We start from the raw sequence: 452081 nt of genomic DNA, 5'->3' as shown, positions 1-452081 counted from the left end.
ATATTTCAGCTAGTATGCTGGAAATGGGTGATCCCATGGGTAGGCCTTCGGTTTGTGTGTAATATTTGTTATTGTATGTGAAGTAGTTTTGTTTTGTGATGATGTCTGTGGTGTGGATGATTTCTTTGATTTGTTCTTGTGGTGTGTTTTTGAGCATTTGTTCTAGTATCTGTAGTGTATCTTTTATGGGTATGTTTGTGTATAGGTTAGTTATGTCGAAAGCTGCTAATGTTGTACTGTGTGGGATATGTTTGTCTTTTATTTTATTTACTATGTCTATGTTGTTTTTTATTGTTGTTTGTTTTTCGAATGTTAACAAGGTACGTGAAAATTTAACACAGCAATTTCTTATCATACATATTCCGAAGTGACACAGTGTAAAAAGTTGTGTAATCAAGATGTAAAATCAGTAAGTTAAAAATAATTACTAAGACATTACTATGATGTGCCGAAGTACATACTGTATGGAGTTTCAGTTCAGTAACACTGCGTTTCCAAATGGTGAAAAATCGGTAGAACGAAGAAAAATTCTCTTCGTTCTACCAATTCTTCACCATTAAAAATAATTGTTTGAATGGAGAAATTTCCCGCAGAATTTTCATCAATAGGCCTTAAGCACAAATAATCGGACTGCAATGTGGGTAAATGATACAAGACTGTCTTTGACACGGCATACCTCAAGGGACTCTCTGCAAGAGCTACGCTTCCACTTATCTGCCCGGAATCGCAACCATAGATGGAGGCGCTGCTCTTCAGTCACAGCGAAGGGCCGGCCATTAGAAATGATCAATTTCCAAATAGTGTGTGCAGTTACATGGACACAAGATAAAGACTGTTATGACGAAGTCAAATAAAGGAGTGCCACAGCTGATAAGAGTGCAGATAAGGGAGCCACCGTTGCTGCAGTACTTCTGTGTGATGCGTCATGTGACAACGGAGATTCTGGTTCTCTTTAAAGTGGATTATTTGTGAATTCTTACCTTCAACATGATTTCAAGGAACAGAAATTACACTTGGACTGCCATCAAGTAAGTCCTTTGTATTTTTCAGTGTCTTGTGTAAAAAAAAATCTACTCTGTATCAGGAATACGCTGACCACTTTTGGGACTAAAACTACAGTTGTGTTGGTTTGAACGTTTTACTTTTGTTTCGGTTTACAAATGGAAGCGAATATTACTTACATCACAGCCACTATAGCAACTTCATCAAATACCTTTAAAATGCCTTGGATTTACAGTATTGATTAACAGAAATTGATGTGTTCACTGGGAGAGCTGTAAGCCCACCCAACTCGCCCTAAATACGCACTTATATACGAAATTCGCCGTGCGTGAATGAAGAATATGGCCATATTTCGTTAATGTAACAGTGAGTTTCAGTGTTTCCAACATATTAATAATACTACACACCTAATCAAACCTAACCTAACCTCTCTCATAATAACTACACACCTAATCTAACCTAACCTATCCTAACCTGTCACATAATACTACACACCTGTAGTAACAGTCCTCACATTTGCATGTATTGCCGGCCCTGCTGCTGGTGTCGGTAGCCATCTAGTGGAAGTGGATCATAATTCCATGAAGAAAATATGGCGATTTTCATAATAATTACATTTAGATCGTTCACTCTATGTCTTGTGATATATTAAATATGTTAATGTAGTAATAATTCTATGGATATATAGTACAATAAGAATTTAAATGTGTTGTGGCTGTGATAAAAGTATTGAAAATTGGTTTATAGCGCCACATTAGCAGTGGTAGAAATGCGCAATATTCGTTCAGTGGCTGGTGGATACTCTATATTGACCCAAAGGTTAATCAATCTCTGATACATGACTATCCACAATCGCATACAGCAGAAGCTATAAAAATAATGATAATAATAATAATAATAATAATAATAATAATAATAATAATAATAATAATGATTATGTCTCGTGACCAGAATATTGTACGAAATGGAACATAAAAATTGGAGATTTATCCTTCGAAGAGGTGAAAAAATTCAAATATCTTGGAGCAACAGTAACAAATATAAATGACACTTGGGAGGAAATTAAACGCAGAATGAATATGGGAAATGCGTGTTATTATTCGGTTTAGAAGCTTTTGTCATTTAATCTGCTGTTAAAAAATCTGAAAGTTAGAATTTATAAAACAGTTATATTACCGGTTCTTCTGTATGGTTGTGAAACTTGGACTCCCACTTTTAGAGAGGAACAGAGATTAAGGGTGTTCGAGAATAAGTTTTTTAGGAAAATATTTGGGGCTAAAAGGGATGAAGTTACAGGAGAATGGAGAAAGTTACACAACGCAGAACTGCACGCATTGTATTCTTCACCTGACATAATTAGGAACATTAAATCCAGACGTTTGAGACGGGCAGATCATGTAGCACGTATGGGCGAATCCAGAAATGCATATAGAGTGTTAGTTGGGAGACCGGAGGGAAAACAATCTTTGGGAAAGCCGAGACGTACATGGGAGGATAATATTAAAATGGATTTGAGAGAGGTGGAATATGATGATAGAGACTGGATTAATCTTGCACAGGATAGGGACCGATGGCGGGCCTATGTGAGGGCGGGAATGAACCTGCGGGTTCCTAAAAGCCATTTGTAAGTAATAATAATAATAATAATAATAATAATAATAATAATAATAATAATAATAATAATGATAATAATAATAATTATTATTATTATTATTATTATTATTATTATAACAATTCACGAAGGTAATACATATGTTAAACAATATGTCCAAGTTATATAATATTAACAATTTCAAATATAGGCTATAATTCTATTAACAAATTTTATGCAATACAAAATGTTGTTTGGTGTAGCCACTTCCATTTTTGGTCTCTCTTATACTTATGTATAGCGGAAGCTATAACATAATCTAAATAATTTAAACAACATAAATTTATTTTATTATTTTAGTAGGTTATTTTACGACGCTTTATCAACATCTTAGGTTATTTAGCGTCTGAATGAGATGAAGGTGATAATGCCGGTGAAATGAGTCCGGGGTCCAGCACCGAAACTTACCCAGCATTTGCTCATATTGGGTTGAGGGAACACCCCGGAAAAAACCTCAACCAGGTAACTTGCCCCGACCGGGAATCGAACCCGGGCCACCTGGTTTCGCGGCCAGACGCGCTAACCGTTACTCCACAGGTGTGGACAACAACAAGATAAATGATACAAAAGTTTTAAGTAAGGGAGATGAAATAAACATGAATCATTTTGAAAGGAACTATTATTGAATGTACAATTGGCAAAGAAAGAAACAAATGCTAGGGAGGTGTTAAGAACATTAAATGCTAGGAAGGTGATAAAAAATAAATGCTCGTTCCGTACCGTTTTATTAGTCGAAAGTGGTATGATGTAGTTAAAGTGTAAGAGTCATCGCTAAATATGAACTGAGAGATGCACAAAGAAATGCAGGTTTTGTCGTAATTGTAATCAGTAAATTTGTTGTGAAAGACCTTAAATTCTATCCAGCTGGTCTTCTAGGTGAAACGCTTTATCAGTTTCACGCTCATGTCTGCACCGGTGAAAAGACTGATTGTGAAATATGGCGAAATGTAGAAATTAAAGTAGAAAAAAGTACCCTGAGAAAACATGCCAGATCATCTTTGTTTCTTCATTAATGATTCAGAATTCAAGTGAAGGAACAAAGGAATCTGATTTAATGGCACATTCCTGACTCACGTACAGTACCTATCCGCGAATAGAAATCCAATGAATTTTAGCTAATCTGAATCACCTATCGTGCAATATTATCGTCTTAAATTATCTACTATTTTATCGCTACTACCTGGAAAATGTCTCCTTTCACGCAGATAATAAGAAAGTCATGGTTGGATGCACGTAAAATACATATTACCACAGTTTAGTATATACAGTTGCGAAGCTCAATACTAACTAAATATGCAAACATAGACATAGATAGTTGTTAGCCACCAGGATCGCTACTGTCGCCTTATCACAGACTCTTTCCCTAGCAGACGATAAAATGTATTGTACTTTTGATATCGTGTTCTTTTGAAAAATTAACACCTTCCTTCCACTATTGAAATGTGAAATACATAAAGTTTATATATTATTTTCATAAAATATATATTATATTTTATAAACTCACCTTCCTAGATCTTTCGGAAGGATAACTCTGACCTCTTTTTCTTAGAATTTATAATGCAACAAACGTCTCCTTGTCCCATATTATTACTCAAATTATTGTATTTTAGCCATTTACAGTTATTACAACCGACAACGAACATTTCACAGTTTACACAACTTGTCACAATACAAAATACGGCACAGATCTAGACCAGGCCGTAATATATGTTCGGGTTTTCTATTTCAGTCTATGAAGCTCAGTGAATTATTATGTTATAACTTTATTGCGTATCATAGCTAAGTTTTATTTAGTGTAATGTGTCCATAAGTTCCCTTTACTTCTTGTTGCATAATATGTTGCAGAAATAATTACAAAACTGTGTTATTTTAACGTGAAGAGAATTTTACATGTTAACATAATCTTTTCGCATCAACATTTTAAGTTTAGAATGGAAGCTATTTGAGGTTTAATAAAAAATAATTTATATTGTGATTGTAATATAGCACATCTACCTTCCTTGATAAAGACAGAAAATTTATCATACCACTCTTATGAAATTAGTGTACGCACGATTGTTACTTCGTCTCTTAGGCAGTAGATAAATACAATAATTCAATACTCAACTGTAGTATTAAAATACAGACAAATTGAATGTGCGGAGTATCGTACATGACATTATGCTTAATTATAATGTATAATTGCGAATTTAGGAATATAAGATATATAAAACATGACCTATAATATTTCCATATGAATGGCAGGGCATTGGAGACCACTAAAATTAGACAGAAAGAGGCAACTGGGACAGTAAACATAACCTATAATTTCAACATATCTAAATATTTGTGCGCTGCAACTGAAAATTATTGAATCGTGCATAAATGAATGCACAATAATTTCGCAATATTTAATCGAAATAAAGGCAGGTAGGTCTATTACACATACGAACAACGTAATTTTCACACCATAAATAATATTACACCTTAACTCGCAAGGAATTATGTCTGAAGTGTCTCCTAATCATTGTTTTAAATTTTATTAATGGAATTACACTACATTTTAGAGAAATATATGTTACTTTTTATGCATTCCAATTAATTTATATGGTTGAAACGCCGCCCTTCGTGATCGGGTTAAGCGAGTCACATGGTCTGCCTTACGGCCTGTATTAGATCAGGATGGCTGTGGCACAGTCTATTGTTCCTAGTACACACAGCGCTCCGAGCGGCTAGCAACTATCGCGAGAAATGCAAAAAATCACCCCAAGCTTCGCGACTATATATACTAGACTGTGATATTACTGTAGGTTTTTACAGGACGCATACTGACATTCAAGAACAGGGGTTAATATAAGTAACGAGGACATAAATAGTCAACCCAAAATCCTATTTACAGATTAATGAGGATTTAATCATCTTGTTTCTCAGTAAAACTATCTTATCGATATGAACATCAAAAAGTGTTACCGGAGGCCTACAAGTGAGATGTTCAGACCAGGATTTCGAAATGAATACGACCAGCGCAATGGGTAGTTACAGAGAATGTAAACACACCGTAGCCTATTCCCTCCCCCTACAGGCCAACCACACGGAGAGGTTTTCGTTCTGAAAAGGAATTTTGAAATGTTACATTTGTTTGGATCAAATTTCTGCACATTTAAAGTACAAAACTAGAATTCGTTCAATAACACTGAACAATAAATTTTTACTTTTTGTCTTGCTCCGAAATAAAAATATATGAATATTACTAATATATGTGCCCTAAATCTGAATTTAAAACTCAAATTTCCCCATCACGTACCATTTTCCGGGGGAAATGAATTGAATTTTTTTATGACAAAACTTATTTGTTTTTAATTTTTCGCTGCTACTGATAAAATTACAACACACTAGGGATTCAAAATGTCTCATAATACTTTAAAAATGTGTAATGGATACAAAAATGATGTAACATAGTTTAAAACACAACAATAAAAATATTTCATATTGTATAATGAGAAAAATCTCGGAATTTGAATTTACATTTGAAATAATTTTTTGGATGACTTCTGTTTATAACTAGACCCGGGACTGTATTTTACAAGGAACCAACAATAATCTGTAAGCATGCTGGATGATTATCTTCCTTTATATCGCCTTTCCATTTCAGATATTAATTCTTGATGAAGTCTTTCCCCATGCTCGTCGTTTACCGCTCCAAAGTTAGGAGGAAAGAAATCCAAATGAGAATGTAAAAAGTGTATTTTGAGAGACATATCACACTCCATTTTGTCATATGCAATTAACATGGCTTCCACAACAAGTTCTATGTAGTTCTCTGCCCTAGAATTTCCAAGGAAATTTGAGCAAACGTCTTGAAAAGAGCGCCTTGCCATTCTTTCCTTAACGGAAAGTTTTTTCTCAAGCAAATGTTCAGCCATAACTTTGTGAATTTATGGACCCATGAAAATGCCCTATTTTAATTTCCCTTCACTCAAACTGGTAAACTTTTCCTTTAAATATTGAAAACCACACCCTTGTTTGTTATTGCGTACACCTCACTTTGAACTATTATGAAATTTATTTAATAGAAGGGACCAATTCTGTTTATTTATTACAAATACAAAATAACATACCAAGAACCATAATAAGCTGGAAATAAGTCATAAACTCATAAAATACAGCCACCGGCGTGGCTCAGTCAGTTAAGGCGCTTGCCTACCGGTCTGAAGTTGCGTTCGGGCGCGGGTTCGATCCCCGCAAGGGCTGATTACCTGGTTGGGTTTTTTCCGAGGTTTTCCCCAACCGTAATGTGAATGCAAAGTAATCTCTGGCGAATCCTCGGCCTCATCTCGCCAAATATCATCTCGCTATTACCATTCTCATCGACGCTAAATAACCTAGTAGTTGATACAGCGTCGTTAAATAACCAACTAAAATAAAAAAATAAAATACATTAGCTTTTGTTTTGGTTTTTACCCCCAATCCGCGCCAGTTGTTTCCTGGGGAGCGCTTATCGAAAAGTGAAATCATAGTATATCTTAAAAATCTTACGTGATATGAAGAAGAGAGATGCATTTTCGGATTCAGCGCACATCAAACCATAAGGAACACATTGTTTTAAGTTGGAGCAAAATTCTTGTTGTTCAGTGTAATTAATCATCGTAATACACTGCTCTCTCAAACTGACTGAGTGTATTGGGAATTCAATCAATGGCATGAAATGTTTCATATAAAACCATTTTTATCTCAGAAAGGAAACAAAAACGAGCAAAATATATATTTTTTTCTAGAAATATCAATCTCACAAGCTTCAGCCACAACACACTGTCACTTACTGTAGCTTGGATCAGTGCTACCACACACACACTATTAAACTACAGGAAAAAATCTCTCTTCCTTCCTATATTCAAATAAAATTCATGCATGGTAATGACATAGAAGTTTGGAGACAAAGTTTTATATCCTTTCATTCGTCTTTCATTAAAGAAAAAATTATCTTCACCTGACATAATTAGGAACATTAAATCCAGACGTTTGAGATGGGCAGGGCATGTAGCACGTATGGGCGAATCCAGAAATGCATATAGAGTGTTAGTTGGGAGGCCGGAGGGAAAAAAGACCTTTGGGGAGGCCGAGATGTAGATGGGAAGATAATATTAAAATAGATTTGAGGGAGGTGGGATATGATGATAGAGACTGGATTAATCTTGCTCAGGATAGGGATCAATGGCGGGCTTGTGTGAGGGCGGCAATGAACCTCCGGGTTCCTTAAAAGCCAATAAGTAAGTAAGTATTATATACAGGGTGTTTCCGAGGTGGTGTTACAAACTTTCAGGGATGATGGGGAAGGACACATGTATCAATTTGAGATAAGGAACCATGGTCCGGAAATGACTGAGTCGAAAGTTATAAGCAAAATAATTGTGTGGAAATGGAATTGTAATTTGGCACCACGTGCCCTCCTTCCCTTAACTTTTGGAACAGTCGTAGAAAAATGATATGGGCCGGATGTCTCCTACGTGGGTACTTGCCGATACAATCTGTGAGCTTGTCTACTGTTCCCATTGGCTCATCCGTATTCGAAAATCAGGTCTGCTTATTCCGCTCTCGTGTACTCCTCCATTTCACTAGGACTAATCGACTGGACACTGCAACTTGTACACATACATTGCTGTCTACAGACGTGCATATCAGGACTGACCATGTCCGTTACACATTACGCTATCTGCATTGCTTTAGTGTAGTTTCCTGTCCCCATCCCTCAGACAGCGCACTGAATGGAATACTGTAAGTAGACAACGTAAACAACGTCAGATGAATACAGTGTGTGTAAGATGTACAGATAAATGCACATAAATAAGATGTACAGAGGAGTAAAATTATTTCATTTCCACAGAACTATTTTTGCTTGTAATTTTCGACTCGGTCATTTCCGGACCAGGGTTTCTTATATCAAATTGATACATGTGTCCTTCGCCATCATCCCTGAAAGTTTGTAACATCACCTCGGAAAGACCCTGTATATTGAAGTAAACATACGTGTATTTCTGAAAATTGACATAACATTTGGAGAAAGCATTCCATTTAGTATTCAACAAGCTATAAGAGGAATGTCCTTGCTAATGAAAAATTGCAATTTTTTTTTTCCTTCATATTTTGCAATAATTTTTCAAGGAAACTTAGGGAAAATAAAAGTATGTAATCCATAATTATTATGGAAAATTGTTTGAAATTCCTCTGCCAGCACAGTAAACAGTTTTATGGAACTTAGACATGAAACTGTCCCCTAATGTAGAATCGTCCAAATGGATTAATCAATGCTATATTTTTTGTGTTTTTGGTTTTAAAATAAAGATCTATTACTTTTTACTAAAATTATCATATTCTTTGTGCATCATTCCTGGATAAACTAACTAGTAAGATATTGAATATGAAGAAAACGGGTCTAATAGTTAGAAATGGCAATGCAAGGACGGACAGACGGTCAGCTAGACAGTGCATCATAGTATTTTATCTAAAGAGAAAATAAACCTTTAAAAATGCGCAGTTCACACTGCTTTTAATCCAACAGCATTTGAATAATTCAGTGAGTATAACTGCGTGGGGATACGTAATTTCAGAGTTGGCAGCCATGAAAAAATGTGACAAAATATTAAATCCTCATTAGTGAAAAGTTACGCTTCAAGTTGTAGATTTAACACTATCTCCTACAAAGATATATGTTGGATAATCTGTAGAAGTGAGAACACTGATATGGTATCATATGTTTGCTCTGATAGAATGCTTTATCTCCGACTGCGGTATTCTCACGATAAAACCTCTGTAAGAGATAGCGGACAGGTTATTCGGACAAAAATGAGAAGTCCAAGTCTTCATAGGTTACATTACTACAAACGTAATGATTGTACCTTTATTATTATTATTATTATTATTATTATTATTATTATTACTAGTGTTGTGAGATTTAATCGATTAATCTAATAGATTAATCGGTCAATTTCTGTTGTAAGATTAATCGATCAAAAATATTTAATCGAATAATCGAGCCGATTAAAATTAATCGGTTGTAGTTTATATTTATTATTTTGTTAATACAAACTCATACTAAAAATTCCGACAATATTTCTCTCTCGGAAATTGCTTACTTAAAAGCACAATAGTACTGTTATTTTCTAACTGCAAAGTAGGTACCATAGAGAAAACCTTTGCACAAACACTTCAGAAAGAGATGGAGATATGAGGACAGTGACCTAGTCTACCTCTATGGAAAGTTGAAACACAATGCGAAACTCTTATCAAGTTTTATGGTTTTCCAAGAAAACTTCCACCTTGTTGTCAGCTCATCTTCCTAGCATATGAAATACATACTTTTCTGGGATTCGTCCTCTCCATCCCATGTCTACACTCTGTGCAAGTGAGAGCGTAACTATCTTCTTCTCTTTCTAAAATCTGGTAATTCGATTATAATAGGGGCCAGTCTTCTTTTTCGAACGCAGTACTTTTGCAGTTGCAGGTTCTGAACTGAGTTTGTAGGCTATATGAAGATGGTGTGTTTAGTTTGATAAAGAAAAACATCAGTTTTCTGTGGTCTGTGAAAAGTGTTAACTTCATTATGTCATATGAGAATTTGAGAGGTAAACTCGGTGAACTGTTTGGATTTAAATTGAACGATCGTGAAGAAGTGCTTGACAGAAAGAAAGTGTTTTCGTGTTTAGTGATGCAGGAAACATTGTTACTAAACGTAGAATGACACTTAATTCAGAGCATGTGAATGCACTCATGTTTAAAATCATGGATGAAACAGTATTAACTAGGTGAATCTTCATACTTTTTATTATTTATATTTGTCTTAAAAATTCCCGGAGATATTGACACAATAAATTATAAGCCTCGTAATAAATATGTTGGTAAATAATTAAAATAGTTGTTTTGTAATATAACGATACAATATATATAGATATACAACATTTAATACTTATGCTTATCACCGAAGACAAGTTAAATTAACAATAATTGTGTATTACAGTATATTAAAAAAATTTTCAAATCGATCAAAACTCGATTAATCTATCGATTAATCGATTAAATTCAAATAGTTAATCGATTAAATATTTTGATGGATCAACAGCACTAATTATTATTATTCTGAAGAAGAAGGATGAAACTTAGTGCTATGTCCATCTTAGTGAACCTTTACGCTGATTATCAGCCAGACGCACTTTCAGCCACCCCAACTAAATGTTCTAAGGTTCGCTGTGTACGCAAGTTTCATATAGACAATCCCACACGTACTGTATCTAAGTTAGCCCTCTTCGTACGTCACTAACTCTTAACAGTAGAATACTATGAAAATGATAACGAAATTGGCAGAAATAACGTCCATAAAGGGAGAAAAATCCCAAGCCCAGATAATCCCTGAAGGGCAACGAGCCAACGACCTCCTAGTAGTGTAGGGGTGGCTGAAGTTTTCTCATATGTTGAGCCAGACCATAAGAGAACTTTAGTCTACTTTCGCTATCACGTACTCGCTTGCACTTTAAACCCTATGTATCTTGGCCTTAAATATATAAACCTTATACATGTATAGACTTGCTACAATTTCAGTCTTTTACTTTTCTTAACACTACCTAAAGCTACAACTCTGAGCAGCTACAGCTTTTCCATTATCCACTTTCACGTTTCTCCAGCAATATCTAAACCATAAACCTTTGCATGCAAGGGCGTACACAAAGGGAGGTTACAGCGTTAGAACCTCCCCCCCCCCAAACTAAAAAAAAAAGACATATTTAGATTTGAGTTTTTTGTTTGTCCATTATCGTTTTTCCTTCTCTGATTTTTCACTGTCAGAGTAACAAAATCTACATCGACATAAGGCACAATTCTCCTACCCCTTCTTCAATATATTCATCATGCCAGTTTTATTCTTCATCCTTGATGCGTTCCATGTTCCATTATTGTGTTTACTTATATTTTTTCAATATATTTGTATATTACCATGAATTTTCCTGTTATGTGAAGTAAAGTGTCTTGCCTATCATATACAAATGACTGTTGACTATACTAGTTTAAATTACCCGGCGTTGCCCGGGTTTTAAATTTTGGTCTATTTCTAAATAAACTGTATGTTAGACTTATCGGAGACCTCGGCAAGGGAACTATATAAAACCAAAACGAACCATATTTACTTATGTTTTCTCCTCCCTAGTGACGAATATTAAAGAAAGTGCCACTAATATCCAAAGAAACTGACTAATCGAAATAATTCCATCTCACCTATGAATAGAGTTTTAACAACATTGAGACCTTATGCTACAGGGATATTTAAGATACTGTATTTAACATTGTGATTGATGATAATATTTATCGTACCACGGCATTATGCATTATTAAGCCTTTCTGCCCACAATATATTTAATTTCCTTCAAGGCCAAACGGATGGATTCTATCAAATACATGGATTTCAGGGTGTTTTGCAGTAACGGAGACTATACTCATCAGAATTCACTCTCCTGGAGAAGGCAATGTAGAACACTACCACAACAGAAAATCATATTTTTCTATAAACGGCCAAGTCATTAGTGACCATAACTTATTAATAAGAGACGGGTTAACAGTAACAGTAAAATAGGCTCTATATTATTATTGCAATATTATAATATCGTAATATTATCACAAATATTACTATAACTTATAATAATTGCTTAACATCGAATGGCTATAATAGCAATACGTGGGATAAAAACATCATCTTCTTTCGTTTTTCCAGTTAATATTGCCACTCATATTACGTTTCGCATGAGTTTTTGACACAAATTCTTGTTAGTGCATAATTTTGGTGAGTCAATATTTGGCAATAGTAGGTCTACTATGGCTATTCAATATTAAGTAAATTATGTGGTAGCAATCCTTGTAGTTTGAAAGAATTCTAGAATTCAATTGGATAAAACAGTCTGCTCACTATCTACAAAACTGCATCGAGAAATTCATAATACGGTCCTGGACTGTGTAAAGATACTTATTGCATGAATTATCTAGTTTTAGCCTTCATGATGTGTAACAACAATGTAATTTAATTTCGTGTTAAAATTTCCAAGGCCTCGTGAAAGTCTATGTTGAATACAATAGGCAATAATAAAGAACAATTGACTGTAGAAGATTTTGCATTTTAATATAATACATGAATATTTGATCTATTTATTTTTATTTTATATATATTTAATTAATTTAACTTCCATTTGCACAATTTTAATGTAGCCTATGTTCTTCTCCTGGTTATGAAGGTTAAATGTGCAAACTTTGGCACATATCGGTCAAAGCGTGTAGATTTGTATAGAGAATATACACACACACATACACGCATACATACATACATACATACATACATACATACCCACATTCATATATATATATATATATATATATATATTACACTTACACAATAATAATTTATATATATATATATATATATATTATTATTGTGTAAGTGTAATAATGACACAAGCATTTTTATTATACAAAATTAAACAGAAGTTAAACTTCGTTAAAAATTGATTGGCTGTGAAAATATTATGTTTCAAAGACTCTATAAGGATATTCATAATATAATAAGAAATATGCCGAAACATGATGATGATAATAGTAATAATAATAATAATAATAATAATAATAATAATAATAATAACGGTACATGAAATTGAAAATACCGAAAATGTAAATAAGTAAACAATTTTAATAATAACCTTCACAAAATCCTGCGTAAGCTACTGTTTGCATGAATTTTTTTTTCTATTGTTAGACTGTTTTCACTTGCATCGCTTAAAACTGCACACCGTCTACATCCATAACTGTCTTATTGCCTGTATTTTTGTTTTATTTACACTTAAATATGAGGCATGTAGTTGTAAAATCAGATACATCACCTCTTTTTTTTCGAAATGAGTTAATGTTATATTTCATATCTTCATATGATTCTACAACTGCTGTAGCACTGTTATGCTCCAAAGCCAGATACATCAGATGGATTTGTATGATGAAAGAATAGTATTGGTTGCAAATCCTTGGTTCCTTGCAAACGTTTTTCCTTCATGCTGAAAAATGATGTTTTAGTGATGTATCTGATTTTGCAACTAAACACCTCATATAAACTCTAAACATTTACAATTTTCACTATATCCAGTCCTTTAGTTTCACTAACACTGTCTCTCACTATAACTTTGTAGCAGTCTTCTGCCTAGCTTTTTCCATCTTATTCTGTCTCGTGCAGTCCTTGTCCACGGATTTCCACAAACGGTCTTGACTTGCGGAACATCCCTGATTGGGACGTCCTCTGCTTCTTTTCCCTAGTCTGGGGTCCCACGTTGCCGTGTACGCACACCTGTCATCGTGTAATCTTGCTACGTGGCCTCCCCATCTCCATTTAGTTGCTGTGCCGTGGTTGCTATGTCTTTCAAACCGCTCCTTCTTGCGATTTCTTAGTTTTTCACTCGTCCCTCAAACGAATATTTATGCAGCACAATATAAAGTAGAAATACGATGAAAAAAATAACTCTTCATTTTAGTTGCTTTGCCGTGGCTGCTATGTCTTTTAGATCGCTCCTTTTTGCGATTTCTTCGTTTTCACTCTGGCCCTCAAACGAATATTTATGCAAGACAAGATACACTAGAAATACGATGAAAAAAGTTATAATTGTCGCATAGATTATTTAGCAATGTAGTATTATCGAAACTTATTTTTTGTCTCCTTGCGTAGGAGGAACCCGAAGGCTTCCACTGCAGCCTAAGGCTTATTGTGCTTACCACTCCTATTCTGTGAATGATTGGGTAGCCGAACTGCCGCGCTCTTGCACAAGTACAGCACGCTGCACAGTGAACTGAACCCTGGCTATGGTATGGATGATGATGATGATGATGATGATGATGATGATGATGATTAGGGCTAGGATTTTGATGAAATTGCATCTTTTTTCTAGTAAGCCAGAAACATTGCTGCTTTGGTATTTATATGTTATGTGATAAACTGAGTGTTTTAAAACATATTTGTTAGGGCATTTTTTTGCATTTTTCACCTCTTACAACTCATAAGAGCATTTTTTGTTTTATTCGGTCATTTTTTAGGTATTTTCATTTAATTTTGGCAATAATCCCCATTATTAATGTAAAATATTATTTATTTCCTTTGATATTTTCTCAACATATTAATACCCATTATTTTGTATATTATTTTAATCGTTTTTCTACACAAATATTGTCATTTTAACGTAGTACACCCCCACGTAATGGATCAGTCCAACCACCCCTTCAATATAGACTCCTCTATACCTGCTAGTTCCGGATAAGAGCGGACTTGTGGTGGACTATATGGAACTACATCTGGTAAAATAATTAATTATAGTCTACTACTTAGAAAAATTATGTAAAATTAAATAAACTTGAATGTTGGTACTAGAATTTAATTCGATTACTAGTCTAAATATTAATATTCCTACTGAGCCAATTATGTAAGATCAATTTTTAGGGCATTTTTAAGGGCATTTTTGAAAGATTTTAGTTCATAAATGCATTGTTTTAAGACATTTTTTCATGATTCATAGGTCATCAAAATCCTAGCCCTGATAATGATAATGATGATGATGATGATGATGATGATGATGATGATGATGATGATAATGTGACATGTGAATTAATTATGGCGAAATGAGTGTTCGGTCCAATGCCGAAAGTTACCCAGCAATTCTGCTTCAATTGGTTGAGGGAAAACTCCGGAGAAAATCCCAACAAGGTAACTTGTCTCAACCAGGATTGGAACCCGGGCCCGCTCGTTTCACAGTCAGACGCGTTGACCATTACTCCACAGCTGTGGCCATCGGAACCTTAGAGAGAAAACAGTTCTGAATTCTTTTGTTGCTTATTCCTCACCATCTATTGGCGACAAATTTCATGGACACACGCTTTAAGAATTTATTCTTCGTCCGCTTATATTCACTGCCTCGATTAAGCGGTCTGCTGGCCCAACTAAGCGAAGAAAATCAACGTTATAAATATAATCTATTTGTTTCTGTTCTTGAAGAGTTGTCACAAATAAACGGCAGCTCCAATTAGCCGATGTTCTAATTACAATGCAAGCTGTTGTCTTCCCCAAAGTTGATTTTGATACATTATGTTTAATTTTCCAGGTAATCCCACGAAAGCATCAAGATGGTCTTACCCGTGGTCCATCTCCTCATCGCCATAATATTTGGGCTTGCGCCTCTGGAAGTTTCCGGAACGTGCCCTTACCACTGCCTGTGCTTCCTGGATTACACGCCCTTCACTACCAACTGTTCCGGATTAGGACTTGATAACTTTCCTCTGGATGTCGATAAGAAGGTAACATATAACACGCTTTGCAATTTCTGAAATATTTGCATAGAAGCTTCAATTCTGAAAATACATAAAAGTTATATCTGTGTAGCAGTCATTCAACTCTCCTGTAGAAGTACACAAAGAAATGTGCATAAAAGGCAGTAATGCAGCCGTGGCGAAAATGTGACTCACGAGCACATTGTGGCTCGCAATGACAGCTATGCGCTTCCTATCTCCCCCATCCCCTATCCTCTCACTCACTGGAGTCAGACTCCGTTCCATTCGTATTTGTCTCTGACCTGCGAGTGGCGTAGGCGTCGCAATGTCTCTCTCGAAACCATGTACCTCTATAAAAAACGAAAGTTTCAAGTAGGATGGGAGGATGCATTCTTTGCTGCTAATGTGATGAGAATATTAAATGTATGATTTGTTCACAAGTATTACGAGGAAAACGGTTGTATAACATAAAACGGCATTATAAGTTACTACATATTACTGATGAAACATTAAAAGGTTAAGTGTTATTATCATCATCATCAACATTTCACGGCTTAAGCCATTTAGGCTCGTTCCGGTCTCATAGATTTCAATTAAAAAGTTGTATCCATCTCTTCTTTGGCCTACCAACACTTCTTCTACCCTCTGGATTATAATCTAAAATAATTTTTGGTATTCGGCCTGGTTTCATACTCTGAACATGCTCCTTCCAATTGTTCCTATATTGCTCTATTTTATCCATCAGTTTAAAAATATTTAATTCATTCCTGATATCTTCACTTTTTCTTTTATCCAAAAGTGTGCAACCAGCTACACTACGTAAAAACCTCATTTCAGCTGCTTCTATAGTTTTTTCTTCTTTCTTGGTTAAAGTCCAAAATTCACTACCATACAGCAATATAGGCACAGCCATAACCTTATAGAATTTTAGTTTGGTTTCTCTTCTAGTGTATTTCAGGGATCTCTTTATTGTGCCACATATAAAATTAAATTTAGTGTTATTATTATTATTATTATTATTATTATTATTATCATCATCATCATCATCATCATCATCATCATCTCTGTACGACGATCCTTTTTCAGCAGATGTACGAATAATGTGGCTAGATCTTCAATTTAAAGTCACAGATTTACAATGTGATGTTAAATGAAAGCTAGATGTAAGGACTTGACAAATGTTGAACTTTTCAAATCTTTGCCAAAAAATAAATATCCAAAGCTTCGTTCTTTCGCTTGCTCTTTTGAAGCCATGTTCGCTAAAACTTAAGTCTGTGAAAAATTATTTTCAGGAATGAAAACAGGTAAAAACCAAATTTAGATCACAACTGACAGACAAATACCTTCGTGATCAACTATGACTGACAGTAAGTGACATAATTCCTGATTTTGAAACTCTGTCGCAGAGACATTCTGAAGACAATTTTATGTTGTGATAATGTGTCCTATGTTTTCTTATTCATTTCTTTCTTCGTTACACGTACTAAACATTACTTTGTAACCTTGTACTGTATAAAATTGTATTCAAGTGTTTGACGTAAGGAAAATGAAAATCCGTTAATAAGTCAGACAGTTGCTTCACTTCCCCTTCGGGTGTCCGCCTCCCTCCATAGGTGCTCTGCACGTTGCAGGTTACACAGTAGCTCGGCGCACGATCACATTTTCGCCGCGGCTGCAGTAATGTATACTACAAGAGAGTAAAATTATATTTTATCCGTGAGTGGAAAGTTTAGCACCCGAGGCGAAGCCGGGGATGAAAATTTCCACAAGCGTATAAAATCTGTTTACCCTCGTCTGTTATAGGTACATTATTTTATCCATTACTGGTATCTAACATCTATTATCAGGCAGTACACCTCCACTTGACGATATGTGTCAGAGGAAGAACAATTGTTTGTATGCATCTGAAGTCTGATTAGTGTAATATGTAGCTAATCGGCGATGTATGCAATGGAGGGGGAAATGAACTGCTATCCTACCTGGTCTAGTTGCCTCATATTTAGCGTATTTTGGGAAAGCTATTGGGTAGTAAGAATAAAGCTTAAGTACTTTCTCAAGGTTTATACTTTTGAGTATGAGCACTTCCCGTGATTATATACTCGTAACTACTAGAACATACTCATATTCGTAAGAATAAAGACATTCTACCTAACGCGAATATATACTCATCTCTACAGCCTTCTTGATCGTTTAAAAGTTAGTATGTACTCTTGTTACCTATCCTCTTTGACTACATTGCACTGTGATGCTCAGTTTATATATATATATATATATATATATATATATATATAGACTTTCACATGTTATCCGCATGCTGTAATGGTTTGTGTTTTGCTTTTTATAAGTAAATAAATAAACAAAAAATAAATAAAATAATAAAGTAAATTAATTAAATAAGCAAATAAGTAAATAAATGAATAAATAAATAAACATGAAAGAGATAGTGAATCAGATAAGTGACGTTAATAAACAGGAAACAAGAAAATAGTACTGGGAAATCGTCATTACGGGATGTTGGATAGAGATTACAATCCATTTCTAGAATTCCAGTTATGCTAATTCTATTTTTTATTATAGAGAGTTATATATATATATAATTTAAAGTTACAAGTAATTGCATTTTGCAATTCAAATTTTACCAAATAAAGTGTAATTTGTTAATTATATTTAACAATATAATCTAACCTTATAATTTGATAGCCATGAATAACAAATACTTGTTTAACCTTTTTCACATTCACTTTTGTGAAGCGTTAAAGGCTTTTTTCTACATTTTTCCATGAGGTACTACATCGTTCATAAATCCTGCCTTTTTTTATTTGACTTTAAACTGAACACAAATCAACAAATATTCAGAATTGAGCCTGCTACAAACCATACTCAGAATAACATGAGAACAAACTTATAAATATGAGAATATACTAGCTTTTATTCTTATCAAGTATGAGTATATCTTCTGTACAAGATGGACACTTGAGTATATTCTACTATGCTTCCATGTTATGAGTATGTAATCAAAAATGAGTAGGTACTCAAATGTTTTTATTCTTACTAACAAGAGTATATACTAAAAAAAGTCCAGTATATACTATATAGTCATGTTTATTCTTACCACGGATTGAATGAATTCCCAATGTGCTCAGTAAATTTGAGAGAGCAATGTATTATGATAATAAATTATTGAAAGAATTTCAGTTTTGTCCTTTAAATGTTCAGGAATTTGATCCGAACAAATGTAAGTTTTCGTTGTGCAAAGGAATTTTTAAACGTAATACGGTGTGTCAACTCTGTAAAGATTATTGCTGCTGGCAGAGGCAGCGTAGGCCAGGTATCCTGAACAGCTGACGTGTTCGAGACGACGGGTGAGAAAACGAGGCATGTAAACATAACACACACGATTGATTTCAAAGACTTCTCGGGAAATTTGGTTTCTTGTATGAAAGTTTACCGGCTACTATGTACAGTACTTTGAAAATGAACGTGGGAGGAAACTATTTCTAATTGCCTGAAGAAAATGCTTGCAGTACGACAAACGGAATTGTTTTAAATTATTAAGTTGATATGTATAGCATAAAATAAGTTTTTCTAATTTCCTTGTGTTCATCGAATATTGAATTAAAATTAAATCGAAAGAGTTTAAAAATATAAATTTTAATTTTGTTCGTTTAACGTAAAATAGCATATCGTATTTTTATTTTTGCCTGTGGAGTTTTAAATACTTTAAAATTTCGTTTTTACAACGTGAAGTAATCATTGATATTGTTTCCGTTCTCTAAAATATTCAATTGAAATAGGAGTGTGGAAATATTTCTTAATCTTTTTAAATTTATTTTGAGATAAACGTATCTTATTGTCTGTGTTCTCTGAACATTTAATAAAAATTAGGTTGTAGAGTTTATTTTCAATTTTCCAATATTTTGTTTAATGTGAAATCATCAGTGTTCATTCTCCGTTCTCTAACACAGTTCAAACATAAAAATTGACCGATGACGGGCTTATGTGAGGGCAGCAATGAACCTCCGGATTCCTTAAAGCCATTTAAGTAAGTAAGTATGAAATTTTATTAATAATAAATTTAATTTGTAACATTTTGTTGTACGCAGGTGCAGTGGCTGGATTTGAAAGACAACGCTTTAGTTACGCTGCCAAATCTCGACAGATACGTCGCACTCGAAATTCTGGAACTTTCAAGTAACAAGATTTCTACGATACCTGCAAATGCCTTCAGAAGACTCACAAAACTGAAGTATCTCGACTTGTCAAATAATTTATTTACAGACTGGACACAAGTCAATATCAGAGCGCTCCTGCAATCATTAATTAGGCTGAAAACCCTTAAACTTTCACAGAACTCTCTGAATTACTTCAAGGGTAGGGATAGGAGCATATCCCTTGAGAGCTCATCGCTTGAAGAGCTGCATCTCAAAGCATGCCGCATTTCGGAAGTCGATGGTCAGTCTTTATCCGGCTTAAAAAAGTTAACCCACCTCGATCTGTCTTCCAACCCGATAAAGTGGCTCGACGACCTTGCATCTCCTACACTGAAAAACCTAGACGTCAGTTTCTGCGATATTGATTCTATGAATCCAAACGCACTGATCAAGCTCCCTTCTCTCGTGTCACTGAAACTCACTGGAAACATGCAGTTTGCTGTAAACCACGGAAATCTTACATCCGCATCTCTACAAAGTTTTGATGCAGCTTACTGCAGTCTGAGTGTTCCTGGACTGTATGGATTCCCAAATCTGACATACGCAAATTTGAGAGGAAATAAAATTACTTATCTCAAGGACAGGACATTCATAAAAAATAAAATTCTGGTTGAACTTGACTTATCAGCAAATGAAATAAAAGATGTACATCCTCAAGCTTTTATTGGTTCCAGACAACTGGCGTTCGTTAACTTGTCGATGAATTCTCTGAAAGGATCCTTCCCGTGGAACACCTTCTCAACAAACTATAACTTAAAAACTTTAGACTTGTCTGTGAATCGTCTTGAAAGTGTTGGGAATTTAAGTATATTAGCGCTTGAAAATTTAGACCTCAGCCAATGCCAAATCAGGGAAATACGTAAGGATTCTCTGACAGGGTTACCTTGGTTGATGTATTTGAATCTATCCCGGAACCCTCTAGAGAAGATACCTGATGACATCCAGTCTTGGTATCTGAGAACTTTAGACTTAAGTTATTGTAGATTAACAACAATCACCAACGATACGTTTAAAAGATTTCCAGAAATAGTAACAATAAGCTTGATAGGGAATAGGTTCACAAGTCCATTCAAAACTTACATGTTTGAGTATAACGACAGACTCGGTTCTCTGAAACTCGGCGACAATCCTTGGATTTGTGACTGCAGTTCACAGGATTTCAAAAGTTTTTGGGAATTCCTAACTGATTACCCACCTAAAATCAAGCAGACTGAACAAAGGGATATTAAGTGCTTATCTCCTGAATCTGTTTCTGGCAGTACTTGGATCACAGCTTGTTATAAGACATGGTACCCTTATGAAGAGCCAGAATCGTCTTCAATAGGGCTGTCACATTACGGTACTGCGCTTCTTATAATGGCAATAACAGTGGCGGGCATTTTCGCTGTAATTGGAGCAATCAAACACGGCATCAAGAAGAGACTGAAAGAGGAAGATGAAGAAATGGAGAGGGAGAGAGAGAGGGAGAGAAGAGAAAACTTCGAGACTCATCCCAGAGTGGTGTTCCAATACAGGACAGACTTCAATTTAGACGACCCGGAGTCGCCTGAGTTGAGACCTCCAAGATCCTACGAGCGTGATCGTGGCCGTACAGACAGTCAACTTACACAGCCACCGACGTACGAGGAAGCAGTGCAGATGCTGAGTGCATCCAGAGAGGACGTAGTGTCGCGGGAACATCTCTCATCCAGAGAAGACATTGCTTCTGCGAGTGGTGGGGGCAGAACTCAGGATGATTCTGCCGATGACGGTGAAAACGAAGCTTCATTAGATTTAGATACCGGAAGTGACAGTGACGAAGAGCATGGTGCCGCTAAACCTATGAATAACAAGTGAATGTGTGACGCTCTCTAGTGCTTCAATAACATTGGTCCAGGAGATATGCAAGACAGCAACATTTGGCACAAGAAAATTCAATTCAGTGTTTTTTTCCTGTTAACTGTACATAAAAGAGGGTAAGCAATTGTGGCTTATTGAGAAGGACAAGAATGTTTTCTACTAATGATGAAATATTATTAAAAAAAAAAGAGATTTTGCATAAAATGCGAGACTTTTGGGTATTTGCACTGTGTCATAGAGCTATGAACATCCAAACTTTCAGATATATATTTCGGTCTTATTACCAATAAAAACGAAGTACACTAAATGAACTTTATTGGACTCATTATCAATGATTGGATATCTTGCTTGGAACTTTGTAATCAGTGATAACGGATCCTTGATGATTAAACCAACTTCGAAATGCTGATTGTTTCTGCATCTATGACACAGTGCAAAAAAAAATCTCTCACAATGTTGATCACAAATGTATAAAATCATACTTGAGTGTCGAATGTTGGCTCTAACTTCAACTCGAAATAAAAAAGAAAGGGAAAGGATTTTTCATACATTGGGGTCGTTACAAAAGGCAAAATCCATTTTTCATTCGAAATGTCGATACTCGATCTACATACAAGGAGAGACAAATTATAACATTTTGACATGCAAGATTTTTTTTTCTATAAAATCTGACGTCACTCGTGATACCATAGATATGTAAGATGGACTCAATGCCTCGTGGTTTTACAAGCGGTCCGCCTCGCTTCATTATCTAATAGACGATCTCGGGAGAAAATAGCCAGCAGTTCAATTTCGAGTCTTGGTCTTCTGTAGCTTTTGCAAATAATGATAACGCTCCAAATTGAGATCTACAGTTTTCTGATTGTAAATTCTCCATAGCCACATTGTCCTTCAATTTAGTTGAATAAATATGTCAATGTGTTAACAAATGGTTGGATGTTGCTGCTTGAAAAAATAAGATAACTTCTTGTGTATGCAGTAAAAAGTGAAGTGTCCGATATGTGCAGTCACGGAGAAAAAAAACTGGCCGATGAGCAGCAAAACTCGTAATGTTACATATGTCGGTTTTGTTGTGATTATCACAGTACAGAGTGTCTAAGAGGGATACTGTTTACTTCCCTTCGCAGTTGCTGGGCTAGGAGGAAGATACTTTCGGACTAATTCTTTGCAGTGTGTCTAGTAGGGATACTATTGACTTTCCCTCGTAGCTGTTGCGCTACGAGAGGCTGGCTTTCGGAATTGTTTTGTTTTCATTCTACAATATACTGTATTTGTATAATTGCAACGTTTATTGTGTTTTAGTCGACATATAGAAAGTTGTTTTGCCATTGGTTTTGTCATTGCTGATATGAGGAATGTTGTTAATGTTATTTTCATTCCCTCTGTTCGTCTCTCTTTTTTTTTATTATCCAATTTAATAAACCCTATTTCACCCTGAGGTATATTAGGGTTATAGTTGGCATCAAAATATATTTTATAAGTAATAAACAATAATAAAATTATAATACAAAATAGTGGTCAAGCTTACAATTCACATGAATTATGTACAAGAATGCACCTTAATGAAAGAATGGATCGTTTCATAAAGCCTCAAGGCATGTCTCTATATTTATATCTAATGGTTATAGGAAGATATATATATATATATATATATATATATATATATATATATATAAAATAGCTATTAAACATGTTGTTTTAGAAGCAATAAATTGCTATACTAAGAGATGGCTTAAAATTTACGAATTAAATACATTATTTACTAACAATTGGCAATAATCAGGTATTACAAGAAATGGCTCAAAATTAGAAATCAAATGCCTAATTAAAATAAAAATTAAAACCAATAGTACAATATTATAGTATGCGAAATTGAAGACTTACAGTTTCATTATAGTTGATTAGAAATAATACGATTGTTTTTTCCCGGAATAATTTAATTTTACAGTTTCACGAATATTCTATTCAAGAAGGACATGAAATACTTATATGATTTAGAGTTTGTAAGTATATTGGTTAACGGTTTGGTAAATGTATAATTTAAAGTGTTCAGTAACAACTCAAGCTCGTATCTTTCACGGCAAAAGACTGGACGATCATATTATACATGTTTGACATCTTGAGATTCCTCCCCACAAATGCAAGTTGCATCGTCTTTAATATGGAATCTATTTAAGTATTCCCCGAATTTTCCATGCCCAGTCAAAAACTGTGTAAGTACGAAATTTGGCGTTATTACTTTACATTTATTAAGATCATAGACCGTTGGAAAATACAGCTCTTTTGTAAGAATTCCCTTATCACTATTGACCCATCTTTCGTTCCATTCTTGCATATAATGTTCTTTGGCTACTTTTTTTATATAGGATAGCGGACATAAATTGTACGACAGTGGCACATCAGAGTTGGCTGCCATCTTTGCCAATTCATCGGCTCTCTCATTTCCAACCATCCCAATATGCACTCTGACCCAAGTTATACAAATATGGACGGCACTTTTCATTATTAAAGTTCTTATCTCTGAGGCTATAATGTTAGTGTTATATTTATCATTAATTGATATTACTGCTGACTGAGAGCCACTGTGAACGCAAGCGCTGTAACCAGACTGACTACACCATTTGATTGCTTCTCGCAAAGCTAATAGTTCCGCCTGAAACACTGAGCACTCTGAGGAGAGTCTGAAGATGGCTGAGGTGTGTTCGCTGTCGTTCCTGTAGGTAACAAAGGCACAGCCTACTTTGGCATTTTGATTCGACAGTTTATCCAAACGCGATCCATCTGTATAGATCAAACAGTCATGGGAATCTGCATCACAAATTTCTTTGAGACAGGGTACGTATAAAGATGGATGCCCTGCCTGGAGAGGATTTGCTGGTTCTTCTTCTTCTCGTTCGTCTCTCTTCACTCTATACTGTGTTTATTATTTATGACTACTGTATATTTCGTGTTCTTTCTATAGTCCTAGATATGTGACCCTTTCCATCTCTACCAACAGATTTTGTCTATAAACAGCCACAACCACTTCGAAAATCATCATTAGTATTTCAGTTCGATAGCTATGGACGTCAAAGCCAAAGTAATTGCACTGATCGTAATGGTAAAAATAATGAAATAACAAATTTCTCTATGTCGACAAGAACACAAGTGTTTCAACCTTAAAGAATGTGAAGAGAAACAGTCCGAAAGCCTCTTCCTTCTAGATCAGAAACTTCGAGGGGACGGAAACAGTATCCCTCTTAGACACTTTGTACTGTGATAACCACAACAAAACCGGCATAAGTAACATTGCTGCTCATCGGCCAGTTTTTTCTTCCGTAACTGTACATATACTGAATTTAAATTGGAGCTAGTCTTGATGGGAGTCCACCTGTATGTAAGCAACAGTTTCAACGATTGTCCACAAGTAGCATATATACAGGGACTCTTGTTTACTGCACATGCGCAGTGTGTTGTAAGCGAAACATACAATAAGGGAGCTCCAAATTTTATTTCCGTATTTGTGCATATGCGTTATCATTATTTACAACCTATGTCTTCAATTATTACTGGACAAGTTGTACTCATCCTGCCTACAATATCATTTATTTAATCCTTAGATACAACCTTAACTAACCTAGAAATGCCTCACAAAGCAAAAGGACGTTTCACGCAATCCAAAAATTTTATAAATCTCCCTGCATCTTTTTGTTGGAGGATAGTAAAATAGATTTTGATACGTTAGCGGCTCCAACAACAGAATTCCTTTCTCTCCTCAAGACGATGAAGATTAATTAAAAATTTTAACCGTCAATTTTCAATGAAATTGCATAAAATGTTACTCTTCACTGGATTGATAATATTTACTACTTGCATACCAATGCTACTTGCCAATATGAAGCAGTTTAAATAGTATCGGGGGAGGGGGAACTTGAAAATGTTTTAAATTAAGAACATGCTACGAAAGTGACAACTAAATAGATTCCTTATAACTGTGCTGTATAGAGTGTAGAAATATAGGCTATTTATTACTGTAAAACATGGATGGATTGCTATACCTCGCAGATGTAATAATTTTGTTATATTGTTGTACAAAAGTGAAGTCAATTTAATTAAATAGGGTGAATTGAAAGAATTTTTATTAATAATGAAACCATTACTCAAATGTTTAGCCATTGATAATTATAAACTTGTACAATGACAGAAAAATATTTTATAGACAAATAAATTGAAATAAAATTTTACCTTGGAACTGATACAAATTGATACATCAAGGAAAGTAAAAAAAAAAAGAAGAAATAAACCGATTATTCTCCTTTTGCCTTCAAATGGGTGATCGCACTATCTGCATTACAATTTTATTAAACTTAACCTCAAAGTCTTGTCTGTTCAGACTTAGCTTACAGCAAACTTTCTGATGGGGGCAGATAGAAAGTTAATTTTTTTCTTCCATCATATTAATAATGCCAAAAGAAGTGCTTGTACAAATTTTTGGCCACTCGACAGCAATTACGAGGCTGTACAGAAGGTGATTTTCCCTGGGCCGTTTACAGGATACATATTTATTGAAACAGATACAGCAATTGTTGCGCTATTTTTCAACATAGGATACATATTTATTGAAACAGATACAGCAATTTTTGCGCTATTTTTCAACATAGGATACATATTTATTGAAACAGATACAGCAATTTTTGCGCTATTTTTCAACATAGGATACATATTTATTGAAACAGATACAGCAATTTTTGCGCTATTTTTCAACATAGGATACATATTTATTGAAACAGATACAGCAATTGTTGCGCTATTTTTCAACATAGGATACATATTTACTAAAACAGATACAGCAATTTTTACGCTATTTTTCAACATAGGATACATATTTATTGAAACAGATACAGCAATTGTTGCGCTATTTTTCAACATAGGATACATATTTATTGAAACAGATACAGCAATTGTTGCACTATTTTTCAACATAGGATACATATTTATTGAAACAGATACAGCAATTGTTGCGCTATTTTTCAACATAGGATACATATTTATTGAAACAGATACAGCAATTGTTGCGCTATTTTTCAACATAGGATACATATTTATTGAAACAGATACAGCAATTTTTACGCTATTTTTCAACATAGGATACATATTTATTGAAACAGATACAGCAATTTTTACGCTATTTTTCAACATAGGATACATATTTATTGAAACAGATACAGCAATTGTTGCGCTATTTTTCAACATAGGATACATATTTATTGAAACAGATACAGCAATTGTTGCGCTATTTTTCAACATAGGATACATATTTATTGAAACAGATACAGCAATTGTTGCGCTATTTTTCAACATAGGATACATATTTATTGAAACAGATACAGCAATTTTTACGCTATTTTTCAACATAGGATACATATTTATTGAAACAGATACAGCAATTGTTGCGCTATTTTTCAACATAGGATACATATTTATTGAAACAGATACAGCAATTGTTGCGCTATTTTTCAACATAGGATACATATTTATTGAAACAGATACAGCAATTGTTGCGCTATTTTTCAACATAGGATACATATTTATTGAAGCAGATACAGCAATTGTTGCGCTATTTTTCAACATAGGATACATATTTATTGAAACAGATACAGCAATTGTTGCGCTATTTTTCAACATAGGATACATATTTATTGAAACAGATACAGCAATTGTTGCGCTATTTTTCAACATAGGATACATATTTATTGAAACAGATACAGCAATTGTTGCGCTATTTTTCAACATAGGATACATATTTATTGAAACAGATACAGCAATTGTTGCGCTATTTTTCAACATAGGATACATATTTATTGAAACAGATACAGCAATTGTTGCGCTATTTTTCAACATAGAATACATATTTATTGAAACAGATACAGCAATTTTTACGCTATTTTTCAACATAGGATACATATTTATTGAAACAGATACAGCAATTGTTGCGCTATTTTTCAACATAGGATACATATTTATTGAAACAGATACAGCAATTGTTGCGCTATTTTTCAACATAGGATACATATTTATTGAAACAGATACAGCAATTGTTGCGCTATTTTTCAACATAGGATACATATTTATTGAAACAGATACAGCAATTGTTGCGCTATTTGTTAACATATCTCTCACTGGAATTGAGACATTTGCTATACCATGGGATCAAATTTTGTATCCTTGTATCGTAGAAGTCAGCCGTCTGGGATCGGAACCAGCGTTTGACAGCCGTCTGCATCTCTCTGTCGATCCCACGATATGACGAATGTCTCAATTCCGGTGGGGAATATGTTTAAAAATAGCTCAACAATTGCTGTGTCTGTTCCAATAAATTTTCCCAATGAAATTGTGTTTTCCTTCTGTTAACGGCTCCTAGCGAACTAATTTTTACTGCATTCGTAATTGCGGTCGAGTGGCCAAAATGGGTGAAGTGCTCTAACATCAAAATGTTTAGATACCTGTATATACACAAACGTTAGCATAAAATTAATGTGTGGGGTTCCTTTGTCCTTATGCAGGGACATAATTTTATTTTTACTTCAATTTTTATTGTACCTGAGTTTTTGAATGTACTTCACTCCCACCCCTTCTACTAATGAAGTTCAACCGTCCTCCACACAGATCCAAGACCGTATATACAGTCATAGTAGCCTTACGGTCACAGTAAACAGTACGTTCCAAAAATATGTTCGCGTTTTCCAGTGATGAAAGAGCTTTCAATATTGAATCATTTTCTCACAGGTACTGTCGTCCATTTCCCTACGTCGCATCCCGGTTTCCTCCACAGCTTTTATTCGCCAGCTAGTGGCTGGGCTGTCTTAGCTTTTTCCTGAGAACATTAATTTCTGTTAGGAATTGGACGTCTACGTAATATTATACAACTGTTTAAAATAACTTAAATAAAAGGGCCTCGTTAAGTAATTAACTGTCACGTGATTTCCTCCCTTTCTACGACCCTACGACAAAACCCCTTGGACGGACAGTAGATAGTATGTCTGAGTAATTTTATCTTTTCGGATAGGGCAGAAGTGAAGATTGAATTTACAGTACGTAAGGTAATCTTTTACAGAGTAGGATAGATTTATTTCAACATGAGTTACTAGTACGAAGGACGAAACTGGTAATTGTGATTAGGTGCAATAGTCTATAGTGCGATAATATGCACAAAAGAACTGCAGCCTGTATCTAAATGAACGGCCACCATTTTCAAAAATGTATTTAAATATCCATATTATGATATTTTTAATTTTAACTTAATTCTCTACATTGTACGCTAATGTGCTATAGACAGTATAATATACACTGCATAATGAATACGTTCGCATGGATAATTCAGTTCGTGAGTAAAAATACTTATTGTTAATACTGTACTGTATTTTGGTTAAACAAAAACCTAATGAAAATTATCAAATTCAAAATTACGATATCTCCTAGTTTACGTAAATGGATGAACTACTTTTCTTCCCTCCTATACCTAGTAAAGTGATTTGTTTGTACAGGGTGCGTCAGAAAGAACGGATGGATTTCACATGGCAAGAAAATTGTAAAGATTCATCAAATCAAAAATTTATTGTTATCAACATATTCACCAATACATGAGGTTTATTTATGTAAAACAACATTATCCATATGATGTCCTTGGCTTTCAATACAGGCATCGAGGCGTTTTCTGATGTTCGCTATCACTTTCACAGTCATAGCTGGTGCAATTGCCACGATTTCTTCACGAATCGCTGTCTTCAGTTCGTCCAGTGTATGTGATCGATGTTTACAAACTTACGCCTTCAAATGGTCCCAAAGAAAGAAGTCGCAGGGCGCGAGATCTTACCGTAGCCTCGGACAATCTCAGTGCAATAGAATTTCGTCCAGGTGATTTCTTCTTTAATGTTGAACCTGTGATACGAAATGAAGCCTCCCACCGCAAAATTGTATTCCGAGTTGGAATCCTAGCGTGACATCCGATGTCGAAATGAGTCCTGAGTGGCGATCACAGACTCTTCATTTTTCAAAAATGTCTCTACGATGAAAGCACGTTGTACACCAGACCAACACCATGTTCTCAACTGAAGCTGCATTCTCTGGCTGACCCAACAGTCGTGGTCCCCCTCACTATATCTCTCTCCTCGTTGCGTATCGATAGTTTGAAATCCATCCGTTCTTTCTGACGCACCCTTTATATTGCGCTAGTATCATCGAACTCCAGTCGTGGAAAGGGGTAGCAAACTGCGTTGATCCAGAGGTATAGGCAAGTTAATATTAAAAATGTTAGTAAAAATAAAATGATGTCCGTGTACTTCTGTCCGTGACTGTAGTAGATAATGCCTTATGTTAGCGGGTGCACGTACACTTAAATTATAATGAGATCAACTCGATTCAGCTTAATGAAGAACCAGTTTACACACAAAGGCAAGTACAATAAAACAAATGCTTTTGATAAAGAATAAGAGTATAAAAGTTACCTGGGCAATTTTATCATTTACATTTAAATTAATATACATTCAAAACACCATTTCCTCCGATTAAATGCGTCATACCTTCATGTGTGTTATATGGCGAGACAAAAGAAAAGCATAAAATAGTTTCATTGAGACATTGAGAATAGTATTTTTAGCTTTAGTACAATCATTAATACAATATATTTTAATAAATTGAGGTGGAGTAGCATCATCTGTACTTAATCCGTTAAGTTTATTACACAGAAGATTAATAAAAATTTGTCTAACCAAAAATATGGATTATGCAACAAATTTAATGTATACAGATTTTAAATTATTAACTATTGAAGAAATTTATCAATATAATTAGTTTACTACAGAGAATGAAATTTATGACAGTAAATGCTTGAAAGCAATATTATATAAGTAATAAAATTTGATTTGTTACATTGAATTATTTCAACATTACAATTGATCGTTTGTTAAAATGTGTATCTGATAAGGTTATGCAATTTGTGTTCTTTTGTTTTGTGTGTTTTTTTAATATAATTTCAATTAATGCTCTGCCATAAATGCTGCAACTAAAACCTTGTGCATCCCTCGTGTTTAACGTACGGCTCATCCTCCCCCACCTGCACTTTGTTTACGTTTTTACTGTGCTTAAACGAGACGCTCTATTGTAGTTCATTTTCTATTTGTAATATTCCTTTACCTTTTAAACTTACAAAACTTACTTACAAATGGCTTTTAAGGAACCCGAAGGTTCATTGCCGCCCTCACATAAGCCCGCCATCGGTCCCTATCCTGTGCAAGATTAAGCCAGTCTCTATCATCATACCCCACCTCCCTCAAATCCATTTTAATATTATCCTCCCATCTACGTCTCGGCCTCCCTAAAGGTCTTTTTCCCTCCGGTCTCCCAACTAACACTCTATATGCATTTCTGGATTCGCCCATACGTGCTACATGCCCTGCCCATCTCAAACGTCTGGATTTCAAGTTCCTAATTATGTCAGGTGAAGAATACAATGCGTGCAGTTCTGTGTTGTGTAACTTTCTCCATTCTCCTGTAACTTCATCCCGCTTAGCCCCAAATATTTTCCTAAGCACCTTATTCTCAAACACCCTTAACCTATGTTCCTCTCTCAGAGTGAGAGTCCAAGTTTCACAGCCATATAGAAGAACCGGTAATATAACTGTTTTATAAATTCTAACTTTCAGATTTTTGGACAGCAGACTGGATGATAAGAGCTTCTCAACCGAATAATAACACGCATTTCCCATATTTATTCTGCGTTTAATTTCCTCCCGAGTGTCATTTATATTTGTTACTGTTGCTCCAAGATATTTGAATTTTTCCACCTCTTCGAAGGATAAATCTCCAATATTTATATTTCCATTTCGTACAATATTCCCGTCACGAGACATAATCATATACTTTGTCTTTTCGGGATTTACTTCCAAACCGATCGCTTTACTTGCTTCAAGTAAAATTTCCGTGTTTTCCCTAACCGTTTGTGTCCTTTACCTTTCAAAGTAAAGAAAAAGTATTTTACTAACAACTTCAAATTAGTGTAACTCTGAAAATATTGAGATTAGGACAAATGTTTATATGACATCTTTTGCTCAGAATGACTTCGGAAATAAGCTCCGTAATTGGCAGTAAATCCTCGTGAATCACCCTGTATTTTGAGCCGGGAGTGTAGCAATTTCATATAATTAAAAACCTTCGCTACATTTCCATAATGAGATGTGGGCCTGATTGTGCCGATATGAATATTTTCATTGTGATTCAGCTATTAAAATACCTCAGTTCCCTTATTATTTTGTTCTTTTGTGTTACTTCATATGCTGTAATATTGATACCCAGCTAACCGCTTCGGAACGAAAGAAATAAAATTGGTCATTGTAGTTCCTAACGCTGCGGCAGAAACTCCATCGCTGTAGTCGTAAATACAGTTTCTAGTTATGGATGTCGCCATTTATACATTGCACGCGCTTCTTGCGTTTCAGGTAAGATTATTTAACTAACATCACGATTATTTCGTTACGTCATAAGGTACCAAAAATGCCTCAGGGATGAGATCTGCAGGAAAGCTAATCTGGCAGTGGTATAGTCGAATCAAAGCTATATTTTCCAATTAATTTTAATATACCAAGTGGACTTCTCAAACTTCCTGATTTCAAACGCCTCTCAAAAGAAAAAGAAAATTTGAGTGCATTTTTGTCACCTATACCATTATTATTATTATTATTATTATTATTATTATTATTATTATTATTATGCCAATCCAGAGTTGCGCTCGGACGCGGGTTCGATTCCCGCTTGGGTTTGGGTTTGTCCGAGGTTTTTTCAACCGTAAGGAAAATGCCAGGTAATCTATGGCGAATCCTCGGCCTCATCTCACCAAATGCCATCTCGCTATCACCAATCCCATCGACGCTAAATAACCGAGTAGTTGATACAGCGTTGTTAAATAACGAAGTAAAATATTACTATTATTATTATTATTATTATTATTATTATTATTATTATTATTATTATTATTATAGCTGTTTTTTTCACTCATCATATCCACTGCCATTGTCATCTTGTGCTACCTCAACATTCTTCTCATTCTGATATTTGCTGTTTTTTTTTTATCTGGTTCATTTTGATGAACATTCATTTGTAAAACGAAATATTTAAGCAATAATACCGACAATAACAGCTAATGTGGCGATGAAACAAAAGAAGACAACACTATAAATGTTATTTAATACGCTCTCGAACTTTTCCTTTTATACGTTATATTTGTAAAATACTCCAAATATATTTTAGTTAACATATAATACAATAATATTTTAAGTATATAATAAGGTTTTACGTAGGCTAAACACGGAGAATATTAAGTACATTACAGTATGAAGATATTAACTGAAGAATTTTACAGTTTTCCCTCGATGAAGTACCGTTAAGCAGGAAAAAAATAGTCTTTGCTCAATAATGTTTGCAGCGCTCTATTGCGGTAATGGCCCGACAGAAATGGTTGATTGGTATACAAGCAGATAAGTAAAAAATAATCTGAATAGTTAGTGTACAGCAGAGAGAGAGAGAGGGGAAGGTAACAAGTGCACGCCGCGCTTGCTACAGTATCCGTGCTGTTACCAAATGCTTCATAACGATTTCCTCTAAAAAGTGAATGTTAGGGGGGAAAAAAGCTTATTTTAATTCAAATCTCTCCTCATAATCTATTACCAGTTTCATTTTGGTGCAGAGGTTACCATCCAAACTGTATAAACGCCTACGATGATGATGATGATGATGATGATGATGATGATGATGATGATGATGATGACAGTAATGTCAAGTTATATAATATAACAAAACTAGGCATCGCATATTTATGGACTAAAACCTCATGCTACTGAAACAGAAGCTGAAACTCATGCTTAGTAAATAAACGCAACCTTGCATTTTGAAAATATTATTTTGAAGGCTGGCCATTTATAACCATAACCAAGAGTTTCTATGTTTTATTTTTGGTAATCAACCAGATAATAATATTGTATTGTAGGCCTACAGACGTGGACAAATTATTAGACTAAAACGTTTTCTTGGAAACATAATATAATTCGTCATATCAACTATCAGTATAATTCACAGAGTCTCCATTGCTGTAAATGTGATTGTTTACTTCTTGTGGTATATTTTTCTAATGGTTAAGTATATTTTTTCTGGCTATGTTGGTACTACTGGTGTTTTAATTATATACTGCAGAAGATATTCTCCCATGGCCTGCAAGAAGACCGGACATGAACGAAATTGAAAATATGTGATATATACTGAAGAAGAAAGTGAACAAAAAGAGGCTTACAACAAAACATGGACTCATTTAAGCACTGTCTGATATCTGGCTAAATGATGCTGATATTCAAAGAAAGTGTCAAACTTTGGTTTCCAGCATCCCTGACAAAATCAAGGTGTTAATAAACAATAAAGGGATGTTCACAAAAATTAGTAACCTCAAGACTCAATTTTCTGTGCATTATATATGTGTAAAATACATTTTTGTTCATTATTTCTCCCGATAAATGCAGCTTCGTTTAGTCTAATAATTTGTCCACGTCTGTATTTATATTTTCTTTTTCAGACCCTGAACGTAGCACGCGGACATAAAGATGACGAAATATGTAAGTTTGTACTCGTTATTAACTTTATCTAGAATTGTATTAAAATATTGTACTTAATTATGAAAATTCCTGACATGAATTAAGTTGTAATCGGCAGAATTACTGAACAGATTTACAATTTCACGTACCCCCGTTCAACTATGTATCTCCTACGAAAGCAAGCCTGTCATCACTTTATTGATCAGTTGTGATCAAGGTCGCTAGATGTCGCTGTCGAACAGCTCTTAGTCGACTTATCGACGGACCTTGGGTTGTGACTGCTGTCTTGTGACATCTGGTGGGCAACAATTGAAAATTGGCGTAAACAGTTCAAAGTCAGTGTTAAAAGAACTTTTCGCACGCTAAGTGTAATAGTCAATTTTTAACGTGCTAGCATAAATAGGTGTACCGGTATTAAAATATTTATTTTATACTAATCCATAGTAAAGGTTACAATAAATATTTAGAACAAATAAATGCGAGTATAACATAGTTTTTTTTAAGTTATGTTACCAGTATACGAATAGTACTTACAAATACATTAGTATTCATAAATTATTTGTCTTTTAAATAAACGGGATATTCACTAACACTAATATAATGATCATATTATCACAACAGAAAAATAAATATGACAATATAAAGAGAGATGCAAACAGGATATTGAATTTCTTATATCCTCTTCTTACATTTTGTAAAGTCAATAGTCATTCAGTATTTTTCAACTATCTAGTTTTTCACATCTATGGATTATTCCATGTTAAGAAAAAAGCACTGGTTTTATAGGCCTTACTAAATACATTATACAATGACGTCAAAAATTGTTTTCTTACATTTTCATTGTACCTTGTTTTTTACTATACCATGCAGGCTTTGCTTAATAATTATTATACATTATAATGTATAGTTGCCATAGGAGCAAATGATATTTTCACTCCTTATATTTAATAACATTAATACGATAGTCTTTCTTGATAATGGAGTAGAACTTAAACATCTCAAACCCTCGTGTATATTCTGAAATCATTATTTTCAGTTTTTGATCTGTTTCAGGGTATTATGATGAAGATGAGCCGCTAAGTCAAGAGGCAAATCTTCACAAAGAAGTCCCTAATTACCCAGAACAAATAAGAACCCTCACGAGGTTACACGCTGAAAGGCAGTACATGGACGAAGACGCAGTAGAAGATCCTAGACAACATTTCCGTAAGAGTAAACTTCATGAGCAACCTAACAACATACACGATAAAGAAGTAAAGTCTCCAATAAACAAACCAAAGAGATTAAAGGAGCAAAATCGACGAAAACTGGCAAAAGAAAACGATTCTCAGCCGTTTATCAAAACGAAGGACTTTTCCAAAAGAAGACTGACAGTGGAAAAGACTAAAATCCCCGACTATTACAGGCGATATTTCAACAGTAGGTTCCTGAAGAGAAGAAAGACTAATCAACGTGCAGAAGCGAAAGGTTCATATTACGAAATGCAAGAAGGTGAACCACAAAAATATTCAGATAAATCGACAAACCAAAATAATAAGAATATTAACACGGATTACGATACAGAAAATGATCAATACGACAATGGGTACTTAAGTGATAAACGGTCAAGCCATAATGAAGAACATCTTACTAAGAATTACAAAACAAAAGAACGTGATATTTCTAACGACGAGTATTCAAACTACAATCAGAGACAGCAACGTAGGAATTACGATTTAGAAGATGAAGCTGAAGACGAATATCAAGGTGATCATGTAAACAACAGACGCTCAAGATATAATGAAAAAGTTCTGCGCACAGATTACGATACACAAGAAGAAGACGATTCTTCAAACGAAAAACATAATCGCAAATATCTGTCCAAATATTACAAGTCCCATGATGATGGTAAACACATTGGTAAATATTTAAACGCAAAATACTCAATATATAACGAGAAATATTTGAACAATAATTATAACGTAAAAGAAGACAATGGTTTTTCAAATAAGGAATACTCCAACTACAACCAGAAACAACTTCAAAGACATTACACGTTGGAAGATGATGATGAAGAAGATGGATTAAACGGAAGACGTTTAAGCAATAATGAAAAAGATCTGCATACAGATTACGGAATACAAGATGACGGTTTTTCAATCGACCAACACCACAATGACAAGCGAAAATACCTTCACACAGTTAACGAGTTGGAAGGTGGTAATAAAGAACATCGCAGTGAGCATTTGAAGGAAAAACACGTGAATCATTTCGGAAAACCGTCACGTCCTGCGATAAGCTTTCCAGAATATTCAACAGATGAAGAGAAAGAATATTCTGCAACAGATAAACTTGACGAAATACCATATTCAAGTGAAAAGAATTCAGAAACATATCCATGGCTCAAACCTAAAACTTTTAGTAGAAGACTCACTCAACACAGCATGTTACCAAGAACATTTAGCAACAATGGTCCGGATTTTCGAAAGCAAGCGAGATCGAAGCTTTATGGAACGAGAATGGAAAAGGATTCAAGCTCAGAGGTCTACGATTATGAATTGGACTTTCCTGATGAAATGGCCGAGTCAAGTTCAAGCCACGAATACTACAAACCAGAAATGCAAGGATATTCTATACCAAAGAGTGGTAAATATGGAGACCGGTCATCCCAAAGACGGAGGAAAAAATTCAAGACGAATCCAAGCTACGAGGCTGATACCGAGGATTACACAATATCAAATGCAAAGAAGCGTCAGTCTCGAAGGAAAAACTCAGAAACGAATAAAGATTTCTCACAGCTTGAAGAATCAGCCAGACCACAGCGACGACATTCTGGCTTCATCGGGGAATAGAACTTCACGAAAAACAAGATTTTTGTAACATTTATGCCTATCTTTAAAACTGAAATATATTAGTAAAGTACAAATAGTAAAAGCGTTATCGGGATACATTACATGCATATGAAAAAAAAAAACTGAAAATCCAAGTCCTCTCACGTTAGTATCAGGGGCGGCTGTACAATAAGAACTGCAGAGCTACAGAACCGCCATTTACATGGACCTGTAAAATGTAAAACGTGCTTTTATGTAATCTAGTTCATTGTTTCATTTATATTTCCAATTCATTCTCCTTCGATTCGAGATTTTACTGTCTGTAGGAGCCTTGAACTGGCTTGAGAATTTTATCTGTAGTGTATTTTTCGGATCTGTGATCGGGAGATCCTGGAGCTCAACGTAAGGTAGTCGGTAGCAGAAAACCGGTTTTCTTCACCGTCCCATAAGACTGCATTAGAGCTGCAATCGAAGCAGCTCTCTCCGAATATACAAAAGAACCGCCAACACCCTCATCTCTTTATGACCTGCGTTAGAACACATAGGCTTCTGTTCTGGACTACTGTATATCATTACAGTTCCAGTGTGTTATAGTACTGTGGGTGATTAGTCAGTGTGTTTAAGGAAATATTTTATTTTAAAATGAATGAAATGAAAACCTAAACGACCAATCCTTTTCTAAATTAAAAGAGAAATTGCACAGAGAACTCCCAGCTAAATGTCTTATAATTCCGTCTGCCGGTACGGGTGTTAGCTAGAAAAGTTGGCGTAACGAAATTCGGTAGGAGTTAAAAGCGTTCGAACGATAGAAAGTTCCTGATGGTTGTTCATCCGGTATCAACATGTGGAGCACATCTCCACTACATGTAGACGAGTAGTTGTGCCGGGGGTGGGAGAAGTTTATAGTGCACGGGATGGGTAGGGCGCGCGGATGGTTCGAGTACAATTTCGGGTGCACAGTCAACTTTGAGAAGGCGCTGTAATTACACGTGTTCTCCGATTTAGATGCAGTAAACAGCATGCGTTTGCTAAATACACTACTTTTCACGCAGAACTGCCAACCTTTGTAACCTCGGGCCGCTACTGGTCAGTACACTCTTTTCTTCAGCTTAGTAGAGTTGTAATACGTACGATGGAACATACAAGATGTTCCAAGAGGAAAGATCAGTATACTGGGAGATCACGATATCGGTCATTCTAAAAGAAAAAGGTGCTTATAAAGTGGTCCGGGTGTGTGTCATAAGCGCAAATCTGGCCATTTTGCAATGTTTCGAAAGCGAACGTTTTAAATTAATTAATATCACACTTTTAACCAAAGTGTTTAATTCCACCAATACGAAACAAAATATCAATTGAGAATATGATTATAGAACAAGTAATAGTATATTACGATACAAGGTTAGGAAGTGGTTTTTACAAAATCGAGGAAAAGTTTCCGAGATTTTGTAATGCACTTCACAAACGTTCATTGTACTGTATTTTTTGCACGGTAGTATATTTTGAAAATAATAGTTTTAAAAATCTTAATATACAGTACAGTACACTATGAAGGTTAGCAGTCTGGCCAACGTACAAACTTCACCATCAACTTCAAAGTGAAGGAGTAAAAATGATTCAGGTACTCGTAATATTTCGTGTTCAATTGGGATAATTTGTATTTATTTTTGTTAAGTGAAGTTTGAATTGTTTAAATAAAGTTCAGTACATTTCAAATGCAGTGATTTGTTTCGTATAATGCAATATATACGAGTATATTAATTAACACTAACTTTTGCGTATGAATTTTACATATATTGTAGAATTTTAGCATACATAGAAGGCAGTGGTTTTCATTCCAACTCTAAAGCAGTTATTTGTAATATTTCAACATATTTATCTACGTTGGAAACTCTGAATTGAGTAGAATCAACTTTCAATCGTGGCGGCCGTTTGCTGCAACGACGAGAAAACACACTATCGTGGAAAAAATATTTCCACATAGTACCTAAAGTTTTCTCTTTTTTTTTTTTTTTTTTTTAGCAGCCATCCCAAAGCTGAATACTATATCGTATTTATGCATTTATGAAACTGTACAAATAAATGGAGATTTACAATAATCAATACATTAAAATTTGTGTAGATACAGGTACTGTATGTACTGGAGATTCGTCGATCCGTGCCGTTTTATTGGTCAAAATAGTAGAGACGTAGTAAAAGTGTAATAGTCTGATAAAAATTTTAACCTTGACAGAACCCCAGATCACATATAGATTGCGCATTCCTATGTTAAAATCTGTTGCACTTTGAAGAGAACAACCGCCAGGATCGCCACCCGTCCACCGTAAACGAACACGAGATGGCAGTACAGTCGCTAATGCAATTCTAATGGGAGTTATGACGTGACTCCTTATGTAACAACTAGATGGAAGCATAGTAAACCTGACAAAAGTTGTTACCGTCAAAGCCCATAACGCCGAGCAATGTGGGTATATTTATGATCTAGGACAGAACACAGAAAAACTTCAGGCTGATATAGAGAATGGGCTGCATTTCACCACAATCATACCATGAGTAGTCCTATTTTTCAGGTGATCATACTCGTACTTTACACGACAAATTTCGGTCTTTCAGTACCTTGTCATAAAACCTATCACACTTCATGCCACAATAAAATCGGAATTCCTTTTTCGAACATACAATATTCATAATATGAATTTTTTTTTTCTACGGATGCTATACTTACTGTGCTATATTACACACATTCTGAAAACCTGGGATTTTTCATTCATTCAAAATTTGTGCCCCAATCCATCAGATAATACGACTGACCAATACTTAAACATATTTTAATTATTGTAATTTTTATATAAAAACGAGACAAAAGTGATATTTTTTACTAAAATTACGGGACGGCCGGGACATAGGAAAATAAGGGTATTATCCCATTCAAAATGGTACGTATGGCCACCCTGGATGAAACGCTGCTAATCACACCGAGTGACAGTGTTTTCGTACGTGAGTCAATGATGTGCTAATACCAAACTACTCAAAATTACAGCCTAATATTCTATCTAACCATTCACTTAATTACAAAACACATAATGGGCTTTTTATTTATTTCAATGTAGCTATTCTATTGCCCCCCTCAATCTACATAATAGTCATATCCATGATAATTTTTTTCTTCCCTTAAAATATATTTTAATTTCTTCTCTTTATCTCTCCGACTGACATTTAATGATTTTTTTTAATATTAAAGAAGAAGTAAAGAAATTGTTTTGCTTTACATTTTAATTGTACAACCAGTTTGATTTAAAGAATACACCATGTATCACCACCGTAGATGCACACTTGTCTCGATGAATCTTGGAGTGTGTATTTGCAGCACTTCGTGTTTTTCAACCATTACGTACTTACTTACTGGCTTTTAAGGAACCCGGAGGTTCATTGCCGCCCTCACATAAACCCGCCATTGGTTCCTATCCTGAGCAAGATTAATCCAGTCTCTATCATCATATCCCACCTCCCTCAAATCCATTTTAATATTATCTTCCCATCTATGTCTCGGCCTCCCAAAAGGTCTTTTTCCCTCAGGCCTCCCAACTAACAGTCTATATGCATTTCTGGATTCGCCCATACGTGCTACATGCCCTGCCCATCTCAAACGTCTGGATTTAATGTTCCTAATTATGTCAGGTGAAGAATACAATGCGTGCAGTTCTGTGTTATGTAACTTTCTCCATTCTCCTGTAACTTTATCCCTCTTAGCTCCAAATATTTTCCTAAGAACCTTATTCTCAAACACCCTTAACCTATGTTCCTCTCTCAAAGTGAGAGTCCAAGTTTCACAACCATAAAGAACAACCGGTAATATAACTGTTTTATAAACTCTTACTTTCAGATTTTTTGGCAACAGACTGGATGATAAAAGCTTCTCAACCGAATAATAACAGGCATTTCCCATATTTATTCTGTGTTTAATTTCCTCCCGAGTATCAGTTACTGTTCCTCCCAGGTATTTGATTTTTTCTACGTTTTTCAACCATTATTTTATATAATTCTGGATTCCAGTGCTGCAGAAGTGGACAATTTTTGTTTATGAACATCAAACAAAATACATTAGGAACAGCAAGAGATGATCTAAGATCTGTATAGATCCCCACATACAAAATTTAGGCACTCATATGCCGTATGGCTCCGTACAGACAAAAATTTCTTTTTCCCATAAGATTAATTTTAAAAGTTTTAGGTTCACATACGATGTATGGCCCCGTATGGCCTCCATGACAGCACTACTTATATCATTTTCACACTGTATAGGTGGCCTATACTGGGTGATGCAGACTAATGACTCGCGCTTTAGGAGTCAGTTTTATAGGTCATTTTGAGCATAAAATGTTATATGAACTTGAATCCGATTATCAACCATTAAGGAGTTACAACTGATTGAATCCTAAGAAAATAGAAGTGGTTTCGAGCATAACTAAAAATTATTCACTTAAATTACACAGAAATCTTAATTAAAATTACTGAACTAATAATAAAATAAACAAACTTCAGTATAGAAGCAGATTTTCAAATATCCCTCCTTTCATTTCAGTGCACTTGGTCTACGTACATAATGTTTAGTCAACAGTCAGAAGCCTGGTTAGAATCTTGTGACACCAGTAAGGCATCATGCATGAGGCAAGTAAGCTAAGAGATAATAGTTTAGGGTGGCCAGTTTCTTTCCCTCTCCATTGCATACACAATATGCATAATTTTTATCCAGAAATGAGTTAATGAAAGAAACTTAAACATACCTAAGTCCTAAAAATTCGTTCCACATCTCTCTCTCCCCCCCACCCTTCTACGAATATAAAACGGTCGCTCATTAAAGTATTACCAACATAATGGTATCTGTTAATTGCTGCCGCCATTTCCTTTCCCAATTATTGCACTCGTGTTTACAGCGGTCGTTACTTTCAAAAGCCCATTGTATTTGAAGTCATTTGATCATTATCTACAGTGTCCTGTAATGAAACAGAATAGGTACGGTACATTAGCAAAGAAAAGAAGACAATTTTACATGCTTCCAAGTTTTCTCTATTTCATGTAAATGAATTAAGTATATTATAGTAGTAGCATTCCATTATTGAAAACAATAGCAAGTTCCCTTCCATTTACAACACTTCAACTCTTAATGTAGACCCACTACGTCACAAGAAATCGATATCTATATTGATTGTTTTCAGAGAACGCTTAAATAATGTTTTTAATATTTGACCTGTTGGATATAATTTTTCCATATTAAAATTGGAGCACTATTAGACTAAATGGCTAGTACATTATGTATGTATGTATGTATGTATGTATGTATGTATGTATGTATGTATGTACGATATGTATGTATGTATGGTTCTAATTCTTGATGGAGGTGGTAAATCAATTAGCGCATTGTTGACAATTCTGAATAAGGGATGTGTAATTCGTATGGGATCATTCATTAATTCATTTAATAATAATCTAACAAAAATATCGGTCCTGTAAACCAAAACTAAGGAAAACTTTTTAAAAACTTAAGAGAAAATAAATAATTTATTTTCATTCTGGAGAAAGAACTAAGGAAGAGACTACTGAAGTGCTTTGTGTGGAGTGTAGCATTGTATGGGGGCAGAAACATGGACATTACGACAAAGTCAAGAGAAGCGACTAGAAGCATTTCAAACGTGGATATGGAGAAGGATGGAGAGTACATACATACAATTGGAATTAAGAAACATGTTAAAGAAATTATCCCTTATTTAAATATAATTGCAATTGAGAAACATGTTACACGAATTATCCTTTCACTAAAAACGGATGATCTCTGGACGAAATGATCGTAATTTAATTATTTAATTACTTCATAATTTAATATATTATTTTCAGGTTATGGCCGAGATAACTATTGTTATTGTTTTTATATGTAATAATAAGCACGACTGACAGCGAATAGACTTATAAGAACTCGCCCTGAGTGGTGAAGGCCGATGTTTGGGATGGCCCACAAATCGTGCTAAATATGACCCTTTGCTAATTATCTAGTTTAGAGCTTTGTGTACTAAACGGAACTGTACGGGTTCTCTAGAGTGGCATGTTACTACCTTGAGGTTATGTTCAATTATTATTTAAGTAGCCTACATTTTTCCCCCGTATGTGGTATGGAAGGATATCACGTTTCACCAATATACAGAAATACCATTCATTCTTCAGAATAATCATTAATTCTGGAGGAAATCCTCACCATGGATTTTAGAAGTTCTATATTAAATTCCCAACATTTATATGTATAGATTGTTGATGGCTGACCAGGGAGTACACAAGGGGGGGGGGGGGTTACCGAATTTGAACCCCTCCCCTTTGAATAAAAAAATGCATGTATTTCAATATAATATTTGATTGTTTCCATGAATTTTCCTGTTGTGTAGTGTCTTATCTATCATACAAATAACTGTTGGCTAGATATACAGTATACAAGAATTTTTATTATACAAAATTAAACAAAAGTAAAAATTTGTTAAAATTCGAAGACTGTGAAAAAATTGTTTCAAAAATTTTATAAGAATATTCATGAATATGTTTCATTAAAACATATTATTTATTAGGAACAACTGGATAATACCCACGGCAGACGAATATCGATAGTCGACGTTACTCGCCGGCCACTAGTCACCAGGCAGTATCGAGCCGTGCCAAACAAAACACAATCGAAATGGTGGTAGTAAATTTCGCGACTATATTCTTAAATAATTCACTGCACTAGTCAAGAGCAAGGTTTTATGTAGTACAACGGCGGTGTTTTGAACGCATTAAAAGAAATACAGATGTAGTAACATCTTAAAGTGGGCTATCACAAGGAAATGAATATGAAAAAAGGCGTGTTTGACGGAATATCATTCAAATGACGGAAAGTAAATGTTCCCCAAAGCGTTAAGTACGTAATTATGACCGCGTTGCCGTTTTATTTCTGGCCTAGAGAAAAATAGCCTGCCTTTTACGAAAAAAAATTTAGGGTCCATGAAATTATTCACCGCTTTCATTATAGGCCTATTATTGTTTATCAATATTACGAAACAAAAACTGTCATAAAGGCCATGACCGACTACAAAACATCGATACGAAAGAGATAAACACATTCGGCCGTAATAAAACAAAAGAAAATGCGACAGATGTTTTAGTTCGAGATAAAATGGACACTTTAGATAGAGATGGGAAAAGTTGTTATTTTCTCGTAACAGTTCCAACTGTTCCAGTTCCACGAAAATACTAGGTTTCAAATAACAGTTCCAAAATAACAGTACCACAATTGAATATATTATATAGCCTACGCCGAATTTCGTTCCACAGTATTGGATCGAAACCCTCTCCTCCAGTGTTTTCCCTTTGTGGCCTGACTCCATGTTGTTACCATAACAGATAAATTCTGTAGAATCAGAAATTAATTTTTACATTATATATATATATATATATATATATATATTTAATTTGGAAACTGCACCAAAATAAAACACACCAGGAATGAACGAAACTCCTCCAGATTCAAGTCCCTAAATTCAGTTCTGTCATTCTGTGAAGCGTTTGACACAATTTATGTTAAAACCCTTTAGTCAAAGTAGTTTATGCAAACATTTGGGTAAAAAAGGCAAAAGTATAAGTCGAGGGCGATGAGAAAGTTTAGAAGTCATACTGACAGTATTGACACCACGAAACCAGTTACGTTATATTTATGCACGACGCCAGTTCAGGATTAAAAGTTGGTATTGATTTTGTCCCTGAAAATTGTTAAAAGTAGCCAGATCTAGTGACAAAGTCGCTAAATTGACAACACTGCAGCAACTGTTGTCATAATGTAGTTCCAAACACGGCCGACTTGATGCTAGCTTCGCTTCGCGAAGGCATCATCAAGTCGGCCGTGTCCCATAACATCGAGTATATTGTAACATGTAACAGCAAGTATTTTGTATAACAGGTATAGTATTACTAGTATATAATAATAATAGGTAGAAAAGCGCAAAATATGCATATTTTGTGTGTTCGTTCCATGGATGCTTATTCACTACAGAAACTCGTTAGTGATTCGATTCTTAGTCTGCATGAGAGGGCGTGGTATCTTTCACAGGCACCTTCGCACAATTTAAACACGCACTCTGCACTGGGCTCATGGTAGCCTGTCGTTTTGCAAATCTTGAAATGAAAACCATGCACTGCGAAGCGTACTACTAGTATATAATGTAACAGTGGTATTTTGGAACAGGCCGTTACGTTATTTTATAGTCATAACTCATAATGCAGTTCCATAACATCGAGTATTTTTTGTAACAGCAAGTATTTTGTATAACAGGAGTATTTAATGTAACAGTGTTATTTTGGAACAGGCCAGTGAGCATAGAGCTCAGTGGAAGAGCCACGTACTACTAGTACGAAATGTAACAGCGGTATTTAGGAACAGGCCAGAGAGCATAGAGCTCACTTCCCTGTATGTCATGTGATGCAGTACGATGTCATAATGAGTCGAGATGTGAATTCCTGGAAATGAAATCTTTTCTAATGCTAAATTGAATTCGTAGATCAGGTTTGTTCGAAGCAGGAAATGTAAAGTAATTTTAAATTATTTGTAAATTGGTCACGAAATCGAAATGGATCCCAGTGGTAAATAAAACCTAACCTATTCTTCCTCTTCTGGTTAGCTGAAGGTCACAATAGTGTTCAATGTCTTCAAAAATGCATGAATAAAAGCTATAATCAATTCGGCCGCGCTAAAATTCATATTAATAATGCACCGTCATAAAGAATAATAATCTCATTGTAATGAAATATGAAAATTTACCGTTGTACTTTTTTTTTAACAAAAGAACTTCAATAATACAGTCATGTTTCAACAGACTTTAGTTTAATTTCAAGAATTGGTAATGAAACTAAAACTGTAAAGTATTTGGAAATAAAACATAACCTATATATTTTCATCTCCCTTGATAAAATTCACAATACAGTTACTATAATACAGGCATTATGTTATTTGATAGAATCCTATACTCAATTAACATCAGTTCCAAGATAATGTGTACATTTTTTAAAGACGATCTTCGTATCTTTACTATTTATCTTTTACTTTAGTTTCCAACATTTATTTCAGTACGACGAAAGGATTCCCAATTCTGCTTTCAAACAGTAGCGCCAACTTATATGGGCTCGTCGTGTTGTGAGATTTATTTAACTTACGGCTCGTCAAATGTTTGAGCCCACCCACTGTTTTCCAAAAGTAGGCGTCACTGCTTTCAATAGTACCAAACATGTTCCGTTCTGTGGAACAGGCGTTGTCATAATGTAGTTCCAAAGTGAAACGAGTATTTGTAACCGCAAGTATTTCGTACTAGCTCAAAGCAACACTGTTATTTTGGAACATAGTGTTCCAAGGTGCTGTTACTTTTTGGAACAGTTTCAAACAAGGAACAGTTCCAAAATAACTGTTACGTTATTTTTTCCCCACCTCTACTTTAGAAGACATTGTAAAACATTTCCAGAAGGAAATGACAGAAAGGTACAATTCTTGCGTCGGATCTTACAAAAGATCAACAATAGGCAATGAAGGTAAACCCAACAGAAACTTTTTCGTAATATTATTCACTGATATTCAAATGAGTGTCAAATTTCTTCAGGAAGTGGGTCTTATGAAAACTTCTGCCAAATGCAAAAGATGTGGAATCCAAATGAAACTCAACACGAAATGCGATAAATGGCGATGTAACAAAAAGAATTGCAATACGCAGTTGACTACAAGATACGAGTCATTGTTCAACAACAGCAACTTAACATATGAAGAAATCATGTTCCTGCTATATGAAATCCTCAATAATACGCCCGGGAATAACATAAAACAAGAGTACAATTTTGATGACCATACTCTCAGTAAGTGGAGATCCCTTGTAAGATCTGTGTTAATTTTCTATGTAGAAATGTTTTCCACCCAAATTGGCGGTCCAGGGAAAGTCATTGAAATAGATGAGAGTAAATATGGTAAACAAAAATACTACAAAGGTCGTTATGTACAGGGACAGTGGGTCTTTGGAGGTGTCGAACGTGGTACCGGACTGTGTTTTTAGTACCAATAGAAGACCGTAGTGAACAAACACTCCTAAAACTAATAAAAAAGTGGGTAAAACCAGGAACAACTATCATCTCAGACTGTTGGAAATCATATAACAACATAAGTGAACATGGTTTTAATCATCCAACAGTGAACCACTCCGTACAATTTGTGAACAAATTATCTGGTGCACACACAAATACGATTGAGTCAACTTGGCGCCATGTAAAAGCTTCGCTCCCCCAATACCACAGGCGCAAAAGTGAATTTACAGGCTACCTACCTAGCAACTTACATATTCAACAAGGAATGCAGTGCAAAAGAAGAAAGCCGAATGCTAAAATTCATCCATCTAGCATCCTGTATCCAGTGGGACTAAAAATAAAAAACTGATATTGCAACCACGCTCCTGTGAAATCCCTCCTAATTACGTCTTTATCTTAAAATTACTGTACAGCCCTCGGTTTTCTGTCACTTAGCTAACCCTCAAAAACCCATTCTAACCTCATAGTAGTCCTCGGTCTCCTGTCACGAATCTATTCTCTCATCAAACCCACTCTAACATTGTCACATTCTTCGGTCTCCTGTAACATTATTATACTGCAATTTTTCATGATATCAATCCAGTTTTACCTTACATCAGCAAGTTACAGAATTATAACACTAACAATACATTGTTTAATGAAAAGTTTGTTTAAAGTTCTATTTTTCCAAATAAGTAAAATATTATATAATTTTAACTACTACATGAACAATTGAAATCAAATTTTATGTTCAAATAAAAAAGTTTCGTCAAATACATGAAAACAATATTTATATTACATAATATGTAAATAAACTTCATGTTAAAATCTTCTGTCACTTCCCCATCCCTAACCTAACCCAACCTAACCTATCCTAACCTGACCTATCCTAACCTATCCTAACCTAACCTATCCTAACCCAACCTAACCTACCCTAATCCAACCTAACCTATCCTAACCTATCCCAACCTACCCTAACCTATCCTAACCCAACCTAACCTATCCTAACCCAACCTATCCTAACCTAACCTATCCTAACCCAACCTATCCTAACCTAACCTAACCTTACTCAACCCAACCTAACCCAATCTAACCTTCTCCCATTCCTCGACCTCATATCACTTATCACATGCGGCTCGCGACAGGATATTGCCTGTCTGCGCATGCGCGGACTTGGCTAATAAAAACCTAAACTAACCAAACCTAACCTTCGTATATCCAAGGTCTGTAACCGGAACAAGAAGGGATCTCAATCATTTAATCTTAAATGTACACGCGAAAATAATTTCAAGGATCACGCTTCCACTGCATGAGAGGTCCGCGCAAAACTGTTTCTGTCGCGAGCCTCTCATCTAAGCCACTCGTCATAATTTACCCGCAATATTTGCGCAAATACACCTTGTACCTAACAGTGGTGCTTAACATTTAATAAAAAAACAAATATAGCAAAACTGTTTTGTCTCGAGACTCTCATCTAAGTCATCTAATAAGTTTCAAACAATTATAAAATACGATAATTTGGGCCAGGGAGCATCCGTTTTTGATGCAAAGATAATTCGTTTGGCTTGTTTCTTAAATGAAATTACGAAATTGCGTTCCTGTGCTTAAGTCACGTAATCTACTTGCAATATATTTGCGCAAATATACCTTGTAGCTAACAATGATGCTATCTCTCAGTAATGTTCAGAACGAAGGAGGCACAGAAAGAAAATAAATTTCTCTCTCCAATGACGCCACACACCAACGTCGTGTTCTTATGTTGGCGAGATTGTGTATGTAGTAAAATTTGGCGCTAAACGTAACGGCACGGTTCAATGATACCGTGGGAATTCTCCAGTATAGCGATTTATTATATTAATAAAAATACTGTAAAATAATAATAATAATAATAATAATAATAATAATAATAATAATAATAATATACAAAATTTAAAATCTCGATAATGTAAATTGTAAACAATATTAATAATGACCCCCCGTGACAAAATTCTCCGTAGCCTACGCCACTGGGGCGAACTATGGTTTTACATGTTTTATATTTTTTAAGTTTTACGTAGTTTTGGACCATAGCGTAATGCTATGTTTGTTGGTAGGCGATGTTTATTGCTTGGTGGCGATTGGAGTAGTTTAGATTAGGTTAACCTAATTTAGCTTAGCTTAGTTTTGCTTGGGTTAGTTAAGATTAGTAGAGGTTTGGTTACTTAGATTGTGATAGGTTATGTTAGCTTAGTGACGAAATTACGTTTTTCGATTATTTTTGTGTGTTATCTTCCGAAAGTCGAGCATAAAATCGTCGTTTGTGAAAAAAAAAAATCGAAAATCGTGGAGGGGTTGTCCTACAGAATTAACCAATATAATTGCACTGAACAAATAAATCATACAAGTATTCTAACCTTACGAGAAGGTGCCTGTTTCCTCATCATACTCTCAGCTCTCCAAATCATCCATTTTTCTTAAGTCACATCACAGTATATATAAAACTATTATTTTCAGTTGTGATGATAAACTACATGCATTTCAAAGTGACGAAAACATTTAATATACACTACATCACCAATCCGTTCATATTAAACGTGTCTAAGAAATGGAATGTTAATATCTTCTTATTATTCTTAATTTTAAGAAATATAATTCCTTTTAAGGATTAAGATTATCATTTTATATTGGAAAAGATTATAGTACTAGCACAGTATAGTATATACAGTCACGAAGATCAATACATAGTAAATATACATCCCTAGATAGGTGCTAACCACTAGGATCGCTACTATCGCCTCATTACAGACAATGCGAAATAGTACCTGCACAGTCTATTGTTTCTAGTACCCTCACAAACTCAAGCTTTGTGACTGCATATACAGCATACTATACTGTGGTATTAGTCAGCGTTTACTATTCATGGAGTCAGAGTCACCTTACAGTAGCTACTTTTTATATCTCTGCATAGATAGCAGCAACATGCTAACTGATAATGCATCTACCATCCGTCCGTTATAAACTGACCAGTGTTCATTCCACGAACTAGCAGCAGAGTGCGTCATCCCCCCCCCCCCCCGCCCACCGTAAACGCCAACTAAGGCTCGTAACACATTTGCAGAGTTTTCGCCAGCGAGAAAATAAAAAAATTGATAACATGGATTCAAATGGACGTCCAAACACTGGAAGAGATTCTCGCTCGAGGCAAAAACCTCGCGCGAGTTTCTCGCTGGGATCGGTAGCCCAGCGAATTTTCTTGACACATTTTTCAAAGATGTTTGACATTTATACTCTTTATGACGATTGAATGTAGAAAAAGATATCACAGGTGGCGATGAATTGTAATGTTTTTATTTGAAAATGAGGAAAGATAGCTGATAATCGAACTTGTACGATGTCACCCGTAGGCCTATTTATAGGATACACGGGAATGAAAACTATAAAAACACGAAACTTAAAGAAGAAATTTGGAGACAAATATCAGATTATCTGAAAATAAATAGGGCTATATTTTATTTTGATGAGATTTAATAGTATTAATTAAACATTTGAAATAATGTATCTATAGGATGTGTTAACAGTTTACATAATTTTAATCAGAACATAGCAAAGAATCCTCTATCATATAATGAATGGCAAAAAACTGTGGTCTATTCAACCTGAAATAATGCCTAAACGTATCATCATTCAAATCGAAACCAGTGTCCAAAACTCGCCCTTATTTTCGTAAGATACAATGTGATTTTCAGATATTTCTGGCTTTAATTTTAGGCCTACTTTTTCTTTTCATTAACAAAATATGTTCATGTAACTCGATTTTCTCATCATCTGAATACACAGATTCAACATAGCGTTCGTACGTAATTTGTAAAATACAATATATTTACAGGTTATATATTTACGTATATATATATATATATATATATATATATATATATATATATATATATATATACGTAAATACATAACCTATAATATTTCCCCCAACGAGTCATTACTATAATCAGAAAAAATGCTTTCTGCATGAAGGCAGTGCATAGATGATCATATCGAGGTGTGATCTGTGAAAGCGAGAACTCGCCAAGTGTGTGGAGGAAGGCTATTCGCCTCTTTCTCGCAACACATTTCTCGCTGGCGAAAACTCTGCAAGTGTGTTACGGGCCTAAGTCTAGTATATAGTACACAGAGTACCACCACAGTCTACTATATACAGTCACGAAGCTTAAGTTTTGAGGGTGCTAGAAACAATAGACTGTGACGGTTCTATTTTGCATTTCCTGTAATGAGGCGATATTAGCGATATAGGTTCTAAGATATAACAAATTGACAAACTTTGAAATAGTTCCGCTAGTTCTCATTAGGTGACACCATTATTGGGGCGAGTAAAACAAAATGTCGAGGAAAATTATGATGTGAACCCTAGATTAAGCATAAATAATAAATTATTCTCTTAATTGACAATACCAGCGATTTCCACCTAAACCCAGTGTTGTTTTACAATCAGCACAGGGAGATAAAATATTGAATTCTATTATGTGGGTAAAATTATGTACGATTGCCAACACTATTATCTTCGCCATCTATTCATAGAAGTAATAAGTAAAGAAGCCACACTTACTTACTTACTGGCTTTTAAGGAACCCGGAGGTTCATTGCCGCCCTCACATAAGCCCGCCATTGGTCCCTATCCTGAGCAAGATTAATCCAGTCTCTATCATCATATCCCACCTCCCTCAAATCCATTTTAATATTAACTTCCCATCTATGTCTCGGCCTCCCCAAAGGTCTTTTTCCCTCTGGCCTCCCAATTAACACTCTATATGCATTTCTGGATTCGCCCATACGTGCTACATGCCTTGCCCATCTCAAACGTCTAGATTTAATGTTCCTAATTATGTCAGGTGAAGAATACAATGCATGCAGTTCTGCGTTGTGTAACTTTCTCCATTCTCCTGTAACTTTATCCCTCTTAGCCCCAAATATTTTCCTAAGAACTTTATTCTCAAACACCCTTAATCTCTGTTCATCTCTCAAAGTGAGAATTCAAGTTTCACAGGCATACAGAACAACCGGTAATATAACTGTTTTATAAATTCTAACTTTCAGATTTTTTGACAGCAGACTAGAGGACAAAAGCTTCTCAACCGAATAATAACAGGCATTTCCCATATTTATTCTGCGTTTAATTTCCTCCCGAGTGTCATTTATATTTGTTACTGTTGCTCCAAGATATTTGAATTTTTCCACCTCTTCGAAGGATAAATCTCCAATTTTTATAGTTCCATTTCCTACAATATTCTGGTCACGAGACATAATCATATACTTAGTCTTTTCGGGATTTACTTCCAACCCTATCGCTTTACTTGCTTGAAGTAGAATCTACACAACACATAAACGAAATACATCCAAAACTACACTACACACTAGAAACAGAAAATAACAAATCCATAAATTTCTTAGACATCACAATAACAAAAACGGACAACAAACATAGTAAAATCTGTCCTTTCGTTCATTTGTATTGTCAAAGAAGGAACTGAAAAAAGAATATGATTGAAAGATTATTGTGGGTAAAAATTGTGGCAAATGTTTTGCTCACTTCTATGACCAAAAAAAATCATGTTGTCTTAACACTCATCAGTAGAGGGCGGATCTGTGTGTGTTGTCCCTGAAGGTCAGTATGCATGGACTGTACTGCTACTGCTCGCATCTTGTCATGTCTAACCTGTTTAGTTTTCTAACCGCACACATATCCACCCTCTACTAATCAGATTGCACCATAGTCGGTAGTAAAATTTGTAGCATGTAGCATTACTGTTCTCTTCTAGAAGAAATTAAATTGGCAGTTTATTGTAGTTCACTTTTCATTTCATATTTTTTATTGTTATTGCGGGTGTTGTGACATTTGAATCAAACAACTGAGCTTGGTACAGATTCTACAATAAACCACAGAACAACGAGATAGTATTTTTAAGCCGAAGAGTGTGTTGCTGAAAGAATGGTTATCAGATAATGAAAATGATCCTAATTTTGCAACAAATGACAAGGTTATCTACTGTCAATGTTGCTGCAAAGAGGCAAGTTGTGAGGTTTTGAAATTTTGTAGTGAAAAGTAAAGAAGGTAAAATTGCGAATTCTAAATGAGGCAGTAGAGCAAGTGGACAGTTTAAAATACTTGGGGTGTACTAATAAGCAGTAACATGAGCTGCTGCCAGGAAATCAAAAGGAGGATAGCAATTGCAAAGGAAGCTTTTAATAGAAAAAGGAGCATATTCTGCGGACCTCTGGAGAAATAACTAAGGAAAAGACTAGTGAAGTACTTTGTGTGGAGTGTAGTATTGTATGGGGCAGAAACACGGACGTTTCGACGAAGCGAAGAGAAGCAACTAGAAGAATTTGAAATGTGGATGGAGCGTGTGAAATGGACGGTCAGAATAAGAAACGAAGCTGTGTTGGAAAGAGTGGGTTAAGAAAAAATGATGCTGAAACTGATCAGGAAGAGGAAAAAGAATTGGCTGGGTCACTGGTTGAGAAGAAACTTTGGATACTTTGAGTCCTCTGTTAGTAACTTATGTTTCTAATATAATTTTATTCACTGTTTTGTTTTTATTATGACTATGTCCATAGTATTTGTATAATACTCATGACTTTTAATAAAATCTAATCTAATCTACCACTCCTATTCTGTGAATAATTGGGTAGCTGAATGGCCGCACTCTTGTACAAGTACAGGATGCTGCACGATGAACTTGACCAGGGCTATGGTATGGATGATGATGAAGATATGTGAATTAATGATGGCGAAATGAGTCCGAGGTCCAATGCCGAAAGTTACCCAGCAATCTCCGACTATAGTCAAACAAACTTCAGCTATATATTCAATATTTGCGTAGAGTTGGGAAGGGAGAAAAATGATTAATGTTGTGATTTTTGGGTAGGCATTAGTCCACTGAAAAACCTCTTCTCACTCCCAATGGCGCTATCCATATATATAGCTGAGTATTAGATAAAACTCTTCCAAAAGTGACAGCGTTCATCTTCTGTAATTCCTATCTTGAGACGATCAAAGGCATCTTTGAACTACAAGAATAAAAAAGGGGAAAAAAGGAAAAAGAAAGGAGTGGAAAATAATTAAAAATGCAAAACATAGAATAATTTCATTCCAATTCTCTTAAATATAACAAATGAGAAAGGCACATACACTCAGAAATGGAAATGTCATGTATTCAGTTTGCAGATTACATTTCTTTTACAGCTCTTAACGAGAACAGAAAAACAGAAACAAAAAGAATTTTAAGAGAGAAACTATTTATAAAGTAAAACATTATCATTTCAGCAACAACAAAAGTGATTACAGAAACCTTAAAAGTCACATGATGCGATAACAGTAGATTAAGATAATGCTAAGCTGTCTAAAGATTAAATAAATATGCTTTTCGAGCTTAAGATAAAGAAGGATGCAAGTCTCTGCCACATTTAACATATTCTGAAAAATTATTTTTTCTTTTTTTTTCACCTTTCACTTACCCACATATTTATCCATCTCTTTACACTTTACATTACAAACTCAATTATTTAGAATGTCGCGTCATATCATTTTTTATGTTGAATTCTTTTAATCATACTTTTTGCATATCAAGTCATTCATTCATTATATTCAGATTCATTCTGTTATTCATATATCACATTCATTTGTTTGTTAACAACATTCAACGCATTCATTCACACTCATTCATCCACATATTTATTCATATTATCACATTCATTCTTCATATTCAATCATTCAATATGAATTATCTTCATAATTAAGTATAACATAAATGTACATAAATTATATTACTGATACATAGTAACAATTACGTCTTGTGATGTTACAAGCAAACACAAACTTTTACCTGCAAAATAACTTGATAAACTTCCATTCATACTACAATTTAAGACAGTCTTTGTGATCAATTGCTTCCATAATCTACTTAGTACAGTAGTTTACATCATAAAACAGCACTGAAGATTTAGTTTTTTCAAAAGAATAAGGACAAAATGATATCAATTGGTTCAAAGAAGTGTCAGAAAGTGCCACAAATTATGATGAACAAATTTAGGCTATGTACATATGAGTACAACAGATTTTTTCTAGACTTGGTAAATTTAACAATGCAATACTACTCTGTGATTCAGAGGTAGCCATCAGTCTCCAAAACAAATATAACGTTTTAGAAAGGAAATTATTTTGCAGTGGATACATACATATTTTGGACTGTACAGACATGAAATTGCAGACTTACTGGCAAAAGAAAGAAGTAAAATCAAACAACCTAAAACAAAATTACCTTGTATATCAGCAAAAGATGAAATGAAGTTAAGATTTTATCAAATTAATTGTAATCAAAATTGCTGAAAACACCAGAAATTCAAAATTGGAAATATTTATGTACCGGTAAATCTAAATTTATTATCGATTATTCAAAACATGGCTGTTAAAAAATTTAGACTTGTAAGAGAACATGATTGCCTTACAACAGGGAAACCAGCGAATAGGGATTATAAAGAATGGACACTTCGCGTCGGTACCTTTGATGTAGCCGAACTGATTTCAATGACCTTCAAGCCAGCTAAAGCGTCAGATTCTGCTTTCTCCCTAGAGTTGGCGCTGACATCACACCAGCTAGCAGTCGACACAGCGGAAATATAACACATACAATTAATACATCTAGGTACATTATGTACTCAAATAAAATAAATTGGATCCATAAAATAATAAATCCTTCATTAACTGCAATGTCTAGACTCTAGAGTTCCTTTACAATGAGAGTTCAGACGTTGACCCCCAACAACAATTAAAATATGTAATGATTTGATAGCGCTGAAAATGGAAAAACAAAACTCTTACGAGAAGTAAAACCATATAGCTATATTATATTATTATACAAATATTAAACGAATTCGATACTTAATTTTATAATGTATTACATTATTTTATAATATAATGTATTATATCTGAAATATAAAATATTATTATTACAACTAGTTTGTCACTGAGAAATAAGGAAAAGCTGTTAACTTGAATTTATTTGAAGCAAAGCGTTACTGGATTATGCAATAAGGTAGGCGATGTTTGGATCCTGTGCCTTAACTCTATTCTCAATTATTATCTTAGCGTATGCTCGATTACACTACCTTTAGCGCTTGAAAGTGGAACTAGCCGCTGGTGCACAGAGAAACAAAACACAGGAAAATTCGCTCAGTGTCCATTCTTTATAATCCCTATTTGCTGGGGAAACTATGTCTCTAAATTGTATGTTAGGCCTATAATAAAGTCACAAGAAATGAAGTTGCAAGAACATCATAAAGAAAATATTACCTTACAGGGTGGAAAATACTGTAACCTATATATTACAGGCCAGAGCACTGCTTACTAACTGGTTCAAATATGGAAATGCTTACATCATTCATTCAATAAATCATGAAATAAAAGCTGCTACAGTAACCTCTGCTACCGAAATAGACTGCATTTACACTGCACATTAAGTAGCCATGTCTTATAACTGAATCATAAAAACAAAAATAAATTATTTGAATGGTACATCCTCACAAAGATTTTCACAATTTTCTATAGCTTTTTCATCACATATTTTCATTATAGTCTGTGTTTCAGTGTTGAGCCTTCCAGAATGTTCAAGGTTCATATACACATGAAAGCACTGAACTCTCTAAAAAAATCCAATTATATAAAATTCCTCACTTTCATGGCACTGAAGTTCACAAATTTCTTCTTGTATAGAAATCATTCTGTAGCTTACAAATGAAGAATAACCTTGAAGCACAACTTTTTCATTTTCGTTTCTAACCCAATTAATGAAAATAAATTAGGCACATCATCTTAATATATACATAATTCAGCAGTAAAAACCGGAGAGAAAAAAGACTATGTATGTATGTATGACAGAATATGAGCGATTCAGACATGTACTGGTATCTTAGTATGTACATTCTTAACCTCAGTGTATTTCTTTTTTTTTGGGGGGGGGGGAGGGAAGTGAATAAGAAAAGACAGTGCGTGTATCTAAATACAAGCATTACAATCACGAACCTTTATTTATGCAGTAGTGCTGTGAAATTAAATATTCCTGATTGCTTCTTAATACACAACACAGTGGAAACTAACTCGTTTCCGAAATGTTAACATTTAAAAAAATACAGATTTAGCAGTCTTAAATTTCAGAAATCTTCTCAAGACGTTTACATTTTGTTACTAGTCTTATAAACGATGATTATAATTCATATAAACATCAGTCTTCATATAGCCCTAATCACAGTGGCTTATTACTAATTTTATGATGTCATTTCAATTTGTGGATGCCAATCGATATAAAATTTAATACAAAAGCTTGTACCAATATCTAACATGTTGCTAAATATTTTATTATTAAAAATATTTTTAATATTTCCATTTTCAAAGTTGGTGATCAATTCCATAGAACAAGGTCGGTTTTCTGCTCACTTAAATTTCTAATTAAACAGTTATATATTTAATCTTATACAGTATTTTCACTGATAAAGGTAGGGCATAGGTCTACTGTATGTCTAAACTTGCATTACCTATATATAAAACAAATATTTAATCCGTCAGTACTCACATGAGGGACACCACTGTTTCTTTTCATTCTATTTTGTAGAAGAGATTTACAACCATGAGGCTTTAGGTACCTTCAAAACCAAGCTCACATAACAACATTCTTTAGTTTCAGTCTTGAAGTTGCTCGTATAGGTTATGTGGCTTCTGGGTGACAACTGTCAACCACGCAACTTTTTACGCTACCGTTTCTGCAAAGTCCAGATAAGCATTTATTATAATATTTTTAGTTACAAACTATATCATTAGATGATTGGTTGATTGGCAAACTTACTCGTGTTAAATTACATAAGCAACTGTGGCTAATCACTAATTTTATGATGTCATTTCAATTTGTGGATGCCAATCGATATAAATTTAATACAAAAGCCACAGTTGCTTATGTAATTTAACACCAATCATTTATATTTAAGTGTTAAAAGTAGTGTGCGCAAGATTCAAGATGGATATAACATTAGAGGTGATTCGTTGTATTGAACTTGAATTCTGTAAATTTATGTTTCTTTCTAACGTTGCCTGGGAACTGATAAACTGTTTCAGCGTAGGTCTATAACCCTTCAAATTTCTTCAGAGATTAGAAGGCATTCTCAAGTTTTACTGGGAATTCAAGAATCCGCTATACCAGCCCCAGAACGAATTCAGAGGTCGTTGATACGAATGTGGTAGATCTCGAGACAGAAGGACTAGGAGATGGTGTGTAATATGTTCAAAATGGACATGTGCCGACAATTTGGGGGATATCTGTATAAATTGATTGTAAATAACTATGTATTGTAAAGAAATGTCAGCAGAAAGCATTCAGGAATAAATACTTTTGAAGGAAGTCTTCAGGATAAAAGAACAATAGAACACATGCTATTCAGGTATTATTGTTTACAAAGATGTTCACAACAAAGCAAGAATTATAACCGTTTTTCCAGTGTTAATTTTGTAGATAAATTCAGGAAGTATTAGAAAATTTACACATAAATAATTATCTATTAATTATAAATAAGCTAATTGTTTCGAAACTATTTTTATATTTATTTATTAATAAATTGTGTATACTCTCTAGTAACACATTTATGTGAACATTCATATAGAAAAGAATGTTCGAAATCATACTCTAAACCTTGGGTGACATCTGTCCCCCACGTGACTGAACACATTACGAAAAAATTCGCGAGTACTGAAGGGTTAAATTTGTTATTAAGTTGAACGAATTTAATTGTACAATATCTTAATACAGTAGAATATAAAATCTAATATCTCATCTATTTAACAATCCTAGTGACTGTAGGTTAGTTTTAAGAATGTTTCAATTCCAGGTGAATGTACTGGTAATCTCTTGGAAGTTACCTAGTAGTTTAGTGTAGAACATTTGGTTATGAACCTTACATACATTGACAATATTTTCACCATAACCTCACTTTCCCTGTAGTTTTTGAATTGATGTTGTTGTTGTTGTTGTTTAGTCAACTGTCTGAAGACAGGTCTGACCCTCACAAGTGATACCAAAAAGCACCGCTTATGAGCCAACTAGGCCAGGAGATAATGGGGTAGGATGGCCAGTTCCTTTCCCCCTCCATTGCATACATCACCAATTAGCTACATGAATGTTCTAGTTGTATTAAATTTTGTAAATGTGGGAGAAAGCAATGGGTTACTCAAAATAGCTAAGCTTTGACTTTTTCTTTTTTTGCTGACATGGACTTAAAAAAAATCACGTTTTGGAAGTTCGATCTACATACATCAGACGAACAAAGATGTCACGGTGCTCGAGTCAAAAGTATTCTTTTGAATATTTTATCGTGAAACTCTCCATTTTTTAGGAACTGTATACAGGTTTCACCTACAGGCCAATACACTTAAACCTGTCACCTTCTATTGAACCCTTTATAATTAATTACTCGGCTTTTATTCCAAACAACTGAGATTAGTCAGGCAAAATTGGCCAAGAGAAGTGTTGGAGATGTAAAGTTTCTACATATGATGGAACAGACCCTATTCAAATGTCTACTTCTTAACATAATCATGAAAGTCTAAAATCTCATAAGACTAAATTAGTAAAGACCTCAAAAACTACACTTTCTTCTTCTGAGGATGAAGATAGGCCCAACTTGTGGAATGTTTTTAATTTTTTTTAGCTCACAAACAATAGAAAAAGTTCAAGCAACAGTTCTTCTGTAGTGAAATTTGTTATACGGTATCCAATAAATTTCAACATTCCAAACTTACAACCAATATTGTACATTCTTTATATACCGGTAACCTTTAAAAATGTATAATTTCCTAAATAATAAACAGTATTTTAATTTATACTTATTTACAGCAAAAAAGAGATAGAATTCTGTGTTAATATGAAAGTCTTGTAGAATTATTTTCTGCTTGTAGAGTAACAAACTTACATTTTTGTTTTTAGAGGTAAAAATGATCACGATTTCTAATTTATCGATTACATTGCAAAATAATTTGAATAATAATTTAGTGCAATTAATCATTTGTATATCCACAAAAGAAAATGAAACTCCTCAGTATGTTCTGTCTGAAATAATCACGAAAGTCCATTTAGGCATACATCATGAAATTGATGTTTCCTGTTTCCCAGATTCCATTGAGAACTTATTGATCAACTAATCTCTCTATAAAAATTTCGAAATATTGTCAATAGGCCTATAACCCATGATTGAAAACAGTCACGAAATTTATTCACTTCTCAGCTGTTCACTATATTGAATATTCGTTTGAAACTGTAAATGTCCATCAATGTATGGCAAGATTTGAAATAAGATATTAATAAATTGACCAATCACTCAGTTTGCTAACTACTTGAAGAATACACAGCTTTGGCATCAATAGGAACTGTTCCGTTGCATCAGCCAATGGCATAGAACGTGGTGGATTTTCTATTTGTTATCAACTGTAATTGGACTTTATTATTTTTTTTAAATCCTCTACAATTTCCATTATCATTTCACACTTAACATAATAACTTAATACACATATTACAAGTATCTTAAAAATGTTCAGTCTTATAAAACAAGCAACCTCAAGCTTTCTCAAACTATCCTGGCAGTGTTGAAGAAATGCATATTGCAATCTTTGAAGCAATCATGCATTAATTATGTTCATAATTTTCTTAATTATTATTATTAGCAGCAAAGAATCTTATGTTTAAGAAGATAGCTTGCCCAAACACACCAGAAATATAAAGTCACGTTGCTGTTATTTCCGGCGTGGCTCCGCCTCTTTGCTTACGCCCTAGTAAGAGTAGGTTCTATAAAGAGTAGGTACATATAATCGTTCGCCATTTTAGTTCTTTCATTGCCAGTTGCGGTTAACAGACGACGCTATTTTCTGCACCGTTAAACATTATCACGTCGTAGCACCTATGATAATCGCATTGTAAATTTTAGGTTTCATAGATAAATATCTAAGGAAATCATAGAAAAAATTCGAAATCAAAATGTTTTTTGGGAAGGGAAAAAAAATTACTAACTTCGAAGTGTCATGTTCAAAATAGACATTGGCACCTTCAAAAGTTTCTCTATTTTTAAATTTAGATGGGAGTCAAAGCGAGAGAAATGTTTAGAAAGAATTACTTTTAAAAGTGATTCCTATTCTAAATCTGTACCGTACTAGTTTCCCAGTTACTGGGAGTAACATATGCGCCCACCTCAGTTTGCAGAGTAACAACTTAGGTCTGTTAGAATTGTGGATTCTCATAGAAAGGCTGGCCCTTCAGTGGGCAAGTCGGGCGGTCACCCCAGGCCCCACGCTTTGTGGTACTCACTGCCGGAAAAAATTTCAATCTGTCGATTACGTTCTTGTTATAATATTTAATGTGAGAAACTTAAAAATAAATAACTAAGTGAATGTTGAGATAGCTTTTGTATACCGGTACCTAACGAAATCAATTGTTGACTATAATGTTTAATGTATGTGGATCAAATGTTGCACTGTTGTTGAAGGTTTAATTACCTGAGTATCCAGCTGCATGGCTCTAAGTCGATTGTTACTCTTGATTCTATTATTATTATTATTATTATTATTATTATTATTATTATTATTTTAAACAAGTACACCTAAAAGAGCGCGGAATTAAAATTTGTACTGTTGTAAATTCTCGTCTGCTTGCTGCAAACGGCAAGGAAAGAACGAAAATGGCGGACGATTAAACCCAGTATCTATAGAGCCTTAGGAAGTCCATAACGAAATCAACAGCGAATGACAAGACGCACATGTTTAAATGTAGCCGACTTGCAACGTGATTGGCTGCCGGAAATAAGAGCGACGGGACTATAATTATCACGTTTCACGAATTACACGAATTTCTTTCCCCCATTCTTCATAGAGAATGAATAGTACGTACTGTACCGGTATTTATTAGCACCTATCAGAAGGTGAAGCTTACTTGCTAATAAAATGTCTTTTTGATTTACTAGCTTATCATTACAGAAGCACAATCACCAAACAAGACTATGATGAACTTTATACAGTACAAGAAATTATAATGTTTCAGTATAATCTACGTTTATCTTAACATCAGAAAGAATGAGTTGATCAGAAACATAGTAATTAAAAGTTTTAAAATATGCATATTTTCAAGCAAAAGACAGTCTATACAAATACTAACATAATTACTTAAAAATAAGCATTAAAAAGAAAATCATATTACAGTGAAACCTCTCCTTACAGACACCCCCAAGATACGGACACTCCTCATATGCAGACAGAATTTTATGTCCTAACTGAAACAATATAGAAATAATGATGAATTTAACTCTCGTTCACGAACACTCTCAAACACGGACACACACAGCTGTTTCACAGTCCTAAAGCTTGCTTTACCTCCTGACTGCGAATAGAATTTGGATTTCAAGACGTCATAATGTGTTACAAAAATGGAAAATTTAGTTTTGAGAACTGTACAGAAATTCTTTAACACGAAAGAAGACAATAAGAGTCTCGTAGGCTACCCCTAGTGCCGCCAGCTACCCTTTGTTAGCTAGAAGCAGGTGGATAAACGAAGTCATACAATTTAACCTGTCTGATGGGTCCAAGGTTTCCCCGATCGTGAAATTGTATTCGACACATGATAGGGTTAATAGTATTACTCTTCAATCAGTTGTACTGTTTCGAGAGACATGGCACCTGAACGTTAAGTTTAACTTGAAAACTGTAAATTACAGTAGGCCTACTGCATAACTGTAGACCTAGAATAAAACTGCCTTGCACAATACTGTATTTTCCTTTTTCGGTCTTACCTACTGTAATTCAAAGTTTCAAAGAATTTACTGTAGTACAGTATACTGTATTTAGAATTAAACTACAGTAATACATTTCATTTAAAGCGAGAAGGGATACATAATGCATATTATAAATTTACTGTTAGATTGGGGAGCCTCCCTCCGAATTAAGGACACCTCCCAGATGCGGACAGGTTGTTACCTCCCTTCGATGTCCGTAAATGAGAGGTTTCACTGTAATTTGTTTTTAACTTATAATTCAGATAACAAAAGTAGAATGTTATATTAAATATAAGTCTACTACACTTGCAATAAAAAAGGTATGTAAGATGTGATCAATGTAATGTGCAGGAATTAATAAACATACTAGTGTAAATAAATGCAAGACACATGTATCGATATCACAGTAGCATTGTCACATCGTTACTTGTACTGTTTCAAATGCAGCAGAAACATATAGACAAAATACTGTTAGAAATAAATTAGAAATTCAAAAAAATAAATAAATAGCCTAAACAGAGAGAAAGACAGTTTCTGATCTTCCACGTGAAATGTAATGTTCTTCTTTCATGAATTGTTTTCTATGTGCCTCTATAATGGTATGCCTATCATAAACAACTATGACTGCAGAAGTTTCTAACATTATCTTAGATTATATTTTTGTTTTGTTATAAATAGGGAAACTGCAACTAATTCATCAGACATGATGATTTTAGAACCTACTGCCACATAGTAATAAACTGGAAGTGATAAAATTGTATTAACTCAAACATGGAAGATTTCAACTTAATATTCTGCCGAAAATAATTAACAAGTTGTAAATTATATTAAATTAAATTTCAGAAGTTTGAAATATCCTCAAAAAAAAAATAGAGAAATTTTAGCAATCAATTCTTTAAAAATTGTTGATATTCTAAGAAATAATTTTAAATTAAAGATTTATACTTTAAAAAAAAAAGGTTCATGAGGAGAATTAAATAATCACTGTTGTAAAAGAATGTAGTGCGTGTTAACCTGTATGATTTAAAAATTACGCTCACAACCTAAGCTTTCATGAATTAAAAAAAGGTTCTTCAAGGTTACTCTTCCACATAGAAAATTATACAAATTATAAATACGAAATTCTCAGTATGTTACACCATTCGCTTCCCTGTTTATAATAATTGGTTTCTTAACAATAGAGTCCTCGTCCATCTTTGCCACAATTTTCACTCTTGACGTTGGTGAAGAAGGTGTTGATGAAGGATCCTGCAAGACACTGTGGACTTCTGGCAGGGCATCACTCTTGCCGTTCACATAACCGTTATGTGCGGAGGGCGGTTTCTCGATTACCACTTCTGGCATGTTGCTGTATCCGTTCACTCCTTCAGATGTGTCTGGTTGGCGAAATGGATTCACTTGGAAGTACTTGTCACGTGCACTTTGGGCAAGAACCGGTCTCCTTTCCTGCACAAGGACTTCTGGAACAGCAGTATCATCGTTTGGAAATTGGGATCTGAAAGGATTTTTGTCTACATTGAGAGGCTCTAACTGACTTTCAATTGTGTCAAAATCAACGCTAGGTTGTCTCTGGAAGTCGGTCTCATCGTGTGTTCCCCCATTCTGCATCCCATTCATATTTATCTCTATGTCTGCTTTATGATTCTCATCATTTTCTACGTTATCATCTTTATTTGTTGTGTCTGGGAGTAGTTTGGTGTTACTCTCGTCGTCATCGTCATCTGGATGTGGTTTAGGTTTAATGCTACCATTATGCTCATTTCCTGGTAGAAGATTCTTCTTTATATCTGCCATTTCGGTGCCAAAATCTTCGGTCTTCGTTTCGCTTGAATTCCGACGTCTGCTTTTGATGACCGAATATCCGAGTAGAACAACAATAATAGCCATGATGGCGCCTAGAACAACGTACGATCCGACAGAGCTCTGTGCCTCCCCAGGGTCTTCTGATCGAGAGCCAAGTCCAGGTTCATTTATGCTGTCATCATCATTCTTTAACATGATATCACTTTTCTTGCCTTCTGACCCAGAGATGTTTCCAACACCAGGAGCAGAGTGTACTAGCATATCACCGCCTGTTATGTCTTCTGTGTCTTGACTAGATTCTGGTTTATTGGTGGTAATAACAGAATCTGTGACGCCATCCTTACCGAGTATATCTTGCTCTTTGTCATCTGTGTCCGGTATTTTGGGAACAGCTTCTTCATTTTCTGCATAGGGATCTTCGGTTGTGTTAGGATCATTCTCAGACTGGAGGTCTGCAGTGTTATCTTCTTCTGAATTACTTTCAGAAGGACGAGCATCTACCGATTCAAACACTCTTCGCTGTACAGGAGGCTCTTTAATTTCTGGTTGCTGAGTTGTATCTTCTATACCACCACTGCCTTCCATGTCATCGTTCAAATCTGATGGATCTTCTATCCAACCATGCTTTTCCTTCACTTCATTAAGAAAATCTTCCTCTGAATTATCAGCAGACTTAACAATTGTATCTGGTTGCTCTTCCTCTTCAGAGTGTATTCCACTACTAGCAGCTTCAATATTAGCAGGAATTCTTGCTTCTTCCTCCTCAGAATTTTCTGATTTATTTGTTTCATCTTCATGATTGACACGATCATCATCTTCCTTCAAGTCACGTGATTTTTCATTACTGGTATCTTTCTTATCGAAATCGCTTACATCAACTAAAGGAAGAACTCCATCTTCATCATCGGCATTCGATTCGGTTGTATCTTCATTGTCTACATCTTCCTCAGTAGCCTTCATTTCTTTATCATCTTCATTTTGTTTATCTGCACTACCTTCGCCATTATCATCAGAGTGATCCTTTTCTTTGTTGTAATTAAAAGCCAATAAATTGTCATCTTCATCCTCTTCTGAATGTTTTTCACTGTCATCTTCATTTTCATCTGCCTTTTCTTCATTATCTTCATCTATCTTTGCTACGTCATCTTCTTCACTTTTATCTTCCTTGTGATGCAAATGCACTGCAACAGAAGTATCATCATCATCTTCATTGGACTTTGTCGCGTCATTTTCTTGTGACTTTGCTTCATCATCTTCGTCGTTCTCTTCTGACTTTTTCTCGTCATTTTCTTCTGATTTTTCCACTCCATTATCTTCATCTATCTTTGCTACATCATCTTCTTCACTTTTATCTTCCTTGTGATGCAAATGCACTGCAACAGAAGTATCATCATCATCTTCAGTGGACTTTGTTGCATCATTTTCTTGTGACTTCGCTTCATCATCGTCGTTCTCTTCTGACTTTTTCTCGTCATTTTCTTCTGATTTTTCCACAATATCTTCATTATCATCTAACTTTGCTGCACCATTTTCATCATTTTCATTTGACTTAACTCCGTCAACTTCATCTGATTTTGCTACATCACCTCCATCATTCTCTTCGTCTTCATCTTCATTGTCATCATCATAATCGTCGTTATCATCGCCAACACGTTCAATCATCGCACGTGCACCACCTACATCTTTCTCGTTCGAGTTCACTTCTTCATTTTCATCTGACTTTTCAACGTTATCTTCATCGTTCTTTTTATCTTCATTGTTTTCATGCAATGTAAGGTTGTTCTCGTTAGACTTTGCATCGTCATGTTCGTCTGACTTTGCAACGTTATCTTCATCTTCCTTTTCATCTTCATTATCATTATCTTCATTATTCTTTTCATCTTCGTCATGTTCGTCTTTGCTGTTTCTGGGCAATGTAAGAGCACCATCTTCATCATTCTCAGCAGACTTTCTTTCATCATGTTCGTGTGATTTCGCCTCCTTACTGTCTTCATTACTTTCAAGTAATGCAGCAATGCTATCTTCGTTCTTTTCATGGGACCTTTCTTCATCATCTTCGTCTGACTTCACTACGTTATCTTCATCTTTCTTTTCGTCTTGGTCACTTCCGATCAGTGCAACACCATTATGTTCATTGTTTTCTTGGGATTTTGTTTCATCGTTTTCGTCTGAAGTGGCCACATCATCATCTTCATTTTTCTCATCTTCATCCTTATGTAATGCAAGAGCGCCATCTTCATCATAATTTGATTTTGCTACATTCTCTTCAACTGACTTTGCTGCATTTTCTCCACTGCTCTCTTCATCTTCATGATGCTTTTTCGGTGCATCTTCATCCTTCTTTTCTTCGTGATGATCGTATACTTCAGGAGTACCGTCTTCACCATTCTCATCTGTCTTTGCTTCCTCGTCCCCATCATTGTCTTTTTCATGATGTTCGTGAACAGCAGAACCATTATCTTCATCCTTCTCATTTGACTCTACAGAAGCAATGTCATCTGACTTCTCTGCATTGTCCTCATTTTTGGTGTCAACATTTTCTTCATTTTCATCTTCATGAGTCTCATCCACACCAAGAACCTCATCTTCATTATTTTCCTCTGACTTAACTGCACTTCCTTCGTCATGACTCACATTCAATACATGTGCACCATCTTCGTCATTATCCTTTTCTTCAACATTCCCAGCTTCGTGATGGTCGTTTTTCCCATTCTCTTCATGTTCATCTTCATGACTCTCATCCACACCGGAAACCTCATCTTCATTATTTTCCTCAGACTTAACTGCACTTCCTTCTTCATGACTCACATTCAAAACATTCGCACCATCTTCTTCATTATCCTTTTCTTCGACGTCCCCAGCTTCGTGATGGTCGTGTTTCCCATTCTCTTCGTGTTCATCTTCATGACTCTCATCCACACCGGAAACCTCATCTTCATTATTTTCCTCAGACTTAACTGCACTTCCTTCTTCATGACTCACATTCAAAACATGCGCACCATCTTCTTCATTATCCTTTTCTTCGACGTCCCCAGCATCGTGATGATCATGTTTCTCATTCTCTTCATTTTCATCTTCATGACTCTCATCCACACCGAAAACCTCATCTTCATTATTTTCCTCAGACTTCACTGCACTTCCTTCTTCATGACTGACATTCAACACATGCGCACCACCTTCTTCATTATCCTTTTCTTCGACGTCCCCAGCTTCGTGATGATCATGTTTCTCATTCTCTTCATTTTCATCTTCATGACTCTCATCCACACCAAGAACCTCATCTTCATTATTTTCCTCCGACTTAACTGCACTTCCTTCTTCATGACTCACATGTGTACCATCTTCGTCATTCTCCTTTTCTTCATCATCCCCAGATTCGTGATGGTCATGTTTCCTATCATCAATAGATGTACCATCAATCTTGTCATAGACTTCATGTGATGTTCCATCATTATTGTCATCCTCTTGTGAGGCAGATGGTTCCCCTTCATCATCCTTGGCATGGCCTTCATTCGATGCAACATTTTCCTCGTGATATTCATGCACTGGAGAGTCTTCTTCGGTCTTGACGTCATGTGATGTATCTTTCTCATCAACATCATCTTCTTGTGAAAGAACGTTTTCTTCATTACTCTTTTCTCCTGCACTATTCGCAAGTTGTTCCACTGATTTAACTTCATTTGAATGTTCAGTTGGTGCAGATTTATGATCAGCGTCGGCATTTACTTCTTCATCTTCTTCGTCATCATCTTTTACACTCCCTAATTGCGCAATGTTGACTTCAGGATTGTCAACTTGTTCATTACTCCCAGAACCTTCAGCTTCTCCTTCTAACTTTTCATTATTCTCTACTGTTTCGGAATTTTTTTCTTCTTTCTCCAATTCAAAATTTGTATTATCTTCATCGCTGGTACTTTCCATAACAGGAACATGTTCTGCTTCATCGTCTGTTCCAGACTTAATTACATCTTCATCATTTGTCTCTTCATTTGCTCCTTCTTCTTCTTCAGAATGGGACATCTTAGTGTCACCAGTTTCTTCTTCCACTAGAGGTTCATCAGTTGGTTCTCCTGAATTTTTGTCCTGATTTTCTGTTTGTTCTTCCTTTTTCTTATGTTTAGTGTGGTCATTTCCTTCTGCAAGATCGTTGTTGCCACTTTCTTTACTATTTGCAGCTTCTTCTTCTCCACTATCCACAGTATTGAAAGAATCCATTCCATCTCCAACAGAATAATCGTCCCCCTCATCAGCGTGCTGAATTTCTTTGCTAGTGTCGGTACCAACTGGAGCAGCTGTCGACAGATTCTTCTGCAGCAGTCCTACCAGACAGCATGCCAGGAAAATGGTGCACCACCGTAATGCAGTCATGTCTGTCTCCAACTCGTATCACTGAAACAAAAAAGGAACTCTATCAGTACTTCATTTTCTCACCAGATGCATTAAACAGCAGCTAAAAGAATATTTGCAAAATCTAGATAATTGTTACTGAAAGTGTACAATATACGAATCATCTTAAACAGTGGCGGCTGGTGGTTTGAAAATATGGTGGTGCACAATGGATATCGAAGAGGAGTTAAACATACTTTAAAGTTTAAAACCGTGTATACATATAAACCTAATTTATATGCAGTTAATAAGTAAAATGACTAAATACAAGCATGCCTATAAAGTCCAAAAGTGGAAGAGGTCGTGGGCGGAGCTCTCTATATTGCGATTTATCCTCATGAAAAACATTTGGCTACAGAATCGTTATCAGAATGCTACCAAGTATCAAGTGCAACGTATTCGTTCATAAAATTCAAATGCAGCTTTCGTAGACTGTCAGGAGATAGCAGCACTTATTGTCAGAACGACAACTCTTAGAACTTTAAAGCAAAATACAAGCTCCTTTATGTATTGTGCCATTTGTGTGCATGTAGATTGAGAAAGTAATGTGCGAAATATACGACTGTTCGTTGCACAAGCCGAATGAATACATTTTTCATGCTTATTACTTCGGACAAATGTCTAGTTGAAACAGATACTTTCCCAGTGAATTTAGTTTCTTCTGCACTGACGTTGGTGTCCATGTCAGGGAGTGCGACAAACCGTTCTCAATGAGGAGAGCAGTAGACCACGCCTCTAATCCCCCTGTCCCCGCATTAGCCGAACATCTCAATAAACTACCTTCCCTAGGTTTTCAACGTCTTTGCAAACCAAGAGGCTCGGAGGCTCCTGCAGACGTACAAAACAAGACGCCAGCTGCAGATAGTCATGAATGAAAATTGTAAAATAAAATTATATTTTTAATAGTAACAAAGCTGGGAGATTAGGAACATTACTGGGGGGTGTACAAACCTGCAACCCCCTTGAGAAGCCGCCACTGATCTTAAATAAAGGATTATATACCGGTACCTATTATTGAAAGAGAAAACAAGTTACACGGTACATTAGTTGTTAGACACAAAAGATGCAGATTAGAATCCAGTTAGAGGCGAGGAAATTTTCTCTTTCCTACATTATCTTTAATTTTCGAAAATGTTAGTTTTCCTCGGTAGCCCAGTAAGATAATATGAATAACTTTCTATTGATGTAATTTTAAAATTAACTATGTTGCATACTAAGAGGATATTTGTAGTTTTTAATTGAAATTTTTAAATAAGCCCTACTGCTCTTGAGTCAACTGTCCAAAGACAGGTTTGAACCTCATACGTGACACCAATAAGGTTCGCTCATGAAGCATCTAAGCCATGAGATAATAGGATAGTGTGGTCAGTTCCTTTCACCCCTCCATTGCATACATCACTGACTAGTAACATATTACACTAATTCGACTTCAGATATATACAAACAATAATTGAAGTGTTGAGTTTCAAAACTTGGTAAGCGCAAAAATTAAAAAAATTGATATATCTATTTCAGGCACTTTAGATGGTACCTCTGCATCATATTACACCAAGTGTTTGTTGCAAATCTGATTATTTAGGAGGTTCTTTTTTACGGATTTTGTTCCAAAACTTTATAAGACATTCACTAATTTTGTCTCAAAACTTAATACAATAGCGTACATGAAGAATGGCCATTTTGATTCAGAACTTCATACATTCTTATTTATCTACATGACACAGATGCTCGGTTTATTCTAAAACTTCATACATTCATGATCCATACTGCTGCGAAAACAGAAACTGTACAGTACCAGCATGGGATTTTAAAGAACACAACTTAAGCCCGGTTCAGACAGAGCTAGTTTCTGTGATGGATTCCAAGGTGGCTGCGCTGATGGCTACCCTGCGTGCTCACTTGCTGGCTCCCGTATTGGCTACGGTGATGGTTGTTGTTCTCACGGTTCAAATTGGAAAATCATCTGCTGTTTCATCTGTTGCCAACGCTCATGGTAAAAAAAGAACTAAACTCTGAATGGAAAACAACTAAATTCCTACATTAACAATAGTAAATGTCGTAATAAGGTAATTAAGCCATAAGTGCAAAACAGCTAAAGTCCGATATTTAATTGTTGTTTCTTAGAAACTAGAGAATATAGAAAAAACAGGTTTAGTTGGAAAACAATGAACATGGCGACATGGTTTCAGTGGTGATACTATATCATCTTTGGTTCCAGCCTGCAAACCATCACGAAAAATAGCAAGGAACCTACCCGCGAAATCCAGCAAGGTAGCCACCAAAGCAGCCACCAGAGCGCATTACTTCCAGCAAGTGAGCACGCAAGATAGCCATCAGCGCAGCCACCTTGGAATCCATCACGAAACTAACACCGTTTGAACCGGGGCTTTATTTGGCATTTTTGGGGCTTTATTTGGCATATTGCGTATAATTTTATGGAAAAATTATATTTTTTCTTGAGTTATGCCTTGACAATACTGCTTTACAGCGACAATAAAAACTAATGATGCACTACTGAAAAAAAAAAAAAAAACATTTCTGTAGGGAGTAGCGTGAAAATGTATCTCTCAAGTTCTACTAGTTATTGATGGTGAAATTTACATTATTGAAGAAAGTGTTGTGGAAAATGATCTTGATGAATATGGAGATTAAGATGACCTTCATTTGAAGATGTGATGTGATAACAGAAGTTTCAACTACACACATTTTCATTAACACTTAATTTAAAATATTGAAAAAAAAAATATTATTTCAGGTTTGGATTAAATAATAAAACTATAATTTTGTTTCGATTATTACTTATGGTTATAACTGATTCAATTTTCTGTTGTTTCTTACGTTGCAACAAAATTTTATATTTTTGCAAACAATTTCGTATCACAACTTGATACATTTCATTTTTTCCATCAAAAACTTAATACATGCATATTTCATTGTGTTATAATGTTACTTATAGACTTTTGTGCGAGATCGTGCGTATTTGCTTGCTTTCCGCACAAAACCAATACGCGGTAAGTTTGAAATACCACATTCAGTATTCCCAACGTAACACGCATAACAATTTCCCTCTTCTTACCGCTTAAGCGCCATATTCATTTTACTGCTTTAGGCTTTTAACATATTATTTTTAGAGACTTTTAACATAGTAATAATTATAAATTGGAAACTTACCACTGCAATTTCACCTAAATTGCACTGTTAATTATTGTTTTTAAATATTTGCAAAAATTAAGTAAACTCTACAACACCACAAAAGTTACTGCATTTGTAATGCAAGCAACATTAAGGAAGCCGTGAAAAAATCAACAAGATTCCAGATGCCGATGTTATTACTGCAATATGTTATATAAATAATATTGTTAAAATATTAAAATGAAAAATAAATCATTACATAACCTTACCGTTTGCTTTAAGTTCGCATTTATAGACTGGGGGAAAAAAAAGACAGACGTATATCACGGCCTGCTGGAATATAGTAAACACAGAAAACATTTTATAGCAACAATGTTGAAGATAGATCTTTTTGTTTTTAAAAGTTGCCGTCATTGAACAGAAACCAAGATGGAGATTTCATTGCAACTAATTAGAAATTCCTCTTTCAGGTATGTAATAAACGATCTTCGCACAAAATAATGTACGATACATGAGCGGTATGTTTGTTTTCATGTTCTCGGAAATTAAAAAAGCTCAATCTTTTCCACGAACATGAAAACATCAACATACCGCTCTTGTAACGCATATTACTATTTTTATTTTGGTGGTAAACAATTCAACAATTGCAGCTTGGTAAAAAAAAAAGTTTAAGTTTTCTTTGCTTTCAGATAAATGATGTCAGGTGTACCGGTACTTAAGAAATTTTGGAACTCACCGCCTCAATTGTTCTTCCTCTGACACATATCATCAAGTGAGATGTACTACCTGATAACAGATACATATCAGAATAGGCCCTACGTTATATTCAATTTCATTTTGAAGTTATTTTTCGTCAATTATTATTGATTCTCTTGAAATTATCTCCACCAACCTTCCTGTATTCACTCATATTAGTTGCATACTCCCACCTCCTCTAAGTACAAACTGTGTTTGTTCAGCAGGCTATAAAATTTATCATTAGTAAAACTTACGTTACTACTTGAAGAAGAATCTTCTTTGGAAAATAATCACACGTCAGTCACTTATTAATATTCGAAAACTGGTCCACAAAAACGTATATAAATCTCTGACATAGCGTATACTTTTTTTTTAAATCCTCACGTGTTGTTGAAGACAGCTTTTCAGAAGACACAAAGGTTCCATGAATCCTGCTACGTATACACTTACCTACAATATATATTTTTTAATGACATTTTGTTATCTGCTCAACCGAGATACTTATGATCAAGGCCAAAATGTTAACATCTCGAATAACTGATAAAAAACAAAGTCACTGTCAGTTACATAAGTGGATGTAACCGAGTTTCAGACTTCATACCTTGTACAAGAGGAAGTTCTACATTACCCACTTTTTTCCAAGCACAAAGACTTTTTACATCAATGGATGATAATACTAATAGCATGTATGCCTTGAAGGCTATTGTCATGTAATACAAAGGAATCTAACGAGGACCACTGTAATAGAATGGCAACATAATGTAAGACTGGTTGTGTTAATATCTGGTAATGCAAACACGCTTAGCTAATTCTTCATTACAACCTTTCTCACATTCTTAAAGGTTTTTTTTTTGTCTGTTGTGTTTGAATTGCAAGTGTTTCCCCTGTCGTTAAATAAGATCGTATTCGTTCGCATGGCTGAACTCTTTAGTTGCTATAAGGCTCGAAAATTTAATTTCAAAGAAAAGAAAGTTTCTGCATGTCACAAGTACTGGCATGTATAATTATAGGATTCATACAAAAGATATGACTATTTCAGCAGAAATTTTGGACCCAAAATATATAATGAATTAATTAGAGCTTACCCTGAGCTAAGTACACTTAACACACATAGATTTAAGAAACAAATCAGATTAATTATTTAATTGTTTAAGCTAATTGAGTTAAAAATTGATACTCTAATATTTATGTACTTTTGTATTTTCTATTTGTATATAGACCTTATTATTACATGCTGTATTATTTTATCATTTATTAATGTTATTGTGCTCAATGAACTCTCTTAATTTTGTGATATATTTTGTATAACTGATCTGAACTGCGCCCGAGCACGAGCTTCTGCTCTTTCTGGCTGCAATGCCAAATGTAGCTCAAGTGTAAAGTATTAAATGAATGAATGAATGAATGAATGAATGAATGAATGAATGAATGAATGAATGAATGAATGAATGAATGAATGAATGAATGAATGAATGTACAATTAAGTTTAGATTTCAGTCATAAAATTTAGTGACAAAATTATGTCATCTTCTAGGGAGACCAGTTAACATAATCATCAATTACACATGATGGTGGTGGTAGTGGTGGTGGCAGTGATGGTGATGGTGGTGTGTTTATGAAGACTACTGTCTTGAGAAATTTTCGACTTGGGCTAAACTTTTATCGTTAACAATTATTATTCAGAACCAAATATTTTTTTTTTATTTTTTAAGTAAGAATAAATATTGAAGAAGAAAACTGTTCGGGTCAATTTTAAATAAATCGCCATCTTATGTAATTTGTCATTAGAGCTTCAAATTATGAAGTGAGAATTGGAATAGTACTGTACGTAGAAATTTTCTGAAAAATACCACTAGGTTGATAGCAACCTCACAATGTAACTATGTTATAAATTTGTATCTCACAAAACTATATTTCAACTTCATAAGCTAACTAAGATTTAAAATATGAGATTAAATATTCCTTAATTTTACATAAGCTTCATCTTTTTAACTTGAATATGCACAACGTTTTATTTATTTAACACCTACACTAAGTATGAACTTTCAACTATTTACTGTTTATGAAAACTACTGTCTTGAGAAATTTTCGACTTGGGCTAAACTTTTACAGTTAACAATTATTATTCAGAACCAAATATTTTGCACTATTTTTTAAGTAAGAATAATATTCAATAAGAAAACTGTTCGAGTCAATTTTAAATAAATCGCCATCTTATGTAATTTGTCATGATAGCTTCAAATTATGAAGTAAAAACTGGAATAGTACGTAGAACTTTTCTGAAATACCACTGTTTGACAGCAACCTCACAATGTAACTATATTATAAATTTGTATCTTACAAAATTATTTGAAAACCATTTTGGGTCCGATAAGTTGTACAAATTATCAAGGTTTTTATTGTTAAGACCGTCAGACTTATCAAATTACAAGTGTGATAAACATAAATATGTTGTTTTTACATAATAGATTAATAGAATAGATTATGAATATGCACATTTTATATACTGTATTTAACGTCTACAGTAAGTACGAACTTTCAACTTTACTATTAACAAACGTAGATGCAGTCATTTATAATAATCAAGTCTGTATGACCACTTTCAATTTCTTGCCTGGCAGGCTTTAGATTCTGTTGCAACTCATTTTGTATAGCAATAGTCCAATAGTTACATTAATAAAAGCAGTTGTATTTGTTTCATTTGTTGTTTTAATATCAACTTATTCTAGGGATCACCACGTGGAGGTGAGTTATTTCCCCTCAATCATTAGTAACTTGACACCGTAAAACAACATGAAATTTAAAAACATACAAAAAAAAAAAAACCCACATCACATCCAGAACACTCAACTCAATTTCAAAACACACACCCTTTTCGGCACAATCATGAACACATCCCACCACAACAGGAAACCAGATGATAGCGCATAATCTCCACTAGGCTTTGGACAATAAAGCACAAAACTTGGAAACTAGTCAAGCAAGTTAAACCCTAAAGATTAAAACAGTACAGACGTTAGAAATTTAATCAGTTAAAAAAGATTAAATAATTGATTAAATTGCGATCTTACTCGTGTTAATTGTGTAAGCATGTGCGGCTTACAGCTGTTTCAGTGCTTCTTCACACCATCCTCAGAGCCTACTAGATCTCGGCGTCATCTCGAACTTTGCTGCCTGTTGTGTGGGTAACACGAGTAAGATCGCCATTTAATCAATTATTTATATTCAAGTGTTAAAAGTAGTGTACGAAAGATTCAACATGGAATAAAAAAAATGTTAAAAAATACCAAAATTAATATTACTTGAAAGAAGATTACATGAACTAAAACAAGAAATGCATAAATAAACACAAAATAATGTAACATGAAATACTGAACATGAAATACAAACATATAGGCTACACATAGATATATTAGGGATATTCAACAACTACCCAGAATAACACCAAAAGCAACTCTTAGATTGAAGATTGGCCACCATTGCTTGGACGAAATCTACACAGAATGGAAATCCTTGAGGAGAGGGTTGTTCTTTGTGCAACTCGACTGTACTGGAAGGCATGAGGACTAACGAGTGGTGTGAACCAAATTCCATCTATTTGTAAGCAACTACGTTTGTATGATCAACCTGTACTTGAACAGAACTTTCAATATAATGTATCCTTATATAAATTTGTACCACATATTGAGGTCAATGTACACACAGCAACATTGTGATGGTAAACAAACAAATAATTACACTCCCGTTAAATTGTAAATTGCTCCTGCAGGCTATTTCTCCATTGCATAATGTTATTTATAACATAGAAATGAGGTTATACAAAGCTTTATCTTCTGAATAACTACAATTCATAGTCAACAACATAAATTTTTTGTGGCAATACAGTGCCATATGAAATAGTTTATCTCATAGTTTCGTAACAGTCCGAAGTGGATAGGATTTATATAATTATAAAAAAAATCCTATGTAGGGAGAGGAGAACATCTAACTAGAGGTCTGAATTTTCAGGCATTACACTTAAATTTTCAGTATACAGTACGGTAATAAATTAATAATATGTAATTAATCAACTTGATGTGTAATTGAGAGACCCATGCCACATTCCTGTTAATTTTTAGTTTCTTCGAAAATCCGACAGATCTTGCCATCTAGGACTTCTTTTATAAACTTCCAGTCTTGTGGCATGTATTAACTGGACATGGTAAGCATTTATAAGTGCCTCTTCTTCACTTGAAGAGAGAGAATCTCAGTAGAATAAATGCTTTTTTTTTTGTGGCATGGGCCCCTTTTCCACTAAGCCCCTCAATTAATTAACTCGATTTGTAACTAATTAAGTTAATACATACTCGTTTATGCTGATGTGTAATTAAGTTTATGGGTACCGGTAATTAAATTGATATGTAATATTATTAAGATCTTTCTTTGACAGTTTTACCACCTCTATAATATCGACTTGTAGACCACTGCGGAGTAGAGCAGTGTTCCGCAATCGGTGTGCCTCCACAAGGGTGTGACGCGAATTTTTTAACTATTATTGTAAGAAATTAATAAAATAAATTAAAATTAAATTCCTCTCTCTGCTGACACAATTAACCACCCAGTTAGTGACATGGCCAAAGACATCCAAGGCATTATGAAGGATAAAATAAAGAGCAGTCAGAAGTTCTCACTTCAGATCGACGAGTCCACCGATATTAGCGGTCATGCACAACTTGTTTCCTACAGTCGGTACATTGATGGAGATGTAATTGCAATTTTTTTTGTGTAAACTACCTGAGCGAGCAACCGGTGAAAAAATCTTTCGTGCAACTAATGAATATGTGGTCTGTAATGAATTAACATGGGAGGATTGCATTAGTGTTTTAGAGATGGAACCGCTTCTATTACAGATCGAGTGAAAGAATTCATGGCTGAAGTACGTGAAGTAGGCCTATATCCTAATCATCAAATCGTGGTCCCTAAATATGCTGCTTTTTTCTGTTTTGTAACAGGAAATGGGGTCAGAGCACACTACACTCCTTCTACATAAGAACATTGAAATTAGAACTTCTCGAAGTGCCTTTGGAAACATTCTGGTTGTCAATAAGAAGTGAATACTCGGCTATCTCTGAGATGACAGTTAATATGTTATTGCCATTTTCAACTACATAATATATATGTGTGAACTGGGCTTTTCGACATTAACTGAAATTAAAACATTAAAGAGGGAGAGACTCACCTCCATCGATGAAGAAATTAGGCTTGCACTGTCAACGATTCTACCGCGGATCAGCCACCTGTGTGCAGCTAAAGGCTGGTTCACAATAAACCAGGAACGGAAATGACAATGAGAACGAGAACGGAAATAATGTTAAAATTAATGTATTTAAATGTGAGCGTTCACAATAGTCAATTGTGAATGCTCACATTTAAATACATTTATTTTAACAATATTTCCGTTCTTGTTCTCGTTATCGTTTTCGTTTCCGGTTTATTGTGAACCAGCCTTAAGCAGACCCAAGTATCACATTGAAAGTATGAGTAGAGTTATTTACTTTAATATTAGTAATAGAAATGTGTATTTTCTACAGAGAATTAAAGTTCATAAATTGTTAATGAATGCAAGAGTCGATTTTTGTTTTATAATAATAATAATAATAATAATAATAATAATAATAATAATAATAAATTTGATTACATTACGTAATTATATTAGGAGAGTCACATCATATATTTTTGAGGGGCTTAACATTTTGGTGTGTCATGTTGAGTGTAGGCCTATCTAGGGTGTGTCATGAGTAGAAAAAAGTTGCGGAACACTGGTGTAGAGGAGGGTAGTGTCTCTCAATTAGCACTAGACACCTATACATTGCGGGACTCCCTGGATGTAGGATTGGCACAATGCAGGGCCCACGCAGTGATATCTCAAAACAAGTCCTATAGACGGAATCAAACACCAGGAATCGAACCACACACCGCTTGGATGGCCACTGCATACGAACAATTACAAAGTTCGCGTATAATTAATTAAATTAACATGAAATGAATTAAGTTGACATAAGCTGACAGGTCTTGGAACTGACAACTTGGAACTGTTTTCAGATTGCAATGGTAAGTAAATTAGGTTTAAGTTACATATTAGGTTTACTTTAATTTATACTTCCCTTATTTTCAGAATACTCCATTTACTTAGAATGCTGTAATTAATTCAGGTTTTCATTACTTATGTTTTTTCAAGTTTGCAGCATAGCTATCTAAGTAATAGTTACGCAGTTGAATGGTAGATGGCAGGTGCTTAGCCTTGGACTCTCATGTGCTTGATCTCCATACGGAGAGAACATGATGCGTTCAATGTTTTTCAGAAAATTATAATCACTTGCAACACTTCTGGTATGAACACATGATTCATCATTTCTTTTATTTTGCTATAATAAAGTATCATACAAAATAAAATGAGAAGAAGTAATTATAATCCGAGAATTCCTCTCTATCAACATCATGAACTGAATTAGGAAACACTGAATACTTTCGTTTGAAAGGTACAAATCAAATGTTTGAATTAATATTTATATTCTTTGGATTGGTGTGCGCAGAGGTTGTGATAAATATATTATAATCCACTTTACACCAACAATTGGGAGATTCCATTGCAGTTTTATTAGGAATAATCCCGCATGCATATACATAATGCCATACTGTTTACAAAAACAAATGACTACTACTGCTGTTGCTTCGTGAGGCGGACAGAAGATTAGTTCTCACGCAATCTGGCACACTCGTCCGTCACTAATATTGTTTCCCGCCTCGTGCGGTAGGTATATTTTATTTTCTTCAGTGATTTTTGCGTTTAGTTCCAAATTAGTCTAGACCAGTGGTTCCCAAACTTTTGGTAGGCGCGATAAACTTTTGGACAAGGCTTTTGTTCGCGACTAGTAGAAAAATGTAAATCCGTGTAAAATCGAAAACAACGATACTCAAAAGCAGTGGATACCACCCAACTTCTAATATATTCATATCTGCAAAATGGGAAATTGGTATATGCAAATCAATTCCAATTCCTCAATTGGTTTTTTCGACTGCCCTTCCTTGGTGATATATTTTTCGAATATTTAAACACTCTAAATGTGTTTGGTAAACATAACAACAGCCAGAGATAAAACCGACGGATTTATAAAGAAACTTGATTTCTGGGGCCTGTTTCTCAAAACTCACGGACTAGTAATACTAGTCTGTACAGTAGTAATATTAGTTTATTTTACAAGTCTGTGTTTCTAGAAACTACAAGGGTAAAGTAGTAGTTACCAGTTCACAGACTAGTAATATTGGTCGATTTCACCAGTTCAAAAATGATTGTTTCTCAGAATGCTAATCTAGTTGATTATACTAGTATTTAACAGGAATATTCCTACAAGACTCTAAAGACTGGTGATTTCTATATTATCAGTTACCAGTGGCAATCTTTCTAAGATAATCAAAACAAAATATTGTAGTTATTTTTTTAATAAATGTGGTTTAGTGATTTCGATTGAAGTAGTAAAGAAGTTGTTGTGAGAAGAGCTAAACCTATATCGAGAAAGAACAATTATTATTCCTTTACGGCAGCATTGTTTAAATATAATGAACGGTTTAAATAAAGTGCTGAAAAGCTTGGAGAGTTGTTAAATATAGTGGGACCTGCCATAAAAAGACAAACAAATAGAAGTCATGCATTATCAGCAAAGTTTCAAATACAAATTGCTCTACAAATCGGGATGTTGATTATTTTCCAATGCCATCTGGTTTTTCTGCCCTAGACCAGCAACACATGCAGATTTTATCCTAATAATTTAATACCAATTCATCAACTGCAGTAATTTTTGGTGGCTTTCCTTCTCCGCTGCCAGTTCTTCTGACATTGTCAACTTTAGCCTACAAATTAAATACAAAACGACACTAATTTATGAATAGATCTAACGTAAAACTGGAAAAAAAAAAAAAAAATGCGATTCTTTCAAGTCATAAGTGGCATTCATGTCGCCAGTAGACTCACTTGCTACATAATGTGTTCATATTATGATACTGTGAACTTGAATTGGTACTCGTCAAAGTTGCTTTCTTAATGTTGGGCCAGTAAGTGTCCCTAACGTATGTATAATCTCTGTTCTTAAGTATCAGTTCCATAGCCTCACTTATTACAAATTTTTTTGTCCAGTCGTTTACTTTATCATTTTTGTTATTATGCTTGAAAACGCACCGAATGATATATCCTTTGAGTCATTAATCATATTGAGTATAGTTAATTTGCTTTCAATTGATGGAATTTCAAGAGAAGAGAGAAGTAAGAACCAAAACACAAACAACTTAGCCTCCTAACCTCAAATAACAATACCTACCAATGGGTATAAACAAATGAACTCAATCAGCTGACTAGTGAAAGAGATCATGTGACTAGTGAAAAATTGTCACAAGTTACTAGACTGGTGAAATAGTTTGAGAAACAGAATCTACTAGAGCTGGTGAAATATACTCTGGTAACTAGTAACTGGTGAATTACTAAACTAGTATTTTTGAGAAACAGGCCCCTGGTCGATATCACTTCACAAAAAGACATTTGATTTATTCCAGTGTATTAGAGAAGTCATGGAAAATTTAGCTATGTACCGAACGATACGACAAATACTGAGTTTGTTTTTGTAAACATGCAATTAAGTTAGCGCAATTTTAAACATCTTCCAGAAGAAACATAAAACAATTACGACAGTCACTGATGATACTGAATCCGTTCTTAGGCAGTTGAATTCAACTGGCTGAAATTAAAAAAAAAAAAAAAAAAACTCATGAAATATGTACCTAATAGTTTCTTCCCAGAGCTTAGACCAGTTTTGGATTAAAAGAATGCAAGGATAGTTCGAGCTTGGAAAAGAAGCTGTTACATTTGTATACCTACTTTATAACTACGGGAACAATTTTCTATTTTTAAGTTTTTTTACGTTTATATTTCTAAATACAACAAAAATGTATGTTAATAAGGTGTATTTGTTATTTTGTAAATTATCTGGGGACCATTTCAGCTCTTTATACGACCCCTCCCAAGGGATGGAGAACCACACTTTGGGAACCACTGGTCTAGACCAGTGGTATTCAATCTATGGTATGTGTACCCACAGGGGTACGCGAGGTTGTCTCAAGGGGAACGCATCTCACTGACTGCGTATGTAAAAATGCAACACATTCAGTTTATGATACTTGTTCATAGTTATTGCAGTTTATATATTTTCTTTTACAATATTAACTCTTGTTTTTTCCATGCTTCAGTAACATTTTATATAATTTATTATTAATTATGACTTTTTCATCAATGACTTACTGTATGTATAATAATAATAATAATAATAATAATAATAATAATAATAATAATAATAATAATAATAACAACAACAACAACAACAATAGTAAGTACAGGATGCGCATATATGAACGATCCATTTTTGGGAAAAAATTAATAAACATGTTTTTTGCTTTTAGATTCATAATCTGTAGACGATGAGGTTAAGTACTAAAGAGAGAATAGTCATTGTTCCCTCACAATTACGTGGCTGAAGTTACAAAGACACACAAGTGATGGTGGTGGTAGTCGTAGTATAATAATAATAATAATAATAATAATAATAATAATAATAATAATAATAATGATAATGATAATGATAATTTATTTTGCATACAATATCAATCATAGTGTTTGCTATTTCTTGTATAACTGCAATGAAGTTTAGGGGTACGAAAGTTTAAAGGATGTATTTTGGGGGTACGCTAGCAAATAAGTTTGAATGCCACTGATCTAGACTCTAGAGGAAGATTTAGTAGTAATATATTGGTAATTTATTTCATTGTTCTAGTGAGCTAAGGGGCAAGGAATTAATAGGTTTGTTCCATTACGGTTCAGAATCGATAGTGAACTGTCTGCTCATGCACAGTAGCTCAATGTGTTCCAACAAGACTAGAACTAATTCCGAACCGATTCCGAACTTCCAGTTACATGTTCCAAGCTACTTTAGAACTCGTTCGGAACGAGTGAAATTGTTTCTTAATTAAGAATAGGAACTGGTAATTCTGAACTGTTGGTTACTTAATGACGCTGTATCACCTAATGGGTTATTATTTAGCATCGATGGAAATAACGAGATGGTATCTGGAAAGATGAGGCCGAGAATTCGCCACATATTACCTGACATTCGCTTTACGGTTGGAGGAAACCTTGGAAAAATCCAACCAGGTAATCAGCCCAAGCGGGACCCACGCCCGAGCGCAACTCCGGATCAGCAGGAATGTCTATAGAGGCCTATGCAGAATCTCCGCTTGAAGTAAAGTATTCTTGACTGCAAACGTTCCAAGTGCCTGCCTGATAAACGGGAACTTTACTCCCTATCGTTAAATCACTCGATGACATATTAGTGACAGATATTTTGTTTCATGATTAGTTAGCAAAATAAAACCATTCTCACTGAAGAGATAAGGTTTATTACTTCAACGTGAACAACTCTTTTATTATGTAACTGAATCAAATAACAATTTAAAAACATATTCACTTAGTTGTAATTGTGGTGTGGGTATGATTGAAGTGGTGGTGATATAGGCAGGCCTAATGTCGTGGTATGGATTTGTCGTTATGCGATATGGTTATAATGCCGGTGATGTTGATATAACTGCGGTGTTTGTGAGAATATAGTAGAAATGGTAGTGTGGAGAGGAAGAATTTGTGCAGCTACAGCAGAAATAGGTTGAGAAATTATTTTCCCAACACATGCACAACACAACCTCATACTCCACTGAATTTGAGAACATACCCCTTTTCGATTAATTACCAATCATGAACACACCCCACCAAGACAATAACAGGCAACCGGAAGAAGATAGCGCGGGACTTCACTAGAATTCAGAAGATGTCTTCATAATATCAAAACTAGTCAATTAAGATAAAATACCAACATAGTTTAACATTAACACAGTGAAGTAGTTTTTTATATATCCATCCATGTTTATTTAATTCACTTAAGTTATTTAGTAAGTAATATTATATCGGATGGTGACTTGGAACACGCACAATAGGAATTTCGATGCTAAAATTTATATTTTGTTATATTAGCTCCCCTAATTATTATAGAAGAAAACGTCATTAAAGTTTTTTATTGAGAAAAAAATTCTGCATCCATTTGTTTTACTAAATTAATATTTTGATTATGAGTTTGTTTGGAATAAATTAAAATTAAAAAGTGATATATAACCACTTTTAATGAAGATTTAATTATAGTAGGTCATGGATAACCGATATTTGTGTTGAAAATAAACTAGTTTAGGATCCAACAAAATTTAAAAGGGAAGCAAATGAATGTGACATCACTGTGAATTCATTTTTTACAGATTAACAATGAAAATACCAAATGTTTACATTATCTTATGATAAATTAGTAAATCACAATAAATGTTCCAATAGACCTCCATTTGCTGATAAACAATAACCAAGTCTATTATAAAACTCTCGCCTGACATTTGCTGGCTGCATGTTTGATATCTCACACAGGCTACTTAACGTGCACTGTTTCTAGTACTGTATAATACCATTTAACAATTTGAACTTTTTGTTTCATGGAATACATTTTCTTAGATTAATAAATGAACAATAAACAACAATATCTTGTTTTTAGTAATCCATGGCCATCTATGATTAGCATGCATTAAAAATTAGTGCAGTTTCTGTGGCGGGAGTATGTTTTATTATTATTTAGATTGTTTATCCCCAACCAAAAATTGTTTTAATTGTATGATTGGATGTAATTTTTTTTATCTACAAAAAAACTTTAATGATATTTTCTTCTATAATAATTTGAGGAGCTAATATAACAAAATATCAATTTGTTTCAAGCCACCACACTGTATAAATGTTTTTTTTTAATGAAGACGGGTACTTGATTGTTCGTCATTAACCTATACGAAGCCAGTTATTTACGAAGAGAGTCGTTGCCCATGGTGCGCCATAGGAGGCTAGTCTATGCTACACCCGCGATGAGATGAGATGAAATGGAGATCTGTTGGGATGCCATCGAGCTCCCGGAGAAAACGCCGGTGTTATCTGCACCATGGACTTGCCCAAAACAAGTTCGAAATCGGGGGTACGCCGAGGATCAAATTCGGGTCCACAGGATTGTAAGTTCGGCGTTCTAGCCACTAGAGCAGCGGTCATCAGCACAGAGCACCCTGGGGCTAGCGTCTCTTACCCGCGGAGAATACACTGCACTATGGTGCACTCGTAGCTGCTAGCGGGTATGTTCTCTACCTCTTTCCTGCTGCACGACGGGGCACATGGGATGGCTCCGCTTACCCTTTACCCATTTCAGCGAGTGTTGACGACGACTACACTAGAGTATCGCGGAGGCTTATATATGTGTTAAAAGAGTATAATAAAAAAATGAACAATATTAAATATACAAGTAGGTCTAGAACAAATGCTTTTAGAGAAGCTGAGTTGAGTTCTCTTCAGCTATTTTGAGATGCGCAAGAATTATAACAATACAGTGAAACCTCTACTTACGGACAACCCCAAGATACAGACACTCCTCATTTACGGACAGATTTATGTCCCAACTGAAATAATGTAGAAATAATGATAAATTAAACTCTCGTTTACGGACATTCTCAGACACGGACACGGACAGCTGTTTCACAGTCCTAAAGCTTGCTTCACCTCCTGACTGCGGACAGAACTTGGATTTCAAGACCTAATGTGTTACAAAAATGTAAAATTTAGTTTTGAGAACTGTACAGAAATTCCTTAACATGAAACATAACATAAGGGTCTCGTAGGCTATACCTTATTTTATTTCATGGAGTGCAGTTTCATAGAAAAGACTTTGCCGACAGACCTTCTACTGCCCACTACTAATTGGCTGTCATAAATAAATGTCTTCCTTACTGTGACGGAAATCTTGCCTTCTCCTGTTAGTAACCAATCATAACCTTCGTTCAGAAGAATTGACAGTCTCCTCTCAAATTCACGTGGAGGCAGAGTTGTCGCATCTTTTCCGAATTCCAAGAATCCCGTCAGTTTCACTGCATAATTTCGAGGGTCAGCAGGACTGTGGCAACTGTGCAATGTTGGGACGAGGGGACAGGATGGAATTGTCAGAGTTGTTTGTGTAGGAAGTCATAAATCTGTAAGTGGGTGTTCAAAGGAGCCACCGAACTGCACTCCTTGAAATAAAATAAAGTATACCACTACCCAGCCTGCTACCCCTTGTTAGCTGGAAGCGGGTGGATAAACAAAGTCATAAAATTTAACCTGTCTGATGAGTTCAAGGTTTCCGCGATCGTGAAATTATATTCGACACATAATAGGGTTAGTAGGATTATTCTCTTCACTTAAATCACTTGTTCTGTTTCGAGAGACATGGCACCTGAACGTAAAGGTTAAGTTGAAAACTGTAAATTACAATACTGCATAACTGTAGACCTAAAATAAAATTTCATGGCACTGTATTTTCTCTTCTCCGGCCTTATCTACTGTAGTTCAAAGTTGTAAAGAATTTACTGTAGTATACTGTATTTAGAATTAAAGTACAGTAATACATTTCATTTAAAGCGTGAAGGAATACATAATCCATATTATAAATTTACTGTTAGATTGGGGAGTTTCCTCCCAATAAAGGACACCTCCCAGATGCGGACAGATTGTTACGTCCCTTCGATGTCCGCAAATGAGAGGTTTCACTGTATTAATCTAAAAAGCACAATCGAACTTCTTCCAATGACCGCTTCTGTTAAGATTATGCATTAAATATAGCCACTGAAATCTTAAAAATTTTTAACTAAAAAAAATCAGGAGCTATATAATAATTTTTAGGCCCCATGGCGACCGGAATTTGTCTACCCCTTAACGTGAGAGAACACAGCACTCACCTGAACTCCAGATCTTGAAGAGACAAATAGACGAGAGATTTTTTTCTAAACACTGACACGATATGTGCAGCACGGTATAAACAGGCTACTTCCCACGGCCAATCACACTGACTGCGTAAGATATCGCCAACTCAACAGAAATATAATACAAGTGTGAGCGTGATTTCGCTTTATTCGTTCCTATCTACATCCGCCGCTCAGTTTCCAAGTAGCATTCCCCCGTCTGAGTAAAATGGCAAGATTCCATTACAATTCTTATTTTTTAAGGCAACAGATAAAGTTTTCTCTGAATGATATGCACGAGCGCATTGCACAATTACTTGTGGCATGGTTAGGAGAGCAAATTCAGATAATTTCAAGATAATCTCCTGCAAGTAACTTATGTTTGTTTGTATAAGCCAATAAACTCGACGTAATTTACTAAGTAAATGAACCGGATGACGCAGAACATTTCCATTAAATTGCTGTCGTATTATTTATATTACAGTTGTACGAGGAGAGAATTCTGCATGCTCGGATCTGATAGGAGTTCGAAGAAGTGTGAATAATCATTATCAAATATAAGATGAAACGCAGAGAAATCCCCAAAAATAGAATGTATTCTAGGTTAAGGTCTAACTAGACGTGCAGGATGGCAAGAAATAGAGGAAGCGGGACACCATTTCGGGGAAGTCATTGCACACAGCTTCGTTACCACTTCCGTACAATTAAATAGGTAATTAAAATTAATAAGGACAGCTTTTAAATTAAAATATCGCTGTCATGCAAGTGACTCACTATCATCATATGCGTTTCATAACAATTCTGTTCTTTATCATGTTTTAATTGGTTTACTTTACGACGCTTTATCAACTGCGATGGTTATCTGAGTGAAATGAAGGTGATAATGCCAGTGAAATCAGTCCAGGGTCCAGTGCCGAAAGTTACCCAGCATTGTTTCATAATGGGTTGAGGGAAAACCCCGGAAAAAAACTCAACCAACTTGTTCCGACCAGGATTTGAACCCGGGCCCGCTCGTTTCACGGTTAGACATGCTAACCGTTACTCCACAGCGGTGCTCTTTTATCATCTTCGCATTGATATTCCTGTATGTATAGTCCCGTCGCTCTAATTTCCGGCAGCCAATCGCGTTGCAGGTCGGCTACATTTAAACGTGTGCGTCTTGTGATTCGCTGAAGAAGACGTTATTCATTTCTTAAGGCTCGATAAATACTTAATATAATCGCCCGCCATTTTGGCTCTTTCGTTGGCGTTCGCAGAAAGCACACGAAGACGTTATTCGCAGCTCAATTATTTGCTGAACTACAGTGCGAATTGATTTATTATCATAGGAGCTACGACATGATAATGTTTAACGGTGTGGCAAATAGATTCCTCGTTTGGTAGCTCGGCAACGAAAGAACAAAAATGGCGAACGATACTACCTACCTAGACTTTATAAAGCCTTCACTTCCTAAGACGTAAGCAAAGAGGAGGAGTCACGCCGGAAATAACAGCGTCGCGACTATAGTTTATTTATTCCAATTATAATTACGAGGAATACATTGCGACTGAGCGAGATGGTCTAGTGCAGGCCTGCAGAACTCGCAAAGTAGCGGAACTATGACGTCAGCCTCACTCCACTTCTATTGGGGATGATCGACTTCCGCCCCGAGAATGAATGTTGATGCAGCCGAGCGTAACTACAACGCCGTGACCGCACAGGAAGAAAGGGTGGGTGGGGTAAAAGAGGGGACGAAAGCAGTCGCTCTCAAGAGCTACAGTTCTGCAGGCCTGGTTTAGTGATAAAACACTTGATTCTCATTCGCGAGGTTCCGGGTTCAGATCCCGGAGTCAGGCACTCTGGTCGTGCTTTCAGGGTTTCCACAATCATAAGCAACCATGAATATAGTTATTTCAAAGGTAAACCAAATCCTCTTCAAATCAATAGTAAAATAAAAAAAATGTATTGGATTTATAGTTTGGGTTTAAAGATATTTAACACATTTTAATCTGTAATTTATTCAATCTCAATTTTATTTTTGTTTGTATTGGAATCTCCTCCTGAGCACGAGTATTACGCATTCAGGAGTGGGCTAGTTTATATTATATTATATTATATTATATTATATTATATTATATTATATTATATTTTATATATTATCATCATGAACAGGTTCGTTTTAGGTCAAAATGGCCTGTGACGGTGAGCCTAGCGAAGATGGTCTTGGTCTTTCCACCGATGTTTTGGTCGTCCTTGATGTCGATGTCCTGTTGGAGCATACTGGAATGATAATTTTGGGAGTCTAGTTCTTTCCATTCTCCGCAGATGCTGTTATTCTTGTTGGTATCTTTATATTATATTATATTATATTATATTATATTATATTTTATATATTATCATCATGAACAGGTTCGTTTTAGGTCAAAATGGCCTGTGACGGTGAGCCTAGCGAAGATGGTCTTGGTCTTTCCACCGATGTTTTGGTCGTCCTTGATGTCGATGTCCTGTTGGAGCATACTGGAATGATAATTTTGGGAGTCTAGTTCTTTCCATTCTCCGCAGATGCTGTTATTCTTGTTGGTATCTTTATATTATATTATATTATATTATATTATATTTAATGATAAAACACACATGTTATATTATAATTATATTATATTTAATGATAAAACACGCGTTATATTATATTATATTATATTATATTATATTATATTATATTATATTATATTATATTATATCTGGTTCGAGTCCTCATGGGGGAAGAAATTTTCTCATGAAATTTCGGCCAGTGTATGGGACCGGTGCCCACCCAGCATCGTGATGCACTTGGGAAGCTACGATAGATAGCGAAATCCGGTTGCGAATGGCAGCTATAACGGCTGGGGGGATCATCGTGCTAACCACACGATACCTCCATTCTGGTTGGATGATCGTCCACCCCTGCTTCGGCATGTGCGCGTGAGGCCAGCAGCTGGCTGGTCGGTCTGGGCCCTTCACGGGCTGTAGCGCCACGGATTATTATATTATATTATATTATATTATATTATATTATATTATATTATATTATATTATATTATATATTATAGTATATTATATTAACTTGTATAATCATTTGTAATTTACTAGTACATAAATAAATAAAATATACACACATACAATAAAATATTAATTGACTTACGAAAATACTAAACTGTATTCAAATTTATTATTGTACCATCTCATCATTACAAATATTCCGTTAGATGGCAGTAGTGTGTTATGATGAGCAGAGCAGTGTATATTAGAGAGTACCGCATTCTCGGCGGCGGCAGCCATATTTACTCCTTGCTCGGCACAGAAGCGTAAGCATAATGCTAGAACGATGGTGATTAAAGGCGATATCATACATGTTGTGGTTTATTTAACACAGGAGACAAGAATTAATAAACATTATTGTCATAGCGAAATGACTCATGAGAGATAACACTTTATTATTTATGTTATGTCCATTTCAATAGGGATAACATCAGCAATGTTCTAGTGCAATTCTCACGCCAACATTTCGACCGCCACATTTAGCAAATTGTTGTCGTGCATTTGCTATAACAGACAATTTTCTTAACAATAAATATATTCTAGTCCTTAAATAGTGATAAGACTTTTTAAAATATATTATAACAAATTGGGAACGTATGAGGTGAAGTGTTAATGAATAAAGACTTCAAATCCTTTAGCGTCAGTACATTTTCTACCAACGTTTCACATTTTTCTGGATTTAGAATTATATAAAACACGAATTTATAAGGGTATACGTGACATTTCCATGTACGACTTGAGAGTCACTAATATGCTAATAAAATTTATAGATTCATCCCTGTTATCATTTAATAGAGATGAAATACGTTTTCACAAATATTATATAACTTATTTTGTTTTATTTTGAACAAAACTGATCCCAACAAATAGTAAAGAGCTTGTTGTTCACTCAAGTCAATATTTCCATTTTCAGTTGAATTAAAATTTAGCCTATATTAATTTATTTTGCTCAGATTCATCTTCACTAGACCTTTCTGTTTCGGGTTTACTTACATCTGTACCTAGAAACTCAACTAATTGTTTAGAATCGCAAACTTCCTCAAAGGTCTTTTTCCCTCCGGCTTCCCAACAATACTCTATATGGATTTCTGGATTCGTCCATACGTGCTACATGCCCTGCTCATCTCAAACGCCTGGATTTAATGTTCCTTAATTATGTCAGATGAAGAATACAATACGTGCAGTTCTGCGTTGTGTAACTTTCTCCATTCTCCTGTAACTTCATCCCTCTTAGCCCCAAATATTTTCCTAAGAACCTTATTCTCAAGCACTCTTAATCTCTGTTCCTCTCTCAAAGTGAGAGTTCAAGTTTCACAACCATACATAACAACCGGTAATATAACTGTTTTATAAATTCTAAATTTCAGATTTTTTGACAGCAGACTGGATGATAAAAGCTTCCAAACCGAATAATAACAGGCATTTCCCATATTTATTCTGCGTTTAATTTCCTCCCAAGTGTCATTTATATTTGTTACTGTTGCTCCAAGATATATTAATTGTTCTACCTCTTTGAAGGATAGATTTCTAATTTTTATATTTCCATTTCATATAATATTCTGGTCACGAGACATAATCATATACTGTCTTTTCGGGATTTACTTCCAAACCTATCGCTTTACTTGCTTCAGTAAAGTTCCCGTATTTTCCCTAATAGTTTGTGTATTTTCTCCTAATATATTCATGTCACCCGCATAGACAATAAGCTGTAATGCTAATTCAGTACAACAGCAATTGATTACACATTGATTAACTGCACAACAACACGGCATTCTTCATGATAACGATGGAAAATCACACTAGAAACCTGTGTTCCTACGCAAGTCTTACGGTGTACTGAGTCTCCGCAGGAGTAAATATGGCCGCCGTGTCGGCATTTGTCGGATCAAAAGAATGCGGTACTCTCCAATATACACTGATCTGATGATGAGTTGTTATCTTGTTACCAGTTGTACCAACTATACAATCTTCATTGAACCGAAGACTTTATAGTAGCTAGTATAAAGTCTTTGTTACTAGTCAAGAAGACTTTGTTGATTCGGTTTCATTTTTATTAAAACATTGCATTCTAATTCAATTATCAATATATATTATTAAACAATCTCTGATAAGTAACTATCCATAATCTCATACAGCAGAATCTATAAAATAACTTAAATAATATAAACAAGATAAATGATAGAAAAGTTTTAATTAAGGATGATGAAATAAACATGAATCATTTTAAAAGGCACGATTATTGAAAGTACAATTTTGGCAAACAAAGGAACAAATGCTACAGAGGTGACAAAAACAAATGCTAGAGAGGTGATAAAAACAATGCTAGAGAGGTGATAAAAATTGTAGGATAATCAGCCATGAAACACATTGTTCCGTACCGTTTTATTGGTCAAAAGCAGTATAACGTAGTAAAAGTGTAATAGCCACCATAAAAACACGGTTCTGGTTATAGTAATCTAAAAGTAAAACTTTTAGGGTGATGAAATAAACATGAATCATTTTAAAAGGTACGATTATTGAAAGTACAATTTTGGCAACAAAGAAACAAATGCTAGAGAGGTGACAAAAACAAATGCTAGGGAGGTGATATAACAATTGCTAGGGAGGTGACAAAAATTGTAGGATAAGCAGCCATGATTGGTTGAAATACATTGTTCTGTACCGTTTTATTGGTCAAAGGTAGTATGACGTAGTAAAAGTGTAATAGTCACCATAAAAACACGGTTCTGGTTATATTCATCTATTCTCTTGCATCTGTAATTCAAAATGTTCTAATTTAAAGGCACGTCAACTTATTGCACAACACTTATGTTAATTTGAGAGCATTGCACTACTTTGATGTATAAACTGGTTTAATTATTTTCACAGAAAAACATACTGTCATTATTCCTGATACAGAAAAAGTTTCTGCTGGCACTCTGTCAATCTTTCTGCACGGAATTTCTATGTGTGTTTTACAATAATCCTCGAGCATTTTTCTTCACTTCTCCTGAAAGTTTCCACTTGAATAACTACTCCGTGGAACGCCTTCCCACTACGAGTGTGCATCTATCTACCTGCACTCTCGCAGAACTGGTCTCTTGATGCAGAAGAGTTTCATTGCATCATAACAATATGTGCATAACATCTCCGAGTTCGTTGCTTAAGAGGGCATTGTCCTTTCTTCACCCCACTTTGCAATCGTAAAACTTCACACTTTCAGTCTGCACGTCACATTTATTGTCCGTCGTTTTGTGCGTCCTCGTTCGTGTACTACCACAGTCTTCACATTATCGAGGTTGTTACCATTATTATTTATAATATTGTTATCATAATTAATGAATATTAACCATACTATTTTCACAGCACTAATAAAAAAATAGTGAGAACGTTTCATGTGTCACTCAATTCCAGAAAGTGTGGCCCTCACTGTTATGTAAGTGGAGAATAAAGGTAAGCGTTCACTACATCGTATCGCACGCATCGGACGAATCGCACGCAACGGATATTTTAAGTGCAGTGCATTCACTGTAACGGCTCCACCTCATCGCCTCATCGGATTCCGCTATCAGCTGTTTAAAACATGACGTCATACGATATTGACATTGCTGAAAGCAGAGGAGTTGAGGTTAGGTCTATTAATTACGTCTGTAAGCGAATAAGAATTTGTAATTGCTTCATGCGTCTTAATTGATGAGGAAGAAACGAAAGAAATATTGGTTACATAGGCTAATATATTTGCAAGAAACGACTTGATTACCGTAATGGGAACGCCTCAAATTATATAATTCTTCGCAATTTTCTACACGCGAAATAAGTTTCCCGTCTGCCATTTTGGCGCGACACTGACCGTGACACACCATAATAGTAGGCCTAACAGTTGACCAATTAAAATTGATTTATTAAAGAAGGCCATGATCGCACGCATCGGAGAAGTTGCTCATCCGAGAAACGTGGACGGATTTGCCGTGAGGCGATGCGTGCGATACGATGTAGTGAACGCGGTTACATAACGATTATAGCAAAGATAGTCTTTTTCCGATCCGTGCGATTCGTCCGATGCGTGCGATACAATGTAGTGAACGCTTACCTTAACGCTGCGTTGTACACTGGCGTCCAAAGATATCTGACCTACGTTTTTCTGATCGTGTAAGCGAACTTTCTATCCATGGGATAAATCAGAACTAAACATACAACAAATTGTCAAACTTTGAAATAGTTCCGCTAGTTCTCAATAGGTGGCATTATTATTGGGACGGGTAAAAAAGTGTTGGGGAAAACTGTGATGCAGATTCAGTATAAATTATTCTCATAACTGACAGTATCAGCGGTTTCCCTCTAAATCTAATGCTTTTTACAGTCAATAGAGAGTGACGAAAATTTGAATTTTATAATGCGAGTATATTTATGTACTATTGCCTACACTGACTGCTACCTCCGCCATCTATTTATAGAAGTAATAACTAAAGAAGCCACACTTACACGAACACATTATCGACCACTATCGATGAGTAGAGGTCAGGTATCTTTGAATCTTGATGTAGATGCTTTCTGGTAGGCTGAGTTCATGCCTTGATCACATACACAGAGTGGGAGGGATATATGTGCAAATCTATCTATCTGTCTGTCTGTCTAAATCTAATCTAATCTAATCTAATCTAATCTAATCTATCTATCTATCTATCTATCTATCTATCTATCTATCTATCTATCTATCTATCTATCTATCTATCTATCTATCTATCTATCTATCTATCTATCTATCTATCTATCTATCTATCTATCTATCTATCTATCTATCTATCTATCTATCTATCTATCTATCTATCTATCTATCTATCTATCTATCTATCTGTCTAAATCAATCTAATCTATCTAAATCAATCTAATCTATCTAAATCAATCTAATCTATCTAAATCAATCTAATCTATCTAAATCAATCTAATCTGTCTAAATCAATCTAATCTGTCTATATCTATCTATCTGTCTAAATCAATCTATTTATCTGTCTAAATCAATCTATCTATCTGTCTAAATCAATCTAATCTGTCTAAATCAATCTAATCTGTCTAAATCAATCTAATCTATCTGTCTAAATCAATCTAATCTATCTGTCTAAATCAATCTAATCTATCTGTCTAAATCAATCTAATCTATCTGTCTAAATCAATCTAATCTATCTGTCTAAATCTATCTATCTATCTATCTATCTATCTATCTATCTATCTATCTATCTATCTATCTATCTATCTATCTATCTATCTATCTATCTATCTATCTATCTGTCTAAATCAATCTATCTATCTGTCTAAATCTATCTATCTATCTATCTATCTATCTATCTATCTATCTATCTATCTATCTATCTATCTATCTATCTATCTATCTATCTATCTATCTATCTATCTATCTATCTATCTATCTATCTATCCATCTATCCATCCATCCATCCATCCATCCATCCATCCATCCATCCATCCATCCATCCATCCATCCATCCATCCATCCATCCATCCATCCATCCATCCATCCATCCATCTATCTATCTATCTATCTATCTATCTATCTATCTATCTATCTATCTATCTATCTATCTATCTATCTATCTATCTATCTATCTATCTATCTATCTATCTATCTATTTAGTGTCCTTAATGAAATTGTGAAAATATTGCAAGTTAATATAGTAGAACTGGACTTTGAAAATGGTGATGCATTGTGCCAAGAGTATTGCCTATTGAAAGAGATGATGCCGATACTGTAAGATTTACCAACTCGTCAAGAATGCTGGGACACTGTTTTGAAGACACGTAGTGTGTCAAACTTAAAGAACATTGCCGAACAAATACATGCTCTTCCAATTAGCAATGCTCATGTGGAGCGAGTTTTTAAAAGAATAAAGAATCTCTGGACTGACGGGAGGAACTGGATGAGGCCAGAACTTGTAAAATCAGAACTCTTAGTAAAGACGAACTTTAATATGTCATGTAGAGAATTTGTTTGATTATGTTTCAACAAACGAAGAGCTATTGAACAAAAGCAAAGGAAGCAACAAGTATTATTTCAAACAATGTTAATGCGTTGAGTGTAGAGACATGTATACTTATCAACACTTGTGCCTTTTCAATGTGTACAGACTTATGGAATGTTATTTAATATAGGGCTACACCGCTACAACTAAATAACAACACGAAGGTAATTTAATTGTTTCATTTAGCGTCAAAATACAAGTGTATTTACATTGAAATTCATTACAAGTTTATGTGCTTTTTTATTTTATTTTATTTTTTTATGTATCCTGAATTTCCGTCCTCTAGAGTTGGCAATCCTATATCAAGCTTCTCATAAGTTTTAGTTTTTCTATTATTACTATCATGATAATTAACATCATAAGTTTATCACAATCACTCACAAATTAAAACACAGAGATATTTCGGTCTAATTTCATGAAGCAATTGCAGCACTATATTTTAGTATTTTACATAAATACAGTCCCGCGCCGTGGCGTCGCGGTCTAAGGCATCCTGCCTAGGACTCGCGTTACGGAATACGCGCTGGTTCGAGTCCTCAGGGGGAAGAAATTTTCTCATGAAATTTCGGCCAGTGTATGGGAGCGGTCCCCATCCAGCATCGTGATGCACTTGGGGAGCTACGATAAGTAGCGAAATCCGGTTGCGAATGCCAGCTATAACGGCTAGGGGGATCATCGTGCTAACCACACGATACCTCCATTCCGGTTGGATGATCGTCCACCTCTGCTTCGACATGTGGGCGTGAGGCTAGCAGCCGGCTGGTCGGTCTGGGCCCTTCACGAGCTGTAGCGCCATGGATTATTATATATTATATAATAGTACATTATGCAACGAGCCTATAATGAAGGTAATTAAGAAGTGAGTATGGATATTTATGAAACGAGCGCAAGCGAGTTTCATAATTTTCATACGAGCTTCTTAATTACCATTATAGGCGAGTTTCATACGACTTTTTATGCTCGACCATATTTCTATCTTGATATTAATTTTAATTGTATTCGACCTTCAGCAATGTTCCGTATGTTGTGAGATGTGCGTAGACGCGAAAGTATTGATTTTTTCCGAGGAACAGATGTCGACATTGACCTTGCTAGGCCATAAGAACCTACAGAGATAACATTGAAATTAAATTAGACATTGTAAACGAGATGACAAATTGAATTTATTTGAATATTATTTACAATTAATGCTAATTATTATAGTAACAGAACATAACCTTCTGCGACAGTATTGGATTTCCAGCCTCCGTGACTTTTCCCTAGTTCTCTTTCGATTGCATATCCGAGAATAATCGATACTTGCGGTTTTATAACGGTAGAAAGCTGACCTGTCATTGGCTGAACAGTTGTAACCTGAGTCGTCATTGGCTGAAAGACCTGACCTTTAATGAGTAGGTGTACTTTAATGACATGCATTAAAGGTCTGCTACCAGGTGTATAATTACTACGTTTCGGCATGGTCGAGCATAAATACGTTTTTAACTGCAGAGATTAAATATGACCGAGAAATTTTGTCTGGAATATTATGACAACCAAACAATCCAGAACTTTTTGTTAGGAAAATAAGCAGATTTCGGCGTTTATGGAACAAAATCCTTGAAAATATTATATAATATATCTGTGGTAAATAGGGCGTAAGCATGAAATAAGTGGTTTTGAGTTATGGCCGCCATGTGAATACAAAAAAAGGCCTATATCTTCAGATGTTATAAAGGGCATACATATCTATTCTCTTCCATGATGATCTAGTGCTTCAGATTTCCAGCCCATCATAAAGATAATGGTCCCCATTTCATTGCTCTACTGAAAACTTGCTATGTATGGCTTATTCCCTTTTTACCGCGCACTATAGATAAAGTCTAAATGCAGGAACGCCTGAAATATGCAAAAATATGCTCGACTGACTTTGCATATTCGTAATCACAGACGTTCAAAACATGTATAAATATGTTTTTGCGAGGCTTTCAACTGGTAAGAACAAATATGCATACAAATCCTGGAAATAATCATTAGGGCTAGGATAGTTATGTAATAACAATTTTTTTCTGTTTGATTAAGACATATGCTGATCGTAATATATGCATTCAAACAATGTTTACCCATTCAGAAATTATAATTTTTATAGTGCATGTGTTTGCATATTATTAGAGTTTTCATAATTACATAATATTTAGAAGATATCGTTATAATGATACGTATTTTGCGATTTTCACAGAATAGTACATTATGCAACGAGCCTATAATGATAGTAATTAAGAAGCGAGTATGGATATTTATGAAACGAGCGCAAGCGAGTTTCATAATTTTCATACGAGCTTCTTAATTACCATTATAGGCGAGTTTCATACGACTTTTTATGCTCGACCATATTTCTAACTTGAATTTATTCAGATGTATACATTTTATTTGTATCTGACAAGATCGGAAGTAACCTTGTTCTAGGTCGTGAATTGTGAGATGTGCGCAGACGCGAAAGTAATGATTTTTTCCGAGGAACAATAATGTCATTGACCTTGATGTAATCCCGTTAAACTTGATAATATTATAACCTTGATTATTGAATTCGACATTGAAAAACGAGATGACAAATTGAATTTATTTGAATATTATTTACAATTAACGCTAATTATTATAGTAACAGAACATAACCTTCTGCGACAGTATTGGATTTCCAGCCTCCGTGACTTTTCGCTAATTCCCTTTCGATTGCATATCCGAGAATAATCGATACTTGCGGTTTTATAGCGGTACAAAGCTGACTTGTCATTGGCTGAACACATGTAAGCTGAGTTATCATTGGCTGAAGACCTGTACTTTAATGAGTAGGTGTACTTTAATGACATGCATTAAAGGACTGCCACCAGGTGTATAATTAGTACATTTCGGCATGGTCGAGCATAAACATATTTAAAACATTATTTATGAAATTTTTATGAATACTATAATAATTAAACAAAATTTGTAGTTTAGTCCGCGTCACCGTTTTTGGCGTGTGAAATAAGTAATGAGAACGTTAAGTGCGAGTGTTTTACATTTTCCGCAGTCAGTCCGACAACTGTTTGGCAAATGGCTGATGTGACGTGTATAGGAAGTGGTACCATTCTCAGCTGCACCAGCAACATGCTCACAAACTGGGCACTATATATCTAGGACACACGCCAAAAATGGTGACGCGAACTGTACTATGTTCAAGTTAAGAGGGTATTATTACGTAGGCTGTAACCGGGGAAAATTTTGTAATGTTCAGTTGCACACATTGCGAGTTTCACAGAAAAATGTTATTAAAATATTTATTATTTTATTTATTATTACTTATTAATTGATTACGAAGCAATAAATAAAAATATTTAATTATAATAATTTTATGCATATTTTTATTATTCGTAAAATGTTCAAGAGATAGTACTAGTCGCCTGGAATCTGAAAGCGTAACGGCCGCAAGTTTCGTCTGTAAAACAGAGTGTGCGCATGCGTGAGCATATACTCATAGTAGAGCCCGATCACAAACTCGTGGCACCTGCGCGAAATACGAATTAACATCCACTTACATGGACTCGCCCAAGAGTCTTGCTGGGGGGGGGGGGGTGTTTGAACATAAGCTCTATGAGTAAGCAGTTGCCCGCACAAACAGAACTCCCTACTCCGAAGTCACAGAAAGAAGCTCGCGCATGTTGGTGCCACGAGTTTGCGATCGGGCTCTACTGCTTCTACCCACTGCGTGACGTCACTCATGCTTGCAGATCCCAGGCGGGAAGTGTAGGTACCTTTACAGGTATATGTACGTGAATGACCACAAATATTATTAGAAAATGTAGGCTCTAAATTTCTAATAATTTTACAAGAAAATTAACTCACAACTGGAAAAATATTACAAGGTACCACAACAAGACTTATTAGAACTTAAATATCTGATAAAAGTATAAAAAAAGGTTACTAATAATATTTTTTAGAATTCACTTTTCACTTTAAGTTAAATTTTCCAAAATTTGACAATTTTCAGACATATTATTTGACAACTCCACAACCATTAGAGATAGAATTTTGAAATTTTGTACGCTGATTTGACATGCATTTATTCAAAACGTACACTACAATAATGCTCATTTCCTTGAAAATAGAAAAATTAGGTCACAAAATAATATGTAAATTTTAATATATTTTATATAGGATAGATAAAAAATTAATTGTATTAAAATAGACAACTGTACATGTCTGAGAGTAGTCTACTTTTCAGAAATAAGTTTTTTTTTTACATGCAGGAAAAATATTAAAAATATCAGAAAGACCATAACAATGTTATGGTTACCAAATGATGTAACTGCAGAATATTTTTGTTTGTTTGGTTTCCCCCCCCCCCCCAATACTTTGATAGAATTGATTTGAAAAATATTATTAGTAACATTTTTTTTTTATACTTTTATCAGATATTTAAGTTCTAATAAGTCTTGTTGTGGTACCTTGTAATTTTTGTCCAATTGTGAGTTCATTTTCTTATAAAATGTTAGAAACTTAGAGCCTACATTTTCTAATAATATTTGTGGTCGTTCACGTACATATACCCTTAATAGTATCAGCAGCAATCAGAAATAAAATTCTTTGAGCTTCTATTGTCGAACATTGAAGAAACATTGTCACTGGAAGAAAGCGCAAGCTTTAATATGCGCCAATAACGTCTGTTTAGCTGAACATTTTTTTTCCTCAGTACATATAAATTTTTAGAAGCAACAAAGAATCATCTGTGTTTTCAAACTTATGTCAGAAATCATGATGATGACACAATATAATTCCGGTTTTTTTTTTTCCATTATTATTTTATCATTTTTGGGGAGATTCAGATTGTATATATTTTCTGGATTGTTAATGCATATATACCCGTTTTAATCTCATAATTGAATACATATTTCGCATTTTTAATGCATAACTATTCAAGACCTAATCATCATCATTACAGATGTTGCCTTATTTCTCTGCCGGTGACTGACCCTGTTGAGTTTCAAGTGGCTCATTGGTCGTGGACGTCAGAGAACTAAAAATCAAAACAAAAGATATTTGGTTGCCTTCAATCCAAAGCTCTGATCACTGTTTGTCTGAGTACAAGGTGAGAGTTTCGACTCTTTTTTTTCCTCACAGATGAGTATAAATTTCTGCTACCTCTTTTCACCCTTACCGTAAACTGTGACGTTGCATAGAGACAGAAATAATTAAAGATCAGCGCTTGTCAGTCTAATTGTAATAAAAGATCAGTGCTTGCCAATCCAATTGTAATAAAAGATCAGTGCTTGCCAATGCAATTGTAATAAAAGATCAGTGCTTGCCAATCCAATTGTAATAAAAGATCAGTGCTTGCCAATCCAATTGTAATAAAAGATCAGTGCTTGCCAGTCTAATTGTAATAAAAGATCAGTGCTTGCCAATCCAATTGAATCGGTTATTGTTGAAAGGAACTAAGTCCACTTTTTTAAGTTTTGAATAATTTATCGAATATTAAACCAAAATATATTGTACACATATATTGTACATATATATCTTATGTGTACAATATATTTTGGTTTAATCTTCGATAGATTATTTACAAAACAGATTTTTTTTTCGTTTATCTCAAAACTTTAAAAAATGGACTAAGTTCCTTTCAACAATAACTGATTCAATTGTAATAGAAGATCAGTGCTTGCCAATCCAATTGTAATAAAAGATCAATGCTTGTCAGTCTATCTGTAATAAGAGATCAGTGCTTGTCACTGTAATTGTAATAAAAGGACAGTGCTTGTCAGTCTATCTGTAATAAAAGATCAGTACTTCCCAATCCAATTGTAATAAAAGATCAGTGCTTGCCAATCTAATTGTAATAAAAGATCAGTGTTTGCCAATCCAATTGTAATAAAAGATCAGTGCTTGCAAGTCTAATTGTAATAAAAGATCAGTGCTTGTCAGTCTAATTGTAATAAAAGATCAGTGCTTGTCAGTCTATCTGTAATAAAAGATCAGTGCTTGCCAGTCTAATTGTAATAAAAGATCAGTGCTTGTCAGTCTATCTGTAATAAAAGATCAGTGCTTGCCAGTCTAATTGTAATAAAAGATCAGTGCTTGTCAGTCTAATTGTAATAAAAGACCAGTGCTTGTCAGTCTAATTGTAATAAAAGATCAGTGCTTGTCAATCTAATTGTAATAAAAGACCAGTGCTTGTCGGTCTAATTGTAATAAAAGATCAGTGCTTGTCAGTCTAATTGTAATAAAAGACGAGTGCTTGTCAGTCTAATTGTAATAAAATATCAGTGCTTGTCAGTCTAATTGTAATAAAAGATCAGTGCTTGTCAGTCTAATTGTAATAAAAGATCAGTGCTTGTCAGTCTAATTGTAATAAAATATCAGTGCTTGTCAATCTAATTGTAATAAAAGATCAGTGCTTGTCAGTCTAATTGTAATAAAAGATCAGTGCTTGTCAGTCTAATTGTAATAAAATATCAGTTCTTGTCAGTCTAATTGTAATAAAAGATCAGTGCTTGTCAGTCTAATTGTAATAAAAGACGAGTGCTTGTCAGTCTAATTGTAATAAAAGATCAGTGCTTATCAGTCTAATTGTAATAAAAGGTCAGTGCTTGCCAGTCTAATTGTAATAAAAGATCAGTGCTTGCCAGTCTAATTGTAATAAAAGATCAGTGCTTGTCAGTCTAATTGTAATAAAAGATCAGTGCTTGTCAGTCTAATTGTAATAAAATATCAGTGCTTATCAGTCTAATTGTAATAAAAGATCAGTGCTTGTCAGTCTAATTGTAATAAAATATCAGTGCTTGTCAGTCTAATTGTAATAAAAGATCAGTGCTTGCCAATCCAATTGTAATAAAAGATCAGTGCTTGCCAGTCTAATTGTAATAAAAGATCAGTGCTTGCCAATCCAATTGTAATAAAAGATCAGTGCTTGCCAGTCTAATTGTAATAAAAGATCAGTGCTTGCCAGTCTAATTGTAATAAAAGATCAGTGCTTGCCAGTCTAATTGTAATAAAAGCTCAGTAATTGTAATAAAAGATCAGTGCTTGCCAGTCTAATTGCAATAAAAGATCAGTACTTGCCAGTCTAATTGTAAGCTTTCCTTTGAAATTTTCTACAATTAAACATCTTACTTATGTAGACACCATAAGACGATGGATTCAGTCCGTGAAAATTGATGGTGAAGGTGATAATGGTAATGGTGTTAGTGGTCATTGACAAAGGCCAATAAGAAGAACCCTGACATTGCAGGACTCAGAAGGGATTCACGAAACAAACACTGAATAATATCTTCCCAGAAAACTGCGGTTTTACGGTTGCTGATAAGCGTACTGCACATAATGTTGTATAAATATTTGAGTATACTCGTACTTACAATAGAAATCTTGTTTGTTTTTCATAAGGATCGTCGGAAAGAGTGAAACATAACATCACGCCCTGTGTATAATTGTTGACATAACTACATTATGTCATTACAACCTTAAAAGGGATGGGAAATAAAAATGAAAGCACCCTGAGGGAAATCCCCCAATAACACTGACAAGCAGACAAGGGGAATACACAGGACTCTGCTGTTTCAAACTATAACAGAAAAAATATCAGAGTAGAGAAAGATACTGTTTATGACTGGAAACTGAAATAGTAACAAACATTATATTCATTTTCAAACAAACTTTAATTGTGTCGTATTTAAAAACTATGGGGAAAATTTCAATGAATAATTTTGTGTAACTATATAGACCTATTATTAATGTTGATAATTCGATAAATAAACAGCCATTGGTAGCAGCTAAATGACGTAATCCACCACTGACACACTTTGTGATTTGTATAGTCCGACCATCGGATCTGTGCCCCCGTAAATTATGCGAACTGAACCTTTTCAGCCTCGGCAATTCATTTCTCCCCCTGTATTCCTATTTTTCTCTTTTCTATCTCTCTCTATTTCTCTCCCCCACTACTCACAATTTTGAGCCTTCTTACGGGACAGTTTATTTGCACTTGCAGTCCAGTGTTGTCAACTCAACATGAATACTGTAGCACGGAGTGGCGAAAGAAATATTATTAAGCAAGTAATAGCATTTTGCATAAGTCAATCAGCGTCATTAGGCCTACTTAAATTAAATTATAAATAACTAATAATTAACCTTAAAGTATTATAAGCAATATTCAAGAGACATGATACTGTTTGACGGAAGTTTGGCAACATCCCTATTCGGCAAGGTTCGTGGCCTGCTGTTTGACGTAGTGGGAGAGAAACGGGTGGAATGGGGTGAGTAGAGGCGTTAACTTTTCCAAGAACGACGACAGCGTTGAAGGGGCTTAGATCCGATGGTCCGGCAATATCAGCTACCTCTCCATCCCCACTCCTCAAACCTAGACTGAAGTGTTGCGGGCTGCATCCAGCAGTAATTTGGCGCTACCTATTGCTTTGGACACGCCTGCGTCTATGCTATAGTGTTGTACCGAACTATAAAATGAAAGTAGATTGATTCTGTTGTTTATTATTAAGAATTCGTTCCTTTTTCTGTATATATATTTTTTCATTTTTAAAAGATTTTAGGGGATTTTTATCAGTATATTGAGGAGTTGCGATGTCACTGGTTGACAACACTGCACCCAACACGAATTTTGTCGTTCCGGCAAGCCTACAGATCATCTGACCGGCAGGGTCTTTGCAAATCGGACCCTGCAGATTGGGTCGTGTGTAACCGCTTTCAATTATTCAGGATGGTTGGTTACATTATACATAAAATACTGTATAATTATGTATTTTACATCTATTTCACAATAGAATTGGCGTAAACGTCTTCAATATTAAGCTTCACACTATCTTGAAAATTTTATTATTTTTACTGAATAAAATTAGTGAAATTCTTGGGTGAAGACAAGAATGAATTTCTATCATTATGCAACAAAATATATTATGAGAAAGGTGACTAGCCTGAATATTTTACGGAGATTGTTCTTCCAATACCGAAGAAAAATAATGCCGAGAAATGTAACGAGTTCAGGACTATCAGCCTGATATTACACTCGGCGAAGATTCTTCTGCGAATACTGAATCGACGTTTATATTGTAAGATGGAAGTACAGTTGGAAGAAGAGCAGTTTGGCTTCAGGCAGGCAAAAGGTACGAGAGATGCAACTGGACTGCTACGAACAATCGACGAAAGATACCTAGAGAAAAATAAATAAGTGTAAATAGTATTTGTGGATCTACGAAAGGTGTTTGACAGAGTGGATTGGAATAAACTGATGGGGATCCTAAAGAAAATTAGCGTGGATTGAAAAGAGAGAATACTGTTCAGTAACCTTTATATGAAACGAGTCAAAGTCAGGATAGGAGAAGAAATGTCAGAAGGAAGTGAAATAGAGAGAGGAGTACGTCAAGGATGCACTTTATCACCTACCCTGTTCAACATCTACTCGGAGGAATTAGTGAAGAACTGTTTTCAGAACATGGGAGGAGTGATAGTAGGAGGAAGAATAAAGTGCATAAGATTTGCTGATGATATGGCGTTGTTAGCAGAAGAGGAGATAATACTAAGGGATATACTACTGAAGCTAAATGACAGCTGTGAGCAGTATGGGATGAAGATAAATGCCAACAACACGAAGACCACGGTCATAAGAAAAAAATAAAGAAGGTAAACTTGTGAATTCTAAATGAGGCAATAGAGCAACTGGACAGCTTCAAATATGTGAAGTGTACATATAGTTCCGTCGCTCTAATTTCCGCAGCCAATCACGTTGCAGGTCGGCTACATTTAAACGTGTGCGTCTTGTGATTCGCTGATGAAGACGTTATGCATTTCCTAAGGCTCGATAAACACTTAATATAATCGCCCGCCATTTTGGCTCTTTCGTTGGCGTTCGCAGAAAGCACACGAGGACGTCATTTGCCGCTCAATTATTTGCTGAATTACAATGCGTTTGATTTATTATCATAGGAGCTACGACATGATAATATGGCAAATAGATTCCTCGTCTGGTAGCTCGGCAACGATAGAACAAAAATGGCGAACGATACTACCTACCTAGACTTTATAGAGCCTTCATTTCCTAAGACGTAAGCAAAGAGGAGGAGTCACGCCGGGAATAACAGCGTCGTGACTATATAAGCAGTAACATGAGCTGCTGCCAGGAAGTCAAAAGGAGGATAGCAATAGCAAAGGAAGCTTTTAATAGAAAGAGGAGCATCTTCTGCGGACCTCTGGAGAAAGAACTAAGGAAGAGACTAGAGAAGTGCTTTGTGTGGAGTGTGGCATTGTATGGGGCAGAAGTATGAACATTACGACGAAGTGAGGAGAAGCGAATAGAAGCATTTGATGTGTGGATATGGAGAAGGATGGAGTGTGTGAAATGGACGGACAGAATAAGAAATAAAGCTAAGTTGGAAAGTGTGGGTGAAGAAATAATGATGTTGAAACTGATCACGAGAGGAAAAGTAATTGGCTGGGTCACTGGTTGAGAAGAAACTGCCTATTGAAGTAGGTACTGGAAGGAATGGTGAACGGGAGAAGAGGTCAGGGCAGATGAAGATATCAGATGATAGACGACATTAAGATATATGGATCATATGCGGAGACTAAGAGGAAGGTAGAAAATAGGAAAGACTGGATAATTCTAGGTTTGCCCTTGGGCAGACTAAATAAAAAAGGTGATATTGTCAAATTAAAATAGTACATTATGCAACGAGCCTATAATGGTAGTAATTAAGACGCGAGTATGTTTGTTTATGAAACGAGCGCAAGCGTCTTAATTACGATTATAGGCAAGTTTCATACGACTTTTTATGCTCGACCATATTTCTAACTTGAAATTATTCATAAGTACCGGTATTCATGTTATGGTTATCTAAGTGAAGAGCGGAACTGACCTTCTAAATTGTGAGATGTGCGCAGACGCGAAAGTATTGATTTTTTCCGAGGGACGAATGTCATTGACCTTGATATAATCTAGAGAATAACATGAACATTAATATTTATATAACCTGGAAATTGATTTAGAATTGAAAAAACGACATGACAAATTGAATTTATTTGAATATTATTTACAATTAACGAATTTATTATAGTAACAGAACATAACCTTCTGCGACAGTATTGGATTTCCAGCCTCCGTGACATTTCGCTAATTGTCTTTCGATTGCATATCCGAGAATAATCGATACTTGCGGTTTTATAATGGTACAATGGTGATTTCTCATTGGCTGAGCAACTGAACTATAATGAATAGGTGTACTTTAGTGAGGTGCATTAAAGGGCTGCTACCAAGTGTATAATTACTACATTTCGGCATGGTCGAGCATAAATTATAATATACTACATTCTGTAATTCATTGCGTGATTCTTCACGTGTATGAGACAGGCAGACTGTTCAAGCAGATCAAGGCCCACATCATATGCAGAAGGGTCTACAACTCAAGAGGACTTGTCGTAATTACAATTCCTGATGTTAATTGAGTGCAATAAAAGTCCACAGTTGTCATCGCCAGGCTTGTTTCAACGTGCAACAAACAATATGTGAAGTCCATTTTGTGTTGTGCAGTAGTATAAAAGATATGTCCACTTCCTCAAGCTTTTTAGAGAGAGCTGTATGATTTATTCCAGTTCTGATGAGCGACAGAGATGCTTGGGAGGAAAAGGCAGTGTAAACATTATCTCTTTCCATTAATGACATTCCTACAGAGTCGTTAACCTGCGTCAGTGTATTTTCTTATACTTTTTGTCTAAAATGACGCTATTTTCTTCAAGAGTAGTCCACAGCAGTTCGATTAATTAAAATGTATATGTCTGATGATTTTCCAATTCACTGCGGGCTAAACCAAGGAGAAGCACTATCGTCTGTACATTTTAATTTTGCTCTAGAATATGCCATTACGAAAATTCCAGGAAAACAGGGAGGGTTTAGAATTGAACGGATTACATCAGCTGTTTCTTTATGCAGATGACGTGAATATGTTAGGAGAAAATCAACAAACTATTAGGCAAAACATGGGAATTTTACTTGAAGCAAATAATGAGCTAGATTTGGAAATAAATCCCGAAAAAACAAAGTGGGTAGGTTCTGTCTCGTGACCAGAACATAGTACGAAATGGAAATATAAAAATTCGAAATTTATTCTTTGAAAAGGTGGAAAAATTCAAATATCTTGGAGCAACACTAACATATATGTAAATGACACTTGAGGAAATTAAACCCAGAATAAATATGGGAAATGCCTATTATTATTCGGTCGAGAAGTTTTTGTCATCCAGTCTGCTTCCAAAAATACTGAAAGTTAGAATTTATAAAACAGTTATATTACCGGTTGTTCTGTATTGTTGTGCAACTTGGACTCTCACTTTGAGAGAGGAACAGAGATTAAGGGTGTTCGAGAATAAGGTGCTTAGGAAAATATTTGGGGCTTAAAGAAATGGAGTTACAGGAGAATGGAGAAAGTCACACAATGCAGAACTGCACGCATTGTATTCTTCATGTAACTTAATTAAGAACATTAAATCCAGACGTTTGAGATGGGCAGGACATGTAGCACGTATGGGCGAATCCAGAAATGTATATTAGAGTGTTAGTTGGAAGGCCTAAGGGAAAAAGATCTTTGGGGAGGCGGAGACGTAGATGGGAGGATAATACTAAAATGGATTTGAGGGAGATGGGATATGATGGTAGGGATTAGATTAATCTTCTGTCAGTGAAGCTTTGTAGTTTATAATGGCAGTGCAAAGTATTTGAATAGTGAAATGTTTTGAAGTGTTAGTGAAATCAGGATAGAATAAGTGAAATGTGTCATAGTTCCAGTGCAGTGAATGATTTGTCAGCGAAATGAATGTAGTGCTGAAAGGTACTTGTGCAGGTATGAACATATCATACTCGTGGGTTTTAGTTCGAACTTAGGGTTAAGATACAAATTACATTTACTTCAAATGTTATTTTAAGTGATCGTGCTTCATTTAATTTAGGATGCTACCTGTTGTTGTTGTCGTTATTATTATTATTATTATTACTTACTTACTTACTGACTTTTAAGGAACCCGAAGGTTCATTGCCGCCATCACATAAGCCCGCCATCGGTCCCTATCCTGAGCAAGATTAATCCAGTCTCTATCATCATATCCCACCTCCCTCAAATCCATTTTAATATTATCTTCCCATCTACGTCTCGGCCTCCCTAAAGGTCTTTTTCCCTCAGGCCTCCCAACTAACACTCTATATGCATTTCTGGATTCGCCCATACGTGCTACATGCCCTGCCCATCTCAAACGTCTGGATTTAATGTTCCTTATTATGTCAGGTGAAGAATACAATGCGTGCAGTTCTGTGTTGTGTAACTTTCTCCATTCTCCTGTAACTTCATCCCTCTTATTCCCAAATATTTTCCTAAGCACCTTATTCTCAAACACCCTTAACCTATGTTCCTCTCTCAAAGTGAGAGTCCAAGTTTCACAACCATACAGAACAACCGGTAATATAACTGTTTTATAAATTCTAACTTTCAGATTTTTCGACAGCAGACTAGATGATAAAAGCTTCTCAACCGAATAATAACAGGCATTTCCCACATTTGTTCTGTGTTTAATTTCTTCCCGAGTATCATTTATATTTGTTACTGTTGCTCCAAGATATTTGAACTTCTCCACCTCTTCAAAAGATAAATTTCCAGTTTTTAAATTTCCATTTCGTACAATATTCTCGTCACGATACATAATCATATAGGCCTACTTTGTCTTTTCGGGATTTACTTCCAAACCTATCTCTTTACTTGCTTCCAGTAAAATTCCCGTATTTTCCCTAATCGTTTGTGGATTTTCTCCATTATTATTATTATTATTATTATTATTATTATTATCATCATCATCATTATTATTATTATTATTATTAATTGTATTTTTATTAATTGTGTTTATTATTGTCATAATTGAGTGTAATTAGTTACCACTGCTACCGGGTATATACACATTTGCAGTGTGAATACATACATACATATATACATACATATCCAATAATTGAAAATATAAAGAGAGAATTGAAAAAATTGGAGAGACAGCAATGGACAGTTCTCTTTAGGTGGGTGAAGGCCCATGTCGGAATAGTAGGGAATGAGATAGCTGACCGTCTTGCCAAACAAGCCGCCATAGAAGATGAAGGGGAAATAGCTTATAACAAAATACCGAGAGATACCATAGTAACAGAAGAGAGAGAAAAGACCTTAAGAAAATGGCAAGAGCAGTGGACTATCTCAACTAAGGGCGCAATAACGAAATCATTCTTCCCATCAATTAAAGATAGATTGAAGATAAATTTACCTGTCGGGGCAGAATTTACTTCTATTGTGACAGGTCACGGCTTCACAAGATCGTACCTTCACAGATTCAAGATTATTCCAACTCCAACGTGCCCTTGCAGACTAAAAGAAGAACAGACAGTCAACCATATTCTACTAAGATGTGCCACACTGATAAAAGAAAGAAGAATCCTACGAGCTAGTATAATACGCACAGGTCAAACCTGGCCTCCACCTTTTGATCAGTTCACAACAGCATACCTCAAAAGCTTCAGAAAATTTATAAAATCCATAGAATTTGGCAAAATGTAACAGAATTGAAATTAGAAGTAATATTAACAATGATGGTAACCTAAAATATATAGAAGTACAATTAGGCAACACTTGTATCTATAAGAATTTCAACATCGCAATCAAAATTGTAAATATCTTGTTCTCATAAATTATGTAACTAATTATTGTAATATTTTATGTAAAGCATGTAGTATTACTCCAATGTAATGGAGCATGCTGATATACAAAAAAAAAAAAAAAAAAAAAAAAAAAATATATATATATATATATATATATATATATATATATACATACATACATACATACATACATACATAACATGCCAAACGTCTCAATACACCGACCTTATTCTCCCCCAAAACATCTGCTGTTAAAATATGATACCGGCAGGCTTATCTGCTGAGACCTGTTGGTTACTATAGTAACAATCATGTACTGATAGCTGTGACGAACGACGCGTTTTATTATTGCGAAAGCTCGCTTCACATCACCCGATTTAAAATCATTTCCGTCCGATCTGGTTAGGTGTGGCAGATAAGAATGGTTCGTAGGACCGGCGACAGTGACGCGCTACAGTCCGCGACAGATAATGTAGCACATTCACAGTTCCCGTTTTTGCTGTGTTCCTCTCCGGAAGGTATACAATGTAAATATATGTCAAGTACTTTGGTATTGGAGCCAGGCCTTGGGATGTGGATTTATCCAGGCACTGATAACATCCGAATTAACGACATAATGCTCACTGGCACCTCAGACATGTCAAGTAATGGGAACCTCAACTCAAAATTAATGAAATTGTTGCATGTATATAAACAAATATGCATGCCACGTCCTAAGCCGATGCTGGCCTTCTGTGCTCGAGGTTGCGGGTTCGATCCCGGTCCAGGTCGATAGTATTTAGGGGAGAGTTGGGTAGTATCGGACATCGGGTAATATCGGACAGAGTGCCCACACCTGTGGAGTAACGGTCAGCGCGTCTGGTCGTGAAACCAGGTGACCCGGGTTCAAATCCCGGTCGGGGCAAGTTACCTGGTTGAGGTTTTTTCAGGGGTTTTCTCTCAACACAATACGAGCAAATGCTGGGTAACTTTCGGTGTTGGACCCCGGACTCATTTTACCGGCATTATCACCTTCATATCATTAGACGCTAAATAACCTGAGATGTTGATACATCTCATGTTATTCAGGTACTATTATCTGGTGGTAGATGAAAGAAACTCACTGTCCGATATTACCCGATGTCCGATACTATCCAACTTTCCCCTAAGTGTGCTTAAATGCGACAGGCTCATGTCAGTAGATTTACTGACATGTAAAAGAACTCCAGCGGGACAAAATTCCGGCACACCAGCGACGCTGATATAACCTCGGCAGTTGCGAGCGTCGTTAAATGAAACATAATTTATTATTATTATTATTATTATTATTATTATTATTATTATTATTATTATTATTATTGTCCTAACACACAGAGTACCGATATATCTAACTACTGTAAATCTAACTTAAACGTACGGAAAACACAAACACACAAGTTATACGCATCAAGGAACAAGTCATTACCGAAGAAAATCCCTTCACAGAGTTTGAAATGGAACCCACGACTTTCTGGTTAGTAGTCAGCATAGCTAACACGACACCAAGAGGTTGGTACAAGGATTCTAAACAGATCCAGTTGCGGTAAACTGAACATTTTTAAACATAAAATTTTGGGGAGAAAAATGCGTCTGCTCCGGACTCAATCATATTAAAATGTACGAAATTAAACAGTCTTTAAAACAAGTTATTATTTGTACCAGTATTTCATTGAAGAAATTGAAGTTCGACGAATCTAAGGGCTCTGCCACGTTACCAGAGCTTCAGAAGAAACGATTTTTCCCTCTTCTACCTCGAAATATAGACGTTTTCTGTCAAAAACTATTTACAATTAGTCTAAGTAGGAGAAGAAATGTCTGAAGGAAGTGAAATAGGACAAGGAGTACGTCAAGGATGCCCTTTATCACTTACCCTGTTCAACATCTATTTGGAGGATTTAGTGAAGAACTGTTTTCAGAACATGGAAGGAGTGATAATAGGAGGAAGAAGAATAAGCTGATGATATCGAATTGTTAGCAGAAGAGATGATACTAAGAAATATGCTACTGGAGCTAAATGACAGCTGTGAGGAGTATGGGATGAAGATGTAAACAAGACGAAGACCATGGTCATGGGAAGAAAAATAAAGGAGGTAAACTTGCGAATTCTAAATGAAGCATTAGAGCAATTTGACAGCTTCAAATATTTGGGGTGTACTATAAGCAGCAACAAGAGCTGCTGCCAGGAAGTCAAAAGGATAGCAATGGCCAAGGAAGCTTTTAATAGCAAAAAGAGCACCTTCTGTGGACCTCTGGAAAAAGAACTAACGAAGAGACTAGTGAAGTGCTTTGTGTGGAATTGTATGGGGCAGAAACGTGGACATTACGACGAAGTGAAGAGAAAAGACTAAAAGCATTCGAATGTGGATATGGAGAAGGTTGGAGCGTGTGAAATGGACACACAGAATAAGAAACAAACTGTGTTGAAAAGAGTGGCAGGCAGCAATGCAAGTAGTCGCCCGAGTGTGAACTGCGCTCGTCAACGTAGTACGTGTAATAGTAATAAATGAAAATCTTCAACAATGCATCGAGTTCGCAGTTCTTTGTGAATTTTCATGGAATGCTCTGTCCATTATTCCAAGCAGTGTTTCAGGTCTGTCGATTTTTCGCATTCTTGGCTACTTTTTGTTTCGGAAATAGCCTGTGAAAGTGGTTTGGTGACTGGCGATTCAATTTGACTAGTAAAAATATACAGTAAGTTGTCGATCATATGGCTACTTTTAAAAAGAAGTTGCACATCTAATATGTTTAATCTATTGTTTTCGCTGAATGTATTGTGATTTGTGGTATGATTTTGATCAGTGGTCTTCGGAATCATAATGAATCTTAGAAAATTTCCGCAAGATTGGGAAGCAGAGCTATGGGCGAAAGGCATATATTATATTTTTAAAGTGTCTACTTTTAATTGTTAGTTTAATATCCCACTTCATAAATGCACTTCCAATATAGTTTAATGTTTTAACATATAGTAGTCTACGTAATGTTTTGAAAGCAATTTTTCGACTTGCATTTTTGTGAAGATCTCGAGTTAACATGACACATACGCGCATATACAGTTTTTTCTCGAATATCCTGCGCATTTTTTTTTTTCTAAATATACAAAAGTAAAGAAATACGAGAGCGCGACTTATTCGAAATGAAGCTGAGAACATTGCCCGATTTTCTTCCCGCGCAATTCCTAAGGTGATAGCCATTTCTTCCCGCTCTGGTATTTCAATTGCTAACATTATTAAGTGGCGTTTGAATTAGCAGTACATGTGTTAGAATCAAGTTCAAGTGTGATAAATGTATAGTTTGTGCGTCTTATACAGGGTGTTAAAAAAAAGTATACAATATTTTAGGAGGTGCTAGTATGCATCAAAACAAGAAAAAATGTCTAATAAACATGGGTCCTTCAAGACATTCTTTCTGAGATCTGAACACTTGTTCATAGGAGGTGCTCAATGTGACGTCCATTCATGGCAATGCATTCCTCTGCCCTTCAGCGTAAGGAATCACGCACTCTTTGATACTGACCTGGTTGTTCTTGATAACCAAAATTCTAGGAGATTTAGATTTGAGGAACCAGCAGGCCAAGTATGGGGCCTCCCCAATCAATCCAGCGGTCCTGAAATGTCAGCGTCAGGTGTTCACGCTCATTGCGGAAAAAAATGTGCTGGTGTGCCATCATGAATGAATTACATTTGTAGTCTTTGCTGACAAGGCACTTACTCCAGTAAGGTAGGCAATACGTTAATAAGAAAATCTGATAACCAGCCCCAGTTAATCTCTGTGGTAGCACGTATGGCCCTTAATCTATCGCCAAGAACACCTGCCTCATACGTTGATTGAGAATCGGTGCTGATGCCTTGCTTCTTCAACTGCACGAGGATTTTCTTCAGCCCACACATGCTGATTACGAAAATTCACAACACCATCTCTGTTGAACCCTGCTCATATTCGCAATCAAACTTTTCTTTTTAGTATTTCTTGCGATGTATCAGTATTTCATGCCAGGGGTGTGAACTACGGTATGATTATCTGGTAGCCTGCTGTATTGTAGGACAGAAAAATGCATTGCCATAAATGGACGTCACATTGAACACCTCCTATGAATTAGTGTCCAAATTTCAGAAAGTATGTGTTGTAGGAAACATGTTTATTAGATTTTTTTTTGTTTTGTTGCATACTATCACCTCCTAATAATAATGAATACTTTTTAACACCCTGTATTTCAATGGATTTGTGATGCATGGGCACGCATACCGTTCCGTCTCGAAAAGAGCTTCAAAAATGTTGCATCTCCAATCAGCTGGAAGGAACAGAGGACGTTTCTGTATGGCCTATTCCATATGAAATCGATGAGTAAAAAACCTCGTATTTTTTAATACTCTAATTTTTCCCCCTATTTATACAAGCTGCTGAGGAGAGTGCATTTTCAAAAATATACTATCGAAAGTCAAACGGTTTTCGTATCATTGAGCGACAAATTTAGCGTATTTTATAAAAACAAGCCTCTTTCAGCACTCAGAACTCTGGAACCATTTACTGCAGAACATTGAACGAGAGCTCATTTTGAAGCTGACATTTGGTAGGTTATGTTAAGAAGTAATACTTATTTTTATTGTATACAGAGAGACAGATAATCTGATTTTACTTACTTTTAGACTTTTTGCCCATTTGTAAAAATGTAAAAAATATTGAGAAAAAAACCTTGCATTATTAAGAGGGATTCGGCATTGTTTGCTTAGTGGCTCGGCAATAAGCTTTGAGGGTATTAAATAAATTATTTTCACACGCCTAGACTTCAACGGCGCAGTACCCCACGCACTGGCCGAGAACTTGAAGATAAGCGAGCATTGGACGTCATTTTACTCCTGTGTTCATGAAAACTTGTGATAAAGCTAGCCCAGTCATGACTGCTAGACGACACATCACGTGTTTGTCTCCTGGCCTTTGCTTGTCTCGACTACCTACAGTCAGCTGGTTAGTTCACGCGCGTACTATTCATTTTCTTTATTTTATATTTTCAATACTTTCTTATCAACGTTGCACCAGTAAAAAATAAGTGTTTATTTGTACTCTCAATGTGGAATCTAACCATATATTTTAAAAATATTTTTTCGTGGGCAAAGGCGTCTTAATGAAGAAAAATCTAAATTTCTCCATTTCCATAAAAAGTAAGAAAAACAATATAAACTTTAATTTCTCAGCACCAAAATAAACCATGATTTTGATCATTGGGTGAAAGGGTTTCGGAGCCACAACAGTTTAAAGTTGCTAATTTTATGAAAATACGATAAATTTAAATATTTTTAATTTAAACACTATGAAGTTCTCATGCCTCAAACTTTGCACAAAGCATTGTATCACAGTTGTCAACGGACAGAAAAAGTTGCATTGTATTTAAAAATTGCAAGGTCAATTTTCTCTCTATTTCGGTCGATTTGAGATGGAATAGCCTGTATGGAGAAGTGACGACTTGGTGACACTGAAAACCTCGTGATTCCCTTCCTTACATTACTTTTCATTCACGCACGACGCATTTAGTATACATAGTAAGGCAGTAGCCTATTTGGGGCGGGTTTGGTGTGCATACAGCGCTCTCCTTGTGATCACATCAAATTTTCACTACTCCATACTATAAATCTCAGCCATTTTCAAGGTATTTCAGAAATGTTTTCTAGTGGCATGTAATAAAGAATCTTCGCCATCATCAGTTCCCAAGAGTATTATACGATCTTCTCGAATCACCCAGTATGCATGTCTGCTTTCATCCGGCAATTTTACGCAAGTTGGTGTCTAAAAATATACGGGAACTTTACAACTTCTATTTCGATCATTGACCCTTTGCGTATGGATGGGAGAAAAAACAAAACATTCCGCTTTTCTGTCGGGTAACGAAATCCTGTCCGCTGGAATTGTGACTCGAAACGTACCACTAGACCAGCGGTGACTAAAGCGGGTGTCATTACATCGTGTAATCACAGACATTCAAACGGGTACGAGGAGTTCCCGTACATTGCTGTGTTTCATTCACGTACTGAAGGCAAGCAGTGGCGATATCATGTCGCTCTGAAAACTCTGTCTCTACAAGCAGTAAGAGGTGGTTTCGTAAAGAATGTGAAGGAGAACTTTTTTGTTGTTCTGTCGGACAAAATGTAATAAACTATGTTTACTTTGCTCAACGGTTCAATTAGGAGTATACAGAAACATTAATTGGCACGCTGAATAATGTATTATTATTATTATTATTATTATTATTATTATTATTATTATATTGACCGCTAAGTATGTGTTTCTGTAATTCTTCTGTATGTGCATGAATATTGTTACTTTTAGATCTTCTCCCTTGAAGGATAAAATTATTAGGTTTTATCTCAATTTGAATCTTCTTAATCTTTAGATGAGGGTAATTAGTTATTCATTTAATAATAATATTGTAGAAAAAATTGATTCAATATTATGTGCCAACAAACTGTTAAACGCCAGGAATTGACATGTCTTAAATCATTGCCAGGAAGAGAAAGACGAGATAAATAAAGTAAGGAAGTCAGGTACCTAATGGTGTTTGAAATATCTCGTGCTCTAAAGCCTTTTAATAGAGTAGAATTTCTCAAAAGAGAAATGATTAAAATAGCTTAAATAACTTGTTCATAAGAAGTTTTTAATTTTGAAAAATTACGAATTTCTCGGCCAAGTATCGAGAGAAGAATTCAGAAAATTCCTAATTATATTCAAGAAAAAGTTAAAAAAGAAGCAAGAAAAATCGTATATTATTCACTGGCTCTTGATGACAGCAATGCCATTATTAATACAGCAAAGCTCGAGATTTTTATCCGCGGGATTGATCGAGATGTTAGTACAGGAACCACCACTGGTTGTAGTTTTCATGCCAAGTACCTTTCCTCCGTCTCCTTACTTCATAGGCTGTCTGTCGCATGTAATCACTAAGGAGCGGATTCCTATGTAATTAAATATTCTTTTTGCGTGTGATAAAACACAATTAACATAGTTAAAAATTCCGAACATGAAGTTTCAAGTTTAAAACCCGAATCTTATTTCACATAAAAAACATATTTTCACAAAAAAAATATGTAAATACATATTTTCAGGAAATCTATTATAAACACATAAATCTTGGGAGTTTTTTTTACTTAAATAATTTTTTACAAGAACTTTTAAATATTTTAAAACTAAATCAATTATATCACTCAGAAGTACGTTATCTTTTTTAAGAATTCTTGGTTGCTTCGTGTTTCTAAGCTCTGTGTGATGTATCCGTGATCCATTTTCGTAATAGTATCGCCTTAAGTTCTGAGAACTGCTAGGCAGCATATCAGTGTTATTATTAGAGAATAAATTAACATGGACAAGGAGGAGAGATCTTGCAACACATAATTAGGAACGTTTATTGTTGAAGATGATTTCATTCCACGCTTTGTGAAACACAACAGATAAGAGCTCGGGTATGAACATTATTTAATTTAAACAAATCTCTCGTCTCTCGCTCATGTCTATCAAGTAAGGTAATATATCTTGTGATTCCCTGTTATCGGGCTTCGTCAATCGATATCCTTCAAGATATACTGAAAGATTATTTAAAAAACGATTTGGCTTTCCTATTAGCAAATTTAAGCTTTTTGTGTGACACCATAAAAAAAACTCGAAACATCCAAAAACCTGTTGTCTGAAACAGGGAGGTGCGTGCCGTGGAAATTAAACTAGACTCGCTACCAGGTTCAGAAGCACAATTACTAAGGGACAAATTCCAGAATGTGTTTGGGAAAAATTGTGGATATAAAAAAATGTGTAAAGTTGCTCAAGTATTGGAGGGTGTGCCTGTAGGTGAAATTGACGGTGTATGTGTTTGTGACATTCCTCTCTTTAAATATGCACGTCTGACGTCCTGTGATGTGGAAAGATCGTTTTCACAGTATAAGTCGTCGTTCAGAGATAATCGGCATGCATTTGTGATGAGAATTTGGAGATGACCTTTGTTGTTCACTGCAATTCTCGGCCAACTACTAGCACTCAAGTGTGGTTGGTGAGTACCTAGTAACATTTTTTTTTTTTTTTTTTTTTTTTTTTTCCAAGCTGAGTAAGGTATTTTTGTCATATTTAGGCCCAATTGTATAAAACTCCCTGACTAAAGATCAACTTTGATCGAAGATCGAAAAGTAAACCGAATTCAGACACTTCTTCTATTGTATAAAACTTTTCTGCGATTAAATTACCTTGGTTCAAATGCAATCTAAATTCACGTGAAAAGGATTTGGCAACATCGCATAAACAGGTGAAATACGTGATGCGCGGACCATGTTATACAGGTTTGTTCAGTGTTGCCAATCTAGCTATTTTAACTCTTTTTCAACAACAATTTCTTTTAACTTTTATATTGCTTAAATAGGGATTTAGTGACCTTTTTAGCACCCCATAGTGACAAAATTTAATCTTTCTTTGTTGATAATGGGAAATCTAGCGGCTTTACAACTACTTTTTCGCGACATTCCGTATTACACTCTGTTGGAGACACTGGTTTTTTTTTTTTGCAATGTAAATAATGGCGGACAATAAGAAGAAGGTTGACTGTTCTCCAAGTTGTTATCATGTTATGGTGTTTGATACTGCTAAACATAATAAAGCTTTATAAAACGACAATTTTCGTTTAGTAATACAGTTAATTGAACATTTATGAATGTACCTATCATATCCATTAATAATTAATGGTTGTTATAAACATAATATAATTATAGGTTATGTTATTTGATACTGCTGAACACGATAGAGCCTTATAAAATATAAGAATGTTTGTGTATTAAGGCAAGAAATTGAAAGAAATATATATAAATGTACCTACCATATCTATTGATATTAATAATAACGGATATTTTATTTGCACAATCTGTCACTCGTATATTTCAAACAGAAAAGAATTAACTGAACTTGGATCATCTAACTTAATCGGAGAAATTTCTTCAGTCAAAGTTGACTTTAGTTTGAGACATATTAATCTCAGATTAGACTTTATACAACACAAAATTCCAAGTTCAGCTGAAACAAGGATCAATTTAACCTCTGATCTAAGATTAAATGGTTTATACAATCGGGCCTTAAATATAAAGTATATATATATATATATATATATATGTATATATTTAGCAAATATTTTCGTACTTTTCAGCACATAAAAAATAAATATATTTAAATTTTTTAGCTCATAAAAATCCGCTCCCTAGTAATCACTACAGTTCGACTTTTGGCCACCGCTGCAGTAGACTCACTAGAGGCCCCACTTAACTCGCTGATGTGAGCGTCAGGCTGTCATGTACCTGGGTGACGAGAGACACACAAATGTATTGCAAACGTCTCTGTTATCACCCGCGCGGACAAGAGACACTGACTCCGCTATTTATTACATTCTCAAATTATGATTGATTGGACACGATGATAATTATGTACTTGTACTGCAATCCCCGGGCGCTCGCCCGGCCGATGATGCAACGGTCTGCCTTATTTGTGCTTGTTTGCGCCACGACCCTTGTCCCCATGGAATGGAAATCAATTTCAGCTTGCACTGTCTTATTTAAATATAACTTTTTATGTTCTTTTAATCTCCCGATTAACAACCTTGTGATAACTGAATCGTGTTTATGTGCCATTATGTTATCTCCCATACATGGCTGAGTTACAAGAAAACATTATGTATGCAATCAATCGTCTAATTTCGGAGTAGTACAGTTTATTTAAAAAGTCAGGATAGGAGAAGAAATATATTTTCCCATGAAGTGTGAATTAAATTGTTTAAAATACTGACGATGAAATTGTCGGGACTGAAACAGTACTTACTCTTCTCCAACCAGGAGATAAACCGTGAAAGGAATGTGCTTACTATTGCGTCACCTATTGGAGCGAAGTAGATAGATAATATTAGAGTTATAACGTCAGTTTAAAAATCATGCGCTCTCCTGCATATGTTATTTCCTGCATGGAGGGATTAATAGACCCGGGGTGGTATTCATAGACATTTCGCAGCACGCGCTACGAGCGTACTAAGCTAGCCCCGGCTATCCACTGGTTACTAGTACGGAATTCAAATCATATCCTATCGCTAACACTGGTTTATGAATACGAAAAACGCTGATCATCCACCGAAATTCCGCGCTAAAAATGTCTATAAATACGGCCCCAGGAGATTAACCGTGATCTAATTTTGTAACTAGGGTAGTATAAAAATGTGTATATCAGTGTTATTGTTTGTGCTGTGAGAGCTAGCCAATAGAGATACGAGTACCCACGTGTGTGACCTTATGACATTTTATGACATCAACATTCATTCACAGCATCACCCCGCTCCCTCTCATTCCCTGGAGACTTTCTCGTGGTTGGACTACAGTAGTACTGACAACTTGTTACGAAAACACACAATAACTGTATATATTGTACTCTTCATCTGACATAATTAGGAACGTTAAATCCAGATATGTGAGATGGACAGGGCATGTAGCACGTATGGGTGAAACTAGAAATTCATCTAGAGTGTTAGAAGACCGGAGGAGAAAAGACCTTTGGGGGGCCCGAGACGTAGATGGGAGGATAATATTAAAATGGATTTGAGGGAGGTGGGATATGATGATAGAGACTGGATTAATCTTGCACAGGATAGGGACCGATGGCGGGCTTATGTGAGGCAGGCAATCAACCTCCAGTTTCCTTAAAAGCCATAAGTAACGATTCATCGATTAATCGAACTATCCATCCATCGACCAATCTGTCCATACATACATTCATCAATCGATCTATCTATCGAGCCATCGATCAATCGAACTACCCAAACATCAATCAATCGACCTAACTATCCATCCATCGATCAATCGATAAATCATCGATCAATCGATGTAACTATCCATTCCGGAGCCGGTTCCTTCAAATTATTCAAACCTGTAAAATTGTTCCGGAGCCGGTTCCTTGAAATTATTCAAACCTGCTTTACAGGGAGCTACTACCTGAAAGCCAGATTTGCATAATACATTCGTTAATAGATCTAATTTTCCATTCATCAATCAATCCATCCATCGACCAATCGATCCAGCTATCCACTCATCGATTAATCGATCCAAATATACATTCATCGATATATCGATCTAACTATCCATTCATCGATCATTTGACGTAACTATCCATCCATCGATCATCAGTCTATTTTTTAGTAGGTTATTTTACGACGCTTTCTCAACATCTTCGGTTATTTAGCTTCTGAATGAGATGAAGGTGATAAATGCCGGTGAAATGAGTCCGGGATCCAGCACTGAAAGTTACCCAGCATTTGCTCATATTGGGTTGAGGGAAAACCCCAGAAAAAACCTCAACCAGGTAACTTGCCCCGACCGTGAATCGAACCCGGGCCACCTGGTTTCGCGGCCAGACGCGCTGACCGTTACTCCACAGGTGTGGACATCATCGGTGTAACTATCCAGCAGCAAATGATCTATCCATTCATAGATCAATCGATTTAATTTTTCATTCATCGATCAGTCGATCCAACTATCCATCAATCGACCTAACTGTGCATTCATAAATCGATGTCTCCATTAATTCATTCATTCACCCATCATCGATCTTTAAACTATACAGCAAGTACTGTATATATCCATAACCCAAAACTAATGTTTACAGGTAAGATGCTAATTGTGATACGATAAAGAAAAGCAATAAGAAACGTTTTTTTTTTCCTAAACACGGGGCTCGAGTTTAATACAAAAGACTAGAAGGAGCCTTGAACGAAAGGGTTAACAAAGAACTCCTTGAATAACCATGAAATACAAATCATATGTAAAAAGAGAAAGAAAACAGCCTGGCACTACGGACTGAGGTCGTAGGGAACCATTGGCCTAGGCCCGCAGCAAGGAAAAAGTTATCCTTGAAAGGAGAAATTTATGTGGAAAAAAGTGGCTATCTGACCAGCAATGCCGTACAGAGAGACATTCAACGGTTTGCTAAATGCACGAAAACAGAAACAATTATACCTCGAAATTAAGGTGTATTTTGATGTTATGCTACAAACAGTTATCTCTATGCGTATAATAATCACTTAAAATAACTGTTTCTGTAAATTGGATAAAATAATTTATTTAAAAGTGATTTGAATGTTGAACTATATCAATGGTTTATTGATATTCCTTCCTTTTAATTAAACATTTTAATTTGTTTCGGCGGTTCATCCATGCGTTGACTTAATATGTTTACAAGGGATGGTAAATCCTTGGACATGCACTACTGTGCAGCCTCGGGCATAATTTCGATAATTTAGACAAATAAATGGAAATATTTCACAATATTGATAAATTGGCACTTACTAGTGTTAATTATTAAAGCACGTGTGGCTTACAGCTGTTTCGGTGTATACACCTCGTCAGAGCCTACTGGATCATAGCGTCATTTTGATATCGCTGCCTGTTTTAAGGGTGTGTTCGTGTGTGGTAATGTGGAGTCAAATAGTGAGTGTGTTCTGAAATTTATCTCATATTTCTTTATATAATAAGTAATTTTTCTAAGGCAAATGTTTTCCGTTGACACTAAGTGATCAGTCTCATTTTCCACCTAATCTATTTCTGTGGCCGGGAGGAAAAAGGTCTTAAGTCAATTTTTTGTGAAAATGAGATTTTCATATATTCTGAAAGCGGAAACAATTCTCTGCAATCTGGTCGAAAGGCTAAAGTCAAATAAGACTCCTGACTGGATTTACAGAGCGTTACCAAATGTCCCAAGTACTTTTTGAATCGAGAACACACAGAATAAAGGGCTTAAGAATATTTAATACTTTATTCCTTACATACCATCATATGTTTACTTTTCATGTTTCCCTATTAAAAAGATCTAACTTGTGTTTTAGTCATTTTATCACATACTGATGCCCTTTCCTTTTAAAACTTTAAGTACCAGGGTAAACAGTCCTATAATTGTTTAAGATCTATTTTACATTCCTAATACTTTACATTTCTCATTTATTTTGACATGAAAAATGTCTTATGTTTAAATAGTCCCTTCTACTCAGTTTGAATTCTAGTCTTAAAAGGGCTTAAGTGCGGCTATTTTTGGAAACAATCAAGAAAATTGTTAAATGAACAACATTATCTATTTTAGAAGAAATATAAATAAATAATATCCAAGAGAACCTCTTAATTAAAAAACTCTATAATTGACACCAATTTCAATCTTTTTACTGCTCTCCTGAAAAGTATAAAATGTTAACTTAACACCTTTTTCCTCCCGGCCACAGATTTAATAAAGGCACAAAAAATCACGAAGGAAATCATCTGACGATTATATGAGCGTCATTGTGTCATTTTGATGTTCAATAAATGATAAGCATAGGAACGCCATTTCGTAGCACTTTGTAAAATCTGTCGTAAACCTAAAAAAGGTAAGGGAGCTGTTCCAATGAGCCACGGTAATGTGTACCGTTTTACTATAAATTCGGTCCACGTAATCTTCGATCCCATTACATACAACATACGGGAGAAAAAAGAATAGGCCTACTTAAATTATTGAAAATAACCTTAAAATTGTAGCACATCACACTAAAGACACCACCATATGATTAATGCGAAAGATATAAATCCACCCAAACCGCCCAAAATATCTTCATTTCTTATACATATCCGACCAATGATTTTCTCAGATGTTTTCACATAAAACCACCACGTAACCCAGTTGTGCCACTATTATGTTGCACTACGTGGGAAAGCACTCATTTCTTCGGTAAATCTATTTGTGTACCTGTCTACCAAAAAGCGTGTAACTTATGTTTTTATGTGTAAGGCATATTAAAAACCTGAACAAATCAACCCTACCCTGTCACTGATCCTCGAATCTTACAGGGAGAGAAACGCATGATTTTCCGCGAGATACATAATTGGAGAGCAAGGGATTTATCCCGAGGGCTACAAAATGTACTAGATACTACTGCTACTACTACTATTAATAATAATAATAATAATAATAATAATAATAATAATAATAATAATAATAATATTATTATTATTATTATTATTATTATTATTATTATTATTGTCCCGCGCCGTAGCGCCGTGGTCTAAGTCATCCTGTCTAGGACTCGCGTTACGGAATGCGCGCTGGTTCGAGTCCTCATGGGGGAAGAACTTTTCTCATGAAATTTCGGCCAGTGTATGGGATCGGTGCCCACCCAGCATCGTGATGCACTTGGTGAGTTACGGTAGGTGGCGAAATCCGGTTACGCAAACCAGCTATAACGGCTGGGGGGCTCATCGTGCTAACCACACGATACCTCCGTTCTGGTTGGATGATCGTCCACCTCTGCTTCGGCATGTGGCCGTGAGGCCAGCAGCCGGCTGGTCCGTCTTGGCCCTTCGTGGGCTGTAGCGCCACGGATTATTATTATTATTATTACTATTATTATTATTATTATTATTATTATTATTATTATTATTATTATTATTACAGAAGAAGCACTTAAACTTGAACTTAATGTTATTGGTTTTATTTAGTCAGAGATATCTAGTTAATATTATTAATATTTTTGTTTTTTGTTTTCCTAAACTATAAATTTCCCTGAAATATAGGCAAAATTATAAACATTTTCCTTTTATTTTTTATTTTAAAATCGATAATTGAATTTCTCCGAAAAGTGAAAATTTCCTTCAACGTACCATCACTGCTTGAAATGCATTCCCTAATTGTATGTTGCAGCACTGCAAGCACATGAATTCATCCCATGGTCCTTGAATAATTCCCCTGGACCTTGCGTACGTTTATACTAACAGCGTTCCTTTCAGTTCAAGCATTTTCCACTGAAAAATTTGCTTTCTTTTGGTAGCACTCTTGTACAGAATTGCCCCAGAACACCCAGTTTTGTGGAATGAAGATAAATTTCCGCCCACGCCGAGTATAGAACCTGGTTGGGGAGAGCTGGCTGGCCTTCCGTTCCCTGAATGAAATACAACCGTGCCACACCACGCACATTATTATTATTATTATTATTATTATTATTATTATTATTATTATTATTATTATTATTATTATTATGGCGGTCGGGTAGCTCAGTTGGTAGAGCAGCTGGCTACGGACTGGAAGGTCCGGGGTTCGATCCCAGGTGGTGACAGGATTTTTTCTCGTTGCCAAACATTCAGAACGGCCCCAAGGTTCACTCAGCCTTCTATAAAATTGAGTACCGGGTCTTTCCCGGGGGTAAAAGGCGGTCAGAGCGTGGTGCCGACCACACCACCTCATTCTAGTGCCGAGGTCATGGAAAGCATGGGGCTCTACCTCCATGCCCCCCAAGTGCCTTCATGGCATGTTACGGGGATACCTTTATTATTATTATTATTATTATTATTATTATTATTATTATTATTATTACTACAGGGGGAGCACTTAAACTTGAACTTGATATTATTGGTTTTATTTCGTCAGAGATATCTAGTTAATATCATTAATATATTTTTTTCTAAATTATAAATTTCCCTGAAATATAGGCAAAATGATAAACATTTTCTTTTTCCTCTTTATTTTAAAATCGATAACTGAATTTCTTCCAAAAAGGAAAATTTCCTTCGACTTACCACCACTGTTTTAAATGCATTCTCTAATTGTACGTTACAGCACTGCAAACATATGAATTCATCCCATGGCCCTTGGAAGTCCCCAGGACCTTACGTACGTTTATACTAATAGCGGTCCATTCAGTTCAAGCATTTTCCACTGAAAAATATGCTTTCTTTTGGTAGCGCTCTTGTACAGAATTTCCCCAGAACACCCAGTCTCGTGGAATGGAGATAAATTTCCGTCCACGCCGAGTATAGAACCATGGACCACTTGGTTTGGAAGAGCTAGGTGGCTGGCCTTCCCTTCCCTGAATGAAATACAGTCGTACCACACCACGCAGAGCGGACCTACCTGTGAATTATTGATAATCCTTAGAGACAGAAGTCTCGCAATCCACACTTGGCCACACAAAAACTGTCACTTGAATCACACTGCCACACAAACCCAGTGAACCGGGCGAGCGGCCACTGTAACGAGAGTCTAAGGTCGTGCGTGCTCACCACTCAATCTTGCCGACTTCCCCACCCGCTCACTGCATCAATGAAGCCAGCGATTACAGCCAGGCACTCTAACTCGGCTATTCACCTAGACTGACTCCTGAGCAGCAACCAACCGCGGCTGTGATTTCGAAACCTAGCTCATGGGTCCCCACCCTCTCCGCCTTCCCCTTGCTCCGAACGTCGTTTATCTCTTTATTCAATTGTTGATTTTTTACGTATGTTTCCTCCTTGCAGGAAATGGGACTAACAACGATCATCTTCGGTCTATCTGTCACACTCGTGCAGGGTTGCCATACGTGCGACTATAGTCGTATGCATACGGGCTATTCCATATGAAATCGATCCTCTTTCACAATAGCCCTGCCAAGACTCTGGAATTCGTTACCTGCTAGCATCAGGGACTGTCGAAATAAAATTCAATTCAAACGCAAACTTACTACGCACTTGGTCAGTAATTGAGACTCGTTCAGACTTGGTTTCCAGTAAATAGTTCTCTTAATCTATCACAAAATATTTCAATATCCGGTAATTTCATTACTATAGATTTTTGTTATTGTAGGTTTAATTTGTAATTCAGTAAATACAAAAATATTCTTTGTTCTTAACTTCTATGATAAAATGTCTAGCGTTCATTAATCAGGTAATCTTGTCATACTTTAATTTTATCGTAATTGTAATTGTAAATTTAATGTTAATTGTAATTTTATTGTTCATATTATAGTTGTAATCCCCTGGTAGGGGGGCAGAGAAGGCCTGACGGCCTTATCTCTACCAGGTTAAATAAATAAATACTAATGCTAATAATAAAAAACCTCGCATTTTTATACTCTATTTTTTCCCTATTTATACAAGGTGCATTTGCAAAAATATACTATCGAAAGTCAAACGGTTTTCGTATTGTTGAGCGACAAATTTAGCGTATTTTATAAAAACAAGCCTCTTTCAGCGCTCAGAACTCTGGAACCATTTACTGCAGAACATTGAACGAGAGCTCATTTTGAAGCTGACATTTGGTAGATTATGTTAAGAAGTAATCCTTATTTTTATTGTATACAGAGAGACAGATAATCTGATTTTATTTACTTTTAGGCTTTTTGCCAATTTGTAAAAATGTAAAAAACTATTGAGAAAAAAACCTTGCATTATTAAGAGGGATTCGGCATTGTTTGCTTAGCGTCACGGCTATAAGTTTCGAGGGTATTAAATAAATTATTTTCACACGCCTGGACTTGAACGGCTCAGTACCGCACGCACTGACCGAGAGATGAAGATAAGGGAGTGTTGGACGTCATTCTACTCATGTGTTTATGAAAACTTGTGATAAAGCTAGCCCAGCTATGCGCTACTAGACGAAACAGCACGTGTTTATGTCTCCTGGCCTTGCTTGTCTCGGCTAGCTCCCGCCTCACAGTCAGCTGGTTAGCTCACGCGCGTACTATTTATTTTCTTTATTTGATTTTTCAATACTTTCTTATTAACGTTGCACCAGTAAAAAATACGTGTTTATTTGTACTTTCAATGCGGAAATTAACCATATATTTAAAAATATTTTTTCGTGTGCAAAGGCGTCTTAATTAAGAAAAATCTAAATTTCTCCATTTCCATAAAAAGTAAGAAAAACTGTTTACATGTCAATATAAACTTTAACTTTTCAGCATCAAAATAAACCATGATTTTGATCATTGGGTGAAAGGGTTTCGGAGCTACAACAGTTTAAAGTTGTTAATTTTATGAAAATACGATAAATTAAAATATTTTTAATTTAAACACTATGAAGTTCTGATGCCTCAAACTTTGCCCAAAGCATTGTATCATAGTTGTCTACGGACAGAAAAAGTTTCATTGTATTTAAAAATTGCAAGGTCAATTTTCTCTATATTTCGGTCGATTTGAGATGGAATAGCCCATACGACTATTTTGACTAATTGTAAGAGGTACGAGTTTGAAAGACTATGTCGTACGTAATTTTGTACGACTATTTTGCTGAAGAGACAAAATTATTTTGAAACTTATAATGTTGGTTTTTTATAATTAAAATAAAATTAATGGTTAATTCGTCTCTTTTTTTAGATAACTTTTCTTCAATCAGTAAGTCATTGGTTAATATGAAAGAAACCTGCTCTAAAAGATTAAAAGATGCTTTGAAAATCAATATGGTGACTACACTTGTCAAGCAAACCATAATTCGTCATCTTGAGCTCCAGATTTTATGTACGGTAACGGTTATATCAAAGTGACACGAGTTCAGAGATCTGCTAACTTCAATGTATGTTCAACAATGGAAGTATTTTATCAACAGTAATCTCACTAGAGGTTTTGATTTTATCGATAAATCTACGAGTGGAACACGAGCAGATTTATCTAGAGAAAATCAAAACTCGAGTGGGATTTAATTGACTATTACACGATTAGAAGAAAGTATATAAAGATTAGAAGTAACAAAGTACTCCAATACAATAAAATATTAATTGGCTTATGAAAATACCACTGTCTTCAAATGTATCAACTATCGAACCTGACGATGTCATATCCAGGCCTTGTACACTGGTTTCTGACAAATAAGTATTATTATTATTATTATTATTATTATTATTATTACTATTATTATTATTATTATTATTATTATTATTATTATTGTACCATCTCAACATTACGCTAGATGGCAGTAGTGTTTTATGATTATGTTTTCTTGTTACCGGTATCAGTTGTGCCAACTATGGAATCATCATAGAACTCTGTGGACTGTTACTAGTCAAGAAGGCATTGTTGATTCAGTTTCATTTTTATTAAAATGCAACATTCCACTTCAATTATCCGAATCCCAGTAATCAACGTCACTTGACAGATGATTTTCAATAAATGTTAATATTAAACAATCTCTGATACGTGACTATCCATAATATCATATAGCAGAAGCTATAACATAACCTAACTAATATACTGTACACAAGTGTTAGAAAAGTTTTAATTAACGACGATGACATAAAAAATAAACATGAATAATTTTAAAAGGAATAATTATTGAATGTACAATTTTCAAATTTGAATGTGGTTGGTGGTTCAATTGATGTTATATTGGACGTGTGCGTAATAGAAGTGAACTCGTTGATTTAGGCCTACATGGTGTATTCAACTTATTCAGGATTTCCGAATGAATAATTTTAAAAGGAATAATTATTGAATGTACAATTTTCAAATTTGAATGTGGTTGGTAGTTCAATTGATGTTATATTGGACGTGTGCGTAATAGAAGTGGAACTCGTTGATTTAGGCCTACATGGTGTATTCAACTTATTCAGGATTTCCGAATGGTGCTCTTCATTTATTTGTAAATCGGATTTCAGAAGATGCATAGGTATGATCAGTGATTTTTATTAATTCTTGTTCTTGAATGCCAATGCGAGTCATATTTGAAACTGCTGTGCATCGACTGGAGTGATTTGTAATTTTATATATATTTTTTTTGACGTCCAGACTAGCGCAGTTTCAAATGTTGGCAAACAAAGAAACAAATGCTAGGGACGCGATAAAATTAAACAAATGCTAGGGACGCGATAAAATTAAACAAATGCTAGGGACGCGATAAAATTGTGCGATAAGCAGCCATGATTGGTTGAAATACGTCCTTTCGTACCGTTTTATTGGTCAAAAGTAGTATGACGTAGTAAGAGTGTAATAGTCACTGAAATACGTAGTACCGCAGTAGGATTAAAGGCTCATTCACAATGAAAATTAAACATAACGTAAGCGTTAACTTAAGAATATAAACGTTGCGGTAAAATCAAGAACTCATACCATCATTCACGATGGGAACAAACATAACAGCAAACATACTTGGTAACCATGGAAACATAACAATGACGCCATTTCCTCATATTATCTTTTTAGTTTTTATTTTATTAATATTAATGTTATTTGGGGATAAGCTCTTTAACATATTTTTATAATTTTTATTATTTTTGGGTGATGTTGGTTTTATAATAACTATCATTTTAAGTTTGTTGAAATTTTATTTTTTTAAATTTTGATTTATTAATATTTAATTATTTTACTGAAATTTTTTATTAAATTATTATTTATTTATAATTATGGCCGTGTCTCAAAGCTACATTTTCAGCTGAAGTGAACTAGATTGTCGACTAAATAGCCGGATGTGGCGTCAGAAGTTATGATCCAAAGCTACAAAGTGCATAGCAATCAAGTCCGTAGTAGCTAGTAAACGAAAATGCTTGCTCGATTGTTGACTTGTTCACTAAACAAACATGGATATTTCATCAGCAATTGGGGTTATGAAATCTGAAAATGCTTTGGAAGTGAAATAATGTAAATATAATGTAGAATAACAGGTTAACTTTGAACACTAACATTGTTAGTACCTTCTGTACAATGTTTTAAACATTATTGTAATATATTAAGCCCTTATCTTTTCCACATAATTCGTAATGAAACTGCATTAGGACACTGCCTTCTTAATTCAGTGCTGCACCGTGAAGTCATGGTTTTTAGAAAAATAGTCTATGAAGAAGGCCATGTTTCAAGCATACATGTCCAAAGCTCCCTAGTGTGTAGTTTACAAGTCACCTAGTTGCTAGTCACTAGTGTGTAGTATGTACTTGAGCTTTGAGACACGGCCTCTGTCATATACTTCAGCGCTCCACGATTGTGTTCTGTTTCCAAATCACGTAAGCATAAGCATGAACGTTTGGAGTTTTCAAACTTTCATTTTAACGTTTTACGGTAATGTTTATGTCAATGCTTATGTGAATCATTGTGAACGATCCCACTTGGTAGCCAGGTCGCAAACTTCTGTGTTTATGTTACGGTTATGTTTAATTTTCATTGTGAATGGGCCTTTAGCCCTATTCTGTTCAATGTGATCATGGACGAAATAATAAAAGAAACTAAAGCAGGAACTAGGGGCTACAGATTATGAAATAAATACATTAAAATAATATGCTATGCTGATGATGTGATCCTTTTAGCAGAAAACGAGGACAACCTTCGGAGATTGCTATATAAATTTCAAATAACAGCAGAACGATTTATTTATTTTAGTAGGTTATTTTACGACGCTTTATCAACAGCTTAGGTTATTTAGCGTCTGAATGAGATGAAGGTGATAATGCTGGTGAAATGATCCCGGGGTCCAGCACCGAAAGTTACCCAGCATTTACTCATATTGGGTTGAGGGAAAACCCCGGAAAAAACCTCAACCAGCTAACTTGCCCCGACCGGGAATCGAACCCGGGGCACCTGGTTTCGCGGCCAGACGCGCTGACCGTTACTCCACAGGTGTGGACAGAACGATTTAATATGGTGATAGCGGAAAATAAAACAAAATACAGACTATCTCAAGGCAGCCAATCAGATGTAAACTTGCAGTTTATGATAAACCCATAGAACATGTAATGAGTTTCAGTTACTTAGGAACAAAAATAACAAGCAATAAAAATTTGGAGGAAGAAGTAAGAGAAAGAATACTAAAGCAAATAATATATCAGGATATCTAAGAGATGTCATTTGGAAAAATGAATACGTGAACATAGAAAGCAAGATTAGAATATATAAAACGTGTATAAGGCCAGTATTAACATATGCAACGGAAACTCGAGCAGAAACAAAAAAAAAACTGCAAAAATGGTGACAACAGAAATGAGGACATTACGAAATATTGCTGGCGTTACGTTATATGACAGACAGACGAACGACGAGATTAGGGAAAAATGTAGTAGTAGTAGTAGTAGTAGTAGTAGTAGTAGTAGTAGTAGTAGTAGTAGTAGGTTTATTTTGCCTGGCAGAGTTAAGGCCATGAGGCCTTCTCTTCCACTCAACCAGGTTTCAATAATATACATGAAAAACAAAATTAGATTACAAAACAGCACAAAAGAAATAGCCTACCTTAGAAATTACATAAAATATAGTAGAAAATTACAAATATTCAAGATCAGTTACATAATATAAAATTACAAGTAGTCAAGTTCGGTTACATAATATATAAAATAAAGTAGAAAATTACACATAAAATCAGTTACATAAGGGGAATATACACACACTCCACACACACACACAATTCATAAGACCTAAAATGCTCGAGATAAATTCGATGATTAATACACTTGAGATATATTATACAGTTAATATACTAATAGGAGAATACATGTGGGTTACAAGACATAAAATGTTGATTAGCAAAGTCGTACTAAATGGCATACAAATACAAATGATTAAGTAATATATCAAGATAATAAAAAAAAGAAAAAAATAGGAAGAGAGAGGAGAAAAAATAACAATTTGTTCATTTAAGACTATTTAGAAACTTCCGCAAGAGTCTAGTTCTCTTCAATAAAACCATTTCTAAGTATAGTGTACTTAAAAGATTGGAGTGCAGGATGTGACAAAATGGATCAAGACTAGAAGAAAAGGATACTGGGACCATGTATTAAGGATGACGGAAGACCGAATCCCGAAAATCGGAATGAAAGAAAAGTTGGACACCCCAATACCTTTTTGACGACCCCCTTAACGGTGGAAGGAAAGTTGGACACCAACATCGGATTAAGACAGCAAAGTTGGAAAATACAGGATTTATCCTAAAACACGAGGAAGAAGAATAAGAAGTATTTCAAATCCCAAACATCGTTACAATCCCAACCATGCTCACAATAACAATCACGAACAGCATAAAACGTTTACACGTAATTATAGGGATTCCATGTATCCCCTGTCACTTTATTTCTAGTGACAACGAGACTCCTTGTGTGAGGAAGGCGAACAGAACTAGATAGAGGCTTGTAAACGAATAGCAGGCCTGGCGGAGCGTACATTCGAATTTAATTGTGCACGTAGTAATTTCCCCTTCCAGCTGCAATACTGTGCAGTAATTTTCTCATCTTAAGAGGGAAATGAATAGATCGTTTAAAGGGAAGCCGCGCTTGTATTGTTATATAATCTATGTTATGACGTTGTATCAACTACATGGCATTGGGAACGAAGGATATGTGGTTTGATAAGTACGTATGGGATTTCTGCACGGAGAAGGGATCATGAGGCGGCTGTTCTTTTATACGAAACCCATAAGGGAAGGTCGGCACTCAGCCAGAAATGGAAATGCGTACGTCTTGGAACGATACCAAATCTAGTAATTGTAGCGCGCTCATATTTTGGAGGTCGGGGATGCAAGGCCCGAGGTCGGCATTTTAAATATTATGAATTGGCTATAGAGAAAAGTTTGGAGGGAGGGAACTGCCATCTTTTGGGGGAGGAACCATATCTCCTTCAGCATGATTATAGTCGCTCATTGAAGGTAGCACGTCCGATCCAGGGCTATGTGGACAAACTGCAAGGCATAATACAAGTTATTCTTAGCACATAATTCCGTTTCTTCTGCATTCTTATTCAAGTACTAGCCGTACACGTGCGCTCCGCTGCACACGTTAGAAATAAATATAAAGTAATTACATAATTAAAATAGGACATTTGATCCAGGGAACATTCGTGTTTGATGGGAGGATAAATCGTTTAATATGTTACTTAATTTAAATTGTATTTAATTAATTAAAATGCGATCCTTTTGGTCCAGAGACCAGTCATTTGGTGCAATGACAATTCCTTTAACATGTTTCTTAATTGTTATTACATGCAACCACAGTTTAATGAACACTGACATCATTTAGATTTAATGTGTATACTTTATTTTACTTGTTATAGGTTTCCATTGAATTATGGTAATAACTTAATTTTAACCCTTGTTTTCTACGTATTCAGTAAATGGCGTTTGGCCCACTATAGTTCTGAACCCTTCAAATAACTTAAATTATATTATATAATATTACATATTATATTATATTATATTATATTATATTATATTATATTATATTATATTATATTATATTATATTATATTATATTATATTATATTATATTATATTACATTATATTATATTATATCAGAAGTTACTGTAATAACATTGTAGCATTATGTCCATCTAGAGAAACTACACTTTCCAATGGTGAAATAATAATTAATTATACAAATCGGTTAATTTAGCTTCCGATATTACTTCATACAAACACAGAAACATTCTCTGTAGGCTATCTTTCATAGCTTTCGATAGTTGCTGTCCAAGGCCCCTTATAGACGAAGTCATTTGTTTTTTATTTCATTATACGGCGTTAGATGGCAGTTATTTTAATTTTAAAACTCATTTATCTCATTAAATATCAGTCCTATCAAAATTTTTCAGGGAATAAAACTTATCGCAAATTATTTTTAAAGAAACTTTTGTTATGTAACATTTTTCACAAAAATCAATAATAAGCGAGATATTTCGATTTATTTAATTCAGGCTCCCTTATAACACCCCTTTTAAATAATGTATTTTGAATGCCATATAGCCTAAAATCTAAGTTACAACGAACATAATTTATATTCCAATTTTCATCGAAATCCGTTCATCCATTATCGCGTGAAAAGGTAACAAACATACAGACAGACAGACATACAAACAAAAATTTCAAAAAAAGCGATTTTCTGTTTCAGGGTGGTTAATTATATATGTTAGGACCAATTATTTTTGGAAAATCGAAAATTACCAGAAAAATTTCGGCTACAGATATATTATTAGTATAGATTGCTCTAACATCACCTCATTATCAGCTCATCTTTTCTGAAATTCTGAGACAAAAAAACACTAACATGCTCGTAGTCTCTGCGGTGGCTGAGTGAACCTGTGGTGCAGCTTCGACTCCAGGTCAAGCCTGAGATTATTCATTAGAAATATCCGTAGTGACACTTGTGGCGGACAAGGTCGTATTTGGGGATTTCTCAACGGATTTTCCCGTTGTAACATTTGACATAATTCCGTTCGATACGCCTATCGATTGCACTTCTCCGATTACGATTCGGCGACTTGTGTAGAAAGTGGTCTAGTTAGTCTAGTACGTGCCTACAAATATAAAGATGGGGCGGGAAAACGTCTTACACATTCTACCATGCACAAGATCTGTCCTCCTGCTGTTCAGTCCACAATAATTCGTATCTCAGGCACTTTCGGAGAATGAACCGTAAACTCTCTGACAAGCTATCTTCTGTTTTTGAGGCATGGCACGACGTGCCTAGCCTTGTACTATCTCGTCTCCGTCTCTGTTTTGTCTGTCTTGACTTATCTGTCTTTCTTGTCTTGGCTCTGTCTTGCCTTGTCTTGTCTCTGTTTTGTTTCTGTCTTGTCTTGTCTCTGTTTTGTCTTGTCTTGTCTCTGCCTTTCTTGTTTCTGTCTTGTCTGTCTTGTTTTGTCTCTGTTTTTGTCTTGTCTCTGCCTTTCTTGTTTCTGTCTTGCCTTGTTTTGTCTGTCTTTTTTCCTTGTTTTGTCTTGTCTGTCTTCTTTTGTCTCTGTCTGTCCTGACTTGCCTTGTTTTGTCTTTGTCTTGTTTTGTATCTGTCTTTCTTGCCTTGTTTTGTCTTGTCTGTCTTGTCTTGTCTCTGCCTTTCTTGTTTCTGTCTTGCCTTGTTTTGTGTGTCTTTCTTGCGTTTTTTGTCTTGTCTGTCTTGTTTTGTCTCTATCTGTCTTGACTTGCCTTGTTTTGTCTGTCTTCTCTTGGCTCTGTCTTGCCTGGTCTCTTTCTTGCCATACTTTGTCTTGTCTTCCTCTCTGTGTCTTGCCTTATCCTTGTTTTGTCTTGTCTATCTCTGCCTTGTCTGTATCTGTCTTGCCTTGTCTGTCTGTTTTGTTTTTGTCTTGCCTTGTTTCTGTTCTGTCTTATCTGTTTTTTTGTCTTTTCTGTCTCTATGTTGTCTTTACCTTGCCTTGTCCTTGTTTTGAAAAGAAAACGTAAGGCAAGTGAGACATCACAAGTAAAAAGACAGCTAAGGCAAGACAAGACAAGATAGACAAATCCATTCAGTCATAGACAAGCCATAAACAAGATAATCATAGACAAGACAAGATAAAACAAAAACAGCAAAGAGAAAAGGCAAGGCAAGACGAGACAGACAAGACAAACTAAGACAGACACAATAGAGACAAAATGGAGACAAGGCAAGACAAGACAGAGATAAGACAAGAAGAGACAAGGCAAGGCATGACAAGGATAGATAGATAGATAGATAGATAGATAGATAGATAGATAGATAGATAGATAGATAGATAGATAGATAGATAGATAGATAGATAGATAGATAGATAGTCTGCAGTGACTGTCTACATAACTTTCTATAAGAACCCTTTGGCAATTAGTATGAAGCCTGCTGAAACGTGAGGTCGTTAACGCAAAACGTGATATTTTATTGAAACCGTCATCCTGTCTAGCGGAAACCATGCTGACCGTTTAATCCAACGTTCGCGGGTTCAAATGCGACCGATGGCAATGGATTTTGAATGGCGATAAAATCCTCAACGTGGGCTTTCTTCAGGAAGGAAGTAAAGCTTCTGACGAATCGTAGATTTACGAAAGGAAAAAAAAATCCTAACCCTGATAGAGGGCTCCAACCAAAATTCGCCGGCCATTTTTCACCGATCTTGAAATTTGTAGGTAGCTCAATGAACTCACAGCAGTGATGTACAGTATGTGTGCGTTCACCCCCTAATCCCATTTATACGTAGTATATAGTATTATTTTGTACTTCTTGCTCTTCTTCTCGATATGAAATGTAATTTATAAATTGCAATTATTTATCTATAGCATATAAGCGAGTGATTTGTCCATGGTGTGCTAGCGGTATAACGTTGCAATCTTATGAAAATTTGGTAGGTGTTTACGAAACTTTAAGGGTAATATAGGTCATGTTATGTATAGAGACAGGCAAAATATGAAATGTCGTATCCTTACCATTCCTACTAGTGGCATGAAAAGAACTTCCACGATTTATTATATAAAGGATGTAATTAACGCCAAAACAATTGTCAAATTTCGTAATATTTTGGTAAAATTTTCATATTTCATAAAATAAAAAATATTTTTCTATATTTTGCATGATTTTTCCCTTCCATTGCTAATTCTATAACCACCACAGAAGCGGGCTTTCCAAATATTAGTGATATCATAAGGAAACAATAGAGATGTTTTCCAGGAAACACTTGAAAACTCCAAGCCATCCATTTATCAAAATTCCGGGATTCCCAAGGACAACTGAAATCTTCAAATTCCCCTTTATAATCATTCAACTCGTAGAGTCAATGAAATCGAGAAGCCCAAACAAATTAAATGGTTTATATTCCACCTTTACTCCTTCTTTCGAATCCATTGGAAGTGTTTTCAGTGTTGCATGTTTACTTACAGTAGGCCTATATACGTTTAAATCAATATTTTAAACAGGTTTCAACCATCAATTTGTTGTCTACTTAATATGTCTTCTTTTTGTAACTTCTTTTTTTTAATCGTAGAAAACAATATAAACTGAAACTCTCAGTCTGAGAGAAGGTGTATTTTTTGTCCGAAAATACATAAAAGTTACTTGTGTTGTGTTGTGTTGTGTTGTAATCAGTGTTGAATCCACCCAATGTAAGATTTTTTTTCTCTTTTCAGTCTAAAAAAATTTAGTTATCTCTAGGGCTGAAAAAAAGTATTGGTTATAGGTTAAGCTGCATCGTACGTAAAGGTCTGTGTTTACAAAATTCTTGTGTTGTGACGGTCCCCAGATTCATGTCATGGCATGTCATGTCTCAAAAGAATGAAAACTCGATGTCAAAGATTAAATATGGTTAGATATGCAGAAGAACCTGTAAGATGTGTTCGTAGACTGAACAACGATGCGGCAGGAATTCGTTAAAAATCCCCTTCCTCATTGTCAACTCCCCATTTGGGACACATAACATGACTTCCATGTAGCGTTGAAATATACCTATTGGTTCACGAGATAGCAATGTATATATGGACTCAATAAATACGTCACGTCGCATCGTCTTTATGACACAAGGTAAATAGATTACAAATTGCATTCCAAGACAAAGGAATGCTACTATAGCGTAACAATACTGTGTGTCACGTCCGAGTGTTTACCACCTCTTACGTAATAGCAGTCATGTTTTGGCATCAGATTTCTTCTTTCGTCTGAATATAGGAATGCCAATACTAGACGCCATAGGAAACCTTGGAATCCAGTTCATTGGTTACTGAGTGCTTAGGAAGGAAAAATATTGAGTCATAAAAAATTCTTCAACTGTCATACCAAAAAAGAAAATGTATTACTTTCCCCATTAGACTTAATTGGCAGCGTTCTTTAAGGTCGCTTTCTAGAAAGCCTGCACGATTTACGCTCGACACGACTCTAAATTTATAATTTAATTTCCTTCTCACAACAGCTGCAGCAAAGACTTGACACTGTGTTGAAGTCGTGGTTCAGAATTCGAGCCCAGTCTGGGATGTGGACTATGTCCTTTCTCAATATGATACTCGCGTTGCATCATATTGTGATGATGATGATGATGATGATGATGATTTGGTAACAAGAAGTACATAACAAAAGGAATGCACACTTTTTAACGAAACTCATTGAAATCGGCCATCTATTTTTCAAACTATGAGTAGAATAGAAGCGAAATTATGATGATGATGATGATGATGATGATGATGATGATGATGATGATGATGATGATTTGGTAACAAGAAGTACATAACAAAAGGAATGCACACTTTTTAACGAAACTCATTGAAATCGGCCATCTATTTTTCAAACTATGAGTAGAATAGAAGCGAAATTGAGAGGATATAGCCTAGACATGTCAGAGACATGAATTGTTACCATTTCCTGTTAAGATTATCTTGTTTATGTTCATCTATACTAGTAATAAATCTGTAGCCGAAATTTTCTGGTAATTTTCGAATTTCCAAAAATAATTGGTCCTAACAAATATAATTAATTACCCTGAAACCGAAAATCGCTTTTTTTTAATTTTTGTTTGTATGTCTGTCTCTCTGTCTGTCTGTCTGTCTGTCTGTATGTTTGTTACCTTTTCACGCTATAATGGCTGAACGAATTTCGATGAAAATTGGAATATGAATTAAGTTCGTTGTAGCTTAGATTTTAGGCTATATGGCAGTCAAAATACATTATTTAAAAGGGGGGTTATAAGGGGGCCTGAATTAAATAAATCGAAATATCTCGCTTATTATTGATTTTTGTGAAAAATGCTACATAACAAAAGTTTCTTTAAAAATAATTTCCGATAAGTTTTATTCCTTGCAAAATTTTGGTAGGACTGATATTTAATGAGATAAATGAGTTTTAAAATTAAAATAACTGCCATCTAAGGCCGTGTAATGAAGTAAAAAACAAATGACTTCGTCTATAAGGGGCCTTGGACAGCAACAATCGAAAGCTATGAAAGATAGCCTACAGATAATGTTTCTGTGTTTGTATGAATTAATATCGGAAGCTAAATTAACCGATTTGTATAATTAATTATTAATTTACCATTGGAAAGTGTAGTTTCTCTAGATGGACATAATGCTATAATGTTATTACAGTAACTTCTGAGCGAATCGAGGACAGGTAAGATTAAAATAGCTTCTTATGCATAGAAAACTTGATAGGCTATTCTGTACATTCGTTTCCTGTATTTCCTAAAATAATTTTTATGACCAAATGAGTTGTCTCTGGAACAAAATGATCGCATTTTAATTATGAAAATACAATTTAAATTAAGTAACATAATAAACGATTTATCCTTATATCAAACACGAATGTTCCCTGAATCAAATGTCCTATTTTAATTATGTAATTACTTTATATCTATTTCTAACGGGTGCAGCGGAGCGCACGGGTACGGCTAGTTTTATCAATAAAACTGCTTTCATAACACAGGGACCAAAAAATATATCAACAACAAAATTGTTACCATAGCAACCATAACCATAGTGCCAAATACCTTACTATAATAACACCGGACAGCTGTATCTACCAGCATTGACGTGAGTGCGAAATATCACGGACCTGACATCTAGCGGAGTGGAATTACGTCTACAAATACAAATATTAACATAGCGGGATTCGGACTATTGTTTAAAACGTGAATTACTGATGTGGAATAATATATGAGACACTTAAGAAATGTTGATTAGTATTTAATGTAACATTATTAGCTTATATCAAAGCTGAATATGATGACAAATATTGCATACTTCATATTACTTTCCGTTAATTAATTGTTACATTTTTTTTTTCTTTGCTTTAGTGAGACATGATCAATTCTGACATTAAGAAAGAATTTACAATAATGCTTTATATACCCATTGCTGACTACTGCAAAGATAAAATTGGTAGTATTCTGATGCTTGTAATAATTATTAAAGAAATGTGGACAACAATAAAACTTAATTTGATAAAACCTTAAAATTTCATATATATATATATATATATATATATATATATATATATATATATATATTTTAACTTCTATTCATTCATTAGACATAAATAAAAAAGCTAATTTTTATTTTTCTATCAACACAAAGACGAAGGAATTAGGCCTATTAAGGAATGCTGTTGACTTGCGTTTTATGATCCCTCGGAAATCGAAAGTACGATTTGGAGCAGTTTGTAATGCTGTTGTGGCAGTTATAAACAGCACATATACACCCTGACATTTTAACACAGCACTAATTAATAAAACTATTAACTAGCCCAGCAACAATATACATTACAGTTGATTACAGCTTGTTTCGCGGGTTTCATCACACCGGTCGCCTAGGTAGCAGCACCAGCGTCGTTCGCACGCAGAACTGCTAGCTGTCCGGTATTATTATAATAAGGTATTTGATAGTGCTTTTATAAGAAACAAATGAAATATATTAAAAATATCCTCTTTTAGATATATTGACTGCCTCCGTGGTATGTTGGTCAGCATGCTGGCTTCCAGATCTAAATGTCCCGGGTTCGATTCCCGGGCTCGGATCTCGGCGGTTTTTTCTTCAGGTAGAAAAATTGCCTGAATGTCTAGAGTCTGTAAATTTGTGTGATTGTGAGTGTGCCGGGTTAATACGCGTATTAATTAGCCAATCTTAAAAGAATATATAAACAAATGCAATATATCAGGACTGTCGCTGGGCAGTAACCCGAACACAAGTTCCAGCGTCATATTGTTGACAAGTAACTCCATCTGTTAGCACAACCATAAAGCACTAACAGATGCTATAGCGTTAACAACGGGGGAAAAAATGAAGGCAGTGGTCTACAATACTTGTAAAATTCATACGCAAAAGGCAGTGTTAATTAATATAATATTATACGAAACAAATCACTGCATTTGAAATGTATTGAACTTTATTTAAACAATTCAAACTTCACTTAACAAAAAGAAATAAAAATTATCCCAATTGAACACGGAATATTACAAGTACCTGAATCGTTTTTACTCCTTCACATTTAAAATGATGGTGAAGTTTGTACGTTGACCAGACTGCTAACCTTGAGTCAGCTGTTCATAGTGTAATCTACGTACTGTAGGTATATTAAGATTTTTAAAAATATTATTTTCAAAATATATTATCGTGCACAAAATACTGTACAATAGAGGTGCATTATAAAATCGAGGAGAAGTACTTCCCAACCTCGTATTTTATATACATACTAATTAATTACGTGGCTATAACCAAACGGTAACGTCTGTCAAGGTAAGCGTTCACTACATAGTATCGCACTCCTCGTACGAATCGCACGCAACGGATATTTAAGTGCAGTGCGTTCACTGTAACGGCTCCACCACATCGCCTCATCGGATTCCCCTATCAGCTGTTTAAAACGTTTAATGACGTCGTACGATATTGACATTACTGAAAACAGAGGAGTTGAGGTTAGGTCTATTAATTATGACTGTTAGCGAATAAGAATTTGTAATTGTTTCATGCGTCTTAATTGAAGAGAAAGAAACGAAAGAAATATTGGTTACATAATATATATGTAAGAAACGACTTGATTACTGTAATGGGAACGCCTCAAATTATATAATTCTTCGCAATTTTCTACACGCGAAATAAGTTTTCCGTCTGCCATTTTGGCGCGACACTGAACATGGCACAACATAACAGCACAGTCTACTATATACAGTCGCGAAGCTTAAGGTGTTTTTTTGCAAATCTCGTGATTAAGCGCTCCAAGCGGTTAGCAACTAGAAACAATAGACTGTCCATGGTCGACTTTGGACTGTGTCGTATTTCTATCGAGCGCTAGCTCGTTGCGTATTTCACATTGATGCTTGTGAAATGTTCGTTATTGGTTGTAATGAAAATGTTAATGGCTAAAATATAATAATTGGAATAATAATATGGGAAAGGAGGAGACGTTTGTAGTGCTATTAACTGTAGTAACAGTAAGAGAAAGAGGCCAGAGTTATCCTTTGTCCGATTTCCGAAAGATTCAGAAAGGTTCCTGGGTTTCCACAAGATGCTGTGCAAAAACAAAACTCTTAATTTTGAAGTTCTTTGTGACTGTTAGAATATATTATAGCCTTAAATTTCACAATGAAATGTTTCAGTCTAACCGAAAGGACATTAGATACCGGTTAAAGTTCTGTCACTTTGGCTGCTAAATTTCCAGAGAAATAAAGGTTAGGTATACTTTTTTTTTCAGAGGATATATTTTTAATTGTAGCTATTAATTTTGTTATTATTTTTTATGTGTTATTTTACTATAGACGTAGAAAAATTAAGTTTGTTTTAATGAAATTTATTGATCACGTTTTATGTTCAATTCTGGTGGGATTATTATTGTTTAGGCCTACTTTTTTTTTCAAAGGATATGTTTTTAATTATAGCTGTTAAATTTGTTGTTATTTTTATTTGTTGCTTTACTAGAGACGTAGAAAAAGTATGTTACAATAAAATTTATTGATCACGTTTTATTTCCAATTCTGGTGTGATTATTATTGCTTAACCTCATCCCACTTTGTTAACTACGTAAGCCTACACTACAAGTACCGGTACACGGAAGTTACTCCATTAATTCATATTTCCATTATTATTGTTGTAAAGAGAAATGCAAATTAATATTTATTGGTTTCATAGTTAATTATCGCTATAATCTTGAATGAGTGAAGCTATTATAGTAAATTTCAGTTCGTTTTGCAAAAACAAAAATTATGTTAACTTATTTCTTGCAGGTATCTTCGAGTTTATGGTGGAATTTAATATACTTCATTAAAATAATAAATTAACTTTATGCATTTAATATTTCAATAATGGAAGGTAGGTGTTAATTTTTCCAAACGAACACGACAACGAAAGTGTAACATATTTTGTCGTCTGCTAGGAGAGAGAGAGAGATCTGCGATGATGAGGCGATAGTAGCGATCCTAGTGGTGGGCAACTACCCATGTTTGCATTTTTACTACATATTGAGCTTCGCGACTGTATATAGTAGACTGTGATAACAGTAACAGTTGAACAATTAAAATTGATTTATTAAAGAAGGCCATGATCGCACGCATCGGAAAAGTTGCTCATCCAAGAAACGTGGAGGCGATGCGTGCGATACGATGTAGTGAACGCTTACCTTCATAGGACAGTATTCCTTTTCGGATCATCTCTCTTATTGTTACCTGTAACTGCCACCAGGTGAAAACCCATTCGTAGTTTATAAATATTATTTCCTCATGACATCACTTGTACACATTTACTTGAAATGTATGCTATTACATTTACTTTTGTGGAACAGGAAGATAGAAATCCACACTTCGCAATAATTTTCAGCTGTAATTTTTAATATATTACACCACATTTTTGAGGAACAGGGCCCTGATCTAGAGCGAAAGTCCCCCCCCCCCACCCGAGGCATGGCTATCCCTTGCAATGACAGACCAGTTCACTTGGCCCAGCAGTGCTGCCCTTGCATTGCGACATGACCTCCCACATAGGCCTCTCCCCTACACCCTCATGCATGTCTGTCCATCCGGCTATCCTTGATTTGGTTTCAAATTAGGAGTTTCCTTATACAGCCACTTAGCGAGATGGATGGAACTAAATTTATAACCGAATGCGGGTGAGTATCGGCACTCAACCTCGATTCCAATCACAAATCGCTTCCATTTTCCCCTCCGGTCTGTAAATGTAGAACGAATGGCTACGGGCTCGAAAGTCGTGGCTTCGATCCCAGGCACGGATAATGAGCTTATAGTCACTACTTCCAGAGTAACTGTAGGGTTGAAGTGACCTCCTTTGAAATTGGTATCAAAAGCGAAGTCAGTTACAGCGGTTCGATCTTCGGCAAATGCTTCAGAATCAGCACTCAGTAACCAATGGAATGCAATTTATAATCTATTTACCTTGTGTCATAAAGACGATGCGACGTGACGTATTCATTGAGTCCATGTTTAACATTGCTATCTCGTGAACCAATAGGTAGATTTTAACGCAACATGTAAGTCATGTTATGTGTCCCAAATGGGGAGTTGACAATGAGGAAGGCGATTTTTAACGAATTCTTGTCGCATCGTTGTTCAGTCTACGAACACATCTTACTGGTTCTTATGCATATCTAACCATATTTAATCTTTGACATTGAGTTTTCATTCTTTTGAGACATGACATGAATCTGGGGACCATCACAACACAAGAATTTTGTAAACACAGACCTTTACGTACAATGCAGCTTAACCTATAACGAATACTTTTTACAGCCCTATACATAACTCAATTTTTTTAGACTGAAAAGAGAAAAAAAATCTTACATTGGGTGGATTCAACACTGACTGGATTAATCTTGCTCAGGATAGGGACCGATGGTGGGCTTATGTGAGGGCGGCAATGAACCTCCGGGTTCCTTAAAAGCCATTTGTAAGTAATTAAGTTAGCTTTGGTAAGCTGTAAATTCCTCTTCAAGTCTGTCATGTTCAACGTAAATAACCAAATTTGGGAAACTTTGAATAAAATATTCAAGACATCATTATGATATAATTTTGCTTTTCCGCAATAATTTTCCCTTTGGCCGTAATGCCGTAATAGTGGGAGGAAATCTGTAATATAGGCCACCGGCGTAGCTCAGACCATTAGCGCATTTGCCTGGCAATCCGGAGTTGCGCTGGGGCGTGAGTTCGATTCCCGCTTGGGCTGGTACCTGGTTGGATTTTTTCCCCAGGTTTTCCCCAGCTGTAAGGAGAATGTCAGGTAATATATGGCGAATCTTCGGCCTCATCTCGCCATCACAAATTTCATCTACGCTCAATAACCTAGTAGTTGATACAGCGTCGTTAAAAACAAATTTTAAAAAATCCGTAATAGTTGGCAGAGTTAACATCTCTGCAGTAATATAATTTGCAATATGAACTGTATTATTGCGGTATATAAATCCACAAACGATTAGGGAAAACACGGGAATTTTACTTGAAACAAGTAAAGAGATAGGTTTGGAAGTAAATCCCGAAAAGACAAAGTATATGATTATGTCTTGTGACGAGAATATTGTACGAAATGGAAATATAAAAATTGGAAATTTATCTTTTGAAGAGGTTGAAAAATTCAAATAACTTGGAGCAACAGTAACAAATATAAATGACACTCGGGAGGAAATTAAACGCAGAATAAATATGGGAAAGGCTTGTTATTATTCGGTTGAGAAGCTTTTGTCATCTAGTCTGCTGTCAAAAAATCTGAAAGTTAGAATTTATAAAACAGTTATATTACCGGTTGTTCTGTATGGTTGTGAAACTTGGACTCTCACTTTGAGAGAGGAACAGAGGTTAAGGGATTCGAGAAAAAGGTTCTTAGGGAAATATTTGCGGCTAAGAGGGATGAAGTTACAGGAGAATGGAGAAAGTTACACAACACAGAACTGCACGCATTGTATTCTTCACCTGACATAATTAGGAACATTAAATCCAGACGTTTGAGATGGGCAGGGCATGTAGCACGTATGGGCGAATCCAGAAATGCATATAGAGTGTTAGTTGGGAGGCCGGAGGGAAAAAGACCTTTGGGAAGGCCGAGACGTAGATAGGAAGATAATATTAAAATGGATTTGAGGGAGGTGGGATATGATGATAGGAACTGGATTAATCTTGCTCAGGATAGCGGACTTATGTGAGGGCGGCAATGAACCTCCGGGTTCCTTAAAAGCCAGTGAGTTAGTAATTATTGTTGCGAAATATGCAGAGCGTATTATGAAAAAATAGGACTGACGAAGACTGGACTTGGACTCGCTCCCCAGTACTGTTTCTCGTGGGCTGATATACGTGGCGGGACACCCCTTGTCCCTGCAGGTCGGGCAAATGTACTCTTGAGCACTCATGCGCTGGATTGTGCAGATTCGCTGCGATTGAGTAACACTTCCAAGTGATTCAACGGCGGTACTTTGGACCTCGTCACATGCGTCGCGGTTCAAAAGCCACGCGGACAACACATAAATCTGCGCGGACACGTACGGGATCGAGACGGTCCATGCTACTCCGAATCAATCTATCTTCCAATACGTCCTTGATTGAGCGTAATGTTGCCACATCTACTGACACAGCACATTTCCTAAAATGCTATGGAATGTAATACATTATTGATAACATTTCATGTGCATAATTTCTTCTACAGGGACATCATTTTATTTTTACTTCAACTTTTATTGTACCTGAGTTTTTTAATGTACTTCACTCCCACCCTTTCTACTAACGAGGTTACACACAGTACTGAGTTAGTGATTATAGTACGTTTCAGAAATATGTTCGCGTTTTCCAGTGACGAAAACTTCCAATATTGAATCGTATTTTCGCACAGGTACTGTCGTCCGTTTTTCTAGGTCGCATCCCGATTTCCCCCACCTGCTTCTGCTCGCTCCATTATAAAGACTATTGGCTGGGGTTTCTTCGCTCTTTTCTGAAAACATTAATTTCTGTTACGTAATATTATGCAACTGTTTAAAATAACTTAAATAAAAGGGCCTCGTTAAGTAATTAACTATCACGTGATTCCCCCCCTTTCTACGATCCTGCGACATAACCACTTGGACGGACAGTAGATAGCATGTCTGAGTAATTTTATCTGTGCGGGTCGGGCAGAAGTGAAGACTGAATTTACAGTACGTAAGGTACTCTTTTATAGAGTAGGTACAGAATTATTTCAACATGAGTTAGGCTATTAAATATGAAGGACGAAACTGATAATTGGAATTAGATGCAATAGTCTATAGTGCGATAATAGGCACAAAAGAACTGAAGCCTGTATCGAAATGAACGGCCACCATTTTCAAAAATGTGTTTAAATATCCATATTATGATCATTTTTCATTTTAACTTCATTCTCTATATCGTACGCTAATGTGCTGTAGACAGTATAATATACACTGCATAATGAACACGTTCGCATGGATAACTCAGTTCGTGAGTAAAAACACTTATTGTTAATACTGTACTGTATTTTTATTAAACAAAACCTAATTAAAATGATCAAACTCAAAATCGCGATATTTCCTACTTTACGTAAATGGATGAACTACTTTTCTTTCCTCCTGTACCTAGTAAAGTGATTTGTTTGAGTTTTACGCCAGTATCACCGAACTCCAGTCGTGGAAGGGGGAGCAAACTGTGTTTCTGGTTCTCAATCATTAATCCAAAGGTATAGCCAGGTTAATATTAAAAATGTTAGTAAAAATAAAATGATGTCCCTGTACATTTTCCTACTTTCATAAACTCGGCTTACGAATATACTCTATCTACAAGTTGACTTGTAATTTGACTTTGAATATTAATTTCCATATTATTATAATTAGAGCCCGGATGTTTCGGCATTTATTACAGTTAAAATAGACAGGCAAAAAAGGCAATAAAAACGTAAAAAAGGCACAATAATCTTTGAAAAAGGCATAGGCCCTAATATATTTTAGCAACAAATTGAAATTATATCAACATAACTCACATATTTACTTCATAGGTGACACATGTTGACTTATAAAATACTTTTGTGCGAGATCGAGCGTTTTTGCTTGCTTTCCGCACAGAACCAATACGCGGTAAGTGTGAAATACCACATTCAGTATTCCCAACGTAACACACATAACAATTTCCCTCTTCTTACCGCTTAAGCGCGACATTCATTTTACTGCTTTAGGTTTTTAACATACTATTTTTAGAGACGTTTAACATAGTAATAATTATAAATTGGAAACTTACCACTGCAATTTCACCTAAATTGCAATGTTAATTATTGTTTTTAAATATTTGCAAAAATTAAGTAAAGTCTACTACTCCACGAAACTTATTGCATTCCTGATACAAGTAACATTAAGGAAGCCGTGAAAAATCAACGAGATTCCAGATGCCGATGTTATTACTGCAATATGTTATATAAATAATATTATTAAAATATTAAAATGAAAAATAAATCATTACATAACCTTACCGTTTGTTTTAAGTTCGCATTTATAGACTGGGGGGGAAAAAAAAGACAGACGTAAATCACGGCCTGCTGAAGTATAGTAAACACAGAAAACATTTTACAGCAACAATGTTAAAGAAAGTTATTTTGGTGTTCCGAAGTTGGCGTCATTAAACAGAAACCAACATGGAGATTTCATTGCAACTAATTAGAAATTCGTCTTTCAGGTATGTAATAAACGATCTTCGCACAAAATAATGTACGATACACGAGCGGTATGTTTGTTTTCATGTTCTCGGAAATTAAAAAAGCTCAACTATGTTTCGCTTTTTCAATCTTTTCCTCGACCATGAAAACGTCAACATACCGCTCTTGTAACGGATATTACTATTGTGCGAGATCGTGTGTATTTGCTTGCTTTCCGCACAAAACCAATACGCGGTAAGTGTGAAAAACCACATTCAGTATTCCCAACGTAACACACATAACAATTTATCTATTCTTACCGCTTACGCGTCATATTGATTTTACTGCTTTAGGCTTTTAACATATTATTTTTAAAGACGTTCAATATAGTAATAATTATAAATTGGAAACTTACCACTGCAATTCCACCTAAATTGCACTGTTAATTATTGTTTTTAAATATTTGCAAAAACTAAGTAAACTCTACAACACTGCATTTGTAATGCAAGTAACATTAAGGAAGCCGTGAAAAAATCAACAAGATTCCAGACTCATCATAGACTGGGGGAAAAAAAGACAGACGTATATCACGGCCTGCTGCAGTACAGTAAAAACAGAAAACATTTTATAGGAACAATGCTGAAGATAGATATATTTGTTTTCCAAAGTTGCCGTCATTGAATACAAACCAAGATGGAGATTTCATTGCAACTAATTAGAAATTCCTCTTTCAGGTATGTAATAAACGATCTTCGCACAACATAATGTACGATACACGAGCGGTATGTTTGTTTTCATGTTCTCGGAAATTAAAAAAGCTCAACTACGTTTCGCTTTTTCAATCTTTTCCTCGAACATGAAAACGTCAACATACCACTCTTGTAACGCATATTACTATTTTCGAGATTAACCGTTTTTTCACAAACCTTACATAACAAAACTGTTCCATCGGTTGAAAACATATGGGCACAAATTCACTAACGTAAGCATGAAGTTTACTTTCCAATGGTTTTTATTTTATTTGGCTATTTTACGACGCTGTATCAACATCTCAGGTTATTTAGCGTCTGAATGAAATGAAGGTGATAATGCCGGTGAATTTCCAATGGTTTACTGAATGTAGGCATTCTAGCTAACCTAGCTTATACCTTCTGTCACCCGACAATAACTGACTGTTCCCCACTCAAATGTCTTTCTCCTACAATAATAAACACATGTAGAACAAAATTGTAACAGTAAGCTTTAAAATATGAAAGCAAACAGTTTAAGATGCTACGTGATAACTTCTATGAGAACGAGCTTAATATTTAAAATTATAAAGCTGATTGCTGGTATCGTGAAGACATGACAATTATTATATTTTGTAACTGCGGATTGTCGATCATTATTCATATTATATCAATAGTATTAAAGCACTATTCTTGGCAGATTAAGCACCAAAATAAATTATTACTTTTACTTACTATTGTTAGTAAAGTTAGTCATTGTTCCAAATATTTCAATTTCATACACATTACAATTAATTTAAAAATTGCAAATAAACAAGAAATATTGCTTTAAAATTACTATTACACTCTTACTACGTCATACTACTTTTGACCAATAAAACGGTACGAAAGGACGTATTTCAACCAATCATGGCTGCTTATCGCACAATTTTATCGCGTCCCTAACATTTGTTTAATTTTATCGCGTCCCTAGCATTTGTTTAATTTTATTGCGTCCCTAGCATTTGTTTCTTTGTTTGCCAACATTTGAAACTGCGCTGGTCTGGACGTCAAAAATATTTATAAAATTACAAACCACTCCAGTCGATGCACAGCAGTTTCAAATATGATTCGCATTGGCATTCAAGAACAAGAATTAATAAAAATCAATGTTCATACCTATGCATCTTCTGAAATCCGATTTACAAATAAATGAAGAGCACCATTCGGAAATCCTGAATAAGTTGAATACACCATGTAGGCCTAAATCAACGAGTTCCACTTCTATTACGCACACGTCCAATATAACAACAATTGAACTACCAACCACATTCAAATTTGAAAATTGTACATTCAATAATTATTCCTTTTAAAATTATTCATGTTTATTTTTGATGTCATCGTCGTTATTTAAAACTTTTCTAACACTTGTGTATATTAGTTAGGTTATGTTATAGCTTCTGCTCTGAGAGGATAAAAAGAACTTCTGCTATATGATATTATGGATAGCCACGTATCAGAGATTATTTAATATTAAGATTTATTGAATAGTAATCATTACAGTGTCCGTATAAAGACACTGCTGCCATCTAGCATGCATCTAGCGTAATATTTGTAATGTTGAGGTGGTACCACAGTCTAGTATATACAGTCGCGAAGCTCAATACGTAGTAAATATGCAAACATTAGATAGTTGCTCACCACTAGGATCGCTAATATCGCCTCATTACAGGCAATGCAAAATAGTGCCGTCACAGTCTATTGTTTCTAGCACCCTCAAAACTCAAGCTTCGTGACTATATAGTAGACTGTGGTGGTACAAGAATACTTTTGAAGACAGTTGTATTTTCGTAAGTCAATTAATATTTTATTGTATTGGAGTACTTCGTTACTTCTAATCTTTATATACTTTCTTCTAATCGTGTAATAGTCAATTAAATCCCACTCGAGTTTTGATTTTCTCTAGATAAATCAAAACGTCTAGTGAGATTACTGTTGATAAAAAAAAAGGCATTTATTATTAAGAAGCATCTTAAAAAGGCAAAATAAACATTGGCCTTATCATTTTGATTTATTCGAAATCACACATTTATATCTATGCAAATAATGATTTGCTTCCACCCAGTAAAAAAACATTTTACCAAACATCCCGGCTCTACAACATTTCATGGGCATAAGTTATTCTACAATTTCCTACTTCGATAGACTCGACTTACGAAATATTCTGTCTACAAGTTGACTTGTAATTTGACTTCGAATATTAATTTCCATATTATGATAACATTTACAATATATACACCTATTATGAGGCCATAAGTCGGCGGGTAGATCTTGGGCCTTCATGGGCTGTTGAGCCATGGATTGCAGATCATAATATTCTTAGCTGAAAGTAATTTGATGAGTCATGCATATTAACCAAAGACCAGAAACCATATTGGAAAAAACCTTAATAGAAAAAGTACAACCCGCACGTAGACCGTAGACCTATTAGCTTTTAATCCCGCACATACTAAGCTGCATGCCTTGGATGTAACAGTGTCTGTTTTTGTGAGCGAGTTAGCCGACAGCAAAGATATAGCATTACGGTATAGCGCAACTTTGCTCAATCTGTAAATGGCTATGCTAATCGCGCATTGAGGCAGCAAGTTGCAATTATTTGGCCTTGATTCAAAATCTACTACACTCTCATGGTTTAAAAATTAAATTCTTTCTTGGACTAGACTCTGACATCACCAAATGCATATCAAACCGGTGACACGTCACGACGCCAGTCCATCGTGACTGCCGCTTTTCATGGTGGTTAGGTTGCCTAGGCAACAGAACTCCGAGGTTACTCACGATTATCCTTGTTTCTTACAGAAATGCGCCACTATTTTCAGTCATGCCTATCCACGTGACAAAAAAATCGAAAGCTATCAAGGGTTTTTCATACCCCTACATGGGCCTGCCCTACGTCAATATTTTTGGGCTTTTCATAGTCGATATCAGAAGGATAAAGAGTAGACTTACATAGTGGGGTTGATTATGGACTTCAGACAACAGGAGAGTTGTTGATAAAGAGAACATTCCAAAACGAAAAGGTCAAAATCATTTGAAAGTGGTACAAGGGCGAATGTAGTAGTAGTAGTAGTAGTAGTAGTAGTAGTAGTAGTAGTAGTAGTATAATCCTGCATGCGACCGCATGAATGTGAATTGTGACGGTGTCGTGGGGTAGCTCAGTCGGTAGAGCATTCGTGCGCTAAGCGAAGGGTCCCGGGATCGATACCCGGCCCCGGAACAATTGTTCCCTTGAAATTATTCATTAGTAACAATAGTATGTTGTAGTTGCAGTAGTAACAGATGGACTCGATTTTTATTTTAAGATAGATTAACTTACTTTCAACTAAAGAGATTATTTGGCGTGAAATTCAACGGAGACGAGAAATTTCTTGGAAACTTCAATCAGGAACAGTATTATTTTACTTTCAGTAAATCTACGACGGTACCCACAGCTTTAATTTCGTCCTGGAGGAAATCATGCTAAGGACTTTATCTTTCTTACTTACAAATGACTTTCAAAGAAACCACGTTCATTGCCGCCCTCACATAAGCCCACCGTCGGTCCCTATCCTGAGCAACATTAATCCAGTCCCTGCCATCATATCCCACATCCCTCAAATCCATTTTAATATTATCCTCCCTTCTACGTCTCGGCCTCCTTGAAGGTATATTTTCCTCAGGTCTCCCAACTAACACTTTATAATAATAATAATAATAATAATAATAATAATAATAATAATAATAATAATAATAACAATGGCTTTATTTAACCTGGCAGAGTTAAGGCCGTAAGGCCTTTTCTTACACTCAACCAGGATTAAAACTTGCTTACATAGTTGAACATAAAACTGGATTGGAACTAAGTAATTACATACTGATACAATTTAGGTACATAATGAGATTAAAAGAAGTAGTTACATAAAAATTTACCTCATAAAATAAAAATAAACATAGTGGAATACATATTAATGTTGTTGGAATCAAATACGAATCACATAAAAACAGAAGCCGATAATTGAATAAAAAAATGTACACAGTAAAAATTAAATAAATAAACTCATTAGTACACATATTAGTATTAGATTACAATTAAGTAGGATTTACATAATTAAACCGGAAACCGACAATTGAATAAAATGTACAAAAAAATAGATTAATAATAACAAAAACAACAACACAGTGGGATACATATTGGCGTTAAGTGATAAATAAACACGATTAAATGTATTATATGTATTTCTGAATTCATCCATACGTGCTACATGCACTGCCCATCTCAAACGTCTGGATTTTATGTTACCATTTATGTTAGGTGAGGAATACAATGCGTGCAGTTCTGCGCTGTGTATCTTTCTCCATTATTCTGTAACTTCATCTCTCTTAGCTCTAAATATTTTTCTAAGCACCTTATTCCTGAACACTCTTAAGCTCTGTTCCTCTCTCAAAGTAAGAGTCCTAGTCTCACAAACATACAGAGAAACCGGTAATATAACTGTTTTATAAATTCTAACTTTCCGTTTTTTTTAAGACTGGATGACAAAAGCTTCTCAACCGAATAATAGTAGGCATGAACCGTAATTATTCTACGTTTAATTTCCTCTCCAGTGTGATTTATATATATATATATATATATATATATATATATATATATATATATATTACTCTTGCTTCAATGTATTTGCATTTTTCCACCTTTTCAAAGGATAAATTTCCAATTTTTATATTTCAAAGGATTTTATTGCCTTTTAAAAACCCATTGTTATAGGTTGAGTTTTAAACCTCGAACCTCAGATTCGACGGCTAGCTTAGCAACCACTAGACCCCCGGGGACATTGTAGGTGGGAAGAGCCCTCGAATTTTTTTTTATTTTATTGGGTTATTTTACGACGCTGTATCAACATCTCAGGTTATTTAGCGTCTGAATGAAATGAATCTCGGTGAAATGAGTCCGGGGTCCAGCACCGAAAGTTACCCAGCATTTGCTCGTATTGGGTTGAGGGAAAACTCCGGAAAAAACCTCAACCAGGTAACTTGCCCCGACCGGGAATCGAACCCGGGCAACCTGGTTTCGCGGCCAGACGCGTTGACCGTTACTCCACAGGTGTGGACAGAGCCCTCGATCTTCTCCATCACGAGTATAATTTCAACTGACGTCGGAGATCGAACCCAACTACGCTGCAGTTGTGTACCTCATCAGCGTACTCTCAGAGGAGCCCATTTATTTCATCTTATTCGTCTCCCTTAGGCCTAGATGTTTAGACCAAAGCTGGAGATAATTGGTGTCCCTATCAACATTGGAACTGCGGTGTCGAGTCGGTTTACCGTCGCGTCGCTTAGAGTTATCTGGTGTCATTCAATGTCTTTTGATCCCGGAGTTTTTTCCATGGGGTGAAGGTCGAGAAGGCTCGCAGAGATCTACAGCGCTCGCTTTTCAGTATTTTATATCGCATTCAACCTTTTTATCTGCTCTTCCATTTCCTCTGCTAGTTCAAACGATAAATCATTACAAATGATTCACTTGTGTAACACGTGTTTTTCATATCACAGCTTTTTCTCCGCTTCCTTGCTGTATGTAACCTTCCTTTAATATAGACTTTTTATACAAGTGGGCATCTTATCAATGTAAGTTCTATGAGATACGGTGAACATGCACGCAGACTAAGAAATATAAATTTAAAATAGTCGTATGATATACAGATGTCTTCCGTTATGACTCAAAAGCTGGAGTTTCAGGCTACAAATCTAGTGTACTTAGATTCTATTCTCGAATGGGGGGTGGGGATATTTGTCTCTCAACTTGAACTGGATGTGTTCTTTGTATTCGTACATACTACAGTATATCTGTCTATCACTGCTGTAAGCAGTGACTCATACAGCAGTGGGTGAAAAGTTACCACAGAAGGCCTTAGACTATTTTTAAAGAAAAAACCCTTATACTATTTTCTAAAGAAAAAGTCTTTATACTATTTCGAAAGAAAAAAACTCTTAAACTATTTTTAAAGAAAAAAACTTATACTATTTTTTAAGAAAAACCCTTCAAACTATTTTTAAAGAGAAAACCCTTATACTATTTTTAAAGAAAAAATCCTTATACTATTTTCAAGAAAATAGCCGTTATACTATTTTTAAAGAAAAAACCTTTATACTATTAAAAACCCATATACAATTATAAAGAAAAAATCTTATACTGTTTTAAAGAAAAAATCCTTATATATAATTTTTAAAGAAAAAAACCCTTATATTATTTTTAAAGAAAAAATTTTTAAAATATTTTTAAAGAAATAATATCCTTAAAGTACCACTAAAGAAAAATCCTTTATACTATTTTTAAAGAAAAAACCCCTTATACTATTTTAAAGAAAAAAACCCTTATACTATTTTAAAGAAAAAACCCTTAAACTATTTTTAAAATCCATTACACTATTTTAAAGGAAAAAACCCTTATACTGTTTTTAAATAAAAAAACCCATGTAGTATTTTTAAAGCAAAATCCTTATACTAGTTTTAAAGAAAAAACCCTTACACTATTTTTAAACAAAAAACCCTTCTACTATTTTTAAAGAAAAAACCTTTAAAATATTTTTAAAGAAATAATACCCTTAAAGTACTTTTAAAGAAAAACTCCTTATACTATTTTAAAGAAAAAACCCCTTATACTATTTTAAAGCAAAAAAACACTTAAACTATTTAAAAAATCCCTTACACTATTTTAAAGGGAAAAAAACCCTTATACTATTTTTAAATAAAAAAACCCATGTAGAATTTTTAAAGAAAAATCCTTATACTATTTTTAAAGAAAAAACCCTTATATTATTTTTAAAGAAAAAAAACTTTAAATATTTTTATAGAAAAAAACCCTTAGAGTACTTTTAAAGAAAAACCCCTTATACTATTTTTAAAGAAAAAACCCTTACACTATTTTTATAGAAAAAAAATAATCATCACGGAACGTCAGATTTCCATAATATATTCGTTATTGGAGATACGTTAACAGAAAGCCACAGAATTGTGTGCACTCAAAAGTTGAGTTCTGGCTTCTTGTCAGCACATTTGAGTTGTGTGGATATAAAGGGAAGAATTGTGACGGTGTCGTGTGTAGTACCTGGGGTAGCTCAGTCGGTAGAGCATTCGTGCGCTAAGCGAAAGGTCCCGGGATCAATACCCGGCTCCGGAACAATTTTCACCTTGAAATTATTCGAAAAGAATGATCTCTGAAAAAAACAAATAGACGGGACTCACAGGTTTTCTAGCATCTAATTATTGCTGATGATGATATTTTCTTTGTTTGTTAAGTCAACTGTCCGAAGACAGGTTTGAACCTCACAAGTGACACCAATAAGGCATCACTCATGAGGCAACTAAGTCAGGATATAATGGGGTTACGATGGGCAATTCCTTTCCCCTTAAAGATTATACAAGGTTTATAAGCGAAATTTCTCCGGAGAAAAGACATAATTATCTCTACATGAACGATCAACGTTCTGCAACATTCGATGCAAGTGCACCAAATTCCCACATATGTTTAACTGTATGATAATCGAGTAAAAGGGCAGCGAAGCCCTGACGCTAGCTGGGTGAAAGCAATTGTTCCACAACTATCGGCAGTTCTGCTGTACATTAATCAAACTCTCCTGTCTCGCCTCTAGAGCACGGAATTCTGCATTCGGAAGTTACAGCTATCCGGGCCTAATATGGAGGCAATAACGATCCATAAACGTGAAGAAGTCGCCAATTAATGTCTAGCATTCACTGGACTCGATTATACGAGTGTGGGTCAGGGTTGTACACAGCTGCATTATTTCCGGGAAACTGCCACAAAATGCAGTTCTATTAAGGGAACATAAACGAATTTTTAAACTTTCACAATTTTCATCCAAAATTTGTGAAACTGGAGCTACATAAACAAGTCTACAATACTATCATCTGTACTAAATTTGGTGCCATTATGGCTAATAGTTCTGAAATTCTATTTTTTTATATATATATTTTATATTGACGTCATTAAAAGGGGTCCTTGCGTGAATGTTTTCAAAATTTTTAGTTCACATTTCGCTGGCTCAATATTACAAGGTTCTATGTCTATATCAGAAATATTACTACATACATCCTTGTAACATTTAGCCAGCGATTTGTTGAAAACCAGGGAATAAAAATAATTAGTTTTCTTTAATTCAGTCTAAATAGTCTCTCACAATATATATTCTTTTTTGCACAATCGTGTTTTTGCTGTATTTACAGCTATTGTTGTTAGACCTTGAATGTTAGAATTCTCACACAGAAACTTGTTGCTAGGGAAACCATTCTTCACGACATAAAACTGTACTGAAATAGATCCATTAGAGTGTACTTATTGCTACTTAGTTACCATTACACTGCAGTTTTGTGAAGGTTTTGGAATAATATTGCTCTAAATTTCCAAAACCTAAAATATTATCGTGCAAAAAATTTTGTACAATACACGTTTGTGAAATGCGTTACAAAATCTCGGACAAATTTTTGCTCGATTTTGTAAAAATCACTCCCCAACCTTGCATCGTAATATACTATTAAATTTCATGAAATTACCATTACAGCATATTTCAATCTAAGTGCAATATGAAATTGCCCCGAAGAAACTTAATATTAATATTTCATACAAATGCTAATTAAATTTTATTTGTCACATTTAGCTGACTTCTGACTTCTGTGAGAAGTTTTCAGACCAATCTGATAATAACTATTGTGCAAGGAGTTTTTATTCAATAAATTACTTAAAATTTTAAAGTCGAGATTACGCACCGTATGTTTGGCCAGATATGATTATATGGCTAGATCATTTAAAAGAGTCTCAAATATGATTATGATCATAAAAATAAAAAAAGTAGATTTTCTCAGTTTTTTCAGCATTATTTCACCATAGTGTCCCCTTAAGGGTCCTGCACAATACTGACTTCACTGCTCCATCTGAACCGAAGCGTTGGCCTCCTAGGAAGTTTTTCATTGGCCCAAAGAGGTGAAAGTCAGACAGTGCGAGGTCTGGACTGTAGGATGAGTGATTGCCACCTCAATGCCTCTGACATTGGATGGTGTTGCAATGATCGCTGGACAGCTGGAACGTGCTTCGTCGGTAAGATTTACTCAGCCTTCTTCGAAGAACTTGCACCACCTACGGTCCAGACAATCAGCACCATACACCTCCAACATTTCTCTGTGGATTTCCCTCGGATTTTTTCATTTTACCCACAAAAAATGGACTACATGTCGCTGCCCTTCACAAGTAGACGATGCTAGCAAATGCGCCATCCTTACTCAGTAGTCACCACTTGTTCCGCCAGGGTGACACCTGATCGAGCCATTGCTGTCTGCAGCAAAGATTCAAACTATATGACAACTTAACAAAAATAGTATTCCGTAAAAAAATGGTTGTGCGTTACATTCCGATCCTTCCTTCTATATAGTTAAATAAAACGACGGTAGTATTTTAATTTTATGTTAATTACTTTCTACCCAAATATACTTTGCTTTTTTGTTAAGTTAAATGGTGGTTTTTACTTTCATACAAACCCAAATTTTAACACTGAAAAGATATGATGTGACCAGATTTGACTGGAAAATAAATACGCTCTTGACATCAATCTATGACGAGGAGGATGTTGGTGATGATGTTATTTTTTTACTTCATTATTTAACGACGCTGTATTAACTTCTACGTTATTTATCATCGATGGAATTGGTGATAGCAGGATGATATTTGGCGAAATGAAGCCGAGGATTCATCACAGATTACCTTACATCCACCTTACGGTTGGGTAAAACCTAGGGAAAAAAACCTAACCAAGTAATCAGCTCAAGCGGGACTCGAACCCAAGTCCGAGCGCAACCCCAGATCAGCAGGCAAACGCGCTACCGCCTGAGCTACGCCGATGGCTGATGATATTCTATTTGTTTGATTTGTAATATTAATTTGTATGATGATAGTAGGCCTACATATGAACATACAGTATAATTTTCAAATAAGTCGAATTCCCTGAACTCGATTATATGGTTGTAGGTCAGTACTATACACAACTGCACTATTTCCGCGAAACTGCCATAAAATGTAGTTCGGCGTAGGTTGAATTATTCCTATTGGGAACGCAGTTTAGTATAATACGTATCACACTATACGCTTCCACTTCGAATACAAATACTTCACAGTTGGCCGCCCACAAGCAACTCTACAAATAACGGCTTCTCTCGTAGAAACTGGAGTTCGATTCCCGTCAGATTCGCTTGCTGATCCGCTCTGCTAGCAGTTTTATGGGAGGTTCATAAACCTCCTTCGACATATCGATCTCTCATTTTATTAATCGCCATCTTAAAATATTATCACAACTGGTAGACAAATTATACCTTACACAACATTTATAAACTTCCTGATTCTCTACTTCAATAAACTCCTTATGTTTCGCCAGTATTCGATCAACAGGTGGGATCAATGAGAGTTAGTTTCGAATGGTGTGGTTTATTTGTTTAACCAATTAGCCTGGCGATCAAAGATACCCGACCTCTAGTAATCGACAGTGATCGACAGTTTGTTCGTGAAAGTGTTGCTTCCTTAGTTATTACCAAAGCTCGGAACTTGGGGACTTGTGTCGTGTGCGTGAGTAAGGTTACAGGTACAACGTACACAAAGCTCAAGCTGCACGTGCTCAGGGACAGTCGTGTGTACTAAGAAAGTGGTCACATCGTGTGACAAAAAGACGGACGATGAAACTGTGTCATGTCGAAGCCAATGACATTCAGAGAATTACAAGTAAGCGGTCTGTTTGAGGAATTAGAGAATACGTGTTATTCGAATGGGTATTATAGAAGTTTGAAAATACATTTTCTTAAATTTTAGGTACAGAATTTCGTGGAGGAATTCGGAGGAGATACATTGCTTTCTTCGAATGAAGAATTTATGTTTTGTAAGTTGTGCCACACACAAACAGAGGCTGGAAACGGGCATTCATTGAAAGACATTCAGTCTCTTAAATTGGTGGAAAATTTGTCCATAGCCATGGATGAAGTCGTAGAGGAACCTGCCCTAGTAGTGATACACAAATTGAAAATTATTTTCGAGAAAAATTTAGGATATCTTACTTATCTTTCTCAGTACGATATCAACTAGCAACTGCTGAAAATCGAACAGAAAACAATGGCAGTGAAAACATTCAGTATTTTAAGTTTACTCCCGCCAATTCATGTGACGTGGAAATACGTTTTCTCGTTTCAAATCATATTTAATTAACAGGCGAAGAAGTTACGGGTTCGAAAATCTTCGAATGTACGAAGTCATACACTGTAATAAAATGTACAGAGCAGAACAGTAAATTTGATATATCTCTCATGTTTATTTTTATTATATACATGCTATAAAATTACGTGTTTCAACCTATCATAATACTACCAATATGTTGTTCCAACCAGAAACCAATTTTATAACAGACCTGACAGTACCTCCGTGCTGGAAGCGGAATTTTGTTGACATTGAAGTCCGGTCGCTTAGCCACGTGCAAAGACACAAGTCCCCAAATTCCGAGCTTTGGTTATTACTTCTATAACTAGATGACGAACATGATAGTCAGTGTATTCAATAGTACATAAATATACCGGCACTATAAAATTCAAAATTTCATTCTCTAATGACTACAAAATGCTCTAGGTTTAGCGGAAAACCGCTGATATTGTCAATTAAGAAAATAATTTATACTTAATCTACATCATCATTTTCCCCAACACTTTTTAATGTCTCAATATAAGTGTCACTTATTGACAACTAACGGAACTATTTAAAAGTTTGTCACTTTGTTATATCCTTGTTTCTGACTTATCCCATGGTTAGGACGTTCTTTTACACGATCAGAAAATTGGAAGATATATATCTTTGAATGCCAGTGTACAGTAGTGGCAAAAAAAACCGGACCGACTCTTGTAGCTGATTTCAGAGCCTTGTTCACTCCAGAGCACGATATACTGGTAACTAAGACTTTCGTGGTTCGAATCCTGCCTGGGAAGGAAACTTTTTTTTTTGTAATGCAAATTGTAAACAATTTTAATAATGACCTCCCCCTCCCCCCTCGACAAAATTCTGCGTTCGCCACTGCTTCTCATCGTTTTCGTTGCTACAATATTTTATTTGGGAGCATGTAATAATTATTTAACTTATCATAACTAACAGAGCTGCTCAGGAAGAGAAAAAGGAGTTGGCTGGATCACTGACTGACAAGGGAAGTATCACACCCCACATCGAAACTTTGGTGACATAACCGATGTGCTACGAGAAGATCACGTGCAAAACATTAACTGCCTGTTTCCACTGCAAGGCCCCGAAATCGAAGCTGGAATCCTTCTGTGGCCAGACGATAACACGGCGCAGCTGGACATCCCTGCCTCACTGGCGAGCGGAGTGGAGTGCGCGTGTGAAATGGAGTAAACTCTCTCGCGTCCCATCTTCTCAATGAAGTATAAACAAGAGACAGAAGTGACTGGTATCGATTGAATGTTGAAAACAAAATTCTTTTCGGTACCATGCACAACGAATAAACACTTCATTGTCACACTTATCTTGAATATCATTAAAGTTATCTCGTAACCTTTCCTGTCGCCCGCTCTTCCTTATCGCAGTGTTTGATTCGCATTCCTTCCGTCGGTATTCCGTGCTTGCGAGACCTATAACCCTGTAGTCGTCCGCTTGTATTACTGACCTTGACTCACGTACGTCTGTTCGCTGCTGATTGCCACCCACCGCTCCATTGGCTTGGACACAGGTAGGGCTGTCCATTCCAACTAGTAGCGACTAGTATCCACTTCCCCATTACTTACATGCAAAATTCCGGGGTTTATTTCGGGGCCTTGCAGTGGAAACAGGCAACTAATATTTTTCACGTGGCCTTCTCATAGTACATCGGTTATGTCACCAAAGTTTCGAGGAGTCCACACGTGTGGAGTAACGGTCAGCGCGTCTGGCTGCGAAACCAGGTGGCCCGGGTTCGAATTCTGGTCGGGGCAAGTTACCTGGTTGAGGTTTTTTCCGGGGTTTTCCCTCAACCCAATGGGTAACTTTCGGTGCTGGACCCCGGACTCATTTCACCGGCATTATCACCTTCATTTCATTCAGACACTAAATAACCTGAGATGTTGATACAGCGTCGTAAAATAACCCAATTAAAAAAAAAAAGTTTCGAGGCAAGTTTCGGCATGCTGGGTCTGATACTTCCCTTGTTGAGAAGAAACTGCCTGCTGGAGGGAATGGTGAACGGGAGAAGAGTTCGGGGCAGAAGAAGATATCATGATAAACATTAAGATATATAAATTTCATGTTGAAGATATACCGATAAGCTGTCACAATTTGACTATAATTATGTGTGTATATTCCGCCTTTGCTTGTATGATAAGCAAAGGCGGAATATACACACATAATTATAGTCAAATTAAGATATATAGATCATATGCGAAGACTAAGAGGACGGCAGAAAGTAGGAAAGATTGGACAATGCTGGATTTGCAGTGAAAGACCTGCACTTGAACAGAACACTATGAATGAATGAATTAATTAATTAATGACCTAACAGCGACTGAGTCTTCACATTACAACTAAGCAACGTTGTTTAAGCGCGAAAGGCTCGACTTGTTTTGGATAACTAAAAAGCCGTGACCTGCATGAACTACGTAAGTCGCATGAAAAGGGGTATATAGTAACCACAGTCATATACAGGGACATCATTTTATTTTTACCAACATTTCTGATATTAACCTGGCTATACCTTTGGATCAATGATTAAGAACCGGAAACACCGTTTGCTACCCCCTTCCACGACTGGAGTTCGATGATACTGGCGTAATATACAAACAAATCACTTTACTAGGTATAGGAGGGAAGAAAAGTACAGACGTGGACAAATTATTAACAAAATTGACGATTTTTATGACAATTCTGTTTACAAAATTTGATTTTTCAATTTAGACTACAGTTGACAATTTTGCATACCTCTATCATGACAATAGACAGAAATATGCAAAAATGCCAAATGTAGTTTAAATTGAAGAGTTAAATTTTCTAAAAATATATAATAAAAATCTTCAATTTTGTTAATAATTTGTAAATTGGCAAAAATGTCAACTACAATCTAAATTAAAGAGTCAAATTTTGTAAAACTATAAAATAAAAATCTTCAGTTTTGCTAGGCCTAATAATTTGGAAATATCCAAAATGTCAACTGTATTCCAAATTGAAGAATCGAATTTTGTGAAAATATATAATAAAAACCTTCAGTTTTGCTAATAATTTGTAAATATACAAAAATATCAAATGTAGTTCAAATTGAAGAATTAAATTTTCTAAAAATATACAATACAAATCTATAATTTCGCTAATAATTTGGAAATACGCGAAAATGTCAACTGTAGTCTAAATTGAAGAATCGAATTTTGTAAAAATATATAATAAAAATCTTCAATTTTGCTAATAATTTTTCCACGTCTGTAGTCCATCCATTTACGTAAACTAGGAAATATTGTGATTTTGAGTTTGATAATTTTCATTAGGTTTTTGTTTAATCAAAATACAGTACTGTATTAACAATGAGTGTTTTTTACTCACGAACTGAGCTGTTCATGTGGACGTATTCATTATGCAGTGTATATTATACTGTCTACAGCACATTAGCGTACACTATAGAGAATGAAGTTCAATTGAAAAATAATCATAATATGGATATTTAAACACAGGCTTCAGTTCTAATGTGCATATTATCGCACTATAGACTATTGTACCTAATTCCAATTACCAGGTTCGTACTTCGTATCAGTAACTCATGTTGAAATAATTCTCTACCTACTCTATAAAAGAGACCTTACGTACTGTAAATTCAATCTTCACTTCTGCCCGATCCGAAAAGATAAAATTACTCAGACATGCTATCTACTGTCCGTCCAAGTGGTTACGTCGCAGGGTCGTAGAAAGGGAGGAAATCACGTGACAATTAATTACTTAACGAGGCCCTTTTATTTAAGTTATTTTAAACAATTGTATGGGTATAATATTACGTAGACGTCCAATTCCTAACAGAAATTAATGTACTCAGAAAAGAGCTAAGACAGCCCAGACACTAGCATTTACAGAGAGGCGAATAGAAGCAGGTAGGGGAAACCGGGATGCGACTTAGGCAAGTGGTTACGTCGCAGGATCGTAGAAAGGGAGGAAATCAGGTGACAATTAATTACTTAACGAGGCCCTCTTTATTTAAGTTATTTTTAACAGTTGTATAATATTACGTAGACGTCCAATTCCTAACAGAAATTAATGTTCTCAGGATAGAGCTGAGACAGCCCAGCCACTAGCATTTACAGAGAGGCGAATAGAAGCAGGTGGGGGAAACCGGGATGCGACTTAGGCAAGTGGTTACGTCGCAGGATCGTACAAAGGGAGGAAATCACGTGACAATTAATTACTTAACGAGGCCCTTTTATTCAAGTTATTTTAAACAATTGTATGGGTATAATATTACGTAGACGTCCAATTGCTAACAGAAATTAATGTTCTCAGAAAAGAGGTAAGACAGCCCAGCCACTAGCATTTACAGAGAGGCGAATAGAAGCAGGTGGGGAAAACCGGGATGCGACTTAGGCAAGTGGTTACGTCGCAGGATCGTAGAAAGGGAGGAAATCACGTGACAATTATTTAACGAGGCCCTTATCACGTGACAATTAATTATTTAACGAGGCCCTTTTATTTAAGTTATTTTAAACAATTGTATGGGTATAATATTACGTAGACGTCCAATTCCTAACAGAAATTAATGTCCTCAGAACCGGGATGCGACTTAGGCAAGTGGTTACGTCGCAGGATCGTACAAAGGGAGGAAATCACGTGACAATTAATTACTTAACGAGGCCCTTTTATTTAAGTTATTTTTAACAGTTGTATAATATTACGTAGACGTCCAATTCCTAACAGAAATTAATGTTCTCAGAAAAGAGCTAAGACAGCCCAGCCACTAGCATTTACAGAGAGGCGAATAGAAGCAGATGGGGAGAACCGGGATGAGACGTAGGCAAATGGAAATGATGCAATATTGAAAGCTCTTTCGTCACTGGAAAACGTGAACATAATTTTGGAACGTACTGTTTACCATGACCGTAAGGCTACTATGACTGTAAATGCGGTCTTGGTTCTGTGTGGAGGACGGTTGAACTTCATTAGTAGAAGGGGTGGGAGTGAAGTACATTAAAAAACTCAGGTACAATAAAAATTGAAGTAAAAATAAAATGATGTCCCTGTAGAAGATTGAACTTTGGGTGTACAACTCAAAGACGGAAGTGTATCAATTGAAGTCTAGACGACTAGCAAACAGATCGCTGCAGATTCATCAAGCTCTGTCTGCACAGTTAGGGGCGAGGCCACACTGACTTATTCCAAGGTGCGATGATCAACAAGTGGTGACTAATGGCTCAGATGTGTTTAAATGGCTCACATGTTTACTGTGTGTTTGAATAGGTTACAGCATATGGGAAGCCGACGAGTGTGTGGACGTTGCCCCCAACTCGGTACAAACATCTTGAATTCTTTGCTTCCTCGTTTCTCATTATCATCTCCGTGCCGTCCTGATAATGTGATCACGTGATCACCTAGCTAGACAGTCACTTCCAATAGCTTAACGATTGATAAATTGGACAAAGCCAAAAGTTTACAAAATGTTTTACAAATCCTAGGTGTGCTGGCTTAAAAGTCAACTACTTCTGTTGTCAAATTATCTGTCTAATGGATCTAAATGACAGCTGTAAGCAGTATGTGATGAAGATACATAAAAACAAGACGAAGACTGTGGTTAACGGAACAAAAATAAAGAAGATAAACGTGCGAATTCAAACAAATGACAGTTTTAAATATTTGGAGTGTACTACAAATAGGTAGTAACATGAGCTGCTGCCAGGAAGTCAAAAGGAGGGTAGAAATGGCAAAGAAAAGTTTAATAGGTTTTGTGGAACTCTGGAAAAATAAGTCAGGAAGAGACTAGTGAAATGCTTTGCGTGGAGTGTGGCATTGTATGAGGCAGAAACATGGACATTACGGCGAAGTGAAGAGAAGCGACTAGAAGCATTTGATAGGTGGATATAGAGAAGAATGGAGCGTGTGAAATTGACAAAATAAGAAAAAAAAGTTTAAAAATGTTATGCTTTATTTAACGATGCTCGCAACTGCCGAGGTTATTTTGTCCCGCAGGAGTTCTTTTACATGCCAGTAAATCTACAGATAGTCTGTTACATTTAAACAAACATAAATGCCATCGACCTGGCCCGGGATCGAACCCGCAACCTCGGTCATAGAAGGCCAGCGCTATACCAACTTGCCAACCAGGCCGACATTAAGTAAGAAATGAAGATTTGCTGGAAAGAGTGCATGAAGAAAGAACAATGCTAAAACTGATCAGGAAGAGAAAAAGAATCGACTGGGTCACTGACTGAGAAGAAACTGCTTACTGAGGGATGAAATGAAAGGAATGGTGAACGAGAGAAAAGTCTGGGGTAGAAGAAGATATCAGACAATAAAGAATAAGATATATGGATCATATGCGGAGAGACGGAGAGAAAGAAAGGCAGAAAAGAGGAAAGATTGAAGAATGCTGGGTTTGCATAAAACTATGAATGAAATTAATAATGGAACTCTCGTTTCATGGTAAAAACTCGTCTATTTGACTTTTATAATGCAGATTACCAATCTTCCTTCACTGTAATGTAAGGTGTGATGCATCTAGTGTGGTTCGGTTAACGATAAGAAAGGTTTCTGAAATAATAGTAGAACGAAACATTTTATAACACATTTCAAGCTTGTTTTTGTGCCTTAGAGCTGATCTCCGGTACTTACTTACAAAGGCTTTTAAGGAATCCGAAGGTTCATTTCCGCCCTCACATAAGCCCGCCATCGGTCCCTATCCTGTGCAAGATTAATCCACTCTCTATCATCATATCCCATCTCCCTCAAATTCATTTTAATATCGTCCTCCCATCTACGTCTCGGCCTCCCCAAAGGTCTTTTTTTCCTCCGGCTTCCCAACTAACACTCTATATGCATTTCTGGATTCGCCCATACGTGCTACATGCCTTGCCCATCTCAAACGTCTGAATTTAATGTTCCTATTTATGTCAGGTGAAGAATACAATGCGTGAAGTTCTGCGTCGTGTAACTTACAAGATGACAAAAGCTTCTCAACCGAATAATTACACGCATTTTCCATATTTATTCTGCGTTTAATTTTCTTCCGAGTATCATTAATATTTGTTACTGTTGCTCCAAGATATTTAAATTTTCCCACCTCTTCGTAGGATAAATCTCCAATTTTTATATTCTGGTCACGAGACATAATCATATACTTTAGCTTTTCGGGATTTACTTTCAAACCGATCGCTTTACTTGCTTCAAGTAAAATTTCCGTGTTTTCCCTAATCGTTTGTGGATTTTCTCCTAACATAATCACCTCATCCGTATAGACAAGAAGCTGATGTAACCCGTTCAATTCCAAACCCTATCTGTTATACTGAACTTTCCTAATGGCATATTCTAGAGCGAAGTTGAACAGTAAAGGTGATAGTGCATCTCCCTGCTTTAGCCCACAGTGAATTGGAAAAGCATCAGATAGAAACTGGCCTATACGGACTCTGCTGTACGTTTCACTGAGACACATTTTAATTAATCCGAACTAGTTTCTTGGGAATACCAAATTCAATAAGAATATCATACAATACTTCTCTTCTAACAGGTACTACCGTATTAAATAATTAAGATGAACAATTTCTTGTTGAGTATTGTAATAATTCCTTGGTTACGCCAAAGATCACTTAACACACTGTAGTGCTGTGAAACGGCAAGAACGTTATCCACGTCGATCTGCTTGCCAGACTGCAGTGCTGAGAGACGGTAGGTATGCCGGTCCCTTAGGTTTGACTCTCTCTGTATTTACCCTTGTACAAACACTATTAAAGGACCAGGGAGTGGCGGTGACCGTGTAACTTCCTCCTGTTGCCGAACTGAAGACAGCATGAGAACTGTATATTCTTCTTCTCGTGTGCATCAATGGCCTCTAGGCGGACATTTTATAGTTTTCCGACCAACTTCTCTTCCTCATTCCCTCGCTATCAATCTGATGTATCTGTTCCATCATGCATGTGATGACTCAAGCTTATAAAGTCTGTGAAGTACCTCTTTCAGTAGCCTACTTCAACTTTCGTTCAGGATGGCTGATCGTAGGTAGAAAGATCAATCTCGAGTTCACCCACTTCTTTCGTAATTTTATGGCAGATCTTTTCTTCTGTTAAAATCCGGCTTGGCCGGTTAGTTGAGTGGGACTCACACATCCTAAAGGGTTATTTTGTAGACATTCAAATCCTACTGTTAAATTAAATTTTATTTTATGGATATTTTAAATTAAGAACAACCTTATCTGGGTAAAATCTAAACATACCTACAATTGGTTAAGAAAATTTATGTTCAGCAGCGAAATTATCGATGGACTGTATTAGTAGCTAGTAGTAGCAGTATATTATTTAATGAAACTTAACCACAGAACGTATTCTGAGTCGAAATTCAACGTAGGCCAGAAATGGCCCACAAATTTTACCTGTAACAATCATGGACAAGTTTCTCTTACGTGCCATAAATCTACAACACGGGACCCACAGCTTCATTTTCCTCCCGGAGGAAGTTCTTATTAATGAATCGAACAGTGGTGAAAATAGTGAATTCAAACGTTCTGGAGAATATCTGTTAATGAATCTAAAAGTGCTGGAGAATGGTTCTTAACGACAAATTCAACAGTCCTGGAGAATAGATCTTAATAAAGCCAACAATTACGAAGAGACCTCTTAATAATCATCCCAGTATTATTGATGAATCCAACAGTCTTGAAGAAGAGCTCTGAAAATAGTGAATTCAAACGTCCTGGAGAATATCTGTTAATAAAACTAGAATTAGTGGACAATGGCTCTTAATGACACATTCAACAGTTCTGGAGAATATATTTTAATAATAAAGCCAACAATTACGAAGAGAGCTCTTAATAATTAGCCTAATATTATTAATGAATCCAACAATTGTGAAGAAGAGCTCTGAAAATAGTAAATTCCAACGTCTTAGAGAATATCTGTTAATGAATCTAAACATGCCGAAGAATGGCGCTTAATGACAAATTCAACAGTCCTGGAGAATAGCTCTTTATAATAAAGTAAACAATTATGAAAAGAGCTCTTAATAATGAGCCTAATAGTTCTGAAGCCCATCTTTAATGAATCCAACTGTCCTGAAGAACAATACTTAATGATGAATTGAAGTCCTGAAGAATAGCTCTTAATAAAGAATTCAACAGTTTGGAGAGTAGTTCTTTATAAGGAATCCAACAGTCAGTTGTGCAGAATAGTTCTTATTGAACACAACACACCTGTAACGAATTCGACAGTCTAGGAGAATGGTTCTTAATAAATAACGCAACAATCTTGAAGAATAGTTCCTAATAATGTATGCAACAGTTCTAAATAATAAATACTACAGTCTTGGAGAATAACTCTTCATAATGAATCAAAGAATCTTAGAGAATAGATCTTAATAATGAATCCCACTGTCCTGGAGAATAGCTCTTATAATGAATCCAATATTTCTGGCGAACACAGTAACTCTTCATAATAAATCCAACAGTCTTAGAGAATAGCTCTCTATAATGAATGCAGGTTTTATAATTGGTTATTTTACGACGCTTTATCAACTGCTATGCTTATCTAGCGTCTGATTGAGACGAGGTGATAATGCCGGCGAAATGAGTCCAGGATTCAGCACCGAAAGTTACGCTCTTAATATGTTAAGGGAAGACCCCGGTAAAATCTCAACCAGGTAACTTGTCCCAACCAGGATTTGAACCCGGGCCCCCTCGTTTTACGGTCACGCATGCTAATCGTTGCTCCAAAGCGGTGGACTGAAGGTTTTTTTCTAGATGTTGTTGTTTAGTCAACTGTCCGAAGACAGTCTGAATCTCACAAGTGATACCAAAAAGCACCACTTATGAGGCAACTAAACCAGGAGATAATGGGGTAAGGTGGCCAAATTTCTTTCTCTAGATAATAGCTCTTAACAATGAATTCCACAGACCTGGAGAATAGCTCTTAGTACAGGTAATGATTCCAGCAGTCCCGGAGAATATCTCTGAATAATGAACCCGACAGCTCTAAAAATGGCTCTTAATAATGAATTCAATAGTGGTGGAAAATAGTTTTCAATAACGAATCCAAAGTCTTAGAGAACAGCTAGCTCTTGGTAACGGATTCAGCACATGCTCATGCATTTCTCCTTCCTTACCCTCCTTGAAGATGGAGTCTATGCGAAGTTCTGAAACTTTGGATTTTCCTACATGAAAAATACTCTGGAATCCTGAACAAAAATAGAAATAAGGAAGGAACTCTCGAGGTGGAACCATTTCTGGATTAACTAAGAATAAATAATCTGTTGTGTGAACATCTAGAGAGAATACTAGAAACAGGCTGCCAGCTTCAGCAATAAAATATATGGAAAGTGAGGCATATGATGACCAAGAAAGAAAAGGGGGCATAGAACACGTTCAAGGTGAGCTTAAATGAAGAAGAAAAACAAAATCATGGAATGAAACAATTTCTCATTCCTGCTTTTACTCTGAGACCCCTTACACTTGGCCTTCTGACCCTGGACCAAGGTTACAACTCCGTACATGTTTTACATGCCGAGCAGGCAGACTTCCCCGCGGGGATGCATTAGAGACCAGCGCGGGGATGACGTGTTTTGAGAGGCTTTGTGAAAACAAATAACAGAAAGATGCACTGATCAATCTGACAGCGGAAGCCTCTAAATTGAAAGCATGGGGATGCAGATGTCTAGGGGAGATACAGCGAGAGGGAAAGCGCTCTCTCCCAGCCTGATAATGTGTTGTAATGGCTGTGGATACCAGGAACCTGTGCGAAAAAAAAGACCACGTTCAAATTGACAAACGATACGAGTTTCTTTCCATCAGACGGACGCGAAAGCACACATGAGACTCTTTTGTATTTGTATGGTACTCTTCAGAATTGAAGTTCAATCTGGTGAGGTACACTTAAAATTCTGTTTCTGTTCTCTCAGTTTTATCCCCTTTCTTCTTTTCATCTTTATACTCTTCCTTTTTCTGCTTCCCCTCCCCATCTTAATTTATACCTCTTTCATTTTCCTCTTACTTTCTTTTCACGCTTTTTCTTATTATACTAACCTTCTTTTCACACTTCTTATTCTTTTATACTAACCTCTTTTTCTGATATTCCCCATCTCCCTCTCATTTTCTTCTACTCCATATTATTATCATTCTCTTACCGCTTCTTCGAAATTCTCATTCTCCTTCCCTTTCCTCCATATTATTCTCATTTTACTTTCTCTTTTTCCATATTCTTCTCATCCTCCTTCCTCGTTATTCTTCTCACTCTCCTTTCTCGTTATTTGTCTCATTATTCTTCCTTCATACTCTTCTCATTCTTCCTCCTCGTTATTCTTTTCATTCTTCATCCTCTTCATATTCTTCTCATTCTTCACCCTCTTCATATTCTTCTCATTCTTCACCCTCTTCATATTCTTCTCATTCTACTTCCACTTTTACCATATTCTTCTCATTCTCCTTTCTCGTTATTCTTCTCATTCTTCATCTTCTTCATATTCTTCTCATTCTTCATCGTCTTCATATTCTTCTCATTCTCCTTCCTCGTTATTCTTCACATTCGTCATCCTCTTCATATTCTTCTCATTCTCCTTCCTCTTTTACCATATTCTTCTCATTCTCCTTTCTCATTATTCTTCTCATTCTTCATCTTCATATTCTTCTCATTCTTCATAGTCTTCATATTCTTCTCATTCTTCATCGTCTTCATATTATTCTCATTCTCCTTCCTCGTTATTCTTCACATTCTTCATCCTCTTCATATTCTTCTCATTCTCCTTCCTCTTTTACCATATTCTTCTCATTCTCCTTTCTCATTATTCTTCTCATTCTTCATATTCTTCTCTTCTTCATAGTCTTCATATTCTTCACATTCTTCTCATTCTTTCTCTTTTACCATATTATTCTCCTTCCTCGTTATTCTTCTCATTCTTCATCTCCTTCTCATTCTTCATCTCCTTCTCATTCTTCATCTCCTTCTCATTCTTCATCTCCTTCTCATTCTTCATCGTCTTCATATTCTTCTCATTCTCCTTCCTCGTTATTCTTCTCATTCTTCATCCTCTTCATATTATTCTCATTCTACTTTCTCTTTTACCACATTCTTCTCATTCTCCTTCCTCGTTATTCTTCTCACTCTCCTTTCTCGTTATTCTCCATTCATCTTCTTCATATTCTTCTCATTCATCGTCTTCATATTCTTCTCATTCTCCTTCCCCGTTATTCTTCTCATTCTTCATCCTCTTCATATTCTTCTCATTCTCCTTCCTCGTTATTCTTCTCATTCTTCATTCTCTTCATATTCTTCTCATTCTCCTTCCTCTTTTACCATATTCTTCTCATTCTCCTTCCTCGTTATTCTTCTCATTCTTCATCCTCTTCATGTTCTTCTCATTTGCCTTCCTCTTTTACCATATTCTTCTCATTCTCCTTCCTCGTTATTCTTCTCATTCTTCATTCTCTTCATATTCTCATTTGCCTTCCTCTTTTACCATATTCTTCTCATTCTCCTTCCTCGTTATTCTTCTCATTCTTCATTCTCTTCATATTCTTCTCATTTGCCTTTCTCGTTTACCATATTCTTCTCATTCTCCTTCCTCGTTATTCTTCTCATTCTTCATCCTCTTCATATTCTTCTCATTCTCCTTCCTCGTTATTCTTCTCATTCTTCATTCTCTTCATATTCTTCTAATTCTCCTTCCTCTTTTACCATATTCTTCTCATTCTCCTTCGTTATTCTTCTCATTCTTCATCCTCTTCATATTCTTCTCATTCTCCTTCCTCTTTTACCATATTCTTCTCATTTTCCTTCCTCGTTATTATCATTCTTCCTCTTCCTCTATATTCTTCTCATTCTTCTTCCTGCATACTCTTCTCATTTTCCTTCCTCTTTTTTCTCATTCTTCTCACGCTCCTTTCTTTTCCTCCTCTTCCTAGTTCACCTCTCTCTTTATTCTTCTCACTCTCCTTCCTCTTTAGTCTTCTCACTCTACTTTCTTGTCATATATCTTCGTTACGTAACCAATTTGTGTTGGTCAACGAGTTCCTTCACTGGTCAAACATGACGGTCTCTGCTGTAAGTGTAATTCTGAATTGAATTTGAAGTACAACAGTAACATATGGAAATCGCAAATTCAATATTCAACTTTTACCGTCTAGTAACTATTTATATAACGATGCAAAATAATTTCGAAGTACAGAAAAAGTATCACCTCTTAGTGTTACTTCAGATAGCCCAGAGATGGTCTGCACGTACTGTACCTTATCAGTTCTAATATTCCGGTCTTATCCGTATCATTATATCAATAACCTTGATACAACCATCACAATTAAAGCCATTGTGGCAATATACGTATTATAAAAGTACACATATACGGAAGAAAATCTCTTTTACTAACAAAAGATAGCGATACCACGAAAAAATTGCAAAACGTGCAGGGTGCCAGGCACTACTGCTTTAACTACGGGTACAGATTCGACGAGAGATTAAGTCGACACTAGAAGCATTCTGGAACTTACTACGAAAACAAAATTCTCTGATGAGATGACACTTACAGGGTGTTGCAGAATTCGATCCACAAATTTTAAAAATGTGTTCTACTGAAATAAGTGGGAGATCTTACTGTTTCGAGTTGCTACTGTGCCAAGTTGTGACGTAATCTCCGGTCAAATTATATTGCACGAATTGAGATTCACAATATCCTCCGTTATCTTTAAAGGTAGAGGTTATACTATTGGCTGGATAAACTTCGCCAAAGCGGAAATAATTATGGTCGCTGCGAGTGTTTTTGTAGAACAAAATTATTTCTCCCTCTACCAATAACACAACGTGAAAATAGTTATAATTATTTACCACCTTCGGCCAGTGACGTCTTACACAACCATTCACAGGAGTAAAAATGTAAATTATCTATAAAATAAAACTTATGTTTATTGATACTTCTAACAAAATCAGTGTTCTCACATTAAAGATGTACAGCTAAGATATTAATGTTTGGACCAGCCATCGTCAACTGGCCTGCATAGTTCGGAACGCCGAGACGCTAGCTGAGGAGGTAGTAGTGTGCAGTGTGTCGAGCCAAGCCATCACAGAAGCCAACTTTTTGACCATAATTTACAATGTCTTCTTCGATTGTGTTCTACACGAGCATTGACATCTAACATTGACCAGTTAGTGAGGGAAAAACGAATTAAAAAATCCAGGAAAACCAATGCTAATAATAATCAGCGAAAATAATTTTTATCATTTGTTATTTACATTGTAATAAAGTAATTTAGGCCTACTTCAGTCTTTTAACAGAAACGATAATATGTTTCGTATGTTATACGTAATAACAAAGAATTGGTTTTGTGATATATAGTGTGAGATAAAAAATTGATAATTAATTTTATTTTATTGACGACACTTGAAGAAAGGAATAGGATGACATGATTTAATTATTACTAATGGATTCGATTTGTTTAATATTTTGTAACAGTGAAAATGCATTATAGGTCTGTAAGTTCTCAATTACTTTAATATGAAAAAAAAAAAACTATTTACTTTCAAAACCGTTACAGTACCTAACGGAAAAACACAACTTGTTTCTTGTCTTAAATTGAAAAGCGATTTACTTATTACACAGTTCCTCTTGAAATAAATTAAGTACATGCTTCTTCCGTGTTTATTATAATTATTAGAGACTGATTAAAAGGGTTGAACAAGTGAACGGACGCCACTGCCATCACCTGATTCCTTCCCCCCACCTCCTGCTGCACAGTTGATGTCTAAGGGATAGACCTGAGCTAGCGAGCAAACTGTGCCTGCACCATAGTGCACTGAGATGACGAGTCCTGGTTTTGACAATGCAATATGAGAATTGAACTTGAAAAATAAAAATTTCAACATAAAAATGGTATTTGGTTGGCAAATCAAACTGACGGGGACAGCACAGGAGCACATTATGAAATTGCCATGCATTACTTATTATTGATCAAGTGTTGATAAACATTCGCGAAATTTCTTTGCTTGAAGTCGACGGTCTTCAGGATGTCAGACATGCCAACTCTCCGCTACAAATCGTAATTTTTCTCCTTCTACAGAGTTGGTAAGAGATCTGAATGTTGAGGCGGGTGATCGGAAAATTAATGTTAAATTCTGGTCTGTGTATAGATTGGCATGCTTGTGGGGACCCTGGGCAACTGCCCACAGTGTCCATGCGTTACGACGACATTGCTTTCACCAAGATAGCGCATTGGTTGAGTCTTTCATTTGTCTGTGAGCCTGTGACCATTAGAATTACATAATTGGCAATCAAAAAAAATCATTCCTAAAAGGTATTAATGCAAAGCAGTGTTGCCAATGAATTTCTACGATTTATCTAGTCTAGGTGACTGAAATCCCGCGAGTTTCGTCTTTAATAAGTTATTTCTGTCACCAGCAATTCAAAATTAATAGTTTATAAATAATATTTTCCTAGGACACATGAGTACGACAAGGATGTTCTTTATCACCTACCCTGTTCAATATCTACTTGGAGAATTTAGTAAAGAACTGTTTTCAGAACATCAGGGGAGTTGATAGTAGGAGGAAGAAGAATAAAGTGCATAATATTTGCTGATGATATGGCGTTGCTAGCAGAAGAGGAGTCGGTTTGTCCCACAGCCGTGGGACTGAAGCCGGATGGTCTATGGCGAGTCCTTGGCATCAACACCTTTGATTTGATTACCCCCTTTGATTTGATTACCTGGCTGGGTTTTTCCGAGGTTTCCCCCACCGAAAAGGCAAATTCCGGGTAATATTTTGGCGAATCCTCGGACCTCATTTCATCTCACTACATCTCGCTAAAATGTAAAAAAAAAAAAAATTGTACAACATTGTAAAAATTGTAGAAAATTACTAAATTGTAAAACTATAAAAATTTGTAAAAATTGTAATTGTAATATTGTAAAATGTTGACATGTTCCACATCTTAAAGCTTCATTGCTCATGTAAGATCTATGGAATAAAATAAATGAATGAATGAATGAATGAATGAATGAATGAATGAATGAATGACTGGGGCTATATGACTGCTATGAGCAGTATGGAAAGAAGATAAATGCTAACAAGACGAAGACCATGGTTCTCGGAAGAAAAATAAAGAAGGTAAACGTGCACATTCGAAACGATGCGGTAATATGTGGACAGCTTCAAATATTTGGGGTGTACTTTAAGCAGCCACATAAGCTGCTGCCAGGAAGTCAAAAGGAGGATAGCATTGGCAAAGGAAGCTGTTAATAGGAAAATGAGCATCTTCTGCCGACCTCTTGAAACAGAACTAAGGAAGAGACTAGTGAAGTGCTTTGTGTGGAGTTTGGCCTTGTACGCGGGCAAGAACATGGACATTACGACGAAGTGAAGAGAAAGGACTAGAAGCATTTGAAATGTGGATCTAAAGAAGAATGGAGCGTTTGAAACGGACAAACAAAATAAAAAATGAAGCTGTGTTGGAAAGAGTGGTGAAACTGATCAGGAAGAGAAAAAGGAATTGGCTGGGTCACTGGCCGAGAAGAAACTGTCTGCTGAAGGATGCACTGGAAGAAATGGTGAACGGGAGAAGAGTTCGGGGCAGAAGAAAATATCAGGTGATAGACGACATTAAGAAAAGTACTGTATATGGATCAGTAGACAAAAAGGAAGACAGAAAATAGGAAAGATTGGAGAATGGTGGGTTTGCAGTGAAAGACCTGTCCTTGGACAGAAAACTGTGAATGAATGAAATGCTTTCCCTTCAAGTACTTTTTTTTTTCGGGTTGAATTAATTCTAGTAAAGAATACTTGACCAGGGTTAGTTAGTTGAAGTTTTTACTTTAGAAGGATACAGCATCGCATTGTGGTTAAGTACCGTTCACACACTGGTAATTCAAACAAACTGGTTTGCACATGCATTTAGCGCAAATTAGCTCTGTTGAGAGACTTCTCTGGTAGGAACTATATTTTATGAGTGAGAGTACTTTTCCTCCGAAGAGCACTTTTGTTCCGGTGGCTCTAAAATAAGATTTCTAGACGTGTTTTTTTTAATAATCTAACTACACAGCTCCGCCGATTTAGTAGAATGTGTCTGAATCTAAAAAAAAAAAAAGCAGAAAACAGTACAATGTAGTCTGTTGTTGCGAGAATCCAAGCCCCCGCAATACCGGTAAGTATCATGTCACAAAACGTTTACAGCTCAGCATTTTTGACAACGTAAATATTATTCAACGCCGAGAAAACGGCGCAAATATTAAGGATATTGTTGGAAAGTGTAAGGTAATCTTTATTTATTTTTATTTATTTATTTATTTATTTATTTATTTATTTATTTATTTATTTATATACTTACTAGTCGTACCCGTGTGCTCCGCTGCACCCGTTAGAAACAAATATAAAGTAATTACATAATTAAAATACCAAATTTGATCCAGGGAACATTCGTGTTTGATATAAGGATAAATCGTTTATTATGTTACTTAATTTAATTTGTATTTGGATAATTAAAATGCGATCATTTTGATCCAGAGACCACTCATTTGGTCATAAAAATTATTTTAGGAAATACAGAAAACGAATGTACAGAATAGCCTATCAAGTTTTCTGTGCATAAGAAGCTATTTTAATCTTACTTGTCCTCGATTCACTCAGGAGTTACTGTAATAACATTATAGCATTATGTCCATCTAGAGAAACTACACTTTCCAATGGTGAATTAATAATTAATTATACAAATCGGTTAATTTAGCTTCTGATATTACTTCATACAAACACAGAAACATTCTCTGTAGGCTATCTTTCATAGCTTTCGGTTGTTCCTGTCCAAAGCCCCTTATAGACGAAGTCATTTGTTTTTTAATTCATTACACTGCCTTAGATGGCAGTTATTTTAATTTTAAAGCTCATTTATCTCATTAAATATCAGTCCTACCAAAATTTTGCAAGGAATAAAACTTATCGGAAATTATTTTTAAAGAAACTTTTGTTATGTAGCATTTTTCACAAAAATCAATAATAAGCGAGATATTTCGATTTATTTAATTCAGGCCCCCTTATAACCCCCCTTTTAAATAATGTATTTTGAATGCCATATAGCCTAAAATCTAAGTTACAACGAACTTAATTCATATTCCAATTTTCATCGAAATTCGTTCAGCCATTATCGCGTGAAAAGGTAACAAACATCCAGACAGACAGACATACAAACAAAAATTTCAAAAAAGCGATTTTCGGTTTCAGGGTGGTTAATTATATATGTTAGGACCAATTATTTTTGGAAAATCGAAAATTACCAGAAAAATTTCGGCTACAGGTTTATTATTAGTATAGATTATTTGTTTCTTTATCTATTATTTTTATATATTTATTCATTTATCAATTTCTTTATTCATTCGTTCATTCATTAACTCATTCACTCGCGTATTGTTGTATATGTTTATTTATTTACTTATTTATTCATTTATTCGTCCATTTATTTATTCATTTACCTATTAGCGTAATTTATATATATATATATATATATTTATTTATTTATTTATTTATTTATACTAGGAAATAATATTTATTTGTATTAACGTTGTATCAGATTTCGTTTTTATAATGAATTAACAACTCTAAATACCCATTTCCGTATGATCGATGTTTTCCTGTCCATAACATTCCTCGACTTTCATGCACTACCGCTTGCTGATTGCAGGGGACTTGCTTCGCTTGTTACTAGCCTATATCTAAGTAGGTGAACGTTCGACAGAGCAGTGTGCTAGGCTCACTTCGACGGGTATGTACATCGTGTATTCTGCTGTCTCGATAACATATGTAATGCGTATGCTATAGTTTGCACAAAATCAATTCGTTTTCAGATCGTGGCAGAAAATAAAATGTGGTTTGTGCAAACATCTGAATGCGTCTGGTCATGCACACAGGCTACATTTTGCGCAAATTGGCGTGTTTATCATAATCTGTAATATTTCCTGTTCTGCTAAGGGAAGCAAAAATAGCTAGAAAATTCGCTAAGAGTGAATTATAATGTTTCGCGCTCAAGTGGCAGTGGAAGATACACATGACGCGGTTGTACACCCGGTATAACTACACTTTTCTCCTTCTGTATTGCTGGAGAACATTATAATCTGTTCTCGCCGGGATACGAAACATGGACGTCTTAATGATAGATCGCGCCAGGTGGAGGGGCCTTGATCCTGACAGCTTGAGTCGTGTTATCGCGCCTAACAAAGCAGATGTAGGTCACATCCGCCTCCGCGCTCCATACATCATCTATCAGGGGTGTTCAAAACCACCATGAGACAAAACTACATATACAGTAAACGTCAACCATATCGCCCCGGACGTAAATAATTAGCATTAACAGCAATGGAAGACACAACACTCCCATAAGCAACACGTACGTACATACATACATACATACATACATTCGTACATACATACATACATACATACATACATACATACATACATACATACATACATACATACATACATACATACATACATACATACATACGTACGCATACCTTATTTTATTTCATTGAGTGCAGTTTCATAGAAAGGACTTTGCCGACAGACCTTCTACTGCCCCCTACTAATTGGTTGTCATAAATAAATGTCTTTCTTACTGTGACGGAAATCTTGTCTTCTCCTGTCAGTAACCAATCACAACCCTTGTTCAGAAGAATTGACAGGCTCTCGTCAAATCCACGTGGAGGCAGAGTTGCTGCATCTTTTCCGAATTCCAAGAATCCCATCAGTCTGACTTCGAGGGTCACCAGGATTATGGCAACTGTGCAATGTTGGGACGAGGGAACAGGATGGAATTGTCAGAGGTGTTTGTGTAGGAAGTCATAAATCTGTAAGTGGGTGTTCAAAGGAGCCACCGAACTGCACTCCTTGAAATAAAATAAGGTATACATACATACATACATACATACATACATACATACATACATACATACATACAATGCCACCGGCGTGGCTCTGCCGGCTAAGGCGCTTGCTTACCGACCCGGAGTTGCGTTCGGGCGCGGATTCGATTCCCGCTTTGGCTTATTACCTGGTTGGGTTTTTTCCGAGCTTTTCCTCCAACCATAAGGCAAATGTCAGGTAATCTATGGCGAATCCTCGGCCTCATCTCGCGAAATATCATCTCACTATCATCAATCTCATCGACGCTAAATAACCTCGTAATTGATACAGAGTCGTTAAATAACAAAGTAAAAAAAAAAATACATACACACCTACATAGTCAGCTCTGGATTTAGTGAAGTCGGTTATAGTGAAATTAAATCATTGTTCCCGTGGTCAACTGCAACGACCTCTACTGCAAACCATCGGAGTATAGGCATATGTTTAGATTTTTTTTTATTTTAGGTTATTTTACGACGCTTTATCAACATCTTAGGTTATTTAGCGTCTGAATGAGATGGTGATAATGCCGGTGAAATGAGTCCGGGGTCCAGCACCGAAAGTTACCCAGCATTTGCTCATATTGGGTTGAGGGAAACCCCCGGAAAAAAACTGAACCAGGTAACTTGCTCCGACCGGGAATCGAACCTGGGCCACCTGTTTTCCGGCCAGATGCGCTAGCCGTTACTCCACAATCTGTTTAGATGAAGGACAACGGGTGACTACCTGTATTGTTCTTGTCAGTTTAGTTGAAGTAGTAAATGATCATTTTTTATATATGGTAGGCTACATATTATTTTCTGGTTTTGTGCGTGTAAAATTAATTTGAATCTCTTGCGTCCATGCATTGGCATAAAGTTCCATTCGTGAGCGCTCACAATTAGCAAATTTGAACGCAATAAGCAAGTATGTAACCAAACTAATTATCTGCTATTATGTTTAGGTAACCAGTGAACAGAAATCACAATTTAAGTCAAATGTTAATGGAGTTAAACATCAGGAAAATGCACAAAGAAAATGAAATTTTAAGAAATCACTCTTAATTACCCGAACTTCAAATGCAATAAACAATAGTGAATTTCATGCAGAGTTGTGTCGAGCCCTTATTGTGGCGAATATTCCCTTTAATACACTTCAAAATTATTGTCACTAAGAAAAAATTTAATTACGGTATTTTAATTTATGGTAATTTATTAATGCAATCGGAATTTTCAATAACCTATTTTCTCATTTTGGAATTTATTTTGCATCGAAATAGGGTCTATTTCGGATATACAAAGTAAGCAAATCTAAAAATCAGAGGTCTAGTTATAACTCGGCCGTTTTTTGGTAATTTGTTTCAGTAAGTGTACTTGTTGGTTTTTCTTGCAGTTTATCAACGTCAATACATTTTATTTAATTATATTCCACTACCATCAAAACTTCGTTTTGTTCAGTTTCATCAACATAACATCATCATCTTTTTTTTTCTTTAATTGGGTTATTTTACGACGCTGTATCATCATCTAGGTTATTTAGCGTCTGAATGAAATGAAGGTGATAATGCCGATGAAATGAGTCCGGGGTCCAGCACCGAAAGTTACCCAGCATTTGCTCGTATTGGGTTGAGGGAAAACCCCGGAAAAAACCTCAACCAGGTAACTTGCCCCGACCGGGATCATCATCTTAATGGACTGAACACTCCGGTACATTCCGCTCACTAGAAATCAAAACCGTCTCTCCACCGTCTTCTTGGTCTACTCTCACCTCTCTTTCCACTAGGTTTATAGATCAAAGCTTGTTGAACTATTCTTGTTTTGTTCATTTTTGACACCTGTTCTTCCCAGTTAGTTTTCTTTCATACTACGCAAATGAAATTAGGAATATTTAGTCCATTTCGTATTGTAAGATTTCAGACTTCGTCCATTGTACAGAATGTCTCTAAATTAGACTGACAAACTTTGTGGTAGGATTGATAACCTTTACTAAAATACTTTTTATTAAGGAACAAATGATCTGCGACGTTTCGTTTCAGTACAACAAGGTTTTATGTCATTAATTGGACGATCTTACACGACGACAATGAGGTAATCAGTTATTTGTAAATTAATTAGTGAATTTGATAAAAAGTAATTAATGTTATAGGTACACATCTGATACAAAAATACAGAAAGACACAAACAAAACAAAACCGACAAAAAGAAAAGGAAAATAACTTTCTGCGGTGTTAAATTAAGTCTAAACCCAATACACTCCAGCCCATTTGTTCCTTGACAAAAAGTGTTTTCAAAAAGTTTATTTATTCGATCGCAAAGTTTGTCTCTAATCTAGAGGTACTCTCCTATATAAAAGAACTCCATTACAATAAAAAACCTAGCCCTAATACAAAATAATTGGGATCTTTCGCCATTCATCGTTACTGAAAATACGTTAAGCTACACCCTCAGTGAATTGGAATTTACTCTTAAGCTCCATAATTTTGTATATTTTGTAGTTCAAACATAGTTTCCAGCTCGTTCCATCACCCCTGTGAGAGGAGTGAATGCTGTCTTTATTGGGAATACACAACAACGGAAATGCATAGCAGATAAGAAGGGTGCAGAATTGCTCGTTATAAACTGACTGTTTGTTTATGGCACATGGAAGCAAGTTAAAAGAAACCAGATGTAGGGTCAGGGTTGCCCTGATCAACAAATCTGTCACTGGAACAAACAACCAGAAAGCCTCTCGTGGAAGAGGGAAGAGTGTTTATTGCCAAATGGCTATTTCTCCCAGTCATCTTCCTCTGTAGAAGCTGTAAAAGGAAGAGCGTCCCATTTTCCTCCTCTGGTACTCCCGAAGTCGTAAAACCCTCAATTCCCTTCCACCCACTTGTGACACTTCCAATCATCCCTAAACATACATTCAATTGTGCCAGAGGCCGACACTGGAGTTACATGCGTCTAGCTTCACTACTACCCACACAGATTTAGTTTCAGGATTTAAAGTAGATGTCTGTACTTCGACCTGGTAAGCCTATAAGGCGTTGTGGTATCGGGTACTTAATGGTGAACACAGTTGTATTTATTTTATTTTAGTAGGTTATTTGACAAAGTATATGATTATGTCTCGTGACCAGAATATTGTACGAAATGGAAATATAAAAATTGGAGATTTATCCTTCGAAAAGGTGGAAAAATTCAAATATCTTGGAGCAACAGTAACAAATATAAATGACACTCGGGAGGAAATTAAACGCAGAATAAATATGGGAAATGCGTGTTATTATTCGGTTGAGAAGCTCTTATCATCCAGTCTGCTGTCCAAAAATCTGAAAGTTAGAATTTATAAAACAGTTATATTACCGGTTCTTCTGTATGGTTGTGAAACTTGGACTCTCACTCTGAGAGAGGAACATAGGTTCAGGGTGTTTGAGAATAAGGTGCTTAGGAAAATATTTGGGGCTAAGCGGGATGAAGTTACAGGAGAATGGAGAAAGTTACACAACACAGAACTGCACGCATTGTATTCTTCACCTGACATAATTAGGAACATTAAATCCAGACGTTTGAGATGGGCAGGGCATGTAGCACGTATGGGCGAAACCAGAAATGCATATAGAGTGTTAGTTGGGAGACCGGAGGGAAAAAGACCTTTAGGGAGGCCGAGACGTAGATGGGAGGATAATATTAAAATGGATTTGAGGGAGGTGGGGTATGATGATAGAGACTGGATTAATCTTGCACAGGATAGGGACCGCTGGCGGGCTTATGTGAGGGCGGCAATGAACCTTCGGGTTCCTTAAAAGCCATTTGTAAGTAAGTAAGTAAGGTTATTTTACGACGCTGTATCAACATCTTAGGTTATTTAGCGTCTGAATGAGATGAAGTTGATAATACCGGTGAAATGAGTCCGAGGTCCAGCACCGAAAGTTATACCGCATTTTATTTCATGGAGTGCAGTTTCATAAAAAGGACTTTGCCGACAGACCTTCTACTGCCCCCTACTAATTGGTTGTCATAAATAAATGTCTTCCTTACTGTGACGGAAATCTTGTCTTTTCCTGTCAGTAACCAATCACAACCCTCGTTCGGAAGAATTGACAGGCTCCCGTCAAATCCACGTGGAGGCAGAGTTGCCGCATCTTTTCCGAATTCCAAGAATCCCGTCAGTCTCATTTCAGGGTCACCAGGATTGTGGCAACTGTGCAATGTTGGGTCGAGGGGACAGGATGGAATTGTCAGAGATGTTTGTGTAGGAAGTCATAAATCTGCAGGTGGGTGTTCAAAGAAGCCACCGAACTGCGCTCCTTGAAATAAAATGGAGTATACACAGTATTTGCTCACATTGGGTTGAGGGAAAAGTCCGGAAAAATCCTCAACCGGGTAACTTGCCCCGACCGAGATTCGAACCCGGGCCACCTGGTTTCGCGGCCAGACGCGATGACCGTTACTTCACAGGTGTGGACCAACACAGTTGTAAGAGTAATGAAGCTTAAAGAAGCTTCGCAGGAAATCAAACACAATGTAATTAGGTAGGAACACCTCTCTAGAAAATGTAATAATATATTATTATATATACCATCCCATCCCATCGCACCTCCTCATACTCATCCTCTTTCACAATAGCCCTGCCAAGACTCTGGAATTCGTTACCTGCTAGCATCAGGGACTGTCGAAATAATATTCAATTCAAACGCAAACTTACTAGGCACTTGGTCAGTAATTGAGACTCGTTCAGACATGTTTCTTGTAAATAGTTATCTTAATCTATCACAAAATATTTCAATATCCGGTAATTTCATCACTATAGAATTTTGTTATTGTAGGTTTAATTTGTAATTCAGTAAATACAAAAATATTCGTTGTTCTTAACTTCTATGATAAAATGCCTAGCTTGCATTAATCAGGTATTCTTGTCGTACTTTAATTTTTATTGTAATTGTAAATTTAATATTAATTGTAATTTTATTGTTCATGTTATAGTTGTAATCCCCTGGTAGAGGGGCAGAGAAGGCCTGACGGCCTTACCTCTACCAGGTTAAATAAATAAATACTACTAATACTAAATTATTTATTCAGTGAAGCTGCAAATAAAATAATAGAATTACATATTTTCATTCTTGATTACGCTCTCTTAACACTCATATCACTGAATAACTGTTAAGTTATTTAGATAAACAACTACTTCACTGTTTTCATATTAAACTGTGGTGGTATTTTACCTTAAGTGACTAGTTTTGATGTGTTAAGGCCCATTCACAATGAAAATTAAACATAACCGTAACATAAACACAGAAGTTAGCGCCCAGGCTACCAATTGGGATCATTCACAATGATTCACATAAGCATTGACATAAACATTACCGTAAGACGTTAACATGAAAGTATGCAAACTCCAAACTTTCATGCTTATGCTTACGTGATTTGCAAACAGAACACAATCGTGGAGCGCTGAAATATACGACAGGATATGAGGAAATGGCGTCGTTGTTATGTTTCCATGGTTACCAAGTATGTTTGCGGTTATGTTTATGTTTCCATCGTGAATGATGGTATGACTTCTTGATTTTACCGTAACGTTTATATTCTTCAGTTAACGCTTACGTTATGTTTAATTTTCATTGTAAATGAGCCTTTATTCATCATCTTCTGATTCTAGTGAATTCCAGCGCTACCTTGTCAGTTTACTGGTATTGTCTTGGTGGGATGTTTACTTGTTAGACATAGTCGGCATGTTGTTCTGAGAAAAAACACACACCCACACCCCCATCCCCACTCCCCCCCCCCCACATACAAGCAGAGTCGGATTAGATGGTTATGGAATGAGTTGAGATTCTTATTGGCTCTTAGCTCACATGGTCGCGTTGTTTGACATTTGTTTACTATGCTCTGACCGGTTTCTTTCGGTACATTACACTTAAATTGTATTATTTATGTTCCCTTCCTCTATCTAGTTAATAGTAAATGTTACAGTCAGGTACAGAAGACGCCGGCTCTAATAATTATTAATACCATTACCACAGGTAGAATGTTCGTACCAAAACAATGACCTCTATTTACGTATCTTTCAATTTCCCTTACCTATCGCCTCCTGTACCCGGACCCACTATCATTACGAAGCACATTCCAGTGACATCAATTGCATATAGTGAATATCTATTCCTAGGAGGCCGAGACGTAGATGGGAGGATAATATTAAAATGGATTTGAGGGAGGTGAGATATGATGATAGAGAGTGATTAATCTTGCACAGGATAGGGACCAATGGCGGGCTTATGTGAGGGCGGTAATGAACCTTCGGGTTTCTTAAAAGCCATTTGTAAGTAAGTAAGCAGGTTTATTGGCTGATATAATATAGTTGCCATGACTTATGCAATGACCTTCGTATAATCAAAATACAAACTAGAATAATATAAACAAAACTGGAAACAATACTTATCTCGAATCAACAGTGAAAGAATAACAACATTGTTATAAAAGTATCAACCTAAAAAAAAAAAGATGTCGGACTTTTCTGAATAGACTTTAATGCGTAAACTACGATGATGATGATGATGATGATGATGATGATGATGATGATGATTAATTTTGTTCATTCATATTCTGTATGTGTCAATTCACTTACATTGTTATCCTTAATTTATTTGTATAACTTGTTCATGCATGAGTCATTGCACGTCAAATCGCACAGCAATAAAACACGACCTTCTCATAAATGGTCGAATTTTTTTTTTCATGAATTCCAGACATCAAATAAGGACACCCGTTATTGTTTTATTTTAGCAATTATTAATTATTTGTATAGTTATGACTATTACTGAAGCACTTTCTTCCTGATAAATTAAAATTAATCCTTGTACAAACACTCGTGATGCCACACTTTGACTACTGCGATATTATATTAAGTAACCTAAATGCAAATTTGAGCAACAGGCTACAACGTGTGCATAATGCGTGCGTCCGTTATATTTGTAATATTCGTAAGTATGATCATGTTTCCCCGTCTTTCCAAACTCTGTCTTGGCTAAGGCTAAGCGATCGACGAGCCCTGCATTCTCTTGTTCTCTTATTTCAAATTCTGCGCACCGCTACCCCAATCTATTTGGCTTCTCGTTTCCAAAATTTATCCGCATATCATCAGCTAAGTACAAGATCTCATCATAACAATTTACTCATTATACCCTACCACAAAACATCTTTATATTCTTCATCCTATACAGTTTCAGTTGTTAGAAATTGGAACTCGCTTCCGAGTGATATAAGGGGTTGTTGGACAATAACTTCATTTAGGTCAAAATTGCATAAATTCTTACTTAACAGATGAATTGCTGATTAATATTTGTTACTTATAATGAAACTAACATCTCTCCATTATTATTATTATTATCATTATTATTATTATTATTATTATTATTATTAATTTTTCTAAATAGATTTACAAAACCTCTAATGGCAATTACATTAATATTCTCATTATAGAAATAGAAATATATATATTCTCCCTGTAACATAGTCCTAGTAAGCTTATATTAAATTAATTTTCATCATTTTACTAGCTATCTCAAATATTAAATTAATTATAATTCATTGAATTAAATTAGCTCATAAATTAAGTTACTACTTTACCTTATAGATTTATCTAAATTTAAATAAATGTGTAGTGAAGAATATTGCTGGAGAACCTTTTAAATGTAGTGTAAATATTTGTAATTTAAATTTATGTATTGTATTGATTAAGGCTGGTTGAGTGGAAGAGAAGGCCTTATGGCCTTAACTCTGCCAGCGAAAAAAAACATTATTATTATTATTATTATTATTATTATTATTATTATTATTATTTGAAGTTACGCAAATTATGCGCGCACTGTTACATAAACTCGCTTGGAACTCTGTGTCTACATATAATTGAGATTTGCGGTTTGGCGCATTTGAAAGACTAAATACAACACTTTTTATTACTTTAGACCTACCACAAATAAATTTAAAATTTGGCCTAATTTTTTAATCATTTCTTTTTCAAAGCAAAATTACTATATTAAATAGCCAAGTTAAAAACCTGAAAAAAAAAAATAGACTTATTCCTTGATGTATTATCTGTAAGCTACTGAACTTAGAAATGTGGGATCTGCACACATACATTTGTAACAATTTATTTTCCGGAGACATGCAAGCGCTCGCGATTCCCAGCTAATGAACTGCATCTATTCATGCTTTTAAATTTCATTTATTCACTTATTTCTAAATGGTGGTGGCGGCCGGGTATCTCAGTTGGTAGAAGGTCCGGAGTTCGATCCCGAATGGTAAAGGGATTTCTTCTCGTTGCAAACTTCCAGAATGGCCCCGAGGTTCACTCAGCCTCCTATAATATTGAGTACCGGGTCTTTCCCGGGGGTAAACGGCGGTCAGAGCGTGGTGCCGACCACACCACCTCATTCTAGTGCCGAGGTCATGGAAAGCATGGAGCTCTACCTCCATGACCCCCAAGTGCCTTCATGGCATGTGACGGGGATAACTTTACCTTTTTTATTTCTAAATGGCGGTGAAAGCAGTGGTGATCATTCAGAAGACGAGTAAAAGTTACATCATTTAGAAGACTGGGTCAACTTCAGCCTTCAAGAGAACAAAAGGTTGAGGAGCAAGGCTACATCCTGCTCCATGGGTTGTTTTCGTTACAAATGGCTAATCCTTGTGGCTTGTTTCGTCTCACAAGGAGACCTCCCTTCTTTGTTGACGTTCAACATATCGAAATCCCGTTGGTTTGAAGTGCTCTACCATATATGGTAGCCTATAAACATTTTTACGTGGGTTGGTAACCCAAAACCGTTTACCAGTAGGATGGAAAGTTCTTTTGCGGTGTTCCTTTCCCCCAGATAGGCTACCTTATTTCGATTTAGGAGTCCTGTGCATTTTCATTTTTTTTTTTTACTTGTAGTTTGTTCATTCTCCTGTTTCTTCAATTATGATTATTTATAGATTATCTTTTTGTTTCATTATCATTAATCATCTGTTTCTTCATTTACATGTTATACATTTCTTTGTTTCGTTACTCATCTGTTTCTTCATTTACATGTTATACATTTCTTTGTTTCGTTACTCATTTGTTTCTTCTTTCACACTCTTTGTTTCGTTACTCATCTGTTTCTTCATTTACATGTTATACATTTCTTTGTTTCGTTACTCATCTGTTTCTTCATTTACATGTTATACATTTCTTTGTTTCGTTACTCATTTGTTTCTTCATTCACACTCTTTGTTTCGTTACTCATCTGTTTCTTCATTCACACTCTTTGTTTCGTTACTCATCTGTTTCTTCATTTACATGTTATACATTTCTTTGTTTCGTTACTCATTTGTTTCTTCATTCACACTCTTTGTTTCGTTACTCATCTGTTTCTTCATTCACACTCTTTTTTTCGTTACTCATCTGTTTCTTCATTTACATGTTATACATTTCTTTGTTTCGTTACTCATTTGTTTCTTCATTCACACTCTTTGTTTCGTTACTCATCTGTTTCTTCATTTACATGTTATACATTTCTTTGTTTCGTTACTCATCTGTTTCTTCATTTACATGTTATACATTTCTTTGTTTCGTTACTCATTTGTTTCTTCATTCACACTCTTTGTTTCGTTACTCATCTGTTTCTTCATTCACACTCTTTATTTCGTTACTCATCTGTTTCTTCATTTACATGTTATACATTTCTTTGTTTCGTTACTCATCTGTTTCTTCATTTACATGTTATACATTTCTTTGTTTCGTTACTCATCTGTTTCTTCATTTACATGTTATACATTTCTTTGTTTCGTTACTCATCTGTTTCTTCATTTACATGTTATACATTTCTTTGTTTCGTTACTCATCTGTTTCTTCATTTACATGTTATACATTTCTTTGTTTCGTTACTCATCTGTTTCTTCATTTACATGTTAGGCCTATACATTTCTTTGTTTCGTTACTCATCTGTTTCTTCATTTACATGTTATACATTTCTTTGTTTCATTACTCATCTGTTTCTTCATTTACATGTTATACATTTCTTTGTTTCGTTACTCATCTGTTTCTTCATTCACAATGTTTCATTTACAAAAGACATTCAGAATAAACTCATTGTAGCAAATTCACTCTAGAGGAGAAAATGTTTTGACTGCAGCATAGAAAATAAAAGTAAGTTAAGTTTTTTGAAATGGAGTTTCAGGAAAACAAATCACTATCCAGGCCGGTGTGGTAATAATAATATATTTTTTTTATTTGGCTACTTATCAACGCTGTATCGACTACTGGGTTATTTAACGTCGATGGAATTGCTGATATGAGATGGTATTTGACGAGATGAGGCCGAGAATTGGCCATAGATTATCTGACATTAGCCTTACGGTTGGAAAACCTCGGAAAACCCCAAACAGTTAACCAGCCCAAATGGAAATCGAACCCGCGCCCGAGTGCAACTCTGGCTCGGCAGGCAAGCGCCTTACCCAACTGAGCTACGTCGGTGGCTCCATATCCATATTAAAACATATTCAGAGGATGAATTTTCAGTCCCCTGTTGACAATGAAAACAAGAATGAAGAAGTTGGGGAAAAAATCCAGAAGAGGGAAATTCCCGGTTTCCCCACTTGAATTCGAACACTACCGCGAAAACAAAAAGCTACTCAATTTGACAGAAGGCTGCACCTCGGGGCCATCCTAGAAGTTATGATTACGAGAAAAATGTCACAACTCAGACACGAACCCAAGCCTTCCAGTCCGCAGTCGTTATTCTACCAACTAAGTTGGAATGGAAAGAAATTTCGAGAGGGGGCACTACAACCCAACACTGCGATCTTTAAAGATCTATTGCGATAATCCACAAGTAGCATTAGTAGTATTTATTTATTTAACTTCATAGAGATAAGGCCGCCAGGCCTTCTCTGCCCCTCTACCAGGGGATTACAATATAATATGAAGAATAAAATTACAATTAATATTAAATTTACAATTACAATTACAATAAAAATTAAAGTACGACAAGATCACCTGATTAATGAAAGCTAGACATTTTATCATAGAAGTTAAGAACAAATAATATTTTTTGTATTTACTGAATTGCAAATTAAACCTACAATAACAAAATTCTATAGTGATGAAATTACCGGATATTGAAATATTTCGTGATAGATTAAGAGAACTATTTACAAGAAACCATGTCTGAACGAGTCTCAATTACTGACCAAGTGCCTAGTAAGTTTGTGTTTGAATTGAGTTTTATTTCGACAGTCCCTGATGCTAGCAGGTAGCGAATTCCAGAGTCTTGGCAGGGCTATTGTGAAAGAAGATGAGTATGAGGAGGTGCGATGGGATGGTATTGTTAGTATTGTTTCATGGCGAGAGCGTGTGTTTAGATTGTGGTGGGAAGAAAGGTAAGTGAAGCGAGACGACAGGTACGAAGGAATAGAAGACTTCAAGATTTCGAAGAGAAGGAGAAGTGAATGTAAATTTCTTTTCTTATCTAGTTTAAGCCAACCTATTGTTTCCAGGGATGGAGTAATATGATCATATTTACGAACATTGCTTACAAAACGTACACACAAATTATGAGCACGCTGAAGTTTCGTTCCAACGCTAGGCGCGTTCCAAAATCCTATGCCAACTGACTACACTAAGGTTCACTGCGTATCCAGGTTTCGACCAGGCAACCTCACTCGTCCTTGGGCCAGCTCCCTCCTTGCGTCGCCAGCCGGCATTCGGGAAATGCTATGGAATGATGACGAAATGGAGAAATGGTGACGGAATGATGTAGATGTATGTATTTATTTACACTGCAAGTGGGCAAGCACCCGGTGGCAGTGGTATATACAATATTAACAATACACAGTTAAAATGATAAGCAATACACAATAAAATTTACAATACATAATACAATTTACAACACATATACAATTTTATACACAATACAATAAGAATACACAATACAATTTAACACAATAATAATAAAACATAAAATAAAACACCTAATTTTACAACACAACCTACATAATTATGTATAGGTCCTACATAAGTTTCAATAGTCTTTCACTTTACTCTCATCTGATTCCCTGTAGTGGCACTATGACGCATTTCACTGACACTTTAGCACACATTTCACTGACACTCTGTAACACATTTCACTGACACTATAGAACACATTTCATTGACGCTATAAATTATCACTGATCGGAACTGTTCACTGCACTGTAAAACCATAACTTCACTGACTCACCTCGCTTCACTGATACAACAGTTCAAATAAGTCAAATAATTGCATTCTTATGCATACTTATAAACAGAACTACATTTAAACTAAACATTTCTAGTCTAAGCCCTCTTACACGCTATTTTTAAATAATTTACAATTCAAATCAAGGAAGTAAACTCGTCAGGCTAGATAAATACATGTCACCTTAAAAAATTAAACCACCTTAAAAAATTAAAATAATGGGAAATAATGGGAAAACGGGAGAATCCCGGGAAAAATCCCAACTGCGACCTTGTCCGCCACAAATGTCACTATGGATTTTTCAATTTAAAATATCCCAGGCCTGAGCGGGACTCAAACCCGGACCTCCTGCATAACGGGCTGCACGTTTCACCGCTCAGCCACTGCAGAGGTACCAACTGTGTCACTACGACTCCTTTCTATATTGTGATGGTGTTTAAATAATATGAACTGCATTCAGTCGCTGCAGGTTGGAGTCCAAGTGAGTGAGTGACCCTCCCAATCAATCAATTAGCTGTCATCCACTGTGCCGCATGTGTTGTTGCCGTTGCATGATCGATGTCGTATCCAATCCCTGGTTTAAAGTCCCCTTGTTATCTCGGCTCCTTTGACCAAGCGGCAAGCAACAAACTTTCTGGGTTGTAAACACTTCTGCATTTGGACATTCATTGACATTCCTGGACTCTGTAGTGGATCAGTGTATGGAATTTTATTTCTCAAATGCGAGAGGTTATAGAGGTGTCTATCGGTCCTAGGACGCTATTTTATGGTAGTAGTTACTTAGGTTACAAAGATTGAAAGTGTGGTTTTACGGATGCTAGACTTGTGACATAAATAAATAGTACTAATATTTTTATTTCATTTTATTGGGTTGTTTTACGACGCTGTAACAACATCTAGGTTATTTAGTGTCTGAATGATATGAAGGTGATAATGCCGGTGAAATGAGTCCGGGGTCCAGCACCGAAAGTTACCCAGCATTTGCTCGTATTGGGTTGAGGGAAAACCCCGGAAAAAACCTCAACCAGGTAACTTGCCCCGGGCCACCTGGTTTCGCGGCCAGACGCGCTGCCCGTTACTCCACAGGTGTGGACTAGTACTAATATCCCCCCTAGAAAGATTAAGAATAGAATATATCGAAAAAAAATCTTTGTGATAATAAACCTCTTATTACACATACAATAATTGTTTGAATTAGTAATATAAGTCCTATTGCCAATGGATGTCTTATTTGTGTGAAGATTATTCTTGGAGTTAAGATGTTTACGCCGAAATTTCGAAACGAATTCGTAAAACATTGTACCGTACAATATTTTATTTCATACTAGCCGTACCCGTGCGCTCCGCTGCACCCGTTAGAAATAAATATAAAGTAATTACATAATTAAAATAGGACGTTTGATCCAGGGAACATTCGTGTTTGATAGAAGGATAAATCGTTTAATATGTTACTTAATTTAAATTGTATTTAAAATATTAAAATGCGATCATTTTGATCCAGAGAGCACTCATTGGTGCAATGACAATTCCTTTAACATGTTATTAATTGTTATTACCAATTATTTTTGGGAAAGCAAAAATTAACAGAAAAATTTTGGCTACAGATTTATATTATATTATATTATATTATATTATATTATATTATATTATATTATGTAAAAAGTGTGTTGATAACGGATGTACTCGAATTAGAAAGTTTTTAATTTGTTGTGGGAGCTCTTGAATCTCAGGAGGAACAGCTTTTACAACAGCGCAACATAATCTGCTTGGCTCATTACCCAATTTTTTTGCATTGCATTTATTGCATATATATTTTATGTATTTTAACTCGATTCAATTGAGCATAGTTAAAATTTGAATTATAAAATAATGGATTGCTAAGCTAACGTACTATTACTGCATACTAAATCAATACACTCTCGTTGTTCGTTAATTGTGTGAGATAAAAATGAATATGTTCATAAACATTATTTTAAGAAATACAGGAAATGAATATACAGAATAATCTATCAAGTTTTCTGTGCATAAGAAGCTATTTTAATCTTACCTGTCCTCGATTCACTCACGAGTTACTGTAATAACATTATAGCATTATGTCCATCCAGAGAAACTACACTTTCCAATGATGAAATAATAATTAATTATACAAATCGGTTAATTTAGTTTCCTATATTACTTCATACAAACACAGAAACATTGTCTGTAGGCTATGTTTCATAGCTTTCGATTGTTGTGTCCAAGGCCCCTTATAGACGAAGTCATTTGTTTTTTATTTCAATACACCGCCTTAGATGGCAGTTATTTTAATTTTAAAACTCATTTATCTCATTAAATATCAGTGCTATAAAAATTTTTCAAAGAATAAAACTTATCAGAAATCATTTTTAAAGAAACTTTTGTTATGTAACATTTTTCACAAAAATCAATAATAAGCGGGCTATTTCGATTTATTTAATTCAGGCCGCCTTATAACCCCCCCTTTTAAATAACGTATTTTGAATGCCATATAGCCTAAAATCTAAGTTACAACGAACTTAATTTATATTCAAATTTTCATCGAAATCCGTTCAACCATTATATAGATTATGTCGAATTTCATTATTTTTAATAAATGAATATTAACATGTATGTATGGAGCCGGTAGAAAAGGACACCCCTAAAATATGGTCAGAATGAACTGGCCCGTATGCACAGAAGACGCAGACAAAAGTAGCCCGTGTAAATATCAAGTAAATACAGAAAAAAAATTACAGAAGCGAAGTTCTGAAAAGAACTCACCTTCTATAGAAAATGTTGAAAGTGGCTCCCTGCGGCATCAATACACAGCTGTGCACGTTTAATCATGTTCAGATACACTTGCAGAGATACATTTTGCACGATTTCGTAGCGCGCCCTGTATTGCTCTTTCTTGCCGGAAACTTGTCCCTGAAAATTTCGCGGGTTTCCTTAATCGAACCTGTTCTCACATAGCTACGTTTCCACAATGTCCACTCTTTCTTGTATTGAGTAAGTTATTTTGTAGAATGCGAACAGACACGTGTAATTCCACTGATGATTGATGAAATACTGACAGGAAAAATGCCAATTGCCAATAATCGATTACTGTATAAAATTGTCCATTGTTGTAGCTGTTTACTCATTTCGTTACGATACAATACGATAAAATACGATAATGGAATTTCAAGCAGTCAACATATCGCATTCGCTTTCAAACGGGAGGTGGAGTACTTTTTATTTGCGCCACCCAATGTATTGTTGAAGTTGATGAACGCACTACGCTCATTACGGGGCTACCCATGCAGGAACAGTTGACAGACGGGAAATCATGGAGGGAGATTTCAATGGATATTTTGAAGTTCGAAAATAAGTATCAGATAAATGTAACGAAGTGATGGGAGAATGACTCAAAGGAGTAGAAAATTTTTTTAGAAGTTTTACAAGGAGAAAAGACGCTGGTATTTACGAGTTTCACAATCGATAGAAGTAATATTCCAGCGATTTGTGTAATGGATAACGTGAACTGCACAATAAATATAAGCTTGGTGCAGATGTAGGATTAAATATTATTTACTAATTTCTGCATTATTCTATAGTGCTGTAGGCCAATTCCAAAATATTGTAGTATGAAATATTGGCAGTTCAATATTAACCTTATTTTTGTTTCAATTCATTATACAGTATTTGTTTGTTAATAATAATAATAATAATAATAATAATAATAATAATAATAATAATAATAATACTTACTTACTTACTTACTTACAAATGGCTTTTAAGGAACCCGAAGGTTCATTGCCGCCCTCACATAAGCCCGCCAGCGGTCCCTATCCTGTGCAAGATAAATCCAGTCTCTATCATCATACCCCACCTCCCTCAAATCCATTTTAATATTATCCTCCCATCTACGTCTCGGCCTCCCCAAAGGTCTTTTTCCCTCCGGTCTCCCAACTAACACTCTATATGCATTTCTGGATTCGCCCATACGTGCTACATGCCCTGCCCATCTCAAACGTCTGGATTTAATGTTCCTAATTATGTCAGTTGAAGAATACAATGCGTGCAGTTCTGTGTTGTGTAACTTTCTCCATTCTCCTGTAACTTCATCCCGCTTAGCCCCAAATATTTTCCTAAGCACCTTATTCTCAAACACCCTGAACCTATGTTCCTCTCTCAGAGTGAGAGTCCAAGTTTCACAACCATACAGAAGAACCGGTAATATAACTGTTTTATAAATTCTAACTTTCAGATTTTTGGACAGCAGACTGGATGATAAGTCAACCGAATAATAACACGCATTTCCCATATTTATTCTGCGTTTAATTTCCTCCCGAGTGTCATTTATATTTGTTACTGTTGCTCCAAGATATTTGAATTTTTCCACCTCTTCGAAGGATAAATCTCCAATTTTTATATTTCCATTTCGTACAATATTCTGGTCACGAGACATAATCATATACTTTGTCTTTTCGGGATTTACTTCCAAACCGATCGCTCTACTTGCTTCAAATAAAAATAGTAATAATAATAATAATAATAATAATAATAATAATAATAATGTTAAATTATTGGCATGATACCCATTACGTGGCTCATCATTGAACAATTTCATTTTATTGATAGAAAAGGACACACCTAAAATCTACTCAGAATGGATTGGCCAGAATTGTACTCGTATCAACTTTTGAAATTTGATAAAATAATTTGGAAGTATATAAGAAGGATATGTCTGTAAAATTTCTATTGAGTAGCTTCATTTGTTTAGTTTTAAAGTTACTAAATAAGTTTACCATGATTTATTCATATGTTGGTGATAGTGGCGTCCCTTTTGTGAATATTACAGTACATTGTGCTGTAATGTTTTTGTTTGTCGGCCATTTTGTAAGACTATAAAGTAGTGAAATGAGACATAGTATGAAATAAAATACATTTGTCTGTAACGGTACTGTAAAAAATTTCAGAGCGGTAATTATTTCGCGTTTATACATTGTTGCCATACGATAAATTTCATAAAAATATTTAATTACCGTACTAATCAATTTCTTAAAAACGTGATAAATAAATAAATACTTTCGGTAAATTTGACCTTTAATTACCTACTCGATTCAACTGCAAAAAAATCATGAACCAATTTTTGTAACAATTTCATGTAACATATAGTAGAAACCCACATCTTACCTGAAGTTGTAACCTGAGCTTGGTACTCATATAATATTCCATTTCCTTAATCCTTCTTAGCATATCCTGTAGCTTCCTGTACATGGGTTTGAAGTGTGGAATACCACGAAGGAAATAGTATTTAGTAATATCTTTCAGAGCAGGAACTATCTACACACACATACTTCACTATAAGCCTTCATTTCTTGAGCAAGGCATTATATTATTTGGGAGATAGAAGAGTGTCAAAATGGTTTGAAAAACGTGTGCTGAGTCTTCTAGTAACATTTTTCTGCAGGACTCTTAATTTTACTTTCTTCCCTCTCTCTCCTCTCACCTAGAATTGTTGCAAGTGCAGAAATAGTCCTTCACATCATATTAATTAGCCTGTGCATTACATCTAATTCTCTAATCAAGGAATTAACTGCAAGGAAAAATTTTCGAGCAATAGGGACAAGTAGGGTACAGAAGTCCTTCAAGAAAAGTAGAGGAAATCTGGACACAAGTGTTCTTTCACAAAGGCTGCCTCAAATAAAATGGCTTTCCTCTCAATGTTTGAAATATCACTTTTCTTATAGTAATGTAAAAGACGAAACCTTTGACGAAACAAAGTAAAGTACCTGTGTTTGTGATCCACTGTTATGCTGGAGGCCCAGGTAAATGTCGCTCGTGCCAACCACACGATGTGTGCAGGTCCAAGTAAAGCTCACTACCCACTACCAAAGTAATGGCTGCCGTCTGGTCCAAATGGAGATTCGAGTGCCGCTTCCGAATTACTTGCTCCCTGTCGATAACAAAGATGCTTAAGAATAGAGTCCGGATTTTATGTAATATGAAAATAAGAAAATGTAACTAAAAATGGAAAAATATGTAGATAAATATGTAATAAATAAAAATATGTAACTTAAAATGTAAGCTATATTAGATGTATTTTTGCACACTGATAAAATTTACAGGTGCACATGTGATTCAACCTCATTCAATTATTGTTTGAAGGCGCAATTAATAAATAATTTTTTTTCTGTATTTTCTGCGGTCATTGACTCTCTCGTCAACGACAACCCATACCAAGTTTCCATTGTGTCAGTGTAGCAAGAGTTCAAATAATTTTTCCGGAGTGTTGACTCATCCGGAATATTGAAGTCGCAGCATTTGCATAGGAATGCTTGAAACTTTGGCACTCCAAGTTTATACAGCGGTATGTGTGCAGCAACCATTGCCATACGCAAGTCTTTATTAAATTCACTGATAGAAGACGAAGAAAGTTCCAGCACCACTTGTGTAAGAAGAATCTGTTTTTTCGACGGAGCACGTTTCTTATTTGTAACATGAAGTTCAGTTTTTAAATGCGTTTGTTACACACTTTGTATAGCACGATTTTGACGTTACTAATAAAGACATCGTCAATTGAAATCCAATCTTTTAACTTGGATGCAGTAGACTAGCTAGTTGTATCACCTGATGTCAGAATGAGCTTTTCAATAAAACTGAAAAAAACTACTGTTTTCTTTCAGAGCAACTGATTGGAGGTGTTTGTGCCAAACGGTCATATTCACAGGGTAATTTTCACTCTTTCCTTCACCGCGATTGCAGTACAATGACTCACCCTTCGCATTGGTATTTGTTCCTACTTTACCGTCACTTCTTAAGGGATATACAAAATGTTAGCATGGCAAAGAGATGTCCATTTTTTAACAGATTACGTTATTATTTTCAATTATTAAATTTTTATGTATTAGAGAGGAAAGAACGAGCTTTATAAACAATTTTCAAACGCATAATTTATGAGTTAAGTCGAGGGAAAAGTGGTGAAAAAATGTATATTCTTTCGAAATATGTAATATATGCCAAAATATTCATTATGCACAAAAATATGTAAAAAAAAATGTACCGTAACTTAAAATTTCGGAATAATAATCCCTTTGGTGTGATTCGGCGACATTTGGCTTTTCTTACAACCACATATATAGGAACAGATTATGTAACCACATATAATCCGGACTCTAATTATGAATTATGGAAAAGTAGAGAAACGGCAAGATTGGATACGAGACGGCCCTGAGAAAACCCGAACACAGTATTTCTCCATCACACATTCTCCTTGGACCACCGAATATTATATTAAGGGCTTGCATTTGATCGTTAATGGGCAGTCAAGTATAATTATAGAAGTTTTTAACCACCACGAGAGTATAATAACTTCCGTATTCAATTTTTTCTTTCACCTTAAGAAGAAAACAGAGCCTATTTTTGAAACGTCGTGAATTACTCAGCTCTTTACACGAGATAGCGACCCTCCCCCACTTTGAGAACCCATGCTCTAGACCAAATTTCTCCCCTCTCGCGTCCTAGCAATACCTTACTTTCATACTGGGTGGTGTTTGAGGCGATGAGTGTACCACCTGTTTGTCTGTCCCCCTGTCGGGAAATAAGTGCAACTAAATTCCTTATAGGTATTGAAACCTCCGCTAGGAGTGTACATATATTCCGACTTAAAAACTATGGGTTCATTGACGATATTATCTGTTGTTATGTTCTAAGATAACTGAAGAACCATAGTGGGCCAAGCTCCATTTACTAAAATCATAGAAAAAAAAAGGGTTAAAATGAAGTTATTACCATAATTCAATGGAAGCATATAGCAAGTAATATAAAGTATACACATTCAAACTTAATAACAGTGTATATATCCAATAAATGATTTTTTAGCATCGCCACAGATACACTTGATTGTACTTGTCACTATCTCTGTCACTAGAGAGTTCTTGAAATTTATATTTTCCCCGCCGTTCAAAAAATATTTTGATATGATACCTCTTGCACAAAAGGGGAGTTCTATAACTGAAACTTGATTAATATATTTCAGTATTATTTGTATTTATCCTGGTAATAATGAACAGTTTGACTCGTAGACATTTTGTTTTTCAGCATTAACTTCCCATGATTGTATGAGAAGATTCGAAGAGAACGGCAGTTACGTAGACCTTCGGCTCCCCCCTACTACCATCAATGCATAACACAATATCAATACGGCGGTTGCTGTCGTCTGCGATACAACGAACTTTTCTGTTGATTTTCGAGTTCGTCATTTTTTTTTTTTCCCCCCCCCCCCTGATTATTATACGCTTACAGTATTTAAGTTGTGTTAACTCTCGCAAAGTGGTTTTATATTTTATTTTATCCGTCCTAGTATTTATTATATTACTGTAACTATTTATTATTATTATTATTATTATTATTATTACTACTATTATTATTGTTACTATTATTTCTATCCTCAACATTATCATTGATCTCTGTAAAATTGATGTAGACTACTGGACTGTACCCGAGCACGAGCATATGCTCATTTCGGGTATCTATTCATATGTATCGGCGGCCGGATAGCTCAGTTGGTAGAGCAGCTGGCTATGGACTGGAAGGTCCGGGGTTCGATCCCAGGTGGTGACAGGATTTTTTCTCGTTGCCAAACTTTCAGAACGGCCCCGAGGTTCACTCAGCCTCCTGTAAAAGTGAGTACCGGGTCTTTCCCGGGGGTAAAAGGCGGCCAGAGCGTGGTGCCGACCACACCACCTCATTCTAGTGCCGAGGTCATGGAAAGCATGGGGCTCTACCTCCATGCCCCCCAAGTGCCTTCATGGCATGTTACGGGGATACCTTTACCTTTTTTTTTTTTATTCATATGTATCATTTCAAATGTTAAATTGTGAATAAATTTGAATTTGAAATTTGAAAAACTAAATGATATGTCAATCTTCATTAAACTATGGTATTCACTTAATTTTAACCCTTGCTTTCTCCATTTTTAATAAATGGCATTTTGCCCACAATGACTCTGAACCCTTCAATTAAAGGTGTCCACTTTTTCTAAATAATACTACTGTAACTTGTAATCACCTTGAGATGTGTCTGAACGAGCTATGTATTTATTTCTTTTTTTCCTTGATTCAACTGCAAATCAGTCTTTTAGCGAATTAAATAACTATGAGGGAGGGCTTTTATTTCAAATTCAGATTACATGTGATATGAAATAGTAGACAAATACTGGTACAATGTTAGTGACAATTGCCTTATCACAAGAAAACCTACCACAACATTATCTCTCTCAGTACACATACTAGGTGGACTCGGAACGATTTAAATCCGGTCCCTGACGTGGAATGCCGACGTAACTACTATATTAGAGAAATACGAGTTGTGCGCGATTCTGTGACGCTTTGTGACATGGCATTTCACACGATATGAGGCCTTTTCTCCTCAATTCAAAACACGTGACGTGGTGAGGAATTGCGTCCTTAACTATTGAACGTGACGGCGAATGACGGAGGGAAGGCTTTAATACATCCTATTCATAGAAGTGTGGCCGTGATGTCCACTGAGTTGCTTTTACGCAGTTTTAAATAATTGTGCACTATCTGTGTGTCACTGGGACAGCGATTTACAAACTGTGGACCACTGCCGGCTGCTGACAGGAGAAATCCCACCTTATATAATAATATGAAATAAGTGCATCATTAGTAAGGAGCGGATTTTTATGTGCTAGAAAATTTAAATATATATTTTTATGTGCTAAAAAGTACGAAAATATTTGATAAAAATAAAAAAATATATATATTTCTTTTAAATACGACAAAAATACCTTGCTTAGCTTGGGGGAAAAAAAATGTTACTAGGTACTCACCAACTACCCTTGAGTGCTAGTAGTTGGCCGAGAATTGCAGTGAATAACGAAGGTCATTTCTAAATTCTTCATCACAAATGCATGCCGATTATCTCTGAACAACGACTTATACTGTGAAAACGATCTTTCCATATCACAGGACGTCAGACGTGCATATTTAAAGAGAGGAATGTCACAAACACATACACCGTCAATTTCACCTACAGGCACACCCTCCAATACTTGAGCAACTTTACACATTTTTTTTATATCCACTGTTTTTCCCAAACACATTCTGGAATTTGTCCCTTAGTACTTGTACTTCTGAACCTGGTAGCGAGTCTAGTTTAATTTTCACGGCACACACCTCCTTGTTTCAGACAACAGGTTTTTGGATATTTCGAGTTTTTTATGGTGTCTCACAAAAAGCTTAGATTTGCTAATAGGAAAGCCAAATCGTTTTTTAAACAACCATCTTTCAGTCTATCTTGAAGGATATCGATTGACGCGAGAGGCGAGAGATTTGTTTAAATTTAATAATGTTCATACCCGAGCTCTTATCTGTTGTGTTTCACAAACAAAGCGTGGAATGAAATCATCTTCAGCAACAATAAACATTCCTAATTATGTGTTGCAGGATCTCTCCTCCTTGTCCATGTTAATTTATTCTCTAATAATAACACTGATATGCTCCCTAGCAGTTCTCAGAACTTGTGGCGATACTATTACAAAAATGGATCACGGATACACCACACAGCGCTTAGAAACACGAAGCAACCAAGAATTCTTAAAAAGATAACGTACTTCTGAGTGACATAATTAGTTTTAAAATGTTAGAAGTTCTTGTAAAAATTATTTAAGTGAAAAACTCCAAGATTTATGTGTTTATAATATATTTCATGAAAATATGTATTTACATAATTTTTTGTGAAAATATGTGTTTTTATGTGAAATAAAATTCGGGTTTTAAACTTGAAACATCATGTTCGGAACTTTTTATTTTAATTGTGTTTTATCACACGCAAAAATAATATTTAATTACATAGGAATCCGCTCCTTAATCGACCGGATTCTTATGTAATTACATAGTGCAGTCCTTACTTGTAGACTACTGAAAATGACAAATGTCGGCGATTTGTGGTTCTGGTATGGTTATAGTTGAGTTTCATTTTACATATTTTTACACGTTCTTAGTATATTACATATTTTACATATTATGTAAAGAATGCAACATTTTTACACATATCTAGGCAATTATTCAGTTTTTATTTTTCTATTAAATTCTTTTTATTTTTCATAGTAAATTCTTGAATTCTTTTTTCATGGACATGTCTTAGCGTCCCTGTCCAATTACTTCGATTGGAGGGCCGCTTTTTGTTGTCACTATAGTACACGATTCTGGTAAAGAGGGAGGGCTCGAAAACTGACGTCGTTATGTTTTGTTCACAACTACAGAAAATACTTCAATTTCTAAAGCTGGCTTAAGACAATAGTTCTTTTATATATAAAAAAAGACAAACATAAAACTAGAGATTCCAACTATTTGTCTGTAAAACATAATAGTTTGGAGTGCCTCAACTCTATACATTTGCCCTAGTGCTTTCTGAGAATCTGGGATGGTCAGGTGCGCCAGTCATTTAACTATGTTACAAATTGAAAGTAGGCTATTAATAATAATATGAGAATTTCGCAACTACGATAAGGGTGTCACAGTTCACTAGCGTAAAGTAGGTTATTCGGGAGGAGTGTCAGATAAATCAAAATACCATTATGTGTGTCACAGAAAAATATTTTTCTAGGAAATCTTAAGGCACAAGGAAAAAAAGCATAAATTGTGGCAGAGACAAGTTGTATTTGCAAACTATACAATGGGGTGGAAATGGCAAGTCATTTTCCAGGCTATATCCTTCCACTTCAACTGACGAGGTAAATTGTGAAGTTATTTTTGTGAATTTAATGCATTAATAAATAGTGATTTTAAATTACATGTTTTATTAATATTACATATTTAATTACATATTTCCCCGATATTTACTACATTTCCATGTACATATTTCGCACTTTCATATTACATAAAAATCCGGGGCCTAATCATTAGCTACAGTAGCAAAGACGTCACTTCAGGTTTTGCCTTGGGGGTGGGGGGGCAAGATTTTTTAGGGAAGGCCTTATAGGATATATGGCGTGACGTGCGCAAACTCTTAATGTGATAATGATTCAAGATTTTTTAACTGGTCGATTTATAAGAAAATTTTTTTCATAACAACACATCAGCAAGACGGTGTATCAGCACTTACTGCACCCGTCTCTATGACTGAAGTGCAAAATTTGTTTATGAATCATGTCATATCGAGAAATCGAGACATTCCCTGGCCTACACGATCCCCCGATTTAAGTGCATTTATTTTATTTTCATGGGGTATTTGAAAAGTAAGGTATAGGCCTACGCAAACAAACGGCGATACATTGAACAACTGAAGACAGCAATTTGTGAAGTAATTTCAAACATCACAGTCGAAATGTTGCAAAGTGTAATGAGAAACTTCAATGCACGTTGGTGGAGGACATCTGAAGGATGTTCATTTTCAAGAAGTAGTGGTTACATGCAAATGGCATACTATATTCTGTATTTTCATATAAGGTGGGTTGAGGTAAGTGCATTTCTGGGGCAAGTGCAACTTCAGTCCATATCTTTGTAGTTCATTTGAGATTCGTCCTGCCATCTCAGGAAGTGTTAATCTTACCCCCAGAACACCGTTTATTGCCTAAATACATAACTCATAAGAAAAAAATAATAAAATAAAATAACATTTGAAACGTGTATTTGTAGCTCAAAGAAGAGAGAAAGCACTTGCCCCTTGATTATGTTCTATCCATTACCACAGAAAGTTACAGCCTGGAGATTCTCTTGCCCCATATCACGGGGCAACTGCATACCCTCAACATTATAATGGTATTTATTTGTTTCATAAAACATACTTCGACAATTTACGTAACTGACAAGATGAAAATACACAGAATTAACCATTTAGTGTACCAATAAAATCTTATTTTAAAATTACAAAGTGCTCAGGTGTTACAATGCACCAAAGTTTAACTTTCAAATTTAGGGGATGCACTTACCCCAACTTACTTACTTATTTACTTACAATTGAGGAGTCCACTGCAAGAATGATGGATATCACTTTCTTGTCGAAAATGAACCAAGACTGTCAATGCATAACTTAAGACATATAGAATGTACATACGGAGTTATATGGCATTAACACTGATAGTCACTGTCCAGTAATGATCGGAAAATCACAGTTAAGCTTTGAGCGCTAAGCATTTCAAACTTTCAATTGCTTCTTCTGCAAAATGTATTCCAAATGACATCCATCATTCTTGCAGTGGACTCTTCATTTGGCTTTTAAGGAACCCGCAGCTTCATTGCCGCCCTCACATAAGCCCGCCATCGGTCTCTATCCTCAGCAAGATTAATCCAGTCTCTATCATCATATCCCACCTCCCTCAAATCAATTTTAATATTATCCTCCCGTCTACGTCTCGGGCTCCCCAAAGGTCTTTTTCTCTCCGGTCTCCCAACCAACACTCTACATACACTTCTGGATTCGCCCATACGTGCTACATGCCCTGCCCATCTCAAACGTCTGGATTTAATGTTCCTAATTATGTCAGGTGAAGAATACAATGCGTGCAGTTCTGTGTGTGTAACTTTCTCCATTCTCCTATAACTTCATCCCCCCTAATTATACTACTAATAATAATTTAATATTAATCCACCAATCTCAACATTGTCTCTTTTTTCACTCAGTTATTACTAGCATTATTTTTTACTAATTTTATTATCATCTTTATGTCACCATTTTTCTTAAATATTTTGTCTACAAAGTATGTATATCTATGTAACGGAACTGTCCCCGAACACGAGCTTTGCTCTTTCGGGGTATGTTAATGTAACGTTTTTATGTATATACCTATTATTATTAAATAAATCTAAATCTAAATATAAATCTTAGCCCAAAATGTTTTCCTAAGAACCTTATTCTCAAACACCCTTGTCTCTTTTCCTCTCTCCCCAACTTACCTTAATAAAAGTTAATTTAATACAATATCTAAAGTTTCATTTCCCTATATAAAAATCTCTCGTTTCATTGGCCCACCTTGTAAAACTAACTGACAATATATGTATTCAAAAGGCAGTTTACGATGATTCTGTCTGATACAAGATGTTCTTGAGAGTTTGAAACAATCTTATGAGCCAGTTTTTCCCGACCGTCGCGATATAAAATCTGAAGGACCACAACTGCTGTGAGTCATACGGGATTACGACATATTGTGTCTGCACAGTAGCTCGCAAAGCGGATTGTACTGCATCTTGCCTTCAATTATTAACGGAACCGCCATTGGCAATCTTGCACAACTGTGTTATTACCCCTTCAGTTCCTCGTTCGGTGCCAGATTAACACGAATTATCTTTCGTTTTTATTGTTTTATGTCCAGTAATTTTACTAGTTGTTTAATGACAATAAATGTCGACTTATGAGTTATAATTATGGGCAATGAAAGTTTCGACTATGTGGGATGGTAAAACCTATAGGAGTGACGTAAATCATGCATACGCAAAAGCATTTCATTTAACTTCACTCCGCCATTTATTTTAGGTACTTGTGTCAAATTACACGTGTCTCATTGTCATGATTGAAAACTTTATTATGCCAACGTATATTCGTACAGAAGAGAACTGTAGAGTCGCAATTAAGATTAAGGGGAGAATGCAATTTGATTTTTTTTTTCCTAATTGCAACTGAGAGATACACTAAACACCAAAATATTGATTTCAATTTCTACTCACTTGCTTATGCATACCTCAGTTATGCCGTTTTCTTATGGAGTAACTCTACAAACGCTAATAGGATATTTGAATTGGTCATTGCTAAAAGGCCCTTTCTCCGTATTTTTGCAAAAATGAGTTAACTACAGATTCAACATCCTTACATGTAAATACACAATCTGTGCTAAAAGGACTTTCCTCAAGCCTTCATACACACGCACAGTTGAGCGTTTCATTTTTCGTGCCATGCTAAAATGCCCTTACTCAAGGTTAGGGGGCCTTCTAGCTGTGAACTTGTCATTTAGCGGTGTTTCCATCTGATGACAAACCTTTATACTTACTATTCTATCAGCTATCTTCATTGTTTGAAGCGGTCTGTTTATTCTGCTCTGATCTTTATTTGTGTTTTAATACAAATTATTATATTTTTCGCAATTTCGGCTAATTGAAATGGAGACTGAGAGTTTGAAAAGCAAAAAGAGACGTAGTGATACTTGCAGTTGGAAATGAAATATATTAAAAGTTAAAGGCACTGAACATGTGACTTACTCTGGAAAATTGGTGGCTGAAAGACGAACTGGTGAGGATTGTAGGTAAGTTCAAAATATTTACACTGAAATCACTGACGTAAATGAATATTGCATAAAAATGTTATTTCCTAAGGGCCACAAAAATCTTTATATGCTATATAACTAATATAACATATTTATGCATGCACAAAAATAAAGTCACTCATTAACTGGTGGCCCATGCTTTACAAAAGAGGTCTTTCTGTAGAATCTTATGGTAGAAAGGTACCTCGATGTTCGAAGTTGTCATTCGCCCATGCGAGTTATTATGAATATATGTACAATGCCACTCTTCCTCATAGTGTTTCAACATCCAAGTTCATTGATGGTTGTATGAGGCATACCTTTGCTCTTTGTATACCTGGAATTGAAAACACAGTCCTTCCCCAACGTCCTGCTTATGACGAATTGATTGCAATCAACCCAGACAAAATGCAGGATATCAAGAAAATTCTATGCTACATTCCCCATGAACAGTTACCTTATCAGAAAGTTATAAATTCTCCACTAGCAGAACATAGAGAAGATACAGAATGAAATCGTCAAGTTAGATTTAAAACAAGGACCTAAAACTTTGTAATATGTAATTAAAATATATTTTAAGAAGAGAAATATACTTTTAACTTGAAATAATGGTAGTTTATTTAATTTACAATCCCCTATTTTATTACAGTACTCCATTTTTAACCAAATGTGAAATTATTTTAAGTTCACTGCTAAAAGGCCCTTAAATTTGAATTTTTAATTAATAATATTATACAAACTACACGTGACAACAAAATAAAAATTGTGCTTCCAGAAAGCACAAATATACCTTTATGATGGACAGTCACCACATTGCTCTACGAAGATTAGTATTTCTTAAAAACAGTTTTTTTCGATTTATTCAGAACTAACATTTTTGGACAAAGGGCCTTCTAGCAATGACCAATTCATTTATTGCACAAAAAAAGAATTATACGATCCATTTTTAAATTAAAGAGTTTTGGCTCATGCAAGCCTTATTTTAAACAATACAAAATTTTTACATTTCCATCCGTTTATATTTATAAATGCCTAATTTTCTTAAAACAGAATGAAAATAATACAATAAGAATTTAGATTATCATAATTGAATGGGTTATTTATGAAAGGGCCTAAGTCTTGAATACTAAATTGTTAGCAATTTAAGAAAAACTGCTTATAGGCCGAAATTTTGAAATTAAGGTTGAAATAAAAATTGTATCATAAATTCTACAAAGCATTAGAGTGTGAAACTTAGTCCTCTTCATATCTAAATCGATGTATCTACACCCAAAGAGCAGGTATTACATTACAAACTCATTTTCACAAAATAATGACTTAGGCCCTTTCATAAATAACCCATTCAATTATAACACACGAAATGCATATCTGGTTATAATAAAAAGTCATAGACTTGTAAAATATGAAAAATCGTCTGCCTATAATGGCATTGTGTTTTTAATAAATTACCATTGCAGATACAAACTTTATCTTATACAAAATTTAAAGTGAAAGTTAAACAGATTTTAACTGATCAAAGTTTTTATTCAGTAAAAGAATTCTTAAATTACAAATTACGATATACTCGTAATATGCAATACTACTTGATTATATTATTTATTTTAAATGTATTTTAATTTATAGTGTTTTAAATTTTATTGTGTTTCTTATTTATTATTTAATTGACGTGTACATCCATGTATAGAATAATCAACCAATCAATCAATCAATGCACAAGTTTCATTTTTTGTAAGTAGAATTATGATTGCTGAAACTTCGAGATTAGCTTTTAAAATAAAAATTTGGGGTCCAAATTTTGAAAAAGAAAAATCATCAGCATACAGTAATTCACTAAAATGAATATAGCTCAGCAATTTTAAAATATAAATTCAAAATTTCTATTTATTTTACTCCTAAAACACGTTCTTTAAATTATCTCCAGCACAATTTTGATATTGGCTTTCAATTGTTTTGAGCACAGTTTTGACATTGGCTTTCAAAATTTTAAAATAAACAATATTACATTTAAGAATGAATTTTAGATGTACAGATCCATAAGAAAAAAAATGACCTGTCTAAAGTTCCAGATACAACGCATTGCGCATGTGCAGTAACAAGAGCGCCTGTATACCGGGTGTTTCATAAAAATAAGTACAAATTGCAGGGGTGATTACAGGACAATGAAACAACACAAAAAATCCTAATAAACATGTCTGTAAAAAAACAATTCTGAGATATGATGCCATCACTATGTCACCAATTGAATACATTTCGTACATTTGTAATTTTATTTCTTACTTGGCAGCCTTCATGGTCGTGCGTATCTCCATTTTTTGCAACATGAGCTACACAACCTTTTGGTTGATATGTCTCTTCGGGAAAGGCAGCTGCTGTATATGACTGAGTACAGACTGGCTTTCATTTGAACATTCAAGAAATTCTTACGCACAAGCTTTCACAACAGTGTATCGACCGTGACTTGCAAACACCATGACCTCCTAGTTCTCCCGACTTCAGTATTTGAAATATTTTGTATATTCTAGCCTTATTGGTAATGTTTGCGAACTCGGAACCGCAGTGCCAATGGTTGTCAACGCATTAGAGACACTCCACTGTATTCGAACGTGTACGATTGTCGATGAAGAAAAGTTCTGATGCCTGTCTTACCATGGACGGTGGTCATATTGAGCACATGTTATAATGCTCTCTTTCTGCAGTGCATATCGGATGTTGTGTTACCCCAGAGCATTTGTGCTAACGAGGCACCATAAAACTCTATATATTTCGGAAATGGCTGGTTTGGGACCTACGAGTATGTTTATTATAACTTTTTACCTTGTTTCTTTGTCCTCTACTCACACAGTTTGTACCTATAATTCTGAAACATTCTGTATGTTACTTGTGGATAGTCGTGCGAGACTTGTTACCTTTTTTTTTCCTTTTTTCAGTAGGTTATTTTACGACACTGTATCAACATCTCAGGTTATTTAGCGTCTGAATGAGATGGTGATAATGCCGGTGAAATGAGTCCAGGGTCCAGCACCGATAGTTACTCAGAATTTGCTTATATTGGGTTGAGGGAAAACCCCGAAAAAAACTTCAACCAGGTAACTTGTCCCGACCGGGATTCGAACAAGGGCCACCTGGTTTCGCGGTCAGATGCGCTAACTGTTACTCCACAGGTGTGAACAATTGTTACTTACATCCCTGATCACGTATGTAACAGATCAGCCATCGTAATGTTAAAAACGGTAGCATGTGGAAGAGAATAACCACTAGGATCGCCACCGTTGATTTAAAACAATCGCTAGATGGATGTAGAGTTGCTCCATGCAATTCAAATGGGAGTTATGACGTGATTCCTTCTTCTATCGCTAGATGTCTGTATAGTAAACTTGACAGAAGTTGTTGCCGTCAAACCTGTAGGCTAAGTCTGAACAATCTGTTATATAGTGATCAGGGCCTATATACATGTGGACTTCCATGAAGACTCGAACCATTTTTTTTTTCTGGGAATGTACAGGAATGGCAAAAAACCGGGCCGACCCTTGTAGCTGATTAGCTGATTTCAGAGCCTTGTTCACTCCAGAGCACGATAGACTGGTAACTAAGACTTTCGTGGTTCGAACTCTGCCTGGGAAGGAAACTTTTTCTTTTTTGTTCCTTATTCAAATTTATTCCCAATACTTTTCGATTGCAGTGATAATTTACTACTTGATTAACTTATTATTCCCAGAACATGAATTTTACCAGCAATCGAAAAGTATTGGGAATAAATTTGAATAAGGAACAAAAAAGGTTTCCTTCCCAGGCAGGATTCGGACCACGAAAGTCTTAGTTCAAAGTCTATCGTGCTCTGGAGTGAACAAAGCTCTGAAATCAGCTACAAGGGTAGGTCCGGTTTTTTTTTTATTTCCCCCCCACTACTGTAGGCTACGTTTGTAGAAATATGGAGGCATATTTTTAAAATGCAAAAAACTCCTAGTCAAGAGAAAAGTTTCCTAATTTTCCAAATAATGTGTGTACCAAATATCTTGCATGTAGCTATTACAGTTCCGAGATAACATTTTGTATGTACTAAAGAGGAAAATTAAAGTTATGGGAAATTGCAATCGAAGTTTAGTGCTATTTAAAAACGCTGTGCACTAGAACTTTAAAAATGGCGTCGCAGCAATTGACAAGACCATAAATGCGCATTACATTTTGTGTAGTGTATTTTTCACATAAGAAAGGGCATTTTAAAGAGAGAAAGAAAATGTACTGATTTTCCATCATATTTGACTTTCCTCTTGCCGGAAGATTAATGTATTTTCTCCACTGATCTAGCCCTTCCGAACGTACTATAGCCATGGGTTCACTCAGTTTCTAACAAAAAGGAATATCAGACTATTTCCTTGACAATTATCAATACCTGCAATTCCATAAATGGATATATCTATGCTACTTTTTCGTCAATTTGATCTAATTTATGCATTACTTCTTGTAATTTATCCTCATCCTTATCAATGTACGACCACATTCAATTTATTTTATCACCTCCAATGTAACACAACCTATATGTAAAGTACATGTTTTGAGCTACTGGCGTGAGATATGAAATTAGTTCTATTTGCGTAAATGTATGTATACAGTTGCTTGCCACATTTGCAATGTGTATTTTTGCATATGATCGTGTTCACATCTGTGAAGTATGCCTTGCACAAGGTCTTTGCAGACAAGTGGAAGGTGGGCTGTGCAGTTACTGTCCTAGACTCTTCAATTAACAACGCTTTGAAACAAAAGCAGTAATTTGCGGAAATTAAGTGATTATACAATAATGGAGCAACAGTGGAAAGAAAATATTACTTATTCATTTAACAATGTTTTTATAAAGGATCAAGAGTGGAATGAAAGTACTTCAGCGCCATTTTTATACTACAACAGAATTCAAGCACGTCACATAACGACTGGGGCCCTTTACATAATAGAACACACCTGGATCATACTTATAAGGAAAATAGGCATACCCTCTAAGGCAGAATCACTCATCCCCACATCACCATAATTGAAATATCCACTCTCCTCTGTTACGCTCTCGGGTTCGATAGAGCTATCATATTCCTACCTATTGCTCAATAGAATTCCTCCATTAAGTTATACACAGGATGATTAATAAGTACATTTATCTTTTTTTTATTTTATTGGGTTATTTTACGACGCTGTATCAACATCTCAGGTTATTTAGCGTCTGAATGATATGAAGGTGATAATGCCGGTGAAATGAGTCCGAGGTCCAGCACCGAATGATCGTTTGCGTTTGTAAATTTAATAATCTGATTGGCTATGTATTGTATAATTTTAGTAGAGCCATCGATGTAGCTCAGTCGGCAGACTCGCTGGGCTGCTGATCCGGAGCTGCGTTCGGGTTTGGGTTGGATCCCCGTTTGGTCTTTGGTTTCTTCCGAGGTTTTCCACAGCCGTGGGACTGAAGCCGGATGGTCTATGGTGAGTCCTCAGCATCAACCCCTTTGATTAGATTACCTGGTTGGGTTTTTCCGAGGTTTTCCCCAACCAAAAGGCAAATGTCGGGTAATATTTTGGCGAATCCTCGGAGCTCACCTCATCTCACTACATCTCGCCAAAATATTGTAAAAAAATTGCACAAAATTGTAAAAATTGTAGAAAATTACTAAATTGTAAAACTGTAAAAATTTGTAAAAATTGTAATTGTAATATTGTAAAATTTTGACTTGTTCCACATCTTAAAGCTTCATTGCTCATGTAAGATCTACGGAATAAAATGAATGAATGAATGAATGAATGAATGAATGAATGAATGAATGAACCCAGCATTTGCTCAAATTGGGTTGAGGGAAATCCCCGGAAAAAATCTCAACCAGGTAACTTGTCCCGACCGGGATTCGAACCCGGGCCCCCTGGTTTCGCGGCTGACCGTTACTCCACAGGTGTGGACTTAATAAGTACATAAGTGTAAATATTTGATGTAATGTTGAAGTAAAAACAAAACTAAAAAGCCCTAGAACCATTTTTCTGACAGCACTTCACTTCAGTTATGCCGCAGTGAAATGGATAGGTCATGGAGGACCAGTTGTTTAGCCGGCCAGATCACCGGACATAATAATCCTGTATGACTCACAGCAGTTGTGGTCCTTCAAATTTATATCGCGATGATCGGGAAAAACTGGCTAATGAGATTGTTTCAAGCTCTCAAGAACATCTTGTAGCAGAAATCATCGTAAACAGCCTTTTGAATACATATATGACGCGGGACTATAGCCTTGTATAAAAATTAAAGATGGCAAAGAGTAGGCCTAAGAAATGCTGTGCTCTTGAATAGCGCCAAACTGTTCTTATTAAATTTAGGCACTAATAAAAATAACCCATAAGAATAACAGGAGGAGTTAGACATGGTTGTCCATTATCAACCACTCTTTTTAATATATATCTAGACGACAGATAAGATCATGGAAACAAATAACAACAAGAGGAATTAATTTAGGAAATATGATAATAAAAACGTTAGCCTTTGCAGATGATCATATTTTAATTGCAAAAACAGAGGAGAAATGCAGAGAATGCTATTAAATTGAACGAAATATAAAAAAATACAACATGGAAATATCACCAGAAAAAAACAAAGGCAATGGCTTTCAAGGGCTCTTATCCAGTTCGGACAAAGATAATTTTAGAAAATAAAGCAATAGAACAAGTTTCAAAATTCAATTTCCTAGGTTGCGAAATAACATACACAACAGAAACAGATATAAATAATAAGCTAAACAGTTTAATTATATAACAGGAACACTAAAAAGAACCTTGAAAAATAAAGACAGGCTCCTTAATAAAATTATATAAGACGATGGCAGTTCCTACAATTACTTATGGATCCGAAACATGGACAATGAAGGCACAACATATAGCTAGAATACAAGCTGCTGAAATGAAATTCCTCAAGCCAATAGCAGGATACCAAAGAACAGACAAAAAACACAATACAGAAATAAGACAACAACTAAACGTAGAGGAACTAAATACAACAATAGTGAAATACAGAACAAGTTGGGAAAACCACTTAACAAGGATGACGGACGATAGAATACCGAAAGCAGCATACAATTACTCACCACGAGGAAAAAGAAACTTAGGAAGACCTAAGAAAAGATGGAGGCAGCAACAATTTGGAGCCGGAACAGGCTAATGGAAGTCCTAAACCGTGATGTAGAAGAAGAAGAAGAATAAAAATAACTGTTCTGCAAAAACTAGAAGCATCTTTGTTTCTTACGCAGGTTACACAGTGGCTCGGCGCACGAACGGCTTTTAGAAAACCCGGAGGTTCATTGCCGCCCTCACATAAGCCCGCCATCGGTCCCTATCCTGAGCAAGATTAATCCAGTCCCTATCATCATGACTCACCTCCTTCAAATACATTTTAATATTATTCTTCTATCTACGTCTCGGCCTTCCCAAAGGTCTTTTTCCCTCAAGTCTCCCAACTAACATTCTATAGGCATTTCTAGATTCATCTATATGTGCTACATGCCCCGCCCATCCCAAACGTCTGGATTTAATGTTCCTAATTATGTTAGACGAAGAATAAAATGCGTGCAGTTCTGTGTTGTGTAACTTTCTCCATTCTCTTGTTAACTTCCTCCCTCTTAAATATTTCGCGGATTGGGATCGTTAATACCAAAAAATAGAGACTGAATTGCAAACATAGGGACTGAATTGCTAAAAATATGTACTGACTAGACTAGTTAACTATCCCTCTTTATCTTAAGTACTTGTTTGAAAACCTCGCTTACTCTGAATGGTAATTTTTCAATGAACATATCTCTTCAGCTATCAAGTCTAATTAAGGATGAAAGAGATGAACATACGACTTCAATGGAGGTGAAGTAGGAAGCCAATGCAAAGCTAAACGAAGTTATCATCATAATCATCGTTTTATCAGCCTTTAGTGAGTGGGTCTTACTGATCGAAACAAAATGAAGAATTAAATATTAATTATTCAAATAAAGCATGTCTCATAACCGCAATAAATAATAATAATAATAATAATAATAATAATAATAATAATCCTAGCACGACAGCCCATGAAGAACTATGACCGAACAGCCGGCTGCTGGCCTCACGTCCACATGCCGAAGCAGAGGTGGACGATCATCCAACCAGAATGGAGATAACGTATGGTTAGTATGATGATCCCCTCAGCCGTTATAGCTGGCTTTCGTAACCGGATTTCGCTACCTATCGTAGCTCTCCAAGTGCATCACGATGCTGAGTGGACACCGGTCCCATTACACTGGCCGAAATTTCATGAGAAAATTTCTGCTTCCATGAGGACTCGAACCAGTGCGCATTCCGTAACGCGAGTCCTAGGCAGGATGCCTTAGTCCACGACGCCACGGCGCGGGACAACCGCATTATTAACAACATATTTACAGGATTTGTCGAAGATCGAACCCCGTTCCTCTCTTGCGAGAAGCCGGTTGCTGAATGGAACTATGACTGGGACTTGACTTCACCTGTGGAGGAATTTAGCAGTGGCATCGAATAAAAAAGTCTGGGCTGAACAGGATTGTAGGTCGTGCTCCATTTTAGTATCCTGGTGAACAGACTTGGTGGAGAGGTTTGGAAAAATCGAGTAAAAAGTCTATGCTGGTTGTCTAGAGATATAAAACGGGTGATTTACAGCCGAGATGACTCACCATGGCAGAAGACGGTCAAGGTAATGAGGGTTTGTTACGTACAGAGCACAGGTTAACGAAAATGTCTAGAGCATCGGTTCAAATTTATACAGGAAGAACCGTAAGTAATGTCATTAATTTCAGTGGGTCTTTTGTTTGAGATATTTGAAACAAAAAATTTTAATATAGTTTTGCTTGTTTTTGCTTCCCTTTTGAGATAAAAATTATTTGGAACATTTCATAGCGTGTTTTGGGAAAACCTTTGATTTAATTTCCAATATGCTCAGCCAATTTAAGAGAGCAGTGTATAATAATAATAATAATAATAATAATAATAATAATAATAATAATAATAATAATAATAATAAATTATTGAAATACAATCATTCATTATCATAATATAGAGTGATCCGTGATCCGTTTGGGCATGGATAAAATAAAAACACTGTAAAACATTTACTACTGAACTTTATTTGTTGAAACTTTGTGCATACAACACTGGAAGATGAGAGGTTCCACAAAACTCAACATGACCCCATTGCGCAACCTGCACATTCAATCAAATAAAAATGTCATAACAACAGATCCAGAATTAAAGCTAATAATATCCCATTCAATAAAATAAATGATGTCATTAATAACAAAACAAAAACCCATGAAAACCAGTCAGTTGGGATTAATAATGAGTATTTTGTCTATAGGTTTTTCTGTTTTGGCTTTTTTTCATTTGTTAACTCATGCATTGTTTAAAGCATTATTGTTTATGTGTGCTGGTATGGTGATTCATGTTATAAGGGATTCCCAAGATATTCGGTGATGCAATTCAGCCCATGTTCGTTGTAACATAAGAGGGGTGATTTATTGAAAAGCTTGAGTAATTTTTACTCTCACATCATCAATGTTCCTGGATTTCTGTGAATAGACAATGTCTTTAACAAAACCCCACACGAAGTCAGGAGGGGTTAGATCTGGGGAGTTTGGAGGCCAAGCCAAGAGATAGCTGCTTCTCGTACCGGGTTTCGCCTGCGACTTCCTGGATGTTTTTTTTTTAACACAACCTGTTTCTACAAATGTTCGATATCACAACGTTATAGAATCGTATTTAGGTACATTATGCACACCGTACTCAGCACGAAATTCCCTTTGAACTCTTTTTAACACCCCCAAATTTAGCATATCAAAGAACACATTGTGCCCGCTGTTGATTTGTAGTAGCCATTTTAATCATCTACGATTTTCATTTGTCCTTTCAGATTATGCATTGTTGATTGTCATACATGGAAACTCCCATCTTTTAATCGTAATATAACCAGCACGAAATTTTTCCTACTATCATAATAGCGTTTATGCTCGACCATGCCGAAATGTAGTAATTATACACCTGGTAGCAGACTTTTAATGCATGTCATTAAAGTACACCTACTCATTAAGGGTCAGGTCTTTCAGCCAATGACGACTCAGGTTACAACTGTTCAGCCAATGACAGGTCAGCTTTCTACCGTTATAAAACCGCAAGTATCGATTATTCTCGGATATGCAATCGAAAGAGAATTAGCGAAAAGTCACGGAGGCTGGAAATCCAATACTGTCGCAGAAGGTTATGTTCTGTTACTATAATAATTAGCGTTAATTGTAAATAATATTCAAATAAATTCAATTTGTCATCTCGTTTTTCAATGTCTAATTTTATTTCAATGTTATTTCTGTAGGTTCTTATGGCCTAGCAAGGTCAATGTGGACATCTGTTCCTCGGAAAAAATCAATATTTTCGCGTCTGCGCACATCTCACAACATACGGAACATTGCTCCAGGTCAGATACAATAAAATTTAATAATATCAAGTTAGAAATATGGTCGAGCATAAAAAGTTGTACGAAACTCGCCTATAATGGTAATTAAGAAGCTCGTATGAAAATATCCATACTCACTTCTTAATTACCTTCATTATAGGCTCGTTGCATAATGTACTATATAATAATCAATTAATATTATCCATAACCAAACGGATCAGATTGTATAAAGAAGAAGGTCAACAGATTTTCAATATTACTTTTCCTCCCCCCACTCTGGACGTTTTATGGATATGAATATCCTGTATAATACAGCGGTCATTGATCTAGTTATGTAACATAGTGGCCATTTCTAAACATTACCACACATTAACACTGTCGTCAATAGATAAGTGAGTTTACAACTTCCTCATTGCTATGCAACAAGTGACATACAGAAGGTGAGGTTCTCACAGACACAACACTGACGTTTATAGTAACGGACAGTTGGCGTTACAATAAAGTAAGCATTAAGCCTTGCACTGGTGTGTCATTATCCCTAAGGTTAGATTCAATGCTAGCCAAGAAAGAAGTCATAGCGCAGGAGGTCCGGATTCTAATTCCGGCCAGACATGAAATTTTTCAATGAAAAATACACAGTGAGACTTTAGGCCAGTGATGTCAAAGCAAGCGCATTTTTCTGACCTTGACGTCGTGCGCGGGCATCAAGCGCGAAGTATGGAAAGAGGAAAGGTTGTGTATATGAATAAGCAGCCTGTTGGATTAAGAAAACAGTGGTGTACAAACTTCAAACGGAACGTGAAATTTTATGTCGTTATTTTTATATCGCTTCTTTCTGTTTGATATTATCTATATTGTCTGTAAAACAAAAGTACTAATACCAATTTCTTAATATTGCAGTTGTGTTTTAAATCTTAATAACATAATAGAGAGTTACGAAGGAATATTTACATAAATTCCATAGTAGTACAACTATACTGTACTAAATGGCTGAAAGACATCATTCATAAAGAAAGTGATATCCCAAAAAAAGAGATTGAGTATGACATGATAAGTTGGAATTGATATTGATGGTACCTCTAGCCTTATAAAAGTAATCAATAAACCAATCAAAACAATATTACAGTACAAAGCAAAGTTACCTAGGTGCTGTATATGTTTTAAGTGTAACTAATATTACATAACAAAACTCTTATCGCATTATGATTTTAAGGTGATATTGATGAGTAACTTCTTGTCATCAGAATATTAAATTATTTTCTCGAAATGTCCTGGAGCTATAGAGCTGACATTTTTACAACACATGGGCACGTATCTTTTGCTTATGATGTATTTATTTTTTATTTTAGTAGGTTATTTTACGACGCTTTATCAACAGCTTTGGTTATTTAGCGTCTGAATGAGATGAAGGTGGTAATTCCGGTGAAATGAGTCCGGGGTCCAACACCGTAAGTTACCCAGCATTTGCTCATATTGGGTTGAGGGAAAACCCCGGAAAAAACCTCAACCAGGTAACTTGTCCCGACCGGGAATCGAACCCGGGCCACCTGGTTCAGCGCCTAGACGTGCTAACCGTTACTCCACAGGCGTGGACCTTATGATGTAACAGTAGTTGCTTTGTTAATTCATTTCTTTACAAACAATTTCTCTGCGAATATTTTCAAAAACTTCAATACACTATCTTCAGTAATACGTATTTACGGTATATTAGATTTACGAAAACATTCTGTAAGGCTACTAAATAAATAGGCCTATATATGAAAATTTCATTTTTCTATAAAGAAAAGTTGAGAAAATATTTCTTTTTTGAATAAAAAAATCAAACTTGTGAAAAATGAGCATTAAAAGTAAAGTTACATTCTTATAATGCACTTATACTTCTCAGATAAATCTAAAAATTAACATAGATACAGTTTAATAAGTTCTCTATTGATTCAGTGCTGGCCATCCCTTTATATAGCTCGACCAAGCGGCATATACTACTTCTTTCGTCTGTCTCTTTCCTTTCCGCTGTAAAGCGCTCAGGCTCTCCTGGGCTCTGAAGCGCGCGTTTGCTCCTATGGGCATCAATTGACATGACTGCTTTAGGCGGACAATGTCGCAGTTGAAGTTTTTCTCGGGTTCTCCCGTTTCCCCACGTTAGGCATCAACACTATTCTGTCATCATTCCACAGCATTCCATCGTCGCCGTCGGCTGGAGACGCACGGAGTGAACTGGCCTAGGGACGAGTGGGGTTGTCTGCTCGAAACCTGGGTACGCAGCGCTGAGTTGCAAAGCGTAGAAGTTCTCTGAAATGGACGTAGCGCTAAGGTTGGTCTTCGTCTTTCAGTAGGCTTATAATAATAATAATAATAATAATAATAATAATCTTATTCTTCTTCTGCTTCATGGAATTAGGTCTTAGACCTGTTTCCACATCAAGGACTGAAATCTTTCCATCTTGTCAATGGAAGATCCACATTTCGTATTCCTCTTGCATTATGATTCAAAAGTACATGTGGTAATCTATCGGGTGTCATCCTTTGTATATGTTCATACCAGTTACTTCTGAGATGTTGCATTCTGTCCAATAAATTAAAAATTTTCAATTCATTTCTTATGTCTGTATTTCGTTTTTTGTCTAATATTGTATAATCTGCTACTGAAGGTGGAATTTCATTTCTGCTCTAATAATAATAATAATAATAATAATAATAATAATATAGTCAAGATTGGACCGCAATATATCTGTTGCGGCATCATCAAATTATTTTCAAAGATTTTCAAATATCATTTAATCCTTTGGACTGTAATCTACAATTATTATTGAACGCATTCTCTTGTGACGAAACTTTCAGTTTTTCTAAACCTCCTTAATTTCTTGTCTGACTCAAAACATAGGCTATGTGTAAGACATTTGTTTTAACTGTAACTTTTTAAAGTATTAGACAGTGTAAAAATGTTAATGTTCCGAATTGTCTTCCATGATACCTCAATTCCAAAAATTGTTTTCTGAATTTTATAAATGTAAAAATTTCAGTTGAAAGTATATATATATATATATATATATATATATATATATATATATATATATATTATCAGGCAGTACATCTCATTTCACGATATGTGTCAGAAGAAGATCAATAATGAGGACCATTTTTGTAAAACTTGCTAACTGCAAAATTTGCAAAATTGAGATTTTCGTGGATTCGTTAACATAAGGCAGGTCTCTACACGATGTTAAAGGCATCTTAGTAAAATTGAATTATTTCTCTTCACTGTAGTGTGTCAAAGTGTGATCGTTGCACCTATAACCTACTTGTCTCCATTCAGTTTTTTGTCTCTCCTTTAAAATTTAGTTTTTTCAGTTAGCAAGTTTTGCAAAAACGGTCCTCAGTTTTATGCATATGAAGTCTGATTAGTGTAATTTGTTGTTACTAGTCAGCAATTTATGCAATAGAGGGGGAAAGAACTTGCAACCCTACCCCATTTTGTCTTCTGGCTTAGTTGCTCATAAGTAATGCCTTATTTGTTGTCACTTATGAAGTTCAAACCTGTCTTCGGACACTTGACTGAACAACAACATGACCTACATGCAAAAATTATAGCACAGCTTATTTAAAAAATTCTGTGGTGTTTGAGTAAAGGGAGATAAGTCATAAAAATGAGTTCGGAGATAAATGAAAATTAAACTTGGAACTCTTATTACAAATAATTTTATACACAAATAAAACACATCAACTGCTAGTATTCTTTGATTTTTGCACACTCACTTGTATAATTTAAGTTATGTGTTCATCTAGAGAACAAAATTCCATCTGCTCAAAAAATGACTTATACCCCTTTACCCGAACACCACAGAATTACTTTGACGAAAGTGAAAATGAATTTATATGCACTCTCTCTAACAGTGATACTCCCTGTATATAGAGCGTAAACGACATGAATGGCTAAAATTATATAAGCAGTACATATCGGTCTACTGAACAAAATATCTAGTGAAATTTAATTATATCTTATGATTTTATTTTTATTTTGTAAAATACCATGCTTTTACGATTGATAGTTTAATTATTTATTTGCATTTCGACTGAACGTAAATGTTATTGCCAATGACCTTGCGCCTAACACATATCAATACACAACTGAGTAACAAACGACTGTTTCAGCGTACAAACCGGGCAAAGGAGCCTAAATAATGGCTGTGTATTCTCTTTTCCAAAAAAGTTAGACTCACAAAATACATTTTTATTTTCTAAGCCATGACAGTTACACAAAAACAACATGACTTTTTTTCTTCAGTTATTTATGCTCTACCACGAGCGTTTCTTTTGGCAATTTATATCTTTTACATTCTGTATATTCTTTCAATTACTCCCTTGGCAAAACGAGGAGACTCGGGAATCACTGTTTGAAACCAAGTACATAATGTTCTATCTGGTTATGATCTCTTGACTATGTACTGAAGAACACCATTTAATTATATCTTATAATTTTATTTTTTAATTTGTAAAATACCATGTTTTTATGATTGATAGTTTAATTATTTATTTGCATTTCGATTGAACGTAAATGTTATTGTTGTTTTCATATTTTCCGATAATGGTATATCTATAATGTGATAAGTTGAGCTATATATAATCATAATTTTCCTTACTGTGTGTACTTAAAAATATTGTATTCATTGTATGCTTTGTTCTGCACTATTTTATTACTACTATTAGTATTATTATTACTATTCTTATTATTATTATTATTATTATTATTATTATTATTATTATTATCAATAATTGTCTTATTTTTTATACTTTGTATGTATCATTTATTTTGACCTGCTGTTCACATTTTATTATGCTTTCTCCTCTCTTTCTGTATGTTATATATTATGTCTGATTTCTACTTACTTGTTGTTTACATTTAATTAATATTATCTTATTCAGTTTTGTGTGTAAAATTGTAGTGTACTTTGTAAATTTGTAGTGTTTTTTGTAACGCAGTTTTACTCCTGGTTGAGTGTTAGAGAAGGCCGTAAGGCCTTAACTCTGCCAGATTAAATAAATCATTATTATTATTATTATTATTGTCAATGACCTTGCTCCTAACACATATCAATATACAACAGAGTAACAAACGACTGTTTCAGCGTACAAACCGGACAAAGGAGCCTAAATAATGGCTGAGTATTCTCTTTTGCAAAAACGTTAGACTCACAAAACACATTTTTATTTTCTAAACCATGACAGTAACAGAAAAAACATGACTTTTTTCTTCAGTTATTTATGCTCTACCACCAGTGTTTCTTTTGGCAATTTATATATTTTACATCCTGTATATTATTTCAATTATTCCCTTGGCAAAACGAGAAGACTCGAGAATCACTGTTTGAAAATGTTCTATCTGGTTATGATCTCTTGACTCTATGTACTGAAGAACACCTTAGAATACTTGTTCAAGAAAACCGGAACATCTGCATTTCAGAACCTCTGCTTGGTCAAAGTTCAATTACAAGGAGTATAGTGACACGACTACAAGGCTCAACATTCAAAGGTGGCAAGGCATTCGCGTCTCGCCCAGTATTAACACTAAAGGCTGGTTCACAATAGATCGGAAACGGAAACGACAACAAGAACGGGAACGGAAATATTGTTATTTCCATTCTCGTTCTAGTTGTTTCCGTTCCCGGTTTATTGTGAATCAGCCTTTACAGGTTTTTCCCCGCAGCACTGACATCGGCGCGGTTACTGAAATACGATCGCCGCGAATCTCATACTCGCCGCGCCGGACTTAGGGAAATCCCATATTAAATGTAGATGACTCACGTTGGTAATTCGGGGGAAAGGAAATCTTCTGTAGGTATCTTAATAGCAAACATTGTCGCCTGTACGGTAGGGAGAAGGGAGATATTGTGTAATATACAGTTGCAAGTTGAATTGCGAGCCAAAAAATACGAGTTTTATCGGATCAGAAAAACAGCACATGACTAAAGTGCGTGGTGACTGTGCATTGAACCGCTTACTACAATATTCATAATTAATTAATTTTTCATATTAATTTTACACACTAGTCAATATTTCTATCCTACAAGTCCAATGTGAAAATGTAACTAGTTCAGGACTATCAGTCTGATATCGCATTTGGCGAAAATTCTCCTGCGAATACTGAATCGTTTATATTCTTAACATGGTAGGAGAGCTGGAAGATGAGCATTTTGGCTTCAGGAAGGGAGAAGGTACGAGAAATGCAAGCGAACATTCGGAGAAAAAGATACCTAGAGAAGGATAAAGAAGTGTATGTGGTATTTGTGGACCTAGAAAAGGTTTTGACAGAGTGGATTGGACCAAACTTAAGGACACCATGAAGGAAATTGGTCTGGATTGGAAAGAGAGGAGACTATTCAGTAATCTTTATATGAAACGAGTCGAAGTTAAAATAGGAGAAGAAACGTCGGAGGGAAGTGGAATAGGGAGAGTAGTACAAAAAGGATATCCATTATCACCTACCCTGTTCAATATCAACTTAGAGAATTTAGTGAAGAACTATTTTCAGAACATGTGAGGAGTGATTGTAGGAAGAAAAAAATGAAGTGTATAAGATTCATTACGGAAAAATGAATTGTAGTTGTTTAGTGCATGATTTTAATTGTTTTACTTCATTTTCAATTGGAAAATGTTTATAGTTTGCAATGCTCCTAAAATTTGGTAGCGGGCTAATGACAGCTAGATGATAGGAAATGTCCTTAAAATTAGGGAACTTCTGTAAAGAACAGGGAAATTTTTTTAGGATTTGAAGAAAATGCCAGACTTTTGAGGCATTTTTAGCTTTCATTTGATTCTACAGAAGAAACGTGCTATAAAATCTGACACATGCCGCAAATACTATACTCTCAATTCTATTTCCAATTAAATATGCTATTTACGAGGTCTGCATTTTTCTTCCTATTCCTGTCCATTCAACTGATGAGAATCGTTTTTCACATGCCAATCAGAAAGCCAGTTATCGACAAATGAGAATACGGGCATTATATAGCGCGGACAATTCAAATGATCGTCATCTCACCATACAGTGTTACCAATTTAGCTATGGTACGATAAAATAACTTAAATGGGAAACACTGGAAAACAGACGTAGAAAAACTAGAATAACATCATTGTATAGAGCACATCTAGGTCAAAAAACATGAGTAGACGTAACGGCTCGGTTAGAGAAGCCAACGTACTATGGTAGGAATGATCATGATTTTAAATCAAATGTAGGAAAAGAAACCGGATGTAGGTACATTCTCATTTTTAAATCGAACTATAAATGCTTGGAATGACCTACCTGCAGCGGTCTTTGAAGGCTGTCCTTCCTTGAGGAGATTCATCTCACCATACAGTGTTACCAATTTAGCTATGGTACGATAAAATAACTTAAATGGGAAACACTGGAAAACAGACGTAGAAAAACTAGAATAACATCATTGTATAGAGCACATCTAGGTCAAAAAACATGAGTAGACGTAACGGCTCGGTTAGAGAAGCCAACGTACTATGGTAGGAATGATCATGATTTTAAATCAAATGTAGGAAACAGAAACCGGATGTAGGTACATTCTCATTTTTAAATCGAACTATAAATGATTGGAATGACCTACCTGCAGCGGTCTTTGAAGGCTGTCCTTACTTGAGCAGATTCAAGAATAACTTAAAACGTTGTGTATAAAGTGTAAATTAAAATTAAGGTGACATTTATTTTTTAAGATGACATGTATTTATTTAGCCTGACGAGTTACTTCCTTGGTTTGAATTGTAAATTATTTAAAAATAGCTTGTAAGAGGGTCTTAGACTAGAAATGTTTAGTTTTAATTGTTTATAAGTATGAATGAAATGTGTTCTATAGTGTCAATGAAATGTGTTATACATATAGTGTCGGTGAAATGTGTTCTAAAGTGTCAGTGAAATATGTTCTAAAATGTCAGTGAAATGTGTCATAGTGTCAGTACAGTGAGTGTGATAAGAATAAAGTGAAAGATTATTATCAGTACCTATGTGAAACTTATGTAGGGCCTATACATACGTAGATTGTAATGTAAAATTAGGTTCACTTATTAATTAGGTTATTTTATGTATTATTATTAATTGCAATTATTGTGTATAATTGTATTGTGTATATAATTGTATCCTGTATCTAACTGTTTGTATAACTGTACTGTGTATTGTAATTTTATTGTGTATTGTTTATATTGTGTATACCACTGCCACCGGGTGCTTACCCACTTGCAGTATAAATAAATACATAAATTTTGTAGCCAGATTTTGGTTTTTTTCTTTACTTATATAGAGAAAAAATATACTGTATTGTACATATTTTAAATCCTTCGCTTTCTAAAAAGACTGTACTAGAGAAATCCGACAAAACATTCTTCTTGGCGTTGGCAGTCAATTTGGCTAATTTAAAATTTTCAACCATTCGTGTTTACGACTTACGTCTTTCGGAAGTCTGTAAAAGAGGTAAGCACTAACGGTTAGGGACTACACTCTCAGGTTGGAGGTGAGTAGCCTACCTACATACTGTACTGTATACGAATTCCATTAATTTCATCCATAAATATAAGAGTTTAATTATTACATAAAGATAGGTCACAAAATTTCACGATGCGTACAGTAATATTTAACACGCGAAAGATACACAGTGTAATACATATTCCGAAGTGATATAGTGTTAAAAGTTGTGTAATCAAGATGTATAATTAAATAATTTTAGTTTAGCTCTGTAAACAAAACTAGGCATTTAGCCTAATATCCGAGGTCTAGTTATGAAATACCTTCGTATAATACTGTACTATTCAAATAATACTTGGTTGGAAACTGTTGTCAAAACGTTGTGGTGTGAATCGTGCTCTGTAAGGAGCTTCAAGAGTCGGACCATTTTTTGTTTCTGGGTCTGAACATGGAGATATCTTTGAGATGTGTCCCCCGACGAGCTAGAAAATGTTGGTGTCCCCAGTCTTGTTTTTGTGATATGTTGTTTTGTATAATATAGCCCAGTTATAATATTTACAATGCCTTCACTAGAGTGGCGACGAAAAAGGCTGTTGCTTCCAATCCCTAAAGTGAATTACCGCCAGGAATAGAAATCGCGTCCTCTGATTTCGTAGCCAGTCGGTCAACCGCCGGCACCAAGGCTGCTCCACACAACAGACAGATATATGCTTGTAAAACAGAAAGCATGCACCGTCTGCTTAGAATGGAAGACAAAGCAGAGACAGGATGGATACTACAACAAGATATCGGCTGTGCTTTGACCCAGCAATAAACCCGACCCTGACGAAGTCGAAAATAAGTCTTGTTTACAAACGCAGTAACGGTCTGAACATCTCTGTGAGAACAGGTCATCCGATGGAGCCCAAGTGAGTTTAATGGCCTCCAGAGCTGTAAACTTGTCCAATACCGGAGTTAAGAATAGACCACGGCGGGACGAGTCTTACTGGATTTCATTTCCAGTGCCGCCCCGAGTCTAGAGAGCAAATTCGCTGCACAGCAATGCTAATCCAGTCGCGGTGTAATCTTGAAGGTCATACATTCGATAACCAGAATCACATTATCTTATTTAACTTGCCCGCTTTACGGCCGATCACTGGATACGAAACAGCTAACGTAGGGCACAGCTCTACGCTACGACCTACATGCCCGAATTCTACGTAGGACATGAATGTTTTCTTAACCCTGCGTTACTATGGCCTATATTACACTATCAAATTTCACAAATTTGATAAAATATATATAATAAAATCTTTTTACAGTGTAATATAGGCAAGTTTCTATCTGATACTTTTCCAATTCACTGCGGGCTAAAGCAAGGAGATGCACTATCACCTTTACTTTTTAACTTCGCTTTGGAATATGCCATTAGGAAAGTTCAGGATAACACAGAGGATTTGGAATTGAACGGGTTACATCAGCTTCCTGTCTATGGGGATGACGTGAATGTGTTAGGAGAAAATCCACAAACGATTAGGAAAAACACGGAAATTTTACTGGAAGCAAGTAAAGCGATAGGTTTGGAAGTAAATCCCGAAAAGACTAAGTATATGATTATGTCTCGTGACCAGAATATTGTACGAAATCGAAATACAAAAATTTGAGATTTATCCTTCGAAGAGGTGGAAAAATCCATGTATTGTGGGTCCCTATCACCACGGCATGGCGCGTCCTCAGGTTGCGGATAGAGGAGACGGCCTCCAGATATGGAGGGTAGCTGCGAATATATTGAATAAGCAGTCGTGGACAGCCGATAAGGGGTGGTCCTCCAGCTTGGGGGTTGGGCGAAGGGCTAACAACCCATCACCGTAAAAAACAGCTTGTTACGTATCCCTATAATAAGCCTCGGAATAGGACTGATTCTCTGGCACGACCACAGCAAAGGAATAAGGATTTGAGATTTGGCACTTGGAACGTAACTAGTCTTTATAGAACAGGAGGGGTAACGTTAGTAGCAAAAGAACTAGCTAGATATAGAATAGACTTCGTAGGAGTACAAGAGGTTAGGTTAGATGGGAATGGCATATCACAAATAGGAGATTACTTGTTATATTATGGGGAAGGAAACAATAATCACCAATTAGGAACAGGATTCTTTGTTCATAAAAGAATAAAATCAGCAGTAAAAAAGGTCGAATTTATCAGTGACAGGTTATCATATTTAGTACTTAAGGGTAGATGGTGCGACATCATAGTTATAAATGCTCACGCCCCTACAGAAGAGAAAGACGACCATATAAAGGATAGCTTCTATGAGGAATTGGAACAGACTTTTGATCAGTTACCTAGATATCACATGAAAATTTTATTGGGGGATTTCAATGCTAAAGTAGGACGGGAGGATATTTTTAGACCAACTATTGGAAAAGAGAGCCTACACGCAATTAGTAGTGACAATGGAGTTAGATTAGTCAACTTTGCCACATCGAAAAATTTAATTGTCAAAAGTACAACATTCCCCCATAAGGATATACATAAATATACTTGGACTTCTCCAGATGGATTGACACACAACCAAATAGATCACATCTTGATAGATAAACGGAGACATACTAGTATAGTAGATATTCGAACTTTCAGGGGTGCAGACTGTAATTCTGACCATTATTTCGTGATTGGAGAATTAAGAGAAAGATTATCAGTAGCCAAGCGAGTAGAGCAACAAGTTAATATTACTAAATTCAATATTTTGAAATTAAATGACGAGGAAACTAAGCAACATTATCAGGTCGAAATTTCAAATAGGTTTGCCACTTTAGAAAGTTCCGACGAAGTTGACAAAGAGTTAGATGTTAATAGCATGTGGGAAAATATCCGAGACAATATCAAAATTGCAGCTGAACAGAGCATAGGTTATTATGAAACTAAGAAAAAGAAACCGTGGTTTGATGAAGATTGTTGGATGGTAGTAGAAAGAAGGAAACAGGCAAAATTGAAATTCTTACAGGATCCAGTTGAGGAGAAGAGAGATAATTATTTCAATGAAAGACGGGAAGCAAGTCGTACACTTAGGATTAAAAAGAGAGGTTACTTGAAGGAAAAACTGAATGAGGTAGAAACAAATAGTAAGAATAAAAACATTCGAGATTTATATAAGGGTATAAAGGAATTTAAGAACGGATATCAGCCAAGGGTAAACGTGATCAAGGATGAGAATGGTGACTTGCTTGCAGACTCTCCATCAATCCTAAACAGATGGAAAAACTATTTTGCGCAACTACTAAATGTACATAGGCCAAATAGAAATGATCGGGACGAAATTGAAATACAAACTGCTGAGCCATTTATACCCGAACCCACGCTTTCAGAAGTCGAAATTGCGATAGAAAATCTGAAAAAGTACAAGTCTCCAGGTATCGATCAAATTCCAGCAGAATTAATACAAGAGGGTGGGAGTGCATTATATAGCGAAATTTATAAACTTGTACTTGCTATTTGGGAAAAGGAAATTGTACCAGAACAATGGAAGGAGTCCATAATTGTACCTATTTTTAAAAAGGGGGACAAAACCAACTGTGGTAACTTTCGAGGAATATCACTTTTGTTGACGTTGTACAAAATTTTGTCTAATATTCTTTTGAGAAGATTAACTCCGTACGTAGATGAAATTATTGGGGATCATCAGTGCGGTTTTCGGCGTAATAGATCGACTATTGATCAGATTTTTTGTATTCGACAGATAATGGAGAAAAAATGGGAGTATAAGGGTACAGTACATCAGTTATTCATAGATTTCAAAAAGGCTTATGACTCGGTTAAGAGGGAAGTATTATATGATATTCTTATTGAATTTGGTATTCCCAAGAAACTAGTTCGATTAATTAAAATGTGTCTCAGTGAAACATACAGCAGAGTCCGTATAGGTCAGTTTCTATCTGATGCCTTTCCAATTCACTGCGGGCTAAAGCAGGGAGATGCACTATCACCTTTACTTTTTAACTTCGCTCTAGAATATGCCATTAGGAAAGTTCAGGATAACAGGCAGGGTTTGGAATTGAACGGGTTACATCAGCTTCTTGTCTATGCGGATGACGTGAATATGTTAGGAGAAAATACACAAACGATTAGGGAAAACACGGAAATTTTACTTGAAGCAAGTAGAGCGATCGGTTTGGAAGTAAATCCCGAAAAGACAAAGTATATGATTATGTCTCGTGACCAGAATATTGTACGAAATGGAAATATAAAAATTGGAGATTTATCCTTCGAAGAGGTGGAAAAATTCAAATATCTTGGAGCAACAGTAACAAATATAAATGACACTCGGGAGGAAATTAAACGCAGAATAAATATGGGAAATGCGTGTTATTATTCGGTTGAGAAGCTCTTATCATCCAGTCTGCTGTCCAAAAATCTGAAAGTTAGAATTTATAAAACAGTTATATTACCGGTTCTTCTGTATGGTTGTGAAACTTGGACTCTCACTCTGAGAGAGGAACATAGGTTCAGGGTGTTTGAGAATAAGGTGCTAAGGAAAATATTTGGGGCTAAGCGGGATGAAGTTACAGGAGAATGGAGAAAGTTACACAACACAGAACTGCACGCATTGTATTCTTCACCTGACATAATTAGGAACATAAAATCGAGACGTTTGAGATGGGCAGGGCATGTAGCACGTATGGGCGAATCCAGAAATGCATATAGAGTGTTAGTTGGGAGACCGGAGGGAAAAAGACCTTTAGGGAGGCCGAGACGTAGATGGGAGGATAATATTAAAATGGATTTGAGGGAGGTGGGGTATGATGATAGAGACTGGATTAATCTTGCACAGGATAGGGACCGCTGGTGGGCTTATGTGAGGGCGGCAATGAACCTTCGGGTTCCTTAAAAGCCATTTGTAAGTAAGTAAGTAAGTAAGAGGTGGAAAAATTCAGATATCTTGGAGCAACAGTAACAAATATAAATGACACTCTGGAGGAAATTAAACGCAGAATAAATATGGAAAATGCCTGTTATTATTCGGTTGAGAAGCTTTTGTCATCTAATCTGTCAAAAAAATTTTAAGTTAGGATTTATAAAACAGTGCCGGCACACCGGCATAACCTCGGCAGTTGCGAGCGTCGTTAAATAAATCATATTTTTTTAAAGAAAGAATGGGCATTTATTGACCAAGAAATAATTATGAATTTGGCGGAGAGCTTCTGAAAACGCATTTTGCAGTGCCACAGCAACAATGAATGTCACACAAATTACTGAAAACCATGGTAGATTATCAAATGATGTATCTTTTTGACACTTGGAAAATAAATTTTATAATTATAATTTCAGACCAGTTATTTGAAAATACTGAAGAATGAGAAACTTAAGGACCACCCTGTACATTGTAATATGTCTGTGGTAATAACATTATTACTGTTACTCATGTCTAGGCATTATTAACTCGATTGAGTCTTTGCAAATCAACTCTTAATTCTCCACTCCACCTTCCCAGGCTGAAACAGTAATGTTTTGATGCGGTACGAGCAGGCAGGAAGGTCAGTGACGGATTGTATCAGGCGGACATCATAGTTATTACGAACTTTCGGCTCTCGCTGGTCGCCAAAAATCCACCACTGATGCACAGAGCATTACTGCGCGTTTGTTTATAAGGCGGTGTAAGCGAAAAGGACATGGGCGGGAATTTCTCTGTCCCTTTCACTCCCCACCTTATGCGTAGGGTTGCACTATACCATTACTACTACCACCACGACCACCACCACCACTACTACCTCCACCTCCACCACGACCGCGACCACGACCACCTCCACCACCACCACCACCACCACCACTACCACTAGTAATCCTGGGATGAGAGGGATAAATTGACAAATTGAAAACACCTACGAAAAAATTCATCATTGTCTTCGCGAAACACGAAATCCAACCGAACTTGCCGGGATTTGAAATCACGACTCTAGTTTGAAAAAACAGATAGGCCTACTATTCTAGCAGTGAGATAACGTCTTATCGATGTCCCTACAGAAACATTTCGCTCATCTGAAGCAAAGTTCGTAAACCTCGCTAGCACGTACAATTAGTGTCAAAAGAATTCTATTAGGTCGCAATGTATTCAAACAAATTGACAGACCGCGAACTAAGCATTTTGACGTCATCTATATACTCATGATGGAAATGTATAACAATCTCGTAAGCGATTTAGGTACTTCTTCATGCCAATAACACGTGGACTGTTTTCACGACAATTTTATCGTGACCTGTTGAGCGGAATTGAAAACATCTGCAGGAAAATAAATTAACTGGAAATTCATATTACGATAGGTAATTAAAAACTACACCGATTATTAATAACACTGACAAATAATTGAAATAAAGCTCCATTCAGTCACGTTTCGTCGGTGTGAGTACAGTCAGCAGATGCGAAGGTTTAGCGAACAATGCTTCGGTAGAGATCTCCGCAACAGCACGAATGCATCGCGTGAAACCAGACGTGCAAATTAATATCTGCCTGCATATCACAATTAATTTAAACGTGTTTGGACTAACATATAATAATATAGCATGAGAATTTCACTCGAGGTCTGTCTTGGCCCTAGGCTTACAATTACAAGGTATCCGGTTCGATTTCCGGTCGTGAAAGTAAGAACCATAATTAATCTGTTATTTTATTTTATTTCCAAGGTAAACACCGAGACAATAGCTCGATCAAGAACAATAATCTACAAAAACTGGAAAAGAAACCATACTTGATTTGAACGTTTGAGTTTATGAAACGGAATTGTGAAAGAAGAATTTTGGATTTCCAACCGTGTGTTGGTACTTAATACCTCAAACGTTTCCGACCTACTTAAAGAATCTATCATTACGATCATGTCACCAAATAGCTACCCGAAGGAGCAACCGATCTGTCGAATTGGTTGCATAGTCTGGATGATCGAAATTGGACTTGTAAGAACAATAGCAGTAGTAATAGAAATAAAATAACAGAAATAGTAAACGTGACAGTAATAGTTAGTAACAGCAATATTGACAGTGGCAGCAGTAGTAAATTGGCAGTAACAGTAACGTGGCAGTAGAAAAAATTGATTTTTCAGCAATATGAGTAATGGCACCAGCAATAGTAGTAGTCGATGAATGTGAATTAATTTTGCAGTAATATGAGCAATGCCACCAACAATAGTAGTAATAGTAGTAGTCGATGAATGTGAATTAATTTTGCAGCAATATGAGTAATGGCACCAGCAAAAGTAGTAGTCGATGAATGTAAATTAATTTTGCAGCAATATGAGTAATGGCGCCAGCAAAAGTAGTAGTCGATGAATGTGAATTAATTTTGCAGTAATATGAGCAATGCCACCAACAATAGTAGTAATAGTAGTAGTCGATGAATGTGAATTAATTTTGCAGTAATATGAGTAATGGCACCAGCAATAGTAGTAATAGTAGTAGTCGATGAATGTCAATTAATTTTTGACTAATATGAGTAATGGCACCAGCAATAGTAGTAATAGTAGTAGTCGATGAATGTAAATTAATTTTGTAATAATATGAGTAATGGCACCAGCAATAGAAGTAATAGTAGTAGTCGATGAATGTGAATTAATTTTGCAGCAATATGAGTAATGGCGCCAGCAAAAGTAGTAGTCGATGAATGTGAATTAATTTTGCAGTAATATGAGCAATGGCACCAGCAATAGTAGTAATAGTAATAACGATGAATGTAAATTAATTTTGCAGTAATATGAGTAACGGCATCAGCAATAGCAGTAATAGTAGTAGTCGATGAATGTAAATTAATTTTGTAATAATATGAGTAATGGCACCAGCAATAGAAGTAATAGTAGTAGTCGATGAATGTGAATTAATTTTGCAGCAATATGAGTAATGGCGCCAGCAAAAGTAGTAGTCGATGAATGTGAATTAATTTTGCAGTAATATGAGCAATGGCACCAGCAATAGTAGTAATAGTAGTAGTCGATGAATGTGAATTAATTTTGCAGTAATATGAGTAATGGCACCAGCAATAGTAGTAATAGTAGTAGTCGATGAATGTGAATTAATTTTGCAGTAATATGAGTAATGGCACCAGCAATAGTAGTAATAGTAGTAGTCGATGAATGTCAATTAATTTTTGACTAATATGAGTAATGGCACCAGCAATAGTAGTAATAGTAGTAGTCGATGAATGTAAATTAATTTTGTAATAATATGAGTAATGGCACCAGCAATAGAAGTAATAGTAGTAGTCGATGAATGTGAATTAATTTTGCAGTAATATGAGTAATGGCACCAGCAATACAGTAGTAGTAATAGTAATAGTCGATGAATGTAAATTAATTTTGCAGTAATATGAGTAACGGCATCAGCAATAGCAGTAATAGTAGTAGTCGATGAATGTGAATTAATTTTCCAGTAATATGAGTAATGGCACCAGCAATAGTAGTAATAGTAATAACGATGAATGTAAATTAATTTTGCAGTAATATGAGTAACGGCATCAGCAATAGCAGTAATAGTAGTAGTCGATGAATGTAAATTAATTTTGTAATAATATGAGTAATGGCACCAGCAATAGAAGTAATAGTAGTAGTCGATGAATGTGAATTAATTTTGCAGCAATATGAGTAATGGCGCCAGCAAAAGTAGTAGTCGATGAATGTGAATTAATTTTGCAGTAATATGAGCAATGGCACCAGCAATAGTAGTAATAGTAGTAGTCGATGAATGTGAATTAATTTTGCAGTAATATGAGTAATGGCACCAGCAATAGTAGTAATAGTAGTAGTCGATGAATGTGAATTAATTTTGCAGTAATATGAGTAATGGCACCAGCAATAGTAGTAACAGTAGTAGTCGATGAATGTCAATTAATTTTTGACTAATATGAGTAATGGCACCAGCAATAGTAGTAATAGTAGTAGTCGATGAATGTAAATTAATTTTGTAATAATATGAGTAATGGCACCAGCAATAGAAGTAATAGTAGTAGTCGATGAATGTGAATTAATTTTGCAGTAATATGAGTAATGGCACCAGCAATACAGTAGTAGTAATAGTAATAGTCGATGAATGTAAATTAATTTTGCAGTAATATGAGTAACGGCATCAGCAATAGCAGTAATAGTAGTAGTCGATGAATGTGAATTAATTTTCCAGTAATATGAGTAATGGCACCAGCAATAGTAGTAATAGTAATAGTCGATGAATGTAAATTAATTTTGCAGTAATATGAGTAACGGCATCAGCAATAGTAGTAATAGTAGTAGTCGATGAATATGAATTAATTTTGCAGTAATATGAGTAATGGCACCAGCAATACAGTAGTAGTAATAGTCGATGAATGTAAATTAATTTTGCAGTAATATGAGTAATGGCACCAGCAATAGAAGTAATAGTAATAGTCGATGAATGTTAATTAATTTTGCAGTAATATGAGTAATGGCACCAGCAATAGAAGTAATAGTAATAGTCGATGAATGTTAATTAATTTTGCAGTAGTATGAGTAATGGCACCAGCAATAGTAGTAATAGTAGTAGTCGATGAATGTGAATGAATCTTCACTCATTTTCAGTTGAAGGGGAGGTGACACAAGAGGATCACATCCCGAGGTTACCTCGCTGCTGCTCTGGATGACAACACAGACATTGTCTCAAAAACAACTGCATCACGATGCCCGCATCGGTAGGGAAAGGATGTGGTTAACAGCGTAAACAATAATAATTGTACGCTGGCGTCGAAAGACCATTGGACTGTGATCAACTTGTCCTTCAAAGCGTGGCTGTTTCGCTTCGGTTGCCATGGTCGCGGTTTCGTATCTCGTCACAGGTACAGAAATTGCATTATTTGTTCCCACGCCCACCGTTGCTCCATCATTTGCTGCCAGCTTCTCACAGTAAAGACAGGACTTCGATTCATGGCAAGATATTGACGATTTTTCATTACTATATTTCATGCACACCATTTACGAATAAACTAACATTATAGTATACTGAATATGAATAAATTTCGGTCTGTAGTTAAGGAGAAAGTCCATAGCTTTGGAAAAGTGGTGAGCATGTCTAACGAGGAAATTAATAGGCTCGGGATCGAACGGTTGGAACAAGTTGTCTCGTTCAGGTTTTTTCTGGAGTTTTCCCTCACCCCATTAAGGGAGGGTACCGGTGAAAATATGATAATTTTTGGTCAAAAATCACATTTTCGGTTTTTTTTTTTTTTTTTTTTTGTAAAAAATGAAGATATGATGCATACTTTACACTTTGACGAAATTTTAAAACCCTACGGCGGTTGCATCATTAATTACGCCGTCTTTTAAAGACTGCGTTCATTAAGTTCAAAATTCATGCAAATTTTAGACTCTTCTTCTCCGCACTTTTTCTTTTGCCCACTTCTCTGCATTCACACTGCTAAAGTTTCCGCAAATTTTATGCTAGGAAGCTGACCTTTTTACTGCATGTTCTTTAAAGTACACTTAACAAAGTTATGTTGATATTTAAAAAAATAATAAAACAACTTTTTGATAATAACATAAAATATATGCTTGCATTCTGTAAATTTTATAAATTGAGTATGAAGTAACTTTCTGAAGGCATCAAATCTATTGTAAAAAAATATTTCAGATATGATGCTTAAAATCTGTGGAGATGAAAAATTTCGAAAATATGCAAATTATTTTTTTTTTATTTAAATAATTCTTAAACTAATGAATCTACAGGGGAAAAAGTGTATAACTGAATTACTTTTAAGAACAAAATCTTTTGGTTGTAAGTAACTACAAAGTCAAAATCATTTTGGTATATGAATAACGGAATTAAACGCAGAATAAATATGGGAAATGCCTGTTATTATTCGGTTGAGAAGCTTTTGTCATCCTGACTAATCTCAAAAAAGCTGAAAGTTGGAATTTATAAAACAGTTATATTATCGGTTGTTCTGTATGGTTGTGAAACTTGGACTCTCACTTTGAGAGAGGAACAGAGATTAAAGGTGTTTGAGAATAAGGTTCTCAGGAAAATATTTGGGGTTAAGAGGGATGACGGTACAGGAAAATGGAGAAAGTTACACAACGCAGAACTGCACGCATTGTATTCTTCACTTGACATAATTAGGAACATTAAATCTAGACGTTTGAGATGCGCAGGGCATGTAGCACGTATGGGCGAATCCAGAAATGCATATAGAGTGCTAGTTGGGAGGCCGGAAGGAAAAAGACCTTTGGGGAGGCAGAGACGTAGATGGGAGGATAATATTAAAATGGGTTTGAGGGAGGTGGGATATGATGGTAGGGACTGGCTTAATCTTGCTCAGGATAGGGACCGATGGCGGGCTTATGTGAGGGCGGCAAAAGCCATTTGTAAGTAAGTACACAGTCGTAGAGCGCTGAAGTATACAAGAAAATATGAAATGACGTCATTGTTATGTTTCCACGTTACTAAGTATCTTATGGTTATGGTAATGTTCCCATTGTGAATGATGATGCTACTTTTAATTTCACGGTAACATTTTCATTTGTGAATGGAGCGTTACTCATACTGGGATGAAACGATGTTGACTGAATTATTTGGATCTTACTATATTGGGGAAATGAGACAATCCTGAAAAAAGCCCCAAATGAGACCTTGTCATCTGCAAGTGTCACACAGAGTTTTATGCAACAGTATAGACAATATTCTTACGTTATACTAAACAAAGAAATGCTTTTTTCAACCCGAAAAAAATGACAACAACCTTCTTTGTGAGGCTGCGAGTATGGGATGGAATTCGAGTTGGCCGACATCCCCAATTTAATGGGACTATTTCCACACTGGCGCACTCTGCTTGACAGCTGCAGCGTGCCAAGACAAGCCGATCGCAGGCTAGACTGTCCAGGTGCCGCGAGTCACGTACGTCCGTCGAGCACTCGTGGCGTAAAAAAGAAACATCAGTAGTAATCTTCCGAATACGAGAGAGCTGGTGTGGTCCAGGCATCTGGAAGCCTTCGCGCCGACTCAACGAGGGACCGCCAAGAGGAATAAACGGATTGCAGTAGGGGTGTCCAAGCTCCGAGACAGGGATATCACAACCGGACAAATAAAAATATAATTATGTACTCAAACATCGCTATGGTAAAAATACTCCTTGAAGTTCTCCGCGGTGATGTCAACAAGCATCAACAGACTCCACGTGCTGAAACCCCCCTTCATATAGAACTCTGTAAATCTACGTATGTCTAACCTTGAAACAGGATTGGTATAGGCTCAGCCAGTGGTATGGCATAGTTGCGCCCCGGGTCAATTGGGAGGCCTAGGCATGGCATAATTGCTCCCCGAAGAAATCAGGTAGCAGAACGGACATGGCATAGTTGCGCCCCGAAGAAATCAGATAGCAGAATGGACATGGCATAGATGCGCCCCGAAGAAATCAGGTAGCAGAACGGACATGGCATAGTTGCGCCTCGAAGAAATCAGGTAGCAGAATGGACATGGCATAGTTGCGCCCCGAAGAAATCAGGTAGCAGAATGGACATGGCATAGTTGCGCCCCGAAGAAATCAGGTAGCAGAATGGACATGGCATAGATGCGCCCCGAAGAAATCAGGTAGCAGAACGGACATGGCATAGTTGCGCCTCGAAGAAATCAGGTAGCAGAATGGACATGGCATAGTTGCGCCCCGAAGAAATCAGGTAGCAGAATGGACATGGCATAGTTGCGCCCCGAAGAAATCACGTAGCAGAACGGACATGGCATAGTTGCGCCTCGAAGAAATCAGGTAGCAGAATGGACATGGCATAGTTGCGCCTCGAAGAAATCAGGTAGCAGAATGGACATGGCATAGTTGCGCCTCGAAGAAATCAGGTAGCAGAATGGACATGGCATAGTTGCGCCCCGAAGAAATCACGTAGCAGAACGGACATGGCATAGTTGCGCCTCGAAGAAATCAGGTAGCAGAATGGACATGGCATAGTTGCGCCTCGAAGAAATCAGGTAGCAGAATGGACATGGCATAGTTGCGCCTCGAAGAAATCAGGTAGCAGAACGGACATGGCATAGTTGCGCCTCGAAGAAATCAGGTAGCAGAATGGACATGGCATAGTTGCGCCCCGATGGGCATAGTACACACGAAAGTGATTGTCATAAAATAAATAAATTACTTAAATATATTACAGTGATAGCTGCATTGAAATCAGGTAGGCCTAGCATATGATCAATTTTGCTATTTAAAATAACACTATTTTTTTATCGATCACACACAATAAATCAACTGCATTTTTTGTTTGTACATCGATATCTTAACCCCTAATTGAAACTTAGAACCTGTTCACTAAACTTAATATTCATTTTAAATTAACCTCACTATACGCCACAGACGGTGTGAAAATCACTAATAAAATGTCAACACTGCTAAGGCCCCATATTCCAACGGCTTACTCATTTGAATATGTGAGTTAATAAAGTACTGCCAACTTCATGGTGTTCATTTTGACGGTAGGCTATTGATATTCACAGCATAAGCAGTAGAAAAACAGTTAATAAAGTACTGCCAACTTCATGGTGTTCATTTCAACGGTATCGATAATGAATATTAAATCGAATAAGAAATCAATAAGTTTAGTTGATTACGAGGCTCGAGTTTCCGTAGTGTCTTTTTCTCTACCTATTTCGTCGAGGGGCAACTATGCCATGCCCCTTCTGCTACCTGATGGGAACGGGGCGCAACTATGCCCACAAAACAGGGACCCTTTTTTATCTGCTGCATCTTATCTGACCGTGGGGCGCAACTATGCCCTGCCCTCAGCCAGAGAGGTTTCATTAGAGCGTGGGTTCGAGTCTCGCTTTTTTTGTTTACCTGGTTTTCCCAAAAGTAAAAAGAATGTCAGGTAATCTTTTGGCAAGGTCTCGACCTCATCTCGCTATACTAATTTTACAGATGGAAAGAAACGCGCATAAGAACAAGGTTGTTAAAATAGAGGTTAATTATAATATTTAATAAAATGAAAAGAAACTGCAAATATGATTCGTAAAATATATTTAAAAAAAAAATCTCTACGTGGCCTAAAATCAGTATCAGGAAATTCCAAATAATCCGGCCGGAATCTTTTACACAAGTTGAATGTCTCTATCTTTTTGGATTTCAAATTCTAAATTAATTTCAAACGGTTCAACCATCAGGAATGGAAAACCTATCTATTGGATCTGTCAGAAAAAGCTATTTTCTTTCTGTGTCATTATCAGGAAAGCAAAACTAATCTGTTGGATCCGTCACAAAGAGCTGTTCACAAGTTCGACCATCAGGAAAGGCAAGTTCAACCATCAGGCAAGGAAAGCCTATCTGTTACAAAGAGCTATTTTTTACAAGTGTAATCAACGGGGAAAGGAAATTCGTTCTGTTGGATCAGTTACAAAGAGCTATTTTTCACAGGAAAGGAAACCCCATCCTCCGATCCGTTACAATGAGCAATTCTGCACAGATTCTGTAATGAGGAAAGGAAAACCGATCTGCTGGATCCATTAGAAAGAGCCATTCTTCATAGATTCCATTACCAGGAAAACAAAACCCATCTGTTGGATTCGTTACAAAGAGCAACTCTCCATGAGCTCCATCATCACGAAACGAAAACCTATCTCTTGACTCGCTACAAAGAACTACTAGCCACAGATCCGATCATCAGAAAAGGAAAACCCTTATGTTGTATCTGTTAGAAAGTCTTTCTTCACAGGTTTCATCATCAGGAAAGGAAAGCCCATCTGTTGTTACAAAGTGTTATTCTTTACAAGTGCAAGGAAAACTGATCTGTTGGATTCATTATAAAGAGCAATTCTCCATAGATTTCATCATCAGAAAAGTAAAACCCATGTCGCTACAAAGAGCTGCTTTCCACAGATCCCGTCATCAAAAAAAGGAAATCCCATATGTTGTATTCGTTAGAAAGAGTTATTCTCCACAGGTTACATTATCAGAAAAGGTAAACCCTATGTTGGATTTGTTACAATGTTTTCTATAGTTTCCTTCAGGCCTGTCAGGAAAGAAAAATCCATTTGCTGGATCCGTTATAAAGGGCTATTCTCCACAGGTTCCATAATCAAGAAAGGAAAACAAATCTGCTGACCCGCTACAAAGTGCTCTTCTCCACAGGTTCCACCATTAAGAAAGGAAAAATCCATTTGTATCAGTTCGTCACACGTTCCAACATCAGGAAAGGGAAAACTATCTGTTGAATTTGTTACCCACCTGCTGGATCAGTTACAAAGAGCTATTCTCTACTAGTTTCATATCAGGAACCAAAACTCCATTTGTTTGACCCGTTACGAAGAGCTATTCTCCATACATTTCATAATCAGGAAAGGAAAACCATCTGTTGGATACTTTCAAAGATCTATTCTCCACAGGAACCAAGGAGCACATAAAGGAAATCCCATTTGTTGTATCCGCTACAAAAAATTTCTGCAGATGTTTCATATCAGGAAAGGAAAACTCATCTACTTGATCAGTTACAAAGGACTATTCTCCATGGTACCAACATTAGAAAGGGAAAATCTAGTTACAGAATTCGTTACTGATGAGAAGCTTTTTTCAGAAGAAAAGTTGGAAACGAAAGGTGATTTCGAAAAACTGACTGTTGCTACATTACACGGTGTAAAAACCTAAATGTTTTGCACAGTAATATATATTACAAACTGCCACTGTATTCTGAACGAAAGGTTATATTATTACTACAGGAAAAAGGCAATCTAATCTAAGAAAACTTGAGCAGCGATAATAACTTCAGATTATTTTCTTGCTTAATTGTTTGTACCAAAACGACCTATATTTAGAAAAAGAAATCCTTTACATTTCTGCCGACAGGTGTTTTGAATTGATCGATGATTTTCAAAGAAATTATGACGTTACCGTTTTCAACACAATAACTAGATTTATTTACGGTTGGCACGTTAATTCACTCTGCAACGATAGAGAATGGATTTTACTTTGTTACAACTTTTGGGGAATTTACTTTAAATTTCATAGTTGTTGATCCCTCCCATATTAAATTCCTGGTTAAGCCACTGCTCAAAAGAACCCAATTATTTCCCTTCCGCCCTGTATAGACTGTCAATAGACTGGAATTTGTTAATTTCTATTTCAGTCTTTTTAAGTCAAATTTTGTCATAAATAGCCGATAACTTAACTAAACATTTTATGAGTCTAAAATACCTCGAGAGTGGAATTTTTCTTCTGGTTGAGGGCTGAGAAATAAGAATTCGTGCGAGCCCTTGGATTCATCATTGAACTACATTCTTACCCAAGAGTTCGCCAAAAATGTCACGGACTTTGTCTAGAATTGATTCGTTGTCCCATGGGTGAGAAGAATTGAACTGACCAATATTGACTGACCAAGTTGAGCTTGATTTTAAAACCTGCATTCCCCTGCTGGGATTCGAACCTACGTTCGCTGAACACCACGCCCACTACCTCTTAAAATAAATACTAACTCTCGTTGTGTGTCCTAATTACGAATCGCTGCCAACTTTTGAAAGTCTCATTCTGAAGCGATTGGATGAATGATTCGTAGACAGTGAACCCCGAGTCGTGACTGGTAGAAAGGATGATCAACTGAGGAAAGCCACGAGAAATCACGGTCAACAGCCGGTCCGTGCGGGAAAGCGGACCAAGGCCTGCTGAGTGCAAGGCTGTGTGCCGCTGCACCCGGGTTCGTATCTCTGGGGGCTAATGGGGACACGTCAGATAAGCTATATCCGGCATGTTACGGCAATCACGAGGAGAGGGTCCGTTAGCAAGAATGTCGGCTTTCCACGCAGGAGATATGGATTCAAGAACCGACAAGTTTAGTGAAGTTTATACATCTGGCTTTTGCAGGTATAGCTCCCTGTAAAGTTGACTTGAATAATTTCAAGGGAAAATTGTTCCAAGGCCGGGGATCGAACCCAGGACCTTTGGCTGACAAGCAAACGTTCTGATTGGGGCAGATAAAAAAGTTTAATTTTTTTCTTCCACCATGTTAATAATGTCAAAAGAAGTGCTTATACAAATTTTGGCCACTCGACCGCAATTATGAGGGCCGTAAAAAATAAGTTTGCTAGGGGCTGCTAACAGAAAAAAAAACACATTTTCATTGGACAAATTTACTGGAGCGGACACAGCAATTGTTGAGCTATTTTTCAACATATTTTCGATCGGAATTGAGACATTTCTCATAACATGGGATCGACAGGGAGAGGTGCAGACGCAGTCAAACGCTGGTTCCGATCTGAGGCGGCTGACTTTTACGACACAAAAATTGATCCCATGGTATAACAAATGTCTCAATTCCAGTGGGGGATATGTTGACAAATAGCGCAACAATTGCTGTATTTGTTTCAATAAATATTTCCATGCAATTGTGCTTTTTTTTCCATAAATGGCCCCAGGGAAAATCACTTTCTGGACGGCCTCGTAATTGCGGTCGAGTGGCCAAAATTTGTGTAAGCACTTCTTTTGACATTATTAATATGGTGGAAGAAAAACATTTAACTTTTTTATCTGCCCCCATCAGAACGTTTGCTTGTCAGTGCGCCAACGCTCTACCGACTGAGCTACCCAGGAACTATACTATACCCCTTGTATCCACATACCTCAAATAAGTTGACAGATCGCCAGATTCCAGCACTGATTATACGCCAAACTCTAGTGAAGATTGTTTGAGCAAAGACCAAGTAGGAACAGCTTTTTTTCCCTCAGGTACTACCGTCTCCACCGACGCCCTTCCAGCAATGTTTCATCATATCATATCGGACTGTTGACTAAATATAACACATCATTATCATAGTCCTGTAAAGTATAGCGTGCGAACTCTTGACATTTTCTCTGGGACATTTAGGGTCTTCATATCTTAACAAGTCACTGAATTGATTAGGAAACCTGCAATGTTATTACAGTCTACTACTTTTGAAAGTTTGTGCACGGTGATCATAAAGCCTGGACAACGAGAGCACATATTATTTTTTTCCTCTTGCTAAGAATATTCACCCTTCTCAACATTATGCCTTCATTTTGAAGTTCCGCTGTGTGTGTCTGTGTGTGTGTGTGTGTGTGTGTGTGTGAGAGAGAGAGAGAGAGAGAGAGAGAGAGAGGGAGTGAAAGCATCAATTCAGAACAATAATCTTGAGTCCCAGGACATGGTGGAATACCCAAAACACTTCTTCTGAACACAATAATCGAGAAAGTCTTAAAATCCCAGAAGTTGAGTACACTGTCATCTTAAGTTGTTTCAACGTGTACCCTTTTGTTATATTTTAAATTATATTTCTTTTCATAATATCCGACTACAAATGATAGGATAAATAAAACCATTGAAAATGAAGAAAAATGATTTCCTTTGTCCTATGTTATGATCTTATGAATATACAGGGTGAGCCGTAAGTTATGTCATTAATTTCAGGGAGTTATTCTTTGAGATATTTCAAACAAAAGAGTTGAATACAATTTTGCTTCTTTTTGCTTCCTTTTAGGTATAAAAATTATTTTATATGAAATATTTCATAGCGTGTTTTGGGAAAGCCATTGATTTAATTCCCAATATGTCCAGTCAGTTTAAGAAAGCAATGTATTATGATATAAATGATTGAAAGAATTTTAGTTTTCTCCTTTAAATGTGCAGAAATTTGATCCGAACAAATGTAACATTGCAATTACAAAGACAGTTTACTAAATACGGTAATTAACTTAATTCAAACCGATAAATAACACACAAGAGCAAAAGAGAGAGAGAGAGAGAGAGAGAAAACACATTTAATATAAATAATTGACAATCAGACTATCACAAAGAACTTGTTAATTTCTTAGATAACAACACTGTACTATGATAATAAGGGAAAATAAATATATTGTAAGTTTACAGGGCTAACGGCTTCGAAGCTGGATATCTGCTTCTAATGAAGTGCACTGGTAGCAATCTAAAACATGGGGGCATGAGATAGTTACTCTGTCTGCCATAAAAAATTCACTTAAATTAAATCCCCAAGGTAAAAAAGCCAGTACTATCTATCTATCTATCTATCTATCTATCTATCTATCTATCTGTCTGTCTGTCTGTCTGTCTGTCTGTCTGTCTGTCTGTCTATCTCTCTATCTATCTATCTATCTATCTATCTATCTATCTATCTATCTATCTATCTATCTATCTATCTATCTATCTATCTATCTATCTATCTATCTATCTATCTATCTATCTATCTACCTACCTACCTACCTACCTACCTACCTACCTACCTACCTATCTATCTATCTATCTATCTATCTATCTATCTATCTATCTACCTACCAGATCTATCTATCTATCTATCTATCTATCTATCTATCTATCTATCTATCTATCTATCTATCTATCTATCTATCTATCTATCTATCTACCTACCTACCTACCTATCTACCTACCTATCTACCTACCTACCTACCTATCTATCTACCTACCTATCTATCTATCTATCTATCTATCTATCTATCTATCTATCTATCTATCTATCTATCTATCTATCATAGACAGACAGACAGACAGACAGACAGACAGACAGACAGACAGACAGACAGATAGATAGATAGATAGATAGATAGATAGATAGATAGATAGATAGATAGATAGATAGATAGATAGATAGATAGATAGATAGATAGATTTTTTCTTCGAAGCTACGTTTCGAACGTCCCACTGTAGCTACAAGAAGGAAGTCGCATCTATTCATGAAGGTACATGGTATGAACTTGAACTTGCGTTATTTTTGTACGAAAGAAAACACATTTTTTGTTCGCACGTTCGTGACAGGTGAAACATAACTGATAAGCTAGCCTATTCACTGCGCTGTTTTACATCATTCCAGTTGTCCCACGAGAAAAGTGACGCTAGTCTCACTCATTAACAAACTCAGCGAGCGATATTTTTCTGTCATTGCTCAACACAGAGTTAATCATGTCTTACAGTAAAACATTCGTTCCATTAGCAGCTGCCAAATAATTTCTGGGTGCTTACGGAGGTCCCTCACAATCAGCACTGCGACTTTAAGGTTTAAGCAGTGAAAGCGACCTTAAAAAATACAAATTAGATTATAGTAGTCTACAAGTCCAGTAATGTCGAGTAACTGTTACCAAGTCTGGCCGTGCAAGAGTGGGCTCGGGTTCAAATCCTGGTTACGACAAGTTATCTAGTTGAGGTTTTTTCTGAGGTTATCCTCCTCAACCACCTTAAGAAGAATATGCTGGGTAACTTTCGGCGTTGGACCGCGGACTCATTTCGCTTTCATTAACTTCAGGTCTACTGAGTAGACGTTGTGCCGTGATTCGCCTACAGATGTCTGCCGTCTGGGGGAGCTGCATATTATCCCAGGGAGATGGAGGGGTTTTCACAGCGGATTACGACAGATCAGATAGTATAGCTCCCTCGGACAGATGGTACCATGGTGAGTCGCGGTATCTATGATGCTGCGATCTTCACGTCAATATAGGATACAGCAGGACGCAGTACGTGATTTTCCAAAACATATCGAGCTGAGGAGGCTGCAGAATATTAACAGAGAGATGCACTTTCTCTTCACACGGACACCGTCAGACATGGATGCTTTAACTGAATCGATAATATGACACCAAGTAGTGAATCGCGTACCCACAGGAATGCGGTTGAGAGAGGAACAGAGATTAAGGGTGTTTGAGAATAAGGTTCTTAGGAAAATATTTGGGACTAAGAGGGATGAAGTTACAGGAGAATGGAGAAAATTACACAACGCAAACTAAAAGCAATGTATTCGCCACCTGACATAATTAGGAACATTAAATCCAGACGTCTGAATTGGGCAGGGCATGTAGCACATATGGATGAGTCTAGAAATGCATATAGAGTGTTAGCTGGGAGGTCGGAAGGAAAAAGACCTTTGGGGAGGCCGAGACGTAGATGGGAGGATAATATTAAAATGTATTTGAGGGAGGTGGGATATATTGATAGAGGCTGGATTAATCTTGCACAGGATAGGGACCGATGGCGGGCTTATATGAGGGCGGCAATGAACCTGCGGGTTCCTTAAAAGCCATTTGTAAGTAAGTTTGGTCACATTAAACACAAATTAAGTATGCAGTGACTATAAGCTCAAGACTACAGAAAGGAGTGCTAGGTACTTTCGTTTATCTTGTGTAACTTATATGGAGGTACATTTCGGTTGGCAGAATAAATAAAATTGTACACAACTGCAAACAATAATTCTTTCAGTAAATATTTGGCTTCCAAAATAATTCTACATATAGTCTAATGACCGAAAAAGGTACCAATATGCCATAATTACTCAAAAAGTCGTTACCAATACGCAGTGACCCAAGGATACCACTTCACTTTTTTCACTTTTGAGGGTTTCTCCACTATTTAGCGGTTACCCTGTATTCCCATTCGCCAATCTTCCCGGTCAAGCCATTCATCTCCTTCCAGGGACCTGTGACTCATCAATCTATGGATCTGTCCTCTCCAGGTTGTTCTTGGCCCACCCCGCTTCCTTCTACCATGAGGTGACCGTTCCAAAAGAGTTTTAGGCCACCTACTTTCCTCCATTCTTCTGACATGTCCATACCATTGAAGAGTTCGTCTCTCAATTCTGTCCATCACTGTCTCCTCCATATCCATCATCCGTCTCACTTCTTCATTTCTCCTTTCTAATCTGGAAACTCTGGCACTACGTCGTATTCCGTCCATTTCCACTGCCAAAATCTTAGATTTTTTACTTTCTACCAATGTCCACCCCTCTGCGCCATATGTCATTATACTTTCCACAACCGCCGTCAAAATCCTCTTCTTGGTGTCATTCAATATCGTCCTGCTCCACAGTACTCCATTCAGCATCCTTATGGTTTTTCTTGCTTGCACCAATCTACTATCTATTTCGGAGTTACAACTCCCTAAATCATCAATATATGACCCCAAATATTTAAATTTTTGAACAGCTCTAATAGTTCCTTGGTGTAAGGAGATGTCTCTTCCGTTTCCACCTACTACAAGATATTCAGTTTTTTTTTTTCATATTTACTTGCAATCCACCTGCTTCAAATGAATCCAGGAGTTTTCTCATCATATATTTCACATCCTCACGAGATTGAGCCATTATCACTTGATCATCTGCAAATATTAATGAATGTATTGTGCCACCTTGAACTGGTATTCCCATTCCTCCACAAGACTGATTCCATTGTTCTAATATTTGTTGTATATATATTTTAAAGTCCACACCTGTGGAGTAACGGTCAGCACGTCTGGCCGCGAAACCAGGTGGCCCGGGTTCGAATCCCGGTCGGGGCAAGTTACCTGGTTGAGGTTTTTTCCGGGGTTTTTCCTCAACCCACTAGGAGCAAATGCTGGGTAACTTTCGGTGACGGACCCCGGACTCATTTCACCGGCATTATCACCTTCATTTCATTCAGAAGCTAAATAACCTTAGATGTTGATACAGCGTCGTAAAATAACCCAATAAAATAAAAAAATATATATTTTAAAAAGAGTAGGAGACATGCTACAACCTTGCCAAGGATACAAATGACCGAAAAAGCGTGGCCCAAGTGTCAGGTACCCATATATCTGTTACCTATCTGTTTACCGAAAATGTGGGACCGAAACAGCCGCTATCACAAAGGTACTCTCTTACTTCACTGTATTAATCAGAAGCTGAATGCACTAAGTCTACAGCCTGGCGTTGAGCTAGCCTATGGCTGTACTCTTTACACAGTTAATCTGATTCAGTTGGTCCGTGACCAAACGTTGGACTTTAGTCACGAAAATGATTCTAACTTCCTAAAGTCCACTTTTAACTACAATGATACATACAAGGCTAGTTTGTAAGGCTGTTATCCTAAACATTACGTGGTAAACATTAATCAAGCAAGGCCGACAGAAAAACATTACCTGTAACCACAAGCCTTCAACATTTGACATCCACGTCTTCTCACTTACAGCGCATTACAAGACCGTACGAACATGACACGTACTCCAACGTGACGCAAGACAACGCGTGGCGTGGGGAACAGAGTTCGCTCCAGGAGGCTATTCCACAAACGCACATAAGGAGTAACAATTTACAAGCAAATTTGCTTGCGATTAACAAAAGTCAGAAAAAACGTGCACTAGTCTACTGCTTTAGAAAAAGGAGTCACTACTCACTACTGATTCAATTCCCTTAAATAGTAATTGCACAAATTATATCATTATGTGAGGGCGGCAATGAACCTCCGGGTTCCTTAAAAGCCGTAAGCAGAGACCGGAAGTTTAGGCATTATGAATCATTAAAATAGACAGGCAAAAGGCATCATAAATAGCTAAAATAAGCAGGCAAAAAGGCATTATAAACAGCTAAAGTACGCAATAAAAGGCAATTACAAAAAACCTTGCACTAGACCCACAACCTTGCACTTTCCTCAAAGGGATTTCGGCAGCAAGAAAAGCTTTACTTAAGTCGAATGCAAATTGAGATTTTCGACTCGATGTTGCAATTACTGTTGGAAGCAAAGGAATCTTCTTCCCAGTAGCCTTGGAAAGTGTATTTTTGTGTTTGGTTGTACTGATATGTTGCGATTAGAGATGGCCGATATTTCACAAACCGATATTTTGTCACAGGTATTTTTTTGTCACAGATAAACCTGTGACTGATGACGCGAAATATCTGTGACAAAATATCGCTATCGAAATCTGCTCCGTATTCAGTACTCTGTGACTGATATTTTTTCCTCTACGTCGTGAGTTTGCGCATGCGCATGATACAATAACAGCAATCGGGCGGAACGATTTAAACAACAACAACAACAACAACAATAATAATAATAATAATAATAATAATAATAATACCATTGGTTACCAGTACTTTATCTTATGTAAAATCCTGTCTGATCAACTGTATTGTTTTGTAATTATTTTCCAATATTTTTCCGAATACTTACAATATGTTTCGTTAATTTTTATTCTATGACTCAATATTATAATGTTAATGCACGACTTAAAATAATTTATTCATTATATATAGAATAAAAATGATCAATTTTTAAAACGATTAGAATAATCACATAACTTCAATTTCTCCATACCCAACTACATTTAAAAATTTAAAAATTATCAAATGATTCACTATCGACAATATAACCTCTTGGTACATGAGGTTAAGTTTCGACATGTTACTGTTTAATTAGATAAGCATTTATTTGTTAATGCTACATGTACATAATTTATTTGTTGGATTTTCCCATAGGCTATAAATCACTGATGTGTGGTGTGTATAGAGAAATCGTATTCACATTTCATTGCTCTTTAATATTTCCTGTTAATTTTTATTAGTGTGACAAAATATCGGTGTAATTCATGCATATTATGCTTACTTATCGATATAAAATACCGGTGTGACAAAATCACCGATAAAAGTCACAGATATTTAATTGTCACAGTCACAGTTGTCACAGATACTTGAAAATATCGTTTAAGCTCATCTCTAGTTGCGATATGAAATATTTAGCTAGCTACAACAACGTCGCAATGAAAACTGAAAGAAAAATAACCGTTAAAAATAACGTTAGACTCGCACTCATTGTTGCCTTGTCAAATAAACACAAGCGATAATTAAAACGTTTACTGTTATACATTTTTGCACCGCAGCACTGATTGTTGCAAAGAGAATATGAACTGACTGAAAGACAATAATATACATTCGGTGAAGTCACTTTCATTGTAGCGGTTATAGAAATAAATTACAATATACCTGTAGGCAATTTTTAATAATAAATTAATAAATAGTAGATAAATAATCAAATAAAGGCAAAAAAAAGCATTTATTTTGTAAATTAGACATTTATATTAAAAAAGGCAGAAAAGGGCAACATCAAACTGTGACGTTTCAATCACAAAGGTATAATTCGTACAGATTTACTTTAAAAATGAAGATGATTTAACACATTTGAAAAGGCATTCTGCCAAAGTTCCGATCTCTGGCCATAAGTAACTAAGTAAGTAACTTTAATTTAAATAGATTAAGACCCACTTGCATAAAAGTCACTGATTATAGATTATTTTTAACTAGACACTAGTAATTAACTCGACGTTAGTTTCTACATATGTTGTAACATATAAACTAGGTTTAATATTAACTGATGTTTGCAGTAAATATGTGGCAACATCGCGAAACATATGTGTAAAGCCAGTTGGTTTTCAACTGTTTCGTCAATGAGACAGAAAACATAATCATCACCGCCTTCTGAATATGCGTCTCAATACGTGAGTGCAAAGTAAGAAAGTAAGAAACAAATTTTTTAAAGTCATAAAGTACAATGAAAACTTTACCAATGCAACACGTTCTTAATACCCATGTTTCGACGATAAAACTTAAAAGAAACTGACGATGTATCTTGGTATCTTGTTGAGTGTGCCGTTAATTGAAAAAGTAGAACATCGCTATTCAATGTAGTGGATCGTCTTTCCTAACGCAAGATCGGTGCTCAAATTCCGACAATTTCGTGTGTCATTTGTGTTTTGAGCAGGTTCTCTCGTCTTCCTTCCGCGACTCCTGTTTCATTGTTATGGCTCTGATGAGGAAGTGCCCGGCCTTGTTGACCAGTTTTTCCGGCACACACACAGTAGGCCATCATATCTGACCGGCTACCTGTGCTGAATACGGGTTTAGTAAGACAAGAACGATACACCTGAAAGCACGATAGCTGCATTTCCTGTTATTTTCGGTGCTTTCTGACTCGAAGGTTTCTCTTCTTTTCTTTTTGCTTTGTTATGAAAAGGCAGTAGGCCTTTTGTGATGCTAAAAATTTAAATTCGATATTATCATGGCACAATATCACTTTTGTTGACGTCGTACAAAATTTTGTCCAATATTCTTTTGAGAAAATTAATTAAATTAAATTGTAGATGAAATTATTGGGGATCATCAGTGTGGTTTTAGGTGTAATAGATCAACTATTGACCAGATATTTTGTATTCGACAGATAATGGAGAAAAAATGGGAACATAAGGGTACAGTGCAACAGTTATTAGTAGATTTCAAAAAGGCATATGACTCGGTTAAGAGACAAGTTTTATATGATATTCTTATTGAATTTGGTATTCCCAAGAAACTAGTTCGATTAATTAAAATGTGTCTCACTGAAACGTACAGCAGAGTTCATATAGGTCAGTTTCTGTCAGATGCGTTTCCAATTCACTGTGAGCTAAAGCAAGGAGATGCACTATCACCTTTACTTTTTAACTTTGTTCTAGAGTATGCCATTAGGAAAGTCCAGGATAACAGAGAGGGTTTGGAATTGAACGGGTTACTTCAGACTTCAGCTGCTTGTCTATGCCGATGACGTGAATATGTTAGGAGAAAATCCACAAACGATTAGGAAAAACACGGGAATTTTACTGGAAGCAAGTAAAGAGATAGGTTTGGAAGTAAATTCCGAAAAGACAAAGTATATGACCATGTCTCGTGACGAGGATATTGTACGAAATGGAAATATAAAAATTGGAAATTTATCTTTTGAAGAGGTGGAGAAGTTCAAATATCTTGGAGCAACAGTAACAAATATAAATCATACTCGGGAGGAAATCAACACAGAATAAATATGGGAAATGTCTGTTATTATTCGGCTGAGAAGCTTTTATCATCCAGTCTGCTGTCAAAAAATCTGAAAGTTAGAATTTATAAAACAGTTATATTATCGTTTGTTCTTTATGGTTGTGAAAATTGGACTCTCACTTTGAGAGAGGAAAAGAGATTAAGGGTGTTTGAGAATAAGGTTCTTAGGAAAATATTTGGGGCTAAGCGGGATGAAGTTACAGGAGAATGGAGAAAGTTACACAACACAGAAAACTGCACGCATTGTATTCTTCGCCTGACATAATTAGGCACATTAAATCCAGACGTTTGAGATGGGCAGGGCATGTAGCACGTATGGGTGAATCCAGAAATGCATATAGAGTGTTAGTTGGGAGGCCAGAGGGAAAAAGACCTTTAGGGAGGCCGAGAAGTAGATGGGAAGATAATATTAAAATGGATTTGAGGGAGGTGGGATATGATTGTAGGGACTGGATTAATCTTGCTCAGGATAGGGACCGATGGCGGGCTTATGTGAGGGCGGCAATGAACCTCCGGGTTACTTAAAAGCCACAAAGTAAGTAAGTAAGTACTTCACATTTACAGCGAAAAATTTCGGAATGCCGCACATCTGTGTACGGTATTTTTTCGTTAACTACTGATCAGATTTTCTTTATTTTCTATATTATACGAGTCCATACAACGGGTAATATTCTACTTCGTTTATTACGAACTCTTATTACATGTCCTTGCGAGAAACAAGGTCATATTGAAAAGCAGAAGAGCTAAAACACGTGTTTAAAAGGACAGGAATTAGTTTGGCGGCAGCTTAAGGTTCCATGGCAACCATCAGAACATCGGCAGAGAATGTAATAGTGATGAGCCTTTTTCGATCAGGTATCACGTAGGTGATAGTCATATCTCGAAGTATGTCGTAACAGCATTGCATTACACAATGTAAGTTAATGTGTCACGAAAAGATATTCGTATAAAATAATAACTTTATCTTAGCTTAAGTAACAGTTAAATAATATAATCTATAACTAGATTTTTTTAAACAATTTATCAGCGATGACTCTCTACATATGTATATTCTTCTATTCAAAGCTGTGTTAGTCATAACGAGACTTTCATCATACGGTAAGTGCATTTTTAGAATTCATCTTTTCTTTCTTTCAGAAATCGTTTGATATCCATCCCGGCTACACTGCAGCCTATTGGATTTTGTACTTGTTCTCACAACTTCTTTGTTTCTGATTTTGTCGGTCAAAGGTCTCCGCGTTTATTTATTTAATACGATTATTTATTTAAATATTTATTTAATACGATTATTTATTTAAATATTTATTTAATACGATTATTTATTTAAATATTTATTTAATACGATTATCTATCTATCTATCTATCTACCTACCTACCTACCTACCTACCTACCTACCTACCTACCTACCTACCTACCTACCTACCTATCTATCTATCTATCTATCTATCTATCTATCTATCTATCTATCTATCTATCTATCTATCTATCTATCTATCTATCTATCTATCTATCTATCTATCTATCTATCTATCTATCTATCTATCTATTTTGTCTATAACAGGGCAAAAGCGCAGTTACAAGTTACAATAGACAGTACAAAATATACTTATCACATAAAAATGAAAAAAACAAACAAACAAAGGAAGCGAAAAATACAGAGATAAGTACAAGGTACAGATATAAATACAAGATACAGATATAAATATAAATTATAAATGAATAGATAATTTCAAGATGTAATATGTATAAATGAAGATTATATAGTAACATATAGCAATATTATTTTAAATCAACTACCTTCAATATTTTATTTAATAAAGTTCACATTTAATGTAAGAAAAGCTGAAATATAAAATCAATATTCTACATAATTCATTGAATTTAAAATACATTCATAAATGCGATAAATTTTTACATGATGTGGTGTTCGTTTTTTTCTAGTGTAATAATTTACGATTTTTTAAATTTGATGTTGGAACGTAAAGCTGGATTTGTGACGATATTTCACTATTAAATAGACCGTGGAAATGGTATGCAATAAAATTGTTCAGTAAGTAATCTTCGACTGGAAAAAAACAGTACCAAGTTTTGTCTCAATAGACATTGACAAGTAGAGAAATTTGTTTACATTTATTACGAAATTTTGGAGATGCGAAGTACAACAAATGGCCTGTAAATTTTGCAGGAATCCTTTCAAGCAAAGGAAGCTGTATTTCAGTTTTAGTAAATTTACAGTGGGATTCCCTACTTCACATTCCGTTAGATGTTCGTGAAAGATTTTAATCTCTCATTAAAATCCACCGCCTTCGGTTAGGTTTGAACTCTTGAACTAATGTGAAACTTTGTAGGAAATGAAGCAACGAGAATGATACAATTTAGGTTCAATGAAGTGTACACAGGAAATGCTATAACCCAAGTGATGCTACAGTCCAAATTAAAAAAAAAAAGTTTATCTGTTTTAATATTTCATTATCAATGGTTATTTTTATCTTTCAAATTAAGTCCATCCTTAAAATAAAACATTTTTTTCTTTCTACGGATAACGTAAAACTTGCCTAACCCTATATCGGGAACTGTAATGAGCGGAAACCTGTCCATAAAGGAATTCATTGGACACGAGAATTTACACATACAAAGCCACCGGCGTAGCTCAGTCGGCTAAGGCGATTGCCTGTCGAGCCGAATTTGCGTTCGGGCGCGGGTTCGATTTCCACTTGGGCTGATGACCTGGTTGGGTTTTTTCCGAGATTTTACCCAACCATAAGGCAAATGTCAGGTAATCTATGGCGAATCCTCGGCATCATCTCGTTATCACCAATGACATCGACGCTAAAAAAAACCTCGTAGTTGATACAGCGTCGTTAAATATCCAAGTAAAATAAAAAAAAAAAAAAAGAAAAGAAAAAAACGCGCACAATGCTACCTAAAGCAAATTTTATTTTTCGGAAACTGTCTTTATGCGAAAATGGGAGCGAAAATCAACATTGAAGCGGAAAATATGAATAGTAACATTTATATACTATTCTACAGCCCGAAAAACAGTCAGTATTGTGCTGCAGACTTTTCTTCTCACCCGGGAACGTGACATACAGGGTAATTCAGAAGATATAATACATATTTTAGGGGGTAATAGTAAGGATTATGAGTAGAAAAGTTCATATAAACATATGTTCAATTTTCAATGGATGTGAAGATACAGCTGTTTGAATGTTACGTATAACAAGTATTACAAATAATATGAAGGAACGATATATGACTAAGTACTTTTGACAACGTACAAAGAAATAGTACGTGTCGCTCCCCTGATATCGTCTGAGGGCAGCACTGTTCATAATGAGTGTAGAGAAACAGCTGTTTGCAACTCCTTTGGCTAAAAAGGATGGGCATATTCTTCCAGCACGACGGAGCCCCTGTAGCTCTACATTTTAGCCGTCAGGTGCACATCATTTTCCCAGAACGAAGAATAGGCAGCGTTGACAACGTGTATCGGCCACCAAGGACCCCAAACCTTATTCCTGTCGATTTCTTCTGTAGGGGTGGTTGAAAGGCAAAGTGTACAAAACACAAGGGACGAATTGGTCGCTTGCGCTATGAATAATGTTGTCCTCATTAAAGAACAAGACGACCTCAGAAGTGCAACAATTATTGTTCTCAGCAGCACGGGAAAGTCTACTGAACTGTTGAAATGTATTGATACCATGTAAATAAACAATAGAAATAGTACGTGTCGCTCTTCTGATAACGTCTGAGGGCAGCACTGTTCATAATGAGTATAGAGAAACAGCTGTTTGCAATTCCTTTGGCTAAAAAGGGTGGGCATATTCTTCCAGCATGACGGAGCCCCTGTAGCTTTACATTTTAGCCCTCAGGTGACACATCATTTTCCCAGAACGAAGAACAGGCAGCGTTGACAACGTGTATCGGCCACCAAGGACCCCAAACCTTATTCCTGTCGATTTCTTCTGTAGGAGTGGCTGAAAGGCAAAGTGTACAAAACACAAGGAAAGAATTGGTCGCTTGCGCTATGAATAATGTTGTCCTCATTAAAGAACAAGACGATTTCAGAAAGTGGCGACAATTATTGTTCTCAACAACACGAAAAAGTCTATTGAACTGTTGAAATTTGATACCATGTAAATAAACAATAAATGTAATATTTAAGTCATTTGTATTTCTTTCTTGCCACTTGCAACGCATGTTATGTGTAAAATTCAAACAGCTGTATTTTCACAATCATTGAAAACTGGACATATGTTTATATGAATTTTTTTACCCATGATCCATACTATCACCCCCTAAAATATTTACTATTCTTCCTGAATCACCCTATAGAATCCGTCTACTTCTTTCGTGATGTTGTAGGACAGGCATGCCAATTGATGCCCACAGGAGCAAGCGCGCGCTTTAGAGCCCAGGAGAGCCTGAGGGCTTTACAGCGAAAAGGAGACAGACGAAAGAGGTGGTATATGCCGCTTGGTCGAGCTATATTCAGGAATGGCCAGCACTGATTCAATAGATAAAGGGAAGAGAACTTATTAAAACTGTATCCATGTTAATTTTTAGATTTGCCTGAGAAGTATAAGTGCATTATAAGAATGTAAGTTTTAATTTTAATGCTCAATTTTCACAAGTTTGATTTTTTATTCAAAAGAAATATTTTCTCAACTTTTCGTATAGAAAAATGAAATTTGCAGGTATAGGCCTATTTATTTAGTAGCCTTACAGAATGTTTTCGTAAATCTAATATACCATATATACGTATTACTGAAGATAGTGTATTGAAAATTTTGAAAATATTCGCATGGAAATTGTTTGTAAGGAAATGAATTAACAAAGCAACTACTGTTACATCATAAGCAAAAGATACGTGCCCATGTGTTGTAAAAATGTCAACTCTATAGCTTCAGCAGATTTCGAGAAAATAATTTAATATTCTGATGATAGGAAGTTGCTCACAAATATCACCTTAAGAGCATAATGCGATAAGAGTTTTGTTATGTAATATTAGTTACACTTAAAATAGATACAGTACCTAGGTAACTTTGCTTTGTACTCTAATATTGTTTTGATTAGTTTATTGATTACTTTTGTAAGGTTAAAGATACCATCAATATAAATTCCAACTTATCATGTCATACTCAGTCTCTTTCTTTGGAATATCACTTTCTTTATGAATTATGTGTTTCATCCACTTAATACAGTATAATGTTATACTACTATGGAATTTAAGTGAATATTCCTTCTTAACTCTCTATTATGTTATTAAGATTTAAAACACAAGTGCAATATTAAGAAATCAATGTTAGTACTTTTGTTTTACAGACAATATAGATAATATTAAACAGAAAGAAGCCATATAAAAATAACGACATAAAATTTCACGTTCCGTTTGAAGTTTGTGCACCACTGTTTTTTTAATCCAACAGGTTGCTTATTCATATACACAACCCTTCCTCTTTCCATACTTAGCGCTTGCTGCCCGCGCACGACGTCAAGGTCAGAAAAATGCGCTTGCTTTGACATCACTGTTGTAGGATGTACCTCTTTCACGAAACCCAAATATCGTGATAAGACCTTCACTGAAGGTTCCGTGAAATACTGTAATTCCAGTGACGTAGATGGGTACCCGCAAGGCTGAGGCAACATTATGTATCGGCTATGACATTGCAAAACCACTTCCACGTAAAAGTGTGAGTACTTAAATAGTTTTTGTCAGTTGCGAGTGTTACGAAAACCGAGAAAGATACACCTTACCAACTTCATTTGTTTTGTTTCGCAAATACAATCTTACTGTTACAAGTTTGTTGAGATAATAACACACTAAACCTCAGGGTCGTCTTCATACTTCGTCCCTCGCAGACTAGGAGAATTATTCACGCCGTCGTACCAAATACGTATTGTTAGTATTCAAGAATACCAGATTGTGGGGCCCAATTCCGCTTTTCGTTGCGGGGTTGGAGGATCCTAAATTATTTCGGCTAAGTCTATAATGTGCACATTAAATCCATAAGATATAGGTGTGAAAGAAGGCAACGAGTGTATTTGTTATTTCAGAAAATATCACAGAATTACGCCAAGCAGTTCGCTACAGATCACCAGATCTACAGATTAACCCAGCCAGAGAAATCGAGTTTCGTTCTAGAAGCTACACAAATAAACTTGTAGATTTAAAAGGGAAAACAGTATATACCACTCATCATCTCCATCGAAAGTCGTAATACACCCTACTTACTCACTTACTGGCTTTTAAGGAACCCGGAAGTTCATTGCCGCCCTCACATAAGCCCGCCATTGGTCCCTATCCTGAGCAAGATTCATTCAGTCTCTATCATCATATCCCACCTTCCTCAAATCCATTTTAATATTATCCCCCCATCTACTTCTCGGTCCCCCCAAAGATCTTTTTCCCTCCGGCCTCCCAACTAACACTCTATATGCATTTCTAGATTCGCCCATACGTGCTACATGCCCTGCCCATCTCAAACTTCAGGATTTAATGTTCCTAATTATGTCAGGTGAAGAATACAATGCGTGCAGTTGTGTTGCGTAACTTTCTCCATTCTCCTGTAACGTCATCCCTCTTAGCCCCAAATACTTTCCTAAGCACCTTATTCTCAAACACCCTTAACCTATGTTCCTCTCTCAAAGTGAGGGTCCAAGTTTCACAACCATAAAGAACAAGCGGTAATATAACTGTTTTATAAATTCTAACTTTCAGATTTTTTGACAGCAGACTGGATGATAAAAGCTTCTCAACCGAATAATAGCAGGCATTTCCCATATTTATTCTGTGTTTAATTTCCTCCAGAGTATCATTTATATATGTTAGTGTTGCTCCCAGGTATTTGAACTTCTCCACCTCTTCAAAAGATAAATTTCCAATTTTTATATTTCCATTTCGTACAATATTCTCGTCACGAGACATAATCACATAAGTTACTTTGTCTTTTTGGGATTTACTTCCAAACCTATCTCTTTACCTGCTTCAAGTAAAATTCCCGTGTTTACCCTAATCGTTTGTGGATTTTCTTCTAACATATTCACGTCAACCGTATAGACGAGCAGGTGATGTAATCCGTTCAATTACAAACCCTCTCTGTTATCCTGGACTTTCCTAATGGCATACTCTAGAGCGAAGTAATAAAAGTAAAGGTGATGGTGCATCTTCTTGCTTTAGCCCACAGTGAATTGGAAACGCATCTGACAGAAACTGACCTATATGGACGTTACATAATTCTCCGCATATGACACCACGGAACACACAGTAACGTTGCCTCCCACAGTGCGCCTGTCTTACGCGCTCAGTTCAAGGGCGTTTGTCAGACGTTGCATGCATGTAGTTCACCTCAGTTTGTTGTAAGCTACTGAATGGATAGTATTTTTTATAATTGTATGAGAACACTAAAGGGATTACTCATTCGTGCCTACTGTAATGCAAGCTACTGTGTTTTTATTTATAATTGAGAATACTGAAGAGATCATCCATTCCTGTGTAGTGTACCACAAGCTATTGTTTTTATTTTATTACTAGCCGTATCCGTGCGCTCCGCTGCACCCGTTAGAAATAAATATAAAGTAATTACGTAATTAAAATAGGACGTTTGATCCAGGGAACATTCGTGTTTGATAGAAGGATAAATCGTTTAATATGTTACTTAATTTAAATTGCATCCAAATAATTAAAATGCGATCATTTTGGTCCAGAGACCACTCATTGGTGCAATGACAATCCTTTAACATGTTTCTATTTTTTATTACATGCAATCACAGTTTAATGAACATTGACATCATTTAGATTTAATGTGTATGCTTTATTTTATTTGTTATAGGTTTCCATTGAATTATGGTAATGACTTAATTTTAACCCTTGTTTTTTACGTATTCAGTAAATGGCGTTTGGCCCACTATGGTTCTGAACCCTTCAAATAACTTAAATTATATTATAGACTATAATATTACATTACATATATTATATTATATTATATTATATTATATTATATTATATTATATTATATTATATTATATTATATTATATTATATTATATATGATATGATATGATATGATATGATATGATATGATATTATATTATATTATATTACATTATATTATATCAGAAGTTACTGTAATAACATTATAGCATTATGTCCATCTCGAGAAACTACACTTTCCAATGGTGAAATAATAATTAATTATACAAATCGGTTAATTTAGCTTCCGATATTACTTCATACAAACACAGAAACATTCTCTGTAGGCTATCTTTCATAGCTTTCGATTGTTGCTGTCCAAGGCCCCTTATAGACGAAGTCATTTGTTTTTTAATTCATTACAAGGCCTTAGATGGCAGTTATTTTAATTTTAAAACTCAATTATCTCATTAAATATCAGTCCTATCAAAATTTTTCAAGGAATAAAACTTATCGCAAATTATTTGTAAAGAAACTTTTGTTATGTAACATTTTTGACAAAAATCAATAATAAGCGAGATATTTCGATTTATTTCATTCAGGCCCCCTTATAACCCCCCTTTTAAATAATGTATTTTGAATGCCATATAGCCTAAAATCTAAGTTACAACGAACTTAATTTATATTCCAATTTTCATCGAAATCCGTTCAGCAATTATCGCGTGAAAAGGTAACAAACATTCAGACAGACAGACAGACATACAAACAAAAATTTCAAAAAAGCGATTTTCGGTTTCAGGGTGGTTAATTATATATGTTAGGACCAATTATTTTTGGAAAATCGAAAATTACCAGAAAAACTTCGGCTACAGATTTATTATTAGTATAGATTTGAGAATGGTGTATAACATATTATAGCGAGCGAGCTTTTGTAATTTCAAGCTATGCAAAAAGTGGAAGAAAAATACAGGGTGTTTAAAAAATGATGGTAAAAAAATTAGAGATGAAAAGTAAAAACGAAAAGCAGCAAAAAAAAAAAGTTCCAGTAAACATGAGTCCGCAAATTAACCGTTTACGAGATAATGTTTTTTTTGGGGGGGGGGGATGTCAGTGAATCTCGCCTGGACACGGTAAAGCGGCAAAATTCATGCTTCTTATGCCACATTCTCCCCATTCCATTTCCTTCTGAGTGTGAGACGATATCTAAACAGACAATATGGTGAACGGTGGATAGGTAGAGGAGGACCTGTACCTAGATCACCGGATTTATATCCTTTGAACTTTTGCGTATGGGATTATGCAAAAAGCCTAGTTTACAAAACAGACATCACACACCTTAAGTACCGCAGCATCGGATTGTAGACACCTTCGCGCAAATGAAGAATTATCCAGAATTGCTCGAGAGCATTCTTGGGTCTTTGCGTAGAAGACTAGACAGATGCATTCAAGTGCATGGTCAGCATTTTGAACACCTGCTGTAAAATTCTTCAGTTAACATGTTCATACAGTACCATACCTTGTTTATCCACATACGTCACTGTTATTGAAACAAAAAAGAGTCTTTTGTGTATATGAGCGGTTCAGAGCAGAAGTGGTGTAAGTCAAGAACGGGTAATGAGGGTTGAAGTAAACATTCTGTAAAATACAGCGCAAAGTAGCAATTAATATTCTATTTATTTAAACTATTAGTAGTCAGTGGATAGCAAGAACGACGCATTAATTGCTACTTTGCGCTGTATTTTACAGAATTTTTGCTTTAAGCCTCATTATCCAATTTTGACTTATACCACTTTTTCTCTGAAACGGCTCATATATTCAATCACATTTGTGGTGTTGAAGCCAAAACTATGAATTTTGGTGTCTCTTGATTGATAAATTAAATAAAATCGTCACTGATTTTGTGGGAATTAGTACTTAGCCGCTCCAACCAGCACAAAATAGCATATCTCGTAATTGCGGACCCATGTTTAAGGGAACTTTTTGTTCCTCTTCGTTTTTACTTTTCATTCCTAAATTTTGACCATAACTTTTGAAACACCCTGTATATATAACAAGTTGGTTTCAAGCTTTTTAAAAGCAGGTTGAGTATTTTAGAACAATCTTCGGAGATGTCAAAAATGTATTGAAGCATGAGAAGGTCACTTTAAAGTCAAACATCTCTTGTGACGCAGGTAAGATCCACTTGTATTCATTTTTAAGTTGTTCATAAACATTTTCCCCGCTAAACAGGTTAGAGAGTGAAGTTACTGCCTTAGAAACGGCGGTCGATTTCGCGGTAACTGTGCAATGAGTAGCCATAGCAGAAAATAGTATTAGCGAAGCGTAATATATTTATAGCCTAGGTGGCATTTTTTGTTAATTTAGTGGAATGAAAAGAGAGAAAGATATGATGAAAATAATATGCAGTATGTTGATGAAATGAATTTATTTTATAAATTTCAGAGCAATGCGAATATCCTTTGTGGCGCATGCGCGGACCTCTAATGCAGTGCTAGCGTGATCTTTACCTGGATTTATTTTCGCGTGCACATTCCAAATCAAATCAAGAAGTTCCCTTCGTGCTCCGATTACATATCTTGCATACACAAAGGTTACGCTTGGTTATTAAAAATTTGTATTAACCAAGTCCGCACATACCCAGTTATCAATACACGAACGTAGAAGGGATAGTTGGAAAGATGAAGGCAAACAGCTTTTCTCAGACAACATGGCAATCTGTGACTCGCCATTATCCCGCTATGCGACGCTGAATGAATGAATGAATGAATGAATGAATGAATGAATGAATGAATGAATGAATGAATGAATGAATGAATGAATGAATGAGGGGAGAAATATTTAAAAAGTACGCATAGAACTGTCATTGCAAGGGAAATTGGGGCCGAGAAGAAGGGTTTATGTGAGCTCCAAGCCTGTTGGCCATTTGTCTCACTCCAACTTTCGCCGTTCTATTGAAGAATAATATAATAATCCGTGGCGCTACAGCCCATGAAGGACCAAGACCTACCAGTCGGCTGCTGACCTCACGGGCACATGCCGAAGCAGAGGTGGACGATCATCCAACCAGAATGGAGGTATCGTGTGGTTAGCACGATGAAACTCCCAGCCGTTATAGATGTTTGCGTAACCGGATTTTGCTACCTATCGTAGCTCCCCAAGTGCATTACGGTGCTGGGTGGGCAACGGCCCCATACACTGGCCGAAATTTCATGAGAAAATTTCTTTCCCCATGAGGACTCGAACCAGTGCGCATTCCGTAACGCGAGTCTTAGGCAGGATGCCTTAGACCACGACGCCACGGCGCGGGACTCTATTGAAGAAATATTAGAGAATTTTGAAAAGGGAAAGCCGAACATGAACGTAACCTAATACAGGATATTAAAAAAGTCACGCAACGCTACGGAAATATTTATTTTAGAGTAAGTGCTGGAAGTGGACACGTTTACTCACGTTCTGGAAAACGTGTTTGGCAAGAAATGGTTTTGATACAGTTCGGAATGTTCACTTGTAATTCCGAAATATTGTGCGGATGAGGAAATATGGTCGGCATACTTGATGTGCTCCACACAAGGAAAAAAATCTGCTCAGTTCAGAATTCTTTAACGCCTGGGAAATGAAAAAATACAATTAACAAAGAAATAGAAGATAACAATTACATATAATTCCCCATAGGGTTGGGTAACTTTTTGAACACCCTGTAGATACCAGATGAGGGATAGGTATGCGACACCTAAGTTGTCAGGGCAATAACTTAAATCAACCATACTTGCACTGGACACTGCACATCAGTTTCTTGGTAAGCGGATGTCTATCAGCGGTTAGTCCCATCTTTCTACTAACGCAATTTAAAGGTGGCATTATCCTCCACTTTGTCCAGGAAACTGTCCTTTCCTTGCTTGACAATGTGCCTTTGGCTGAGACGATGCATGTGATACCAGCACGATCGCAGACCAGCGCATTGGCGCAATAATGTTCATTTTCTGAATGTCAATTTTCCCAAGCGATGGATTGGTCGTGGTGAACCGGTTGCTTGGCCACCAAGATCACCAGATCTTACCTCCTTCGGATTATATTTTTGTGGGTCCATACGGGTAATTTTGTTTTCGCAACGGCAGTCAACGAAGTCTCCGTTACAGAATCAGCGTCACAAACAAGAACGTTGAAAAGAGTGAAACAATTTGCAGTATGGTGCAGCTGTTGTCAGGTTCATTTCTTAGGTGAATGCAAAACCATTTAATAATTGTTTTAATTTAACCTGATAAAGACGAGTTGCCGACCCTATGTTGTCTGACAAAAAATGTTTGCCTCCCAACTATCCCTCCCAATTTGTGTATTGGATTGCGAAACGCCCTATACCTTGTCAGTTATATAGACTTCCGTATCATCTCTAATAAATGTCTAACGTTTAGATGTTAAATATTTAACATTTAAAATGAATAAATCGTGTACAAACTGAAAGACGTAATAGTGATGGCTGGATGCGTGCGTGGGTTTTTATTTGTGTAGATTTCAGCTGCCTTGTTTCTGTGGTCAAGCCAGGCCATTTCTTTCCTGGAATCGAATTCCCAAACTCAATGAGGCAGCAAAATTACGACAGACACAGACTCCGAGGTTACGCAGCATGGAGACAAAGTATAGCTGTACCTAATGTGCAAAAACATTTTCATCGATGTGGTACATGGGAAAGCATCTCGAAAATTGGATCGGAGAAGGCATATCGTGATGGCTAATTTCAAATCTGAATAATATTTCGTGAAGTTCCGTACACTGAAGCTGAGTATGTACTTAATAAAGAAAGATGAAGTTAATGAAATTTAAAACAGTTTTCCAAGGACTAGGCCTATATTATGCTAATAAATAATCTATGTTGTTATTTAGTCAATTGTCCTAAGACAGGTTTGAATCTGATAAGTGACACCAATAACGTATCACTCATAAGGCAACTAAGGTAGGAGATAATGGGGTAAGAATGCCTGTTCTTTCTTCCTTCATTGCATACATCGCCAACTAGTAATATATTACATCAGTGAGGGAAGTGGGAAAAAACCAGAGGCGGTATGCTACCCCAAGATTTTCCCCTGGCATACCTCGATTTAAAAAAGGCATAGCTACCTCCTCTCTAACAACATACACGTACTTGATGTATACAATAAATTGTTTCGTGTAGTCAGTAACGCGAATCTTTGAAGCTTACGCAACACATTAAATTTCTTAATAAAATAATTTCAAGTTATTTCAGGTATTTACTAGATCATTTTACAATGTCCATTGAGACTTATCATTTAAAATAATGTTAAAGCTTCATAGTGCCTTACTTAATTATTAATAAAAAGTGCAACAACAAAAATGACACATGACTAAATTGGCAACAATGGCCACCACAAGCTACAGACCACAGCCTTCTATACTTGAAATACTACCGTTGTAAGCATTCCAGGGGTTGACTTATCAAATAAACGTGTCTGAATACACGTTGAAGGCTGTGGTTTAGATTTACGATAGTAGGCCTACTCTTTGCTGTGAAGAAATGTATAAACAAATTTTTATAGATCACATTTTTTCAGTGACTGTATGTCATTTTTCACAAACGGTACGTTTTCTGGCCACAGAAACCAGTGACGATATTCCATACCGGCACATACCGTCTCACTTCTCTCACTGTATTACCACAGTCTAGTATATACAGTCACGAAACTTGAGTTTATGAGGGTGCTAGGAACAATAGACTGTGCAGGTACTATTTCGCATTGTTTGTAATGAGGCGATAGTAGCGATCCTAGTGGTTAGCAACTATCTAGGGATGCATATTTACTACGTATTGAGCATCGTGACTGTATATACTAGACTGTTGTATTACATTAATCAGATTTCAGAAGCATAAAATAATTGTTCTTCCTCTGAAACATATCGTCAAGTGAGATGTAGGCCTACTATCTGATAAATAGATGTACATATCAGCCAGGACCTTAATCAGAGATAATTTTAATATTATTTCTTCTTCTTCATCATCATCATCATCATCTGTTATTTAAGGGAGATATAGCTATGTGAAAATTCTAACTTATACTTTTTTTTTAACACCATAGGTCATGTTTTGTAGATATATTACAATATTTCATTCATGTCACTTACGTAGTTTTTGAGGTACGCAATTTTCTTAAATGTGACATATTTTCAACATCTGTATCCTTGCACAAATATTAACGTATATGATACACAAAGTAGTGTATAGTATATCTGATATATTTAGGAGAAGACTGAGTATCCGTATTTTAAAAACGTGTCCTGATAAAAAATAAAGAAAATATTAACGTGCTAGAAATACGACTTTCAAGTTTTCTGTGGCTGCTGTATAAGCCAAGATATTATTTATTCCAAAAATTCACGAGAATTAAATAAAAATCCGATATTGTATTCCATTAACAATATTTTGTAGAACATGCAGAAAGAAATTCAGCTTGATAGCTTTAAAATTCTACAATCCTTTAGATTTTGAATATGTAGAAATGCGCTAAAAATGTAAGTGTCGAAAAATAACTTTCAAAGTATACAAAGAAGTACGAACATATTTTAAAGAACGCAGCCACTTAAATATGACTTGTATTATTCGGTTGAGAAGCTTTTGTCATCAGTCTGCTTAAAAAAAACTGAAAGTTAGAATTTATAAAACAATTACTAGTATATTACCGGTTGTTCTGTATAGTTGTGAAACTTAGACTTTCACTTTGAGAGAGGAACAGAGGTTAAGGGTGTTCGAGAATAAGGTGCTTAGGAAAATATTTGTAACTAAGAGGAATGAAGTTACAGGAGAATGGAGAAAGTTACACAAATCAGAACTGCACGCATTGTATTCTTCACCTGACCTAATTAGGAACATTAAATCTACATGTTTGAGATGGGCAGGGCATGTAGTACGTATGGATGAATCCAGAAATGTATAATATAGATTAGTTGGAACCCGGGAGGGAAAAAGACCTTTGGGGAGGCCGAGAAAATGGATTTGAGGAGGTGGGATATGATGGTAAGAACTGGATTAATCTTAATATTTGAGAAGAAAAATTCGCTCCGGCGCCGGGGATCGAACCCGGGTCCTTGGTTCTACGTACCAAGCGCTCTCACCATTGAGCTACGCCGAAGTCCAATCCACAGCACCGGATCGAACGCCTCTCCTCTAGTTGTTATTTTCCCATAGTGGCCTGACTCCAAGTTGGGCATGTATGTTGACATTTTTATTCAAGTCAACTCCCAAGCGAATTTTTCTCCTCAAATATTAATTGTTACCATAACAGATATATATTCTGTAGGAACAAAAATAATAATCTTTAGTAGATGGATTAATCTTGCACAGGACAGGAACCGATGGCATGTTATGTGAGGGCTGCAATGAACCTCCGGTTTTCTAAAAGCCATTTATAAATAAGTAAGACACTTAAATATGACGTCACTACGGACAGTTTCAAGTGTGGTGGAGTCCTGAAACTTTGTTGGCACATAGATTATGGTATGTAAATTTTTTCTGTAGTAAAACGAAACTGTGATTTTTGAACATTTTTATTTTTATTTTATTTTATTGGGTTATTTTACGACGCTGTATCAATATCTCTGGTTATTTAGCGTCTGAATGAAATGAAGGTGATAATGCCGGTGAAACGAGTCCGGGGTCCAGCACCGAAAGTTACCCAGCATTTGCTCGCTTTGGGTTGAGGGAAAACCTCGGGAAAAAACCTCAACCAGGTAACTTGCCCCGACCGGGATTCGAACCCGGGCCACCTGGTTTCGCGGCCAGACGCGCTGATCGTTACTCCACAGGTGTGAACGATTTTAGAACAGAAATGACCGAAATTTTATCCGTTCCCCCCCCCCCTTTAATGTCACTTTTCAACTACATAGAAAATTCAGAAAAGAAGATATGATGACGGGACTATCCAGAGATCGAAATTCCGCCTCTTCGTAAGAAGCTGTCAGTCGAGACACATTTCGTTTACTGATATGGAGATTTGATGAGTAAAAAATCAGAGTCCAACATAAACCGTAAACTTCCCAGTATTTATTATTTATATTTCACTTGGTGTGGTCGGCCTCTTCAGTTCTTAATGACGAGGGACTCCTCTGATGGATATGATGTTCCACGAACTTAATATCTCCTAACAGACACAACCGCTGTGAAGTTGAGCGTCACTTGGGAATAAAAAATCCCCAGCAGCAGAATCCCATATTGCTACCGTCCCTCCCACTGCATAGTCAACCCCTCTCACAACTATCAAGAAAAACTTTCCCTACTAGAAGTTAGCAGTACTAGCCGTTCAGGAAACATCTTACATATATCACAGTCATTTGTTCGTTGTCCCATAGGCTACTAATGAATCTAATAGCGCAGATTACTGCAGTAAGACCAAATACCTTAGTATAATAATACCGGACAGCTAGCAGTTTTACGTGCGAACGACGATGGTGCTGCTACCTACCTGCCGGGATCGAGATACCCGCGAAACAAGCTGTAATCAACTGCAATGTATATTGTTGCTGGGCTAGTTAATTTGTTAATAGTTGTATGAATTAGTACTAGTGTTAAAATGTCAGGGTGTATATGTGCTGTTTATAATTGTGACAATTGCAGCATTAGAAATTGCTCCAAATCGTACTTTCGATTTCCGACAGTTCATAAAACGTAAGTCAACAACATTCTGTAGGCCTAATTCCTTCGCCTTTGTGTTGATAGGAAAATATAAATTAGTTTTTTTTTTTTATTTAGACCTAATAAATAAATAGAAGTTAAAATGTATTGGATTTTAAGGTTTTATCAAATTAAGTTTTATTGTTGTCCACATGCCTTTACTAATTATTACAAGCATCAGATTACTATCAATTTTATCTTTGTAGTTGTCTGCAATGCGTATATAAAACATTACTGTAAATTCATTCCCAATCAGATTGATTTTGTCTCAGTAAACCAAAGACAAAATATGTAACAATTAATTATGGAAAGTAATATGAAGTATGCAATATTTCTCATAATATGCAGCTTTGATATAAGATAATAATTTTACATTAAATATTATTCAACATTTCTTAAGTATTTCATATATAATTCCACATTAGTAACTCACGTTTTAAACAATAGACCGAATCTCGCTATGTTAATATTTGTGTATGTAGACGTAATTCCATCCCTCTGCGCTAGATGTCAGGTCCGCGATTTTTCGCACTCATGCCAATGTTACTAGTATACAGCTGTCCGGTATTATTACAGTAAGGTATTTGGTAAGACTGTAGTCTCCTAGCAACCATGAACTTCACTTCTCCTTTTGAGCTTTCCTTACGAAAATAATAGTTTATGCAATCCTAGCATTAAAAACGCTTGTTATGACTCTATAAATCGTACACAATTGGCCTAATTCTCCTTTTGACAGAGTGGAATGGAATAAACTGATGGGGATCCTAAAGAAAATAGGTGTGAATTGGAAAGCGAGAAGGCTGTTCAGTAATCTTTATATGAAACAACGAGTCAAAGTCAGGATAAAAGATGCAATGTCAGAAGAAAGTGAAGTAAAGACAGGAGTACGTCAAGGATGACCTTTATCACCTACGCCAGCGTTTCTCAATCTTTTTTGAAGTGGGGACCGCTTTTTAAAGTCAGAACAGTTCCGCGGACCACCTTACTCTTGTTCCCTTCGACAGAAAATGTATAATTTTCGTAGCATATTTTAATACCAGTAGACCCCTATACATAAATTTTAAAATTGAATTAAGATTCGGTACTTTGGTCCTCTGTTATGAATTAGGGTGGTCCCTGGCTGGGTTACAGGCGCGGCGCCAGATGTGCAGGGAAAAGATGTCGAGAAACCACGTATATAGTGCTTTAAATCCCTCTTTTGTTGCTGAGAGTAGAGCGGGAAGTCGATAGACGGGTAGGGTAATACATTTCATAAAATGTCTGTACTGGGAGAAAAAGTGAAATTCGATTATCATGTGTCATTTTCAAACTCTGACATTTTAAGCTACAGTGTGATACGCAATTCGTTCGAATTTTATTTTTTCTTCTGTCTTTTTTGAAGGGCCACAAGGGAAGACTTCGAGGACCACAAGTGGTCCGTGGACCATAGTTTGAGAAACGCTAACCTACACTGTTCAACATCTACTTTGAGGATTTAGTAACAAACAGTTTTCATAACATGGGAGAAGTGATAGTAGGAGGAAGAAGAATAAAATGTATAAGATTTGCTGATGATATGACGTTGTTAGCAGAAAAGATGATACTAAGGGATATGCTACTGGAGCTAATTGACAGCTGTGAGCAATATGAGATGAAGATAAATGCAAATAAGACGAAGACGATGGTCACAGGAAGAAAAATAGCACTATAAGCAGTAACATGAGCTGCTGACAGGAAGTCAAAAGGAGGATAGCAATGACCAAGGAAGCTTTTAATAGGAAAAGGAACGTCATCTGGAAAAAGAACTAAGAAAAGACTGGTGAAGTGCTTTATATGAAGTGTGGCATTGTATGTGGCAGGAAGTGAAGAGAAGCGAATAGAAACATTTTAAATGTGGATATGGAGAAGAATGGAACGTGTGAAGTGGACAGACAGAATAAGAAATGAAGCTGTGCTGGAAAGAGTGGGTGAAGAAAGAATGATGCTGAAACTGTTCAGGAAGAGGAAAAGGAATTAGTTGGGTCTCTTTCTGAGAAGAAATTGCTTGCTGAAGGATGTACTGGAAGGAATGGTGAACGGGAGAAGAGTTCGAGGCAGAAGAAGATATCAGATGATAGACGACAGTAAGATATTGAAGTCCACACCTGTGGAGTAAAGGTCAGCGCGTCTGGCCGCGAAACCAGGTGGCCCGGGTTGGAATCCCGGTCGGGGCAAGTTTACCTGGTTGAGGTTTTGTCCGGGGTTTTCCCTCAACCAATACGAGCAAATACTGGGTAAATTTCGGTGCTGGACCCCGGACTCATTTCACCGGCATTATCACCTTCATTTCATTCAGACGCTAAATAACCTTAGATATTGATACAGCGTCGTAAAATAACCCCAAAAAATTAAGATATATGAATCATATGAGACAAAAAAGAAGGCAGAAAATAGAAAAGATTGGACAAAGCTGGGTTTGCAGTGAAATACTTGCCCTTGGGAAGAACACTGAATGAATGAAAATAATAATAATAATAATAATAATAATAATAATAATAATAATACTTTTAATTTCAAAGATTGTTAAGCATCTAAATCCAGTATAGGCGAGAAAAGGTCAACAAGTTTTTCCTGAAGGCCTCTATCAGAGTCAGGGTTCTTTCAACCTACAATAAAAATTATCTTTTTACAGTATATCCCATGCTAGGTCTCACAACTAGGAGAGAAAGCATCCATTCTATGGGGATGTAAAAGTAAACAGTATGCATATTCTGTACCACTATTCTCTTTTGCAGAACCCTGGGTATTTTGTTTTCGAAGCCCGATGATCTGTAATACATAAGCATGGGATAGCTTCATTAAGTGTGGTCAGTTACAGCCAACATGTTCTGAACTTGATCCCTTTCTCCGGCGCCGTATGAAAAAAGAAAGGCTGTATAAGGATGTGCTCAATCGCTTTCTTTATACTGTCAGTTCGACCACCATCACAAACTCTCGTACCTACTCATGTATTTGCTAATACGTTTATTCCAATCTATAATGATTGTTCGAAATATGAACTGAAAGAAATCGAGACGTTCTCTGGAACAAAAACTTAACTACAAAATCAAATATTTTAGATCGAGTATAAGAGGATTGCGCAAAACGACATTCAAATGTTCTTAGAGGGCGCTGTGAAGGGAAATAATATTTTGTCAGGAGGGAAATGTGTTATTAAGGATTCAATATACTATGCTAGAAACAGAAAAAAACGACCCAAGGTACGTTAAGTTGCTAATTCAGGGAACGCCTCAATTATATTTTTAGCAACTTCAAAGAAAAACTCGTCCCACTGAACACACTAGTAACAAGCACCAACAAGTGGTTGTTTCCACGGGAGTAAAAACGCGTCAGAGAGCCACGCACACACTGTTGCCGAGAGCATTCTCCACCCTTGCACTCTTCATGCCTGAATGACACGTTACCATATTTCAAATGCAAAAGTTACTGTACATACTAAAGACGTTACAACATTAACGTATAAGAAAGTTTATTGTTGCAACGTTGCTACGATACGTAAACGACTTTGAACTGCGAGAAAAAAGTTAACGAGGGACAAGATCATGATGAATGAGGTATGATATCGTAATGTTTCATGCATCTTAATTTAACGACGCTTTTAACCTAGTGAAATACTAAGAATTAGCACATTATCTTGTGTGACACACATATGATATGAAATGTTAATTTATAGACCTGATCACCGTTATCTTGTAGATTAGTCGGAACTTTTGAGCGTAACTTTATCACTGAACACTATCTAATTCTTTAAAAAAGAAAATTCTTTTTTAATGATTCTACGAATAATATGTCAAATTTAAATTCTTCTCTCACAAGGCAATAACGAAAAACGTATTTAAGAAATAATAATAATAATAATAATAATAATAATACGATAAACTTCAGAACACTTAGATAATAATAATAATAATAGCAAATATCAAAATAAATATTACCTACTGAAAACTCTCTAAACGAAATAAAAGAAATTCTTGACCTATATTTTCAATCGTAAAACGATATAAACCAGCCGTGGTGAAAATATGACTCGGAGCACATTGTGGCTCGCAATGATAGCTATGCATTTCTCATGCTTCCTACTTCCCACAACCCCCACCCTCTCACTCACTGAAGTCAAACTCCGTTCCATTTGTATTTGTCTCTGACCTGCGAGTGGCGTATCGTCGCAATGTCTCTCTCGAAATCATGTATACGTCTATAAAAACGAAAGTTTCAAGTAGGATGGGAGGACGCACTTTTTTGCTGCCAATATGATTAGAATATTAAATGTATGATTTGTTCACAAGTATTACGAGGAAAACGGTTGCATACCATAAAACGACATTATACTACATGTCACTGATGAAACATTAAAAGATTGTATTATTATCTCTGTACGTCGATCCTTTTTCAGCAGATGTACGAATATTGCGGTTAGATCTTCAATTTAAACTCACAGATTTACAATGTGATGTTAAATGAAAGCTAGATGTAAGGACTTGACGAATGTTGAACTTTTCAAATCTTTGCCAAAAAATAAGTATCCGAAGCTTCGTTCTTTCGCTTGCTCTGTTGAAGCCATGTTCGCTACAACTTACGTTTGTGAAAAATTATTTTCAACAATGAAAATAGTAAAAACCAAATTTAGATCACGACTGACAGACAAATACCTTCGTGATCAACTAAGACTGGCAGTAAGTGATATAATTCCTGATTTTGAAACTCTGTCGCAGAGACATTCTGAAGATAGTTTAATTTTAGGTTGTGATAATGTGTCCTATGTTTTCTTATTCATTTCTTTCTTCGTTACACGTACTAAACATTAGTTTGTAGCCTTGTACTATATAAAATTATATTTAAGTGCTTGACGTAAGGAAAATGAAAATCCGTTAATAAGTCAGACAGTTGCTTCACTTCCCCTTCGGGTGTCCGCCTCCCTCCATAGGTGCTATGCACGTTGCAGGTTACACAGTGGCTCGGCGCACGATCACATTTTCGCCACGGCTGCTATAAATGATATATTTTGCAGGAGTCAAATATGGTGTAACAAACAGTCCACAAAACACAATACAATTACGCATATGTATGTATATTCCGTTTTCATAAAGACACTTCTTGATTGCTCTGTGTCTGAACGCCACATGTATAAGCTGATACGGTACGGTTAAACCAGGCATGTCATCAATCTACTACTGTGTGTACTGTATGCACAGTTTTTCGCTCCCCTTCGAGGTTTTACCTTCAGTCCATTTTTTTTTTCACCCAATAGTCTATTAAGCTAACACATGGCGGGACACGTGTGAAACAGGGTCATTAAATGTATGAACGAACGTAAGTAGACTGTATTTTCAAACGTTCGTTGTAAAACTCTTTTTTTACAGATTTTAGTGCATACAAATTACGTCACGACACCTGTAACTTAAAGTTGATTTATTCTAACTTAATATTTCTGTACTAAATTGCACTGCAGTTCTTTGAATTGTTGCAATAACGTGTTGTAATTTTAATCGTAACCTTAACCTTAATACATCGTCGTCGATTTTATGAAACTCCGATGTGACAGTACATAATAGTAATATGCGTTACAAGAGCGGTATGTTGAAGTTTTCATGTTCGAGGAAAAGTTTGAAAAAGCGAAACGTAGTTGAGCTTTTTTAATTTCCGAGAATTTAAAGAAAACATACCGCTCGTTTATCGTACATTATTTTGTGCGAAGATCGTTTATTACATACCTGAAAGAGGAATTTCTAATTAGTTGCAATGAAATCTCCATCTTGGTTTCTGTTCAATGACGGCAAATTTGCAAAACAAAAATATCTATCTTCAACATTGTTGCTTTGAAATGTTTTCTGTGTTTACTATACTCCAGCAGGCCGTGATATACGTCTGTCTTTTTTTCCCCCCCAGTCTATGATGAGTCTGGAATCTTGTTGATTTTTTCACGGCTTCCTTAATGTTACTTGCATCACGAATGCAGTAACTTTAGTGGAGTTGTAGAGTTTACTTAATTTTTGCAAATATTTAAAAACAATAATTAACAGTGCAATTTAGGTGAAATTGCAGTGGTAAGTTTCCAATTTATAATTATTACTATATTGAACGTCTCTAAAAATAATATGTTAAAAGCCTAAAAAAAGTAAAATCAATATGTCACTTAAGCGGTAAGAAGAGGGAAATTGTTATGTGTGTTAGGCTGGGAATACTGAATGTGGAATTTTAGATTTTCCGCGGATTGGTTTTGTGCGGAAACCAAGCAAATACGCACGATCTCGCACAAAATAATTTTTCAGGAGGAAGAAAAAATTAATTATACATTAATAGGCCTACAATGGTCTTGGAGCAACAGTAACAAATATAAAAGATACTCGGGAGGAAATTAAACACAGAATAAATATGGAAAATGCCTGTTATTATTCAGTTGAAAAACTTTTATCATCCAGTCTGCTGTCAAAAAATCTGAAAGTTAGAATTTATAAAACAGTTATATTACCGGTTGTTCTTTATGGTTGTGAAACTTGGACTCTCACTTTGAGAGAGGAACATAGGTTAAGGGTGTTTGAGAATAAGGTGCTTAGGAAAATATTTGGGGCTAAGAACTGTTGTATCAGTGAAGCGAGGTGAGCCAGTGAAGTTATGGTTTTACAGTGCAGTGAATAGTTCCGATCAGTGATAACTGATAGCGTCAATGAAATGTGTTCTATAGTGTCAGTGAAATGTGTGCTAAAGTGTCAGTGAAATGCGTCATAGTGCCACTACAGTGAGTGAGATGAAAATAAAGTGAAAGACTATTGAAACTTATGTAGGGCCTGTACATAATAATGTAGGTTGTAATGTAATATTAGGTATTTTATTTATGTTTTATTATTATTGTGTTAAATTATATTGTGTATTCTTATTGTATTGTGTATAAAATTGTAGGCCTATTGTGTATTGTATAATTGTATTGTGTATTGTAAATATTGCTTATCATTTCTTTATTGTGTATTGTTTATATTGTGTATACCACTGCCACCGGGTACATGCCCACTTGCAGTGTAAATAAATACATACATACAAGAGGGATGAAGTTACAGGAGAATGGAGAAAGTTACACAACACAGAACTGCACGCATTGTATTCTTCACCTGACATAATTAGGAACATTAAATCCAGACGTTTGAGATGGGCAGGGCATGTAGTACGTTTGGGCGAATCCAGAAATGCATATAGAGTGTTAGTTGGGAGGCCGGATGGAAAAAGACCTTTAGGGAGGCCGAGACGTAGATGGGAGGATAATATTAAAATGGATTTGAGGGAGGTGGGATATGATGATAGAGAATGGATTAATCTTGCTCAGGATAGGGACCAATGGTGGGCTTATGTGAGGGCGGCAATGAACCTCCGGGTTCCTTAAAAGCCAGTAAGTAAGTACAATGGTCTTCGATGATGTCATTTATGTTCACCATATTCACCGTTTTCTACCGAATTATTTCATAGTCTTATGTAGGTCCATTGATTTTTAAGTAACTTTTTCTTCCTCCTGAAAAATTATGTTATGTACTGTCATATACAGTAGAAGGTTTCACAAAATCAACGACGATATATATAATTGGGAAGAATTCAACTTGCACAATACCAGATCTCAAGAAAAAGGAGTGAAACTTCGGTATCTTTCCACACCACATAAGGGCAAAAAAACGTATTCAAATCATTGAAAATAACCCTGTGTTACCTACACCACCGACTTGCCTAACACAAGTTATAAATCGGGGGGTACGCCGGGGATCAAACCCAGATCCACAGCATTGTAAGTTCAGCGCTCTAGCCACTAAACCACCGTGGCAGCCACCTCAAAAATTGTATCACAGCACTCTAGAGACACGAAGTGATAACTGCGAAAGCTTAAGTCTATATACTTGATATATTATGTACCCGCTAACAGTTTCATGCAGTACACAACACTCCACACTTAATAACTTTTGAATAGCAAAGCAAAGAATAGCAAAGAAACATCTTTAGCACAACTTTTGGCTTGTGGCATTCCAAACGCCAACCTTCAACCCTCTGACCGCAACTTCTTATAATAATTATACTCGGTCAGTCATGGTCTACTGTTATAAATAAAAGCAATTAACAATAGGTATTACAGTCATACCAACCTCATAAAATATACCAGATGAAACTATTAAGTAACTGAAAGATTAAAATACTATCATGTGGTCCTGGGAGCATTAGTTTTTCGTGCAAGGATAATTATTCGTTTAACAAGCCTTTTTTTTTTGTCACCGGCATAGCTCAGGCGGTAGCGCGTTTTCCTGCAGATACGCATTGCGCTCGGGCGCGGGTTCGATTCCCGCTTGAGGTGATTACCTGATTGATTTCTTTTGAGGTTTTCCCCAACCGTAAAGCGAATGTCAGTTGTCAGTTAATCTGTGGCGAATCCTCGATCTCACCTCGTCGAATACCATCTCGCTATCACCACTCGTATCGACGATAAATAAACTAGTAATTGATACAGCGTCGTTAAATAACTACGTAAAAAAAGTGTTTCTTATTTGCTATTGCATACAAATAATTAAAATACGATCACTTGGCCCAGGGAGCATCCGTTCTTAATGCAATGGTAGGATTGTTTAAAGAAAAGCTAGTTAAAAATAAAATAAATCCCAACGAAGAATGTTATATTGTTGACTGAATTTTCCTAAATGCCGACGAAGAATGTTATATTGTTGACTAAATTTTCCTAAATGCCGAAGATGAAAGTTATTTTGTTGACTAAATTTTCCTAAATGCCGACGAAGAAAGTTATATTGTTGACTAAAATTTCCTAACATTCACGTTTCATTCAATTTTATTGCAAAATAGGATAATCATTCGTTTTAAATTATCTTAATTCTATCGTTATAATTTATGGAAAACATATCTACGCGAGCGAATATATTCTAAAACTAATAATGAAAAACCAATACTACAAAATAAAAAGTTACGAAAGTTATATTGTTGACTGAATTTTCCTAAATGCCGACGAAGAATGTTATATTGTTGACTAAATTTTCCTAAATGCCGAAGATGAAAGTTATTTTGTTGACTAAATTTTCCTAAATGCCGACGAAGAATGTTATATTGTTGACTAAATTTTCCTAAATGCCGACGAAGAAAGTCATATTGTTGACTAAAATTTCTTAACATTCACAACGTTCCATTCAATTTTATTGCAAAATAGGATAATCATTCGTTTTAAATGATCTTAATTCTATCGTTATAATTTATGGAAAACATATCTACGCAAGCGAATATATTCTACAACTAACAATGAAAAACCAATACTACGAAATAAAAACAAACCTCACCTGCAATAGTGTGACAACGTTCTGAAAACTTGATCTTCTCTGTCTTCTGTGATGAAATCTCACTTAAAATATATTAAATTATTACGAAAGAAAATAAACACTTTTGTCGGGGGAAAAACACTCGTCAAAAACAGTTTTATCGTACAACAATGAAACAGAACACGTTCTCAGTCTTTTTCGGCGCGGCCGCTCAGTTTTTGTTCACGCCGGTTCGCCCTACCGGCGTAAGCATGGAACTGCAACTGGTGAAGATTAACTCGTCTCCGTGGTGGCTTTCCTCAAGAAGAAGGCGATTCACACTGCAGCGTGTAGCACAAAAAACAACCTCTCAACTGGCAGATTGATCAGACGTGAACGCGGAGGCAACTGGCAGCAACAGCGTTTCCTCGTGCTGTTTGTTCTACTTATCTATCGAACACCGTCACTGCACGTATTGTAACCGCTGTCACCGGCCGAGACATTCACATGTTTTAAAGCTTTGTTCTAATTCAAATATAGAACGCACACTGCAATGCATATTCTCACTTACTAGACATTAAAAACGAGACGCGTGGTGGTGGATGAGGGGTGGGAGAGAAGAGATATTTCCTCCCCTAAGGCAGAAGGCGCTCTTCCAGCCGGTCAGCCTTCAATATCCACGAATAATGTAACGTTCTTTCCCTGGTAACAGGAGGTGGGGAGCACATCTGTCCAAGGGGAGAATTTTGACAATCCACAATAGCGAATCTAACAATGCGACGGACCGCAGCATGTGTACTGTATGCCATAAGAAGGAAGTAGTAGGTATTATCCGAATAGAATGCTGGTATCGTATTGAACAGATACACAGTTCGATGACAGACGGATTTTCCATGCGAGGGTGAACAAGAGTAGCATGGTTGGCACCAGTCGCACGTACCGATGCCGGTAAAATTTATGTAATCATTAATCGAATTTCATGGTTTACCTCAATAAACATCATTTCTACTCAATGTCTCTAAAGTAAATTCTTGTTCCTTTAATTTTAAAATTGTCTCTCCGTCAATATATGAAATATTCTGATAATGTAAAAATCGATTTCAAGATTTTCACGGAAAAACACGTTTTCAATATCTCCGTATCAATTGTTTTCCGCATGCCATCTCTATGTCCATTTGATTTCTTCTAAACCAATGAAAATGTATTTTATTCATACTTCTAATTAGCAAGTACGAGTTAATTCAACCGGAAAGTATAATTATTATTATTATTATTATTATTATTATTATTATTATTATTATTCCTGCTGTCCAAAAATCTAAGAATTTATGAAATAGTTATATTACCGGTTGTTCTGTATGTTTCTGAAACTTGGACTTTCACTTTGAGAGAGGAACAGAGATTAAGGGTGTTTGAGAATAAGGTTCTTAGAAAAATATCTGGGGCTAAGAGGGATGAAGTTACAGGAGAATGGAGAAAGATACATAACACAGAACTGCACGCATTTTATTCTTCACCTGACATAATTAGGAACATTAAATCCAGACGTTTGAGATGGGCAGGGCATGTAGCACGTATGGGCGAATCCAGAAATACATATAGAGTGTTAGTTGGGAGGCCGGAGGGAATGAGACCTTTGGGGAGGCCGAGACATAGACGGGAGGATAATATTAAAATGGATTTGAGGGAGGTGGGATATGATTGTAGGGACTTGCTCAGGATTGGGACCGATGGCGGGCTTATATGAGGGCGGCAATGAAGCTTCGAGTTCCTTAAAAGCCATTTGTAAGTAAGTAAGCAAGCAAGCAAGTAAGTACTCGTAAGTATTATTTATATTCAGCAAGTACGAGTTAATTCAACCGGAAATAATCATAGTAGTAGTAATAATAATAATAATAATAGGTCTAATAATAATAATAATAATAATAACATATAATTCATTCATTCATTAATTCAAAGTGCTCTGTCACAGCAAACCCAGCTTTCTCCAATCTTTCCTATTTTCTGCCTTCCTCTTTGTCTCCTCATATGATACATATATCTTAATGTCGTCCATCATGTGATATTTCCTTCTTCCCGTTCACCATTCCTTCCAGTGCATCCTTCAGTAGGCAGTTTATTCTCAGCCAGTAACCCAACCAGTTCCTTTTCCTCCTCCTGATCAGTCTCAACATCATTCTTTCTTCACCCACTTTTTACAACACAGCTTCATTTCTTTTTCTGTCTGTCCACTTCACACGTTCCATTCTTCTCCATATCCACATTTCAAATGCTTCTATTTGCTTCTCTTCACTTCGATGTTTCTGCCCCATACAATGCCACACTCCACATAAAGCACTTCACTAGTATCTTCCTTAGTTCTTTTTCCAGAGATCCGCAGAAGATGCATCTTTTTCTATTAAAAGCTTCGTTGGCCATTGCTATCCTCTTTTTGAAAATAACTATTAAATTAATATAGGGTATTTGTTTTAAGAAAACACAAAGAGACGATTTCCTCGAAACTGGCTCCTAACAACATTTATTCCATAAATAGCAGTAGCAATAGTCATAGTGTAAGTATTTTCTTTAAGGACACTTTAAACTGCAGGTGATATTCATCGTCGAAATTGAATGTGACGAGATGGCCAACATATTTTGTCCGGAGCCCTCTGTCAGAGACAGGACTCTTTCTCTTAAGTCACACAGAGTTAGTGTGCACTCAATGTTGGTTGCTTGACGGTTGTCAGCCCACTTTGAGGTCTGTGGATATAGAGGGAAAAATTGGATCGGTGTCTGGTAGAGTTCCCGGGTAGCTCAGTTGGTAGAGCGTTGGTACGTTTAATCAAAGGTCCCGGGTTCGATACCCGGCCCCGGAACAATTTTTCCCTTGAAATTATTCAGGACTCTTTCTTCGTGTTGTAAATTTACTACACGGGACCACAAGTTACTTTCCTGTCCTTGGAAGCTATGCTAAGGAGTTTATCATAGTTTGAAATCCATTGCATTCGCTGAGAATCCTTGTTTCGAAACAGTTAATTCCTCTTTAGACCAGCCCTTCCGTGCGTCGCCAGGAGGCGAATGGGGAACACTAAGGAATTTAGATTGGACCAAGTGATGTTGATGACTAGCGTGAAAACCGAAAGAATCTCGAGAAAAACCTCAATTACAAACTTGTCCTCCGCAAGTGTCAATATGGTTTTTTAATGACAAATGTCTGCTTTGATTGGGACTCGAACCGGGACCTATGTGTTTAGTTTAGACCACGCAGGCGCCGTAGGGACTATTAACACACTTATAATTATGAAACGTGTGAGGATAGGGAGGGAACTGATAACTTAACCAACGAAAACCCTGAACAGAGTGATTAATTAATGTACACTGTCTACAACTAGCACGTAACTTTCACTGATTGAAAGCGGTATGGTTAGAAATAAACAGTGAGAATTTAACTGCACATACTTTACGAGTGCTTTAGAATCTACCATTTCTATCGAACTCTCACGACTGTCGTATTTTTTGGGTGTCCCTCACGTTCTTTGACTTGTAAATTCTGAGTACAAAGAAAATTCGACCAACTGTTTAGTACAAGAAATCGCTGTACACAGACATGTTCACAACAACTTTTTAGGTATCAGGAATACTAAAATATTAGGGTAAATTAGGGTCTGTTGGACTGTCGGGCATGTTGGACACTTTGTACTTTAACGTGTTACCTCGCCACTTGTGGGCACCACATTCTGCTACTTCCGGCATTGACTTCTAGCAGGATGTGGTGCCCACAAGTGGCGAGGTAACACGTTAAAGTACAAAGTGTCCAACATGCCCGACTGTCCAACAGATCCTAATTTACCCTATATTACGATACAAGGTTGGGAAGTGCTTCTTTCTTTTTTTTTTTTTACATAATCGAGGAAAAGTTTGAAAAACGAGCTGAGCGAGTTTCTCAATTTCAGAGATTTTGTAATGCACTTCACAAACATGGAGGCCTAACAAGAGCTGTAAGTACAACAAAGAACACAATCGGACTAAAACGTGTTATTTACACTAATATTTTGAAATTTATTTTTTGACTATCAGAATAAGCCTACTTCCTGCAACCAGAAAGCAAAAATCAGTGTTCTACCATATACAGCGTTGCAAAAAGAGAACCAAAACAGTGACATAATGGAGTAAAGAACCGTAACAATTCAAAACCAATGCATTTTCTTGCGCACTCATACTATTATTATTAAATATCAATGTTCGACGCTGAGAAAACCGCCATTGTGTGTTACTCATTTCAAATAAGAAAATAAAAATACATAAATCCCTAGCGCAACAACCCATGGAGGGACAAAGCCGACCAGACGATTGCTGGTCTCGAGTCCATATGCCTTACCAAAGGTGAACAATCATTCAATCAGTAAAGGGATAACCTGTAGTTAGCACGATAATCCCTTCCCATCCGTTACAATATTGGTTTGCAAAGTTGGATTTCAACTCGATAGAAGATGGAATTAAAGAACGAATTACCAATGGTAACAGAGCCTATTTCGCCAACCAAAGCTTATTTAAAAGCAAACTAATAACAAAAGAAGCCAAATTAAGAAACTTGGGTAATGAAAGAATCAATCAAACAAAAATTGTTAATTTTTGAAAGGAGGATTTTAAGAAGAATATTTGGACCCTCCAAGGATAGAGATGGCAACTGGAGAATAAAAAATAACAAAGAACTAAATGATTTAGTGCACAATCAAAATATAGTAAATTTCATCAGGGCTATGAGGTTAAGTTGGTTTGGCCATGTCAAAAGAATGGAAGACCAGAGGCTAGTGAAAGGTATAGGATAAATGGAAACTCCTGGGAAATAGAGCAGCGGGTAGACCGAAAAGCCGATATTGTTAATGATTTGAGGAAGCTAAGAATCAAGGATTGGATGATGGTCGTACAGTATAGAAGTACCTGGAAAAAAATTGTTAAGAAGGCCAAGACATTCAATTTTGAAGTTGTAGTGCCTTGAGAAGAATAAGAATAAGAAGAAGAAGAAGAAGAAGAAGAAGAATGTTGGATTTCGCTACTCACTGTAACTCCCCACTGGTCGCATACACTTGCCATAATTTCACGAGAAAAATTTCTTGCCCCATAAGGACTCTTAACCAGTGCCCATTCAGTAACGCCACCTACCATCTCTAATCATAATACTACTTTTTTGGTGTAACGAAAGAAAGACGATAACATAGAAGGAATATGAGAACGGAGAAAAGAAGGATGAGCAGGTGAAAAAGAGGGGATGTTACATCGCTGTTATCAATTTCTTTTTATCTAACAGCGGGTACTTGACTCTGCATCATTTACTCAAACGCCACCATGTAGGAATGACGCGTCGAAGCTATAGTTATTTGTTCCACCGCTTTAGCGTGTCCTTCAGTACACCATGGGTAGTAAGAATAAAGCTTAAGTACGTTCTCAAGGTTTATACTTTTGAGTATGAGCACTTCCTGTGATTATATACTCGTAACCACTAGAACGTACTCATATTCGTAAGAATAAAGGCATTCTACCTAACGCGAATATATACTGGTACTCATCTCTACAGCCTCCTTGATCGTTTAAAAGTTAGTATGTACTCGTGTTACCTATCCTCTTTGACCACATTGCACCGCGATGCTCAGTTTTTTTTTTTTTTTTTTTTATAGACTTTCACATGCTATCCGCATGCTGTTGTGGTTTGTGTTTTGCTTTTTATAAATAAATAAATAAATAAATAAATAAATAAATAAACAAACAAACAAGTAAGTAAATAAATAAGTAAACAAACAAATAAATAAACAAACAAATTAATTAATTAAATAATAAAATTAATTAATTAAATAAATAATAAAATAAATAAGTAAATAAATAAATAAATGGATAAATAAATAAACATGAAGGAGAGAGTGATAAGTGACGTTAATAAACAGGAAACAAGAAAATAGTACTGGGAAATCGTCATTACGGGATGTTGGATAGAGATTACAATCCATTTCTAGAATTGCAGTTATGCTAATTCTATTTTTATTATAGAGAGTTATATATATAATTATATATATATGTATATATAATTTAAAGTTACAAGTAATTGTATTTTGCAATTCAAATTTTACAAAATAAACTGTTATTGTTCGTTATATTTAACAATACAATCTAACCTTATAATTTGATAGTCATTTATATTTTTATAGGTTATGTTTTTTATGAATAACAAATACATGTTTAACCTTTTTCACATTCACTTTTGTGAAGCGTTAAAGGCTTCTGAAGTTCACGTCTTTTTCTATATTTTTCCATGAGGTACTACATCGTTCATAAATTGTGCCATTTTTTTTTATTTAACTTTAAACTGAACACAAATCAACACATATTCAGAACTGAGCCTGCTACAAACCATACTCAGAATAACATGAGAACGAACTTATAAATATGAGAATATACTAGCTTTTATTCTTATCAAGCATGAGTATATATTCTGTACAAGATGGACACTTGAGTATATTATACTATACTTCCATGTTATGAGTATGTAATCAAATATGAGTAGGTACTCAAATGTTTTTATTCTTACTAACAAGAGTATATAGCTACTAAAAAAAGTCCAGTATATACTATATACTCATGTTTATTCTTACCACGGCATGAGAGGCGAACTACATAGTAGTACTGACTGAAGCAATGATGGAATATCGGTAGGGAAAACGGAAGTACCCCGAGAAAAGTACTACCCAGCTCCGTTTATGTCCACCACAAATTCCACTTGGACCCCGTCAGGATTCGAACCCTGGCTATTATCAAATATACAACTACTGATTCATGTACTACTACAACTGCAATATTTTGAAAATGTAAAGCTATAGCTGTTTGGATATAGCAATTAGTGATTAATTACAGCTAACGATATTTTATTGATCAAAAGTATTTCGCTGTAACTTAATACGATTTGAATGGAAAGCCAGTAAAATCAACAAGAGAAGGGCCATCAGAAAGTTGAAAAAAAAAAAAATGTCTTGGTCAACCACAGAAATTCCTGCAGTGCGACACCGTAACCAAGGAATGTATGGACATCTCAAAACCAAAGACGGAAATAAACAAAAAGAAAGGTGAGACGAGACTGCCGTCAATGCCTCAACTGATAAGGGTAGGACGATCCCTGGAGCAGCGGCTGTTCAAAGATTTCTCTTTTAGTAACCACGCCCACGACAACCGAAGAGCTGGCCTTAAATAAAACGGAAATTGGGTCCAGATGCGATGCCAGACTTGCTGTATTGTTTCCCATGTACTCGAGATGTAAACGAATATTAACATGACAAGCACCGTAAGATGATCAATCATGGAGATGAAACTGTTACAGAATAGAACTTCAGAATGGCCAGAGGAAAAGCTTCTCACTCCAAAGATCAGGTTTCAAATAAAAAAGTCAGAGCCCAAGTAAAAGTGTGGTGGGCAATGATGGTGTTCGTCAGATTTCCTAGGAATACTCCAGTTGCCCCTGTCACCATCCAACTGTTTCATAACTGTTAACAGTGTCAACAGTAGCCTAGTACACTATAGTGATAAGAAACTGTTTCCTGGTATCGAAATGGAAGACACCAAATAGAATTCCTACTACAAGCTTTATACAAGAAGCCGCAGAAATATCTAAGTTCGCACCGAATTTCTGTCTTCGAATATGGCATCACTCTTAGGCCCAATTGTATAAAACTCCCTAACTAAAGATCAACTTTGATCGAAGATCGAAAAGTGAACCGAGTTCAGACACTTCTTCTATTGTATAAAACTTTTCTGCGATCAAATTACCTTGGTTCAAATGGAATCTAAGTTCACGTGAAAAGGATTTGGCAACATCGCATAAACGGGTGAAATACGTGATGCGCGGACCATGTTGCTCAGGTTTGTTCAGTGTTGCCAATCAACCGACTTTAATTCTTTTTCAACAACAATTTCTTTTAACTTTTATATTGCTTAAATGGGGATTTAGGGACCTTTTTAGCATCCCATAGTGACAAAATTTAATCTTTCTTTGTTGATAATGAGAAATCTAGCGACTTTACAACTACTTTTTGGCGACTTTCCGTATTACATTCTGTTGGAGACACTGGTTTTTTGTGCTATGTAAATAATGGCGGACAATAAGAAGAAGGATGACTGTTCTCCAAGTTGTTATCATGTGTTTGATACTGCTAAACATAATAAAGCTTTATAAAACGACAATTTTCCTTTAGTAATACAGTTAATTGAACATTTATGAATGTACCTGTCATATCCATTAATAATTAATGGTTGTTATAAACATAATATAATTATAGGTTATGTTATTTGATACTGCTGAACACGATAGAGCCTTATAAAATATAAGAATGATTGTGTATTAAGGCAAGAAATAGAAAGAAATATATATAAATGTACCTATCATATCTATTAAAATTAATAATAATGGATATTTTATTTGCACAATCTGTCACACGTATATTTCAAACAGAAACGAAATAACTGAACTTGGATCATCTAACTTAATCGGAGAAATTTCTTCAGTCAAAGTTGACTTTAGTTTGAGACAAATTAATCTCAGATTAGACTTTATACAACACAAAATTCCAATTCAGCTGAAACAAGGATCAATTTAACCTCTGATCTAAGATTAAATGGTTTATACAATCGGGCCTTAGTGCCATTACAATTACTACTACTACAACCACCACCATTATTGTCATGACTGTGGAGTCAAGATTCGAAGTCGTAATTGTGTTGTTGGAGTCGGAATTGTGTTGTTGGCTTCGGAATCGTGTTGTCGGAATCGGAATCGTGTTGTCGAAGTCGTAATTGTGTTGTTGGCGTCGGGATCGTGTTGTCGGAGTCGGAATCGTGTTGTCGAAGTCGTAATTGTGTTATTGGAGTCGGAATTGTGTTGTTGGCGTCGGAATCGTGTTGTCGGAGTCGGAATCGTGTTGTCGAAGTCGTAATCGTGTTGTTGGCGTCGGAATCGTGTTGTCGGAGTCGGAATCGTGTTGTCGAAGTCGTAATCGTATTGTTGGCGTCGGAATCGTGTTGTCGGAGTCGGAATCGTGTTGTCGAAGTCGTAATCGTGTTGTTGGCGTCGGAATCGTGTTGTCGGAGTCGGAATCGTGTTGTCGAAGTCGTAATCGTGTTGTCGGAGTCGGAATCGTTGTGAAAAAAATGCAATATAGGCCTATAATGTGTGTTGAGTGCGCAACTGAATGTTGTTGGCTCGTCTTTTCTAATAAATTTTTCTCGATCCTGTTATAATGGACTTAGCACCCTTGTATCGCATTATATTATACAAGAAACCTATAGATTTCTTTATTTATGTGCGCAGTAAATATTTTTTTAATTATCATTCAGAAAACATATACACATAATTAAAATCAAACTATGAAAGGAAGTACCACAATAAAAATTACTGAATTGATATACAGTATAATAGAATAAAATGTTTTATTTTCGCTGGCAGAGTTAAAGCCATAAGGCTTTCTCTTCCACTCAACCAGCCTTAATCAATACAATAGTGACACACATATTCAAATTATGAATATTTACAATACACTTAAAAGATTCTCCTCAATATTGTTCAGTTAAGTTTTAACGACTAGTACGTGTTTATTTCCGGGGTTCGATCCCAGGTGGTGACAGGATTTTTTCTCGTTGCCAAACTTTCAGAACGGCCCCGAGGTTCACTCAGCCTCCTATAAAATTGAGTACCGGGTCTTTCCCGGGGGTAAAAGGCGGTCAGAGCGTGGTGCCGACCACACCACCTCATTCTAGTGCCGAGGTCATGGAAAGCATGGGGCTCTACGTCCATGCCCCCAAGTGCCTTCATGGCATGTTACGGGGATACCTTTACCTTTAGTACATGTTTATTTAAATTTAGATAAAACCTACAAGAAAAAGTAATAATTTATGAGTTAATTTAATTCAATTCAGTCTATGTGCAATATGTAAGGAATTATAATTAAGTTGAGATAGCTAGTTGGTTAAAATGATGAGAATTAATTTAATAGAAGTTTACTAGAACTATGTTATAGGGAATAAAATATAAATCTAAAATATATTGATATAATGAGAACGTTAATGTCATCAGATTTTGCCATTAGAAGTTTTGTATTTAGAGAAATTAATGCTAATAATAAGAATGGACAGCTGTTAGTTTCATTATAAGTAACAAATATTAGTCAGCAATTAATCTGTTAAGTAAGAATTTATGTAATTTTGACCTAAATAAAGTTATTTCCAACAACCCCTTATATCACTCGGAAGCGAGTTTCAATTTCTAGCAATTGAAACTGTATAGGATGAAGAATATAAAGATGACTTGTGGTAGGGTATAATGAGTAAATTGTTATGATGAGATATGGTACTTAGCTGATGATACTTACTTACTTACTTACTTACTTACTTTTAAGGAACCCGGAGGTTCATTGCCGCCCTCACATAAGCCCGCCATTGATCCCTACCCTGAGTAAGATTAATTCAGTCTCTATCATCTTATCCCACCTCCCTCAAATTCATTTTAATATTATCTTCCCATCTACGTATCGGCCTCCCCAAAGGTCTTTTTCCCTCCGGTCTCCCAACTAACACTCTATATGCATTTCTGGATTCGCCCATACGTGCTACATGCCCTGCCCATCTCAAACGTCTGGATTTAATGTTCCTAATTATGTCAGGTGAAGAATACAATGCGTGCAGCTCTGCGTTGTGTAACTTTCTCCATTCTCCTGTAACTTTATTCTGCGTTTAATTTCCTCCCGAGTGTTATTTATTATATTTGTTACTGTTGCTCCAAGATATTTGCATTTTTCCACCTCTTCGAAGGATAAATCTCCAATTTTTATATTTCAATTTCGTACAATATTCTGGTCACGAGACATAATCATATACTTAGTCTTTTCGGGATTTACTTCCAACCTTATCGCTTTACTTGCTACAAGTAGAATTTCCGTGTTTTCCCTAATCGTTTGTGGATCTTCTCCTAACATATTCACGTCGTACGCCTAGACAAGAAGCTGATATAGTCGATCTATTACGCCTAAAACCACACTGATGATCCCCAATAATTTCATCTACATATGGAGTTAATCTTCTTAAAAGGATATTCGACAAAATTTTATACGACGTCAACAAAAGTGTTATTCCTCGAAAGTTAGTACAGTTAGTCTTGTCCCCCTTCTTAAAAATAGATACAATTGTGGACTCCTTCCATTGTTCTGGACTTAGCTGATGATATGCGGATAAATTTTGAAAACGAGAAGCCATCGCAATACGTAAAACTAGTAATAAAAAAGCATGTATTATCTCCTTGACAACGTATTTCTTACTTTATTGTATTTATAAGCGAGTTTGTTTACAGAAATTTGTCTTTGAAATACTGACATTTAAAAACAGGATCTTAGTTTCATAAATAAAAAAATAGGCCTATAAAATGCCGAAATCACGATTTCAAATTCACTGGAGTTCCTTAACAAAAACAATAAAATCTCTGACAAATTTTGTTTGTCTTTAATACTTCTGACAAAATTCGCGCTACGTCGGTTACAGAGCAGAGATTTAAAAGATGATTTGTCAGGACGTGACCTAAATTGATCGCAGCCGTCCTTTCCTGTGGCGGGCCTTTGTGGTGACAGAGACGGACGGCCGAGCTGAGGTAGGCAATTATATTCCATTGCAACCCTCATGACGAACAACATCTGGCCGGTGTGGCTCGCTTCTTGTCATTCTTCTAAGAACTTCTGTCTTGGGGCGTTTTGCCCCTGGACAAAAAGTCTTACCAGACTCTGTTTTGTCGACTGCATTATGCTAACATGCAAGCATAATTATTTTTCGTCTGGAATACGAGATTTTTGGTTTGATAAATACAGGCTACTGCCATCAATTGTACCACAATGAAGTTTACAAAGACAATGTTATGTTTTAGGTACTGCCCACTGTGTCTTTCATTCTAATTCAAGTGGTGGCGTGACAACATATCAAGAGGACGCGAATCACATAAGCGAAAAAGGGCTTTAATACTCTTTATAATGGTTGAATGTGTTATTCTTGTATTGAGTTCTTGTTCTGTGTTGTCTCAGTAGAGAAAGAAGATTCTTCAACTCTCTCTTATTACTATTTAAAATCATCCACACCTCCACACCCTCTTACCTAGCATCTCATTTTGTATACCTTTCACTACCTCGAACCCGGAACATGTACCTTCTCTCTATTCCTCTACACAGAACATCCTTCTGCTCATCATCTTTCAGCATATCTATTCCGCGCCTCTGGAACACTCTCCCTGACCATGTCACAGACTGTCGGACAATATCAAAATTTAAATTTAAGTTAAAAAATCACATTCTATAGTCCCGTCGCTCTAATTTCCGGCAGCCAATCGCGTTGCAGGTAGGCTACATTTAAACGTGTGCGCCTTGTGATTCGCTGACGAAGACGATATTCATTTCTTAAGGCTCGATAAATACTTAATATAATCGCCCGCCATTTTGGCTCTTTCGTTGGCGTTCGCAGAAAGCACACGAAGACGTTATTTGCCGCTCAATTATTTGCTGAAATACAGTGCATTTGATTTATTATCATAGGAGCTACGACATGATAATGTTTAACGGTGTGGCAAATAGAACAAAAATGGCGAACGATATTACCTACCTAGACTTTATAGAGCCTTCACTTCCTAAGACGCAAGCAAAAAGGAGGAGTCACGCCGGGAATAACAGCATCGCGACTATAGTTCATGGAATTGCTTGTTGAACATCTGTCAGGTTGCGCAACTTCGGCTTAACCCATGACATATAGTAAATATTGTAACTATGCTGTTGTAAAATTGACAATTAATATGTAATGTATTTATTATTATTATTATTATTATTATTATTATTATTATTATTATTATTATTATTATTATTATTATCAGTTATCACTATCATCATTGCTATCTCTGTTTTTTTTTTTTTTTTGTATTAGCTCGATGAGAGCTATATAGTGTTCTTTTGACCCTGTTGACCTCTATAGGGCTTTAATTTAATTTGTATTATTTTCATCAGCGCCTGTATTTCTTTTTTGTATTTATATGTGCTATCTGGTAGGATGGAAGAGAAGGCCTTATGGCCTTAATCCTGTCAGATTAAATAAATAAATAAATAAATAAATAACTGTCAATGCGTTATGTCGGTTGTATAACCAAGGAACTTAACACATATGTACGAGTAGAGTTGCCAACTATTTTTGAAGAAAATACTGGAGACTAAGAAATCGACAAAATTTCACATAGAAAATAGACACATTATTCGATTCAGTTACTAAAAAAAAAAACTTTATTTTACACTTCGGCGCTAGGCTTAAATTAAGAGTATTTTGAGATAGAATTTTTCTTGCGTAATAGTTGAAGTCGACTGCAGTTTCAGCTCTGATTTGATTAAATGTGTCGTGCTCATGTTCCGAACATCTGTCCAATTATTGTTCACGAGATGAAACACCCTCTTTGTATGAGCGTTACTATTTTGTATGCTTAGAACAAAACTAGCCATTTTTTTTTTCAAATGTATAACGTTAACACTGTTTGATTTTAAACTGGTGAGCACTAAAACTCATTCCTGGCAAGCATTATGTTCTATAAAGACTGCATATTTTAATGCATCTCTTGAACAACAAAATTCATCGTATAAACAATCATCATTCACGGAAAAATAAAATGTTTAGAATTGCAATTTTTACATTATGCAAAAATAAGGGAGAAACATTTTGAAGAGAAGAAAAATACTGGAGCCGGGAGGCTATCAAAAATTAGGAGCAAATACGAGAGATCCCGGGAAATACGAGAGGGTTGGCAACCCTATGTACGAATCACACTTCAAGAGTTTCAGCCAGCCTCAAGGAAGTTAAAAATAGTGTGATTTTTAGATTTTATTTTTCAAAATTCTGTGGAAGAAAAAAATGATGTACTTATATTTTATGTCCCGCGCCGTGGCGTCGTGGTCTAAGGCATCCTGCCTAGGACTCGCTTTACGGAATGCTTGTTGGTTCGAGTCCTCACAGGGGAAGACCTTTTACAATATATTGCGCTAACCCTCAAGCTAGGCTCATTCCCAAACCCACACCGGTTGACTACACTAAGGTTCGCTGCGTATCCAGGTTTCGAGCAGGCAAACCCACTCGTCCCTAAGCTAGCCCCCTCCGTCCGTCGCCAGCCGGCGTTCTGGGAATGGAATTATGACGAAATTGAGAAATGTTGACTGAATAATGTTGATGCCTGGCTAAGTGGAAGAGAAGGCCTGATGGCCTTAACTTCGCCAGAATAAATAAATAAATAATAATATTATTATTATCATTATTATATAATATATAATATTATAATATTATAATATATAATAATAATAATAATAATAATATTATTATTATTATTATTATTATTATTATTATTATTATTATTATTATGGGAAAAGAGAGAACTCCGAGAAATACCCCAATTGGAACCTTGTCCGTCACTAACGGGACTCGAACTCGAACGCATGCGTGACAGACTGAAGGTCACCGCAGAGGACCACTGTGTTGGATAGCCTATTCTCTTTTAAAACTGAAGTGATATACTGTATACCGCTTCTGCTCATAACCGGTTTCTCGTGCATGAAATATGTACCCCTTTCCGGTCTTACACAGTGCAGGAATCTGCTCATTATGCTCTAGGACAATATAACTTACTGTATATTCTAGAGTTAAACTAATAGATATAAACAATCAATTGTAAGAAAAACAATTCATTGTCATTATTACTTGCTCTTATAATGGGTTATATATTCTTCCTTCTTTTTTTTTATCCCGTATAGACACTATGAAGGAGCTTGGAGGGCATGGAGGTAGAGCTCCATGTTTTCTTGACCTCGGCACGAGGCACTACACTCCAACCGTTGCCTCCGACAAAGACCCGGTACTCAGTTTAATAGGAGGCTAAGTTAAACTTGGTACTGTTCTGGAAGTTTTGGGGACGAGAAAATTCCCGTCATCACTCGGGGATTGAACTCAGGACCTTCCAATCCGTAGACGGTTGCGTTCATACATTGAAAAATATTATTAATAAACTTACATGCAGAATTTAAGACACTACTTGGAATAAAAATATGAATAAAGAAGCTTAGAGATAGTTTTTGGATACCTGCCATAACTTTTCGTATTTGTCGAAGGACTCATCACTCTCAACCAGAACTACCTGCTTTTTGTCGCAATCGTTATCATCGTCTTTATTTTTCGTACAGTCACCTTCTTCGTTTTCAGTGTCATTGCCTTGCAGATTTATAATCACTTCGTGACGATACACTTTACACGCTTACGTCACAGACTGCACAGCTGCTGACTTCATACAAGATCTACGGTAGCTCTCAATTTTTTACGAAGTAATTATCGTAGTTTAAAAGCACTACACTTACACGTTACACTTGCACAACATCACGCTTCTTACTCCTTTATTCATTGTAATTTTCATATCTACAGTATATTAAGGCCTTGAATAATTAACATGAACTCTATAAATAGCATTAACTGTTAAAAGTGAAATACAGTCAAATGTCGTTTTAACGATTTTCTAAGGATGTTTCATCTTTATTATACTAAGAGTTCGTTATACTAAAAAATGTCGTTTTAACGAATTTCTAGCGAACCTGTCATCATTTTCGTTATACTGAAAGTTCATTATATTGGAGAATGTCGTTTTAACGAATTTCTAGGGACTCTGTCATCATTTTCGTTAAACTGAAAGTTAGTTATACTGGAAAATGTCGTTTTACGAATTTCTAGCGGCCGTCATTATTTTCGTTAAACTGAAAGTTCGTTTTACTGGAAAGTGTCGTTTTAACGAATTTCTAGGGACTCTGTCATCATTTTCGTTAAACTGAAAATTCATTATACTGGAAAATGTCGTTTTAACGAATTTCTAGCGGCCGTCATCATTTTCGTTAAACTGAAACTTCGTTATACTGGAAAATGTCGTTTTAACGAATTTCTAGCGATCCTGTCATCATTTTCGTTACACTGAAAGTTCGTTGTACTGGAGAATGTCGTTTTAACGAATTTCTAGGGGACTCTGTCATTATTCTCGTTATATTGAAAGTTCATTGTACTGGAGAATGTCGTTTTAACGAATTTCTAAGGACTCTGTCATCATTTTCGTTAAACTGAACGTTCGTTATACTAGAAAATGTCGTTTTAACGAATTTCTAGGGACCTTGCCATTATTTTTGTTATACTGAAATTTCGTTATACTAGAAAATGTCGTTTTAACGAATTTCTAGCGAACCTGTCATCATTTTCGTTATACTGAAAGTTCATTATACTGGAGAATGTCGTTTTAACGAATTTCTAGGGACTCTGTCATCATTTTCGTTAAACTGAAAGTTAGTTATACTGGAAAATGTCGTTTTACGAATTTCTAGCGGCCGTCATTATTTTCGTTAAACTGAAAGTTCGTTTTACTGGAAAGTGTCGTTTTAACGAATTTCTAGGGACTCTGTCATCATTTTCGTTATACTGAAAGTTCATTATACTGGAAAATGTCGTTTTAACCATTTTCTAGGGACCCTGTCATCATTTTCGTTACACTGAAAGTTCGTTGCACTGGAGAATGTCGTTTTAACGAATTTCTAGGGGACTCTGTCATTATTCTCGTTATATTGAAAGTTCATTGTACTGGAGAATGTCGTTTTAACGAATTTCTAAGGACTCTGTCATCATTTTCGTTAAACTGAACGTTCGTTATACTAGAAAATGTCGTTTTAACGAATTTCTAGGGACCTTGCCATTATTTTTGTTATACTGAAATTTCGTTATACTAGAAAATGTCGTTTTAACGAATTTCTAGCGAACCTGTCATCATTTTCGTTATACTGAAAGTTCATTATACTGGAGAATGTCGTTTTAACGAATTTCTAGGGACTCTGTCATCATTTTCGTTAAACTGAAAGTTAGTTATACTGGAAAATGTCGTTTTACGAATTTCTAGCGGCCGTCATTATTTTCGTTAAACTGAAAGTTCGTTTTACTGGAAAGTGTCGTTTTAACGAATTTCTAGGGACTCTGTCATCATTTTCGTTATACTGAAAGTTCATTATACTGGAAAATGTCGTTTTAACGATTTTCTAGGGATCCTGTCATCATTTTCGTTACATACTAAAAGTTCGTTATACTGGAAAATGTCGTGTTAACGAATTTCTTGAGACTCTGTCATCACTTTAGTTATACTAAAAGTTCGTTATACTGGAAAATGTCGTTTTAACGAATTTCTAGAGACTGTGATGATTTTTGTTATGCCAAATATTCGTTATAGGCCTTCTGGAAAATGTCGTTTTAACGAATTTCTAGGGACTTTGTCATCACTTTCGTTATACTGAAATTTCATTATAATGAAAAATGTCGTTTTAACGATTTTCTAGGGACCCTGTCATCATTTTTGTTAAACTGAAAGTTCGTTATACTGGAAAATCTCGTTGTAACGAATTTCTAGGGACTTTGTCATCACTTTCGTTATACTGAAATTTCATTATAATGAAAAATGTCGTTTTAACGATTTTCTAGGGACCCTGTCATCATTTTCGTTAAACTGAAAGTTCGTTATACTGGAAAATGTCGTTTTAACGAATTTCTAGCGGCCGTCATCATTTTAGTTAAACTGAGAGTTCGTTATACTGGAAAATGTCGTTTTAACGAATTTTTAGGGACTCTGTCATCATTTTAGTTAAACTGAAACTTCGTTATACTGCAAAAATGTCGTTTTAACGAATTTCTAGGAACCCTGTCATCATTTTCGTTATACTGGAAAATGTCGTTTTAACGATTTTCTAGGGATCTGTCATAATTTTCGTTATACTAAAAGTTCGTTACACTGTAATATTGATCAATGCCACTTTTTACACAAATATCATAACTGTGTGTTTTAGTTTGAGAAAAGAAATCCATAATTTTTTTTGAACTGAACATTTTACAATTGATTCTTCTAGATAACTTACAATAACATTTGCACTTTTTGTCATATCCTCTGGTAATTTTTTTGTCCATCCAAAAATAGCCATAAATCATTAGCAACATTTACAGCTTCGGCAAGAGATAGAGAAGAGAGAGATAGAGATGAGAGGAGAGAGAAATCAAGCTCTGAACACCTGTCCTTCATGACAAAGGTCATCTAAATCTTTTAAGCGAGTGGTTCCGCCCGCAGCTCCTCACTGTCACGCTTTCTTTGATATTTTCGAAATCTTAACTCCCATTAATATTTTTTTTAAGTAGGTTATTTTATGACGCTGTATCAACATGTTAGGTTATTTAGCGTCCGAGTGAGATGAAGGTGATAATGCCGGTGAAACGAGTCCGGGGTCCAGCACCGAAAGTTACCCAGCATTTACTCACATTGGGTTGAGGAAAATCCCCGGAAAAAATCTCAACCAGGTAACTTATCCCGACATATGGATAATACAAACTTGATCAATACAAGTAATTACATTTAAGAAAAAAATTTCAAATTTACTTATTTAAAACTTACACAAAAATGAAATTCAATTATTCACAATATTTTTCATAGCCTTCAACATAATTATTTTGTTAATTGATTAATTAACAATTTTTTTGTATAAACTACAATGTTTCTGCTATAATTCTACTGCGCGAAATCTGTACACTTGGATGTAGCTGACTCTGCAACTAACCGGGAAATTAAACCTTCAATTTAAACCAAATGATACCCATTTTGCAACTTAACTCTTCACAGAACTATAGAAAAACTTACAGACATCGCAAATACAGCATTAACTGATTTTCAAAAATATGTAGATGTAGCTGGCTTTGATACTAGACGACTCACGTAAAATTCCAATATTAATAACAATTAATAATTTAATAATTTATTTATTTAATCTGGCAGAGATAAGGCCAGCAGGCCTTCTCTTCCGCCCAGCCAGACTCTAATTCTAATATAATATAATTGGTTACATAGTTATTACATTAATATCTAGACCATAAAACAACACGAAATTAAATAATGAAAGTTGGATGAGTAATGTTATTGTGACAAGAATAAACATTGGTAAGAAATAGTGATGATGATGATGATGATAATAATAATAATAATAATAATAATAATAATAATAATAATAATAATAATAATGAGATAATTGAAATATTTATTCAATGATATATATATATATATATATATATATATATATATATATATATATATATATATATATATATAACCATTAAACAATGAGAAACCTGAAAGAGCTATTATTGTTAACAAGAATTGTTAGAAAAATATTTCGTTAGTCTATTCTTAAATTGGTTTGATGTCTGACAGTCCCTGACATTACTCGGTAGGGAATTCCAAAGCCGAGGAACAGCCACAGTGAAAGAATATGAATATGAGGATGTTCGGTGAGAGGCAATGGATAATATTGAGGAGTGTTGTGATCGTGTGTCTAGGTTATGATGGGTGGATAAATTTAAAAAAACGAGACGCAAGATAGACAGGAGTGGAGAAATGCAATATGTGAAAGAGAAGGGAAAGACAGTGGATTTTTCTACGATCTTCTAGACGGAGCCAGGACAACATTTCGAGGGATGGTGTTACGTGATCAGCCCGGCGAATATTGCAGACGAAACGGACGCACGTATTACGAACAAGTTGCAGTCTCTGCGCCGAAGTAACGCTTAGGTCAGTAAACAGAATATCACAGTAATCGAAGTGGGGCATCACGAGTGTTTGCACTAACATTTCTTTCATGGAAAAGGGTAGAAAATTCTTCAATCGCCTAAACGAGTGGATTAATGAGAATATTTTTTTGCAGGTTTCTGCAACTTGAAGGTTCCAATTTAAACTTTTATCCATATAAATACCTAGATTCTTTACTGATTCACTGAACGGAATTTCGGTGCCGTATTAGAACGCAATGTATCTAAAAATATTTTATAATTATGCCCCCAGTGAGATAACGGTACCAGGAAACCTATTACAAAATGAATGACGTGTGTCAAAGTTACGTAACTTGCGAGCAGTCTTACCTGAGCTGATGGAACGTGGAAGCTGCGAGGAGAACAGGCGTGCGGACATCCGAGCCAGCCGTCCAATTAGGAGGGCAGGTGTTCTTCCTGAGGAGTCGACCGTTGCTTTCTGTCTGGAACCCACAAAACAAAGCTCTTAATTTTGATCCTTGAACGGTCGGACTGCCCTAACTTCTAGCAGGATTTTAAATACAAGTGACCTTCGCTACATCATCATCATCATCATCATCATCATCATCATCCATATCGTTACGATCATATAGATTTCTGCCCAATGACTCAAAGAACAGTTATGAGAAAAGTTCTGATTATTTCAACAAGACAAGTATCACAATTTATGTTCCTGGAATCATGACCACGGTCCTTAAAGTTAATAAAAGTCTAATCCAGGCTTCAGAGCTATTAACTCGATTGAGTCACTACAGACCACCCCTTAACTCTCCAGTCCACCTTTCCCAGCTGAGACAGTAATGTTTTTGTGCGGTACGAACAGACAGGAAGGTCAGTGGCAGATTGTAACAGGCGGGTGTCATAGCTTTTACGAAATTTCGGCTCACGTTGTTCGCCTAAAATCCACCACTGATGCACAGAGCCTTACTATGCGTTTGTTTATAAGGCGGTGTAAGCGAAAAGACATGGGCGAAGATTTCTCCATCCCTTTCACTTTCCTTCTTATGCCCAGGGATGGTCTAATCTGTGATTTTTTTTTCACAAACAAATGTAGTTTTCGTGTTCGTACGAAGGCTTGGGAACTCAAATCTTTTCTGTAATAGAAATTATAAATCTCTTTCCCTATTTTAACTATCAACTTCTGTAACAATAGGCTACATCTGATCTACTTACTATACCTTAAAAGATTAGAATTTGCATAATGGTAAATATTTAACATAAAGTATTATTAGTATTATTATTATCATTATCATTATTATTATTACTATTATTATTATTATTATTATTATTATTATCACCATCATCATAATCAATAATGTTATATTATTACAGCCATTTCTTGTGCTAATCTATTATTAACTAATCGCTTCTGGTTAACTCATTAATATTAACAATAAGTAAATGTTTAAATAAAAATATGAAAATGCCGTTTGAGAATAAGTGGCTTAACCGAGTAAGAGAGATAAAGAAACAGGTAAGTGAATGAAACAGATAAGGATAATGACCTGAGGCGATGAAGAGAAAAATATTTATAATTATAAAATGTAAAAGAGAACACGAAGAAGAAGTTTAGAGAAATAAGGAGGAAAAATTACAAAATAGAAAACGGAAGACGTCGGCCTGGGTGGCGCAGTCGGTATAGTACTGGCCTTCTGTGCCTGAGGTTGGGGGTTCGATCCCGGCCCAAGTTGATGACATTTAAGTATGCTGACGCTGATATAACCTCGGCAGTTGCGAGCGTCGTTAAATAAAAGATAATTTGATTTAATTTAAAAACGAGAGACGAGAACAAATGGTTCTAAATACTGTAAGACGAAGATGACGACAGAAATGAAAGAGAACAATAATGAAAATGAGACGAAAGGAAGCTAGGCACCCGGCGATGAGTGAGGAGAAGACAAAATAAGGAAGGGAATAAAAACTAGAAAATGAAACACAGAAGAAGAAAGAAGATGGAAAACAGCACGGACATGAAGAGGAAAAAAGGCGAAATAGAACAAGAAAAAGAACAGGAAGACAAAGACAATATGTGGAAAGGGAAAGAAGTTAATGACAACCATTAACTTGTGTGAAATATATCGTAATCGAACAAACTGTTAGTTATATTCAGTGAAGGTTATTTCAGTTAGAAATGAATGCACATCAGAATTTCTTTACTTTCTCCACAAAGGCCCGTGCCATTAAAAGAAATACCATTAAACTCGGCCTTCACACAGACTTTGAATCTGGGTAAATCCAGACTCAGATTCCTCGTACAATATAGAGGAAGCTGGAAGGCCGCCAGGACACTTCTGAACTGGATGGGGAGGAGGAAAAAAATCTTGCCCACTCGAAGAAAGGAACTCCACCCAAACGACATGCGGTCTGCGCCTCTTGGAACTCAGCTGTCAAAAGCCTCTAAAGGTCTTCCTCGAATAAGGCGTTCTCCAAATACGGGATCACAGTTATTCAAAAGCTTCAACCTCAAATCCGCAGACGACTACTATGAGTCACCCGCTTCCCTATAAACCGCAAATCGTATTGCTTTCAACCGATCTCGTTCTGATTTGTTTTGAAATAATACAAAAATCATTTCAACCCCTATAAGTTACATTATAAGCATTGAAGAGAACAAAATGATGTGCCCCTTAAGTGACTAAGCATACAGTACACAGATATGCGCACAATAATAATAATAATAATAATAATAATAATAATAATAATAATAATAATAATAATAATAATAATAGTAATTAAAGCTAGGATTTTGATGAAATTGCATCTTTTTTCTAGTAAGCCAGAAACATTGCTGCTTTAGTACAGTATTTATATGTTATGTGGTAAACTGAGTGTTTTAAAACATATTTGTTAGGGGATTTTTTGCATATTTTATCTCTTACAACTCATAAGAGCATTTTTTGTTTTACTCGGTCATTTTTCGGGTATTTTCATTTAATTTTGGCCATAAATCCCCATTATTAATGTAAAATATGATTTATTTCCTTTGATATTTTCTCTACATATTTTTTTCAATTAATACCCATTATTTTGTATATTATTTTAATCGTTTTTCTACACAAATATTGTCATTTTAACGTAGTACACCCCCACGTAATGGATCAGTCCAACTACCCCTTCAATATAGACTCTTGTATACCTGTTAGTTCCGAATAGGAGTGGCCTTATGGTGGACTATATGGAACTACATCAGGTAAAATAATTAATTAAAGTGTACTATTTAGAAAAATTATGTAAAATGAAATAAACTTGAATGTTGGACTACAATTTAATTTAATTACTAGTCTAAATATTAATATTTCTACTAAGTCAATTATGTAAGATCAATTTTTAGGGCATTTTAAGGGCATTTTTTTAAGATTTTTAGTTCATAAATGCATTGTTTTAGGACATTTTTTCATAATTTATAAGTCATCAAAATCCTAGCCCTAATAATGATAATAATAATAATAATAATAATAATAATAATAATAATAATAATAATAATGAACCCGCTAGTAGAGTCGGGACGACTAACGGCAAGTAATAGCCCTGTCAATGGGGATGGGGGAAGAAAAAAAGATATGATGCACTCCAGCCGCCTTTACCCCAGAGAAAGACACGGAACTCAATTCGACAGGGGGCTGAGTGAACACTGGGGCCGTTCTGGAAGATTTTAGGCACAGTGCATTCATTTTATCTTTCCACGCTCGCGGAAATAGAATGGAAGCGGCAGTGCATAGCACAGCTGCCCGCATGCGAGCGTGGAAAGATAAAATGTAATAATAATAATAATAATAATAATAATAATAATAATAATAATAATAATAATGAATTATGATGGTGACGAGGTTGATGATAATATGACATAATATTTTCGCTGTCCATTTATTTGGAGAATAATTGGACGGAGTTACGCAATAAGAGACCAACCGCCAAAAACCTGTTTTCGAGATACTGACCACTGAAATAAATCTGGTTTTTGTTAAACGTTTTATGCAAGAAGTATTGTAACATTCATAAGTTACTATTGCAAAAAAAAAAAAAAAAAAAAGCACAGAATATACTGAAAAGAGCCAACCGATTTTCAATAACAGATCACCGTTGATTAAATATTGCAAAGCAAAATAAATAAATAAATAAATTGAATGCAATAAACTAAATTTGCTTACAAATAGCAACAAAATGCAGATGTCGGATTCTTGATTTTTTCCGAGTGAAATAATCCAGCCAGATCTGTGCAATATCTCAATTTTGTCAAATTATTGGTTGGTGTATTGTTGCGTAACTCCGTACAATTGAAAAGTGCCGTCCCAAAACGCATTCAGTCCATTTTTATGAAAGGACTGGACTAGTTTTTTTTTTTTATCCACCGGTCTACGGACTGAGCGAGTTTTCAAGTGACATGCACAATAACACAGACTTTTAGACAAGGACTGCAGATGTTTTGGAAGAAAACAAGCTTAAAATATGATAGAGATCTAAAAAATCATATATACAGAGTGATTCACGAGGATTTACCGTCACTTACGGAGCTTATTTCCGAAGACATTTTGAGCAAAAAATGTCATATAAACATTTGTACTAATCTTAATATTTTCATAATTACACTAATTTGAAGTTGTTTGTAAAATACCATTATTCTTCAGCTTTAATGGTAAAAGAATATTACAGGTAAAGAATGAAGTATTCAGTAGTATTGTTTCTTTAGTTAGCTAGTATTCTGAAGCTAAAAAAATGTGTTGTGAATTCCATAGTTGCTATGTACAGATTTTTTTTCTCGATTTTTAACTACAAAATTATTCGGAATATGTATGATAAGACTTTCTTGTGTTAAATTCTAACGTACCTTGTTTACATGTTTCGACCTATTTATAGGTCATCCTCAGAACTGGTCGTTGTTGGTCTTCGTGCCTCTTGTTTTGTTTCCTGTGAGGGTGTGTTCGTGTGGTAAAATGTAGAGTCAAAGAGTGTGTGTGTGTTCTGAAATTGAGTTGTGTGTTGAGAATTTCGTTGGGGTGTGTTTTCGTGTGTCTGTATATTTCATATTTTTCTAGTGTGTTTAGTTTCTGGCTTTTTGGTTGGATGTGTAGTATTTCCATGTCTGTGTTGATGTCTCTGTGGGTGTGGTTAGCATATGTGATGTGTTCTGCATATGTGGAGGTGTTTTGTAATTTTTTATGGCTGTGATGTGTTCTTTGTAACGTGTTTGAAATGATCTGCCTGTCTGTCCTAAGTAGAAGTTGTTGCAGGTGTTACATTTGAGTTTGTATACGCCTGTGTGGTTGTATTTGTTTGCTTGTGTTGTTTGTGTGTTGAGATGTTTTTGTAGAGTGTTACTTGTTCTAGTATGCGATGTTGTAATTTAATTTCTTGAATGAGGTTGCAATTTTGTGTGTGTTTTAGTTTTCGTATGTTAGTGTGATGTATTTTTTGTGTTCTTGTGTTTGTGTTGTATTCTTATGTTTTTTGTGATTATGTTTTGTCTTACGTATTATGTTGTCTATCATGTTATGGTTGTATCCGTTTTCTTGTGCTATGTATATACAAAATTACGTTTTCTTATCACAACAATCGTTACAAATCACGCCACTCTTGTAAATTCTTTACGACTGTGCATTGGGATGCAGAATTAAACTGTAAAAATGAAGTTCCTAAAGTCGCAAGATTTTTAACAGTTCTTAAGTGGAGAAGATGGTATTTTTAAAACTGTTTTCCTATTTGGTGAAAAATATTAATTTTTTGTACGTAGAGAGCTCATAGCTGTAGGAACTGAACCAAATAAATATATTTTGGAAAAAAAATATTTGGGGGCCCAAATTTGAAAAAAAAAATATACCCAATGCAGGATTGTACTAAAACCGATATATCTAAACCGTTTTTAAAGATAGATTCAAACTTTTTTTTTGCAATGTATTTGCAAAATCATGTTCTACAAACTGTCTGCAACAGAATTTTGATATTAGTCCCTACGTTTGTAAAATAAACAATTAAAATTTAATAACAATTTTCTGATTTCATTTCTTGCAAACAAACGGACGTATTTTTAAAATGAAATCAATTAAAAAAATTTTGTTACAGAGAAACGTTTCCTAATAGTCTAAAGAATGTGTGTTCTAAATTTCATGCATGTATCTTTAATAGTACAGAAATTATGTCCATTTTTGTCTGGCAATGTAGAAAAAAAAATGAAGTTACTGGAAACCGATAAAAGCGGGCGTGCGATTTAAAAATCCATAGCGCAGGAAGTTTAAAAATGACGTCTCAACATCCGATAAGGGCACAAATACCCACAAAATGTTATGCAATGCATTCCACACATATCAAAGTTTATTTTAAAGAGAAAAAAAATTAATTTACTCATTTTTCACCAAAAAATACCATCCTCTTCCCTTAAGATAAATGCGTAAGAATGATGTCATTTTTAGTTAAAAATTGAAAAACAAAATCTGTACTAAGCAATTAACAAGACATTTTTAGCTTCAGAATACTAGACAATTAAAGAAATTACACTTCTGAATAGTTCATTCTCTATTTGTAATATTTTTTTACCCTAAAATCCAAAGAAAAGAGGTAATTTAATAAAAATTTCAAATTAGTGTAACTCTGAAAATATTGAGATTAGGACAAATATTTATATGATATTTTTTGCTCAGAATGTTTTCGGAAATAAGCTCCATAAGTGGCGGTAAATCCTTGTGAGTCATCCTGTATATATATATATATATATATATATATATATATATATATATATATATATATATATATATATATATAAATGGCCAAATGGACTGAGCGAGTTCTGAAATTACACTCTTCAATTTCAGCAAGGACAAAAATAGAATATTTTTACGTGTTAAGCGTGGAGTCCCCTCACAACCAGCATTTGAAAGGCTACCTACACATTTGTCTGTGCGACATAAACTTTCTACAAGCAATTTGGTTATTACAGCACACAAATCTGTCTACAGAGGCAATGCGAAGTTCTTATATTACGCGGGCAGGATAACGTATAGACTGGAATGAGAATCACGCCGTACCTGACTTGTCCCCGCTCAACTGTCCTGTCAGTAGAACTAGCCATACGAATTACTGGAGCTGCTGTTATATTTGAATACACTGCAACTCTCCATGACGTACATCGCAGCCGCTTTCGTCACAGCTCAGTTGCATGATGTGCGGAACCCATTCACGTAATACGGAGCGGAGGGCATGTTTACAGATAATTAAAGAAGTACAGCAGTGAATTTCAACACGTGTGTAATATGCTGTAATATTCATACCGCTTACTGATGCATCTTTAAAATTCCTTAACAGCGGGGAATTTCTTTACACAAGTACAGTAAAGGGAAATCCTCTATATTGATAAAAAAGACATACCGGCATCTAACAACAACAACAATAATTTATTTATTTATTGATATTTATGTGCTGGACAACAGCCATTGGCCAATAAAAGTCCAGCACAGTGATACAATTAATACAATAAAATGAACAGCTATGGTACAAATGAAGTACTTGAGTTTACAACAAAATAAAGAACATAGATTACTTACTTACTGGCTTTTAAGGAACCCGGAGGTTCATTGCCGCCCTCACATAAACCCGCCATTGGTCCCTATCCTGAGTAAGATTAATCCAGTCTCTACCATCATATCCCACCTCCCTCAAATCCATTTCAATATTATCCTCCCATCTACTTCTCGGCCTCCCCAAAGGTCTTTTTCCCTCTGGCCTCCCAACTAACACTCTATATGAATTTCTGGATTCGCCCATACGTGCTACATGCCCTGCCCATCTCAAATGTCTGGATTTAATGTTCCTAATTATGTCAGGTGAAGGATACAATGCGTGCAGCTCTGCGTTGTGAAACTTTCTCCATTCTCCTGTAACTTCATCCCTCTTAGCCCCAAATATTTTCCTAAGGACCTTATTCTCAAAAACCCTCAATCTCTGTTCCTCCCTCAAAGTGAGAGTCCAAGTTTCACAGCCATACAGAACAACCGGTAATATAACTGTTTTATAAATTCTAACTTTCAGATTTTTTGACAGCAGACTAGATGACAAAAGCTTCTCAACCGAATAATAACAGGCATTTCCCATATTTATTCTGCGTTTAATTTCCTCCCGAGTGTCATTTATATTTGTTACTGTTGCTCCAAGATATTAGAATTTTTCCACCTCTTCGAAGGATAAATATCCAACTTTTATAAAAGAACATAGATTACAATAATTAATTTACAAGAATTAAGACTATAAATTATTGTGGAAAGGAGTTGATTCTTACTACCAAATTGCGTATAAAGATTATGCATATAATATTAGCAAAGACATTGCCATATTCTAGTACTTCTATACATTGAATGGATCGAAATCCCTTACATGTAAGTTAGCATGTTTAATACATCTGGAGACCGGCGAGGAAGATTTAGAATTTCTAATATAGAAGAGTTTGTGATGTCTCATGTCCTTCATAGGAATACGAAGGCTGACACTGTTTAAGGAAGATTGACAATTAATGTCACCTTTAAGGACCTTACATAAGAATAAGTAATCGAGATCATGACGTCTGGCATACAGGCTTCGACATTTAAAGTACTCGCATTTTTTATCATAGTTATACCCAGAGTTATTGGGCAGGAATCTGTACGAACATAATGAAATAAAATTTCCTTTGAATATTTTCCAGTTTTGCCGAATCAGAACTAGTAACAGAGTTCCAAACTACAGATGCATATTCGAGTGTCGACCTCACTAATGTATAGTATAGTATTAAAAGAGAGTCAGGTGTTGAAAAAGAATAATTGATCTAATTATTCCTAACATTCTTATTGCATGGTTATAAATATAATCAATGTGGTTGTGAAGATATAATTTATTGTCAATTAATACACAGAGGTCTCTAATACAATCTTTTCTGTTAATTAATACATTTTTAGATAATAATTATATTTTAGTGTAGAGGTTTTCCTTGAATATGATATTACGTAAGTTTTGGATTCATTAATCATCATCCCGTTATCAACTGACCAATTGGTAATTGAATTAATGTCATCCTGAAGAAATTGACAGTCGGCAACACTATTGATTTTTCGAAAAATTTTAAGATCATCAGCGAATAATAGATAGTCAGAACTTATTCTTTTGCAAATGTCGTCAATGGAGATTAAAAATAGAAGAGGTCTTAAAGTTGAGCCCTGGGGCACACCACAAATAATATTAAATGGATCAGAGAGAGTATTCGAAATTCGTACACTAGATTGTCTATCGTGTAAATAATTTTCAAACCAGCTTACGTAGCTTACCGATAGTCCTATATTATCTAATTTAGACAAAAGAATAGAATGTGGAACTACATCAAACGCCTTACTGAAATCAAAATATATTGCATCAGTTTGGCCCTGGGATTCAACAACTGATACAATCTGATTCAAATAAGAGACTAAGTTAGTTGTAGTAGATTTGGAATATAATAATAATAATAATAATAATAATAATAATAATAATAATAATAATTTACTACACTACGGCTTCAAATATAGATGACCAGAGCTCGATTTCCGGAAAAGAAATGGAGATTCGTCTCCCTTTCGTATAGGCCTACAGGGTGTAAAGGGTATAAGTGCCGTCCTTTCCACAGTCGTCGGGGACGGTCTACAGGATCAAAAAATGTCCATACAACATAAGGTCAAAACTTGATAGTTCCAAAAAAATATATATATATATTATTTCCTTATTTTATTTGTGCTATACTGCTTATATCGGTAGTAAAATTACGAAAACAATTACATCAGTAGGTATATCTAGCAAAAAGTTAATATTAGTTTAAATAAATATTTGTGTTCTATTACGTTTTCAATAAGTTCTTAGGAAAATATTTGGGGGCTAAGAGGGATGAAGTTACAGGAGAATGGAGAAAGTTACACAACGCAGAACTGCACGCATTGTTTTCTTCACCTGACATAATTAGAAACATTAAATGCAGACATTTGAGATGGGCAGGGCATGTATCACGCATGGGCGAATCCAGAAATGCATATAGAGTGTTAGTTGGAAGACCGGAGGGAAAAAATACCTTTGGGAAGGTCGAGACGTAGATGGGAGGATAATATTAAAATGGGTTTGAGGGAGGTAGAATATGAGGATAGAGACTGGATTAATCTTGCACAGGATAGGGACCGATGGCGGGCTTATGTGAGGGCGGCAATGAACCTGCGGGTTCCTTAAAAGCTATTTATAAGTAAGTATTACGTTTTCATGAAATTAAATAAAAATGCATGCTTAAATTTGTTAATATTCTGGTGTGAGAGACGTGGCAACGTGTTCAGCAGGCAGTACTGTGCACAGACATAAGTACGAGTCAGCTGAGTTCAAGCTCCCTATCCATAGCTCTACTGCCGAGAGGATGACAGTTCAGTACAGGGTATTCGGTAAACAACTTACAATGTCATTTACAATTTAGAAATATCATATGTTATTAATTTATGGAGAAAGTCGTCGTAATTCAAGTGAAACAAGAAGGATGTACCGTCAACGTTTTCCTCAAAGAAAGTTACCTAATCGGCAAACTTTTGTAGCAGTTTCTATGATTTTTAGAGACTAGGAGTCTCTTATCCCATTTCGAAAATCACACAACCAGAAATTTGTTAAAAAATTATACTGCTTTACGAAAGCGGGAGAGATTAAAATGTTGCATTAGAAAAAAGTTCGTTTGATTTTCTTCAGAAAACTATTATTGTTTAGTTTTTAGACTACAATTAAAAAATGGAGCAATATTGTTACATAAAATGTAAATTTACCATAATGTTCTATTAATGAGATTGAAAGTTTGTATTTGCTGCTCGTTTTATGTAAACAACAATATTGTCAAGGTCGCTCCTGCATTTGAACAGAGCTTCTGCTTTGTACCGGTATGTCTACACCCGCTTGAGCTGTACTGTGTACTTCTAAACCCCCTACTTCCCGCTTGTAGGCCTACTTACTAAACTCCCTCCTACCTATCCAGCAACGTTGTAAAACGTCTATTAATGTAAATTTTAATAATTAGTTAAATATTACAACTTGAAAAAAAATTGTAAGAACATTTTTTCTTCCTTATGACGTGAATAATCATCAGTTAAAATAATGGCACTTATACCCCTTACAGTACACTCTGTAGATTGGCTGTGAGTTTGTAGGCCGCACATTGGGGTATTTGCATGAAAAAGTTGGCCAAAATTATTATTGTGTTCCAATCACATTTAATTGGGATAATATATTAAATTAGGATGTAATAAGGGGATTATGGCAATTGTAGAGAAATACATGTATTTTATGCTATTTATTGATTTATCCATATTCTTTATTTATTACTTAAATCGCAGAAACTTCCAGGTTATATTGCGACTAATGCGATTGCCTTTGCAAACAGATCACAATTACAAAAAATAATAAGCAGTGCCATTAGAGTAGGTATACATTAACAGTCTTACTAATAAACCGTGTATAGTTTTTATACGAGACTTATGCAGAGTTGACACAGAAAACGTTACTAATAAACCGTGAATAAGCTATGGACGTATAAACAGGCTGTAACTATACAATGGCAATTGCTTTGCAGTAGTTATATACACGAAACCCCTTGTTTAAGCGTTGTATATAGAGAAAAAATGGCAGTCCCTCTAACAGCTGTTCGTATCGACTGTCATTTTATGATGATGGTTACCTTGTAACCACAGAAGAACAAACCAAAGATCATAGAATTATTAGAATAATACTGCTGTAGCTTGTACTTTTTGACCAAAGTGTAGTGTGGTAATCGATTAGAGCTAGTTGTACTATCGATATTTAACACGCCACACTAGAGCGCTCTACCGGATGCAATTGAGAACCTCAGATATTCTATTATCTTTCGTAACGAAGTAATGACGAAACTATGACGTAGCTGTGTAACAGTTGTACTGTTATACACGACGTATGTAATGATTATTAGTAAGGAATTTACACACGACTTATAAACGAGCTACTCATTGTATAAGTATAAGACAGTTAAACGTCTGTATATAGGGTTTTTATTAGTAAGACCGTAATAGTGAAAATAAACCACTATTGCATTATATAACACGTTATACAAAAGCCAAAAATCAAAATAAAACTGTTAGGTTACATTTTAATCATAAATATTTTTAAATGATTATGTAATGTTTGCAATGTTATGACTATGAGTTTGTAGTAATGGATATTCACTTACATCCTGTATATTGAAAATAATTAGACCAAAGTTGAATACAAATACTTCCTTTCTAGGACACAGAATAGAGAAACTCGTTCGTAGTTCATAGATGAAACTAGACACGACTTGCTCCCAAATAATTACTGATACAGTGTGTTAATTAGTTGCTAAGCAACTAACATAGTTTTAATTATCCTATATAAATGATTAAGTTCCTTCACATATGTTCCAATTTAACAGTCGAAAGTAAAAAAAAAGAAGAAGAAAGAAAGTTTTAAATGAAAAGGAATGTCTTCATACCTCGAGGCATATCATTAAATTGTCTTCTGAATTAAAACTTGGCAGCGTTCAGAATTTAATTATCTGTAGAAGATCTGTTACGTTACGAAATACGATCTCCGTGCTTATATTGCGACCTTAATTCTATTTATAGCGGCAAGTATAGTTATTGTATCAGCTGGTGGGTCAATCGACTGGAATGCTTTCTCGTACCTGTTCAGCCTGTCTTGAGATTTTAATAACATATGTATACTCTTCAATCTCAAAGCGGCTGCTTGTGAAATTACACGTTTCTATGCATTGTCATTGGGAAACTGATACATAGTCCAGATATGTACATAATTACATTTCAGTCTCTTCTCATCTATAATCTAGAAAGAGTAAATCTTTACGAATTAGGGCACTGTCTTTTCTTAAAGAATCGGTTATTTAAAGACGCTGTACCAACTGAGTGGTTATGTAGAGTAGGTTGAACTGGTAATATAGCCAAATGGTATTTTGGTCAGGGTAGTCAATTAAATTCGCCATGGAATTTCCTAATATCCATCTTACATCAGTTATTTCAAACTGGTCAACCTCTGACGTGGGAGCGTGTTTCCAGTGGCTAACGTGACGGAGTCACGTGGTTATCTCGGTCTAGCCATGGCCATCTTGACAATCGCCTAATATAAATAGATGTTCAAAGTTCTTAAAAAAAAAAAAATGCTACATTAAACTCCTGTTAAATGTAAATTTATATATAAATTTGTTCAATGTTGGCCATGTTCTCGGCTGGGGGGAACACGTTACAGACACAGCGGGAGAAGCATGGAGAGCGTTACACTTTGTGATGAGGGTACTAAGAAAAGGCTCTGATAAATCCAAAGAGATTGCATATAAATCACTAGTACGTCCAGTAATGGAATATGGTGCTGCATGTTGGGATCTTTACAGATTAGAACATATTAAGACACTGGAAAAGATTCAAAAACGGGCTCTCAAGTGTTGTCGGGAAAATTCACCATTAAAATGGGACACACTCACGGACAGGAGAACGCGAATTCAATTATGCGCACTGTTCAAAACATACAGAGGTGAGCCTGCCTGGAGAGAAATAAAAAATAGGTTGCAGCCGCCAAATTACTCTTCAAGGAACGACCACTCTTATAAATTGAGGGAAAGAAGACAGAGGACGACAATGGAAAGTTTTCTTTTCTCAATCGTACTATCAGGGACTGGAATGCTTTACCTGCAGACTTACTAAAGGCTTTACCAACAACCAAAAATGTATTTAAAAATAGGCTTAAGGACTTTACTAATAGACGGTAATTATACACTGTATTTAAAGGGTGTAAGTGATATTTTGTTATTGAAGTGTTGTATCAGTGAAGAATTATGTTGTGTCAGTGAAGTGTGTTGTGTCAGTGAAGTGTGTTGTGTAAGTGAAACGTGTTCCTGTCAGTGAAGCTTTATAGTTTACAGTGGCAGTGCAAAGTATTTGAACAGTGAAATGTTTTTGAAGTGTTAGTGAAATCAGGATAGAATCAGTGAAATGTGTCGTAGTTCCAGTGCAGTGAGTGAGTTGACGACGAAATGAGTGTAATGTGGAAAGGTACTTGTGCAGATATGAACATATCATTTTCGAGGGTTTTAGTTTGAACTTAGGTTTAAGATACAAATTAGATTTATTTTAAATGTTATTTTAAGTGATCGTGCTTCATTTAATGTAGGATATTCCCTGTTATTATTATTATTATTATTATTATAAATTATTGTTAGTATTAATTATTAATATTATTATTAATTGTATTTTTAATTAATAAGTTTATTATTGTCATTATTGAGCGTAATTAGTTACCACTGCCACTGGGTTTATACCCATTGCAGTGTGAATACATACATACATACATACATACATACATACATACATACATACATACAAACATACATACATACATACATGTTAGAAAGTGATGTCGCATCGTAGCCTGTCTTTCTCGTTAGCACTGCGTTTCTCCTCTCTGAGGAGAGCTGGAAGAGCACGTGAGGGAGGGTAATGTTGTATCTCCGCTATTTAAACATCTCCATCCCTTCCACTTCCACTCCCCCCTACATAGCCCTTTTACGTACTATGCTTCCTCTCTCAAGGAGCTCGACAGCAGAGACGTGTGACATCACAAGTTGGAAATGCCTGTCTTACAGAGATTAATTCGTCAGTGGCACAGCACCCTAAAAGGGATAATATATCATCTTATTATCCACCTGGCATGGGAGCGTGGTCAATAAAATGATCCGTTAAAGCTCTGATCACAAAATATATTAGATTGGCCATCCCCATGTTAAGAAATGACAACATATAGGCCTAAAAGAGAACAATAACCAGGATCTCCACTGTCGAAAATTAATTTTCTGGTAACGACCGCTAGATGGAAGTACTGCTGCAACTTATTACTCCATGCAATTCTATTAGGATTATAATGCTACTTCTTTTGCAGTCGCTAGATGGCAGCATAGTGAAATTTTTAAAAGTTGTCTTGAAAGTGTATTAGGCTGATCAAAGTGGTTATATCCATCTTCCCTCACGATGCTGAATATGCTACTGTCGCCTATACTAGCTGAAATTTCATGATAGATCATATTCTTCTCTTTCTTTTTCTTAGTTTGTTTCATATGGTTAGTCCAAGGAATGATACTTAAGGCCACGCAGTTTCCGTGTAGGAGCATGAGATTAATATACAACCAAATTATGTCTAAAAAATACAGACATTAAATCAGTATCGTATACTAATACAATGGAATAAGTAAATATGTTATTTATATTCGTAATATATTCGGGTATCTTAAATATTTCACACACAATATCTGGATATTTAAGACATAGCGTTCACATTTTGTATACTTGTACGAATTTTGATAGGGACAAAAACTGCATTTCTTTGTCGATCTATTTTATCACTTTATCATACAGTTTGGCATTCATTGGCATTATCTCAAGTGCCTTTCAAGGTTCCTTGTAGCTCCACTTTCAAGTCTTCTCCCAAATTCCGAATTTTAAGCTGTTATGTAGGCGAATCTCGTCAAATTCCCGGTAAGGTTTCTTTGTAAAGCTCTCTGGGGACATGCTTGGACTACTTCTGAAGCAGAAATACGAGATATGGCTGTCTTGAATCAACAGTTCGTTTCACGAATCTGACTAAGACTATTTATATATTATCAGAATCTTGCACATCTGAAAGAATGTTATCTTGGGAAATTAAATATGAATAACTGAATCACAAATAAAGACAGATTAATGCAATTATTTTTCTAGCTATTCCTTCCCCTCTTATCTTTTTCAAGTTAACTTTTTCGTAGAACTACATCCTTCTCCTCACTAGGTACGGGGAGAATTTGGAAAATGGTCGTCACGTAAAAATTCAATTTCCTACACATGTTCTCTTATATTTCTCTTGTTCCCCTTGTATTGCTCTCGATTTCCTTGTATTTCCCTTGCTCTCCATGTGTTCCCCATGTTTTCTTGTATTTCTTTTGTTGTTTTTGTATTTCCTTGTACTCTATGTATTCTTTATTCTCCATGTATTCTTTTTGTTCTCCTTGCATTCCCTTGTTCTCCTTGTATTCCTCTTCTATCCTTCTTCCACCTTGTTCTCCTTGTATTCCCCTTTGTTCTTCTTGCATTTCCTGGATCTCAATGTATTCATTTATTCTCCTTGCATTTCTTTGTTCTCCTCGTATTTCCCCCTTTCTCCTTCTTCCCATTTCTTCTACTTGCATTCCCCTTTGTTCTTCTTGTCTTAACCCTGCACAATTTGTATTCCCTTGTACTCCTTGTATTCCCCTTGTTCTCCTTATGTTTCTCTCCCTTGTTCTTATACCCCTTTTGTTCTTCTTGTATATGTATTATGCTGTTATTCTCAATCACTCACAATCTACACCTCTCGAATTTGGAATCTTCTTCCCGCCGATATTAGAACCTGTCGGACGGTATCGTATTTCAAAATTAAAATGCACAATTACCTAATTCAACAGGCTCTTAAATGTAATACACTCGCTCTTAAATGTAATATTCGTAAGGAATATTTAATAATTTGAGTTTTTTATACTAGTTTAATAAATTGATTTTTTCTTCATATGTTGAACAGTGATTATATTTAAATATCTAAATAATTGTACTTTTACTTCATAAATGATAGTCCTAAGTAATTATCTTTACATTTCTAATGTATTCGGATTAACTGGTAACTTAGATAAATTTCAATAACAGAATTTCACATTATTATTATTATTATTATTATTATTATTATTATTATTAATGTACCTGTAATAACTGTAGATCTGGTTGAATGTAAGAGAATGCCTTAAGGCTTAAAGTTTGTCAGGTAAAATAAAATTTATTATTATTATTATTATTATTATTATTATTATTATTATTTATGTACTTGTATTAATTGTAGATCTGGTTGAGTGTAAGAGAAGGCCTTAAGGCCTTAACTTTGCCAGGTAAAATAAGATATATTATTATTATTATTATTATTATTATTATTATTATTTATGTACTTGTATTAATTGTAGATCTGGTTGAGTGTAAGGCCTTAATGCCCGTAAAATAAGATTTATCATTATTATTATTATTATTATTATTATTATTTTTATTATTATTATTATTATTATTATTACTGTACTTGTAGTAATTGTAGATCTGGTTGAGTATAAGAGAAGGCCTTAAGGCCTTTACTTTGTCAGGTAAAATAAACTTTATTATCATTATTATCATTATTATTATTATTATTATTATTATTATTATTACTTATGAACTTGTATTAATTTTAGATCTGGTTGAGTGTAAGAGAAGGCCTTAAGGCCTTAACTTTGCCAGGTAAAATAAGATATATTATTATTATTATTATTATTATTATTATTATTATTATTATTATTATTATGTATGTGTACACAAATACCGATCACAAAAATTTCGACCAAAAACTTCGTGTAGTAATATACTGCACATTGTTGTCAAGGCAATTTATTGTGACCAGTAAACTGATTCCGGAAACGTCAATCTTCACTACTATAGTCGAAAGCGTTTTAAAGTCAACAACACAGTGCGCTGTCCCTTTAAAATAAATAGACGATTGCTAAGCGGACTTTGTTTACGGCGAACCAAGTGAGGAAAGAAGAGGGACTTCTGAAACTTGAAAAGCATAACGAAAACAAGAAGAATGACACATGTTCTAAATAAGTACTAAACGAGAAGGAAAATAATAGGTCTTTCATAGAGCATAGCAATTTAGAAAAAAACAGTTCAATCTGAAAACCGCCATCTGAATCCATGTACACTGGAGCCTCAGGGAAAATGTGTTGTTTATCCTTTCCTTATAAGTAGGGCTAGGATTTTGATGACCTATAAATCTTACAAAAATATCCTAAAAACAATGCATTTATGACCTAAAAATCTTTCAAAAATGCCCTTAAAATGCCCTAGAAATTGATCTTACATGCTAAAATTGCCTTAGGAAAAGTGCTACTTAATATTTAGAGTAGTAATTAAATTAAATTATAGTACCAACATTTAAGTTTATTTAATTTTACATAATCTTTTCTAAGTGATACACTTTAATTAATTATTTTACCTCATGTAGCCCATCACAAGGCCACTCTTATACGGAATTAGCAGGTATAGAGGAGTCTATATTGAAGGGGTGGTTGGACTGATACATTACATGGGGTGTACTACGTTAAAAGGGCATATTTGTGTAGAAAAATGATTAAAATATTATACAAAATAATGGGTATTAGCCACCGGCGTAGCTCGGTCGGTTAAGGCGCTTGCCTGCCGATCCGGAGTTGCGCTCGGGCGCGCGTTCGATCTCCGCTTGGGGTGATTATCTGGTTGGGTTTTTCCGAGGTTTTTCCCAACCGTAAGGCAAATGTCAGGTAATCTATGACGAATCCTCTTCCTCATCTCACCAAATATCATATCACTACCACCAACTCCATCGACGCTAAATAACCTCGTAGTTGATACAACGTCGTTAAATAACCGAGTAAAAAATAAAGAGTATTAATGGACAAAATATGTAGACAAAATATCAAAGGAAATAAACATTATTTTATATTAATAATGGGGATTTGTGGCCAAAATGAAATGAAAATGCCTAAAAAATGTCAGAATAACACAAAATATGTTCTTATGAGTTGAAACGGGCAAAAAATGCAAAAAAATGCCCTAACAAATATGTGTTAAAACATCAGTTTATCAGATAACATATAAATACTAAAGCGGCTATGTTTCTGGCTTACTAGAAAAAAGATGCAATTTCATCAAAATCCTAGCCCTACTTATAAGGTAGTAGGGGATGGGGAGTGAGTGAACGAAGGTAGCATCAGTTACTTGGTTATTTAGTGTCGATGGAATTTGTGATAACGAGATAGTATTTAACAGATGAGGCTGAGGATTCGCCATAGATTACCTGAGATTTTGCTTACTGTTGGGGAGAACCTCGGAAAAAGCCTAACTAGTTTAATCACCCCAACCGGAAATCGAACCCACGCCCGAGAGCCATTCCGGATGAGCAGGCAAAAGCGCTACCGCCTAAGCTACGCCGGTTGCTACAAGAGTTAGATTCTTAGATACACAAATTAGATCTGAACTGGTTACGGAGAGAAATAAGGATATTAAAAGCTAAGAATACTGAAAAACTGTAAAAGAAAGGGGTTACAAAATTTCGAGACAGGCTGTTTTACATAATACAAAGGACTTGGGGATTATTAAGATATTATATGGAAATGGAAACTATTTGGGAACGGGAAGATATTAAATTGTGCAAATAAATAAATACATATATAATAATAATTTATTTATTTATTTTATTTACTTTTATTTATTATAATATTAATGTGCTGGTCAACAGCAATGGACCAATATAATAATAATAATAATAATAATAATAATAATAATAATAATAATAATAATAATAATAATAATTACTTACTTACTGGCTTTTAAGGAACCCGTAGGTTCATTGCCGCCCTCACATAAGCCCGCCATTGGTCCCTATCCTGAGCAAGATTAATCCAGTCTCTATCATCATATCCTACCTCCCTCAAATCCATTTTAATATTATCTTCCCATCTACGTCTCGGCCTTCCCAAATGTCTTTTTCCCTCCGGCCTCCCAACTAACACTTTGCTGTGGTCGTGCCGGAGAATCAGTCCCATTCCGAGGCTTACTGTTAGGTTTCGTAACAAGCTGTTTTTTACGGTGACGGGTTGTTAGCCCTTCGCCCAACCCCCAAGCTGGAGGACCACCCCTTATCGGCTGTCCACGACTGCTTATTCAATATATTCGCAGCTACCCTCCATATCCGGAGGCCGTCTCCTCTATCCGCAACCTGAGGACGCGCCATGCCGCAGTGATAGGGACCCACAATACATGGAATATAATAATAATAATAATAATAATAATAATAATAATAATAATAATAATAATGAGACAAGACATAATTACTGTTATAGAATATCTGTCCTTAGTACGTATGTTACAAAAACGCCAAATGAAACGTGGTACACTAAAAAAAAAAACAGATTCGAATAACTGTTTTATTTTAAGTGGTTTTTCATTCGCTAATTTTAGTTGAAAGTGGTTCAGTATTTATTCTGTCTGAAGAAACTAAGAAATCCCGATTTATCATCGAAGACAAGACACGCAACACTTGGGACTAACCATTGCTTACTTAATCTCACAAAGCAGGAATCCCGATGGAATAAGCACATCGAAACTTATTCCCATGTGTTAACAACTCTTCGCCATCGCTAAGAGCATTGGTCGATAAGAAAGATCTATAGCAGATGACTGTACTGATTCTAATATTTATAAGTATGTAACATATTACAGTTAGGGGCCGTATTTTTTTGGCGATAACAATACGCGCGAAATTTTCTACAATATTGTTTTCTTTGTTACATTTAGCCTTACAGATACTTAAAATACCGAAAATATCGTATTTAAGCAAAGCAAACTCGCGGAATAAAGCGAAATTTGGATCATTATGCGAAATATCCCCATAACCACGAAATATACTCCCAATTATCGCAAAAAATTCCAAATATTCACCAAAATTACATTCAATGTCGTTGAAAAACATACTTTTCATGTTTGTGGCTTTAGTGTCAGCTAATTTGTCAATCGATCGGTAACACCAATTTTTATATTTTCTCTATGGATATTGTGTACACTCACTTTTAATACAATAATAATAATGATGATGATGATGATGATAATAATAATAATAATAATAATAATAATAATAATAATAATAGCTTTATTTTCGCTGGCAGAGTTAAGGCCATCAGGCCTTCTCTTCCACTCAACCAGGGTCAAAGCACATACAGAAAAATACATACTGGTAGACAAGTATTAACTTAAAATTAATAATAAAAAATAAAATAAAATAATAAATATTGAAAACATATGAATATATTCACAAACAGGAAAATACATTCCGGTATACAAGTATTAACATAAATAATAAGATAAAGTATTAATACATAATTATGAATATAATCACACAAGTAAAGGAATAGTAGAATTAGTATAATCAGTATGGATTACATTGAAACAATGAGAATTACCTACATATTAGTGTTAATGGAAAAAAACAAAGAAATGACTGTATTAAAACATAATTATAACAATAATAGTACATTATGCAACGAGCCTATAATGATAGTAATTAAGACGCGAGGATGTTTATGAAACGAGCGCTTGCGCTCGTTTCATAATTTTCATACGAGCATCTTAATTACCATTATAGGGAAGTTTCATACGACTTTTTATGCTCGATCATATTTCTAACTTGAAATTATTCATAAGTATTCATGTTATTCTTATCTGACTGGGGAGCGAACTGACCTTGTGCAATCTCGTAAATTGTGAGATGTGCGCAGACGCGAAAGTATTGATTTTTTCCGGACAACGAACGTCGGCGACCTTGATATAATCTAGAGAGTAAGATAAAAGTTAAACTTGATATAACCTTGAAATTTAATTCGACATTGAAAAACAAGATGGCAAATTGAATTTATTTGAATATTATTTACAATTAACGCTAATTATTATAGTAACAGAACTTAACCTTCTGCGACAGTATTGGATTTCCAGCCTGCGTGACGTTTTGCTAGTTGTCTTTCGATTGCATATCCGAGAATAATCGAAAACCTGAACTTTAATGAATAGGTGTACTTTAATGACATGCATTAAAGGACTGCTATCAGGTGTACAGTTCGGCATGGTCGAGCATAAAAAAATTATACCTCCAAAAATTAATTCTGTGCATTTAAAATATTTCTAGATAATCTAATTTTAAACGACTGGGGACTAAGACTATCTCTATGGTTATCGAAATAAAGATCGACTTCTGCAATCGACTGCAGCTGTAGTATGTTATTTAACGGAAAATATTGATGCAAAGAGGTTTTAAGAGGACAAGTGAAGGACAACAGTGAATTTAGTGTGAATTGTTGGCAAGCAATGTGGTTCCTTACATCTAATGTGGACAGCTTTTCCAATTCACTGCGGGTTAAAGCAAGAAGATGCACTATTACCTTTACTTTTTAACTTCGCTCTAGAATATGCCATTAGGAAAGTCCAGGATAACAGAGAGGGCTTGGAATTGAACGGATTACATCCGCTGCTTATTTTTGCGGATGACGTGAATATGTTAGGAAAAAATCCACAAACGATTAGGGAAAACACGGGAATTTCACTTGAAGCAAGTAAAGAGTTGGGTTTGGAAATAAATCCCGAAAAGACAAAGTATATACTTATGTCTCGTGACCAGAACATTGTACGAAATGTAAATATGAAAATTGTAAATGTATTCTTTGAAGAGGAGGAAAAATTCAAATACCTTGGAGCACCAGTAACAGCAATAACAAACAACAGACACTTGGAAGGAAATTAAACGCAGAATAAATATGGGAAATGCTTGCTATTATTCGGTTGAGAAGCTCTTATTATCTAGTCTGCTTTCAAAAAGCTGAAAGTTTGAATTTATAAAACAGTTATATTGCCGGTTGCTATGTATGGTTGTGAAACTTGGACTTTCACTTTGAGAGCGGAACAAAGGTTAAGGTCGTTCGAGAATAAGGTGCTTAAGAAAATATTTGAGGCTAAGCGGGATGAAGTTAAGGAGAATGGAGAAAGTTACACAACGTAGAACTTCACCTTAGGAACATTAAATCCAGACGTTTGAGATGAGCAGGGCATGTAGCACGTATGGGTGAATCAAGAAATGCGTGTAGTGTGTTAGATGGGAGACCTGAGGAAAAAAACACTTTTGGGGAGTGTTTCTCTATGTCTTGTGAATGTAACCAAAAGAAAACGAAGAAAAAAAATTGAGATCTTCTACTAAAAACGAGGGTTTGAAAATATTTCTAAAAGGAATAGAAAAAAATATAAAACCGAAAAAATTTGGGAGTTTAAAATTTGAATTTTGTTAATCCTTTACTTAATAAACATGTTCTCAAAATTTGGTTGAAAAAATTATTAGGAAAAAGTTGTCATTTTCAATGGAGTGTCCTCTTAAGTTAGTCCCATATCCCATGAACTCCTGCATGCATTTTCATAAAATTATGCACACATGACCTTAAGAGTATAATTTAAGATATATTGGTCCGACAAGTTAACATATAAATTAAATAAGTATAAAAATTCTTCAATAACTGTCTCATTAAATTAAATAATGATACAAAAAATTACATTAGGTAATTTACACAATCAAAACATCCAAATGTGGTCATAATAACATAGGCCTAAACCCATAAACTTTTAATCTACAGAAAGTTCTTAAATTTTTAGAGCCAAAAACTGAAAATGTGAATTTTTTGCTCAGGTCCTCTAATGAATGTCAGGTAAACCGATGGCGAATCCTTCGACTTATCTCATTAAAATATGATCTTCCTTTCACTCATTCCACAGATGCTAGGTATTTCCACTAATACTGCGTTATTTATTAATATTAAAACCTTTAAGATAGGAAGTGTACATACAAACTGTAAATGCAGTTTTCGCAGGGTCCTGCGAAAGACCACGCATAAACCATAACTACGTACAACTGGTTTACGTATAAACAAGTTTCTACTGTAGTTTTTTATATGTTGCAAGATATCATCTATAGTTAAATGAGGTACATTCGTTTTACGACTGTAGTGTTAGGATGAATGCTGTGTGATTAAAAATCTAAATCGATGTCAAGGGAATGAGTCGCAGAACACACTGAAACGTGAAAACATGTGCATGAGTAAAAGCCTCCGACGAAGAGACCGGATTAACAACTAAATTACAGGGGAAACGAGGTCTTCATTTCTTAAAATAAACCGACACCTCTGCTAGAAAGTGCTATTAGAAGACACGAATATCGCAAAGAAAATGAGTTAATTATCTTTCTCATTTACTTTCCGGATTAGGTGTTGTAGCGTGTGGCCTAGGTAGAGCTCCGATACAATCTGAACGTCTGACTTATTTATCTTTAACCCAGCGAGAGTATCTTCGTTTTATTTATAATATATCTCATATTATTAGTCGGGGTTATTATGCTAAAATGAAGACGAGCTGCAATACTCAATATATCACCTGAATATAATAGCACAAAATTTCAATAAGAAAATTTCCCCAAACAAAACAAAAATTATGGCGTTCCAAGATAAATAGCCAGTTAGGAGTAAAATTTGCATTGGAACCCATACGTTAGAACAGGTAAACTCATTAAAATATTTAGGTTATAATTTGACATATTTACTTGTTACTGATATATCTGAAAATATTCAACATTTTAATGGAGCCTTAAGAACCACCAACCAGGTTTTCACAACCACGAAAACCCAAAAACATACCAGGTTAAAAGCATATAAAGTTCTAGCACGACCTGTCCTCATGTATGGTAGTGAGGCCTGGACTGTCCCAAACTCAGATGTTCAACGCCTAACAACTGCGGAAATGAGATTTCTAAGGAGGACTGCCGGCTACAGATTGCTTGACCACAAAAGGAATTAACTAATTACAAAAGAATTGAAAATTACACCTATTTATGAACATCTCAACCACTATAGACAAAAATGGCTTAACCATGTCAAGAGGATGGACCGTTCCAGACTCCCAAGACAAATTTCCGCTATATACCACATGGAAGACGATCTTTGGGACGCCCCCTGAAAAGATGGACGGAGACCATAATAGCCTAGGCCACTAGGCCTAATACCTGCAAGGACGATGATGATGATGATGATAATAATATTATTATCTATTTCTTATTGTACGAAGCATAGAGAAACTATTGTCATATTTTAAAATGTAGGCTATATTTTGAGATTTCAAAAGAATGCATCCTGATCATTTAGCGTGAAAATGAATTCTTGACATACGTCTGTCATCCCGTCCGTCCTTCGGTCTGTCCGTGTACAGAGGTTTCGTCTAAACTAGAGCAAAACTTCCATCATACACAATACATAGTTTGGGTCTTTTTACATTATACCCTAAGGGTGAAATTTAACCCCTCTTGCTACATATTCTAGAGATTATACTTGTAGTGACTTTGTAGCTATCAGGTTGAATTTTCTTTTGCCAACTTTATTTAAAATTTTGGTACTGACAAATATAAGTTGCAGTATTTATTTATTTATTTATTTATTTCTGGACATGACGGATTTGATGCATTCAGTTGAAATCCGTCATTCCTATATCAATGGAATGGAATTTAACTGAAGGGGGCACGGATGGCCCAGCACTGCGACCTATTGAGATCTATTGAAATAATCCTCGATATGGAATGAGTTGCGTGCCACAGATCCCCTACGCGCACCGCCTTAACCACGTGTCTTTCTTAACGACCGGTTCCTATAGCCGACAGAATCCATATACCATTCCTGCTTCGGCAAATTCCCCCAATGTCCCCCTGTCGGTCCGAGGCGAAACCTATATAAAATACAAACTAGAAACAACTTCTTCACTTAACAACTCTGTTAATAACAGTTTAATACTAATAATTGATTAAATGGCGAACTTACTCGTGTTAATTATGTAAGCATGTGTGGCTTACAGCTATTTCGGTACTACTTGACATCATCCTTAGAGCCTTACATAATTAGCACGAGTAAGTTCGCCATTTAATCAATTATTTATATTCAAATGTTAAAAGTAGTGTACGAAAGATTCAACATGGAGTTTAATACTATTTAATACTGTACATCTACTACTATACTGTACCATACAATACAACATGAATACAATAATAATAATAATAATAATAATAACAACAGTGTATAATTATGTCCCCACTGATATGATAAGTCACAGTTACTTTCTAACTGTTATGCTGACAGCATTTTTCGTTTGAAGAAGCTAACAACGTTCATGGAAAGAAAGTTACGAAAGTGCTATTTAAAATTTGAACGTAATCAATAATATTAATACAGTGCGATCGAAAAGTCCCTCAGCAGCTCTACTAGTACTAGTAACTCTACAATACAACCCTGTAGAAAGTTGGCACTCCTCCATTCATTCCGGTTTGAAAACCTCACACCCCCAGTCCATCACATGCTTAGCGGTCAGTGTTACGACTTGAATTCTCTACCAAACACACTTGAATTCTCTGCCTGGTGAATTCTCGGCTACGCAAGCACTGCGGAGAGACTTCTGGATCGTACTGTATTATCAATAAATAATACAGTAATAGTAATAATAAATATACAGTATATTTAAAAGTAGCATTAAGTTCAGATGCTGCCTTTGTCCAATTATATGAAATTTATAAGATAAAGAATATCCACTCCTTCAATCTGAGGGCTTAACACTGACCTTGCTGGTGACACAAGAGACGTCACTGTTAGACCTATGTGTACGCCATCTCTCTGGAAACGTAATCAATTATTAATGATACACTATTCTACACATCTCCCGAGTTTGGAGTCGTTCGGGCCATTCTTTCTGGGTGTTGCACTTTTCACAAACAGTAGTGTATATTCAACTTATAAGGGCAGGATTTGTTAACATACTCATTATGAATAAAATAGAGAATGAAACATTAATAAATATTCAAAATTCTACGGACAAGGTATCAGAGAAAATTTTCCCTGCATAAATTGCATACTCCCTCAATTAAAAATATAATTAGTTAATTATCATTAACCAAAAGAGTTTTTGGTTCTAAAAATTGCTTATTAATTTAGAAGTATTGTCTAATCACTGTACCAAATTCCAGCGTAAAATTAAATCAGGATATGCATAAATTAAATTTTATTTATGCTAGCGAATGGTGTACAATAGTGTACATACCTCATCAATAAAACTTTCATTTCGTATTTTTATGTAGTAAAATTACTCCCTCCTTTCTTTACATCATACGGGCTATTCCATATGAAATCGATCAGTAAAAAACCTCGCATTTTTTTAATACTATAATTTTTTCCCTATTTATACAAGGTGCTGAGGAGAGTGCATTTTCAAAAATATACTATCGAAAGTCAAACGGTTTTCGTACTATTGAGCGACAAATTTAGCGTATTTTATAAAAACAAGCCTCTTTCAGCGCTCAGAACTCTGGAACCATTTACTGCAGAACATTGAACGAGAGCTCATTTTGAAGCTGACATTTGGTAGATTATGTTAAGAAGTAATCCTTATTTTTATTGTATACAGAGAGACAGATAATCTGATTTTACTTACTTTTAGGCTTTTTGCCCATTTGTAAAAATGTAAAAAATATTCGGAAAAAACCTTGCATTATTAAGAGGGATTCGGCATTGTTTGCTTAGTGGCTCGGCAATAAGTTTCGAGGGTATTAAATAAATTATTTTCACGCCTAGACTTGAACGGCGCAGCACTCCACGCACTGGCCGAGAGCTGAAGATAAGCGAGCATTGGGTGTCATTTTACTCCTGTGTTTATGAAAACTTGTGATAAAGCTAGCCCAGCCATGACTGCTAGACGACACATCACGTGTTTGTCTCCTGGCCTTGCTTGTCTCGACTACCTACAGTCAGCTAATTAGTTCACGACCGTACTATTTATTTTCTTTATTTGATATTTTGAATACTTTCTTATCAACGATGCACGAGTAAAAAATATGTTCATTTCAATGCGGAATCTAACCATATATTTTAAAAATATTTTTTCCTGGGCAAAGGCATCTTCATGAAAAAAATCTAAATTTCTACATTTCCATAGAAATTAAGAAAAACTGTTTACATGTCAATATAAACTTCAATTTCTCAGCATCAAAATAAACCATGATTTTGATCATTGAGTGAAAGGGTTTCGGAGCCACAACAGTTTAAAGTTGCTAATTTTAGGAAAATACGATAAATTTAAATATTTTTGATTTAAACACTATGAAGTTCTTATGCCTCAAACTTTGCACAAAGCATTGTATCATAGTTGTCTACGTACAAAAAAGTTTCATTGTACTGTATTTAAAAATTGCAAGGTAAATTTTCTCTATATTTCGGTCGATTTGAGATGGAATAGCCCATACGCAAGTTCAATAAAAGTCAGTCGATTGACTGAGCCGTTGTAATCCCTTTCTTGTTCCCAGTCACTGCCGGCTGCAGCCACTGGCAAGTGAGTCTTCCGATCGCTTGCCGGCCGGCTCAGCCTCGGGCTGAACATCTTTCACCACCCAGTCTCTCAGTCCATTCTTCTCTTCCCTGACAGTAATCAACTAACAAGAATGTCATGATAAACTGTAACTAGAGACCTGTTTTTCATTACGACTCGCGTACGATCCAGCAGCGTCTCTTGTACAAGAAATGAAGCCACATGAGGAACAAACAGTTGTACATGAGTTACAATTTTTATAATTTCTAAAGTAACTTATATTGATTATCATGGGTCTGTTCTATAAATATTAATGTAGTATTTAGTCCAGTAGCTACTCGTGGCTCGAGTAGAAGGTGGGACTTACTTACAAATGGCTTTTAAGGAACCCGCACGTTCATTGCCGTCCTCACATAAGCCCGCCATCGGTCCCTGTCCTGTGCAAGATTAATCCAGTCTCTATCATCGTATCCCACCTCCCTCAAATCCATTTTAATATTATCCTCCCATTTACGTCTCGGCCTCTTCAAATGTATTTTTCCCTCCGGTCTGCCAACTAACACTCCATATGTATTTCTGGATTCACCCATACGTGCTACATGCCCTGCCCATCTAAAACGTCTGGATGTAATGTTCCTAATTATGTCAGGTGAAGAATACAATGCGTGCAGTTCTGCGTTGCAGGTGGGGCTAATGTGAAAATTATTATTATTATTATTATTATTATTATTATTATTATTATTATTACAATAATATTGTTAGAAATCAAAATTATATTAGAGACAGTACACTGAAGTGCATTGATGGTCGGACGGTATAAATAATCGCTACCTATCATACCCCTTCCCCAATGTTCGAGAAAAAATATGGAATATAAAAATTATATGAACAACATAATATGTTAGTAAATACATAAGTTACCAGAATGCAGAACCTCTGCATTCGAAAATAAATACAGTAAGTAAATTAATAATAATAATAATAATAATAATAATAATAATAATAATTTTCTTTCCTCTGCAAAACAATCGTTTCTCTTAATTCGATGTTAGGCCTAATTAATTCTTAAACAACAGAATAGTTTTCAGTATAACCGAATAATTGAATGATTCTAAATAATCGAATAAGCGATTATTTTTACTCGATTATCTCTTCGCTACACAACAAAACCATATCGTCGTTCTTCCTGAAATAACTCCTATGTGTAAAACATAAAATTTTTCAGTAGGAAAAAAAAAACACATTTATTCATCCTATGGCAGCCGTACATAGGAGATTGTGAATTCTTACATTTTGGAAACGAAGAAATATAATTAGATATAGGAGGTTTTATTATTTGCTGTATCACTATTTAAGTTATTTAATAGAGCAAAAATCTGAAAATCGATAAATATGTCACATAGGAGTTATTGCAGGAACAACGACGATATCTGTATCAGCAGTTCTATCGAAATTAGATGCCAGCACAGTTGATACAGCGTAGTTAAAAACGCTGAGAGTAGATAGATGTGAGAAACACAAGCTGAAAATTGTTAAAAATTCGCGCGTTTGATGAGAGACACTTTTCAAGAAGGAACTCCATGGAATGGAATGGGATTGGAATGGAATTTACGGAAGGGGGATACTATGGCCCAGCACTGCGACCTGTTACGATCTATTGCGCTAATCCTCAAAAGCAGCTCCACAGTAGGTACAAGACTGTACACCTGTAACCTATACTACAGAGCATGCGGGCATGAGGAGGAAAAAATACACAAAATATACAGCAGTGTAGCCTTCGCTATCAGACGGCACGATACACGACAGTACGACCGAACTGTTTTGGTTCTAGGGTTCATGCCACAAATTTTCTTCACTGTAAGGCTCTGTTCAGACGGTAAGGGAATTTCTCGAAAGGGACATTTATTCGAATCGATTTCGTGTGGACAGCAATGTAGACACAGTTTGATTTTTTCCCACGCGTAAGTTTAAGTTAATCCGTGATTGCCAAACACCACGAAATGGTGACGTAACATAAATGCAACCCGCACATCACTATCGCAGAGAGAGTAGTGGAGTGGGTATCTCCTCAGATAATGGCAGTGAATGACAGTGCAGTGGCGGACTGTGACCGGAAAAAAAAAAACACTATAATATTATTCTACACATTTGTTACATACACTTTACCCGTGTTATTTTTTCCCCTCCTGTTCATTATTATTCTATTATCAATAAAACAAAATATATTTTCTTATGTTTCATGACAAAAAAAAAAAAAAAAAAAAAAAAAACGAACTTTACATCAGCAGACTTTTGAAATTAGAAAAACATATCAGGTTGATCATGAAGTTAGAAATTACACTACTTTAGTCGAAAAAAACCCGAAGCATTTTAACCCAACTAAGCCATCTGATAATATAAAATGGTATTTTTTTCCAGGCAACAAATTAGCTAGAAGTTTCTTTTCATAGCCAGAATTGTGATAACTTCGTCACTATCGTTTGTACATGAACTTGCTTCTTTAAGCTCTTATAGCGTTTTAGTTCGTTTTATTCCTAATATATATATATATATATATATATATATATATATATATATATATATATAACTGCAAGATGTAGTGCTGTTTCTATAGAAAATAAAGGCAAAGATTACTGTATTCGTGGTGATAATTCTCCCTTTTACCATTTTTCATAAGAACAACATTAAATTTCGCAGTGATCAATGGAATTACATAATGACATCAGCCTTAAGAAAACTGTGACATTCATCGTTTTTCCCGCGAACTCTTCATATATATATATATATGAAATATCATCCATAATATTGGAACAATATTATTGAGCATAAACACTTTCATCTATTTATGTAACAATATTAGCGTTATTTTTTTATGTATAACTGTATGGGAGTAAATTTCACTTCCATTTTATAAAACAACTTAGGAGCCGATACTTTTTATTTTTTGTTAATTAATGAAATATTCAACTTTCAAATAAGGGCGTGGTAACCTTTATGACAAGAAGAATAATGACGTCGTACATGGTTCTTATAAATTCCATTCATAAATATTTATAAACCTAAAATAAACATAAACATAAAAATATCAGACAACAGATATGCTTGACAGAACCTAAATGTACCACAACTGTAGCATATAATCACAGTAGAAACTTCGGTCCAAGGCTTTATAACAAGATAACAGCTAAATTACCAAACATTCAATTTGTAATGCTCGTTACTAATCAATTAAAATTACTGTTTAGGGAGAAAATATAAAGTTTGAATTACTGTAATACCTGTGTTTTTTTTCTCCTTTTACTTTAACGTGTTTTTTACTTTACGTGTTTACGTGTTACTTTACTTTAACGTGTTCATAATATGCGCGTCCGTTTCGTCTGCAATATTCGCCGGGCTGATCACGTAACACCATCCCTCGAAATGTTGTCCTGGCTCCGTCTAGAAGATCGTAGGAAAATCCACTGTCTTTCCCTTCTTGTTCACATATTGCATTTCTCCACTCCTGTCTATCTTGCGTCTCGTTTTCAAAATTTATCCACCCATCATAACCTAGACACACGATCACAACACTCCTCAATATTATCCATTCCCTCCCACCGAACATCCTCATATTCATCTTCTTTCACTGTGGCTGTTCCTCGACTTTGGAATTCCCTACCGAGTAATGTCAGGGACTGTGAGACCAATTTAAGAATAGACTAAGGAAATATTTTACTAACAATCCTTGTTAACAGTAATAGCTCTTTCAGGTTTCTCAATGTTTAATGTTTATATTTATATATATATTATATATATATATATATCACAGAATAAATATTTAACTTAGGTATCTCATTATTATTATTATTGTTATTATTATTATTATTATTATTATTATTATTATTATTTTTATTATTATCACTATTTCTCACAAATGTTTATTACTGTCACACTAACATTACTTATCCAACTTTCAATATATACTTTCATGTTGTTTTATGTTCTAGATATTAATGCAGCCTAATAACAATGTAACGAATTGTATTCAATTAGAATTAGAGTCTGGCTGGGCGGAAGAGAAAGCCTACTGGCCTTAGCTCTGCCAGATTAAATAAATAAATTATTCTGTCATTTAATTAAATATTTGTCTTAAAATGTTGTGGAAGCCCCCTGAGCACGAGTATATACCCTACTATGTCTGGGGGTGCCTGAGAGATTTATATTGTATATATCTTTGTTCTAGCAATACTAAATTATTATTGTTGTTTAGTCAACTGACCGAAGACAAAAATGAACCTCATAAGTGATATCAACAAGGCACCACTTATGAGGTAATGGGGTAGGGTGGTCAGTTCCTTTCTCCCTCCATTGCATACATATACATCGCGGATTAGCTACATATTACACTAATCAGACTTCAGATGTATAGCCTACAAGCAATTCTTTTTCCTCTGACATATATCGTCAAGTAAAATGTAATGCCTGATAATTAGGGCTAAAAAAAGTATTGGTTATAGGTTACACTGCATCGTACGTAGAACTTTGTGTTTACAAAATGCTTGTGTGCACGCACGATTAGTTACGGTAGCGGTTGCTTGTACAGTCCGCTCCGTATGAATGAACTCACAATACAATTTACATTTACATTTTTAATTTTAATTTTAATTTCTTCCTGTAACCACTACTGGTTGCCATCGACAAAGATTACCATGATACAATACAGTAAATGCCTTGAGGCTTAGTGATAAATTGTTGTTAGAGTGAAAAAGAAAGAATTTGAATTATATTGAAACACATGATATTAAACGAAGTAACGTCAAGGAGATGCGAATTAGTCATGGTCCATATGTATGATGCCTGAAAATAGCTATTGAGCCTTTGAGTGCTGCAATTGTTAGATCTCTTAAAATACTTTTATGCAGGCCATAAGATTTACAGAAGTCGACTAGGAACAGGAGTATGGTCCCACGGGCTCCTATCATTAGTCCCGTAATGACGATGGATTCCAGATGGTATTTGTCCTTATAAAAACTGATGGAAGGTTCATATATATATTCCTTTTTTCCTCGTGTACTTCTTCTGGCTGGTGTTCGTGCGATTCGAATCTCACAGTAGGATCTATGAAGTAACCTTCAAGAGAGGGAGGTTTAAATGCAATTATGTCAATTCTTCGATTACTGCCCTCACTGGATATGCCGTGTACTTCTTCATATACTGAATAACCTTTGTTCCTTAAGGCAGTTGCTATTATAGATCTTACTTATGTTCTAAATTAATTAACTCGGAACAAATATTAAATTTACAAAAAAAACATCATTATCAATTAAGTCAAACACAATTTCCCCATATTCTGAATTCAGTCCTCTGTTCTTTGTTGCATTTTTGTTTCGGCATTCTGATACAACCTCACGTCACTTGAGCAGGTCTACTATTGAGGAGAATCAGATGTTCACTCTCTCTGCCCCTTTACAGACAGTAGAGACACCCATCAACACGACGCATTTTGTAAACAATGTTTATAGAAATGATTTACTACTCTGATATCAATACTTTTCTTCAGCCCTACTTACAAGGCACTCCTAAATGACACATCAATTTTTGTGTGTGTTAGTTACAGTAGGCTATAATTTTTTAGTGGTGACAGCTCTTATCGCTTGTGTTGAGAGAGCCGACTGCAGTTCCACAAATCTTCAGATAGGCAATTCCGAGAAACAATTGCCAGCTGTCACATCTAAGCAACTGCACTGAACATTCGGCTTATGATAAATCTCTTATGGGGCTTTTGTCGGAAATTATTTGATGAAAAATTAATTTTTATGTGTTTTTATTTGAATATTTGAAAATATGTCATTCACATTTAAAAAAATTCAAAATATGCATTTTATGTGAAATAAAATTTAATATATGTCTTCACTGATCAGGTGACCTTGTCCGAAACTGAAAACACAATTACGAGTTTCTATTATAATGCGAATAAAATATTTATTTACCTAATAATCCTAGCCCTATTCATCACACGAAGTCATCAAACCTGTAGCCAATTTTCTGAATAACACTGTACAGGAATTTCAAATAAAATACAGGGACATCATTTTATTTTTACTAACATTTCTAATATTAACCTGGCTATACCTTGTTGAGAACCAAAAACTCCGTTTGCTACCCCCTTCCACGACTGGAGTTCGATGATACTGGCGTAATATGCAAACAAATCATTTACTAGGTATAGGAGGGAAGAAAACTAGTTCATTTACATAAACTAGGAAATATCACGCTTTTGAGTTTGATCATTTTCATTAGGTTTTTGTTTAATCAAAATACAGTACTGTATTAACAATAAGTGTTTTTACTCACGAATTGAGATGTCCATTCGCACGTATTCATTATGCAGTGTATATTATACTGTCTACAGCACATTAACGTACAATTTAGAGAATGAATTTAAATTGAAAAATAATCATAATATGGATATTTAAACACATTTTTGAAAATGGTGGCAGTTCATTTCAATTCAAGCTTCAGTTCTAATGTGCATATTATTGTACTATATACTATTGTACGTAATTCCAATTACAGGTTTTATCCTTGATACCAGTAACTCATGTTGAAATAATTATGTACCTACTCTATAAAAGAGTACCTTACGTATTGTAAATTCAATCTTCACTTCTGCCCGATCCGTAAAGATAAAATTACTCAGACATGCTATCTACTGTCCGTCCAAGTGGTTATGTCGCAGGGTCGTAGAAAGGGGATGGGGGAATCACGTGACAGTTAATTACTTAACGAGGCCCTTTTATTTAACTTATTTTAAGCAGTTGTATAATATTACGTAGAAGTCCAATTCCTAACAAAAAATAATTTTCTCAGAAAATAACTAGGACAACCCAGCCACTAGCCTTTACAGAGAGGCGAATAGAAGCAGGGGGGGGGGGACCGGGATGCGACGTAGGCAAATGGGCGACAGTACCTGTGAGAAAATGATTCAATATTGAAAGCCCTTTCGTCACTGGAAAACGCGAATATATTTTTGGAACGTACTGTTTACTGTGACCGTAAGGCTACTATGACAGTATATGCGGTCTTGGATCTGTGTGGAGGACGGTTGAACTTCGTTAGTAGAAGGGGTGGGAGTGAAGTACATTAAAAAACCCAGGTACAATAAAAATTAAAGTAAAAATAAAATAATGTCCCTGTATAACTTACTACAGTGTTAAAAAAAAGATTGCATATTGTGTTACAGACATTTCAAGCAATCAAATCTCTTGTAATTTTAATTTTTTTCGTAAAACACGGGATTTATGTATCACATAACTACCACACTCATCTTGGATTAACGTTTAAGATTTCTCAATTAAAAAGAAGAAAGAGAACAGTCTTATCGTATTCCAGTGTAACTTTTCATTTTTCAGGAAGATATGTATACTGTACGGTTACATCAGGTGCTTGTCTATGCGGATGACGTGAATATGTTAGGAGGAAATCCACAAACGGTTAGGGAAAACACGAGAATTTTACTGGAAGCAAGTAAAGAGTTAGGTTTGGAAGTAAATCCCGAAAAGACAAAGTATATGATAATGTCTCGTGACCAGAATATTGTACGAAATTGAAATATAAAAATTAGAAATTTATCTTTTGAAGAGGTGGAGAAGTTCAAATATCTTGGGCAACAGCAACAAATATAAATGATACTCGGGAGGAAATTAAACACAGAATAAATATGGGAAATGCCCGTTATTATTCTGTTGAGAAGCTTTTATCATCCAGTCTGTTGTCAAAAAATGTGAAAGTTAGAATTTATAAAACAGTTATATTACCTGTTGTTCTTTATGGTTGTGAAACTTGGACTCTCACTTTGAGAGAGGAACATAGGTTAAGGGTGTTTGAGAATAAGGTGCTTAGGAAAATATTTGGGGCTAAGAGGGATGAAGTTACAGGAGAATAGAGAAAGTTACACAACACAGAACTGCACGCATTGTATTCTTCACCTGACATAATTAGGAACATTAAATCCAGACGTTTGAAATGGGCAGGGCATGCAGCACGTATGGGCGAATCCAGAAATGCATATAGAGTGTTAGTTGGGAGGCCGGAGGGAAAAAGGCCTTTGGGAAGGCAGAGACGTAGATGGGAGGATTAAATTAAAATGGATTTGAGGGAGGTGGGATATGATGATAGAGAATGGATTAATCTTGCTCAGGATAGAGACCAATGGCGGGCTTATGTGAGGGCGGCAATGAACCTCCGGGTTCCTTAAAAGCCAGTAAGTAAATAAGTAAGTATGTATACTGTACACTGAATCGTGGAATGCTTGTGCCATAGTTTTATGTATGTCTATACAAAATTTCACTTAATAATTGTGATTTAGGTTATTATAAAATTAAGTGGACTTTTTTTTTTAATGCTGAAGAAATTTTTGCGTGCGGCGGCCGTCCAGACAGAAGGACGGACGTAACAAAGAAGACAATAGAAGAACCGCAAATTATTGAGAGCACGAGAAAGTAGTTTCGTACAATCTGCGGTTAATAAAAGTGCAGCTATTTAGAAGACAGGAACAATCCCAATAATCTAAATTGCCCCTTATCCTGGAGGTATTGAATGGTGTACCTCGCTCTTTACAAGCCTTCAAAACAGCGAAGAAAAAAATGACGGACGGCTGCGTTGTGTGTAGCACTTAAGAGTGTGGTTTTTGTACAAATATAATGACTTGTTCGTCAAAAAGGAATTCTTCAGCGCTCCCTAGTTTAGTGCTGGATATAAGATTTATTTAACATATCTACATATTTTATTTATTTATTTATTTATTTATTTATTTATTCAATCGTTTCATTTATTGTGGTGAAATGAAGATCAAAAAGCCTTCTCTTTCACACCGCCATAAATACCAATACAAGTAAAATACAGATAAGATAATAAAAATAAATTAAAAATTTATCTGTTTCAGTAAAGACAGAATTTAACAGTGATTCAATACACAAAAGAAGTAATGTCGGCTTAATCAGAACTGTCATATTTATATACAAGCAAATTAGAGATAACGAAAGACTTAATATTATACAACGCAATTAAATTATTTTATAAACGTTACGATGGGGAACATTCTATATCGTCCCATGTATGCCAAACCCATGAATGTGCAAATTTGGATATTTTGAGATAAGTGCATTACAGGACGTAGTTTCAGAAGATGCATGCATGCATACATACCTACATACATACATCGGCCTCGGTAGCATAGTCGGTATAGCGCTGGCTTTCTGTGCTCGAGGTTGAGGGTTCGATCCCGGTCCAGGTCGATGGTATTTAAGTGTGTTTAAATGGTACAGGCTCATATCAGTAGATTTATTGGCATGTAAAAGAACTCCTGCGGGACAAAATTCCGGCCCACCGGCGACGCTGATATACAGCGTATTCCGAATCTCACCGGACCGGTGGACAACAATGACGTCACGCTGCAGTGAAATAGGAACAAAACTGCTGGAAGGATCGATGGCTGTCATGGCGACTGTATAAGTTGTTGTCTGTGCTACGCTAGCAAAATTTTACGAAATTTCCGTACTGCCATCTCGTTCAAAGCAAAGATAGCATAAACAATTTATTTCTTGAACCAGTAGTAATAACTGGTCCGTTGACATGTTCGCTCATAAGCCATTAACATATTGTTTTTACGTTGTGCCCATTACAAATACAGCAGAACACACCGCCATGACACAACAGTGCACGACGTCATTCGTCTGCTAATTCCCGCCCTATACAAGAACCAATCAGATTCACTGATGGCGGCTGATGGAGACTGCCACCACCTCTGCAAGCTGATGGCACCGGTGCGAAATCGGTGGAGCATCAGTGTCGCCATCGGTGAAATTCGGAACACCGTGATGCCATTAGATTGCTCAGCGCTGAGATTCGGAATACACTCATAACCTTGGCAGTTGCGAGCGTCGTTAAATAAATCATAACTAAATTACATGCATACATACATACATACACACACATAAGTGTTTTGTCCATGGCCAGGTCCTTCACTGCAAACCCCGCATTCTCCAATCTTTCCTATTTTCTGCCTTGTTATGTCATATCGAGGAATGTTTATTTTCACAATTAAGGCCAAAATCGCAAGGATTTGCTTCATGAATGTGCTTGGTTCACCTGTTCAGTTATGCTACAGTAATGAATGTGACACATTCATGGTCCTTTTATGAGTATTATGTAATGTACATAAAATATGCTGAAACGCCAATGTGACACATTCGCGATTTTGGTATGCAATGTTAATAATGGTATGAGAATATTTCAGATGTTTCAAAATAATTGTAGCAATAGTTGGTTGTATGTTTTTTGTGCTATTGCTATATTATTAATGACCTGTCATTCGCTTGGAGGAGACTTTGGAAACTACGAAAAACCCAAATCGGGATAGTCGCCCTTGAAATCGAACCACGGACCTCTCGAATGAAGGGTGGGGATCTTAACTATTACAACACATTTTTTTTCTAAATATCAACCAACGGAAATATTTATAGGTACAAGTTTTACTCCGAGAGAAGAGGCTAAAAGAAAAGATCACGAAGTTGGAGAGAAACTATGAAAAACAATAAAGTAGGCTATAATGTGGAGGCCGGAAGATGCCCAAAGCATTGTAAACTTACTAAATAAATGAATTAGGGTATTCTGCTTTATAGACCCTATTCGTGTTTGGGTTAGATAGCTGATCGGAGATATTGCACGGTTGTGCCAGCCATATAACAAAGGACAGCTGGAAGAACCGTACAAGTAATAAGAACAAGAAGTGTGAAAAATAACGTCATAAAATACTCTTTCTACAATATTTTGTAACAGTTTAGTTCTTTTCGCAGGTTATAAAAGATATTTCTGTTTATATTTTATTTTCGTGAACTAAGTTGTTATTACTCAATATGTGCCTACACATAATGAACTAAGCACAGAAACAGAATATGAAATTTGGTTTTCTGGATAGCAGGAAAGGACAATCTTATAATCACAAGAGTAAATCAATTACACTGGTATGTAACCATTTTGCTACAGAGAAACTTTATATTTTTCAGTTCCCCCCCTACGGATAGTTACAAAGCCCATATTATATAGTTTCGTTTCATCACATTCAATTTTTTTTTCGAAATTCATGAAAATGTCTAAAAGGCCTATATCTTTAGATAAAAATATTATTATTATTATTATTATTATTATTATTATTATTATTATTATTGCTATTATTATGTTAAATCTGGTAATTTAGACATAATGGAATCACTAAAATGTTATAAAACAACATAAATAATAGTACATTATGCAACGAGCCTATAATGATAGTAATTAAGACGCGAGTATGTTCATGAAACGAGCGCAAGCGAGTTTCATAATTTTCATACGAGCGTCTTAATTACCATTATAGTCAAGTTTCATACGAATTTTTATGCTCGACAATATTTCTAACTTGAAATTATTCAGAAGTATCCATTTTATTCTTATCTGACTGAGGAGCGGAACTGACCTTGTGCAATAGCTCGTAAATTGTGAGATGTGCGCAGACGCGAAAGTATTGATTTTTTACGAGGAACAAATGTCCACATTGACCTTGATATAACCTTGAAATTGGTTTAGACATTGAAAAACGAGATGACAAATTGAATTTATTTGAATATTATTTACAATTAACGCTAATTATTATAGTAACAGAACATAACCTTCTGCGACAGTATTGGATTTCCAGCCTCATTGACGTTTCGCTAGTTGTCTTTCGATTGCATATCCGAGAATAATCGATACTTGCGCTTTCATATTGCTACAATGGTGCTTTCTGATTGGTGGAACACCTGAACTTTAATGAATAGGTGTACTTTAATGAGGTCCATTAAAGGGCTGCTACCAGGTGTATAATTACTATATTTCGGCATGGTCGAGCATAAAAAATTATGAACAAAGTATCCCTAAATTTAATTTTTCTTGCTTAATATTCCTAGGAAACTTGAAAAAAAAAATTCACTTCATTTCTACATTAATTCGTACGCCATTCCTTGAATTTGGTAGGTAGGCCTATAAATCTTCAATATGGGTTTATTTTGTAAAAAGAAAGTCTCTTAAGCCGTACAATAAAATTACTTCCTGTTGAAGTGCACCGCCAAAGAGCAAAATTCCAAAAGCAGGTAATGAAATAGGTGATCAACCGCAGAGATGTTATTGGTTACCTGCATAATGCATTCTACTTTCATAACCATTTTTATTTATGTCTTTCTGTTTTGTCATCAGTTACACGTAATTTATAATAATAATAATAATAATAATAATAATAATAATAATAATAATAATAATAATATATAGTATTAATTATATAAAATAATTTTTATTAATAATTAGTAGGCCTAATAAAAATTATTTTTATTAACAATTTAAGGTTTAATAATTAATTTTATACTCTCGAATGTTATATTACGGCGTTGAAATGTATTTTTAAAAATAATATACCTCATTTGACGTTCTTGAAATTCTTGTTAAAATTTTGAGGTTTTTCGTTATTTGCAAAAAAAATCCAGAAAAACCTGGCGCGTTAGAGAAAATCTGAATACAGGCTCGAGTTGAACAATCTTCAATATCTAAAAGTAGTCATATAGGTAGTAATGTAGTAATGTCACAAGAGGTCTGAGATTCACTCGTGGATTTATTAGGGAAATCTCAGACCTGGAGTGACATTTATTAGGACTCGTGAATAAAATAAAAATGTAAATAATATATCCCTCAAATTCGAGCACACAATGTAATAATCGTATATTTATGAGTACTTAACCTCTGCAGACATTGTGAAGTCGAAATACTCGTAGATGAATATCGATTACTGCAATAAAGAAATTGACTGTTATTCAGCAATGCCAATTGAAAAAAGCGCAATACAGGTTTTAAAATGTATATAATTTAATTACATGTACTGCGCTTTTCTCTTGTTATTATAACAGAAATACGTCTTCATTATCTGCTGAAATCATAATTTAATTTAAACATTTTATAGTATAATATAAATAATCTGATTAATAAATTAATTTAAACGAACAATTGTTATGAAGGAGTGTCATTTTCTTTAGATACAATTGGCATGAAATAGATGTAGGTGTGGAAGTAGGATTTCGCACTTTATTTAGTATAATGGATCACGGCCGACTTGATGTTCCCTTCGTTTTTTTTTGTAAAGGAGAAGCGAAGCGAGCATCAAGTCGGCCGTGAATGGATTTATGCTCATCGATTTACGTGGGAACAGTTGACGACACTGACTAAACAAAAGAACGACCGTGCGATAAATTGATAGTGATAACTCGAGCTGCAGAAATTATCGCGATGTATGACTGTTTTTGGTCGGAATTCAAAATTGTATTACACTTCATTGGCCGAAAATGAAATGACAAGTCATATTAATTTTTTTTAATCATGAACTTTGCCATTTTTTATTTTATTATTATTTTTTTATTTTCAAAATTACAAAAAAACCTAACCTGATACAGGAAATATGAATACAGGATTCGGATTCAGGACACTTCAGTTAACTATAATCAGTAGGTCTAATTTTTTCTCTTGTAGCAGAAAACATTTTTTGAAATGCATTTCAGTGGTATCATTAAAGTTACGGAATTTATGCTCTTAAAAACTCCTTAACATGCATGCAGCTACGCTTTTAATATGTACTACTCGCTATAAGCTATTTATGATTATCTCTATAACATGCACTAAACTTGATAGTTTATAAGCAAAATATGTACAGGGACATCATTTTATTTTTACTTCAATTTTTATTGTACTGAGTTTTTGAATGTACTTCACTCCCACCCCTTCTACTAAGGAAGTTCCAACTACACACAGAACCAAGACCACAGATAGTAAGCAGTACTGAGTTACTGAGTATAGTACGTTCCAGAAATATGTTCGCGTTTTCCAGTGACGAAAGAACTTTCAATATTGAATCATATTTTCGCACAGGTACTGTCCGTTTGCCTACGTCGCATCCCGATTTCCCCCATCTGCTTCTGCTCGCCCCTCTGTAAAAGCTGGGCTGTCTTAGCTCTTTTCTGAAAACATTAATTTCTCTTAGGAATTGGATGTTTACGTAATATTATACAGTTGTTTAATTTAACTTAAATAAAAGGGCCTCGTTAAGTAATTAACTGTCACGTGATTTCCTCCCTTTCTACAATCCTGCGGCATAACCACTTGGACGGACAGTAGATAGCATGTCTGAGTAATTTTATATTTTCGGGTCGGGCAGAAGAGAAGATTGAATTCACAGTACGTAGAGTAGGTACAGAATTATTTCAACATGAGTTACTAGTACGAAGGACGAAACTGGCAATTGGAATTAGATGCAATAGTCTATAGCGCGAAAATATGCACAAAAGAACTGAAACCTGTATCGAAATGAACGGCCACCATTTTCAAAATTGTGTTTAAATATTCATATTATGATTATTTTTCAATTTAACTTCTTTCTCTATATTGTACGCTAATGTGCTGTAGACAGTATACACTGCATAATGAATACGTTCGCATGGATAACTTACTTCGTGAGTAAAAACACTTATTCTTAATACAGTACTGTACTTTGATTAAAGAAAAACCTAATGAAAATTATCAAACTCAAAATCGCGATATTTCCTAGTTTACGTAAATGGATGAACTACTTTTCTTCCATCTTATACCTAGTACAGTGATTTGTGTTTTACGCCAGTATCATCGAACTCCAGTCTTGGAGGGGGGAGCAAGCGGTGTTTCCGGTTCTCTAAAGGTATAGACAGGTTAATATTAAAAATGTTAGTAAAAATAAAATGATGTCCCTGTATTAAGACACACAAACCTAAGCACTGTGAACTACGACTGATTTCAATGGAACAAGTACAGAAAACACTGCCATACAGATTCCCCGATAGATAGTAACATACAGTAAAGTTAACACCCCTCTTCACACTATAAACTTACCATTATATTGTTATCATTCGCGCAATAACATGTGCATTCCAGTTGAGTGCTATGCAATGCATTTTTATTGTTTTATTTTCATAGTGTGCAAGGGAGAAACAAGCAGAATATTCAAAGTGATAATGATCGTCTGTAACTCGTAAAATAGACGTTGCAAAAACAAGGGATACCAACAGTTTATAGAAATTGCGGAAAATTACTCTCTTCAGTATCAAGAAACTATTTCTGAAGCGCAAATGTGAAACAAATGCTTGCTCACACTGCGAAGGCGTGACGGAACCGAACTTTGCTTTGTTTAGTAATGTATGTTGATGATATTTCCTTGGCTATATCAGACATCTGATTGGATACTTTAAATATCAGAGTAATAAGGGTCATAGAAGCTTTTAAAATTGTTATAGGCTTATACTGAATGATGACAAGACATTTTTTTTTTTTCACAAAAGCCGTATTTTTTCTAATTCTTAATTAATAATTGAACCTACCTGTAAGCTTTGGTCACAATTCTCGACGATTATTTCGTTTATGTGACGTCATTCCATTTTCGACCAATGAAGTGTAATGAAATTTTGAATTCCAACCAATCACAGTCACACTTTGCGATAATTTTTGCAGCTAGATTTATCGCTATCAATTTATCGCATGGTCGTTCTTTTGTTTAGTCGTTGTCACCAACTGTTTCCCCGTAAATTGATGATCATGAATACATTAAGATGCAACTACACGGTTAAACTTTTCTTTCAACTTTAAAGCAATGAATGCAAGATTGACATTTAATATTAATTAATATATTTACGCAATGAAGACGACGTTCAAAACGGCGTACCATGTAGACACAAAATCTTCATGCATCTTAATTGAACGTACTTTTTAAACTTGATTCTTTCAATATTCTTCCCAGATTGCACGCATACGCGATTGGAATATTGAACTGTGTAGACGCAGCTTTAGTTCCGTTAGATACTACAGTGAGAATGCGTTTGTCGAGCTATAAAAAATGCTTTCCTGTAGCACCAGTAACGGTCGAAATAAGGCACAGCTGACATTGGTCCTGGTCCCACAGGTAACTTAACCAATTTGTAGCCTATAAAATTTGTATTTTGTGAATTAAATTAAACAGTTAAAGAAAGTCAGATGTTCAAAATTTATGTAATATAATCGCATATCAAACCCAAAGACCTTGTATAGTAATATATACAAGGTCTTTGATCAAACTGCCTTCCGTATGGAGTAATAAAATTGGTGTTTTAATTATCTATACAGAGATGGCTTCACTGTGTAGCAACATGTCTCGCTGTGAATACATAAGCATTGCTATATAATTCTTCATTTAATTAATGTATTAATCAGGTTACTGTAATTATATTATATAATTGTAAATTAAACTATGATTTCAGCAGATAATGCAATAGTACATTATGCAACGAGCCTATAATGGTAGTAATTAAGACGCGAGTATGTTTATGAAACGAGCGCAAGCGAGTTTCATAATTTTCATACGAGCGTCTTAATTACCATTATAGGCAAGTTTCATACGACTTTCTATGCTCGACCATATTTCTAACTTGAAATTATTCATAAGTATTCATGTTATTCTTATCTGACTGGGGAGCGAGCAGACCTTGTGCAATATCTCGTAAATTGTGAGATGTGCGCAGACGCGAAAGTATTGATTTTTTCCGAGGAACAAATGTCATTGACCTTGATATAATCTAGAGAGTAAAATGAACATTAATCTTGATATAACCTTGAAATTGATTTAGACATTGAAAAACGAGATGACAAATTGAATTTATTTGAATATTATTTATTATAGTAACAGAACATAACCTTCTGCGACAGTATTGGATTTCCTGCCTCCGTGACGTTTCGCTAGCTGTCTTTCGATTGCATATCCGAGAATAATCTATACTTGCGCTTTCATATTGCTACAATGGTGTTTTCTGATTGGTGGAACACCTGAACTTTAATGAATAGGCATACTTTAACGAGGTCCATTAAAGGGCTGCTACCAGGTGTATAATTACTACATTTCGGCATGGTCGAGCATAAATGTATTTATGTTATAATAATAAGAGAAAAGTGCAGTACATGTAATTAACATTGTTAAACCTGTATTTCGCTTTTCGCAATTGGCATTACTGAATAATAACATCGAATTTCTTTATTGCAGTAATCGATATTCATCTATTTCAACTTCACAATGCCTGAATAGGTTAAGTATTCGTAAATATACAATCATTAACATTTTGTGATCGATTTTTAGGGACATATTATTTACATTTGTATTTTATTCACGAAATAGTCCTAACAAATGTCACTCGAGGTCTGAGATTTCCCAGATAAATCTCAGACCTCTCATGACATTACTACAGATAATCTCTGTAGAAATCTCTATCTTTAGTATATATTTCTAACCTACTACTCAAATCATATTTTTTAATCTTAAACTAGAAGGCAGCAATTGCTGTCCCAAAATAACTTCTCTGGGTGATAGTGGAACATGCATAATTACAACCACTCAATATGACAGAGTTACCTTCGCAGACAAAAGCGAACATACGGGTTATTGCGCAACGCGTGCATTTCCTTACTCCTGCAGCATGCACGTACCGTGTATTTGGACAGGCCTACCTTGACTCACTTCGCTTAGAATAATGGAGCAACCGCCCAGGGCCCGAGATCTGTTACGATAGGCCTGCGTGTGTGTCTCTCAGCAGATTTATCATCGAGATGACCAGGATGACGTGGGTAGCTGGGCGTCAGTTCTAGAGATTAATTGGTGCTGACCTTCTTTTGGGGATGAGAGTGACCATGATACATACTGCATCTGTCCGTTTTGTTTCAGCAAGAGTTCTTCAAAACCTGGATATCTGATTCGAATGTCATGCACCTACTATGTTGGGTGTTTGTATGATGTTAAAAATATTAAAATATTGTCACGAAGCTGAGATAGAAGAATTTACGCGTTTCAGAACAATTCAGTTTCTTAGTAATATTATAAACCACGGCATGGCGCGTCCTCAGGTTGCGGATCGAGGACTCCTCCAGATATGGAGGGTAGCTGTGAATATATTGAATAAGCAGTCGCGGACAGCCGATGAGGGGTGGTCCTCCAGCTTGGGGTTGGGCGAAGGGCTAACAACCCATCACCGTAAAAAAAAACAGCTTGTTACGAAATCTTCAAATAAGCCTCGGAATGGGAACAGACGTTTGAGATGGGCAGGACATGTAGCACGTATGGGCGAATCCAGAAATGCATATAGAGTGTTAGTTGGGAGGCCGGAGGAAAAAAGACCTTTGGGGAGGCCGAGACGTAGATGGGAAGATAATATTAAAATGGATTTGAGGGAGGTGGGATATGATGATAGAGACTGGATTGATCTTGCTCAGGATGGAGACCAATGGCGGGCTTATGTGAGGGCGACAATGAACCTCCAGGTTCCTTAAAAGCCAGTAAGTAAGTAATATTATAAATGAGTAAGCCTATACTGTTTTCAATTCATTTTCTTAAACTATTATTTAAAAGGCATACTTAAATGAACATCACAATAACAAAAGTCGACAACAAACACATATTCAAAGTCTACAGAAAATCCACAACAACAATAACAACAACAACAACACACATACACAACACATCCAATCTTCCAACACAACACAAATAAGCCGCATTCCGAACAATGGTACACAGACTACTCAACATATTAATGAACCAACATGATTACAAAGAAGAGCTGAACACAATCAAATACATAGCACAAGAAAACGGATACAACCCTAACATAATAGACAACATAATACGAAAGACAAAACATAATCACAAAAAACATAAGATTGCAACACAAACACAAGAACACAAAATATACATCACACTAACAAACGAAAACAAAAACACACAAGATTGCAACCTCATTCAAGAAATTAAATTACAACATCGCATACAGAACAAATAATACTCTACAAAAACATCTCAACACACAAACAAATACAACCACACAGGCGTATACAAACTCAAAAGTAAAACCTGCAACAACTTCTACATAGGACAGACAGGCAAATCATTCCACACACGTTACAAAGAACACATTACTGCCATAACAAAATTACAAAACACATCCGCATATGCAGAACACATCACAAATGCTAACCACACATACAGAGACATCAACACAGACATGGAAATTCTACACATCCAACCAAAAAGCCAGAAACTAAACACACTAGAACAATACGAAATATACAAACACACAAAAACACATCCAAATGAAATTCTCAACACACAACTCAATTTCAGAATACACACACTCTTTGACTCCACATTACATTACACAAACACACCCCCACAGTAAACAAAACAAAAGGCGCCAAAACCAGTAATAGCCAGTTCTGAAGATGGCCAATAGCAGGCCGAAACATGTTAACAAGGTAACATAAAATTCAACACGTGAAAGAAACATAATACGTTTTCCAAAGAATGTAATCAAGATGTATAAATGAAATAACTGAAGAGTGTGATCCCAAAACGCGATAAGTCCATTTTTATTAAAGGACTGAGCTAGTTTTCTTATCCACTGGTCTATGGACTGAGAGAGTTTTCAAGTGACTGGCGTTGTTTTGGAAGAAAACATGCTTAAAGTATAATGATAGATGGCTCAAACATAGGTGGAAGTGAAATAACCCTGCAGATTTCCAGAGCGAATAGCTTATGTTGTATGTAACAAAAAGATGTAATACTATATTGGTGGGAAGTTAATAGTTTTCTTTTCCAGAAAAAAAAAACAATGTTTTTTTTTTTCTCGAAAGTTTAACAAATCCCTTATTTGGTAACTGTTGCGAGTAGGATCGTGATTTTTGTCTATATCGATTGGAAATCTAATGAAGAATAATTTATCCCTCTGGCGTATTTCAATACAGTGGACGGTTTTCCTGTAAATTTAATTCTTAAAACCTCTAAATCCAAGCCATTGCACGCTGTGAATTGGTTGCAACACAGCGCCAGAGAACAGCTCATCTAGCAAGACATACCGAGTTCGTTGACCTCTTACATCTGTATCACGAGAAGCGTGTGTTCGCGGCGATGTTGTCGGGCTGCTGAAACTTGAAACTTACTTTTATAATTAACCGTGCATTTAATAACAAAACGTACTATAGGTTTTCTATTCATTTCAGTGTATCTTATCGTCCCTTAGTATTGTTTTTATGATAAACTCTTACTATACAGTATGTCCTGCCTAAAGGTAATACATACATAACGGCGTAAAATGCGAAGAATTGTATATTATAATTTTGTAACGTAAAGTGCAGTCTATCTCTTTTGTGGTATTATTTGCATCTTGTATATTGTTAATTTTATTATTATTTTGTAATATATTATTTTCTTGTTTTTATTTTTTGTTAAATTTCACTGCTTACTGTATGTATTTTGTGACCTCGTGGAGTGTAAGAAAATGCCATATAGCATTAACTCCCCCAGTATGTATATAGTAGAATTCCTCTTATCCGGCACCAAAGGAACCAGGCTAGTTCCGGATACGAGATTTTGCCGGATAATTGAATAAATACAAAAACAAAAGTTCGTATTTCATGGTGCCAAATGTTGAAAGTGCAGCCATGTGGAGCTTACTTCTCTACCACTTGCTCATAACTGAATAAACATAAAATCTGTTTGGATTTTCCTTATTAAAACAAATCACAACACAAATAATACACTAATTTTAGGTTCGAATATTTACTGAAAATGAAAGTTTGTGCGAACTTCCTAATGTGGCAACACTGACGACCCGAACACAACTAAATACACATAAAAACTGTGTGGATTTTCTTTATTAAAATACATCGCACAACACAAATAATACACTAATTTTAGGTTTGAATATTCACTGAAAATGAAAGTTCGTGCGAACTATTTAAACATTTTTTTGGCCCAGCCAAAAGTACCGTTGTTTTGGTATTGCCGGTTATTTGGGTGCCGGTTACGAGGGATTTTACTGTACATTGAAATAAATAAGTAAATAGAAATAAATAAATATGTAAACAAGCAAACAAAGAGACAGAGAGTCAGACAGACAAACAAATAAATAAATAAATTGTAATCGTAATCACATTTCGAGGCTTATTATAGGGATTCGTAACAAGCTATTTTTTACGGTGATGGGTTGTTTGCCCTTTGTCTAATCCCCAAGCTGGAGGACCACCCCTTATCGGCTGTCCACGACTGCTTATTCAATATATTCGCAGCTACCCTCCATATCTGGAGGCCATCTCCTCTATCCGCAACCTGAGGATGCGCCATGCCATGGTGATAGGGACTATAGGGCGAATCCAGAAATGCATATAGAGTGTTAGTTGGGAGGCCGGAGGGAAAAAGATCTTTGGGGAGGCCGAGACGTAGATAGGAGGATAATATTAAAATGAATAATTTCGAGGGAAAAATTGTTCCGGGGCCAGGCATCGAACCTTTGGTTTAACGTATCAACGGTCTACCAACTGAGCTACCCGGGAACTCTACCCGACACCGATCCAATTTTTCCCTCTATATCCACAGACCTCAAAGTGGGCTGACAACCGTCAAGCAACCAACTTCGAGTGCACACTAACTCCGTGTGACTTAAATTGTGGTTTTCTGTTAACGAACAGTAACGTGTATTATGCAAATCAAGATTTCAGGTACAACTCCCTGTAAAGTTGGTTTGAATAATTTCGAGGGAAAAATTGTTCCGGGGCCGGGAATCGAACCCGGGACCTTTGGTTTAACGTACCAACGCTCTACCAACTGAGCTACCCGGGAACTCTACCCGACACCGATCCAATTTTTCCCTCTATATCCACAGACCTCAAAGTGGGCTGACAACCGTCAAGCAACCAACTTCGAGTGCACACTAACTCCGTGTGACTTAAATTGTGGTTTTCTGTTAACGAACAGTAACGTGTATTATGCAAATCACGATTTCAGGTATAACTCCCTGTAAAGTCCCGGGTTCGATGCCCGGCCCCGGAACAATTTTTCCCTCGAAATTATTCAAATCAACTTTACAGGGAGTTATACCTGAAATCTTGTTTTGCAATATTAGAATGGATTTGTGGGATTTGGGATATGATGATAGAGACTGAATTAATCTTGCACAGGATAGGGACCGATGGCGGGCTTATGTGAGGGCGGCAATGAATCTTCGGGTTCCTTAAAAGCCATTTGTAAGTAAGTAAGTAATCACATTCCACTTGTTTGCCCTGTATTCTCTTTGTTCTCCTTTCATTCCCTTTGTTTATCTTGTATTCCCTTGTAGTGGAGAGAGGAGATTACATTTTTTCGTTACTATTAATTTCCAAGTTACAAGAGGGTGGAAGCGTATTATCTAGCGAAATTTATAAACTTGTACTTGCAATTTGGGAAAAGGAAATTGTACCAGAACAATGGAAGGAGTCCATAATCGTACCTATATTTAAGAAGAGAGACAAGACTAACTGTAGTAACTTTCGAGGAATATCACTTCTGTTGACGTCGTACAAAATTTTGTCGAATATCCTTTTGAGAAGATTAACTCCATATGTAGATGAAATTATTGGGGCTCATCAGTGTGATTTCAGACGTAATAGATCGACTATTGATCAGATTTTTTGTATTCGACATAGATTGGAGAAAAAGATGGGAGTATAAGGGTACAGTCCATCAGTTATTCATAGATTTCAAAAAGGCGTATCACTCGGTTAAGAGAGAAGTTTTATATAATATTCTTATTGAATTTGGTATTCCCAAGAAACTAGTTCGATTAATTAAAATGTGTCTTAGTGAAACTTACAGTAGAGTCCGTATAGGTCAGTTTCTATCTGATGCTTTTCCAATTCACTGCGGCTAAAGCAGGGAGATGCACTATCACCTTTACTTTTTAACTTCGCTCTAGAATATCCCATTAGAAAAGTTCAGGATAACACAGAGGGTTTGGAATTGAACGGGTTACATCAGCTTCTTGTCTATGCGGATGACGTGAATATGTTAGGAGAAAATCCACAAACGATTGGGGAAAACGCGGAAATTCTAGTTGAAGCAAGTAAAGCGATAAGGTTGGAAGTAAATCCCGAGAAGACCAAGTATATGATCATGTCTCGTGACCAGAATATTGTACGACATGGAACAATAAAAATTGGAGATTTATCCTTCGAAGAGGTGGAAAAATTCAAATATCTTGGAGCAACAGTAACAAATATAAATGACACTCGGGAGAAAATTAAACGCAGAATAAATATGGGAAATTCCTGTTATTATTCGGTTGAGAAGCTTTTATCATCTAGTCTGCTGTCGAAAAATCTGAAAGTTAGAATTTATAAAACAGTTATATTACCGGTTGTTCTGTATGGCTGTGAAACTTGGACTCTCACTTTGAGAGAGGAACAGAGATTGAGGATTTTTGAGAATAAGGTTCTTAGGAAAATATTTGGGGCTAATAGGGATGAAGTTACAGGAGAATGGAGAAAGTTACACAACGCACAGCTGCACGCATTGTATTCTTCACCTGACATAAGTAGGAACATTAAATCCAGACGTTTGGGATGGGCAGGGCATGTAGCACGTATGGGCGAATCCAGAAATGCATATAGAGTGTTAGTTGGGAGGCCAGAGAGGAAAAGACCTTTGGGGAGGCCGAGAAGTAGATGGGAAGATAATATTAAAATGGATTTGAGGGAGGTGGGGTATGATGGTAGGGACTGGATTAATCTTGCTCAGGATAGGGACCAATGGCGGGCTTATGTGAGGGCGGCAATGAACGTCCGGGTTCCTTAAAAGCCAGTAAGTAAGTATTAATTTCCAAGTTATTCCCTCCTATGCCTAGTGAGGAGAAAGAAATAGTTCTACGTCAAACATTATGATCTGCCCGTTTTTTTTACCAGCATCCATCAGGGACTGCGTATTTCATCAACCACTTAGACTAAAACAGTTTTAGATTAAAAAAAAGACAGTCTGAAATGTCGGCAGTGACTCATGCATAGTCTGGAAGCAAGTGAGTCGTCTCCCTGCAGTAATCGCCGGTAATGGAGCATCGAAGTAGAACTCTGCGTAGAAAGTCTTTGCTGGGACAGCACCTTTTAGTTCCACGCCATTTCACACAAATTGCGAGCATCGTCCCCTGTGCAGACACTGAACTGAGCAAACAAGATTAAATCGCTCTTAAGCACGGATCGCCCTCTGGCGGGCGCTGTCCTCCATCGCGGCTCATTGTAATACTCCCCCCCACTCCCACAAGTTCAGTGTGTCAATGTTAGTTCGTACATTTATAGCAATATATTTTGTTTGCGGCCAACTTTTATAGTCGATCCTTTCACCTACTTGGCTCACTTTGTTGTAGGGTTGACTCACTCACCAGTCCGACAACACGTTTGCATTTTGTGCATTGAACACGTACACACGTCTTTTCGTTCCCGCTCGGAGGCAAGGTGCTTTTATATTCGTGGAGTGTGTGAAACTTAAACCTAGGTCGGGTTGCCTTGTACGGGATTTTCTCTATTTGACTCAAGAACCAATGCGTCTAGACAGCGCCCGCGTGGGTGTGCGAAGTTGTCCCTGTCCAGGGTCTCGCGCTTCCAGGGACCTTGCACTTTAAATGATTGATTATCATAAAAATTACAGCATATTGACATCTCTAGCAAGAGATTAATTATTACATGCGATTTGTACTTAGTAGGGACCGGATTTTTTTGTTATTACTAGGGCTAAGATTTTGATGAAATTGCATCTTTTTTCTAGTAATCCAGAAACATAGTTGTTTTAGTATTTATATGTTGTGTGATAAACTGAGTGTTTTAAGACATATTTGTTAGGACATTTTTTTTTGCATTTTTTGCCTGTTTCAAGTCATAAGAGCATCTTTTGTTTTTATTCGGTCATTTTTTTAGGCATTTTCATTTAATTTTGGTCATAAATCCCCATTATTAAAGTAAAATAATGTTTATTTCCTTTGATATTTTCTTCACATATTTTGTCCATTAATACCCATTAATTTTGTATCATATTTTAATCGTTTTTCAACACAAATATTGCCATTTTAACGTAGTAGACCCCATGTAGGCCCGCGTCGTGGTCTGACATCCTGCCTAGAGCTCGCGTTACGGAATGCTCGCTGGTTCGAGCCCTCATGGAGGAAGAAATTTTCTCATGAAATTTCGGCCAGTGTATGGAACCGGTGCCCACCCAACATCGTGATGCACTTGGGGAGCTACGACAAGTAGCGAAAATCTGGTTTGCCAAACTAGCTATAACAACTGGGGGGGGATCATCGTGCTAACCACACGATACCTCCATACTGGTTGGATGATCGTTCACCTCCGCTTCGGCAAAATGGACGTGAGGCCAGCAGCCGGCTGGTCGGTCTTGGCCCTTCATGGGCTGTAGCGCCATGGATTTTTTTACACCCCACGTATTTTACTTCTGGTAGTGTGGAAGAGAAGGCCTCATGGCCTTAACTCTACCAGAATAAATAAATAAATAATGGATCGGTCCAACCACCGCTTTAATATAGACTCCTCCATACCTGCTAATTCCGGATAAGTGTCTCCTTGTGGTAGACTACATGGAACTAAAAGTAAAGTAAATCCATGGTGCTACAGCACATGAAGGGCCAAGACCGACCAGATGATTGCTGACTTCACGTCCACATGCCGAAGCAAAGGTGAACGATCATACATGGAAACTACATCAGGTAAAATAATTGAAGTGTACTACTTAGAAAAAATTATGTAAAATTTAATTTAATTACTAGTCTAAATATTAAGTAGTACAAAACCTCTTTTCCTACTAAGCCAATTATGTAAGATCAATTTTTAGGGAATTTTTAAGGGCATTTTTTAAATATTTTAGGTCATAAATGCATTGTTTTTAGGACATTCTTTCATGATTTATAGATCATCAAAATCCTAGCCCTAGTAATTACATATTATATTCCTTTCAACCTAACCGTATGTAAATAACAAACCTTCGCGAATCTTGTAACTACCATTGATATATTAAAATTGATACTACATATTTTTACATATTTACCCCACATTACATATTATGGCTTTGGAATTCTGGGGAACGAGAATGCGGATGCTTTAGCAAAGAAGGGCAGCACTGCTACTTACAGACCTGTAACTAAATCTACGTATTACTCTGTGAAAAGATTTATTAAATCTACATACTTAGACTTCAACAAACAAAATTTGATAACACAATCCCAAGGGAAAAAATGGAACTCTCTGCATCAAAATCCACAGTTAATTCCCGATTTACCACGAAAATCGTCTGTAGCTGCATTTAGATTGGCAACAGGCCATGACTGTTTGGCCAAACACCTGCATAGAATTGGAATATTATGAGTCCCCTATCTGTCCATTGTGCAACTCAAACCAAGAAATGGATTCGGAACACCTCAAAATCTGTGCTTCAGTGGCTGGTCATGATAATATCTTTGAAAAATATTGGAGTGCAAGAGGTCAAATGACTTTATTGTCAAACGCCTGGCATTAGAAAACAACAACAACATATTATGGCTTGGTATTACATAAATCTACATATTTAGGGGTTTTATTCATTTTTACTTCTCTAAAAGGAAAAAAAAAAAAAAACTTCTGCTGGGAAAGTTTACAATTTGAAATACACAGATTAAAAAATCTTTTTACATACCCAAGAAAGGATATATTTCGGGACGAAACATAACGTCCTTAGTTCCAGGAAGTAATAGAGGCACTCACCCCATACCGTCCACTGTAAATATGAGTGAACAAAAGGCAACCTTTCACATACAACTACCTTGTAATTTAAAAATCACTCAGAAAGAAGCGTTGACTTCATGCGGTGTAGTGGGAGGAGGACAACATGATTTGACTCGAAATATAATTGTTTTGCACACGTCTTAACAAGTCGTTCTCATGCAATTTGCAACCTTACCCATCCTCTTCCTATCCTTCCAGGGAAAACCCGTGTCAAGTCTGACATGAGCCGCAATAAAGTAGCCGACTTTTGAAAAGAAGCTGCTGGAGTAAAGGAACAAACTGGATATATGTTGAAAGATTAAAATAAATAGCTTTTCAGGTTATTGTTTGACCTCTTTACTTTAAATTTAATAGACCTATATTGTAAATGGGATTTTCCGAGCAATTAGATAGTATGGTTCTCGGCTGGAATAATCCTACCCTTCTGAATGAGACAGGAATGTAAGTTTTGAAACAACAGTAGGTATGTAAATGCCTATATTTTGAGGTTTTAGTAGGTACTTTGTTTCTTACAAGGAGCAGCTAAAATGCATCTCCTCTTATTTCTCCTAATCCAGTAAATTGAAACAGTGCTTGCAGTTCTGCTGTGTCATTCATTTCACTCAGTTCTCTAGTTTTAGTGCTTACAGTATAAAGTGCAAGTGAGTTTGTCTACTGCTTTTAACTAAGTAAAATGGCCCCTGTATCTTCAACCCTAACGGCAAAAATAAAATCATGGATTGCGATGGACGAAGCTTTCACTACAGATGGAAAAATTGTAATACTGTATGTCAAGTGTGCGGTAAAAAAGTCGGGTGCTCTGTGAAATCACAACTGGAGAGTCTTACCTATTCTATACCTGCCAGATATTGATATTAAATATTTTCATGATTTTACATATTTTGGTACATATTCAGCTTATTTTTCTTACATAAATATGTACATATTTCACTCCTTGATATTACATAAAAATCCAGTCCCTAGTAATCAATCACGAGTGAGTTTAAATCGAATCTGACTTTCCAAGAGAGGATGAAAAATATTGCAACAATGCAGTTGACTGGAGCAGTTCCGTGGCTAACGAGAAAGACTAAGGCGCGACGTCATATAGTCATAACATGGCCAACATTGAACAAGATTATATAAAAATATTGTTCAACATGAGTTTAATATAGCAATTCCCTTGTTGTTTTAGAACTTTGAACATGTATTTATACTGTATTAGGCGATTGTCAGGATGACCATGAGCCACGAGCAGTTGAAGATGACGTCGCTGTACGCAAGAAGCGTGTTTTGGTACAAAATCAACTCTGGTACCCAAAAATAAAAAAGTAGTGCAACAATGAAAACGGCATATTTTGTATTATCAATCTTTTGCTTGAAATTGATACTTTCAATAGTGATCTATGCTCATAACGCCAGGAGCTATATGCCATCAATGAAAACGGTATATTTAAAATCAATCTTTTATCTGGAATTCTTACTTTCATTATGATTGTAACGCCAAAAACAATCATATGCCGACAATGAAAACGGCATATTTTAAATCAACCTATTATTTTAAATTCTTACTTTAATTATCCTTGTTGTTCAAGAACCACCATATGCCAACAATGAAAACGGCATGATTTAAATCAATCTCTTGCTTCATTTTTATTTTCATGACGCTCGTAACGGCAAGAGACATCACATGCCGACAATGAAAACGGTATATTTCAAATCAGTCTTTCGCTTAAAATTCTTACTTTCATTATGCTCGTAAAAGCAAGAATCATCATGCCAATAATGAAAACGGAATATTTTAAATCAATCTTTTATTTGAAATTCTTATTTTCATTGTCCTTGCAACGGCAAGAACCATCATATGCCAGCAATGAAAACGATATAGGTATTTTAAATCAATCTTCTGCTTGAAATTGTTACTTTCATTAGGGCCTATGCTTGTAACGCCAACAACCATCATATGCCAACAATGAAAACGACATATGAGTAGCAGCTCATTCTCAAAGCGTCTCTTCCACCTAATTACGAAAATGAGCTTCCCGTGTCCATGCATTCTTCAATTATAACTCTACATATAACTGTCATTATTTTACTTTAGCACGCCTTCTAAACTACTAAAATCTTGCGTTAGAAGTTATTGGAATCAAACTGACTCTTATCCACAGCAAAATTGCGACAAAATATTAGTTCCAGCTTTAGAATCAAAGTGTCTCATGCTCCTATTTGATTTTAAATGCATCCATCCTCTTTGGTTTCATAATGTCTGTTGCCTAACTGGTAACAAATTTTAGATCTGAAAAAGTTTTTATTGATTTCTCACAGTCTTATGGGAATGGACAAAGGTCGTTTTGAAAATAAGCTCCTCATATTTTCAATCAATTTTTGTTTGAAATTGTTACTTTCATTATTCCAAGAACCAATGCAAACGGCATATTTTATATTAACTTTTTTTCTTAAAATACGTTTGTTATGCATCACATTCAAACAGTTGAATCTCCACATGGACTGAAAATTGTGGCACACGTTTGCATGAACATTTTTACATAGTCTATTACTGCCACTTCTTAAAACATTTACTATTCTTCTTGAATCACACTGTAGGAAGGATTTAGGGCTCCGGTCCCTAAGGCTACTCGTTAGAGGATGGGACCAGGTTCTGTTGGGGCTGATGCAGATGGCCCACCTGTCAGCGTCGGATTCACGAATGCCATCCGAGTCACTTATAGGACTTGGACAATCATCGCATATTACACACATATGGCATATACATACATATATAGCACACAATGGGCCAAATAAAGCCCAAAAGCAAAGACCCGTTCCGGGCCAACCCTCGAAAAGTGAAGTCAAGCTTCCTTGTTCAGTTCACCATTTGACAGCTTTCTGTCGTTTATAGCTACATGTACATGAGTTTGATTTCAGTAGAACACAATTACTGTCGAAGTTCTAGCGCGTGACGTAGGTCTCTAACAATGCTGCTATCACCTTGTTTGGAGGAAAATGTGGGCTGTTCTGAAACAACACAATTAATTACTTCCATGAACAATACACTGGCGTTATCTCTGCCAACGAATTCATTATCCTGTCACAGTGTAGTCCATATGCAACAGAAGTAGAGCAATAAGTTACAAGCTACCACGATTTTTATTTCCTTATTGTGACGCCGCAGCAAAAATTCGACCGAAAATATTTTCCAGAAATGTGCGTTTTCATCAACTCTGAAACCGGAGAAATAATTATTCGTATACCACGTGTCTGTCCACCTGTGGACAAGAAATGTTCTACCGAAGAGTAATTTGATTTGTCAGGGATCCATATTTAATTTTACTTCAGAAGTATGGAAAAATTCGGAACTCTTCTGCAAAAATTACACCATCTGTAATTCCAGTTTTATTTTGGAACTTATTTATTGTAGTTATGAATTTTGATATCTAAATAATATGTTTGTCATACACTTCAGTATTCAAATAATAATATTTGACTGTCATGTCAAGGAGACGAAGTATACTCAGCGACATAAAATCCAGGACACCCTTATTCATTCATTCATAGTTTTCTGCCCCAAGGCAGGTCTTTCACTGCAAACACAGCATTCTACAATCTTTCCTCTTTTCCGCCTTCCTCTTATTCTCCGCATACGACCCATATATCTTAATGTTGTCTATAATTTACATTTTCTTCTGCCACGAACTTTTCTTTTATTCACCACCTTCCAATGAATCTTTCAGTTGGCAATTTCTTCTTAGCCAGTGATGCAGACAATTTCTTTTTCTCTTACTGATAATTTTAAAGGCATGTTGGGTCCGATAAGTATAGTATCAATCAAACAGTGTAAGTTCTTACAGTCAATTACTTAACAATATTACATGCATTGAACTTTTATATTATTACATGAAGTAGCATTTAAAAGTTATGACAAACGTTTTCACCAATAATTTGGCATCTTCAGGTCACATTAAAAGAACATAGTAACATAAAATGAACACTTAAGATATTCCAGTTAAACACAATCGCTAAAAATTAAAACTGGTATAATAGGCAATCTGAGCAATACGCCATTAAAATACATGTAGCATGAAGATGATACCATGGCGTATTGCTCAGATTGCCTATTATACCAGTTTTAATTTTTAACGATTGTGTTTAACTGGAATATCTTAAGTGTTCATTTTATGTTACTATGTTCTTTTAATGTGACCTGAAGATGCCAAATTATTGGTGAAAACGTTTGTCATAACTTTTAAATATTACTTCATGTAATAATATAAAGGTTCAATGTATGTAATATTGTTAAGTAATTGACTGTAAGAACTTACACTATTTGATTCTTACTGATAAGTTTCAGCATCATTCTTTCTTCACCCACTCTTTCCAACACAGCTTCATTTCTTATTCTGTCTGTCCAATTCACACCCTCCATTCTTCTCCATATCCACATTTGAAATGCTTCCAGTAGTTTCTCTTCACTTCGTCGTAATGCTCATGTTTCTGCCCTATACAATACCACACTCCGCACAAAACACTTCACTAGTCTTTTCCTTAGTTCTTTTTCCAGAGGTCCGCAGAAGATGCACCTTTTTCTATTAAAGCTTCCTTGACCATTGCTATCCTCCTTTTGACTTTCTGTAGTTTATATTGTCAATATTACAGATATTATTCTGTATGACAAATTAATAAATCTATAATATTCTCATAGCTAGCAGTGCATGTCTGTACAGATTACTGTGCACTTAACTGCGGAATCCCGGCCAAATAAGTCACTCAGCTGAGTGCGCTCCTAGTATAATGGCAGTTGACATCGGACATATGCGTCAACATATACAGTAGAACCCCTATTATCCGTGGTAATGAAGGGGGTTGACTGAACGGTTAATCCGTACCACAAAAGATTTTCGTAAATTAAGTAAATAACACTGAACTTTCGTCATTTTCTCCGTGGGCTTGTGTTTAACCTCTTCGTAGTGAATCTGAAGTTCATTAATTTAAGTTCGGTTCTCAACGACGTGTTTTTAAGGGGTAAGAAAACTCCTTGTAATGGATGTCAGCGGAAAGATAGGAATAGTAGAGGTCTTATGTCTTATATTTACATACTGTATAGGCTACACTTTATCCTTGATTCTTATTAAATCGCGCACAGTTGTAACCTCAATCTCGTATTCTGATGCGAGATGACCCACAGTTTCTCTTTCCCCAGAGCACTTAATTATTTGCATTTTACGATGAAAGAGTAATGGAACGGAGAAAAATTCTCTCCGGCGCCGGGATTTGAACCCGAGTTTTCAGCTCTACGTGCTGATGCTTTATCCACTAAGCCACACCGGATACAACCCCGACGTCGGACAGAATTGTCTCTGATTGAGTTCCAACTCTTGGGTTCCCTCTAGTGGCCGCCCTCTGCACTACGTCATAGATGTCTATGAACATAGGACCGAAGTCCACACATGTGCTGAGGTGCACTCGTTACGAGTGACTAGTTGGCCGGGATCCGACGGAATGAGCGCCGTCTTAAATCACTTCGTGATTTACGCATATCATATATTATTTCAATGTACCGAAGTACATATGATATTTCCATGCAGATATTCTGCGTCATCATACGATGAAAGAGTAATGGAACGGAGAAAAATTCTCTCCGGCGCCGGGATTTGAACCCGGGTTTTCAGCTCTACGTGCTGATGCTTTATCCACTAAGCCACACCGGATACAACCCCGACGTCGGACAGAATTGTCTCTGATTGAGTTCCAACTCTTGGGTTCCCTCTAGTGGCCGCCCTCTGCACTACGTCATAGATGTCTATGAACATAGGACCGAAGTCCACACATGTGCTGAGGTGCACTCGTTATGAGTGACTAGTTGGCCGAGATCCGACGGAATGAGCGCCGTCTTAAATCACGTCGTGATTTACGCATATCATATATTATTTCAATGTACCGAAGTACATATGATATTTCCATGCAGATATTCTGCGTCATCATACGATGAAAGAGTAATGGAGCGGAGAAAAATTCTCTCCGGCGCCGGGATTTGAACCCGGGTTTTCAGCTCTACGTGCTGATGCTTTATCCACTAAGCCACACCGGATACAACCCCGACGTCGGACAGAATTGTCTCTGATTGAGTTCCAACTCTTGGGTTCCCTCTAGTGGCCGCCCTCTGCACTAGTCACTCATAACGAGTGCACCTCAGCACATGTGTGGACTTCGGTCCTATGTTTATAGACATCTATGACGTAGTGCAGAGGGCGGCCACTAGAGGGAACCCAAGAGTTGGAACTCAATCAGAGACAGTTCTGTCCGACGTCGGGGTTGTATCTGGTGTGGCTTAGTGGATAAAGCATCAGCACGTAGAGCTGAAAACCCGGGTTCAAATCCCGGCGCCGGAGAGAATTTTTCTCCGTTCCATTACTCTTTCATCGTATGATGACGCAGAATATCTGCATGGAAATATCATATGTACTTCGGTACATTGAAATAATATTTGCATTTTGTTCGATACTTAGCACAACACATTTACTTTTGACACTCGTGGAATACATTGAATATAGAAATTATATAGGCTACTCGAACAGTACACCAAAACTGTGTAAGTGTAAATCTTATAATAACACTCTCTAGGAAAAATACATATACTAATATAACTTACAATAGTATCTACTTCAAACAAAAAGGGGGGGCAAGAGAAAGACAATCGGATAATCCCGCAATCGGTTAATAGGGTGACTGATAATCGGGGCTCTACTGTATGCGTAACATGGAGTCAGGCCATAAAGGGAAATGTTGAAGAAGGAGAATTCGATCCGGTGCTGTGGATTGAATTCGGCGTAGCTCAGTGATCAGAGCGCTTGGTACGTAGAACCAAGGACCCAGGTTCGATCCCCGGCGTCGAATTTTTCTCCTCAAATATTAACTACCATGGAGAGTCATTACCAAGGTTACTGAAACCGCTCAATGATGAGTAATTGAGGGGTTTGCCGGAAAAAGGGCGTATACGTCAATATGGCGAATTGATATACATGCAATCTAAGATTTTAAAACGCACCTGGATAAAATGTTATACACTCACGCAGACCTGTCCTGCAGGTATGTACAGTACAATCACAACAAAATTTCGCTACTATTATTATTCACTACATTTTAAACCGTTTTCCCCAAGAAGGGCGTATAGGTCTATCCGCCTTTCTTCCGGCAAAGTCCTCAATTACTGTTGGTTTCTTTTTAGAGAGTCGGATGAGACACCGTACAAAAGAAAAGCATCGTCATCCCATTTTGCCGAAAGAAATTGGTTTTAAACATTGTAAATATTAACATCTTGGATTACCGTGAATTATTTTGTGATTTTGTTGGTTTATAAGGATTTTGTCATGTTATTAAGAACATTTTAGTGGGTTCTGAGTGTTATGCTATGTTTGTATTTAAAATGAGGGTATAATTTCTTTTGAGTGTCCTTGATAATAGAATTAAGAACTAGTTCTGAGGTTTGCTCTCGCCGAACTAAATCAAGTCGCGAGGCTGGCTTTTTCTTGACGACGTGTTGGAGCGTGTAATATTTCCGTTATCCCAAATACTGCAGTATTGTTTTTGTGTAATGTCTCGCTATCTTCAATCGATGTTACATTGACAGACTCTGCACGCATTTCACAATGTTGTAACCCAACACTGTTGTTCCACATACTGTTTGTTCTTTTTTCCAAACCGCATACATTCTGAGCCCGTGTCAAAGGTGTGCACACAAGTTCTCGCTTTACAATGGGAAGAGAGCGACTGACTGCTTTCAGGTTTCTTCTATTGCGCCGCCCAGATGCGAGGCAATGTTGCTACACATCTGGGCTGGAAGGGCTTGCCAGTATCCTACATACGGCATCTTCGTGACGAGTGACTCAATGCAGAATAACTACAAAACGTGTCAGACACAGTGGCGATCTAAATTGCGTTCTAGGCAATAAATGTACAAGTCCGCAGAATAATGTTATTCGTTGAGTAACTAAGCAATTTATTTACTATCTCATTTATTTATTCATTCATTCATTCACTAAAATTCAACATTTATTTCATTTAACACATATCCAAGATTCAAGATTAATTAGTGAAGGATAAATAATACGAATGAAGTTCAAATATACAAAAGAAGTTAAATTCTCATTTCATAATTTCGAGAAAATGGTCACTTACTATTTATCTCAAAAGTCTTCTACTACTAGGTTACTAATAGCATCATTATAGGAGTCCATGTTCCGAAAATTCTACAGAGTGATTTATATAAAACTGACACATTTCTTTCATTAATTGTTTCAAAACGAATTGTGCTAGCGACAACTTATATTACCTAAAATGTAGAGGAAGTTTGGGAGATTATTTACCTCTATAGCAAATGTTGAAAATGACCTCCATCCTGCATAAGGCACAACTCAACACGTCGTTCCATGTTACTGGCCACTCGTTGGAGGACTCTGTTGTCAATAGCTTGAATCTCCTGTGTGATGTTGTGCTTCAGATCGTTCAATGTCTGGGACGTATGGCGTAAACCCTGTCTTTTAAGTAACCCCATAGAAAGAAGTCCGGCGTTGTCAAATCCGGAGATCTCGGTGGCCACAGGTTCCTGGAAATTATTCGGTCGTCAAAGAAACTTGCAATTAGTTCCATGGATTCATTTGATGTATGGCATGTAGCGCCATCTTGCTGAAAATATCCTTGACTCAGCTCTACATCGTCCAGTTGCTCAACAAACTCAAAGACAAACGTCTTAATGATTTTTTGGGTGACTGCTCCAGTCGTGCTCTTACGTCAACAACAACCGTGGGAAGCCTAGATGAACGATGTTTGCCCTTTTCACTCACCAGAGATCCAATTGTTTCCAATTTGTTTACCAGTCCCAGTATTGTGTTTCTTTTGGGAGGATTGCAAACACCAAATTCTCTCTGGTATGCCCTTTGAGTAGCTGTAATTGAATTCGTAATCCAGTATTGCTTCACAAGGAAGAGTCGTTGATTTAATGTGTACTGCATTTTCACGTTGACACAAAATGTCGAAAGTAGCTGCCAACAGTAGGAATAAAACATAAACATCTGCGCACCTAGTGCTGCCAACAACAGGAATAAAACATAAACATCTGCGCATCTAGTGACAAGGAATCGAAACTCCAGAACATTCTGCTTAATTTGGTGCTAAAATTGGGTCATTGAATGAATTTCCAACGGAATAATTAAAGAAAGAAATGTGTCAGTTCTATATAAATCACTCTGTACTTCACATGCATTCTGGTTCCACGATATTAATACAAATATTATTTACTTAAAATTTATGAAATTATGCTTATATCTCCATTCTCTACGGTTTCAATGGCTACAGATTTCCTGAAACTTTGAAACAAATTGAACAATACAGATATAAAACTAAATACAAATATTTACATACGGAATACTAAATAAATTTTACAAGAGAAAGAGTTCATCTAAAGGGCTGGACTTGGAAAGAGTACCCAAAACGCTCATTGCAGTTCCGCGTTGAATTGCAATACTTAAACGTTGACGCAAATAAGTAGTGCAACGACGACCACCAGTAATGGAGATCAAAATTTGGCCGATTTGAGATACCAACACTTTAGCGTCATGACTCCAAGGACCGAAGGTCTCCACAGCAAAGGGGAATTATTTATTTATTTAAATATTCATTTACTTATTTATCTTCTATCAATTAACTATTATTTGCTTATCCATATATTCGTTCACATGTTTATTTATTTATCCATTCATTTATTTGTTCACTCATGTCTTCATTTATGCTTTCTAATCTCTGTTCATTCACTTATTTATTTACTTATCCATTCATTTATTTAAATATAAATTTATTTGTTTATTTATATACATATTTATTTACCCACCCACTCATTTCTTAATTTACCTATTTATTTATTTATTTATTTATTTATACATCTCCTTATTCATTTACATATCCATTTACTTATGTATTTATGTACACTACCGGTCAAAAGTTTTCGATCAGCTATGAAAACAACTATATACTTTATTTCAATGTACAAACACATCGGAAAAACTAAATAGACCAACAAAATAAATATTTTCTCTCTCTAGCATTATGATATGATAGAATATTCAAAACGAAATCCCTGTTTTAACCACAAAGCCATAGTTTGATAGGTGATCGAAAACCTGTGTTTGATTCATTTTTAATGTACGAGTATCCATTCACTTATATATATATATATATATATATATATATATATATATATATATATATATATACTATTTATAAATATATATATATATATACTATTCATAAATATATACCCAATCATTTATATATTCAATTATTTAAATATCCTTTCACTTATTTATCCATTTACTGTACTTATTTTTCTACATACTCTTAATACGATTAAATGGTATAAATTTATAGTATGGGAATACAATTACAAAAATTGTAGTATTCAGTGGAAAAAACATTATGTCTAGTTAGGTATGCCTTGTCATTCATTCATAGTTTTCTGTTCAAGGGCAGGTCTTTCACTGTAAACCCAGAATACTTCAATCTTTCCTATTTTCTGCTTTTCTTTTAGTCTCCACATACGATTCATGTATCTTAATATCGTTTATCATCTGATATTCCTTCTGCCCCGAACTTTTCTTCCATTTACCATCCTTTCCAGTGCATCCTTCAGTAGGAAGTTTCTCCTCCGTCAGTGACCCAGTCAATTCCTTTTTTTTTTCTTGATTAGTTTCAGCATTATTTTTTCTTCACACACGCTTTATAGCACAGTTTCACGTCTCATTTTGCATGTTCATTTCACACGCTTCATTCTTTTCCATATCCACATTTCAAATGCTTCCTGCCGTTTCTCTTCACTTCGTTCCAATGCCCATGTTCCTGCCCCATATAATGCCACACTCTACACAAAGCACTTCACTAGTCTCTTCCTTAGTTCTTTTCATAGAGGTCCACAGAAGATGCTTCTTTTTTATATTAGAAACTTCCTTTCCCAATACTATCCTCCTTTTGACTTCCTGGCAGTATACGATGAAAGAGTAATGGAACGGAGAAAAATTCTCTCCGGCGCCGGGATTTGAACCCGGGTTTTCAGCTCTAAGTGCTGATGCTTTATCCATTAAGCCACACCGGATACAACTCCGACGCCGGTTAGAATTGTCTCAGATTAAGCTCCAACTCTTGGGTTCCCTCTAGTGGCCGCCCTCTGCACTACGTCATAGATGTCTATGAACGCAGGACCGAAGTCCACACATGTGCTGAGGTGCACTCGATATGAGTGACTAGTTGGCCGGGATCCGACGGAATAAGCGCCGTCTTAAATCACGAAGTGATTTACGCATATCATATATATATTATTTTAATGTACCGAAGTACATATGATATTTCCATTCAGATATTCTGCGTCATCATACGATGAAAGAGTAATGGAACGGAGAAAAATTCTCTCTGGCGCCGGGATATGAACCCGGGTTTTCAGCTCTACGTGCTGATGCTTTATCCACTTATTTAATAAGGATTCTGTATGCCCTTCATCTCCTACCTTGTTCAACATCTCCTTGGAGGATTTAATGAACTGTTTTGAGAACATAGGAGGAATGATAGTAGGAGGAAGAAAAATAAAGTGCGTAAGATTTGATGCCGATATGGCGTTGTTAGCGGAAGTAGAAAATGAAAAAGGTAAACATGCGAATTCGAAATGAGGCAGTAGTTCATGTTACTGTTTATAGTGCACCCCAAGTATTTGAAGCTGTCTACTTGTTCTACTGCCTCATTTCGAATTCGCATGTTTACCTTTTTCATTTTCTGCTTTCGCTAACAACGCCATATCGGCATCAAATCTTATGCACTTTATTTTTCTTCCTCCTACTATCATTCCTCCTATGTTCTCAAAACAGTTCATTAAATCCTCCAAGGAGATGTTGAACAAGGTAGGAGATAAAGGGCATACAGAATCCTTATTAAATAAGTATATAATAAATTTTCAATCTTAAGACATATCAACTTGCAAATGTTTATTTGCTATTTAATAAGATATATGAACGTTTTCGCCGTTTGGGGCATCTTCAGATATAACAAAAACATATAATCTGAACCTATAATAATAATAAATTATGCAAATAACAAGAATAAAGAACAATGTACAGTATGTATGCAATGCATGAGATTCATGAGCTTTATGTAAAATGTGAAATAATACAGGATAATTGTTGATATAATCTTTAGATTTGAAATTGAATTGGACGGATATTTATACATATAGCTCATGTTACAAATAAAATATACAATTATGATTAAAATTTGTCAATAATGTTAAAATTTATAATGATGATTGATAAAATACAGAATCCTGCAGATTTAAAGATTGAAAGGGATGATAGGATACACTTAAATGAATAGAAAACTCTACGACGTTTTGTGATTAAATGCATGGTTAATTAGAAAATTAAGCTAGAAGTTTCAGCAGTCCGACAACATCGCCGCTAACACATTCTTCTATCTCTCGTAATACAGATGTAAGAGGTCAACGAACTCAGGTCTATCTCCTTAGGTTTATTTGAATTGTAGTTTTTGTATTTATTATATGTTCTTCTTAATTCTATTAGACTTGATTTAATTGTTTTGCATTATATTGTATTTATGCTGTTTCATGTTATTTAATTTTATTAAGCTTAAATGTAACTTACTGTTTTTAGTGTAAGGTACAGCCTTGCATTTATGCTATGTTATGTGATTTAATTTTATTAGACTTGATTTAAATGTGTTGTATTGTATTTATGCCATGTTATTTTATTTAATTAGGCTTAATATAAATGTATTGTATCATGCTTCTTTATGTTATTTTATGCTCGACCATGCCGAAATGTAGTAATTATACACCTGGTAGCAGACCTTTAATGCATGTCATTAAAGTACATCTACTCATTAAAGGTCAGGTCTTTCAGCCAATGACGACTCAGTTTACAACTGTTCAGCCAATGACAGGTCAGCTTTCTACCGTTATAAAACCGCAAGTATCGATTATTCTCGGATATGCAATCGAAAGAGAATTAGCGAAAAGTCACGGAGGCTGGAAATCCAATACTGTCGCAGAAGGTTATGTTCTGTTACTATAATAATTAGCGTTAATTGTAAATAATATTCAAATAAATTCAATTTGTCATCTCGTGTTTCAATGTCTAATTTAATTTGAATGTTATCTCTGTAGGTTCTTATGGCCTAGTAAGGTCAATGTGAACATCTGTTCCTCGGAAAAAATCAATACTTTCGCGTCTGCCAACATCTCACAACATACGGGACATTGGTCAAGGTCAGATACAAAGAAAATTAATAATATCAAGTTAGAAATATGGTCGAGCATAAAAAGTCGTATGAAACTCGCCTATAATGGTAATTAAGAAGCTCGTATGAAAATTATGAAAATCGCTTGCGCTCGTTTCATAAATATCCATACTCGCTTCTTAATTACCTTCATTATAGGCTCGTTGCATAATGTACTATTATTAAACTTGACTTAAATGTATTGTTTTGTGTTTTATATGGATCATAAGCGGAGATTAACAGGTAGGTGAAAAATAAGGAAGATTGGGAAATGCTGAGTTTGTAGCGAAAGACCCGCCAGTGGGCAGAATATTGTGAATGAACTATGAATGAATGTATTTATGCTTAGTTATGTTAAAATAAAAAGGAAAGAACGAGTTGCTTGGCAAACAGCTTAAGGCTGCGATATGATAAGGGCGGTTAGGTAACCGACACACGTCACAGAAAAGCCGTCGTCTGGGCCGGAATCCCAGACATAAACTGACGGACGGGTCACTTGAAAGATTGCCTTTTGAGCACATGCCAATGTATCAAGTTTTAGATTCACTGCCTACGATGTCCAGGAACTTAGGCAAATGAAAATATTTTTACGAAATACAGCTTTGAAGATACGGGAACCACAATAACTTACTCTTATCATGACTATTGTGTATCAGTCCTGTTAAAGTGAGGAATATCCCTGCTTGGTGAGACACCAGTACTGTACTCTACTGTTTCGCACAATATGCATTACCAGTTGCTGACTCAGACGTTTGTGTTACGCCATATTCCGAATCTCTATATCTCTAATAAAGTAACCTTACAATTCGTGTATTCATTTATCCACTGATGTATTTATGTAAAAACCCTTCGTTCATGTATTTCAGTACTTAAATTTCTCTATAACTAATTCAATATTTAATAGTGTTAATATAGTAAAGAGTAAAGGGGGATAGTGTTAATATAGTAAAACGTTAAGGGGAATAGTGTTAATACTGTATAGTGTGTTTTGTTTGAGCTATGTAAACTGAGTTGATAGTTGAGAACAATAGTGGTATTAGATCTGTTGGGTAGAGAAATTTTAATAATAGGAACAGAGGAGAGAAAAGTAGATGATGAGGTGAAAAGCAATAAAATGGTAAATAATTTAATGATGAGGTATGATGTTTCTAAATATAAATGTTAAATGTTATGTTTTATTTAACGACGCTCGCAACTGCAGAGGTTATATCAGCGTCGCCGGATGTGCCGGAATTTTGTCCCCGCAGGAGTTCTTTTACATGCCAGTAAATCTACTGACATGAGCCTGTCGCATTTAAGCACACTTAAATGCCATCGACCTGGCCCGGGATCGAACCCGCAACCTTGGGCATAGAAGGCCAGTTCTAAATATAGGAATGTGAAAGTACATCATGGCATTATAGATGCTGTTTGACTAATAAATATCATATGAAGGGTCCAGGGGAAAAACGTGTTAAGTCCAAAATTATCAATTTTTTGTTTCGGATGCCATATAATACTTCAGACAATAGAGATTTCAGTGGTTTAATTATACAGAGTAAACACTTGATTAAGCCAGAAATATTTGAAAATTGATAACTTAGAGACAATGGAATGTAATGGACCTTGAAACTTTAAACTTGCTCTCCTGTAAAAACAGTAAAATGTGACTTAGCACGTTCTTCACCTGGACCCTTCATATCATATATCAATTCAATAATGTATTCACTTTCATGTGATGTTCCGCAGGAAAAGGGACCTTAGAGTGAAGAACATCCAAATTCACTGTTTGACATACTCTCAAAGACGATTTCATTTTAAATCTATAACGCTTTTCATAAAAGTTCTATCTTAAATCAATAAAAAGTTACCGGTATTTAACTTGGAATACACAGTTATAAAATCACTCTTTTTAAGTACGGTATCAAATATGAATGAGGTCTCGCCCACCTCATTATATTTTGCTCGACTAGTATGACTAGTCAGTTTGTTTTTATACCATTAAGTATGAGAAAAATTCGTACCGGCACCGGGAATCGAACCCAGGACCTCTCAGCTGTGCGCGCTGAGTGCTCTCTAACCAACTGAGCTATGCCGGGACCCGATTCATATTTGATACATATATGGTGTTAACAGTTTAAAGAAACTGTTGTTGAATATGGCCATAAAGTCATGTAACATGCGCTCCTGTAATATATGACGTGTATCGTCTCAAGTGCAGGTAGTAAGGCCGTAACACGATACTACGAGAGGAGTTCGGCCGGCGTCGTGAATCGGGTCCCGGCATAGCTCAGTTGGTTAGAGAGCACTCAGCGCGCACAGCTGAGAGGTCCTGGGTTCGATTCCCGGTGCCGGTACGAATTTTTCTCATACTTAATGGTATAAAAACACTCTTTTTAAATAAACAGAGGTTAAGGTTAACTTCCCCACTTTCGTTAAAATGTAATTAAAATTAAATAAAAAACACTCGTCTTATTCAGAATTTAATGCTGAATTAAGCTATGACGGTTAAAAACTGTATAGCAATATCTAAACACACTACGTTCTTAAAAAATAGCACAATGGTAAATAGGAATAACACAAACAAATCTTATTTTAATAGCTTCATTTTGTACTTTATTGACGGAAATAGTTAACAAAGATACGACATCGTGCTTTTGTTTTAGCAATAAATTATTATTATTATTATTGTATGTATGTATGTATGTATGTATTTATTTACACTGCAAGTGGGCAAGCACCCGGTGGCAGTGGTATATACAATATTAACAATACACAGTTAAAATGATAAGCAATACACAATAAAATTTACAATACATAATACAATTTACAACACATATACAATTTTATACACAATACAATAGGAATACACAATACAATTTAACACAATAATAATAAAACATAAAATAAAACACTTACTTTTACAACACAACCTACATAATTATGTATAGGTCCTACATAAGTTTCAATAGTCTTTCACTTTACTCTCATCTCATTTCCTGTAGTGGCACTATGACGCATTTCACTGACACTTTAGCACACATTTCACTGACACTCTGTAACACATTTCACTGACACTATAGAACACATTTCATTGACGCTATAAATTATCACTGATCGGAACTGTTCCCTGCACTGTAAAACCATAACTTCACTGATACAACAGTTCGAATAAGTCAAATAATTGCATTCTTATGCATACTTATAAACAGAACTACATTTAAACTAAACATTTCTAGTCTAAGGCCCTCTTACACGCTATTTTTAAATAATTTACAATTCAAACCAAGGAAGTAAACTCGTAAGGCTAGATAAATACATGTCATCTTAAAAAAAATTAAATGTTGAATGTCACCTTAATTTTAATTTTCAGACCTTAATTTTAATTTTAATTTTTAATTTATTATTATTATTATTATTATTATTATTATTATTATTATTATTATTATTATTAGTTATTGTAGGTTAGGCCATTAATATTAAAATAAATTGATATTAGTAGAAGACACTGATTAGGGCCTACGTCATTATAAGCCGTATAGAGACTTCCTCGCGCCACCTGCTTATTCTTCTGTTAGTTATCGAATACATTTTAACTTCTGAGAACAGAGTAGATATAGTCCAGATTTTAAGGACAGTTATTGGGACCTGACCACATTCTTTCACGCCACTCAATTGCCCACATCTGCGCTGCAATTGCTTCTTGTTTAGCTGTCGAACAATAAGAGAAATTATTTTCTCACATTCTTAAATCTATATCGATTGATTTATTGATTGATTAATGGGTCCAGAGGCCCGTCTGCCGCTCTCGTTAGTCCCTGATGTCAGCACATCCATCAACAATTCCATTCAAGAATTTAAATTGCAAATAAAACAACTCAGTTTAATAATTTATTTATAAGGATTGTGGATATGATTGGGAGTGGAATAAGTTTCATGCAATTTGTGACGTGTGTGTTATCTGAGCATGCGCAGTGTGTTATAACTGGAACTTGGAAAATTTCAGGTGGCCGAAATTTTGTTTCTGGGTCTGTACGAGCCATACCCGTTATCCTCCTGAAGGCCAATGAAACTCAGCATAGTGCAGGCCTCCAGAACTGTAGCTTTTGAGAGCCACTGCTTTCCTCCCCTTTTTTACCCCACCCACCTTTTCTACCTCTGCGCTCACGGCATTCTAGTTACGATCGGCTGCATCAACATTCATTCTCGCGGCGGAAGTCGATCATCACAGTTCCCCTATTTGTGAGTTCTGCAGGCCTGGCATAGTGTGTTAAACTGCATTCTTCTATTATTTGAAAAAAAAAAATATAGACGAATGCAGGGACATCATTTTATTTTTACTTCAATTTTTATTGTACCTGAGTTTTTGAATGTAATTCACTCCCACCCCTTCTACTAATGAAGTTCCAACTCTCCTCCATACAGAACCAAGGCCGCATATAGTAAACAGCACTGAGTTAGTAAGTGTAGTACGTTCCAGAAATATGTTCGCGTTTTCCAGTGACGAAAGAGCTTTCAATATTGAATCATATTTTCACACAGGTACTGTCCGTTTGCCTACGTCGCAACCCCGATTTCCCCCACCTGCCTCTGTTCGCCCCTCTGTAAAAGCTGGGCTGTCTTAGCTCTTTTCTGAAAACATTAATTTATGTTAGGAATTGGACGTTTACGTAATATTATACTACTGTTTAAAATAACTTAAATAAAAGGGCCTCGTTAAGTAATTAACTGTCACGTGATTTCCCCCCTTTCTACGATCCTGCGGCATAACCACTTGGACGGACAGTAGATAGCATGTCTGAGTAATTTTATCTGTGCGGATCGGGCAGAAGTGAAGATTGAATTTACAGTACGTAAGGTCTCTTTTATAGAGTAGGTACAGAATTATTTCAACATGAGTTACTAGTACGAAGGACGAAACTGGCAAGTGGAAGTAGATGCAATAGTCTATAGTGCGATAATATGTACAAAAGAACTGAAGCCTGTATCGAAATGAACGGGCACCATTTTCAAAAATGTGTTTAAATATACATATTATGATTATTTTTCAATTTAACTTCTTTCTCTATATTGTACGCTAATGTGCTGTAGACAGTATAATATACACTGCATAATGAATACGTTCGCATGGATAACTCAGTTCGTGAGTAAAAACACTTATTGTTAATACAGTACTGTATTTTGATTAAACAAAACACCTAATGAAAATTATCGAACTCAAAATCGCGATATTTCCTAGTTTACGTAAATGGATGAACTACTTTTCTTCCTTCCTATACCTAGTAGAGTGATTTGTTTGTGTTTTACGCCAGTATCATCGAACTACAGTCGTGGAAGGGGATATCAAACTGTGTTTCCGGTTCTCTAAAGGTATAGCCAGGTTAGTATTAAAATGTTAGTAAAAATAAAATGTAAAATGATCTCCCTGTATAATTTTTTATACAAAAAAGCGATAGAGTGAAGAAAGTGAAGCGCTGGCATGTGTCACAGAAGAAACGTCACTTGGATCAACATCGCATGCTTACGGATATGACGTAAATTGACGTATCAGTCAAAAGATTATTTATGAAACACGTGACAAGCTATTAAGTTTTAGAGGCAGGCTTATGAAGTCAAGGAACTTAGGTGAATATATAAATACGTTTGTGAAATACAGTTTTGAAGAAAGGGGAACCACAAAACCTCTTAACATCGGTTACTTATCGGCCAACAGTTCTTGCGCAGGCTGGGGATCTCCCTGCTTGGTCAGTTACCGGTACTAAACCAGTACTGTATTGGTTCTCACAACCAGTGTTGTCAGATTGTGTTCCGATAATTTCCCTTGTGGTAAGTGAAATTTCCCTTTTACGAGTAAAATTTCCCTCGACCTCTCCTATCTATTTCACTCCCGGACATAATTGTACGCTGTTTACTTCACTTAATTTCATTAACGGTCAGTGGCGTAGCATGAAATTTTGAGCAGGGGAAGCTAACTCAAGTTGTCTTTCATGCAATATGAGAAAACGTATTACAAAAATATAGTCTTAAAATAAATAGTAGTCAATGTCAAGTCAGCAGTCAAAGATTGGTTGGAACCTCGTAACACCAATAAGGCATGACCTCAAATGGTACGTACAGTAGTAAAATATGATTCACGGTTTACACATATCTCTAACAAATAGACACGTATACGTATAACATTAGCTCACTCCCTGTCATACTTAGAGAAACCACAATATTAACGGTCAATAGATACAGTATTAGTATCATTACGTAAGTATGCGTCTGCCTTTTGATTGTGTCCTTCATCGACAGCAAGGGAGGCGGTAATTTGTTTTTTAGATCACACTTTTGTTCGTAAGTCAATCTTGATAATAGAATTGTCCTAAAAAATTCAAGTAAATTGATGTCAGGAATTGTTACTTCACTCATATTTGTTATATCAGCCACAATGCACACTAACACTTCAACTGAACACAACTGACGAAAAGGGATAACTCGGAAACTACTTATTTTCAATGTCAATGCTAGCTTCTTGCGAGCCTTGCGACCAGGGTAGTTTAGTTAGAAAGGGATGGAAAAGCTGCGTGGTGGGTTACACAGAAGAATGATGGCGAAGTGTATCAACATCAGTTAAAAACACAGTAATCGTAGATTATGAAACGACGGTTAAACAGTAACAGTAGTTAAAATATAATTTGTGTGCACCATTCATAATCACCGATTACTTAAACATGGCTAGCTGACACCTCATTTAACCAGAGTAAAGTCTATGATGGTACACTGTTTCTACAAAATGACTAAAGGAAAGCATCCATACCGCTGCAAAGATAATAGTCAACGTATAAAAATGACTGCGCTCACTCCGTTCTATATCGAAATGAACGTGTCCTACACTTTCGCTTTGCATTTGTTTGCCTTTGGGCGCTGTTATACTTGCGAGTTGCATTTCCTTGCTGTTAGGCTAAAATCGTACAAAATAGAAAATTGAATGCAAAAATGATTATATCCCATTGTGTGGTTGAAGTATCGCTAGACTTAATTACTAGAATTTAAATATATTATATAAACAGATGGGATATCTATAAAGGAAAAGGACGCAGAAGATTAATAGGAATGTGTACACGATCAAGCACCTCATTTACACGAGGGAACTGTTCATTATCCTAAGATCCATCCATAACCTCTCTTTGTTCAGCCAGTGACATAGAGAAAGAGATATTAGAGTATTGCCTCTTAAATTTACAGAAAATAACAGATACATAGAATTGTAATATAAGCAGCCGGACCATAGGAGAAATATGACTTTTGTGTTATTTCAAGTGATCCATTTGTAGATTGTGATAAACGAAATCCCTCCTGAAATTTTCTGTCACTTAATTCCTCCTAAGAATTCTCTTTCCACTAAACAAACTTCACGCTCACGCTCTATCCAAGTAATTCAAGTACTGTATAATAATAATCGTCTTCGAAATAAACATCTGTGGCTCTGGCCGCCATTTTGCTTTACTTGCTCTACTAATCACTGGTTATCTCCTTTAACCGCTCGAATATGGCCGGTTAGAGATTACTGTGGTTAACCTCCTATTTAAGTCGTAACCGAGGTCGATCCACTGTAAAAATGCTTAACCAGAGGTTAGGTGACAATTTTAACCGGTGTTTACACTAACCGACATTGATACACGTGGGCATGAGTGTAAGAAACCAGTCTGCTTGCAGGCTTCTTGTTTACTGCTGCATCACAAATCATCCTGAGCTGCCGCATCACAATATTTAACGCGTAAATATAAATTTTATTAAAATTAATACATAATTTTATCCATAAACTCAGGTTTATTATGAAATTATTATTAACTGGGGAAGCTGAGCTTTTTAGCTTACATTGACGCTACGCCACTGCTAACGGTAGATAAAATGAAGGCTTCTGGACTCCCTGCCTGTAAGGACTTGGTCATGCAATCACAATGTGAAAAAATGATGTAATGTTCTGTATTGACAAAGAGTACTATGACACAATAATTATAGAGAAATGCCTTGAGGCTTTATGAAACATATTTTTGTTGTTACAGTGAAAAATAACAAATTGAAATAGATTGAAACACAAAATAATAAATGAAGTAACATCAAGAAAATGTTAATTAAAGACATGGTCCATGTATATAATGCCTGAAAACAGCCATTGATCCTTTGCGTGTTTGTTTTTAAAATAATGTGTTTAATCTGTAACTACAGTCATTGTATTGATATTAGTATCTCTTTGTTGTTACCTATTGCTTTAAAAAGAATGTGTTTAACTTGTAATTTAAGTAAATTTTTCTACTATTCCTTTACTGTTTACATTTATTTTTAAATCTTTTGTATTGCCCCTACTATTAGGCTATATATTGCCCTTCAAGAATTTCGCTATTCGTTAGTTATAAGTCATTACTTGTGTTATTTTAATTATTGCAATTGTTCCTGAATGACGTATGTAACCTGTAACCGTAAATCATTGCTTGTAATATCCTTTTATTACTCTTAACTGTTCCATTGTTCATGAATTAAGTATTAATTTGAAAGTGAAAATCAAACTTTGTTATATTAATCTACTATTGATTATCTTTTTAAGGTCGTGTATTTACTCTGAAACGGTTAGACATTCTTGAATATCTTTTGCATTGATTATTCCTCAATCATCTCATTAATCTTTAACAGGATCCATTCTTTCATTAAGGTGCATTCTTCTACATAATTCACGTGAATTGTAACTGTGACCACAATTTTATATTATAATTTTACCATTGTTTATTGGTTATAAAATATGTATTTTGATGCCAACTATAACCCTAATATACCTCAGCGTGAAATAGGGTTTACTAAATTGGATGAAAAAAACTACAAGCTCAGTAATGCCCTGAATATCACAATTAAGTCACTGTATAAGGTCACTGTATAAGAGAATGAAAGACTGATGAAAATCCTGTTAAGTGATCCAATATTTTCATCATCAGTAAGGACAAGTCATGGATCTCGAAATCTCATGTACTTTGACTAAAGCAAAATGGGTTATTCCTTCTTCCTGATTGTTTCACTACTGTTACTCTCTCCACGGACCAACTCCTCCCAGTAATTATTTGACACAGTCGAATAATATTCAATATTCATAATTCTAGAATCTGGTTGGAAAATGCTGAGGAATAACGACAAAGAAATGGGTTGTTCAGAGCCCAAGGGAATCAAGTTCACTTTTTGTCAATTCGGAGGTATTTCGTCTGGACGTACCGTAGATGAGGCTACTTTCAGAGCATAGAAGAATCATGTCTTCACAATCCTGGCAATGGTGCAGATATTTAAAATCACACTCACCTTTAATGGGTTATTAACTATACATAAAGACTTTAAGTCTAATTTTCTCAAAAGTTTGTTTTTGTGACTTGATTTCCTTGTGCTCTGAACGCTCCAAATATTGCGAAATGAAACTATAAAAGTTGTCAAAAGTGTTAAAAATTCCCTCTCTGACACAAATTTTCCCTTTTTCCTTCAAGGCATCAGTTTTTCCCCAAAATGTGGGAAATTTCCCTCCGTCTGACATCACTGCTCACAACATGCGATGTCAACTGAGGGCTGAGACATCATGTATGAAGTACACCATGTTGTGAATCCCGATTTATCTTTCTGATTATAGATTAATCTTATGATTCACGTATTCGTTTATCTACCAACGTATTTACTTGCGAAACATTCAATCATTAATTCAATATATGTTTTTGTGTAGGCTATATTTTATTCAAAGTTTGTTTGCTTAAATGTTTACTAGCTAATTGTGTCCAATATTTACTTGTTCATTTATATCGATTCTTACTACTTATTCCTTCCAATATTTATTTAAATATTTATTCATGAAAAAAGACAAAACTTTAGAGTTAGAAATTCTCGTCACCGGAGATGTCATTATACCTTCCTGTCACTGATTACATTTTAGTCACCGGTGTTCTCGTCACCGATTACATTTAATAATTTGTTAATGTTTTATTGGAAAAATTTAATGAGATTTAAATGTCCTTGTAAGGTTGTTTCCGTGGTTACACATATAAGTATAATGAGATTTAAATGCCATTGTAAGGTTGTTTCCGTGGTTACACACATAAGTATAATGAGATTTAAATGTCTTTGTAAGGTTGTTTCCGTGGTTACACATATAAGTATAATGAGATTTAAATGCCATTGTAAGGTTGTTTCCGTGGTTATGCATATAAGTATAATGAGATTTAAATGTCCTTGTAAGGTTGTTTCCGTGGTTACACATATAAGTATAATGAGATTTAAATGCCATTGTAAGGTTGTTTCCGTGGTTATGCATATAAGTATAATGAAATTTAAATGTCATTGCAAGGTTGTTTCCGTGGTTACACATATAAGTATAATGAGATTTAAATGCCATTGTAAGGTTGTTTCCGTGGTTACACATATAAGTATAATGAGATTTAAATGTCCTTGTAAGGTTGTTTCCGTGGTTACACATATAAGTATAATGAGATTTAAATGCCATTGTAAGGTTGTTTCCGTGGTTACACATATAAGTATAATGAGATTTAAATGCCATTGTAAGGTTGTTTCCGTGGTTACACATATAATTATAATGAGATTTAAATGTCATTGTAAGGTTGTTTCCGTGGTTACACACATAAGTATAATGAGATTTAAATGCCATTGTAAGGTTGTTTCCGTGGTTATGCATATAAGTATAATGAGATTTAAATGTCATTGCAAGGTTGTTTCCGTGGTTACACATATAAGTATAATGAGATTTAAATGTCATTGTAAGGTTGTTTCCATGGTTATGCATATAAGTATAATGAGATTTAAATGTCATTGTAAGGTTGTTTCCGTGGTTACACATATAAGTATAATGAGATTTAAATGTCATTGTAAGGTTGTTTCCGTGGTTATGCATATAAGTATAATGAGATTTAAACGCCATTGTAATGTTGTTTCCGTGGTTATGCATTTAAGTATAATAAGATTTAAATATCATTGTAAGGTTGTTTCCGTGGGTACGCATATAAGTATAATGAGATTTAAATGCCGTTGTAAGGTTGTTTCCGTGGTTATGCATATAAGTATAATGAGATTTAAATGTCATTGTAAGGTTGTTTCCGTGGTTATGCATATAAGTATAATGAGATTTAAATGTCATTGTAAGGTTGTTTCCGTGGTTATGCATATAAGTATAATGAGATTTAAATACCATTGTAATGTTGTTTCCGTGGTTATGTATTTAAGTATAATAAGATTTAAATATCATTGTAAGGTTGTTTCCGTGGGTACGCATATAAGTATAATGAGATTTAAATGCCGTTGTAACGTTGTTTCCGTTGTTACACATATAAGTAGACTATAATGAGATTTAAATATCATTGTAAGGTTGTTTCCGTGGTTATACATATAAGAATAATGAGATTTAAATGTTATTGTAAAGTTGTTTCCGTGGTTACACATATAAGCATTTGGCAAAAAAAAATTAGGTGTAAAGTGACGTTCTTACTTATTTTAGTTATTATCAAATTTATTGTACTGATGGAGCATGACGAAGGGGAATTTGATTCACTCGAAGTATTAGGGGCTTTAGGAGTATTGCGAAGGTCACTCCCCACCCCGTGAAAAAAAGAAGGTGGAGGATTAAGACAGAGGGATTGGTAGGATCGCAGAACGATATCCTAATTATTGTAAAGAAGATGGTGATGTTCTCACATACCTCAGAGCCATCTGACACAGTTTGAGTGGAAATTTTGAGACATAAATCATGTAACATTTTATGCAGTATACCTATTGATATTTTACTTGTCAAAATAAATTATTATTTATAAGAAAATGTGTACTGGTGACCAAAATATCGGGTGACCAAAAGGTCGAAGTGACCAGAACAATGGGTGACAAAATTGCAGTGACTATGTGGTACAATGACGAGAGTTCCGGTGACGAGAATTCCGCTTCCCAAAATTTTATCCACACCAACCAGTATTGTTGTTGCCCAGTTCCAAATTTATACAAAGTGGGAGGGAAGATTTTGTCTCATCACTTTTCTTATTTGCAGGAATTTACAAATCTCTTTGTAGGAATTCACTACTCCTTTTGCGTCAACAAGGGTTTAAATTTTTGTTGCTGTAGAAGTAATTTAATCAGTAAACACTAACGATATGCTTGAAAAAAAAAACACAACTTCGTCAACATTCAAGGGCTAAATTTAAAAAGTGTATTCGAGATTCAAATTATGACTTTCGGAGTAGGCCTACAGTTGACCAAACCATCTTTAAAGACGTCTTCCTTGACTTCTACGACCTTCACGTTTGTACATGTACAAGTAATAATAATAATAATGTATTATTATCTTTAATGCAATCCTTTCATCATCGATTATCTGTACATGGTCATAGTAATTTTCCAGATACCCGTCAATGCCTTCAAAAGGTAACTTTTTTCTATTCCTTGTAAATGTGTTTATTTTTAGAAAATTAGATAAAGCATCGACTGCGATATACGCAGTGATGAAGAGCAGTTTGAACTCTGCGTGGAAGTTGCGGTCATGGATCCGATACCCTTCTGTTGCATGAATGTTTGTCCCTTGCTCATATCATTTCAATTGTTCTTGCATGAAGACACCGTTTACACGTTTATTCAATTTGCACAAACTGTTCTGTGTGCACGCGCAGACATTCAGTTATATGCATAAACATCGTTAGGCATATATCGGATAAAAGGGGCTAAATAGGATCACTTTCAAAGATAAATCAGGGAGAGAAATTAAACATAAAAATCTAATATCACTGTTTGTGGACGGTTTTTGAAATGAATAATTTCGAGGGAAAAATTGTTCCGGGGTCGGGTATCGAACCCGGGACCTTTGGTTAAATGTACCAACGCTCTCCCAACTGAGCTACCCAGGAACTCTACCAGACACTGATCCAATTTTTCCCTCTATATCCACAGACCTCAAAGTGGGCTGACAACCGTCAAGCAACCAACATTGAGTGCACACTAACTCTGTGTGACTTAAATTGTGGTTTTCTGTTAACGAACAGTGACGTGTATTATACAAATCAAGCTTTCAGGTATAACTCCCTGTAAAGTTGATTTGAATAATTTCGAGGGAAAAATTGTTCCGGTGCCGGGTATCGAACCCGGGACCTTTGGTTAAACGTACCAACGCTCTCCCAACTGAGCTACCCGGGAACTCTACCAGACACCGATCCAATTTTTCCCTCTATATCCACAGACCTCAAAGTGGGCTGACAACCGTCAAGCAACCAACATTGAGTGCACACTAACTCCGTGTGACTTAAATTGTGGTTTTCTGTTAACGAACAGTGACGTGTATTATGCAAATCAAGCTTTCAGGTATAACTCCCTGTACAGTTGATTTGAATAATTTCGAGGGAAAAATTGTTCCGGAGCCGGGTATCGACCCCGGGACCTTTGGTTAAACGTACCAACGCTCTCCCAACTGAGCTACCCGGGAACTCTACCAGACACCGATCCAATTTTTCTCTAGTGAAGTTTTTGAAATGTTCATATAAATAAAAGCGAACAGATTGCAACATTGCAACGCGTGTTTACGTAACAGTAGCGGTTGAGTCACGAAATAATGTGCGTAACTACTGTATACGAAAGATTCTTCTTTGCATTTCCTGCTTCACACTTTAATTTTGCTTGCAACTTGCTTCTACCATCACTGAATGCACGATTATCACGTCGTCCTGTCATACACTTTGTTACCGATCTTCAATGAAATTTCGGCCAAATCGTAAATTTTACGCAACAAACCAACAAAGGACACACTTTTGCTATTTGCTCTACAAAATCCAGTAACGTCGCCTCTCCAGAGTCTCCCTTTTTCCTGTAATACGCATTCCAAAATTGAACAAAAAATTATACTTTTCTCAAAATCCTTTCACAAAATATTACAATGATGTTACTTTTTTGAACTCACTGCTCTGATTCATCCTCAAAGGAGCCCAATTTAGCCCCCATCCATCTTGCATTTCTAAAAAGAGCTGGGGTTCCTGTAAACCAGTGCATATGTATTATGTATTTTAAAGTACTTATCTACTCTTGCGAAAAAATTTTAAATTGTTATCCAATTTTTTAGAGGACTGGGTAGCGATGCCCTTGCGATTAAAGAATTTCAGTACAAAAGTTTATTTGACTCTTTCTAGGCTTTTAGTGTTCAGAGTGGAATAAAAATTTCCATGGTTATACAATCAATCATTCTGAATTCAGTGATATAAAAGACAACTAATTAGTTTTGTATCCAAGTGGAAAAGAAAGGCCCTAACTGAAAACCTGTTTTCTCACTTTGCTAAATGTACCTCATTCTTCAGGTGCACATAACTTGGTACAATCTTCACTCACGTGCCTTCTATTTTTTTAAGTTATCAAGTAATATATATATAGTAAATTATAAAGCAAAATTCAGTTAAATATTTCACCCTTAGAGAAACAGAAAAAAATATTGAACTTTGATTAACAATTTTTGCCATTTTTTAAATGCATATATATTTTTTCTCATGTTATGTGTATGTTACTCATAAACCCGTAGGTCTACTTTGTAGAACACAGGTTGCAGAAAACACTGTAAAAATTTCATGTAAATCTATTCAATAGATTCAGAGAAAAATGCACTTAAGTTTCAAAAATATGTACTTACGGAAAACTGCATTTAAAAAAAGAAGGATGTATGATTTACATGTACCGCCAAATTTAAAGAGGCCATTTAAAGGACTTACCTGCAGAGATGCTCCCACAATCTATATATTGTTTTAAAGAGCAAGTTTTGTACTAAAAAAAAAAAAACAGAAAATAAAAATTCGAATTTTTGACCCCTACTCACTACCCGATTCCCTTAAAAACTCTTTTTTTCCCCTGATTACTTGACAAAAAATTAAAGATTTTCACCCAGAATAAATTCCTCAAATATTATTGGGAGGCAAGGGGGCAATTTTTTCAAGCGAAAACTGAAATATGTTTTAGTTCTTGTCACACATCTTTTATATTATAGCAAAATTTCTTTTACTATCATACTCCTAAAATAATACAGAATAAACTTTGAAAACAGTTTTTCCCTATCTTATCGCATTGAAAAGTTCAAACATAAAAATAAAAATTGAGATCTTGGAGCCTTCAATTAACTTTCCTAAGCACTAGGACACTGTTTGTACTTTGACACTTAGATACATTAATCGGCTTCATTTTGGTGTAAGGATTATGAAAATATCTCAATTCTAAGTGCACTCAACATGGAGGAAAAATCATTTACATCTTGAGGGCATGAAAAATTGTAAAACTAAACAGCTTCCTGTATGCATTAAAAATAATACATTCAAACTCTACCGCCAACTTCAATTGTTATTATACGACAAATATATAAAATTGGCAGAATGTGGCGGATACAAATTATTTTTTTTTCGGCTAAACCGTTATTCAAATACGAAAATGATATTTTACTTTTTGGCTACTTACAACTAAAGAGTCCACACCTGTGGAGTAACGGTTAGCGCATCTAGCCGCGAAACCAGGTGGCCCGGGTTCGATTCCCGGTCAGGGCAAGTTACCTGGTTGAGGTATTTTCCGGGGTTTTTCCTCAACCCAATATGAGCAAATGCTGGGTAACTTTCGGTGTTGGATCCCGGACTCATTTCACCGCCATTATCACCTTCATCTCATTCAGACGCTAAATAAACTAAGCTGTTGATAAAGCGTCGTAAAATAGCCTACTAAAAACAACTAAAGATTCTATTTTTTAAATTAATTTATTTATGTCCTTTTCACCCTGTTGATTTTATTTTAGATTATTTTTACTTTTGTAGGGGAACGTAGAGGAATTTTGTCAGGACTGTAGTGACATTTCGGCTTTTGTGTTGGCAGCACTGGTATAAAGTCATCTGAAGGTACCGAAAACAACGTCGAAAACAAGTAATGATTAACATGGATTGTATTTCTCACCTTGCTTCCATAATGGAGTTAATATGCTCAGACTGTAGGCTAAACCAGTTTGTGCAAATTACATGAGCGTGTGAACGGTGCTTTAGGCTCAAACAGGTGACGACGACGACAGTGACAGTCATGAACATGGTAACGAAGCGGAAAGGTGAATACCAGAGTTGTCTCAGACGTCTGGTGATCCTGCCCACGAACGTACAGGTCGTAAAAGTTTGAATTGACACACTCTCTCATTAGTGCGAAATTTCACCTCGACGCCATTTGTTACGAAGCTTAGTCACCGGGAAAGGTTTTGCAATGCAACAGAGTGGGCTGGATCACATTTCTCGTTAATGGAAGGAGAGTGGCTACCCTAGAATTGGATGCACGGAACTCGGGACCTGACAGTTGGTTATCTAATCTGTCGTTATCGGGAGAGATAAGAGGGATAAAATAGCTGATAATATCTAATTGAACAACCATGTTACCTGATGTACACGCATAGTTGCAATAACTTGGGTTCCCAGAAACATCAGAAAAAAATACGGGACACTCAGCGCTAATTCTTGCTACTTTTTCATTCTATGGCCTAAGACATAAAAAAAGAAACGGACACACCAAACAGCCGTAGCGAGAATGCGACTCGCGAGTACATTGTGGCTCGCAGTGAGAGCTATGCATTTCTCTTGCTTCTAACCTCCCCCAACCCCCATCCTCTCACTCACTGGAGTCAAACTCCGTTCCATTTGTATTTGTCTCTGACCTGCGAGTGGCATATGTCTCTCTCGAAACCGTGTACCTCTACAAAAACGAAAGTTTCAAATAGGATGGGAGGACGCATTTTTTTGCTGTCAATATGATGAGAATATTAAATGTATGATTTGTTCACAAGTATTACGAGGAAAACGGTTGTATAACATAAAACGGCATTATACTAGTAGAAGAAGAAGAAGAAAGTTAGCTTCCCTTATGAAAAGGTTGCCAGATTTGACAAAGTGTATTACATATAATTTGGAAACAGACCTTAAAGTGTAAAATTATATGCATTTGAAAAGATGAGGGAATCGAATATACAAAATGTCAGAAAAATTTACACCTAAGTAGCGTTTGTGCTCATTTACAGTTAAGAAAGGGGGAAACATTAAAATGTAGGTGTTAATAATAATAATAATAATAATAATAATAATAATAATAATAATAATAATAATATCATCATCTCTGTACGTCGAACCTTTTTCAGCAGATGTACGAATAATGCGGTTAGCTCTTCAATTTGAACTCACTGATTTACTATGCGATGTCAAATGAAAGCTAGATGTAAGGACTTGACAAATGTTGAACTTTCAAATCTTTGCCAAAAAATAAATATCCGAAGCTTCGTTCTTTCGCTTGCTCTGTTGAAGCCATGTTCGCTACAACTTACGTTTGTGAAAAATTATTTTCAACAATGAAAATAGTAAAAACCAAATTCAGATCTCGACTGACAGACAAATACCTTCGTGATCAACTACGACTGGTAGTAAGTGATTTTGAAACTTTGTCGCAGAGACATTCTGAAGAGAGTTAATTTTAGGCTGTGATATTGTTCATTTATTCTTCATTCCTTTCTTCGTTACACGTACTAAACATCAGTTTGTTACCTTATACTCTATAAAATTATATTTAAGTGCTTGACGTAAGGAAAATGAAAATCCGTTAATAAGTCGGGCAGGTTTCACTTCCCCTTCGGGTGTCCGCCTCCCTCCATAGGTGCTATGCACGTTGCAGGTTACACAGTGGCTCGGCGCACAACTACATTTTCGCACCGCTGCCAAAAGATAATAATCAAAACTGCAGATTGCACCGCTAAGTACTCAACAGAAACAAATTTTTCGGTGCAGCCGAAGTGGCTTAAGTCAAAAGGAATTGAAAGTCAAAATATACTGTTTACATGCAATCAGGATGAAGACTGTTCATTTTAAATTTCGACTCAATGTTGACGATCCAGAAGTTTCCCCGAAAAATAAATATTATCTTTAAAAAATGCCCTTTCTTCCTACCTGCAAAAGATAAGTCAACATTTCCCAGAAAAGATAAATTTCCCTCCACTTACAAACACTGAATTCACGACTTACATTCTCCAAAGTCGAAATGTTTCACATTATATTTTCATTCTTCTTTTTTTTTTAAGTTAATTCCTTTTCCTAGTTCCTCTTTATTTCCTTCATTTGTTTACTTTCGCTTCCATCCACTCTTCATTTTTTACTTTCTTTAATTCTCTCTTTCTCTCTTAACTCTCCCTTTATTTCTTATTTATTTCTCCCAATTCTTCTTTTTCCACTTCGTATTTCTACTGTCCCATACTTCAAACCTAACGTTTCCCCAATACATGTATTGTCAGATCACTGAAAGCAAAGTAATGGTGTCTTAAACCAATTCGTAGTAGATTAAAAATTTCTTCTGACGAGAAAATTTGATTAAAAAAACAACAGCAGTGACTCACTAGTGAAGTAAGCCGGAGAGTTTATGGACGTAGAAGTAGTGGGCGAGAGGGGTTCAGGGCGAAATTGCAAAATAAATGTTTTGAATGTGTTGCGTTTGTTTAATGAATCCCTTAAACGAAGTAAAATCGACCTGGCAAAACAAAACAAAAATATCTGTGAATTAAAAAATCACGCAAGCAAACTGGAAGCAGCCTAATAAAACCAAAAACCGGTGAAACGAAAGACCCATAAACAAACTAAAAGTAGCCCGACAAAACCAAACCGAAAACAGGTGAACCCAAAAATCTCGTAAACAAACTAACAGTAATCCAAGAAACCCAAACCAAATTTCGGTGAACCAAAAAAATGACGTTTTTCAAACTAGAAATAGCCTGATAAAACAAACTAAAAATCAATGCACTCAAAAATCACGTAAACAAACTAAAAGCAATCTGAGGAAACCAAATTTGTCCACCGTTTTTGAGTAACAGTAGCATGTCTGACCGTGAATGAGCGGGCCCGGGTTCAAATCCTGGTCGAAACAAGTTATTACCTGGTTGAGGTTTTCCGGGGTTTTCCCTCAACCCAATATGAGAAAATGCTGGGTAGCTTTCTGCGCTGTACCTTGGACTCATTTTGCTGGCATTATCACCTTGATCTTAGTCAGACGCTAAATAATCATCGTAGTTGATAAAGCGTCGTAAACAAATTTACCCCTTGACTCCTGTTATAAAGAGAAATAATGAACAAGCAAATTCAATAAATATGAAAACGATTACATCAGTGTAATTCGCACCCGAATTATAATATTAATTAAATGTTAATCAAATTTACCGCTAGGTGGCAGCACTAGCTGATTCTGTGTAGGGCTCTGAGTTCTGCAGTCACAACTGGCCTACGTCTATGTTAATGATACAACGGAGTGGGCTATGGAAATTCAGCTCTCCTTGGCAACGGTTTTGTTGTGAATTGTTTTGTATCTTTTCTGACGATAAATAAAAACTGTTCTTGAGTTTCATTTACTCAGTATATTGTATTTTAGCTACAATATTGGTGACCCCGACGTGATATGAACACGCACGAAGATACAGAGCAAATTTATGTAGGGCTCTGAGTTCTGCAGTCACAGCTGGCCTACGTCTATGTTAATGATACAACGGAGTGGGCTATGGAAATTCAGCTCTCCTTGGCAACGGTTTTGTTGTGAATTGTTTTGTATCTTTTCTGACGATAAATAAAAACTGTTCTTGAGTTTCATTTACTCAGTATATTGTATTTTAGCTACATCTGATTCGCCAGGTGCTATACCGAGACGCTTCTGGGAAAATTACTGTAATGCAGGTTGTCTGCAAGCGCCTCAATTTCCCACGCCTTTCTATCACCAATAATTCTTCAACGCCTATCATCATCTCATCTAAATCAAATGTTGATAGATTCTTAAATTATGTATTTGTATTAGTAACCGATTCATTAATTGCTTCTTTATTTCTAGCTCTGACTGAAACACAAGTTTTGTAAATTAGATAAATCTACTTATTCGCACAGCCTTCAATTATTTAGTCACAAATTTGAATTCTGTAAAAATGTCTTATGGCTTTTTCTTGCTTTTCTGTCAAATAGATCTTTATTTGTTTCAGAGAATGGTTTAAACTTCAACTTTAAATCACCTTGCTTATCTTGCAGTGTCAAGTGAGGCGCCATCTTATCTGGAAAGTGCGATTATATAGGCCATTACGTAATGTGTACCTTCGACAAACATATCTGAAATTAGCTGTCTTGATAAGATTCTGTATTTATGAAAACGCCTGATCATCAATTATGATTAGCCTATTACCTCTTCCATATGGAACCTTGACACAGAACCTCTCAAATATGGAGGAGCAGAAAAATATAAGTCAGATGGCAATTATAAAGTCAGTTCACAGTGCATACACTTGCGACAACACAAACGCACCAATGTCTGCTAATTCACACTCTCTTCAATCTTTGAATCAATACAGCTCTTCCCTTAAATTTTACCCTTCCATATCCTTAAGCCATATTTTGACGAAATTTTATATGATCAATGTCTGAAAATTGCTCGTCGATCTAAAAGAAAAAATATTTGACTACATAAAAGGCTTTTTCAATTGTGCATTTTTTAAATTTTCATTTTGCGATTTTTGCCAAATTGCTATTTAAAAATTACTCTCAAGACTTAAAATATTTTGATAATACTTTCTTTTTGCCTTAACCCTTTGCAGCACAAATTAATTTTTTATGTTTTTCATTTCATGGATCATAACAAAACTTCGATCAATTTTTTTGAACATTTTAACTCTGCACACAATTTCAAAACACAGATAGCACCTCTATGTATATCCAAGAAGTGGTTCCTTGGTGGAATATCTGTGCCATAAAATTTAGAAAGAAAAAAAAACGGTGGTTCTTTTGAACAACTACTATGCTGCAAAGGGTTAAAGGTAACATTCATGTTAACAATAGTCAGAATATCTGCACTGCAAAAGGATGCAAAAGGAATAACAGTTTTTATTCATATATTTAAATTATTTAAAAAATTCATTGATTTTTTTTTTTCCAAATTTTACTTTCAGACATAGGGTTATATAGGCTACAGTTTGTTGACCTTGCTAAGAAAAATGGCTATGCGAAACTTAATGCAACTCTCTAAAAAATTGTGGAAGATATCATTTAAACAGTTTTGAGGAAATTAGCGACATACTTACGCTACAGATTTCTGGCTGGTATTGCGTGTGCAAGGCAGGACATTTTAATGCATAACTTGGTCAAATGCTCGTGCTTGAGGCAATTATAAGTTAAGAAGTTAATGTACTTAAAAACAGATTTATATTTACATTATTGAGTTGACCAAAATCTACGGTATAGAGTATATGACAATTATAAAGTCTGTTTAGAAAGTGACGATCAATAATTTACAGATGAAAAGTACAAACTACAAGAAGCAAAAAAAAGTTCCAATAACCACTGTTCCATAAATTAATCGTTAATAGGATATTCTCTTAGGCAGAGGAGGGCCTGTACCGTGGCCTCCTAGATCACCGGATTTAAATCCAATTAGATTTCTGCATTTGGGATCATGTAAAATGCTAGTTAACACTTCCGAGGTCAATACATTTCAGGGATTACGTTTCGGATTTAGTGTGCCTTTCAGCAAATAAGGAATGATCCAGGGGTACCCGAGAGGATTTGCAACTCACTACAGAGGAGAGCATAACTTTGCGTTCAGATGTATGGACAGCATTTTGAACACCTGCTCTAGGTAGAATTCAGTTAGGAATGTCTGCACGTTTGTTCTTAGTCAGCTAGCAATCTCTACAAAAAATGTGCAATGATTAATTTGCGGACCAATATGTATTACAGCCCTTTGATTAGGTTTGGGTTAGTTTGTACTATTCACCTGTAAATTATTGACCGTCACTTTTGAAAGACCCTGTTTAGAGTTACAAAAATTCATAGTAAATTATGTTTTTCTAATGGAACATCCCATATTTAGAAAATTACCTTATGACGAGTTGCAAAACTAACTTACTGTTATGACAAATGTTGTATTGCATGTTTCCACGTATTCACTAAACGACATTTCATACAAGTTGAGAGAATGCGAAAGCATTTCTTTCCCCTTTTACTTGCCCTGAGTTCGTCAGTAACAGGGCGGTAGCTGTTACCTCTTATACCTGCATCCCCCAAGTTGTACACACAAGAAAATAAAATCTTAAAGTACACAAGTGAATATAAAATACAGTGACACAGATGTTTGACAATTACATGGTTGAGTATATTTTAGTGTTATTCTTAAATATTTTCAACTAATATTTATAGTAATGAATGTTAGTTTGTATTATAAAGTCAGGGGGGAGCGACATAGTGCAGATTGTCCGATTCTGTGTGTTGTAGAGTAGCAACTAGCGGTGGAGAAAACAAATTTATCTTCTGCTCTCAGTAACTTTTAATGTGCCAGTTAGTATAAACAACAATAAAATGAAATATAAACGTTTAGTATAGACTTTCTAAATATAGATTATCAGTAAACATTTTCAATAATATTTTTCACTGGTTTGAAAGTCAATTATTAGTCGAACATTAGTAAGATTTATTAGTAGATTCTTCCCCTTCACTGATGATTGAGAGTGTGAGTAGAGATGAGGCCTATCAACCAAACTGAAATGGGGAGTACATTTTTTTTTTTTAATTTTAGTGATATTTAATTCATTTTATCTTTTTGTTTTCATCATATTTCCCGATAATGGTATATCTATAATGTGATAACTTGAGCTACTCATAATTTTTCTTACTGTGTGTACCTAAAAATATTGTGTTCATTGTATGTTTTGTAATTCACTATTTTATTATTATTATTATTATTACTATTATTATTATTATTATTATTATTATTATTATTATTATTAATGCCGGTGGTGGTGGTGGTAGTGACATCATGATGCAGCCTACATGTGTGTGAATTTATATTCATTATTGCAAAACAGTACTTGACGTAAGCAGTTGCACTGAATAGAAGACCCATGTTGCACTCGCAGATAGCATCTAACATCCACTCAAGGCTCCACTCAAGGGAGTTTGTCATTTTGAAGCAGACCGACTTACAGTTACTGTGCAACGAGTGTGACTCACACTGGAAAGGTCTGTATATCGAATCCCGAGGTCGGTTATTTTAGCCGAAGGTTCTAATGTGTTTTCCCTGTTCTTCTGAGTCACCGCTCTCAACAATGCCAACATTCGTCTTGTGACGACAGTCCTGTGTGTTCTCATTGTTGTTATGATACAGAAATGCTACTCAGTCTCACCAGTGCTGCAGGGATACATTTTTTTTATTGCTACAATGATAGGTTGCAGCCGCCAAATTACTCTTCAAAGGAACGACCACTCACATAAATTGAGGGAAAGAAGACAGAGGACGGACACTGGAAAGTTTTCTTTTCTCAATCATACTATCAGGGACTGGAATACTTTACCTGCAGACTTACTAAAGGCTTTACCAATAACCAAAAATGTATTTAAAAATAGGCTTAAGAACTTTAACTACTAGACGTAAAGGGTGTAATTGATGTTTTGTTATTTGAAGTGTTGTATCACTGAAGAAGTGTGTTATGTCAGAGAAGTGTGTTGTGTCGGTGAAGTGTGTTGTGCCAGTGAAATGTGTTTGTGTCAGTTTTATAGTGGTAGTGCAAAGTATTTGAACAGTGAAATGTTTTTGAAGTGTTAGTGAAATCAGGATCGTATCAGCGAAATGTGTCGTACATAGTTCCAGTGCAGTGAGTGAGTTGATAGCGAAATGAGTGTAGTGCTGAAAGGTACTTGTTTAGGGTTAAGATACAAATTAGATTTACTTTAAATGTTATTTTAAATGATCGTGCCTTATTTAATTTAGAATACTCCTTGTTAATATTATTATATTATTGTTATTTATTATTATTATTATCATTATTATTATTATTAGTATTAATTATTATTAGTAGTATTATTATTAAGTGTATTTATTATGAATTGTGTTTATTATTGATTGTCATTATCGAGTGTAATTAGTTACCACTGTGTCCTTTGAAAGTTCGGTCCACCTTTTATTATATCCTATAACTTCTTTATTTTTGTTCTCTTTATTAAGTTGTCCATTTTATTGTCTCGTCCAGTACACTGGTGTTCAATATTCCTGATTGTCCATTTGCATAAATGGTTTAAAACTAATACAATATTACTCCTATACCACTACCACTACCACTACCACTACTACTATAATAATAATAATAATAATAATAATAATAATAATAATAATAATAATAATAACGTGAATGAAAGTGATAAGTATAATAATTGCTGTGGACTAGCATGTCCCGCCCTCTTACGGTTGTTGTAATATAAGCCATTATAATGTTTTCACTGGCTTCAAAATTTAATACTGAACCAATGAACTACATATTTCCATAGAAATGAACATTATTATGCTACAAAATAATACATACATTTCCATAGCAACCATTCTTTTTTAAATTGGTTATTGGAAGTACTTGTTATCCAAAAATGAAGAAAATATTCGAGAACCAAATATTTAGTTGACACAGAAACTAGTGGACAAAGAAAAATTGGGAAAAAATTATGGACACAATAATTCTTGACCGAAATATTAATGGACAAATTTTTGGTGGACGAAATGTTTGCTGGACTAATTTTCTTGGGCAAAATAGCTGTGGACATGAGATAGTGGACAAATTGTCTGAAGGACGTACTGCTGTGGACGTATCCTTTTTTTTTAGTAGGTTATTTTACGACGCTTTATCAACAGCTTAGGTTATTTAGCGTCTGAATGAGATGAAGGTGATAATGCCGGTGAAATGAGACCGGGGTCCAGCACCGAAAGTTACCCAGCATTTGCTCATATTGGGTTGAGGGAAAACCCCGGAAAGAACCTCAACCAGGTAACTGGCCCCGACCGGGAATCGAACCCGGGCCACCTGGTTTCGCGGCCAGACGCGCTAGCCGTTACTCCACAGGTGTGGACAACTGTGTGGACGGATCGTCGTATATTGTTTTACCTGTATTCTGCTTGGGGGTAAAAATGAGTGATCATCATCTTCTTGTGGGGTCTGTGTCACAAGAAGAAAACTGATAGAAAAGTCCAGAAATATCTGCTGTATAAAAAGATACAAGGTTAGCAGATTTTTCCAGCCTACCCAGTATTCACATCTTACCTTCGCCATTGGGGAATATATTATTTAAAAGAAATTAAATAAAATTATGAGTCTCGTTTTAAAAAAAATCTATTTATTTTCCACTATATTCGCATATATCCTCCCTTAAGAACGTTCACTATTGTTCCATATGAAAGAGCGTATTTCTGCAGGGACTTATAAATAGATGTCCGCTATTTGGAAATGTTCGTTATGGAAGTTTGGCTGTAATTATTTATTAACATTAGGAATAAACGATGAAAGTGTAATGGAACGGTGAAAAATTCTCTCCGGCGCCGGGATTTGAACCCGGGTTTTCAGCTCTACGTGCTGATGCTTTATCCACTAAGCCACACGGGATACCCACTCCGGCGTCGGACAGAATCGTCCCAGTTTAAGTTCCAACTCTTGGGTTCCCTCTAGTGGCCGCCCTCTGCATTACGTCATAGATATCTATGAACGTAGGACTGAAGTCCATACATGTGCTGAGGTGCACACGTTATGAGTGACTAGTTGGTCGGGATCCGACGGAATAAGCGCCGTCTTAAATCACGAAGTGATTTACGCATATTATATATACGGTATTATTTTAATGTACCGAAGTACATAAGATATTTCCATGCAAATATTCTGCGTCATCATACGATGAAAGAGTAATGGAACGGAGAAAAATTCTTCCGGCGCCATGATTTAAGACGGCGCTTATTCCGTCGGATCCCGGCCAACTAGTCACTCATAACGAGTGCACCTCAGCACATGTATGGACTTCAGTCCTACGTTCATAGACCTCTATGACGTAGTGCAGAGGACGGCCACTAGAGGGAACCCAAGAGTTGGAACTTACACTGAGACGATTCTGTCCGACGCCGGGGTGGGTATCCGGTGTGGCTTAGTGGATAAAGCATCAGCACGTAGAGCTGAAAACCCGGGTTCAAATCCCGGCGCCGGAGAGAATTTTTTCCGTCCCATTACTCTTTCATCGTATGATGACGCAGAATATCTGCATGGAAATATTATATGTACTTCGGTACATTAAAATAATATGTTAGGAATAAAAGCAGGACACGGTATTAGCAAGCTTTTCTTATCCTAGACACGTACTCAAATGAATGGGACTTGAAAAACAAGACATTCTCGAAGAGCTGCCTTTCCTTTGCTGTCATCGCACCGTTTCCCCATCATTACGCTCCGTACATGAGGATGTACCCGACCTCGCCAGCCAGCACGGCGACGAAGCATCTTCCGGATTGTAGTAGGAGGCTCATGTGAGATGAATATTAACTAAGAGAGAGGAAATAGCAGCCGCTTGTGGACTAGTTTTTATTACTCATATCAGACCACAAACATATCTAACAGGAGTAATTTAAACACTCCTAATCAGTGCTGGAAACGAGTTGGTAAACCACACCGACGCTTTTTATTTACGGTATATCTGCAAGTATTTCTTTACTAAATTGAGAACTTTGCCTGAAGGTTAATATAAAATCAGAAAAATTGGAGCAACAGTAACAGTAGCAAATGATATGCAGGAGGAAATTAAACGCAGAATAAAATTCAATATGGGAAATGCCTGTTATTACTCGGTTGAGAAGCTTTTGTCATCCAGTCTGCTCTCAAAAAAACTTAAAGTTAGAATTTATAAAACAGTTATATTGAGCGTATTCCGAATCTCAGCGCTGAGCAATCTAGTGGCATCACGGTGTTCCGAATTTCACCGATGCCGTCACCGGTGTCGCACCGGTGCCATCAACTTGCAGAGGTGGTGGCAGTCTCCATCAGCCGCCATCAGTGAATCTGATTGGTTCTTGTATAGGACGGAAATTAGCAGACGAATGACATCGTGCACTGTTGTGTCATGGCGGTGTGTTCTGCTGTATTGTTTGTAATGAGCACAACGTAAAAACAATATGTTAATGGCTTATGAGCGAACATGTCAACGGACCAGTTATTACTACCGGTTCAAGAAATAAATTGTTTATGCCCTCTTTTCTTCGAATGAGATGGCGGTACGGAAATTTCGCAAAATTTTGCTAGCGTAGCACAGACAACAACTTATACAGTCGCCATGACAGCCATCGATCCTTCCAGCAGTTTTGTTCCTATTTCGCTGCAGCGTGACGTCATTGTTGTCCACCGGTCCGCTGAGATTCGGAATACGCTGATTACCGGTTCTTCTGTATAGTTGTGAAACTTGGACTCTCATTTGAGAGAGGAACAGAGGTTAAGGCTGTTCGAGAATAAGGTGCTTAGAAAAAAATATTTGGGGTTAAGAGGGATCAAGTTACAGGAGAATGGAGAAAGTTACATAACGCAGAACTGCACACATTGTATTCTTCACCTGACATAATTAGAACAGACGTTTGAGATGGACTAGGCATGTAGCACGTATGGGTGAATCGAGAAATGGGTACAGACTATAGTTGAAAGACCTGAGGGAAAAATACCTTTGGGGATGCAGAAACATACATAGATGGGAGGATAATATTAAAATGGATTTGAGGGATGTGGGATATGATGGTAGGTACTGGCTTAATCTTGCTCATGATAGGGACCGATGGCGGGCTTATGTGAGGGCGGCAATGAACCCCCGGATTCTCTAAAAGCTTTTTGTAAGTAAGTAATTTTAATGACGTGTACATCCATATATATGATAATATAGTAAATGAAGAACACAGAGGAAAAACAATCGAAGTCCCAGTTCACTTAAGGGTGATGTCATCTTCTAATTCAGTGTATTACTGCAAAATTTATTGCTGTTCCCAATGAAAAAGTAGGAGAGGCTCTTTTACCAGTTTTGATAAAATGAAGTTCTAAAGTTTGCAGTAATATACTGAATTAGATGTTGGCATTACCCTTATAATAATTGTGCGTTTGATTCTTTTCTCTCTGTACGTATTTACAATTGGCTTTCAGAGACCCCGGAGGTTCATTGCCGTCCTCACATAAGCCCGCCATCGGCCTCTATCCTAAGCAAGATTAATCCACTCTCTACCATCATATCCCACCTTCCTCAAATCCATTTAAATATTAACCTCCCATCTACGTCTCGGCCTCCCCAAAGGTCTTTTTCCCTCCGACCTTCCAACTAACACTCTATATGTATTTCTGGATTCGCCCATACGTGCTACATGCCCTGCCCATCTCAAACGTCTGGATTTAATGTTCCTAATTATGTCAGGTGAAGAATACAATGCGTGCAGTTCTGTGTTGTGTAACTTTCTCCATTCTCCTGCAACTTCATCCCTCTTAGCTTCAAATATTTTCCTAAGCACCTTAATCTCTGTTCCTCTCTCAAAGTGAGAGTCCAAGTTTCACAACCATATAGGACAACTGGTAATATAGTCTAACTGTTTTATAAATTCTAACTTTAAGTATTTTAGAGCAGACTGGACTGTACTCTTCATATAGCTATTATCAACCAATCAATCAATCAATCAATCAATCAATCAATCAATCAATCAATCAATCAATGTTGTATAACCTCGAATTTCATACAGCGTAGTTACATAACACATTTAAATAACTGTGTACAGTTCACTGAAGAAAACCAAAAGATCACTCCAAGTATAAGGAATATTTGTAAGCAACAATTTTAGGTACGCAACTACACCAAAACTGTCTGTTGTCATTATAGTAATGTTCACAGAATACGTGCAAAAGTGTATACTATATACCAGCGTTTCTCAAACTATGGTCCACGGACTACCTGTGGTCCTCAAGGTCTGCCCTTGTTGTCCTTCAAAAAGTGCAGGAAAAAAAAAATTCAAACGAATTGCATATCACTCTATAGCTGAAAATCTCAGAGTTTGGAAATGACACATGGCAGTCGCCTTTCACTTTTTCTCCCAGTACTGACATATTATGAAATTTATTACCATATCCGTCTACCGACTTCCCATTCTATTCTCAGCAACAAGAGAGGGATTTAAAGCACAATGAATGTGGTATTTCCCTGCACATCTGGCGCCGTGCCTGTAACCCAGCCAGGGACCATCCGAATTCATAACAGACCCAACTTTTTGATGCAGTGATGACTTTCTTAATAGTTTTGCCAACACCCAGTCTGCACATTGAAATGGTCACGTACTGTACGTCGTACACCAATAATACAACTCTGAGATCACACTTTGAAACTTATTGTCCAAGTAAATATGACGAATTTTCATAGGTTCGTGATCACTTTCATTGCGTGAAAGAGAACAGTTAATTGAACTCTCGAATGACATAGGACTTAAAATGAAATTCCAAGCGGAAGATATGGTTAATTTCTGGACCTCATCACAAGTGAAAAGAGAATATAGTGAACTGTACAATGGTGCTTTCGAGATTATTGAGTGAAAGAGAATAGTTAATTGAACTCTCGAATGACACAGGACTTAAAATGAAATTCCAAGCGGAAGGTATGGTTAATTTCTGGACCTCATCACAAGTGAAAAGAGAATATAGTGAACTGTACAATAGTGCTTTCGAGATTACTGAGTGAAAGAGAACAGTTAATTGAACTCTCGAATGACACAGGATTTAAAATGAAATTCCAAGCGGAAGGTATGGTTAATTTCTGGACCTCATCACAAGTGAAAAGAGAATATAGTGAACTGTACAATGGTGCTTTCGAGATTATTGAGTGAAAGAGAATAGTTAATTGAAATCTCGAATGACATAGGACTAAAAATGAAATTCCAAGCGGAAGGTATGGTTAATTTCTGGACCTCATCACAAGTGAAAAGAGAATATAGTGAACTGTACAATGGTGCTTTCGAGATCATTGAGTGAAAGAGAACAGTTAATTGAACTCTCGAATGACATAGGACTTAAAATGAAATTCCAAGCGGAAGGTATGGTTAATTTCTGGACCTCATCACGAGTCAAAAGAGAATATAGTGAACTGTACAATAGTGCTTTAAAGATTATTGAGTGAAAGAGAACAGTTAATTGAACTCTCGAATGACATAGGACTAAAAATGAAATTCCAAGCGGAAGGTATGGTTAATTTCTGGACCTCATCACAAGTGAAAAGAGAATATAGTGAACTGTACAATGGTGCTTTCGAGATTATTGAGTGAAAGAGAATATAGTGAACTGTACAATGGTGCTTTCGAGATTATTGAGTGAAAGAGAACAGTTAATTGAACTCTCGAATGACATAGGACTTAAAATGAAATTCCAAGCGGAAGGTATGGTTAATTTCTGGACCTCATCATAAGTGAAAAGAGAATATAGTGAACTGTACAATGGTGCCTTAGAGATTATTGAGTGAAAGAGAACAGTTAATTGAACTCTCGAATGACACAGGACTTAAAATGAAATTCCAAGCGGAAGGTATGGTTAATTTCTGGACCTCATCACAAGTGAAAAGAGAATATAGTGAACTGTACAATAGTGCTTTCGAGATTATTGAGTGAAAGAGAACAGTTAATTGAACTCTCGAATGACATAGGACTTAAAATGAAATTCCAAGCGGAAGGTATGGTTAATTTCTGGACCTCATCACAAGTGAAAAGAGAATATAGTGAACTGTACAATAGTGCTTTCGAGATTATTGAGTAAAAGAGAACAGTTAATTGAACTCTCGAATGACATAGGACTTAAAATGAAATTTCAAGCAGAAGGTATGGTTAATTTCTGGACCTCATCACAAGTGAAAAGAGAATATAGTGAACTGTACAATGGTGCTTTAGAGATTATTGAGTGAAAGAGAACAGTTAATTGAACTCTCGAATGACACAGGACTTAAAGTGAAATTCAAAGCGGAAGGTATGGTTAATTTCTGGACCTCATCACAAGTGAAAAGAGAATATAGTGAACTGTACAATAGTGCTTTCGAGATTATTGAGTGAAAGAGAACAGTTAATTGAACTCTCGAATGACATAGGACTTAAAATGAAATTCCAAGCGGAAGGTATGGTTAATTTCTGGACCTCATCACAAGTGAAAAGAGAATATAGTGAACTGTACAATAGTGCTTTCGAGATTATTGAGTAAAAGAGAACAGTTAATTGAACTCTCGAATGACATAGGACTTAAAATGAAATTTCAAGCAGAAGGTATGGTTAATTTCTGGACCTCATCACAAGTGAAAAGAGAATATAGTGAACTGTACAATGGTGCTTTAGAGATTATTGAGTGAAAGAGAACAGTTAATTGAACTCTCGAATGACACAGGACTTAAAGTGAAATTCAAAGCGGAAGGTATGGTTAATTTCTGGACCTCATCACAAGTGAAAAGAGAATATAGCGAACTGTACAATGGTGCTTTCGAGATTATTGAGTGAAAGAGAACAGTTAATTGAACTCTCGAATGACACAGGACTTAAAGTGAAATTCAAAGCGGAAGGTATGGTTAATTTCTGGACCTCATCACAAGTGAAAAGAGAATATAGTGAACTGTACAATGGTGCTTTCGAGATTATTGAGTGAAAGAGAATATAGTGAACTGTACAATGGTGCTTTCGAGATTATTGAGTGAAAGAGAACAGTTAATTGAACTCTCGAATGACATAGGACTTAAAATGAAATTCCAAGCGGAAGGTATGGTTAATTTCTGGACCTCATCATAAGTGAAAAGAGAATATAGTGAACTGTACAATGGTGCCTTAGAGATTATTGAGTGAAAGAGAACAGTTAATTGAACTCTCGAATGACACAGGACTTAAAATGAAATTCCAAGCGGAAGGTATGGTTAATTTCTGGACCTCATCACAAGTGAAAAGAGAATATAGTGAACTGTACAATGGTGCTTTAGAGATTATAATTTAGTTTGCTTCTTTATAAAACAGTTATATTACCGGTTGTTCTATATGGCTGTGAAACTTGGACTCTCACTCTGAGAGAGGAACATAGGTTAAGGGTGTTTGAGAATAAGGTGCTTAGGAAAATATTTGGGGCTAAGCGGGATGAAGTTACAGGAGAATGGAGAAAGTTACACAACACAGAACTGCACGCATTGTATTCTTCACCTGACATAATTAGGAACTTGAAATCCAGACGTTTGAGATGGGCAGGGCATGTAGCACGTATGGGCGAATCCAGAAATGCATATAGAGTGTTAGTTGGGAGACCGGAGGGTAAAAGACCTTTAGGGAGGCCGAGACGTAGATGGGAGGATAATATTAAAATGGATTTGAGGGAGGTGGGGTATGATGATAGAGACTGGATTAATCTTGCACAGGATAGGGACCGCTGGCGGGCTTATGTGAGGGCGGCAATGAACCTTCGGGTTCCTTAAAAGCCATTTGTAAGTAAGTAAGTAAGTAAGTTGCTTCTATGTATCTGTGTGAGAAAGGGTTTTCATCACTAACTCTAATAAAAACAATGTAGGCTACCGAAATCAACTTGACGTATGTGACGATCTCCGACTTAAGCTTAGCAGCATACATCCAAATATAGAACAACTGTGCAAGAATCGGCAGGCTTATCCATCTCATTAATATGAGTACTAACATTTATTTATTATTTTTTTAGTTAATAAATTAAAGATTATCCAAACTCTAATAGCCTTGAATTACTAAAGAAACAAAATGAATTTTCTTCTATTAACAATAGCTTAATTAGTTAATACTGATATAAAATTAATTCAATTTAATTAATTTTAATTAATTAATTCTATTTTAAAATATAAGTATACTGGTATTAAAATATGTTACAAAAATTATAAATTTGCTGTGGAAGGGAATAAGAGTAAGATGGTCCGCGGAACTGTCCCGACTTAAAAAAATGGTCCCCACTTCAAAAAAGTTTGAGAAACGCTGCTATATACGGTTCGTCTACATTAAATTTCTTCTCTATAGGGCGATTACTTTAGTGTAAGTGGACGCGGTCAATGATAAAAGAGGTCCCCAAACTCTCCAGGCATGGGAATCACTTGAGTCAAGGCCTCCTGAAGTGCTGATGTCAGAGTTTGCATACTGGACGGAGAGAATACTACCCTCGTGAGATCTCGGAACAGGTGCGCGGATGACCGACATAGATTCAGGTATTAGAGACTGACTGATCAGGCCACGACGTGGACTGTGTGTCATTCCGCTCGTCAAGATTTCTCCATTTTCATGTCTATTGAATGCGGGCCAATTACTTCTCAACGATATGCAGAATCCTGTTTGTGTAATTCTCTTAATTATTGCTTCTCTACAACTCGTGGTACCGGTATCTGTTCTTTAGGAAAGGAAAATCATAATAGGATGCATCATGTCTGTCTTTTTATGCTTTCCAAGGAAATAGAAGGCTGCTGCTAATGATGTAAGCTGGTCCTGCAACAAGATGTGTCAGAAACAATTACTGCTGGCATTAAAACTCGTCCGATTGATTGATTCATATCTCCGACGTTAATGATCAGGTTTTTTTACTTTGTTATTTAACGATGGTGTATCAACTACGAGGTTATTTAGCGTCGATGTGATTGGTGATAGCGAGATGATACTTGGCGAGATGAGGCCGAGGATTCGCCATAGATTACCTGAAATTTGCCTTACAGTTGGGGAAAACCTCGGGAAAAACCCAACCAGGTAATCAGCCCAAGCAGGAATCGAACCCGCGCCTGAGCGCAACTCCGAATAGGCAGGCAAGCGCCTTAACCGACAGAGCTACGCCGGTGGATCTAGGAAAAAGAAGTAAGGAAGTGACTAGTGACGTGCTTTGTGTGGAATGTGGCATTGTAGGCCTATAGGGCAGACACATGGACACTATTACGAAGTGAAGAGAACGAGTAGAAGCATTTGAAATATGGATATATGGAGAAGAATGGAGCGTATGAAATGGACAGACAGAATAAGTAAGTGAAGTTATGGTAGAAAGAGTGGAGTGGGAGAAGAAAGAATGATGCTGAAACTGCTCAGGATAAGGAAAAGGAATTGGCTGGGTCACTGGCTGAGTAGAAACTGTCTACTGAAAGTTGAAGTGGAAGGAATGGTGAACGGGAGAAAAGTTCGGGCGGAATGACATATCAGACAATAGACAACATTAAGATGTATGGATCATAAGCGGAGGCAAAGAAGAAGGCAGAAAATAGGAAATATTGGAGAATACTGGGTTTGCAATGAAAGACCTGCCCTTGGGGAGAAAACTTTGAATTAATGAATTGCTTTCTCTTATGTCACTGATATGTGATTTAGGTGAGTTGGTACGCTCTTAAAGTTTTGGTGACTGTGTTTTTAGTTCCAAATTCCGCCAAAAGGAGCCCTGTAGCTATTGAATCTGTGAAATTGCTTCGGTAGAGGTAAAGACGAAGTGGCTAGGTAAAGCAAAATTGACAACAATGGTACAAGGGAACTTTAGAACTCGGTGTATAAAAGACAATAATCATCATCATCATCATCATCATCATCATCAACATCATCATCAGTGGCACAACATCTTTTTTAGGCCATAGCCTTCCTTTGAAGTTCCTACCAGACTTTTCTACTCCGTATTAATGTTCGCCAATTTACTATCTACCTCCCAGGAGTCTAGCACTTTTTAACCACTACATATTCCCAACTGAATTTCAGTCGTCCTTTTGGCATTTTATCTTCAGCTGTTGAAGTATGTATTCTTTTGATGTGTGTTTAGAATGGAAAAGAACCATTGATAAAGTGAAAGTGAAATTGACAGTCATAGATAAAGATGTTTTCAGAAGGATTAGAGCGCTCTTAGTTTTTGATCCTGTAATTTTACAAGGACAATGGTCGGACCCAGTAACGTAGGACGACGTTACTCGTATGCTCGTATGTGCATAATAAACTACATTAGTTTTTATTAAAAATACAAGACATTATGTAATTGACTTTAAAAAACTTCGTTACTGTTCAGTACTATATATATATATATATATATATATATATATATATATATATATATATATAGTGAGAAGAATAATAGAGAAGGTTCTTGATAAATTTCTCCGCAATTTTGTTAACTTGACAAATCAGCGACGGGGGTTTATATCTATACCTGGCACTCATATAAATTCATCAGGTATCAACGGGTGTCTTCAGGATGCAAAATTGGAGAACAAGAACTGTTGCGTAGCTTTCCTTGATATAAGTAAAGCCTACGATAATACTGGGTGTTCAGTTCAAAGTGTGTCATTGCTCGCTGTATGTCGTCATATGGCTAGTCGATGAGCCTAGAGAGTTCAATCTTCCTACACTTCCGCAAAGGCGTATTACCTAAATGCGAGAGAAGTTGCCTAGCAAGTACGGCGTTCATCCTGAAGATTACTTACCGATACGTACGGTAACGCCGGTAGTGGCAGGAATGTGAACTGTTTGGAAACACGTACTGAGGTGGGTTTTTTTCTTACTGTCGGGATATGGGGAGAGGGTTAAGACGATTTCTTACGCATTTGTTGACATTAACTTCGACGGTCAACATGGACACTGAGCATTTGATTTGTATTGTGGAATCTTGCCGTACGCAACCGATGATAACAAATATCCTGCGTACGACTTGACCGCGCAAAACACAGTTCGAAAGAAGTTATGGTAGCACACAGACAGTACAGACCGCCATCTGTTGCTACGACGTTCAAGTTATACCGTACACGTTCTCAAGTTCAGATTGAACGCCTTGATTAATAGGCACCTTCTCTGACATAAAACCTGAAACCCGCTTCAAATCGCTGATTCACAACAGTGACGTCATGACACACTTTGAAATGAACACCCAGTATAGGACATGAGCATTTAAAACGATCTCTCTACCATGTGGATATGCCAAACAATCTCAGAGACTTAATTATTAATTTAATGGAAGATAACATTATCAAAATAGAAACAGGCTTAAATAAAAGTGGTGACATACACCTTAATCAAGGAGTAGCTCAGGGTTCTCCTTTATCCCCGGTTCTCTTCAACTTGGCTATTGATAATATTTTTAAAGAATTAACTGAACCTGAAATAGCCCAAGAATACGATTACCAGTTATCTCCTACTGTTAGCCCTGTCTCAATTCTTGCCTTCGCCGATGATTTAGCCCTCATTAGTAAGGACCTCGAGTCAGTTTCTATATTAGCGGATTTGACGATTCAAAATTTATCAAAAATTGGTTTGAATATTAACCCACAAAAATGTAGTCTCATTAACATTAAAAATGGTAAACTCAGCCAAGACACTATCACTTTGAATTGTGGAAATATAATTAACTCTATTGGACAGGGTGAAATCGTCAACTTTTGGTCAAGATATTGACAAGTTAACCACCACCAATTTACTAAAACCTGATCAAAAACTGAATATTATGAATCAGTATATATGGCCTAAGATCATTTATTCGCTCCAAAGTACACCACTGAATAAGATTCCAAAATCTTTCTTACACGATATTGATAAAATTGTCCGGACAGGTGCTAAGGAAATTGTGGGTTTACCGCACGATTGTCCGAATGACATGCTATATGCTCCGAAGAATCTTCGTGGCCTTGGTTTACTTAATGCTGAATGGGAAGAAGTCTTTTAAAAATAAATGACGAACACCTCCATTTCTGCAGGAATCTTGAAACTGAAAAACAAGAAGCTCTTTCACAATTAAACCTTTCCAACAACGCAGAAGCACATTCGATGACAGGCCGAAGTTTAAGATCTGAGTTACGGCGGAGGTCGTTTAATAATTGGTGTCGTCTTCCACAAAAAGGCAAAGGAGTGGTAACTTACAGTGAAGATCCAAAAAACAACTCTTGGATTAGTAATAGAAGAGGGATATCATCCTCAGAGTGGACCAATGCCATAAAGATGTCCACAAACATTGCAGCAGTACGATCGGTGCCAGGTCGTTCCTTTCAAGATCAAAAGTGTCGTCATCCAGGATGCAGCGAAGTAGAAACCCTTGGGCATGTTTTGGGTTATTGCCCTAAAGGAGAACTACTGAGGAACAATCGCCACCATAAAGTGAGAAGCTCCATCGCAACCACTCTTCGGAAGGCAAAGTGGGAGGTTTACGAAGAAGTGCACTGCTTGGCTGAGAATGGGTCAACGAGAAGAGTAGACATTATAGCCATCGATCGCCGGAATCAAAGAAGCCTCATTCTTGACCCCACTGTCCGTTTTGAGAAGGATGATCAACAAGCCAATAACGTTAACGATGAAAAGAAATCTATTTTCAACCCATGTATTCCTCACTTCAGTGAGAGATACAAAATGAATATTAATACATGGGAAGTGAAAGGACTTCTTTTTGGCGCTAGGGGAACTTCATTTAAGTTAACCGAAACCATTCTCCTTTCTCTTAAATTTTCTAATGAGGACATTAACAAAATTTGTCTAATGGTATTGAAAGATTCATTATCCATTCTACACAATCACTTGTATAATAGTATGTATTTTTTTTTTCACCTCATCTCATTACTCTTCAATGTATTTTCATCTCATGTTTCTCCGAACTCAAATTGTACTTTATTTTTAAATGTATCATTGTTCCGTATTCTCTCCGCAGTCATATTGTATTTTTCATTTAACCTCTGCTTTGTATTCTGGATCCTAGTGGTCAGTCGTAGATTTCGGCCAGATGTTGTTGTTGTTGTAGTAGTAGTAGTAGTAGTAGTAGTAGTAGTAGTAGTATGACCAGTAACGAAGTTTTTTAAAGTCAATTACATAATGTCTTGTATTTTAATAAACACTACTGTAGTTATATATATATATATATATATATATATATATATATATATATATATATACACTACTGTAAACAAAAAAAGCGATCCGGATAACACGGAAGACTGAATAATCGAAGTCTGGATAATCGGGGTTTACTGTATTACTAGATAGTTGTGACACTGATACCATAGCAGCAGTAGCTATACTAACAGGAATGTAGCAATACTAACGAAGTAATGATTAATAGTAGTATCAATAATAGAACTAGTAATAGTGGTGGTGGTGGTGGTGGTGGTGGTGGTGGTGGTGGTGGTAATACGACGAAGAAGCTGATTTTATTTTATACCACAAATTACGTTTAATCTTTCCAAATATCTATTTGACGTGTACCGAAATTCGAATTTTCAGAGCTAATTTCTTGTTAATTTTTTTCAATACAGCTGGCTACAATACAGTGAACTCATACGAGGCTGACGTAATCAATTCTTCCCATTCGGAACTTTTTCCAAGAGGACAAACATGCCTGTTCGGAACACAACATTGAGATGGCTAAATGCAATTCCTCTGTAGAGCTCTGAAACGATGATATCACTCGTTGGAGAGACCCATGTTCCGAGAGGCAGGGGCCTCCGACCGTCTCTCGGCTACTTCAGCCGAAACACTCGGTTTTCCGCGTCGCCAGACGGCGTGGATTATCAGATCATGAGAGTGCTACATTTCCCTCACCGTTCAGGGAAACTTGCAACAGATAGCCACAGCTTCCTCCTCCGCTCTCTTACTGAAGATTTATGGTGGAGGAAACTAGTTGGACACGGAAAATTAACATATCCACTATTCACTGAAGTTTGTATTTGTATATTGACTTTTCATAGAAACTATTTTTAGATAACGAAAATGTCGCTTTTCGGTATAGCGTATTATTGATTTATTTTCTGTATAGCATATTACTGATTTTTTTCTATATAACGCATTATTGATTTCTTTTCTGTATAACACATTATTGATTTCTTTTCTGTATAACGTATTATTGATTTCTTTCCTGTACAGCGTATTATTGATTTATTTTCTGTATAGCGTATTACTGATTTTTTATGTATAACGCATTATTGATTGCTTTCCTGTATAACGTATTATTGATTTCTATTCTGTATAACGCATTATTGATTGCTTTCCTGTATAACGTATTATTGATTTCTATTCTGTATAACGCATTATTGATTGCTTTCCTGTATAACGTATTATTGATTTCTTTCCTGTACAGCGTATTATTGATTTATTTTCTGTATAGCGTATTACTGATTTTTTCTGTACAACGCATTATTGATTGCTTTCCTGTATAACTTATTATTGATTTCTTTTCTGTATAACGCATTATTGATTGCTTTCCTGTATAACTTATTATTGATTTCTTTTCTGTATAACGCATTATTGATTGCTTTCCTGTATAACGTATTATTGATTTCTTTTCTGTATAACACATTATTGATTTCTTTTCTATATAACGTATTATTGATTTCTTTTCTGTATAAGACATTATTGATTTCTTTTCTGTATAGCGTATTACTGTTTTTTTCTGTATAACACATTATTGATTTCTTTTCTGTATAACGTATTATTGATTTCTTTTCTGTATATAACGTATTATTGATTTCTTTTCTGTATAACATATTATTGATTTCTTTCCTGTACAGCGTATTATTGATTTATTTTCTGTATAGCTATTACTGATTTTTTTCTGTATAACGCATTATTGATTGCTTTCCTGTATAACGTATTATTGATTTCTTTTCTGTATAACGCATTATTGATTGCTTTCCTGCATAACGTATTATTGATTTCTTTTCTGTATAACGCATTATTGATTGCTTTCCTGTATACCGTATTACTGATTTCTTTTCTGTATAACACATTATTGATTTCTTTTCTATATAACGTATTATTGATTTCTTTTCTGTAAAACACATTATTGATTTCTTTTCTGTATAACGTATTATTGATTTCTTTTCTGTATAGCACATTATTGATTTCTTTTCTGTATAACGTATTATTGACTTCTTTTCTGTATAACGCATTATTGATTGCTTTCCTGTATAACGCATTATTGATTTTTTCTGTATAACACATTATTGATTTTTCTGTATAACGTATTATTGATTTCATTTCTGTATAGCGTATTATTGATTGCTTTTCTCTATAACGCATTATTGATTTCTTTTCTGTATAGCGTATTATTGATTTCTTTTTTTTTGTATAGCGTATTATTGTATTGATTTCTTTTCTGTACATTTTATGTATAACGTCTTATTGATTTCTTTTCTATATAGCGTTATTATTGATTGCTTTCAAAGACTGAACAATTTCAACACTATTCGCTTCGTACTCTTATTGGGATTACGTCAGGTAAGCAGTGAAATTCCTGACCTTGCGTTTAGAGAGAGAAACATGGAAGTTACAGAAAACAAGAACCATACGCCCAGATTCTGTGGAAAGATGCTACTTTAACATTTCCCTGTCAGGGAACGAGCCAATTGTTCATTTTCAGCTAGAATAGGTGGTATCCTGATAATTTGTAGGCCTACAGGTAAATTCGTACCACGACAGTTCGTCCCAAGTAACATATAGAGGAAGTGTTACAAATAAGAAATATCTCCATTCTGTTATTACACAATTAAATAGTATATTATTCATAAAATACAGTACACATAAAACTGAACAATAAAACCTCAGGATGAATACAAATAAACTGAGGATCCAGAGAGAGATGTCCTGTATTCCCTACTCTATTCAACGTGTACATGAACGAAATAGTCACGGAATGGAGTAAAATAGAGAATAATGGAATTAAAATCAGAATTGAGGAAAAAAGTAATTATTATTAGGTAATTACTTAATTAATTAGGTTATTATGTTAGAAACAGCATCAAAACTTTAAGTTTAGAGTGATAAGTTGGCTACAGAGTTTCATGTGTTCAACTTGTAAGAGTGTAACAGGAGACCTATTTAAATAATTAATCATAAATGCACCAGTCAAAGTCAACATTGTCTGTTCCCTTTGTAAAGAGTGTCAAACCAAGTGCCTAGTGGTGGTGTTCCATGACATGTAGGTTATCTAATTTTTGTTGGTATGGACTATTATCGGTGTACAGTAGTATAGACCTACAACTGACAAAACTCCGTTGCAGGAGGTTACTAAACTTTACCGCTGTGCTGGAGGCGGAGTCTGGAGTTCCCCTCCATTAATCTGCACCATTGTCGCTACAGATTGACAAGTCATCTGACTCATCACTGCTATCAGTACGCGCTGCTATTGGCTGACAATTAGGAAGGAGGAGGTGAATAGTATATTGTGTCACTCTTTAAGATTGACGAATGCGCAGACCAACGGAGCTTTGTAAGTTGTTCCCCTATAGTGTTACGGTCTTACTAATAAAAACTCTATATACAGACGTTTAACTATTTTATACAGGGACATCATTTTATTTTTACTTCAATTTTTATTTTACCTCAGTTTTTGAATGTACTTCACTCCCACCCCTTCTATTAATGAAGATCAACGTCCTCCGCACAGATCCAAGACCGCATATACAGTCATAGTAAACAGTACGTTCCAAAAATATGTTGGCGTTTTCCAGTGACGAAAGAGCTTTCGATATTGCATCATTTCCCATTTGCCTACGTCGCATCCCGGTTTCCTCCACCTGCTTCTATTCGCCTTTCTATAAATGCTAGTGGCTGGGCTGTCTTAGCTCTTTTCTGGGAACATTAAATTCTGTTAAGAATTGGAGTCTACGTAATATTATACCCGTACAATTGTTTAAAATAACTTAAATAAAAGAGCCTCGTTAAGTAATTAACTGTCACGTGATTTCCTCCCTTTCTAAGATCCTGCGACATAACCACTTGGACGGACAGTAGATAGCATGTCTGAGTAATTTTATCTTTTCGGATCGGGCAGAAGTGAAGATTGAATTTACAATACGCAAAGTACTCTTTTATAGAGTAGGTACAGAATTATTTCAACATGAGTTACTGATACGAAGTACGAACCTGGTAATTGGAATTACGTACGATAGTGCGATAATATGCACATTAAAACTGAAGCCTGTATCGAAATCAATGGCCACCATTTTCAAAAATGTGTTTAAATATCCATATTATGATTATTTTTCAATTTACTTCATTCTCTATATTGTACGCTAATGTGTTGTAGACAGTATTATACACTGCATAATGAATACGTTCGCATGGAAAGCTCAGTTCGTGAGTAAAAACACTCATTGTTAATACTGTACTGTATTTTGATTAAACAAAATCCCAATGAAAATTATCAAACTCAAAATCGCAATATTTCCTAGTTTACGTAAATGGATGAACTACTTTTCTTGCCTCCTATACCTTGTAAAGTGATCTGTTTGTGTTTTACTCCAGTATCATCGAACTACAGTCGTGGAAGGGGGCAGCAAACGGTGCTTCCGGTTCTCTAAAGGTATAGCCAGGTTAATATTAAAAATGTTAGTAAAAATAAAATGATGTCCCTGTACTTATCCAATGAGTAGCTCGTTTATAAGTCGTGTGTAAATTCCTTACTAATAATCACTACATACGTCGTGTATAACAGTATAACTGTTACACAGCTACGTCATAGTTTCGTCATTACTTCGTTACGAAAGGTAATAGAATATCTGAGTTTCTCTATTGCATCCGGTAGAGCGCTCTAGTCTGGCGTGTTAAATATCGATAGTACAACTGGCTCTAATCGATTACCTCACTACATTTTGATCAAAGAGTACAAGCTACAGCAATATTATTCTAATAATTCTATGATCTTTGGTTTGTTCTTCTGTGGTTACAAGGTAACCATCACCAAAAATGAGAGTCGATACGAACAGCTGTTAGAGGGGCGGCAATTTTTTCTCTATGTACAACGCTTAAACAAGGGGTTTCGTGTATATAACTACTGCAAAGCAATTCCCATTGTATAGTTACAGCCTGTTTATACGTCCATAACTTATTCACGGTTTATTAGTAACGTTTTCTGTCTCAACTCTGCATAAGTCTCGTATAAAAACTATACACGATTTATTAGTAAGACTGTTAATGTGTATTTATAGGCGTGTCCATAACTATAAATTGAATTCCCAAGCAAATTTGAGTCAGAAGCCATTGAAATAAAACTGAAATAGAAGAAAAAAACAACGTTGATCACTCAGCAAGTATGTTTTTCAGATGTTACAAGCAGTAACTCTCCTTTACCCACAGAGATTTCCAGTTACAAAAGTTAAGAATATTTTAATATAAACTAATTAAGAAGATTTTGGCGTACAAGGACAACAATCCACCACAGCTACTAAACTGAGGGAAGTCAAAATAAGTCTAACTCTGAATTTTGGAAACATGAAAATTCCTCTCAAATTTCTAAATTGCACTATAGGAACAGGGGATAGTACCTACTGCAACTAATACAATCAGTTTTTACACTGTCTTGTGGCCACATTTAATCACTGATAGCTTATTCTTCTTCTACTATGGCACCACAGCCCGCAATGGAGCTTTGGCCTCCTTCCATTCTTCTCTATCCTTTGCCGCTCGCCTCCAAGCTGCTGTCCCCAACAAAACCCTTGCATCTTCGTTCACCGAATCAATCCATCTATTTTTTGGTCTACCCTTAGGTCTAACACCATATTTTCTTCCTTCGAGTATTCTCTTAGGTACCCTGTGGTCATCCATCGTGTGTACGTGACCAGCCCATTCCAGTCTTCGGAACTTGGTAATAGTACATTATGCAACGAGCCTATAATGAAGGGAATTAAGAAGTGAGTATGGATATTTATGAAACGAGCGCAAGCGAGTTTCATAATTTTCATGCGAGCTTCTTAATTACCATTATAGGCGAGTTTCATACGACTTTTTATGCTCGACCATATTTCTAACTTGATATTATTAATTTTTTAGCAATGTCCCGTATGTTGTGAGATGTGCCCAGACGCGAAAGTATTGATTTTTTCCGAGGAACAGATGTCCACATTGACCTTGCCAGGCCATGAGAACCTACAGAGATAACATTGAAATTAAATTAGACATTGAAAAACGAGATGACAAATTGAATTTATTTGAATATTATTTACAATTAACGCTAATTATTATAGTAACAGAACATAACCTTCTACGACAGTATTGGATTTCCAGCCTCCGTGACTTTTCGCTAATTCTCTTTCGATTGCATATCCGAGAATAATCGATACTTGCGGTTTTATAACGGTAGAAAGCTGACCTGTTATTGGCTGAACAGTTGTAACCTGAGTCGTCATTGGCTGAAAGACCTGACCTTTAATGAGTAGGTGTACTTTAATGACATGCATTAAAGGTCTGCTACCAGGTGTATAATTACTACATTTCGGCATGGTCGAGCATAAAAGTGATTATATCATTATCATTGTACAAATTAAATAATTCGGCATTGTACCTGATTCTCTACTGTGCATTCTGTTGGACTGGTCCGAAAATTCTTAATGATAGCTTATGGGATTACATTATTCTTAATCCTTCTCCTCAAAATCGAGAATTTATAAAAATCTCGGGAAAATAAATACATTGTGAAAGGAAATAGATGAGAATCATTCTTATATCTTTGTGTTAAGAAATAATGTGAAGTAACCTTAAAATTGGCTCATTTACTCGCCTAAAATGGCAGTCTTGAGTATATACTGTTACATTTGTAAACTCTTTTCATTAATAATGGTGTAGTCTTCAGTAAAAATGGCTTTTCAAATTGGAATCATGCTATTATCAACAGTAATTTCACTAGACGTTTAGATTTGTCTAGAGAAAATCAAAACTAGAGTGGGATTTGACTATTACACGATTAGAAGAAAGTATATAAAGATTAGAAGTAACGAAGTACTCCAATACAATAAAATATTAATTGACTTACGAAAATAGGCCTACAACTGTCTTCAAATGTATTATTGTACCATCTCAACATTACAAATATTACGCTAGATGCATGCTAGATGGCAGTAGTGAGCAATGCCTTCCAAGAGGCCTATATATATATATATATATATATATATATATATATATTTATTTATTTATTATAAGTCCTCTTGATGCCTTATCGTCGAGAAAGTTCTCTATCTATTATACACAATGGCAATGTTACTAGTCAAGAGGCTTTGTTGATTCAGTTTCATTTTTATTAAAATGCAACATTCCACTTCAATTATTCGAATCCCAGTAATCAACGTCACTTGGCAGATGATTTTCAATAAATCTTAATATTAAACAATCTCTGATACGTGACTATCCATAATATCATATAGCAGAAGCTATAACATAACCTAACTAATATACTGTACACAAGTGTTAGAAAAGTTTTAATTAACGACGATGACATAAAAAATAAACATGAATAATTTTAAAAGGAATAATTGTTGAATGTACAATTTTCAAATTTGAATGTGGTTGGTGGTTCAATTGATGTTATATTGGACGTGTGCGTAATAGAAGTGGAACTCGTTGATTTAGGCCTACATGGTGTATTCAACTTATTCAGAATTTCCGAATGAATAATTTTAAAAGGAATAATTATTGAATGTACAATTTTCAAATTTGAATGTGGTTGGTGGTTCAATTGATGTTATATTGGACGTGTGGGTAATAGAAGTGGAACTCGTTGATTTAGGCCTACATGGTGTATTCAACTTATTCAGGATTTCAGAATGGTGCTCTTCATTTATTTGTAAATCGGATTTCAGAAGCTGCATAGGTATGATCAGTGATTTTTATTAATTCTTGTTCTTGAATGCCAATGCGAGTCATATTTGAAACTGCTGTGCATCGACTGGAGTGGTTTGTAATTATATATACATATATATATATATATATATAATTTTTTTTTTGACGTCCAGACCAGCGCAGTTTCAAATGTTGGCAAACAAAGAAACAAATGCTAGGGACGCGATAAAATTAAACAAATGCTAGGGACGCGATAAAATTAAACAAATGCTAGGGACGCGATAAAATTGTGCGATAAGCAGCCATGATTGGTTGAAATACGTCCTTCCGTACCGATTTATTGGTCATAAGTAGTATGACGTAGTAAGAGTGTAATAGTCATTGTAAAAATTAAATAATTCAGCATTTTACCTGATTCTCTACTGTGCATTCTGTTGGACTGATCCGAAAATTCTTAATTATAGCTTATGGGATTACTTTATTCTTAATCCTTCTCCTCAAAATCGAGAATTTATAAAAATCTCGGGAAAATAAACACATTTTGAAAGGAAATAGATGAGAATCATTCTTATATCTTAGTGTTAAGAAATAATGTGAAGTAACCTTAAAATTGGCTCATTTACTCGCCTAAAATGGCAGTCTTGAGTATATACTGTTACATTTGTAAACTCTTTTCATTAATAATGGTGTAGTCTTCAGTAAAAATGACTTTTCAAATTGGAATCATGCTATTATCAGATTAAAAAATGCATGAAGTTTCTTTTTTGTAATACAAAGTCTGTTTTCTCTGCCGTTGCTACACCAGAAAAAACAGTATGATAAAGAATGTAAATATTGGAGGGACGTTTTAAAAAGTGTTGTGACTGTGATTAAGGAGCTGTAGCATGACTTCGTTCTGTCAAGGTCATTAGTTATGTTTAAATAAATCATATAGTCATAGTTGTCACATGTGGAAAGAAGGGGCCTCACGAAGAAACTTATGTTCCGGGCCTCTGAAATTGTAAATCAGGTTTTGTTTATACTAGGTATTAGTTTTAACGTAACCTGAATTCTGAACAATCCAAAAACTCAAAATGACATTATCAAAAAATATATTCTGTTCTGATATCAAGAGATTTTCTGAATAGTCTTCATTTAAATTAGTACTTAAAAAATATAAAGAACGATGCATGCAGGAATTTGATTTTTAAACATGTAACAGTGTGGAATTAATAACGGAAGACCTCTGTTCCTTTTTCAAAGTGAGAGTCCAAGTTTCACAACCATACAGAACAACCGGTAATATAACTGTTTTATAAATTCTAACTTTCAGCTTTTTTGAGAGCTTCTCAACCGAATAATAACACGCATTTCCCATATTTATTCTGCGTTTCATTTCCTCCCGAGTGTCATTTATATTTGTTACTGTTGCTCCAAGATATTTGAATTTTTTTACCTCTTCAAAGGGTAAACTTCCAATTTTTATATTTCCATTTCATACAATATTCTGGTCATGAGACATAATCACATACTTTGTCTTTTACGGGATTTACATCCAAACCTATCTCTTCACTTGCTTCAAGTAAAATTCCCGTGTTTTACTTAAGAGTTTGTGTATTTTCTCCTAACATATTCATGTCATCCGCATAGACAAGCAGCTGATGTAACTCATTCAATTCCAAACCCTCTCTGTTATCCTGAACTTTCCTAATGACATATTCTAGAGCAATGTTAAAAAGTAAAGATGATAGTGTAACTCCTTGCTTTAGCCCCAGTGAATTGGAAAAACATGCGACAGGAACTGACTTATACGGACTCTGCTGTGTGTTACACTGAGACACATTCTAATTAATCGAACTAGTTTCTTGGGAATACCAAATTCAATAAGAATATTATATAAAACCTCTCTCTTAACCGAGTCATATGCCTTTTTGAAATCTATGAATAACTGATGTACTCTACCTTTATAATCCCATTTTTATCCATTATCTGTCCAGTACAAGAAAAACTGATCAATAGTCGATCTTTTACGCCTAAAACCACACTGATGATTCCCAATAATTTCATCTACATATGGCTAATTATATAACTATACCATTAATTTCAATGCTGCAAAATAAATCCAATGCAAACATTGACCATGAAGTTGTTTGTATAGGATTTCTGTTTGTGTAAATAACTCTAAATAGGATGATTATTTTCAATAGTACAACGAGTGCTGATAGTTTCTTGATAATTTAATTGAGCTTAACGAATGCATGTTGTAATAATATTTTTTTCAAGACCGAAGGTCGAGAAAAACTATCTTATGACAACATACATGACCTACGAAGCTGAATTAAATTATCACAGAAAAAATATCAAGCACGAATTGTATTGAGAGAGATAATTCCGATGCAAGAAAGATGCCAAAATGATTGGAGTTTTCATAATATATTCATGATGTTCATGTTCATGGCAGTGACTTACCTCTTTCATCTTCGCAACACACACAAATTTTATTACTTTTATTGCAAGGAGAACAACGCGGATCTCTGAAATTTAATGTATTTAAAAACAACTCAACATTTCAGGTTATAGCAACATTATGAACCGTCATTAATCAATAGCAGAATGTATGTTTTCTCTATCGTAATTGAATGAACCAGAGATGATAGGAACAAAACAAATGAATTATAGAAGAGAACTAAACATTTGAGGTTATACACATAGGCCTATACATGAGAATAGGTTTTTAACATTAAACTTAAGGTTATAGGCCTAATAATTTTATTACCTTTTTCCATCGACTCTTATTTGTAATAATTAATGTTACAATTGTTATAATTAATAATTACTGTTCTATACTGAGAGTTAGATGTTAGTGTTTGGTTGCTGACATTTTCTTGGAATGAATATGCATGAGTATAGGCTTTTACTATCGAAGCAGAGATAATGGTAAAAAAATGAACGTATGATAAACGAATGAACGTAAGAGAAAAAAATTATCGGTTATTAATTTCAGAGCACCACGCTATGTATAGTACTATCAGTACAATCAGATTCTCATACGTAGGTCAGTCGAGTGTCAATGAGCTGGTTGATTGGCTGTATGGCGCTTGCTTGGAATTACCTATTAGCATTTTTAGTACACTAGGAGGCATTAGCTACAATTGTGGACAGAGTCCGAATAAGGGCGTATAATGAAAAATGGAGTTTCCAGATAAACGTGATTTACATGTTAAGGAGCTTGCTATGCCGATCGAATTCAAGTTAAATAAATATTCAGGAACACATTCTTATTTAAATTAATTTTGAAATAAATGTAATAAGGGGAACTGTTGAGAAACAACATCACATCTGTAATAAAAAAAATTGTGAAACTTTTTATATGCTCTTTTTCTGACAACAACGTTATTTGTAATTCATATGCTTAACAAACTTGTTAACCTCCACAAAACCGGTTTATTGAAGGACATAATGGGTGCTATGCATAGACATTTCGCTAGCCCGCGCTACGAGCGTGCTAAACTAGCCCCGGGTATCGAGTGATTACTTGTACAGGATTCATATCATATCATATCATATCATATCGCTAACACTGATTTATGAATACGAAAAATGTTAGTTCGCCGATGATCCACCCGAAGCCCATGCTAAAAATGTCTATGAATATGGCCCTGTAATTTTACATCAGTTATGCCACAGTTTCTTAAACCATATCTCCCATTTGCATTTATTGTACCTACATACTTCAATAATTGCACACACTAATAGAAATAGAAAATACATTACTTAGGCCCGATTGTATAAACCATTTAATCTTAGATCAGAGGTTAAATTGATTCTTGTTTCAGCTGAACTTGGAATTTTGTGTTGTATAAAGTCTAATCTGAGATTAATTTGTCTCAAACTAAAGTCAACTTTGACTGAAAAATTTCTCCGATTAAGTTAGATGATCCAAGTTCAGTTATTTCTTTTCTGTTTGAAATATACGAGTGACAGATTGTGCAAATAAAATATCCATTATTATTAATATTAATAGGTATGATAGGTACATTTATATATATTTCTTTCAATTTCTTGCCTTAATACACAAACAATCTTATATTTTATAAGGCTCTATCGTGTTCAGCAGTATCAAATAACATAACCTATAATTATATTATGTTTATAACAACCATTAATTATTAATGGATATGATAGGTACATTCATAAATTTTCAATTAATTGTATTACTAAACGAAAATTGTCGTTTTATAAAGCTTTATTATGTTTAGCAGTATCAAACACCATAACATGATAACAACTCTGAGAACAGTCAACCTTCTTCTTATTGTCCGCCATTATTTACATTGCACAAAAAACCAGTGTCTCCAATAGAGTGTACGTAAAGTCGCCAAAAAGTAGTTGTAAAGTCGCTAGATTTCTCATTATCAACAAAGAAAGATTAAATTTTGTCACTATGGGGTGCTAAAAAGGTCACTAAATCCCTATTTAAGCAATATAAAAGTTAAAAGAAATTGTTGTTGAAAAACAGTTAAAGTCGCTAGATTGGCAACACTGAACAAACCTGTCCGCGCATCACGTATTTCACCTGTTTATGCGATGTTGCCAAATCGTTTTCACGTGAACTTAGATTGCATTTGAACCAAGGTAATTTAATCGCAGAAAAGTTTTATACAATAGAAGAAGTGTCTGAACTCTGTTCACTTTTCGATCTTCGATCAAAGTTGATCTTTAGTCAGAGAGTTTTATACAATTGGGCCTTAAAAATGTATAAATATAAAAAATATAAGGTTTAGTCTTTCCACTTTTCTTCCTTCTTTTCTTTGTTATCATGTGTCATCAGACGTGTCTTCTGCTGCTGTTGATGCTGTTGTCAATGTTCAAACACTGTATCATACCGAGAGCCCGGAAAAATATTCCACTGCTTGCAATGTGTGCCCATTTCGTCTGCAATATTCGCCGGGCTGATCACGTAACAACCAATCTTCGAAATGTTGTCCTGGCTCCGTCTAGAACAGACGTCTCCAAAACCGTACTCGCGAGTAAGCCCCTGAGCGGAACCGAAGCCAGTACGTAATGAGCGCGCTCCGCCTCACCCATCCCCACCTGTACTTACTCAGTGTTTATGCTCAAACGAAGAGCAGTGGCGGACTGCCATTATCACTGTGTTGGTCGGCGTGTTCCACCGTTTCACAATGTCTTCTAATCATGGACGTAGTACATTCAAGGATGAAAGTGAAGAGAAATATTTTGTGTTAGTGGGGAGAATGTGAAATGCTTAATTTGTTCGAAATTCTTAAGGGTGTGTTAAAATTCAACATGCGACGACAATACTCGACTCTTCACAAAGAATATTATACAATTACAGGCATATTGGGCATGTGAAAATAATTTATTTTGGGGCTATCTGCATAACTGTTGGTTATACATAATAATCAGTATATTACAATACGTTTGCACTCAGTTCCGTATGACATACTTATAGTTTTTTGTTTAATTTTAGGTGAAATGCTTAGGCCTACAAATATTTTTATAAAATAAAACAAGAAAATACAAACACAAATCATACATGTGTTCTCAGTCTTAAACAAAAAAAGCTTGTTGCTAGCTACGTTCTAGCTTAGAATATTTGAAAATCAATGAAACCTTTTACAGAAGCATCATTTGTAAAATCGTGCATACAGGACGTTACTAAAATACTGTGTCCAGAACAAAGTCAAAGTTCAAAAAAATTAAATTGTTTCCAATTACAGTTCAGAGAAGGAATTTCAAGATTGTAAATGTAATTGAATCTGAAGTCGAAACCACAATTAACCAGTTTGTAGCTTACTCACTTGCATTGGACGAAAGCACAGATAGAAATGACGAAGCTCACCTAGCCATTTTCATTCGAGGAGTTAATGAACATTTTACTGTGTCTGAATGTCTTCTAGATGTAATTACAAAATATATCTGGAGAAGATCTTTTCCAACCACTGAAAGGCACCACAGAACAGAAGAGGTTGAATTTGCAATGGCTTGTGTCAATAGCAACAGACGGGGCTCCAGCTTCATAGTATGTCAAAATAATATACAAACGTATGATATTTCTTATTCTTTTGATGTTATTATTTGTAAACCTAAGCAGACCGTTGCCGCGATCCCTCACTGACCGCTCCCATCTGTTGAGGTACGAGTCTCTTCCCCTTCTCTAGTCCTACAGCGAACTGTGTTCGGCGGGCAGCATCGAGAGCACGAATGACGATACGCTTTTTGGAGATCTCTGGTCTAGAAGATAACTGCATTTTGAAGTTTCATAGTGCAGTGACAAATCCAATTAACATTATTCTAAATGGAACTTATGGTATATAGGAAACATCATTAACAGAATTTGAAATAATTTCAATGATTCTTCGATTTTTTACAGCAACATGAAACTTTAAAATGCAGTTCTACCAAAATTTTGCATTTTGAGTTGATTCCCTTTTCAACTGGCCTTTCTTGCCAGTTTTCCTTTGTCGAATTGATTTTATTAACTACGGAACATACAATCAATTGTTTCATAATTTCTTCACTTTTTATTTTATCTAATATCTTATGCTTAAATTCGTAGCTTTTGTTATTAAATTCGAAATTAATTATTTTACATAAAAATTATGAGGAAATCTTGGTTCCAGGGTTAAGGTTGCATAATGTCAAATATTAGGATATTTTTATTAAAACATCTTTACCTATACATTAAACTGGAACCTTTCCTGAAACATTGAGTGTTGACGTACTGTGTTACTTGAGCCTTATGTTGTTTATAGTCTCGTACGTATTCAGTCATAATTAACACAAACTTTCTTAACAATTGAAAAATTCAAAACTTATTATTTAACACAATACTATAACCTAACATTACTTACTTACTTACTTACTTACTTACTGGCTTTTAAGGAACCCGTAGGTTCATTGCCGCCCCCACATAAGCCCGCCATTGGTTTCTATCCTGAGCAAGATTCATCCAGTCTCTATCATCTTATCCCACCTCCCTCAAATCCATTTTAATATTATCCTCCCATCTACGTCTCGGCCTCCCCAAAGGTCTTTTTCCTTCCGGCTTCCCAACTAACACTCTATATGCATTTCTGGATTCGCCCATACGTGCTACATGCCCTGCCCATCTCAAACGTCTGGATTTAATGTTCCTAATTATGTCAGGTGAAGAATACAATGCGTGCAGTTCTGTGTTGTGTAACTTTCTCCATTCTCCTGTAACTTCATTCCTCTTAGCCCCAAATATTTTCCTAAGCACCTTATTCTCAAACACCCTTAACCTATGTTCCTCTCTCAAAGTGAGAGTCCAAGTTTCACAACCATAAAGAACAACCGGTAATATAACTGTTTTATAAATTCCAACTTTCAGATTTTTCGACAGCAGACTGGATGATAAAAGCTTCTCAACCGAATAATAACAGCCATTTCCCATATTTATTCTGTGTTTAATTTCCTCCCGGGTATCATTTATATTTGTATCCCAGGTATTTGAATTTTTCCACCTCTTCAAAGGATAAATTTCTAATTTTTATATTTCCATTTCGTACAATATTCTGGTCACGAGACATAATCATATACTTTGTCTTTTCGGGATTTACTTCCAAACCTACCTCTTTATTTGCTTTTAGTAAAATTCCCGTATTTTCCCTAACATTAAAATGACAAATGACAAATTCCAAACAAACTTGTTACAAAGACTCTACTGTCATGGAAAATATAAACGCTACCTACTTATGTATCAACCTGTTGTAGTCTAATGTATTTTACTGCACTTCTCATCGGATGAAGAGAGAGTTTTACTATCGTTTTAAGTGGCCCACCAGTGTCTCCATCTCATTCCCACAGGTGCGCAATAAAATTTTACTTAAATCAATATTTGCAATTCCCGTGTTCTGTCTTGTCATTGTGACATCATCGCCTCCCAGTTCTCGGAACACCGCACCGTTCCGAATGAGTTGAAGGTCCAGTGCCAGCCTGCTGCTGCTGCTGCTGCTGCTGCTACTCACTGCGACTTTGATCGTCTCCTTGACTTTGACATTATTTCGCATTTCACTTCGTAAATCATTTATTTCCGTCTCGGCGACATATGACGAATGAATCCGTGACAAAGACGAATCTATTACTCGCTGCTGGACAGCATTAGCAAGTCCACAGTCTCTGACGTTGCCAACCTAAACTCAACCGAACTAAACATCTGGAATTTAGTTTCTATTGCTGTTGTAGCTGACAGTGAAAATGAATCATTCGAAGACATAATCGAGTGACTGTAGTTGGAAAATGTATTTTTGAATTTTGTTCAAAAACCTATTTTCATACTTTCTAGTGTACGCTCCCATTGTAACAGTGATAGTAAGTTAAACTTAGTGTAATAGCAGTAATAGCAGTAGCAGTATTAGGAGCAGTAGCAGCAGCAATAGCAATAATAGTGGTAGCAGCACTAATAGGTCAAGTAGTAGCAGCAGTAGCAACAGCAGTAGTAGCAGTAATAGTAATACTACTAATAGTAGTACCAGCAATAGCAACAGCAGTAGTAATAGCAGCAATAGCAGTAGTAGTAGCAATTTCAATAGTAGTAGTTGTAGTAGTAGTAGTAGTAGTAACAGAAATAGTTTTATATAATATTCTTATAGAAGTTTGTATTCCGAAGAAATCAGTTCGATTAATTAAAACGTGTCTCAGTGAAAAGTACAGCAGAGTCCTTATAGGCCAGTTTTTGTCGAATGCTTTTCCAATTCACTGTGGATATACACTATCACCTTTACTTTTACTTTGCTGGGGAACAGGCTACGCCATTAGGAAAGTCCAGGATAACAGAGAGGGTTTGGAATTGAACGCGTTACATCAGATTCTTGTATATGCGGATGACGTGAATATGTTAGGAAAAAATCCACGAACTATTAGGGAAAACACGGGAATTTTACTTGAAGCAAGTAGAGATAGGTTTCGAAGTAAACCCCGAAAAAAAAAAAAAAAAAAAAAAAAACAAACAAACAAAAAAAAAAAATATATGATTATGTCTCGTGACCAGAACATAGTAGATACGAAACAGAGATATAAAAATTGGAAATTTGAAAAGGTGGAAAAATTAAAATACCTTGGAGCAATAGTAAGTAATATAGTTACATAGATGATACTAGTGAAATAATTAAACGCAGAATAAATAAGGGAAAATGCCTGCTATTATTCGGTTAAGAAGATTTTGTCATATAGTCCAAATCCAGACGTTTGAGATGGGCAGGGCATGTAGCACGTATGGGCGAATCCAGAAATGCATATAGAGTGTTAGTTGGGAGACCGGAGGGAAAAAGACCTTTAGGGAGGCCGAGACGTAGATGGGAGGATAATATTAAAATGGATTTGAGGGAGGTGGGGTATGATGATAGAGACTGGATTAATCTTGCACAGGATAGGGACCGCTGGCGGGCTTATGTGAGGGCGGCAATGAACCTTCGGGTTCCTTAAAAGCCATTTGTAAGTAAGTAAGTAAGTAAGTCCTGCTGTCAAAAAATCTGAAAGTTAGAATTTATAAAACAGTTATATTACCGGTTGTTATGTATGCTTGTGGAACAGAGGCTAATGATGTTTGAGAACAAGATTCTTAGGAAAATATTTGGGGCTAAGAGGGATGAAGTTAGAGGAAACTGGAGAAAGTTACACAACACAGAACTGCACGCATTGTATAATAATAATAATAATAATAATAATAATAATAATAATAATAATAATAATAATAATAGTTTATTGAGCTGTTTCACAAAAATATTTGAAATCATTTTATAATTAGCTCAGTCCCGAGAAAGCCAACGCTAGTGCTGTGGAGTGTTTTTGAAAAGTCAATGTTGCCACCTGTTTGATTTTATTTGTATTGAATGTCTCAAAATCGTTCACAAAAGATCATAATGATATTAGACTTCTATTTTAAATTCTCTCCCTAATTCATCTTTGAAAATGACCCTATTTAGGCCTATCCTCCCGGTATATACGATGATTGTCCAATTTTACCAGAATATTATGAAATATTACCATTTTTGGCGTTAATTGCATTCTACATATTATGAATCGTTAAAGTCATTGTCTCTAAACGCTAGCAGGAACGGTTCGGATCTTTACAGTATGAAATTTCATATTTTGCCTGTCTCTAGTGATGACGTTTTAATCACTGATGTCACCATCATATACTGACTTTTGAAGGGAATTTCAAAGTGATATTTGGAATGTTTCACAGTTAAAGTATTGACAAATAAGAGTGGTGGCAAATAATATTGAAGTTAGCAATGTGAAACCGATTAGATGAAATTACAATCGGAGATTGAAACGATGAGGTAGACAGACCTTGCGACACTTCTGCACGCAGACGACCGGGAAATTGGAGAAGTCAGTTTCACCTCAACGTGGTAAACAACTGCGAATCGAGTTTTTGTGCGCATCCCGATACGAGGATCATCTGAGTGGGGACGACGGGGTCCAGCCAGGCATGTAATGCCACAACATTATATTCCAGTGCGCTGTCACTTCGGATGCGATCTTCTCCTTTCCCGGAAGCTGGGAATGACTGTCTGCACGTTCAGGGGCCAGTTTCTCAAAAATACTAATTTAGTAGTTCACCAGTGACTAGTTACCAGAGTATATTTCACCAGTTCTAGTAGATTCTGTTTCTCAAACTATTTCACCAGTCTAGTAACTTGTGACAATTTTTCACTAGTCACATGATCTCTTTCATTAGTCAGATGATTGAGTTCATTTGTTTATAGCCATTGGTAGGTATTGTTATTTGAGGTTAGGAGGCTAAGTTGTTTTTATTTTGATTCTTACTTCTCTCTTCTCTTGAAATTCCATAAATTGAAAGCAAATTAACTATACTCAATATGATTAATGACTCAAAGGATATATCATTCGGTGTGTTTTCAAGCATAATAACAAAAATGATAAAGTAAACGACTGGACAAAACAATTTGTAATATGTGAGGCTATGGAACTGATACTTCAGAACAAAGATTCTGCATACGTTAGGGACACTTATTGGCCCAACATTAAGAAAGCAACTTTGACGAGTACCAATTCAAGTTCACAGTATCATAATATGAACACATTATGTAGCTAGTGGGTCTACTGGCGACATGGATGCCACTTATGACTTGAAAAATTCGCTAATTTTTTTTTTCCAGTTTTACGTTTGATCTATTCATAAATTAGTGTCGTTTTGTATTTAATTTGTAGGCTAAAGTTGACAATGTCAGAAGAACTGGCAGTGGAGGAGGAAAGCCAGCAAAAATTACTGCAGTTGATGAATTGGTATCAGATTATTAGGAAAAAAAATTCTGCATGTGTTGCAGGTCTAGGGCAGAAAAACCAGATGGCATTGGAAAATAATCAACATCCCGATTTGTAGAGCAATTTGTATTTGAAGCTTTGCTGATAATGCATGACCTATTTGTTTGTCTTGTCATGGCAGGTCCCACTATATTTAACAACTCTCCAAGCTTTTCAGCACTTTATTTAAACCGTTCATTATATTTAAACAATGCTCCCGTAAAGGAATAATAATTGTTCTTTCTCGATATAGTTTTAGCTCTTCTCACAACAACTTCTTCACTACTTCAATCGGAATCACTAAACCACATATATTTAAAAAATAACTACAATATTTTGCTTTGATTATCTGAGAAAGATTGCCACTGGTAACTGATAATATAGAAATCACCAGTCTTTAGAGTCTTGTAGGAATATTTCTGTTGAATACTAGTATAATCAACTAGATTAGCATTTTGAGAAACAGAATCACTTATGAACTGGTGAAATCGACCAATATTACTAGTCTGTGAACTGGTAACTACTACTTTACCCTTGTAGTTTCTAGGAACACAGACTTGTAAAACAAACTAATATTACTACTGTACAGACTAGTATTACTAGTTCGTAAGTTTTGAGAAACAGGCCCCAGGTCATCCAAGAGACTTTCCGCAAGTCACTACTCTTAGTTACCAGGTCGGGGAGTAAGACTAGACTCACAGTCAGTAAGCTCCAGGATTCTTAGGTTCGAATATATTCCGATCCTAAGTTTGAAACTCCAATCTCATGTTAAGCTTCAAGTATTTCCGAACATTCCTACCTACCTGACTCTTAACGCCCTCTACCCGCATTTTCTCTGTTTTCTGATTCTCAGTTAGCTCGCCAGCATTCCGAGTGCCAAGTGCGTGATTTTGTTGTATTTTGTGTGCGATTTTATGAGAAATTTTGTTCGTGATGCCCTTGAAAAATTAAAGAAAGCAGTGGAATCCCTAACAGAACACATTTCCAACTACAAGGACCCATTGGTGAGGATCTCAAGATAAAACTAGATATTGTGCCAAAAAAAAACCCGATTACAGCTCTGTGCTCAAAATAACGGAGGTATTGTGTCAAGAAGGTGGGGCTTGTTTGAACTTGGATCTTACAAACTCGCATGATTTTGAACAATCATTTTCATCATTCAAAAATGTCCTTGTAGATAACAAAGTAAGATAACAGAAAACCTTGAAAAGTTGTGTTTTGTGACTATAAAAAGTAAGATAAACAGAGAAATAAAAGTTTACATATTGAACATTAATGTCAAATAAAAAACTTATCTATACTTACCTGACATAGGCTATCATTCACAATTTTTTTAGAAAGATAGTAAACCTTACAAAAAATGGATTTTATAAGTTTTTTTTTTTTTGCATATTTCTAATTTCATTATTAATATTTCAGACTTTGTGCATACAAATTCTGGCCCTAGTCATAAGGCATAGCGTTCCTTCCGATCTCGTCCAACAATTTCTTTAAAGTGAGGTGAAACAAACATATCGATATTTAAGACCAATATAAATAAATCTATTACATTTGCAGTCTTACAAACCGTGTATAGTTTTTATACGAGACTTATGCAGAGTTGAGACAGAAAACGTTACTAATAAACCGTGAATAAGCTATGGACGTATAAACAGGCTGTAACTATACAATGGGAATTGCTTTGCAGTAGTTATATACACGAAACTCCTTGTTTAAGCGTTGTATATAGGAAAAAAATGGCCGCCCCTTTAACAGCTGTTCGTATCGACTGTGATTTTATGATGTTGTTTACCTTGTAACCACAGAAGAACAAACCAAGGATCATAGAATTATTAGAATAATATTGCTGTAGCTTGTACTCTTTGACCAAAATGTAGTGTGGTAATCGATTAGAGCCAGTTGTACTATCGATATTTAACACGCCACACTAGAGCGCTCTACCGGATCCAGTAGAGAACCTCAGATATTCTATTACCTTTCGTAACGAAGTAATGACGAAACTATGACGTAGCTCTGTAACAGTTATACTGTTATACACGACGTATGTAGTGATTATTAGTAAGGAATTTACACACGACTTATGAACGAGCTAATCATTGTATAAGTATAAGACAGTTAAACGTCTATATATAGAGTTTTTATTAGTAAGACCATAAGTGTATAAGCGTTTAATTTTTATGCTCTTTCCCCCCCCCCCCCAGATTTGAGGACATTTTTAATATAGACATTTTCGTTACTTGACAGTATTCAATCCCACATTGTAACGTTTACATTTTGGATCCCAATATGTAGGGAACATTTTTGGTTTGGGCATTTCGGACGTGGACATTCTTCATGAAAGGACCTTTTCGAGGAGTGGACCATAACATGCTGTGGAAATGCTGGGTAACTTTCGGTGCTGGACCCCGAACTCATTTCACCGGCATTATCACCATCTCAAGCTCGATTCACATTATACGTCACATCAACGTCACGTCACGGACCAGCAGCGTTTTATCAAAACATTGTACAACGCGTTTTGTATGGTAGCGTTCACATATACAGGCAACGTCACGGACCATCAACGTCATGGACCGTCTGGGATTCTCGAGGAGAATGTTTTGACGTGACGGAACCTGTACGTGGACAGTTTTTTCTGCTAGACAGCTGGACTCTACCAGCACCGTTAAATATTAGCATGTCGTAGCTCCTATGAGAGACAATCACTTGCACTGTAATTTTTAGGATTCATATATAAATGTCTAAGGAAAGCATAGAAAAAATTTGAAATCAAAATCTTTTTTGGACACTGAGAAAAAAATTACTAACTTCGAAGTCACCCGTTCAAAATAGACATTGACACTCTCAAAAGTGAAAAGCGACAAACTTTTCACGTTACATGGGGAGTCAAAGAGAGAGAAATGTTTAGAAAGAATGAAAATTACTTTTGTGCGAGATCGTGCGTATTTGCTTGGTTTCCGCACAAAATCAATCTGCGGAAAGTATAAAATTCCACATTCAGTATTCCCAACCTAACACACATAACAATTTCCCTCTTTTTACCGCTTAAGTGACATATTGATTTTACTGCTTTAGGCTTTTAACATATTATTTTTAGAGACGTTCAATATAGTAATAATTATAAATTGGAAACTTACCACTGCAATTTCACCTAAATTGCACTGTTAATTATTGTTTTTAAATATTTGCAAAAATTAAGTAAACTCTACAACTCCACTGTGAAAAAATCAACAAGATTCCAGACTCATCATAGACTGCGGGGGGGAGACAAACGTATATCACGGCCTGCTGGAGTATAGTAAACACAGAAAACATTTTAAAGCAACAATGTTGAAGATAGATATTTTTGTTTTGCAAATTTGCCGTCATTGAACAGAAACCAAGATGGAGATTTCATTGCAACTAATTAGAAATTCCTCTTTCAGGTATGTAATAACGATGTTCGCACAAAATAATGTACGATACACATACCGCTCTTGTAACGCATATTACTATTAAAAGTGGCTGATATTCAAAACCTGTACCGGTTTGCGAGCTACGGCGTGTTTAATGCGGGGGTTAGCGTGGCGGACTTTCTCGTGCAGAGTGACAACTTTTATCTGTTAGAACTGCGGATTCTCATAGAAATCATCGCTCTCGCTTTGAACCCACATCCAACGCGAAAAAATAAAAAAGTTTGTCGCTTATCAACTTTTGATATGTCAATGTTTATTCTCAACGGGTGACTTCGAAGTTAATTTTTTTTTCTCACTGTCCATAAAATATTTTGATTCCAATTTTTTTCTATGCTTTCCTTAGATATTTATATACTTACTTACTTACAAATGGCTTTTAAGGAACCCGAAGGTTCATTGCCACCCTCACATAAGCCCGCCATCGGTCCCTATCCTGTGCAAGATTAATCCAGTCTCTATCATCATATCCCACCTCCCTCAAATCCATTTTAATATTATCCTCCCATCTACGTCTCGGCCTCCCCAAGGGTCTTTTTTCCTCCGGTCTCCCAACTAACACTCTATATGCATTTCCGTATGCCCTGCCCATCTCAAACGTCTGGATTTAATGTTCCTAATTATGTCAGGTGAAGAATACAATGCGTGCAGTTCTGCGTTGTGTAACTTTCTCCATTCTCCTGTAACTTCATCCCGCTTAGCCCCAAATATTTTCCTAAGAAACTTATTCTCAAACACCCTTAACCTATGTTCCTCTCTCAGAGTGAGAATCCAAGTTTCATAACCATATAGAAGAACCGGTAATATAACTGTTTTATAAATTCTAACTTTCAGATTTTTCGACAGCAGACTGGATGATAAGAGCTTCTCAACCGAATAATAACACGCATTTCCCATATTTATTCTGCGTTTAATTTCCTCCCGAGTGTCATTTATATTTGTTACTCTTGCTCCAAGATATTTGAATTTTTCCACCTCTTCGAAGGATAAATCTCCTATATTTATATTTCCATTTCGTACAATATTCTGGTCACGAGACATAATCATATACTTTGTCTTTTCGGGATTTACTTCCAAACCGATCGCTTTACTTGCTTCAAGTAAAATTTCCGTGTTTTCCCTAATCGTTTGTGGATTTTCTCCTAACATATTCACGTCATCCGCATAGACAAGAAGCTGATGTAACCCGTTCAATTCCAAACCCTGCCTGTTATCCTGAACTTTCCTAATGGTATATTCTAGAGCGAAGTTAAAAAGTAAAGGTGATAGTGCATCTCCCTGCTTTAGCCCGCAGTGAATTGGAAAAGCATCAGATAGAAACTAATCTATACGGACTCTGGTGTATGTTTCACTGAGACACATTTTAATTAATCGAACTAGTTTCTTGGGAATACCAAATTCAATAAGAATATCATATAATACTTCCCTCTTAACCGAGTCATATGCCTTTTTGAAGTCTATGATATTTATATATAAATCCTAAAAATTACAGTGCAATCGATTGTCTCTCATAGGAGCTACGACATTGTTTGAGAAAATTGACTACTTCTCTATTCTTGATGACGCCGGCAAACCGACGGTCACTTGCCGTTAAGTGTGAATGAGTTTGCATTGGACGTGACGGTGACGGTGACTGTCCGTGACGTTGATGTTCCGTATAATGTGATGTGAATCGAGCTTTATTCAAACGCTAAATAACCTAAGATGTTGATAAAGCGTCGTAAAACAACCTACAAAAAAAAACATGCAGTGGACTACGTATATTGGACTTTTTAGTACTGGACTTTATCTCTGATAATGATCTTTCATACAGGTTTAACATCATAACATTCGGATGATGTCACCTAGATCAAAAACCGACATCCTATGTACTGGACTTTGTTACCGGTGCAACTGAAGGAGTCAAATACTCTTTTTTTCCTCGACTCGTATAGGAGAGAAGGAAGTTGCATGTATTACAAAAGAGGCACATAAATATGCAGAAAGAATCGCAAGATCTCAGTGTTCAATAAATCACTTCTTTTTAGTATCTATACTTCCATAAATATTAATAGTCACAGAGGTTAAGACGTATAGAGAGAGATATATGCAGTTGTCTGTGATACAAAAACAGGCGTTCACAGATAATAACTCTAGTAGCATTGTATGGGATGCTGTGAAGTCTTGGGAACGAAAAACAAGTTTAAGATCGTGTGATGTCAATGACATTCTAAATGGCTGACAAGCTAGAAATAACACGCCTCGTTCAAAAATAACTTTTTGAAAAGTAGCAGAATACTATGTTCTTAACTACATAAACAATAAAATTCAGTAATAAGTTTCAATATTTCTTGCACTGGTGCATAGGATAAGATGCCTGGACTTCATACTAAAATAACCAGAAAATATAACAGAGTAAAATAATATTATGTTATTTAACCTATCATATGATTTTTATGATCATGTTGGTAACAGTCCGATAAACAGATAATAATTTATTAATATTTTATGTAATATTTGGTATCCTAAGAAACTAGTCCGATTAATTAAAATGTGTCTTAGTGAAACTTACAGCAGAGTCCGTATAGGCCAGTTTCTATCTGATGCTTTTCCAATTCACTGCGGGCTAAAGCAAGGAGATGTTTCTATCTGATGCTTTTCCAATTCACTGCGGGCTAAAGCAAGGAGATGCACTATCACCTTTACTTTTTAACTTCGCTCTAGAATATGCCATTAGGAAAGTTCAGGATAACAGGCAGGGTTTGGAATTGAACGGGTTACATCAGCTTCTTGTCTATGCGGATGACGTGAATATGTTAGGAGAAAATCCACAAGAGATTAGGGAAAACGCGGAAATTCTACTTGAAGCAAGTAAAGACATAGGGTTGGAAGTAAATCCAGAAAAGACTAAGTATATGATTATGTCTCGTGATCAGAATATTGTACGAAATTGAACTATAAAAGTTGGAGATTTATACTTCGAAGAGGTGGAAAAATTCAAATATCTTGGAGCAACAGTAACAAATATAAATGACACTCTGGAGGAAATTAAACACAGAATAAATGTGGGAAATGCGTGTTATTATTCGGTTGAGAAGCTTTTGTCATCTAGTCTGCTGTCAAAAAATCTGAAAGTTAGAATTTATAAAACAGTTATATTACCGGTTGTTCTGTATGGCTGTGAAACTTGGACTCTCACTTTGAGAGAGGAACAGAGATTGAGGGTTTTTGAGAATAAGGTTCTTAGGAAAATATTTGGGGCTAAGAGGGGTGAAGTTACAGGAGAATGGAGAAAGTTACACAATGCAGAGCTGCACGCATTGTATTCTTCACCTGACATAATTAGGAACATTAAATCCAGACGTTTGAGATGGGCAGGGCATGTAGCACGTATGGGCGAATCCAGAAATGCAAATAGAGTGTTAGTTGGGATGCCAGAGGGTAAAAGACATTTGGGGAGGCCGAGACGTAGATGGGAGGATAATATTAAAATGGATTTGAGGGAGGTGGGATATGATGATAGAGACTGGATTAATCTTGCACAGGATAGGGACCAATGGCGGGTTTATGTGAGGGCGGCAATGAACCTCCGGGTTCCTTAAAAAGCCAATAAGTAAGTAATAGCCGTCTATATGCTTATCAAGTACAATATAGTTATTATATACCATAGTAGGCTATATTTAAGATATTAACGTTTTCGGCAATATTTCCCATCTTCACATTAACAACTATAAGACATAAATGTGAACAACGTAATTCATAATTGGTTAGGAATCAATAAACAATCTATAAATTGTACAATAATAAAATATAGTTAAAATTTAAAATGTTCAACAGATTAAAATGAATATATGACGTGATTATCAGCTTGGAACATCGTGGAAGTTGTACAATTTCTCCCTGTGGAAGATTTTGTCACGGAAGAAATTGTACAACAACTTCCACAATGTTCCAAGCTGATAATCACGTCATATATTCATTTTAATCTGTTGAACATTTTAAATTTTAACTATATTTTATTATTGTACAATTTATAGATTGTTTATTGATTCCTAACCAATTATGAATTACGTTCTTCACATTTAGGCCTATGTGTTATGGTTGTTAATGTGAAGATGGCAAATATTGTCGGAAACGTTAATCTCTTAAATGTATTACAGTATATAACAACTATATTTTACTTGATAAGCATATAGACAGCTATTACATAAAAATATTAATAAAAACTATCATATGATGCTACGAAAGATCTTCATTTTGCCGATAAATTCGGGATCAACATAAGTTGAGAGTGATATTTATCTAGGGAAAACCAAAACTTCGAGTGGTATTTATTACCATTATTTAGTGAATAAAATAATAAATATTTGATATAAAAATATAGTAGGTCATATTATTATTATTATTATTATTATTATTATTATTATTATTATTATTATTATTAAATAAGAAATTTGATTTACTAATCTAGTATTATATTAAAGTGTGAAAATATGTATTTGAAAATGTGACCAGTGCCTCGGCTACTGTTTATGTTAATTGACCTTGCATTTTAATTAATTAGTCAATTTCATGTTCAGAATCTTCACATAAACTTTCTGAACATTTCAATAAGGATGCGCGATAGTTATCGCGATAACGATACCATCGATTGTTTTCTACTATCAATGACATTATTATCGATATGTTTTTCCAGTCGACAATGTCGAATGATTTTGCACGTACTATCGATAAAAGTTATAGACGCATTATTGAAGAAATTAAATCAAAGCGTTGATCAGCCTGAGGAAGTTCACCAAGAAAAAGAAAGACATTTGTGTACCAACTGTTGAGTACTAAGAAAAATACCATCTTAAACACACAGACGCGATTAGTCCTTTTATCGGGGCCCGTGGTGTTATTCCAAAATTCTTTAATATGTTTAGGAAACTATTTGGCTTAACTAAATCTTTAATAGATGACAGTGTCAATAGTTTTGAAAAAAATCATGTTAAATTTTAACTCATGTCATATCAAATAATGTCACTTAGACTCTTAAGATATATTTTAATTAGATTTTAATACACATATTAATTTATTTTTCGTCTTCTTATTTTAATCTGTTACTAAAAAGGAAATACTTCCATGTACATCTAGTATAAGAACCATACTTAATGTAAACAGTATTATTAAAAACATTACCTTTGCAAAATAATGTATGGTATCACAGCTATGCTCCATAAAATAACTTATCACATTTTATTGGGATGTGTGTCTGAAATGGTAATATTTTTAAGTGTTGTTTTATACATCTCGATTACGCAATTTTTAACACTATATCACTTCAGAAAACGTATTATTTGCATTTCTTGTGTTACATTTTAAATATTACCTTGTTAACATGTTTCAGCCTGCTATTGGGCATCATCGGAACTGGTTGTTGTTGGTCTTGGTGCCTTTTGTTTTGTTTCCTGTGGGGGTGTGTTTGTGTAGTGTAATTTGGAGTCAAAGAGAGTGTGTTCTGAAATTGAGTTGTGTGTTGAGAATTTTATGTTTTATTATATTTTTGTCTGAAATGAAAGTTTATTTCAAAATGTAGAGTTAATTTAATTTCTATCTTTCTGTATATGTTTACTATTCTTATTATTACGTCTAGATGACACATTTATGAAAACTTTATATCGCAATCGATACTATGGACGATGTTTGTGGACTATCGCAATTTACAACCTATCGATAAAAAACTATTGAGATAATGTTGTCGATAGTTAAAACTTAGGCCTACTATCGTCCATCACTACCTTCCATATTGTGAAAATACTAATATTTGCTTGGAATCAGCCATGCATGGACTCTAAATTGTCACGTACGAGGAAACAATTGCTAACAATAACGGTAAAAAATCGATAAATTAAAACGATAATATGACAATAACAGATAACTGGCCGAAATTCAAGTGATTCTTACACTTCATTGATGAATAGGTACACTACCGGTCAAAAGTTTCCGATCACCTATCACAATTATGGATTTATGGTTAAAACAGGGATTTCGTTTTGAATATTCTATAATATCATAATGCTAGCGAGAGAAAATATTATTTTATTTTGTTGGTCTATTTAGTTTTTTCCGATGTGTTTATACATTGAAATAAATAATGTATATAGTTGTTTTCATAGCTGATCGAAAGCTTTTGACCGGTAGTGTAGGTACTTGACAAAAGTGGATCTTTCAAATGTGTAGAAAATTTCCAAGTTTTGTTTCTTACCTTAGTTGGTCTCAGTGTGAACACCATTCGTAGCCGTGCAGACATTAAGGTAACAGTCGATTTCACATAAACAGCGTTATGGTGTCAGATGTGATGGTTGCTATCGTGTTGGTAATCCTCTCTCTCAGGTGACACAATTCACTAATTTTCTATTACTAAACAATGTTCTTATACATCCCCACACAAAGAAATCCATGAGTGTGAGGTTAAGGCTGCTAGGTGACCGGAAAAGATATACGATTCAAAGAAACAGATGAAATATTAAGTAAAAGTTAGAGATAGTCTAAATAAAATTGATAGTAATGAAGATTACGCGAAATATTCCATTTTAATAGAGGATTCTACGTTCTACATCAGTCACTGTGTTAATCGTTATAGTTGCTTTTCAGCAACCAGACTAACTTAGGAGTATACCCGTGATGCTCCGAAAGCAAATCTGTGTTGGGGGTTGATGCACGAATGTTTGTTCCGACCAATCACACTCAGGGATGCTTTATGTGAGGACATGCAAAAAAAAACTCCGTAACGTGCTTCACTTGAAAGAGAGGATCGCCGACGTGAAAGAAACCATCACGCCTGAAATGATTCAGCGTGTTTGAAGAGAAATTGTGCTCCGCTTTGATGTCTGCAGAGTTACGAATTACACTCACATTCAGACTTAACAAATGTAGGAAACAGAAGTTTGAAAGTTTATACGTATTTTAAAAGATAAATTATTTCCCTCCATTATTTTGCAAGTTGATTTCAATGTAAAATTCAGAACATCTTATTCAATGACACTAAAATCAGTGGCATAGAAGAAATCACGTTGCCTTTTGGGGAACAACAGCAACAATAATAATAATAATAATAATAATAATAATAATAATAATAATAATAATAATAATGGCTTTTTAAAGAACCCAGAGGTTCATTGCCGCCCTCACATAAGCCCGCCATCGGTCCCTATCCTGAGCAAGATTAATCCATTCTCTATCATCATATCCAGGCTTAGAGACTTTAGACCCGATAGACGAAAACAGTGCGGTTTCAAGTTAGATAGCAGGACTGTAGAGGCTGGGGGCAGTGATGGTAGCGACCTACCTGTCGTCCCATGTGCTTTATTTACTCAGTCATACTCATAAGGCAGGTACTGTTCTGATAATAAAAACAGTCCCGCACGCCTAGTTCACGTTGTCAGAAGAGAGGACAGGAGATAGCAGTCTATGGTCTGTCCAAAACAACTTCCGACCTGACAAATGGCGCCTTTAGCATGTTACCATGGCAACCATTCAAATCAACCAATCACAAGAGACGCGTAACCATGGTAACGGGACGGTGTTGCCTTGTCTATGTTTACAAGTTGCACGTGAATACCAGGGCCTAGTGGTGAATACAATGGCCGGAATGACTGAGTTGGCTCGTTAATGCGTGCTTTGTGTGAATTAAACATATTATTTAGTTGTATTACTGTTTTAGTGTATCGATAATTATTATGTTTAAATTATATTACACTATTATCTTCGTTGTCATTGGTGGAGTGTGTGTTTTCTAGTTTCTACTAGAGTTTTTAAATAGTTGACTTGTGCAATGTCGGAAGGAAGGAAGGAAAGGCAGGCGGAGAATAAAGAATATTGGACAAGGTGTCCCGTTAAAGAGTCAAGCGCGAGACATGGTGTGTTATGCAAGAGAGTATTTTGACAGGAGAAAAGATAATGGCGGGCCTCTTTTACTTTTGGCGCAAGTCGTAATGAGAACTGTTGCTTGTGTTAAAATTAATAAGAGCACTGTTACCAATATTTGAAAAGAAAAAGGCCGTGCAGATTTTTAATTATAAATATTTTTACAGTTTACAATTTTTTCAACGCCTTTCTAACAATATTACATTGAAGAATACCGACACTCATAAAAGTAGAGGCTTCGTATTAAATTAAAACTGTTTTTACAGTTTACAGTCCTTTCGACGCTTTTCTAACGGTATTTACATTGAAGAATACCGGTACTACTACTACTACTACTACTACTACTAATAATTATTATTATTATTATTATATTATAGGCTAATAAAAATAATAATGTACACAAATTTTAATGCCTAGTGTTCAACAAATTGGTTAATGTATGTGTTCATGTCAGCCGTTCATTACTGCACTCTATCGGCAGCGCGCTCGCTTACACGAAAGATGGGCAACATGACAACACTGCTCCCCCTTCTCTATAAGCTGTCAAGTCGGAAGTAGTTTTGGTCAAGGCATAGTTTTGACGTGTGCATGTGGTTATCTATCTGATTAGTCGAAGGATATAATTAACAGTAAGTATGCCAAAAGTGAAATACTCTAAGACGCATTTATTTGTGCAGGAGTTCGGAAGTGATTATTTTGAAGTTAATAGGGACCATGTTACATTAAATTGTGTTATGTCCCATTGTAACTCCCAAAAACACATTTCACATATAAACATATCGTCTCTTAACAGAGAAGAAATTCCACCTGTGTCAGATTAACTTATAAATAAAGAATCCGAGTTCTTCCTAGATCTATGTGAAATGATGGTGGCTGTAAACATACCATTTAATAAAGTGAATAACCCTAATTTCAAAGCTCTCATGGAAAAATATACCAAGAGAATAGTCCCTACTGACTCGACGTTTCGGCAGACTTACTTGAGAAAGTGATACGATAGAACATTAAGTAACATTAGACAACAAACAGCAAATAATAAAATCTGGGTGTCGATAGATGAAGCCACTGATTCAGCTGGCAGATGTATAGTAAATGTCATAGTCGAAACCCTCGTGACTGACAGTTCAGGAAAAAAAAAATTCTACTAACCAGTGAGGTTATAGAAAACGTAAATTATTCGTCTGCTGAAGCTCTAAAATTAATTGAGGAGATAACGAAAGTAATTCATCAAGCATCCGCTACACCAGCTAGTAATCGTGTTAAACAGAAATTAAGCTCAGTTTTGTGTAAAAAGCGAAGACAGATTTCAATGATTGTGTTTTATCGTTTTGCACCCATTACATCATGTGATGTAGAACGGAGCTTCTCGCAATACACATTTTGTCTTGCCGACAACCGAAGAAAATTTAGTTTTGAGACCTTGAGAATGTGTGTTTTAGTACATTGTAACAGTTCAAATAGTATTCTAGGAGATAAAACTGGAAAATAAACAAGTTGAACAGAACATAAATTCTCATTACATTATATTGTAAATATATTGTATAGGCTATATTGTGAGGATATCATGGATTGTACATTATAAGTTGTGTATATTGTGTATGATTCTTATGTATGTTGTGTAAGTATTGCACATGTGCTTATGGAAGAAGCCGAAAAGAAATGCATATTAATTTATTTTGAAAATTTCGCATTATAGGTTTGTATTTTAATCTACGTATAGATTTTTTTTTTTTTTTGGTCCTACAGAATTTTTCTCCTCTTACAATCATTTTATTTTAATGTTTGATAAATTAGTTGTCTTTCTTTGAAAAGTCACTGTACAGCACCAGCAGACTGGACTGTACACATGTCTCTCCTTCTGCCGACACCCATCCACCTCAAACACAGTGACAAAGCTGCCTATAGTATGGACTTAGTAAACTTATTCTATCGGGTCCAAAATCTCGATGTCTGATCATATCCTATCTCCCTTAAATCCATTTTAATATTATATTCCCATCTACGTCTCGGCCTCCCCAAAGGTCTTTTTCCCTACGGCCTCCCAACTAACACTCTATATGCATTTCTAGATTCGCCCATACGTGCTACATGCCCTGCCCATCTCAAAGTCTGGATTTAATGTTCATAATTATGTCAGGTGAAGAATACAATGCGTGCAGTTCTGTGTTGTGTAACTTTCTACATTCTCTTAGCTCCAAATATTTTCCTGAGAACCTTATTCTCAAACACCCTTAACCTATGTTCCTCTCTCAAAGTGAAGTCCAAGTTTCACAACCATAAAGAACAACCGGTAATATAACTGTTTTATAAATTCTAACTTTCAGATTTTTTGACAGACTGGATGATAAAAGCTTCTCAATCAAATAATAACACGCATTTCCCATATTTATTCTGTGTTTAATTTCCTCCCGAGTATCATTTATATTTGTTACTGTTGCAACAAGATATTTGAACTTCTCCACCTCTTCGAAAGATAAATTTCCAATTTTTATATTTCCATTTCGTACAATATTCTCGTCACAAGACATAATCATATACTTTGTATTTTCAGGATTTACTTCCAAACCTATCTCTTTACTTGCTTCCAGTAAAATCCCCGTGTTTTCCCTAATCGTTTGTGGATTTTCTCCTAACATATTCAAGTCATCCACATATACAAGCAGCTGCTGTAACCCGTTCAATTCCAAACCCTCTCTGTTATCCTGGACTTTCCTAATGGCATTCTCTAGAGCAAAGTTAAAAAGTAAAGGTGATAGTGCATAATAATAATAATAATAATAATAATAATAATAATAATAATAATAATAATAATAATAATAATAATGGCTTTTTAAGGAACCCAGAGGTTCATTGCCACCCTCACAGAAGTCCACCATCAATCCCTATCCTGAGCAAGATTAATCCAGTCTCTATCATCATATCCCACCTGCCTCAAATACATTTTAATATTATCCTCCCATCTACGTATCGGCCTTCTCAAAGGTCTTTTTCCCTCCGCCCTCCCAACTAACACTCTATATGCATTTCTGGATTCGTCCATACGTGCTACACGTCCTGCCCATCTAAAATGTCTGGATTTAATGTTCCTAATTATGTCAGGTGAAGAATACAATGCGTGCAGTTCTGCGTTGTGTTTGAGAATAAGGTTCTTAGGAAAATATTTGGAGCTAAGAGGGAGGAAGTTACAGGAGAATAATAATAATAATAATAATAATAATAATAATAATACTTAAGGAACCCGGAGGTTCATTGCCGCCCTCACATAAGCCCGCCATCGGTCCCTATCATTAGCAAGATTAATACAGTCTCTGCAATCATATCCCAATTAGAAACAGGAATCTTTATTCGTAAGCGAATAAAATCAGCAGTAAAAAGGTCGAATTCATAAGTGACAGGTTATCGTATTTAGTACTTAAGTGTAGATGGAGCGATATCATAGCTGTAGGATGTTCACGCCCCTACAGAAGAAAAAGACGACCATATAAAGATAGTTTCTATGAGGAATTGGAACACACTTTTGATCAGTTATCCAGATATTACATAACTGTTTAATATCTCAGTAACAACTTCGTAAAAATTAGTGAATATAATAGAAAGCATAATATTGAAGCATTATTTTTAGAAAGAACAGCACAATTTACAAAAGAACTCATAAATGTGGTTGCCTTCTAATTTCGCCATAAAAACTTGAGCTACCTGTGTAGTTTAGTCGGCTAAGGCGCTTACCTGTCGATCTGGAGTCGCACTCGGGCACGGGTTCGATTCCCGCTTGGATTAATTACCTGGCTGGGTTTTTCCCGAGGTTTTCCTCAACCTTAAGGAGAATGTCAGGTAATCTATGGCGAATCCTCGGCGTCATCTCGTCAAATATTATCTCGCTATCACCAATCCCGTCGACGCTAAATAACTCGGCAGTTGATACAGCGTCGTTAAATAACCAAGTAAGAAAAAAAAGTAAAACAATTAATACTGTCCAAGTACTGTATGTTACAAATTTTACCACGATACCAGAGTGCATGACTTGTGGACCGCTACTGCCATCTAGTAGCTATTTCCGTTTAGTGTTTCCCAAGTTCGCCGCTAGATGTAACGCAACTGCAAAAAGTGAAGTTAAGATAGTTTTCCTGTTTAATTACACGAGAGGATGATGTACCGAAGATAAGTAACAAACAAGATATTCTTATATTAATAAAACCAACATTGTACGCTTAGATAGAGATTGGAAATAAACTTGGGGATCGATAACCTCAAGGCCAATGAAACAGTCTGGAGTCTAGAGTGCACTGACTCAAGTGCCTGTAGTAGTTGTCCAGTACAGAAAGTTGGATTTTCCATATTCGAGAATTTCGTGATATAATAAACGTACTTCTTTATCAGTAGGCCTAACTACGAATCTCCATTTTTCAAGATGGTCGATTTTGCAACGTATAAACCGAAACAGGAAGGTTACCATATCTTTATACGTAAAATGAGGACACCATACCAATCAGATCCGCACAGCCCTTAGCTTAGATAACATCTTATAGATACGCATTCATATAAGTTAACGAGGGGAAGTAGTTCAGTTTCAAATCATTAAAATGAAGTCAAATGTTTAATATTTTTATACGTAATTCCTAAATATATGCATAACGAAATACACGAAAACCACAAGAATGAACTTCACTGTTCAATAAAGTTGCAATCACTCGTATTTCAATAGAGAATACTTCATTTAAAAGCCAATGTTAATCGATTTTCTTTAAGATATCAGGAATTTTTATGAAATTCTAATGAGATGCTACACAACCAGGGTTGGGACTTCAGGTGTAAAAAAGGTTATTTACATTACAGTAAAATACGCGTAAATAATGCGTGATTAACGTAATAAATGTAAAATACGCAAAAAAAATCTACAAGAACTTTTATTTTCAGTCTTTCTTTGTTCAGTTCGTGATGAAAATTTACCGTTTGAACTGCAAACAAATCTAGCTTATAACTTGAGGCTACCAATTAGGCGTAATGTTTAAAAAATGGAGACTTTAAGAATATGGAAGCGAAGATTGAAAAAATAAGTCCATTAATGTTCTGACATACAGAAAGTCTATTCAGCCATGCTTCCCAACTCTTTGATGATTAGTCATTAACTACATAAAATTTAGAAAATTATTACATTTAATGAGTTATGACGTTGAAATCATAATATTTATCTTTAACTGTTACACTATATAAAGATCTTTATCAATAGAATAGTTTATTTTTAAAATCCCATAAGTGATAAAAACAAAAGTTCCGGAAAATTAATAAACACTATTTAGTTTAATTATTTTGATTTTAACCGTCAAAATTTATTTAAGAAGTGATATTAATCTCTAAATGTTTGGTGTTTTATAATATATAGAGTGTTTCCGGGCTGGTGTTACTAACTTTCAGGGATGATAGGGAAGGGCACATGCATCAATTTGAGATAAGGAACTCTGGTCCGGAAATTACTGAGTCGAAAGTTATAAGCAAAAATAGTTGTGTGGAAATGAAATTGTAATTTGGCACTACGTTCTCTCCTTCCCTTAACCTTAGGAACAGTCGTGGAAAGATGGTATGGGCCGGATGTCTCCTACGTGAGTACTTGTGCCGATACAATCTGTGAGTTTGTCTGCTGTTCCCATTGGCTCATCCGTATTCGAAAGTCAGGTCTGCATATTCCGCTCTCGTGTACTCCTTCATTTCACTAGGACTGATCGACTGGACACTGCAACTTGTACACATACACTGCTGTCTACAGACGTGCATATCAGGACCGACCATGTCCGTTACACATTACTCTATCTGCTTTGCTTTAGTGTAGTTTCCTGTCCCCACCCCTCAGACAGCGCACTGAACGGAATACTGTAAGTAGACAACGTAAACAACACACTTATTTTAAATGGAACACCCAATTTATTTATTTTTTTTAATAAAGCTCATTAAGAGCTTTTCAAAAAGTATCCACACTTGATACTTCTGTACACTGAACCGTATGCTTCAAAAGTTATTTAGGTGGTGCGTTTATTATTTTAATATTGGATACACTTTTCTGTTTCCTTGACTTAGTAACACTGAATTTGTACAGAAGTATCAAGTGTGGGTAATTTTTGAAAAGCTCTTAATGAGTAATATTCAAAAATAAAATAATATATTGGGTGTTCCATTTAAAATAAGAGAGTTGGAGTTACTTCCGGTTAAACCGGAAGTAGAAAAACTCGGTAATACCATTATTGCGTTCTTAGTATATGGTTATCGTCACATACCAAGTTTCATGTCACTGAACCGTATACTTCAAAAGTTATTTAGGTGGTGCGGGACTTTTAACTAACCCTGTATAGTATTCCTTCATACCATTGTAACCCATGTTATGTGTAAATTTCAAACAGCTGTAACCTCCAAATCCATTGATAATTGGACACATGTTTATATGAACTCTTTTTTTTACTCAGAATAGTCCCCTAAAATATTTACTATTCCTTCTGAATCACTCTGTATATCTAGCGGTCTACTTAAAACTGTACAATTTTACAATGAAGTCCAATCCCTTAATTTTGGGATTACATAGACTGCCTTTTTTGTGTAACCCAGTAAACGAAAGTTCTTAATTGGATGGTTATTACAAAATTCCATTTCGTTGTCTCTTATGAACAATAATTCAAGAAAATACACCTAAAAAAGAAGAATATGTCGGAAATGTTCCACTCTCTCCACTTGACACTCCAGTTTCTAGCGTCCACGGCTCCATTGCACTATCTGCAAAAATGAAAACTTCAATACGTAAACTCAAGCACAACAACAGAATTTCAAATAAAAAATGACAATCGATAAATAAACCCATAGCAACCGGAGTACCAACACGCGAAACAAAAACGCTAAGAACTTATACACCAACCCAATATTATCAATATGATTAAATATAGAAAGTAGGGTTGCGACAAGAGTGAGAGTTGGATGAAAATACGCATGCGCGGCCAGACGCCTTCCTGTGCGGCTATGTCTATATTATTATCAGTATAAGTATAGAAAGGCAGTAAAGCACTATAATCGTAAAAGAAGAGAGCTCAAAGTTGAAACAAAGGATAATTGTCGACAATAAGTGCGCATTTGAATAAAAACATGTTTTTATGCTACTGCTAATATATAAATAAAAATAAATAAATAGCTAAATAAGTAACTAAATAAATAAATAAACAGAGAGAGAGGAAGAGAGTGAGACGGAGAGAAATAAATAAATACATAAATAAAAAATAAATAAAGAAAAGAGAGAAAGAAAGAAAGAAATAATAAATAAGTAAATTAATTAATTAATCTTCTAAATATTTTATCCTAATAAAGAATCCCCTTAAGCGTGTTTCCCTCAACTTCACTCCTAAAATCACAATTTTTCCCACAAATTTAGGGGACAAACTCTCAAGTTGGCAACACTGCACGTAGGACACGATGTTTCGATAGGACTGTATTCATATTGGTGTAACAGAGCTCTATTAAGGGGGACAGGAAATTGTATTGATAGAGAAGGACGAGGAGAGGAAGTGAACAGCTGGGTCAAGATAGCAAATGGGCCAGCTACTAAGCTGTATAGCAGATAAGTGAACTCGCAGACCTGCGGTGCAATATGGCCTCACGACAGACGGCTGCCACGAGGGGAAAACTTGCATTACACGGTTATGTGTCGTGCAGTGTAATTCATACCTTCAAACCCGGTTGGTAGATATCTTGTCTGGACTTGATCACGATTTCCTTACCATATTATAATGCGTTAGAGTTTAAAGTCTTTGGACTCAAATAGTTGCCTCCACTCCCCACCAACCAACCTTTAGGTCGGTCTCGGGCTTCGTAAGTAATGAGACTGATTTTATGGTCAAGAAGGGAGTTTTAACAATCCCTTTTGGATTTGAAACCTTAATCAATCATCCTAAAAGTACAAGACTCGTACTAAATTAAGTTTTTCTTCCAGAAGGGTTTGCGCAAAAAAAAAAAAGCTATAAGTATACTGTTCTCGCTGTAAGAAAAATCCTAATGTAAACATAAGCACGTTGCTGTCACACCCGTGATTGGCTCCCAGTCGAAACATTCACATGACGCAGAAAAATATAGTTCGTATTTGGAAACCATTATCTTGTATTATTTGAAAATAAAAAATTGAATTCTAGTTGTTAAATACAGTGAAACATAACTTCACTCATATGTAAAACGCTATGTAAAAGAAAAGCTACTTTTATATTTTGTTATGTACTGTAAACGCGGATGAATACCAACAGTAATACCGAGGTAGTCTGCTCCTGTAACAAGCTGGTCGCTGGTATCACTTGAGCTCGTAGTTGTTGACGTGGTACTGAAGTATGACTTCTGCTTCCTCGGTGTGTGTGGTTATTAAATATAAGAGTGGAAACCCTCTCAATAGCGGACAAAAACAAAATAGTCTTAAATGTATATAATAAGTTATGTGAGTTTTAATTACAGTAATTATAAAGTAAATGTTTCCTAAGCAAACGAATGCATAGTAGTGAGGTTAGGCCTACTTGACGAGTAGCGGGAAATGTTTAACATGAAACAGAATTTACAACAGTAGGCAGGAAGACGTACTGAGAATCTATGGCGCCAAACAGCGGCCAATGAAGGCTCACTTCAGTCACGTGCTATTGTTTACATCAGGATTTTTCTTACAGCGAAAAGATTATAGGCCTGAAATTCTCATTGAGGCCTGACTTCAGCAAATTCTTTTTTTTCCTTAAGATCATTAGGCCTAATAGCATTTTATTTTCTTCTCTATTATGATTATATTATTTTATTACATTAAAAACTAATATATAAGCTGCATCAAACAAAAATGAACATGTCAAATATTTAAACTAAGCACAAATGGAAATTAAAGAATTTACCCTCGTATGAGCAAACGCTCGTGGTCGGAGTTCAAAACCACACTGTACAGTAAGTTCCGAAAGTCTTGTCACCCCTCCCCCTTATTTGTATGTTGCTGTGCATCCATTTTGAACATGTCGTAGCAGATGTGTGACAATGGTTGATACTTTACGTTCCAGCTTATTTAGTGATCCAGAACATCAGGATGGGACCATCATTGTCGCGGCACAAAATGATGCGGCGCCAAGTCCTGTGTGAAATTTTCCGCAGCAAAGGCGGTGTGATTTCCCTTAATGCAGCGTTTCTCAAACTTTTTTGAAGTGGGGACCACTTTTTAAAGTCAGAACAGTTCCGCGGACCACTTTACTCTTGTTCCCTTCGAAAGCAAATTTTTCATTTTCGTAGCATATTTTAATACCAGTATACTTATATTTTAAAATTGAATTAAGATTCGGTACTTTGATCCTCTGTTTTGAATTCGGGTGGTCCCTGACTGGGTTACAGGCGCGGCGCCAGATGTGCAGGGAAAATATGTCGAGAAACACCGCAAATATAGTGCTTTAAATCCCTCTTTTGTTGCTGAGAGTAGAGCGGGAAGTCGATGGACGGGTAGGGTAATAAATTTCATAAAATACAGTACTGAGAGAAAAAGTGAAATTCGATTGCCATGTGTCATTTCCAAACTCTGAGATTTTAAGCTACAGTATGATACGCAATTCGTTCGAATTTTATTTTTTATTCTGTCTTTTTTTTTTAAGGACCACAAGGGCAGATCTCGAGGACCACAGGTGGTCCATGGACCTTAGTTTGAGAAACGTTGCCTTAATGCCTTCCTCACAGCTTGCTTCAAATCTTCAATTGTCTGGTATCGATGTTTTGTCTCCGATACAGCGCATCCCGAGTTTTTTTAAACAGTTTAATTTACATTACTTACAGCCTGTTACAAAGTTTTTAATCTCAAAACACAATTAGGGGCCTACTATTATTCCGACATGAATTATCTCAAAAGAGAATCTTGCTAAACCATCAGGTCGAAACCCTTTTTGAAAAGTCGTAAATGTGCAGGTAATGTAGAAGAAGTCTTACATAAACATAAAATGTTAGCTGAAAATACGAGTTGTAGGGAATAAAATTCCAGCTTCCCAAAATGAGCCTGATATTTGCTAATCATCGAGCATGCAACTTTTCCACATTGGCCACAGAGAGTCCCGTGTTATCACCGAGCAAGGGAAATCGTTTATAAAAAGTAAAAGTAACGGAAAGAGTGGCGAAGTGGGGCAAGGACGTCATATCGACAATTTCAAAGGCAAATAATTTCACAGACTGATTTCTAAGTCACACAACTGAACTGTGCGAAATCCGATTGCAAACAGCTGTCCCTGCATTTGAGCCTAGCGTGAAATGTTTACGCAGTCCACATCGAATCGGAAAGGCCGAAATGCTCCGCCAAGCATTGTATCTGCTCTCAGCGTGAAAATCCATCAATCTCTTTTAAATTCCGTTAAAAGGGTTAATAACAATCGTCAACAGTTTCAATTTCCTTTTCCAGTCATATCTGCCCCAAGTAGAACACTAAAATTACAGGCTCTCTTATATCAAACTAGTAGGGCCGTATTCATAGACATTCTTAGCGCGGGCTTCCGGTGGATGATCAGCGAACTAACTTTTTCGTATTCATAAACCAGTGTTAGCGATATGATATGATATGAATCCCGTACAAGTAATCAGTCGATAGCCGGGGCTAGTTTAGCACGCTCGTAGCGCGGGCTAGCGAAATATCTATGAATAGCACCCGTAGAGACTAAGTGACTGCGAATTTGAATTCGAGAAAAAAATTAAGAAATTTTAAGAAATTAGAGAAAAAACCAAAAAAGGAAAAAAAGTATTAAGAAAGTAGCAAAGACGAATAAAAGAAACTTAAAAAGGGAGACAAAATAAAAAAAGGAAAAAGGGGAAGAAAAGAAGAAAAATAAAAAAAAACGAAATAAGGAGAGAAAGGGAAGAAAGAGACGGAAAACAGAAAGAGAGAACATCAGGGAGACAAGAAGAAAAGTTATAAAATAAAACAAAAAGAAGAGAAGAAAGAGAAGGAAAAGAAAAAGAAGAAAAGAGAGGAAGAAGAAAAATTACAAAAGGAAATCAAAATAATCATAGGAAAAGAAAAAAGTGCAGGAAAACGGAAAGGGAGAAAATCGAGGTAGAAGAGAAGAAAAATGGAAAAGGAAACTAAAAAAGAATAAGAGAAAGAAAGAAAAGAGAAACAAAAAGCAAGAAACTTTAGAAGAAAAATTAAAAAGGAAAATAAAAAGCAGAATAAAAGATAGAAGGAGAAGAAAAACAGAAAGGAATAAAACTAAAAGAAAAGAAGAAAATTTAAAAAGGAAAATAAAAATCAGAGTAAAAGAAAGAAGGAGAAGGAAAAGAAGCAGCGAGAAAATCGAGAAAGAAAAGAAGAAAATTGAAAAGGAAATTAAAATCAGAATAAAAGAAAGAAGGAAAAGAAAAACAAAAAGGAAGAAAACTGATAAAAAAAGAAGAAAAATTAAAAAGGAAAATAAAGAACAGAATAAAAGACAGTAGCAGAAGGAAAACAAAGAGGAAGAAAACTGAGGAAGAAAAGAAGAAAAATTAAAAAGGAAAATAAAAAGCAGAATAAAAGATAGAAGGAGAAGAAAAACAGAAAGGAAGAAAACTAAAAAAAACGAAGAAAATTTAAAAAGGAAAATAAAAATCAGAGTAAAAGAAAGAAGGAGAAGGAAAAGAAGCAGCGAGAAAATCGAGAAAGAAAAGAAGAAAATTGAAAAGGAAATTAAAATCAAAATAAAAGAAAGAAGGAGAAGAAAAACAAAAAGGAAGAAAACTGATAAAAAAGAAGAAAAATTAAAAAGGAAAATAAAGAACAGAATAAAAGACAGTAGCAGAAGGAAAACAAAAAGGAAGAAAACTGAGGAAGAAAAGAAGAAAAATTAAAAAGGAAAACAAACAGCAGGGTAAAAGAGAAAAGGAGAAGGAAAACAAGCAGCGACAAAGTTGAGGAAGGAAAGAAATAAAATTTAAAAGGAAAATAAAAAACACAATAAAAGAAAGAAGGAGAAGAAAAACAAAAAGGAAGAAAACTGAGGAAGGAAAGAAGAAAAATTAAAAAGGAAAATAAAAAGCAGAATAAAAGAATGAAGGAGAAGGAAAACAATGAGCGAGAAAATCGAGGAAGAAAATAAGAAAAATTGAACAGGAAAATAAAAATCAAATTAAAAAAAAAAGAATGAGAAGGAAAACAAACAGGGAGAAAATGGAGGAAGAAAAGAAGAATATTTAAATAGGAAAATAAAAATAACAAAAAATAGGCAAATATATAAAGAAAAATATAGAAATAAATGAAGATTTACAAGAAAGAAAAGACAAAGAAAGAAGAAAAAGGAAAATAAAGTGAGAAGAAAAAAAAGAAAATATTCATAGGGGACAACAAAATAAATAGCTAGTCAGAAAGAAAAGCAGAAAGGACTAAAAGAGAAGAAATTATACGATGAGACAAAGGAGGACAAATTAATAAGGGATGAGACAAAATGAAAAGGAGAAGAAGGGGAGACAGAGGAAGACAAGAAGAAAAATATAAAGAAAAATAGAGAAAGAAGGCAGAGAGGAAGTGGACAGAACGGGTGAGCAAGGAAGGAAGAGAAATGAATAGAAGAATGAATATACTAGTAAGTAATAAGTAAATAAATAAACGGAGAAAGTACCGCTAAAGTAAAATAATAAAAGAAAATGTCGAACAAGAGAAAACAAACGAATAACTTTGATAATGACAATCAATTATCGTCCACGGACAGATTCTGATAAAGTGAAACCATTGTGATGAAGTGTCAGAGCATATCTCGTTCATTAATCGGAGTGCTGATCTTTAAAATGGCCGTAAATATCACTGATAGGCTAACAGTCTGTATCCGACACTTCATTTTTAATACAGATAATAAGCATTGTGGAAGTTCCATGTTATGCGTTACGTGGCAGTGCATCATCCACTTGTACTGTCCCGTTTCAGATCAGATCAGAATTGATACATCGTTTTGCCATCGTTCAAGTATACTGAAATATTTATAGTCACTTATATTCTAAAACTATTTTAATAATCAAGATTATTACACTATGCAAAACTAGTCTTTCAGGTGAAGCTCCCTGTAAAGCAGATTTGAATAATTTCAAGGGAAAAATTGTTCCGGGGCCGGGTATCGATCCCGGGACCTCTGGTTGAACGTACCAGCGCTCTACCACTGAGCTACCCGGGAACTGAGACGGTGTCGGGTGGAGTTCCCGGGTAGCTCAGTGGTAGAGCGCTGGTACGTTCAACCAGAGGTCCCGGGATCGATACCCGGCCCCGGAACAATTTTTCCCTTGAAATTATTCAAGATTATTACATTTGCTAAACAAAACTAAAATTGAAAACTACGCCATTAAAAAAGCACCTGACTAACAATCAGGACTAAAAATTCGTTACTGAAAAGTCATATAAAATTTATATACTGGATAGTATTAAATAAATTATACATACTAATAAAAACTCTATAGCCTATACAGACGTTTAACTGTCTTATACTTATACAATGAGTAGCTCGTTTATAAGTCGTGTGTAAATTCCTTACTAATAATCACTACATACGTCGTGTATAACAGTATAACTGTTATACAGCTACGTCATAGTTTCGTCATTATATTCATTACGAAAGGTAATAGAACATCTGAGATTCTCTATTGCATCCGGTAGAGCGCTCTAGTGTGCCGTGTTAAGTATCGATAGTACAACTGGCTCTGATCGATTACCACACTATATTTTGGTCAAAGAGTACTAGCTACAGCAATATTACTCTAATTATTCTATGCTCTTTGATTTGTTCTTCTGTGGTTACAAGGCAGCCATCAACATAAAATGAGAGTCGATACGAACAGCTGTTAGAGGGGCGGCCATTTTTTCTCTATATACAACGCTTAAACAAGGGGTTTCGTGTATATAACTACCAATTGTATAGTTACAGTCTGTTTATACATCCATCGCTTATGCATAGGCCTATAGTTAGACTGTGAAGAACCTTGGCATTTATATGGATTGTCACCTGGAATGGAATGAACAAGTGAATCACACTTCCAAAAAAATATTTTCTATTATTCACTCATTAAAGCGACTGAAGCACTTTCTTCCTGATAAATTAAAATTAATCCTTGTACAAACACTCGTGATGCCACACTTCGACTACTGCGATATTATATTACGTAACCTCAATGCAAATTTGAGCAGCAGGCTACAACGTGTGCATAATGCGTGCGTCCGTTATATTTGTAATATTCGTAAGTATGATCATGTTTCCCCGTCTTTCCAAACTCTGTCTTGGCTAAGGCTAAGCGATCGACGAGCCCTGCATTCTCTTGTTCTCTTATTTCAAATTCTGCGCACCGCTACTCCAGTCCATTTGGCTTCTCGTTTTCAAAATTTATCCGCATATCATCAGGTAAGTACAAGATCTCATCATAACAATTTACTCATTACACCCTACCATAACACATCATTATATTCTTCATCTTATACAGTTTCAGGTGCTAGAAATTGGAACTCGCTACTGAGTGATGTAAGGGGTTGTTGGACAATAACTTCATTTAGGTCAAAATTACATAAATTCTTACTTAACAAATTAACTGCTGATTACATATAATGAAACTAACATCTGTCCATTCTTATTATCATTAATTTCTCTAAATAGATTTACAAAACCTCTATTGGCAATTACATTAATATTCTCATTATAGAAATATATTTTAGATTTATATATATATTTTTTTTCTCCCTGTAACATAGTTCTAGTAAGCTTATATTAAATTAATTTTCATCATTTTATTAGCTATCTCAAATCTCACATTTTACATATAATGAAACTAACATCTGTCCATTCTTATTATCATTAATTTCTCTAAATAGATTTACAAAATCTCTATTGGCAATTACATTAATATTCTCATTATAGAAATATATTTTAGATTTATATATATATTTTTTTTCTCCCTGTAACATAGTTCTAGTAAGCTTATATTAAATTAATTTTCATCATTTTATTAGCTATCTCAAATCTCACATTAATTATAATTGATTGAATTAAATTAGCTCATAAATTAAGTTACTACTTTACCTTATAGGTTTATCTAAATTTAAAATAAGTATGTAATCTGCTAGTCGTTAACTTAGCTGAAGAATATTGCTGGAGAAGTGTAGTGTAAATATTCGTAATTTAAATACAGACGTGGACAAATTATTAGACTAAATTAATTATATGTGCAACGAAGCTGCATTTATCGGTAGAAATAATGAACAGAAATGTATTTTGCACAGCTATAATGAACAGAATATTGAGTCTTGAGGTTACTAATATTTTGTGAACATTCCCTTATTTTTTATTAACACGTTGATTTTGTCAGGGATGCTGGAAATCAAAGTTTGACACTTTCTTTGAATATCAGCATCATTTAGCCAGATATCAAACAGTGCTTAAATGAGTCCATGTTTTATTGTAAGCCTCTTTTTATTCACTTTCTTCTTCAGTATAGAACACAGATTTTCAATTCCGTTCATGTCCGGTCTTCTTGCAGGCCTAAGGAGAATATCTTCTGCAGTATATAATTAAAACACCTGTAGTACCAACATGGCCAGAAAAAAATATACTTAACCATTGGAAAAATATACCAGAAGATGTAAACAATCATATTAACAACAATAGAGACTATGTGAATTATACTGATAGTTGATATGACGAATTAGATTATGTTTCCAAGAAAACGTTTTAGTCTAAATTTGTCCACGTCTGTATGTATTGTATTGATTAAGGCTGGTTGAGTGGAAGAGAAGGTCTTATGGCCTTAACTCTGCCAGCGAAAATAAAACATTATTATTATTATTATTATTATTTTTATTATTATACATGGTTTATTAGTAACGTTTTCTGTCTCAACTCTGCATAAGTCTCGTATAAAAACTATACACGGTTTATTAGTAAGACCGTTAGTTAAAAGAAGTCTGAAATCTCCGGGGGAGACATTAGCCCTCGGTTGACCTCCTGAATTCATCACTGGCAGACGAGGTCGACAGCCTGCGACATGAATGATCACATGATTTGGTTCACGTTGTGAACGAGTGCTTCTCCACAGGTATACGACAGCGGCAAATATGTTGTGGTTGTACAGAATGAG

General features: G+C 35.6%; 3 protein-coding genes and 1 non-coding gene across 10 annotated transcripts; 2 read left to right on the top strand and 2 right to left on the bottom strand.

Annotated features, from left to right (window-relative positions):
* Nucleotides 1-815: 815 nt before the first annotated feature.
* On the top strand, nucleotides 816-23333 carry LOC138694950 (leucine-rich repeat-containing protein 15). Its single transcript, XM_069819169.1, has 3 exons — nucleotides 816-1028; nucleotides 15790-15982; nucleotides 20059-23333. The coding sequence occupies exons 2-3, from the start codon at nucleotides 15812-15814 to the stop codon at nucleotides 22000-22002; spliced, it is 2115 nt and encodes a 704-aa protein (XP_069675270.1). The 5' UTR covers nucleotides 816-1028; nucleotides 15790-15811; the 3' UTR covers nucleotides 22003-23333.
* Nucleotides 23334-32391: 9058 nt separating this feature from the next.
* Nucleotides 32392-37817, top strand: LOC138695326 (putative uncharacterized protein DDB_G0281733). Its single transcript, XM_069819749.1, has 3 exons — nucleotides 32392-32477; nucleotides 34598-34637; nucleotides 35670-37817. Exons 1-3 carry the CDS (start codon nucleotides 32433-32435, stop codon nucleotides 37445-37447), a joined length of 1863 nt encoding a protein of 620 aa, XP_069675850.1. The 5' UTR covers nucleotides 32392-32432; the 3' UTR covers nucleotides 37448-37817.
* Nucleotides 37818-54651: 16834 nt separating this feature from the next.
* Nucleotides 54652-300399, bottom strand: LOC138694949 (dentin sialophosphoprotein-like). Of its 7 annotated transcripts, none has more exons than XM_069819162.1 (3): nucleotides 300287-300399; nucleotides 199455-199618; nucleotides 54652-69562 (listed from the first exon to the last, which is right to left on the bottom strand). In XM_069819162.1, the coding sequence occupies exon 3, from the start codon at nucleotides 69539-69541 to the stop codon at nucleotides 64496-64498; it is 5046 nt and encodes a 1681-aa protein (XP_069675263.1). In that variant the 5' UTR covers nucleotides 69542-69562; nucleotides 199455-199618; nucleotides 300287-300399; the 3' UTR covers nucleotides 54652-64495. The 7 variants fall into 7 exon arrangements, with proteins under 7 accessions (XP_069675263.1, XP_069675262.1, XP_069675268.1 ...); XM_069819161.1 differs by lacking the exon at nucleotides 300287-300399 and adding an exon at nucleotides 280301-280767; XM_069819167.1 differs by lacking the exons at nucleotides 199455-199618; nucleotides 300287-300399 and adding an exon at nucleotides 280301-280767.
* A 49260-nt stretch (nucleotides 300400-349659) lies between these two features.
* TRNAN-GUU (transfer RNA asparagine (anticodon GUU)) lies at nucleotides 349660-349732 on the bottom strand. Its single transcript has one exon. It is a non-coding gene; the product is annotated as a tRNA-Asn (tRNA).
* Between the last annotated feature and the right edge of the window lie 102349 nt (nucleotides 349733-452081).

The sequence above is a fragment of the Periplaneta americana genome, chromosome 2, assembly GCF_040183065.1.
Source record: "Periplaneta americana isolate PAMFEO1 chromosome 2, P.americana_PAMFEO1_priV1, whole genome shotgun sequence".
In the NCBI taxonomy this organism is placed as follows: Eukaryota; Metazoa; Arthropoda; class Insecta; order Blattodea; family Blattidae; genus Periplaneta; species Periplaneta americana.
Note: the sequence above shows the minus strand (reverse complement) of the source record. Positions and strands in the feature narration are given on the sequence as shown.

Coding starts and splice junctions, on each gene's coding strand:
- LOC138694950 (XM_069819169.1), top strand. CDS start 15,812: ATGGTCTTACCCGTGGTCCATCTCCTCATCGCCATAATATTTGGGCTT. Junction 15,983..20,058: donor CTCTGGATGTCGATAAGAAG/GTAACATATAAC, acceptor TGTTGTACGCAG/GTGCAGTGGCTGGATTTGAA.
- LOC138695326 (XM_069819749.1), top strand. CDS start 32,433: ATGGATGTCGCCATTTATACATTGCACGCGCTTCTTGCGTTTCAG. Junction 32,478..34,597: donor ACGCGCTTCTTGCGTTTCAG/GTAAGATTATTT, acceptor TTTCTTTTTCAG/ACCCTGAACGTAGCACGCGG. Junction 34,638..35,669: donor ACATAAAGATGACGAAATAT/GTAAGTTTGTAC, acceptor GATCTGTTTCAG/GGTATTATGATGAAGATGAG.
- LOC138694949 (XM_069819162.1), bottom strand. CDS start 69,541: ATGACTGCATTACGGTGGTGCACCATTTTCCTGGCATGCTGTCTGGTA.